Raw genomic sequence first — 408,916 nt, 5'->3', positions numbered from 1 at the left:
AGAACCCCTCCCGACCTCTCGCCTCCCGGGCCTTATCGACTTGGCCCTCTCTAACGGGATCCAGGCCAGGGACCCTGAGTCAAGACGACCCTCCCCGCCCCGCCCCACCCCGGAGACCCTGGCTGCTGAACCGCAGAGGGGAGCCGGACCTGGATGGGCACATGCTGGGCGGGACAGGGCTAGTCCCCCTCTCAAGCGCCCTGCAGCTCCAGGCAGACGCCCCCCGCACCCATAGACCCTCGGGCTGTTCTGCTCGGCGCGGGGTGCGCCTCAGACCCCGCTGCTGAGACCTGTGTCCCGGCTATGCGGCGGCCGCTTCGGGCGCAGGGCTTTCGCGCTCGGCCCCGGCATCCGCGAGAGGACAAAGCCGCGGTCGCCGCACTGGCGGGCCTGCGCCACTGGCTGGGCGGGGGGCGCGGCCGGGGGAGTGGGGGGTGGGGGAGGCTTCGGGCGCGGCGCGGAGAGCTTCTGCGGAAACGTGCCAGAAACCAGGCGGGAGACAAAGCGCGCTCGCTCCTCGCGGGCCCGCGCGAGCCGGGATGGAAAATCCCAAGGGAGGAGGCGGCTGCGCCGGGCAGGGCACTATGCCCCACACCCTTCTTCCCTGCACACCACCACCCTCGCCGGTCCAGCACCCAAGACGCCGTGTGTGCGATGGTAGCCAGGGTCCTTTCTGTGCAGCGTTCAAGTCCTGTGACCACGAGAACGTGGACAAGCAAGGGGCTCCGCCTCTCGAGGAGGGGCCCAGGGTTCAGGAGGCATGAGTGGGCCAGGGGCCGTAGGGGATCCTGACTGGACCCCCCCCCCAACCCCGCTCCATCAGCCGTGTTAGGTCAAATTTGGTTCCAGGATTCGAGTGTGCTTGTATGTGTCACAGTGTGATTACATGGGTGAGGGTGCGGGTCAGAGTGTGAGTGTGAATGTGTATGGCTGGGTGAGGTGCCAGTGTGTGCTCCAGTGTTCATGTGTGTGTCCCTTGTGCATCTGGCCGGATGTGTGTGAAAAGAATCAATTACTGCTGGCCTTGGATGGGGGCGGGGGCAGGGTAGTCACCCCTTCAACCCTCAAGCTGCAGTAATGACCTAGGGTCCCAGTGGATGCCCTCAGGGTGGAGGTAGCTTCAGATCATGTGCATGCGGTGTGGCGCAGAAAGTGGGATCTCACAAGTATGTGGAGCTCTCTTCAGCCCTTCTGGTGATTTGGGTCTGACCCTAATATCCTCACCAGGGCTCTGCCCTTCCCATGCCTCAGAAACCTTATCCTGCTATAACGGGCTGCCCTAAGGACCAGAATTCTGCCCCCCACCATCATGGGCTGACAAGTGAGGCTTGGGGAGCTCAACAGCAGAGTCCTTTATGAGGTGGGTGCAAGATTGTGTGGCAAGACAACTTTTGTCACTTTGGCCTCTATCTGGAAGGACCATGGGGCTGGAGCTGCTGGTCAGTGACAGGTGGCCTCTCAGTAATACCAGGTACACTCACGGAGAGGGCACGAACGTGACACAGATATATCACTATGGGTAGATATCCCTGGAGGATGAGGACAGCCCTCCCAGACCTGCCCACTCCCACCAAGTGACCTCAGTTTCATAGCACTTTGACGGCAAAGGTGCTGTCACCAGAGACTCCTTTCCTGTATGAGGGGCTAGACAGTGGCCAATGGAACCACAGGAAGAACAGTTACCAGAGCCACCATCCAGCCCAGCCCTGCCCGGTCCAGTCTCCACAAGTATCCACAGTGACCTCTGCTGGGAAGAAGTGAAACCAAGTTGAAATTTGGCAACTAACACTCCCCCACAGTGTGAAAGCTCAAGGTGGGTGTGGGCATTGTTAGGTAAAAACCATTTGGGGGCTACTTGTCTGCTTTTGGAGTCCTGAGTTGATGTTCTTGTCTGCAGTTCCTTCAGGTAATGGAACTGCCACTGTCCTCGCCTATATGGAAATATTTAAAGAGGGCCTGAAGACATTTGTTCAAGTTTTCATCCAGTTGGGGGTGGGCATCAAATTTGTTTAAGAGAAAAATGCATGAAAAACATTCATCAAGCTCGGGAGATTTAAGCATATTTCCTGTCTTTTCCTCTGCTTCTTCAATTCCTTTCTCCTTTTTCTTCCTATTCTACTTTTATCCTCTCCTCTTCCTCATTATTAGTCAAAAACATATTTTTCAAACATATGCTTTCTTTTTCTCATCAACAATACGGCCCAGAAAATGCAGATATCAGGAGTCTATTTCTAAACGCAAAAAACTGGGAAACACTGGCTCCTCCAGGCCTAATGATGGGAGCAGGGGAGATGGATGAGATGTGCTCAGTCTTAAATGCCCACCTGGTGACATGTGTCTCCTCTCCTGGTGTTGCTCTAAAGTGATTTCTTGCAGCCACAAACTCTTTAGAGCTCCTTAAAGGAAAAGAGATATTTAAATACCTGGTATTGTTCTTACTTTGGCATCCATGTGATTTTCATTGAACTACATGACTCAGTATCATACAGTAAAAATAGGACTTAATCTCCTCCTTGCCTGTTTGGAAGGTGACTGCATATGCGTGTTGTGTTCTGCATTGGAGAGCGAAAAGCTAAATTATCTCATAAATTGAACTACCTGCTTATCCTGATTAGAGAATGTCGCTTAACATCACATACAGGCAATAACATTGTTTTTTTAAATTCATACCTGAATCTCTGTCTTCTAAAGCCTTTCTTCATACTCATACATTATTACTTTCACTTGAGGTTAATCAAGAATGTTTAATCCTTGTACTGAAGCCAAACAGATTAAATATCAGCAGATACAGGAAGTTGTGGGTAGTATTTCTGTTCTTCTTGGGCTCAAAAAAGAAAAAATCCTTGGAGTTCATAGGAGAGAAGGAGGAAAGGCCCTGAAGATTCGGTAACTCCTATGGATGGAGTTTCTGAGGAGAGGTTCCTCAGAATTTTCCAGGAGGGCTGGCTGTGTTGAAGAATCTCAGCATGCATTCAAGTGGTACACATGCTGGGAATGAGACTGCGGCTTTTGGGATTCCTAAATCCCCACAGTAATGCAGCCCTTCTGGGAAAATCCCCCAAGTGCTTCCTGCTCCCTCAGGCCGCCCAGCAGTCCCTAGGGTGTGGAGCTGTCCAAGGTTCTGGAGCACTGGCCCCAGCCCCACCTAGTGGAAAGGGAGAATTTTAGGGCATGGAGTAGAAGCAAGCTCTGAGGACCACGGCCTCTGTGAGGATTTCCCCAAAGCTCGTCACAGAATGGAACAGGAGAAAACATAGCTGTAGACGATCTACTGCATCACTTTGAATGAACCCATCAGCAATCCCTATTTAAAGAATTACAAGCTAATAATAAGAGGAAACATTTCTGAGTCAGGCTCTTCACATGTAAGAATGTATTTAATCCTCACAGTCCTATGATGTGGGTGGTGGTGTTACTCCCACTTTCAAGATGAGGAAATGAAGCTTTGAGAGGAAAGGGTTTTGCCCATGGTTATACAGATCAGAAGGAGCAACGTTTACGTTCCAACCTGGATATCTTAGACTCCAGAGACTCCTCCTGACCACTATTTTTTTTTCCTACTGCTATTGTAGAAGGAAAATTGAAGTATTGTACTGTCTTCTGTGAGATTCTAACCAAACTTTAGAGTAATGGGATTGGGGACCAACTAAGATTCAGACATAAATCACAAGGAGTCCTTTCAAACTGAGCAAGGGTATTGCCACATACTTTACATCTTATCCTGACAAAGGGCTTGTTACCGGAACTTGATTACCAAAGAAGGGGAAAGGAGAGTATATGGCCCTCATGGCTAGTGGTCCAGGGTTTTTCTAGAGTGGAACAGTTTCACAGGAAGCCAAGCTTGCAAGAATAGAGAGAGAGGAAAAAAAAATGAGGATGTTATTATTCAACAGAGTACACATATAGAGCTAAAGAAACGGGCTTATCTTTATCTGCTAGCATCCTGTTCCAATGCTGAGGACACTTGGATATTGTTAAGAGGCTCCTTCCACCTGTTCCCTCTCTCAGATTTTTCACAGCAAAGCTTCTAACACCAAAATAAAAGTTTTCACTGTTGTGAGCCTCAACTAATCTCAGGGAAACATCACATTTCCACCCTCATGCCGTCACAACCAATGTTCCACCTTCATATGTGGCTATGGGAGTCCTGAAGGTGGGCAGGTTTGGGGCTTGATGGGCTTTAAGCCACATATTCTCCAGTCCTCCCAGGGTGGCAGTGTCAACTGCCCCAATCTTGCCACACACACACAGGGGGCCTGTGCCTGAGAACTCCCCATGCAGTTGCCGTAGGTTTGGGTGTCTAAAGAGAGTAGAGAGAAATAGACTCGTGCTTTTTCTCCTCTCCCTAGACCTCAGTGTGCATAACACCCAGGCAGGGGGCCTGGCCTTTTAAGAAACTGCTTCACATCATGCTGGGTCTCCAATCCATTTTGAGCAATTCCTTTCCCTTCTAGGTTGGGATTTTGCAAGGCTCTTGACGTATGGAGCAAAGGCTGCTATTGCTTTTCCCGAGGGCATTTGGAGGCCAAGGACCAGCTCCCCATCTGGTCCGCTCTGACTCATATGACTGCAGACAGATTTGATTGTTTTCTTATTTAGAGTCATTAATTAACTCTCCTCAGCATAAGAACAGCATGTAACAAGAGGGAGGCCCTTTGCGGGGGTCTCTAGGCAGTCATGCCTATAGCTGAGCACCATCTCCTTTGCTAACAGGATCAGGAAATGGTTTCTAATCCTGGCTATTACCCTTCAGAAAGCTTAGATTGTCAGCACTTTAGGCTAATATGAGAAAGGAAATGAAAATGTAATTAATTGCTAAGGCTGCTATAGTTATTCTGCAAAAGCTGAGGAGGGCCCTCAAAGAACTGGATTTTCGTTCATTCAACAAACATTTCTTGTTCCTGCAGTGTGCCAGGCACAGAACTGGGCACAGGGAACACTACTCCAACTTGGGATAAGCACTGTCATACAAAAATTTTGACTGGAAAGAGGAAACAGCTGCAGAAACCCTGAAAACGGTGTGTGCTGTAAGAGAAACTTAATAATCATAAGCCATCATCTCTTTTTTAACATGAGGAAAGAGGCTGAGGGAAGTTGAGGGTTGCCCGGTTAGCTGAGGATTAGAACCCAGGTTTTATAACTCCTAAGGTATGTTCTTTCCACTGTCCTAAACTGCTGCTATGTTTATTAAATTATCCAAAGGGCACATTTCCATTAACACAGCCTTTTATGATCCAATCCTAATGCAAAACCTAAAGTTGAAATAGAAACAGATGAAATAGGAAAAGAAGAATGCCTATTTATATCTGTGTTTCCAATATAATACCCATATGTGGCTATTGAGCACTTGAGATATGACTAGTCCGAATTGAGATGTGCTGTAAGTATAAAATATACACCAGATTTTGAAAAATTAGTATAAAAAATATAAAATAGCTCATTAATAATGTTTTGGATAAAATAAAATAACATTTTGGATACATTCAGTTAAATAAACAATATTATTAAAATTAATTTCACTTGTTTATCTTTACTTAGCTGCTGTTGTTATCAGAGGGGGCTCATAGAATCTTACAAGACAGGGGCAAGAGGAAGAAGAACAATTTTCAGATAAATCAAACAAAAGATTTACTACTAGTTAAAACATGATTGAAAACACTTGTAAGTATAAGCTCATGAATTACCTTGATGTGGGCCAAATTTTCTTGCAAATAAGAATACTGAGGAAAGATTTCAAGCCATTTATATAAGCATACGATGAATAAACAAATTAGCTAACCGAATTATGCACAGGTCTTGACCTCTGCTAATGAGTTGAGGAAGAGGATGATTAGAGGGTACTTACAACAGATGACCCAAGAGCTCTAAGTCTCTTGGACTCCACGATTCCTCGGGGAAATGAGAGCCTTGTGCTTTAGGAGAAAGATGCTGGATAGGAGTTGGACATACGCGAGGTCAAAGCCACTCTGCCACCCATTGGCCTTGGTCAAGTTATGGAGTCTTGAGCACTCAAAAAATGGTAGCTATGACTAAATGGAATTTCAGGTGTTCTTTAATAGAAAAGTTTCTGTTCAGAATCTCCATGGTCTTCTCTACAATTCTACTGCTTCACCCCCCATCTTTGCTTGTTTCCTGAGGAGGCTTAAAGGACAGTTTCAATTGATTGTGTCTACACCAAAACATAGGGTGTCAGTAACTTTGGGCATACCTCAGCATCTTTCATGTTCTCCTATGTCCCATCAACACACGTGAGGTTCTTTCTCTGGGACGATGAGGCAAGCAGCAAAACAGGCATCGTTCTGTCATGTTTATCCTGAAGTTCTGCATTCTGATCTTGGTGTTTAGAGCACTTTACATGCAGTTTTACTTTAAAAATAAAGGGACATAAATAAAGAAACCATAGCCCCAGGAGAACGTGGCCGTGGTCCCTTTACTGCACAGCTCTGAGGGAGCACATCATTGCTATTCTTGACCATCTCTTTTCCAAAAGTTTGCCTTCTAGATCAAAGAAATACATGTTAAGCTCAGTGAAGACTTAATGTTAACAGAGCATGTTGGAACCAAACTCCTTTCTATAGACTAGTCCCACAGGAAGTGCAGAAATCCCTGGAAGTGCTTTAGAAGGAGAGAAACATGGTCAGATATCCTGGGTCAGTGTGGTGGGTGGGTTGAAGTGGGGAAGGGCCTGGAGGTGGGATGGCCCCTGGTTCTGCTGAGAGGCCCCTGACTTCCAGGGACTTAAGTACCAGGGCTAGGTTATTTGGGGATAGATTCTGGTCTTGAAATGAATTTTTCCCATCCATTCGCTCTTCTTTTTTAAAAAATAAGTTTATTTACTTATGGCTGCATTGGGTCTTCGTTGCTGCGGGCGGGCTTTCTCTAATTGTGTTGAGTGGGGGCTACTCTTCATTGCGGTGAGCGGGCTTCTTATTGCGGTGGCTTCTCTTGTTGCGGAGAGCGGGCTCTAGGCACGCAGGCTTCAGTAGTTGTGGCGCACGGGCTTAGTTGCTCCGCGGCATGTGGGATATTCCTGGATCAGGGCTCGAACCCATGTCCCCTGCATTGGCAGGCGGATTCTTAACCACTGAGCCACTAGGGAAGTCCCCCATCCATTCACTCTTTTGTTCACTCAACAGATACTGAATGGTACATAGCTAGGGTGGCGGTGTTTTGAGAAACCTTGCTCCAGAGGACCCCAGGGTCTGGCTGGGGAGAGGAGCAATGCCCACGTGAAGGGTAAACCAAGGAAGACGGGCTGACGTAACAACAGGAGGCCTATTAAGGTGGGTTGGCTATGGTGGTGGGAAAGCTGTGGCTCCCAACCAGATAGACCTGACTCTGAATCTCAGCTTCATCACCAAATGTGTGGCCTTGGGCAAGTGCTTTAACCTTTCTGAGTTTCATTTTCCTCATCTGGGACAACAAAATCTACTTTTCCTGGGTTGCTATGGCCTTACATGGCAACATACAAAGCAAATTCTTAGGATAATACTAGCTCTCCTTTACTGAGTGCTTACAGTGCATCAGGCATTGTGCTCAGCCCTTGATATGCATAAAAGAGCTACTGTTATTATCCCTATTTTATAGCTGAGGAAAGCAATGCCCAGGAGCTTCAAGTAACTTGCCCAAGGTCACACAAGCAGTAAGAGGTGGGCAAGCTGACTGCAGAGCCTGCTCTCAACCACTGTGATTACTGCCTCATGGTTCAAGATCAGCAGGAACCCAGTAACTTCTTTTGAAGGAGGGCGAGGTGATTTGTGGGTCAGCTTGTAGAGAGGTCTTCTGCTTGGTCTTCAAGGGTGGGTACAGGGCTTCCCTGGTGGTGCAGTGGTTAAGAATCCGCCTGCCAACGCAGGGGACACGGGTTCGATCCCTGGTCCAGGAAGATCCCACATGCCGCGGAGCAACAAAGCCTGTGCGCCACAACTACTGAGGCTGAGCTCTAGAGCCCGCGCTCCGCAACAAGAGAAGCCATGACAATGAGAAGCCTGCGCACCGCAATGTAGAGTAGCCCCTGCTCGCTGCAACTAGAGAAAGCCCGCGCACAGCAACGAAGACCCAACACAGCCAAAAATAAAAACAAATTTATAAAGAAAAAAAAAAGGTGGGTACAATGTGAAGAGGCTCTGAAGGGTCAGTAGGGTGGGGAGGGAAGGCAGGGAAAAGTTGTGACCAAATGAACAAGGCTGGGTATGCCAGTGGTGTATTCTGGGGACCCTGAAATGGAGAAGAGAGTTTCAGTAGAAAATAGATGTTTGGTAAGAAGGGTTTAGAAAACCTGTGGCTAACAATTGTTGGCCAAAAAAAACTTCATAGGCAAAGAAAGGGACGTAAAATCTGAAACTACCAATTTGAGGTATCTCACTGAATTGGGGCGTTTTGTTGCCGTGTGGAACGCGCTCATCAAGCGTACCCAAAGCCAGAGCTTGTGGAGGGCATGGCCAGACAGCACAGCCATCCAGCATTCCTACCAGTGCTCTTTGCTCTTTAGAGAACATGCGTGGGCTTTTCTCTCATTTGGTCTTCACAAAAGCTCTAGGCAGGAGAAGGCTGGGAGGTCTGCTACGAGGATGGCTGCCTGTGTCAAGCGGCAGGCAGCACGAGCTGCCAAGAGGCACAGATGCCAAGCACAGCCGCAGTGCCCAAATCCAGGCAAAAAGCTTAGGAGGGCTTTTTCTGTGAGGGAGGAGGCAGAGGCTTGTCCCTGGACTGAGACCTTTTCTCTGTGCTCCAGGAGGCAGGCAGTGTTATCCTTTGGTCTGTGATTCTCCAGCAATGCCCCTGAGTGGCTGCCTCCCAGACTGGCTGCTGTGAGGGCCTGAGTCAGGGTCACTGCAAATTCCACAGCCCATTCCGGTTGCAGCACCTATCAGTCAGTGACCCCCACCCCCCGTGCAGAGAGCTTGTTTCACAAAAGGGGATTTTTCTGGACTTGCCGTCTTGAGTTTGTTCTGCTTATTTCTCTGCAGACTGCAGGGACTAGAAACCAAACCCCATTCTCCTTAGTCTGACTAGAAGGAAAATATATCTTTTCTCAGGGCTGCAGTCGCCACTGACCACCAGATTTCTCTCCATGGCTACACTTCTAATAACAATGGAAAGTAAAGGCAGGAAGGGAAAGGGACACAGATGCGGCACTTCTTCCAAGAGGCACCTGCAGTTCTGTGAAGGATGTGAGGCAGTGGGGAGGTAATATTCACAGCTCTGCAACAGTCCCTTGATGAGTGAAGGGGGAGTTTTGATGTGCAAGATGATAGAAGATGAAAGAGACCATGGTGGTGCACTGCGTTTTCTTTGGAAAGTCATGCGAGGGTTCCAGATGCCCTTCACAGTTCTGGAAGGATAAACCTGCCACGTGTTGGCAAGGCCACGCAGATTTTGACAAGTTGTCCGGGGATAAGTCCCTAGTGATTATAAACATAACACTAATGAGAAATGACAAACACTTGTCTTGGTAATGGAATGTTAAGGGCTCATCTGGTCATTGACCCCAGTAATGACTAATGTGTGTCCACACACACTGAATGCGACAGAGTGGAATGGTGTCTTCTGAAGAATAAAATCAAATTGAGAAATCAGAATAATAATAAAGGCATGGATGTTTGGAATGGTTGGGCACCAGCAAGTAGAGCTGTGGTTACTTCAGAGCAGCTTGCCAGCCAGGTCTCTTTTACCTGATCATTCTGACCCCAAGGCTCTGACACGCCAATTCTTAGACAGTCCCAGCACAGCACATGGCACCTACTCTGTGTGAAGCCCTGCGCCAACCATTGGAGAGACAGAAGTGAATGAGACACAATCCCTGTCCTTAGGGGGTTAGCCAAGTCTAAAACAGAACATGTAGCACAGAGTAGGAAATGTGAAAATGAACATGGCCACTTCATGTTGTTTCCTTATAGGTGCTGCCTCACCTATCGCCCCAGCAGGTGAGCCAAATTGAGATCTTAGAAATATTGCCAACCTTATCTCATGTCAAATCTGAGCAGCTGTGATTCCAGCTACTGATGCTGGGGTAGCAGAGTAAGGGCAATGGAAGCAGAGGCTGGTGTATTTCAGAAACTTGTTGCATACATTTGGTGAAAATGTTTTTCCTTTACATGTTTTGTTTGAAAGACCCACTCCTGAGACCCTTTGCCTGCAATTAGAGCACGCTGCTACAAGGGGCACCATGAAGCAGTGTGGCCCAAGAAGCTATGCTCCTCACAGGCATAGTATGCTAAGCAAAGTATAGTTTTTCAGTTATTAACTTTCAGAAGAACATAATTTTTAATTAATCAATCATAGAAGGATTGCACATTTAATAGTGCCAAACCATGGTAACCTATGTATAGTGAGTGGACAGTTGTGAATACATCAACATTCATCTAACAAAATTCATGTGTGCCTACTGTATACAAAGAACAGTACAAAGTCCCTGCCCTTAGGTACTCACTCCTGTCAGGAGGACACACACAGACAGATAATTCCAGTGCAGCAAGATAAATCGTATGATGGAGGGATGAATAGAGAGCACTGGAAACACAGAAGAGGAACGACTAACTCTAACAGGGGGAATCACACACATACACACACACACACACTTGCATGTGTTAGGTCTGGACATTAACATCTGAGTCAGAGGGTTTACACCAACTCATATAGAAGAAGAAAAGCATATGGGTCAAAATATTTTGAAACACTGTAAGTAATTGGAATCAGCCTGTTGAGTGACCTTGGATATATCATCTACATCTCTGGACCTCAGTTTCCTCATCTGGTGCTCCAAGGGCTTGACAGTAGCCATCATGACCATGTGGGCCTGGAACAGGAGGGAGATTAGAGTGATGACCTTGACTCCAGTGGCCAGGCGTGGCTTTGTCCCAGCCCCAAGGCCTCCTTGACACCTGCTTCTCTGGACCCTGATGATGCTACCTCTTGATTCTGGCTTAAGTGTTCCAAGGCTTCCCAGAGGATCAGCTGAGGTGCTGGTCCCAAAGGAACTTGGTGTTTGTGAGGTGTCAGCCTTTGGTGGTCAGTCTGGTGGATACGGTCTGGCTCTCCTGAGTAGCTGTTTGGCCCACCACCCTCCCCAGAAGCCAGGCTGGCCCTGTCAAAGCTCTGACCATTGCATGCACTGCCCCTTCTCACCAGCTTCTCACTGCTCCTTCTGACCTGTGGCCACTCTTAGGAAAGCCTTGGCCCTGTCAGGCAGAGGATCACTGGCGGCAGCATAGCCCCACCTCTGCCTCTCAGGCCCTACAAAAGATGAAGGCTTGTGATAATCATTTCGCAATATAAACATGTATCAAATCATCACACTGTTCACCTTAAACCTACACATGTTCTATGTGATTATTACCTCTATAAAGCTGGAAAAAGCAAAAAAAGACAACAATGAAGCTCCACCTGGCCTGTCTCCCTCTGGAGACCTTCCTAGGCCTTGGCAGGCTGTCCTCCCCAAGCAGCCCCACCCTGCCTTCCCAGGCTCCAGCCCTCCCCCCTCTGTGGCTGTGGCATTGCCCTCCCCAAAACTGGCACCTCTGTGTTAGGGGATACAGAGGAGCAACTATCTTGCATAACTGAAAAAAATGCCAGAGATGCTTAAATTTAAATAAGTCATTTAAAGCTGTTAATTGCCCCACAGAGAGAGTTTTAATATAAAATACATGGGAGCAATACCTGGTTAAGACAGTAGACAAACGGAGTCCCTGAGAAAACCCTCACTGAAATTCCATTTACAAGTCTTAAAAAGCATACACAGGGACTTCCCTGGTGGCGCAGGGGTTAAGAATGCGCCTGCCAAGGTAGCAGACATGGGTTCAAGCCCTGGCCCAGGAAGATCCCACATGCCGCAGAGCAACTAAGTCTGTGCGCCACAACTACTAAGCCTGCACTCTAGAGCCCACGAGCCACAACTACTGAGCCCACATGCCACAACTACTAAGCCCGCGCGCCTAGAGCCTGTGCTCCACAACAAGAGAAGCCACCGCAATGAGAAGCCTGTGCACCGCAACAAAGAGTAGCCCCCGCTCGCCGCAACTAGAGAAAGCCCGCACGCAGCAACGAAGACCCAACACAGCCATAAATAAATAAATAAATAAATAAATAAGCATATACGCACACACGCACACGCACACACACATATTTTTTTGCCCATGCTACTCGGCATGTGGGATCTTAGTTCCCCAACCAGGGATTGAACCTGTGCCCCCTGCAGTGGAAGTGCAGAGTCCTAACCACTGGGCCGCCAGGGAATTCCAAAGAAAGCATATTTAAAAATAATTTATGTGCCCACCATATTGCAAATCAACTATACTTCAATTAAAAAAAAAAAGAATATACAAAAAATTTATGTGCCCAGGAATTTTCACGCCTGAGACTGACAGGCCCTGAACCACCTGTCTAGGCCAGAACCAGGACCCTGCCAGCTCAGGCCCACCATCCCCCACCCACTGTTACTCTGGTCCCTCAGCCCTGGGACGCTCTCTCTGCAGAGAGCTCATCCCTGCCAGCTGGGCCGGGTCTGCTCAGGCCAGTTTCCTCAATCAAAGGCCAACAGGCACTTCCTGGGGCTTCCATGGGCAGTGGTAATGACAGTTCCTGCCTTCCTCCATCACCATCGCCATACACACACCCCTCTGGCTAGAGCCTAGATGGTCCCTCCATCGCGCAGGAAGCATGGGGCACCTCCTCTGGATAGAAGCTCTCAGCATTCCTGCTGCAGCTATGCAGGACTCCTTTCCCTGAGTGAGCAAACAAAGAAATCAACAGAGGGCCTTTAAAGCCATTCTGCAGAGGATGTCACCTCCTGGAGATGAGAAGGGCCAGGCTGAGATAAGCAGAGCTGCTTACAAACCGAACACAGAGACAAATTAAGACCTTTATTGGAGGCAATAAAATGCAGACCAGTGGAGTGAGAAACAAGATGTCTCCCTTCCTAATCACTGCAGAAGGTAAAAGAAATCACCAGCTATGGCTCAGAAGTCAGAAAAGAAAGGAAATGCAGAAAACACAAAACAAGATGACAAGAGGCCACCCGAAATGATTAGGACAATAAACGTAAGCATTTACCATCCCCTTGTTAGAAGACAAAGGTTCCCAGATTAAATTAATACAAGAGACTCACCTAAAATAAAATGATTCCAGGGTAGGCAAAGCTATACTAGGTAAATGCAAACAAAAGAAAAAGCGTGAGTGGCTCTGTCAGACAAAGCACAATTTAAGGCAATAAGCAGCGTCAAGCAGGATAAAAAGGGTAATTTTATATTCATAGGAGCAATTGTGAAAGCATAAGTGTTCTGAACATTTGTACACTCAGTATTTTAGCATCAAAATACTTGAGGCAAAACCTGTTACTATTAAAAATACAAGATGAAGACAGTTGTGGGCATAAATTTACATACTACTCTCAGTACCTGACGTTAAGTAGCCAAAATATATATAACAGAAAGGAGTAATATAATGAAGACGATTGAATTAAAAGGTGGGTGCTGAACTTTGTACCAGTCTGAATGATGTTTGCCATGTTTTAAAAGACCAATCCTAGGTCGATGCTTGTAGTATAAATGTTAAATTGTGTGCAAATTTATAAATACAGTATAATTGCAATTTTTAAAACTCTAAACCACTGAAAACCCACTGAAAGCCACTGAAAGAAAATATACCAAAATGTCAACATTTGGCATGTTTAGAAAGGGTGGAAATTAAGTATTTAAAATTTTGCTTTCTACCTTTTCTTCCAAATGTTCTTTAATGATCATATAATAATCTATGACCATGTGAAAACAACTGGAAAAAAAAAAAAAAGGAGTAAGACTCATCCCACAGCATAGGATTTATAATTTCCAAGATTTGGGTAAAATTTAACAAACAAAAGCAGCAAAGAGGAATCCCAGCAGGCTCCACACAGCCTGGGCCTCTTGGCTTCAACAGGCCCTCCTGGTCACTCCCTCCTTGAAACCCTCTGCTTCTTTGCCCTGGGGCACTGTGTTTCCGCAACTCAGCTCCCATCTCTTCTACTGTGCCTTTCAACCCTTCCACCCTCTACTGGCAGCTCAAGCGTGGTTGCCCCAAGACAGATCCCAGTCTTTCCCCAGGTGCCCGCACCCCTGCTGACCTCACCTACTCTTGTAGAGGGATGTAGCTCTCCTCTATATGCCAGAGCCCAGGCATATTTAAATTTAAAAAACCAGGCCCAGGCTTCCCTGGCCCTTGGAGCGCTCACCCCGGGTCCCTCAAATTCTCTTCTGCCCACCACACACATCTAGCCACCAGTTCAATGCACAGATCCTGGTCTAGCACTGAGATTTGCTGGTCAGTGGTTTCTGGGCTGGACTCCTGACTTTTCCAGGAAGAGTAGAAAGTCTGTAAATACCCTAGTCTTTAATCTACCAGCAAAAGGAGTGAGGATGAGATCAGGTTGTTAGCCCACTGATGTGGTATGTTAATTTAACGGTACAGTTTCTTTTGAAAATGACCAAAATAACTTAAGTACTAATTCTAAACATACATGCTTATCAATTTCAGCTCTAAGTATATACTCTCACTGGAAAGTAAATTACCTTAAGAGAGACTTTCTAAAATTATTCCATATAATTTTCTCTTGCATTCCTAGGCCTGGATTGCTATCCAGTTACCATTTTATTTTGAAAGGCAAAGATGCACGAGATCCCTTTTTAGAAAAAGGGTTACATGAAATACTACGCAGCTACCTGGTTTTGGAGAAGAGATACTGAGAAGTCACCTCTAGTGAATCATTTAACTTTTCTAATTCACAAACTCTTCTTAATCATGAAAAGAATCATCTCTACTGTAAAACACTGTTATAAAGGGACTCACGTTTCCTTACGTAAAGTGCCTAGTACAGTGTCTGTCTTGAAGCAGGAGCTCAGTAAACAGCAGTTATTCTTCTTCTCATATCAGTGGTTTTTAGCCTGCCCGCCCCGGCCCATGAACATGATGGATGGGAGTCCCAGTTTTCCCACAGTTCCCACAAGTGCAACTCTACCTCCACATCCTTTCTCTTCCTACTCTAGAAACATCAGAAGGCACGTGACTGAAATGGAAGTGATGATAGGAAAAGCCCCCAGCATCTCTGCTTGTTTGTTTTTTTGGTAAATTAGTTCCGAACTTTATTAGTTTATCATCAGTAACAAATAATTGGGGATGCACCAAGGTCTCAAAGATAAGTCCCTATTACTTGAGAACCTAGTTTCTCAGAACCAGGCATATCATAACTTTCCTGGGGATCAGAAGCCCTAACATCCCCCCTCATCATGTGAGACCTGGAGGTCTGTCTCCTTGCCCCAGCCAGACTCTCAAGCCACTGGTTATCTAGGGCCACATTTTCTTACTCCCCTAAACCTTGTCCTCTCCCTTATGCCATGGTTCCTTGCCTTTAACTGACAGTTAATACATGTTTCATGAATAAATGCATCTGAAATCTGGCCCCACTTTTGCACATCCCTGCACTGGGACTGCCAAATGTGTGTTATAAGCCAAAATCAGGTCAGGTGACCTGGCTTTCAGCAATAGTGTGCACAGAAGACAAGTGATTAAATAATGCATGTCTATCCACTTGACACGACATGCTGCAGCCACTGGAAATGATGCTCTCGAAGACTCAAAGGCCACAGAGACGCATCTAACATTAATTGAATAAACAGACCATAAAGAGAATGTCCAGGTCCAGCCATCACACACATGGGCCCAGATCGAAGGAGAAAACCTAACAGAATTTGTTGTTATGAGAGGGGCACGATTCCACATGAAGTATTTCCAAATTCTCTTCTATGGTGTTTGGTTTTCACAATGAACAGTGGCGGGGGTGAGGGGAAAAGGCCTCCAAGATTGGAAATTAGCCCAGGGCTTCCGTAGGCATGTGGCCAAACTCAGTGTGTGAACTCAAAATGAAAGCTGAGGAGCTGGACCGGGGAAAGGATGGGTAAGCCAGAGTCCATTCAGGAATGAACTGTAGACTTGACCCAAAATAGCTGTCACGCTCAGCCTCAGAGTCTGAATTAACCCTCAGCTTATTGACATCTATGAAATTGAATCTTGCCACAGAATCACAGCCCGTGGCCCTGGCACTGCAGTCAGTAAATGGCGGGACTGGGGAGGCAGTAGACAGCATCTGCTCCAAATATTCGCCAAGGGGCACCGTAATGGGCTTTGCTGAGGCTTACATGTTCTCTCTGGAAAATGTTCCTGTGCATTCCCGGGAGGAAAAAGAAAGGGAGAGAGGCGAAAGGGACAGGCGGGAGGCGGGTGTTATGTTGGTGGGGGAGCTGGCAGGGAGGGTGGGAGGGCAGCTTCTGCTGCTGTCGAGTCAAAGCTGACCTTGTGTGTTGCCTCCTCTTACACTCACACTGGAAGCCTGGCCCCACTTTTAAGTGCCTTTCCTCGCTGCAGACCCAGAATTTACTCCCTTAAGATGGGACCCACTGCATGCTCCAGGAAGAGTTTCCTCCCTTGGTCCTCAAGTTCTTTATTTGGAAAAGAACAGGGAGGGCACAGCCCAAGGGGCTGGTAGAGACTCATTGCTCACAAGTATAACTAGGACAGGCCTGTGTCAGCCTTGGGCTACACAGCCCCACTCATCCCCAACTGAGCTGCAATTGATCATGCTACACTGCAGGCCAGGAAGGAAGGGTCCATCACGTGTGCACCAAGCTCCTTTCTCCTAACCCAAGCTCTTGCTGAGAGCAGAAGCAACCATTCTCCTGGAATCTATGTTGTAGCCTTGAAGCCCAGTATCCCCCAACCCACTCAGAGCCTTCCCAGGAAATCCAGCCCAGCACCAAGGTTGCCAGGGCAGAGTTCCCTGGCCCCTGAAAACAGAGGCTTGCTGAGTTTTTCAGAACCACCGTGCTGCAGCACAGAGCACTAACCTGCCCACATGCAGCTCTGATTGGTACCTGGCTCTGGCAGCCCCTATTACACTGACCCTCACAGCAAAAGCACAGGGTCTGGCAGGCAGATTGATTGGACTGAGCCTCAATATCCAGCAGGAAAGCAGACAGGCCTTTGCTTTATCACATTGGAACCCAGATCACCAGCAAAGCAGCCCTCGGCTTCCTTACAACCTACCCTCAGGGTAGCTGGTGGGCCAGGACCAACTCCAGATCCATAACCCTGCAGTACCTAGATCCTCATCCATGTCTGCCTTGTCTGTGGCATCTAATGTGCAGCCATCAGAGAGGGATCACCTCCCATGGGGCAGCCAGTTTGGTCACATCACTGAGACTCCCCAGGCTGGGGCCTCTGGCCACAGTCATCACTGACCACTGGGATTTTTGCCATAACTGTAGTTCCCAGAATCAAGAACCTGACTGATCATGGCCTCCTCTGGGCTATCTGTACACAGCACTGTGGCCACCTGTATCCTTGCCTGACCCTCTCCAGCCCCTACTCCAGGCTCAGGTGCAAACGGAGGGCTCTAGGATGTGGGTACCTCAGAGAGGTCTTGCAGACTACCCAAGTGCACCCTTTCTTCTTCCATAATCAGAACAGAAAAGGAGTTAGAGGTCCCAAGTCTCAGCATCACTTGCTGGGAAGGCCCTTTTCTCCCTGTGACTAGTTCTGCTATCAACCTCCTGCCCTTTTTAGTCCAGACTCAAGGCAGTAGGAGGACAAAGGGTAAATCCATCCCAGCCCTTGAAAGCCCAAGGCAAGGATGCCTCTCTGGAGCAAGTTGCCCAGGCCCATCTGTTGTTGCACCTGCTCCCCCCAGATCTGCAGGGTGCGGTGAGAGTGGGCTGAGGGGCACATTCAGTTTGCAAACCAGAGGCAGAGTGGCTGAGGCAGCCCATGTGGCTGTCCTGTTCAGAGTGTTGCCTCTGATGCCCCTGTCAGGGGTCTGTCCTGAGCCTTTCTGATCACAGGCAGTTTATTGCCCTCGGCTTCCTAATATCTTTTTCCAGGGCCAAATCTTCTCGGGCGATGCTCACAGAAGCAAAGGGCCTTTGAGCTAGAAAATCACAGGCCGTTAGCCGCTGTAAGTGGAGCCAAGTGAGTTTGTCTCCACAGTGATGTTTATTTTCCAGCTCCCAGGATGAGACACAGGCTGCTTGGATGCTCCAAAGCAAACAAAGGAAAAGGATGTGGACATAAGCTCACGGGAAGTCTAGGGCACCCGGCAGAGGCACTTCAGGAAGGTGCTTCCCTTTGGGGCAGAGCCATTAGCTGGCATTGAGAAGTCTTCTTTCCTTCACATTTATGGGGCTTTAGCTCAGAGAACAAGGGACTGGGTGCTCAGATGAACCCATCTTGTACCTGCCTCTGCTTTCCAAGCCTCTCCTCTCCCTTCTGCCTGCCCACTCCCTCCCTCCCTCCTTCCTTTCTCTGATTTAATGTCTCAGCTCCCACATCTAGAGGTGCCTGCAGAGGCCTCACCCACTGAAGCCCGAGCTCACAGTGCATCAGCTTGGGCCCCAGTCATTTTCAATTCCCTGTCCTGTTCCTATGACCCAAATGCAACAGCTGCACAGATTCTGACCCAGCATCATCCTGTTGGTTTCTGCCCACAGCCCTAGGTACACCTTTAGTCCAGCACAGTAGCCACTAGCCACATGTGGCTATTTAAATTAACTTAAGGGCTTCCCTGGTGGCGTAGTGGTTAAGAATCCGCCTGCCAGTGCAGGGGACACAGGTTCAAGCCCTGGTCCGGGAAGATCCCACATGCCGCAGAGCAACTAAGCCCATGCGCCACAACTACTGAGCCCGTGTGCTATAACTACTGAAGCCTGCACGCCTAGAGCCTGTGCTCCGCAACAAGAGAAGCCACGGCAATGAGAAGCCCACGCACCACAACGAAGAGTAGACCCCGCTTGCCGCAACTAGAGAAAGCCCACGCACAGCAACAAAGACCCAATGCAGCCAGAAATAAATTTAAAAATAAATTAATTAATTAATTAACTTAAACATTCAGTTTCTCAGCCACACTAGCTACTTTTCAAGTTCCCTATAGCCACGTGTGGCTAGTGGCTGCCGTAGTGGATAGCCCAGATACAGAACACTCCTGTCATCACAGAAGGTTCTACTGGACAGTGCTGCCCAGGGCCTCAAGATATTTTAGGGGCCTGAATCTTTCACTGAATGCTTTCACAACTTTTCCCAGCTCTTCCCTGCCATCTGCAAGTTTGATGACCACAGAGAAGTAGGAAGACCATCTGTATTGGAATCAGACAGACCTAAGTTTAAACCTCTGAAACTTGGGAGCTGAATTACCCTCAGTATCTATGAAATGGGGATAATCATATCAACCTAAGCGGATTGATGGGAGGATTAAATGAGCACATTTAAAGCACCTGGCAGAGAGAAGCAGTCCATAAATGTAGTTACTGTTGTTATTAATAAAGTGTCGAACAGCACAGGGCTGAGGCCTGAGTCTGTCTGGTGGATTTAAACGCACGCACACAGCCAGGACTGGGAAGTGAGCGGGGTGACAGGAACAGTCACGAGGAGTGGAGATCTGTCTCTTGGGGATATTTCTATTTTAGGTGCTATTTGTTCACCGTATTGATTGTAAATCAATTGTTAAGAGCTTTTCATTGTTTCACAGTTTTCTGAAACCTGTCTCTCCCTCGGGTATTCAGTAGCTATCACTGGAAACTCCCATCAGTCTTACTTCTGTAAGAGCCAAACAAACAGTCATGGTGAGCTGCTGGGGGTCAGCTCAAGGTGGCCGTGGGGGACCTGGAGGAACTTCTTGGTCTCGTCATAAACTGCTTATCAGTGTGACCTTGGCCAGCCAGCCCACCACTCTTTCCTCTTCTTCCAGTGCCCCGTCCCCATGGTAAATGGGGTTGTCAGAGACCAAATGAGGTTATTGAATCAACATTCATTTCCTTGTGGGTGTACCTGTATCCAGGTACACCTGGAAGCTGGTTCTGCATGAAACCTTAGTAGACGCTCAGCAAACATGTTGACTGGATGGCTGATCATAGGAAGATCCTGTTTGGAACCATGCTATGCACTTTGCAAAAATGGGGCAGGATTATTAATAGTGTAATAGATAAGATAGTCTAAAATAGTCTCCATTTTATTTTTACCTTTGTTCTACTCTCTGAAGTTTATTTTCCTTGAGAAAAATCCGGTCCGTGGTCAGATGGACCGGTCCCCGCTCCTTTTTTGGTCAAACCACTCCCTCAGTGCTCCCCTGGGCACCCCCCAATGCCAGGCTCTGTGCTGAGGGTATGTCATCAACCTCACGGAAACACATGTGATTGGCTTCTTTGCAGCATAAGACAAGAGAGGAGGGCTGGCAGACCCAGGTGCTGTTCCTTCTGGGTTGTACACACTGGCTTCTCTCAGCAGGGCTGCTTGTTCTCCAAATCCCCACCACTCAGCACTAGCTGCGGTTGGGCCTAGCCTAGAGGTTCACCCAACCCCATCTTCTCACAACTCCAACAATACAAAGAGCTATTTGCTGCTTCCCAGAGGGCTTCCATCTTCCTGCCTCTGTCCTCCTAGCCTCCTGGTTTTTGTTATTCCTTCTTCCCAGCCTAGATCTGCTCCAGTGGCCAGCAGAGCCCTAAGGCCTCTGGCTCCCTAAGGGCCGCTCCTTGTCCTCATGGCATCCAGCTGAGTTTGCCTCCTGCTTCTGCCACCTGCCTCAGGATCCAAAGACTCTCTTGGAGAGATGAGGAAGCTGGGTCCCTTCCCTCCCCACTGGGGGAAGCCCAGCCACTGACACTTCTCCTGGAGTCTTATGAACCTTCTGGCTGGAGGAGACCCTCTTGCCATGCAGGGCTCCTGCCCACGCTACCTGCCCAAGCAACCTACTTCTTTCCAGTAGGGGACGTTCTCCCTCATCAGTTCCAGCCTTGACTGCGTGGGGCACCTCTAGGGACATCCATGAGGTTAACTTTATATTCCATGTGCTAAGAATTGACAACCAAGGGTCTGAAGCCAGAGGTTCTGATTCTGGCCCTTCTAAGCCCATTGTTGGATGATTGAGGGGGGCATGCCATAATGGACACCATTCCATTGGTTGAGGCCCAGGCCTCTCTTCCACACCATCTTGTGAGATTTCTGCACCTTTTATTAGGGACTATTTCTTTAAGGATTTCTTCTGGTTTATAGTAGCGTCACCAGGGCCACAGCTTTGCAGGAGAACCACACAGCATCTATTGAGCATTCTGGTGCCTGGCACCATGCTAAAACATTCTGTAAGGATTTTCTCATTTCTTCCTCTCAACCATCTTATAGATGAGAGAACTGGGGTTCAGAAGTGAAGTTACTTTACCCGTCATGGTGGACTCAGGTCCAACCTAACTTCCATGATGTCACATACCACCAATGCTCTACACAAAATGCCCAGGAGTCACAAGGGTCTCCAGAGATGCTTACTCCCCTGCAGCCCCCATGACACCATGTGGAGGGGTGAGTGAAGCAGGCAGTAGAACAGGGTTGATGCCCTGGGGGAAGGCTCAGCATTCAAAGGCCCGAGATAGCATCTGTAGGACAATTATATTCTGTCATGTACACACAGGGTCTCTCTAGTGGTGTAAGGACATGGCAGTACTCCTGGCCAAAGAGAGGAATCAGAAGAGACAGTCATCCCAATGGCCAGTATAGGGATGGCTGTGATCACCCCCTGGCTCTGGGCACCAACCTGCCATACTTCTGTACGTGCTGGCCCAGCATCCCCCCACCCCCTCAAACCCACACCTGAAACACTGAAGGGCGCAGCTGGGGCTCTGCAGGTGTTTCCTATGATGAAGCAAAGGGAAGGGCTAGTGAGGAAGGCAACACCTGAAGAAGATGGAACCAGATCCTCTGGCTTTGTGCAGGAAGGGCCTGCCTGAGGAGGAGACCTCCCCAGCCCGAGCCCCTGGTCACCTCGACCTCTTACCCTCATGCTTTTGGCCACGTCTACCCCAGTGTGGGCTGCCCAGCCCCTACCGAGGCCTCCAGATGGTCCCTCCTCCCAATGCCACTCTGCTGAATGGCAGCCCCCACTCAAGCACTGCTGGGCTCCACAGCCACCCACATCAGCCTCCATGACTTGCTTCATCTGTGTCAGCCTGTTCCTCCATGCTCAGAGCTCCCCACAGAGCCTGGAATAGCACCAACCTTAGGAAATACTTGTTAGTAGGTCAACAATGGGGTGGGCCAAGGCCCCTTGTCCAGGCCTGAAGCAGAGGTCAGCATGCAGGGATAAGACCCCTAGGTACAAAGGCCCAACCCAGTTTGCTGTTAGCTCCCTGTGGTATGTCAGGAAAAGTCTCGAGCCTCGCTGAGCACGGTCACAGAACAGGGGTGAACACGATGATATTTGAGCTCCCTTCTGTGTCATAAAGGAGGCCAGAAAAGCTCAGTCAAAATCCTGCCTCTGACAACAAACTTGAACTAACCATGTCACCTCTCTGAGCCTCAGTTTGCTCAACTGCAAAATGGGACGATACCAGTTCCGGCCTCAGAGGTTGGGAGGATCAATGAGCTCATAACCTTGAAAATGACCACAAAGCCCCCCAGGACTGTATGAATGTGAGCGATCATAACTAAAGTCGTGTAAGCCAGGGCGGGTCTGTGTATATGTACAATGGTTAAAGAAACTATTCCTTGTCAAGGAAAATCTGACACTTTAAGCTAAAAAGGGGGTACTTCCCTGGCAGACCAATGGTTAAGACTCTGCACTTCAAATGCAGAGGACACGGGTTTGATCCCTGGTCAGGGAACTAAGATCCCAGATGCCGTGCAGTGCGGCCAAAGAAAAAAAGGAAGAATAAGCTGAAAAGGAGCCTCAGTGAGGCTCAGCCCAGGTGCTCCCAGCTCCGCCTCCCTCTCTATGGCAGATTCGCCCACAGGATGCAGAGATTCACCCTCTGTTCCCTGGAGGTTAAACTGAGGAGAAGCAATCTGCATTCATCTCAGATCTGTGCCTCAGGAGGACGTTCCCTCCCCTTTCTTCCCAGATCATCAGCGTCATCCAACTACAACAGAAACCCTCAGCAGGAGGCAGAATTCCTCCCCACCCCTTCTCCCCTCACCGGGTCCCTCAGGCCGCTGGGGCTCCTACTTTTGTGACAACAGCGAAATTCTTGTTTTCCTCCTCAAGCACTTTCCTATCCTCTGCCTCCCACACTCTTCCAGCCCCTTTCCAGGGAGCTCATCCCTCTGTCTTGCTCAGGTCACAGCTTAAACAAGGGCTGCACCCGGCATCTGTGGCTTCCCCAGTTCTGGACGAGGAAAGAGGTTGGTTCTGATTTTGTGAGGGCCTGGGCAGAATCAAGACAAACCTCTTCTCTCGCCCAGAATAAATTATACCTCCTACTGAGAATTTCTGATGTAGTTGGACGATGCTGAGGAATTTATTATCTTACGGTTTTGGAAGTCAGAAGCCCGAAATCAGTTTCACTGGGCTCAAATCAGTGTCAGCAGCCTGGCGTTCCTTCTGGAAGCTCTAGGGGAGAATCCATTTCCTTGTTTTGTCTAACTTCTAGAGGCTGCCTGTATTCCTTGGCTTTTGGAGCCTTCCTCCCTCTTTAAAGCACATTGCTTCTGCTTCTATGGGCAAATCCCCTTCTACCTTTGGCGTTCTTGCCTCCTCTTATAAGGACCGTTGTAATTATTACACTGGGCCCACCTGGATAGTGCAGGATAATCTCCCCAGCTGAAAATCCTTAACTTAATCACATCTGCAGAGTTCTTTTTGCCACATAAAGTAACATATTCACAGGTTTCAGGGATTAGGGCATGGACACCTTTCAGGGGCCACCATTCAGCCAGGTCACTTAACCCCTGAGCCTTGGTTTCATCAGCCAAGTGGGGAACAAATGCCCACCCCCAGACTCCCGTGGGTCAACTCAGTGGTGGCCTGGCATATCTGTGGCCCAGGAATGGAGGCTGAGTTCTCAGTGTCAGGCCTTATTCCCTGGCCAAGCCAGAAAGGATGGTTCCTGGGAGATGGAAGGGGAGAGTGAGGGGTTTGGGTTTGGTTGTTCCCTCTGACAGAGCTTCTCCGGGGAAGCTGGGAGAGCCCGTCTGCACTAACATTGCCAAGTCGTTCACAAGTTTACTGGCCCAGTGCTGGACCCAGAGGGCATAACTGCCCAGCAGAGTGGATCCAATAGCCGGGAGGGTCGTCTAGGGCTCCTCCTTCTCTCCCATGCCGCCTCCGGGTAGTCACCAAGTCCTGTCAATCTCCTCTAAACGTCGCTCAAGCTCCTTCTCTTCACCCCACTGCCACAGCCAGCAGGAGCCCCATCTGCGCTCCCCTGGCTCATTGCCTCCTCCTGGCCCCACCGCCTCAGGCCTCCCCATCCCGCACCCCACATACACATCTCCCTGAAGCAGCATCCCAAAGCACAAATCTGACCATGCCCCTCCCTTTTGTGGTCCCCCCACATCCTTGGGTGGAAACCCAAGCTCTTTACCCTGAGTTACGCGGTCTCTTCCCACCTCCCCGCAAGCTCTGGGACGTCAGAGCCGCAGCAAGCCAAGTGGCAGATGTGTGAGGGCAGACCTGGGAATGGAGGCGAAGCAGATGAGGGATGGAGGATGGCGGATACTGTGCAGATGGTGTTGCAGGGACCAGCCTGACCCCAAAGGCCCCACATACGGGTACAGTAGGCTTTGCTACACTGGCAGGTTCAGGCCGTGAGCTACATCAGCTGCTGTTTAACCTAGGTGGGCCAGTGGGTGGGCAGCAGGTAAGGCCCAGCCATGGAGCTGTAGGCCTGGACCTAAGTCAAATGCGAGATGGCTTCTGAGTGCTGCTTATTATTCTGAAGTCTGGAAGAGCAAGTAGGAAGTCTTTCCTCTGCGAATGATTTTGGCCAAACTCCAGGGATGAGGAATGCCCATTGGGGCCTGGCTGGGCTGAAGGCCATGGCTTACTGGGGGAGTGATTTGGTCTCTTTCTGCATCAGCTAAAGGCATGTAAACTGAATCCAGGGCCCCCACGTACCTGAGCCACAACCATGAAGCTTAATTAATGCTTGCAAAGTACTCTGAGGCCCTAGCTGAGAGGCCTCCCGTGAACGCAGAATATCCTTATTAATCACTGCTGCGGCGCCAAGTGGGCTGGCCTGTGGGGCAGTTGCCTCCACGCACAGAACAATGGACGCAGCGGAGCAGTTAAATTGTGATTTTGAAGAGCGGTCCTGATCAGCTGGCCCAAAAGCGGCTCAGCTGGGGCAGGCAGGCCTGTGTGGGAGCCACTTAACTCACCTAGCCGTTATCTCCGTGCGTTAAGTAGAGGTGGTAGAACCTCCCACCTGGCTGGGCAGGGATAAAAGGGATAAGGGTGAAGCGCCGCTTATCATCCCGGGTAACCAGGCTGTACAGCTCTGCAAGGGTTAGACAGGCTCCATATCAGGCTGGGTATCTTTGGGCAAGTCCATCAACCTCTCTGAGCCTGTTTCCTCATCTGTAAAGAGTGATAATAATAATATCTTATCCGTTATAGGATTGTGAGATTCAAATGACACAGTACATGAAAAAGCCTTGGCTACAGCAATGATATCAATAAAATAAGAATAATAGCAATAGCTGGTAAGAACGCTACCACGTGCCAGGCACCCATCTGAACACATCCCATAATTAGCTTCTCTGAGTCCCAATTTACAGATAAGGCAGCCTGGCACAAAGAAGTCAAGTGACCTCCAGTTTCCCATAGTCAGTGAGAGGTGGAGCCGGGATTTGGGCCCAGGCAGTCTGGCTCCAAAATCTGTTCTCTCCCCGACTCTCTGATGCTGCCTTTATCATTATTGTCATTATACTTATTTTAGGAATAAGGCTGTGTACTTCATCATCGTCATCATCATCATCATCCCACGGGGTAAATGCACCAGCCAGTGCTTGGAAACTGGACCCTGAGGCATCTGCTATGTGGAGCATGAGGGAAGGGTCCCTGGTCGTCTCTGACCCTCTATCTTCCATAGGAAGGGAAGAAACTTACTGTTTTTGAGATGGAGGTGAAGTACGTGGATTTTCTCAACTCATCAAAATTCTGGAGGTGCAAGGAAATGTGTAGATAACAGTTTTTAAGGAGAAAAGTCAATAGATGCTGAAAGAGACTGAAAATGCAACCCTGCCCCGCCTCCTTCCTCAGGCTATGCACTGAGGGGGACACTGTCCCCACAGGGGATAGACAAGGGGCTGCCTGTGGGTGATAGAGTAGGAGGTCCCTGGTCCCCCAGGCATCAACTGTCCCTCTTGCATTGGTTGATCCCAGAAATGAAGGCTTCTGAGGCCTGACTTGAAGTCCTGAGGCCGGTTCATGTGCTCAGCCCATGTCCCAGAACTTCAGCTGGCCCAGCAGGGGGACCCTGGCTCAGGGCTGTCAACCCCGAGCCTCTCCCTCTCTCACTGGTGGCCATAGCAGCTCTGTGAAGCTTCCTCCCAGACTCACTTGGTCCCTCCCAAGCCAGCCTCAGGGGTGTGGCCTAGTACCCCTTGCCCCTCCAGGAGTAAATGCCCAGCCAGGCCAGCCTGTTCTAGATCTGCCTACAGATGGTTCCTGCTCCAGACCCCTCATCTCCAAGAAAAACCAGCAACTCCAGTTTCACACCCATTTTTGGATGAGCTCCAGGCCAAGGTTCAGGCCCATGTGGCATTTACGAGGGGACAGAGCCAGGGACCTGTTGACTTTAGGAACAAATAAAAGATAGATTTTCCTAAGCCACCACCCTCTTGAAATGGGCTTTTCTGTTCTAATACGGGTTCCAAACTGGTTTGCAAGGTGACTTGTGACATATGGGATGCTAGGACAGACTATAAAATGCGTAGGATCCTCCTAAGCTGGCTGGAGGGGGATATGATGCCGACATGGATTTATTCTTTGCCTTTTCCACTTGCCTTTTGGGGAACATGTCCCTGCAGGAAAGTGAGTCTCTCACCCGAGGAAAGATCTCAGCTTTAAAAAATTTAGTGCACTTCTTTTTATATCAGATGGTTATATTTAAAGTATTCAAAGGCCTAGATTTACATCATCTTGGTTAAATTACTCATCATATATCTCTCATCTACAACCTTTTTTTCATTTTCTGAAGGCTCAGTTTACATTAAGAGTTTTACTTTCAGTTTTTCTCCAGCCAAGTATGTGCTCATTTATATCATGATTGTTTTGTGTGTCCACCTGCCTGGATTAACAACCCGTGAACACCTCCACTGCCCCTGCTGCTGGTCCACACAGCCTGCTGGGAGCCGTGGATGCCTGGGTGGCCATCCTTCTCCCACGAGAAAGTGAAACCCAAGGGCCCAGAAATGCCTCTTGGCTAATAAGCAGCATGTGACAGGGAGGAAGGAGGGAGATCAGACCACCTGACAGGGCAGGTTCATGAGAGCAACACAATTTCATTTAAAAAGTGCTATTAATAACGTCTTCCATTTATTGAGCACTTGATGTGTATCAGCCATGTGTTTATTGTATGTATCTTCAAAATAATCCTGTGATGCAGGCATCAGGCCCACTCCCTGGCTGAAGAAACTATGGTTCAGAGAAGTTGTGACTTGGCAAATGTCCCAGCTGGTAACCAGCAGCCAGGTCTGTCTGACAACACAGCCCTAACACTGTATGTATATGTTTTCTCATTAATACCTCATCTCGTTCCAAACAGACTTTGAGGCAGCTCAGAGGGAGCTGTGTGATACAGCAAAGCAACACAAATAACAGTAGTGAGGAAGGTGTGTTAAGGGAACTCAGAAGGCACCAGGGTGTCTTGCAACACGGACTGAGCTCCAAGCTTCCTTGCAGCCAAAGCAGAAAGCCTGATCTCTTCCCCAATTGTTGGTGTAGGTAGCATAAACACAAATCAAACACAGACCAAGGTCCCGAAGAAGCACAATTTTTCCTAAGTTCTAGTCCAAAAACAAATATCTCCCAAGTAACCCGTAGGAAGGCTTGAGTGTAACAGTAGAACAATTGAGACATCTCAGCAACCCCGGCACAGCATAGCCAGGCAGGATAGCTCTGGATTGGGAGTTTGAGGGGGTTGGGGGGTGCTGGGTCAGCCCTGCCTCTCTCTGAGCTCAGCCACGGCAGCTGTCTTAGATTGGTTTCCCCGAGTTGTGTGCAGACTTGACAGTGAGTGCAAGGAAGTGACGAAGGCAGGATTGGGGAGAGGGAGAAATTGAGCCAGACTGTGGTTGCACCTGAGGCCTTAGCAGTTCTACAGGGAATTCAGGAGCTGAGATGGCCCCTCAGAGTTGTCCCAAACGGAGGCCAAGGGGCCTGGCCTCGGTGCTTCCTCCCCAGGCCAACCTCTGGGAAAGGGCTTAACCTTGAGTGAGGCAGTTCACCTCTGCTGAGGGCAATTCCAGGAAGGGACGCAGCTGCGAGATAGTCCCAGCATCTAGAGGATGGATGTGCCAGCCCTGAAGACAAGGTCTAGGCAGACACCACAGCAGCCACTACAAAGAGCCCTTGGGTATGGCATTTGTTTGTCTGGTTTTTTTTTCTTCTTTTTGGCTGTGCCGTGCAGCATGTGGGATCTTACCCCGACCAGGGATCGAACCCCATGCCCCCTGCAGTGGGAACGTGGAGTCTTAATCACTGGACCGCCAGGGAAGTCCGGGTACAGCATTTGTGACTGAGTGCCCCAGAAATCCGTAGGGAGCTCTCCAGCCATGGAGCTCTTACGGGGACTGACACATCCTCCAAGGACACAGGCCTCCCGCCTGGACTTGGACAAAGCAGGCCCTCGGACCAGCCAAGATGCCCCTGGAATACAGCATTGCCTGTGCTCTGGCACACCAAGTGCTGAAGCCCTAAGGGCTGTTCTGGTTAGCGTGGGGAGTAATAACTTCAGCCTGGAAACTGCTAAACACCCACCGAAGGCACACCTACCTACACACACACAACTTCAGAAATAAAAGATCCACCAAGCGCCGGGCTTTAGCAGTATTATTGCTTCCTGGTGAACTTGCCAAGGTAAACTGTTTGCTAGGCATACAAGGAGGAGGCAGAGTGAGGGGACGAGTTGGGTGATGCCTATAAGAGGAAACTGCCAGGGTTAGGGGAAGACGACAATGGCCTTAGACTTGCAGTTTGTTGGTGACGTGCTGCAGGAGGGATTGGGAGCAAGCCCTGCTGGGGCGGCTGCAATGACTTGGGGAGGGAACAGTGGGGTGGGAGTGTAGGCCTGGGACAGCTCAGGGTCTGAGGCCCCAGGAAGGGGGAGATGGGAAGGGGCTGGCAGGGGACAAGGGAGAGATGGGGGAGGGGAGGAGTGAGACACAGCAAGAGGAAAGGGTCCAGCTCTGAGCCACGTCCCGTGACAGTTTTCATTCACAGCGAGGAGTCCTCCCTGACCGGGGCCCAGCAGGCAGCATCTGGCACCTGCCTGATCACCAGCAACCTGTAACTTTTCTTATTGGAGGTCTGCTCTCAGAGCCTCACGGAAGGCGGAATCCACAGCTCCATTCAGATTCCAATTTGGTTCTGCCTGGCCTCACCTAGCTGCCCTTCAGCGCAGATGTTGTTGGTTTGTAGCTGATTCAATGAACTCTTTAAATAGCCACCCTAATGGATAACCAATCATTTCAGAACTTTATACTAAATCAGGCTGTTGGACACATCTGGGGGCAAAGCTGCTGTATCCGAGCCAAAAACAGCCCTTTCTCTTTTACTTTGCAAAGCAGAGCATGTCACATTAAATACCTAATGGTCTAAGACAGGTCTCTTGTGACCTGAAAAAAAAGCTGAAGAGGTAGACTCTCTCCAAGAGCCCACAAATTATGTATGTAATTTGTAGATCTTTTAAAATTAGGCACTCCATTTGAAGAGCATAAAGGATAGTAAAATAGAACCTCATGTTAACGTTTAAAATAAGTGTTTGCTGTAAGTATTTTGAAAGTCAAGATTAAAATAACATAAACACAGTAGCCCTGGTTACACTTTTATATAAATTAGAAAGATCCTGTCAGGGAGAAAATTTAAGATGTGGGATAAAGTTTCCACAGACAGATCTCCTGGAAACTCCCAAGGAGCCCACTTTGAACCTTCTATCCAGGAAAACAGACCATCTGCAGAGCTGGCTGAAACCATAGCATGAACCTCGGCATTGCTGGTCGGGCTAAATGCCTTTCAGTCACCCACAGGTTAACCCAGCCAGGAGTCCAGTCTCTCAGGCAACGCTCCCCATGGCCCTGACCCCTGTAGACTCTTGTCTCCGGGTCCCCCTGACTCCACATTCTCCCAGTCACCCCTCTGTCCACTCCTTAGGCTTCTCCATGGAATCTGTTTCCTTAAGCTCGAATGCCCGTCATTCCTGGAGCTTGTCCTGGCCCTCTTTGGGCCTCACCCTACACTCTCCCTGTGGGATCTCATCCACCCTTTGGCTTCAGTTACCGGCCACCCGTGTGCTGGCCTCATCCACTTTTCTACCTCTGGCTTGACTTTCTCTCTAACTGCACACTTTTATGTCCTACAGCACCTCAGTCCACCTGGATGTCCCTCGGGCACCTCAGTTTCTACCTGCCCAACTCTGACTCACCGCCGACACCCACATGCATACCATCCCTCCCCCAGCTCATCTCATACCGAGCCCTCACATCCACCCAAGTGCCCAGGGCTCCTCCCAGGCCCACCTGTCCCTTGCCCTCCATGGCACACCAGCCCACCAGCTCTCCAGATTCATCATCTGTGCTTCCCTGCCACCATGTCCCTGGGTGACCAAGGCAACCGGGCCCTGCTGCCTCTGAGCCCTTCCCCTCCCGCAGCCCGTGTGACCTTTGTAGGACACAAATGAGACACGTCACTCTCTCCACCCGATGTCTGCGGGATCTGGCTGTTGCCAGCCTCATCTCCTGCCACGCCCCTGTTGGCTGGAGCCGAGAGCCGGCACTCTCCCCTACAGATTTTTACCCATGCCATTTCTTCTGTTCCTACTTGGATACAAATCAAGAAACAAAAGCCAGCTCCCGTTTGTGGGAGCCTCCCACGTCTTAGAGGGACTGCCACCAGGAAACCTGACTGCATCTCCCGGACCCCATGAGTCGGGCTGCTGGTGTGGGAGACCGGGCTGAGCCTACGCCACAGGCAGAGCTGCACAAAACTGAGCAGAGAGGGAGCCTTGATTTGATAAAGGGGGGACACAGCTGTTCCTTATCTTCCCAAAGACGCCCTTAAAGATTTTCTCCAAGTTTTTAACAAAGAGGAAAGCCAGGATTTTCCTGTCCAGGCCGTGTTTTCAAAACACTCTCTCATTCCCCCATCACTTGCTCAGCTTCACAAAAGCAGTTAAATTACCAAGTGCCCTTTAAAATGTCCTCATGACGGGAATCTCGCAGATACTTGTTTATCTTCCAGAGGCAAGGCCTTCACAGGTCACGCAAGTCCATGCGGCAGAGCCCTATCAGAGTCTGGGAATGTCCTGGGGCCAGAGGCGGGGAAGGAGGCTGGAGCAGGGGATCTGTCTCCGGGATGGGCCGTAGTCCGGCAGCGCCCTCCGCCCTCTGCCCTCCGTATGGCCAGCAGACGAAGCCAGGCCACACCTGTCCGCCTCTCAGGTGGAAGGCATGGATGGGCTGTTGGGAAGGTTCTCAAAGGCCCACAGGCCTACACCTTGCCAGGCAGCACCCCAGGCCAGTAGGAGAGCACCGAGATCAGAGATCTTCCCCATTTTACAGGCGAGGGAACTGAGGTTCAGGGGGTGAGGGTACTTGCTCCAGGCTTCACACTTGGTGTGGAGCAGCTGGTCAGGGATTCTGAGCCAGGACCCCAGTCTGCACAGCCCATGCTCCACCCACTCAAAGTCACTTGCTTCGTGTCCTTGAACTTAAAAACAGAAATTTAACACGCATAGGGGAGAGTAGAGAGGGGATTATTATGAGCTGTTTCCAAAGGAGGATTAAATCTTTTTTGGATTTTAATACACTGCCACGTTTTCATGACTAGCCTGGATTTCTCTGAGTCCACTTATCTTTTTACAGTTCGACCTTTAAACAGGAAAAACCTCAATGATTTTCCCCTGTTTTGAATAAACTGAAATGGATGTATTTTTCTGAATGATTAGGGAATGAAAAACAGAGCCTGTCAGCATTAAAGTCCTTCAGGAGTGATTTTCCCTGGAGGACGGGGTTCACAAAACTACCCCTCATGATGGGGCTCTCGTAGCTACTTGTTTGCCTTCCAGCTGCAAGGACTTTACTGCTCATGGTCTACCCAGGAGGAGAGGGGAGCTTCGTCCTGGATTCAGAGGCAGGAGCGGGGCTGGTTCCCCCGCTGCCACACCTCAGAGTGGCCAAAGCTGTGGAGGGTGAGGCAGGAACATAGGGCTCCAGAGTGAGCTGATGGGGCAGTGCCAGCATCAGCCCTACCCTCAAGGGCATCACCGGGCTCCGGGCCAGTAGGTCCACCTGTTGTCAGAGAGCAGGCTTTCCACACAGGACACTGCCAGGACACTGCAGGGAAGCAGAGGGTGACGTGGAAAAAGCATTCGCAGTGTGGCTGGCACAAATCACTTCAGCTTTCTAAGTCTGTTTTCTTTTCTATAAAATGGTAAAGATAATAGTTACTTGCAGGACTGTTAGGAGGTAAACGTATTTAAGTTGGTGAATACATAGTAAGTGCTCAGTAAATCGGGTTCCATTCCCTGCTCGAGAGCCTAAACTTTTAAAAACACTACTTCCTAACATGTACCATACACTGCCCTACCTTCTTAAGCAATGGAGATGGACTATTATTCCACAATGTCTTCATAACTCAGGGATCCTCTTTACAAAAATGTGGGAATCATAGACTATCAGTCTTCAGTGGGAACTGAGAGCCTGTCCAGGCCAAGCCCTCCCTGCAGTGATCTCACACATTTGAGATTTGCACAGCCATTTACCTTGTGCTTTTTTTCTCGATTTTGATTTTTTTAAAAATTGAAACCAGGTTACAATGTTGATCAGAACTGTGTGTTAAATAAAAGCAAGTCGGCTCTGAGTGAGGGCTTCAGGGTCTCTCCTTACAAAGCATAGCCCAATAGTATTGGAGGGGTGGTGGCAGCCATTTCTACTGCTTTCTGTTTACTTCTGGATTCACAGCTATGTTTTGGGAGGTAGACGTGGCTGGAAATCTGTTGAATATCCTGATCTTGACCTTTTATATATGTTTGGTGTTAGGCGGTTTGGTCACTTGTGGGACTTGGGGGCTGTCATCCTGGCCAGGGGCTTCCTCCCTGCCCACTCCCAAGGGCTGTGTCTGGCAGCCAGGAATGGCAGTGTATCTTGGCACTGGGCATTGGGCCAGTGGGGACTCATGGTTCCGAACAGGTTGCTGGTGGGGGGGACCTTGACAGTCAGTAAAATTTTCTTCCATGTCCTCACCATCCACTCATTCCTCGTAATCTGCACTTCATGCCCTCCCTTCCCTATTCCTTTTCTGGAAGGTGCCTCAGTCTCATCCGACACTGCCTCTGCCGCCCTAGCCTCCACGCAGTGTACTTTCCCAGTGTCCTCCCGCCTCCTCTCCTCCATCCTGTCACCTTGCTGCTTCTAGATGCCCACTCTCCCCACAGCACTATCTTTGGCTTGTTTCTCTGCTCAGCAAATGCCCCTTGGCTGCTCATAAACTTCCTGATGCAACTGACCCTCACCAGCCTCCCGCCTCTGGCTTCCCTGGTCCAGGCCCACCTTTGCAGCTGCTAGCCGCCTTCTCAAACTCAACACATTACAAAACACACATCCCCCATGCCCTCATTTCTGCTCAAGGCACACTGGCCTCCTAGCCACCCTGTCTCCGAACATGATGATCAGACTCCTGAATTCCTCTTGTCTATCATTTCCACTTCTACCCCCCAACTCCCACCCTCAGCACTTCTTGATGGCCATCCCACTGCCCTGGGGTCTCCAGGGTATCACAGCCACTTCCCCTGGGTGCCACCAGGACAAAGCAGGGAGGGAGCTCCGTTTTACAGAGTCAAAAACCGAGATAAAGTTTGGGGCTTGCTTTAGTGACCCAACTGGTTTCATAAGGATGCTCTGCATGTCGGCTGCACCTTCCTCCACTGCTGTGCTCAGGCCTCATCTTCTTTGTTCTTTATCCATCATCACTTCCACCTGCCCCGCCTTGATTCTTGTGGGCGGCCCAGCTGGCCATCAGCTCAGCCTCAGTCCATCCCCCGTCCCTTCCCCTCTAACCCCTCACTCCCCACCCTTCCATCCATGACTGCAGGGGAGGCGGGAGCGACTAAGCAGGGAGTCAAGACAGGGGCTCCTCTGGGCCCCACAAGCCCAGGCCGCCATCTTGAACTGTAGTGGTCACTTTGGCAGAGGATGGTGGAAGGTGTCAGGGAACTGCCCTTGCCCTCAGACCCCAGCTCTCGGCCCCCATCTGGCCAGGCAGCGTGACCCCCGTAACTGAAGCTCCTCGCTCCAACCCCACAGCAGTGCCCCAGTACCAAGTACCCAAGGAGTTTGCCGGTTCTGATCACTGCATTGAGGTGGTCCTGGCAGGAGGACAGGCCTGGGGGAGCAGGGGGACTGGGTTGACCCAGGGGCAGCACACAGGCCGGCGCCGTCTGGACGCTGCCCCCCCCAACCATGCCCATGGGGGCACTCAGACCTTAAACCAGTTCAGCCACATGGTCTCCTCCTGCTGGCTTCTCGTTCTGGTCTCTCTCTTCACACCTTAATGCTGACAGCAGCCCTCACCCTCCCGCAGTGGCAGCCAACGATGGCCAGCGGGCTCCCTACTTGGGCAGAACTCACCAGCATCTGCTGCAGAGTCTGAGCGATTCCTGACCTGATATTTCAGATGCCGTGGTCCTGCCATTAAGAGTCTGCTCTGCCTAAATTCTCTCCATCCATTATAGGCTCAGGGCCCACCAAAGCTGCTGGTATCCCTATTACTGTTTATTTTACCTAAAGTACTTTTTGGGCCCTTCCTCTGACTTATAAGTCCTTTTCCATGTCTGGGAAACTTTGGAATTAACAAACAAAAAAACTAGGATCTATTCCAGTGTTTCCATCCATGGTGATGGAGAAACAGATAAAATGATTCTCAGTCAAACCTTGCAGCAAAGTAAGGATTCATAGTTGGGAATGCTCGTGCATGCACAGCTGTTTTGAGTCTCGAGTGTCCAGTGTCAGGCTGATTTAAATCCTCTAGCCCACCCACTGTTTATTCTTAACCCCTTCGCTTAGGGATGCCAGATTTAGCATATAAAAATATAAGACAGTCCTGCCCCTGAGGCTGGGGTGGCAGTGGTGAGACCCGCTGGGGAGTGGAATTCATGCGTCATCTGTGCCTGAACCTCAGAGCGGCAGCTGGGGTGACAACACCAACAATGTTCAGGTTGGTGGGGCCATCCGAGTGTGTGGACAGCAAGGACCGCCCTGCAGCCCTCCCCTTCTCCTTCCCCCAGGGGCATCTGCCCCCCCCCACCGCCCCCACCCCGGAGCCCCGTGCTTCCTAACACCCATGGAGCAACCACAGTGGCTAATACTAACACCGGCCCTCGTGGGGCATTTGTGTGTCCGGCTCTGGGCTGCGGACCTTCCGGGGACAGCACTTGATTCGCAGCCCTCGGGGGACAGGCGGAACGATCAGAGCTCCCCACTTCTCACACGGGGTCAGGCAGGCCGTGAGGCTCACCCGAGTGGGCGATAAGCTCAGCGTCCTCTCCTGAGAGTGTAAAACTTGCTTCGAGGGAGTGAGGGCTTGGGGGACGGAGCTCCTTCAGCCTCCAGGGCAGGATAATCAGCCCAGGAATCACAGCCACAGGAGCACGTGCTCCGAGCCAGGCACTGCGACGGGACTTCGAGTTGCCTTTTACCTCAGGACACCCTGATCTGGTGTTACTGAGCTACTATTCCAACCCTCACTTCAGAGATGTGGAAAACTGAGGCCCAGAGAGGAAACCTGATTAACGCAGAGTCCCCCTGCCGTCGTGCCCGGACCAGCGCTCCTGCTGCTTCCCAGCTCCTCACTTCAGACACAACTGCCCCCAACACAGGCCCAGTGTGGGAGGACGTGAGGGACCCACACAGCCTGCCTCCGCCACACGTGATGTCTTGTGTGCAATGCATCCCCCCTCCTGGGGACTTGACGTCCAGGCCACGGCGCTCTGCCCTCACTGCACTGCCCCCCCCGGCCCCCCAGCCCCCCATCCTCCCTGACCTCAGGAGCCTCCACGAGACCCTGCCCCCCTGAGCCCAGGGCTCCATCTCTCAAGAAAGGCATTCTCTGCAGGGCTGAAATGAGCCCTCTAGGGACATTTCAAAGAAAAGCGTGAAATACAAAGGCTCTGTAGAGAAGCACAGGAATCTGCACTAAGTGAGGATAAAAGGCAGCTGCAGACCAGCTGGTAAAATGCAGTGCCTGCTCGAATCCCACCCTAAAGCCTGCTGGGAGGACAGCTAGAGACAGGTCAGCATTGTCACTGAGGGTCCCTCCCCCACCTACCCACTAGCAGGGCCCTATGAGACCCGACACAGCCCGCAGAGCCCCACGGTGAGCGCGCCATCAGAAGGGCCACGACAGAGCCTTCTAAAAAGAAGTCCAGGACTTCCCCGGTTGGCGCGGTGGTTAAGAATCCACCCGCCAGTGCAGGGGACAGGGGTTCGAGCCCTGGTCCGGGAAGATACCACATGATGCGGAGCAACTAAGCCCATGCGCCACAACTACTGAGCCTGCGCTCTAGAGCCCATGCTCCGCAACAAGAGAAGCCACCGCAATAAGCCCGCGCACCGCAACAAAGAGTAGCCCCCGCTCGCCGCAACTAGAGAAAGCCTGTGCCCAGCAATGAAGACCCAATGCAGCCATAAATAAATAAATAAATAAATAAATTTAAAATAAATAAATAAAGTAAAAGAAGTCCAACATCACAACTGTACCCACTCATCCAACACATCATAACTGCCCACCTGCCCCTGGGCAGGTCCATCCAGGAGTTCTCCACAATGAAAACCGGCAGATTTGATCATTGCCGGTTGAGTTATGAAAATGCTCCCACTAAGTTGCTTCCACTAATAGTGCTTGGCATTTTATGGTGCTTCTCCCATCTTTAGTTTGTGAGCTATTAGCATACAACTCCAACTGAATGGCTACTAGGAGCTGGCAGACACCCCGGGGTGCTGGGACTGTGTCCTTGCCCTCCTGGGGTTCTCAACCCAGGGGAGACAGAGCCATGGTTGAGTTCTTTATGTGCAAAATGTACCAGGCACTGGTAAAGAGAAATAGAACACAGCCTTTTCCCAAGGACGGGCCAGACACGCCAAATGTCTGGGTCCTGGTCATGGCCTTGGCTGGCTCACCAAATCACAAATTGTGATTTATTCAGCAATAAACTGATCGCAACAAAGCCACCCCAGTTTCACCCACCCAGATCTCAGTGAACGTGTCTGCCACTGTTGCCTAAGCTTTGCCTCTCACAAAAAAATTTCGATATCCATCTTTTCTTTTCTAAATATTTAAAAAATCTCTCCTCCATTTTCCTAGGAGTTTCCTCTGCCTCTCTTGCTTTTATAAATTCACAAGTAATTAAATACTCATGAATTGACATGCTTTGTCCTAAATGTAACTGAACCTACATAACTGATTGTTTTCCCTTTTCACCTTGGATTCCAGGAAGCTTGAGGCTAAATTTAGACCTTGATCACAGAAGAAAGGTTAGTCGTTGTAGTTAGAAATTTTGTATTCTCTTTTCTGACTGGGTTTTAATTTCCCATTTCTATTTTAATAACCTCACTGTCATACCTTTTGCTATAAGCCTCCAAAATCCTTTTTTGACAAGAGGAGGAGAATAAATGAAGTCAATTTTTAAAAAGGCATACTCTCCGGGTATTCTTTCAAGAGGTTATTGATCATTGAAATTATCCTTTTCTGAGGAAGATGGCTTTAATTTATGCCTATAAGCAGGGTTCTCTGCCCTTCCAGGATGCTGTCTCAGATGTGAATTTTACAAATTGATGGAGACAGTTCTCATTGCCTACATTGTTTTCCCTAAATGCCTTTAGCAACCTGTGTGTGAATCAACGCATCCCCCCAAGCTACATTTATGATTAAGCAATAATTATAATGTGCCTGGACCTGCGCCTCAAATGTTCACCTCAAGTCAAGATGTGTGTCCCCTTTAATCTTTTCCTGATCAAGCTCCTGCCTCATGTCTGGCCCCCACACCCCATTCTCCCTGGGAAGCAATCAGAAGACCACATTAATGAACAAACAGGCTGGAACACCCATCTGATTTTAGAAGATTCCCTCAGGCAAACATTAAATCCTGTCTCCACCTCCCTGCCCCCCATGCCCTGTTGTGCTGCTGTGAGCGACTTTCATTCCTAACAGCTGATTCTGTTCAGCAAATGTTTGTAAATGTCGGTGGTGTGTCTCCTCCACGCTACAGTGAGCTTCCGCCCCCTGCAACTGTGTTTTCTGAGGCTTTTGTGTCTCCTAATGGTGCCTGGAACATTTTGAACATGATAAGGAACTCAAATAAAATGAACAATAAGCGTCCCCAACCAGCTAGAGCTTTCAACAAGGCCCTTAATGAAAACACTGAACCGCATCGACATCTGATAAAGGCAAACATCTGGAGATGCCAGTGGCAGATGCCCGATTCTGCTGAGGCTGATGAATGGGCACCGAGTTATCTGGGGCTCAGTAGCGTCACTCAGCTGGGCCTGCTGCTACTTCGACGACAGGCTGCCCCCTTCCCAGGACACAATCCCGCCTGGAGAGAGTTGGGAATGCTTGCTTGTCCATTCACCAGCCTAAGCCATGCCAGCTGACCACCACCATGGGTCTGTTGCCCTGTCCGCACGGACGAGAAGGACCAGGTTAAATTTATTTTCTCTTTCACTTTTCCATTTCACAGAAATATCATATTTTCTAGACGAAGGTGTTAATTATACCATAGGCACCATCAAATGGCACTAAGTGATAACTAAATGTTCAGGAGGTTGACGTGTATATTGTTTCAAGTAGCTCTGTGATTCATTATCTAATTTAGATAAACGGCAAATAGTGGTATCATAATAGCCCCCTTTTATTCTGGTTTACTCCTCACTGTCTCTGGGTGTAGAATAAGAAATGAGTCATCAGACAGGCCCCGTGGGAAAAATGGCAGGCTGGCTAAGAGCATAGGCTCCAGCATTAGACCCACGGGGCTTGAAAACCCAGCCCTGCTGCTGACCAAGGGCAAAAGCTGTGACCACTGAGGGCTTCTCGGATGGGATCAGGGTTGAGTACAGAGTGGGGTAAACCCCTTGGCACTGTGTCCAGCATAAAGAATGGGCTCCACCTGTGTTAGCTGTTGTTAAATCCTGGGTTGAGGGCAGAGGGATGTCTCTGGATTTCCACTCTCAGGGGTGAGGGGCATGTGCCCACATGAGCCTCCAAACTGTACCCAGCGAGAAGGGGGTGTGAACCGAGGGTTGTACTGTGAAAGGGCAGCCCCTGAGGTGTGCCATCCTGCAGCGGAGCTGGCATCTCTCCAGGGCCCAGGCCATGTTTACTCACATTTCTGAAAGAGGAAGAGGGCTTTCAGCCTATATGTTTTACTCCAAGTCACCATTTTCTTCTGAGTGTAGCTTGGCTCTTCACGATGGGAGAGGAACATCAGGCCTCCCAGAGAGAATGATTCTGTGAATCTCCTTTCATGAAGGCCGGCCAGGAAGCCAGCAGAGTCTTGGGAACAATGCAGTCCTGGCCAGTAGGACAGAAGCTATAGGGCAGCCATGAGTCCCAAGGATGTGACCCCAAACCTTTATCAAAACACCTGCCTTGGGGGAAGAAACCCAGCTGTCCCCACTCATAGCGCCTCAGAAATAGGTCTCCACCAAAAGCTACAGATTCCATAAATAAGTTAAAAATCAAATTATCAGAAGAGGAAAATCCCATTTTCCAAGAGTTACCAAATGTCTGGGTAAAAGCCAGGGTCTACCCCAGCCTGGCCCACAGGGCCTGGCAAGTCCGGACACATGTGACTAGGGTTACAGAGGCTGCCCCACTTCTGGTGTCGCCAAGAACAAGGTCTCCCACAGAGTGTGCCAAGTCACTGGAGTGGTCCCGCCAAGTACCAGTGCCTTTTCGTTTCCAATTTGGGCAGAAAGCTTTCTTTTCTATGTTCTATTCTTAGAAACAGTGTGTCAGGCTGTCGTGATAGCCCCTGATTCTGCCCTGGGCTGGGCCACAGTCTCTGGGGGCTGGAGCCTCAGTGACAGGTGGGCCAGGGACACAGGTGACTCCCCTCCTGCTCCCTGAGGGACCCTGACTCATCCTGCAGTCCTGCTACTAAAGGTTTCCCACCAGACCCTCCTTGTCTACCAGCACTGCACACCCACCCTTGCGTTTGCTAAGCTGTGGTCACGGGGATTCCGGGAGAAAACACAGAAACCAGGCCAGGGGCGTGACGCTGCCCCTCATCCCAGCCACACCGCAGCCTCACCGGGAGGACTGGTGCTCCCGGCAGAATAAAGCGCACAGGCTTTCTGACAGCTCCTCGAGGGCCTTGGCCCCTTTAGTCACAGGCATTCTGTAAAAAGGGGAATCTCCTCTCCTCCGTTGTAGGAGGATCCAGTGGTGTATCCTTCAGGGTGCTGGCCAAGCCTCGGGGTTGAAGTGAGCCAGGGTAAATTATCCTGCAGGCGATCAAACATCAGCAAATCCATCCTAATTCACTTCATTTAAAACTTTTGTTTTCCATAAAGGATTAAGCCAGGAAAGAATTTAATCACATCAAATCCACTTCCAAAATGGTTACAGATCCCCCAATCAAGAGTAATGATTAGGGGTTTCCCTGGTGGTGCAGTGGTTAAGAATCCGCCTGCCAATGCAGGGGACACGGGTTCGATCCCTGGTCTGGGAAGATTCCACATGCTGCGGAGCAGCTAAGCCCGTGCGCCACAACTACTGAGCCTGTGCTCTAGAGCCTGCGAGCCACAACTACTGAAGCCTGCGCGCCTAGAGCCCGTGCTCTGCAACAAGAGAAGCCACCGCAATGAGAAGCCTGCGCACCGCAACGAAGAGTAGCCCCCACTCAACGCAACTAGAGAAAGCCCGCGTGCAGCAACGAAGACCCAACGCAGCCAAAAATAAATAAATTAATTAATTATTTTTTTTTAAAAAAGACTGAAAAAAAAAATACCCAGATGTTGAGAACTCGTGTTTGGTACCTAATTGATGAAAGTAGCCTTCCTGACACCAAGAAGTAGCCTTCCTTCAGGTTAGGGGCAGGAAGACAGAGGAAGAGGTGAGGTCAGGACCCTTTTCTTTACACCGAGCTCAGTTCTGACCTGCAGCAAATTTGCACTGGTGTCTGCTGTGAGCCGGGTGCTGTTCTGGGGGAGCAGCAGGGAACAAGACAGACACAGTCACTGCCTTTGTGGGCTTTACTTCCTAGTGGAGGAGGAAAGACAACACAGAAATGCATACTGTGTGAAGTGCTGATATTCAGGAAAGAAAAATGGAGCCGGGTAAGGGGACAGAGGGTGATGGAAAGGGCATTATTTTATACGGGGTGGTACAGGCTATGCCAAGGTGGGGGGGTGTGCCCTGAATAAAGCGGACGAGGGAGCCATGTGGATAGCAGAGTGTTCTGTAGGCGCAAAGACCCTGCTGGAGGCAGTACCCTGATGCGGCCACTACAAATCCCTCTCCAGCCTCAAAGAGGCAAGCCTGGGGCTTCCCTGGTGGCGCATTGGTTAAGAATCCGCCTGCCAATGCAGGGGACACAGGTTCGAGCCCTGGTCCGGGAAAATCTCACATGCCGCGGAGCAACTAAGCCTGTGTGCCACAGCTACTGAGCCTGTGCTCTAGAGACCTTGAGCCACAACTACTGCGCCACAACTACTGAAGCCCCCATGCCTAGAGCCCGTGCTGCACAACAAGAGGGGCACCGCAATGAGAGGCCTGCGCACCGCAATGAAGAGTAGCCCCCACTCGCTGCAACTAGAGAAAGCCCACACGCAGCAACAAAGACCCAACGCAACCAAAAAATTTACAAATAATAATAAGAGCAAAACTAAGTAAATGTCTTTAAAAAAAAAAAAAAAGAGGCAAGACTAGCTCCTTATCAATCCAGGAACAAAGCCTCCTCACCAGCAAGTCAACAGAGTGGGCCTCAGTCCCAACGAGCCATTCTTGCCCTTCTCAGCAACTTCCTGGAAGCCTCCTAACTCAGCACACACTGGCTTCCCAGGGGAATGACATGCCAACTTGGGGGTGCGTTCTGGACTGAGATACCAGCAGGAAAGGCTCTGACCAGCCATTGCTTTAAACTCTCAGTCACGGTACCCACCAGGCTGTACAACCAATCAGACCATTAGAAGAACACCCCACGCCTTCCAACACCAGCATAAACGTGTCTGCTGACCTCATGTGGACCCTGCTCTGTGGGGCTCCCACCGCTGGTGCCAAGACGAAAAGCCCGACTGAGTCATGATTCTGGCCTAAAGCTTATCCTCAGATGATGACAAATGTACCTGCCAGGATCAATCCCAGGCTCACAGCCCTTAGCACATGGATGCAGTCCCCTTCCCGGGGCTGGTATATCTCACATCACCCCCATTTTATGGGGGAGACAAACTGAGGGTGCTGTATCGCTCAGGGCTCAGTCAGGGAGGCAGAACCATGCAAGCGTGATGGCATAAGGAAATTATTATAGGAGTCAGACCTTACCAATTGTGAGAGGAGCTGGAGAAGCAATGGTCCAAAAGAGGGACTTGATGGACCAGAGGAAGGTCACTAGCTGGCCCTGGTGTGGGTGAGGGCGTGTCGGAGCTTGCAGAGAGGTCTGGAAGGCAGGCCCGTGCAGTGAAGGGAGGCTGTGGTAGGAGTCTACGAAACATTGTTGGCTCTTAGTGGCCACCACCTCCATGAGTTTGCAGAGAAGGGTCTGGGATCTCTGTTGGTCAGCTGGGCTGGCAATCGAGAAGGAAGAGGGGACAAAAATTTCAATCCAATCTGAAAGTAACAGATCCAATCACAATCCCCAATAATCTGATTATTATTTGGCCTATATGACTCCCAAATCACCAGTTAGAAGAGAAATTCTCTCCCACTCAGAGCTGGTCAGAAGTTTTCCATGTCCATGAGCTCAGTGGCTGAGAGTTTTATGATCCTCAGGCACAGAAGGGGAAGGAAGGGCCAGCCGCACTTACTGGTTGATCTCCCAGCTTCGGTTTTGAACAGGGCAGTGTTCCAGGTGTCTAGGAACTTCTGTCAGGACTTGAAAGATGTGACCATGGCAGGATGAGGCTGGCGGTGTGCACGTGGCCAGTCTGAAAGTTGCCCCCATCTATGTCTGGAACACATGACTGTGTGTACCTATAATGTATGGTACTGAAAAAGTTTGTCTCTTCCACTTAATTTTGTCTTAATGCTGTCAGAAAGTACTGGTTGGTCCTTCTTGTCTGAGTCTAATCCGACCATCACTGTTGTCTAACTCACTGGACCAGCTTCTATATCTTGATAAATGTTGACAGAGCCACTACATTGAATTAGCAGCTGATTATATCTGATTTACCCTGTAACAGGGTTAGGTCCATTTCCTGGGATGTAGCAGAAGGGCCCGATGGTCACCAAGATGATCCATAATTGCCTCTTAAAATTGCAGCCCAAATGGGTCCTGCCAACAGGTCCCTCAGCTAAGGGGGACACCCAAGCAGAGCTGGGCAAGACTGGACAAGAAGCACCGTGGCTGCCAGTACCTCCATAAAGCCCTTGACCCAGGACACATCACCCCTGATGCTTCTGTTTGTGGGTGGCCCCTTCCAGAGGCCACTTGCCAAAGGCAAGAAATGAGACCAGGAGGCTCTGTGACAGGATAGATTGAGAAGAGCTCTGGTTTCAGAATCACATGGACCTGAGTTCAAATCCCAGCTCCTCCACTGTGATCTTGGGCAGCACGCTTTACTTCGCTGGGCCTCAGTTTCCTCATCTGTAAAATGGTAACGACAATAGTAGCCACCCTGCTATGGTGTAGAATGGGGAGGTGTGATGATGTCAGGAACTCAGTGTAAGCCCCATGGAGCCGAGGGCTTTGGGGTATCATGGGTGTCACTGATGTGACTGTGTTTGTCACCAGGCACTCCTCTCTGGACGTGGGCACTACAGAAGCGATGCCGATACCTGGCAGCTGGCCAAGTCCTCTAATCAGTGAAGACAGGGAACCTGGCGGTCTGGGCAAGAAGCAGCTGACCGGGCTCTGAGTCACCCAGGAGGAACGGGGACCACCACCCTCCCCCCATATTGCAGTCAGCTACGTCTGGGGGAGCCTGGGCCTGGAGGGTCCTAGTACGTGGGTGTCCCCAAGATGGAATGGATGGCACTTAGCTCTTCTGGACCCCACGGGACTAGAAGAGGTCCCCTCCACTCCCACTCCCCTCCATCCCACATAGCAGCCGTGCTGGGGGGAAGGAAGGCGGAGGCCACCACTGTTGTCCTGTTTGCATCCAAAGCCTGTGAAGACCAGGGACCAGTCCTCATAAATGAAGCGAGGTGGGAACAGACGTGCAGTGGAGCCTCAGGCCACGGGGAAGTGGCAGCTGGATGGTAGCCCCTCCCACCTCACCCGCCGCCCCTGCCCGCCGCACCTCCGCCCTGAACCCAGAGCAGGAGCCCACCTAGTAGGAGAGGCCAGAAGCCCCCACCTAGGCAAAGCCGGGCCTCACCCTTCAGCCCAGCCAGGCCTGATTTTGAATCCTGAAGTGACCTCCCCCCCACCCACACACAGAGGGACAGTTTTCTTCCTTCAGTGTTTGAATGAGAGGCCAAGAGCCCGAGGAAGCTCAGGGAGAAGCTCCTCGGCCCAAGGAGGCCTGGGGGATCTGTTCTCTTTTTTCTGAGCCAACAGCTACAGGCTCGGTGTTTAAAAACGTTTGAATCAACAGAGGAACTGTTTATCAATATTAAAAAAAGAAATGTAATTAGAGGTTGGCAAACCCCCAGGGCTCCAGGCCATAGATGTCAAAGGCTTCCTTGACCTGGAGCCAGGCGGAGGGGTTGGAGGGAGACAGGGTGGAAAGCGACCGCAGACACGGGCTGCTCCGCCATAAACCCCACTGGGCAGGGCTCCCTGCTGAGGCTCGTGAAAGCCTCCGTGGCCAATGGAATGGCATTTCACATGCGTCCACGTTTTCCTTTCCTAGGTGGTTTTTCTTTCTAAACTTGGGAATACAGACATTCTATTTTAAGAACATTAATTACTGTCCAATTTTAATGTAACTAATGCGAACAAAAAAACCAACTTTGAACCAAGGAAAGAAAACAATTTATGGGGTGATTTTATGTTTACATCCCTCAAGATTGCCTGAGAACATTTGTCTAATGCATTTATTTCTGGTCAAGAGAAGTGAATACCTGACTTTTTGGTGGTTTCTGGAGAACGAGGTGAGGGCTGGCCACATCTGCCTCAGAGATGCCGGCTCGGTCCACCTCAGGCCAGGATGCCTCCTCGGGGCTCAAAGAGGTAGTGTCAGGAACGTAAAAATAGAGAGGGATTCGGCAGCCGCCTTGACACACAGTGTTCTCATCCCAGGGACTGCCACGTAGGGCCCTCCTGTTCCAGCTATTCTAAGTGAAACAGAAAAAAAGTAAGACTATCTGAGACCTAAATAAAAACAGTGCTATATCTTAGCTACTTTTTTTTTCTGCATTCTTCTGCCTTTTCCCAAATGCTCTTTTTGGCTCCTCTTTCCTCACCAAGCCAAAAATGGGATACGTCTCAAGGTTCTGTCCTTGACCCCTTTTTTCCCTCCGCCTGCCTTCCTTGAGAATGGACGTCCACAGCTGTGGCTTCAGCTTGGGGTCCACGTGGCCACAGCCCTGCACGTCCCAGGCACTGCCCGCCTCTTGGACAGCCCCCCTCCCAGTATGAGGCCCCAACATCCTGGAACCAGATGTGACATCTCCCTCTGGAGGGTCACATTTGGGGTATGTTGTCCCTCCTGGTCGTCAGTCCCCATGGCTCTGTCTGTATGCAGGTGGCCAGGTCCCAGCCCCTAGCCCCCCCAGAGCTCACCTCTGAGGCAGGGCTGGGAGCACCGGGTGCTGCCTGCAGGAGGCCCTCATACTGACCGCCGGGGAGATCGGGAAGGCTTCCCTGAGGACGACTTCTCAGCTGAGACCTGAAGCTGAGGAGCAGCCAGCCAGGCAAGGGAGGGGGATTCCAGCACGAGGGGACAGCGTGAGGAAAGACCCTGCCTGAGAGAGACCAGGACCATGGAGGAAGCAGAAGGGCTCTGGAGGTACAAGCAGAGGAGGAGAAGACTGGCAAAGAGTGAGACGTGAGAGGATGGTGGGCTCAGGGCATGGATTTTATTCCGGGGGCAATGAAAGAGTTTTAAGCTTGGAAGGCACTCAGGTTTGCACGCAGAAAGATCACTTTGGCTTCTGTGCGAGAACAGATGGTAGGGGCCAGGCTGAAGGACCAGGTGAGAGACAATGAGCTTGGCCAGCATGTCCTCACAGCACCTGCCCAGCCCCACGGCAACAGCTCTACCCGGTTCCTGCGGGTTCATACCTTCCAAGCCTCACCAGCATTCTGTCCAGAGCAACAGCCCTTGGACCAATCCACACTCTGGTGCTAAGGACAAATAGTGGCAGCATCCACCTCAAGTCCCTCTGGGACAGGAGGGCGGCAGCAGAGAGGGAGGAGGGTGGTGGCTACAAGCCTTCCCAGACCCCTGGGGTGTTCCTCCCTGGTCTGTGGGTGCCTCCTGAGCATTAGGGAGCCCTGGAGGGTCAAAACCCTAGCCAGGCGGGGGCCATCGATAAGCCTTCCCCACAGAGTCTGGGCTCTGCCACTCTCTAGCCGTGTGACTCAGACAAGTCACTTACCCTCCCCGAGCCTCAGTTTCCCTCTCCGAGTATGGGAACAATAACACCCAAACCTTCCCAGGCTGTTCAGAGAATTAAACAAGAGGTTCTGCATGCAACATCCTTAGCTTAGCGCAGTTTCTGGCACGCAGCGGGTGCCCCCGAAAAGGTTGGTGATGATGATGATGGTAGTGATCTCAGCCAGCTGCAAGCACTACCACAAACACACGTGAGTTCACACAGGTCTTTTAACATTTAAGGCTACATGTTTGCCTATCTCCCTTTATATAAGGCAGCCTAATGGATGCACTAGTTCAAACAATTAGGAGCAGTTTTCTCACAGCTCCTGCTGTGCCAACTGGTATGTAAAGAGGGAACTGAACCTTTTGGTGACTAACTTTCTGGTCTGGCTAGAAACCATTTTATTAATTCAACCAAGGTTCCTTGAGGGCCTCTCAGGGACTGGGCTCCATGCTCTGCACTCGGGGGGCTCTGGGCTGCCAGCACAAAACCCGGTGGGTGTGCAATTGAAGGGAGGGGCTTGACAGCTGCCGAGCTGAGCCTTAGAGGCTGGGTGCCAGGTAGATGGACTGGGGAGGGTGTTCCAGACACAGGGGACAGCATGTGCAAAGGCACGGAGGCGTGAAAGAGCATGGCATGTTCCAGGAAAGAGGAAAGCTAGAGGTTGAGGCCATCAGAATGAATCACTGGGAGGAAGAAAAAGGCAGACGTGAGGCTGAGGAGGGGGTGCCCATCACCAAGGGTCCCCACGCCAGGCAAGGTAGGGGGATTTGTTCTGTGCACAGAGAGAGATCTGAGATGCTGGACAAGGGCAGGATGAACTCAGACTGCTTGTGGTGGGGATCACGGGCTTGGACACGGAGCATGATGGAAGGGGCCACACCCAGGCTTACTGGCTGTGCCACCACGCGGGCAAGAAATGAGGAGGCCTGAGGGGAAATGACAGCCAGAGAAGGGGGGCAGCAGGGACTGGAAATGGACCGCAGAGCTGGGAGGGACTGGCTCTGGACAGGACACGTTGAGGGTGAGGAAGAGGCCAAGGACAGAGCCTGCCCACCCGACTGAAGGGGCAGGGCCTGCCGGGGCTGGGAGCAGGGAGCTGCAGCAGAGAGGGCAGGGTGGTCCCTGGAGACAGGACTCTGACTCCTGCCTTCCCTCCACTGCTTTCAATCTCCTCTCTGTCTTTCTCTCTTCTTTAAGTGCCACCAATAGGAAACCAAATCCTTTTTTTTTTTTTTTAATTTTTAAATTTTATTTATTTTTTTATACAGCAGGTTCTTATTAGTTACCTATTTTATATGTATTAGTGTATATACGTCAATCCCAATCTCCCAATTCATCCCACCCGGAAACCAAATACTTTTTAATTGTTTAATATATTTCCTTGTTTTTACTCTAAAAAAAAAAATGAGTAAGTGGAATGTTTTCTATTTCCTCCTCAAACAGAAAAGCAAAATTACCTATACATGAGCATTCATGTGCATGAATCTCTCAATTTTTATTCTCCCTGGATGTATTAAAAAAAAAAAAAAGGCATTTCAGGCACCAGGATGAGGTCTGGCAACATCATTTGGTGCCCAGCTGGCCCTGGGTGCCCTCCACCCCACCACAAGAGAGGCTCAGGCTGGCGGCCACGACTGAGCTCATCACTCAAGGGCTTGAGTGAGACCCTGACATGACAGCTCTTTACCTGTAGGATCTGCAAATCTTCCCTCAAAGCCAGAGGGCACGTTCTTAAACCCCCGGACGATGACATTTTGATAAAGTTTTTTTTTTAAAAAAATGATTTCACTTTGCAAGACAAACAGCTAATAAAATAGAATCTTTTTTGGTAACCACCCATACACCAGTCAATCTGTCACTCGGAAAACTTTCCTGAGAGGTGTGAAATGAGGCCACTCTGGTGTTCTATGGGAACAGAGAGCCCCCCAAGAAGCCTTCTTCTCACCCAGATGACACCTGCCACCCCAAAACAGGGAAACAATCTGATTCAGAGCACAGGAAATACACAGCTAATTAGTTGCTCAATCAATATTGACTTTTGGAAGACGAGCAGGGGGCAACTGTTCCAGTGTTTACAGGCAGCCGCCCACACATCCACATCATGAGTGTATCTCACCTCTTGTTTCTTTTCAATTCCATCCCTATTAGGAACAAAACACAAAAGCGTTTCCCACCCTGGGGGCCTGCAGAGTGAGCTGCACCATGTGGCCCGTTCTGTGCTGCAGCCCTTCAAGTAAGAACTCAAAGGGTCAACACCAGCAAAAATCAAAAGGACAGGTTTCAGTCATAAAGCACATCTCCTTTGTGCCCATTTGAGGCTACCGTCAGAATCAAGACCCTCCCCTCACTCACTCCATCTTCCCATCTCTGCTTGGCTACCTCGTGTTTTTTCCACCTTTATTTTCCCTTAGCCCTAATTCTCTCACTGCTTAAAAAAAGAAGTATTATATTGTACATACAACACAGTTTAAATCATCTTGAATTGTTTTTAGAACAAGATGGAATAAATCTTAATCAGAATCCCCCTCAAAGCAGCTCTAACTGCAGAATTCTCCTGAGTTAACCTTGGAAGGGAAGCAGGCACCACAGTGTTAGATACTAAGCAGCAGTGTCTGAACACAGTAGGCCCTCAAGGAATGTCAATTAATTTGTTTTTAGATGATGGAATCTGCAAAGCCTCAGGAGCAAGTAAGGTGAACTGAGTAATAACTACGTTGAAAGAAATAAATGACCAAAATACTACTAACAGGAACAGATCAGAACAACAACAACAAAAAAAATGGCTGTAATTCCATGACTGTAAAAGAATGGAGAAACATCTGGATGTAGTAGTTTGCCTAATTGAAACAACAGAACAAAGAAATCAGTGATGTTGAGGATAAAATAAAACATCCAACCAGAAATGGAGACACAGAAAACAAACAAAGGTGCAAATAACTGATCTGGAAAATGGGAAATGGGGTCACAGCCCAAAAATAGGAGACAGAGAGATGGATGGGATGAGGCATATGATGAGGAAAACATATAGAAAGAAACAATACAAGAAAAGTTTACAGAGATGAAAAAACAGCTCAGCCTAGAACTAAAGTATACACACTGTGCCTTTCAAGTTTGACTCTCAGGGAAAGAAATAAACATTTGCTAGTTCAGTTTTTGAATGGTAAATTATCTGGCAAGCCAAAATGAAGGGAGATAGGTTCTTTTGAAATTAGAATGACAAGAGAGCTGACATCATGAGAGTAAAGATAAACCTCAGAAAAACATGTGCAATTCTAACCACACGTGTATTCTAACCACACATCAGTTATGCTCCTAAACAAGACCTGCTCTGTACAAGTAGAAAGAAACAAACTCCTCTCACCAGCCATTCCTAGTAGTTATTCTAGGATACTTCTGCATCCCCCACTAAGGTCCCAACCAAATGCACAGACTAGCCAGCTCAGCTTGCCTGTCCAGCCATGCCTCTTCCCTTACCTTGGTGCTGGGGTTCTAGGGGTAACTCCTTCACCAGAGTTCAGTCAAGACCTTTCCCCAAGGCCAGCAGTTGCTCCCCACCCTCACCTCAAGGGGCTTCTGCCAACCCAACTTAGTCTCAGGTCTGCATGAAGTCTGACCCTGACACTCAGCCGAAGGGCTGTGCGACTTTGTGTATGTTACCAAACCTCTCTGGGCTTGAACCTTGTCGAAGGTAACCTGATTCCAGCATCATCATGTGGATAAACAAACCAACCTTCTAGGTGCTAGGCCCTTTGCAAACATTATTTCTGGACCTATAAAGTCAGTGTTATTATCCTCATTTCAAGAAAGTAGAAACTGAGGCTTGGTTTGATGCCCTGCTTGAGGCCACTACTTACTGGTCTAGGGAGCAGGTCCGTCCAACTCCACAGCTGGTTCTGCTCTCCAGGCTGTGTCTCAGGACAGGTAGAGGCATCCAGGAACCTGGACAAAGCTCCGTGCGTCTGGGCATGTGGTCTCACTTGGAGCTGCACGTCCATCAGGGGTCATCCCAGGTGACGGTCTGTGGTCTGGGGGCCTGTGGGCTTGAGGCTCATGGTGGATAAGCAGGCAGGTGCGTGTTTAGGACCACTGCTGGCTCGGTGGACACTGCCTTGCTGTGCTGGGTAAACGGCCCACTTTCCATGCCCACCCCCCAGGCCCGCCCTCACCCCCTCCCACTGCCTATTTAAGCAACAGGGCCCAGCTCCACTGGCCCCAGACACCGCCAGCTTCCAGAGCTAGGAGAGCAGTGCTGCAGGCCTCGCTCACTCGGGATGAAAGGTCCTTCTGTTTCACCATTTCCTACTGGTGCGTTTTGAATGATGATGCTGAGCTGGGTTATAGTGGGAGCTGATTCTGCTCGCCTGGGAGCGTACTGAGATATATAACTGGCAGAGGGAGGCTCTGATTGAATTTTTCCCATTTCTAATCCCTGACTTGATGTGGTCTTATTTTCAAAGAGGGAGAAAGGCTGTAGTTTGTTGAAGGACAGAGGAGAGCGTATTTCAAAACAAGGTCTGGCTCAGAATATCAATGATCTTACATGTTTTTCTTTTCTTTTGAGAAGAGGAAAAGTCCTGTAATCTCAAGGTTGCAGAGATTCCATTTCCTATCAGGAACCCCTCCCTAAATAGTTAGTTCCTGTCATTTAATTTTATTTTGGAAAAACACACAGGGGATTTTTCAGAAGAGTCTGGGAGGGGAGAGAGACTATGCAGCCTACGGGGGATAGTTTGGGGAATATCTGAGGACAAAGACACCCTCCTTGGCAAATCTCTCATTGAGAGATGAGGTGTGAGCTCCTCACTGCTCTGGGAGAGGGCGGTGGGAGCTGAGAGCCGCAAAGGTCGGGATGGCTCCTTTATGTCCACTTTCAGATGTTTGCCAGCCTGTGGTCTAGGGGCAGGGTGAAGGTGGCTTACTGAGGGTGAGGAGGCAGGCGTCCCAGGCACAGGGGACAGGACACCCTCTAACGTCTTGGCAGGTTGGACTCCCCAGGCCATGGGTGGGGAGGGATGCCTGCCAAGTGCTTAACTCAGAGGAAGTAAGCCAGGGTGTCCATAAAAACAAAGGCCCCCTCCTGTAGAGCATGTAGAGCGAGGACCTAGGGGCTCAGGCTTCCTTCTTCCCTCTCTGATCTGGTAACATCCAGTACCTGTGCTCACTTGGTCCTGGCCGTAGCCATCCAAGATCCTGCAGGGAACCCCAGTGTTACGGGGGAGGGGGCATCTGAGGCTCAGAAGTTAAATGACTTGCCCAAGACCTTTCAGCTGACTAGAACCCTTGTCTCACTGGAGGTTTTCTAATGGATTTCTAATCAGGAGGGCGCCAACTGTTTCCCAAGTGAGAAGACACTCCTTACAGCTCCTCTGCAACATCTTTGGCTTGAGGGCAGAGGGCTTGGGACTCAAATTTCAGATTCTTCTGAAACAGTTTGGGTGATTTGCAAAATAAGTGTATATACAGGACAGCGGCTGGTCGAGGGGCCCTGGGGAGTAACAGTTGCCTTGCCTGCGATGTGAGGGTGGTAAGAGGGCTCTGGGCCGGGCAGCAGAACTGGCTTGAAAAGGTGTAAAGCCAACGAGCTCCGCGCAGGATTGCGCGGGTGCGGGCTGAACTTCCTGGGCCGAAATCCAAGAGGCCGAGCCAAAAGCCAGGGATTCGGCTGCAAATCCGGGGGCGTGACTTGGGACTGGAAGGAGGGACTAAAGAGCAAGGACTTTGCCTGAGGCCAGGGGGCGCGGCCAGAGAGCTGCCTGGGGCCAGGTTTCAGGAGGCGGGGCCGAGAGAGTCGAGGCCAGGTAGTGCCTGAGGCCCAGGGGCCTAGCGACCAGAAATCGGGGCGGATCCAACACCTGAGGCCGGGGCGGGGCTAGAAGGGTGGGGCGGGGCCAGAGTGTGAGCCGGGCCTAAGAACCTCTACTAGGGAGTGTCTGGGCCCGCCGATCCTCCGAATGGGTCAACAAGGAATGCGAGGAGCAGGTGGCTTCGTGTCCAAAGGTCTCCGCTCACACGAGCGCCCTCCCAAACGCCCCGCTCCGAAGACCCCATTGGGTTCACGAAGCGTCCCCGCTGAGCCTTTCCTCTGCCGGTCTGTCTACTCCTTATCTGCGGCCAAGCGGCTTCCTCCCCGTGCCCCACCCCCGTCCCAGTAGCCACTGTCCCTCTTTCCGGGTCTGGGTTCAGCTCTCCCCCACCCTCAGGTGTCTTTGTGAGGCTGAGATTACACAAAGCTCCTGCGGAGAACTCCGATTGTTCTAGCTTCGCCTATCAGATCAAACCCCTACCCCGCGGCCAGGGCTCCGAATTCGCCTCTCCCCGCCACTCACCTGCACATCGCCGGCTTGGCCAGGGTCCAGCCGTCCACGTGGAAGCCTCATGCCTCCCACCCACGGAGTCCTCCGCACCTGTCAACCCTCCTATCCCCCGGGCCTGTCTAGGTCTGTCCCACAAACCTCAGCTTCCACCCCCTCTGGCTGAACTTCGTGGGGACAGCGGGGCCCACACCCTCTCCTTGGCGACGTGGAGGGTGTGGCGGTGCCTCCGGCGCGGGTGCGGCCCCTCGGTCTTTGTACCTGGCTCACTTGTACTGCGCTGTTCGGTGACTGTGGAGGTCCGGACACCTCTGTGAACCGCTCATCTACTTTCAGGTCCTTGAGTTCACGCAGGGAGTGCTCCCTCTTCAGCCAGAAGGACAAGAAGGTCCCCGCGGCCCCTCCTCAGGTGAGAGGAGCTTCTGGAAGGGGGAGGGGGACGGGAGGGGGCGCTCCAGGCCTCCCCTCATAGGCTACTTATTAATGTTTTATATAAAGAGGTGCTGTGTGAGATTGTTTGAGAAAAGGTTCTGCTGCTTGGATAAAAAGTTTGAAAACACAGCTCTGGGGTAAGCAATCTGGAGCAAGCAGTTCGGTCCCATTCTGAACCCACCCTCATGTGGTTCAATGCCTGCAGAGGGGGTATGTCTGACACACCCAAATCTATGGAGAAAATTCGAACTCCTTCAATAAGTAGGAAAAGGATTGAGGCAGCACTTTACAATAATGAAGGAATACAGTTTAAATATCCTGGAAACTGTAATCAGATATCATTACCCATTAAACTATTTTTAAAAAAATTTTTAAATGCTAAAACCCAGTGCATTTCACAGTAAGGATGCTGTGAAACAGGCACTCTCAAACAACCTTGGCGAAAAGCAGTTTGGCAATATGTATCAGAAGCTTTAAAGTTTACCTCGTAATTCTAGTCTCGAATCCATCCCAGAGAAATAATTCAAACTACTACAATAAAAGTGGAAACCAGAAACACATTTTCAGACCCCCCTGACAGTTGGGAACTTCAGTCCAGGAGCCAGGACAGCAAGACCATTATAAGAACCTGCTTCCTCCCAAATATTGGCAAATTAGATGTTTTCGCGGTTTCTGGGGAGGTCACCAAGCTGGGAGTAGGGAGAATTGGGGGTCCAAGGTGAAGGTGACTGGATGGAAAAACAAAAGAGCTGGATGAGGCCGGCAGTCCACAGGGAGGGAGGAAAATTATTAGGGTCTTCACTAAGGGCTCAGTGGGGGTGGGTGACAAATGTAAGCTTCAGAGACTGGAAAGACAGGGTGAGGATCTTGTTTGGTGGGAACTGAGGGGGAAGAGCAAGCAAGACAAGGGGGATAGTGTGGGGAACTTGTCCTGGAGGTAGCGGGGCTTGGTGCTGGACAGCGCTCATTTGCATATTTTGCATATCATGTGTATTAAACTTCGGTGAGAAATGCAGAGAGGAAAGGGAAATTGGGGTCTGGTGACCAGGCTACACTTCTCGGGGACTGTCATTTACTTTTCTGAGTCTCAGTTTTCTCATCTGTAAATGGAGCCAACAATATCTGCTTGGGGTGGTTGTACAGTGTAGCTGCACCATCAGTGTCAAGAGCACATTCTATGAGATGTGTTCTGTGCAACAACTGCTCAGATGTCCCAAGAAGTGGACCTGTTAGTTCTGCTTTTCTGAGGCTCATTTCTAGTCTCCCTCATGTCTCTGCCATGGACTGGCTCGTAGTCCCACCTCACAGGGAGAGAGTGTGGAAGGGAGGGAGGGAATGAGTTTGAAGTCCTGAGCGGGCCACAGGTGGCCCCAGATGAGCTGGATTGCTGAAGCCGCCCTGGCTGGACTCCAGGTCTGCAGGGGGCAGGGCTGTTGCTTGTCAATCAGTCATCAGGGGTTCCTATTATCTGCCTACTCTGTGCCCAACATACAGGTGATGGGATAAAATACTGAGTGCCTGCAAGGGGAAAAAAGAACTTGAGTTCCCCAGGAGTGGAGGTCCAAGTGGGTGGATGAGCTCCAAAGCTGCTGGTGTCACCATGTGGGCAGGATCCCTGGTCCTGCAGACATCCTATAGGGCCACACACATAAGGCCCTCCCTCCCTTTGTTTTGAGGTATGGAATTTGCCAACATTGCTCAAGCCTTCTCTCTCTCAATTCTGTGTCTAGTGTGGTAGATCTGAAAGTATGGGAGGCTGGTTACCTTTCTGGTGTGCAGACTGCAAACATGCAATAAATGCATGGAAACTACCAATGTCAAGAGAGAAATGGCTCAGTTGAGGCGGGCCAAAGGTCTCTAGTTATCCCTGGGGCCACAGAGGAGGGGACTGGCTGGGGTTTGGTGAAGAGGCCATCACTGTGACTTGCAAACCCTGAGCGCCTCTGCCGAGGCCTCATCCCTTCGCACAGATGATGGCTGCAAGGAAACCGCCTCAGCAAAGGCATGGAGGGCTAGAAGGGCTTCGGGGGAAATTGCGCAGGTCAGGGTCCCCAGGACTTCAGAAGTAGGTGGGGACGCAGAGCTATCAGGCTGCTGGGCCTCGCCCCCCCTTTCCTGTCCTTCCCTGCCAGGTGCATCTTCCTGGGGTCAGCAAGGGCCACTGAAGAGTTTAGCAGGGGAGCAATGTGGTCCAATGTGTAGTTTAGAAAGATGCCACCAGCTGCCATGTGGATCAGAGGAGGGAGGCCAGCTGCAGGGGGACCAGGTGATGGCTGTCACAGCGTCTAGGTGGGAGAGGGTGAGGCCTGAACTGGGCGTAGCCGTGGGAATGGATGCAAGGGGTTAGGGAGGCAGAACCGTGGGCTGGTGAGAGGAGGCGGGTATGGAGGAGGTCCAGGGGCCTAGGACCACTCAGGAGACAGAGCTGGTGTTGGGTAAGTAGGGGAAGACAAATGATAAACATTTAGGGGAAGATAGAGAACTGTCAATTAAATTCATGGGGTCAGAGGTCAGGAGAGACACCTGGGCTGGCTATCACCTGGGAACACGTGACCCATGAGAGATCAACCAAGAGAAGAGAGAGGAGGCAGGGGAAGGTCCAGCTCCTAAGGGGTGGGCCAGGGAGGAGGGGACAACAAAGGGCTCGGAGAAAGAGCAGTCCCAGGGGCAGGAAAGGGAACAAGAAGGATGGTGGCCCAGGACCAGGGGGAAGAGGGCTGAGGGAGAGATGAGGATCAAGCCGCTTAGGCCTCCTGTTGGACCTGTTTCTTAAAGCAAATCTGGTTGAAACTGCATAGACTGTTTTCACATTGGTGCTGACCTCTGTTCTGAAAATGTTCTTTCCAAATCTCTACCAGAAAGCCCGGTGAGATACCCTGTGCACCTTCTGTCTAGCAGTGGGGGGTGGTGCAGGTAGCATCAAGCTGTGTGGCTGCCCAGACCCGCAGCCAGCCAGAGGGTCACAGCCAGGGGGTCACTCAGTCCTTCCAGAGTGCAGCCAGCACACGCCAGGCTCTCACTGCTCTGAGGTCTGCGTGGTATGGGTGGGATGCTAACTGGACGTTCTAAGCACTTAAGTTAAACAGAACCAACTAGGGGTGAACTGTAAGTGCATGCATCGGAGCCTCTTCTCAAGCCCATTTTCCACAGCTGCTCCTCCCCCGGTGTCTCCTCCTGGCCTGTAATCTGGGATCTGGCGCTCACTGTGGCCATCAAGGGCACAGGCTGGTAGGCAGGACTCCTGAGTGACACTGCCTTCCTCGTGCCTACTCTCAGCTCTCTCTGCCACCCCATCTTACCTCCCTCCCTTGCTCACTGCTTGCTTCACCCACCACCCACCACTTTCCTGTCTCCATACCCTCTAGGAGTACCCCCCCCCACTCTAATATACACCCCTAGAAAGCAAGGCCCTGCCCCCAGAAATTCTTGGGCCCTTGCTGTGAAATACCCCAAGCAGCATCTGACTCACAGGGAATGGATGCCAAGCACCCCCAGCCTCCCAGCTTGACAGCTGCTGCCCTGCCCCTGCCTCTGCCTCTGCCCCTCACCAGCCCTGGCAGGCACCAGTCAGCCAGCACGACCTGGCAGCGTCTGACCGCGCCTGGCCTCTGGGCTCTGACACCCCAAGCTGTTGGCTTCATCTCGAAGCTCCCTCCTCCCATCCCCTGCAGGCCCTGCTTGGCCCCTGGGACCAACCGCATATACCTGCTGTGAAGTACTCTGGCCCAGCAGTGACACACATCACTTTCACTCACAGCTTGTGGGTCAGAGCTAGTCACACGATACCACCTAACTGCAAGGGGACCAGGAGGTGCAATCTTGCCTCATGCCTAGAAAGTAGGCCCGCACTGCTCTAGGGGCCAGAGGAAGTGAGGGAAGAGACCTGTCCTAGGCTTGCAGGCAGATGTGGGCAAAAAGGGAAGAAAAGTCTAACCCGGATCTTCACAAAGGCAAAGCATGCTTATCTTTTTAAGTTAGTCACTCCTGAATGGAGACGCGTCACAGTCTACACTAGCATGTCTACACCAGCAATCTGGGGACATGTGGTCTCCATCCAAGAGTTCTTGTCTCCCTTTTCAGAAGTGTAGGATTCAACAGCTAAGAGTAGGTATAGACAAGGCACCACTACCAGAGAGGCAGGGGTTAACTGGAACCCAGAGCCTCAGAAGACCCTTGGAAGCAGGTTTGGTGGCAGCAATTAGAGGGAACTTGGGGGGCTATAGATCCCCATGATGTCTTCCCCACTGGTCTTTGCTGTGGACAAATGACTAATTCACATTCTTATGCAAATGTAGCTCTAAGTCCCACTCCCCAGGGTAGCAGACGGCAGCCCCCAATCCCCTCCCAGTTATACCTTCTGGAGCAGGCCCAGGACAGCCCTGCAGGCAGGTCGGAGGCCTCCCCAAGCAAGCAGTCCATGGTTCGGCCTGAGCTGGGCCATCCTCTCTCAGGAGGTCTTCTGGCTGGTTCTCTCAGAGCCAAGGGCTCCTGTGGTACTGTGTGCAGAGGCAGGACCTGAGGATAGCAGTGGTCTGGTGTCCAAGATCTCTGAAAGGGCCCAGGACGAGGACCTCAGCCCTCAGTGGTGAGTGAGATCCAGTCTCGGTTCAGAAATGCAGCCCTCGGGCCCAGCTGCCCAGAGCTACAGGGAAGGTTGGTGAGATGCTGATGCCTGATTTTATTTACTCATTCACACTGATTTGCTTTTTAATCTTTGCATAAATTCTCTTCTAGGACTCAGTTTGTTAAATGTTCTTTGCATAGAAAACTTGAGGCTGAATGTGAAATGATTCCTTTCAGAAGAATTTTAGCAAGTGTATTCCGTTTTAGGGAGGTTTGTTGTCTTCATCTGTGTTCTCTGGTGCCTTGAAATGCCTACACACTGCTCTGCCAGCCAATCCATTCCAGGAGGAAAGGCTGTACTTGAAACGCAGCTGAACACTGAGTCTGCATAAATCCTGCCATTTGTGCGGACTTGTATTTAAAGTTCTACTCCCACAGAAAGTATGTTGTCATTTCTTCTTAAGTGAAGTAGGTTCCAAGCCTTGTTCGGCTCAAGGACCATTAACATCAGCTCTCATGTCAGGGAAGCAGGGACTTGGCTGGGACAAAAGCCTCAACAGCGGAGCCTGAGAGAAGCGAGATTCTTCCTAGTGTCCGTCCCTGAGGAAGGACTCTCCTGAGTGGCGCTGGCCAGCAGGGAACTTGTTGGGGGCTGGCACTCAGCTGGTCACACAGCACACAACACAGGGCTCACCTGAGGCAGGTGACGTGACCTGCTAGGGAGTTCCAGGATGCCCGGCTTCTGGCCACTTGCAAGGCGAGGCTCAGGCACAAACCTCAGCACTTGGGCAGGCCCAGAGCTCTTGAAGTAGGAGGCCCAGGCCCATCTAGATGCTCAGCTGTTGGCACGTGACCTCTCCAGTAGTCAACAACTGCCTGCTCCAGTCCTGCCCTGGAGCTGCCCTGTCAATGCCAAGTGGAGCAGACCCTGTGAACAGGGCGATCTCAGACCTGATATTCATCATGCAGGAAGCCCTCACCCCCCAGCACCTCCCCACCGTGGGTTCAGCCGCCGTGAAGGCAAAGGACTGGCAGGCGCCCTATGGGCTTCAGCCCTCAGCAGACTCTAGGCAGACAGATCTGGCTGCAGGCAGGTTCCTGAAACTAATACAAGGGTACATAGGAATGAGAGAAGATGCCGCTCAGGATGGCTCAGGTGTGGATTTAGGTATCAGCCACCATCCAGCCTTCTCCTTAACAGTCCCCATTTCAGTCACCAACAGATGATTCTGGAATGGCAGACCATAGAGGGGAGGGTAGGGTGGCCAGATCTTCGAACTCAGCCCCACCCCATTATGGAGCCCACACTCCCAGGCAACTGGCCCACATCCCTGCTACACAAGGTCCTGAACCCAAAGGTCCTGCAACTCTAAACACTAGGTTGGTTGGGGCACCCCAGCACATATAACTTCAACCTGGCTTAAGATTTGCCTTCCGGTCACGCAGGAATTGGCTTTATCTGGGCTTTCTGAGTTCTGACATGGAAATGCCGAGGCTGACTGATTGAAGGAGTGCCACAGAGCTGCTTGCAGCCTGTTCCTATTCTCAGAAACCACATGACACATTAATAGCTCCCATGGAAAATTTCGTTTTGAAAATTTTATGGCCCCACTGCCTGCATCTGGCTTCTGCAGAGGCCTGTGACTTGGGCTTGCACAAGCAGCCCACAATAGACAGTCCTGTCCGAAGATGGAGGCCCGGCATCCCCTGCACCATCCTTGCCCCTCATTTGGGATAGCAGGGCACGCTTTTTGTCAAGCAACCAAGCACACGAGGAGGAAACTTCAAAGGCTCCAGCTGTATCTTGAGGGCCTTTGCAACAAAGAAATTAACAGTAGTAGTAGTAGTAATAAAATAATATTACAGTTGTCCTTCAGTATCCACAGGGGATTGGTTCCAGGACCTCCCACAGATACCAAAATCCAAGAGATGCTCAAATCCCTCAGAGTCAGCCCTCCGTATCTGCGGGATCTGCATCCATGGATACGGAGGAGTGAGGAACCGCGGATTCTGAGGGCTGACTGTATGAGAGATGTGTCAGGCACCATGCTAAGTGCTGCCCATCCATCATCTCTAACTACCCTGAGATACTGTTACTATGTGTGCTTAACAGATGAGGAAACTATAGCTCAGAGAGTCAGTTAAGCACCTTGTCCAATATCAGAAGCAGGACCTGAACCTGCACTTCTGACACCAGAGTTTGTGCTTATCATGTCTGCACTGCTGTCTCCTAAGGGATGCTCATGGGGCACAAACCACAGGCACCAGGTCTCACCAGGCCTTCGAGCACTCAGGAGGGAGACCCCCTTTGCCCAGTAGGCAAGCCAGGGGGTACCAAAGGAGGTTTGCACAGGAAGGGAACTGATAAGAATTAAGTCTTGGAAAAATCAAGTAGCAGGTATATATTAGTCAGGATCCTTTTGGGGGCAAATGACAGAAACCCAGCTCAAAGTGTCTAGAGCAAAGACAAAGGTATTTTGCCAACTCGTTAGTTAGAAACTCTGGGGCTTGCGTTGGCCTCAGGCACAGGGAACTTGGAGCTCAAAGATGTCACCAGGACTTGGCCTCTCTCCTTCCAGCCCTAAGGTCTGTTTTCCTCTGAATTGGATTCACTCTCCAGGAAGGCTCCAGAAGCTTTAGGCTCTTAGTACTTCCATCTCAGAGAAAATGCAGGCCTCTTTCCTGAGGGGTCCAGGAAGAGCTAGGGTCGTGTGACCATTCAGTGGGGTCAAGAGGCTGCTGGGGTGCCGACTGGCCTGGTGTGGCTCACGGCCCTCCCCTTGCATTGGTGTGGGGCAGCAAAGTAGGTCTGCCACATCCATAGCGCTGGAGCAGGCTAGGATTCGGGCCTGTGTTGGTGCTTGAGACTCCACTGGGAGCTCCCAGGCTGGTGGGGGGCCTGATGTGCAAACCAGCAGGTACCCGATTAGAGGGACAGCTGGGGATATGCAAGGGAGGGAGAGGTGGGAGGGGTAGGGAGGCTGGGGAGGGCTTCAAGGAAGGGGAGGCAGGTGCTTTGGACATGGAAGGGTGAATAGACATTTACCTGGTACAGCTGTGTTGGTGGGAGTCGTTGCTACAGCACGTGTTCACACCAGACCCTGGACCCCGGTTCGGCTTCTGGGATGTGGCTTTCAGGGATTAGCCTGGATTTGTCTGACCTGCGTCGCACGGGAAAGCATCCTCTTCCGTCGTTCTTTCTGTCCTCCCAGCTACGAGTTGACTCCAAGTTTCAGCAGCTCAGAGCTCATGTTGCCATGCCAACCCCTCCCCAGCAGGCATCCAGGCAGAAATGGGCCGGCCCTGATCTCAGTGCTGCCAGCGATGTGAGCACATTCTGGTCATTGGATTGGAACAATCCTCTCCGCCTTTCCTGCGGAAACCTGGGGCTTGGCCCAGCTCCTGCTAGACGTGAGCCTTTGGAAACAAAGACGATGAGAGGAAGTCCCTCTGCTCCAGAACTCCCAGCCCTGCTGCCGGGATGAGAGTGCTCAGCAGGCATGAGGACCAGATGGAAGTGGTGTGAGGGAGGGCCAGGGCCCATCCTAGCCCAACATGGGGCAACACCTGACCCAGATTCCCAGAAGTTCCCAAAGTAAGGCTTAGAGATCCCAAAAGATGGTGTGGGCTTCCTCAGAGGAGCCAGGGCTTGCCTTCGCCAGTAGAACTGGTCTGGCTTACTCACTTTCATGCTGCAGGAGAAATTTAAATTCAAAGTCAGCACCCCTAGGACCCTTTGGGCCTCTGTGCAGCTCACCTTGGGGACCAGCACACATGCCAGGTCCACCTCCCAGGGAGATGGAAGTGGGATGGCGTCTCAGCGCCAGTGTTATTTGGCATCCAGTAAGTAGAGATCCTGTCCACTGCAGCTCGCCCACGAGGCTGTTGGGGACCCATCTCTCTACCCCGCCATCTTCACTCAAACAGGACCAGGCCTGGCCAGGCCCTATTCCTGAGGATGCCCCCCCCCCCCCCCCACGCAGGGGACGGCAGATTAGCCAGCCCTGGAGCTCTGAGGACAGTGACTTTGATCTGTCCGAGTCCCCACTTCTCATGCTGTGGTGGCTGCAGGTCACAGGTTAGCAACCGGGGGTCTCCGTGTTGACGGGTCACCACAGATCATCAGTAACCTGCAGAAGCAAGTGCGGTGTGAGCTGCTTGCTCTCAATGGCCCAGGCATTGCCCGTCTGGGAGTGGCTGGGCCTGTGACCTCCCAGGTGCTGTCCAGGACCTGACCAGCCGCCTCTTCCTCTCCCATCTGCAAACTGTGGAGCTCTCTGCTCCTCTGTCCATCCTGGCTCCACAGCCCGGTCTCCTTGTCGCAATCAGACCCAGTCCAGTCCTCGCCGCAGGGGGAGGAACAAGTTAGTGAAGGCCAGTGGCTCCGACCTAAAGAGTGTGGAGGCATCTCTGAGGATCTGAGGGCTCTGCAGGTCAGTCCGGGGCCTAGAAATACAGTGGGCAGGCTCGAGCTGCCCCCAGAACAGCACACAGAACCAGCTGGTCCTGTCTGCAAACTCCACTGAGTTTACAGGTCGGGGAGAACAAACAGGGGCCAGCCTCAGGGAAGGGGTGGTCAGGGAGGTCCTGCAAGGAGCAGGGGAGGTAGGGAAGGAAACAGGGCCAGCCATGTTAGCGGCCTGGCCCCTTTAATCCTCGTGATAGTCCTGGGAGGAAGGTACTGTTACTCCCGTGATGAGACAGAGGCTCAGTGAGCCTGACTCCAGTGCCAGGATTTCATTCAGGTCAGCCTGACCTTTGAGCCCACGCTGAGCATTGAGCAATGCAGCTGGGGGTGAGGGAGTGAGTCTGTGGTCTCTGCTTCTAGAACAGAGCGTTTGAGTCCTAGGAGCCCTCTCTTGGGCACTGTGTAGACCCCCACTCCTGAGCCCAGGACCTGAGGGTGTCTGGGACTCCAGGCCAGTTCTGAAAACCATGGTATTGGGGCAGAGGTCATCCCAAGCAACCCTAGAAGCCACACACCAGGATTCACAATAGGGATAAGCCCGAGGGTGATGGTCTGCTTTAAAATAGGAACCTGAAAGAGCAATCCTGCCTGCAGGGTTGACTGGTAACAGCTCAGCACACAGGGCCTTTGAGGGACCTGTCAGCCCCACCAGAAATGCCCATGGTGGACTTTGCTTGGCAAAGGTGCCAGCCCCAGGACACGGAAGCAGAGAACTGCGGCGGGGAGGAGAGGCAGGTGTTCCTCCCTGGGAAACAGAACCCGGGCTGGGCCAGGCGAGAGAAAGGGCCGCGACTTGGGGCGCAGGCTGGGCGCCTGTGCACCACATCCTGCCCTGCCAGCCCTCCGAGGACTCTCGGGTTCTCTGAGAAGCTGCCAGCCTCCAATGTTTAACTTTGCTCTCCTCTTTCGTGGAGAAAGTGTAGATCAGACTAATTAATGTGTTTTTGTTTGTTTACCCTCCTTTCATTTCACTGAGACAAAATAATTAACCACAGAGCTTTAGAAACCAGCTCCATTGGTGGCAATCCCTTTTGTGTCAATTGCATCAGCAGCTTCTGTGCGTGGATGCAGGGACTGCACATGGCAGCAGGGCAGGTGGGCAGCACCTGAGGCTCCTTATGTCCAGGGCACCGTGGAAGGAGAGGCAGGTGGAGGGGTTCTGAACAGGGGACCTTGGAGAGTCGTGAAGGGCCAGGATGGCAGGCAGGAAGGACCGAGGTGCTCCGATCTACCACATCTTGGAGAACCGCTGTGGTGGCCACCGCTGCCCATTGGCCCTCTGGGCTGCCAGCCCCCTCAAATCCATCGATGCCTGAATGGGGACAAAAAACATTCCTATGACCAGCCCAGGGGAGGCAGAAAAGTCACACCTACCACTGCAGGCAGGGCTGGGGAGGGAACTTGCCGAAAAGGGTTTCTGGGGCCACAGCAGGAGTGAGGAGGACCCAGGGGAGCTGAAGAAGGACACTCACCACCACCCAATAGCCCTGTCCCAGCAGATCCCAACCCTGATCAGCCAGCGGGGGATGAGCCACACAGAACCGAAGGTTTAAGAATTTATCTCAGGAAGCCTTTTATGAAGCGAGGCTGCATTTACCTCTGACCCATGACGGAGCTATGGCCACCCCACGGAACACAGGCCAGTTCTGCTTGGAGGGCAGCAAGGCGTGAATAGAACAGACCCTCTCCTCTCCTCCCAAATCCTTCCTCCAGAGCTGTCATCACAGCCAGGGCCCGGCCACGCCTGACTCCTAACACAGTGTGACAGTGCTCCTTGTGGGGCAGACAGCCCCACCCGCTCCACCTTCCCAGCCTCTCAGCCTGGACACAGCAGGGCCCATCCCTTCCTCAGGCACGCCCTGAGCTCAGCCAGATAGTCCTGACGGAGTTCCATTTGTGGGATCCAGATGTTAAACCACTCCAGTTCCTGCCAGGATGACAGCACAGCGTGGAGAGGGTTTGGGGGTCACAGGTAGCCCTGGGTGGGTCAAAGAAGACCCCTCCTGCCCCCCATCCCACCCCGCAGGAGGCGGCATATCAGCTGGGCCCTGAAGAGTAAGGAGGAGCTGATAAGAGACAAGGCAGGAAAGGAGTCTCAGGCAGAGAGCCCGGCAGGGGCAGGGGCCTGGAGGTTAGACAGCAGTGGGCATCAGAGGTGGTGGAGGAGCCCAGGTGGAGGCTGGGCGGGGAAAGAGGCCAGTGAGGGCAGGAGCACAGAGGACCCTAGACAGAGATTGGGAGACTGGACTTTGTCCCCCGAGACGATGAGACTACCAAAGGGAGAAAGAGTCTAATCAGATTGTTTCGGAAGCTCCTCCGGACCGCGGTGCAGACTGTGGGTCTGGGGCCTGTGGCCTGCTACTGAGCACAGGGGAACGGTGCCGGGTGGGGCAGGTGCTCGGGGGAAGATGGTGTTGGCTGGGCTGGGCTGATGACCTCAGGCTACAGAGAAGAGGAAAGAGGGGAGGGAGACGTGGGAGGGGGTCTGTTCTGTGACACTGGGGCGACATCCAGGGCTCCCCAGGTGTCTGGCCTGGACCCCAACCCCGAGCACCTTGGTACCAACCACGGGTGCTCCTGGCAGCTGGGGAAGCTCCAGACACCCCACCCTGCAGGGACAGGACTGCAGGCTCTTCCTGGGGGCCCAGATGGTTCAGGCGGCTGTGTGCTCCCTTGCAGCTCTCGCTGCAGCCAGCCTGAAGCCAGCGGGCTCCTGTAGGTGTACGCTCGGTGTGCCGTGGGAGAGGGGAAGGCAAACCCATCAGGCTACGTGGGAGTGCGAGGGGGCTGTCACCCCAACTCCAGGTTAAACTCAAATGAAACTGCTGGGATTTAAAGAAAGAACAAGTGAGTATGTCAGATGGCAGGTGTGGCCTCCTTGGGTAGCCACCAGCCCCTCCAAGCCTGAGCTGCGAACCCTGAGCCACAGAGGTGACACAGCTCTGCTGTGGGGTTAGAGGAGATCATGGCACAGAGGGTCAGCACACTTGCAGCAAGTCCTCCAATTTCAGCCACTGTCATTATGAAATTGGTCTTGGGGCCCCAGCCCACCAGCCCGGCCTGAGTTCACAGGGCCCTTGAAAGAGCCCAATCACAGGACCAAGGCCATCAGGGTTAGGACATACCCAACCCGGGGTCTGGCCCTCAGAGGCCAGGATTCGGGCTGGGTGTGGGGGAGGTGGTGAAGGCCACTGGCTGAGTCTGAGGCTCCAGGACAGCATGTGGCGGGGAGGATACTGGGGCCGGCTCTCCGGCCTCACCACCAGTGAGCCTCGTTGCTCACACCTGAGTGAGGGGCTCCTGGTCAGGTGGCTGTGGTCTGAGTAGACACACCTGCTTCGAAACGTAACCTTCCAGTGTTTGCTTCAAAGTGATTTCCTCTGAAGAAAGTAAAATCTTTGTGAAACACATTCTCCAGAACCAGACACAGCCACCGGCTTAAGTTCATCTTCCGACATTAAGCTCTGTTCCAGGTTGAGCACCACACCCCGACATCAGATGGTGGCCGCAGGAGTGCAACTGGGTGACTGAAACTCCCCCTCCTTACACCGTGAGGCAGATCGACCAACGTTTACTCACCCATTTCCTGAGATCCCGCTGCTGGTGCAGCCCGGGGAACCCCAGCGCCCTCAGTGCAGCTCCTCCTTCCAAGAAGCCCCCAGTTCTGCAGGGAGGTAGCCTCACCCCATGAGCGTTTATGATCTGGAATTGCAGATATCAGGCCATGCCCAAGGGGGACGGGAGCCCCCAGAGAAGGTACCTAAGCCACCTGGCAAGGGGGACAAAAGGGCCTGTCTGAGGAGGTGATTTCTAAGCCGAGTCTTAGAAGAAGAAGGGTGAGCTGGGCGAGGGGCAGAGAAAATAGCAAGGCGTGGACAGGAAACCACATCCAGAGACTGGGAGGTGAACACAAAGCGGGCTGGGGCTGCAGACATGGGTGGGCCTGGCTGGGGAGATGCAACGCCCAATAAGTGCTGAGCAAGGCCTCAGTGGGGCTGAGGCGTCTGTGATGTGATCAGATTAGACAGAGTCTCTCCAGCCATCGTGTGGAGGACGGCCTGATGGGGAAGAGGCCGGGAAAGTGGGTGACATGTGATGCAGTCCTGGACCAGCACAGGGGCTCCATGGGGGCTTGGGTGGGCAGGAGGGACTGATGGGATGTGGGGACTGAGGGAAGGCAGAGTCCAGATGACACCCAGGTCCTGGCTGAGGTGACCAGGAAGGCAGGAGGAAGAGAGGGTGTGGGGCCAGGACAGATGGCCCTGTGGACGCAGACCCCCAAGGGGCCATGGCAGAAGCAGGGCTGGGCCCGTGAGACATCAACTCGTAAAAACTCTGCGTTATGTTTATACCAGCTGCACCACAGAATGATCACCCCTTGGTCCCTGGAGGCTGGGTAAATAGTCCAGACCCTTGTCTTTACTGATTCTACGTTCAGTACAATGAATGCACCTGCGACCCTCTCCTGGGCGGGGCCCTGGGCCTGCTCTGAGACCCCCAGCAGCTCCCGCACGGGCTGGGGTGGGGACCCGGGGTGGACTCATTCTGGCAGCTGTGAGCCTCAGCTGGGCCCTGGGGCTGTGTGGCGGGGGGCTTAGGGGAGAAGCTTGGGCCAGACCCTCAAAGCTCCAGGGAGCTTCTTCAAAGGTCACAGGGACCATCAGGGTCCCCTGTAACTGGGTAACTCTGATCATTCTAGAACTTGGGAAGGCCCACACAGTGCCTGGGTCCTCGTCAGGCGGATATTTCTGCTGGGGCTCAGCAGGAGCGGGATGGCAGAGACGGTCTGATGCTGCAGGCTGGGGCACAGTGAGAGCCTGGTTGTGGAGGGACTCTCCCCTCCAGGGCCCCGCCAGCCACACTGCCCTCTGCCCCAGGACCCTCTGGCCCCTTTTCGGCACTCAGTGACAGGCGGCTGTGTCTGCGGCTCCTCTGACTCAGGCTCATCCCTCGCCTGTTCTGAACACACCGCTGGCTCCTGACGGGCTTCAGGCTGCTCCAGGCCAGTGTCAGGCCCAGGCATCCTCTAGGACACCCCATGTCCTGCATGCCCACTAACTGTGCTCCTCAAATCCTGGGCCAGTTTCCAAGCAATTAGCTTACAAGGTCAAAATGGTCAGCTAGGGAATTCTCTGGCGGTCCAGTGGTTAGGACTCTGAGCTTCCAATGCCAGGGGCCCAGGCTCGATCCCTGGTCGGGGAACTAAGATCCCGCAAGCCACACAGCGCAGCCAAAAAAAAAAAAGGTCAGCGAGAGGCAGTCAGGTCACCAGGCAGTTTCCTCGAAGAGAGCCTAACACACAGTCAAATGCAGCGTGCCAGGCCCGCTCCTGGTCCCAAACGCCCCATGTGAGCCTGCCGGCTCCGGCCTGGTCCTCAGAACAGTCCTGCTCATGTCAGAGGAGGCAGGAACGGGGTGAGCAGGGCAATGGCCCCAGCATCCGACCTGCCCCCCTAAAGATGAATAAAAGCCCCCTCACTTTCTGTCTTGCAGGTTCTCCAGCAGCCTTTGGTGGCCCAGCATGGCCCACTGAGGGGAACCATGACTGGCTGGCCGACATGCGCCGCTGACCACCCACAGTCGTGTCTCACCAGCAGGTGACCCTCCTCTGGCCGCCCCCAACTCGCCTGCCCTGCCCAGGAAAGTGCCTGCACCGCCAGGGACATCATGTAGTAGGGCCGGCCGCGGCGCCCAGTGAGCTGCAATGGTTTTGTACACGACCCCCTTTCCCAACAGCTGTCTGTCTGCCCTGCACGCCGTGTCCTGGGCCCTCATCTTCCCATGCTACTGGCTGGCGGACCGGCTCCTGGCCTCCTTCATACCCACCACCTACGAGAAGCGCCAGCGGGCGGATGACCCGTGCTACCTCCAGCTGCTCTGCACCGTGCTCTTCACGCCCGTCTACCTGGCCCTCCTGGTCGCCTCGCTGCCCTTTGCGCTCCTTGGGTTCCTCCTCTGGTCCACCCTGCAGTCGGCCCGCCGGCCCTACGTCTACTCCCGGCTGGAGGACAAGGGCCCAGCCGGCGGGGCGGCCCTGCTCAGTGAATGGAAGGGTACGGGTCCTGGCAAAAGCTTCTGCTTCGCCACTGCCAACCTCTGCCTCCTCCCAGACTCGCTGGCCAGGCTCAACAACGTTTTCAACACCCAAGCCCGGGCCAAAGAAATCGGCCAGAGAATCCGCAACGGGGCCAGTAGGCCCCAGATCAAAATCTACATCGACTCACCCACCAACACCTCCATCAGCGCGGCCAGCTTCAGCAGCCTGGTGTCACCGCAGGGCAGTGATGGCGTGGCCCGGGCCGTCCCTGGGAGCATTAAGAGGACGGCCTCTGTGGAGTACAAGGGTGACGGTGGGCATCACCCTAGCGACGAGACCGCCAACGGCCTGGCCTCCGGGGACCCAGCCGACGGCGGCAGCCTTGAGGACGCCTGCATCGTGCGCATCGGTGGCGACGAGGGGGGCCGGCCCCCCGAAGCCGTCGACCCCCCCGCTGGGGGCCAGGCTGGGAACGGGGCTGGTGGGGGCCCACGGGGCCAGACGCCCAACCAGAGTCAGCGGGATGGGGACTCGGGGAGCCTGGGCAGCCCCTCGGCCTCCAGGGAGTCCCTGGTGAAGGCGCGGGCCGGGGCCGACGGCGGCGGTGGGGAGCCAGGCGCCAACAGCAAGCTCCCGTACAAGGCCTCGGTGGCAAAGAAGGCAGCCGTGCGCAGGAGGCGCCACCCGGACGAGGCTTTTGACCACGAGGTCTCAGCCTTCTTTCCCGCCAACCTGGACTTCCTGTGCCTGCAGGAGGTGTTTGACAAGCGGGCGGCCGCCAAGTTGAAAGACCAGCTGCACGGCTACTTCGAGTACATCCTCTATGACGTCGGGGTCTATGGCTGCCACGGCTGCTGCAGCTTCAAGTGTCTCAACAGCGGCCTCTTCTTTGCCAGCCGCTACCCCATCATGGACGTGGCCTATCACTGTTACCCCAATGGGCGGTCCTCCGACAGCCTGGCCTCGAAGGGAGCTCTGTATCTCAAGGTAGGAGGCCTCAGCCAGCAGGTCCCAGAGCCACGGGGGGAGGCAGGCTGCAGCCGGGATCTTCGCTCTCTTGGAGGGCAGGGGGCAGACAAGGCCTTTCATGGAGCGGAACCGGGGGGCCTCCAGCTCAGGGACAAGGGAAATAAGAATGCAGAGACAGGAGCCGAGGCTTCAGGCTGGGTGATCTCAGGCAAGTTCCTCAGATCTCTGAGCCACCATTTCCCCATCTGTAAAGCGGGGGCAACGTAGAGCCTACTCACAAGGTGGGGAGCGGCACAGGAGCGGCGAGACCTGGGAGATTCTCATGGTGCCGGTGGTGAAGGTGGTAGGCGGTGGAGGCAGGGAGCCCCTTCTCTGAATCATTGCAGACAAATGGCTGTAGGCTTGCAGGCAGGCCTCTCAGGCCCTGGCCGTTACCACACCTGCTCCCTCAGGCCACCAGCCTCACTGGCCAGGACGCCCTCTCCCTCCTGGCTGTCACGCAGCTGCCACACCAGGCCCTCTGCCCACCAGCCCGAGGCTTCACTTCCACAGTCACTAATTAAAGTGAATCATAATTATTTCTGCTAATTTGGGTGCAATTGGGGAGTTTTTAGACCATGGTAATTTGGTCATTACGCATTTATCTTCTTCTGAGTCTGACACGCTCAGCATGTTGACTTTCTGCTCCCCATCCAAAAGCTGCTCTTGGTGCTTCCAGAGTTTTCCGAAGCACCATTTGGCCAGCTGCTACAGAACAGGGCTTTCCGCCCCCAGAGGCAGCAGCTGCTTCGGGTGCGGATCTTCTCTGTATTCCCCTCAAGACTTCTCAGTTCTCCTAGAAGGAGTTCCGTGAACGGAGGGGGCTGGTGCGGCTACCGTGGAGGCCCAGTGTGGTGAGGCGCTCATGCCCAGGCCTCAGCTCTGACCGTGCTTGGCCTGTCCAGGGAAGTGCCACCTGTCAGTCAAGCTCCTGCCAGGAGCGAGGGCCCAGGTGGATGGTCCACACGGAGCCTGCGGGAGCCAGGGCCACACCCCAACGCCCACAACTCCCCTCCCATCGCTCAGGCCTCTTGTGTGGCTCAGCTGGTGCAGATCTGTGGTCCCTGGCTCTCCTGAGACGCTGAAATTGAAGGCACTCCTCTTACAGGAGACCAACCTCCCCATTTTGGCATATGGTTTGTCAGTGTTCTGTCTCAGCAGCCAGAGTGACCTTCTGGGGAAGGAGGGGACGTGTCAGTTTGTGGGTGGGAGGGAACGCACCCTCTCCCTCCCGCCTGCCCTACTACAGACGGCTCAAAGGCCAGGGCCCCTTCAAGCCTTCCCCCAGGCCACACGCCCCCTCCTCCTCTCTTTCCTCAGCCTGGCACCCCAACTATCATGCCCACCAGGGTCACAAGTCTCCTTGGGACAGCCCCTCCGACGTGGGCTTCCCTCCCACCCCCTACCTCTCTGGCCGTTCCTTCCAGGATCCTTGTCGCCTGCCCATCCTTTAAATGCTGAAGAGCCCTCTACCTCCTGGATCTAAAACTAGTCTTCAGATATGTTTAATTTGGTCCACACCATTAAAAAATTTCTTGTGTTGGCCAACATTTAAGAATCAAGCAATTTCACATGAAACTCAGTTTGCAACTTCTCTCCCCACCTCGGCAGATCTGGCAGCACCAGGCCTGCTGCATTCTGTCCAGCTCTCAGCCTGAGCTGGGGGTTGGCAGCCCCCAGAGCAGGTGACCCCACTTGGCCAGCCCTCTTCATTTCCAAGCTGTTACCATGGCCAGCCGGCCCCAGGCACCTGCCCGGGGAAGTGGCTCCACGGCCTCCATTTCCGCACGTGCTGAGTACTCTCTTGCCCTGAGCCCAGTCAATCCACCCAGGCTCCCACTTTCACTTTCCAGATACCTCTGGGTCCGCCCGCATCTCCAGCTGCAAGATCACTGCCCAGGCCACCATTCCTCTGCATCCACCCAGATGTTTTGGGCTGTCCTCCCACTTCTAACCCGTCCTCCTCATGTCCCAAGTCTGACTCCTTTTACCATCTTCCTGCTGCCTCAGGGAGAAGTCAGCCTTCACCTGGGCCCCTCCAAGCTCCCTGGGCTCTGCTCCAGCAGCACCCTGAGGGGCCTCCATGTGCCGATCCCCCTTGTCTTGGCTGCCCCACCTCAGTGGAGCTCTCCTCAGCGGCGTCCAGCACAAGCCAGCTTTCCCTCGGGGGTTCCTCAGCCCTGGCCCCAGGTGTCTTGCTGCCCGCCTCTCCCGTCAGACAGAACTCGAGAGCAGAGCCGTTGTGCCCAGCACAGCGGACCCAGCTCGTCTCTGTTGGTGAGAGTGTGCCTCTTTCTCTACCTGGAAGAGTGAAATAAGCGAGGTTTCAGGAGCCAGGCCAGCCCCGGAAGGGCCCAGGGGCTGGAAATGTGCTAGCCTGGCTGCTCCCTTCCCCCGGGGCTCCCCGTCCAGCCCTGCCTACCCATTTACTCTGCAGAGCCTCTCATCCTCGAGGAAAGTGTGCTTTCCTGCTACCGAGACGCCCGGAGAAAGGAGGGAGGGAATGGACTGGCTTCTGCCTCAGGAGGGAGAGCGCCTGATTCTGGGCCCTGCTCTATTGACAGTCTGTCCACCAGGACTAAAGGCACAACCTCTCAGAGTGACTGTTTGTTTTTTGCAAGAGAAACTCGAGCCTCTGAGGCTCCCGAGGACTCAAGCCGGGAGTCAGTAAGTCCCAGCACATGATAAAGTGGATCTTGGTGAGCTCACAGGACTGATGGAAGGAAGAGGGCGGGGTGCTGACATACCTCGTGCTGCGTGTCTTCCCTCCGGGCGGGTTCTCCTCAGCAGCAGCGCCGAGGGGTGCCTCCCTGCACTTGTCTCTGTCCCCACCCAGGATTCAGCACAGGCAGGTGACATGAAGTGCTGAGCAAGTGAGGGGCTTATGCACTAAAAGCCGCAAATGGGCAGCTGCTGAAAAGCGTGGCTCAGTCACCAGGAGCTCAGAAAGCAGTGTAGAGCAGGGGGAGGAACTGGGCATGAGCCAAGAACGTCAGATTTGAGCATCAGATTTGAACCGGCCTCCGCCACCAGAGCCTCATGACCCCGGCCACTGATGGCGTAATTTTAGTATAATCCTCATAGTTGTTGTGAGGCTCTAGTAAGGCCGCATCTGTGAAGCGCTAGGCATGGTGCTCACAGTGTGAATATTATAGAGGAGGGAACAGACTCTTGGCCTGAGGATGCAGACAGCACCATCGTGTGGCCTCTGGGGGCACTGTGGTTTTAAAGCTGTGTTGTGGTTTTGCAACAGGGGGAACCAATGGTGTGTAATTTCCAAGGGATTCCAGGGTTGGGGGTACCATTGGGCCAAGGTCTGGGCCTGGAATATGGGCAAAAAGTGAATGGTGAACATATGAGCTTATAAACAGCCCCAAATCCAGGCCCATTATCAAGTAACCAGACATTCATCTGCCTGGGCACTGGAAAAGGAAAGATGTGCATCTATCCAGGCTGGGAAAGGGGATGAAGAGCTGTAGAAAGCTAAGGGTGTTTGATGACGAGAAAGACCTCATGGAGGAGAATAATACCAACCTGACTTCAGCAGCAGAAAGAAGGATGGAAGCCTCCCGAGGCTCTCAGAGCAGAGGGCCCGTGATGAGTCCAGGCCACTGTTAGCTGGAGGACGGGCAGAGCTACCCTCAGCAGAGACCAGGGGCACCCGTGCTGCTGCTGCATGCACCTCAGCCAAGAACTGGCCTCTACAGTCACCCTCCCTGGAGACTTCCCGAGGTCCAGGGTCTCATCATCATACGAAACCCAGTCTGAAATAGATTAGTGAAATATGGGGAAGACAGCTGAGGCTCAGATGGGAGGAAAGCCCAGAGAGGAAGAGGATGTGGATCCAACCAGAGGCCTCTGGGAAGGGCACCCAAGGACGGTCTGGGGAGCACGCCAGGAGGGACTCTCCTGTCACAGCCTCCAGCAGTGGGCCTGAGAACCCGCAGGCTGGGTGGCCAACCCTCCCCTCCCTGACCACAGCCCGACAAGGGCTCAGGCTTGCACCAGGCTCACCACTGGGGGCCGAGTTGTCTGTGCTGTACAACTGAGATGCTCGTTTTCATTACGCCAACCCGTGGAAACAGTCTGCCAGGGTCACCTGCAATTGGGCAGGGAGTCAGGGAGGAGCCCTCGGCCCCACTCCACCTGCCAGGGACGCTGTCTCCAGTGAAGGAGGTGAGCAGGAGGCAAGGACCGAGGTTGGGGAGGGTACAGCGTGAAGAAGCCCCTGTGGAGGAAGGAGGACTGGGCTCAGGATGGAGGCCATGGGGTGCCTGGGGTCAGCTATGACATAGGTGCCATGGTGACACCGGCCACAGCTGTCATCCCAGATCTGGGGACTAACAGGGGACCACAATCAAAAAGCAGCTAAAATGACTGCTCATGAAGCCAGAGAGGCAGAGACTGGGAAGACAGAGCCGAAGGCAAGGTCCAAGGCCTCTCACAGTGGAGGAGGGTGGTGGGCTTTGTGGCTGCACCACATCCCAGAGGGGAGCCTGATTCAGACTTCACAGGGATGGGCTCCAAGCCATGATCAGGTCCAGGGTGTGACCAAGGGGAGGAGGAAAGAGCCACCAGGCAGGAGTGGACAAAGAACCAAGGGGCTGGCACTTGAGGGTCATCCATGTGGACCTTCTGGTCACCAGGAGACAGCAGGGGTGTGGGGAGCAATTTCTGCATCTCTCCTCCTATAAAACCGTGCCTGAATTGTCGGTGGCACTCACCATGCCACAGGCTGGTACTTCTTCATGCATCTGCCTCCCACACTGAAGCAGAAGCTCCTAGAAGCAGGACATGTGCTGTTCTTCCCGGGGCCCCGGTCTAGCCAGGAGTCGAAAGAGCTGGGCTTCTGAGGGTTTGACCTGGCTGGGGGCAGGAGTCGCCAGTGTCCCCTTGTGCTCAGAGCAGTAACTCATAACTCACAGGCCTCATCACCAACACCTCGCTTCCTCCCCTACAGGTGCAGGTAGGAAATACACCTCACGACCAAAGAATTGTCGGGTACATCTCCTGCACACACCTGCACGCCCTGCCAGGTAGGGTCCAGGGGCCCGAGCTTCAGCGGGTGGGGAATGTCCCCTCAGAGGGTTGGGACTGGCCCGGCTGGGGCCTGGGAGCAGCTTCATCATCTCTCTGTGGTTCTGCCGCACAGAGGACAGTGACATCCGGTGTGAGCAGCTGAACATGCTTCAGGACTGGCTGGCTGATTTCCGAAAATCTACCTCCTCGTCCAGCGCAGCCAACCCCGAGGAGCTGGTGGCGTTTGATGTCGTCTGCGGAGATTTTAACTTTGACAACTGCTCCTCTGGTGAGGCGTGCTCCTCACCATTAGGGTCGGCCACTCGGGGAGGCGTGGGCTCCAGTCACAGCTGGAAAGACCGGGGTTAGGCAGCTCAAATAACTTCCTGCTCCTCCAGAGCGTGGGGGTGGGACATTTAGCAAGACTGTGATTTCTCTGCCCCCGAGAAATCCTAGAATAAGAGCGCTTGCTCTCCCTAAATAGCTCAGAGGCCACCTTGCTGGAGACAAAGAGATGCCCCACAGATGAACCTCTGGCAGGGAAGGCTGGGAGCCTCTGAAACCCAGACTAATGGGGTTAGCTAATGATACTCACCAAGTTTGTATTCAGCTCTTACTTTGCACCAGGCACAATTTTTTTTTTTTTTAAAACATTTATTTATTTGGCTGTGCCAGGTCTTAGTTGCGGCACGCGGGATCTTGTTGCTGCGTGCAGGATCTTTTTTTTAGTTGTGGCATGCAGGCGCTTTTAGTTGTGGCATGCAGTATCTAGTTCCCTGATCCGGGATTGAACCTGGGCCCCCTGCATTGGGAGCGTGGAGTCTTAACCACTGGACCACCAGGAAAGTCCCACCAGGCACAATTCTGATGGCTGTTAGAGGGGGCATTCTCAAGGACACAGAAACCCAGTGACAGATGAACCACAGATCCATCTGTCTGGGGACACAGACCCCACCCAGAGGCAGTTACCTGAGGGACAGGGACCTGGTGACTCTGGTCAGACCGGAGCCAGGGGCAGGTGGCCCTCCAGGACAGGCCAGACACCCGGAGCCCCTCAGCACTCCCTCCCTCCCTGCACAGATGACAAGCTGGAGCAGCAGCACCCCCTGTTTACACGTTACAAGGACCCCTGCCGCCTGGGGCCTGGGGAGGAGAAGCCGTGGGCAATCGGTGAGCCGGGGCTGGGCACGGACTCTGGGGCGGGAGGGGAGGGGGGACGGGGGCAGGGAAGGGGCACTGCCGAGGCCTGATACCCCACGGGCTTCCCGGAGAGACCTGCCCCCAAGACCCCACTGCTGGGGGGAGGGGGAGGCACTCAGCTGCCCAGCCCACAGAAGCCCTGGCCTACCCCTCCTGCCCCAGGGAGGCAGCCCTCCTTGAGGCTGGCTGGGCCCTTCCCGCAGTGACCACTCTCACCCCCTTGTCCCCAGGTACCCTATTGGACAAGGACGGTCTCTACGACGAGGAAGTGTGCACCCCTGACAATCTGCAAAAGTAAGCACCCAGCACCCATGCTGCCATGGTCAGGCAGGGTAGGCAGATCCAGGCAGCTTCCAGGTCTGGGATGAGCACCAACCCAGAAACAGGTGTGGAGAGATGGGCTCTGCGGGCAGACAAGAGCGCACAGCCCCATGGGATGACGCCTGTGAGAGCCTCAGGGATGCAAGCTGGGGGTGGGCGGACGCTGTGGTGGACCTCACGCCCCAGGGGTATCCTTACCAAGAAGAAGCCTCCGAGTAGGCCTGGGGCCTCAAGGTGGTGTTTCCTACACCAGCACCCAGAGTCCGGGTCCACTCTACCAGAGCTTGGCCTGCCCTGAGCCCCAGCCTGCCATGGGCACAGGAAAAAGGACCAGAATCTCCCAGGGCGAGGCCGAGCGCTGCAGAGACCCCTGCCGAAGAGCCTTGGGGCTGGCGTCTGCTGCAGGAGCCCGGCAGCTGGTAGCTACCCATTAGGCAAATAAAAACACGAACAGAGATAAGACAAGCCAGTCCTTTTCAAAGTAGAGACAGTTCCATCCCAGCCAAACTGCATTCTTGAACCTGAGACTTCCAAAAAGGACACAGTTGAGAGGCCAGCAGCAGAGCCAATTTATAATTCACAGCCCGAGACTGCACAGAGCCACGGCAATGGCTCCTTGCAGCTAATTTGAGCCAATTAATTAGATTATAGACTAAATTTGAAACATCATCCCATGCCTAGAAAATTATCTTTTTATGAGATGATGATTTAAAAATGACTATCAGTAACTCTTACATCATTGATGCTGGAATTAATTATCAAAGGCAAAGGACAGTAATGGATTACATTTCTGAGATATAATGATGTTCTGCATGTCATTAGTGTTATTTATCTCAAGGCTGATAAAGACCCTGCAGAAATCCGTGTTTGCTGGCTGTGCCTGTCCAGGTGCCCTGTCCATTTGTCCAGGCGTTAGCCGGGCAGGCAGGCCTGTGTAGTGTCTCTCGGTGGCTGCACCTCTCACTCCCAACATTGGCCTGCATCTGCCCACTGAGATGGGGTGTTCCTTGAAGGCTCCTTCCCACTGATATTCAGGCTCTGGAGGAAACCTGGCAGGAAGCAGATGGCAGTCAAGGAGTCAGAAGACCCAGACTCAGGGTGTAACATTCCACCTGAGCGCCCTGCCCTCCCTGTAGATCCTTGACCAACACATACGCATTCCTATCAGTTTCCTTCCACTGAGAAATGGGGCGACAGCCGCATCCTACCTTGTTCCTTTCTTGACACACCTTGTCCCCAAAGTGTTCTGGGGCCACAGTCATCATTCTTGTGTTAGAGGGGACAATGGAGGCTCAGAGGTTTGATGGCACAGCCACTCAGGGACAGACCGACACAGCAGTCCAGTCCTGGGATGGGGTCTGGTTGCTCTCCTGGCTCCCCTGGCCCCCTGCTGACCTGAAACAAGAGTCATGGGAGGCCTGGGGACTTCCAGAAGAGGAGGGTCCCTGAGGCTCACTGCAAAGATCAAGTTCCCCACAACAGGACACTCTTAGCTCAGAGCAGAACCCATCCTGGAGAGGGGCTGGGCAGTTCTGTCCCCAACTTGGTCACTGGGGCTCTGGGTGGTGCCAACGTTCTGGTTCAGAAAGGGAAAGCGAGTGCTGCCAGCCCACGGTGGACACGGGACACTCCCAGGCAGATTCTGGAGTGGCCCAGGTCGGTCAGGAACTCACAGGCTCGGGCGTGGTCTCTGTCCATCCCAGTCCCTTTTGGGGCTCACAGGGAAGACAGATCTTAAATGCAGGGGTTTGGTCTGACTTGTGGGCAGAACGTGGCTCCACATTCAGGACCTGGACCGCAGCGGGGGCGGGGCTCACCTTGCCTTCCTGTGCCTTCTGTGTGAGCAGGGTCCTGGAGAGCGAGGAAGGTCGTCGCGAGTACCTCGCTTTCCCCACCAGCAAGAGCCCCGGGGGAGGCCAGAAGGGACGCAAAGAGCTGCTGAAGGGCAACGGCAGGCGCATTGACTACATGCTGCACGGGGAGGAGGGGCTGTGCCCAGACTGGAAGGCCGTGAGTCTGGGCTGGGCTGGGCTGGGCTGGGCTGGGCAGGGCAGGGCAGCCAGGCCGTGTCTGTAGATAGGGGACCCTAGCCCTGCACCCCTTGGCAGCACTGAGCTCTCCTCTGGACATGGGACGTGCCCATCCAGGAGGCCTTTGGGGCCCATGGATCCTCCCACCCCTCTGCCTTCAGGAAGGTCCGGGCCAGGCCTCTCCTTTACAGGATGCCCTTTGGGTCTAACTGGGATGTTTCTCCTCCCCCCGCCCAGGAGGTGGAAGAATTCAGTTTCATCACCCAGCTGTCGGGCCTGACAGACCACCTCCCGGTGGCCATGCGGCTGATGGTGTCTGCGGGGGAGGAGGAGGCATAAACGAGCCAAGTCATCACGAGCAGCAGGGCCTCCGCCAGCCCTCTGAGCCGCAGTCCCTCCCTGGCCATGTCCCCTCCAGCAAGCACCACCCGTGCTGGGGGAGGGGGGCAGGGGCCTGGGAGAGCTGCAGCCAGTCCTGGGTGAGCTGGAACCAGCGCTGCCCAGCACCTCTGGGCACTCGCCATGGACAGGAGTCAGGCTGGCCTTGGGAGTCCTGGCTGCCCAACCAGTGCCATTCTTTCAAATCGTTATTTTCTACAAATCTACAGCACAACCTAGTTTGTAACCCGTGGGTTAGTACGAGAACCGGGTTTCTGTACTCTTTATATCTCTTCTCAAGCTTCGTCCAGGGTTCATTATTTTTGTCTGCTGCCATGTTGTCTCGCATGCCTGCACCCTCGCATGCACGCTGCCCGCATGCCACATGCCACGCTGTAGCCACAGACCCCTCACTCAGGCCTCACCCAAGGCCAAACTCCAAACACAATCAGAACCAGCCAAAGAAGCATTCCTGGACACACGGCCGCCGGCTCGCCACCTCCAGCCTGGACAGCTCACGAGCAGGGACCGTGAGGGCTGTGTCCAGTTACCAGCGAGCCCGGGCTCTTCCCCAGGGTCTTGCATTCAAGGGCGATTACATTTTAAAAAGAAAATCAAAAAAGTTAAGAACAAAAACAACCCTTCACTTTAAAGGGTCTGCAAGCCACGAGGGAGAACGCTGCTCTTCCTGAGACAGGCACAGCAGAGCCTGGAGCCTCCCTTGGAGACTCCAATCTGGGCAATGAAGCCATAGACAGGAATCCAAGGAAAGAGCATCACTTTTTTACAGGAAAAAGGGCAACTCATGGCATTAGGGGGGAGGGGGACTTCTGGTTTTGAAAATGATAGATTTGTAGCTTCTCTTCTGTCAAAACCAACACATCCTCTTTCTGCCTGATCCTGTCTCCCCTCCGGACACCCTTCTGGTTTGGGACCAATCTTCCTGGGGACTGTCCCCATCCACGTGCTGGCTGAGCTCAGGAACCGTCCACCTGCCTCTGGGTGGGGCTGAGGCTCTGTCCTCCCAGGCCCATCCTCAACAGCAACCCGATCCGGGGGCCCTGGACAAAGGGGCTGGAAGCCAAGGCACAGAGCAGCCTGTCCCCTCACCAGCGTGCAGGCTGGGGGTGGCAAGGCCAATGGCCACTGCTCGCCCCAGGCAGGGAGTGGTACTGGCTGGCATCCACTCTGCCACCATGTGACCAGGGCCAGCCCCGGGCACATGCGCACAGCATGGCAGAGTCTGCAAGTGAAGCCCACAGCTCCTCTTCCCACGGCAGCACTGCCTCTGCCCACCTGCCTTTTTAAACTCACCTGGGGACGCCCCCCAGAGTCACGCAGGGAGGGTTTTGTCTGCTTCCAGGTGCGAGGCCCCTTCGACTCTGGGAGCCGTTACTGACAACTCCCAATGGTCTCCCCTCCTCACAGCGCCCCAACCAATGTGCACGCCTGGCTCGAGGCCAGTTCTGCCCAACGAGGCTGGGGACACACCGCGACCATGCTGCCAGGAGCCTCCTGGTGCCTATAAGCTGACGCTGTGCCTTGTCACCCACTGAGCTGCAAGAGGGACCAAGAGGGGGCCAAGGCCAGAGGCCAGGCCTGCGCTGGAGTAAGACACTCCTGAGAGCCACACTCACAGTGGCACTGGTTGGTCTGCATGCCCCTGGCTGGGGCAGCAGCTGAGCTGAGGGCCTCACTGCCTGGAGCACTTCGCTGGCCACGCCCCCAGTCCCACCCATCAAGTCAAGACAGGAGGGGCTGCTCACCATCTAGGGTGTAGTCCTCCTTGGGCTCTCTGCTGCACCCCTCCTCCAAGGCTGTGGCTCTCGGGGCCCTGGCTAGGCTTCACTGGGTCAGGGGCCTCCAATCCCAGGAGCAGCCAGGAATCTGCTCACAGGTGGAGCTCAACGGGGCAGATGTGATGCCTAGATGTCTGGGCCTGAGCCGAGGCCCCTAGGCTGCGGGTCAGCTGTGTGCCCAGGACAACAGCGGAAGCAGGGCCAGGGCTCCTGAAGCAGAGCGACTCCAGCACAGCTTCCATCCTTCAGAAGGGCCGCCTGCCTCCCAGGGCAGCTGGTGGGGAGCCAAGGCACAGGGGGCCATGCTTCTCTCCCTACTCACAGGGCAGCCTTAGGCAAGTCATACCTCCCTGTGCCTCAGTCATTTCCTGTCCTAACAAGGTCACCTCTGCCCAGCCTGCCTAGTGTCCAGAGCAGAACTGGCCTGGCTCCCCGCTCCCCTCGCACCGCCCTCTGGCAGGGCCTCAGCGCTGAGGCCGCCATCGCCCAGCCACGAGTTTCATCAAGCCTGTGCACCCCCGGGGCTATGTACAAGCCAGACTTTTCCATTTCGATTTTTAAAAAAGAAAGAAAAGAAACATCTCAGATGTTTCTGTGGCATCTAGGCCTGGGAAGGACAGACCAGGGGTCACCCAAATCCCCAAGGCCCCGCACCTGCCCCGGGCCCAGCCTCCTCCAGAGGAGGCAGGAGGCAGGGGTCAACTTCGGAAGAAAACGGTCATTTCATTTGTCCAGACCACCTTGAGTTTTAAGTATGGATATTAATCTTGATGCTTTTTAACTATTGTATTAACTTGCTGAGATTTAGAAATACTGTTTTAAAAAAGAAAAAAAAGACTTTTTTAATTTCTGTATTTTTTTCTGTATTGTATCCTCATGGGACATTAGGGGTTTTATATGGTAAGCACACCTGAGGTTTTGGTAAGAACATTATCAAATATATATCCAGACGATTCTTCCCTAGAAGAAAAACAATCTTTACACCTGATAAAATATTTTGAAAAGAGAGGTGTTTTTTTTTTTTCCTTTACTGGTGCTGAAAGGATGGATAATGAGGAAAAAATAAAACTGTGAGGCTCAAGGCTGGTGTTCTCCACTCATTTAAGTGAAAAGCTGTGCTGGGCCCTGCTCTGACTCCAAGGGGCTAGGCGGCCAGGCGGGGCTGTGGGGAGACCACTGTGGGGGGCCTGCCTTTCCTGCCTCTCCCCACAGGATGGGCACAGCCTGAGTCTGCCCTGAACCACCAGGAAACCAGGCCCCTTGGGTTCTCTTACTCCCTCTGGAACTGGGAGTAAACAGCAGAAGGGCACCTCGAGTGTGGGAAGAAACAAGGCTGGGGCCTCCTTGGGACTCTCTGACCTTCCCTGGCAAGGCAATGTCGGGGTGACTGCACTCATACCCATCCGCCCCAGACTTCTAGGGAACGAGGTCCTTCTGCTAGAAGCGGGGCACACGGGAAAGGGCCGTACCTCCTGGCTCCCTTCTGATGGCTGGTGTCCTGGGTCTGCCTCTGAGGAACTGCTTTGGGGCAGCCTCCTCCCTATCCTCTGAAAAGCAGCCTGGTGTCCAGGTGCTGGTCTTGGTCACCTGCTGGTGCTGCACATGGAGGCCAGACCCTTACAAATGCGGATTGGTGCCACTACTTAGCAAGTGAAAGGGTCTGAACTCGGTCCTCAGCCTGGCCCTGCCAGGGTCTTCAAGGCCTGGGGCCCAGCCATAAGTCAGCGACTCTGCCCCCAGAAGCCCCTCCTAGCTGAAGCAGGCAGGTGGGACTCAAAGGTTCCCAGTGCAGGCCAGGCTAGGCCAGCTCCCACGAGAGCAGCATGCCCGCCCCAGCACTGCATAGCCAAGAGCAGCCCAACCTGCCCAGCCCAGTCAACTCTGGCTCCACTCCCTGGTTGGGCAGGAGGGACGCTGTAGCCTTGGAGCTTTCTGAGCACTTCATAACCACTGCAGGGTGGGCTCCTTGGCCCCTCCTCAACTCCAGAGCCATCCCCGCTTCCCACCACATCTGGAGCAAGGAGCCGCAGTGCAAAAACACAAAAAGGGAAGAGGTCTCCTCCAAGCCCAGAGGCCAAGCCAGGCCCTGAAAGGAGAGGCATCTTCACCTTCCTTCACAGAAAGCCACACCATTCAGAGCCTGGCGCCCTCCGCCACTTTATTTCTCAACAAGTGAGGGTCAGCACCCACGGTCCAGGGCATCTGAGAGCGTGAAATCCACGGTGACATCTCCAGTGTGGGGGTGGAACTCCACGGTGTAGGTGACGGTCTGGGGGCCACCTGGTGGCACTCTGGGGTCTAGTGTGGTGTTGAAGAAGTACACGGCCTGCTTGCAGTGGGGGTTCCAGCAACAGTACCCCTGCAGGGGCAGCAGCAAGAAGGCGGTGAGGGCTTCTGACACCCCAACGCCCTCCTGGCCAGCCTCCAGCCCAGGCAGCTCACGGTGGGAAGCTGCTGTTCAGGGCCAGGTGACCTGGGGCCACTGAGGAGTTATCATCTGGCTGAACGTGCCAGGAACACCCGGAGCGCAGGCGGGTGGCACGGCAGCACCTGCTCTCAGGGCCGGCCCACTCTGGGACCCGCGCACACAGCACTACCTTGTCCTCCGCAGGCTTCAGGAGGCCGGTGCTGACCCTGCTGTCTGGGGTCAGGTGGTATTCCATCCACAGGACGGCCCCGTGGCTCCTCCCGGGCCTGGGGGTGAGGGTGGGATGGGGGGTGGGAATGTTGGGCCAAAAACAAACAGCCGCATGAGAGACTGGCTAAGCATGGTCATGGCTCCCCTCTGCTTTTCAGAAACCTCTCGTCTCTTCCACTTCCATCCTGCCCAGTTAGGAGGCTCCTAACACTCCACCTAACTAAAGGCAACTCAGTAAAATGCTGAGCAAGAAGAGCCACAACCCAAAGCTCCCACTCACTCCCCACAGCCTGGCCAAATACTTAGAGTAACCCTGGGGCAGGGCCAGCTTGCTGCCGTACCAGCCTCCTCGGCCTGAGGTCACAGGAAGGTTTGGCTCAGAAGGCTCAGAGAGGAGTCCAGGCATCAAAGTCTAGAAGATCTCTCCCAGATACTCTGGATGGCAGGCACAGATGGGCAACTGCCCTGCCTCCCCCTTGTCACAGGAGCCCAAAGGGGCTCTGGGCTCACGGCCTCCACCCAGTTAGAAGAAAGCTTTTCCCTCCAGGAAGAAGCAGCCCCTCCCCATGAAGGGAGCTAGAGCTGGAGCTGGATGGGCCTGACCACGCATAACAATGACAGCCCCTGCCAATTCCTAACCTGCTTTAACTCCCAGGAGAGTTCAGGAATATGAGCCAATGGGTAACCATAGCAACCAAATTCACATTTCTCTGCAGCTGTGTGTAACATGCTGCTTAGCTCAAAGGGAGCCTCAGATGTGGGAGGATCTGAGAGAGCCCACTCTGGCTCGCTCTCCCCCCCAGAAGCTGTGGGGACCCACTATACACTCAGGGCTACTTCAGGAAGGGCAAGGCTGAGACAAGGACAGCCATCCCACCCACATGAAGGTGGCCAAAGTAAGTGCTCAGCCACTCGGGCAATAACTATGAGAAAGCAACCCTGCCACTTCCCCCACTCCCCCCACCTTGGAGCCCACACTCACCTCCTCAGCTCGATGGCACCCTCAGCACAGATGGGCTGCAGGGGGACTGGCTGCCGAAAATCAAAGGTCAGGATCTGCTGGGGCACGGAGCGGCTGCAGCATGGGTACTCCCACAGCGGGTGGGGCTCAGCCTCCTTGCTCTCCCTGAAGTCGAGGGCGTGCTGAGAAGGGAAGAGGAGGCAGGGGTGTGCAGAGACAGAGCCGGGCGGCCAGGGAACAAGGGGCTCATGTCCTCATCTCCAGAGTTTATCTATGCCAGTGGCCCCTAACCTCCATGGCCCTGGTCCCTCAGGGTAATTGCCACGGTCACGTGGGGGCAGTGGGTCCTCACAAAAGACCACAGGTGCCTAGCTTGACCAGCTGGCTTCTGTTCCTGTCACCACTCACAAACCGTTTCCTCGGTAAGTCACTCTAAGCTTCATTATCCCCCTTTTAAACCTGGATGAGTAGGAATTCCCTGGTGGCGCAGTGGTTGAGAATCTGCCTGCCAATGCAGGGGACACGGGTTCGAGCCCTGGTCTGGGAAGATCCCACATGCCGCGGAGCAACTAGGCCCGTGAGCCACAACTACTGAGCCTGCGCGTCTGGAGTCTGTGCTCCGCAACAAGAGAGGCCGCGATAGTGAGAGGCCCGCGCACCGCAATGAAGAGTGGCCCCCGCTTTCCGCAACTAGAGAAAGCCCTCGCACAGAAACGAAGACCCAACACAGCAATAAATAAGTAAGTAAATAAATAAGTACATAAACAAATAAGTAAGTAAATAAGTAAGTAAATAAATAAATAAGTAAATAAATAAGTAAGTAAGTTCCTTTAAAAAAAAAGACGTATTAAAAAAAAAAAAAACAAAAAACTCTGCCTGCCAATGCAGGGTTCGATTCCTGGTCCGGGAAGATCCCACATGCCGCGGAGTAACTAAGGCCGTGCGCCACAACTACTGAGCCTGTGCTCCAGAGCCGCCAAGCCACAACTACTGAGACCGCGAGCCACAACTACTGAAGCCCGTGCACCGCAACGAAGAGTAGCCCTCCGCTCGCCGCAACTACAGAAAGCCCACGCGCAGCAACGAAGACCCAACCCAGCCAAAAATAAATAAAATAAAATAAAGTAAAATAAAATAAAACATAAAACTGGATGACACTGCCCATCTCACGAGCTACCTTGAAGACCAACTGTCTATACTGATGAAAACACCTGTCATTTGGACACTTGCCCATTCAGTGACCCTTTCTGAGCACTACAGCTGCCAGATCACCCCCATACAAGGCTCCCAGTCTAGAGGGAGACAACTGGAAGACAAGCGAACACAGTGCCTGGGGGACACTGACCGGCTGAGAACAGGGCTGGGCAGGAGAGCTGCCCGGAGGGGTGATCTCGAGGCTGCCTCTTGAACGTTACACAGAAGTTAGCAGCAAAGAGGAGAGTGGACAAAGCCCAGCAGGGAAAGGGCGAAGAGCAGCGCAGAGCGGGCCGAGCAGTGGTGGGGTGACTGCAGGGGTGGGAGTAGGGGCTCAGGGAGCCTTACAGGGTTTTCCCGCAGGGGACAGACAGGGCCGGACTTTGGATCTACAAATTCACCTGGGCTCCCTGCGGAGGAAGGCCGACTGGGAGAGGCAGGAGGGTGCATGGTCAGACAACGAGAGATCAAAGTGCCCCAGACCAGACCAGACCAGCAGCAGCAGGGGAAGAAAACTGGCTCACAAAGGACCTGATGGTTATGGAACCCAACAACCAACTGCAAGGGAAGGCGAAGACTTGTCTGGGAGGTTGCTGGGGCCCTGAGCCCAGCAGGCAGGTATGAAGTGGCAGCAGGTCTAGGACAGGAGCACTGGAAGGGGCCAGGCTCAGGGAGGGGAAAGAGAAGATGGATTCTGGAAGCATCAGGTCAGAGTGCCTGAAGTCATCTCGGTGGAGAATCCACAGCTCTTAGCTATTTGGTCTGAGCTCAGGAGAGATGCAGACACTGGCCAGCAAAGAGAGAAGATGGGGACAGCTATGTGGGTCTGGGCAGGGGCCTGGGGGAGACCTAGAACACAGGACACATTAGGGGATGAGAAGAGGGGAGGAATCCAGGAAGGAGCCTGAGAAGTGGCCAGGGGGAGCCCGGGTGTGCAGTGATTTCTAGAAGCATCGAACAGTCAGTGGTCTGCTGTGGAGAGGCAGGTAAGATGGAAACTGAAAATGTCCACTGGATTTATTTACTTAAAATATGTTTACACAAGTAATCCACAATCACTGTAGAAAATTATAAACAGAAAGATAAGCAAAATGAGGAAAATATTAACCACTTCCTAATCACACAACTAACATTTCGGTGTCCACTGCTCCACCCCTTTTTCTCTGTATGTGTAAATTTTTTTCTAATTAAAAAAAAACTGGGGGGACTACCCTGGTGGCACACTGGTTAAGAATCAGCCTGCCAACGCAGGGGACATGGGTTCGAGCCCTGGTCCGGGAAGATCCCACAGGCCGTGGAGCAACTAAGCCCGTGCACCACAACTACTGAGCCTGCACTCTAGAGCCCGCAAGCCACAACTACTGAGCCCACGTGCCACAACTACTGAAGCCCACGCGCCTAGAGCCTGTGCTCCGCAATAAAAGCCCGTGCACCGCAACGAAGAGTAGCCCCTGCTCACCGCAACTAGAGAAAGCCCGTGTGCAGCAACGAAGACCCAACACAGCCAAAAATAAATAAATAAATAAGTTTATATTATTATTTTAAAAAAAATTAATATTGTACACAATTTTTAAAGGTTACTTTCCATTTACAGTTATCACATGTGTGAATTTTCTTAATACATAAAAATGGGATGGTGCTCCCTGCCCTGCCCTTCTAACGGGGCTCATGACTCTTCACATCCATCCTGGCCGAGCCAAATATCACTGGCACTTTCAAGACTGCTCTGGGTTCTGGGAGATGCAGACCCTGGTGGCTGACTCGATCCCCTACTGATGTACAAATAACCCTGCAGGACCCTCCTTCCACAACCCACCCCCCTCCATGCTCAAGCACCTTCCCCCGGAATGGAGTCCCCAAAATGAAAATGGCTGGCTCAGAAGGTTGCCAAAATTGCCTTCTAGAGAGACCGTCCGAAAAGAGAACAAGCTGCTGACATTGGCAGGAATGGTTCCAGTGGCCTGGTGGTGGACGGGCCCCAACCCAAAATTCTGATTCAGGGGTTACAGCCCAGGGCCTAGAATGGCCTAATACCAGCCAGACTTGGAGACCCAATGGCTTCTCATGCTCATGGTGAACCAAGTAGAACAGATACACCTGCCCTTGTTGCCCCCAACAGAGGAGCTCCCTGCACGCTGCCCGCACTGCCCAACCCAGGTCCCTCCATGGAAGCCAAACGTCCCCATCAGAAGCCTGTGGCCATGTGGAGTGGGTGGGTGGGACACTGCGGGTGGGAGCTGTGGCCCTGCCTACCTTAATCATATCATCCATGATGTGCACATCGAAGCCTTCACAGTCACCACAGGGGCTCCGGATCCTCCACAGGTCCTGTAAGGAAGGCACAGCCTTCACTGACACCCACCCGGCCAGGGCACACCAACATCTGCACTCACCCAATGGGGGCGGGTGGGCAGGCACGCCAAGGGTTCTGTGGGACAGCACAGAGATGTCCACGCCCACCCAGGCACACGGAAGTGTGGTGACAAGAGCAGGAAGGGTAAGTGAGGTCAGGCTGCGGGGCTGCCCCAGGTCCAAACCTGAGGCACATCTTGCTGCTCCCGCAGGCCTGGAAGAAATGCCCACAGTTGAAGGGACCCAGAGACACCAACGACCCAGGATGGTTCCTCAAACCTGTAAAGCCTCCCATGATCCCAAGCCCTCTCCTATGAGGGACAATCGGCCAGAGCTACCAGGATAGTGTCTCTAACTCCCTCCCTGTCCATCCTGAACACCGGTTCATTGGGAAGAGCTCTATCAACCAGTTCTCGAGGCTCTACACCTATAAAGAGAGCGTGAGGACAGGATCCCAGGAGGGGACCAGAGGTGCACTCAGGCCAGTCAACGTTGCATCCTCTGTCTCTTGGACATATGCCTAGGAACAGTGTCATTCTCCACATTCCCTCTTTGGCCATGAAAACCAGAATTTTCATGGAATCTGATCAAGTGAATAAATAACACAAAAGAAATGCCCAGAAAATTAAGTGATGGAACCACTAAGCTACCAACGGATAAAGCTGTTCTTATCAAAGAAATATCAAATGACGTTCACGCTACATTTCAGGTTAAAAGCATTTCAAAATCCTTTTAATAAAAGATGCCTTTCCCAAAATGACTTTGTGACTGTGGTTCTGCTTTGATGAGAAAATTAAAATGAAGCTTTTCAATTTTTCTCGCATAAAGAAGCTGACTCGCCCATCTCAAAATGCTTTTAACAACTGGAGCCTCAGCTCTCTTTTTTTTTTTTTTGCCAGAACAGTCACTTTACTAACAGGAAGCGGGGGCCAGGCCCCTCGGCCCAGCGTGGCGCAGGCTGCGTGTGAGGTATGGTAACAGAACTGGAGCCTCAGCTCTTAATGAGAGCAGAGCAAGCTGCACAGCTTATCTTCTGAAACTCTTAATTTATATCTTAAAATTATTCTGATAAGCCATAATTGTAAAATGACAACACACAGCCATTTCCATTTCATGTGCTTCATTTTTACAAAGGCAAGCCTCTTCTATTCAGCCCTGCAGTGTGATGACAAAGAAAAACAGAGGCCCAAACTATTAAGACCCTAGTTGCTCCATCTGCATCCAAAGTCTTTACAAGAAAACAAGGTCCCCCCCATCCCCCGCCCGAAAACTTCTGGGTGGCCTACCCTGAACTCCACGACCATCATGTGCAGCGAGGCAGCCTGGGGCATCACCACAGCGCCAGGCGCCAGGTGCCTGTCCACAGCAGTCCGTACATACCAGAAGTACAGGTTGTGCCACGGAAGCAGGCTGGTGGTGAAGAACGGCTCACCCAGGAGGAGAGAAACCTGGCGATCAGAGCAAGAAGCAGGACCAGGGCGTCAGAAGGATTCGGCTGGGGAGCAAAGGACAGGTTACAAGTTTCACAGGCACATTCATTCATTCATTCACTCACCCACGCAGTCAGTCAGTCAGTCAACAAGCATGTCAAGGTCTGCACCTGCCCTTGAGGATACAAAGATGAGAAACAGACATGAGCCCTGCCCTCAGGAGTGCAGAGTGGAAGGGGTAGCAGACAAGGCTGGGGGCCGGCCTCAGAGAGTGCAGTAAGCTCTGACAGAAGCAAGGAAGGGGCTCGTGGAGAGACTCTAGAGGTAAGAGCACAGGGAAGGGCTTCCAGGATGGCATCCTGTAAACCCTACTCAAAGCCTTATCATGACAATTTATTATCAGCGCTGGTCTGTCTCCTTCACCAGGCTCGGAGACCACAGAATTAGGGACAGAGAAGTGGCAGCACAGTATTCCCAGCACAGTACCTGGCCCAGAGCAGATGGTCAGTGAAGGTTTGCTGATTAGATGAATAAATGCATGAACAGGAGACAGAAAAGCAAAGGAGTAGGGATTACAGGCAGAGGGATGGGCAGAAGCAAAAGCAGGGGTGTGAAAGAGAGCAAGGCCCTTTTGGGAGCTTGTCAGACGAGCCGGTGGGGTAGGACGGTAAAGAGCGAGGCCACAGAGGTGGAGAGAAGCCAGCTCACCAAAGGCAGCTGATGACAGGTAAAGGGGACTGGACTCTGCCCTGGAGGCAAGAGGGGATCACGAAAAGCTTTAATCAGGGTTTAATATGAGAAGAAATGTGCTTTAGAAAGATCCCTCAGGAGTTCCCTGGTGGCCTAGTGGTTATTAGGATTCTGGGCTTTCACTGCTGTGGCCCGCGTTCAATCCCTGACTGGGGAACTGAGAGATCCCACAAGCCGCGCGGTGTGGCGAATAAAAGAAAAAAGAAATATCCCCGAAGTATGCAGGAAGTAGGGAGGCGACCTGCAGGTGGAGCTGGGGACAGGACATGACTTGCGCGAGCACTGCTACAGTCCAGGCAAGGAGGGGGGGAGTCTGTGTCAAAGGCAGGAGAACCAGACAGCAGATGCTGAGGAGCCAGACCACCCAGGGCTGGGCCCAGGCAGACAGGCATCAAGGACAGGGCCAGTCCAAGATGACGCATGGGTTCCTGGATGAGATGACAGAGATGCAGAAGGAAACAATGAACACAGAAAGGGGTTGGCCCTGTGTATTCCCTGCTCCCCCAACATCGAGGCAAGAATGCCCACTCTCACCACTTCTACTCAACAGTGACCTGGAGTCTAGCCAGTGCACCATATCAATGACTTTCAGAATTTAAATTTTCCTTCTTTCTCTTTTTTTTTTTCAGCCGTGCTGTGCGGCTTGTGGGATCTTAGTTCCCCAACCAGGGACTGAACTCATGCCCCCTGCAGTGGAAGCGTGGAGTCCTAACCATTGGACCGCCAGGGAATTCCCTAAATATCTTTTTAATCCTCATCTTTAAGGGAAAGAAAGAGCAACTTGTACACGAATGATCAGAGCAGCATCCTTCACGGTAGCCAAAAAGGAGAAACCACCCAAATGTCCATCAACTGTCCATCAATATGGATAAATAAACGTCCATCAGTATGGACAAATAAAATGTGGTATAGCCATACAGTGGAGTATTATTCAGCAGCAAAAAGAAATGAAGTATTGATTTATGCTGTTACATGAGTGAACTTTGAAAGAAGCCACCTACGAAGGACTATACGTCGCATGATTCCATTTATATGAAATGTCCAGAACTGGCACATCCATACAGAAGGAAAACAGGCTAGTGGCTGCCTAGGGCTGGGAGGCTGGGGATAAATAGGGAGTGACTGCTAATGGGCAAGGAGTTTCTTTCTGGGTGATGAAAATGTTCTAAAATTGACTGTGGTGATGGTTGCATAATCTTATGAATATACTAAATCACTGAACTGTACACTTTAAGTTTCTTTGCTGTATGAACCGTATCTCAGAAAGAAAGCTGTTCTTAAAAAAAAGGCATGGGAAGAAAACAGGCAAAAGGCTTATATAGATATTTCACTAAACAAGACATAGAATAGCTAATAAGCACATGAAAAGATGTTCAACATTACTAGTCATTAGGCAAACACAAATCAAAACTACGAGACATCACCACACACCCACTAAAATGGCTATACTAAAAAAAAAAAAGAGACAATACGAAGTGTTGGTAAAGATATGGAGAAACTGGAACTCTCATACATTACTGGTTGGGATGTAAAATGGTATACCCGCTTTGGATAACAGTTTAGTAGTTTATTTAAAAGTTAAACAGTGAATTCCCTGGCGGTCCACTGGTTAGGACTCGGCACTTTCACTGCTGAGGGCCCAGGTTCAATCCCTGGTCAGGGAACTAATATCTCACAAGCCATGTGGCGCAGCCAAAAAAAAAAAAAAAAAGTTAAACAAAAATATCACACAATCCAGCAATTCCAAGCCTAGGTATCTAAGGGAACCAAAAAACACAAACCCTCACAAAGACTTAACATACCCATGCTCACAGTAGCATTATTCATAATAGTCAAAAACTGGAAACAATTCAAATGTCCACCAACAAGTGAATGGGTAAACCAAATATCACACAGTCATACCCTGGAATACTACTCAGCATTGAAAAGGAACAAAGTACTGACACATTCTACAACACAGATGAACCTTTCAGCCATGAACAGTGAAATAAGCCAGACACAAAAGACCACATATTGTATTATTCCACTCACATGAAATGCCAAGAAAAGGCAAATTTACAGAGACAGAAACCACATCAGTGGCTGCCTGGGCCTAGGGGCTGGGTGATGAAAGTTCTAGAACTAGACAGTGTGACAGTTATATAATTCTGTATATTTACTAAAAAATCTTCAAATTGTACACTTGAAATGGGTTAATTTTATGGTATGTCAATTATATCTCAATAAAAGGGTTAAAAAAAAGTTGGCAAGAAAGATGACAGGTTCCAGCTTGAAGGGCCTGTGGGATATGTGAGATTTGAAGACCCGGCTTGGACATCCACGATTCCCACATGGGAAGGGATGTGATGGTCCTGAGAGGAGATGCAACGGAAGAGGAGAGGACAGACAAGGAGACAGCACCAAGGACGCCTGCAGGGAAGGATCAAGTGAAGGAAGAGAGACCGATGAAAGACTGTGAAGGAGCAGCCAGAAAGAGAAGAGGAAACCCTGGAAAGGCAGCCTCTTAAGGGCCTAAAGAGAAGTATGTTGAGGAGGGAGAGGCCCCTGTTGTGAGGGTGCAGGAGGCCAGGGAGATGAAGCGGCAGGGAGACCGTGTCTAGTAGCTAAGGTTACTGAGGGCCGGGAGCAGTTTCGGAGGCACACGGGGGACTGAGGAACAGATGGGAGGCGGAAGCGTGCACAGCAGTGCTGTGAAGGGAAAAGGGAGGGGACACGATGTGCCGAAGTCGCTCCCAGCAGAGCCCGTCTGCCGTTGCTGAAGGAGCAGCCATTAGCCACTTGAGAGCTGTGCAAGTATTTGCTCAGCAGGCATCTCTGCAAACCTCACCACACCCTCAACAGCGGCAAGTTCTTAGCTGGTGAGTGACTGGGGGACACACAGTGAGGTCCGGAGAAGGGGGCAGTCGGGCTGTCTCAGAGCCGTGCTGCCCAGAGCAAATGTAGAGCACTCACTACTTACCTTTTTACCCTCCAAGTCTGCAGGTGTTAATAATTCAGGCCGTTTCTCTATTATATTAATTTTATCTTCCAAGTGGTTAGCCTTAAAGATCTTAGAGAGAAAACAAAACTATTGTTTTTGTCCAGAAAAAGAACATCTCAGTTGCTTTATCTGTGTGCAGTTCTCTGGCCAAATAGTTCTGGAGCACCACTTTCAGCTGCTTTGCAGAACTTCTCCCATCCAAAGGCCTCCTACAGACCTCAGATGAGATCAGGAGCAAAATGTCATAAGAGCAAAAGAAATTTCTCTTGCAGGCACACTGGCAAGACTTAGCTGTAGGCTTGGAGTTCTGGTGGAGGTAGGTTGTCCTTCAGAGAGGGAATCACTGGCCAGGAGGAGAAACACTGTCACAGAACCAACCAGTCAGGTCAGTTTGTGAGCAGTGACTCCGTGGGTGCTGGTGCCCCAGAAACAAATCTCAAATTCAGTTCTATCACCACAAAGATTTTAGTTTTTTTAGTTTTATGTGAAGTGAGGAGAGAAGCCTACACTTCGTCAGCCACAAAAAACAAAGTAGAATTTAAACGCTCACTGCTATTCAATGACAGCCCTAGAAGACTTCCAGGCCAGTTCTCGACTCAGGAGTCACAAGAACTTCACTGGCAGCTGCTACTTCTCCCAGTTCCCTTGGTACCAGCACTGCTTCAAAGCGATCAATCCCAGACTCAGGAAGGCAGGCCCCACAGGTCCCCTCATTATTTCAGTAACAACAATTATCACTTACTTTTTTCATCAGTCTATGAGAAGCTGCTGAATTCTCTATCGTAAATACCTGAAGAGGATACCATGCTATTAGTTGTAGGAGATGCACTTAACAGAGAAAGAAAACAAAGATTAAAATGCAACTGCAAGGCAGAGGACAACATCTAACTAACTCTACCTGTGCTCATTATCCCCCTGGGACAGTACAACATTCTGCGCTGAGCCTAGCGAGGTGGCAGACTCAGACCCGGAAGCTGTGGCGATGGGGCAACAGCTATAGCCTGACTCCTGCCCGCACACGAGGCAACAACCCCTCAGCCACCAACGCAAGCACGCCCGCCACATATGTGGCAGCTGCACTTGAAAGAGCTTTAGTCACAAAACCGTGTACCCAGACCACATGACACCCGAACTCAAGAGCGGCCGTCAGGAACTTGGTAGAAGGCACATGTCCAGTACCTGCTCTGCCCCAAGGTGATGGGCCAGCATGGAGAGCAGACTGCCATCACTGACGCACAGGCAGACACCGTCCGGCTTAAGCACCTGCAGAAAAGAACAACCTCAGCACAGATTTTCTTACAACGTCAAGAAATTCCTGTTGACAAACTGACAGGAACATTTCCCATCTGACCCCCTAACTCACTCTGTGATTATTCAATCTTGATCTCCTCCTCACTCCATCCCCTACACGGCCCGGCTGGATCTTCCTATGCCCTAACACCAGTCATACCTGCCTCCCAGGCCCAGGTGGTAACCAGCCCCCCCTCCAACACACCCACCTCCCTCCCCTCTCCCCACCATCAGGAAAGACTGTCCTCAAGCCGTCCTAGAAGGCCCAGCTGAAGGGCTGCCCTGTTTATCAGAGGCAACCTCCCAATCCATGACCACAGGCCTCTTCCCTACCTGGTCACAGCACAGAAAGCCGTGGGCATGTCAAATGACTCCCCAAAGCAGGAATGCCTTTATGGGTCAACAGACCCCTCTGAGAGAAACTTAGGATGGTTGGGACCCTCCCTCCCCCAAAAAATGCATGCATGTGCACACATGCACACATATTTTTCTGCATATGACTCCAAGGGGTCCAGAGACTGCCGTCCAAACCTTGTGTGTGGTCCCCAGGCTGAGAGACACCTTCCACAGGCAGCAGGGAGCAAAGTCTTTCAGGAGAGTTACATGACAATATTTACATTCTAGAAAATTTTAGAAAGGAAGCAGCAGATGAGAGGAATAGTGGGATGGCTGAATCCACAAGGATCACCCAAAGGAATTGCTGGTGACCATAAAGGCAAAGTGTCCAGAGGGACAAAGGCAGGGGCCAGGGAGAGGCTCCCATAGAAGAGCAGAGAACAAGCCCTCAGGTAGTCCAGAAACAAGCTCCCTGGCCTCTGACTGAATGCCCGCCCAGAAGGAGCCGGCTGAAGCCACTCATGGACAGAGAAGGGAGCACAGAAAACAAAACCAGCTAATCATAAGTGAGCAATGAGCTCGGTCGGGTCCATGGGACAAACCCCTCCTGGCCTACAACCACCTAAGGGGCTGGACACTTACCGTCTTCAGGGCCTGGACGTACTGATCAGTTCTGTTCTGATCATTGATCTCTCCAAACCGAGGCCGGTTCCAGAGCAGGTGAGCCTGGCAGTCACACACAGGGCGTGCTGGGTGGGCTCTCCCATCCTTTTCGGGGCTGGGCCAGGAAATGAACAGACACAGGGTGATGACCTGCTAGGCACCAGCGAGCATGAAGGCACAGCACAGGGACCTGCCCCAGGGAAATCGAGATGGAGAGGGGACACACCCATGGTCCTCTAGGGGGCATGAGTCTAGGCACTGGCTGTGGAGTGGGCGTCAGACGTCAGAGAGCCCTCCAATTCAAGGCTTTTCATATATATCTACTCCAAATGCGGGTCCTGCCACTAAGGGAGCCTCTTCTGAGTACACACAAACAGGCACTGAAATACCCAGTCACAAACTTCCGCTCTTATTCTGTTCAGATACGAATGTGCCCACTCAAACCTCTACAGGGTCCGTACAGGGAATTTATATAAAGGCACAGTGTCACAAGCCCAGTGCCCCACCCAGTGAGGCTCGGGGCACACCTGGTCCTCTGGAGGCTGTACCACACACAGTAGTCGTCGTGGTGGGCTACCAGGCAGAGGGCTGAGCCCTGGACAACTGGCTCCTCTTCTGGCAGGAAGTACACACACTGCATCCAGTGGTCGCGCCACTGAAACAGGAAGAAAATCAGCTATCACCAAGCTGCAACAAGAGCAATGCATCTAATCCGGGGGCCAAAACCCAAGTCAAAAATCAATTTGCAGGGAAACCACTGTGTGGACTATAGATAGCTACTATGGCCAAAGAGATAAAGAAGAAAATCCTCAAGTCAGAGAGGCTAAAGGTTCAAAATCTTGCTGGAACACTGCTGGCTTCAGAAAGATAGAACGTGGCCTAGGACAGTGGTCTTCAAGGTGGGCTCAGGGGAGGGGACTCCAGCCTCTGCCGTGTGCCGTGTGTCGTGTGTGTGTGTGTGTGTGTGTGTGTGTGTGTGTCTTCTCATATCTAGAAAAACACTAAATTCATTAACAGAGACGTTCGTGACTAGCAGTAACCTTCTCGTGACTAGCAGGAACCTTCTGCCAAAATGTATACTTGATTGCAAGTATCTCCCCTCCACTAAAATCATATCTATACTGACCTCCTGCCCCCACCCACACCTCTTCAGAGTAGCTCCTCAGAGCTGAGAGGCTGTCTCCCAGGCTACAGTCCTCATCTGGCTTCAAATAAAGTTAAGTCACAACTCTCACACTGTGGTTTTTTTTTTTTTTTCAGTCAACACATTCTATCCTAACTGATCTTGAACTTAACTTAAAGACAGGTGAATGACATTCCCATCTATCTAAGATGTCTATTTGAATGTAAAAGCTAGAAAATTAAAATCTAACCAGATACATTCTGGAAAAACTAAACATTAACAAGGAGGAAAAAAAAGATTCTCTAAAACCTGTTATTCATTCTTTACTATGCCTCCCTGACCCCTCCTGGGCTCCCACAGTGCCTCCCTGTCACCATGTCCCTCCCACACACCAGCCTCCCAGGTCTTAATGCTAAAGAGCTGAGATAGCCAGAACCCACTGTCTGAGGCTGATCAAAAGCAGTTTAGTGAAGTCATGAGGGAGATTCATTAGCAGCTCTTCAAATTCGAAACAGTCCAAAAGTCACCACTGGTAGAGGAAGGACACAAGCCCCACAGTCAGGACACCTGGGGACAAGCGCCCACCAAGGCTGCCTACACCTGAGGCCCTGCTCCCCTCATTGGGGCCGGCTTTGTGTGGTTACCCAGCATGTCTTATATGAGTATTCAAGGAGAAAATACACATAGAAGCACTTTGAAGATATACAAATGAGAAGTATTAACATTTTAATGAAATTCTTATGCTAATTTTGCAATCACCACACTCCTAGAGTGGAGCCGGGGCAGCTCAAGGGCCCAGGAGGACTGACCGAAATCCCACAGCAGTCATGACCCTTTGGCCTAAGCAGTAACTCAGGGAGCAGGATGAGATGCTAAGGCCTTCCCTGAAGTCACCATGTGTACACCCAGAACCAGCAGCTGAGCAGTCAAAACAAAGCCAGTGCCCAGCAAGTGGTAACAGGAAGTCAGAACACACAGAGGACAGTGCCCAAGGCCTCCCAGGTGGAGGCAACGTTTGATTCCTTGGTCCTGAAGCTCCTTTCCCACTTTTCTTGTGTTTGTGTACAGAGGGGTAGATAATACATGCACATGAGAGAAAACTCAAAAGATATAAAAGGGTCATGGAGTGAAAAATAAGTTTCCTTTCCACCCCTAACCTCCAGCTCCCTTCCCAGAAGCAACCATTTTCACCAATTTCTGTGAATTCTTCCCATGATACCCTTACATACATGCACCACGCATAAAAGCTCATAAACACATATATTCTTATTTTTAATAACACCAACGTTGGCATAGCACACACTGTTCTGCGCCTCTTGTTGCTTCACTTGATCTATCCTTGAGATTGTTCCACATCAGTGCAGAGAGAGCCACCTCACCCTCTGAGTGGATGCAGGAAAATGGACTTAGCCAGTCCCTGCTGGTGGCCTCTAGGTTGTTCCAGTCTTTTCTATTTAATCAGGGCTGCAGTGAGTATCCTGGCACACACGTCATTCTACACGTATGCAGCTCCGTCCAGAGCCTAAATGCCTAGAAGGGGCATCACTTCCCATCCTGACAGACCGTGGGCCTTGCTGCACTCCACAACGCTCTGGTGAGCACACTCCTGAGCCGCCCCACGGCTCCACCAACACTGTGCAGACTCTGAACTTTATCCACTAATATGTGAGAAACAGTATTTCACTGCAGTTTAAAGCTGCATGGTTCTTGGACTTCCCTGGTGGCGCAGTGGTTAAGAATCCACCTGCCAATGCAGGGGACACGGGTTCGAGCCCTGGTCTGGGAAGATCCCACGTGCCGTGGAGCAACTAAGCCCGTGTGCCACAGGTACTGAGCCCGCGCTCTAGAGCCTGCGAGCCACAACTACTGAAGCCCGCGCGCCAAGAGCCTGTGCTCTGCAACAAGAGAAGCCACGGCAGTGAGAAGCCAGCGCACTGCAATAAAGAGTAGCCCCTGCTCGCCTCAACTAGAGAAAGCCCATGCGCAGCAACAAAGACCCAACACAGCCGAAAAATAAATAAATAAAATTAATTTTAAAAAATATTTTTAAAGAAAAAGGCATATAATATGTATTTCCTTTTCTGTAGTTCACATCCTCCCCACTTTCCATGGAGCTGAAGAAGGTAGATTTTTTTTTTTTTTTTTAAGAAGGTAGATTTTGAGGCCACAGAAAATGCGGCTGTAGACAGGCTGTAGCTCTCTATCACAAGCTAATCTGAGGACCCCTGGATTACTCGGTGGGCAGGTCTAAGAGTGGCTGTACCAGGACGAGGGGAGAGCCAGCACACCAAAGCTGCCCTATGGCTCACTGTGAACGCTGGTGCTGACCATGAACTTGGCCTGAGAAGTCTATCTTATATCTTACTACAGCTAGCCTTGCTTTTTTTTCTTTTAAACTCTTCTTTGACATTGATTCTGACATAGTCCCTTCTAACTCTAAATTCTATTTTTTTTTTTTTAATAAATGTATTTATTTTATTTTATTTATTTTTGGCTGCGTTGGGTCTTCGTTGCTGCGTGCAGGTTTTTCTCTAGTTGAGGAAAGCTGGGGCTACTCTTCATTGTGGTGCGCAGGCTTCTCATTGCGGTGGCTTCTCTTGTTGCAGAGCACAGGCTCTAGGCGCTTGGGCTTCAGTAGTTGTGGCTCGCGGGCTCTGGAGCGCAGGCTCAGTAGTTGTGGTGCACGGGCTTAGTTGCCTCATGGCATGTGGGATCTTCCCGGACCAGGTCTCGAACCCATGTCCCCTGAACTGGCAGGCGGACTCCCAACCACTGCGCCACCAGGGAAGCCCTAAATTCTTAGGAATCTAAGATTCAACATGCTCCTTTCCCAGGACCAAAAGTGGACAAGTTTCCTGATTTCCACGAAAACGTGCTCAGCTCCTGCCTCTTACCTGGAGCTCCTCTGGATCCGAGTGTGCCCAGAAGGGGGCCATGGTGCACTTGATCTTCCCCTCAGGGTCCATTTCAATATCCCACCAGGAGAGAACCACCTGAGCTTGGCCAGATGCCAGAGGTTCAAACTGCCTGCTATGGGAGGCTGCTGAGCTACTGACTTGCTTGCTGAAGTCCACACTGTGGAAGAATATTCAGGAACTGAAGCATATTTTAAGCTCACACACTCCATCTTTAAGCATTTATGGTGACCTCACCAGCAATGAGACTTGTTTGCAATGGACTCCTGATGTCAAAATGAACTCAAAAAGAACTGCCAAAGACCGCAATTCACCAAGTGTCTCCAAACACCATGACCCTGGGTGGCTCCTTGGTACCTGAACATAGGCAGCACGTCGCTGAGGACAGTGAAGTCAGTGAGAGACACCTGGTTCAGCTGAATGTCGTAGACAGAGGGCGCGCCAGGACACCTCTCCAGTTCCAAGGGGGGGACGATGACTTGCTCTCCAAGGCTGGTCTGAACACGGATGGGAAACAGCTTGTTCCATGACCACATCCTCCTGGACTCCACCAGCTGCGCGTAGACGGTTGCTCTGTGAGGCACTGCCTCACAATTTTCCTAAGTTTATATTAAAAAAATAAAATAAAAGAACAAAAAAATAACCAGTTACGTTGACCCACAGTAATTCCCATTGAGCAAAAGAGATTTATTCCCTAATATTAGGCAGGTTTAGTAACATCTAATGCCTTATCACTATTAGGACAGTGAACTGTTTTCAGCCAATGCCCTTGGGAACAGAAGAAACCAGATTTCAGAAAGAATACACATTATGCTTAGGATGACTTATGTCAGGTAAGTTCCTAGCTACCTGACACTCTCGAATATTTCAAAAATAAACCTTAACTGTCATCATGCTGATTAACTCCCACACCAACTGTGAAGAAAGAGTCTAAGTCTTCCTGCTAAGCAGTAATCCTGGCACTGAGCTCCAAGCTTCCCTTCAGTGTAGCTCTCACCCAGACACCAGAACCTTCTTACTGCACAGCCCAATGGATAAGTGTCCATCCTCAACCGACCTGACCTCCTGGCCTCACCTGGCACTGCCGACCACTCTCCTCACTTGGCTTTGGCTGCAGTCCCTCATCCAATTTCCCTTCTGCCTCATTCATCCAACACGCTCTACACGCCAGGCACTAGGGGCCCAGCCATGAAGAGGACACTCACAGCTGCTACCACACAGAAAGCACAAGCACAGGGTTTCTCTACCTCAGCACTAGTGACCTTTTGGATCAGGTGATCCTTTACTGTGGGGGCTGCTCTGTGCATTGTGGGATGTTTGGTAACATCCCTGGCCTCTACCCACGAGATGACAGTAGCACCACCTCTCAGTTGTGACATCAAAACAGTCTCCAGACACAGCTCTGGATGAGAAGCACTGCTCTCCCACTCTGTCTCCTTCACAAAGCTGTGCTTCCCCTGCCCATCCCTCACAGAGAGGATTCCCCAGAGACCTGGTCTGGACCATCTTTTTCTCCCACCGTGTACTCTCCCGTTTGACCTCAAGCACTCCATCTTCATTTACCAAATACATGTACCAAATGCCTCCTAGTCCTCTCTACTTGGCTGACCCTCAGCTCAAAGTCTGTCTAAACCAAACAAGTCACCTTCACCTCTCCCCCACCTTCCCAGGCCTGATCCTCCTCCCAGTCAACAGGGAGCACCACCATCCAAGCCAGTCACCTACACCTCAAACCCTGGCATCATCCTCAATGCCTCCACATCTAAGTAACAGGAGTCCTTGACCACCTTCCTCCTCCCCGAGTCTACCTCTCTGGGTTCCATTTCTATGGCCCTGACTAAGGCCTACCTCAGCCCAGCACCTGGACAACTCCAGCCACCTTCTAACTAGTCTTCCTGCCTCTAGTGCTGCACCCCAGCTGCTCTCCACATGCCTGCCTGCGTAAATCTGACACTGATCCTCTGCTTAAAACCCTTCTGAGTGGGGCTTCCCTGGTGGCGCAGTGGTTGAGAATCTGCCTGCCAATGCAGAGGACACGGGTTCGAGCCCTGGTCTGGGAAGATCCCACATGCCGCGGAGCAACTGGGCCCGTGAGCCACAACTACTGAGTCTGAGCGTCTGGAGCCTGTGCTCCACAACAAGAGAGGCCGCGATAGTGAGAGGCCTGCGCACCACGATGAAGAGTGGCCCCCACTTGCCGCAACTGGAGAAAGCCCTTGCACAGAAACGAAGACCCAACGCAGCCAAAAATAAAAATAATAAATAAATAAAAAATAAAAAATGTTTAAAAAAACCAAAAACGTAAAAAATCTGGGAAAAAAAAAAAAGTTGTACACCTATTAAAAAAAAAAAAAAACAACACCCTTCTGAGCTACCACATTGCCTTCTGGAGCACAGGGGCCCTTCTTGGTCAGGCCCTGCCCAGCCCTTCAGCCTTCTCTCTTACCCTGCCTCCCATACACCCATAATCTGACTCATCTTCACATCTTTGTGCAGGCTGACCTCCTCTGCCGCGACTCCCCCCAGCTGCCAGGCCAAACCCTGCTCACTCTCGAGACTGACTCAGCTCATGCTTCATCTTCCCCGACCTCCCCGACTTCTCCCACCAGAGTGGGCAGGACCTCACCCCACCGACCACCATCAGCGTGGACCTCAAACTGTACTGTGACCACCTGCCCACCTACCTGCCTCCCCAGGAGCTCACCCTCGTATTCTTGGTACTCAGAAAAGGGCCCTGCAAAATGAAGGCAACAATAAATGTGTCTTCTGAGATCAATTCCTGGGTCACTGCAATACCACATGGACTGTCAGACACTCCAGCACCCCAGTTCCATGACCTCCAATGTGGCAGGAAAAGGGACACGGTAATGGAGACTGTGTGCCGCCATAGCTCCTTCAAGCTGAGACTCAGGCTGGGCAGACGGGGACAGGGATCAGAGTGGACAGTGCACACCCGGCTGCTACGGGCCAGCTGGGAGAGGAAGCTGAGGACGGCTGCCAGTGCGCCTTTAATTACTAGATGAACTAGAGAAAGACAAATTGGACAACATTAATTCTAAATATCCTTGTTCTCTATTTCAGGGATTCATCTAATTGATGGTTTTAATGTGGAGAAATAGAAATAATTTCTACCAAAGTTACTAGGAAGAATTTTGCATTTTGGAGACGACGAGACATCTCACGCAGGATGGGGAGCTGGAGGACGATCACCATCACATGCTGACCACATGAGTAATGTGGACGCTGGCCCCAAATGCCTTGGAAGGAGCCCCCTTCCTCACTCCAGGGGTACTAAGTACCCCTCAAAGAATCCCGGGCTAAGACAGTTACGGGCTCATGTGAACAGTGCCCACATGGCAGGTGCCAGCAGAAGCAGCAAACACTCACACCTCCCCAGCCGGCCTTTGCCTCTGAGTCTCCACCTCCCAGTTTATGTTCATAAAAAAGCAAGACCAACATCTCTGAGCTAACATTTTCAGCATATCTCTCCTTTCTCAAAATAACTGTCGGGGCTTCCCTGGTGGCACAGTGGTTAAGAATCTGCCTGCCAATGCAAGGGACACGGGTTCAAGCCCTGGCCTGGGAAGATTCCACATGCTGCTGAGCAGCTAAGCCCGTGCGCCACAACTACTGAGCCTGCGCTCAAGAGCCTGCAAGCCCCAACTACTGAGCCTGTGTGCCACAACTACTGAAGCCTGCGTGCCTAGAGCCCATGCTCCACAGCAAGAGAAGCCACCGCAATGAGAAGCCTGTGCACCGCAACGAAGAGTAGCCCCCACTCACCGCAACTAGAGAAAAGCCTGCACACTGCAACGAAGACCCAACAGAGCCAAAAATAAAAATAAACAAACAAATTTACTAAAGAAAAAAAAAAAACTGCCAAAGATTATCACCACCCAAACTCCTTCATCTGCAACAGCCTGGCATTCACGGTCTTCTATCCTCTACCCCATTCTCCACATAAGCTTACAAGCACCTTAGGCTGGTATTCCCACTGACCTACCAAACAGGTCCTCCACCTGGGACATCTCTCCTTTTCCTCAGTGCCTTTCCAAATTCCACCCTCTCCACACATGTCCTCATCTCCTTCCTGACCCTTGACCTTTTCCACCAGCCCTAAACCAAATGTCAGTGGTGCTTCTGCCTACCTCTCCATTTGGCCCATCAAGTCGTTACCACTGCTGACTAGTGTGGATGTAGAAGCAAGAAGAATGGCTTATACTTCTCCCTGGATGCTAGAACACCTTACACACACGTGACATTCAAAGAATGTTTGCTGAATTGAATTTGAAGACAGTTTCTAGTCTTCTGACTCTAACCTACTAAGACTTGGCATTCAAGAGGCACAGAAGTCATAATTGAGGACAATCAGAATCTCGTAGGAATCAAAGGGTGCCCTAAGGTGTACAGAGAGGTACTGAGGGCTCGGGCTACGTAGAGCGTACTGTGTCAATGAGAGCTGTGTGAGTCAACTGAGATCACAGCAATTTGCCCGAAGGAGGCCCTCAGTCCCCTACCTGCACGAGATGCCTGTGTGCGTGTTCATAGGAGGGCAGTGCTCCCTCCCCAATCAGTTCCGTGTCAAACAGCTCCGTGATCAGGATGTTGGCACGGCATGGCATGTCACCATCTGAGAAACAAAAGGAAACAGTCAGAAGCAAGCAACAGATTGGAACAAATACTTACAGCAAATATGTAAAAGATAAAAGGTTAATAGGTCACTAAAACTGAAAGCACATACATATGCTGAAGTATTTAGAAGTGTCATCATGTCTGCAACTGACTTTTCAACGGTTCAGCCAAAAAAAATAAAATAAAATCCACATTGACATAACATGTACACATCGAAATGCTCACGAGTGACTAAGTCTTGGTTAAGAGAACATGGGTGTTCAGCATACTACTCTATCAATTTTCCTGTGTGTTTAATATTGCAAGGGACTTGTAAAACTGATCAGAAAACTACAAACACCCAGGAAGAAAACCAGGCAAAAATACAAATAGACAGTTCAAAACAGAAAGCAAATCAATCAAATATATGAAGAAATTTTCATTCTTATTAGCAATTAGAGAGATACAAACAATTAAACTATTAACTATTAAATTAGTAAAAATTATTTGAAAAGCAAAAACTGAATGCTGGTACTTCACATATTTCTAGGCTGCAGAGAGGGGGAGAAAACTAAAGCAAGAGAGAGGCTGATTCCACTGATACCCAATGATACAACTGAGATCCAGGATTCAGAAACCCCAGTTCCTTACACTAAATCCCCCTTAATCAAGTTAGTTTCTTGCTACCAAACAATCCCCCAAATAACGGTTTTTTAAGGACAGTAGGATTATGGAAGGTCCTTCTGTTAACTCTATTTTTAAACCTCTATAATATAATGTAAAGTAATGTTACTTCTACAATTACAATTTTTAATGAGGCGAGATAACACTGACTTTGGAAGGGGTATTCATCATGGAGAATTAACTGTAAACACTCCTAATGGCTCATGAATTACAATCTGACAAAGCCCACTCATCTTCCCTACACAGAAGACAAGTATCACAGATGAAGCAAGAAAAGAGCAGCATTAAGAGGTTCAAAGAAGGATGCAGTAGAGAGAGCTTGAACCTTGAGTCATAGAGAGCTGGGCCTGGATCCCACTTTCTAGCCTTAAACCCTCAGTCCTGACCATAAGTCACCTCATCTGTAAAAGAGTGGTAGGTTACAAGATCTGCTTCACCTGGTGGTGTTTCAAATAACAAAGGTAAAACCTATCCAGTTCCTATGAAGTACACGTGTTCTCAATGGCAGCACAACGTGAAAGGAGGCTGAGAAGAAACTTCTGCCTCCTGGCACAGAGACCACCCTCCCGGGTCACTGCCCATCCTCTCTGATATCATGCCAAACTGCAAATGAAATACACTGTCCCATACTAAGCCAACCACCCCACTTGCACACACCTGCTTCTCTGTCCAACATTTCTTCTCAATGAACGGCACCACCAGTCACACAGTCCTGAAACCTGGGCATCACTGACCAGCTCCAGGAGAACCAGAACCCTGACTGGCCTGTTCACCGTTGCACCCCAGTGCCTCGAACAGCGCCGAGCACCCAGTAACAGTCAGCAAATGTTAGCTAAGTTCTTGATTCCTCCCTTTTGTCACCCTACATCTAATCAGTCACCAAGCCCTACCAATTCTACCTTCTGAATAACTTTTAAGCCAATTATGTAACTTAAAATGATTTATTGCCCAAATCTGCTTCAAAAATAAAGCTTTATGATCTAATGAATTTCAACAAATACTTTTTGAGAGCCTGTGAGTACTAATGTAGAAGGGTACAGAGGGTGCAGGGGGAGCCAGAGGAGGGGCAGTTACCCCAGGTGCCTCAGAAGTCTTCACCAAATGACTGGATGAATGAATAAATGCCACCCCAAGTCGGCTGCTACACGTCTCAGCGTGTAATCCATCTCTGGAGACTAGGCAACGAACTCAGACGCCATTTTTTAAAAGGGCTCAGAACAGAAGCTTGGAAATATGCATTTGGGAGCAAAAAGGAAGCTGCAAAGGAGAACCAAGACTGGGAGATGTCACTGAGGCCTGGGAAGGGAAAGTTTTCAGAAGGACTGAATGGCAGAAGTACCAAAGCTGCAGTGTTTGTAAAGCAGGGAAAAGACCATCAGCCCGGGCAGTGAGGAAGCCACTTGTCAAAATGAAGAAGTAGAAACAAAGTCCCATTTACAAGGGGTTAAGGACCAAGCAAAGCTAACAATCTACTCACTAAACAAATATGACTGAATTCTTTCATGTGCCAGGCCCTGTGCCAAGTTATGGAATGGAATAATTAATAAGACTACACAGTCCATGAGCTCAGGATGCTTCAGCTGTGTGGGGATACAGACATTAAATACATAATTACATAATTACTTCATTATTGCAGTCATAAGCACTACATAGAAAAATATTAAGAAACATGAGGGGCCTGGCGTGAACAACACACAGCCTGGAGGAGGCACAGGGCAGAGCACAGATGAGCGACACGGCAAAGGCTGCTCGGCAGGTGAGTCTCCGTGCTCTCAAGATCTCGGGCCAAAATGGAGTAACTGGGATCAGACTTATCCACCACCATAATCAACTAGAAAACCTGGCAAAATATATGAAACAAGTGGTTTTAGACGTTGAACAATGGGAAGCAAAGTGACCTCTACTACTGCCCTGGCTTCCAGCCAGCAGGCACTTTCCAGACCATGGTACTCGGTACACAGAGTGAGAGGCCAAGCAAAGTGTCTTGCTGAATAAGGAGACAGCAAAGCGTTCAAGGGAGTGGAGGAGGCTACACTTCAGGGAGAGAGCCGGACAGGAAGTTACACAGAAAAAGGGCTTCAGAAATCTGCAGAGGGTTCCCCTCATGTCTCTTGCTGACTATAGTCACACACACACAGGCTAAGCCTCTAGAAGGCCAGGCACAGGATGACCATGTAGCTATAAGGTGAACAACTGCCAGAGCTCAGAGGACTAAGAAACATTCTAGTTCTGATTAGCCACGCCCAGGCACTCAGCAGAGACCCCAGAAAGGTCACGCTGTACTAGTATGGCTACAGCAGGCTTAGAACAAGGGTTCTCAACAGGGGGAGCTTTGCCCCCACCCCCTACACACACCTGGCACATTTGGCAATGTCTGGAGACATTTTTTGTTGACACAAATGGTGTGGGGGAGGGAGGTGCTATGGACTTCTACCGGTTAGAGGCCAGTGGTAAACATCCCACAATGCACAGGACAACTCTCCCAGCAAAGAATTATCAGGCCCAAAATGTCAACAGTGCTGCAGTTGAGAAACCCTGTCTTAAAGCTATTCTAACCCTGCTCCAACAAAGCTTCAAAACAAGCCTTGAAAGGATCAAACTGATCTGCAAGAAACCCAACTGCATGCCAGACAAAGCTTTTAAGGGAAGAAAACAAAACTCAGCACTTAGCAATGCCAATCTCCCAATATACACAACATTCAAATAAAAATTACTAGACACACAAAGAAGGAAAACAGGACCCAAAACCAGGATAAATATTAGTCAATAGAACAAACCCAGAGAAGACAGAGAGAAGCAGTGGAAAAGAAGGATGTTAAAACAGCTAATATAAATATGTTAACTATTTAAAGGAACACATGAACATATAGAACAATGGGAGTTGTAAAAAAGAATCAAAGGGAACTTTCAGAGATGAAAAATACAGTATCAGAAATGAAAAGTTCACTAGATATGCTTGACAGCAGATCAAACACCACAAAAGAAAAGATCAGTGAACCCAAAGACCTATCCAAGAAACTACTCATGTCCATCAATAGGTGAAGGGATGAACGGATTATGGGATGTACACACATGGAGCGCTGCTCAGTAACAGAAGGAAATGAATGCTTTTTACATAAAACACTGTGGACAAAACTCAAAAGCACTGTGCTACAGAAAAGAAAGCAGGCACAAAAGAGTACACACTGTACAATTTCACTTATTCAAAATTCTAGAAAAGGCCAATCTAATCTATATTGAAGAAAGCAGATCAGTGGGTGCCTAGGGCCAGGGATATGGGGGGGAATGACTGCGAAGAGTCATGAGGAATCTCTGAGCGTGACGGAGTCATTCTCGTATCTTGATGGTGGAAGTGGTTACAAGTGTGTTTACATTTGTTAAAACTCAAACTATACACTTCAAATGGGTGTATCTACTTTACATGAATTATACCTCAATAATGTTGATTAAAAATGGGATGATCTGTGCACTCTTCTATATGTATGTTATGCTTTAAAAATAAATACAGGGGGGCTTCCCTGGTGGCGCAGTGGTTGAGAATCCACCTGCCAATGCAGGGGACGCGGGTTCGAGCCCTGGTTTGGGAAGATCCCACATGCCGCAGAGCAACTGGGCCCGTGAGCCACAACTACTGAGCCTGTGCTCCACAACAAGAGAGGCCGCGACAGTGAGAGGCCCGCGCACCGCGATGAAGAGTGGCCCCCACTCACCGCAATTAGAGAAAGCCCTCGCACAGAAACGAAGACCCAACACAGCCAAAAATAAATAAATAAATATATTAAAAAAAAAAAAAAAAAAGATACGTTTTTCAAATGGGAGAAAAATGTTGACTTTAGGTAGATGCTTCTTTTCTTTTTTCTTTTAAATAAATAAATTTATTTATTTATTTATTTATTTTTGGCTGCATTGGGTCTTCGTTGCTGCACACAGGCTTTCTCTAGTTGTGGCAAGCGGGGGCTACTCTTCGTTGTGGTGCACGAGCTTCTCATTGCAGTGGCTTCTCTTGTTGCAGAGCACGGGCTCTAGGTGCACAGGCTTCAGTAGTTGTGGCACACAGGCTCGGTAATTGTGGCTCACGGGCTCAGTAGTTGTGGTTCGTGGGGTCTAGAGCACAGGCTCAGTAGTTATGGCGCACGGGTTTAGTTGCTCCGTGGCATGTGGGATCTTCCTGGACCAGGGTTTGAACCTGTGTCCGCTGCATTGGCAGGCAGATTCTTAACCACTGTGCCACCAGGGAAGTCTCCCTAGAAGCTTCTTGTAAATCTTTCCACTGTGCTCTTCCGGTATCAGTGGCATGTGAAATGTTAGAAGCCTGATACAAATTCCTAAACTATAAAAAATATTCTGAAAACCTGGAGAGACCGAGCTACACAGGCAAATCTCTCACACTGGATACTGAGACAGGATATCAGAACTAAGCAAACCTCTTTCTACTATCAACTTAGTTTTACCTCTGTCTGATAAAACTCAAAACTCAGATAAATTGAACCACATAAGAATTCCAACTTGCTTAAGCAGAAGGTTTCATTTGTTTGCATCACCACTCTTATACTTGATTAGCTCTGGTTTACTCATTCCTGATTTGTTTCAACTAGTAGAGAAATAAACTAACAGAAAAGCAAAGTGCTGATCTTCAGATCAGCACATGGAGAGGCCCCAGTCTCTGTGATTACCTGGGTACATCTATTCCACAAACTGGAATAAACCTTTTCCTCTCTCCTACAAGAGCAAGTAAAGCTTTTGACACAGGATGTGTTGATCTTACCTGGCCCTATGGTCACCTCAGTGGAATGCTTGTTGATAATCTTAATCTTATCACTGAAGCCATTTTTCTCCACAATCTTCACAGCAGCATCAGCCATAGGTTTGAAAACCTAAAAATTAGAGACAAAACCCAAGTAAAAATGAGCAATAAATTAAATAACATCCTAAAACCCAAGATATGCCTTGATTCTGGTCCTATGACTTGAAGTAAAAGAGGCCTCCACTACAGAATTTCTTCCTGAATACACAAAATGTACCTTTGTTACCATTTGATACAGGCAAAATACTTCACTGGGCTGATTTGGGTTCATCTGATAAATAAACAAGACTTCATCTATGTAACTTAAATACTTCTCCAAACGTGTGTCTTGGAAATGAATACAAAAGGATGAGATTCTGCTGGGTTTAACTTGCAGCTGGGCCTTCCCATTACATGCCAGGCACAGGAAGGACGCAGGGGGCTCCCAAGGAGGCTGCACTACTTAGTAAGGATGGCAGGTGTCAGTGCTATGCTAGAGGGAACCAGGAAGGGGACTTGCCTCACGAAACCATGATCTGTGACCTGGGACAGGAAGTGTATGTGCTCCCTAGAGGAAAGTGAGACTGTAACTGTAGTAGATGTTAAGTGCGAGCAGGTTACCCTCCTGCTTAAAACTGTCTCAAATCCCTACTGCTAGCAGAACACAGCCTGTATTTTCTTACGGTATTTGAGGCCCTCCAAAATGTGGACCACCTTACTTTACCCAGCCTTACTCCCCTCCCACACCCTCCACCCGATACACACACACACACACACTCACACACACACAACCAATGCTACAGCCACGCGGATGTCCTCATTGTGCAGGAGGCAAGCCTGAGCCTTCCCTGCCCTACCCCCACCTGCCAAAGCAAACCCAACTTTCCAGGGCAGCACAAATCCCCCCCTACAGAAGTCTTCCCTGAACCCTTCACATGTCCCTAAACATAAGTTTCTCCAACTCTTACTTTCCAGCCTGCCCAATTTAGATTGCACAGCTCCAACCACGTCACTGCATAAAACATACAGATGCACACGCGGCCACACACAGAGAGGAAATTTTTGAAAATGATAAAGTGTCTGGTCACGATGACAAGATTTCCATTTTTTTCTAAGACCTTTTCTGCATCACCCATATTTTCTGCCATGATCACGTATTTCTTTTATTATAATCAAAAGGGAAATGCTATATTCTTCTATAAAGAATGCATATGTGCTCAGCTAGGAAAAAAAATCTTCACAATCTGTTTCAAATTATTTCTAGGCTCTGGCTTGATGGTTTTGATGTGTTCATAGTTTGAGGGCCTCAAACCCTCAGTTCTCACCAATCAGTTTACCTCCAACCCAAAAGTATCACAAGCTCACACCATCCTCTCAGCCCTCCTGCCTCATGACTTATCATTCATCTCCTCCACTGACCCTTCAGGCTCTGTCATTCACAGCCTCCTCCTCAGCCACCAAGAACTCAAGAACTCACCCCAACATTATCTGGAATGAACCCTGAAGCTGACTTCCCAACATCATTCTGTGTCCTCCCCCGGCCCTCAAATCAGTTTGGGGAACTGACCTTCTTTCAAGTGGTGCACCTGTCTGGTCTAAGGTCAATGAGGTAAGTTAAATGGCATTTAACCTTATTCTGGCCAATGATACCTAAAGAGAGGTCTGCTAGAGATTCCTGGGAAAGTTCTTTTTGCCCTTAAAAAGGAGAAAGAGAGGAAGCCAGGACCATGCTTTGTTTTCAAGGCATTTGCCACAGAAATCACTGTAACCAATGCACCTTGCCCAAATATTCCTTCCTTTTCAAATGTACTAAAAGAGAAGCCTACAGTCAATGTCTGTGATTTCTTATATTCCATCCATTCCTCAACCTTATTCTCCTGAAAATATCACCTAAAGGCGGGTCACCAATAACCTCCTAGTTGCCAACCCACAGCTTTCTCAGTCCTCATCCTGCTCAATTTCTACACCTGCGCTAATACAGTAGCCATATGTAGCTATTTAAATGTAAATTAAAACTGAATAAAATTCAAAAATTCAGTTCCTCGGGCCTACTAGTCACATTTCAAGTGCTCAGCTGCCACATGTGGCTAGGGACCAGCATACTGGCCAGTAGAGCCATAGAAGATTTTCAACATCAGAAAGTTCTATTGGCCAGTGCTACTCTATTAACATCCACACCTACTGACCACTCCCTCTTTCTCACGATTTCTATGCAGTCTGCCCCCTACCCTCTAGGGTCTCTTCGTGTCTGTCTGGACTTGACTTTATGGCCACTCTTCTTCCCTCAGCCCCCTGAACATAGGCGTGTTCCAAGGTTTGCTCTTTTCAGTGTACTTTCTCTCCGTGGACAACCTCCTACACTGCCAGCTTCACCTGTCACATCTTTAGCAAGTGAGTCCCAAATCCACTATATATGCAACTCTCTCAAGGTTCAGACTTCCGTCTATAGGGACCAGCAGGTTCTCTCTCACTCTTTCTTCTGGACCTGTCTTTCCTGTTGCCATGCAGCTCAGGGAGAGCTGAAACCACAGGGCAATCCACAGACAGGAAGACCAGAGGATCAAACAGGTAGTCACTAAACAAAACCTGGGAGGCCACCATAAGATGTCAAGAGTCAAACGGAAGAGGTCTGAGAGTCACAGGCGAGAGCAGCAAGAGAATTTGAAATCCAGGTAAGTGATGTAAAAATATGGAAAAACCTAAGAGTACACTCCTACTAATTCTATCGAAAAATATGTTCTCACCCTATATTTTTAATTAGCAGTCCACATATATACTGGCTCCTGCCACAAGACCTGTCTCTCTCATTCTCAACATGTCCAAAATGAAATGCATTTTCTTTCCTGCACAGTAAGTTATCTTCCTCTGAGTTCCTCTTACCAGTCAATGGCAACCCTGCCTCCACCCTAGACACCCACACTAGAAAACTAACTCTCACACACACTCACACCCTCCCATCAAAGCTACCAATGTGGAGTGAGCACCATATTAGGAACTAAAAAGACCAAGCTCCAGGTCTAGCTCTCCTACTTATTAACTGTGGGACTTATATCTTTAACCTCTATGGGTCTTAGTTTCTTCATTTACAAAGATAATAAAATCTAGTTGAGTTTTTTGTTTTTGCCGTGCTGTGGAGCAGAGCTTGTTCCTCTCCCGCTCAGCCGTGCAGGCTGAATCGATCAAAGCAATGGTTATGGAGAAGCCTAGTCCCCTGCTGGTTGGGCGGGAATTTGTGAGACAGTATTACACACTGCTGAACCAGGCCCCAGACATGCTACACAGATTTTATGGAAAGAACTCTTCTTATGTCCATGCGGGATTGGATTCAAATGGAAAGCCAGCAGATGCAGTCTATGGACAGAAAGAAATCCATAGGAAAGTGATGTCACAAAACTTCACCAATTGCCACACTAAGATCCATCATGTCGATGCTCGTGCCACTCTGAACGACCGTGTGGTGGTCCAGGTGATGGGCTTGCTCTCTAATAACAACCAGGCTTTGAGGAGATTCATGCAGACGTCTGTCCTTGCTCCTGAGAGCTCTGTTGCAAATAAGTTCTATGTTCACAATGATATCTTCAGATACCAAGATGAGGTCTTTGGTGGCTTCGTCACTGAGCCTCAGGAAGAATCTGAAGAAGAAGTAGAGGAACCTGAAGAAAGACAGCAGACACCTGAGGTGGTACCTGATGATTCTGGAACTTCCTATGATCAAACTGTCAGCAATGACTTAGAAGAACATTTAGAAGAACCTGCCGCTGAACCAGAACCGGAGCAAGAACCTGTGTCTGAAGTCCAAGAGGAAAAGTCTGAGCCAGTATTGGAAGAAACTGCTCCTGAGGATGCTCAGAAGAGTTCTTCTCCAGCGCCTGCAGACATAGCCCAGACAGTGCAGAAGGACTTGAGAACCTTTTCTTGGGCATCTGTGACCAGCAAGAACCTTCCACCCAGTGGAGCTGTTCCAGTTACTGGGATACCACCTCATGCTGTTAAAGTACCAGCTTCACAGCCTCGTCCGGAGTCTAAGCCTGAATCTCAAATTCCACCACAGAGGCCTCAGAGGGATCAAAGGGTTCGAGAACAGCGAATAAATGTTCCTCTCCAGAGGGGACCTAGACCAGTCTGTGAGGCTGGTGAGCAAGGTGATGTTGAACCCCAAAGAATCATGAGACACCCTGACAGTCACCAGCTCTTTATCAGCAACCTGCCTCATGAGGTGGACAAATCAGAGCTTAAAGATTTTTTTCAAAATTATGGGAATGTGGTGGAGCTGCGTATTAACAGCGGTGGGAAATTACCCAATTTTGGGTTCATTGTGTTTGATGATTCTGAGCCTGTTCAGAAGAAGGTGCTTAGCAACAGGCCCATCACGTTCAGAGGTGAGGTCTGCCTGAATGTGGACGAAAAGAAGACTCAAGCCGCCCAGGAAGGGGATCGCCGAGATAACCGCCTGCGGGGACCTGGAGGCCCTCGAGGTGGGCTGGGTGGTGCGATGACAGGCACCACCCGAGGAGGCATGGTGCAGAAACCAGGATTTGGAGTGGGAAAGGGCATTGCTCCAAGGCAGTGAATTGCTCGTCACCGATCTTCAGGCAGCAGTACAAACCCTAGCTCCCACAGAATGGTGAATTTCTTCAGCCAACTTTTGGTATCTTGGAATCTGATTCTAGTCTACGATACACTGCTTACGTTTGTACAATTTTACTTTTTGTATTAATGGTGTGTGCTCCTTCTCCCTCTCTCCCCGACCCCGCCACCTTTTAGTCCTTCACTTCATATCATTTTGTGGAATGATATTTTAGGAAAAACGGATTTTTAAAGAAGAAAAAAAATAAGACTGCATTTCCTTGTTTTATTTGCATATACAGACTGGTTTTCTTTTTAACAGTTTCCCCAAAGGAATGTGTCTTGCTTATTACTGACATTTGGTATGTATCATTCACTGGAATATTTCTTACTTATTTTCTACATGTTTCAAAAGCCTGTGAGAATTACAGGATTTGATAAACACTTTTAAGGCAGGAAGAACCCAAATTGTCTCTTCTTTGAGAGTCATGACTACCTTCTGGTGTGGAAAAATTGCTGTTGGAAAAATTGACAATTTAGATTCTCTCTGGTATGGTTAAAAACTGAATAAAAGGTGTTAGTGGAGTTTCTCTTTGGATACGTGGTCACAAAACAGTTCCAAAACCTACTGTTTTTACCACTGAAATTTAAATTGTTCAGTAGGTTTTAAATGTCTAGAATGCAACTGATAAGCTTTTCTTGAACTGTTAGGTTTTTTTTGAAGTAGTTTTTTCATGTTTAATTTGTATTTGTAAAAAAAAAAAAAATTTCTTTTAAAAAAATCTGAATAACACAATACCAGAGCAAAACTGTTGTGCCTTCTATTTATCTTTGATTCCAGTCTTGGCAATTGTTTAAAGAAAAATAATAATTTTAAAAAAACCTAGATTTGTTCTATCAGGTTCAGAGTATGTTGGGAATTACAGAATCCCTCCTTTCACGCTGTATGTCTTGTGTTCATTTGTTATGCCTTATTCTGAAATTGAGTCTCAAACTGGAATGCCTTTGAGGTCAGATGCTTCTGTAGAGGTTCTTTGACCTGAATAGTTCAGCATTTGTATTAAGTTTTATTTCAGTGTCTCTTCAGAATCCTAATCATAGCCCATAAGAAAGAATGTGACTTTAATATTTGACTTTGCTGGTGTGCGTGAGTGTGCACTAGTTTTTTTTCTTTAAATCATAGCCATATGGTAAATTTTCTATTTGTTATGGTTCCCTTTTATTGGTGGGCATGCAGTGGGCATTTCTTGGAAATGGCTAATTTTTATTAAAATGTTTCTGGAAGAAAATTAAAAAAAAAAAAAATCTAGTTGAGCCTACACTGATTTCTTTTTATCAGCTCAAAGACTCCCACAAAGGCAAAGAAATGGCTCTTAATCAATTTAATGAAATCCTGAGGCAAGTGTACAGAACCGCACGCACCCATGCACACACCCCTCTCAGAACTTTTATGGAGACCTGAAGCCCATTATTCTTACCTCAGGTTAAGAACACCTAACTCAAGATATCAGAGTTAAAAGTCTTTATTGAGACAGTCAGGTCTTCCAGAGTCTAGCCATAATCCACCTTTCTAGGTTTTGCTACCATGACAACCCTCTGCCACAACTCTGGATGACACTTCCCCAAACACACCACGTTATTCCCTCAGCCTAAAATGCCTACCTTTCTAGACCATAAACATGAGGGCTACCCTGTAAGCAAGGGGTGGCGGGGGAGCTGGAAGGAGTCTGGGTATAACACCCAGAAGGCTGACCTCTACACTTCATGTGAGAAAGCAAAAAACTTCTTCTATCTGTTTAAGCCACTGTTATTTTGGGACTTTGTTATCTGCAACTTAATCACCATATGAACCAAATTTTGTAGGGCAAAGTGCTTAAATACATGCCCCCTTTCCCAAAAGCTTGTAAGAAAATACACCAAAATTTTAACAATAGTTAACTTTGATAATAGTTAACACACTATTTTTATTTTATATTTACCAAATCTCATATAAGGATATGTACTATTTACATTATCAGAAAAATAATATATGTTTAATGTTTCATTAAAGGAAAGAAATGGCAGACTGCGGAACTATTGGTAAATGTAGTAGGATGGCTGGCTCTGTGGGGATCTTTAAGGTAGTAATCTCAACCTTGGTGCAATTCAAAAATCCCAATGCCCCGGCCACATCCCAGAATAATAATTAAAATGGGTAGGTGGGGGGAGGACATGACAACGACTGACTAGACATTAGCTTTTTTAAAGCTCCTCAGTGATTCTGACATGCAGCCAAGGCTGAGAACCGCTGTTTGCAGGGAAGAAAATGAGCTCCTGGAGGAAGGAACTGTGTCTGATTCATCTCTGTGTTCTCTGAACCTGGCCCTGTGCTTGGCATGGAGTGAACACTCCATGAATGTCTGTCTGTGAACAAACAGATGGGCAGAGTGCAAGGGACACAAAGGACTTCCCACATAGGACACAGGACAAACATGTGAAGAGTGTGGCTCACCTCAATGGCATAGCAGAAGTCAGCACCAGCCGTGACAGCCATCATTGACAAGAGTCCTGTGCCAGTGCCAATGTCAAGAACCAAGGCGTTCTGTCCTTTGTCCTTCACCCTGCTCACAGCAGCCCGGATACCTTGGTAATATTTCATATTCTAAGAAAAAGGGAGAAAAAGCTGTTATTTCATACCAGTTATTATAAATAAGTGCTTTGTGAAGTTCTGAAGTCATGGTTGGCAGCAGCAGTGTTAAGTCATGACCCTGTAACCTCTGTGACTTACACTGGCTGAGTTGGGCAGGCCTCCTGAGGCTCCGGGGGCACTGGATCAACCTCTTAAATTAAGCGATTGGCACTCCCCTTCACATCCACTCTTCTATACTCTGCTTAGACATGCTGGGGCTAGGGTTCTGCAAACTACATTCTTCTCTTTCCAGCTGTTAGGACTGGACAACAGGGGAGCTAGAGGGTGACTGGAAGGTAGGAGAAAGCTTGTTCCTTCCCACATAAGGGCTCTCCTTGGGCCCTTCAGAGCTAGCAGCAGCACTCAAGCAGAGATTCCTCTCAGAGATCTGAGCACTAGCCTCACAGGACCTCTCCTCCACACATCTAGGTTCTGGAAACCCCAGTCTTCTCCCTTTGTGTCCCCAGCCCTAGGAAAGGGGACTGCTTCCTGCAATTACTATCACTAGGCTACCCTGGTGCCTCCCAGCCCTCCCACACCTGTGTAACCAATTCCTTCTATTAAATTCCCTCTGTTGAAATATGTAACGTTGCTTTTGGTCTCCTCACTGCACTCTAATTCATACAGCTTCCTGGGCTAAAAAATATTTTCCTCTCACAAAATCATTTCTTCGTTTTTAGTTCAGGTCCTTAGTAGCTTAAGCAGACACATTTTTATCTCTATAACAGTTTGGTTGATTAAGTACCCTGACCCTTCTGTTGAAACTAACTAAAAATGATGGGGTAAATATATGTAAATCTGTTTAAATGCACTGATGACCTTGCCAAGTCAGTAAGTAATATTAAGAGGCCAAACATGGACTTCCCTGGTGGTTCAGTGGTTAAGAGTCCGCCTTCCAATGCAGGGGACACGGGTTCAATCCCTGGTCAGGGAACTAAGATCCCACATGCTGAGGGGCAACTAAGCCCATGCGCTGCAACTACTGAGCACACGGGCCACAACTAGAGAGAAGCCCACATGCCACAACGAAGATCCCGCGTGCCGCAACTAAGAGCTGACGCAGCCAAACATACATACATACATACACACATATTAAAAAAAAAGAGGCCAAACACCTAGAAGGGGATTCACCTGAGTTGAGCCTTAAGATGACTCCCCTACCAGCTGACACCTTGATCACAGCCTATAAGAGACCCAGAGGCAGGGAACTCAAGCTAAGCTGAGTCCAGATTTCTGACCCACAAAAACTGTGAGACATGGACTTCCCTGGTGGCACAGTGGTTAAGAATCTGCCTGCCAATGCAGGGGACACAGGTTCGAGCCCTGGTCCGGGAAGATCCCACATGCCATGGAGCAACTAAGTCCGTGTGCCACAACTACTGAGCCTGCGCTCTAGAGCCCAAGAGCCACAACTACTGAGCCCTCATGCCACAACTACTGAAGCCTGCAAGCCTAGAGCCCATGCTCAACAAGACAAGCCACCACAATAAGAAGCCCGTGCACCACAGTGAAGAGTAGCCCCCTCTCGCCGCAACTAGAGAAAGCCCATGCGCAGCAACAAAGACCCAAAGCAGCCAAAAATAAAATTAATTAATTAATTTTTTAAAAAGTGAGATAACTCTTTAAGCCATTAAATTTGGGGATAATTTGTTATGCAGTAGAAAATAACTAATACAGGACTATATTTTGATACAGGACTGGTATCAAAAGGGCAATATTCTCTGACCACAGTACAATCAAGTTAGAAATTTCAATAACAAAAATGTAACTAAAGAAAAAAAGACTTTTGAACATTAAGAATTTTAAACTCACAGGTAAAAGACTAAAGCAAAAGGAAATTAGAAAATATCTAGGGAGTTCCCTGGTGTCCTAGTGGTAAAGATTCTGGGCTTTCACTGCCGTGGCCCAGGTTCAATCCCTGGTCAGGGAACTGAGATTCCACAAACTGCATGGCAAGGCCAAAAAACAAAAACAAACAAACAAAAAAATGCAGATTTCTGCTGGGCCTGAGGTCTGGGCTTGGTCTGCATTAAAAAAGAAATCTAGAATTGAGTAATATTTTTTAAACTATATATCAAAACTCTTGGGATGGCTAGAGCAATATTTGGAGAGAAATGCATTAAAAAAAGACAGAAGATGACAGGCATCCACCTAAAAAATTAGAAAGAGGGCTGCAAAATAAACTCCAAATGAGTAGATGAATAAAAATAATAAAGAACAATAATTAATAAATTAGGAAACAAATATAAAACAGAAATCAATGAAGATAAAATTTAGTTATTTCAAAAGACTAAAAACTTGATGAACCTCTGGTAAGACCAGTCCAAAAAAGAAAAGGAAAAAAAATGGTAAAGGAAGAAAAAGAAGTACAAGTAACCAAAAACTGGGAATGAAGGGCGGGTGATGAGGTGGTGATATCAGTATATATGCTGCAGAGATTAAACAGTCCACCAGCAGGGTACTTCCCTGGTGGCGCAGTGGTTAAGAATCTGCCTGCCAATGCAGGGACACAGGTTTGATCCCTGGTTCGGGAAGATCCCACATGCCGTGGAGCAACTAAGCCCATGTGCCACAACTACTGAAGCCCTAGTGCCCTAGAGCCTGAGTGCCACAACTACTGAAGCCCGCGCACCTAGAGCCCGTGCTCCGCAACAAGAGAAGCCACCGCAATGAGAAGCCCACGCACCGCAATGAAGAGCAGCCCCGACTCGCAGCAACTGGAGAAAGCCCACATGCAGCAACAAAGACCCAATGCAACCGAATAAATAAATAAATAAACGAAAGAGATTAAAGGATATTAAAAACAATCTTTAGCAAATAAATTCCCCAAAAATCAGATGAAGTGAACATTATATTGGAGATTCTATCCAACACATTAGAGCAAGAAAAAATGAAATAAGATCTAGATAGAAAGAAAGAAAATTATTATTAATCACATATGAGATGAGTGTGAAGAAAACCCAAAACACCTACAAATAATTATTAGAATTAAGAGAACTGAGAAAGATTACAGGATTCCAAATCAGTAAATAAAAAACAATTGAAATTCAGTATTATCAGCAATAGCTTCTAAACCCTTGGCAAAAGGAAGGATTTCTTAAATATGAGACAAAAAGCACCAGTCAATAAGGAAAATATAAGATAAATTTGACATTAAATTTAAGAACCTGTATTGTGAAAAAAACCCCCACAAACTAAGAAACCAGCAATACATATAACTGACAAATGGTTAGTATCCAGAACATATAAAGAATTCCTACAAATTACTAGGTCATAAAAGAGGAAACATGAATAGCCAACGAAAAATGAAAAAAGCTCACATTCAGCAGTGATCAGGGGAATGCAAATTAAAACTATAGTGAGAGACTAGTTCAATCCTACCAGATTGTCAAAGATGTAAAAACTGGTTAATAGGACGTGAGAATGTAAACTGGCACGATTAGTTTGGAAAAGAATCTGACATTACCCAGTAGAGCTAAACACACCTGATGGCTGATGGCCAACAATTCCATTCCCAGGTATACACACCCTAGAGAAAAGTATGCATATGCACCAGAGTACAGTTACTGGAATGTTCCAGGTAGCACTACTTACAATAGAAAGAAGCTGGAAACAACCCCAAAGCCTATCAGCAGAAGAATGGGTAAGTAGTGATGTATTTACACAATGGAATCTGTACAGCAGTGAAAATGAATGAACTTACAGCTACATGCAAAATGGATGAATCTCAAAAACAATGCTGAGCAAAAAGACAAGTCACAAAGAGTAAACACGTTATGACTCCATTGTGTAAAGTTCAAAAACAGGCAAAACTAAGAATTTATATTTTAAGGACATGTAGTAGGTGGTAAAACTATAAAGAAAAGCAAGAGAGTAACTGATACAAAATTCAAGACAGTGGAAACTTCTGGAAGGAGGAAAACAAATGCAATCAAGGAACACATAAGGAATTCTGAGTAATGGTAATGTTCCATTTCCTAAGCTGAGTAGTGAGTCTATGAGCATTTGTTTTATTATTCATCTTTAAACTATACATATACATTTTATACTGTTTTGTGTGTCTGTTATAACAAAAAGGTTCTTTTAAAGAACACGAATAGTACTAGACTTTAAAATATCAAAGCCTTTAAAATAGTACTAGACTTAAAAAGAAAATGGAGTGATAATGTCAAAATTCTGAAGTGATTTCCAAACTAGAATCCAGCCTTAAGTGTGAGGATAGAATACAGAAGTTTTTGGATAAGCCAAGTCTCAAAAACCTTACTTCCCACGAACCCTCTCACAGGAAAGTGAGGAAGGATGAGCTTCACCAAAGAGGGAGGGAACCAAAGAGGAATACATGGGATCCAGGAAACAGAGGACCCAATAAAAAAAGAGGAATGAAGGAAGTCTACAGACAATAAACAAGAATCCCAGGACAACAGCTACACAGCAGGTCTAGAAGGCACCCAGTCTAGACTGGAGCAGGGCAAAATGATCCCAGAGACAATCTCCAAGAAGATGAAACTGAAAGAATAGCTGATTGTTTTGACCTTTCCTTCAGAAAGGAAATTTATACTACTGGGAGAAAGTTTGGGCATAAAAGGATGAGTACATAGAAAACTAAGCAAGGGAATTCCCTGGCAGTCCAGTGGTTAGGACTCCACGCTTTTACTGCTGAGGGCGTGGGTTCAATCCCTAGTTGGGGAACTTAAGATCCTGCAAGCAGCAAGGCGTGGCCAAAAAAGAAAGAAAAAAAAAGAAAGAAAACAAAGCAAAAATAAGATAATTACTAATAAAGAGTTATTCAAGAAAGAAAAAGCAATCAAAGTATATCACATAGCTCAACTGTGAACAGTGTTTACACATGTCTAATAAAGTCAACATATGATTTTAACTAACACGCACATTTATGTGTTTACCTCATCACAACCCTTCAAAAGGAGGTATTATCGTTATCCCTATTTTACAGATGAGAAAACAGAGGCACAAAGAATTTGAGTGACTTGCCTACTGAAACACTGAATATTAATTTAGCAAAAATTATAACTACATTGGGACAAAAGGAGAACGAGTGGGAAGGAGGAGCTGAAAGAATACCAAACTCTCAGCTCTCACAGTGGGAAGTCAATATATAATAGTTATTCAGATCTGGAAGTAAACATAAAACAGCTCAAAGAAAAGAAATGAGGTTGCCTCTGAGGGTAACCATTAAAAGGTACTGTCTGGGGGACGATACACCAGGGGACTGCTTTTTTTTTTTTTTAAATAAATTTACTTATTTATTTATTTATCTTTGGCTGCATTGGGTCTTCGTTGCTGAGCGCGGGCTTTCTCCAGTTGCAGTGAGTGGGGGGCTACTCTTCGTTGCAGTGCCCGGGCTTATCACTGCAGTGGCTTCTCTTGTTGTGGAGCACGGGCTCTAGACGCACGGGCTTCAGTAGTTGTGGCTCGTGGGCTCTAGAGTGCAGGCTCAGTAGTTGTGGCTCATGGGTTTAGCTGCTCCGTGGTATGTGAGATCTTCCCGGACCAGGGCTTGAACCTGTGTCCCCTGCATTGGCAGGCGGGTTCTTAACCACTGCGCAACCAGGGAAGTCCCTTCTTTTTTTTTTTTAAATGGCGTGTTTTTGTGTGTGTGTGTGTGTATTCTGCCTACCCAATTTTATTATTTATTTATTTATTATAAATTGTTTTTTATTTATTTATTTTTTGGCTGTGTTGGGTCTTTGTTGCTGCACACAGGCTTTCTCTAATTGCAGCAAGCGCGGGCTACTCTTTGTTGCAGAGCGCGGGCTTCTCATTGTGGCGGCTTCTCTTGCTGCGGAGCACAGGCTCTAGGCGCACAGGCTCCAGTAGTTGTGGCTCATGGGCTCAGCAGTTGTGGCTTGCGGGCTCTAGAGCACAGGCTCAGTAGTTGTGGTGCATAGGCTTAGTTGCTCCACGGCACGTGGGATCTTCCCCGGACCAGGGCACAAACCTGTGTCCCCTGCATTGGCAGGCGGATTCTTAACCACTGCATCACCAGGGAAGCCCTGGGACTGCTATTTTTCACAATAAGCCTCACAGAAATATTTGACTCCTAAAGTAACTGCATTTATGCTTTGGATAAAATCAGTATGTCATTTTATGTTATGTGCTTTTTACCACGATGAAAGAAAAAAAAAAAGTTAAAAAAAACAGGATGGCAATTGTTAGAATTGTTGAACTAGGAAAATGAACATCAAATACACTATATCCCCAAAAAGCAGGAGGGCACAGTTTTCTTTGTGTAGCTGTGCCTGTGGGGTAACAAGAAAGAGAGTGGGACTGGGAGCCGGCCTGGGAGTTTCAGTGAGCTGATCACCTGAGAAGCCTAATTAGCAGCATCCTCAACAGTAAACCAGGGCCCACATACGTTCCAAGTTAATAGCTCCCATCAAATTAGCCATCGCTTGTTAATTATCCAACTTTGAATCTAGAAAAATGGTGCAGATGAACCGTTTTGCAGGGCAGAAACAGAGACACAGATGTAGAGAACAAACGTATGGACACCAAGAGGGGCAAGTGGCAGGGGGTGGGGATGAATTGGGAGACTGGGATTGACATGTATACACTAATATGTATAAAATAGATAACTAATAAGAACCTGCTGTATACAAAATAAATCAATAAAATTAATTATACAACTTTAAAGCTACTATTGGAGCCCTCTTAAAAGGCAATTGGTAGTATCTATCAAGAGTCCTACCTAATGTTCAAAACCCTAGACTACACCAAAAAAGATATTCGGATAGCAAATAAGCACATGAAACGATGTTTGACATCATTTGCCATTAGAAAAAATGGAAATTACAACTACAAAGTTAGGGGCTTCCCTGGTGGCACAGTGGTTAAGAGTCTGTCTGCCAATGCAGGGGACACGGGTTCGAGCCCTGGTCCGGGAAGATTCCACATGCCGCGGAGCAGCTAAGCCCGTGCACCACAACTACTGAGCCTGCGCTCTAGAGCCCACGTGCCACAACTACTGAAGCCCGTGCGCCTAGAGCCCGTGCACCGCAACGAAGAGTAGCCCCCGCTCACCGCAACTAGAGAAAGCCCACGGGCAGCAATGAAGACCCAAGGCAGCCAAAAATAAATAAATTAATTAATTTTTAAAAAAATGTGTAAGGGTAGAATTGCTGGGTCTATATGTTAAGTGTACATTATTTAACTTTGTAGCTTTATTTTTTTTTTTAATTAATTAATTTATTTTTGGCTGCCTTGGGTCTTCGTTGCTGCACACGGGCTTTCTCTAGTTGTGGCGAGCGGGGGCTACTCTTCGTTGCGGTGCATGGGCTTCTCACTGTGGTGGTTTCTCTTGTTGCAGAGCACGGGCTCTAGGCGTACGGGCTTCAGTAGTTGTGGCACTTGGGCTCAGTAGTTGTGGCACGTGGGCTCTAGAGCGCAGGCTCAGTAGTTGTGGCGCACGGGCTTAGCTGCTCCGCGACATGTGGGATCTTCCCAGACCAGGGCTCGAACCTGTGTCCCCTGCATTGGCAGGCAGACTCTTAACCACTGCGCCACCAGGGAAGTCCCTCTTATACATTTTCTGAAAGAAATGAAAACATGTCCACACAAAGACTTATATGTGAACGTTCACAACAAAACTATTCAAAATAGCCAAAAACTGGAAACAATCCAAATGTCTGTTAATTGGTAAATGGATAAAACATGGTATATCCATATAATGGAATATTACTCAGCAATAAAAAGGAATGGATATTGGGACTTCCCTGGAGGTCCAGTGGTTAATACTCCGTGCTCCCAATGCAGGGGGCGTGGGTTCAATCCTTGGTCGGGGAACTAAGATCCCGCACGCTATATAGCATGGCCAAAAAAAAGGAATAGATATTGACACATTCAACATGAATGACCCTCAAATGATGAATGAAGGGAGAAAGACACATAAGACTATATATCGTATGATTTCATTTAGATGAAATTTCTAGAAAAGGCAAAACTATAGAGACAGAAAACCTATCAGTGGTTGCCTGGCGGGTGGGGGCAACCAGGGAGTTGGGTACCAGGATTGATTACAAACAAACAGGAAATAATTTTATGGGATAATGGAAGTGGGTTTTTTTTGTTTTTTTTTTAAATTTATTTATTTATTTATGGCTGTGTTGGGTCTTCATTTCTGTGCGAGGGCTTTCTCTAGTTGTGGCAAGCGGGGGCCACTCTTCATCGCGGTGCACGGGCCTCTCACTATCACGGCCTCTCTTGTTGCGGAGCACAGGCTCCAGACGCGCAGGCTCAGTAATCGTGGCTCACGGGCCTAGTTGCTCCGCGGCATGTGGGATCTTCCCAGACCAGGGCTCGAACCCGTGTCCCCTGCATTGGCAGGCAGATTCTCAACCACTGCACCACCAGAGAAGCCCTGGAAGTGTTTTAAAACAACAATAAGACTTCCCTGGTGGCGCAGTGGTTACGAATCTGCCTGTTAATGCAGGGGACACGGGTTCTAGCCCTGGTCCTGGAAGATCCCACATGCCACGGAGCAACTAACCCATGCGCCACAACTACTGAGCCTGTGCTATAGAGCCTGTGAGCCACAACTACCGAGCCTGCACGTCACAACTACTGAGCCCGCACGCCTAGAGTCCATGCTCCACAACAAGAGAAGCCACCGCAATAAGAAGCCTGCGCACCACAATAAACAGTAGCCCCCGCTCACTGCAACCAGAGAAAGCTTGTGCGCAGTAACGAAGACCCAACGCAGCCAAAAAAATAAATAAATAATAAATAAATAAAACCTTACTAAAAAAAATAAAATAATATAAAACAACAAAATGTGAGGCACCATGCAAAAGCATAAAGAAATATGTTTTTCTTGACTCTGCCACTAACCAGCAACTTATGACTCCATTTCCTCATGTGCAGAACTGGGGAGGGGAGAACAGAAGTTAGAGGTAAATAATGAAGAGTCAGGAATGTTCCACCAAGGCAGTTGAATTTTACCTCAAAAGCAGGGAGAGGCCACTGAAGGGTTTCAACCAGAGGAGTAACATGGTCAGATGGGCATTTCAGAAAGACCCCTTGGGCTGTTGTATAGAGGAAGGAGAAGAGGGACCAACGCCAGTAAATGACGGCTGAGCAGGCAATGGGGTTGAAAGAACCATAGAATTTGATGACCAACTAACTACAGGCTCAGATAAGGAAAAGGGCGCCATCTGGCTTGGCTGACCAGATGGATGACAATGCCATTTGTCCAAATCCCCTGGAAGCTGGGTCAAGAAGGACCCTCAATGGCGATGACACTAAAATCAGAGAGGCTCATAGGCCCACGAGTCCAAGAAGAAGACCATGAAACTAGAAAGGATTAGTCAAAAGCCGGGAACAATATTTGTTCCACATTCTGTAATTCCTCAACAGCTCAGCAAAGGCACTCAGATATTTGACGAAAATTAGAGAGGCACCTGGCCCCTCCCGTGGAGCCTACACACCAATGGTGCTGAAGGAGGTCCTTCTGTCATAGTGTTGCCAAGAAGTAGGCAAGCTGAGCAGTTAACCAGGGCTGGGTGAAGGAGACACCACCACCAACACAGCCTCATGACCAGCCCTGCCATGTTCCCTGATCTTTCCGCAGTGCACTGCTCAGTTTTTAAGTGTAGCCCTGCATCATTCTCCTTCAAGCCTCCCAATTTCTGAACCATCTGGATGAGGCTGACTAGTCAAGCACTATGGTAGACCAGGAAATCCTGGGTTGCTAGCCATCATAAGACCAGAACTGTAACATTTACTCAAACAGACAAAGAAAACTCAGATGAAACAAAGGACAAAAGCTGAAATGTAATTCTGCAGTGAAAGCCAAATATGCTTTACAAAATACAGTCTGCAGTGACCTCTAGAGATTTTATTTTAAAATTACAAACTGACTATACAAGGTGAAACTGTGTAATTAAAGTATTTTTATCTAGAGATCATGGAAATCAGCTAGTATGGCCCACTCATTGTAAATTCTAATAAATGAGGTCTGCAGAGGTCCCATGTTTTCTCCAAGGTCACGCTCAAGTCAATAACAGAGCAGGAAGTAGGACCCAGCTTCCTGATTTCCCAACCACTACACCGTACTGCCTCTCTGCATCATTCTAACATCATGCCTCTGGGGGAAGTTTTTAACCTTCTTATAATGGAAAGTTTCAAACACCACATCAAGATAACAGTTTCCTTCTATACTTACCCTGTCTTTGTCATGCAGCATATCAGCATAGGATGACCTAAAAAAATAAAAAGACAGGTCAGAAACTTCTGCTAATAATGATAAACATCAACATATGAGAATATTCACATATATAAACATATTCTTTTATCAGATGGAACAAATATCCAGGCCCGTTTTAAACTATTTTAACAGAGCTATAAACTGTCATTCTCCTGTACTGCAGGAAAAAATCTCAGAGAAAGATGTTTATTTTCAGTAAAGAATCTCGGACTAAAAATGCTGATAGTTAGCCCTGTCACAGTAATTCCATAGTCCTAGCATACTGATCATGTTGTACATCATATGATTTTTTCCTCAGGAACATCTCAGATGTGTCCAATACTTTACATAATCTTGCATACATTTGTACATTGGGATGATCACACATGTAACACTGGGGAGAGGAACCGGGGAAAGGGAAAGTATATGCCTGCTGTATATGTGAAGGGTATCATGCCTGGCACTTTCCCTTAGTTGTCATCAGGGACAACTAAGAAGCGTTCACCAAACTACAGGGAGGAGAGCTGCTTATCCATGTTTTCTATCGTAGTAATTCAAAAACTTGAAAAATCTCTGGCAGGGTCAGGATAAGCCCCCAGAACTCAACAGGCTCAGCCCAAAGATGCTTTCTGAGAATTCCAGGTGAGAGTCAAGGCACTCTCATTAAACAGAGGACCTCCAGCTTCGGGTTGACATCAGAATTAATGAAGAGCTTATTTTACATGCAGATTCCCACAATACACACAGAGAGCTTCTGATCTAGAAGATGCAGCTGGAGTCTGGAAATCTGCACTTGAACTGGTGCTCCAGGCAACTGTGACACAGGTATTTCATACTCTACATTTTGAGGAACACTGCACCAAAAGCAAAGGCTTCTTTTTTTTTTTAATGGCATACCAAGGTTTTTAACATTTGAACCCACCTGTGAGTGTTTAGTTGAAATCTGGTCCTTTCTACTTTTCTCCACCTTTTAAGGGGCATTTTCACTCCCCCATCTTCCCTGCCTCACCACCCACTCACTCCCCTGACTCCACTGACATCACTCTCCCTAAGCACCACCAGCTCACTCACATCACTAACATCCAGGATTTCTCCGACCCTGCTGGACACTCCCTCTTCCTGAAACGTTCTCTTCCTTTCTACTCTCTGGCCATGCCCTCCTGGTTGTCTTGCCTCATCAGCTATTCCAGGATTCCTTCTCCAGCCCTCTACCTTTCACATTCTACACAATCTCTGAAAGCCTGCAATCTCTTCCAGTTTCAACTCTAACAACTGCAAACTGTCTCCAGACCCATATTTATCTGCCCAGTGGCATTTCCATCTGGATGTCCAAAGCCAGATACCTAATCTTCATCACCCCAACAACACCCATTCCTCCTGTGTTCTTCTCAAGGGACAACAGTTCCATCCACGTAGTCACTCTAACCAGAAATCTTGGTGCTTACTGAATTTTCTCTCTCTCCTTCGATCACTGCATCCAATGAGTTACCAAACTCAAGCTCTCGCAAAGCTTTTTCCTCCTCTCTCCACCTCCCCTCTCTCAGCCTTGGGGTTGCAATATCCACCCAGATGCCCATATGGTTTTCACACCCTCCAACCCACTTTCCACACTGCTCTCAGCTTAATGTTCCAAAATGCAACCTAATCTTTTTTCTTTCCCATTTAACACCTCAATCACTCAGAAAATAACGTCCAAAATATTTAGAAAGAAAGTAATGTGTTTGAGCCCTTACTCTGTACCAGACATTGTACTTCATTCACTCATCAAATAACCCTAAGAAAAGGGTATTATATGATGAGATATACATATTGTTATACTGAGGTATATACTGTTATACTGTATATGAGGCATATATTACTACATTGATCCTCAGAGAAGTTTAGTAGCTTGGCCAACGTCAAGCTACTTGATGTTAAGAAGTCAAGTAGCTTAAGAAGTGGCTAAACTAGAACTTATACAATCAGGTTCCTCTTCCTGCATTTTGTTACCACCAATTACAACATGACCCCTGCCTACCTTTTCAGCATCCTCTCTCACCATAGCCCTAATTTTGCACCACACTCCAGCCACACTGACCTGGCTAGCCATTCCTCAAACTAGCTCATCTGGAAGTTTGCACATAATCCCTGCTGCTCAGAAAGCAATCTCCCTCCCTTTAGATTCAGGAAATCATTCAAATATCGCCCTCCCAGACCAGTTGGTTCTTGCTGCTTCCATGTACTTTTGTGCCCATTTCCACTGACTTTTATCTCATGGTGTCATAATTTTTTATATGTCTGTCTATTCCACAAAACTGCATGTTCTTTGAGGATGAGAACCTTATCTTTGTCATTTTGGTATTCACAGCCTTAGCACGGTGTCATATGCACTTAATGATTGCTAAACAACAGTAACGCACTTACATACTTTTAAACATCCCTCCAAAGGAAAAAAAAACCTCATTTTTTCCCACTTTTTCCATTAAAGAGAATTTAACTATATGATAAATGTGCCACCATTTCAGTGACACAAGTAAATAATTAAATTTCATAAACTCTTCTACTACTACTACTACTATTGAACCTTGGGTCCTCTTTGGTCCACAAGACAGATCCTCAGGGACTCTGGTACAGCTGCCACAAAATGTCTGACTCTCCACACAGGCATAACTTTGCCTAACTCCCACACAAACCTGCCCAACTGAGCAGACCTGCTGGTGACCAACACCTGCCCTGATCAGAAGCACTGGGTGACAGCCTATTCCCCACTCAGACTGGATTCCAAGGCATCTGCTTTGAGATCAAGGGCCCCACCCAGCTGCAGCCAACTGTGGAAAAACCCTTGTTACCTTGCGATCTCCTGGTGGTAATCATAATGCTCATCCTCCTCCAGCCACTCCACAGACCCCGTGGTTGGGTTGGCCCGCCCGCAGAAGACTTTCATGGTGCCAATTAGCTCCTCAGTTTTAGCGTAGAAAAGGAGCCTTGCCAGCTGCCTGTAGACAGGTCTGATCGTCAGAAGTCTCTTCAAATTGTAATGCCCAAAAATGTAGAGGAAAAAAAAAAAAAAGAAATCAAGAAATAGACAAAAATGTCACAGTAACTGAAAATATTTGTTAATCAGCATTTTAATCCTTCCAGCAGAGTTACTTGGTTTTATATTCAGCATATAACATCAAATACTATTAAGACAAAAACTCAGAAAGCTATCTGGAAACTTCAGCAGTCCTCAATGATTCCAATAGGGTCAAATGAGCCTTACAGGTGCACCTGAGTACAGCCTCAGGTGAAGGCAGGTAAGAAGAGAAATAAAGCAAAGGAAAGGGCTAGAAGGAAAGGAGAACACAAAGAGATTGGGGTGGTGGTAAAGGAGTGTCACCAATACTGCCTCAGAAAGGTAAACACTTAGTTTAAGGAAAAATACAAAGAAAAAGCAATTCAAACCAACAAAGAAACCTCACCTGAACAAATAAATCAGAGCTATATGCAAACATGGCTAATCCCAGGAATATAACGTTGAGCCAAAAAAGAAGCAAATCACAGAATACAAATGATTCCATTCATATGAAATTTATAACTATTCAACATAGAACAATATATTCTTCAGGGATCACACTAAAAAGCATGGCAGGGAATGAGGATAGCGGTTACCTCTAAGAGGGAAGGGAAAAGGAGGGAATCAACAAGGGCCACACAAGGGACTTCAAAAGTAACAGTATTGTTATTTTTCTAAAACTGGGTGGTGGGGGCTTCCCTGGTGGCGCAGTGGTTAAGAATCCGCCTGCCAATGCAGGGGACAAGGGTTCGAGCCCTGGTCCACGAAGATCTCACATGCCACGGAGCAACTAAGCCTGTGCGCCACAACTACTGAAGCCCGCAAGCTACAACTACCGAGCCCGCGAGCTGCAACTACCGAAGCCCACGCGCCTACAGCCAGTGCTCTGCAGCAAGAGAAGCCACCGCAATGAGAAGCCCACTCACCTCAACGAAGAGTAGCCCCCGCTCGCCGCAACTAGAGAAAGCCCGCACGCAGCAACGAAGATCCAACACAGCCAAGGTAAATAAATTTTTTTAAAAAAATTTTTAAAAATTAAAAATTAAAAAAACCGGGTGGTGGGAATACAGGTGTCCATGATATTGTCATTCTTTATGCCTCACTATTTTTTATGATTACTTATCCACTCCATATTCAATTTTTTTTTTAAATTTTTATTTACTTATTTATTTTTGGCTGTGTTAGGTCTTCGTTTCTGTGCGAGGGCTTGCTCTAGTTGCGGCGAGCGGGGGCCCCTCTTCATCGCGGTGCATGGGCCTCTCACTGTCGTGGCCTCTCTCGTTGCGGAGCACAGGCTCCAGACACGCAGGCTCAGTAATTGTGGCTCATGGGCCCAGTTGCTCCGACGCATTTGGGATCTTCCCAGACCAGGGCTTGAACCCGCGTCCCCTGCATTGGCAGGCAGATTCTCAACCACTGCACCACCAGGGAAGCCCCATATTCAATTTTAAAAACAATTTTTAAAAACCTTTCTCCGTCTGAAAAAAAACCAAAGCCTTCAAATAAATGTCACCAGATGCATATCTTATACGGCCTGTTTCTCCAAAGAGATCTATTTCTGAGAGAGAAACACCAAAGCTCAAAGTCTGAAAGTACTTCTCAGCAGATATGGCCTCTCACAGTGCCCTCCCACTTACCATTCAGAAAACAGCAAGTGTTCCACACTCCCATTCATTTCTTGATAAACACTGATCCATCATCAGGAAACCTTAGAAAGAATGCCTACTCCACAGGACCCTAAACATTCCTAAGGCATTTTACTGGCAAGAGTTACTTTCTTTTGAAGTTATCTAAACTAAATAAACACTGAATTCTTATACTAGAGGATGGAGAACAATCTTTTCTGAAAAGACTCAGGCAGTCACTGGACTGGTTCAAAGTAGTCAATTTGTCCTTCAGTAAAACTCTACCTCTAACTCTACTTCAGCATATCTATTCTCTAATTTAGTGGCTCTCAAGCTTTCCGACAACCCCAGTAAGAAATATGCTTTACCTTGAGAGACAACATACACACGCACATGTAAAGTTTCACAAAACAATACTTAGTCTTCCTGTAGGCAAGACTCTCTGATATAGTCCACTGTATTTAATTTTTATTTTTTGTGTTGGTCACGATCCACTAAATTGATTTAATAACTCACCAAAGGGTTGCAACCTACAGTTTGAAAAGCGCTGCTACAATCAGCTCTGCACATCTCTGCTAATACTTATTATTAAAAGACAGAGTATCTAGAACTACCATAATTTGTAATATGCTTTAGATAACTGTGTCCAACAAATGCTGTAGTAGACAAAAGTTTAAAAGATGGGTAGGATTTAGGTGGGTGAGGAGAGGGAGAGAGCACTTCACCAGATTAGAAAGGCTTAGACCATCATGCACAGTGAACTAATCCGTTTAGCTGAAGTTTCACTGAACAAGGAGTCAAACATGTTGGTGGGGTCCACGCTGTGAAGAGTCCTGAAACCCTTATCCTGTGGTCCATGTGGAATCAACCATAAAGTCACTTAAAGGTTAAGAGTATAGTAAAGAACTGTAATTTATGGAATTCCCTTTTCATCTGTGATGTTGCAGAGGCTGTAACTAGGACCACAATGTCTTTTCAGATCTGTAGAGAAGTCACTGGTTTCATATAAGTCTAAATAAATGCTTGAGGACAGGAACCATGTCCTGTAACCTCTCTGGGTGAACACTAAACATCTTCTATGGATGAATCTCCTCGTATTATTAGGACTTGTCCTCTCCAAGAAGGAGCCCATACTCCAGATTCAGGATACTCTAACCTCCTCCTCATTCTGCAAGAGCTGTGAACTCACACGGTTAATGGAAATCACCATTGCAAGCCCTAATTGCTTTACTAGTCAGATTTCAGAGCAGACGTCTGGTTCATTTATTCAAAATTTACTAGGCACCCTCTGTATGCCAGGCACTGTATTAGGACTAGAGGACTATCGTAAACAATACAGAGGAGGTCCTTGTCCTCCAAGAATTTACAGACCCTAATGGGAGAAAGAGAATAAATATAAATATACAATTAAAGACTACCTGAGGGCAAGAAAGGAAATATACAGGGCGCTATGAAAGAGAATAACAAAGTTATGGCAAGACTCTCTGAGGAAAAGAGCATCTAAGTTGAGGCCTACAGAATAACCCAGGTTAAAAGCTGTGAAAGTGCAATGCTCATATTTCAGGAATCCTTACCCCAACTTTTCCAAGTAAAGGTCCTAAGATGTAAAGAACAAGGTGCAGAGTGACAAAAGCCTGAGTGACTGAAGCACTTTGAGCAGAAGAAATGATGGGCGACTAGGGGTGGGCTTCTGCAACGTCGGCTGCGGAAAGGTGTTTGGATTTTGTTCTAAATGCACTGGGAGCCACTCAACGGTTTTAAGCAAAAGAATATCTACGTTGGATGTACGCTTTTACAGGGCCGCTCTGGCCAGTGTGTGGTAGATAGACTGGTTTCCAACTACTGAGATTTTCAACTACTGAGAATACTGTGACTGGGAAAGACCAGTGAGCCAGGGAACCGTGGCCCAGTCGAGGCGCGATGGCTGGAGCTCCGTTAATTTTGCGGCGCGGGTCTCTATCGCTGAAGGGAGGCACCAAGTACTATGATCCAGGTCCCGGCAGAGGTGCTCAGTCACAGGCCCAGCTAGAAGCAATGACCCGACTGGATGGCAGAGCCAGGGACCGCCTAGAACCCCGCACTACCGCCGGCCCGGGAGCTCTGAGCCGCCCCATACGGACTCTAGAAAGTTCCTCCAGAGTCCCGAAGAGATGCGTACCCCAGTGTCCGAGTAGGACCATGCCACATTCCTCCGCCGACGCCTTGGGCTGAGCACAGGATGCTGGCTGCACCCGACCCTTCAACCGCGACCCCACCTTCCCAACCAGCCCAGCGCCTCACCGGCCAGGAGAACCGCTCCATTTACTTCCGCCGCCACCGCCATCTTACCGCGGCAGGCGTGCAAAGGCGGGACTTCCCTGGGCCTGCTGAGCGTGCCGGGGGCGGGGCCCGGAAGCAGAACTGGAAAGCTCTTCCGTCGCAGCCCGCGCACTCCCATAGTGCTCCACGACAGCTGCTATGGAGGTGGGCATGACGGCGGTCCTCCGCGTGAAGCGGAAACGCAGTGCGGAACCCGCTGAGGCACTTGTCCTCGCTTGTAAACGCCTGTGCCCCAGCGCAGTTGAGTCGGGAGCCCAAAAGACGCCTCCGGAGGATCTGGAGAGAGCAGCAGAAAATAATGTCTTCCAGTTGGTGGCCACCGTGCGCTCCCAGGTATAGGGCCGGGAGGGAGCCAGTGTGAAAGGGATCTTAGGGCGCAGCTGGGGTGCATCATTTTTCCTCACCCTTTCACGAACCCCTGATTATGCCGCCCCACAACCCCGCTTCTTCCCCCCTCCCCACTCCCCGCAGGAGGAGCCAGTACAGCCGCTCGTGCGAGCCGCCCTGCGCCCGTCCCAGGGCAGCCAGCAGCGAATCCGCCGTCATCTCCGTGCGTCGGCTCGGGAGATCCGGCAGAACGGCCGCTACAGGGTAGTCTCTAGCCACCGATCCTCGGGAATTCCTTCGGGCGGCTTGGGGTCCGAGGACGCGCCTGGAAGCCCAGAAGCCGCCGAGGACGCAGGCTTCCAGCTGTTGGACCTGGTCCACGAGGAAGGAGACCCAGAGGCCGCCGCGATCTCCTGCAAAGTGAGTACACGCCGGGAGTCGAGCTCTGGGCTTCTCGGGACAGAGAGTACGCAAAGTTAGCACACAGTTAAAGAGGGTACACATGGCTTCACTTTAGAGATGGATGATCCATCCAGCTTGATGGACATGTTTTACAGGTTAGATTATCCATTCAACAAGTATTTACTCAGCGCCCACTATGTGCCAGGCATGGTTCTTAGGTTCTGTGGATACAGCAGTGAGGACCTAACATTCAGGTAGAGGAGAGAAACGTCAAACAAATTCAATGTCAGATGGTGAAATGGGCTATTGGGGCGCTTCATTCATCATTCCATTTCAATGTCATTTTCACTGAGAAAATGACTTTTGAGTAAAGACTTGAATGGCAAGGCACTGCGGATATCTTGGGCAGAGGGGTTTCACACTGAGGAGCTCTAAGTGCAAAGACCCTGAAGCCAAATTTGTCTGGTGTTTGCAAGGTCATTGTGCATGGAGCCCAGGGGGATGGGGGAAGATAGTAAGGAATTTGGGGAGAGGATACCTACTAAACCCTTTCAACTAGGTAGTTGCAAGGATACATTGCCTTTCACCCAGAGATGGGGAATCACTGGAGGAGTCTGACCAAGGTAAAGATAAAGCAGAGGGGAAAACTCATTAAAGGGAGGTTAAAGGACCAGGCCTGGGTAGCATACCAAGTTTGAGGCAGATTTTGGATTAGAATGCAAGTCTTCTCACATTTAATTCAGTGTTACTTTTTTTTTTTCTTTTTAAGTTTATCTTTGGCTCTGTTGGGTCTTCGTTGCTGTGCGTGGGCTTTCTCTAGTTGAGGCGAGTCTACTCTTCGTTGCAGTGTGCGGGCTTCTCATTGTGGTGGCTTCTCTTGTTGCAGAGCATGGGCTCTAGGCGCGCAGGCTTCAGTAGTTGTGGCTCACGGGCTCTAGAGTGCAGGCTCAGTAGTTGTGGCACACGGGCTTAGTTGTGTCACGGCATATGGGATCTTCCCGGACCAGGGATTGAACCCCTCTCCCCTGCATTGGCAGGCGGATTCTCAACCACTGTGCCACCAGGGAAGCCCCCAGTGTTACTTTCTACTAATTACATTTTCTAAGTTAGTTTTGTACCTCACTTCCAAAAAGCAAAGTCAACTACATGCAATAAGACCAAAGAAATAGAAAATTCTCAATCTAAGGTATGCCCCCTCTTGATACACATTTTTCAAATCTCCTTTTAAGTTTTTGAAGTTTAAAAAAATGAAATTTTGGGCTTCCCTGGTGGCGCAGTGGTTAAGAATCCGCCTGCCAATGCTCAATGCTGGGGACACGGGTTCAAACCCTGGTCCAGGAAGATCCCAAATGCCGCGGAGCAACTAAGCCTGTGCGCCACAACTACTGAGCCCGCGCACCTAGAGCCTGTGCTCTGCAACAAGGGAAGCCACCGCAATGAGAAGCCCGCGCACCGCAGCAAAGAGTAGCCCCCACTCTCCGCAACTAGAGAAAGCCTGCACGCAGCAACGAAGACCCAACACAGCCAAAAATAAATAAATAAAAAATAACTTTACTTTTAAAAAATGAAATTTTTATTCAAAATATATCAAGCAAAAGATTTAATCACATTCTTAGTATACCTGGATAACAATTTGGGCATGATGTCCATAGCCACCTCTTTTACCAAAACTAATTCCACACTGCATCATGAGTTACACATTTTTAAAAGTAAACCAATGTTCAGTGGAATGAAGTCAATTAAATAGCTCATTAAATCATATAAGAAAAACTAGTAGATAAGTTAGGAAGGATATGAACACAGATTTTCCCAACAATGCAATACAAACTGTAAACACATCAAAAATGTTTGCGCAGAATAATTATTAAAGAACATAAATTTAAACTGAAAGCAAACTTGAGGTTTTATGCCTACTAGACTATCAGGAAAAGGGTTGCCGGTAGCTCTGCTGGCAAGGCTGTGATTAAAATTGTACGACTGTTGTGCTTAAAATTGATGCAAGCCTTTGGGAAAACAGCAGGGCTTTACAGTAATATCAGGCATCCTAAAAATAGATTGGAGCCTAGTATTTTAAAACTATTTTTATTGTTTGGATTCTAAAGCCGTCCAAAAATGTAAAGAGATTTTTTGTTGTTGTTGGCTGCGTTGGGTCTTCGTTGCTGCACGCGGGCTTTCTCTAGTTGCGGCGAGCAGGGGCTACTCTTCCTTGTGGTGCACGGCCTTCTCATTGCGGTGGCTTCTCTTATTGTGGAGCACGGGCTCTAGGCACACGGGCTTCAGTAGTTGTGGCTCGCGGGCTCTAGAGCGCAGGTTCAGTAGTTGTGGCGCACGGGCTTAGTTGCTCCGCAGCATGTGGGATCTTCCCAGCCCAGGGCTCGGACCCATGTCCCCTGCATTGGCAGGCGGATTCTTAACCATTGTACCACCAGGGAAGTCTCTAAAGAGATTTTAAAATTAGTGAGAGCATTTCTCTGCCACATTACAGTGGGTTTCTTCTTAAATTGAAATGATCTCAGTTTTGGGTTGTTTTTTTTTTTAAGTTTTTATTTATTTATCTATTTATTTATTTGGTTGCGTGGGGTCTTAGTTGCCGCAGGCAGGCTCCTTACTTGCGGCACACATGTGGGATCTAGTTCCCCGACCAGGGATCGAACCCAGGCCCCCTGCATTGGGAGCGTGGAGTCTTAACCACTGAGCCACCAGGGAAGTCCCGACATGATCTAAGTTTTAAACAAAGTATATTTGACAACAAATCTGAAAAATTAAAAGGGAAAAGTTCAGTTCATTTTATTTAGTAATTGCACCCCCAGGATTTATCCTAGGGAAATAATTCAGCAGAAGCAAATAGCTATGGTATTAACAAAAGCAACTATTGGTATACTAAGTAATTACGTGTCAAGTACTGTGTTAGGTACGTTTCCCCCCCACTTTAATTCATTTTATCCTCACAAAAACCATATGAGGTAGGTACTTTTATCCCCATTTTTCAAATGCAAGAATTGACACATTCATTGCAATGTTGTGTATGGAGGCTAAAAATTATGTCTAAGAAATTGACATGTGCAACTGCTTGGACCATTAAATTGATAACCATAAAGACTGGAAAGATGGGAAAATACTTATTTATGTTTAATAATAGAAAATGCTGTTTGTAGCATAATTGAAGATATAGGTAAACATACACAGACTAGACTTTAAAACAATTTTTCTTTTATGAAAATAATGTATGTTCATTACAGGAAATTTGAAAAAATAGTAGCAAAATTAAAAGTAAAAGGGCAGGGGCGAATCACCCATTTTACCCCCATCCCAAAGATAACTGGAGTAAAATTGGTTTATTTCCTTTTGAGTGTAAAATTGGTTTATTTCCTTTTGAGTGTAAAATTCTATGTCTGGCGTTTTTCTGTATTGCTAGTTTGTTTTTTTAATTTTTATTTATTTTTGGCTGCATTGGGTCTTTGTTGCTGCACGCGGGCTTTCTCTAGTTGTGGTGAGCGGGGGCTACTCTTCGTTGTGGTGCACAGACTTCTCATTGCAGTGTCTTCTCTTGTTGCAGAGCACAGGCTCTAGGCATGCGGGTTTCAGTAGTTGTGGCACGCAGGCTCTGCAGCACAGGCTCAGTAGTTGTGGCGCATGGGCTTAGTTGCACCGCAGCATGTGGGATCTTCCCGGACCAGGGCTCGAACCCGTGTCCCCTGCATTGGCAGGTGACTTCTTCACCACTGCGCTACCAGGGAAGCCTCTGTTGTTTTGTTTTTTTAATATATTTATTTATTTTTGGTTGTGTTGGGTCTTCGTTGCTGTGCGCGGGCTTTCTCTAGTTGTGCTGCGCAGGCTTCCCATTGCAGTGGCTTCTCTTGTTGCAAAGCACGGGCTCTAGGTGCACAGGCTTCAGTAGTTGTGGATCGCGGGCTTTAGAGTTCAGGCTCAGTAGTTGTGGCGCACGGGCTTAGTTGCTCCGCAGCATGTGGGATCTTCCTGGACCAGGGCTCGAACCCATGTCCCCTGCGTTGGCAGGCAGATTCTTAACCACTGCACCACCAGGGAAGTCCCTGTATTGATAGTTTTTGTAAATATTTTAATGGCTGCATAATTTGTTGAACTGAAGCCTGGGGGCTTGTGAGTTGGAACCAGAAGTTTTCTTGTAAGCAGCTTTGAGGTTGGTCAAGAGTCTGCACAAAAACTGACATCTCTAGTTCCCTTTGACTTTGGAGCAAGAAAAAATTAATTCCCTGTAGCCTGTAAATGATGAGAACATTGGTCTCCCTTTATCTGCCCTGGCCATGGGACACCCCCCTCTTCCTCCTGTATGGTGTCTGGTTTGAGCTGCAGAGCTTCCGGTGATGAACCTGTCGAGAGTGACTGGCAGCATGTCCCTCTGGTTTCCAAAGTGACCTGTGCTACCCTAGACAACACAGCCTCTTGCCACTGGAGCACATCTTACCTGGGCAAGTTCTATTCTGGGGCAATCCATCTCAAACTATCAGAAAAAGGATTATAGGGGAGGCCACCCTCGTTTGTGATTAAAAGCAGGATGTCAGGGTGAGCAAGCCAAGTGGTGGGTGATGGCTGGTGGTAGTCACCAGGGTCCAGGAATCGCCCATAGGCCCCTATAGGAGGCCACACAAAATGCAGACCCATTTGGGGGTCAACCATAGGGGTGCTGCTGTCAGCCTGTGGATCTCCAAGGGGAGAACATCATACCAAAGGAGCTCAGAGAAGACCTGTAGAAGCAGAGCCTGGGGGCAAGACTAGCCAGCTCTGCTGGCTCTCCCCTTCCTCAGGCCAGTCTTCCCGTGTGCTCTCTTATGTCAGCCAAGCACAAAAGAGCAGGAAGCTATCTTGTAAGTTTCTATCTTAAAAAAAGTACTACACATTCATTTTATAGAGACTTGATTTTTTTAAAATTTCATAGATAACTGAGAAGAGACTAGTAGGCCATGGGGATAAGAATCTTGAATTCAACATAGAGAACTGCAGGGAGGCTTCCTTCACCGAGGTCTTAGGCTCCTCCTCTTGGGACATCCATGTTTTAAGTTATGCATGTATCATCTGCTGTTCTCTTTACAGACATCTGACCCAGATGTGATCCTCTGCAATTCTGTAGAGTTGATCCGTGAGCGGTTGACTGTATCTGAAGATGGACCAAGAGTTGGGTACCAGGAGGAACAGAAGGACAACTATGTGTATGACATTTACTATTTGGACATGGCCACTCCAGGATGGATTGAGAACATCCTCTCTGTGCAGCCCTATAGCCAAGAGTGGGAGTTGGTAAGGGGGCCCGTGAGGCAGGGGGCATGAGGCAGCCTCAGTTCATTTTCTAGTCACGTGCTTTGCCTCCCTAGGTTCTACTCCTGATCGCCGTTGTTCTTAGTTCTTCTTATCCTTGCTTAAAAGGAAAAATTTATCCTAAATGCCTTTTAGAAACCTGGGTTTAGTGCAGGAATTTTGGGAAAGACAGTCTACATTGATACTTTTTGCTCTTAATGAGTCTCTTACAAGGTTTGCAACATAGTCTTGTTTATGCAGTTGGTGCTATGTAATCTGCAGGTTCCGTGGGCTCTGCATCCCCGAATTCAACCAACCACAGATCAAAAATATTCCGGTGGGGGAAATTCCAGAAAGTTACAAAAGGCAAAATTTGAATTTGCTGCACACTGGCAACTATTTACATAGTATTTGCGTTGTATTAGGTATTACAAGTAATCTAGAGATGATTTAAAGTATATGAGAGGAGTAAAGCAACTATACTCCAATAAAAATTAATTTAAAAAATAAATAAGTAAAAATTTAAAAGAATAAAGTATATGAGAGAATGTGCATAGGCTATATGGAAATACTTAGCCATTTTGTGTAGGGGACCTATGGAAACAAAAGTTTTGTTTTTTTTTTTTAATTGTATCTTAAAGGGTGAAAAACCTTGGATTAAGAAAGCTAACATCCTGACGTTATTAAATTCTAAAATTATTAATGAGAAAAGTTAAGGTCTACCTCTCATCCTCTTATTATGAGAGAAACACCCTGTCCCACACCTGCACTATAAGTGGCCTCACAGTCAGGTACCCACCTTGGACGACTGCACAGCCCCCCTCCTTTCTGCATTTCACACTTGGGTTTTGGCTCTAACCTTTGGCATCACCTGTAATCCATATAATCCCTCTCCTACCTGGCTGGCCTTCAGCAGTTTGAAGATCACTGCCATCACCTGCTCAGAGCTGTCTCTCCTCCGCACCCTGCTGCGTTCCCTTCTGGTAGAGTTCAGATCATCCAACCAGGAAATGTGGTTCCTGGAGCTGGACTCTGAGTAGAGTAGGGCTACTGTCTCCCTCTCACAGCCTAAGGTTACTGCAGCCTCTACCAAACTAACACCTATGTTTTCTCTTTTTCACACATCACCCTTAAATGACATCTCTCCCAGTTGGTCTGCTTATAGCTTCCCCCAGAGCATAACTTTAGAGGTTTTGACTTATACTCATGTTTATGTTGAGATGTGCAGGTGAATGATGACCAACAACCAGAGGACATTTATGAAGATGAAGATGATGAGAACAGTGAGAATAATTGGCGCAATGAGTACCCAGAGGAGGAGAACAGTGACGGAGATGAAGATTCCAGAGGTAGGTGGTAGCAGCCCTGGTTGGGGAGGGACTGGTGGGATCTGGGACTGAGGTGTGAGCAAGGTTGACAGGTATATCTTAGCTGGTTTTCCTTTTCTGCCCTTTGAGCTCCACCAGCTTGACCACAAGCTGGTGGAGCTGTAGGACATGCAAGGACCAGTGTTCCCAGGGGGGCTGCTGGATATATAATGTCAGTTAGGCCTGGGTTCAAATCCTTAGTTCTTTCATTGCCTAGCAATGGTCCCTTTCCCTCCTACTTTGAATAGAGTGCTGGAGAGGTTTGCCAGTAGGAGTGGGCCCAGGGTTTTCACAAGCCAAGGAATTGTTGCATTTACCTGTGCAACAACACAGACATGGTACGTGGGGGAAGAGGAAGGAAGGATGCTCTGGCACCACAGTTCTTCGACTTTCTTGGTGTTTGATGATAGAGGAACAGTTAATCGAGCTATGGGATATTCTATTGGGGAAGTGGCAAGGAACAAAATTATATTTGCAATATGACTACAACTATTATAACAACAACAAAAAAATACTGAGAGGAAAATGACAAAGCACTCCAATGTTAAAGGACTTGGTTTACATGGTAAGAATTTTATTGCTTTTAAAAAAATTGTTCTATATTCTAAATTTTCTTTATTGAGCAAGTATTTTATAATAGGAAACAAAACAAACGTTTTTGAGAAGGGAAGGGGCTTTTGTGGTCATTTAGAAAACCATACAATTAGAGCCCATTCCTGTTATCTCATTCTAGTCTCTGATGATTACAACAGCCTCAGTGAAGAAGAAGGAGACAACAGAGGACCACAGATGTGGAGCAAATACCCTTTGGATGTGCAGAAGGAGTTTGGCTATGACAGCCCCCATGACCTGGATTCAGACTGATGATCCTGTGACATCCCTGAGGTTCTACCACAAGCCCCTGAGGGTTCTGTGACTGCAGTGTCAGCCACACTAGTTAACATCCTCTCGGGCTTCTAGCTTAACACGTGGAAGGAAAAAGCATATCCAACAGCACCATTCCACCATGGTGAAAACTTGCACTAAGGGAGTGCGTCTTTTCTACTATCTGTAGGGCCCCCCTTTGTCTCAGTCAAAACTGACCGTAGAGTCTGGGGGCGGGGGAGATGCTGTGAAAGTGAAGCTTCCTGGCCCAGACATCTTACCTGCATTCCCATTCTCCTCCTACGCCAAAGCCAATTAAGGGGAAGAGCGTCTCCCGTTTTGTCAGCACTAAGACTGGGCTTTCCCAGGCCACCTGCCTCCAGTAAAAGGCTGTTTCTTTTGATAGAGGGACTCTAGAAGGGCTGCAGTGGGTCCCTTGTAGCGGCACAGACTGGATAGTAATGGCCATTAGGAAAGAAAGTAGAATCTGCCTGAGCCATGAGAGGTTTTAGTTAACAGCTATCTCTACCTCCCTGCTTCCTGACTTTGATAATGGTTGTAAAGATTGCTAGTTTCCTCTGGCAGTGGTGCCAAGGAACAGGGTATGTATGAATCTCTTTAATAAAAACTAACTTTGAACAGGGGAGCAAGTAATTCCTTTAAAACCTTTTTAAATCTGACTATCTAATGTGCTTTCCCACCATACTCCCTGCTCCCTTTACCACCCCGCCAAAAAGGGGGAGGGGTTGGTGAGAAGTTTCAGACACTTAAGAACTTAAGGCAAGTGAGGAAATGCAAAGTACATCCTAAACTTGGCTTTCCATTGAGAAATGTTTAACTAGACACAGCACTCACCAAAAACAAACTACAGTCGACAGGACCAATTTTTTTTACCAAAACTTGTATCTCTTGATTCCTTTCCAAACCACAAATGCCTTAACTCTGACTGAGTTGGCATTTATTCTGCAGTGACGAATAGGTTCTATATCTGCACTGTGCAGTAGTAGCCATTAGCCACATATGGCTGTTGAGCACTTGAAATGTGATTAGTGCAACTGAGGAATTGAATTTTAAAATTTTATTTAACTTAACTAGCTACATGTAGCTAGTAGCTACCATACTGGACTGCACAAGTCTAGGGAAACAATATACAGAAACTTTGATTCAAGGTGTGCCCTCTTGCCCTGTGGCACAGACTTATCACATGGGAAGATAAATTACACAAGGAAATGTCTTCTTCCTGCCAATTCTAAGATTCCATAAGCATCTCTACTTTTCTTTCCTACCTGCACCCATTTCACTTTATATTTTTTGTACATCTTTATCTTCTTATCTACAAGTTGTTAAACCTCCCAAAGTGATTAATTTCCATGTGTATGTATATTCGGGCCCTACTATTGCAGTTATAAAACCAACAAACAGACTTGGTTTCCCAACCTAACTATCCACTAAGGTGCAATTCAGTGCTGCAAAAACAGGCAGCAACGTACAGATCTAATACTAGTCATCTCAGTCTCCTGTAAGCATAGAAACAAAGGATTGAAAACCACTCTGCCATTATAATGTGCTCACTGCTGTTTCTGTACTCATTTACAGTTTGCCAACATTAAAGGGCTGACAGCTTCACAAACTGTACCCACTGCAAAAGGGATTAGCACACCAGGAGAAGGATTGAAGGAGATAAACAACAAAGGCCTCGCAGAAATTAATTCCACTAGGAAGCCTGAGTGCTGTAAGGAGTCTCTGGCATCCCTCCCTCAGAAGGCTTCCTGGGAGAAGTCTGTATCCAGCACAGAGGGGAAGAATGTGGTCACCATCCAGTAATGAGAGGGGGGTGACATGGCTCACTAAGCAAGTACTAGGGCACCTGGAGTGTGAGGGCCTTGCTTCCCCCTGGAGCCACTGGGAGGCAACAAGTTCCTGAGATCAGCTGGTCATTTACTTCAGTAGAGAAAACTAAAGCCTGGGTCAGGGATCCTTCAAAGACAAGTGCAGTCTGCTTGAAGGATTAGCTCCAGAGGATCCCTGGGATAGGTGCCAGATTGGGTCAGACAGGAGTCATGTTTACACAGTCTGGGCAAGTCAGCCTTTGCACAAGACTCCCTGTTGTCAGGCAAATCCCCAACCCATGACAGTAGGAATGTACTCCCATGTTCTCACAGATGCATGCATGCCCTGAACAAAAGGCAGCTGTGAGCATGCTCCCCTAAATTGCCTTTATTGAGCAAGTGTGACCAAGGTTAGTCCCTTGTCTGCAACTGGGGCCGGTTTGGTGGAGAAGAATGGTCAGAAAGGTAGATTGCCTCATAGTTCCCATCTTTATCGTTGACCAATTTCAAAACCTAAGGACAAGAAGCCCATGGGGCATACCAAGCCAGCAGGTTCTTCTGGGTCCAGGATGACAGTGTCTGGAATCATCACAGGACAGTTGTCCAATCCAGTGCAGCCATGTGGCCCATGAAGGAACATCCATTAGGGCAAACCTACCCCTTTGGCCAGACCTGGGTGCTAAAGCACAGCCTGAGCGCCAGAATTAGTTGCTTCCGATCATGAATCTGCTGATGGAGGTTGAAGCAGCTTTACTTCCAGAGTCTTCACTGATCTCCACAGAGAGAAAACAGAAGTCTCCAAAGTACCAAGCTCTTCCTGAGACTGCAGCCCCACCAGACCTCAGGCAAGGGGAGGCAGGCAGGAGATGAGTGCATTATCCCGGTGATCCACACCAAGGTGGCTCAGTGTAAAACAAGCCTGGCGCCTGGTGTCAGGGACAGAAGAGGAGGAGGATGCAGCCTGGCGTGAGGTTTTCAGAAAAATGACCACTTCTAGCACCAAGATGGGCTTGCGTGGGTCTCACAGCAGCCCCTCATACCGGCCCTTACAGAGAGGAACAAGCTACTTGTCAGTTTGGGTCCAGGAGATGTTCTCTAAACCATTGACAGCTGAAAGAATTCAAGTGATTCACCTGAACCCTAGGACAGTTTCTGCCCTCTTAGAGTTCATACCAGAAACCCAGGGATTTGCTTTTTGTCAACTAGAACAGAGACCTAAGGTCTCAAGTAAAATAAAGGATTATCTTTCAAAGTAGCAGTATTACCAGACCTCTGACTCATGAATTTGTTCATCTGTCCTTGTGGAACTTGAGCCAGGTGCTTGTAACATGTGACCTATCTGTATACTAAAGTGTAACTGGTACATGAGTAAAAAATCTTTAAAGTTCACCTCTGCAGGTAAGACTCAACAGAAGACTGTGCTAAAACCGAGCAAAACAATCTGTGGTCAGAGTCTGACCCACCACCACATAGACACCTCTAAGGTCAGAGGGACTTGCTTTGGGATACTTTGAATTTTTAAACACAATCAGCCTACTGCATCCTGTAGATTAATGAACACCAATGCTTTGCTAGAACTGGTGTCCTGGATTAAATAATATCAATAAATAATAGAATACAACTCTTTCACCAGGGAAGGATTTTGAGCCAGAGGAAGAAATGGTAGCATTTCAGGCCTCTAATGTCAGATGCTTGGACCTGGTCAGAGGAAAACTTCCCATAGAGCAGCCCCTTTGTAGAAACTCCCGGTTCAAACCTCAAATTCAGAAACCACCAGCCACAGCTATTAACCTAGCACTCCCTCTTCCCCCAATGCAGCTCACCAAGTAAGTGTTTGCAAGGGCTGCACCTACTCACCAGGAACAAAACTAAGCAACCATTCCCCTATTCCCCGAGCCCTCCGCCACCACCACCCTCTGAAGTCCCCACCTTCAGGCTGGCCCCAGATCCTGAGACCCATAGCTTACCGATGAGAGTGACCACCTGAGCAGGCCATCAGCCCTGAGCCCCCTTACATAATGTGGGCCAACAGCCCTCCTTGAGTATAAGAGAGTTTGGTCCACACAGTCTTGTCATCTGGACTTCGGTGGCTGTGGCCACAGGTAGCGGCCTTCCAGGCCTCAGGGGATATCACCTCTGGCCTCTACTCAGTTTTCCTCTCAACCTGTCTCTCTTCAGCTACATCTAGCTCAGTCAGGACGCAAAAGCAAAGCTTCTGGGTGACTTCGGTGATAGCAGCTAAATGAAAATAGAGAATAGAATTTAGCAAACTGACATTTAGCCACAGCCCCAGTCTGAACACCACAAGGCTGATTAAAAGCATGTGGTTCCCTCCCCACCTGTCCCCTGGGTACCCTGTACCAGGCTCACTCCCAGCAACCCTCACTGTCCTCCATCCCATGCCCCACCAGAGGGTCTGATGCATGACTCCTTGTCTTGCTATATGGACTGAACTTTCAGGAGGGAGTGTTTTAACCCCAAACTACGAGTCTAAAGTTGGAATTAAAGTGATCATGTCAAGACCAAAAGGGGTGGCCAGGCTTCCAGCGTATCACTAGTATGCGGAAGCTGTTAGCCACACCCACCTGTGCATGTGTCTTTGTATATACACACACACAAGGCCAGTGTGTGATAGGCAAAGAGAAGCTCACCAAGGACATTCCGAATAAAGAGTGGTCTCCGGGACTCTGGCAGATAAACACCCAGGAAGTAGATGGGGACCCCAGAGAGGGCAATCCCGATGCCAATGAGGGAATTGATGGTGTCACTGAAGAGGGGCACAACCACCAGAAACAAGGAGCATATGCAGAACACGATGGGAAAAAACAGGCTCAGCTGAAATGAAGGGAGGTGAGATATTAGATAAAATAGGATGGGGGAACAGGAGAATGGGGTATGGGGAAGAAGTCACCTTGGGGAGATGGCCCACCCCTCCTAGCCTAGAGCCACTGACCTTGAGAGGCCGGGGCCGCTCGGGCTCCTTCCAGCGAAGGTAGAGCTGTCCAGCGACAGACAGGCCCACAAAGAACCAGTAGCTGAAGCTGAAGTAGTTGATGAGCAGGAAGACATCCTCCACAGTGAGGTAGATGAGTGTCATGGTGCACTGGAGGGGCAGAGGTTGGGGAGAAGTGGGCACTGTCACCACCAAGCCACCCAGGAGACTCCACCGTCCAGCAGTCAGCACCACATCTGCTGACTGCTGAGTTAGCTTCACCAGATTACCTCCAGGTCTTTTCAGTGATCCCTTGGCATCAGATAGGTCCATTCTTCACAATGGCCTTCTCTCCTTCTTCTTTTGGGGGCCCTTCCTGCACTCAATGCCTCCCTTCTTTTTGCAAGCACTTCAGTAACAAGCCAGACTCGGTTCCCCTTCTGATGGCAGACAGTGAGGCCCTCCTCACTGCAATGCACCAACCTCAACATGAATCACACTGTGCCCTCTGGAGACTGTTATACGTGGGTCCCAACTACCTGGCATACAAGTGGAGGAAATGTCTCCAGAACTATCTCACTGTCCTGGAACCTTAGAAATGCAGATTAGCAAAATGGAACCATCCCCCTGGGAAGAAGTATGAAAGGATTTGTCCTCTGGAACAAAAGAGTTCTAGAAGACAGGAGTCAGGGACTAGAGTCCTGGGACAAGGTTAGATTTGCTTTAACAGCCAAAGCAGTCTTGAGGGAAAAAAACGGAGCTGGAGGAATCAGACTCCCTGACTTCAGACTATACTACAAAGCTACAGTAATCAAGACAATATGGTACTGGCACAAAAACAGAAATATAGATCAATGGAACAGGATAGAAAGCCCAGAGATAAACCCAAGCACCTATGGTCAACTAATCTATGACAAAGGAGGCAAGGATATACAATGGAGAAAAGACAGTCTCTTCAATAAGTGGTGCTGGGGAAACTGGACAGCTACATGTAAAATAATGAAATTAGAACACTCCCTAACACCATACACAAAAATAAACTCAAAATGGATTAGAGACCTAAATGTAAGACCAGACACTATAAAACTCTTAGAGGAAAACACAGGAAAAACACTCTTTGACATAAATCACAGCAAGATCTTTTTTGATCCACTTCCTAGAGTAATGGAAATAAAAACAAAAATAAACAAATGGGACCTAATGAAACTTAAAAGCTTTTGCAAAGCAAAGGAAACTACAAACAAGACAAAAAGACAACCCTCAGAATGGGAGGAAATATCTGCAAATGAAGCAACTGATGAGGGATTAATCTCCAAAATATACAAACAGCTCATGCAGCTCAATATCACAAAAACAAACAACCCAATCAAAAAATGGGCAGAAGACCTAAATAGACATTTCTCCAAAGAAGACATACAGATGGCCAAGAAGCACGTGAAAAGCTGCTCAACATCAGTAATTATTAGAGAAGTGCAAATCAAAACTACAATGAGGTATCACCTCACACCAGTTAGAATGGGCATCATCAGAAAATCTACAAACAACAAAGGTTGAAGAGGGTGTGGAGAAAAGGGAACCCTCTCGCACTGTTGGTGGGAATGTCAATTGATACAGCCACTATGGAGAAGAGTATGGAGGTTCCTTAAAAAACTAAAAATAGAATTACCATATGACCCAGCAATCCCACTACTGGGCATATACCCAGAGAAAACCATAATTCAAAAAGACACATGCACCCCAATGTTCACTGCAGCACTATTGATGGAAGCAACCTAAATGTCCATCGACAGACGAATGGATAAAGAAGATGTGGTACATATATACAATGGAATATTACTCAGCCATAAAAAGGAATGAGATTGGGTCATTTGTAGAGACGTGGATGGATCTAGAGACTGCCATACAGAATGAAGTAAGTCAGAAAGAGAAAAACAAATATCCTATATTAACGCATATATGTGGAACCTAGAAAAATGGTACAGATGAACTGGTTTGCAGGGCAGAAACAGAGACACAGATGTAGAGAACAAACGTGTGGACACCAAGGGGGGAAAGTGGCAGGGGGTGGGGGGTGGTGGTGGGGATGAATTGGGAGATTGGGATTGACATGTATACACTGATGTGGATAAAATTGATGACTAATAAGAATCTGCTGTATAAAAAAATAAATAACATAAAATTTAAAAATAAATAAATAAATAATAGATTTGCTTTAACTTCAAGAATATGGAGTTCCCCCTACCTGTCTTTTCACCCAAATTATCAACAAAGGATTTAAAACAAGAAGAGCCCATTCTAGAGAGAGAAAGGAGACCCTATATTAAGAGGAGAAAAGTGGGGTGGAAGGTGATTAATTTACAAGACATGATGTCAGATTGCCCTAAATTTATAAATTCAGTGCTATCCCAATCAATATATTGAGAGGATATTTTGTTATTTTGATAAAATGATACAAAAGTTCATCAAGACAAATAAACAGGTAAGAATTGCAATGAAAATTCCAGTGGGGAGAGGGGAACTGAAGAAGTACCCTCAGCCCCACCTTAGTTCTCAAATATTCCGTATAAAGCTAAATAAGGAAGCTTGGTGCTGATGCAAGGATGAGGAAGAATGAGTTGAGATGACTGTACATTTAAGGGGCAAATCATGGTACTTGGCACATAAGAAGCACTCTAAAAATTAGCTACTTTTATATGATAAAAATTTGAAAAATATGGAAAAGTGGATTATTCAATAAATGATATTTGTACAGTTGGCTAGCCATTTGAGAAAAAAATTAAGTGAATGCCTACCTCACTCCATTCACCAAAATATAAATTCCAGATGAATCCAAAACTTTAAGTAATGAAACCATAAAGGAAAGAACTAAATGACAAGAAAATGAACTATTTTTCAAATCTTGGAGTAAGGCCTTCCTCAGGGTCCCTGTTAGCCTTTACGCCTAATAATACCTTAGTGCAAATTAGAAAATGAAAGTCCTTCTTCAGGACTCCTTCCATCTGTCAGAATACTTAATAATTTACTGATTTTGTTGAAATAAAACACTTTAATGCCATCTACTATATATAAATCTATGATGCCTATGATATGAACAGAGGCCCCTAGGGTAGCTAGTGTACAACGGGCCTGGCTTTTCTAAATATGATTTAACAAAAAAAAAAAAAAAAAGAGGAGCTAGAAGGAGGAGGAAAAAAGGAAGCCACTGACAGAAAAGATAGATAAATCTTACTAATTCACTTTTATATTCTTTTGTAGTATTTGCCTTCCCTAATATAACTATGTTTTACTTTTATATTTTTAAAAAATTGTAAGAAAAAGGAAGAAACACTGAGAGGCTCAGGAAGTATCCCAAGAAGCTAGTACACCTCCCCGCAAACAGTCTTCTCATAAAGTTGGCAGGAGCACCACACAGATACGTCCAATCCCCACACTCCCCAGCACAGCTTACATTGAACAATAAAGCAGGGATGGGTGTAAAACGCTCAACGTGGATCATGGAGAGAAGGTCCGGGAGGTGGCCCTCACGGGAGCCCACGAAAAACAACCTGGAAGGACAAAAAAGTGTGTCAGGAGCATCTTTGTACTCAGCCGTGCAGCCACACTCCTCACTCAGACAAACCAGGCTCAGCTCCAGAAGAAAGCAGGGGGCAGTCTCTCAGGAACCTCCCATGTTCTCTATGCATGACCAACCCAACCTACCCCCATTTTACCCACAGGTGTCTCCACCATTACCCATGAATGTCCTACCCCACTGTTACCCACTGACACTCCCAGCCCCTCAGCTATGCAACCCACCATCACCCAATGGATACCTCACCCTGCCATCACCCATTGGCACCCCAATCCACTCCACCGGGGTACCCCACTCTGCCACCCCACACATTTCCTACATAACATAATGGCTTTTTAAAGAAGGGCAGCCAGACTTCTGATGGTCTGCCCTCCATATACCTTCCCTGAGCTCCTGGTATATGAAAAGTCAGGGAGAGCCTGGGGCTCAAAGAGACAACCCAAGCTTTCTCTCTGCACCTAATGAGCCCTACTGACTGGGAAACAGAGCAGCAGAGAAAGGAAACGCCATCCAGGTAGTCAGCAGCATCATGGAGCACTCAGCACCAGGCTTGGGGGTGGGCTGGGGAACAAAAAGCTTCACAAGAGATGATCACATCTGGACTGGGAAGAAGAGTTGGGGTTTTCCAGAAGGTGAGTGTTGGGTGGAGACACAGTATGGGCAAGGGCAAAAGAGGCTTAGAAGCATAAAAGAGTATAGCCTCTTTGAAGGTAGGCGCTAGAATGCCTATAGTCCCAGGATAAGGTGTGTGAGGAGAGTGCTGGGAAAAACCTGCTTATGAGGCCATGCTGTGGGGTCTGAACAAACACCAAGAACCAGCTGTGGCTCTGAAGTAACAGCCTGACCGGATTTGACACAGAGACTCTGGTAACATCACTGAGGCCAACTAAAGCAGGGAGAGGCTAAGGTATGGGGGGGACAGCCAGACATCTGTGACAAGGTCCCATAATAGAAGAGGTCTGAATGAGGGTGGACACCCTGGCAGAGGACAAATCTGCTGGTCTTCTGTGTGTGCCCACACATTTGAGCTGGAAGATGAGGGTGGACTCCAAGGGAAAAAATCAAGAGGCCAAGAGGCTGGGAATTCCCTGGCAGTCCAGTGGTCAGGACTCTGCACTTTCACTGCTGAGGGCCCAGGTTCGATCCCTGGTTGGGGAACTAAGATCCCACGAGCTGTGTGGTGCACCAACCCCCACAAAAACAAAAAGAGGCCAAGAGGCCAAGTAAGGAGGACTGACAGACCACAACCTCACAGCTGGAGACAAAGCACACATGGGGCACAAGTGAAGTTTGAGATACTTATGGGCCATCCCAGTGGAGCCACAGGAGTTGATGGTATCATTTGGAAGGATGTCATAGGGCACGATGTTGAAGTTGGCTCACAAGGCTAATATCTGTACTAAAGTAGAGGAGAAATATGCAGAGGGAATGCTGGAGAGGATGTGAAGGTGAGGCAAAGGTGTCTAGTACAAAGCCAAAGACAGCTGCATGGGTAATAAAGAGAAAGTGAAGAAGGTAACACAGGCAGAAACGGTTGTGCATTATCTTGACATTACTGCAGTTCACTTCATGTGCAGGTCCAGATTCTTACTCTGAGTCCCCTATCCTCACCCTCACCCTCATCCTCATCCTGTCAATGCCACAAGATAGCTGAGTGAGGTTAGAATATACCTACTACCTAAATATTTTGGGACAATTGGCAGAGTCAGTTGGGATGTCCTGGGCCTCAATAAGGGTGAGGCTATGGGAAACATCATCTTTGAGTGGGGCAACTTGTGAACAGCCACATGGGGTGCAACCTTGGCCACACCAGGCTGAGGTGAGGGAAGATGACACCATATTCTTTTTTGGTTTTTTTTTGGCTGCACCACACAGCTTGCGGGATCTCAGTTCCCCAATCAGGGATTTAACCTGGGCCACGGCAGTGAAAGCCCAGAATCCTAACCACTAGGCCACCAGGGACACCATATTCTTTTACAAGGCCTTGATCTCTTTATTACTCTGGTTGCCCTACAGAGGCCCCAAGTACATGGACTGGGGTGTCAAAATTAGTAAGAAGAATGAATAGGACAAAACTATCTCTTTCATTAATTCGTTCTCCTATCTGTTCATGTGGCAAATATTTACTGAATGCCTATTATACTCCTGGCCCTGGAGACAGCAACATTTATACAGTGAGTGGAAGAGAAATCAAGAAAGAAGACTTCCTCTTAGATATCAGAGGGTCACAGAAGCCATGGGAATAGTTTCAGAGGAAGAAGGGTGGTAAATATCACATGCTTCAGGGGTCCAGTAGGGTAAGAACTAAAAGCAGGCTAAGAAGGAAGTCACTGGCACCCTTGACAAGAACATTTTTAAGGTAGTAGAAGCCTACCTATGGGTAGAAAGATGAATGACAGTCAAAATGCAAACGATTTCCTTTAGAAGTATGTCCGATAAGGAAGAGGGGAGATGAGAAACTGTTTCGTGATTTCTCCAAGTGAAGATGAGAGAAGCTTGTGCACAGCTGCCTCCAAATGAACATCCACCAAAGAGAAGGGCCAAGTGATGAAGCGAAGTGCTGAAGAAGAGGGGACGTGCCGGAACCCTGAGACCAGGTAGCAGAATCAGCCTGAAAAGGCAGAACTGGTCCTCTCTATGAAACAACTGGAAGGACAGTGCTCTTACAGGTAAGTCTCTGTACAGAGAAAAGAGCTGGAGCCTACCTGTCGGCCGCAGTGTTTTCTGTGATGTGAAGGGCAGAGTCATCCTGTACCAGTACCCAGTATACAGCAAGTGCTCAATAATCATTTATTACAAGAATGAATCCTGGGCCTGCAGCATAATCTGCAGGAGCCTAGAGTCTGGTCCCCAACAGGATCCCTCCTCCAAGCTACTGCCTTCTTCCCCTCTACCTCTTACCAATCTGTCCTCATCTCACATGGAAACGTAAGCGACCAGCACACAAATGTTGTACAAAGGCAAGGACACGCATGCACACACGCATACACAACACAGAGTACTAACCACTATACGATCATGGCCACACATGCATACACACACATACACACCCTGCATGTCCGAGAGAGGGATAAGGGAAAGAAGGGCTCCGACGGATTCACCTAGAGCCTCAGAGAATTAAATACTGGTCTGTTATCGGTGAAGCAGAAACACAGTACCTTGATGAAGCAAAGATAGATGCGTTGAGGCCCCCAAAGCAGGACAGGGCAACAGCAATGGGAATGGTCCAGCTAAACATGCCAAATGTCTGGTCAGCAAAAGTCTGGGGACAGAGCACAGAAGAGGCACTCAGCACAGGACAGGGTTTCCACAGCCTCCTGCGTCTCTCAGGACAAATGCCGTCACTGCTGAGCAGCCCGCCCTCTGGCCCAGACCCACCACCTGGCCCTGCAGAGCTGGAGTAGCAGCAGAAACAAAGATCCAGCCATTAAGTAATATGAGATGACGAGCAAATGGGGATCCCAACAGACTCACCACAGCCACGGCATCACTGCCAAGGACATCTGAAATGCTCAGCACTGTGTAATAGGCCACGTTGGTCAGGATGTAGATGAGTGTCACAATCGGCATAGAAATCCCAATGGCCAGGGGCAAATTTCTGTCAGGACAACAGAAATAGGACTACCTGGAACCAACCTCTCCTTGGGGGTCAAAGTTACCCAGGAATTCCCTGGCCTCTGGATCTTTGAGGCTGACTCCTCTTCCCCACGTAGCCTAAGGGAGGTATGCGCCCCACGCCCCAGGCTCTTTCTACTGAGAGAGAGAGAGAGAGACCCTTCCCTGTGAAGATGGCTCATGATCAATATTTGATCCTCGCCCCAGTGGGACCACTGGGTCCCACTGAAGGAGGAGCACTGTCCTCTAGGGACTGGAGGCCAGGCTGGGAACCTGGCTGCCCAGAATAAGCTTCTGGCTCCCCAGGCTTCAGTGTCAGCACCAGAGTGCAAGGTCTTAAAATCTCAGCCCCAGCTGGGTTAGCTGCTGCCCACCGAAGGACCTCTCCTCCAGGAAGGACCCTGGGGATCCTCCAGTGTGAATATGAGGCCGAGGAGCCAGGGGTTTCCCACCTTCACTCACTCCCGTCCTCGCCCCTAATCCCTCACAGCTGGAGAAGGGGGAAAAGGAAGAAGAAGGGATGAGAGACAGAGGGGGGAGGGGAGGGAAGAGGGCAAGCGTGCCCACTATCAGCAGGAGTTCCAGCCAAGTTGGGGAGAGTGAGGTCCCACCTTTACCTTTCTGGGTTTTTGATTTCTTCTGTTACAAAATTAAGGGTGTCCCAACCTGAGTAAGAGAAGAGGGCAGAGTAGAGGGCGAGAGAGAGGTCTCCCAAGTCCCAGGAGGAACCCTTAAAGGCATCCTGAAAGTGCTCAGAGTGTCCTGTGGGGGCAAAGGCGGGGAGGGGTGCAGAGAGGAGAAAGAGGAAGGAGAAGGACAGGAGAGATGGCAGGTGTAAGGAGAAGAGGAAGGAGGGGGAGGGGCAGCAAGAAAGAGGAAGGGAAGAGGCAAGAAAAGGAGAGAGGAGGAGGGTCAAGAAAAGAAGGGAAAAGCAAGAGGGCAGGGAGAAGAAAACAAAAAACAAAAACAGTTTAATACCAAAAGAACCACCACCACCAGCTCCCCACACCCCACCCACTCCCTCTGAATAGTTCATTTTCCTTTAGTAGAACTAGACAATCTCAGAAAAACAAAGACATTCCTGGCTGCCTTCTGATGTGATAACACCTTTTCCAAAGCCCTAGTGAATTTCCATTTCCTGCAGGAGACCACAGGGTCGGCCACAGTTCTTCTTCCTATTTTTAGAAAGAACCCTGTTTCACATAAAGGAGTCATTTTTCATTAACAATTAGATCTTCCTGTGGAACTGCCTCTCATAGCCCAGACGGTTCCACAACTTGGTCACATGGGTTTCTCAGTCTCATGGAGAGAACTCTGTTGCTCTACTCGCAGTGGCTATGGTTGTGTGCGGCAGGAAATCACAGGCTTCGAAGCAACTGGGCTCTTATTTCTCACTGGGCCTGGGGTGGGCCTGGGCCACCTCCACCTGTGGAGAGGCAGCCTAGACATCTGTCAGCCTCCTTGGAGGCCTCCAGAGACTGCAGACTTGCAAGCCAAGGGAACAGCACCCAGCTGTCCAGGAGACAGACCTTCTAGACACATTGGAGGTTTTTAATAAGACCCAGACTTCTAAGGAAGCCTGCTGTCACCCACTGCAGAAAGCCTAGACCCATCCCCCAATGTGGCAAAAAGGGCTGGGTGTGCAACAAAGAGGAGGGAAAGTAGAGACTCCCGAACCCCAGGGGCGCCACTCATCATACACAGTAGTTGTTCCCTAGGGCACAGATCCTGGAGGGAGAATTACTCAACTGCCCAATTTGACCCCAAGATGTTTCAGAGACTCTAGGAACATCCAGATGGCTGGCTGTACTAACTTGGCACACAGGCACAAAGGTACTGGACCAGCTGCCTAAGACTCACCCAGGGCACTTCTTAAAAACACACCTTTTTCTTTTTTTGTTTTGTTTTGGTTTTTGGCCACGCCACACGGCTTGTGGGATCTTAGTTCCCTGACCAGGGATTGAACCTGGGCCCTCGGCAGTGAAAGCCAGAATCCTAACCACTAGGCCACCAGGGAATTCCCCAAAACACATCTTTTTTGAACTCCAAGCCAACCAGAGTTTGATCCAATAGGTCTGAGATTGGAGTCTCAGCTCCTCAGGGGATTGTAAACACAGTCAAGTTTAGAGACAGATGACCCAGAGAACTGTGTTGTCTAATGATTGAGACATCCTTGGCCAAGGGCACCTCAGGACTTCTCTAAGGGGTCAGGGAATATTGGGAGGCCTGTTACCCTCCCTATCAGCCTGCTCTGATCTGGGAATGAAAAGCTCTCTAAAGCCAACAGGCAGGAAAGTCAGTGCCAACTTCACAATATTTTAATATTTTGCTGAGAGCTGACTTTAGGAGGAAATGCTAAATAAGAGCAAGTCCAGATGAAAAGTAAAGGCTGCAAGATAACCACTCATTTCCAGACCCCATCTCCCTGCCACCCACACACTTCCCACCCCTCTCAAGGAGGGCCAAGCCCTCCTCGCCACTGACTGGCGGTCACAGACCAAAAGCAGGAGCCAGAGCAGGGCTCACTCTATCTCCACTGATTACTTTTACGACCCAATTACAACCCAAGTTTCCAAAGCTCCTAGGCCTTCGGCTGGCTTCTTGCAATGCTCCCCACCATCACAGAGGGAAAGCAGCCCTGAGGGAGGGGCTAATTCATGTCCACTAGGCCAAACCAGCCTCGCCTAAGAAGCCCGAGAACAGATTTCCTGTTGTCACTGACACAGTCTAGCACGTATACAGAAAGAGCTGAACGGTAACGCTAACGGAGTCCCCACATCCTCCTCAGGGAATCCAGGGGAACTCCCGGAGTCACCCACCCTCCTTCCGACCTGGGGCCCTTCTTACCCTGGCACAGTTTAACAAGGCCCATGACAATGATGGCAATGAGTGCCAGGACCTTGGCGTAAGTGAATGTGTCCTGCACACGTGTGCCCCACTTGACGTAGGCACAGTTCACAAACGTCAGCAGACCTAGGAAGAAAACCATAAAGTCAGTGGCAGGCTTGAGCTGAGGGCACCGACGCCCAACCTCTCTTTACAAAGCGCATCATTTCTATCCTGTCTGCCTAAGGCAAAGTGGCCGATGGACGGTCAGAACCAGGAGAACAGGCAAATGGGGGACATCCCCCATCTGCCCCAGCTGAGAGGAAAACATCCCATCACTGTTGACAAGTAATGATACAAAGGCATGCACTACCACATATCATGCATTCTGACAGCCCGAACCATTTTTGGAAATTCCCCCCAGGCCCAGGAATGGTGAACTTCACCCATTCTTCCCCACTCAGATTCCCAAAGTTTCAAACCACCTGGGGCACAAGACCTCTCCATGGCCACATTAGAGAATGGGGACAAGAGAGGCCCAACAACAAATAAGGTCAATTTAAATGCAGGTGGCAGGTCACCTAGCAGTTAGGGAGACAATGTTTAGCATGTAATTATTTTTTAAAAAGCCTGTCATGTGCCTGACAATTTCACATATATCCTCTCAATTAATTCTCACAACCACGAAATAGACATTCCTATTCCCATTTTACAGATGAGGAAACTGAGGTTAACAGAGGCTAACTACCATTCCCAAGCTTACATAGACCTCCCTGATCTCCCCCACCCCCATTCCTATCCAAACCTCCCAGTTCTCGGATAGGCCCATGGAGAAGTGGGCTCGCGTCAGCACTGCTGGCTTTACATCCCAGCTCCTCACGTACCTCAGTGATACCTGGGTCCTGTGTTAGAGGTCCCACCACCTTACCCCTGCTAAATAGGGACTGCTCTGATCCATGGAGAGGACTTGAGAACAGTACCCAAGGGGCTCCACAGTGACACCTCTAAGTACTGCCCCTAGCCTCCAAAAATAGAACTTTTACGAGAACCTCAAATGTTATTACAAAATTTGGGGGCTCATCCTCCAGGCCACGTCTACCTACTTCTACCCATGTTGCACTCTCTCCTTCAGCCGGACTCTCTCCTTACTGATGCCGGATATACACATAAGAGAAATGTCCTCCCCTCCTCCTCCTGCCATAGGCAATAGCAACTCCCACTTTCAAGGTCTAGCTCAGTCCCCGCTTCCTCTGTAAAACCTTGCTAAAATATATCAGCCAGCTCCTCCCTGAGCTCTCTCTCCCTGAACCCTACAACATTCTCACTTCACACACAGCTTAGTACCTTGTGCTGTGGTCATATGGACATATGTCTCAAGAAGGTTCCTCTCTCTCCCTCAGGCATCTGGGTGGTACTTCCCCAAGGAGATCACAAATTCTTAGGGGGAAACAAAAGCATACTGTTTTCTTAAGCTTACTGCGAAGCAAAGATGGGAACTGATCAACCCTGGTTGGAATCAAGATGGTGATGACTTTCGCTTAACTGCCAATCCCCTGGAGCAAGGCAATTTTCAGAAAGTTGGACATTCCTCCACTCAAATGGAGAGGAGAGCCTAGGGCCAGCCTGTGGATATAAACATGAGTGGCTGAACAGCCTCCATGGCACTTTAAGAGCTTTCATTCAGTACTTTGGCAAATGACACAGGTGCTTACTAGTCAGTCATATAGGGTGCGTGGGGGCAGGGGGGGTGGGGGAGAAACGAGGCGGTGGGGAGTAAATAATGGCCAAGGGGGAAGGGAGAAGACCAAAGGAATGCACACTGCTGGCAGATCTTCCCGGGGACCTGCCCTGCTAATCAGAGTTCACTGCATGAAGCTAAGCCTAGATCAGCTAACATGAGGATTACCTAATAAATAGCCACCAGTAATCCACAGGCCTCTGTGCAATACAGTAAGCATATTTTGGAGTACCTGCCAGGCCCCTTCTTGGGAATTGCTCCCCCTTCCCTATCACGGCTGATACAGTCCAACAACGGACCCAAGCTGAGCCTATTTGATTCTCTCTCCCAAGAATATGGAGTCAGGATACCAAGAGACTGAACCTATCTAACAGCAGCGAAGTCAGGAGCCACAGCAAGTCAAAATCACATATGAGCCCCTGTAACAGAGGAAGAAAAGCCACAAGAAAGCAGAGGAAGGAAGCAGGACTACAAAAACGAGCAGAAGTGAGAGCAGCTTGTAAGAAGCTGTGCAGCTTGTGAGAAAAAGATTGATGAAGGAGAAAAACAAATACTGTATGCTAACACATATATATGGAACCTAAAAAAAAAAAAGGTTCTGAAGAACCTAGGGGCAGGACAGAAATGAAGATGTAGAGAATGGACTTGAGGACACGGGGAGGGGGAAGAGTAAGCTGGGACGAAGTGAGAGAGTGGCATTGACATATATACACTACCAAATGTAAAATAGATAGCTAGTGGGAAGCAGCATAGCACAGGGAGATCAGCTCGGTGCTCTGTGACCACCTAGAGGGGTGGGATAGGGAGGGTGAGAGGGAGACGCGAGAGGGAGGAGATATGGGGATATATGTATATGTATAGCTGATTCACTTCGTTATACAGCAGAAACTAACACACCATTGTACAGCAATTATACTCCAATAAAGATGTTAAAAAAAAAAAAGGTTGATGAGGAAAGACACAGAAATATACAGAAGCCAGAGGCAGAGGCAAAACAGACAAGAGACAAAGACAAGGAGGCAGAGACAAAGAGATGGAGACAAGAAGAGCGATAGAAACAGAAAGATGGACATAACACATGGAGAAGGAGGCTGTCTCACAATGTCCTGGCTGTGCTTGCTGTGCTTCTGGTTTGTAGCACTGAAATGTGGCTGCAAGATGGGGAGAGAAGCTGACACACTCCTCAGCCCACTGACAGGCACTCCCTCCTCTGGGTTCTGCTCCTTTTCCTTCCCTCCATCCTGCTACAAACTGCCCCCATGGCTTGGGCCTCTGCACACAGTGGGAATTCAATGAGTGAAGGCAGCACCTCAGTGGAAGCCCCTGCAGAGCCTCTCCCCAAAGACCGGATGGAAGGATACACAAAAGCCTAGTCACAGCAGCTGCCTCAGGGAGGAAGACTAAAGCTCTGAGAGGGAGGAGACTTTTCCACGGTACACCATTTTAGATACTTTGACTTACTTACCATGCACATACACTTCTTTCTCAATAAAAGTACTTAATTTAAAACATTATGTAGGACTTCCCTGGTGGTGCAGTGGTTAAGAATCTGCCTGCCAACGCAGGGGACACGGGTTCGAGCCCTGGTCCCGGAAGATCCCACATGCCGCAAGCAACTAAGCCCGTGTGCCACAACTACTGAGCCTGCGCTCTAGAGCCCATGAGCCACAACTACCAAAGCCCACGTGCCTAGAGCCCATGCTCCGCAACAGACAAGCCACCACAATGAGACGCCCACGCACCACAACGAAGAGTAGCCCCCACTCGCCGCAACTAGAGAAAAGCCCGCGCGTAGCAACGAAGACCCAACACAGCCAAAAGTAAATTAAAAAAAAAAAACAACAAACCACTATGTAGGACTTCCCTGGTGGTGCAGTGGTTAGGAATCCGCCTGCCAGTGCAGGGGACATGGGTTCGAGCCCTGGTCTGGGAAGATCCCACATGCCGCTGAGCAACTAAGCCCGTGGACCACAACTACTGAGCCTGCGCTCTAGAGCCCACGAGCCACAACTACTGAAGCCCATGTGCCTAGAGCCCGTGCTCTGCAGCAAGAGAAGCCACCGCAATGAGAAGCCCGCGCACCACAACGAAGAGTAGCCCATGCTGGCCGCAACTAGAGAAAAGCCCGCGCGTAGCAACAAAGACCCAACGCAGCCAAAAATAAATAAATAAATAAAATAAATTTATAAAACAACAACACTATGTAGCCAGGGAGCAGGACCAGGAGTAGAGTAAGGTGAGTAAGGAGCCCAGAGCACAAAATTTAAGTAGGCACTCACTGTCAGGGGACAACCTGGCAAACCTGAGAGTGAGTGCATCCTTAAATGCTGGCCCCAGGAGCCCTGCTTGCTTCACTGGACTCTCAGCCCTGCCAGAGAACAGAGAGCTCCGAGAACAGTCTACCAGGCAGAAGCCAACTCCCTCGAATGTTTTCCTGATTCTAATTAAGAAACAAAATTTCACCATCTGATCCCCCACCCCCCCACCCCACCCCCCGCCCGCCTCCCAGAGCTCCCATCTAGCAGCAAGGACTATACCAGAGCTCAAATACAAGAGAGCCAGGCTGAGCCTGGAGGCCAGGCGCTCAGACTCAACTACCACAGTTAAAACATCCACGCCTTCCCTCTTCCTCCGATCTCATTTCCTTGCTGCAAGCCTGCACCAATGAGTGTGGGACCCATGTGAGGGTCTTCCAGGCTCTCTAGGGGCTTGTTGCTGAGAAATACTCAAATAGCAGATCCAGATCCAATCCCTAAGCAGAAACAAATCCCCAAAGTCTCTCTGTGGCAAAGATGGCTACATATCTTCTAATATCTGTTCTTCCATCTTTCCTTAGTAATAGAAATTTTAGCTGGAGTCCGGCTGCCCAAAATAATGATGACATTTCCCAGCCTCTTTTGCAGGCAGGTATGGCCAAGTAACTAAGTTCTTAACCCAGGGATATAAGCGAAGTGTCACATAAGTAAGACCTTATAGGAGTATCTTTGAAGGGTGAGAGGTGCCTTTCTTTGTCCTTCCTGTCAGCTACAACGCAGACATGACTAGAGCTTGAGTAGCCATCCTGGACCACCAGCCAGGAGTCACATGCTGAGGATGGCAGAGCAGTAAAACAGAAGGAAGGAACCTGAAGAATTATGAAGTCATCCTACTAGCCCCATGCTGCCTATTTTTAACATGTGAGAGAAATAAATTTCAACATGCTTGAGCCATGCTCCTTTTGGTTTTCAGTTGTTTGAAACCCAGACTAATCCTGAATAATACATGTGCCCACAGACAAAAACTGCACCTCTCATACTCTCCTTCTGATGAGGAGATGGCCTGGCATCTGAAGCGGCAGTTCCAGTTATGCTGTCGCAGCTCCCTTCTCCTACAAGCACTGGGAGGAAAGGGAACCTTCCAATTCCTCCCACAAACAGGCATTCAAGGACAGAGGAGTGCAATCCTTAACAACAACGGCAAAGTGGGAAAAGAAAAAGAAGGGGGAAAAAAACATCTACAAGTCTCTTAGGAGAGAAATGTTCTACAGCAGTCTAGGAGAGGTAAACCCTTCCAGATGGAGATCCTGGAATCAGAAGCTACCTCTTGGCATGTGTATGAATACATAATGTACATGTCTTTTTTAAAAGCCTCCTTGTTTTTAATTACACAAGTATACATATTTAGTCTTACTATCAAAACATTCAAACTATATATAGGGTTAGAATCCAGGGTTTTTGAGCAACTGTGGTCAAGACCAGTCCTCCTCAGGCCTGTCACTGTCAGAACATAAAAGCTGTCTATCCATAGCAACAACTGACCAAAATAGGGGAGAGTATCCTTGCTACTCAGAACCCTGCCCAGGCATGAGTCCAAGACAGCAAGAGGCAATAGGAAGCCATTCAGGCATCACACAGTGTTTCCTCACTGCAGTCTCACCCTTGACAGTCTCCCTTTCCTTCTTCCTTCCCCTCCTCCTCCCTTCCCTGTCAGCCTTTCCAAACAAACCCTCAGGGACAATGGAGTCTCAGCTGTGAGCAGACCTCTGCTGATGCCACTGTGTCAGTGCTGAACTGACTTCCATGTCAGTTCATGGCAAATACTCTCCAACGATGTATTTGAGGTTACATAACAGACAGGATCCCACAGTGATAAATGCACCAAGACCTAAGCCAGAAACACACACTTCTGCAGACAAATCAAGTACTCCTACAATGCTGGGCACCTGGGCTACTGAGAATACTGCTGGTCACCTGGTCAGAGAAAGGACCTATGGACCTCAATAAGTGCCATTTTCCCCTACAGTCCCATAAGTGAATAAGAGCCCCTAAGCATACTGAGCTCAGCGGGCAGCCTGAGGCCCCACCCACCACAGAAGAGTCCAAGATCCCAGAATACATAACAGCAGAATGACAGTTTCTCAATCTCAGCACAACTGACATTTTCGGCCAGATAAGTCTGTCATGTGGGGCTGTCCTGTGCATTATAGGATGTTCAGCAGCACTCCTGACCTGTACCCACTAGGTGCCAGCAACACCCCTTCCCAGCAGATGCGACAACGAAAAATGTCTCCAATCCTTGCCAAATGTCTCCTGGGGGGGAAACTCATCTCCAGTTGAGAACCACTGTTCTGACATAATGAGTACCACCTAAGACAATCTGAAATCCAAAAAAAAAAAAAAAAAAAAGCTGCTTGGATGTATCTCCCTGCCATGTGTAACCTGGGACTGGGGTGGAGGGCTGCTGGAAGCCAGGATCTGAAATAGCAATGCCTTCAGGGCCCGAGAAGGTAATATAAATGAGCAAAGGCAAGAATGTCTGGATATAAAACAAGAGGGAGTGGGGGACTGCAGTGAATGGGAGAATATATGCTCCATTTAAAGGAGTAACCACTACTCAAATGCAGCTGATTGTGTGAGGCTGGAATATGGGTCCAAGTTTGCCAGAACTTTTGATTTTTCAAGAGAAAGGGCAAATCCTGATTTTTAAATGTTGGCAAGTAATTCAAAATTATTTAGAACACTGTGCAGGCCCAATATATCTGTGGGCCAAGGGTGGCCCGTGGGCCACCAGCTTGCAGCTCTGCCCTAGAGTTAGTTATATGGAGACTGCCTAGGCCCTTTCTTCTAGGATGGAATTTTAATTGTCTAGCCTAGCATGGATATAACTTCTTTAAGCAGTCTCCCAACTAACCTGGACCCCTCTCATGTCTCAGTTTCAAGACTAACGTAATTCTTCTACCCAAGCCTCACCCAGCATTCAGTGCAGATCTTTGTTTTTTCCCCTAATTATGACATAGTTGGTTTCTTCCAATTTAGGTCTCTTGAGACCAGGCTGCTCTCAGTGCCACCCCTGTCCAAGGAGGCTCCCTCCAGCACACCCCAGCTTAGCTGGATGATACATCAGCCTGATTCTACACCCTAATTTCCAAGAAGAGCAGTAAACTGAGCCCTAAAACCTAGTCTGTTAGGATGGGACAAGGTCTTAATGACTTGGCACCACCTCTGACAAGTTTCCCGCCCTCAGGCCCGCTTTATGGAAATGCCTTGGTTTCTGGAATAGGGGTTTTTTGAATGAAAGAAGTTATATGATACCATAACTTTGCATTTCTAAGAGGTGAGGTCTCTCCTCCTGATCAAAAGATCAGTTCCTCTAGTGTGGGGATGGGCTTCCTAAGCAGAAGAAACAATGGGAAAAATCATAAAAAAGATTTAACAAACAAAAATCTTCTTTATGTGAGAAATAATGTACAGAGGTGCCCTTTGATTTGGTTATTCTTGGAATTCATCCTAAGGCCATCAAGGGACCAATGCACAGGCACTCACAGGTGCTCAGAAAAGAGTACAAATTCACGAAACCTTCTAGAAAGCAACTGGGTAAAACACGAAGAAACTTAAAACAGTTTAATTCTTTAGACACAGGGATTTCTCTTTTATAATTTTATCCTAATAAAATATGAAGGAACTCTGAAAATGATTTCTACACAGCAGCATTATTTTTAATAATGATATTATAGGGCACTTGCTGTATGCCAGGCAGAGAGAAGTACTGTACTTTATTTGTATTGATTCACTTATTCCTCACAACAAACTTTTCAGATAGGTACTATCAATGAAATGAAAAAAAAAATGTTGCCTGCCATATCAGTAAACAAAAAATGTTGCAGCCATCAAGCCATCACAAAACAGCTGCTCCACAGAGAGCCCTGAGGGACCTCAGGATAGAAACAGGATGCCTGCCATCTAGCAGTCAGCACCCACTAACTGCAGCCACCCCGGACAGTGCACCCTGAAGAGACTTAGGTTGAGAAACCATAGGATACTGGTCCCAGATAGCTGAGCTACATATCAAAGGAATGATTTCAATGAGCCCTGACTTTTGCATTTTTCCATACATAGAAAAGCGCTCAATTCCTTAACGAGATATCTGGTTTTCTTTAATTAACAGTAATCTTTTGGGACTTCCCTGGCGGTCCAGTGGGTAAGACTCCAAGCTTCCACTGCAGGGGGCATGGGTTCGATCCCATTTTTTCGGCAGCGAAAAAACAAAAACAAACAAAAAACAGTAATCTTTTGATGTTCCGACTACCTGGTCTTCGTTGCAAAAACTCCTATATATCCCGGCCCCTCCCTTACCTCTTTGCAGCAGTGTCTCAGAGCTATCTGAGATGCTGTGCCCCAGGCTTAAGTCCTCAGTTTTGTCTGCTGAATAAAACATAATTCTCAGCTTTTAGGTTGTGCATGTTTTTTTCAGTTCACAGTACAATCAATATTCCCATTTTACAAAATGAGAAAATTAAGGCACCAGTTAACTATCTCCTCCAAGGTCAGTAGCTACTCAATGGTAAAGCTGGAATCAAACCCGGTCTGGCATGGGAGCCTATGATCTTCCCCCTCCCCCCACCCACTGGCCATGCCGAGAGACCGGGATGAACCCACACCCCCTGCAGTGGAAGCTCGGAGTCTTACCCACTGGACCGCCAGGGAAGTCCTTTTTTTTTGGAATCCTAACCACTAGGCCGCCAGGGAACTCCCAAAGGAGGCTATGATCTTAACCACTACATTACACTGCCTGGAAACTACTTGTGTGTCCCAAACCACGTTTTCTAAGAATATTTGGTGAAAGAGATTAAATATTAAAATTTTTAAAATGCAGTATACAAACCACAAAGAGTATGATCTCAAGGGTACTTTTTTTAAATGATGGATAAGCAGAAAAAAAAATATCGGAAGGTATTTCATACAAATAGTAACAATAGTTCTCTGGGAGGTAAAATCATGGGTGATTTTAACTTTCTATTTTCTTTTTTGCATTTTTCTAATTCCCTGTAGGGTCTATGCATCACCTTTTAATAAAAAAGAAGATATATATATATATACATATATTACTTTAAAAAATGTTCCCTTTGGGACTTCCTGGTGGAGCAGTGGTTAAGAATCCGCCTGCCAATGCAGGGGACACGGGTTCGAGCCCTGGTTCAGGAAGATCCCACATGCCACAGAGCAACTAAGCCTGTGCGCCACAACTACTGAGCCTGCGCTCGAGAGCCCGCGAACCACAACTACTGAAGCCCGCGCACCTGAAGCCCGTGCTCCGCAACAAGAGAAATCACCACAATGAAAAGCCCGCGTGCCACAAGAAAGACCCAACGCAGCCAAAAATAAATAAATAAAATAAATAAATTTATTAAAAAAAAATGTTTCTTTTGAAGAACATTTCACAAAAAGGGGGGAAATCCATGATACACTAAGTTTAAAAAGAAGAATATCAAGTTATATGCAAAGTATGATTCCAATTCTATAACAGAAAGAAATGAAGACGTAACTGAACTATTAAAAGTACCCATATGCCGGGCTTCCCTGGTGGCGCAAGGGTTAAGAACCTGCCTGCCAATGCAGGGGACACGGGTTCGAGCCCTGGTCCGGGAAGATCCTACACGCCGCAAGCAACTAAGCCCGTGCGTCACAACTACTGAGCCTGCGCTCTACATCCTGCGAGCCACAACTATCGAAGCCCGTGTGCCTACAACCCGGGCTCGCAACAAAGAGAAGCCACCGCAATAAGAAGACTGCGCACCACAACGAAGAGTAGCCTCCCGTCTCCACAACTAGATAAAAGCCTAGAGAAAAGCCCACGCATAACAACAAAGACCCAACGCAGCCAAAAACAAATAAATAAATTTATTTATTTATTTTTTAAAAGATTTATTTATTTTTGGCTGCATTGGGTCTTTTTTGCTGTGTGTGGGCTTTCTCTAGTTGCGGCGAGCGGGGGCTACTCTTCATTGTGGTGCTCTGGCTTCTCATTGAGGTGGCCTCTCTTGTTGCGGAGCTCAGGCTCTAGGCACGCGGGCTTCAGTAGTTGTGGCACACGGGCTCAGTAGTTGTGGCTCACAGGCTCTAGAGCGCAGGCTCAGTAGCTGTGGCGCACGGGCTTAGTTGCTCCACAGCATGTGGGATCTTCCCGGACCAGGGCTTGAACCCGTGACCCCTGCGTTGGCAGGCAGATTCTTAACCACTGCGCCACCAGGGAAGCCCAACAAATTTATTTTTTTTAAAAAAGTACTCCTGTCTGGGGACTTCCCTGACAGTCCAGCGGTTAAGACTCTGGGCTCCCAATGCAGGGGGCGCGGGTTCAGTCGCTGCATGACGTGGCCGAAATAAATAAATAAATATTAAAAAAAATAAAAGTACTCATGTCTTGGTGGTAGATTATAGGTGATTTGAGGCTAATTTAATTTCCTCCTGAACAAACATGTTTTATTATCAGGAAATTATTCCCTTTTTTAGAGAGCTCAGTCAGGCTAGAGTCCCCCTGATGAAACCCTATCAGATGTACAGCTGAGTTCCCACTTTCTCTCCTTCTAGGGGTATCTGTGGAAGAGTTCCCTTTTAACATCTGTCTTTAATAAATTCCTTAAAGTCAGGAGTCACAGCATATTGTACAATCCTTTACGGCTAACTCCAAGGTACTGTCAGTCTATTTTTAACACTGTGGATAAACTACACATACTGCCAAAGCTTTTGCAAGCAAAGATATGGAAAGAACAGAGTATAATTAAGTGCCTCTGGCAGCACAGTGCTAAGGAACACAGGGAATTCTGGGCCACTTCTCAGCTAAAACACTAGCTTTACTAGACTAAGTTCACAATAATCTTCTCTCCCTTCCAGTGTTTTCACACAGAATTCCTCCTTACAACCTCATAAGAAAAAAAGGAAAATAAAGAGAGATCCACTGGGATCTCTCAGGTTCTGCCCTCAGAAACCCAAATACAGGGTAGAAGCCACCTTCCTCACTGGACGCAGGCAGAGCTTGTTTACAAAGTCAGCATAAAGAAATCTGAAACACCAATGGGAAACAGCCATTTTGGTGTGGTGCCTGCTGCTTAGATCGGCCTGTGAAGAGTGGCAGTGGCAGGAAGGAGTGGTCCTACTGTGAGCCTGCAGGTCATAAAGCCTTGGGACCCCCACAGTCTAGAGAACCCCATTTCCTCACTGATGGCTTTAAACTGGTTTAAGATTAAAAGCTGGGAAGCAAAAATAACTTTTTTTTTTTTTTTTTGGAGCAGCAGAATAAACGCCTCAGCACTGAGGGTTTTTCCTGGGTTAAGTTACAACTAGCAATGTTGACACCAATCAAAACAAGACAAATATAAGACATGCACCAACCTGTCACATAGACTGGGGAACAGAACTCACTCAGGGACACCCAAGAAGGAAAGTGAGGCACCAAAAGCCACAAACAGATTCAGACTCTCCCCATCCCCATCGTTTACCCTTACTTATCTCAGGAACAAATGACTTTGGTGAAATTGCTTCTTCAAAAAGGTAAGATGTCTCTCTTCCCCACAGAAAAAGAAAAGCAAATTATGCTGTTCAAATATAAATTACCATTAGCATTATAAAAATAACCCACAGCCCCACGCATACTCCCCCGCTAAGCCCTCAGACTTACACATGCAGGCTGCAGCGAGGAGACGGCAGGCCAGGTACGGGGGCTCGCAGGTGGGAAAGGAGGGCTGGATGATGTAGTTGGCAAAGGTGATAGCGATAATGGCCTGACTGGTGGGCTCAACAATTAGCAGGGAGGCCCAGAGGCGGATAAAGGCAATGAAGCCCCCAAAGGCCTCTAGAATATAAGCGTAGCTGGCCCCAGACTTGGTGATGGTGGTCCCCAGTTCTGCATAGCAAAGGGCACCCACAACGGAGAAAAGCCCACCAATGGCCCATATGATCAGCGACAACCCATAGGAGGCAGTGTAGACCAGCACGCCCTTGGGTGAGACAAAGATTCCTGAGCCGATCATGTTGCCCACCACCAGGCTGACCCCATTCAGCAGAGAGATCTCCTTCTTCAGCTGCATAGTTTCTGTGGACTGCTGAGGTAGCATGCTGACATCTTCTTCCTCCCTGGGCCGGCTGGCCTCAGGAATGAGATGGTATGTGGGTGTGTGGTGGCTCTCCAGCTCCCTGGCTTCCATGGCAAATAGTTCCTTCACACCTGTGTTTACTATGGCCTGGCAAAGAATATAAGTATGTCAGTCTAGGGTAGGGGCTGATAAGGCTCTAGTTCAGACCTGCAAGGAAGGCAGATTTCCCTGCCCACCTCTTGTGTAGGCACAGCATGACTCATGCACAGACCTAAATACAATGAGCCTGTCTCAGTTCCCACCACAGGATACAGAGAAATGGAGGCAGGCTGACCTCCACTGCTCCCAAGAAAGACACCAACAGGGCTCAGACACGACGTGAGGGTGACTTCTAACGAGAGGCTTGATGCCCAGGGTAGGCTGGCATTAGGTTTATCTATAGCATGGATTCTCCCTGAGGTGTAGGTTTTGCTCTGTTCTTACCGACTTAAAACCTACAAACTTGCCAGAGTCCCAGCACTAGCCAGCCTGATGGGCCTCTCAGTTTCCATACTCACTCACCTCCACCCAAACATAAACAGGGACTTCTGCAGTGTCCAGCCACATGTGGAGAGGTCTGTAGCTACTCTCAGGCCAGCAAAGAACATGAACAGGTGGTGGGAAGGGCTAGGAAGATGCTAAGACAAGGGCATATCGCTACTGCAGAGACTAGACCAAGGAGAGAACATCCATGAAAATACACACCCTTGTGTCGCTATGTCCATTAACACCCACCTCACTTCCCACGTTGCTGCTTGCTCATTCAACTCCTTTCTTCTTCCAAAGTGCCTAAAAGAGAGAGATAACGTAATAAGACCAGATGAAGAAAGAACATTCAGAGGGCACCCTAATGTGGGACTCATCTGCTATTGGCTTATTTGTTTTCCTCCTCAGCCTGCCTCTCACTACCACCTGGGGCTGAAAAGAGATTCCCCCAAAACAGGACCCAGTAATCTTGACACCAAAACAAAGCTATAAGTCTCCTCTTATCCACAGATCTGGCATTGGAAGGCATCCTGTAGGGAGACAGTGTGCACAAGTACACACATGCACACACATGCACACTACTTCTTTTGGATCATCATTGGGCCAGTCCAGAAACCTCAAGGAAGATGGATCCCACACCAACCTACCTACGAAGGACCCAGAATCTGTCAGAGGAAGACAAGCACCTTCCTGACCCTGAACTCAGCAGGACCTTCTCTCTTCCTCAATTTCTGTGCCCTAGGAATTGGGAATTCAGATCCCCAACTCCTAGTTCATCTTCTGGAGAAAGGAATCTGATAAGCCACTTAATTCCCTCCCAGGAGTCAGTCCTTCAAGGTCACAGAGATAACTTCCAGGAATAAGAATGGGATCAGTACGTCATCTTCCCAGAACCTTCTCATCTAGTCAACAACAACGGATGTGCTGGAATCTTGCCTCATGGAGCTCAGAGCAAGTGAACTACAGCCACTCAAGACTGAGTAGTTCTCAGGGAAAACTCCAGTCTCCACAAGCCCCACTCAAAACTCCTGCCTTACCTGTCCCAGTACCCCTCCAGAGTCTAGACCTGAGCCCAAGTGAAAAAGCTCCTCTGGGGCCATTAATAAGCCTTCTCCCACTCCCAGAGGAGTTGAGCCAGCCTACTTTGCTTATTATGAGGCCTGGCTTTAAGGCAGCACCACTTTTCCTTTCACTCCTGGCACCAAGCCATGAAGGTGACTCTATGCTGGCACGTGGGAAAATATCTGTTTTCATGTGTCTGTCAGGTGAGCTCAGATATGCATGAAAACAAAACTAGGAAACACCTGAGGAGCCTGTCTCACATAAAAGTCAGGTGCAGGGGCTTCCCTGGTGGCACAGTGGTTAAGAATCCACCTGCCAATGCAGGGGACACGGGTTCGAGCCCTGGTCTGGGAAGATCCCACATGCCGTGGAGCAACTAAGCCCGTGCGCCACAGCTACTGAGCCTGCGTTCTAGAGCCCACAAGTCACAGCTACTGAGCCCATGTACCACAACTACTGAAGCCCGCGCGCCTAGAGCCCGTGCTCCGCAAAAAGAGAAGCCACCGCAATGAGAAGCCCACGCAACGCAACAAAGAGTAGCCCCCGCTCGCTGCAACTAGAGAAAGCCCGCGCTCAGCAACAAAGACCCAACGCAGCCAAAAATAAATTAAAAAAAAAAAAAAAAAAAGAGTCAGGTGCAGGCTCTTCATCAGTGAGTGCTTCCATGTGTATGCTCTATGCACATTAATAAACTTGATTGTTTTTCTCTTGTTAATCTGTCTTTTGCCAGTCTAATTTACAACGCCCCAGCCAAGGAACCTAAAATGGGTAGAGGGAAAGGGTCCCCCCCCCCACCCTGCACCTTACATTCCTTTAAAAAACAAAAAAGTCAGTGCACAGAGACTTAGGTTGCCCTTTTCCACTCAACTCAACATGGAGGCAAGCAGAGAAACCTGGCCCCAGTGGTCACTCCAGCCTCCCCCTATTCATCAGACCCTAGCTGGTGGGGAGGGGGAGGAGGTTACCAGGTATTCTATTTGGACTTCTGATACCAGACTGCATTTTCTATCAAACAATTCTGCAACACCCAGCAGATCTGGTGTCTGCTACAGTTTAAGCAATTCTAACACCACCTACCTGGAAATAGCAACAGATTCCTCAGGTTAAGGGCTCAATCTTACAAAACAGCCCTCCCCACCCAACTTAAGATGCCAAATCGCAAGTCCAGGTTGTTCCTGTGCTTCTGACCAACTGGCTATGAATCGGAGGTTCCCACTATCCCCTCCTCGGGTTCAATTAATTTGCTAGAGCTGCCCACAGAACTCAGGAAAACAGTTTACTTACTAGATTACCAGTTCATTATAAAGGATATAACTCAGGAACAGCCAGATGGAAGAGATGCAGAGGGCAAGGTATGGAGAAGAGGCACGGGAAGCTCTCCAAAACCTGTCCTTTTGGGTTCTTTATGGAGGCTTCATTACAAAGGCATAACCGATCAAATCACTGACCATTGGTGATTGATTCAATCTCCAGACCCTCTCCCCTCCCAGGAGGTCAGACCTGGACTAAAACTTCCAAACCTTCTAATTACAGGGTTGGTTCCCTTGACAAGCAACCCTTATCCTTAGAGGATCTAGATGCTTTCGAACAATCACCTCATTAACATAAACTCAGGTGTGTTGAAAGGGGCTGGTTATATAAATAAGAAAAGACATCCGTTTAACCTTTACTGATCTGGAGCTATTTCAGGAACTGGGAACAAAACAAATGTTATAACAAAAGATGCCTCTATGGCTCTTATTAGGAAATTACAAGAGCTGTGGGACAGGAACAGTGGACAAAGACCAAATAAATAATCACAATATCACAGGGAGGGAAAAAGAGAGGTAAACTCACTTCACTGGAAAATTTAAAAATAGTATGAAATGTAACTGCCTTGACTTCTAACTTTCACTTAAGATGTAGAAAGCTGGGAAAAGCATCACTCCCACTCCAATGACAAGAAAAAGGCAGATAATCTACAGAATTGTAACTTTTCTTGAAATCATTAGAGAGCTGAGGTTACAGGCCAACCAACCAGACTGAGATTTAAGGAACAACAGATACCTCCCAGAGAGATGCAAGTTCTGGCTTACCTGTGGCGGAGGGAGAACAATGGAACCACCATACAGGCAGGAAAGAAGAATTCGGGAACAATTTTTAATGAATTACTAAAGGTCAAGTTTGGGTTAGCAAGAGCCATAGACAGTTCGAGGGTTTTCTCCAGTGAGACCTCAGTGGGTGTTCACAAGAAATACTAGGCCAGAGAAAGCCTCTCAGAAGTGCCGGCCTGGAGGAGGAAAGCAGTCATTGCTCTGGGAAAAATACGAAGGTCCACCTGCTCCCTTCTCTACAAATCTTAAACCCCTGGGGAATGGGGAAACTCTGTCATTCCCAAGGCAGCTGGGACAGGGTGAAAGAAAAAGAAAACAATCCTCTCTGCCTGCGGGAGGAGCAGGAAATTCTGGTCCAGACCATTAGACATGGCAGGCTCACCCAGAAAGATCCAATCCCCCAGACCCAGGGAAATAGGGCCTGCTTAAGGCTCAGGCTGAACCAAGACAACAGAGAACCCCTCTACTCCCCACCACCAGGTTAGCAAGCACCCAGCAACAAGGCTGTGGTACACTGTGTTGAGGCACAGGTGCACAAAGAAGCCTAATGCTGAAGGTGGAGCATAAGCACAGAAAAATCCACCCTCAGGGCAAGGAAACACCAGAGGAATTTGGAGCCACTGGTGCACGTACGGTAACCATAGCAACAACAAAACCCAAACCCAACTCACCTCCTAAATGACTCAAACTCCCACATTAACAGGCTAGCAAAAGAAGACGTTGTACCCATTTCCCAGAATAAAGACTATGTACCTCAATCTCTACTTTTCCACATATTACATCTGACAATCAATAACAAATCACAAGCAACATACAAAAAGCAACAAAAACAACCCACTATCAAGAGGCAAATTAATCAATAGGACAAGACTTAGAGATGATCCAGATATTGGAACTATCAGACAGGGAATTTAAAATAACTATGACTGGGACTTCCCTGGTGGCACAGTGGTTAAGAATCCACCTTCCAATGCAGGGGACAAGGGTTCGAGCCCTGGTCCTGGAAGATCCCACATGCCGCGGAGCAACTAAGCCTTTGAGCCACAACTACTGAACTTACGCTCTATAGCCCACGAGCCACAACTACTGAGCCCGTGTGCCACAACTACTGAAGCCTGTGCGCCTAGAGCCCGTGCTCTGCAACAAGAGAAGCCACTGCAATAAGAAGCCCATGCACCACAATGAAGAGTAGCCCCCGCTCGCCACAGCTAGAGAAAGCCCACACGCAGCAACAAAGACCCAACGCAGCCAAATATAAATAAATTTATAAAAAAAAAAAGAATATACATATATACATTTATATGTGAATCACTTTGCTATACAGCAGAAATTAATACAACATTGTAAACCAACTGTACTTCAATAAAATAAATTAAAAAATAAATAAATAAATAAAATAACTATGATTAATACATTAAAGGCTCTAATGGAAAATTTGGTCAGCATGCAGGAACATATGTGGAATTTCAGCAGAGAAATGAAAACCATACGAGTCAAAATGTGGAAAAAAAACAGAACAGAGCATCTAAGAGTTGTAGGACACTATCAAATGGTCTGAGGTAAATATTAAAAAATATACTTTTTTGATTCTATTAATTGCCTTAGAATATAACTAACTGCCTAAAGCAAAAATAGTAGCAATGCAGTGTTAATTTATTGCATAGGTAAAAGTAAAGTGTATGACAACAATAGCACAAAGATAAGAAAGAAGAACTGGGAGTTATACTACTGTAAGGTTCTTATATAATATTATATACGAAAATTGATGTAATATTATTTAAAGGTAGACTGTGATTAATTAAAGATGTACATTGTGAAACTAGGGCAAACACTAGAAAGTTAAAAACGGTATAAATAATAAGCCAACAGTGGAGATAAAACAGATCATAAAAAATACTCAATCCAAAAGTAGGTAGAAAAAAGAAGAAAAAAGAAGCAAAGAACATATGAAATAAGTAGAAAACAGAAAACTAGCAAGGTGGCAGATTTTAATCCAACCATATCAATAATAACATGAAATGTAAATGATCTAAACACACCAATTATAAGACAGACATTGTTGGGTTAGATAAAAATGCAGAGCCCAATATGCAGTCTACAGGAAACCCACTTGAACTATAAAGACATAAGTTACAGGTAAAAAGATGGTGAAAAAAACATGTAAACACTAATCAAAACCAAGGGGGAGTAACTATATTAACATCCGACGAGACTTCAGAATAAGAAGTATTGCTAGGGATAAAAGAGAACATTATATAATGATAAAGAGGTCAATTCAGCAAGAAGAAAATTCTAAACGTGTATTTCCTCCAACAGCATAGCTTCAAAACACATGAAGCAAAAAGTGATAGATCTGAAAGGAAAAATAGACAAATCCACGATTATAGTTGGAGACTTCAATACACCTCTCTCAGTCATCAATAGAACAAGTAAACATAAAATCAGCAAGGATCTAGAACACCTGAAAATGGAATGTCCCAACATAGTTCTTGTCTAAAATTATGTGAATTCTGAGGGGAAAAACAGAAAAAAAGGCACCTGCAATAGTGCTTACCTCCATGCAGGAAATGGGGGCAGATCCAGGGGTGGGAGACAGCCTTCCAACAGGGAAAAACTGCTTTGGCTCCTCAAGTTTCACAACAGAATACCAACCTTACTATCTACTGAGTTGGTTGCTATCAGAGCACAGTTAGAAACCCTTCCTCAGGTGCTGCCCGAGGTCTTTAGGATCAATTCCAACCTTCTTATCAGGGCCTTATCACTAGACCCCCTGCTGCATATGGTCCCTCCCATGGTCCAGCCACACTGAATTACTCACAATTTCCAGAACCTGGAGTAGTCCAGGGTTTCCAGAGCCCATCAGAAAAACACATCTTTGCTCATACTGAGTCCTTTGCCTCTAACACCCTTCTTCTCCCACCATTTTCCTCAACATCCTGGCTGACTTCTTTCTCCACACATATCCTTGTGTCACTGCATGTGTGTGTCTCAGTCTCCCTTTCTCGAAAACACAGTCTCTTGGGAATTCCCTGGCAGTCCAGTGGTTAGGATCTGTGCTTCCACTGCAGGGGGCCCAGGTTCGATCCGTGGTTGGGGAACTAAGATCCCGCAAGCCCCTCGGCACGGCAAAACAAAACAAAACAAAACAGTCTCTAAACTCATTGTTTAAGACAGTGTTCATTAAACAATTCCACACACCCTATAAGTAAGTTCCTGCCTTGAGAAACTAGTGTTAAACCCCACTTGTAAGGACATAACACAGCTTTCTAACAGGTTTTCATCATATTTTCCAAGCTCCTGTGCAGCAGATAATAAAGGAATTCACCAGACCACTAAAAGTTCCTCATGAAAATTTAACCATGAAACTATCATATGCAATTTTCAGGGAGAAAAATTGTCTCTTTCAAAGTTCAGTTACAAAGAATATTTTATAAGCTGTATTCTAAAACTTTTATAATTGATGACTATGAAAAAAAAAAAAAAACGCTGTTGAGAAAGACACCAAAATCTTAAATGTGGTGAAAACACAGAAGACTTTTTTCTTTTTTATACTTTGAGTTTTACAAAATTTCTACAGTGAAAATGCATTACTTTTTTTATGCTTAAACTTAAATTATGTGACTCTTTACATTTGTCTTTTCACCTAGGACACCAGGAAACTCAATATCAAATTCAGCTCCCAATCACAGTGAATAGATACCCTCACTTTTCAACAGTACTTGATATCTAGTCTTTTCCATGGCTTTGGTTTCCTATTTTTACTTCCTCATTGCAAGTATCTTTAAATATAAACCACCACAATTACTCTTTAGAAAGAGATATAATAAATATATAATTTATTTTTATAATAATTATAGTGTTACATAACTGTTAATTATGTGTGAGCCATTCTCTTTACTAGTATTGTACTCAAATAACTAACTAAAACGCTTTACAACTCGCAGACCCAAGAAAATTAACGAAGAACAGAGCAATAATATTCACCTGTGAGGAAATAAGCAAACATCACACTTTCATAAGCCACCTCATCATAAATGGTCAGGTACGAAGAAGAAAATGAAGTCTCCACAGCCAGGCCTAATTCCACGTGTCTCCAATTAATCTCTGCAACAAAGAGTGAGAGGCAACTTATCAAAAAATGAAACTAGTAAGCAGCAGGACGATATTTCCTTTTGTAAAATCTAATTTTTACATGCCCAGCAGGGGTAGCACTCAATTACTTAGAAGTTCCAACACACCCACAGTGGGGTGTAACTGAACATGTGTCTGAGAACCAGCCTGGTCCTTTCGAATCATGCATGTCTAGACAACTGCTGTTCCCTCTGTCCCAGGTCCCTTGAGCACCACTTGCATCACTTTTGTAGTAAAGTATCCACACATCCTGGAAACTACAGCAGGAAGGACAAAGGACAGAAGTCAGGAAATTTCCTGTACCAAGAAATGCCAGAGAGATCAGTCACATAACTGGTATTTATTTTTGGTTTGTAATAAAAATATGTCCACAGTCAGACAGGGAAGGAGGCAGACAGGAGAATATCAGGCTTGTGGTTTCCCACAAATTTGTCAGGAAAGGAAAATCAAATATAAGAACTTTTAATGACAATCTGAGACCAAAGTTGGGAAGCAAAAGCCATTAGCACCCAGTGGGACCTCAGCAATGTAGGCAGCCTGGGCCGTTTCCTCAAGGGCCGCCGAACAAGAACAGAGAGTTGAAAATGATCTCAGGAAGCGCTCACAGGCTTTCAAAAGTCTGCTCCTCCCAGATCTTCAAAATCAGGGAGCAGCTCTCAGAGATAAGCACCAGATGGCTGAGCATTCTGCTAGCCCAGTGCTAAATTCACCGGTAGTGCTTTTTCTTCCCCATCAAGGGCAGAGACTGAATTCTTTTTACCAAGCACACAGTCCAGTGCACACAAGAGGTATTCAAAAACAAATGTTAAATTAAATATTGATTCCTGCTTATCACTGGCTATAACACAAGTGGTGCCCAGACTGTTTGCTCAGTGCTTTGTGAAGAATTCTCTTAATGTTTCACAAATATCGCCTTCCATTTACGACATGAGATGATCAAACAAGATGACAGGATGTGAAGATACTAAGAAGAGCCATAGTAGCAGGAGCACACACCGTCCTCCCTCCAACAGGCCAGTCTCCCCGCGGCCCCGGGAAGCTCTGCTCAGGTGCTCACATCCTCAGGCTCGTCCCCCGGGCCTTTACTCATTTTCAGAGTCTCTCCCACGCAGCACAGGTTCTTTCTCAGCACCAGACTCACACTGGAGTATCTCACACGGTCTCTTTCACGTTCACAGGGTCGCACTCAGGGTCACTCTGACCGCGGTCTCTCTCACACTCAGTCTCTCACAATCTCCCTCTGAGTCCCTCTCACACTCATGGAGTCACCTCCACACTAGGGTCTCTTTCACACACACACCGAGTCTCCGTCACACTAACAGCGTCACCCTCACACTCTGCGTCTTGCACACTCAGGGTCACCCTCAGACTGACTCACACACACAGACACACAAACACACAGCGTCCTCCTCACACGCTCAGTGTTACACTCCTGGAGTCCCCCTCACGCTCAAGGGCCCGCTCACACGCACGGCGTCCCCCTCGGGCACGCGCTCACTCGCAGCGTCTCTCACGTGCCCGCGGCCCGCCTGCCCGGTGCTGGGCTCCGGGAGCCGCATCCCGCATGCAGCGGCGGCGCAGAGTTCGGCCCCAGCAGAACGCGGCCCCGGCTCGGCCCCCGCGGCCCTGCTCCCTCGGCCCGGCTCCCCCGGCCCCGCTCCCACGGCCCGGCTCCCTCGGCGCGCTCGCCCGCGGCCCGTTACCTCGTGGTGGCCCGGAGCCCCCGGGATGCTCGGTCGCGCTGCCACCGCCACCGCCGCGACCGCTCAGGCCCCGCCCCCGCCACGTCATCCGCCGCCGGATCGCGACAGCGCGCGCCGCGTCGGGACAGGGCGCCTGGCTCCGCGCGGGGCTCGCGGGCGGCGGCGCTTCCGGGCCCCAGGGGGCCGCCGCGGCCTCTGGGATTCCGCAGGCCGCGCTCAGGCGTCCGCAGGTGAGGTCCCAGCCCCCGGCGGGCCGCGACCCGGGCCCAGCCCCCTAGCCGACTGATTGGCTGCTCCGACCCTGGAGTCTCTCGGGGCCTCCGAGGGACTCAATACGGGGACGCTCCCGCGGGGACCTCTAAGTGCCCCCACACCCGGTTCCTCTGTGGCCCTTGGCCTGGGCCGCACTCCCGGGGGACCCCATACAGCTCACATGAGGAGCTCTAAACAGCCTCCATACCCCGTTCACAGCCAACCCCCCGCCTGGAGACCCTAAGGAGACAGACCCAGGATTCGTCCTCCGAGTCACAGCTCCGACCACCGTGCATCCTTTAAGGTCCCTACAGACACATGGACACCGCTGAACTTCCAGAGCCAACCCCAGGCCTCTGGGGCCCAGGCTTGAGGACAGTTTCCAGTCCTCATCCTGCCTGACCCCTCTTGGAGCTGCACCCTCCTGTCCTCTTCCTCTCCCTGTGGTTGCGCCTCCTCCATCTCCTTCTAGGGCTCCTTTTCCTCTGGTAGCCCTGGGGCTCTGTTTAGGGCCTCCTGATCTCATGGAAAGCTGAGCCCTACCCCTTAGCTTCCTGTCCACACCTCAAGCCATGATTCTCTCCTGGGCCACGGAGTCATTTCCCCCCCGACACGTGTTCATAACTACACATCCTCTGGTTCCAGACTGCCTACACACAAACCCCTGCTCCCCACCACGTAGTGACCCAGCAGGAAATGGGCAGCACCCTGAACCCTTCCTCCTCCTGCCCCCCCAGGCCCTATCTCATGGTTTTCTTCTCCCCAGCCGTAACAGCCTCCCAATCCCTAGCCTGCTCTCTCTAACCCATCCCCACAGGGTAAGAGGTGCTCCTAAAATACAGATTGGAATGACTTCGTATCTCCTCTGCCTAAAAACCCTTCCATACTCCTACCTATAGACCTGAGGTGATGATCCTTGAAGAGCGTTCACTGGTGCTGCCCTCCTTGTGCTCTCTGCTTGGAATACTTTCCCTAAGTGTGAATGAGAGTACAGGCATAACACGTCTTATTGCTCTGCACCGTATTGTGATTCGCAGATGTTGCATCTTTTATAAATAGAAGGTTTGTGGCAATGCTGTTTTGTCAGATGATGGTTAGCATTTTTTTGCACTAAAGTTTTTTTTTTTTATTTTTTATTTTTGGCTGTGTTGGGTCTTCATTGCTGTGCACGGGGTTTCTCTAGTTGCGGCAAGCGGGGGCTGCTTTTCGTTGTGCTGTGCGGGCTTATTGCAGTGGCTTCTTTTGTTGCAGAGCATGGGCTCTAGGCACGCAGGCTTCAGCAGTTGTGGCTCGTGGGCTCTAGAGCACAGGCTCAGTAGTTGTGGCGCACGGGCTTAGTTGCTCCACGGCATGTGGGATCTTAACCACCGTGCCACCAGGGAAGTCCACTAAAGTATTTTTTTTTAAATTTTTTTTTTTAAATTTTTATTTATTTATTTATTTATGGCTGCGTTGGGTCTTCGTTTCTGTGCGAGGGCTTTCTCCAGTTGCGGCGAGCGGGGGCCACTCTTCATCGCGGTGCGCGGGCCTCTCACTGTCGCGGCCTCTCTTGTTGCAGAGCACAGGCTCCAGACGCGCAGGCTCAGTAATTGTGGCTCACGGGCCTAGTCGCTCCGCGGCATGTGGGATCTTCCCAGACCAGGGCTCGAACCCGCGTCCCCCGCATCGGCAGGCAGATTCTCAACCACTGCGCCACCAGGGAAGCCCCACTAAAGTATTTTTTAATGAAGGTATGTACATTGTTTTTTTAGACAATGCTATTGCACACTTAATAGGCTAGACTATAGTGTAAACAACTTTTAGATGCACCAGAAAACAACAAAAAAATTCATGTGACTCAGTTTACTGCGACCTTCACTTTATTGTGGTGGTCTGGAACCGAACTCACAGTATCTCTGAGGTATGTCTGCATGCATATATTTGGAGTCATTAGAATCTGACCCTTTGCCCCCTGGATCAGTTCCTCCTGCCTTCCTGGCCTGGCAGAGGAAGGGCTCTGGACACTTGTGTCACTCAGTAACAGCCAGTCCACTTGTCCTTGTATCAGCAGCATACATGACCTACAAGCTCTCAGAACCTCTTCACTGTCTCACACCCAGTTACAGCATCCTGCCAGCTGAAAGCCGCCATGAACCAAGCACTGAATCAAATGTTCTCCAAAACCATCAGTGTTCCTCAGGACCACCCTACAGTGTACATTTATTCATCCCCATTTTTCTTTTTTTTTTTTTTTTGGCCGCGTTGGGGCTCTGTTGCTTTGCGCGGGCTTTCTCTAGTTGCAGCAAGCGGGGGCTATGCTTCGTTGCGGTGTGCGGGCTTCTCATTGCAGTGGCTTCTCTTGTTGCAGAGCATGGGCTCTAGGCATGCAGGCTTCAGTAGTTGTGGCACACAGGCTCAGTAGTTGTGGCTCGTGGGCTCTAGAGCGCAGGCTCAAAAATTGTGGCACACGGGCTTAGTTGCTCCGCGGCGTGTGGGATCTTCCCAGACCAGGGATCGAACCCGTGTCCCCTGCATTGGCAGGTGGATTCTCAACCACTGCACTTCCAGGGAAGTCCCCATCCCCATTTTTAAGATGAGCAAACCGAAGCTTAGGGAGGTCAGGAGACTCCCCAAGCTACTTGGCTAGAGGTGGTAGAGCTCAGATTTGAACCCCAGTCTGCTGGTCCTGAAGCCTGCTCTGACTCCATACCCTGTCTCTACAGCTGTGAAACTGAGGGTAGAAGTGGGGTTGAAACAGATCAGGGGTGAGAGGGTGGCAGCAAGGCCATGAGTGGGTATGTGTCAGGGCACTAAGAGTCAGGCTGGGCAGGACCTGGGGGTAAGGGTTTACTCCCTTTCATGTTGTCATCCTTTTTACCAAGGCCAGCGATGCAGCTGGACCTATGTATTCCTAGGCATCCTAACCCTCTGGGCCACCCATTTTTCCAGGTCTGGCCAGTAACTGGTGTAGTGAGAAGATTCAGAGCACCCTCTAGCGGCCCAGGGTGTATTGACACCTAAAACCCAGGCTGGCCAGGTTCCTGTGGAGAAGGCAGGAACTGGGGCTCCCACCACCCCCACTGGCCCCCAGCTCTGGGCTCTGCACCACAGACTTCTGGCCTAGTCTCCATCCTTACACACGTTTTCCTGTCTCAGACTCTGTGTTCCTCTGTCCTTATCCATCTCCATTTGGTCCCCAGTCTCTCAGTCCCTATATCTCTGCCCATCTTGGTCTCTCTCCCTCCCTCCTCAGTCTCACTCTGTTCCCAAAGAGGGACAGATGGCGGGCAGATGAACTGATGAAACAAAGTAGAAGGGTAGCATCCTAAAAAAATTCAAAGGATGCTGAGACCTGCAAGCTGAGGGAGGACAGAAGGCTGGGAAGGAGAGTCCAGACAGGGTTACCGTCAAGATTGTCCTTGGCTCCCAGCTGTGGGGTGGCATTTGGGGCCTGTTGACCAAATAGGAGTGGCGGGGTGGGGTGGTGGGCAGGAGCTTCATTCCAACAGGAATGTTTCAGGTCCTGCTTCTCAGTCCTAGGAGGGGAACTAGATCCCAGGAGAGGGGGAAGGAGGATGAAACCCAAAGAGGTGCACAGGAGCCATGCTTTGGTGCTGAGAGAACCCATCAAGGCCCCAGAAAGGTCATGGTCTAGCCTCTGATTACCTGCCTTGCTAGCCCCCTCACCCTTCCACTGCCTCCTTCCTCTCATGCTCAGAGCAGAGGCTAGGCCAGGGCACTTTACAGCATCCAGAATACTTTTATTGCCAGAATCGAGGTACAGCCTGCTCAGAGCCCCACGTGGGGCCCACCACTCAGGAACAAAGGGAGAGACAGATGCTGGGTATGAATGCAACAGAGAAAATTCCGCTTCACAGAAACCTTGTAGGAGCGAAGCACAGTCCAGCCTGACTGTGGCTTTGGGGCTCCACCCCAGAGGCTAGACCCAAGTCTTGGCCTTTAGGCATTGCCCACTTGGAGACCACCAAGGCAGATCCACATCCTCCATCCCTGCTATCACAGGTAGAGCCATGCAGCACCTCTGGAGCAGGAAGAAAACCCCTAGGGGGCCCCTAAGGCCCCTGGCTCTCTCAGGGGCCCACTCAAGTTTCTGGGCGAGTCCCTGCTGACTAAACACCACTGAGCTGCCTGGTGGGGATGGGTGCTGGGCAGAGTGGGCAAGAGTCCTACCTCCTCTCAGTCCTGTGCCAGCCCATGTGAATGCTAAAGAGATCCTGGGCAGTGGCAATGTGGTGCAGGGTCAGCAAGAGGGCAGCTCAGTGTGGCTCTGATTGGCCTTGGCTGCTTCCTTGAGTTCTCTTTCTTCGTGAGTACCTAAAGGGCACGGCACCAGGCTCTGCTCTCATTCTTGAACCACAGCCCCAGGGCAAAGGGACGCAGCATCAATACTGTGGGCAACAGCCCAACCAGGGAGATCAGGGCTCCTGGGACACAGCCCCGAGAACTGGGGGACCATCTGCTGCCCAGCCCTGAGCTAGGCTGTTCTTAGAAGTAAGGGAGGTAGGAGTGAATGCCCCAGGGCCTGGGAACCAAGGATAACATAACAACCCACCCCTGCCTGCAGGGGGAACCGGGCTGCCCCCAGAAAGCCACAGTCACGCTGTGTGAGCAGCTAGGCCACAGCGAAGACAGCAGCTCCAGCCACCCATGGCCAGTAGCAGGCCAACTTGTGGCCAATGTGTGAGAAGGTACACCCTAGGGACCAGGAGCCCAACCTAGGGATCACAGTTCAGTAACATCCCTCACAAGAAAGCTGAGGAGCCAGGCCCTGGTGGGCGAGTGTGAAAAGGCCACAGGGGTAGGAGGAACACAAGGCCCCAGCACTGGGGATTGGGGCCAGGTGCCAGCCAATCCACCTGCGGAGCCAGTTCTGAGGTCACAATTCCACCATCAGCAGCATTCTTTCCAAGGGTCCCTCAAGTAAGTTCAGACTATGTCTTCCTTCCTCATTCCAGAGAGGAAGGATAAAAAACCCAGCATTTCCCCACTTCACAACCCAAGATCCAGGGCCTTAGATGATCAGTCACAAACTGCTCAACTCATGTGCCATGGTTGCCCCAGAGGCCAGGAGAAGCAGTGGTGGCCAGGCCATCCCAGAGCCCTGCCCAGCATAGGAATCAGGGCCCGAGGAGCACGCGTTTCAGATAGGCCAGGGTAGTGGCGTTGGCCAGCATCGCGATGTGCTCGGTGCCCGGCAGTGCCTGCAATGACACTTTTTGCTCCTGGCGGCCGCGCCAAGCCTGGCACTGCAGGGCGCTCTGCAAGTTCACAGTGCCGTCACCATCACCAAAGCAGATTTTCGGGTCGCGGTCCGGGAAGCTTTCATAGTAGAAGGAGTCTGGCGTAGGGACACCAGTGCCGTAGAGGCAGTGCAGTCGCACGCCAGGTGGCACCATGGCCTCAACCAGCCCCTCCGTGTCCTGCCGCATGAGCCAGCCGTCTTCGAAGCCGATGTCCTGGAAGAAGCGGCGATAGTCCTGCAGCGTGTAGTTGGCTGTGGGTGTGTGCACGAAGACCTTGTTGGGTGACCAGGTGTAGTTGTAGGGCAGCAGCCAGCTGGTGGAGACGGCAGACCGCTGCTGCTCCCGGATCTTCAGGGGCCCAATGACCGGGATCCGGTTGTTGTCTCCTGCGGATAGAGGGCTCCAGTCAGTCTGTGCTCGGGAATGCAAGCCAGCTGGGCAGCATGCTCACCACCAGGGCCCCTGCCAGCCCCCAGCCGGGGCCTGGCCACCACTCTGGCATCTCTATGCTGTTAAGGCGGTGACAACTCCCCTATTTCCCTGTATTTTTGCTCTATCTAGGAAGCACATGACCAAGATTTGTTTCTTTCCTTTTGCATTTTGTCACCAGGGATTTAGGCAGCACACGCCCACAGGGTGATTTTATGGTAAAAACAATACCTTCCCCAGAGCACTTATCACGAGGCCTGTGGGTACTGACCTTGTCACAGGTGAATCAGCAGGTGGGCAGCCCAAAGACACAGTCCTCTTAATCTTTTATTACATTGAGCTATGTAAACATTTTTTCCCTTCCTAGGCTCAGACCTACATCCAGCCAGCCCTGGTCTCATCCCACCCACCTGCCTGGCACTGACCTGGGCAGCCAGGCCTGCAGGAGACAGGGCAGGAGGGGAGGCTGCAGACAAAGTGAGAGTCTTTCTCACATAGGAATGCCAGCAGCACAAACGCACCCACCAGCCAGTGAGATCGCCAGAGGATGAGCTGGAACTTGGGAACAGGGGCCTCTGCCCAGGACCCACAGCCACCCATCACCCCACCACTGACTGCAGGCCTTCACCTCTGCCTGCTGGGGCCTGGCTCTAGGAGCCCTCAGAAAAGGGAACCCCTAGCTAAGGTCCACGACTACCACCCGTCCTGTCCCACCCCCACTCCCAGACTGCCAGAGCCTGACAGCAGTCTCCCAGAATCCGAGGCAAAGCTCTAAGGCAGGGGTCCCCAACCCCCGGGCCGCGGACCAATACCAGTCCGCGGCCCGTTAGGAACGGGGCTGCACAGCAGGAGGTGAGCAATGGGTTAGAGTGACGATTTACCTACCGCTCCCCATCACTCGCATTACCGCCTGAACCATCACCCCTCCCAAGCCCCCCGCCCCCTCCGTGGAAAAACTGTCTTCCACAAAACCATTCCCTGGTGCCAAAAAGGTTGGGGACCAGCGCTCTAAGGGGACTCATGGGGAAGCTCTGAAAGGGCCAGTACCTGAACTCCATCATGGTAACTTGTCTCAAACTCAGAAGGGCCCACATCTCTCCTTTCGGGTCCAGGCTGGACAGAGTAGGTAGCTGTGATGAGTCCTCACTATAACTGGATTCACTGTCCAGCTAATCCAGGGTCACTACTGGGAGAGGACTGATCACAATGATCACGTGACCAGTAAGCAGGTCAGGCAGTGGCAGTCACTTGAGGAAGAAAGCTCATCAAATGCTTGGTACAGCCCCGGCTCACAGCTCCTAAAGTGAGCGGTCATGGGGCTCACATCCAGTCCTAGCAGAGGGAAGAGAGCCCTGGGGCTACAGCTGGTATGTTCTAACAGTCGTGAAAAGGCAGGTGGATTGGGGAGGAACAGGGAAGGAGGTGGTTTTCCCAACTGCCAAGCAAGCAGGCCCAGACAAATCTGCACCTGCTTCCTCTCTGTGTGGCCCACAGAGGCTCCCCGCTGCCACAGAGGGAGGTGTAACTCATAAACAGGAAACTGTAGCCCAACCTTCCTTCTCTGGGGCGAAGGTGGGGATGAAGAAGTGAGGATGGGGGTAAGAGAGAGGGAGAAGGCTCCTCTAGAGAACTTTGGCTCAAACCAAGTTAGGCCAGCCAGGCCCAAGCTGTGTGAGTGTGTGTGTGTGTGTACACATGTGCCCTATGACCAACGGTTATGCCACTCCGTGTACATGTTGTAAGAAACCTACACAGATAACAAGAGTCATCAGCTGGAGAGGTGAATTTAGAAGTAGTGTTATATTCTCTTTTAGAAAGAGATGTTTGGAAAAGAATACAACTCTGGAGAAGGAAGGGTCCTGACCCAAGAGAAGAGACGTGAGGGTGGCCCAGGAGGCCACTGTAGAGGGAAAGAGAGTGTGCCATCTCTGATACCAGCACCCCCCATGCTGGGCCAGGCAGGGTCTTACCTGAGGCCAGGACGCGCAGGGTCTTGGCCACGCCCCCCCAGGGCGGACCCAGTGCCACAAAGGCATGGATATACTTGTCCTTCCAGGCCTGTGGCTGCTGCTGCAGAAAGTAGAGCGTGTACATGTTGCCCATACTGTGGGCAGCCAGCACCACGGGGCCCCCATACAGCTGGTGCATCTCCTCGATCATCTCGCGGAGGGCCAGGAAGTAGGGCCCGTTTTCATCTGCAGGCCAGAGCCAGGCGGGGGTCAGGCAGGAATGGTCCTTGGGCCTGAACCACTGACTGTGTCTCAGGCCAGACCCAGGACTAGGTGGGTGGGGAGCGTGTGAAAATCCAAGTGGGGAGGGTCTGGTTTCCCCTCAATTTCCATGAAGAGAGAAGAAGCTCCTTTTCCCGTCCTCAGCCTCATTATCTCTCCCCAGGGCTCAGAGGCCCAGAAATCCTGGGCTGAGGGTGGGGGAAGGACAGGACAGATTGACCAGGGGTGGGAGCTGTGATGGCTGGGCTGGATGCCAGAGACCCGGGAGTAGGGAAAGGCCCAGGGCCTTTGGTGGCTGTGATCTCCTCCTCCCCAACCCCCTCCCCCATGACCTCAGGGAGGAAATGAGAGCAACCACTTACTTGGAGCTCGGCGCCAGTCATACGGGGCGCCCCGCACGTCCTCACCTCGTGTGTAGCCCCAGCCCACAAGGTTCTCCACCATGGTGTGGAAATAGGAACCTATAGACATAAATCCATAGGATTAGAGAGAGTACAGTCATTGTCAGCTGCCCACACCACGCCTGCCAAGGAGACTGTGACACCTACAGCCGGGAGATCCCCGAAGGAGTGCTATAGGGCTCTGTGCCCACACTGATCAGAGACGGTTCACAGGCTACCCCCACTCAAACCAACAGGGCTCCTCCCACTCTCGGAGTCCATCAGAACCTCCCTCCCCATTCCCTGGGGGCCATGAGGAAGGGCTACACACCCACACTGCTTTTGCTGGGGTCCAGGAACTCCAGTGAGAAGGTCTTCCCAAAGCCAGGGACACGCACATCCACACCATCAGGAAACTGGGTGGTGCGGGACGTTCGGTTGTAGACCAGCCTGCCAGGAGGGGATATTGAGCCAGTGACCCAGAGGTGACACCTAAGTTGGTGTGTCCCAATACTGTCTTGTGTCCTGAGCCATATTCCCTTCCCATCCTCAGGTTTGGTCAGATGTATAGGGCAGACCAAAAAGTAACAAAGCAAATGTGTAAAGCACAGATCAGAGTAACCACATCCAAATGAGGACCCCACCGAGGCTCACTCCAAAGACTGACTCCAGGACCCCTGTCAGGCAATAGTCTCTTCTCCTCAATGTCACCCATACTGTCTAATGCAGGTCTTAGATATGGTTGGGAGAGGGATCTGGCTGTCAGGCCTGGCTCTGCCACGAACATCACACTTGACCCCAAAAGGCAGGCAGCCTAACTTCGCAGGCTCCCATTGCTCCATCTCCATGGATCCAGCTCCTGCCACCCACCATAACACAACACAGGGCAAAGGAGATGATGAATGCAACACACAACAGAACCAGACAGAGAAACCCTGAGTACCTGTGGCTGCTGTGTGAGTGGGTGGGCAAGGTCTGGAGACATGATGGGGACAGGGTGGTGGAAGACAGGAGGAAAGCCTTGTGCCAGGCCAGGAACCCTGCTCTGGCCTCCCTTGATACTAAGGAGGCAAATGTGCCTGAGAAAACACAGGCTAGACCTGCAGTCCCCAGTGGTCCTGAGTCCCACCCACCCTTAAAGATCAGCCACAGAAAGCTGACAAGATACCCAACACTGGCCCAAATAAAAGTCCTGGGGACCCACTCTCTCCAGGGCAATCTGTAGATCATCCCAATGGCCACTCAGCAAAGTTCTAGAAAGCCAAAGCACTCTGTGCTGGATGCAAGTCTAAACAGGTCAGAGGCCCAACAAAGGTAGATAAGCCCCTCTCAGTATCAGCCTGTACCTCCAACTGGCAGTACCTGAGACCATGCTTCTGCAACAAAAATAGAAATGCGGATCAACATCCCAGAAATAACCCTGATCGCACAAGGAGGAAGAAAGAGTCAACAAAGCAGGCGTCATAAACAACAGGGAAAGGCAGGGTGCCCAGAGAACCAGCTAGAACCAGCTAGTGTGTCTCCAGGGGAAAAAACAATCTTCATTTGAAAGACTCCATTCAGCTCAAATATTTATTGAAAACCAATTGTGTTTCTGGTCCTACAGCTTTAAAGATAAAAGAGACACAGTCCCTGCCTTCAGGGAGCTCAGGGTGGGCGGGAACCGTAGTTCAGAGGCACACAACTCTGGGTTCAAATTCTAGTTTGTCACTTATTAGCTGAGTGACCCTAAGCAATTTTGTAACCTCTTTGAGCTTCCAAATTTCCTCATCTGTAAAACAGGTCTAAAAACAGCACTTGTTTCACCGGATTGCTGTAAGACTCAATGAAAGAAAGTATGTTAAATGTATAGTGTTTGCATTCAATAAGCAGTAATTCTGATTACATGATTATCTTATTATGGAAGAAATATCCTAGGAAACAATGTTTGGCAGGCAGGGAATGCAGGTTAGAGGAGCAGGCATGTGGCCGGGGAAAGGGGAGGTTAAGAGCTCTGGAGATGGACTTCCCTGGTGGAGAAGTGGTTAAGAATCCGCCTGCCATGGGCTTCCCTGGTGGCGCAGTGGTTGAGAGTCTGCCTGCCAATGCAGGGCACACGGGTTCGAGCCCTGCTCTGGGAGGATCCCACATGCCACAGAGCAACTGGGCCCGTGAGCCACAACTAAAAAAAAAAAAAAAAAGAATCCGCCTGCCAATGCAGGAGACACGGATTCAAGCCCTGGGCCAGGAAGACCCCACATGCCGTGGAGCAACTACAGAAGCCCGCGTGCCTAGAGCCTGTGCTCCACAACAAGAGAAGCCACTGCAATGAGAAGCCCACGCACCGCAACGAAGAGTAGCCCTGGCTCACCACACTAGAGAAAGCCGCGCGCAGCAACAAAGACCCAACGCAGCCAAAAATTAAATAAATAAATAAATTTATAAAAAACAAACAAACAAAAAGAGCTCTGGGGAGTGGCAGGGAGACTTCACAAAGGAAGCAGGCTTGGGTTTTAAAGAGTGAATGGGAGGGAGTTTATCAGGCAAAGGGTGTAAAGGGTGATTCCAGGCTGAAAGAACAGCAAGTGGAAAGGAATCCCCAAGCAGCTGGAGGGGGCAGGTGTGGCCAAGTCAGAGGCAAGCGAAAGGGTGGGGGCCAAGGCGAGGCTGTGAATAAGGGCTGGAGCATAGAAACCACAAATAGGGCCTGAGGCACTGGAGAGGGTAGAGACAGGAGCAGCAGGAAAGGGAAGAAAGTTCTGTCTGGGAGAGTGCCAAGGTGGCGTGGACCAGACAGAGGAAATGGGAAGGGAGAGAGGTCAGTGACCCTGAGCCTGAGATAGATGTATCTCTTGAGGCGCAGATGAGATAGAAATGGGCTCTGGAGGCGGCTCTAGACCGGGTCAGCGAGCAGCGCCCCACCTGTGCCCCAGCCCCCACCTGATATTGTCAATCCAGCAGTCAATGATGACAGGCAGCAGCAGTTCCAGGTTCAGCCAGAGTGTGAAGTAGCTGTCTGTCCTCTTGGAGCAGAGGTAGTGCACGACTGTCGGCTTGTCCAGCTTTGCCTCCAGCTGGTTGCCCAAATCACCGGGCACTGAAGGGGGACATAGAGCATGAATGAGACCCTGCACCTGGCAGGCTGGAAACCCAAAGGCCTTCTACCCACGGCTGTTCCAGGCTGCAGAGTAGGTGATACCTGTGGGGCTCCTAGGCACAAAAGCCTTTCTGTGTTCCCCATTTCTTTGATTACAGGAAACAGGCTTCATTCAGCCTCCATGACCTTCCCTGAGTTCCAACTGGCAGATTCATGCAGTTGCTAATTAGGGAAGGGAGGGGATGCAAGACAAAGGAGAAACAGTCAAAGAGAAACCATAGTGCAGCCTTGGGGCAAGGTCCTGGTTCCCCATCAAGGGATACACACAACAATATCTTTGAGCTGTTTTGCAGATACTGAAAACCCCACCAGATGGGAGAAGTCAGTGGTTAACGGGTTAACGATGGTATGCTGCCCACAAGCAAGCAGACCCCAGGAACGCTGGAACCAGAAGGTTGATGATGTTGACTCCCACTCACCTCACCACCAACCAATCAGAAGAATGTCCATGAGCTGATCACACCCTCTTGAACCATTACTATCAAACTTCTCACTACCCTCTCCAAGTTGGGACACAGAGTTTTGAGGGCATTAGCCCGCTGTGGCCCCCTTTGCCTGGCAAAGCAATAAAGCTATTCCTCTCTACTTCACCCAAAACTCTGTCTCCGAGATTTAATTCAGTGTTGGGGTACAGACGGTGGTTTTGGCTTCATAGGCAGGGTCTTGTATACTCTGAAAGATGGATTGGGAAACAGGACAGAGCACTGGGCCACTTAACCAGCCAAAAATAAATGCAAAGAAGGCACTCCAGGATAGGCTCTGGAGGGGGGCAATGAACAGAAACAATTGAGAGAAGCAGGCACCTGCCAGCCTACTGAGGTCCTCAGGGCTTGCTAAAGGCCAGAGCCCAGAAGCTAAACCCTGCTAAAGGTTCCAGAGTGCACCCCACCTGGAGGGCCCTAGCATCTTGGCACACCTGTGTTGGAAATGGCTCTCTTGAAGCAACATACCATTCCAGCCACAGCCCAATGAGGGTGGGTGTGACCAGGCTCCAAGGATGACTTCACTCTACTTATTCAGTCTATACAGAGCCCTGGGGCCCTTGTGACACTCAAACCCATCCCCCCTCCCCCCTTGCTTCACTGCCTAACATTCAAGGCCCTTCACAGTCCATTTACTCCCAGTGACTTTTCAGGCCTCACCTGCTCCCGCATGCCATTCTCTTGACACCTTCCAAACCCCATTTAGGATCCAGTGTTTGGCTCTCGAGGGCATTCACTGGCCTCCAGCTGTGAACACAGCCCTGCAGAGGGCACGCCCTCCTTGTGCACCATCCCACTGTGTCCTCAGGGCAGCCATGGGAGGGAGGTGTGGCACCTGCATTCACCTCCCTTCATGATGTGGTGCAGAAGTGGGGAGTCCCCAGCATGACAGCCTCTAGATGAGATGCTTGTGGACTAGACAGGGCAGTGAAGAAACCTTGGTCACTGTTTCCACCAGAGAGGAAATAGCTGAAAGAGGAAGTCTCCGGATCTGCTTTGCCTGGCCAGGCTGTGTGGCCTCTAAAAATACCAATGGTCACTTCCTCGGTCCCTCTGTGCCTAGAACTAGATAAGAGCCATCCACATGCCTTTCACCTCAAGTAACACTGGGAAGAATATCCTTATTATGCCTACTTTACAGATAAGGAGACTGAGGCTGGGAGAGGTGGAAATAGCTTGCTATAGTCCCTTCCCCCACCCAGGGCCTTCAGTATCCCTTCTCTGGCCTCTGCTTCCTCTACCACCAATTTGAGTCCCACCCACGGAGACTGGTCACCCTTGGATGCTGATCCTCTGATGGCCAAGGTTAGGTCCCTGCTCTGTGCCCAGGAACAGCTTGTCTGCTGCCCACCATGGGGTTTCCCAGGATTAATGCCAATAGCCTCACTCTCTGAGAAGCTGGGCAGGTTACGATTCCAGTTGCTCAGTGCCTCTAGGTACAACCTGAGGCTCCTCTGCTGTGACCTAGGACAACTAAGAACTAAATGAATTAATGAGTGCATTTAGCACCAATACAGGTGAAAAGGTCTAGGACCAGTCCGGTCAGAGACCACACACTTCCCAATGCCACACCCTTTATACTCAGTACTCCTTAGGTCCACACAAGGCTCCCTGCAGGCCCCCAAGACAAAGTCCAGATGACCCAACCAGTCACGAGCCCTGCACCATCTAGTCCTTCCCCCACTCCATTCCAGAGAGCCTGGACTGCTTAGCTCCCTCCCTCTGATACGTAGTTCCCTCTGCCTGGAACTCTCTCCTGGACTCAGCTCCAGCTGCGTACTACAGGAAACCTTCCCTGACTCGGTCAGTGGATTCTCTGTGCCTGCCCAACACAGACCTCACCTCTGGGAATCATCCTGCAAGCTTAGGGAAGGCAAGGCCAAATCTGCCCAAACTCCATGGTGAACCTGGGCCCAGCATTCCCCGGGAGCATTTCCTGGCCCAGAGCTCCTGGTGGAGGACCCCTGGGATCACACTGCCTGCCAACCCTGCCCTTCTGTGATCTGCATCATCCCCATTAAAATACTCCCAGCAGAAAGAGCATGGGGGTCATGCTGCAGCAGACTCAGTATGTAATGTATACCTCGGCATGCCTCTGCTTTTAGGAGCCCTGGATGGCCACCAACACACTAGCTCTTCGTGGGAGTGATGGCCTGAATGAGGCACCCAAAGACCCCAAGACAGAGGTCTCATCCCTGCCACACCCACCACAAGGAAATACTACTGGCTCCCGTACAGTTGCCTGGGCCAGCAGCAAGGAGGAGGTAGACAGGGGAGGTTGCCTAGCCCCAACATAGCGTAGTCCAAGTAGGTCTGGCAGGAGTAAGGGTACAGTATGACATCTGTTCATAGCCATTGTCTCAACCCCTCCCTCTGTTTATAGCCATCCTCAGATTCCCTTAGGCCTCCTCCCTCAGGCCCAATGCCACATATTTGATAAGTTAGGGGAAAGCCCTGGTGGCAGGTTAGGAGAGCAATCCTTCCCCAAAGAGCTCCCTTTCAGTAATGCCCTCTGAAACGTGTTGGGCTGGAAGGGTGGAGGGAGACAGCGTCCAAGCCAAGCCCAAGTCAACGCTGAGGCCCCTAGGGGTCAACTCCGAAGCCACCCTACCTCCTACCGGCCCTCAGGAGTGGGGCCAAAGAGCCTCGGTCTTTCCAGCTAAAAAATGGGGATGAGGCGAGGCTTGGGAATGAGATGAACAGGCGTACCGATGCGCAAACGCGTGGTAACCCGCTCACTTACCCCCATATTCTATAGGGTAAGGTGACAAGAGTTTGACCGCAACCGCGCCCAGCATAGCAGGAAGTGGACGGGCCGACCCAGGTGACAAGACAATCACACGCTCCCTCACCCCGTGCTTAGAGCAGATGCAGACAGCCCCGCCCGCACCCCATCCAGACGGACGCACGAGCGAACGGACCCACGACTGGACGCGCGCCTCACCCAGCACCACCGGTGGCGGACGTCCAGCCGGGAGCGCCGCATCTGTGAGCATCAGGAGTAACAGGAGGCCACTCGGGAGCAGGGCGGCGCGGTAAGGGCAGAGGCGGAGGCCCATGGCAGTGACCGCAGCTCCAAGTCCGAGGTGCGGATTCCGCTCTGCGGTCTCGTGCCTAGGCCCGGGCGGCGGCGACGCGCTTAACCCCGCCGCTTGCAGCCTTCACAGCGGCCGGGCCAATCAGGATCCGCCTCCTGAAAACGGCCTGCCAATAGGAACTCTCCTTCCCCGTCGGAGCTCGCCGCCCAGCCCCTACTCATCCCTGGCCAACTCCCTTAACCGCGCTGCACGCCGAGCGCATCGATCTATCAAGGCTCAGCCTGGCTTTCGCGCACGCTCTCAGCTGATCAGACCCAGCTCGCGTCTGCTGGGTACCCAGCCCAGCCCTCGGTACCCTGAGTCCACGCAGCGCAGCCCTCATCCCCGATTCCTGGCGCCTCCTTGACGAGGGATCTAGAATGCGCCGGGCCGAATGGGAATTCAGGGTCCAGTGCTCGCCGCTACTGAACTACCCGGGTCAAAGCAAGAGGAAGAAGGGGAGAAGTGAGTCCCAAGCTGTTCTTGAGCCTAAGGAGACTGACCAGGACCTTTGGGCAACTCCCAAGTCGGTTCTTTGCACCCTGCCCCGAGGGCATCTGGGTTCAAGCTACACTGGCCCAGGGGCCACCTGCTGTCTGCCCGGGAAAGGGTCAGGTCAGCGTGTTTCGCTTCCCGGTGAGAGTTCAGTCCGCCTGTTTCAGGGTTTGGAGTGTAGAATCACCCCCCGCCCCCCGCCCCCACCCGACTAAACTGTTTGCTCGCCGGGTTAAGAGAGGGCTTGAGCCTCAATCCTGCGCCAGCCCATCGGTTAGTTCCCCTGAAGACCGGAAGGGGTGTTGGGACCTCATGTCCCCCTACCACTCCCACCCCACGCAAACCGGGGATACAGAGAGGACACAGACTTTCTGTGCATGGAATCGGGGGCGAATAGAGTGGGCAAAGATTTGACAACCATTAATATTCTGGTACCATGTGTCACTCTGGAATGGGGTGACCAGCGTGTTTGGAGACTGGAGGTCTTGATCCTTCACACACCCCCTCCTGAGAGCCAGTCAATACCCTGGTCATCCCTGGCTGGTCCCAAGACCTCTGTCCTGCCCCTTCCTCCCTCCCTCCCTCCCTCCCTTCCTTTTTTCCTCTTGGTCAATGGCTGACCCTTTCCAGCCTCTCTGCAGTGACCCTCAATGATTCTACTCACCATCTTGGCCTGCCCCTCCTATATTCTTTTAGTGAAACACATTCGTGGTTGGCATACCCTCCTCTCTTAAGGTCCAACTATCTCCCACCTCAGACCCTGGCCCAGTGACCCCCTTTCAAAACCCCTGCCTCCCTCACCTCCATCCCAGGCCCCAGCAGAGAGGCTGCTGAGGACCAGTCTGGTGCAGGCCCAGTATGGGAGACCACAGAGACCCTTCTGCCAGGGCTAGGAACAGGCAGGGGTCCAGAGCCAAGGGTTAAGTGGGGGTAGGGTATGGATCAGGACAGCCTGGGCTGCCTTGGACTCTGGCCACAGTCTGAATGTCTTGTCAGCCCTGCAGCCTCAGATGCCCATGGGCTCCTCAAAGTGTGGCCCTGTTTTTGGGAGCAGTTCCCTGTTGCCCCACTCCCATAGGCCCTGAAGATGATAGGACCATGGCCATTGGGGCAGGGGGTGCCAAGGTCTGGTCAGTAATAACCAGTGCTGGCACTATGGAGAGGGGTCAGAGGGTGAGGTTCCCTCATTTTCACCATGACCCCATCATTCACATGATCCCCTGGGCTGCAGACCCCGGGTCATCCTGGACTCAAGATACCTCCTTGAGTCTCAGACCCACAACTAGGTGGTCACCAAGTTCTGCCAGCTCTACCCTCCCAAAGCCACATTACCCTCATCTCCATACCAGCCTCCTTACTGATGTCCTAATTTATGCCCTTATTCCTGTGGCATTAAACATGAAATCAGGCCCCATCACTGTCCACCTAACCCCATTTATGACCCTCTCATTGCATGCATCATATGCATCTCACTCACAGTGAGTGAGGACCCTGGCGAGTATTCTGGTTTCCCTCAACTTCTACTCTCCCTCTTCCCCAACTCTCTCATCTCCAGCCTCAATGGCTTCCTTGCTGCCTAGAACAGGACATCCTTATTCTCCCTCAGGACTTCTGCACTTGTTGCACTGGGACCACTTTGCAGACCCCACTTTTGGGGACCCAACTGATTTAGGTCTCAGCCCAGACATGATCACTGGCTTTGAAGCAGCTCCTGCCTAGCTCCCATTAGAATATAATTGCTGGAAGAGCAAGCCCCTCATTTGTCCTCCTCGGTTACCACCTGTATAATCCCTGGCACACAGCAGGTGCTTAATATATGTTGAATCAATGAGTGATAAACCCCGTTCTCTATAACCCTCCCCCTTTCCAAGATAGGGTCCTGGTGCCTGTCAGATCTAGAGAAGAAGATAAGGGACTAAGAGGTCCACAGGTTGGATGTGAATTCTGGGAAAGAGGGAGAGTGTTCCTGTGGAGCAGAACATTCTGAGCAAAGGCTAGAGGTGGGACTGAGGAGCCAGGCCAGTTGTGGTATCTTCCTCAGGTGAGAATCCAGCCAACAGCCTCTGCTCTCCTCTGTAACTGGGCCCTCTGCAACCACCCCTCCCTCGCCCAAGCTCCAAGCTTCCCTACCTGAACCAGGTGGGTGGCTGGGCTTGGGGCAACCCAATCAACACCAGGGCTTCTAAGCTGGTGTGGTAGCCAGAGCTAAGTCTATTTGGAGGCAAATGATTCTCCCTAAAGCTCAGAGCTCAGCAGCCTCCTATTCCTCTGCTGCCAGAGCCTCCCTAGAGTCATGAGAGGCCAACACTGACCCAATCATGACAGAACCCTGGGGCAAGGGGCCCAGAACAGGGCCTCTAACCTGGTCTAGGCATCAAGGAAGGCTGCCTGGAAGAATTATTAGAGATGGGTCTTGATGGATAAGTAGGAGTGTGCCAGGAAAACAAAGGGATGATTAGGTAGGTGGGTTCTCCAGGCAGGGAGCTTAGCATGTGCAGCAGTCTGTAGACCAGAAGAATCACAGCAGTGTAGAGCACAGTGGTGGGTGAAAGTGGAACAGAGCAGTTTGAGGGCCCTGAACACCAAGCTTAAAATCCTGGCCTATGTCCAGAGAGCCAGGAGCCTCGAAGACTCTCAAGCGGGAGATAAGTGGCCTGGGGGGCGGTGTCAAGGGCTTCCCCTTTCACCTGGGGCGTCCTCCGGTCGAGCCTTCCAGTGCCAGCTCCTCCCTGCCCCGCAACACCTGGTTCCGTCTACAGAGTCAGGGCGCCCTCTGGTGGGTACTCAGAGGCTATTCGGCGGCAAAGGCGCGGAGATGCGAACCCCAGGGGAACCTAGTGCGCTTGCTACTCTGGAGGCCTGGGAGGTAAGGAAGGGTCGCAGCTGGCCCAGCTGGGGGCCGTTGGCCGCTGAGCGTGGGGATGGGTCCGGGCCCGCGAGTGTGGATCGCCAAGCAAGCACCCAGTGTCGAATCCTCTTCGACAGCGGAATACTTCCCAGGAGGGAGCGAGGAGGTTGTTTTACACCATTCCTACACGCCCTGGAGGTCCACGAGAAGAGCCACACTCCCCTGGTGAGGAACCCCTCCCTGTATGTGCCCAGACTTTCACGTACCTGCGGCTGGAGCGCCGGCTGCCTTAGTGGCAGGCTTCCAAGGGCTGAAGTGAGGATGGGAGTCCGCTAGCTTGCGGGCAGGCTCGCTGGACCAAGTTCCTTTTTCCCAGGTACCCGGAGTACGGTTTGGGAAAGGACTCTGGGTGTGCCGTTGGAGCCTCGCTGATTCCTCTCGCGTACCATATCTCCGATTCATTCATTCGTGATTCGTGAACACTAGCTAGTAGCGGTGTGGGGCTGGGGGACATTCATCAGTGAAATACAGAAATCTCAAACTACAGTGGGGACCCCTGCTAAGGAGGGACGTGCCTTGAGAGGGGAAAATTTGGAGGGAGGGCAGAGGTTAACTAGGGCAAGGGTGTGTTGGGAGGGGAGGAAAGGGCACAGATGAGACTCTAGTGCAAAGGCCCTGTGGCCCCAGGGAAGGTTACTTTTCATGGATACGGGAAGAGAGCTTAGTCAACCATTCATTCATTCTTGAGCTACTACTATGTGCCTGGCCGGCCCAGTGATAGGCTCTGGGATTGAGCCTTTCCTCCAGGATCTGATATTCTCGCGGGTGGGTGGATGGTGGGGTAGGGAGACAATAAACGATTTATCTTGTTAGTAGCTGGTTTAGTGCTGGCAGAAAGGAGACATGAGAGCCGGCTGGGGGACAGGAGTGCGGGTTGGTTAGTATTAATGGTGTGATCTGGGAGGACCCATCTGAAGATGAGTAAGGGAGCTCAGCAAAGCAGGAGGCCTAACTTTGTTTTAACGAATTTAGTTTTTCAAGAGTCCAAACATCGGGAATTGTCATGTAGGTGGAGGCGGTCGGACAGGTGCACGGGAGTTTTGGGGGAGCCGCCCCACGCTTGGGGTTACTACCCCGCAGGGACCTGTACACGGATGAATGCCTCTCCAATGGGAGTGCGCTCAGGACGGCACCTCGAGGGGGAGGCTTCCCCGGGAACCCGGCTTTGAGACCCGCGCTGAAGGAAGAATATGGAAGGGCCCAGCGCGAAGGTCTAAAGGTTGAATGGATGGGGGCGCCAGGAAGGGTGAGATTTAGATCAGGTAGAGCCGGGATGGCCCGGGGCTCTGTCGTCTAGGAGCACAGCCCAGTCTGGAGCCTGACAAGGGGCAATGCACGCCAGGGAAGTTTTAGGAGAGGCTGGGGTGCTGTTGGGGTGAAGTGCAATTAGCTGCAAGGGCGTGGCCGGGAGGAAGGCCCGACTTAGCCTGGCGCACGCGAGCTCCTGGCTGGGTGGGGGAGGGGCCTTACCTCGCAGTTGCGCCCCGCCCACCGAACAAATATTTGACATTCCAGGCTTATCTAGAGGAGGGTGGTACCCGAAGAGCGTATTTCCTCCTCCCCCCAGGCCTGATTAGCTTAGCGCCTCCGGGGGTGGGGTCAAGCGGGTTGGCAGTAGGGTGGCTGTCTTACCAAGGGCAGCGGAGCGTGGACATTCGCTTACACCGCAAGGGGAAGCGCTGGTCGCCCGAAACCGCTGGAAAACCAGTCTACTTCCCTCTCCCTTCCAGCCGCCGTGTCCCGGGCGCCCTCAGTCTGTTTATCCGCCAAATGGGGACGCGGTGCAGTTTGAATTAGTGGGCAAGGCCTCGAAGGCGCCTCCTCTACGCCGGGCTCTTTCGCTCTCAGTTGTCTGAAGGTCCGAACGTGGCGCCCAGCTTGTCCGAAAGCGTGAGATGCGGCTCCCGCCCCAGTTCCGGCTCGGGCTTGGCAACCCTCTGTGTCTGCTCTTGCCGGGCTGGAGCCCCTTCTTCCCGCCGGATTCCTCTTCAGTTTCTCAGTCACATAAACGGGAGAATTCGGCAAAGTCCGGGGCGGCCTGAAAACTCGCCGTAAAGGAGCCTCACCAAGCCCGACAGGGCGAAAGTGTGCTGGGAGCCCTCCACGAAGGGCTGTCCGAAGAAGAGAAGAGATGGAGGATTTGCGGCTCCCTTACGCACGTTGCACTTTTGCCTCTAGCCCCCACCGGCCAGCACGCTCACATCTCCAGGCAACAGGCCTGTTGTCAAGGGGAAAGGGCGAAAACAGGCGGCAGGCCGCACGTGGGGTAGGGGTGAGGCTCCTTGCCGGGACCATCCGGCTCAGCGCCGGGGAGCCGCTCTCGGGAGCTGGGGCCGGGGGTGGGGGAGACGCGCTTCTTCCTTTCCCCAGCACCGAGGCCTGCGCACCTCCGACCGCTCTTTGGCACCGCGGGCACTTCCTGGAGCCAGGCTGATGCCCAGCCTTCGCACTTGTGTGCACAAACCCTGCCCACTGACCTCTGGTGAATACCCAAATGGCTCTAATGATCTCTTGTGCTTCCTGCCACCCTCCCCCAACCCCAGTCGACCTCTGGCGACCCCCCTACAAGCCTTTGGGTGATACCTGGTAACTCTTACCGCCCCCTTTGACCTTGGGTGACTTCTTTTACCCCTCCAGACCGGCCGTCGTGACCCCCACAGCCTCCAGGCTGCCTCCTGGTGATTTTCACAAGTCCAAAGGACCCTTACGGACTAAAAAAGGCCCCTGGTTTTGCACTTTCCGTGGCGGAGGCCCGGTGGGGGAGCGGAGAGGGAAGGGGGTCGCCCCAGAAGTCAGGCAGGGCCCAATGGGGGAGCGCGAGCCCAGGCCAGCCTTGTGAGTGTGCGCGTGCAGGGCTAGAGTCTAGCGGCCCTCCCCCATGGTTCCTGGGGGCCGCCCTCGGTCACGTGGCCGGCGGGGCCGACAGGTAACTCGCCCAGAGAGGGCGGGGGCCGGTAGCCGCCCCGCCCCGCGGGGCGCCGCGGGCGGGTCTCAGCAGCGCCCACTGCGGCAGCCGGGCCGCAGGTGCCGCCCATAACACACGGTGTCCCGCCCAAGCCGATCCGCGTCTGCCGTCGGTCGGTGAGTGCGTGCGCTTCGTCGGTCCGCGTGTGTCTGTCTGGCCGAGCACCCCCTCCCTGTGCGGCCATGACTCCGCCGCCACCCCAGCCACCGCCCTCAGGCACGAACCCCGCCGCAGACTCCGCTGCCGACCCCCGTCCCGGGCCTGGACCCCTGGTCGTACTGTTCGGGGCCACGGCGGGTGCGCTGGGGCCGGACCTGGGCTCCGACGAGACCGACTTAATCCTCCTAGTCTGGCAAGTGGTGGAGCCGCGGAGCCGCCAGGTAGGGTGGAAAGAGGGCGGTGGGATCTCCAGGGAGCTTCAGGATCCGAGGGGCGCAGCGGCTGATTGGTTTTCCCCGCCGCTCGCAGGTGGGGACATTGCATAAGTCACTGGTGCGCGCCGAGGCGGCCGCACTGAGCCCGCAGTGCCGCGAGGCGAGCGGCCTGAGCGCCGACAGCCTGGCGCGGGCCGAGCCGCTGGACAAGGTGCTGCAGCAGGTGAGCGCTGGGGCCGGGGTGAATGGAGGCCCGGCCGGGCTGCAGGGACATTTCTCGGCGGGAGAGGCGGCAGGAGGCGAGGCCTGGCGCACCACAACCAACTGGCCGGGGCGGTAGGACAGGTTCCTGTTGTTTGAAACTTTCAGCGACTCCCGCGTGTGCGTGTGTCCGCGTGTGCCGGCCATTCCTAGGGGGGCGTCTTTTCAGACTTGCCAGTGGTCCACTCCTACTGAGGGGGTGGAGATGGAGGCTGCGAGACCCCTCCCAGAGTCCCCGGCCTGCGGGAGAGCTAGGCTGAGACGCCTCTGGGGACCTACCCGGCCAGGTCTCCCAGAACAGCAGCCGGAAGCTGAAAGGGCCGAGGGGCCCAGACTTGGCCATAGGTCACGGTCCCTGCTGCCTGCATCCTCGGCCCACCCACCCGCCAGGGAGACGCTGGAGCAGGGGCGTAGGGCGGTTTCTGCCCAGGAGGCAGGCGCCGCCAGGTGTAAGCTGCCCGTCCTGGCCTGTCTCGGCCGGCTGGCCAGGCGTGGGTGCTGTCCGGACCCCGCCTGGAGGCTACCTGCCTCCTGAGTGCAAAGGCCTGGGGTGCCTCCCGGCCCTGGCTGAAGTGGGAGTCGGTTCCCTTTGCTGTTTTTCTTATCTTCATTACTGGGCTCACCCTGTGCCTGACTCTTGAGTGGAATGAGTGAAAGTGCTTTACTAGCACAAGTTCTTTCATCTTCCAACAACTCTGGTGGTTCCTGATGAGGAAACGGGCACAAAGATGTCGAACCTGAGTCTGTTCCAGAAGGACTCCCAAGGTAGCCCCCACTTGAGGAGTGTGCTGGGTTGCCTTGCTCTGTCAGCCTCAGATTGTAAAGCTGGGGTTAGGAGAGGTTCTTGGGCCTGTGGTTTGTGATTGTACCAGTTCTCCAGCAGGGATAGAGGATGGGGGAGGGGCAGGGCAGCTTTCCGCCCCCTCTATGAGCAAACAACTCAGTGCCAGCCGGTCGATAAGATCTGGGTCAAAGCTCATGCTGCCCCTGGCGTCCAGGTGTGGAGCTCTGTCAGTTCTGTCCTTGGAGTTTCTCTGCCCCTCAGTTGGTCAGACCTAGGGGCGGGGCTGCCATTGACCATGAGCAGGCCGGGCCTCAGGCAGGACTGGGCCTCCCCCACCTGAGGGTGGTGCCTGGTCAGGGACAGGTTTAACCTGCTTTGCCCCGCCCTTTCCCACCTGGCGTGTCCTACTCCACCAGGTGTTTGCTCTGGCCCCATTCCAGACTCCTGGAGTGTGTGTGATGGGGGCTTGGGTGATATGTGACCGCTCCCATTTGGCCTGGAGAAGGTGACAGTGGACTGGGGGAGAAGGAGGACACAGAGCCAGGCCCAACAGGCATGGCCACCTCCTCCCCAGGCAGGGTAGGGCTGAACATCTGGCTGAACCAGCTTTGCAAGCCTGCGCCCTCCCTCCCCCTGCCTGCCTAGCTGTGAGTCCCTCTGTCTCTCTCCACTCCCTATTCCTAGTTCTCACAGCTGGTGAGCGGGGATGTGGCTTTGCTGGGCGGGGGCCCCTACATGCTCTGCACTGATGGGCAGCAGCTGCTGCGACAGGTCCTGCACCCTGAGGCCTCCAGGAAGGTATGCCACCACTGAGGGCACAACAGGGGATAGGGTTCCTAGGACCCCTCTTGTCACGGGGGTGGGCAGGGCAGCTCAGTTCCCCCCATTCATCCCCATTCCCATATGCCCCCAGAACCTGGTGCTCCCCGACACCTTCTTCTCCTTCTACGACCTCCGCAGAGAGTTCCACGTGCAGCACCCGAGCAGCCGCCCTGCCAGGGACCTCACTGTGGCCACCATGGCACAGGGTATCTGTGACCTAGCAGGATTAGGGTGGAGGGGCGGCTGTAGGCTGAATGTCTCTGAGTATGTGCATGCTGGTGGGTTGAATGAACACATGCAAGTTTACATTACCTGCTGAGTCCCTGACTGCATGTCTCTGTGCCTGTGCTGGGGCACATTTGGAATGTGGGCATATGTCTACATATGTCTGGGCTGGGGACCTTTACGGGAATCCATGAGCTGGGCCAAAACAAATGTGTTTGCCAGGATTCTGCATGTGTCTATGTAGGGGACTTGAGCCTCGGTGGGACATGCTGGTTGCCCTCTCATGCTGGGATTTCCTCATTGTTAGTTCTCTGCTCATAGACTTGGGGCTGGAGACAGATGCCACAGAGGACGATTTTGGGGTGTGGGAAGTGAAGACAATGGTAGCTGTCATCCTCCACCTGCTTGATGGACCCAGCGGTAAGGTTCCTGTCACCACCTTTCACCTGTTCTCAGGGCTGGGTGACTGCCTGCCTATTACTTCCTCCAAGTTCCCCTCCCCATTTATCACCTCTGAGAGACCACAGGGTGAAAGCCCCTTTGTTACCTCCTCATCCCCCTCAACTGTCCTCTTTTTGCAGTGCTTGGTGGGGAGACCCCCCTCCACCAGACCCTGCTGACCCCCATGCCATCTCCTCTCAGGTCAACTGTTTTCGAAGCCCGAAGTGGTAAAGCAGAAATATGAGACAGGGCCTTGGTGAGTGAGGGGGCAGGGTTGGGGGTGACACCAGCTGGACAGCTCTGACTGAGCCCCGCCCCACAGCAGCAAGGCCGACGTGGTGGACAGCGAGACTGTGGTTCGGGCTCGCGGGCTGCCCTGGCAGTCATCAGACCAGGACGTGGCTAGATTCTTTAAAGGGCTCAATATTGCCAGGTGGGTACAGCAGCATGGGTGGACTCAGGAGGGCAGGCCTACCCAGGAGGCACTAACGCAGCACTGGCTCCACAGGGGTGGTGTAGCGCTGTGCCTCAATGCCCAGGGCCGCAGAAATGGTGAGGCCCTCATCCGTTTTGTGGACAGCGAGCAGCGGGACCTAGCACTGCAGAGACACAAGCACCACATGGGTGTCCGCTATATCGAGGTGGGGCTCTGGCTTGGGAGCGGAGCGGGGCAGAGCTGAGGCCGGGCAAGCATGAAACTCATGGGCTGTTCCCACAGGTATATAAAGCAACAGGAGAGGAGTTTGTAAAGATCGCAGGGGGTGAGTGTGCTCCCAACAGCATCTAGATCCCCCTGATTCTTGATCCATGTCCTGCTTCCCCGACGCCCCTTGCCTTTCTGCTCCCCTGTGTGCTAGGTGTGGGTGGGTATTTGGAAGGGCACAACTGAAGTCAGTAGGTGACTCCCACGCCCCCCACCAAGGCACTTCACTAGAGGTGGCTCGTTTCCTGTCACGGGAAGACCAAGTGATCCTGCGGCTGCGGGGACTGCCCTTCTCGGCTGGGCCAGCAGACGTGCTAGGCTTCCTGGGGCCAGAGTGCCCAGTGACTGGGGGTGCCGAAGGGCTGCTCTTTGTGCGCCACCCTGACGGCCGGCCCACTGGTGATGCCTTTGCCCTCTTCGCCTGTGAGGAGCTGGCACAAGCTGCATTACGCAGGCATAAGGGCACGCTGGGTAAGCGATACATTGAACTCTTCCGGAGCACTGCAGCCGAGGTGCAGCAGGTGAGCCACCCAGGGCTCCCCCTACCCCCGTGTGCTTCTCCAGGGTGCCCCTTCCATGCCCTCCTTGGCCCTGCCCTACTTGGCATAACCAGCCTGCTGCTTCCTTCCTTACTAGGTCCTGAACCGCTATGCCTCCAGCCCACTCCTTCCCACACTGACTGCTCCACTGCTGCCCATCCCCTTCCCACTGGCAGCTGGGACCGGGAGAGACTGTGTACGCCTTCGAGGCCTGCCCTACACGGCCACCATCGAAGACATCCTAAGCTTTCTGGGGGAGGCAGCGGCTGACATTCGGCCCCACGGTGTGCACATGGTACTCAACCAGCAGGTAAAGCTGTGTCCAGTGGGGGAGCACAGTTACAGAGGGGTGTGTGACTGGGAGGAAGGCATTTTTGCACACGACAGACTGCTTACAAGATGGTGTGCACAGGGTCGGCCATCGGGTGATGCCTTCATCCAGATGACATCAGCAGAGCGGGCCCTAGCTGCTGCTCAGCGTTGCCATAAGAAAGCAATGAAGGAACGCTATGTGGAGGTGGTCCCCTGCTCCACAGAGGAGATGAGCCATGTCCTGATGGGGGGCACCTTGGGTCGCAGTGGCATGTCCCCTCCACCCTGCAAGCTGCCCTGTGAGTGTCCCAGGGGGCTGGGGAAGAAGGAGGCATGTGGGGGCCAGGCTGTTATAACCCTCACTTTCTACGGTGGGGACTCCCTTCTGGCTGCCCCACCCAGGGCAGTGCTGGGCTCCCTGCAGATACGCTCTCTACTTCTGCCTCTAGGCCTCTCACCGCCCACCTACGCCACCTTCCAGGCCACCCCAACACTCATTCCCACTGAGACAGCAGCTCTGTATCCCTCTTCAGCACTGCTCCCAGCTGCCAGGGTGCCCGCTGCCCCCACCCCGGTTGCCTACTACCCAGGGCCAGCCACTCAACTCTACATGAACTACACAGCTTACTACCCCAGGTACCCTGCTGCTAAGATTACTTCACAGTCTTGCCCCCTTGTCCTGGTTTGGGGGAGGATCATGATCCCCTTCCTGGGCCAAGTAACTCAAGGTCTGCTGGAACTTCAACTTTACTCTGAGACGACAAGGGAGTGACAGATGTGGGCTGACTGATGCCATCTACAAACTAGAACAGAGATGACTCTGTAGAGACAGGGGTATTAGGGAGGAGGAAATGAACCAAACACAAGGCAGAGGCAAGGGAAGAGGCAGGTAGGTCTTGGTCTAGGCCACAGGTGTCACTGCACTACTAAATCCCTGCCTTTCCCACCCTAGCCCCCCAGTCTCCCCCACCACTGTGGGCTACCTCACCACGCCCCCTGCTGCCCTGGCCTCTGCTCCCACCTCAGTGTTGTCCCAGCCAGGAGCCCTGGTCCGTATGCAGGGTGTCCCATACACAGCTGGTATGAAGGATCTGCTCAGCGTCTTCCAGGCCTACCAGGTGAGGTGTGGCTGGAGGGCTTGGGAACCTGGCTGAGCCTGGAGCTCCCCGCCTAAATATCTGTCACTTCTGCAGCTAGCCCCCGATGACTACACCAGTCTGATGCCTGTTGGTGACCCACCTCGCACTGTGCTACAGGCCCCCAAAGAATGGGTGTGTTTGTAGGTGAGGGAGCCAGGAGGTAAGAGCTGGCTGATGTCCTCAGCTAACGGGACTCTCCTGCATCCAGAGAACCAGGGCCCTCAACCTGGTAGCTTCTTTCTGGCTTCTCAGAATTCTCAGAAGGCCCCCAGAGGAGCTCAAGCCCCAGCTCCATCCCCCCTACTTACTACTCTGCCTGTTCACCCCAAAGATGATGGCTGGACCCTGAATGCAGGGCTGGGGGTGGAATGGCACTACCCTGCTCCCAGTGGTCTGATCTGGGCCTTTTAAGTAGCAGAGAGCCTTTGTTCTGTTCAGGCTATGGTCCATGCCTACAGATTCCATAGGGCTGATGTCCATAGCAGGCTTGCTTGCTTTTTAAAAAATGTAAACCCTGGTGCCTTTAGCGTATGACTCCAGGGAGCTTCTGAGTAAAGATCCCAATGTTCTACCTTCCCCTGTCCCTTCTGGTGGGGGGCAGGGTGGCAGAGAGCGCTGGCCCCAGTCCCCAGGATACTGACCTCCGTGGTCACATTGCGCCAGTGGTGGTCCCACCTAAGGATGCTAGCCCCCCTCTAGCGTGACACAAAGAATAACAGATGGCAAAAATCACAGGCTGTTTTGATGGACTGTACTGCAATATCCCCAGAGGACAATAGGGGGCAGGAGGCCCTCACACAAAAACTCAGGCTTGACTTTTAAAGGGACTTCTGCCTACTTTTCATGCACACCTTGGGCAGGTCAGTTGTCCTGAACTCAGCAGACACCTTGGAATGTCCTTTGCACCCATTAGAGGGTGCTGAACTGAAACTTCGGAAGGAATTTGGAACTCTACCCTCTCCTCCGTAAAATAAACAAAGGTTCCCAACCAAGTGGACTTTTTAAAAGCCAAAGTGCCCTTCACTTTGGCACAGAGTGAGGGGCTCCACACCAGCCCCATGCAGAGGAACACTCAGGCAGATTTCAAGGAGACTGTTGACCTGTCACCGTTTATTATTTCAGCACTGTAACTGAGGAGCCTGAATTGCTGGCTCTTCTTCCCTTTGTATTTGTGTAAGGAGCACTGTACTCCTATAAAAGGTTTTAAAATACAAAATGTACAAGAAAACACAATCTCAAGTGCTGTAAACATAACTGAGAATCAGTTCCTTAACTGAACATCATCCATTTTATAAAATACAAGGTTTCAACTTGAACCCAATCTGAGCCTTACAGATGACCATCTGTTCTGAGTATCAAAAACAGGGCATTACAGCCAGACTCGACTCAGCAGAGCTCTGGTGATAGTGGCTAACCCTGGGCAGGGGTGGGTTGCACCCCGGGCAGCAGCACCACACCTGAACCCAAAGACATCTGTTCCTAGCTGTTTTCAGCCATGTTTCTCTGTGCATCTCCAGTAAGCAGAAGGCTGCTCATCCCATTCCTCAACCCAAGATATTGCATGGGTTGGAGGGGGAAGAGGTGGGTCCTAGCACATGCCCAGTTGCTCAGTGTTGTTACTAGAAATCAATTTGCATAGTCCAATGGATGTGTGCTGTAACACCACTATGTTGCACAAAAATTAAGGTATTTATCTACAAAACCAAAAAATACTGTCTTTTACACCAAAGCTTTTACAAAGCTGATACAAAACTGCTTACATAGTATACAAAGCTCTATTTTAAAATTTAATTTTTATTTTAAATAGGAAAGAGCATTTCTAGTGCTACAGGCATCAAGGTATTTAAAAGGCATCAAAATTTGGTGCATAGCAACTCTGTATCATAGAGGCTTTTATTCTTGAGGGCAGCAGAGCACCCCCAAAGGGTCTTGCAAGGGAAGCTCTTGCAAGAACCCCATGTGAGGCAGCTACACCAGGGGCAAGAGAGTGGAGGCAAGTCTGGCCAACTCTCTGGAACTTCATCTCAAGGCGGCCAGCCGCCGCAGCCCCTCCAAAGGAAACTCTGGGCTTCCAACCACAGGCCCTGAAGCAAATCTCACTATCCACACTGTGACACAAAACTCACTTTCAAAGAAAATGTGACAACACCAGGCTCCAAGAAGGACTAGAGTGATTTGCTGAAGTACAGGCATTTTTTTCTAACTAATTTTAGGGAGAAATCTAAAACATCATGGCTTAAAAGAAAAAAAAAAAAGACCATACTTCCTCATTCTGGGTCAATAGCTCCTAACTGGTTGACTAGAGGTGGTAGGCAATGAGCTGGCTCCCTCCACCCAGGCCTCACTTGGCCTCAGTAGACAGTCCTGGCATCTAGGACCCACAATCCCCTGGAATAATAGCATCAAGCCTTTGACCAGCCCAGCACACTGTCTTACATGTAGGCACTCAGAAAATTTGCTTCCTGAATAAAAGTACATTTCATTTGAAAACATACTGCAAACTTCAGGGGTGTTGAAGTAGGCCCAGGCCTTGGAACGGGAAACTAATCCCATTAAGGGGAGGAGTAAGGGCAGGGTTTGAAAAAAGCACCCAAGTCGGGCACCTCCTTTGGTAGACAGCAGGCTGGAGTTTCTTGCTGGCCCCACCTTGGGCACCAGCCTTACCAGCAGCAGCACCAGGGCATCTTTGGTGTGGAGGGTCAGGTTTAGAATGCTATCTCATTTTTGGAATTGCCTCAAAGCCTTTTAGAAAAAGGCTATTTTTTAGGCCATGCAGATGGGAGGGTAGGCCAGAATCATTTTAGGCTGTAAACAGAACGAGGGAAAAGCCTTCCATGCCAGTGTAAATCTTAAAAGCGTCCCATCTGGAATCCTGAATGTTCTCTGCTCCTGTCTTGAAGCATAGCTCATTTGTACTTAGCTTCTGACACAGCCTGGCCTCTAGAGATAAGCTAGAAGCAGCAAAGTTGCCTAAACAAATCATCACAAGATTGTGGCAGCCAAATGCAGATGCTTCCACTTGGAAAAGGTCTGGGACCAGAGGACACAAAAGGGAAGAGTACTCCACAGTCTACCTGTTTGTAGGATGGCAGGAAATTAAAGCTACCAAGCTAAGAAACCCCACCTTTCAAAGTTCCCTTACATGTAGTTATCTTACCCAAGGCCCTGAGGGAAAAAAGCAATTTCAACATGGAGACAGCATGGAGAGATTGCAGGAAGATTACCTAGAAAGTTACGAAAATGCTATGCTCTGGAATGTCATTTTATATTCCAACACTTCAATGATTGGAATGGTGTCATTTTATCTAACAGTTTACTTTTATAAAGAGGTATGAGCTACATTTGGCTTTACTTCCTATGAATCTATGAAAGGCTTCAGGACACATGCTGAGTTTCCGAGGCATAGGTGTGGGCTTGGGGGAATAATTTTTTTTTAATGTTTGCCTCTGGAAGGTTTTATCAAAAGTTTCTACTTTAAAAATATCATCAAAGCTAAAGAGTCCTTCAAATGACAATAAAGCAGTACAAATCACCAATCCTAGCTAAGCAACCAGATCACCTGCAAAAGCAGCACCTCTGAAATGGAGAGCCTGCTGCATTCACACTCAAAGCACCCATCATATAAAAGTATCCTATTTAAATATAAAAAGCAAAGCTCATTTCCCCAAAGATCAGACAGCCTGTGCTGCTCCTGTTCTTTTAAAAAATCTACCCAAGGCCTGAGTTGGAGGAATGCTGCTTTCCCCACATATGGTGATCCCAACTCCTGGCTCCATCCTGAAGGTTGCAGAGTTGGAAGCCCAAGGTCCAAAGAGAGAAACATGCTGAGAAGTACATGATGGTGGACACAAGGCTGCAGTGAGCGCTGTTAGAGCCCGTCGGATCTTCCTAAATCCAGGGAATCAGGACCTGGGAGGGGAGCCTGCCTGCTCGCCCCTGTTCCTTGGGAAACAGAAATCTGGGACATGTCTCTCCCAATTACCTCGTTCACTGAAAAACAAGAAAGGGAAGAGTGATTAGTGACCTCTGTGTGACTGACCATATGATGCTCAATGCCAAGCACTATTTCAAAGACATTTTTTCCCTTTCCATCGCTTTCTATAAAGATAAAGGCAGTGCTTGAAGTCTGCTCTTGAACTGGATGGCAACATCACTCCAAAAGTTGTTCCAGACCCGCCCCCTTCTCTACCTTTCAGTTCAATTTTCTTTGGGAAGGGGAATGGCTGAGGAAAAAGGTAAACGTTCTTACCCTCACTCTAAAGGCTCTTGCTCTAGCAGAAGATAGGATACTTTTGAAATGTGTTCACCTTAATCTAACTTTTCCTTAATTTCATCCCTTAGGAGAGTTTTCCCTTTCTGATTCCTGCACTGCACCTGTATATAAAGTAAATGAAAATAAATGCTTTGATGAGAGTAAACCATTGAGATTTGGGGGTTATTTTGTTACCCTATGCTAATGCAAACATCCTTTATCATGTGGGGGCATTTGTATTATTTCTGATCCTTTCAGAAAAGGCTCTTGATTTTGTTGGTTTCTATGATGTGCCAAGCACCTCAGGAAGCACAGTCTTCTGTGAGGTCCAGTGCAAAGAGTTTTAATCTTAAGGAACCAACATAGACGGGAACACCCCAAATAAGAAACTTTAGTTCTCTCACCATGAGAACTCTTCGCTTTGAAATGAAAATTCTTTGCTTTATCAACTAAAGATTCTATACTAATTCCACTCTTAGGCATATACTCAAGAGAACTGAAAACATACATCCACATAAAAACTTGTACTCAAATGTTCATACCAGCATTATTCATAATAGCTCCAAAGTGGAAATAACCCAAACGTCTACCATTAATGAATGAATAAACAAAATGTGGTCTATTCCACAAAATGAAATATTATTCAGTCTTAAAAAAAGAATGAAGTTCTAATACATGCTACAACATGGATGAACCTTGAAAACATTATGCTAAGTGAAAGAAGCCAAACACAAAAGGTCATATATTGTTTGATTCCATTTATATAAAATGGCCAAAACTGACAGAAAATAAATAGGTGGTTGCCAGGAGTAATGGGAAGGAAGGAATGGGGAGTGACTGCTCAGGGGTATGGGGTTTCTTTCTGGAGTAATGAAAATGTTTAAAAATTAGATACTGATGATGGTTGCACAACTCTATGAATATACTAAAAAACCAATGAATTGTGTATTTTCAAGGATGAATTTTATAGTAATGAATTATATCTCAATACAGCTGTTATAAACAAAAATAGACCAAGACAAAAAAAAATCTCTATAATTAGCATTTGAAGTGATCATAGAGCAAAGGAGACACTAATGATTGTTTAAGAAATCTTCAAGGACTTCCCTGGTGGTGCAGTGGTTAAGAATCCGCCTGCCAATGCAGGGGACACAGGTTCAATCCCTGGTCCGGGAAGATCCCACATGCCGTGAAGCAACTAAGCCTGTGCGCCACAACTACTGAGCCTGCACTCTAGAGCCCACGTGCCACAACTACTGAAGCCCGTGTGCCTAGAGCCCATGCTCCGCAACAAAAGAAGCCACCACAATGAGAAGCCCATGCACTGCAACAAAGAGTAGCCCCCACTTGCCGTAACTAGAGAGAAAGCCCACGTGCAGCAACAGAGACCCAATGCAGCCAAAAAAAAGAAAAGATTAAAAAAAGGAAAAGAGGACTTCCCTGGTGGCGCAGTGGTTAAGAATCTGCCTGCCAATGCAGGGGACACAGGTTCGTGCCCTGGTCCGGGAAGATGCCACATGCCGCGGAGCAACTAAGCCCGTGCGCCACAACTACTGAGCCTGCACTCTAGAGCCCACGTGCCACAACTACTGAGCCTGTGTGCCACAACTACTGAAGCCCACGTGCCTAGAGCCCATGCTCCGCAACAACAGAAGCCACTGCAGTGAGAAGCCTGCCCACCGCAACGAAGAGTAGCCCCCACTCGCCACAACTAGAGAAAGCCGGTGCAGCAACGAAGACCCAGCACAGCCAAAAATAAATTAATTAATTAAAAAAAAAGAAATGGCTTCAAACCCCTTTAAAAAAATCTTCAAATATTAACATCTAATCTTTTTATTGTTTAGGTAGTTAAGAAAAAAATTCTTCAAACTCATATACTCATCATGGCTATAAGGAGAATGGAACTAACATTCGCTCCACAAGTATTTATTGAGTATCCATGGGTTAACTTTAGAGTTGAAATTTATATCTTATTTCAGTTAATCTTCACAGCATTTTAAGATCACTATTACCCCACTTTACAGATCAGTTAACAGAGGCTTTGCCAGTTCACACAATTTTCTTAGTAAATGGTAGAATCAGTTTCAAAACACCTGTTCAACTTCTTGAAGGCCAAAAGAGTAGAAGAGCATGGAAATCATTTAGACAAAGATAATGCAAAGGACCTGGACATGTGTGGTGCTCACAGTGAGTGTGGTGATGGTAAGAAGAGGGAAAGAGGAAAGGACTGATTCGCCACTACCACCAACGTTTTAAGTCTAGGAAGAATAGCGCTGTCACTACTGGAAATACGCTGAGGAGGAATTTAGAGGAGGAAGGTGGTAGGTTAGGTCTGGAATTGGATTTGGAAATTAGAACATCCAAATGGAAAAATCTTATGGGTAAGGGACTACACTCAATGGTCAGAGCAAGAAGAGATGTATGTACCTTCTTACTAGAGACCTGGAAGTATGGGAGCAGGTTCATAGTTCCACTGAGGAGCAAAAGGCTGAAGAAAAAAAAGAGTGGGAGTAGCCTTGTGATCTGATGAGAAAATAGGACCTGGGAAAGCAAATATATAAGCAAAGGAATGGCCTGGAAATTAGGTTTGGCTTGAATACAGGCTCTGCCACTAATTCCATGTGTGTCCTTGGACAAATTACTTCATATATCTAAGACTCCCATTTCCTTAGCTATACAATGATGGTGTTAAACTAATAAGGTCTCTTTAACTGTAGAAGTCTGTGATTTGTCATCAGACAAATTTTCAAGTGGCAGTACTCAGAAGGGCAAAGAAGTGAAGGATAAAAATTTGGCTTGACTGTGGTTAGTATTTAATGTAGAATAGTAAAGAAGTGGGACTAGTAAAGCAATTATACTCCAATAAAGATGTTAAAAAAAATTTTTTTTTTAAAGTGAGGCAAAGAAGTAGGACTAGAAGCTAAAGGAATCTAACTACAAAAGGATGAAGATTAAGCAGTGTTGGCTAGCTCTAATAATCACTAACTGAGATCAATTTTTGAAGGTCACTGGTACAGACTTATGAAGGTCTTTGTCAGATAGAGGATGCTTTTCAAGTAAATTTTCCAGGCTAGGATTTATTGACCATTCATGATGGTTTGCAAAGAAGGATGGAATTAATCTAAACTGACTCCTGACTGCTAGAAATAACTCACTGAAATAGTTTCTATGTAAATGAAAAGTTATGGGGATGCTCTGCATGACAATACATTTTCTCTTCAGTTTCCTCATAAGTATAATGGAGATTTTTGAAAAACCTCTTATATAGTAAATAAAGGGACATAAATAGACAAGGCAGCCTTTGGCACCTCTGTCGTAACAAGGGAGCAGTGTTTTCAGTGTAGATTCTATGTGTGGGTCTATGGGGTAGTCTCGTGCTAAGAAAGAGCACAAGGATGGCCCGTGATCTCTCTGCATGGCCTCTAACACTACTCATCGCATTAGATTATCAGTAGGCATCAGTATTATCTGTCTCTTGAATAGCCTGTGAACTCCTGAAGGACAAGGACTTTACTACCAAGGAAACATCAATTTCTGATGACTGAATAAATGGATCATAATTCAGTACAATTACTTGGAAGCTATTTGGAATAGTACCCTGAAAGTTCATTAGGTGGTGGGGCTGGAAAGGGACCAGAGAATGTTATTAAGGCTAACACAAGGCATCTGATTTTGATTTTGGCAGTATCTATTTTAAACAGGTCTCACAGCAGCAGTGGCAAAAAGCCAAATATAGAATCAAGTACCCAGCTCACATTCAAGTCATCTTTCCTGTCGCTTATTCCTTCCAAAGACGGTAACTTCAGAGATGTTCCAGGCTGCCATTAAACACACCTTTTTCAAATCTTGTCTCATTGTTCAAGTTTTAAAACAAGATGATTAAAAATGGTGCTTTATCATCATCGAAAACCATGTGATATATTGTTTTCCTGTGTCTTTATGAGGAAGTCAGTGCTTACATTTTCTTAAGGATGAGGGTCTATAACAAGCACTATCCACCCACTTACCAAGTACACTTTGATGATAAGGATAAACACATCATTTTCTGAAGAAGTCAGGTGGTGACCTTTATAGCAAAAGCCTGATCGGAAGGTGTGTTATTTCTGTTCCCCCTTACCAAAGTTCTGCTGTTCTTTTGCCTAGTGTGTAACCTCATTTAGTTAAACCAACCTGCAAGGTTCCTGACAGTTCAGGATTTTAAGACTAGGATAAAGCTAAGAAGATTTTCCACAAAGAAGCACTCAAGCCGACTATACTCAAATATACTTTAATATATAATAATCACAGTCAGTAGATTTAAGTTCCAAAAGGGCAAGGAACTTGTCTATCTTGTTCTCCATTGACTCCTTAGTGCCTGGTAAATATTGAGTGCTGATTAAAGTTATGTATCAATTGAATCTTTAATGTAATATGGGACTTGGCAAAACAACAACAAAAATTATGCTCAAATAATAGCTACTGAATATGAATTTTAGGCCAGGGAGTCAGAACTGTAACAAAGCAGTCCCTTCACCATCCTTTAGCAATAACTTGAGCACAGTGTGGTATCCAAGCCCACTGCTCTCCTTTGCCCCCTCACTTCACACTTAGGCTGGGGGCTCTGGGCTCTGGCTCCCACCTCTGGGTTCCTGAGATAGCCTTCTAATGTGACTGGCCAAAATTTGTCAACTTGAGCAAATTAAAATTATTACTGGTAAACAAATCTATAATGTAATTTATATGTAAATCATTAGCAATCTTGATAAATACAGTACTAATTTCTTTAAAAAATTAGTGCTTGCAATTTTCACTTCCTTTTGAATGTATATATGCATGAATTTATTGATTTATTTAAGTCATACTCCGCAAAGCATGTGAGTTGGCTTTATTTTTTTTTCACCAATTTAAGGTAAAAACATAAGGAGTTGTTTATGCCCCTACTGTACAATTTTATCACTTCCCCCCTATAAAGAGTAAAGTGAATTAAAAGCCTAGAACAAGGGTCAACAGCCCTCAACACCCGTGGTAACAGGTTATGTAGGTCACAGCATTTGGCCTACTTGTGGCAGCTACCGTCCTTGACTCCCATTACCCCAACACCTGGCTTGCCTATGCTACCACAACAGAAGTAGTCAGAGCCATCAGCAATATTCGCTGTAAGAAAAAACAACTTTTTTTTTTTTAATCCAAGAAATGTTCAAATTAGCAGTCCACTGTAATGCTATCTCTACACACAAGAATGAGGTGTTTGAGTAACAACCGGCCTCTTATTTAGAGCTACTTCCAATGCTTACGGATTCAGAGTTAGAGCTGGCAAGCATGGTAGGGTATGAAATCTCACCACCAGGTGGAGGGGCAGGGTAACCCAGGGCACTGCCTTTGGAGTAGGCGGATGCACATTGTCAAACAAACACAAGTTCAAAGGGCCTTCATAACTAGCATCTGAGCACCTTGATCACTTTTGTAAAGTATTTTTTGGTATAATCAGTCTCCATTTATGTATACTATTTCATTTTAAAGCTGCAATGAACATTCATCAAAGTTTAACAAATTCATCTTTTCTTCCTTTCCTTACACCCCAAGATTTAAAGGTGTAATTCATTCTCTGGGTGAACAATTTTATGGAGATATTACATTTTATAAAATGAAGGCCATATATAAGTACAATCATTTTCTTAATTTCACTTGAAATGAAGAAATAAGAGAAATTTGGAAGTAAAGGAATAGAAATTATTTTAAATGGATGAAAAACTAGTATTACTTTATGGTTTATTACTCTATAAGCATAGTTTTCCTAAGATTTACTTTTAGGTTATTAGATAAGTTATAAGTATACCATCTAAATGAAATATATAAAATACTGAATTCAACTATTTATGGAATGAGCTGAAGAATTAATTTGCATTTATCAAAATCTGATTAATTTGCCTTTTCGAGCTGAAGACAGAAAAAGTTCCTGAAAACTTAGAAGGTACCTATGGTAGACTGCTAAATGTCCTAATTCATTCTTCTCTAGTAATTGAGTTTAATTAGTCACAGGGCCACTCAGCTACAGACTACATTTCCTGGCTTCCCTTTTGTAGCAAGGTATGACCATGTAACTTGCTTTCTCTAATTAAGTGTGAGTAAAAGTGATGTGTGCATCTTCCTCATCACTTGCTCAGTAACCTCTTCCCCTCCTTTTCACACCCCTTGCTTTGGGCTAAGACTCAGTCAACGTGGCGACTCTGCTTTGACAATACCTAAAGAGGTAGAGGAACAACTAAATGAAACAGGAATCCTGATCTCTGAATTACCGTAAGGTGTGAGAGGAAATTCCAGTGTAGTTAAGACACTGTATTTTGGGATCTATGTTATAATAACCTAGCTTACATTACTAACAAAAATAAAACTCACCACCATAAAGGTAAGACAGAAAGAATATTTAAGCATTTTAAGCAAGAACCAAGATAACCAGCTTGAGCTCTATCATACCAAGTTTTTAACTAAGTTATTTTATTCCATTCCATTCTATTCTATTCTATTTTTTGGCTGCATTGTGTGGTTTGCAGGATCTTAGTTCCCTGACCAGGGATTGAACCCGGGCCCCGGCAGTGAAAGCACCAAGTCCTAACCACTGGACCGCCAGGGAATTCCCTAAGTTATTTTAAGTTTTACACTGAACTCTAGATAGCTTCCAACCATAGGACAGATTGAAAATTACATGCACAATGATCAGAAGATACCCTTCACTTTTAACATTAGATTTAATACTACTAAAGGGAAATTATGACACTTTTTTCCACAACTGACTGAGGGGGAGATCAGTCCTATTATTAAGGGTCCTTTCTTTCTAAGAAACCTCTTATATATGTGATACTATACTAAGTGTCATACAGATCTTTCCTCTAGAAAAAGTTGTAACTCAAAACATTCTACAAACATTAAGTCTCCAGCTGAGTACACAGTACACAGTTACTTGAAAGTACATTCAAGTATCAGCACGTATGTTTTTGTATCAGTAAAAACTGAAATGTGGGGGGAAAAAAACCCCAAAAGAAAAAACTTCTTTTCAACTTAGGTTAAGATGTGAGATTCTGGGGACTTCCCTGGAGGCGCAGTGGTTAAGAATCCGCCTGCCAATGCAGGGGACATGGGTTCGAGCCCTGGTCCTGGAAGATCCCACATGCCACGGAGCAACTAAGCCCGTGAGCCACAACTACTGAGCCAGCGCTCTAGAGCCCACGAGCCACAACTACTGAAGTCCGCGCGCCTAGAGCCCGGCTCCACAACAGAAGAAGGCACCGCAATGAGAAGCCCGCACACTGCAATGAAGAGTAGCCCCTGCTCACCACAACTAGAGACAGCCTGTGCGCAGCAACAAAGACCCAACACAGCCAAAAATAAATAAATTAAAAAAAAAAAAAAGATGTGGGATTCTGAATTTTAGGCCTATCAGAAGACTGTCCTTTTCCTTATTTTTTTTCATTTTGTACATTTTCTCTGAGTAATCTTGTCCATTTCTATATACTGTACTGTTGACTCCCACATCTGTTGTCTCCAGGGCCCAAACCTGAGCTCCAGAGCTGTAAACCCACATGACTCATTACACACCTATGCTATGAATCCCACATGCTTGCCTCTTCAAGACCTTGCCCCATCAATTTCCTGCACTCTTCCATCTCTTTAATCAATCTACCCACCCACCCTCTCCTCCTGGATTCTTTTCATCATTGCTTAAATATGGGTAAGTCTCTATCTCAAACAAGCAAGCAAGCAAACAAATAAAAACCCTAGACCCCACATTGCCCTCTACATCTAATTTTTTTCTTTCATTGTTTAACATCTTAAAGGAGTTATCCACACTGCCTGCTGTTTCTCTGTTCTTACCTCCTGTTCATTCCTTAGTCATCCATTGATCCCTTCACTCCACAGAAACATTTCTTACCAAGATCACTAGTGACCAACTTGTTGCTTCATACACAGGAAGGGCAGTGGGGTATAAACACTGGAAGAAATAAGCTTTAATTTTGGTTCAGCCGTGATGTGACTAGGGCAACTTAATCTTTTTTCAACTGATTTTCTCAACTATGATACAAGGAAATTCATTTAAATCCTTCTATAACTCTCCTGAGAGTTTTATAGATATGTAGAAATTTAGTTGCCAATGATGTGAGACCAGGGTAGGCTGGCCCAGCTTCTGGGAGAAGCCAGGGTTTTGGTGCCTTGTCTGATCAGGAAGCTTTAGTATCCTAAATATAAAGATTTGGGTAGTGGACATGATTTCTAAGTCCCCTTCCAAATCCAAATTCATTAAAATGAAATTCAAATGGCATTTTGAGAACTACAATCTGTATGTTTATAATTTCTACCACAGACTTTCTCACGTGGCTTTGAGAGTCTTTGAAGAAGAAGCTGTGTGAGGGAGAGGGAGTGGTATGGCTGCTTGCTGAGGTAGAGAGGCCTGAGGCCCAGCCCCCTCCTCACAAGCACTGACTCCTTCCAAATGGAGCCCCAGATGAACTACCAGCGTGCAAACATGGGCCTAAAGGACAGGCTCAAGGGTAAACGATCCAGGCTGCCTCTGGCAAATGGCTAACATTTCCTGCTTTATTTCCATTCCATACTGCCTCACATCAAAACTGAGAGCACTTGACCAGAAATGAGTAGGCTTACACACCTGATCAGCAACCTAATTTACTCCACACCCAAGCCACAGAATTCATATAGACAGGACTCCCTCTGCTTTGGTTCAATAAATCCAATCAACACTTGACTTTTATTCAACCCCAGACTAAAATTATAAGTGTGAGAGCCTGAGTGTAGTTAAATTTAAAAAGCACTCTTACAAAGTTTAGCTCCAGAGATAATGAGTGGGCCCCTACCAAGAAGATGCCCATGTATACCCCCTCCTCTGCAGCACATGCAAATCTGGCCACTGCATGCAAATACCAGACTTGGGCACAAAAACAGTGACACATTTCAATCAACACTCACCCTCTAGATTCTCCAGAAAGGAGGTGGACATGAGAGCTCACTGTGGTTAGGCCATTTCTCTGCTGAACCTGATGGCTGGTGTTCCAAGTCAGACATAAACTGGTCTGTGTCAAAGAAGACAACATCACTACTGAATGGAACAAACCAGAGGGTAACAATCTACTACATGCCCAGCTTGTTTTTTCCTATAATTAAGAGGAATTTAGCTGTCCTTTATCTGTCAATCACTGCATAAAATGGCTCCCCGCATTTTATTAGATAATATAAATACTGGAGTCCAGACAGTTTAGGTAACGCTGATTTATTTTCTAAATTTAAAAGGGCAGTCATTTAAAAAAGTTACAATGATGGTTTTCAGTGATTTTAAAGGACAGATTTAGTTTTAAATAAACTAGTTTTTATTAGATTAGATCTATCAGTGGTTCCCAAATACATGTGTGTGGTTACATCAGAGTTATCTGGGCACTTAATAAAAAAATAAACTCCTGGGCTCTACTTCAGAGCACAGAATCAAAATGTCTAAGGGTATGAGCCCAGAACACTATATGCATAGGTAAATTTGTGGGTCGTGAAGGAATATTTTTTAAACTGAAGTTCACATCCATTAGCAGGCTATGAAATCAATTCAGCAAGCTGAAATCAGTATTTAAAAAAATACATAGAACAAAATAGAAGATAAGCTACATTTTTTTAAATAAAGGTTAAGGATTGGCTTGTGAGCCTTTCAAGTTAGTAGTGTATGTTTTTTGTGTTTGTTTGTTATGTAATGGATCATGCTATAAAACTTACTTCTTATTGTTAGAAGCTGTCAAAAATGTTGAAAGTCACTGTACTCAAGAAGAGTCACTATTACCAGTTTTGTGATAATCGCTGACACACACAGATGCCCAGTTAAAGAGTCCAAAATACAATGAGGCAAAACCTCCTCCTTTGACCTATAAGGAATTATTTTTGGCCTTTGCTGTAGGAATTCAAATAAAAGAACCTAACCTTTTATTAGATTCTAGAAGAATGCTTATTTTATCTTGGAAGAGAAGAAACTGTAGTCTCTGTGAACTAATTAATACTCTCCTCTTAGGCAGATAAAAGAGGGAAAACAAAGGAGGAGCCAATCTGTTCAAAATGCAGCCTCACTAAAGGGGTCAAAACAAAACACAAAAACCAGAAATCCTTTGTGCGTAGGCAAAATTTTTCTGCCTTAAGCTTCTTTATTACTAAATTTGAGATCACTCACCTAGCTTTCAGGGGTGACTTAAGGATTACAGTGTGTATGAAGTATTTTAAAGACTCCAGATATATTGTCAAAAGTCTCCCTTCTGAGGTTGCCCAATCTTCACAACTGAGTCCTTCAAAACAGATTCTAAAGTGTAGAACATGTGAGTCCACGTAAATCAGCACATAAATTAGAAGAAAGAAGCCCAGGCCAACAGACGCTGGGGGCGTTTGTGAGTTGGCTGATACAGTGGTAGTTTCAGATTGTGCTTGTGGAGACTTGCAGTCCTCGAGACATTTTTCTAGTTCCTTGAAACACTGTTGACAGCTCCAAAAAATACCTGATTTATCTCTTCCTATCACAAAAACTTTCACCAGACATTTAAAGAATTAACACTAACCCTTAAACTCTTCCAAAAGATAACAGAGAAGGGAACACTTCCCCTCTCATTCTAGGGCCAGCATTACCCTGATATCAAGGCCAGACAAAGACACTACAAGAAAAGAAAACTACAGAATATCCCCTGTGAATATAGATGTAAAAATCCTTAACAAAAGTACTAGCAAACTGAGTTCAGCAGCATACTAAAACGGTTACACATCATGACCAAGTGAGATTTATTCCCAGAATGCAAGAATAGTCCAACATACAAAAAAATCAATGAATGTAATATAGTATACATTACTAGAATGAAGGGAAAAAAACCCATATGATCATCTCAATTAATTCAGAAGTATTTGACAAATTTCAATACTCTTTCAAGATAAAAACACCCAATAAACTAGGAATAGAAAGAAATTTCCTTAACATGTTAAAGACCATATATGAAAAACCCACAGATAACATCATACTCAATGGTTAAAGACTGAAAGCTTTCCCTCTAAGAGCAAGAACATGACAAGGATGTTCACTTTTGCCACTTTTATTCAACACAGTACTGGAAGTTCTAGCCAGAGAGATTAGGCTACAGAAATAAAAGGAAGAGGTAAAATGACCTCTGTTCACAAATGACGTGATCCAATACATAGAAAGCTCTGAAGAATCAACATACAAAAAAAATGTTAGCACTAATAAATTACAGGATATAAAATCAACACACAAAATTTAGTTGTATTCTATACACTTTTAATGAACAATCTAAAAAGGAAATTTATAAATCAAGTCCATTTACAATACCATTAAAAAGAACAAAATACTTAAAAATTAACCAAGGAGGGATTCCCTGGTGGCGCAGTGGTTGAGAGTCTGCCTGCCAATGCAGGGGACACGGGTTCGAGCCCTGGTCTGGGAGGATCCCACACGCCGCGGAGCGACTGGGCCCATAAGCCACAATTGCTGAGCCTGTGCGTGTGGAGCCTGTGCTCCACAACGGGAGAGCCCGCGATAGTGAGAGGCCCGCGCACCACGATGAAGAGTGGCCCCTGCTCGCCGCAACTAGAGAAAGCCCTCGCACAGAAACGAAGACCCTACACAGCCATAAATAAATAAATAAATAAATAAATAAATAAATAAAAAATTAAAAAAAAAAATTAACCAAGGAAGTATAAGATTCGTACACTGAAAGCTACATATTGCTGAAGGAAACAGAAGATCTAAATAAATGGGAAAACATCCCATGTTCAAGATTTCATATTGTTAAGATGATAATACTACCCAAAGCAATGTACAGATTCAATGATTGAATTCAATTCAATCCCTATCAAAATCCCAACAGTGTTTTTGCAGAAACAGAAAAACCCATCCTGAAATTCATATGCAATCTCCAAGGACCCTGAAAAGCCAAAACAGTCTTGAAAAAGAACAAAGATGGAAGACACACTTCCTGATTTCAAAACTTACTACAAAGCTACAGTAATCAAAACAGTGTGATACAGGCATAAGGACAGACATACAGACCAAAGGAATAAAATAGCCCAGAAAGTGCTCGCTTCAGCAGCACATATACTAAAACTGGAATGGTACAGAGAAGATTAGCATGGCCCCTGTGCAAGTATGACATGCAAATTCATGAAGCATTCCGTATTTTTAAAGAATCTAAAAAGAGTGGATATACGTGTATAACTGATTCACTCTTCTGTACAGCAGAAACTAACACAACATTGTGAATCAACTATACTCCAATAAAAATTTAAAAGAAAAATAGCCCAGAAACAAACCATGACAATATACAGTCAATTCATTTTCACTTTCAAGCAAGGGTTCTACTGGACATGCAAAAAAAGAATGGAAGCTGGACTCATCCTTCATACCATATACAAAGTTAACTCAAAATGGATCAAAGACCTAAACATAAGAGCTAAAATTATAAAACTCTTAGAAGAAGAAAACAGGGCAAATCTTCATGACCTTAAATTGGGCAACGATTTCTTAAGTATGACACTAAAAGCACAGGCAACAAAAGAAAAAATCGATAAACTGGACTTCATCAAAATTAAAAACATCAAAGGATCCTATCAAGAGAGTGAAAAGACAATCCATAGAATGGGAGAAAATATACGCAAATAACTTATTTGATAAGGATTTAATATTCAAAATATATAAATAACTCCTACATCTCAACCAAAAAACCAAACTCAACCAAAAACATGGGCAAAATATTTGACTAGACATTTCTCCAGAAAAAATAAACAAATGACCAATAAGCTCATGAAAAGATATCCAACATCATTAGTCATTAGGGAAATGCAAAATAAAACCACAATGATACCACTTTACACCCATTTAGGATGGCTGGGTTTTTTTTTTTTAAATAAAAAATAAGTGTTGGCAAGGATGTGGAGACACTGGAACCCTCATGCACTGTAAATGTAAAATGGTGCAGCCACTGTGGGAAAAATATTAGTTTGGCAGTTCCTCAAAAAGTTGAAAAAAGAATTCCATTTGATCCAGCAATTCCACTCCCAGAATACCCAATAGAACTGAAAATAGAGACTCAGATACCTATACTCCAATATTCAAAGCATCATTATTCACAACAGCCAAAAGGTGGAAACAAACCAAATGTCTTTCAACAGTTGAATGGACAAACAAAATATGGCATATACATACAATGGAATATTATTCAGCCATAAAAAGCAATGAAATTCTGATCTATGCTTACAACATGGCTGAACCTTGGAAACATTACACTAAGTGAAATAAGCCAGACACAAAAGGACAAATGTTGTATTCCACTTATATGAGGTATCTTGAGTAGGGAAAGTTATGGAAATGGAAAGCAGAATAAAGGTTACCACAGGCTGGGTTGTGGGGAGAGAATGGGGAGTTATTGTTTAATGTGTACAGAGTTGTTGTTTAGGGTGATGAAAAAGTTCTTGAAATGCACAGTGGCGATGCTACACACTACTTGAGTGTACTTAATGTCACTGAACCATACACTTAAAATGGTTAAAATGGTAAATTTTATGTTATGTATATTCTACCGAATTTTAAAAATTTCAAAAACAAACTGCGTGGGACTTCCCTGGTGGTCCAGTGGGTAAGGCTCCACGCTCCCAATGCAGTGGGCCCAGGATCAATCCCTGGTTGGGGAACTAGATCGCGCATGCATGCCGCAACTAAGAGCCCGCATGCCGCAACTAAGAGTCCACATGCCACAACTAAAGAAGCCCACATGCTGCAACTAAGCATCCACATGCCGCAACTAAAGAAGTCCACATGCCACAACTAAAAGATCTCGTGTGCCACAACTAACACCCGGCACAGCTTAAATAAATAAATAAAATAAATATTAAGAAAAAAAACTGTGGGTTTTCTCATAGCAGAACATTGTATGAAATGACTGAATGAGGTTTTCACAGATCTAACCATTAACTCAAAGCAACACCTGGAGGACTTCTGTAAATCCCTCTTAAAATTTATAAATCTGGGATATGGAATCTGTTCCTTTTAAAAAAATTTTTGTTTATTATTTATTTATTTAGGCTGCGCTGGGCCTTAGTTGTGTCATGCAGACACTTAGTAGCAGCATGCATGCAGGATCTAGTTCCCCGATCAGGGATTGAACCCAAGCCCCCTGCATTGGGAGCGTGGATTTTTACCCACTGGACCACCAGGGAAGTCCCAGAATCTGTTCCTTTTATAAGAAAGTTTTGAAAAATTAAATATTTATAAATTATGAAATATGTCTGTGGGAAGATGAGCAAAATTTCCCCACTCATCCAAGCTGCCTCCCCATTTGACCAAGTTGCTTACTTTAGCCACCTTATCGATATATATAGGCTTTTCTGGTTTATACAAACAAGACAATGATCTGGTGGGTACAAGAAAAGAAAGGCTTTGGAACTGTAGTGTCATCACTTACTAGATTGGTGACCTAAGGGAAGTTGTTTAACCCTTGTAAATCTGTTTATTTACTTGTGAATTTGTTTACTTATTTATTCAAAGTCTCCTGAAATGTAAGTGTAGGCACTCTGCAACATTTTATAGAAATACAATTATTATTACCTAAATTGATAAAGGCAGGACAATTAAATTATCACTTAATGACCTCATCTAGTCTTGTGGCTTTAACTACCTCCTGCATGCCAACAACTCTCAAATTTATATCTTCAGTCTATAACTCACTTCCAAACTCTAGACTCATTCAGCCAAATGACTACTTTATATCTCTACTTGAATGTTCAACAGATACCATAAACATAACACATCCAAAATTGAACACCAGATCTTTCTCCAAAACCTGCTCCATCCAGAGCCTTCCCCATCTTACCTGACAGCAACTCCATCTTTTCAGTTGCTCAGGCAAAACCCCATTGGTGTCATCTTTAACTTCTTTCTCTCACACCTCACATGGAATCTGTCAGGAAATGCTACTGGCTCTAACTTTAAAATACATCAAAAATCAGTCCATCTCTTAGTCCAAACCATCATTTCTGGCCTGGATTACTATAATAGCATCTTAACTGGTCTCCCTGTTTCTGCCCTTGCCTCTCTACCCAGCAGCCAGAGTGACCCTGTTAAAACCTATATCAGGAGCTTCCCTGGTGGTGCAGTGGTTAAGAATCAGCCTGCCTCGCAGTGGTTAAGAATCCGCCTGCCAATGCAGGGGACATGGGTTCGAACCCTGGTCTGGGAAGATCCCACATGCTGTGGAGCAATTGAGCCCATGCGCCACAACTACTGAGCTTGCACTCTAGAGCCCTCGTTGCACAACTACTGAGCCCACGTGCCACAACTACTGAAGCCCATGCGCCTAGAGCCCATGCTCCGCAACAAGAGAAGCCACCATGAGAAGCCCGCGCACAGCAACAAAGAGTAGCCCCTGCTCAATGCAACTAAAGAAAGCCTGCGTGCAGCAACGAAAACTTAATGCAGCCCAAAAAAACCAAAAAACAAAAAACCAACAGTAATTTAAAAAAAAAAGAATCCGCCTGCCAGTGCAGGGGACATGGGTTCGAGCCCTGGTCCCAGAAGATCCCACATGCCGTGGAGCAACTAAGCCCGTGCGCCACAACTACTGAGCCTGCGCTCTAGAGCCCGTGAGCCACAACTACTGAGCCCACGTGCCACAACTACTGAAGCCTGCGTGCCTAGATCCCGTGCTCCACAACAAGAGAAGCCACCGCAATGAGAAGCCTGCGCACCTCAACGAAGAGTAGCCCCCGCTTACTGCAAGTTGAGAAAGCCCGCGTGCAGCCAAAAAATAAATAATTAAATAAACAAATTTATTTAAAAAAAAAGAAGTTCTCAGTTTTAACTTCTAATACAAATAAAAACTGATACATACAAACCACCTAAATAAAAGTTCTTGGGGATCCTCAAAAATTTTTAAGATTATAAAGGAGTCCTGAGAAAAAGACAGTCTCTTCAGCAAGTGGTGCTGGGAAAGTTGGACAGCTGCATGTAAATCAATGAAGTTGATTTACACACCCTCACACCATGCACAAAAATAAACTCAAAATGGCTTAAAGACTTAAACATGAGACATGACACTACAAAACTCCTAGAAGAGAGCATAGGAAAAACATTCTCTGACATAATACCAATGTTTTCTTAGGTCAGTCTCCCAAGGCAATAGAAATAAAAACAAAAATAAACAAATGGGACTTAATCAAACTTACAAGCTTTTGCACAGCTGAGGAAACCATTAAAAAGAAAAACAACAACAAAAAGACAACCTACGGAATGGGAGAAAACATTTGCAAATGATATGACAGACAAGGGCTTAATCTCCAAAATATACAAACAGCTCATACAACTCAACAACAAAAAAACAAACAATCCAATCAAAAAATGGGCAGAAAACACATGGGCATGCTAACAGATGCTCAACATCACTAATTATTGGAGAGATGCAAATCAAAACTACAATGAGGTACCACCTCACACAGGCCAGAATGGCCATCATTAAAAAGTCTACAAATAAATGCTGGAGAGGGTATGGAGAAAAGGGAACTACACTGTTGGTGGGAATGTAAGTTGGTACAGCCACTATGGAAAACAGTATGAAGATTCCTCAGAAAACTAAAAATAGAATTACCATATGATCCAGCAATCCCACTCCTGGGAATATACCCAGACAAAACTATAATTCAAAGAGATACGTGCACCCCTATGTTCATAGCAGCACTGTTCACAATAGCCAAAACATGGAAATAACCTAAATGTCCATCGACAGATGAATGGATAAAGAAGATGTGGTACATATATACAAGGGAATACTACTCAGACATAAAAAAGAATGAAATAATGTCATTTGCAGCAACATGGATGCAACTAGAGATTATCATACTAAGTGAAGTAAGCCAGGGGCTTCCCTGGTGGCGCAGTGGTTGAGAATCTGCCTGCCAATGCAGGGGACATGGGTTCGAGCCCTGGTCTGGGAAGATCCCACATGCCGCGGAGCAACTAGGCCCGTGAGCCACAATTACTGAGCCTGTGCGTCTGGAGCCCGTGCTCCGCAACAAGAGAAGCCGCAAAAGTGAGAGGCCCGCGCACCGCGATGGAGAGTGGACCCCACTTGCCACAACTAGAGAAAGCCCTCGCACAGAAACGAAGACCCAACACAGCCATAAATAAATAAATAAATAAATAAATAAATAAATAAATAAATAAACCCAAAGTTTAAAAAAAAATTAAGTGAAGTAAGCCAGACAGAGAAAGAGAAATATCATATGATATCACTTACATGTGGAATATAAAATATGGCACAAATGAACTTATCCACAAAACAGAAACTGACTCATAGACATAGAAAACAGACCTGTGGTTGCCAAGGGGGGTGGGGGGGGAAGGAGAGGGAGGGACTGGGAGTTTGGGTTTGGTAGATGCAAACTATTACGTTTAGAATGGATAAACAACAAGGTCCTAATATATAGCACAAGGAACTATATTCAATATCCTGTGATAAACCATAATGGAAAAGCATATAAAAAAAGAATGTATATGTGTGTATAACTGAGTCACTTTGCTGTACAGCAGAGATTCGCACAACACTGTAAATCAACTAGACTTCAATTAAAAAGAAAAAAAAAAGGAGTCCTGAGACCAAAAAGTTTGAGAACTGTTGCCCTACACGTTTGGCTCCCCATTACCTCCTTGACCACATCTCCTACTACTTTCCCCCTAGATCCCTCATATTCCAGCCACACTGGCCTCATTGCCATTCCTCAATAAGCCAGACATGCTCTTACCTTAGGGTCTTTCCTCTGCTTGTCCCTTTCGCCTAGAATACTCTTCCCCCAGGTATCTACATTGGTAATTTCCTCATCTTCAAGGTTTTTTCGTCTCATCTTCAAGTTTTTGATCAAATGTTACCTCATCAATGAGGTTTATTTACTGTATTTAAAATTGCATGGACTTCCTTGGTGGCACAGCAGTTAAGAATCTGCCTGCCAATGCAGGGGACACAGGTTCAATCCCTGCTCCAGGAAGATCCCACACACTGCAGAGCAACTAAGCCCGTGTGCCACACTACTGAAGCTCACAAGCCTAGAGCCCATGCTCTGCAACGAGAAGCCACCGCAATGAGAAGTCCACGCACCGCAATGAAGAGTATCCCCTTCTCGCCACAACTAGAGAAAGCCCTCACGCAGCAACGAAAACCCAACACAGCCAAAAAAATAAATAAATAAAAAATAAGTAAATAACATATTTTTGTCCCTGTGAATGATTCATTTCCAAAGGAACTCAGAAACAGGATATGAATTTTAAAATAGAATACATCTTTAGACACTGGCTTTGTATCTTACACTTGACAGACATCAGAAAGTTACTATGTTTACTGTGTTTATAGAAGTGAGATTATATAAAGTAATCAACTATAGTTATTTCAGAAGCCACTAAACACATGCAAGACGATCTAAATTTCAGACAGACCTGGATTCAAATGCCAGTCCCAGTGTCTGTGGTCATATAACACTGGTAAAGTGCTTAAGCTCTCTGAGCCACATCTCTGAAAATAAGGTTAATAATTCACTTTTTACAGATTGTTGGGAAGAACTAATGAGCTACTAGCAAAGTGCCTACCACAGTGTTCAAAAAAAAAAGTTTTATTATCAAGAAACAGTAACCATAATTCATTATTATTATTTTTAGATTGTAAAACATTTATTTATCACAGATACATCCAGGTTTCAGAGATGTTAACATGTTTGAAATAAAAAGTGCCCAATAGAATCAATGAAATACATACTGTAAGTAGTGTTGGGGCAATCAGCGAAGTATTTAAAAACTAAATTTAGATCCCACCCTCAATATCTTACAACTCAGTGTCTTATACTCCAATAAAGTCTAGGTTAAATAAAAAATTTAAATATTAACAGTAAGATCATTCAAGTCCTAGAGGAAAATATAAGTGGGAACTTTGTATAACACTGGGGTAAGATAAGTCTTTCTAAACAAGATTCCCAAAGCACAAATCAAAAAGAAATGCTGCGGAGCAACTAAGCCCGTGCGCCACAACTACTGCACCTGCGCTCTAGAGCTCGTGAGCCACAACTACTGAGCCCATGTGCCACAACTACTGAAGCCCGTTTGCCTACAGCCCGTGCTCCACAACGAGAAGCCACCACAATGAGAAACCTGTGCACCACAACGAAGAGTAGCCCCCGCTCACCGCAACTAGAGAAAAGCCCTCGCACAGCAATGAAGACCCAATGCAGCCAAAAATAAAAACAAACAAACAAACAAACAGAAATCAAAAAGAAAAGATATATTAGGTTGGACCACCTAAATATTTTACATTTCTATAGATCAAAACACTATTTTAAAAACTGGTAAACAAACGAACTGGCAAAATATATATGCAATACATGTGAGACAGAAAATTAATTCATTAATTATTTTTAAATACACTTTTTGAAGTGAATTTATTTTGAAGACTTCTGATATGCTGTGATATGCTGGCTATTTACTGGTAACCTCTCTTGGATTTTTCCCAGTTTATGTATAAATTTTAGTGTCAAGTTGATTCAAGGAAAAAATTTTGTTCATATGCAATATAACTAATTTGGGCCATGTGAGATAATACAGACACACCTGATATGAGAAATAAAAGGTCTTCTCAAATGCTTGCCCTTGCTTCACTGGGTCTAAAAATTAAATTTTCTTATTATATGTCCAAGAGTGGTTGTGTTTAAGGTCCTGAATCCCCATCATGATCTGTTCTGCATAAGCCATGATCCAAAGCCTACATGGGTATTATTTGTGGGACTTTTTGCCTCTGGAATTATCCATCATAAGTATGTTTGAGGCTGGATGGTACATGTATGCCTCCCAGAAGAGTATTCATGAGTTACCCAGAGTCCTAGTTAAAAGAGAAAGTTCAGTATTATCTACCTCCCTCCACTACTGAGCCCCTAAGTGATTCAACACCTCATTTGGGACCCATTCTCATCATTGGCTATGCATGGCTTTCTTTTGTTTTATTTATTTAAATACAATAAACACCAGTAAACGAGTATCCAACAGGTGGGCTAGCACACTGACAATAATATTTACCATTCTGCTCCTCCATACCAGTCTCCTGATTTCCCCATCCAAGTTAATCACCTGAATCTTGTATTTATCATTTCCTTGCAACTGGAAAGCAGGTTCATCTGCTTGTCACCTATATAGAACTGCAGCAGCAGAGGTCATGTCTAGAGTCCATGTTTACAGTCAAATTAGCAATTGCCCTACATTCAGGATCAGCATGTTACTGCACAGAGCCTGCAAGTGGCAGTGTCAGTTTTCACCACAGCAGCAGGTCAGGCTATATTTAACATGTACCCTCTTCTCTGCTGAAGAGCTGTAGCTATGGCTCTGTTAGTTTGTGAACAAAGAAGGACAAGAGGGAATTGAGGGACTCTAATGGAAAGTTCTTACTGGATTCAGCTCAATCACAAATTAAATGGGCCTGTATTTAAAAGTCTAAGACAGTCTAGTTTAACAATACTATAATCTTAATTAAAATGCTTAAAACACAGCTGTGACAATTTCTATATTTTTGTACTGTTTTAATGTATATCACTTGGTCCAAATCTGGGACATACACACTATAATGCACAGAAGTGTTTAGGAAAAATTACAGCTCCAGGCACACAAACTTTACCATCTGAGTAAAAACTCACTGATAATTTTACAGAGTAGCACATGCTTTCCAAGCAGGGGCAATGGTACACTTAGGTAGCAAAGAAAAATGAAAGTAGCAAAAGAATTTTGAACAATACTCTAATTGGTTGAGTAAGTATATATTACAGCCTTCCAAGGGGACTGCTTGAAAGAGAACATCAATTGGTAAAGGTCAGTATTCTGCTGCTGCTACTACCCCAAGGAGTAATCCCCCTGAGGAGGGAGCCACATTACTCTGAAAACGAGAAACGCTTCTGGGACTCTCCTGAGTTTGGAAGATTGACATGAGGGGTCAAAATCACCTCAATGAACCTGAACAAGGATAACTGCAAAGTTTAGTCGTGGGTTCCAAAAACATATGTAAAAATCCATGGTGGAGGGGTGGGGGGTGGGGATACAGAATGGATGTGATTTAGTTATGACTAATGACTAGTACTTATGACTCACTAAATTAACAGCAAGATGAAGCTAAGAAAATCCCCTGACCTAACACCAAACTGATAAATAAAGTCTTCTGAACAAGGAAGGTGACGGTCCCAATCCACTTTGAGCTGGCTAGAGTGTTCCCTTCTGGATATGCACTACGAAAAGGAACCAAACACCAGGGTTCAAGCAGAAGGGAACTAGCATGTTAGTGAGGCTGAGGGAAGGATGAAATTGCTGGAGTGTTCTTAAGACTTGGGAAAGAGATCAAGATTTCACACATGTGAAGGATTATTACAGAACAATGATTAGATTTGTTCTGCATGATTCCAGAGGCACCAGAGCCCACATAAAACAAAGGCAGCTGGAACTTAAAAGGCCCTGAGATGTTCCAAAGAATCTGGAGATGAAGAGACCAACAGGAATATAATATCACTAGGGATACCAGAGTATGAATTCCAGTGTGAAAGATGAGGATGGAGTAGAGAGCCTTTAAAACTTCATCTATACTGAGAGTCTAGAATGGCCCCTCTCACAAACCAAGGCTCTGCTGAGGAAACAGCATTTTCTTTCATCTATTCTGCTTGCTCTACATCCACAGTCTCAAACCACAGACTGATGAAAAACATGATTGCAGATACTGAAAAAACTCTTAGAGTACTGAATTAGGAACCAGGAGACTTGGGTTTTAGTCTTTACTCTGCTATTAAATCAGTGTTACCCTGGATGAATACCTTAAGCTCTCTAAAACTCAGATTCTTTATCTATAAAATGGGGGAGCTGTATTAGAGTATTTTTAGTTCTACAAGTCTTGAATTTCTGAGCTGAGGTGCACTAATATCTTCTCTATTAAATGTCACTGAATTTATAATAAAAAATTAAGGTGTTAATGTCCATTTATTTATTTATTTATTTATTTATTTTATTTATTTATGGCTGGCTGGCTGGCTGGCTGGCTGGCTGTGTTGGGTCTTTGTTTCTCTGCGAGGGCTTTCTCTAGTTGCAGCAAGTGGGGGCCACTCTTCATCGCGGTGCGCGGGCCTCTCACTATCGCGGCCTCTCTTGTTGCGGAGCACAGGCTCCAGACGCGCAGGCTCAGCAATTGTGGCTTATGGGCCTAGTCGCTCCGCGGCATGTGGGATCTTCCCAGACCAGGGCTCGAACCCGTGTCCCCTGCATTGGCAGGCAGATTCTCAACCACTGCGCCACCAGGGAAGCCCAATGTCTGTATTTCTAAAAGTAACAGTCAAGTAATACCTGAATGATTCTTGACAGACTCCATCTTAATTAAAAATTTCAAAAATAAAAAGGATATTTTATTTGTTTTAATCTTTAATTTGATAAAAAAGAAAGGGGTAAATAAATATAAAACAAATAGGATTAATGAAAGTTATTAGGATTAGATGGTAAGTATATTTAACTAGTATAACACAAATTTAAAGAAATTACTTGTGTCCTCTAGTTGTGGAGTGGAAATTACTTTGTACTTAATACTTAGCACAATATAGAAAAGTTAAAATAAAACTTGAGCTCAAGCTAACTGCAAAGTTCGCTTTAAGTACTTCTAATCCTTTTTGGCATGTTTTATGGCTTACTTTTAAAGCTTACCAGAAAGGGGCCATTCAAGTACTACAGAGTTCCAAGTACTAGGGAGTTCAAGGCCTATGAAATATGTTATTATTGTTCTTTTAATGAATTTATATTAAAACTCTGCAGAACTGTAGGATTTTCTAAGCCTCTAGTTTACCTTCAAAGGCAAATCCAAAAAAAAAAGGCAAATCCAAATAACATAATCAATGAGTCAGTTGGCAAACATCAAAAATTCATTTGATATTTGATAGCATCAAAATGTAAATTGCAAAAATTATACATCAAATAATCGGAGGTGCCCAGGAGTGTATTTTAGTTCTCCCACCCCCTCTTTAATTACTGCTAGCACCACTGAGCTTCTTTTTTTTTTTTTAAGCATTTTTGTGGCTGCACCGCACAGCATGCAGGATCCTAGTTCCCCAACCAGGGATTGAATCCACGCCCCCTGCATTGGAAGCACAGAGTCTTAACCACTGGACCACCAGGGAAGTCCCACCACTCAGCTTCTATCAAGTCTCCTGATAGGTAGCAATAAGGGAATTCATTAGCCAGTCCTTGTCCTCTGTGGGGAACTTTGCTTAATTGTGAATGGAACAAAAATGAAATTGCTTTTATACTTGCCCTCATAGACCTCATTTTTCCAGATTCTCTGTTTCTGCAACACATCTTCACATATTCAAAAGAATCTTCACATATTCAAAAGATGAAATAAATAAAAATTCCATAAAGCCTTTCTAAAAGTTCCAATTTGCTGTCCCCCCAAAAATCACTCAATCTGTGGTAAATTAGAAAGAGCAGGTTCCAGCTTTGGTCTCTTTTTAGAAAAACAGTCTTCATTTGGAAAGACAACGAGCTGGAATACCCAGCAGCTATGAGACCTGCTTAATAAATCTTGTGTTTTCAGTGGCATCACTGAAGTGGTAGGTTATCACACTCCAGGTCTCACCCTTTGTTTCAGGGATTAAAATTCTAAACACAAACCTTGAAAGCAATACAAGTGTGACAGATCAGATGCTGTTGTGAACATATATTCATGCAGTGAAATTCTGCACATGCATTCCTAGAGAATGTTCCACTATTCTCTAGGAATTAAAAAAAGCTTGGGGGATCCCCTTTAGTGCTGCGTTCTAACCACCACGGCCTGCTGTTGCTGGGGGGCAGCTGTAGTACTGCAAGAAAAAGACTAGACTGAAAAGACCTGCCTCCAGTCTCAGCTCTGCTACTTACCAGTTATGTGACCTTCAGAAAGTCTGATTCTCTAAATATAGCTATCTAGAGGATTAGTAAGAGTTAAATTAGATAACAATGCTATGCAAATTGTAGGTTTTGCTTGTTTACAGCTATACCTTCTGTTTATACACAAATGACCTGGCATATCCCCTTGCGGCTTTCAGCCATCCTCTACCATGCCATCTGCCCTCCAGCCACAGAAAATCATGCTTTCCCAGACATAGCTCTATGTTTCTGCTTCTGTTGTCTGGTTTTCCCTTTGATTCTCATTTACTGATACTATACTTGTTCTTAGCCAAAAGGATAAGAAGTGATTGATCCTTATTTACTGAAAAATATACTCATCCTCCAAGACTGGCTTAAAAGTCATCTCCTCAAGGAAGCCTCTCTGAATCCTTCTTATAGAATCTTTCACATCTCTTTGCTGATCTCCCAATGTGCTTCTTTTATATCTTGGTTGTAAGTGACTAAGACCTACTGCATCATTGTATCCTCATATACTGATCTGACAGTAAAGCCCTGGTGCCAGGTCAGGGGTAAAGTGGGGGCTCCCACATTTTATCATTTTATTTACCTTCCTTTTCCCTTATGTTTGGAATTTGGAATTTAAAACCAGCTTTGCAACTAAGTAGTAAATAGCCTCTCCAGATGTATAAAGGAAATGGCTGACCTAGAGTTACTTTTCTACAGATTAATACAGAATCAGAGAGAGAATTAAAATTCTATATCCATGTTTCAAATTTTTCATATTGTACAACACTTACAGGTAGCTTTCACTGAATTCCTATTTAGACAAACTTTCACTACCATATAAATGACAAAGCCAAGAATAAACTAAAATTATTACCTGAAAATCCTACCTTGGGGGAATTTTCAATTATTAAAATAATTAATTTCCAGAGTTTGCTGTCCAATTTATGATTTCATAAAAATAGAGGTTTACATACCAACTTGCTACATTTACATAAATAGCTTCTTTTTATCATGGTGCCAACAGCTGTACCAGCAGCAGCAAACCAGTCTGGTCTTGTACTATCACCACTATCTGACTCAGCAAGCTGGCAGGGCCACAGAGAAGCAGGTTCTTTACTTGTATGAGTCTCCTCAAGGACAAGAACTCTATCCTCATACCTTCCTAGTATTCCTAGCATTTAACTCTGTTCCTTGCAAAGAGATGGCATTCTGCAATGTTTAGTGAATTAACACTTCTGAATTCCATTCTCTAGACACTGTGACCTCACTGTACGTTCTGAAAGGAAAAATGCTCAATAAAAGCTCACATCTTCATTTCCATCACAAATGGGTGGTAGGTTATTACTCAAGGTCTCACCCTTCGCAACAGATATAAGTGGTAAAATAGACTTTAAAGCATATATGTTCATGTCTATCTTCAGAGTCATAGATCAACATATTTCTAGTAAAAACAACTTATTAAAAAGCCCAACCATATGCCAATAAACAATCCATGGTAACTTTCTCATGACTCTTAAGGGAAGGAAGTTCCTGGATCTTCACTGCTTCAAAGCATAAAGATGAACTTACCATCATCTAAAGTGATGTCCTGAAGACCAATTGTAGAAAAGTTAGGTTCCTGCTCTTCAGGTTCAGGTTTAATGTTCACAGTTGCCTCATCAGGTGGAAATGAAGCTGGATCGCACAAACTGTGACATAATAAGGATGAAGGTGCAGAAAGACCTCCCTGGCCTGTACTTTGTGCTTGAGTTGAGTGCTGTCCAGAATGCATTCTGGTGGCTAGAGACTGTGATGAGGCAGTTCCTGAGCTAGGAGACTGGTAAGGCATAGGCTGTAGCTGAGGAGATGGTGGCCCAGAAAGTGGTGAACTGGCCAAGGGATGAGAGGCTGCTTGGGAAGCTGTTGTAGCAGTCCCTGAATGTGAAGGACCATACGTAATGGGTTGTAACTGAGGGGAAGGCTGACCTGTGACCTGATCAGCCACTGGAGAAGAAAGAGATCTTTGTCCTGTGTTTGAACAACAGTATCCCATTGACGGCAGATGAGGCAAGGTCTGCACAGAATGAGGTGTGTGGGCTAAGAGATGTCCTGTTGAGCCTGAATTTGAAGAATGAAAAGGTATGGATGATGGTGGCTGACAGCCAAGATTTATTAAATTAGGAAGAGCTGCATCCTGCTGAAACAAAACTGGATCAAATTCTTGACTAGAGGCAGCATTAACAGGAAGACAAGTTGGTCCATTGAATACGACATTAGTTTGCATAGGCTGATAGGAAGACCCTACAGGAGGTGTTGGTGTGACTTGAAAAGGCTGGTGCACAACTGAAGAAGGTATCACATGCTGTTCTTTACCAGCACTCTCATCCCTACACTGCAACTGTGGCAGATGGGCTGAGGTTACCATGGATGCGTATGTTAGCTGGATGGGACAAACCAAGCTTCTCTGTGCAGACAGTACACTGTCATGTAGGTGTCCTGTATCTGAAGAAGGCCTCTGGGTCTGGACAGGATGAGGCAATGATGGAACTGAAGACAAATCAATCTCTTCTCTGTGTTCTTGCTTCATCAAAACTGAAAAGAAAGTGATTAATGCAAATGTTATTACATAATACATAAAATAATTATGAAAGGACTTCATTCTAGGCTACACAACTGTAGTGCACACACAAGCCAGGGGTTGAAAACTCAAATGCCTTCAGGGAAGGCAGATAATATAAAATATGTGAAACCAGTAAATAGAAGACAACACGGAGCGGTTCTTGCTTCAAAAGTATTCAAGTTAAAAAAAAGAAAAAAACCAATACTGCATAGACCTCTATGAAATGATGTTGGAAAGATCTCTAAGACACGTTGTTAAGTAAAAAAAAAGTCAATTGCAGAACATGTGTACATGTCACAGTTCACGTAAAATATTGTGTGTGTATATATACATACGCATATACACATGTACACATGTTTTTGCTTATATATGTGTGGATATCTCTGGAAAGATGCACAGGAAACTGATAACTGTTGGGTTTATTGCTGGGAAGGGAAACTAGGTGAATAGGGGATAGGAGCATGAGGAAGATTTACTTTTTACTGTCTAAGTTTTGGGGCCTTTTGAATGTTTTCCACCATGTATATATATTACTTATTTAAAAATAAATAATTTTTAAAAAACCCCAAGATCATTATGAGGTAGGGATTATTATTATCCCTGCCTTATAGATGAGTATACTGAAGAGGAGATTAAAGACACTACGACCTCACAGCAGCTAAGTCGTATCATAAGGACTTGAACACAGGTTTTTCTACCTCCAAAGTCCATGCTTTTATTCACTGCAGTATACTGTATTACCAACGGAAATTCTACTTCACCATTCCACCAAGCAAGCAGAGGTTACAAATACCAATCATCATCCTTTATGACATTAGAAAAGTAGCAGATCCATGATTTAGGATGAGTCTACTTGATGAAAGGACTGCTTAAAGTAGGAATCAATGCATTTTGCTTATTTTATTTAATATGCATATCAAAACAGAAAAGAACCGTCAGTTAATTTATTGTGTGTCAAAACAACTGATGTCATTGTTTCTCTTGGCAAGCACTTCAGTCCATTTTTCTAAAAATTATCTACTTTAGCCTCCTATTGAAGTGTTATAATACATTTAAAAATAATTTTCCTAAATTCACATCTCATTGTTCCTTCCAAGTTTGTACTAAGAATTAACATAATTAAAATTTTCATGATCTTCACAAAATATAAGAAACTCCATTTTATGTCAAAGGAAAATAACGAGACCCAAAGCAAGGTCAAATCTCATCTGTCCATTTATCAAACCTTTGTCAAGTACAAGTCTCTTCACATAAGCATGGTCTCAATCTGAGGAAATAAAGGTTAAGAATTAAGATAGCCCTGATAGTATATTTTACTGTAGAAGAGGTAATTAATGGAGCACTTGTTTGGGGTGCATTTGAGTTCTGCACTTTGCTCTGGCTTCCTAGAAGAACAGGATGGGTTCATTATTCACCTGCTTTAGCCTCTAAATCTGCAACTGGTGAGCCCACCTCTAACAATGAGACAACAACCCTAAGGACCGAGAGAAAGGTATATCATCAATCTTGTTGCTTCTGCCACAATGCTCATGTTCTTGACCCAGACCTCCATCCAGTTTCTGATTCTTGCTCAGGTATTTCAAGTATGGTTCACCGTGTCTATTGGCTCCTGACCTCTCTAATGTCTTTTTCTTTTTCTTCTCTTTTTTTTTCCCCCTAATGTCTTGATGCACTTACTTTTCTTCTGACTTTGGCAGAACTAGAACTTTGTCCTTGGACTACTAGATTTTTTTGTCTTCTGTTTCAGCTCCTACTCTGGTCTCAGGAAAGCTACAGTGAATCCTATATCCAGAGTCATATTTCTACGTAAGGAAGGAGAATATCCAAAGAAAGCCTACTCTCATCCCTTAATCCTGAATGGAACAGGTGGGGCCCTTGGTTACATAAGTGGTTGGTTATCGTGCACTAAAAAGGAGACAGAGGGACTGAAAACTACAGCATAACATCCATCTTTTTTGCATGATCCAATCCTTATTTCTATGTTCCTGACTGACATCTGGGTACCCAGATTGAGAATTCTGCTCTACTAAATCAAGTGCATTTCCACTCTGCCAAATCAAGTATCACTCTTTTTGTCTAAAAGAGATTCAGACTCCAACCTGACCAAACCATAAGAAGTCCTCACTGCTGGTCTATGGTAATTTATTCTTGTTTGGAGGGAAATACAGTTAAACAGATCTTATAATATCTACAATGAGATGAGTTTTAGAAACAGAATATCTCTACCTTTTGTATTATACATGCTAATTCTCAAACTTAGAATGTTGATGAACAGAGGCATCCAGAAAAAGAAAAATCAACTGGACTAATGGTTTTCAAACCATGAGAAGCCTCGCACTCTTCTTCAAGTGGTGGATGTAGAAGAACAGGATGTAAAGAGAAAGAGCTCTGGATTTCCTTTTCCAGTGCAAAGAGAGCAGCCAAGCTAGCTTTCATCCTTTTTCATACACTGGCTTTTTGCGTAAGATTTTATTTGAAGAATAAACAACCTAAGCAATTTGAAAACCACCGCTTTAGTATTATATCCTCATTTTATAGAGGTTAATCAGTAGGTACAGTCTGTGGCAGAGCTGAGATCTGATCTCCTGACTGTAAGGCAGGCTTTTTCTCCCAATCTAAACAACCACAATACAAAAGTCAGTCTGTCCATTCAACTATTTGGAACACAGAATATACCCTTCCACAGGCAAAATATTATACATGAGAGTTTGGCTCTAATGCTGCTCTGAAAAATCCCCATGATTCCAAAAACCAGAGCTCAGATGGTACCCCCAAGTACAAATAACTTCTGCTGGGCTTCAGAGGGAGACACATTTCCTCTAGGGTGGGGGTAGAGTCTCCCACATTGGAAGTTCTGAAGCCAGAAGCTGGGCAGAAGTTCAGGCAGCACCACTAAGGAAGGACTGTGTGCTCTATTACCATCTGCGGTAAGGGTAGTTTGTGAATCATACACATATGCTGCTAACTGTCTTCATTCTACAAAGTAAATGGATTGTGGGACAAATAATACTAAACACAATCCCTAACTTAAAAAAATTTTTTTTTAAATCAGCCACTTGCAGCTAATGATTATTCCTCCATTGGATATTGATAATGGTCAGATCCCTATTGCTAGGGGGTTGCCAAAAAGGAAACAAATTAACAAATTCTTTAATAAAAAACATGCAACTTATGAATACCTAAAATTTTTATAAAATTAAAAAGGAATTATTGCCCCAACATAAACAAATGGCTAAAATCTCTAATATAAAGAATTCATAAAATTTAAAAGACAAACACAATAATTCTAAAATAACAAAGGGTCATACAGTAGAATACTAAAAAGCTATCAAAATTCTGTTAAACTCTATCTGCTGATAAGGAAAAATAAAAATGTTCAGGTTACAAAATTAGTATATATAATATAGCATGGTCCCATTTCTATTTTTAAAAGGATGTATCTATATATGGATCAAAAGGATCTAAAAGGAGAGAATGACAGAGTGGAAGAGAATATGGGTGTTTTAAAAATTTTTTTTCAACTTGTCTTTAAAAAAAATTCACAGTTATGTATTTGCCTTTGTAAAAACTTTATTCAAAATTTCATTTTAGAAAAAAAGTGAAAAAAGCCAAATGTTACAGACAAAAGGCAGTAATCAACCACAATAAGGACTGTCCAAACACTCCTGTGTGTCCACTCTTCCTTCGTTAGTGTGTGCCACCTGATTTGTATTCTGTCAACCATAAAGCCAGTTATGACAGCTCCAGGCCAATACAATATCTCCCTGCACTCTGGAGCCCCACTGATTTCCATTCTTACATGTAATGCCCTCTAGGACTCTGCCTTTATATTGTCCTCTCAATTCAAGAGCTGATAATGTAAATGCTCCTTTCTGTTTGCCTATTACCACCACTATGATGGTAGTAATCAACACCTCTAACATGACATGCTGACCCTATTGTCTTTTTACCCCAATTCTAGAAGCTCTCTCCCTTCTTATTCAGGTTAGATTCTATAGTTCCTCATCTCAAAAGAATTTGCTAACATTCTTGGACCCTGTTGTCTTTAGTAACTCTCACCCTGGAAGAGCTCTACTATCCATATTTTACCACCTGCCCTGAAGAACCTGAGTGCTGCTTAAGAAAGTTACACAGCAGAGCTAATTAGTATCCATAAATTAACCAATATCAACATCAAAGGTGCCCTTTGATCATGCCTAGAATCCTATTACATTTCTGTGGTAACTTTTCCCTCTTTACAACAACTTTTTCAAACTTCTCCACACTGTTAAACTGCCAAATCACTGACATTCCCCTCTCTCTGCTCACAATAGGAGACTTCATGTCATTCTTTACAGAAACAAAATTGAAGCTATCATATGGAAACTCCCTAAACTCTCCATTACTAAATCTGTAAACCTTCCTAATGTATATCCATCTTGTTCATCTCCTTTACCTTCCCTCCTGTTCCTTCTCCCATTTAAGGTCCATTCCAACTTGCATATTTTAAATCCTATCCTCTCCCATCCTTCCCAGAAACTTGATATTCTTTATCATCACTGATGCTCTCTCCTCTGTATACTCAAAATACTCTAGCTGTCTGAATCACCTTTTTAACCTTCTTGGGCCTCTCCCATATAAATCTCACCCTCCACAGTTAGTAAGTTGAGAAAAGACTAAAACTGGTCAATGACATCTTATAAAGTGACAGAAGAAACATGGGAAAAATTATTTTTGAATTACAAATCTGATCACGTCACCTCCCTATTAAAACTCACTTCTTACAACTCTTTTAATACTCTATGATCCAACCAACCATAAGGCCTTTGCATATGCTACTGCCTTTATGTGGAATGTTCTCCCACACTTTATCTAACAGTAATTAATAGTATAGACTGTACAGTCATACTGCCTGGATTAAAATCTCACCTCTGCCTTTATTAGCTGTGTGATCTCAGTTCACTCACTTGCCAAATGGGAAGGGCAACACTACCTACCTTATAGGGTTATGGGAGGATAAATGAGTTATTATGTATAAACTGCTGAGAATAGCACCCAGCACACACTAAATGCTCTATATGTTTACTAAATAAATGAACAAACAGATGTAGTCTAGGATACGTTATGAGCCCAGACTCTGGAACCAGACTGCCTATGTATGATGTTTGGCTCTAGGACTTATGCTGTGAGACCTTGGGCATATTACTTAGCCACTCAGTCTCCTCATTTGTAAAATAAGACAATAACCTATCCCATAGGTTTATTAAGAGGATTAAATGAATACAGAAAGGTCTTAGAACAGTACTAAAACATAGTAAATGTTACATAATAATAAACTATTACTATTATTTTCCAGTTCTCAACTCCTCATAGAAGTCTTTTCACAACCAATTAGCCTAGACAAGGGTCCCTCTGTTATTTTCACCCACAGCACTGTTTCCCTTTCCTTAACATTCCTTATCTCTGTTTCTAATTACAAATTTGTAAGTAATTTATTTATTTAGAGGTTTATTAGCTTCTATTTGTTCCACTAGATTATAAGCTCCATGAGAGAAGCTAAGAGAGGTTTTACCCAACTAGTGTGCACCCTTAAATACTTATTGAATTAATGAGTAAATGAAATGGCTAATCAAAATCTTTTGTTTTCAAAGGTTTGTATTCTATTTGAAAATTATCTGAAATATTTTATTACCAAGTAATGTATTAACATGATCAAGTAATAATAATTTTCAGATTCTGGAATATAAGTGGCCTTCAGAGGCTCTAAATGAAATACAGCCAGGCTTTAAAGAATATGATGACAAATGAATGACTAATAACCAATACCCTCTCAAATTCATGTGTTTGTTCTTTTCATTTACTATAAACCATTTAAAAGTTTTTACAACAAGTTTTGAAGAATAAGGTTCACTATGATTTTTTTATCATTATATGTTCTGGTGACAAATGCAGTACCTAACACAGAGAAGACCTCTATAAATGTCTGTTCTCTAAGTATGTAAACATCAGCATGAATTACTGCATATAATATTCATGTGTCACAATCCAGATCTGGAAAATTACAGCACTTGAACTACTGCAGGAAGAGGTGTGAAAGCATCCTTTGTTATGGTGTCTCTATAAAATCAGGAATTCTGCCATCAATGTCATATTCCCCCAAAGCCAATATATGCTACAGTTGCTGCTTGCCAAATGAAAATTTAATGAGAGATTTTCCATTTTGATTTGGAATGGTTGAGATGAAGACACTATGAAACAGGCACACTGCCTTTCTGCAGTGCTAAGGGCACAAGGAAAGTTCACACATATTCACAAACACCTACTATTCCAACAGTGCTGGTGATTTTTGGTAACTCCTGAAAAACAGACTTCAAATCTATTGATACAATCTTTTAATTTCCTTATAATAAGTGACTACAAAATAACAATTGCTATCAGATCTAATATTTAAAGTCAATACAAACTTTACTGATTAAGCATGAATTGGGATTTTTATTGATTATAAGGACCCTACCTTTAAACACTCTAATACAGGATTCATTGAATAACTTTTTATTCATTATGAAAGAAAGCTCTATAGTAAACCATCACAACAACTCCTCGTACCTGGTGTGTAAGTAAAACGTTGAGACTGGCTTTTTTTCCTCTTGCCATTGCAAAGATAAAAGTGCACCTGCACTGCAGCTGTAACTGCTGGGTTATGATATGGAGGAACTTCAAGGACAATGTGAGCCTAAGGAGCATGGAAAGCAAGATTGTGTTACACTCAGAACTAAAAATGAAATGCACCTGCTAAACTTAACACGTCTCATGAGTCTTAACTATTCAGGCTCATTATGCGAGTAAACTGGTATATAAGTCATCTGGAGATTTACTCTATGGATACCTCAGTCTTAACAGAGAAAAGCTCTTTCAAGTAAACCATTAAAGGAGAAACTGCTTTTCACTCACCCACTTGGGTTTCTAGTTGTAGCAGAAATCAAAAGTCTTACATACTATATAGCCAGATATTTTGCTCTAATAAATATTAGATATTACTATACACCTTAAGTGGAAGTCTGTTCTAATTTTTAATCAAGTTTAATAGCTCCCAAGTTGTGTTACAGTTTAGATTTCTTATCTTAAATTTTTTTTTTTTTTTTTTTGGGCCTCACTGCGCAGCTTGCAGGATATCTCAGTTCCCCGACCAGGGATTGAGCCTGGTCCACGGCAGGGAAAGCACCGAATCCTAACCACTAGACCACCAGGGAACTCCCTTATCTTAAATTTTATATTCAAAATGTTCCAAACTGGCAATACACAAAATCTGCATCTATATTAAGAATAATTTTACATATGCAGGGTGAAAACTTTTAGCCCCAAATCAAGTGCAATCCTTTTTTTTTATTTTTAATCTTTCGGCTGCACCGCACAGCGTGTGGGGATCTCAGTTCCCCGACCAGGGACTGAACCCGCTCCCCCTGCATTGGCAGCGTAGAGTCTTAACCATTGGACACCAGGGAAGTCCTCAACTGCAATCCTTAATCTAACTTCTCTAGGTCTTTGGAGAGCACTGTAGGAAGTGGTACTGTCTATCCCAGAAAAAATTCTGTCTCCATTCCAACCAGGATGAAGGGACCACAACTTTCAGTGCTGATTCCTGGAAGGCTTAATGTGAAGGAGTTGGAAATAGTGTATTAAATACACAAACCCCTGAGGGCTTGTCCTCCTCCTATTTTTTGCCCACTGTGTAAGTTCTTCACTGAATTTGTTTGATCTCTTCACTGAATTCAGAGAAATAAATCAATAACTTCAGTAAGAACCTTCTAATAATCTTTCATTTCTAATTTCTCCTTTCCTATACACAAAAAAGGGGAAGAAAGACACCAACTGTTTATCTTTCTTAAACTTTAATTTTAGTACCAGGAAAGTATCTATCTCACATCCAAACTTCTAAAAATTCTAATTTACTTTTCCATTACTCAACAGACAAGACTCCTCATCTATACCATAAAGCAGCATTATCCAATTTTCTCATTAAGTTTCTTACATATTTCTAAAGAAGTAAACTTCTTACCCCTTGACATTTTTCTTTGATTATTTTCCCTTCTACTTCCCACTGAGGTCGTCCATCTATTGACGGAAACAATTTAGAGTTAAAAGGAATTCAAGTCAAAAAGCATACAAAATCTAATGTATTTAGTATCACAAATTTATTGGCAAAAGGAACCTTTATCTCGCTGACTTCCATTATGAAATAAAATGTGTACCCACGGGGAAAAAATGCGGAGAAAGATCTTGGGCTGCCCAAGTTTGCAGGGCCCAGAGAGTTTATTCTACTAAGTGATGTTTGAAAATCTTCTGAAAACACCTCTACCAAGTGGTGGTCAACTTCTGCTTGTATGCCTTAAGTAATGGGAAACTCAATCCCTATCCAAGTAACCCATTTCATCTTTGGATAGTAACTGTTGCTAGAAAATTGCATCTATCTTCATGATAGACGACACCTGTCTCCTTCTAGTATCCAACCTCTGGTCTAAGCACTATTCCTTGTAGCCACCACCCAAAAATCTTGAGCATCTCTGTGAGACAATACTTCAGATGTTTAAAAGAAGCTCTATTTGCCTGTGTCTCTTTTTCTGCTGGCTAGCACCCCCAGTTCTGCATTTATCCCTTAAACAATATTTTAGCCTTCCTGGTCACTCTTCTTTGAATTCTCCTCCAGTGTGACCATCTCCCTCCAAATGCACCAGGCTCAGGACTGAGTAGACCAGGTGAGAAATGATCCAGAATGATAGAGTGTGACTGAGGCTCTTGCCAAATTATGTGGAGATGCTGTGCCTCTGTTAATAAGTTTTCTGGGGCAGCTACACCATGCTGACTCATACACTTACTGTGTGGCCAGCAGTGTCCCTCTGTCTGCCACATTTCCTACTGCCAAGCTCAAGCTCCCACACTGTGTACTTATGCAGCTGGCTTTTTTTTTTAACCCCCAACCCTTGTTATGTTAATTTCCCCCTACTAGACTTCATTTTCTAAGATTGCTTGGCTTGTCAAGATCTTCTTAGATACTGATGGTCTTATGAACTATTTCCTAGGCTTTCCAGATTTGTGTCACCTAAAGATCTGGCCAGCACATTTTCTGTCTCTTCATCCCAAGTGAATTATTTACCTGGGGAAAGCCCCACCTGCTACTAGAGCTCTCACTCCAGCATTCTTTTTATGTCATGGGCATTTACCCAGTGACTAACCCATGCAAGTATCTTCACAGTTAGCATGACTTCATCTGGTCTGTGAAAATATCAGAAGACTCAATGAAATGCCGTCTAGATTGTGACTATCACTTTCCAGTCCAATATAGCTAAGAGCTACCCTTGTGCACAAGAAATACTACAGACAAATGCTATGCCTACTCAGAACTACAGCTCAGTTCAGCAATCATCTGCTGGGTCCCAACATGCTAAGCACTTTGGGTTGCTGAGATAATGGAGATAGGATACCCTGCCTTCAGTTTGTGGATGAAAGGCAAATATAAACAGTTCATTATAATGAAATGTGGTGGTTACAATAACTAATAAAAGAGTATTCTGGATGTCCTAAGAGCACAGAGGTCAGGGTCCTTAACCTAGTCTTGGCACTGTAAATACTGCTGCAATGAACACAGGGGTGTATATGTTTTTTCAAGTTAAGTGTTTCTGTTTTTTTCAGATAAATACCCAGAAGTGTACCACTAGATCATATGGTAGTTCTACTTTTAATTTTTTGAGGACCCTCCAAAATATTTTTTGTAGTGATTGCACCAGTTTACATTCCCACAAATAGTATGCAATGACTCCCTTTTCTCCACATCCTTGACGACACTTGTTTTTTTCTAGTCTATTTAATAATAGCCATTCTAAGAGGTGGGAGGTGGTATCTCTCTATGGTTTTGACTTGCATTTCACTGATGATTAACAATGTAGAGCTTCTTTTCATATCTGTTGGCCATCTGTGATCTTCTTTGGAAAAAAATGTCTATTGGGATCTTCTGCCCATTTCTTAATTGGGATTGTTTGATTTTTTGCTATTGAGCTATATGAGCTCTTTATATGCTTTGGATAGTAGCCCCTTATCAGATATATGATTTGTAAATATTTTCTCTCATTCAGTAGGTTGCCTTTTCATTTTGTTGATGGTTTCCTTTGTTGTGCAGATGCTTTTTAGTTTGATGTAGTCCCTCTTGTTTATTTTTGCTTTTGATGCTTTTGCTTTTGGTGTCAGACTCAAAAAATCATTGTCAAGACCTATGCCATGGCTTACCACCTACGTATTTTTCTAGTTTTACGGTTTCAGGTTTTACATTCAAGCCTTCAATCCATTTTGAGTTAATTTTTGTGTAGGGTTTAAGAGAGTGGCCCACTTTCATTCTTTTGCATGTGGCTAATTTTCCCAATACCACTTATTGAAGAAACTTGTTCTTTCCCCATCGTGTATTCTTGGCTCCTTTGTTTTATATGATTTGACCATATACGTGTAGGTTTATTTCTGGGCTCTCTATTCTGTTCCATTGATCTATATGTCTGTTCTGATGCCAATACCATACTAATTTAATTACGATAGCTTTGTAATATAGTTTGAAATCAGGGAGTGTGATGTCTCCAGCTTTGCTCTTCTTTCTCCAGATTACTCTGGCTATTTGGGGTCTTTAACAGTTCCATAGAAATTTTAGGATTGTTCTATTTCTGTGAAAAATGCCATTGGAACTTCGATAGGGATTGCACTGAATCTGTAGATTGCTTTGGGTAATATGGACATTTTCACAATATTAATTCTTCCAATCCATGAGCACAGAATATCTTTCCATTTATTTGTGTCTTCTTCAATTTCTTTCATTAACATCTTGTAGTTTCTGATACATAGGTCTTTCACCTTCTTGGTTAAATTTATTCCTAGGTATTTTATTCTTTTTGATGCAATTGTAAATGATATTTTCTTAATTTCTCTTCCTGATAGTACATTATTATATAGAAATACAACATATTTTTGTATATTTGTTTTATATTTATTGTATATTTGTTTTATATCCTGCAACTTAACTGAATTTATTAGTCTTAACAGTTTTTTTGATAGAGCTTTATGGCTTCCTATATATAATACCACATCATCTGCAAATAGTGACAGTTTTACTTCTTCCTTTCCAATTGGAATACCTTTTATTTCTTTTTCTTGCCTAACTTTTCTGGCTAGAACTTCCTATACTATGTTGAATAAAAGTGGCAAGAGTGGGCATCCTTGTCTTCCTGATCTTAAGAGGAAAAGCTTTCAGCTTTTCACCATTAAGATATTAGTTATGGGCTGGTCACATATGGCCTCTATTATGTTAAGGTACATTCCTTCTACACCCTCTTTGTTGACAGTTTTTTTAAGTTTTTTTTTTTTAATAAATTTATTTATTTATTTATTTTTGGCTGTGTTGGGTCTTCGCTGCTGCACGTGGGCTTTCTCTAGTTGAGGCGAGCAGGGGCTACTCTTCGTTGCGGTGCACAGGCTTCTCACTGTGGTGGCTTCTCTCGTTGCGGAGCATGGGCTCTAGGTGCGTGGGCTTCAGTAGTTGCAGCATGCAGGCTTAGTTGCTCCGTGGCATGTGGGATCTTCCCAGACCAGGGATTGAACCCGTTTCCCCTGCATTGGCAGGCAGATTCTCAACCACTGCGCCACCAAGGAAGCCCAACAGTTTTTTATCATAAATGGATGCTGAATTTTGTCAAATGCTTTTTTTAATCACGATAATGTGGTGTATAACGTTGACTGATTTGTGAATGTTAAACCATCCGTCTATCTCTGGAATAAACCCCACTTGATAATGGTATATGATCCTGTTAAAGTACTGTTGAATTTGGTTTGCTAATATTTTGTTGAAGATTTTTGCATCTATGTTCATCAGGGATATTGGCCTGTAATGGTTTTGATATCAAGGTAATGCTGGCCTCAGAAAATGAGTTTGGATAGTTCCCTCCTTTCCTGTTTTTTGGAAAAATTTAGAAGGCTTGGTATTAGTTCTTCCTTGAATGTTTAGTAGAATTCATCAGTGAAGCTGTCTGATCCTGGACTTTTGTTTGTTGGGAGGTTTTGATTACTGATTCAATCACCCTACTAGTATTTGGTCTGCTCAGATATTCTATTTCATCATGATTCAGTCTTTGGTAGGTTGTATATTTTTAGGAATTTATCCATTTTTTTCTAGGCTGTCCAATTTTTTGGCATATGATTGTTCACAGTGGTCTCTTATGACCCTTTGTATTTCTGTGGTATCAGCTGTAATATTTCCTCTTTCATTTCTGATTTTACATGAGTCCTCTCTTTTTTTTCTTGGTGAGTCTAGCTAAAAGTTTGTCAACTTCGTTTCTCTTTTCAAAGAACCAGCTCCCAGTTTCACTTATATTTTCTATTGTCTTTTTAGTCTCTATTTCACTTATTTCTGCTGTAATTTTTGTTATTTCCTTCCTTCTACTAACTTTGGGCTTCATTTGTACTTTTTCTAGTTCCTTGAGGTGTAAAGTTAGGTTGTTTGAGATTTTTCTTGTTTTTATTTTTTTAATTAATTTTAATAAGTTAAAAAATATATTTATTTATTTGGCTGCGCCAGGTCTTAGTTGCAGCACATGGGATCTCTGTTGCAGCGTGCCTCAACGTGGGATCTTCAGTTGAGGCATGCAGGATCTTTTAGTTGTGGCATGCGGGCTCTTAGTTGCAGCATGCAGGATCCAGTTCCCTGACCAGGGATCGAACCTGGGCCCCCTGTATTGGAAGTGTGGAGTCTTAACCACTGGACCACCAGGTAAGTCCCTAGCAAAATGTTTTTAAGGGTCATCCATGTTGTAGCATTAATCAGTACTTTATTCTTTTTTATGGCTAATTAATATCCCATTGTATGAATATATCACATTTTGATTATCCATTTATCAGTTGATAAGTATTTGAGTTGTTTACATTTTTTGGCTATTATGATTAATGCTGCTAAAAGCATTTGTGTCCAAATTTCTGTGTGACTTGTATTTTCAATTCTCTTGAAGAAATATTGGGGGATTCTTTTACTTTTGAGACATCCTTAATGAGAACTTAATATTCACATGAAAATTTAATAAATGTTTGGTTTACAGTAAAATCTGTGTAAATGATGCCTATAGCTTTAAGAAAACTATTTTGTGATTAATGTCAGTGAAACATCTGAATAATTCACTTTAACCTTTTGCCCCTTAGTCTGAGGTCAATCAACTCAAATCTTATTTATCTATCTATCCATTTATTTATTTATTGAAGTATAGTTGATTTACAATGTTATGTTAGCTTCTGGTGTACAGCAAAGTGATTCAGTTGTGTGTGTGTGTGTATATATATATATATATATTTATTTATTCTTTTTTGGATTCTTTTCCATTATAGTTTATTACAAGATACTGAATATAGTTCCCTGTGCTCTACATTAGGACCTTGTTGTTTATATAGTATATATAGTAGCTTGTATCTGCTTATCCCAAACTCCTAATTTATCCCTCCCCCGCTCCTATCCCGTTTGGTAACCATAAGTTTGTTTTCTATGTCTGAGTCAACTCAGATCTTATATTATTTACCTTGTCCTTTTTCAAGAAAGATGATTTTGGATTCTGGAAGAAAATTAGATCCAGTAACAATCATTTCATGACCTCCATTTACAGAACAACTGTTGATACTGTACTTCTCAATATGAGGAAGTTCTTGAGCAGACCGCTGGGCTGTTTTTTTGTTTTTTTAAGAGTTGAGAAGAAACAAAATATTAGTTTACACTCTTTCATATGTAAATGACAAAGTCTAGCTATAAAAGAAGCAACTCTGGGTTTTTAAAATGCAAGGCAATGGTAACAATATCCACTAAAATAGCTATGCTATTTAGAAAACAAAATAGATTTATTAGAGTCATGTGATTTTAAATAATTTTCTTAGACTACAACTATAGAGAAACTAATAAAGAGAAATTAATTAATGCCTACAACTTATATTGACTCCAACACATTCACCTCATCCACTTTTCTCTTTTTAGCTTGTCTTTAATACATTTCTTCCCCACAACTTGTCTGTTAAAATTGATAAATTTAATATAATTACAAAAAGCAAATTAGGGGCTTCCCTGGTGGCGCAGTGGTTGAGAATCTGCCTGCCAATGCAGGGGACACGGGTTCGAGCCCTGGTCTGGGAAGATCCCACATGCCGCGGAGCAACTGGGCCCGTGAGCCACAACTACTGAGCCTGAGCGTCTGGAGCCTCTGCTCCGCAACAAGAGAGGCCGCGATAGTGAGAGGCCCGCGCACCGCGATGAAGAGTGGCCCCCACTCGCCGCAACTGGAGAAAGCCCTCACACAGAAACGAAGACCCAACACAGCCAAAAATAAACATAATAAATAAATAATAAATAAAAATTTAAAAAAAAAAAAAAAAAAGCAAATTAAATCCGAAGATGCATAATTATATTGCATACAATTAAAAGAAGACAAGTTTCTAAAGGACAAACACCAAGTAGCCCTTTCATTAAGAAAATAACTAGATCATCAGTGAGGCATCAGGATTACATTTTGGACATCTTCTAAATAACTGAAGTATACATGAAGTACACATTTCAATACAGAATTTTTAAAAATGAACATAAATATTTCTTAGTGCACTATACTCTTCCTTCCCAGGGTATGTGAACATAATTTTCCTTAAAGCCTACAAGTCATTATATAAACTATTAACTTTTCCTTGTTGCCGCCTTTTTCTAATATCTACTGATTTCAAGTTGCTGTATTTTCTGGAGATCCTACTTCTGGCTTTTCTTTCCTTTTTAAAAAATGCTTGAGTTTCAAGCTAGACATTATACTTCTTTTGACTGTTTAGCTTCTCTAAGGGTTTATTCCTGCCAAATGCCTCAATAACTAGGTTTCTCTCTGGATTAAAACAAACAAAAAGGGTGGATTATACTTTCTTCTTCACATTTTGGAAACAGGTCTACTTTTAGTCCTACTACTTGGGTGGAAAATTGGTGGCTTTGAGGGTCAGCTGTGTTTTGTTTGGCCAGAACAACATTTTAAAGAAATTTAAACAACTTGACTGCCTTTATGAAGCATGCAGTCCCAGTTCACTATGTCTCTTCCAACTATTTAGTTTTTTGAAGATTTATTTATTTTATTTACTTTTAGCTGTGTTGGGTCTTAGTTGTGGCATGCAGGATCTTTCGTTGCCGTGCGCGGGCTTCTCTCTAGTTGTGGTGTGTGGGTTTTCTCTTCTCTAGTTGTGGAGCGTGGGCTCCAGGGTGCGTGGGCTCTGTAGTTTGTGGCACGCGGGCTCTAGTTGAGGTGTGCAGGCTCAGTAGTTGTGTCACGCGGGTTTAGTTGCCCCGCGGCATGTGGAATCTTAGTTCCCTGACCAGGGATTGAACCCCCGCCCCCTGCATTGCAAGGAGGATTCTTTACCACTGGACCACCAGGGAATTCCCTCTCTTCCAACTATTTAATACCAAGACACAAAAGGTATATGAATTAGGATCCCAGCCCCATTCAAAGAGAATGTTTCATAGAGGATGGGTCTGGGATTTAGGATGAACTACAACTTAGAAAGTACCAAGCACAAATCTAGATCTCAGAAAACACTTATGTCCTTACTTATGCTCTAAATGGCTCACAAAGAAGGGGCGTAAAAACAAGCACTGACTAGCCTAGGGAGTAAGACTAATTCAAGTTTTAGATATTTATAGTGGAAACTAGCTATCACAAGTACATTCAAAGTAACAGCAAAAATGTGTTCACCAAGTGGCACAGCCATAATAAAATATTATGCATGTGCTCAAATCATTTTTGAAGAATATTTAACTATATGAGAAAACGCCCACTATAAGTGAAACTACCAAATATTGTGTGTGCGTGCACATGCACGCACACATGTAGACCAAAAAAAAAAAGGAAAAAAATCCAAAAAAAGGTTAATAGTGACTATCTCAGAGAAGTGATATTACAAAAAAGATTTTTTTTTTTTACAAAAAAGATTTTAATGCTACTCTTTGTACCATTTTGCATTTTCTTTACTCTCAACAATAATCACACACTAATTTAATAAACTAAAAGAGAAAACAGAATAATTTTAGAGTAAATTCATCTCAAAAACTCAAACTACTCTATGAACTTAAATTATTTAAATTATGTTGCTAAAAATTAGAGAAATATATGCTTAAATGGGCATTTGTCTGGCAGGGTATCAAAGATTGTGGCAATGATAGCTGTTTCTAAGAAAGGGAACTAGCTGACTTGAAAATTTACTTTTCACTCTATACTCTTTTACTCTTTTTGAATTTTGTACCATGTACCTGTATTATCTATTTAAAATTAATACAAAAATTACTTCTACAGTGATTCTATTACCATGGATTTGCTCAGTGATTCCCACAGTCGACTGGAAAATGATAAAGTATTACCCCAGTGAACGGCAAAAGGAGGCATAGAAAAGTAATACAGTAGGTATGATCCCAAATTAAGAATGCATGTGGTTAATAGAAATAAAATGATATAACATAATCAAAAGAGTACTAAGAAAACCTGTGTTCTAGCCACAGCTCTGTCACACCAACAAGCAAATAACCTGGGAGGAGCACTTGAGATACTTGTGCCTCAGTTTCCTCCTACACAAAATTAAGACATGGAATTAGAACACTTCTAAGTCTGTGTCCTAAAAGTCTAAATTGCAATCTCAATATTTCAGTCCTATCAGCTAACCTGCCAGAGGTCCACAGTTCTCAAGGGCTTGAGTAGATATCAGGTTCTAGGCCTTTTCTCATTTCTTGGCTCTAAAAAACCAGGGAAAAAGCATTCACTTTCTCAACCTGGTGTTGTACATAAATTTTTGGTAAAAAAAACAAAAACCAAAATCCTGTAAGTCCCTATTCAGCTGAAGCGTCAGCTTGCAGAGACAGGCATCTTCCGACATTTTAATGAAACAAAGATGACCAAGTATCAATGACACTTAATGTCAGAATCATAGCTTCATAATTTGGTCCTCAGGTGTCATCAAGCCCACCTTCCTCATTTACAAGTAAGAAAACTATGGTCAAGAGAATGTCTATAGCCACACAGGCTACCTAGGGTCAAATTATAATGAGAAGCCATTTTCTAACTGCAAGATCAGTACTCCTCTACCTAAACATGTAGCTTATTTCCATATAAGAAAATCACACCAGCTATCCAGACCCTGGGCTTCAGTTTACTTTTTTTTTAAATTTATTTATTTATTTTCATTTTTGGCTGCGTTGTATCTTTGTTGCTGCATACAGGCTTTCTCTAGTTGCAGCGAGCAGGGGCTACTCTTGGTTGCAGTGCACGGGCTTCTCACTGCGGTGGCTTCTCTTGTTGCGGAGCATGGGCTCTAGATGTGCGGCTTCAGTAGTTGTGGCGCACGGGCTTAGTTGCTCTGCGGCATGTGGGATCTTCCCAGACCAGGGCTCGAACCTGTGTCCCTTGCATTGGCAGGCGGATTCTTAACCACTGCGCCACCAGGGAAGCCCTCAGTTTACTTTTTTTTTTGGAAACATTTTTTTTTAATATTTATTTTATTTATTATCATTTAGTTTTGGCTGCGTTGGGTCTTTGTTGCTGCGTGCGGGCCTTCTCTAGTTGTGGTGAGCGGGGGCTACTCTTCGTTGGGGTGCGCAGGCTTCTCATTGCGGTGACTTCTCGTTGCAGAGCACAGGCTCTAGGCGCACGGGCTCAGTAGCTGTGGCTCGCGGGCTCTAGAGTGCAGGCTCAGTAGTAGTGGCACGCGGGCTTAGTTGCTCCACAGCATGTGGGACCAGGGCTCGAACCCGTGTCCCCTGCATTGGCAGGCGGATTCTTAACCACTGTGCCACCAGGGAAGCCCCCTCAGTTTACTTTTGATCCAAACATTACATTATAAACAAAACAGAAAATAACCTATTATAAACAAAATTTTAAAATATCACAGGCTCACTTACAGCATTCAACAGGTATAGAAGCTGTCTGCAGAGAAAGGACTTTTCCATTGGGCTGTGGGATGTGTACACGAAACACAAGTCGTACTCTAGTATTCTTTCTGCCAATATCAGTTTCTCCTTTTCGAAGTTCTATATCTGAATTGCGGAGTTTCAAAATACCTGCACAGTCAATACTAGGAAAAAAAATATACAAATTTTATTTGCTTACTAGAAATTAGTGGTTCTAAACAACTCAGCGAAACAGTTATTGTTAATTTGCCAGGAAGAACTATGACTATCTAAAATCAGGTCAAAAAAGAAAGATATGATTGCTATTTTCTGCTATTTAAATTTGAGGATTAAAAATGTTTTTGTACGACAAAAGTGTAATACTAAGTGTGGCATATTGTCTGTAAAGAGGGCTGACAATAATTCCTCCCATTCCTGTATTCACATGTCACTTCTCCAATTAAGAGGTAGAGTAACTATGTCCCCCCTCCTTGAGAGTGAGCCTTATGACTTGCCTTGACAAACAGAATGTGGCCAAGTGATGCTGTGTAAGTTACAAGCCTAGCACTTAAGAAGCTCCGTAACTTCCACTTTTGTTCTCTTGGAGCCCTGAGCCACCATGAAAATGTCCAACTAGCATGCTGGAGAGAAAAGCCCATATAATCCTCTGCTTGAGCTACCCCAGCTGAGCTCCCAGCCGAATTCAGGGGCATGAGTGATCCCAACCAACACCACATGAGTGGATCAGCTGAGTCCAACCGACCAAAATAATCATGAAAAACAATAAAGAGTTACTACTTTAAGCCACTAAATTTGGGGGGCAGTTTGCGTTACAGAACTAGATGAGTGAAATATAAAGTAAAAGACTCTAATTCTATAAATATAACTAGGCCAGAAAAGATTAACTTACAGGACTACAAATAAGTCATTAATAACATATTTAAACTTCTGTATGATACATTTATTAATAAAAACAATCTATCAGGCTTTCATTTCTTTCTTTCTTTTTTTTTGGGGGGGGGGCACACTTCGAGGCTTGCAGGATCTTAGTTCCCCGACCAGGGATTGGACCTGCATCCTCGGCAGTGAAAGCGCAGAGTCCTAACCACTGGAACACCAGGGAACTCCCAGGTTTACATTTCTAAGAAATGCACATATAAGATTAAAGTTTTGGCATTTAAGGTCTAAAATTTCATTATCTTCAAAATTTATTACTAAATATAGCTGCTTAACACAATCATGGTAGGAAACACCAGTACCTATAACATATCTTTGTTATTCACATATTAGAAGAATAAAGCAAGAGGTAACTAACAATCAAACATTCTAGTTAAAGTTTACTCTCTCTTATGGCATTCCTTATTATCCATCCTCTTACTTTATCCACCAACTCTAATGCTCTAATGTTCCAACTCTAATGCTCACTGCCCAGAGGCTAGAGAAGTAACTTTGAAGGATAATATATGTTACAAAGCTAGGTTATCAAGATAAGAACCAGTAAAGCTCAAGGAAGAATCTGAAAAATATAAATATTTTCATCTTAGGAAAGACAAAGGAAAAGAAATTTCTAAAAAAGTAAATATTTTTGGAAATAAACATTTTTCATTTATGGATAACAAATTATATTTAACTAGTATTGAAAAACTGTACTTTAGCTCAAAGCAGTATTGATCAAATTGTATCAAAGTAGTGATTATTCATGTTAATATGCCAACATGAGTATTTAGTGGGAAATACCAGAGATTATCCATGCTACTGAGTTTTTTTGTTTGTTTGTTTTTTTGGCTGCGTCTGTATGTGGGATCTTCATCGCGGCGTGAAGGATCTTTAGTTGCAGCATGCGGGATCTTTAGTTGCAGCATGCGGGATCTTTAGTTGCGGCACGTGGGATCTAGTTCCCTAACCAGGGATTGAACCCAGGCCCCCTGCATTGGAAGCACAGAGTCTTAACCACTGGATCACCAGGGAAGTCCCCATTTTACTGAGTTTTGTTTTTTTTAATACATTTATTTATTTTATTTATTTTATGTTTGGCTGCTTTGGGTCTTCGCTGCTGCACGCAGGCTTTCTCTAGTTGTGGTAAGCTGGGGCTACTTTGTTGCGGTACACGGGCTTCTCATTGCGGTGGCTTCTCTTGTTGCGGAGCACGGGCTCTAGGCGCGTGGGCTTCAGTAGTTGTGCCATGCGGGCTGAGTAGTTGTGGCTCGCGGCCTCTAGAGCACAGGCTCAGTGGTAGTGGCACACGGGCTTCGCTGCTCCACGGCATGCAGGATCTTCCTGGATCAGGGATCGAACACGTGTCCCGTACATGGCAGGCGGATTCTTAACCACTGTGCCACCAGAGAAGTCTGCATTTTACTGAGTTTTAAGGGAAGGTATTTTAGCAGAGAGTTAAGTTTCTAGCAGAAGATTTGGAATAAGAGTATCAGAAATGACAATCTTAAAACTCTGGCTAAGAAATGCAAAAAAAAAACGAAAAGAAAAGCTACCAAACCACCAATAAAACTACATTTATAGGAATGAAAATAACTATTAAATTCTGTTTAAAACACAATTATATTTTAGATCAGAGTGCAACACTGCCACATCCATATTCATCGAGTTTTAAAAACAGGGAGGAGTTATGAGTACAGTAAGGCAATGCACTAGCATGCTATATTTAAAGCATCTTGTAGAGTGTCTCTATGGTTTATGGGTTGGTATACTGGTCTTAAATAAAGGGTCTTACACATCCAAGATAGATTAGGTTTGAAATGACCAAGCCTGTGTGATAGCAGGCAAAACCAGGGGACTATCTACCAATCTTTCCCCACCTTAAACAACAGAGCCTTTTTCTTTTTTTTTGGCCATGCCACGTGGCATGCAGGATCCTAGTTCCCCGACCGGGGATCGAACCCGTGCCCCTTGCAGTGGAAGCGTGGAGTCATACACTTCTAGCATGAACCACCAGGGAAGTCCCCACTAGAGCCTTTTAATACATACCTACAACTCACTTGTGCATAAATTATTTTGAACAACAGTCTTATCATTCGCAATTTTTTAATCTACCACTACCTGAAACTATATTACATTCAGTCACTGCAGTTTATCCTAGTAATTAGTTCCTGGATAAAACAGGCTCATTCAGCATTAGCTGCCCTGTTATCTAAGGTACTTAGAAATGGTTTCTTAGATTTGGGTAACTTCCTAGTTGCTCCTTACTCAACCCTTTCTTGGACACACACAATGTTGTTGTCACAAACCTTGGTTCCTGTAGAATTCCTGTTCCCCAATCTAACAGTTCAGAGTGGACAGATAGCCAGAGAAGCTTCAGGTGTGTGTATGGCAGAGCAGGGTGGGGTAAGGGGGCTAAGCTGCTTGCTACTAGTAATAATGGTATTTCTACAGCTTTGTTCTTTCTGGTCTGATCCAGGCAGGCAGTATATGCCAGCTCTGGTTGGAGAAGGGAACATGAATCTTGACTACCACCTCTGTTCCATGTGAAAAGGAGGAGGAAGGTACATTCAGATCCTACTGCTCTGATTTGTTCATGCTATTCTGTAGGTAAGGCTTTCCCAAGTTCTTGAGAGAATGTCTTAGAAACTCATGTACTCTGTTTTCTTTAATTTATTGATTTATACATTATTTTTAAAAAGGATATGAGGCATTTTATAACATAAATACAAATAAGGTCAAGAAGACAGAAATAGAAAATATTTTTGAATAGAAGAAACAGAAGATAAATATATCCCAAATCTAGGGTTATATGAATTACTATAATTACTATAATTGAGCTTGATCATGAACTTTTGGGAAGCTGAGGCAAAAAGTAAAGATGATAGGGACTTCCCTCGTGGTCCAGTGGCTAAGACTCCACACTCCCAATGCAGGGGGCCCAGGTTTGATCCCTGGTCAGGGAACTAGATCCCACATGCCACAACCAAGAGTCCCACTGCCTCAACGAAGAGTTTGCATGCCGCACATACCACAATGAAGATCCCGCATGCCACAACTAAGACCCTGCTCAGCCAAATAAATAAATAAATATTTTTTTAAAAAAGTAAAGATGATAAAGCTTTTGTAGGTCTCTCCTTGTCTGGTAAAGCAAAATCTACTGTGTCATCAAATACCAACTTTTTTCCTTTAACCTGAAAAGAGTGTGTGTGTGTGTGTGTGTGTGTGTGTGTGTGTGTGTGTGTAATAATGACCAACTTAAGAGATAAAATCTTTTTAACAGTCCATTAAGTTATAAGCTTCTGGTGATTTCTATTTAACTTGATTCAAGTCTACTGCTTGAACTATCCAGAGGAATCAATGGAAACATGGTCTGCAAACTGTCACCTAAGAATCAATTTTATGAGTTCTTAGAAAAAGATAGTTCAAAGTTGAGTTTCAAATTCCCCTCTGCAGCTGAATAATAGTATATTCATATTGCTTTTGATGCTAGATGAAAAAGTAAGATCCTAGGGAATTCCCTGGTGGTCCAATGGCTAGGACTCAGTGCTTTCACTGCCGAGGGCCCAGGTTTGATCCCTGGTCGGGGAACTAAGATCCCACAAGCCACATGGCGCGGCCAAAAAAAAAAAAAAAAAAGTAAGATCCTCGATTAAAAGAGAGGAAGCCTTCTTGCATCCTCATTTAGAGGCTGGCTACCTCACCTTATTTGAAGATTGGTCAAATAGGATGCCTGGAGTCAATGTTTTTCTTTCTTTCTTTTTTTTTTATAAATGAGGAAACTTTTTTTTTTTTTAAGGAGGAAGGCGGGCTTATTTATTTATTTTATTTATGGCTGTGTTGGGTCTTCGTTTCTCTGCGAGGGCTTTCTCTAGTTGTGGCAAGCGGGGGACCACTCTTCATCACGGTGCACGGGCCTCTCACTATCGCGGCCTCTCTTGTTGCGGAGCACAGGCTCCAGACGCGCAGGCTCAGTAATTGTGGCTCACGGGCCCAGTTGCTCCGCGGCACGTGGGATCCTCCCAGACCAGGGCTCGAACCCGTGTCCTCTGCATTGGCAGGCAGATTCTCAACCACTGCGCCACCAGTGAAGCCCCTCTTTTTTTTTTTTTCAATGTTTTTCTTAAGTGTTTTGCTCAAGTACCTGAATAAAGGATTGGCTAAGAATCCAAAGTTCTTTTTTTAATTATTACAGAACACAGAAATTTAAGAGTAGAGATTATCAGCTAGCTGTCTACCTCTGCCATGAAAAAACTCTATCGTAGCCCGTGTAATGACTTAGTGGAGTTGAGTTCTCGAGTACTGTTCCTTTGAACAAAGCAGGCAAAGATAAGGTTTTATTTAAATCAATATTAACTTGTCTTTTCTGGTGATAAGTAGATAAGAGGCAATTCTTATTTTATAATAGTACAATTATGTCATAAGTTACTATGTCCTCAGGGGTATATTCAGTTTACCTAAAAAGTCATTTAAATATAAATTTAAAAGAGAAGAACTCGAGACTGAAATCTGATTTTAATAGGACTATTCTTGCAATAACCTGGGACAGATATCATTGCCATCTTAAGAAAGACCTATATTATAGTTTGAACCAATTTCTCTAACAAACTTCACTGTAAGTTTCACATACCTGGTTGTGGCAGAATAATAGTTGCCTACTAAATATTCTTTTTTTCTGTTTTTCTTAGTAACAGACCCCCATCTTGTTAGCGGTGGCAATGCACTCAGGTAAAAAAAACATACCCAGGTCTTCCTTATATACAAGGATGATCAATGAGATGTAGTAAAGGTGTTGGATAAGTTTCTGGGAAAAGCTCTTGAAAGAGGCCTGACTCAGATGGAAGTTCTCTCTTACCCTTCCTCTTACCCGTTCTTCCTATTCCTTCCAGGATTACAGTTATGATGGCTAGAGCTCCAGTAGCTATTGTGGATCATGAGGCAATCTTGAGGATGGAAACCACATGCTAATAATAGCAGAGAAGAATAAACAGAAGGAGCTTGGGGCCCCAATGACTTATGGAACCACTGTGCTAGCCCTAAGATGCCTATGTGTATATTTCTTTCATGGAATGAAAAATTAAGCCTCTAGCTGTTTAAGCCACTGCATTTCAGGTTTCTGTTACAGGTACTATATATATTCCTAACTAATCCACCTGAACAAAACTCTACTGCATTCTCATTCAGAAGTTGGCCACCTCATTTTATTTGGAAATGGGTGAAATGGGACACCTGGAAGTAGAGTTGAAGTTTTCCTCAAGGAAACTTAACAATCATAATTTTACTGCAATTGTTTACTTACTGTCTACTCTATTAGACTGTGAGCTACTTGAAAAAAAGTCCATATACTTTTGTCTCTATCACCTAGCATGATGCTTGGCTGGTACTACATGGTCATAAACTTTTGCTGAATTGAATTTTCTTTATGGAAATGTGGTACCAACCTTACCAAATATACTATAATTATTTACATAATGTTATTCAGTTAATTTAGGTCAATGACTTATTTTTGTACTATAAAAATAAATATACTTTTCTTCTGAAAGTTATTTTAGGAAAAGAAAGAACAGTCCCTTTTGGGATATGTTTCAAGATACCTGACTGACATATTGTTTTCAGGAAGAAGTGGAATTTCCAGAACCTTTGTGCTGGCAATTATTATCTCTTGGCTTGCAGTAGCAACTGTCTTCCCAGTGATCCGATGCACCTGGTAAAATGCATGAGGCCGTAAATATCGATCATCTGCTGTTCCAATAAACATCTGTAGATTTATCGGCTTTTCACTATAGCCCAGGAGCTAATTTGGAAGAGCAAACACAGAAAAATACAATTCATTATCCATGCATTTTACAATAAGCTTACAACAGTAAGTCTATTATATTTGTATCATATACTATTGATACATAAAATGTTATTTCAAAAAAGATAATAATAAAAACAAGTAATAAGTGAACAGCCCTCTAAATTGCAGAAATATTTTAAGAGTTATAAAATGCTGCAATATATTACAAAGGGATGAGGGAGTTTTTTTGGATTAAAATCTAGATCAACCTAAATTTTGAAAAGCCTTGGTAGAGTGCTGTGGAGAATACAAAAGAAATGTTGATTCTGTGCTCCAGGCAACATTAACCATCCAGACCAGACCTAAAGATCAGGGTATGTGGGAAGGTCGCCTAACAGGCTGTTAAAATCAGAGACACTTTTAGTAGAAAGGATCTGAAAAATCCTATTCCATGTTTCCAAGTTAAAATTTCAACTGACTTAACAAGCTAGGCTACTTGACTTTCTTTGGTACCCTTCACTACTGCTGAGGTTAAGATGGCTACACAGGATTAATAAGGGTGATGACCAGGAGGTGCTGGAGGTAAAAACAGCGACCACAAGAAAGGAGGCAGTTAAAAGAAACAGAGCCTAAAGCACTTAGGGAGACTCCTATGTCCAGTCTGATGGCTGAGTAGCACCCACTGGACTCACCTTGAAAGGATGGAGAGAACACCAAAGTAAGCAGATACTGGAAACAAACTGACACATGTAAGAAGAGAATAACAAAAGGTGTGTTTCCTGTTTTTAAGGCTTTTAACCTGAGGGAAAGCCACAGTCCATGCCTTACAGTGTGACTAAAACTACCAAAGAAATCTACAGTCTGAAGGGCTTGAAGAACCAAGGACAGACAGAGTCTGTCACAACCTCTGGAAAGAAAGAGGCAAATCCCAGAAAAGAGACAGCCAGAGAGGAGGAACTCCAAATTTTATATATATATAGACTCTGCCCAATCCTTTGGCTGACCTGTAAACCATTCAAGAACAGGATAGATCCAAGCAGCCTAAGGCTAAAATAACTGAAATGAGATTATGAGCTACCACCAACCACAGGGAGACAGGTTTTACAGGCTGACTCCAACCAAGTTAAGTGCCTGCTTAAACAAAAAAATTCAACATTCTTTGGGAGTACATATGGGTGTGCATTTATATTTGTTTTGATGCTGAGTTGTACAAGTTCTTTATATATTCTGAATATTAATCCTTTGCAATTATGTGATTTGCAAATATTATCTCCCATTCTGCAGGCTGTCTTCTCACTTTCTTGGTTGCGTCCTTTGATGCACAAAAGTTTTTAAATTTTGATGGAGTCTAATTTATTTTGTTTCTTTTGTTGCCTGTTCTTTAGGTGTCATACTTAAGAAACCATTACCAAATCCAATGTTGAGAAGATTTTCCTCATGTTTTCTTCTAAGAATTTTATAGTTTTAGGTCTTTGATCCATTTTTAGTTAATTTTTGTATATAATGTAAGGTAAGGATCCAACTACATTATTTTGCATGGGGATACCTAATTTTCCCAACACCATTTGTTGAAAAGACTGTCATTTCTCCTACTGAATGGTTTTGGAACCCTATCAAAAATGAATTGACCATATATGTTAGGGCTTATTTCTGGGCTTTCTATTCTATTTCACTGGTCTGTCTTTATGCCAGTATCATACTGTTTAAAATGCTGTAGCTTTGTAGTATGTTACAAGTCAGGGAAAGGGAGTCCTCCAACTTTACTCTTCTTTTTCAGGATTGTTTCAGCTATTTGAGGCCCCTTGCAATTCCATATGAATTTTTTTAAAAATAAATTTATTTATTTATTTATTTATGGCTGCGTTGGGTCTTCGTTGCTGTGTGCGGGCTTTCTCTAGTTGCGGTGAGCGGCGGCTACCCTTTGTTGCGATGAGCAGGCTTCTCATTGCAGTGGCTTCTCTTGTTGCAGAGCATGGGCTCTAGGCGTGCAGGCTTCAGTAGTTGTGGCACACGGGCTCAGTAGTTGTGACGCATGGGATTAGTTGCTCTGCAGCATGTGGGATCTTCCTGGACCAGGGCTCAAACCCTGCTCCCTGCATTGGTAGTCAGATTCTTAACCACTGTGCCACCAGGGAAGTCCCCATTATGAATTTGAGGATATGCTTTTCCATTTTGCAAAAAGGGTTGTTGGAATTTGGGTAAGTATTGCATTAAATTTGTGGATTGCTTCGGGCAGTACTGATATCTTAACAATGTTAATTAAGTCTCCTCTCCATGAACACAGAATGTCTTTCTATTTATTTTTGTTTCATGTATATTTGGATTTTATTTTTACTTTATATATTTCCATTTATTTTTATTTCTTTCAGCAATATTTTACAGTTTTCAGCATACAAGTCCTTATACTTCCTTGGTTAAATGAATTCCTAAGTATTTAATACTTTTAGATGCTATTGTAAATGAAAACTGTTTTCTTAATGTCCTCTTAGGGTTGTTGATCAGTGATACACAGAAACACAACCGGTAAGTATGTGTTGATCTCCTTCCCTGAAACTTCGTAAACTCATTTATTAGCTCTAGCAGCTTTCTTGGGGATTATTTGGGATTTTTAAAGTATGTGAGCATGTCATCTGTTAATAGAGATAACTTTACCTCTTCCTTTCCAATTTGGATGTCTTTTATTTCTTTTTATTGCCTAACAGCTCTGGCTAGAACTTCCAGCACACATGTTGAATAGCAGTGGCAAAAGCAAGAATCCTTGTCTTGCTCCTGATCTTAGGGGAAAAGCTTTCAGTCTTTTACCATTAAGTATGATGTTATTAGCTGTGGGCTTTTCATAAATGACCTTAATCATGTTAAGGACTTTCCCCCTTTTCTTAGTTTGCTGTTTTTTTTTTTTAAATGATACGCTGATAAATTTTGTCAAATGCCTTTTCTGTGTCAATTGAGATGATCATGTGGCTTTTATGCCTTCATTCTATTAGTATGGCATATTACAACAACTGATCTTCATATGTTGAATCATCTGCATTTCTGAGGTAAATTCCACTTGGTCATGCTGTATAATCCTTTTAATGCGCTGTTGGATTTGGTTTGCTAGTTTTATGTTGAGGATTTTTGTGCTTATATTCTTTTTTTTTTTTTAATTTTATTTATTTATTTATTTATTTTTGGCTGTGTTGGGTTTTCGTTTCTGTGCGAGGGCTTTCTCCAGTTGCGGCGAGCGGGGCCACTCTTCATCGCAGTGCGCAGGCCTCTCACTATCGCGGCCTCTCTTGTTGCGGAGCACAGGCTCCAGACGCGCAGGCTCAGTAGTTGTGGCTCACGGGCCTAGTTGCTCCGCGGCATGTGGGATCTTCCCAGACCAGGGCTCGAACCCGTGTCCCCTGCATTGGCAGCCAGATTCTCAACCACTGCGCCACCAGGGAAGCCCTGTGCTTATATTCTTTACGGATATTAGTCTGTAGTTTTCTCTTCTTGTATCTTTGTCCTTATCATTATCCTTTTGATTAAAAAAATTTTTTTCATCTCTTCACATATTTAGCCTACCTTTTCTACTAGATAATTTAGCATTTTCATCATTGTTATGTTAAAGTCTCTTTCTGATAACTCCAACCCAGACACAGAGTTAGATTTAGGTCATCTCTGGGCTAGCTTCTATTGATTGTTTTCTCTTAGCTGTGGTTCACACTTTCTTGTGTGTGTATGTATAGTTTAACATATACTAGACATTTTGTATAAAAGAACTCTAGGAACTGAAGTAGCAAGTATTTACTTTCAGAAAGAGAGATGCTATTTTTTTTTTTTTTTGGTCAGGCCTCAGTTCTTAAGCTGTATCGGCTTTACTGCAGTTTTAGTCAGATTCCTCTGCTTTGAGATGGTGGCTTACGTGCACTTGGTGGAGATTTTACAAATCTCAGAGAGATCTCGCTCAGCAATCCCCACTCCTACTTTTGGCCCCAAATGCCTCTGGGAGGAAGATTTGCTCTATGGCTGTTTTATTCCACTGAACCAGCAAGGGTGCAATATGATAACATAGACTGCCTAAAGTCAATTTTTTGGTAAGCACAGCGGAGTACCCAGCTCTTCAAGACAGTAGTGGTGGAGTTTCTGATGCCCAGTCCTAAGCACTGTCCCTACAAGTTGGGGTTGTGAGTCACAGTGTCAGTGATGTTTTCACTAGAACAAAACTGGCTAGGGTGGCTGCACACTGTTCTAGGCCACATAGCTTCCAAACCTGAGATTTTATGAGCTACCTAATAACCTTAAAAGAAATTCTCTTCTGTTTCTGCACTACGGTTTTGTAAAGTATCCTGACACATGATAGCAAATACAGAGTGCCTAGTTCAGTGTCTGGCATGTACCTAACAAATGTTAGCTATTAGTGTGCATCCAGATTTGAAGTATGGAATCTAGTCAGAGTTTCAAATATGTAGAAAGAGTTTTGTTTGATTATGTTGTCCTTCAGGTGACTGCTTTACTCCCTCCTGCTTGCCCATCCCTGGCTTTACGGTGGAGTTTGTAACCAAGCAACATCATAATTTATTGATTATCCTCCTCTACCCAGGAAAGGACATGAAGTCTTTTGCCTATTATCAGATAAAATAATTTACCCAGCATGATTTTCAGCCCTGTGCCTTTATAGAGAAGCAAATAAAGCCTGGACCATTGCAATAGCCTTATAACTGCTCTCCCTGTTCTTACTCTTGCTCCCTGATAGCCTATTCTCTGTCCAGGAGTCAGAACAAACTTGTAACATTAACCAGATAACTTTACACCCCTGCTCAGAACTCTCTAATGGCTTCCTTCCATACTCAGAACTAAATTCAAATGCCCTATGATGATTTACAAGTCCTGTGTGATCTGGGCCCTGGATAACTTGTTGCCTTACCTTCTCCTACTCTCTCCCTTCCACAGTCTGCTCTGGCCATCTTGGCCTTATTGCATGAACCACTCAAGCTCATTCCTAACCTCAGGACCTTCACACTTAATATTTTGTCCCTCTGGAATATTCTTCCTGCTGATCTTCATATTACCTCACTCCTTCAGTTCTACACTCAAAGGTCAACTTCTCAGAGAAAACCACCCTATCTAAAACATCACATTTCTATCCCTTTATCCTGTTTTATTATTTTTCATAGTATTTATCACTATCAAAAGTATTTTAGGGACTTCCCTGGTGGCACAGTGGTTAAGAATCTGCCTGCCAATGCAGGGGACACGGGTTTGAGCCCTGGTCCAGGAAGATCCCACATGCCACAGAGCAACTAAGCCCGTGCACCACAACTACTGAGCCTGCGTTCTAGAGCCCGTGATCCACAACTACTGAGCCTGCGTGCCACAACTACTGAAGCCTGCATGCCTGGAGCCTGTGCTCCACAACAAGAGAAGCCACCGCAATGAGAAGCCCGTGCACTGCAACGAACGGTAGGCCCCCGCTCTCCACAACTAGAGAAAGCCTGTGGGCAGCAGCGAAGACCCAATGCAGCCAAAAATAAATAAATAAACTAATTAATTAATTTTAAAAAAGTATTTTATACATTTGTTTATATCTGTTTTCCTTTTTACCACATAAGTTCCCAAAAGGCAGAAACTTTGTCTTGTTCACCACTCCACCCCTTCCTCTTTTTACTGAGGATCCATTATGGAAATATCTGTATCAAATGTCACTGCTTCAGCCAGTATTATATAGGTGACACTAAAAAAAAGAACAAAGTGGCATGTATTAAATTTTAAGGAATTAGTGAAGACCTTAAAAGGCAGAAATTTATTAATAATAATAATATAGGATAGGGGCTTCCCTGGTGGTGCAGTGGTTAAGAGTCTGCCTGCCAGTGCAGGGGACACGGGTTCGAGCCCTGGTCTGGGAAGATCCCACATGCCGCAGAGCAACTAAGCCCGTGAGCCACAACTACTGAGCCTGTGCGTCTGGAGCGTGTGCTCCGCAACGGGAGAGGCCGCGACAGTGAGAGGCCCGCGCACCGCGATGAAGAGTGGCCCCTGCTCACCACAGCTGGAGAAAGCCCTCCCACAGAAACGAAGACCTAACACAGCCAAAAATAAATAAATTTATTAAAAAAATAATAATAATATAGGATATAGGGAAGCACATGATAAAAAGCAATTAAGACTCTGTGAAGCAGAGAAAAGACGAAATCATGGAAACCAGCTAAGAGGCTGAAGCACTAAAATCATGTGTACTGAAAATTTAAACAAGGGTAGAAGTGAGAACATAAATAGAAAATAGAAATGAAGGACGATTAATGCAATAAGTCTTTCTTATGAGATCCTAAAGAGATTTTTTGTAACTGGCTACGAATAGAATAATAAAGAGAAGGGAACAAAGAAATTCGAAGTTCTGAGCTTCAGTACCCAAGAGAATGATGGTATCACTAGCAAATAAAGAAATGAAGAAGTCACTGATTTAGAACATGTTTGGAGGAAGATAAGGTAATGTTTTCAATGTTAGTCATGTGGTATTCAAGGTAACAGTGAGACATCTAGATGGAAATGTGAGGCCATATAATACATACATTCTTTTAGCCCAGCCATAGCGTTATTGCACAATAACAAAATAGAGTCTACTGTGCTTTAAAAGGATGACTGAAATCCTCTTTCCGTTACTTGTTTTGACATGATGAGTAGAATGATGACATCATGATGACATGATGAGTATGCACTGTAAAAGTTTCAGTACTCATAGCACTTTAAACACTACTGAGTTTTAACTGCATCACTGTGATTTGTAGCTCCCTGAGCAGCAGCGTAAAATGATGAGAGTGCCAGTATACTCTATCTTAACTACTCTGCCATTGTTGCCCCAAAACAGGCTCAGTCAATTTATAAATGAATGAGTATGGCAACATGATGAGTGAGGTGCATATAGGTACTTAATGGAAAGGGGCCAGAAATTCAAACTCCTATCAATGCACGAGATAATCATTGTTCTTCAAAGAGAGGAACTAGCCTACGTTGCACAGAACTTCAGAATGTCCCATCATATATATTCGTGTATACAGAAACGTTTACGAACTTGGAACCCAACTCCTTAGTATATATAAATACCACCCAAATCGCAGTTTTAACACATATGAATTTTTCATGAATGCAACTGCCATGTAAACTGAGGTAAACTTTATTTATTTATTTTGGCTGCGCTGCGCGGCATGTGGAATCTTAGCTCCCCGACCAGGGATTGAACCCGTACCTCCTGCATTGGAAGCACAGAGTCTTAACCACTGGACCACCAGGGAATTCCTGAGGTAAACTTTAGCAAAAGTTGTTCATTTCAGAAAATCATGTCATTGCTAGTAATGCCACTCACTTGTGGAATTTAGGTTGCTGATCAACACACTTGCCTATGTGCAAGTGTGATGTAGTGATGCTGTAGGTACAAGTATCTAATTATTTCATTGTTTTCTCTACAGTCATTACCAAGCCTTTTCATTTTGAAACATAACTTTTTGTTATAATTTGTTTATAACCGTTTTCTAAATTTATTTCCTCTTAATAATAAAAGCATTATATTGGTATTTCTAAAATTATATGTGTAGGCTGATTATATTGTCCTTGAATTTCCATTTCAGGTAAATAAAGTATTATAAAATATTTGTTTAAAATTTTAAGAGTGGGGTTGGATCTGATAGGGTTGAGAACCACTAGCCTTAGAAGATTTGCAAGTCAGGAGGCACACTGGTATTTTATCTTGGACCAGTTTTCCTAAAAGCAAATCCTCCAGTCTCCTGTCTAGCGAACATAAACCTACTGCAAGCATTTTGGGAGTTAAGAGGAGTCAAAGCTCTCCCTATTCAGTACACAGACTTTCATTATGCCTCCCCTTTCATCCCTACCCCATTTTCTGTACAGATCCTCAAGCCCTGCCTTCAATTATTCTAGAACCTAGAACTTCTATTTCACTCCCTCTAGACAATAAATCTCCAGAATTCTCCCAAGGTAAGCCAGTGGTTATCACTTCGTTATACCACATAAGGGAGAAAAATCTGGGAAGTTTAACTGCTTCTTTTGTAGACCTTCAACAATATTTCTGTTTTCGGCCTCACCTCACATCCCACTTTCAGAGACACCAGTGCCTCAACCCCCTGAGCCTTTCCAAGGTTCTTTAGTGTAAAATGATTTGTGCTTCTTAATTACTGGTTCTTTCTCTCCAACCAACAAGCTTAAGTTGTAACTGTTTAATGTCTAATGAAGGTAAACACATGTGTTTAATCTAGTATATTTAACTGGAAATTGCAGTTTTCTGTAAATATTTAAATATTTGTGTATTTAAGAAATCTATCAATATTTCAGTTGTGATTTCTTTTTACATATTTTGGTATAAACAAGTTAATAAATGTTAAAGCTTGAATTGAATGGAAAATATTCCATAAAAAATAAAATGCCGGGCTTCCCTGGTGGCGCAGTGGTTGAGAATCTGCCTGCCAATGCAGGGGACACGGGTTCGAGCCCTGGTCTGGGAAGATCCCACATGCCCCGGAGCAACTAGGCCCGTGAGCCACACTACTGAGCCTGCGCGTCTGGAGCCTGTGTTCCGCAACAAGAGAGGCCGCGACCGTGAGAAGCCCGCGCACCGCGATGAAGAGTGGTCCCCGCTTGCCACAACTAGAGAAAGCCCTTGCACAGAAACGAAGACCCAACACAGCCAAAAATAAATAAATTAATTAATTAAAAAAAAAATAAAATAAAATAAAATGCCAACATGATTACAGTAAAAAAAAAAATAAATAAAGCCTAAATAAATCAATAACTAAAGAAGAAATAGTAACAGTGTGGGCGTATGTATGCATATGCACACAAATATGGTTCAGTCACTTTTCCCTTTTGGTTTGTATGGAGGCAGATGTGGTAAGTGATAATGTAGAATGAGAGTCATCCAAATTTGGACACAGAGGTGAAAAAGTAAAGGTAGAGAGTGGTGATATACTTTAACTAAATTAGTTTATGTAATTCTAAAACTCCTGTGGAGTACATGCCATTTTTTCCAGTTTATAGATGAAGAATCTTAAGCAAAGAAAGATTAAGGAACTACTCCAAACTCATGGCTAATCATCCTTTCTGCTATACTTATTGTTGCTCTTTCATGTTTAATCCTACATTGAACAAATTATTCTATGGAACCAACTGTTCTTGTAGTGGAGGAAGAAGCACCAACAACTTTACCACTTGCCTCAAAGTACTGTGAAGGGGACAGTGTCATTCTTGTTATCTCCAGAGCCTAGTATAGTACCTATCACGTTATGGGCATTTAATCATTGCTGAATGAATGAATTCTGGAATGGAAGAGTACAATTTGGTGGAACAAAATAACACGAGGTTAGTCAACACAATTATTTAAATAAGAATTATAACCACTAAAGTAGCTGTTTAAAATGAAGTAGTAAAATCTAAAATAGAAAATACAAACTAAAAATTTTCTTGCTATCTATTAAGTTACCCAAATATCACGTAACATACCAGTAAGTACTATATTCCAAAGTATCCCAGTCATATTAGATGACTCATATTAATACCAGCTTGGCAAAGACATAAGCCACCTGTCCTTTATACTTTGATAGTAAAATGAGCCAGTGATGGGGGAAGGTAATCAGGCATATAAGATTTCAAAGGGAATATATTTCATAACACATATTTCAGCCAACATCTGCTCCAAGCATATATACTACAGCATAAGAAAAATAGGGCTTCTCCTTTGCAACTCAAGGACTTTAAAAGAACATCAAATAAATTAATTAGACTATCATTCCATCCCATCCCATTTGCTGCCAATGTTATAGGCAACAAATTATTGCTACTGTTAACACTATTCTCTAAAATCTTTCATCTAATATCAGGATACTTCTCTTCAGGTCACCTTCTGCTTTGTAGAAGAAACTAAGCTAAGTTGTTTGTTATGTTTCTGTACGTTTCCATAGCAAAGGTCTGTGCCTGCTTAATTTAACTAAAGCTGGAGGGTTAAAGCCTGAAGGTATAGGACAGACTAAAGCAGCTTCAATAAGAGGAGTTCTATTATCGGTTCTGCTACATTACTTGCAGGGAACAGATCTGAATATATTAGAAACATGACAACACAATATAGAGATAATAAAAATACAAAATTAAATTTCCATAATATAAATTGCTTCAAACTGAAAATGTACATATAACAACATCATACAAAAAATCATCACCTGGAAATGAATCTTGGCATATGATGAAATACAAAGTCTAGTTATGGAAAAAAATACTACAATCTCCATTTTAAATTTCAGTAACTTTTGGGATAAGACTCAAAATATTTATTCCTTCATAAAATTTACCACTGTATAATAAAGTATGTGTGTAATTTTATGAAGTTTTATCCCATATGTAGATTCAAGTAACCACCGTAACAGTCATGATCCAGAACTCTTCCATTACCACAAAGGAACTCTCTTGTGCTACCCGTTTACGTTCACAGTCTTCAACCAGTTCCTGTTCCCTGGCAACCGCTAATCTAGTGTCATCTCTGTAGCTCTGCCATTTTGAGAATGTTATATATATAAATGGAATCACAGTATGTAACCATTTGAGATTGCCTTTTTTTCCACTCAGCATAGTTCCATGGAGAACCTTCCAACTTGTGTGTATCAACAGTTTGTTCCTTTTTATTGCTGAATGGTAGCTAGTGCATTGTATGGATATATACCAGTTTGTTTAACTGTTCTTCCGTTTGGCTTGTTTCTAATTTTTGACTATGAAAAATGACACCACTATGAACCTTACAGGTTACTGTGTGAACAAGTTTTTATTTTTCTGTGATAAATGCCAAATGTGATTCCTGGGTCATGTGGTAAATGCAAGTTTAGTTTTTTAAGAACCTGACAAACTATCTTGCGGAGTGGTTGTACCATTTTACATTCCTAACAGCAGTTTAGGTGGGATAAAGTTTCTTGGCATCCTTGCCAGCATTTAGTATTATCACTATTTTTTTATTTAACTGTTCTATAAGGCATATAGTGATATCTCATTGTGGTTTTAATTTGCATTTTTCTAATGGCTAATAATGTGGAAAATCTTTTCACATGCTTATTTGCCATCTTATCTCCTCCTTGGCAAAATGTCTGTTCATGTCTTGTGCCCATTTCTAACTGAATTGCTTTTTTACTGTTGAGTTTTCAAAGTTCTTTACATATTCTAGATACAAGATCTTTGTCAGGTATGTGGTTTGCAAATGTTTTCTCCCTGTCTATAGCCTGTCTTTGCCATCCTTTTTTTTTTTTTGCCATGCTGTGCAGCACGTGGAATCTTAGTTCCTCGACCAGGGATTGAATCAGTACCCCCTGCATTGGGAGTGCAGAGTCCCAACCACTGGCCCACCAGGGAAGTCCTCCATCCTCTTAATAGGATCTTTCACAGAGCTAAAGTTTTTAATTTTGATGAAGTCCAATTTATCAATTTTTTCTTCTAGTATCATGCTTTTGGTATCATGTCCGAGAACTTTTCTCATAGCTTGAGGTCCTGAAGATTTTCTCCTGTGCTTTCTTCTAAAAGTTTTATGGTTTTACAATTCACACTTAATTTCACAATCCATTTTGAATTAATTTTTGTATAAGATGTGAGGTTTAGGTTAAAGCGGTTTTATTTGCTTAAAGATGTCCAACTGCTACAGCACCATTCGTTAAAAAGACAATGTAGTAGGGCTTCCCTGGTGGCGCAGTGGTTGAGAATCTGCCTGCCAATGCAGGGGACATGGGTTCGAGCCCTGGTCTGGGAAGATCCCACATGCCGCGGAGCGGCTGGGCCCGTGAGCCACAATTACTGAGCCTGCGCGTCTGCAGCCTGTGCTCCGCAACAGGAGAGCCTGCGATAGTGAGAGGCCCGCGCACCGCGATGAAGAGTGGCCCCCACTTGCCACAACTAGAGAAAGCCCTCGCACAGAAACGAAGACCCAACACAGCCATAAATAAATAAATAAATAAATAAAAATTAAAAAAAAAAAAAGACAATGTAAAAGCTCTTAAAGAATATTCATCTTGGTCTATAAACAGTATATTTTTTATTTAAATACAGTTGCCATTACCTATGCTAAATTAAAAATTGATGTAATTTCAAATGATTTTCACATTTTGAAAAATGAGAATAAAATGTTTCTGATAATTCCTAAAATACTAATACTTTTTGGACAAATGAAATCAAATTCTACTGTTGTATATTTCTTGTAATTCATTAACATGCCGTATTTCCTTTGGTCTCACAGCCTTCTAAATCAGCACTGCTCAACAGAACTTCCTGCAATGATGAAAATATTCTATATCTGCATTGTAAAAAAAAAAACCCATGATCCATGTCATATCAATTGTTGTGTAAGGTGTGAAGTTTAGGTTAAGGTTTATTTTCTTGTCTACGGATGTCCAATTGCTACAGCATCATTTGTTCAAAAGGCAATGTAACCATTACCCACATTGGCTACCAAGCCTTGAAGTGTTGTTAATGCAAGTGAAGAACTGAATTTTTAATTTTAGTTAATTTAAATTTAAATGTGGCTAGTGGCTGCTGGATTGGACAGTGTAGCTCTAAACCCTTTCCTCTGCTTAATACTTTCACTTTCTTAATATTTAGCTTTTCCCTGGCTAATGTTTATTAATTAGCTAGGAACTTCCCTCAAATAAGCAGTGCCTGATTCAACTCCTTCATCTGGGTTTTAGGTCCCTATTTGCTCTCATAGAGATCTGAATTTCCTCCATTAAAGCTTTATCATACTTTTGTTATTATCTTGTTTGCAAACTTCACTGAACTAGAAATTTCATGAGAGTAGGAAACATGTCTGATTCCACTCCCCCTCTTGAATCCCCAGCTACAGTAACAAACTACCCTGAGTGTATTACATATTTGCAGACCATATTAATGAATAAGATTATTTACTTTGAATAAAAGAAAAAGTTAGTTTATTAGTTGGCTAGAAAGTAGGTGGTATTTTTCAACAGCTTCATAGTTTGAGTTTTTAAAATTTCAAGAAATATATACTTCAGAAACTTCTTGGCTCTCAACATATAATTATACTGAGAACATCTGAAATCCACCTTTGGGGAGTATCAGAAAGATTTCTAGAACTTGTGCTTAAGTGCTCTTTCTCTTTTCATTTTGATACAACACTGGCCAATGGAATGCAAACACAGCTCTTTAAAATGACAGCAATCAACTCAGCTGAATTCTAAGATGCCAATGTAGATATCTTATTCTGCTGCATTTTCTCCATCAGGGTTCACAGAACATTGATCAAGCTGCTAAAAGAAGCCTAAGTAATAATATCAAATAATATTTACTGAACATTTACTATGTTCTTTACATGCAATGTTTCATTTGATCCCCACATCAGCTCTTAGGTAGGTGATATTATTCTCATTCTACAAAAAAGGAATTGGAGGTAACGTTCCCTCCATAATTAACCTCTATCACATCATATTCTAATTTCCAATATAGCCCTTAATACATTCTAATAGTATTTTGTTTATTTGCTCATTGTCTCTTCTCAGTATAATGCAAGAAAGACCCATAAGGGCAGGGACCTTTTCTGTCTTTTTCATCTCTGGATCCCCAGCATCTACAATATTGCCTATAATGTAGTGAGCAATCAAAAAATATTTATGAAAAAAAAATTTATGGAATGAGTGAAAGGATAGGTGAATGAATAAACTAAGCAATGAATGATTCAATAAAAGGTCTAGAAAAGTTAAACTGCTTGGCCAAAGATACAGTACAGCTCAGGATTCAAACCCAAGCAGTATGACTGCAGAGCCCATACCAGTCATTTAGCTACTAGTATTAACTCCTGAATGTACTTAAAGACCAACACTGTATAGGGAATGTGGACGAGAAGACAAGCTGACCACCAAAGATTTATGTATAGAACTGTATAGTATACCTTTCCTAGTCCTCTTGCAAATGAGTAGGGCCACTCATTTGCAAGTGATTACTCCTGGACAGTGACTAGTAATAATTGGTAGTAATTTCCAGGTTCATGTATCTTATGTGCCTTTCCTATACTTTCTTCCCTTTTCCCAGGGACCATGGAGGCTGTGTGCTGAACATGACTGTATCAGAAGATAGACAGACCTTGTATTCAAGAGTGACAATACAAAAGAAAATAAACTTTTCTGTCCCAAACCAACAAGAACCAGAGATTATTAGTCATAGTAGTTAGCCTACTACAATTAATCTAAAAGAGCTTAAACTAAAATAATGGTAAACAAGGTCCAAGATTTTTTTATCAGGGGCTCCAAACGTTGTAGAAACAGCACTTGTCTTTAAATCAAACACCAGGATTTCTAAAAAGGCTTACCTAGAGAATTAAAGGAGATAACGTGAAAGTATTTCATAAAGTGAAAAGCAAATGAAATTATAAGATAACTATAAGAGGCAACATGGTACAATGGAAAGTGGAACAGCAGAGTCAAAAGACCTGGGTTTAAGATCTCTACCAATTACATTAAGTGTAATCTTAAATCATCTGTACAATGTACTTGCCTTGCCCTTTTCAAAAAACTTTAGCAAATATTAAATATAAACTCTGAGAAAACATTTTGTAAACTACAAAGAACTACAAAAAAAAAAATCAATTTTTGCAATTAGCAACAGAACAAATATGCAAAATGTCACTAAATTAGGCAATTTAAGAGCATGTTGGCATCTAGCATTTTTTGGATAAATGTCAACATTAAACCAAATTCTGGGCTTCCCTGGTGGCGCAGTGGTTGAGAATCCACCTGCCAATGCAGGGGACATGGGTTCGAGCCCTGGTCTGGGAAGATCCCACATGCCACAGAGCAACTGGGCCCGTGAGCCACAACTACTGAGCCTGCACGTCTGGAGCCTGTGCTCTGCAACAAGAAAGGCCGCGACAGTGAGAGGCCGCGACAGTGAGAGGCCCACACACCGCGATGAAGAGTGGCCCCCGCTCGCCGCAACTAGAGAAAGCCCTCGCACAGAAACGAAGACCCAACACAGCCAAAAATAAATAAATTAATTAATTAATTTAAAAAAAAACAACAAATTTTTAAAAAATTATTTGTTCTAAAACCTAAACATTATTCTAAAAGATATGGAGACTCTATACTATGTTAAACCATCTAAAACAAAATTCAGAAAGTTAAGACCTGCAAGAGTCTCTCTGAATCCTAGGACTGAAAATGTGTATTTTCATTAGAGAACTCCAATAAAAGCTATTGACTTTAATTAAACAGACAATTCTCCTAATTTGGATAAGAAAAATAATCTGATTAAGTACTCATTATAGACTATGTTAACTTTATTAAAGATTAATTTCCTGACAACAAGTAAACAAGTTAGTTTCATTTTAAATTAAACCGCATCGCTCTATTTACAATAGCCAGGACATGGAAGCAACCTAAGTGTCCATCGACAGATGAATGGATAAAGAAGATGTGGCATATATATACAATGGAATATTACTCAGCCAAAAAAAGAAACGAAACTGAGTTATTTGTAGTGAGGTGGATGGACCTAGAGTCTGTCATACAGAGTGAAGTAAGTCAGAAAGAGAAAAACAAATACTGTATGCTAACACATATATATGGAATCTAAAAAAAAAAAAAAAAGGTTCTGAAGAACCTAGGGGCAGGAAAGGTATAAAGACACAGACATAGAGAATGGACTTGAGGACACGGGGAGGGGGAAGGGTAAGCTGGGACAAAGTGAGAGAGTGGCATGGATATATATACACTACCAAATGTAAAACAGATAGCTAGTGGGAAGCAGCCACATAGCTCAGGGAGATCAGCTCGGTGTTTTCCGACTACCTAGATGGGTAGGATAGGGAGTGTGGGAGGGAGATGCAAGAGGGAGGGGATATGGGGATATATGTATATGTAAAGCTGATTCACTTTGTTATACAGCAGAAAGTAACACACCATTGTAAAGCAATTATACTCCAATAAAGATGTTAAAAAAAATAAAAAATAAAAATAATTTAAACTGCATCTATTTCTCTACTGTGCTTGTATATTCTGAAGGCACTACAGATCTTTTTTACCCCCACCACACAAAAACATTGTGGAGTGTGTAAAACCCAAAAAACCCACTGGGAAGTTGGAAGAAGTTTCTTAACAGTGCTCTATAATTCTACAGTCCCTAACCATGAACTATAAAATGAAATGAGATTATATATATTTTTTATCTATCAGCCCAATTTGATAATAAAAGGACATTCAGTTTCTACTTTGTACTCTCCATCTATAAATTCATCAGATTACAGAAAATACAAGGAAGAAGTAGACACTGGCTGTATGGTTCTTTTTTTTTTTTTATTTATTTTTGTTTATTTATTTTTGGCTGCATTGGGTCCTCGTTGCTGCACACGGGCTTTCTCTAGTTATGGTGAGCAGGGGCTACTCTTCGTTATGGTGCGCGGGCTTCTCATTGCAGTGGCTTCTCTTGTTGTGGAGCGTGGGCTCTAGGTGCATGGGCTTCAGGAGTTGTGGCACATGGGCTCAGTAGTTGTGGCACATGGGCTTAGTTGCTCCGCAGCATGTGGGATCACCCTGGACCAGGTATCGAACCCATGTCCCCTGCACTGGCAGGCGGATTCTTAACCACTGCTCCACAAGGCAAGTCCCCCAGGGGATTTAAAGTAGTGACACACGCACCTCATTTTTCTTTTTCCCCTTCTAAAAGCCACACATTAAAGACTAGGATATTTTAAAAACAACTGAATCTCTGGGGAAAATTAGAAAATAATCACCCATGCCCAGGGAAAGGCTCAAAAAAGACCAGAGAAGACCTTAAGTTTATACCTCAGGCTGATCCTTGGCAAAAAACAAAAAACAAAAACAAAAACAAAAAAAACAGCTTACGACAATCAAAAAGACAAAAACAAAAAAGAGCAAGCCCTGTGGAAGGGGCAGAATCTGATTTCTAGTTGTGAACACAACTTTACAACTTAAGGAACTAGAAAAAGAACAAACTAAACCTAAAGCCAGAAAAAGAAAGTAATAAAGATTAGAGCAGAGGTAAATGAAACAGGAAACAGAAAAATAGAGAAAAATCAATGAAACCAAAAGTTGGTTCTTTAAAAAGATCAAAATTGCCAAACTTTTAGCTCAACAGACTAAGAAAAAAGGAGAAAATACCTGAATTACTAAAATTAGAAACGACACTACCAATTCTACAGAAATAAAAAGGATTAAGGCTTCCCTGGTGGCGCAGTGGTTAAGAATCCGCCTGCCAATGCAGGGGACACGGGTTCGAGCCCTGGTCCGGGAGGATCCCACATGCCGCGGAGCAATTAAGCCCGTGCGCCACAACTACTGAGCCTGCGCTCTAGAGCCCGCAAGCCCAACTACTGAAGCCCGCGTGCCTAGAGCCCGCGCTCTGAAACAAGGGAAGCCACCGCAATGAGAAGCCCATGCACCACAACGAAGAGTAGCCCCCGCTCGCTACAACTAGAGAAAGCCCGCGCACAACAAAGACCCAACGCAGCCAAAAAAATTTAATTAATTAATTAATTAATTTTATAAAAAAAGGATTATAAGAGAGTACTATGAACAACTGTATACCAGCAAACTGGATAACCTACATGAAGTGGACAAATTCCTAGAAACACAAACCCTTAAAACTAAACCACAGAGAAACAGACAATCTGAATATTCCTTTAACTAGTAAGAAGATTGAACCGGTAATTAGAAATCTCCTCACAGGGGCTTCCATGGTGGCACAGTGGTTAAGAATAGGCCTGCCAATACAGGGGACATGGGTTTGAGCCCTGGTCCAGGAGGATCCCACATGCCGCGGAGCAACTAAGCCCGTGTGCCACAACTACTGAGCCCACGTGCCTAGAGCCCGTGCTCTGCAACAAGGGAAGCCACCACAATGAGAAGCCCACGCACCACAACAAAGAGTAGCCCCCACTCGCTGCAACTAAAGAAAGCCTGCACGCAGAAACGAAGACCCAATACAGCCAAAAAAACACACAAAATCTCCTGACAAAGCAAAGCCCTGGACCCAGTGAATTCAACCAAACATTTAAAGAAGAACTAATACCAATCTTCTTCAAACCTTCAAATAAATTGAAGAGGAGGGAACACTTCCTAACTCATTCCATGGAGTCAGCATTACCTTGATACCAAAGCCAGACAAAGACAATACAAGAAAACTACAGACCAATATCCCTTATGAGCACTGATGAAAAATCCTCAACAAAATACTGGCAAACCAAATTCTGCAGCATATTAGAAGAATTATACACCATGACCGAGTGGGATTTATTCCCAGAATGCCCAGAATGCAAGAATGGTTCAACACATGAATATCAATCAATGTAATAAACCACATTAACAGAATGAAGGGAAAAAAAATCACATGATTACCTCAACTGGCTCAGAAAAAGCATTCAGCAAAATTCAATACCCTTTCATGATAAAAACACTCAATAAAGTAGGAATAGAAGGAAAATATCTCAACATAATAAAAGCCATATATGAAAAACCCAGTTGGGACTTCCCTGGTGGTCCAGTGGGTAAGACTCCATGCTCCCAGTGCAGGGGGCTCAGGTTCGATCTCTGGTCGAGGAACTAAATCCCACATGCATGCCGCAACTAAGAGTTCGCATGCAGCAACTAAGAAGTCCACATGCCACAACTAAAAACATGCGGCAATGAAGATCCCGCGTGCCACAACTAAGACCCGGTGAGGGAGGGAGGGAGGGAGGAAAGGAGGAAGGAAGGAAGGGAGGAAGGAAGCCCCACAGCAAACATCATACTCAAAGGTGAAAGACTGAAAGTTTTTCCTCTAAGATCAGGAACAAGTAATGATGCTTGCTTTCACCACTTCTTTTCAACATAGTACTGGAAGTTCTAGCCAGAGCAATTAGGCAAGAAAAAGAAATAAAAGGTATCCAAATTGGAAAGGAAGAAGCAAAATTATCCCTGTTCTTAGATGATATAATCTTATATATAGAAAACCCTGGGCTTCCCTGGTGGCACAGTGGTTAAGAATCTGCCTACCAATGTAAGGGACACAGGTTCAAGCCCTGGCCCGGGAAGATCCCACATGCCACGGAGCAACTAAGCCCGTGCACCACAACTACTGAGCCTGAGCTCTAGAGCCCACAAGCCACAACTACTGAGCCCACGTGCCACAACTACTGAAGTCTGTGCACCAGAGCCCGTGCTCCACAATAAGAGAAAGCCACGACAATGAGAAGCCCATGCACCACAACGAAGAGTAGCCCCCGCTCACCACAACTAGAGAAAGCCCATGCACAGCAACGAAGACCCAACACAGCTAAAAATTAATTAATTAATTAATTTAAAAAAGAAAAGAAAGAAAACCCTAATGATTCTACCAAAACAAAAACAAAAACAAAAACTGCTAGAGATAATAAATGAATTCAACAAAGTAGCAGGACACAAAGTCAACACATGAAAATCAGTTGCATTTCTATACACAAACAGTGAACAACCTGAAAAGGAAATTATGAAAACAATTCCATTTACAATAGCATCAAGAAGAATAAAATGCCTAGGAATTAACTCAATCAAAGAGGTGAAAGCTTTACACAATGAAAACTATACAACATTGCTGAAAAAAATTAAAGAAGACATGAATAAATGGAAAAACATTCCATGTTCATGGATTGGAAGATTTATTATTGTTAACATGTCAATACTACCTAAAGCAATCTACAGATTCAATGCAGTCTGCATACAAATCTCAGAGATTTTTTGCAGAATAGAAAAATCCATCCTAAAAGTCATGTGGAATCTCAAGGGACCCTGAATAGCCAAGACAATCTTCAAAAACAAAGAACAAAACTGAAGACTCACACTTTCAGATTTCAAAGCTTACTACAAAGCTACCATAATCAAAACACTGTGGAACTAGCACAAAGACAGACACAGAGACCAATGGGACAAAATAGAGAGCCTAGAAATAAACCCTTGCACATATGGTCAAAAGTTTTCGTTCTGTTTTGTTTTGTTTTTGACTGTACCACACAGGGATCTTAGTTCCCTGATCAGGGATTGAACCTGGGCCCTGGCAGTGAAAGTGCCGAGTCCTAACCACTGGACCGCCAGGGATGATTTTTAACAACAATGTTAAGACTATTCAATGAGGAAAGGAGAGTCTTTTCAACAAATGCTGCTGAGAAAACTGGATAACTACATGCAAAAGAATAAAGTTAGACCCTTACCTAACACCATATACAAAAATTAACTCAAATGGAGAAAAGACCTAAATGTATGATTTAAACTATAAAACTCTTAGGTAATCTTTTTTTTTTTTTTGGGCCACCGCCGTGAGGCTCATGGGATCTTAGTTCCTTGACCAGGGATTGAACCTGTGCCCTCTGCAGTGAAAGCACTAAGTCCTAACCATTGGGTAATCTTAATCAAAATCCCAGCAGGTTTTTTTTTTTTTTAAATTTTGGGGGTGTGGTGGGTAGAGATTGACAAGCTGACTCTAAAATTCATACAGAAATGCAAAGGACCTAGAATAACCAGTACAATCCTAAAAGAAGACCCACACTATCAAATATCAAGATTTACTATAAAGAAATTATAATTAATGCAATGTAGTAATGGTACTAAGATAGAACAAATAGTCCAATGGCACAGAATGAAGAGTTAGGAAAGAGAGCCACAGATAGATGGCTGGTCTGATTTATGACAAAGGCACCAATGTCATAGAGTAGAAAAATGATGGGCTTTTCAATAATGGTACTGGATCAACTTCTATCCATAAGAAAAAAAAATGTATCTTAATCTTTACCTTTAATTCATATACAAAAATTAATTTGAGATAGATCACAGACCTATACGTAAAAGGTAAAGCAATAAAGCTTCCAGAATAAAACACAGGAAACTATCTTCATAACCTTGGAGTTAGCAAAGATTCTTGAAAAGGCATGAAAGCACTTTCCATGGAAAAGAAGACTGATAATTTGCACCTCATTAAAATTAAAAACTTCCATTTATCAAAAGACACAATTAAGAAAGTGAAAAAGCAAGCAACAGACTAGGAAAAGAAATGTCATTTGCCATACATATATCTGACAAAGGACTTATATCCAAATACTAAAAACTCCTACAAATCAATAAGAGAAAGAGACAATTTAAAAATTGGTCAAGAGATGTGAACAGAAACTTCACAAAAAAGGACAGCCAAATGTCTGATAAACATATGAAAAGATGTTCAACATCACTGGTTATCAAGAAACAACAATTTAAAACCAGTGTGATACCTCCACATCCCTGTCAGAATGGTTAAAATTAAAAGACAACAACCAAGTGATGGTATTATTGGTGAGGATGTAGAGTAACTGGAACTTTCATATATGGCTGGTCAGGAGTAAAAACTCGTACAGCTCCTTTGAAAAACCAGCAATTCCACTCTGAGACATATAAACATATACCAAAAAAATGTGAATGCTTCGTCCATCAAAAGACATGTGTGAAAAAAAGCATACAGCAGCTTTATTCATAATATTTCAAAACTGGACACAAACCAAGTGTCAATGAACAGAACGACAGATAAAGAAATTGTAGCAAATTCATACGATGGAATATTATACAGCAATTTTTTTAAAACTACAAAAAAAACCAAACTGGATGAATTTCACACTCATGTGTTGAATAAATGAAGCTAGACAGAGAACAGAACATTTTGTATAAGTCCATTTATTAGCAATTCATGAATAAAAAAACTAATCAATGATAATAAATGGTCAGAAGCACAATTACCTTTGGTTAGAAGATATAAACTGGGAAGGGCACAAGGGAGTCTTCTGGGGTGCTTAAAACATTCTATATCTTAACCTGTTTGTAGTTTTACGTGTGTGTGTGTGTGTGTGTGTGTGTGTGTGTCTGTGTGTGTATGAAAAATTCATTGAGCTATACATGTTAAGATTTGTGTACTTTAATGATGCATTCCCATACAGCAATAAAACATTTTTTAAAAGTCTGCACATACAGAACAAAATCAAGGCATTTTTCCCAGGCTTGAGAACCAAGCACACCACTCTTATGTGTAATGGTCAGACTAGTCTGGATGGCAATTGGTGCCTTCCTCTTTCTCTTTCTGAGTATTAAAAAATTCTCAGAATATCCAGTCCCTACCATCAGGAAACTTGCACAAGCCTCTTAGATAGCCTCATCCACCAGAGGGCAGACAGCACAAGCAAGAAGAACTACAATCCTGCAGCCTGTGGAACAAAAACCACATTCACAGAAAGATAGACAAGATGAAAAGGCAGAGGGCTATGTACCAGATGAAGGAACAAGATAAAACCCCAGAAAAACAACTAAATGAAGTGGAGATAGGCAACCTTCCAGAAAAAGAATTCAGAATAATGATAGTGAAGAAGATCCAGGACCTCGGAAAAAGAATGGAGGCAAAGATCGAGAAGATGCAAGAAATGTTTAACAAAGACCTAGAAGAATTAAAGAACAAACAAACAGAGATGAACAATACAATAACTGAAATGAAAACTACACTAGAAGGAATCAATAGCAGAATAACTGAGGCAGAAGAACGGATAAGTGACCTGGAAGACGGAATGGTGTAATTCACTGCTGCGGAACAGAATAAAGAAAAAAGAATGAAAAGAAATGAAGACAGGGCTTCCCTGGTGGCGCAGTGGTTGAGAATCTGCCTGCCAATGCAGGGGACACGGGTTCGAGCCCTCGTCTGGGAAGATCCCACATGCCGCGGAGCAACTGGGCCCGTGAGCCACAACTACTGAGCCTGAGCGTCTGGAGCCTCTGCTCCGCAACAAGAGAGGCCGCGATAGTGAGAGGCCCGCGCACCGCGATGAAGAGTGGCCCCCGCTCGCCGCAACTGGAGAAAGCCCTCACACAGAAACGAAGACCCAACACAGCCAAAAATAAACATAATAAATAAATAATAAATAAAAAAATTAAAAAAAAAAAAAAAAACAGTGTTAACTACATTCACCATGTTGTACATTACATCCCCACTACTTATCTTATAACTGGAAGTTTGTACCTTTTGACTACCCTCATCCAGTCCCCCCCACCAACCCCCTGCCTCTGGTAACCACAAATCTGATCTCTTTTTCTAGAACTGACATTTCTTGCTACAAGTCATTTTAAAACCCACCTAAAATGTAAAGATTTGTTTGTCAAGAACTACAAAACATGTTTAGATAATGACAATAAATCACAAAGCATGGCTGGTATACGAAATGATAGCCCATAAACTGTATTAGTTCAAATTTACTTCAGATATAATTAATTTCTCCACTACAATACACAATGCCATAAGACAAGTACTGAGAGAAAAAACTGAGTATCAAGATTATTATACATAGCCATTCTGATGTTTGAGTATATAAAGGCAACAAATAAACATTCTCAAACATGAAAGAATGCAAGGAATATAGAATCCAAAGCCCTCCTTAAACAAACAAAAACACTTGAAAAAGAAAAAATAAAAAAGAATTAGTAGTAATCACTGAATCCAACTATCAATACATATAGGACTAAGCTAAATAACAGGAGTGGTGGGACATGAGGCAGGGAGATGTCTATAGATCTGAAAGGAAGAATAATATAAGCAACAAAATTCAGGAGGTAGAGGGTAGTGCAGGGGGAAGAAGTTTAAGAGAGACAATTACCTCATTTTTCAGAAAAGGGAGCAATTTATACCATCTAAATCTAAAACAAAAATTCAATCTCTCAATAATTTATTTAATCTCTTTGACCTTAGAAAGACCTTTTAGGACCTCTTAGAGTGAAGAACAATATCTAAGATTCAGTAGTTCACATAGTTTTATTTCTGTTTCATTTTTTAAATGTTTCATTCAAGTAAAATTAAAGTTAATATTCAATTCTTATGAGTCAAAACTTACATATTATATTTTATTCACTCGAATATTATATAATTATAATAATTTCACTTTAGTTTTATTTTCTTCTAATAAATTCAAATAAAAATTAATTTAATTACAAAGATGTCCAACATAATCCTATCCTTAAAAAAAATCCATGCATTTTTCTAGTCATCCATCTAGTCTTCCACTAAACATACACATAGAGAATTATCTGGAATGTTAATCAAATGTTAACAACTGCTTATTTCTGAGGGGTTTAGATTTTAGGTATTTTATCGCTTTATTCTTTTTATTTTTCTGTATTATTTGGACTTTAAACAAGCATGTATTGTACTTATAAACGTAACACAATTTTTTCTTTTTTAAATCAGAAAAACAACTATTTGACCATTATAATCTTTCCCCAGAGTTTCACCAGCTGGAGAGTCAGTCCAGGAAGAATATCTTTTAGCCTAGCAAAAAAAAAAAACCTCAATGCGGAAGTGCTGCTATATCAACAACGACACAAAACCTCAATGTAAGCTTTCTAGGTTTGAAAATTTTCTCTCTTCGGGCTCAGCAGTACCTGACTGAATAGACCGTATCATTAACAGATGTATGGTATCTGCAGAAACACCCCCAAAATCTCATACCTTCACAACAGGATGTCCCCCAGTAGATGCTTTTACTGCTCCTCGGCTACCTTCAGTTTCGTAATGGGCTCGATGATGAGTTTTAGGTTGCACTTCTATTTTCAGTTCATATTGTCCAAAATGAGTTGGTAAAGGCCAGTCTAGTGGAGGTAATGAAGACGTGCTATAAACAAAACACACAAAGATGCATTTCACCACACTAGTATTGTCAAATAATGATTCAAATTACTTGCACCAACATTTCTTCCCATGATCATTGAAGCAAAGTATTCAAAAAATAAAATAAAAAAAAAAAACTTCACTTAATAAGTTATAACACTGGATATGGTGGGTGTTTAAGAAATAATTCTTTAACCTGAAGAATAAAATCAATTTTATCTACTTTTTAGTTTCGTATATATATTTTTTAAAAGGACAAATTCTAACATTTCATAAAACTGTAACTTTCTCAAATATGTGTATATAATTACAAAAACAATCAAAATAATTTAAACAGCTTAAAGGGGAGAGGTTCATTTAGATATATTAGCATTGAAAATATGGCATTAGAAAGAAACAACTTCTATGTCCACAGGTCAAATATGAATGGACCCAAACCTAGAATGATTTGTATTAGAAAGTAATATCTTCTTAATGATTGGTGAAATGGGACTTTAAAGGTCTCTTCTACCTTTGAAATGCTATCATGCCTACAGTAAATTCCTAAATCATTTCATTACTTCCTTGAATGTCCTCAGCCTAGCTTTACCAGCTACTCTGAAGCTCAAAGGTATTAATTTTTATTAGTCTGAAGCAACAACTCAACTTCATCAACTCTCAGCGAGTTTCTGCACTTGTTCAAGCAAACCCTTAAAAAGATTAAGATAATTTTCAGATGCAAAGTGATGGGCTCAAAGGAATCTTCAATACCATAATTCCACATTATATTTTTCTAAAGATCTAGATCCAGAAATAAACATTCATACCAACGAAAAACCATTTTTAAAAAAAGTAAACAGACCAACTCAGTGTGGGGATTTAATACATGGTAAGTTGTCTTTTCTAATCAATTATAGACTAGATTGATTCTATAAATGGCATTGTGATAACTGATAAGCCATTTAGAAAATAAAGTCATTACAATAGTCTTCACTCCAGTCCTTAGCCGGACTCAAGATTCAAAAAAAAAAAAATATATATATATATAAAATTTATAAATACAAATACTACATATGTTACGTACACATATTATAAAAATTATACATAAAAATTTTGTTAGAAACTTGTGAAAGTTAGTTTTTTTGTTTATTTGTAGTTACTTTAGAGTGGGGTAGGCTTTCAAATATAACATAAAATCCAAAAGCCGCGAAGGAAAAGACAAACTTGAATATATAAAATTTAAAAATTCCTCTACAACAACAAAAAAAGCACAAACTTATAAAGTCAAAAGACAAAAAAAAAAAATTATGGAAAAAAACACTTGCCACAAATATAAAAAGCAAATTTCACTTGTATATTGAGTTCTTAAAAATATAAAAAGCCTATTCCCAAGTGGTTTTATTAGTAATTTAATTCATACTATAATCAATATACAAGAAGCTTTTGTGGACAAGAAAATTGCTTCTAGGGATTCTTAAATGTAATTAATTTGCTATTATCTACAATTCATTATACACTTTTAAAATGATAACTTTAGCCTATCTAAAGACACTTTTAAAACTAAAAGGAAAATAAATGTGGACTTTGTCTGGAAGAAACTGAAGAAAAAAAAAAGGAGGAGGAAGAGAAACGGTCAAATAATTCTATATAGATAATGTAGTTACATGCCACCAATAACACATAAACATGAAAAATGACCATCATCTATTTCCATCAACTCACCGAAATATAGGGGTGTGACCAGGCTTTGGTTTGCTCCAGGTAAAGGGTGAAGGAACTGAAAGAAATTGGTCACCAGATGAATCTTTCTTTAAAGGATACTGAGATCCAAGGCCATCATCTATTGAAGTTTCCCGGGACGGTGAAAGATTCCCTTGGTCATCTGAACAGAGCTCTAATTTTCCTGGTAGTACGGTAGCTTGATCTTCACAAGTCTTCCTTGTTTTCAGAGGAATATCAGTCTCTACACAGTACTGAAATGGAAAAAGTGCAGGGCCAAGGCCTGATCCACCCTGGACAGAAGCATTGAGCCAGGTATCTTCTGTTACACTTCCCCTGGGGGAGTGACCAGGAGAAGGAACAGGTGAGTGATGAGGCGAAAGGGACCCAGCATAACAAACCTCAGCACTAGAGTGCCGCCGTTTCCCACAAGGGGAAGTAGGCCTTGATGAGGGTCCTGAGGCTGGCCTGGGGCTCAGCCAATTCTCATCAGTGACACTAGATCTAGGAGAGTGGCAAGGAGATTGCCTAGGGGACAAGGAGTGTCCAAGTCCATACTGTTGATTCCAGGACTCTTCTCCAGGGCAGCCTCCTGGGGAGCCACCAGGAGAAGTCAGAGGGGATCCGAGAGTAAATCGGGCAGCAGCTTCATTCAACTCCGAATCCACATCATCATAAATATGTGAAAGAGATTCACAAGAAGACGCATCTGAGAACCAGCTCCTAGAAGAGATGCTGCTGGCAGGACTAGGACTAAGGGAAGACTCCCGGTAGGATGGCTCAAGAGGAAGATAGAGATGATCTCTAGAAGGCCTTTCCAAATATTCCCTTTCTGGGTCATTTATGTGTAGGTCATCTTCATGAGCATCAATTTCTTGATGACAGTTAGGAGAGATGGATGTAATTTGAATACTTGGGCACTCAAAGGGTTTGGGACCACCTAATGGGCTGTATTTAGATTCAGGAATTTCACAAGTTCCTTCATAGTTTTTGTGACCTTGGAGCTGAAACGATGGTGACAAAACAGAAGAGTGAGACGGTAGTCCATGATGTGGTAAGCAAAGTGGTGAGTTTAAAGTAGATGGAGGTGGATCTACATTAAAGATGTAAATGGATGCACAATCATCTGGCTCAAGATCTATGGGGGTTGGGGGGAACAAAAAAGAAAAAAATTAACAAAACAAGAAATTAGAAATCTTAGATGTATAAATTACTAGATGAGAATGTAAATAATAATCTTGAGAGGAAGAAAGTGGGACACAAAATGTACATTAGCTCCACTGAAGAGTGGTGTGTGTGTGTGTGTGTGTTTTAATGTATCTGATTATTTCTGCAGATATACATAATTATCACATATTTAATTTTTTCTTTTTCTGTATTTCCGTATTTTCTAAAATAAGAATCTGAAAACAATAAATATTTTTATAAAAGAAATAATCATATCCACAATTCTAAAAAATATTCACAGAATTATGTAATGATATGATCATAGAAATTCAGCCTCATCTGGGGTCTGCAGGTTAAAATGGAGTAAAGGATAAAGCAGAGTCTTTGAAAGGTTTTTAATTATAAGTATACACACTAGTTTATTAACGCAAAGTATTACAGACTGAAATTCAGGAGACCTAGACACTAGCCTACCTCTGCCATTAGTTGTGAGCTTAGTCACATATTTTAACCTCTCCAAGGCCTCAGTTTCCTTGCAATAAAATTCAGGAAATGTTTATGATGAACAGAAAGAGTTCTTCCCTTCAGTCACAACATCAAGAATTCATATCTTTGGTCATGGCAAACCAGGTTACAAAAGCCACATTACCCCACTGGATCCTTTACCTCAACTAGAAAATAACAGGGCTTTTAACTATTGATTAACTGTTAAAGTAATCTCATAAAGGCAGAACTTTTAAAATGTACCCCTTGCTAGAGTAATACTAAATAAGTCCTGCCAAATTACCTACTGAGAGCACCTGCAGCAATAAGGGTATTTTTGCAACTTCACTTTTAGGAAGGAGGGATTATTTTCCATTTTCACAGAGGCAGAAGTAGTACTAACCCCTCATACAAGGTGCTGGTTGAACACCTTCACTTTTTCCAAAGAGATCGCCACTGGGAAACCAAAGACAAAATTGTTCATAGATACAACAAAGAGAAGCACAAATCTGTAGCCTCTTCTCAAAAGTACTCAAGTAGATCACATTATTTAATTACATAAGTACCAGTGGAAAATAACAAACATATGTCTTTAGACTCGGTGTCATTAGCCAGCATCCTATAATTTAACTACCTCCATAAGTCCTAGATTTTGGAGTTTTTAAGATGTTCTGTGGTTAGTGAACATACTCAGTAAAGAGTTCTTACATATATTAAAACAACAAAACAAAACCCCCTAGGTTTAAACCCTGGCTCTGCCTTTCCACCACTGTGTGAACATGGACAAGTTATTTAACCTGCTTGAACCTCAGTTTTCTGAGGCACTTTTTTCTATAAAACTGGAAGGCTGTGAGTAGAGTATTACCTGAAATGCACAGGACCATTTTAAGGCAAGCAACCTAACACAATGACTAACATAGCAAGAACCCAATACATACCTTATTTTTTTTAATTCTGAAATATTTCCTAATAAATTGAAACACCTTTCTAAGTATACCACTCACTCCACTCTCTCACCCCACTTACTGAATCAAGAGGAAAAGGAAATCGGAACTCCAAAGAAGAAAACCCATCTGTGACTTAGATAAAAAGCTGAAGGGGGCTTCCCTGGTGGCGCAGTGGAATCCGCCTGCCAATGCAGGGGACACGGGTTCAAGCCCTGGTCCGGGAAGATCCCACATGCCGCGGAGCAGCTAAGCCTGTGCGCCACAACTACTGAGTCTGCGCTCTAGAGAGCCCACGAGCCACAACTACTGACTCCACATGCCACAACTACTGAAGCCCGCGTGCCTGGAGCCCATGCTCCACAAGAGAAACCACCACAATGAGAAGCCCGCGTACTGCAACGAAGAGTAGCTCCCACTCACTGCAACTAGAGAAAGCCCACGCACAGCAATGAAGACCCCAAGACAGCCAAAAATAAAAACAAATAAATAAATTTATTGAAAAAAAGGAAAAAAAAAGCTGAAGGGAAAAGCTATTAAAAATAAACAACAAGGACTTCACTGGTGGCACAGTGGTTAAGAATCTGCCTGCCAATGCAGGGGACACAGGTTCGAGCCCTGGTCTGGGAAGATCCCACACGCCGCGGAGCAACCAAGCCCGTGAGCCACAACTACCAACCCTGCGTGCTGCAACTACTGAAGCCCGCACGCCTAGAGCCCGTGCTCCGCAACAAGAGAAGCCATCGCAATGAGAAGCCCATGCACCACAGTAAAGAGTAGAAAGCCCGTGGGCAGCAAAGAAGACCCAACGCAGCCAAAAATAAATAAATTTATTAAAAAAATAATAATAAACAACAAAATGAAAAGGTTTGGGGGAAAATGGGGAGTGACTGCTAATGGGTATTGGGTTTCTTTCTGGGGTGATGAAAATGTTGTAACAGTGACTGTGGTAATGGTTGCACTATTCTGTGAATAAACTAAAAACCACTAAATTGTAAACTCTAAATGGGTGAATTGTACGGTATGTAAATTATATCTCAATAAAGCTGTAATAAATATATAGTGAACATAATATGTATATTTTTCACAATTAAAAGTATTTTTTTAAATAAATTTATTTATTTATTTATTTATGGATGTGTTGGGTCTTAGTTTCTGTGCAAGGGCTTTCTCCAGTTGCGGCGAGCGGGGGCCACTCTTCATCGCGGTGCGCGGGCCTCTCACTCTCGCGGCCTCTCCCGTTGCGGAGCACAGGCTCCAGACGCGCAGGCTCAGCAGTTGTGGCTCACGGGCCCAGCCGCTCCGCGGCATGTGGGATCTTCCCGGACCGGGGCACGAACCCGTGTCCCCTGCATTGGCAGGCGGATTCCTAACCACTGCGCCACCAGGGAAGCCCCAAAAGTATTTTTTAAAAGTTAAAAAATTTGTTTCTTACCTGACTCTAAGAAAATCATCAAAGAAATTGTAAACAAGTGCTATCACCTCACATTTAACATTTTCATGTATGTCCTGGTCTACATGGGTATATATTTTATACAGTTGGACCATAACAGTTTTGGGTTTTTTTAAAACCTTTTATTAAAGGATAAGGTACATACACAAAAGTACACATAAGTATACAGTTTGGGTAAACTGTCACAAACATACACACCCTGTAATAGCTCCCTTTAAAAAAAAGAACACAGGAGGAGGGATAAATTAGGAGTTTGGGATTCACAGATACAAACTACTATATAAAAAGTAGATAAACAACAAGGTCCTACTGTATGGCACAGGAAGTTATATTCAATATCCTGTAATAAACTATAATGGAAAATAATCTGAAAAAGAATATATATATATATATATATATATATACACACACACATACATATCTGAATCCCTTTGCTGTACACCAGAAACCAATACAACACTGTAAATCAAATATACTTCAAAAAGAAAAAAAAAAAGAACATCTCAGAAGTCCCCCTTTGGCTCCCTTCCAAGTTATTACCTCTCCCACAAAAGTAACCACTATACTGACTTCTAACAGCCTAGATGTTGTTTTGCCTATTTAACATACAACTTGGTCTTTCAATTTTTTCATATTATATTGGGCTTTATAAAGTTTCTAAACCATTTTCAAGGCCATATAAAATCTCAAAAGTCAATGATCATAGTTATTTCCTACTTTTTACTCTTATAAGTAATGTAGCATTGAACATCTCTATACCTATAGCTTTTTATCTTCTTTTGAAGTAGTCTTCAAGGATAAATTAAGGGCAGAGTTACTAGATGACAGGGCACACACATTTTTAGCACTCCTACTACATAGAGACATTTGTTTCATAAGACTTGTTTTAATTTGCAACACTGGAGGGACATAAGACAGTTTCTTCAACCAAGATGTTATTTTAAAATTTAGTATAATTTAGGACTAAAATGGTTCTGTATGAAATATGATGTTTGTAGGCTGCAAAGAACAGAAAACTGAACTCAAAGTAGCTGAGGGGGAGGGGCAGTATTTTTCATCCAACAATAACACCAGGTCCAAAGGTAGAACATCTCCAGTGTAGGTGTTATTTCTTCAGTTCAACAAAGTCATTAACCAGTTTCTTTCTGTATTCCCATTTTGCCATTTTGCAGGTGCTAACTTTGTCCTATTCACTTTTCAACCATATATGTGTATTTTGCCCTAAAATCAGAAGCAATGTGATCATTCATTTAATAAATATTTTTTGAGTAGCTACTATATAGCAGGCATGTTGTAGACACTGAAAACATGAGTAAGCTTTACATATGAGTAAAGTCACCATCCTCTTAGAACTTATATTCTAGTAAAATGTCAGGTGGTGATATTTGCTATAAGGAAAAATAAAATAGAGTAAGGAGAATGGAGTAGGGAAGAGGGGAAGTTAATTTAGATAGGTCAGAAAAGGGCTCTTTCTCCAATGTTTGAGGAGATACCAAAAGGATATGAGGAATGAGCTATACAGAAATCTAGGGGAAGAATATTGTGGGTATAGGAAATAGTGAGTGCAAAAGGCCTGAGAATGGAGTATTTTTGGAGTGTATGAGAAAAAGCAAGAAGGCCAGTGGGAATAGAGTGAGGAGATAAAATGATAAGGGCTTGGTGGGGGGTGGGGCCACTGGCTACTCAAGTAAGGCCTCACAAACCAGTAGAATGACTGGTTTTTAATACGAGATGAGAAACCACAGGAGGGGTGTAAGCAAAGGAGTGTCATGATCTGATATACATAATCTGATATACATTTAAGAGACTACTGTTATAAGCCAGGTGCAAAATAATGGAGCATAAGGACCCAGGAGGTGGTGGGTTGTAGAAGTAGAGGAAACATTAAGAAGTGAGTTTTTTTTAAATTATGGTAGAGCTGTCAGAACTCACTGATGAATTAAATGGGAGAAAGAGGGGACTCAAAGATGACACCAAGGTTTTGGGCCTGAACTATTACAAGAACAGTACTTCTAATTACTGAAATGAAGGAGAAAATGAGACACAGTTGAGAGATACAAAATAAAAAAACTTTACTTTGGACATATTAAATGTGAGATTCCAATAAACTTTCCAAGTAGAGATATCAAGTAGATAGTTACATTAAAAAGTCTCAGCCTGGGGACTTCCTTGGCAGTCCAGTGGTTAAGACTCCACATTCCCAATGCAGGAGGCACGGGTTCGATCCCTGGCTGGGAGCTAAGATCCTGCATGCCGCACGGCGCGGCCTAAAAAAAAAAAAAAAGTCTCAGCCTGGCCATATAAATTTGGGAGTCTTATGAATGTATAGATAATATTTGAAGCCATAAGACCAGAAGAGATGACTAGGGAGTGAGTTTAGATAGAGATAGATATAGAAGAAAGCAGGCCACAGGGAGATCAGCTTGGTGCTTTGCAATGACCTAGAGGGATGGGATAGGGAGGATGGGAGGGAGGCTCAAGAGGGAGGGGATATATGTATGCATATGGCTGATTCACTTTGGTGTACAACAGGAACTAATACAGTATTGTGAAGCAATTATACTCCAATAAAGATCTATTAAAAAAAAGAAGAAGAAAGCAGGCAACTGAGGCATAGAGGATTCCAAACTTTAGCGACAGGGAGACAAAAAAGAATGGATAAGAAGAAGAAGAGACAGTCAGTGAAATGGAAGAACCAAAAGAGTGTGGATTACCAGAATCCAAGTGAAAAAAGTGTTCATTCATTCAACAACTATTTATAATGTGATTAGTATTTTCTAGGAATTGTTCTAGATGCTAGGTATAAATAAGACATGCATGGTCCCTGCCCTCATGAAGTGTACAGTCTCAGAGGAGATCGACAAAAACAAAAATTAAAAACTGTAAGTATTACTAAGTAGTGGGAAAGAGACTAAAGAAGGAACCTATTTTAAAGAGAGTACAGGGATGGCCTTTCTGAGAAGGTAGCATAGGAACCAGCAAGCAAAGAAAAGGGAGGTGGGGGTGGAGAGGCATGGGTATAAGAGCTCCAACACCGGGGGACAGTATAAGCAACCTCTGAGTCAGATAAGACCTTGGCTTCTTTGAGGAAGCAAAAGGCCAACTATGGCAACAGCTAACAACTGAAGGGGGAAAACTGAAAGAAGCAAAAACCTAGAAGGATCATGGTAAGGAGTTTAAATTTTATTCTAAGGATAATATAAACCATCAAAGTTTTAAAAAGGTAATGCATGATCTCTATTATATTTGAGGATAATTTCATTCATAAATATATAGTAAATCTGGGGTTGACCAGAACAGGAGGGTTTCATTTTTTGGATCAAGAGTTTAAAATGGGGACTTCCCTGGTGATGCAGTGGTTAAGAATCCACCTGCCAATGCAGGGGACATGGGTTCGAGCCCTGGTCCAGGAAGATCCCACATGCCACGGAGCAACTAAGCCCGTGCGCCACAACTACTGAGCCTGTGCTCTAGAGCCTGTGAACCACAATTACTGAGGCCCGTGCACGTAGAGCCCGTGCCCTGCAACAAGAGAAGCCACCGCAATGGGAAGCCCGTGCACTGCAATGAAGAGTAACCCCTGCTCGCCACAACTAGAGAAAGCCCACGCACAGCAATGAAGACCCAACACAGCCAAAAATAAATAAATAAAAATTAAAATAAAATAAATTTATATATATATTAAAAAAAGTTTAAAATGGCAGATTAAAAAACTCACCCCTGCAGGTGCACAAAAATGGGACTATACTTAATTCCACTAAACTATACACTTAAAAATGGTTAAGATGGTAGATTTTATGCTATGTATAGTTTACTAAAATTTTAAAAACTGCTGGCACCTTGGTTCAAAGCAAGACAGCAGCACCCAACTATACAAACTGTCACTGAATTCTTCACCACCATACTTTCGTAGTTAAAAAAAAAAATCCAATTTTACTTAGAAATGTACTTGATAGGGACTTCCCTGGTGGTGCAGTGGTTAAGACTCTGCCTGCCAACGCAGGGGACATGGGTTTGAGCCCTGGTCCGGGAAGATCCCACATGTCGCGGAGCAACTAAGCCAGTGCACCACAAATACTGAGCCTGAGCTCTAGAGCCTGCAAACCACAACTACTGAGCCCACAACTACTGAAGCCCGTGCGCCTAGAGCCCGTGCTCCACAACAGGAGAAGCCACCGCAATGAGAAGCCCATGCACTACAACGAAGGATAGCCCCCACTCGCTGCAACTAGAGAAAAGCCCGCACGCAGCAACGAAGACCCAACACAGCCCAAAATTAATTAATTCATTTTTTAAAAAAAGAAATGTACTTGATAAAGTAGCAAAAATTATCAATTTATTAAACTTCAACCCTTTGGGGTGGGGGAAGGGTGGGGGAGAAGGGAAGAAAGTCACCCTTGGAAGATGTAGTTTCATTAAAATGTAATTATTGTACCAATGCCATTTTGTGTTGAATAATGCTGAAATCCACACCCTTCCCCCAAGTAAACTGTAGATGAAGAAACATTCTATATCAGAATGATGTCTTAAAGCACTGCAGAGATTTGCATACAAAATTTGGGGGAGTGCTGTTTTATCTTTTTCCTAAATGTCACCAAAGTCCAAGCTCTGGAAATGATATGAGCGGCTACTACAATCTCAATATTATAAACAGTCCTACATCTAGATTTCCAACTCTAGAATTCTCAAATTCATGGTGCTTCAGTAATTTGACCATCTCGAGACGTATTTGCCCCCTTGAGCCACCAGGGGGCCCCAGGCAAGCATGCAGTAATCTGGGCAACACAGGTTGCCTACAAATGTATTTGCTTAAACTGTAAAGCCGGGGTTGGTAAAATATAGCCCACAGGCCAAACCTGGTCTACCACCTGTTTCTGCACAGGCTACAAACTAAGAATGGTTTTTAAATGGTTGGAAAAAATCAAAATAGTGCTGTTTAATGACACAAAATAATGTGAAATTCAAATTCTGGTGTCCACAAATAAAGTTTTATTGGAATATAACCATGCTCATTCATTTATATACAACCTATGGTTACTTTCATGGAACAAAAGTAGAGCTGAGTAGCTGTAAGAGATAATGCTTCCCACTGTTACCTGGTGCACTAACAAACTGCAGTGACACAGTTCTATGTGCATTCTGAGCGCAAAGCATATTGATGCATTGCAACATTTTTTAAAACTTATTGGTACATACCTATCACTAAAAAACAGGAAAGAGAAAAGTGGACTTCAAATTGAATGCCATGCTTTTAAGGCACAGTAGCGTGTGAGTTATCTTCTTATCAAATTAGATGGCAAAGAATTATGTTTATTGTGCAATAACATTATGGCTGTGCTATAAGAATACCTTATACATCAGCATTACCAGTAAGCATTCATCACAATACTCCCAACTCACAGGAAAACAAGAGAAAAAATGAGAAAAAACAGAATACCTTATCACAGCAGGATTTCTTCAGAAGAAGAAAAAATTAAAATGAGGCTGCAACCAAAGAAAGTTTCTGAATGGCTCATCTGTTAGGCAAGCAAAGAAAGCCACTTACTAATGGTGATTTACTTAAATTGTGTTTGACTGCAGCAAATGAAGAAACTTCAGAGAAAATAAACTAGTAAAGACTATCAGCAAGGATGGTTGGTTGAAAAATTGAGGACACTGGTAGCAACATCAAGAGGCAATTACAAAACAAGGCAAAAGGTTTCAAGGTTTTCCTTGGCTCCTGCTGTGTAACCAAATGTTACTGATTTTACTTAATTATTATTTACTTGAAGACTCAATGCAGAGTTTAAACTGAAAAATCAGCCTTCTATGAATAGTTTGCATGGAACAACTTCAGGCAAGAATATTTTCAAAGTTGAGAAAATAGTTTAGTACAACCTAAGTGTACTCTGTTACGATGTGTTGTAACTGGTACTGGTAGAAATATGTACGAGAATACTATGAACAACTGCATACCACCAACTTAGACAATCTACAAGAAATGGGCAAATTCTTACAAACACACAAATTACCAATAATGACTCAGAAGAAACAGAAAATCTCAAGAGACCTATATCAAGTAAAGAGATTAAATGAGTAGCCAAAAAATCTCCCCAACAAAACAAGTCCAGGACAACATGGCTTCTACCAAACATTTAGATAAGAATTAACAGCAATCCTTCTCAAACTCTTCCAAAAAAACAAAAGAGTAGAGAACACTTCCTAACATTCTACAAGCCCAGTTTTACCCTGATACCAAAACAAGACAAAAATACCACAAGAAAACTACAGGCCAATATCTCTTATAAATATAGATGCAAAAATTCTCAACAAAATACTAACCAAATCTAACACCACATTAAAAGGACTAAATGGAATTTATCCCAGGAATGTAAGGGTGGTTCAACATACAAAAAGCAATTACCACATTACCAGAATGAAAGAAAAAACCACACAATCATCTGAATTAACACAGAAAAGGTATTTGACAGAATTCAATACCCTATCATGATGAAAAAAAAAAAACTCAGCAAACTGGGAATAGAAGGGAAGTCCTTAAAATGATCAAGGGTGTTTATGAAAAACCCGCAGCTAACATCATACTTAATGATGAAAAACAGAAGGCTTTTCCCCCCCCAAATCAGGAACAAGACAAAGACGCCTGCTTTCACCACTGCTATTCAACATTGTACTGGAAAGTCCTAGCCAGCAATTAGGCAATAAAAAGAAATAGAAAGCATCCAATTCGGAAAGGAAGAGGTAAAACTATCTCTATTTGCTGACGACATGATTCTATATATGGAAAATCTCACAGAATCCACAAAACACAACTAGAGCTAATAAACAAATTCAGGAAAGTTGCAGGGTAGAAGATCAACACATAAAATTCAGTTGTGCTTCTATATGCTGTAACGAACAATCCAAAAAGGAAACTAAGAAAATTCTATTTATAATAGCCTCCAAAAGAATATAATACTTAGGAATAAATTTAACCAAAAATACTTGCACACTAAAAACTACAAAATTTTGCTGAAAGAAATGAAAGAAAACCTAAATAAACGGTAAGAGACTTCCCTTGTTCATGAATTGGAAGACTTTAATATTGTTAACATTGCAATACTCCACAAAGCAATCTACAGAGTCAATACAATCTCTACCAAAATTTCAATAGCTTTTTCTGCATAAATGGAAAGACCAATCCTCAAATTTATATGTAACTGAAAGGGGTCTAGAACAGCCAAAATAATATTGAAAATGAAAAACAAAGCAGGAGGACTCACACTTCACAATTCAAAACTTACTACGAAATGACAGTAATCAGGACAGTGTGGTACTGGCACAAGGAAAGACATATAAACTAATGGAACAAACAGAACTAAGAGTCCAGAAATAAACCCAAAACATCTATGGACAATTGATTTTTTTAATACAATTTTTAAAGGTTACACTCCATTTACAGTTATTACAAAATATTGGCTATATTCCTCATATTGTATAATACATTCTTGTAACTTATCTTACACCCAATACTTTGTACCTCCCACTCCTCCAACCTTATACTGCCCACCCCCCCCGCCCACTGGTAACCACTAGCTTGTTCTCTATATCTGTGAGTTTGCTTCTTTTTTGTTATATCCACTAGTTTGTTGTATTGGGTTGCCCAAAAAATTCGTTCGGGTTGTTCCATAACATCTTACGGAAAACCCAAACAAACTTTTTGGCCAACCCAATATTTTTTAGATTCCACATATAAGTGACATCATATAGCATTTGTCTTTCTCTGTCTGACGTATTTCACTTAGCATAATGTATGGCCAATTGATTTTCTTTCCTTTTTTTAAAACTGAAGTATAGTTGATTTAAAATGTTGTGTTAGTTTCAGGTGTACAGCAAAGTGATTCAGTTATACTTATATATATCTATTCTTTTTCAGATTTTTTCCCATTATAGGTTATTACAAGATATTGAATATAGTTCCCTGTGCTATATAGTAGGTTCTTGTTGTTTATCTATTTTTTTACATAGTAGTGTCTATCTGTTAATCCCAAACTCCTAATTTATCCCTCCCCACCCTTTTCCCCTTTGGTAACCATATATTTGTTTTCTATGTCTGTGAGTCTATTTCTGTTTTGTAAATAAGTTGATTTGTATCACTTTTTTAGATTCCACATATAAGTGATATCATATACTTGTCTTTCTGTCTTACTTACTACTTCACTTAATATGATAATCTCTAGGTCCATCCATGTTGCTGCAAATGGCATTATTTCATTCTTTTTTATAGCTGAGTAACATTCCATTGTATATGTGTGTGTGTATACATATATATATATATATATATATATATATATATATGTATACACACCACATCTTCTTTATCCACTCATCTGTCGATGGACATTTAGGTTGCTTCCATGTCTTGGCTACTGTAAACAGAGTTACTATGAACACTGTGGTGCATGTATCTTTTTGAATGAGTTTTCGTCTTTTCTGGATATATGCCCAGGAGTGAGATTGCTAGATCATATGGTAACTCTATTTTTAATTTTTTAAGGAACCTCCATACTGTTCTCCATAGTGGCTGCACCAATTTACACTCCCACCAACAGTGTAGGAGGGTTCCCTTTTTTCCACACCCTCTCCAGCATTGATTATTTGTAGACTTTTTGATGATGGCCATTCTAACCAGTGTGAGGTGATACCTCACTGTAGTTTTGATTTGCATTTCTCTAATAATTAGTGTGTTGAGCATCTGGCCAACTGATTTTTGACAAGGGTGCTAAGACAACTCAATGAAGAAAGAACAGTCCCTTCAACAAATAGTGCTGGGACAACTGAATAACCACATACAAAAGAATGAAGTTGAACCCCACCTCACATCATACACAAAAATTAACTCAAAATGGATCAATGACCTAAATATAAGAGCTAGACCCATAAAACTTTTAGAAGAAAATATAGGTGTATACTTTCATGACCTCAGATTTGGCATGAAAGATCTGGTATTCTTGGATTTGACACTAAAAGTATGAAGAACAAAAGAAAAACTAGATGAAATGGACTTCATAAAAATTTAAAACTTTTGTGCTTCAAAAGATACTATCCGAGGAGGAGCCAAGATGGCGGAGTAGAAGGACATGCTCTCACTCCCTCTTGAGAGAACACCAGAATCACAACTAGCTGCTGGACAATCATCGACAGGAAGACAGTGGAACACACCAAAAAAGATACCCCACATCCAAAGACAAAGGAGAAGCCACAGTGAGACGGTAGAAGGGGCGCAATCACATTAAAATCAAATCCCATAACTGATGGGTGGGTGACTCACAGACTGGAGAACACTTATACCACAGAAGTCCACCCACTGGAGTGAAGGTTCTGAGCCCCACGTCAGGTTTCCCAACCTGGGGGTCCGGCAATGGGAGAAGGAATTCCTAGAGAATCAGACTTTGAAGCCTAGTGGGATTTGATCGCAGGACTTCAACAGGACTGGGGGAAACAGAGACTCCACTCTTGGAGGGCACACACAAAGTAGTGTGCGCATCGGGACTCAGGGGAAGGAGCAGTGACCCCAGGGGAGACTGAACCAGACCTACCTGCTAGTGTTGGAGGGTCTCCTGCAGAGGCAGGGGGTGGCTGTGGCTCACCGTGGGGACAAGGGCACTGGCAGCAGAAGTTCTGGGAAGTACTCCTTGGTGTGAGCCCTCCCAGAGTCTGTCATTAGCCCCACCAAAGAGCCCAGGTAGGCTCCAGTGTTGGGTTGCCTCAGGCTAAACAACCAACAGGGAGGGAACCCAGCCCCACCCATCAGCAGTCAAGCAGATTAAAGTTTTGCTGAGCTCTGCCCACCAGAGCAACAGTCAGCTCTACCCACCACCAGTCCCTCCCATCAGGAAACTTACACAAGCCTCTTAGATAGCCTCATCCACCAGAGGGCAGACAGCACAAGCAAGAAGAACTACAATCCTGCAGCCTGTGGAACAAAAACCACATTCACAGAAAGATAGACAAGATGAAAAGGCAGAGGGCTATGTACCAGATGAAGGAAAAAGATAAGACCCAAGAAAAACAACTAAATGAAGTGGAGATAGGCAACCTTCCAGAAAAAGAATTCAGAATAATGACAATGAAGATGATCCAGGACCTCGGAAAAAGAATGGAGGCAAAGATCAAGAAGATGTAAGAAATGTTTAACAAAGACCTAGAAGAATTAAAGAACAAACAAACAGAAATGAACAATACAATAACTGAAGGAATCAATAGCAGAATAACTGAGGCACAAGAACAGATAAGTGACCTGGAAGACAGAACAGTGGAATTCACTGCTGCGGAACAGACTAAAGAAAAAAGAATGAAAAGAAATGAAGACAGCCTAAAAGACCTCTGGGACAACACTAAACGCAACAACATTCGCATTATAGGGGTCCCAGAAGGAGAAGAGAGATAGAAAGGACCAGAGAAAATATTTGAAGAGATTATAGTGGAAAACTTCCCTAACATGGGAAAGGAAATAGCCACCCAAGTCCAGGAAGCACAGAGAGTCCCATACAGGATAAACCCAAGGAGAAACACACCAAGACACATAGTAATCAAACTGGCAAAAATTAAAGACAAAGAAAAATTATTGAAAGCAGCAAGGGAAAAACAACAAATAACATACAAGGGAACTCCCATAAGGTTAACAGCTGATTTCTCAGCAGAAACTCTACAAGCCAGAAGGGAGTGCCATGATATACTTACAGTGATGAAAGGGAAGAACCTACAACCAAGATTACTCTACCTGGCAAGGATCTCATTCAGATTCGATGGAGAAATCAAAAGCTTTACAGACAAGCAAAAGCTAAGAGAATTCAGAACCACGAAACCAGCTCTACAACAAATGCTGAAGGAACTTCTCTAAGTGGGAAACACAAGAGAAGAAAAGGAACTACAAAAACAAACCCAAAACAATTAAGAAATGGTCACAGGAACACACATATCGATAATTACCTTAAACATGAATGGATTAAATGCTCCAACCAAAAGACACAGGCTTGCTGAATGGATACAAAAACAAGACCCATCTATATACTGTCTACAAGAGACCCACTTCAGACCTAGGGACACATTCAGACTGAAAGTGAGGGGATGGAAAAAGATATTCCATGCAAATGGAAATCAAAAGAAAGCTGGAGTAGCTATACTCATATCAGATAAAATACACCTTAAAATAAAGAATGTTACAAGAGACAAGGAAGGACACTACATAATGATCAAAGGATCAATCCAAGAAGAAAATATAACAATTATAAATACATATGCAACCAACGTAGGAGCACCTCAATACATAAGGCAACTGCTAACAGCTATAAAAGTGGACATCTACAGTAACACAAAAATAGTGGGGGACTTTAACACCTCACTTACACCAACGGACAGATCATCCAAAATGGAAATAAATAAGGAAACAGAAGCTTTAAATGACACAATAGACCAGATAGATTTCATTAATATTTACAGGACATTCCATCCAGAAACAGCAGATTACACTTTCTTCTCAAGTGCACATGGAACATGCTCCAGGATATATCACATCTTGGGTCACAAATCAAGCCTCAGTAAATTTAAGAAAATTGAAATCATATCAAGCATCTTTTCTGACCACAATGCTATGAGATTAGAAATGAATTACAGGGAAAAAAACGTAAAAAACACAAACACATGGAGGCTAAACAATACGTTACTAAATAACCAAGAGATCACTGAAGAAATCAAAGAGGAAATCAAAAAATACCTTGAGATAAATGACAATGAAAATATGACGATCCAAAACCCATGGGATGCAGCAAAAGCAGTTCTAAGAGGGAAGTTTATAGCTATACAAGCCTACCTCAAGAAACAAGAAAAAGCTCAAATAAACAATCTAACCTTACACCTAAAGGAACTAGAGAAAGAAGAACAAACAAAACCCAAAGTTAGCAGAAGGAAAGGAATCATAAAGATCAGAGCGGAAATAAATGAAATAGAAACAAAGAAAACGATAGCAAAGATCAATAAAACTAAAAGCTGGTTCTTTGAGAAGATAAACAAAATCGATAAACCATTAGCCAGACTCATCAAGAAAAAGAGGGAGAGGACTCAAATCAATAAAATTAGAAATGAAAAAGGAGAAGTTACAACAGACACCACAGAAATACAAAGCATCCTAAGGGACTACTACAAGCAACTCTATGCCAATAAAATGGACAATCTGGAAGAAATGGACAAATTCTTAGAAAGATATAACCTTCCAAGACTGAACCAGGAAGAAACAGAAAATATGAACAGACCAATCACAAGTAATGAAATTGAAACTGTGATGAAAAATCTTCCAACAAACAAAAGTCCAGGACCAGATGGCTTCACAGATGAATTCTATCAAACATTTAGAGAAGAGCTAACACCCATCCTTCTCAAACTCTTCGAAAGAATTGCAGAGGAAGGAACACTCCCAAACTCATTCTATGAGGCCACCATCAACCTGATACCAAAACCAGACAAAGATACTACAAAAAAAGAAAATTACAGACTAATATCACTGATGAATATAGATGCAAAACTCCTCAACAAAATATTAGCAAACAGAATCCAACAACACATTAAAAGGATCATACACCATGATCAAGTGGGATTTATCCCAGGGATGCAAGGATTCTTCAATGTATGTAAATCAATCAATGTGATACACCATATTAACAAATTGAAGAATAAAAACCATATGATCATCTCAATAGATGCAGAAAAAGCTTTTGACAAAATTCAACACCCATTTATGATAAAAAAACTCTCCAGAAAGTGGGCATAGAGGGAAATTACCTCAACATAATAAAGGCCATATACGACAAACCCACAGCAAACATCATTCTCAATGGTGAAAAACTGAAAGCATTTCCTCTAAGATCAGGAACAAGACAAGGATGGCCACTCTCACTACTATTATTCAGCATAGTTTTGGAAGTCCTAGCCACGGCAATCAGAGAAGAAAAAGAAAGAAAAGGAATACAAATTGGAAAAGAAGAAGTAAAACTGTCACTGTTTGCAGATGACATGATACTATACATAGAGAATCCTAAAAATGCCACCAGAAAACTACTAGAGCTAATCAATGAATTTGGTAAAGTTGCAGGATACAAAATTAATGCACAGAAATCTCTTGCATTCATATACACTAATGATGAAAAATTTGAAAGAGAAATTAAGGAAACACTCCCATTTACCATTGCAACAAAAAGAATAAAACACCTAGGAATAAACCTACCTAGGGAGACAAAAGACCTGTATGCAGAAAACTGTAAGACACTGATGAAAGAAATTAAAGATGGTACCAAAGGATGGAGAGATATACCATGTTCTTGGATTGAAAGAATCAATATTGTAAAAATGACTATACTACCCAAAGCAATCTACAGATTCAATGCAATCCCTATCAAATTACCAATGGCATTTTTTACGGAACTAGAACAAAAAATCTTAAAATTTGTATGGAGACACAAAAGACCCCGAATAGCCAAAGCAGTCTTGAGGGAAAAAAATGGGGCTGGAGGAATCACACTCCCTGACTTCAGACTATACTACAAAGCTACAGTAATCAAGACAATATGGTACTGGCACAAAAACAGAAACATAGATCAATGGAACAAGACAGAAAGCCCAGAGATAAACCCATGCACCTGTGGTCAACTAATCTATGACAAAGGAGGCAAGGATATACAATGGAGAAAAGACAGTCTCTTCAATAAGTGGTGCTGGAGAAACTGGACGGCTACATGTAAAAGAATGAAATTAGGGGCTTCCCTTGTGGCGCAGTGGTCGAGAGTCTGCCTGCCAATGCAGGGGACACGGGTTCGAGCCCTGGTCTGGGAAGATCCCACATGCCGCGGAGCAACTGGGCCCGTGAGCCACAATTACTGAGCCTGCGCGTCTGGAGCCTGTGCTCCGCAACGAGAGAGGCCGCGATAGTGAGAGGCCCACGCACCGCGATGAAGAGTGGCCCCCGCTTGCCACAGCTGGAGAAAGCCCTGGCACAGAAATGAAGACCCAACACAGCCATAAATAAAATAAGTAAATAAAATTAAAAAAAAAAAAAAAGAATGAAATTAGAACACTCCCTAACACCACACACAAAAATAAACTCAAAATGGATTCGAGACCTAAATGTAAGACCGGACACTATAAAACTCTTAGAGGAAAACATAGGAAGAACACTCTTTGACATAAATCACAGCAAGATCTTTTTTGATCCACCTCCTAGAGTAATGGAAACAAAAACAAAAATAAACAAATGGGACCTAATGAAACTTCAAAGCTTTTGCACAGTAAAGGAAACCATAAACAAGACAAAAAGACAACCTTCAGAATGGGAGAAAATATTTGCAAACCAATCAACGGACAAATGGATTAATCTCCAAAATATATAAACAGCTCATGCAGCTCAATATTAAAGAAACAAACAACCCAATCCAAAAATGGGCAGAAGACCTAAATAGACATTTCTCCAAAGAAGACATACAGATGGCCAAGAGGCACATGAAAAGCTGCTCAACATCACTAAGTATTAGACAAATGCAAATCAAAACTACAATGAGCTATCTCCTCACACCAGTTAGAATGGGCATCATCAGAAAATCTACAAACAACAAATGCTGGAGAGGGTGTGGAGAAAAGGGAACCCTCTTGCACTGTTGGTGGGAATGTAAATTGATACAGCCACTATGGAGAACAGTATGGAGGTTCCTTAAAAAACTAAAAATAGAATTACCATATGATCCAGCAATCCTACTACTGGGCATATACCCAGAGAAAACCATAATTCAAAAAGACGCATGCACCCCAATGTTCATTGCAGCACTATTTACAATAGCCAGGTTCATGGAAACGACGTAAATGCCCATCGACAAACGAATGGATAAAGAAGTTGTGGTACATATATACGATGGTATATTACTCAGCCATAAAAAGGAATGAAATTGGGTCATTTGTTGAGACGTGGATGGATCTAGAGACTGTCATACAGAGTGAGGTAAGTCACAATGAGAAAAACAAATGTCGTATATTAACGCATGTATGTGGAACCTAGAAAAATGGTACAGATGAACCAGTTTGCAGGGCAGAAGTTGAGACACAGATGTAGAGAACAAACATATGTACACCAAGGGGGGAAAGCCGCGGCGGGGTGCAGATGTTGGTGTGATGAATTGGGCGATTGGGATTGACATGTATACACTGATGTGTATAAAATTGATGACTAATAAGAACCTGCTGTATAAAAAAATAAATTAAATAAAATTTAAATATTAAAAAAAAAAGATACTATCAATATGGACTTCCCTGTTGGCGTAGTGGGTAAGAATCCGCCTGCCAACAGGTTCAATCCCTGGTCCAGGAAGATCCCACATACCACGGAGCAACTAAGCCCGTGTGCCACAACTACTGAGCCTGCTCTATAGAGCCCGAGAGCCACAACTACTGAGCCTGCATGCCACAACTACTGAAGCCCGCACGCCTAGAGCCCATGCTCCACAACAAGAGAAGGCACTGCAATGAGAAGCCCACGCACCAGAATGAACAGTAGCCCCTACTCGCCACAACTAGAGAAAGCCCACGCACAGCAACAAGGACCCAACACAGTCAAAAATAAAAACAAATAAATTAATTTTTTTTAAATGGGCAAAGGACTTGAATAGACATTTCTCCAAAGAAGATATATAAATTGCCAACAAGCACATGAAAATACGTTCAACATCATTGGTCATTAAGAAAATGCAAATCAAAACCACAATGATACCACTTCAGACCCACTAGAATGGCTTCAATTTTAAAACAAAAATAAACAAAAAGAAAAGGAAAGAAAAAACAAACAAAAAACCCCTAGAAAATAACAACTGTTGTGTTGGTGAGGATGTGGAAAAACAGGAAACCTTATAATGGTTGTGGCCAAGTAAAATGGTGCAGATGTTAAGGAAAACAGTTTGACATTGCCTTAAAAAGTTAAACATAAAACTACCACAGGACCCAGCAATTCTACCTCTAGGTGTATACCCAAGAGAATGCAAATATATGTCTTCAAAGAAGCTTTGACGCAAATATTTACAGCAACATTACTCATAATAGCCATAAGGTAGAAACAATAAAAATGACCATCAATGAATGAATAGGGCAGCAAATTATGGTACATACATACAGTGGAATACTATTCAGCCATAAAAAGAAGCAAAGTATTAACAGATGCTGCAACCTGGATGAACCTGGAAAACATTATGCTAAGGAAAAGAAGCCAGACAAAAAAGGTCACATATTGTATGATGTCTTTTATATGATATTTCTAGAATAGGCAAAAGCAGATTAGAGGTTACTGAGGATGGAGGGGGAGGAGGAAATGGGGAGTGATTACTTAATGGGTATCACTCATATCAGGTATTTTTTTTTTAATCAGGTATTTTAAAGAGGTGATGAAAAAGTTTTGAAACTAGAGAGAGCTGACAGTTGCACAATACTGTAAATACACTAAACACCACTTTAACTGTATTCTTTAAAATGGTTAATTGTGTTATGTAAATTTCACCTCAATAAAAAACAAAAACAAACTGAAAGAACTTCCACAAAGAGAACTGAAAACACACATTTACCCATTCCCTACTGAAACTCCACTAAAGGATAGTAAAAGAATTTTTTTTTTAAGAGTGTAAACTCACAAGAACAAAAAGAACAGCAGATGAAACCATGGCAACAGAACTTTTAGAAGCTGGAATGCAGGACACATGGTAACTGATTTAGCACCTGAAAAAGCTAAAACTTAAGCCAACAGTGAAAAGAAAACTTATTTCCAAAGAACTCCAAACACTCAGGAAATGCACTACCAGGTACTTTTGGAAGTAGAGGTGAAGGCAAAGCTGAAAACAAGACTGGCACAAAGTTTGTTTATTTAGTGAGTCACTAACCACCTCCCCAATTTCCCACACCTCCTAACTCCGCACTGCTGGATAACTGTCCCTCTAGGCAGAAGGCTAGAGATTTTCTGAATAGGTAAAACAGGTTACCTGAGAGCCAGGGTAACCATACTGAAATCAGACTGATGAACTAAATGTCTCTCTAAAACTTGTATATTGAAACCCCCAGCACTTTTCCCTCCCTTGTCACAGTTTAATAATGGACTTATACTCTGCAGACAATAGACTGACATCACAGTTAACCTAGTACAACTCCTACGATGAGGCCTGCAGTTAGCAAGTGCCACTTGTGATCACAGAACTGCCATTTTTTGTGCCCCATTTTAAAAAATAAACAGACAGCCAAAGATCATTAAAGACCCGAGAAAAGCTTCAACATTAAAGACAGAGGCAAAAAGAGAAGAAAAGAAAGGTGGAGGAAAAAGACTATGCAATAGGATGGAAACCTCAACAATAAAACCAAAACCTATCCTCAATAACCTCAGAGAAAAAAAGAAGATATTGCAACACAGAAACAAAAACATGTGCTGACTTAAAAAGATAAGAAAGAGCCCGTAGAAATTAAAAATAACAGTGTGCCACAACTACTGAAGCCCACGTGCCTAGAGCCCGTAATCAAGAGAAGCCACCACAATGAGAAGCCCACGCACTGCAATGAAGAGTAGCCTCCGCTCGCCGTGACTAGAGAAAGCTCGCATGCAGCAATGAAGACCCAACGTAGACAAAAATTTAAAAAATAAATAAATTTAAAAGAAAAGAAAGATCAAGTTGAAGAAACTCCTCCAAAGAGTTCAGCAAAGAGACAAAGGAAATGGGAGAGAATATGAGAATTTGTCCAGGAAGTCCCACAGTTGAAACTTTAGGTTCCAAAAGAAGAGAGAAGAAAATGAAGAGGAATAAAGGATCACTGAAAGTCCAGCACAATGGGTGAAAACAGATCCATACACATCATCATGACATTTCAGAATACAAAAGACAAAGAGAAAAACCTAAAAGACTGGGAAGAGAGAAACAGGTTACACATGAAGAATCGAGAATTAGAATGTCATCAGACTGCTCAAAAACAACTCTGGAAACTGAAGAAAATGGAGAGCAATACCTTCAAAAATTTGAGAAAAAATTATATCTAATCTAGATTTCTAAAACCAGCCATAATTAAGTGTGAGGAGAGAATAAAGACATTTAAAAATATGTACAGTCTCAAATATTTACCTCCCATTACTTTCCATAAGCTATTGAAATAAATATTCCACCAAAATGAGTGTGAAGTAACCAAGCAAAAGGAAGACATGTAACACGTATGCAAGACAGGGGAAGAAGGGGAAGAAGGAAGGTGAGGTAGAGGCAGGGTCAAGGAACTACTTTTTCCAGAATAAGCTTTACTGAACAATTTGATTCTTTAAACTAAGGCATGTATAACTTTGACAATACTTGTAATAACTAAAAAAAAAAAAAAATAGTACTTTGTAAGAAAAATGAGAGTTAACAGCTACTGGCTAAATTCACAATGATTCAGTAACTTGGAAAGAAAAATGAAAACATTACCAAAAAATGAGTAATAAAAAAGCAAAATTCTGTGTAAAATGAAATTATATTAGCACAGCTAGAGTAGAAAAAATAATGCAATAAAGAAGCAAGAGAGGGACTTCCCTGGTGGTCCAGCGGTTAAGACTCCACACTCCCAATGCAGGGGGCCCGGGTTCGATCTCTGGTCAGGGAACTAGATCCCACATGCTGCAACTAAGAGACGCATGCTGCAACTAAAAAGATCCCACATGCCGCAACGAAGATCCTGCATGCCGCAAATAAGATCCAGCACAGCCAAATAAGTAAATAAATTATTTTTTTTAAAAAGCAGCAGCAAGAGAAAGTGAACTAATTTATACCCCAAATTCATTAAGCAGAGGAAATCCACTTCATTCAAGAACGTATTAAGAAGCTAGTACACTGAATGCTAGAATGAATGTGGAATTTCAAACAGGTACTCAATTCCACTATATCCCACCAAAGCAGAAAGAAAATACTTCCTGAGAAGAGTTTTTAAAAGCAAGGGCCTCCACTGTCTTTAGGTTCTATCATTACTGAAAAATAATAATAAGGAACAGTTGACCAAAGGAATTCTCACAAGGGAAAGAAAAAACAGAAGAATCATTTACTTAGCATTACTATGCTTGATTACAGGGAAAAAGTCAATAGCATAGAAATGGGGCTGCAATCATAGCTTAACATCCACATGTTGGAAAAAAATAAGATCATCTTATTTATTTAAATTTAGTCATCTATAGAATACGTACTAGTCTGATTTTGTCTGGAAAAAAAAAAAAAAAAAAAAGCCAAGGGACTTCCCTGGTGGCGCAGTGGTTAAGAATCCGCCTGCCAATGCAGGGGACACGGGTTTGAGCCCTGGTCCGGGAAGATCCCACATGCCGTGGAACAACTAAGCCCATGTGCCACAACTACTGAGGCTGCGCTCTAGAGCCCATGAGCCACAACTACTGAAGCCCGTGCGCCTAGAGCCCAAGCTCTGCAACAATAGAAGCCACTGCAATGAGAAGCCTGTGAGCCGCAACGAAGAGTAGCCCCTGCTCGCTGAAACTAGAGAAAGCCGACACGCAGCAACGAAGACCCAACGCAGCCAAAAATAAATAAATATATTAAAATTTTAAAAAAGCCAGAACAATTTTCTCCTAAGATAGCCATTATAGTGTCCTACAAGGAGAAAACAATTAAGAGAAAATTAAATCTACCTAGATTATAATAATAAGGCTTTGAGCCCATCCCATGTGACATTCTCATGAATAGGGCAAGAAATCATGGTAGCAATTAGGTAGGTAAATTGTTTTGAAAACAGAGACATGGGTATCAGCATTTAGAACTTATCCTTTTCAAGTTACTTATGAATAAACAATATAAAGATATCAAATATATGTTTATGTTTCCCAATATTATACTATCTGTATTAATTATACATAATGGCAGGTACTACAGAAGACAAAATTCAAATGACCATGAGAAGCTGAGGAAAAATCCCTTAAGAGAGAAAACAACGAAGTGTTCTTATGATGATTCCAACACAAATACAGAACACAGTAAGACCACATTAGACGAAAATTGGGTTGTGTATCATATTTAGGAGGTAGCATGGACTAACTCAATAAGCAAAGGAGAAAAATACAATGGAGAACCCTGTCTTTGGAGTCAAATATACCACTTACTAGCTGCCTTACCTTCATTAAGTTAATTAATCTGAGTTTCAATTACCTCATCTGTAAATTGAGGACAATATCTACACTGAAAGGTTGCTGTGAGGATTCTAGATAATCTATATCAACACCTATTATCATATCTGGAATAGACATCAAATAAATGTTAGACTTATTATATATAACATTTAACAGAACAGAAACAAATCTGGGTCTCAATAATCTGCATATTACTATTGACTATAATTTTTAAGTCAATGATGGAGTTCCACTACTTAAAAAACTAACAGCAGGGAATTCTCTGATGGTCCAGTGGTTAGGACTCCATGCTTTCACTGCCAAGGGTCCAGGTTCGATCCCTGGTCAGGGAACTAAGATCCCACAAGCCACGTGACACAGTCAAAAAACAAACAAACAAACAAAAAGACTGACAGTGTATTATCAAATAATAATAAAAGCATAATATAAGAATTTTAAAAGTAGTCCTCTAATGAACCACACCAGTAAGTCCTTTACCACAGTGATATGAATACTAATCCTTATGCCTTCAATGAGTGTACAAGAACCACGGTGTCTAGAAAGAAATGTCATGTAATATAATCCCTCCATTTCTCCCAAACCCAGTATTCTCTTTTACATCTTGTTTCTTCTCTTAATCCCTTATTACTCTTCACTTTTCCCCTGGTCTTCAGGCTACAAACAAGGATGACACCTTCCCCCCCCACCCCCGACTCCTCTCTGCTCTCGATCTCTTAACAGAATACTCCCTCCCATCCCTATCTCTCAAATTTAAAGTTGGTTCCCTTAAGGACACTGCTTCTCTAGTAGTCATTGTAATGTATGGATGCCCACCCATCAACTCTCAAATTCATATTTTGGGCTCAAAAGATAGAGTCAACACTCTTTCAACTATTCCTACACGCCTCTCCCAGCTTTTGGAACATTTCTTACCAGTTTTTGGAAGGCCCACACCATCCAGCTAAATCACCTTCCACCTGTTATTACCAGTATCTAATGGCCTTTAGGTCACTGGCATCTGACACAGGCTTCCTCGACACTCCATGTCTACTTGATCCTAGGTGTCTTCAACATCCTTGCCCTTCACCCCTCACCTTACTTTAGTATCCAACTCCCAGGAACCTAACTTGGACTTTGACATTGCCAGAGCTCATTTAACATCTGTAATCTTTTTTTTAGAAATTCACGTTCGTTCGTTCATTCATTCATTCATTCATTCATTTATTTATTTATGACTGTGTTGGGTCTTCGTTTCTCTGCGAGGGCTTTCTCTAATTGTGGCAAGTGGGGACCACTCTTCATCGCGGTGCGCGGGCCTCTCACCATCGCGGCCTCTCTTGTTGCGGAGCACAGGCTCCAGACGCGCAGGCTCAGTAGTTGTGGCTCACGGGCCCAGTTGCTCCGTGGCATGTGGGATCTTCCCAGACCAGGGCTCGAACCCGTGTCCCCTGCATTGGCAGGCAGATTCTCAACCACTGCGCCACCAGGGAAGCCCTAACATCTGTAATCTTAAACTCAAATTCCCATCTCTGAACACTAGCCCTAACTATTCATCACTCTCTTCTCTTATTCCATTATACCCACTGTGTTACCTCATCTAGATGCAGTCTCTGAACCCCTCCCTTTTCTTTCAAACTATCTTTCATCTCCTGGCTTTACTTCCTTCCTTATCTAGTCTGTATCTCAAATTCCATCACTTCAACGGCCTTCTTCCTGGTAGCTCATTTCCATCCACTCTTTGACCTTCCTTCCATACAGCAAATTTCAGCCCAGAATCAATCCAATCATCTGTCTTCTGTTATTACACCTGAACAGTCAACTATTGCTGTGGGGGTAGGGAGAAGAGGATAACAACCATCCAGACTGGTAGAAACACAAATCTTCAAATTGCCTGCTGAGCTGAGCCCTGAAGGCCACTCAGTAATGTTTTTGCTTTTTTCTGCTCAGCTCCCTCTCTTATTTTCCATATCCCAAACCTCTAATCTCTTCAGTCATCGTCTCCATAGTGACACCCCATTTAGCAAGGGATCCTGACCCTACTTGACAAAGAGCCAATATCTCCTATGCCACCCTCAAAAATACATCTATACAAATTCTACATTTATCCTTTTCATTTCTTCCTTTCTCGTAAAAAAAGTGACTCATATCAGATATAAAGCTATTCTCTCCACCTATGATCTAATTCCAGCCCCGAATTCCATCAGCTATCTTCTCTTTCATAACTTCAACCTTCCCCTTCTCTCCTTCTCTCACTGGCTACTTCCTTCAATCTCTCACTTCCTTTAAAAAGCTTCCCTGAGATCTGAATTCTTCTTTAGGGTCTTCTCCCTCCTCCTTCCTCTAAAACACTGGTTTCTCAATAGGGGACAATTTTGCCCCACAGGGAACATTTGACAATGTCTAGAAGCATTTTCGATTGTCACAGCCAGAGGGATACAACTGACATATGGCGAGTAGGGGCCAGGGATGCTGATGCTGCATCATGATGTGGGCCCATGATGTGGCCTTTTTTTTGGTCACACTGCGTGGCTTGCGGGATCTTAGTTCCCCAACCAGGGATCGAACCCGTGCCCCCTGCAGTGGAAGGGCAAGTCCCAACCACTGGACAGCCAGGGATTCCCTCAGCTCCCTTTAAAACAAAGAACTATCTAGTCCAAAACGTCTATAATAGGACTTCCCTGGTGGCGCAGTGGTTAGGACTCTGTGCTCCCAATACAGGGGGCCAGGGTTCAATCCCTGGTCAGGGAACTAGATCCCACACGCATGCCGCAGCTAGGAGTGTGCATGCCGAAACTGGGGAGCCCACGTGCCACAAGTGAGGAGCCCACCTGCCACAACCAAATAAATAAATAAATAAATAATGTCAATAATGCCAAAGTTGAGAGAACTTGCTCTAAAAACTAAATTTTTAGAAACAGTAGTGTACTGTCACTGTCTCCACTTCTTCACTTTCCAGTGTTATCTGGCTTCAGATATACTGCACCAGTATCAATCGCCTTGAAAAAGCAGATATTAACCACTCCTCTTTCTTAAAATTCTCTGTTTGAAAGGCGATAATGAAAATGAAAGCAGAAAACAGAGAATAGAGAAAAATTAATGAAACCAAAACGATTCTATGAGAAGACCAAGTGAATTAAAAACTTACGTTCACACAAAAACCTGTATGTGACTCTTCACAGAAGATTTATTCATAATTGCCAAATATCAAGAGGAACCAAAATATCTTTCAACAGGTAAATGGATAAACTGTGATATATCCATACAGTGGAATACTTTATAGTGATAAAAAGGAACTAGATATTTATTCATACAATGACACAGATGAAGCTTAAATGCATTTTGCAAAGTGAAAGAAACCAGACATAAAGGTAAGAGGGAGTGGGTGAATTTTTAAAATAATGAAACTGTTCTATATGGTATTAGGGTAAGGAATAAATAACTCTGTGCATTTGCCAAAGCCCAAAGAACTATACATCACAAAGAATGAAACTTTAAACTATGCAACTTTAAAAAAAAACAACCAGGGGGACTTCCCTGGCGGTCCAGTGGTTAAGACTTCGCCTTCCAATGCAGGGGGTGAGGGTTCGATCCCTGGTCGGGATGCTAAGATCTCACATGCCTTGCGGCCAAAAAACCAAAACATAAAACAGAAGCAATATTGTAACAAAATTCAAAAAAGACTTTAAAAATGGTCCACATCAAAAAAAAATCTTTAAAAATAAATAAAAAATCAATGAGGGGTTTGGGGGATTCTAGGATGGAATGCACACCATGTGAAAAGAATGTACTGTTACAAGCATATGACACTCAAACAGTATCCAGAATACCAGAATATATAAAGAACTCTTAAAACTCAACAACAAAAAGACAAACAACCCAATTTAAAAAGGGAAATATTTTTAGGACTTGCATACACATTTCAGCAAAGAAGATGTAAAAATAGCCAGTAAGCACATGAAAAGATGTTCAACATTGTTAGTCGTTAGAGAAATGCAAATCAAAACCACAGTGAGAGACCACAATAGAAAAATAACAAGTATTAGCAAGGATGTGGAGAAACTGGAACTCTTGTACACTGCTGATAGGAATATAAAATGGTGCAGCTAGTTTGGAAAACAGTTTGGCATATTCTAAAATTTATATGCAAAGGCAAAAGGTTTAGAATAGCCAAAACAATCTGGAAAAGAACAAAGTTGGAAAAATGATCTGATTTCAAGAGTTACTATAAAGGTACAGAAATGACAGTGCAGTATCTGTAAAGAACAGACACACAACTCAACATAGAACACAGTCGAAAAAAAAACTCACACATATATGGTCAACTGATTTTTGAAAAAGGTGCAAAGGTAATGCAGTGGAAAAAGATAGCTCTTTCAACAAATGGGGCTGGAAGAATTGGATATCCATATGTAAAAACAGTGAACTTGGGTCCATACCTCACACCATACACACAAAAAATTAACTCAAAATAGAACACAGACCTAAATACAATACCCAAAACTATAAAACCTCCAAAAGAAAACCTTGGAGAAAATCTTTGTGAGCTCAGGTTAAGCAGATTTCTTTTTCTTTTTTTTTTCAATTTATTTTATTTTTTGAAAGGTATATACTTCATTTATAGTTATTATAAAATGTTAGCTATACTCCCCCTGTTGTACAATATATACTTGTAGCTGTTTTTCCATTTAGTAGTTTGTACCTCTTAATCCTCTACCTCTTTATTGCCCCTCTTCCTTTCCCTCTCCCCACTGGTAACCACTAGTTTGTTCTCTATGAGTCTGCTTCTTTTTTGTTATACAGGTTAGGCAAAGATTTCTCAGCTGTAACATCAAAAGCACAATCCATAAAAGAACAAATTGATAAATCAAACTTCATCAAAACTAAAAACCTCTGCAAAAGACACTGTTAATGAAAAGACAAGCCATAGATTAAGAGAAACTCTTTGCAAAGCATATATCCGATAAAGGACTTGTGTCTAAAAACAGTAAACATTGCTCAAAACTCAACAATAAAAAAAATTTTTAAAGATGCAAAGACTTCAATAGATGCTTGACCAAAAATGATATACAGATAATTAAAAAAAGATGCTTAATAGTGTTAGTCATTAGGGGAATATCAATTAAAACCATAATGAGATATCGTTACACACACACACATCAGAATGGCTAAAATAAGAAATGCTGATAATACCAGATGCTGCCTAAGATGCGGAGAAACTCGGTAACCTGTGCACTACAGGTGGGAATGTGAAAGTTTGGCAATTTCTTATAAAACTTAACTCACATATTGCAGGTTGGGGGGCAACTGCACTTTTAGTCATTTATACAAGAGAAATGAAAACTTATATCCACACAAAAATCTACCCACAAATGTTCACAGTAACTTTATTCACAACAGCCAATAACTGGAAATAACCAAATGTCCTTCAACGGGTAAAAGGTTAAACAAATTGTAATACATCCGTATCACGGAATACTACTCAGTAATTAAAAGGAGCAAATTTAATATATGTAACAACTTGGAAGGATCACCAAGGAATTATACTGAGTGCAAAAGCCAATCTCAAAAGGTTAAATAGTACAATATATGACTCAATTTATTTAACATTTTCTTAAAATAAAATTATAGAGATAGAGAACAGATTAGTGGTTACCAGGAATTAGAGACTGGGGTGGGGAGGTGGGAGGGAAGAAGGGTGGCTATAAAGGGATTAATGAGATGGAACTTTGTGGTAATGAATAGTTCTGCATCTTGATTGTGGCAGTGGATACACGAACCTACACATGTGATAAAATTGCACAGAACTTATATGGGAAAAGAATCTAAAAAGAGTGGATATATGTATATGTATAACTGATTCACTTTGCTGTACAGCAGAAACTAACACAACACTATGAATCAATTGTACTCCAATAAAAATTATTTTTAAAAAATTTTTTAAATTGTCCAGAACTACACATACACACAGAGAGTGCATGTAAAAATGGTGACAAGTGAATAAGTTTGGTGGATTGTAGCAATGTCATTTTCCTGGTCTTGATATTATACTATAGTTATGCAAGAGTTTATCATTGGGAGAAACTGAGTAAAGGATACCCAGAAACTCCCTCTCTGTATTTTTTGCAACATTCTGTAAATCTACAATTATTTCAATATGAAAAGCTTTTTTCAATAGGCAAAAGACTTAAACAGACGCTTCACCAAAAAAGACATACAGATGGCAAAAAAGCACATAAAAAGATGTTCAACAGCATTAGTCATTAGGGAAGTATAAAATAAAACCACAAGGAGATACTACTACACACCTATTAGAATGACTAAAATTAAAAAGACTGACCAAACCAAACACAGGTGAAAATGTGGAAATGTACATTTTCACTGCTAGTAAGGAATGTGAAACAATATATCCACTTTGGAAAACAGTTTATCAGTCTCTCAAAAAGTTAAACATACCTACCACATGATCCAATCATAGGTCCAAGGATAACGGAAATATGTGCCCACACAAAGACTTATACATGATGTTCAAGCAGCTTTATTTGTAAGCCAAAACAATCCAAAAGTCCATCAAGAGGTGAATGGATAAACAAATTGTGGGATATGCATACAATGGAAACTACTCTCCAATAAGAATGAATGATAAAATATCTAGGAATAAACCTACCTAAGGAGACAAAAGACCTGTATGCAGAAAATTATAAGACACTGATGAAAGAAATTAAAGATGATACAAATAGATGGAGAGATATACCATGTTCCTGGATTGGAAGAATCAACATTGTGAAAATGACTCTACTACCCAAAGCAATCTACAGATTCAATGCAATCCCTATCAAACTACCACTGGCATTTTTCACAGAACTAGAACAAACAATTTCACAATTTGTATGGAAACACAAAAGACCCCGAATAGCCAAAGCAATCTTGAGAACGAAAAATGGAGCTGGGGGAATCAGGCTCCCTGACTTCAGACTATATTACAAAGCTTCAGTAATCAAGACAGTTTGGTACTGGCACAAAAACAGAAATATAGATCAATGGAACAGGATAGAAAGCCCAGAGATAAACCCACACACATATGGGCACCTTATTTTTGATAAAGGAGGCAAGCATATACAGTGGAGAAAAGACAGCCTCTTCAATAAGTGGTGCTGGGAAAATTGGACAGGTACATGTAAAAGTATGAAAATAGAACACTCCCTGACACCATGCACAAAAATAAACTCAAAATGGATTAAAGACCTAAGTGTAAGGGCAGACACTATCAAACTCTTAGAGGAAAACATAGGCAGAACACTCTATGACATACATCACAGCAAGATTCTTTTTGACCCAGCTCCCGGAGAAATGGAAATAAGAACACAAATAAACAAATGGGACCTAATGAAACTTAAAAGCTTTTGCACAGCAAAGGAAACCATAAACAAGACCAAAAGACAACCATCAGAATGGGAGAAAATATTTGCAAATGAAGCAACTGACAAAGGATTAATCTCCAAGATTTACAAGCAGCTCATGCAGCTCAATAACAAAAAAACGAACAACCCAATCCAAAAATGGGCCGAAGACCTAAATAGACATTTCTCCAAAGAAGATATACAGATGGCCTACAGACACATGAAAGAATGCTCAACATCATTAATCATTAGAGAAATGCAAATCAAAACTACAATGAGATATCATCTCACACCGGTCAGAATGGCCATCATCAAAAAATCTAGAAACAATAAATGCTGGAGAGGGTGTGGAGGAAAGGGAACACTCTTGCACTGTTGGTGGGAATGTAAATTGATACAGCCACTATGGAGAACAGTATGGAGATTCCTTAAAAAACTACGAATAGAACTACCATACGACCCAGCAATCCCACTACTGGGCATATACCCTGAGAAAACCATAGGTCAAAAAGAGTCATGTACCAAAATGTTCATTGCAGCTCTATTTACAATAGCCAGGACATGGAAGCAATCTAAATGTCCATCGACAGATGAATGGATAAAGAAGATGTGGCACATATATACGATGGAATATTACTCAGCCGTAAAAAGAAATGAAATGGAGGTATTTGTAATGAGGTGGATGGAGTTAGAGTCTGTCATACAGAGTGAAGTAAGTCAGAAAGAGAAAAACAAATACAGTATGCTAACACATATATACGGAATCTAAGGGGAAAAAAAAAAAAAAAAAAAGGCCATGAAGAACCTAGTGGCAAGACGGGAATAAAGACACAGACCTACTAGAGAATGGACTTGAGGATATGGGGAGGGGGTGGGGTGAGATGTGACAGGGTAAGAGAGTGTCATGGACATATATACACTACCAAATGTAAAATAGATAACTAGTGGGAAGCAGCCGCATAGCACAGGGAGATCAGCTCGGTGCTTTGTGACCACCTAGAGGGATGGGATGGGGAGGGTGGGAGGGAGGGAGATGCAAGAGGGAAGAGAAATGGGAACATATTGTATATGTATAACTGATTCACTTTGTTATAAAGCAGAAGCTAACACACCATTGTAAGGCAATTATACTTCAATAAAGATGTTAAAAAAAAAAAAAAAAAAAAAATGTTTTAAACTGAATTTGCCAAAACAAAATAATGATTTCTAAGTGGGTTCTGAAGTTGGCAAAACATGTTCATTTTGGCTTAGTTTAGACTTGATACAATAGCTTTTTAACTAGAAACTGCTTAGATGAGCAGGAAAAGTACCAGATTTAGCTTTCAATGCACTGTTCTATAGATTTTGCTTTGAAGGTTGCTTGTTTTTCACAGTGTTATATGTACCCCCAAATGTGCTTGCTTTTAAATTTTACAGGCATTGAAGTGAGAATATGCTTAAGTGGAGTTCAAGTGGTGTTTATAAGTTGGCAGAAACTCAGAATATGACAAGAATCACAATTTTCAAATGTCTAAACATTGTAGCTTTCTATATACAAATGTCTGAAGGGTTTTTTTTTTGTTTTTTATTTTTTTTTTGCATTGACTGGCAAAGTCAACATTACTATCCAACTTGTATTGTTTTCACTGTATGGTAACTAATGAAGTACTTCCCTGCACCACAGAACTACAATGCTGTAAAAGCTGGAAGCAAAGTCACAATTATGTATAATCACAGGGTCAGAATGAAATAAGGCAACTCCATTATTTACTGCAAATAAACACCATTTAAAAAAAAAAAAAAAAAAAAAAAAAAAAGAATGAATGACCTGGGACCTCCCTGGTGATCCAGTGGCTAAGACTCCACGCTCCCAATGCAGGAGGCCCGGGGTTCGATCCCTGGTCAGGGAACTAGATCTCACATGCCTCAACTAAAGAGTCTGCATGCCGCAACCAAAAAAAAAAGATCCTGCATGCCACAACTAAAGATCCCGCATGCCACAACGAAGATCTCGTGTGCCCCAAGTAAGACCCAATGCAAACAAATAAATAAATAAATATTTTTTAAAAAATGAATGACCTATTGATAGGCTCATTAACATGGATGAATCTCAAAATAACAATGTCAAATGAAAGAAATCAGACCAAAAAAACTATATACTTCATGATTCCATTTATACGTTTTCTATAGTGATTTCAGCGGTTGTCTGGGAAAAGGGGAAAAGTGTGTGGGTAGGAATGATGACAAAGGACACATGGAAACTTTTGGGGTGATGGATATGTTTACTACCTTTAATGTGATTAAATTTCCATAGATATACATGTGTCAAAACTTGCCAAACTGTACACTTCAAATAAATAGTTTATTACTGAAGGGGATCAGGATATGCTACTCCAAAATAAGCAACTTTGGCATAAGGATTATTTGAGCTGAAGTCAATTGAAAAACAGCAGACAGGAAGAACTCTCTGCCCTCTCCCTTTCTGCCCAAAAGCTGGGCATAAATTTCCCTTTATAAAGGTGTTCCCCTCTCCCGTTCCAGGAAGAGAACTACTCCTATCTGCATAACAAATCTTACAAAACAACCCTCATTTATCATACATTTCCTAGTCACCTACCCACAACTTACACCCCACCAGAAGTCCAAACCCCCTTTTTACTTTGTCTAGTCTCTTTTCCACACTTTACCACTCTTTGGTAAAACAGTATATAAGCCTTCCAGACTTTTCATAGTACTCGGTATATTTTATTAAAATGAATCACCTTTCCCCCTTCCCACCTCCAAATCTGTTTCTCACAGTTGACCAAAATTAGAAAAACAGAAATAATCCTAGTCTCCTTCCTCTCCTTAGTCAATTGATACCAGTCCTTTTGATTTCTTTCCAAATCTATCTCAGCGTCATTCCCAACTTGCCATCTCCACTCCTCTGCCCATTATCATTTCTCAGAACAACACTGCTCTTGCCTCCATTCCTGCCTTACTCAATCCATTATGCACAGTGTAGCAGAGAGATCTAAGCCACAAATCTGACATTCCTGTCCAGCTTGGAATCCTTTGACAGCTCCCTGTCTTCAATCTAAAATCCAAACTCCTCAATACAGCATAACAGGCTCTCCTTCTCCAGCCACATCTGGATATTACAGGCTGATCTTCAACCTTCCAAAATGAAAGGACCATGCTAACTTGTGTTTTGGGGAGTGGTCATCAATGGGCCTGAAATGTATTTCCTACCCTATCTACCTAAAGCAAATCATCCTACTGGATTCAGCTCAATTGTAACCTCTTCTGTGACCTCTCAAAGTTAAACTCTGTCATTTACGCTCTCAGAGGGCCTTCTCTGTACCTGTATTACTGCTGTATTTAAAATACATCCACTCCAATAAACTGAATCATATTCATACATAATAATACTGACACAGTAAGTTTTTCTTTTAATTAATTAATTAATTTGTTTATCTTTGGTTGCATTGGGTCTTTGTTGCTGCGTGCGGGCTTTCTCTAGTTGCGGTGAGCGGGGGCTACCCTTCATTGCGGTGAGCAGGCTTCTCACTGCAGTGGCTACTCTTGTTGCAGAGCACGGGCTCTAGGCGCACAGGCTTTAGTAGTTGCAGCACGTGGGCTCAGTAGTTGTGGCTCGCAGGCTCAGTAGCTGTGGCGCACGGGCTTAGTTGCTCCGTGGCATGTGGGATCTTCCCGACCAGGGACAGAACTGTGTCCCCTGCACTGGCAGGCGGATTCTTAACCACTGCGCCACCAGACAAGTCCCACTGCTACCATTTAAAAATGTCTAGGGCAGGCGGGAGTAAGAAGCATCCCTCAAGCGGCCATTCTGAGCCAAAAGCAGAAAATCTAGTCACAGGAACACATGTGTAACTTGTAAACCCTGGCTCAGACATGTTTGAGTCCATGTGCTTCACCATGAGTCTTGGTTTTACCAAACGAAAAACTATTTCTGTACTTAAACTCTTCCTGGGAGGAGAGAGGCAAGAGGAATACTAGAAAGAGCCCAAGTCAGAAAACCTGGGTTCAAATCCCAACCCTTCTACTTTCTAGATGGTCAAATCTACCTTCATTTCTGCTTCCTCAGGTAAAATGGAAACAGTACCTTCCTCTTCAGGTTATCATGAGACTTAGAAATAATGTATATAAAAATAACTTGCACATAAATAGGTAGTCAATAATATTGGATTAAATATTTACCTAACAACACACAAAAAAAGGAACAGTTACAAAAATGATCAAAATTATAGGCTGTGCAAAAACAACTCTAGGATTTTCAAGCAGAAATTAAGCAATTTACTAGAGAAGAACAAAGACTAGGAGCCAGAGATCCTGGGTCTCTGTTTTGTAACTAACTAGTTAAATGACCCTGGGCAAACCATCCTGAGCCTCAATTTCCTCTCTTATAAAATAAAAGAATTAAATTAGCCTGAAATTATTCTGTGCTTTTTAAGCAGTGTCACTCAACTAGTAATAGATATGAATTTAGAACCCAGATCTAGTTCAGTACTACCTCAAAATAATGTTTCTAAATTGCCTCACAAAAGAAAAAGACTATGAAATAATATGCGGATGGCAGAGGCAGTTCAGACAAATGGGTAGAAGGAAAGATTTCATGTTAGGACTGAAAAGAGATAAATAAAACTAAAGATGATGAACTTGATACTAATGTACAGAGTAAGGGATATAAAAAAGGTAAAGCACAGGGGACTTCCCTGGTGGTGCAGTGGATAAGAATTCGCCTGCCAATACAGGGGACAAGGGTTCAATCCCTGGTCCAGGAAGACCCCACATGCCATGGAGCAACTAAGCCCGAGAGCCACAACTACTGAGCCTGCATGCTGCAACTACTGAAGCCCACACGCCTAGAGCCCGTGCTCCGCAACAAGAGAAGCCACCGCAATGAGAAGCCTGTGCACTGCAACAAAGAGTAGCCCCCGCTCGCCGCAACTAGAGAAAGCCTGCGTGCAGCAATGAAGACCCAACACAGCCCAAAAAAAAAAAAAAAGGTAAAGCACAATGAGGAAAACGAGTGAAGAGGCAGGTTACAGACACAAGGGAGCAGGAATCAAAGATAATCTTAGCTGTGACTTTCAAAATTTACTTGGGAGGTTATAAAGTATGAAGAAAAAACTACACAAATCCAAACAGGAGGTAACTAAGACTTGATTTTGGCCATAGAGCAGAGAAAGGGGAAGATATAACTCATTTTCAGGAAGTGGCATAATTTATCAACCAACTAATCCAATAAAAAGACAGCAATAGGGGCTTCCCTGGTGGCGCAGTGGTTAAGAATCCACCTGCCAATGCAGGGGACAAGGGTTGGAGCCCTGGTCCGGGAAGATCCCACATGCCACGGAGCAACTAAGCCCGTGCACCACAACTACTGAGCCTGTGCTCTAGAGCCTCCGAGCCACAACTACTGAAGCCCGCGCGCCTAGAGCCCGCGCTCTGCAACAAGAGAAGCCACCACAGTGAGAAGCCCGCGCACCGCAACGAAGAGTAGCCCCCGCGCTCTGCAACTAGAGAAAAGCCTGCACGCAGCAACGAAGACCCAACGCAGCCAAAAATAAATAAATAAATTTTTTTAAAAAATTACATAAATAAATAAATAAATAAATAAAATTCACAAACTGTCCATTAAAGTGTTCTGGCCAATGATGGAAAAAAATGTTTCTAGAAATATTTTTACATGTGATATAAATCAACATTATTGAAAAAAGTTATAATTTCAAAGCTCACATAATCCTAACTATTTTCTAATTAAACAGCAAAGCTGATGAAAATTTAATACAAAATTAAGAAATATAAAAATTTTAAGACACTGAAAACGTATTTTAAAATATTAAAAATCTCACCTGCTTGTGAAACATAAGACATATGGAAACTGTACATTTTGTAGGAAAATGAAGCCTTCAAGCTACTTCTCCAGTGTACCTGAGACTTTCAGGCTTTCATAAAGATGCATTTCCCTTACACACAGGAATACCAATATGTTAACTAGAACTGTCCCAACGATTAAATGTCAGCTATCAATTCACAGACAATTCATACAACATTCTGCTTAAATATTACAGGTCTAATTGTTCCTCTCTTCTCAAGTTTACCAAATTCAGGCAAACAGGTGAGAGTCATGCAATATAATTATATAAACATTACCAGAAATGCTGAAATATATGCAGACTCATGCTATGTTTGAGCTAAAATTATGGCTGTTAAAAAAGCTTGCTACTGCTTGTGACTCTCCTAAGCCTCCCCGAACAAACTCACTCCTCTTAAATTCCACTGTTACTTGAACCTCATATGGCATGCCTGGGCAAATTTGATGACTTGGATTTTGTTTTAGAAGCTAGGCTTACTGCCAAGTCTGCTGTGTCTACTCCCCTGACCCACCAGGACAGCTTTAGACAACACCTCCCTTATTTATGTTACTGCTGTGAGCAGTCAAACTACTGCTTACTATCAAATGAGGCTCAACCTACTCAGGTTTCCTAACTCTCAGGAGTAATGCAATTGACTTCAATGTATTCTGGCTTTCTCAACCTCACCTCTTACTTAAAATAAAACATCACCATATTGAATCACCAACTACTCAATACTAAGAAGGAAAGTAAAGGGCGTTAAACTTCACAATCAGTAACACAACTAATTATCTTCTCTTAAAATATTCCATTTTATATATTAGTATTTTATTTATTACTTTTTCTGAAGAACAACAAACTCCACAATTTCTTACCAAAAATGTCCTCATGATCATACTTCACTGAAAAAATAAATACAGAGCAAGACTCAAAAGCAGAATTTGGGATATACTTCAATAAAAATACAGTAATTTTAGGCGAAGTTTACTGGTTGCCACAGAAAGGCAAGTCATACTAAGAAGTTGATTCTACAATTTACCTTAAGTTAATATCTCAAATGCCCTTAAATACTTAAGATTCAGGCCTTACTAGACCCCCACAATTTCTTAGCAATGTACATAATGCCAAGCTTTAATTTTCGTATCATCTAATAAAACTACAGTATTACCTCTAATATTTTAGAATATATGCCAAAATAGCCCTTCTGTATTGGCAAATGGGAAAATCTAAGAAAGCACAGGTATAGCAATGCTCTTACAATGATAAAGTTTTAACAAAACAATATGACATTGAAATTTTTTCCTCAATTTTTCCCCATACTCACTAAAACACATTTATTCACTAATCTCCATCACAAAATTCTGCTAGTACCCTCAGGAGCATCCTCTACCCCTATCAGGAAAAGTGTCAAGGAAACAGAATATTATATTATTCTTCCAAGTGAAATGGTGAAATGTTTATCACTGACTCAATCACTTAATATATATTCTCACTGCATTCGAGTCTAAAGAAAAAGCTGACCTATGGTATGAAAGTAAGGTTCAGCAGTAATCAAATCTTCCTTTACAGTATCTAATGCGCCATGCAAACACACCATTAATTTCTACAGGAAACCATACAAGCAACTTCTCTTTTTTCATACTGATTTAAATATCCAATTATACTTAGTATGGTTAGCAAATTAACCATCCTTCAAACCATACTTAATTCAAGAAAGTAGAAAAACGTAATTAAAAGCAAGTGACCTTCAGTACTTATGTTTAGTAAGGTATGAGAAAGAAGGTAACATTGAAAAAATAATAGAATTAAGAGGAAAAAATTAGAATATCTAAGACAAATATTCCAACTCATCTAAGAAAGGTTTAAAAGACAGGATCTCTCATCTGCCCCTACTCTCTCTAAATGTTTTATTTTAGTATAGGAAAAAGGTCTAGGAAATAGGAGGAAATAAAAAATAACCTATCGTCAGTTTTTGTGTGTTTTTAAAAAAATGTTAACCACCATCACTTAATGAGTACCACTGGGCCAAGGACTGTGCTAAGAGCTTTAAATATATTATCTCATTTAAAACAAGATAAAACAAAACCACTGAGTATAAATTATCAATAAAAACCAAAAAATGAGAAAATGAAATTATCTAAAAGACAGTAAATTATAAAGAACAGAACCAGATGTCCAAGCACCAAACAAAGTAGAACACTACAGATTAAAGACTAGGACAATGATCTAGAAAAAGTTCCTCAACTTCATTTTTTTAATTTTTATTTTAAAATTTTTTCCAACTTTATGTGAAAAAGGTATATACTAAACTGGTATCTGATAAAACTACACTTATCATAAAGTAACTTTCTTACAAAAATACATATTGTATCTAAGATATTTCTCCCCTTTCAAAAGCAGCAGGAGGTAAGACATAACACACCTATAGCACACCCTCCTCCCAGTGACTCTCATTCAGTGCTAAAAAGTCAATGTTTAGTAATGAACAAACCCTGAGAATGAAACTTTGAATTTGAAACATAAAGATTATTACAACATCAAACTAAATTAGAGATATACAATCAATACACTAAAATAGAGCACCAGAAACTGCCCTTTATAATGGCAAAATATAATGGCAAATAATATTAATGAAATACATTAAACACTTACCAATTTTAAATTCTCTATTTACTATTGAGGTAGCTCTTCATTTTGAAACTAGGTATTAAGTAAAACAAATGTAAACATAGTATTTTGATTCATTTTTAACTGGAAAAAAATCAAAGTGAACACTGTCCTATTTAAAAAAAACAAAAAGCTAAAGACTAGGATCTTATATTTTCTTTAATGGAAAAATCTCAAAACACCTTGGTAAGCAATAAACTTAAAAAGTCAGTTACTGGCGATATATGTTTATGTATAGCTGATTCACTTTGTTATACAGCAGAAACTAACACACCACTGTAAAGCAATTATACTCCAATAAAGATGTTAAAAAAAAAAAGTCACAACATATCGAACTTATCAAGTGTCAAATCATCAAATCATCTAATTTGTACTTTAACAAGCTTGCTTAGGATATTCACTAAATTCAGCCCCTTGGCTTGTTCTCAGTCTCCATGCACTATCCCCCCCCCACCTCCAAATATTTTTCAAAAATCTTCTGTATGGAAATTTAGATGTGATACAAGTACTCTTAAGCCTTTAGAGAGAAGGAAAACCTGCAGCTCAAAATTACCAAGATCTGCTGTCTTACAGAATTGACCAATAAAAGTCAAAGAACTGAAACAAGTCTCATAAACTTCCCCTACCACCAAAAAACAACAACAACAACAACAAAAAAAAACCTGTAAGGACTGACTCAAAACTTAAGTGGTACTTTTTCATTAACTGAACAAATACTGGTTGCCTACTATGTTAAACGCACTGTGCTAGGCATCTATGAACAAGATACAGACATTATCAATGCCCTCATGGAATGTTCTGCTTCAGTGAGGAAGAGAATTCAGAAACAAGTAAACTCACTGATATGACCCAATACTGATCTGAATCCTAGTAAGCAATTTTACTCTCATGGCCCACTTTACTTCATATTATCATCCTAAATGTAGGTCAGTTAATCCACTTAGTTCCTTCAAACTACACACTCATAATTATGCATAGTAAAATGAAATCAGGGACTTCCCTGGTGGCGCAGTGGTTGAGAATCCGCCTGCCAAAGCAGGGGACACGGGTTTGATCCCTGGTCCCAGAAGATCCCACATGCCGCGGAGCAACTAAGCCAGTGCGCCACAACTACTGAGCCTGCACTCTAGAGCCCACGAGCCACAACTACTGAGCCCGAGTGGCCACAACTACTGAAGCCCGTGAGCCTAGAGCCAGTGCTCCACAACAACAGAAGCTACCGCAATGAGAAGCCCAACAAATATAAAATAAATAAATAAAATTTTTAAAAAAGAAATGATTTAAAAAATGAAATTAATTTTGTGGACAAATAACTTTGAAACCTTAGTTTTGAATAACACATCCTTTTCAATAGAATTAAAAAATTAGCTCATAGGTGTTCATAGCAGCACTATTTACAATAGCCTAAAGGTAGAAACAGCTCATGTCCTGTCCATCTATGGATGAATAAACAAATTGGAGTATATATACAACAGAACGTGATTCAGTCATTAAAAAAGAATGACGTACTGCGATGTTCTACAGCATGGATGAACCACAAAAACACTATGCTAAGTGAAAGAAGCCAGACACAAAAGGTCACATATGTATGATTCCATTTATATGAAATATCCAGGATAGGTAAATCCATAGAGACAGATCCCAGATTAGAGATTCGGCTGCCAGGGACCTGAAGGGGAAAAGGGAGAATGAGGAGCAACTCCTTAGTGGGTTTGGGGTTTCCTTTTGGGGTGATGAAAATGTTTTGAAATTAGATGTGGTGGTTGCACAACACTGGGAATGCACTAAATGCCACTGAATCATTCAATTAAAAATGGTTTATGTCATGTGTATTTCAACCTAATTTTTTTTAATTTACAAAAAATAGCTACTAGAGGAGATATGAGGATATATGTATATGTATAGCTGATTCACTTTGTTATAACGCAGAAACTAACACACCACTGTAAAGCAATTATATTCCAATAAAGATGTTAAAAAAAAAATAGACTACTTTAAAGTGGACTTTTTGTCACAAATAAAACTGCTCAAGTTTAACTTTGGGAAAATCAGCTGTAAATAAAGTTTCAAACCTTAACTCCTCTAGACCCATTTAATATGAAAATGTTTTTTTAGGGGTTTTATGGCAAAAATCATTCCTTAAATAGCTGTTTTCATAGCATTTAAATGTTACTTAATGTTTTGGATGTACATACAACTCCTATTTGATGATAATCCTTTATTACTCATATGTTTGGTTAACATCTTTATTGATCATATATTTGGTATTTAATGTACTCTAATCAAGTTTGTGCCCAATAAAGGTTTGCTGACATCATCAACTTTATCTTCTTTATAATGAAAACACTCATTCAAACAAGATTTTATTTTGTTAAATCCCCATAATTTAAGTACAATTCAATGCAACCCTCTCCACCAATGCCACTTTCCCCCTGTTTCTACCTCTATTATAAGCTGCACCACCATTCAGTCAGCCTAGTAGCACAGTTATTTGGGTTATGTGCCCCCCATTCCATTTCCCAAGCTCCTTGAGGGGCCTCAGTTCTTTCTGCATCCATCGTAACACTACCTAACACTACCTTGAGCATAATAGGTGCTCAAATGATGTCAGTGGAATTGAAAAAAACGCAGCCAACAAATAACTACTGTAAATTATTTACTATGTTGAGAAAGACATCTAACATATAAAGACTAATAGGACTGATAATACAGTACAAATACTTCCCAGAGAATACTTATGCCATACGTTCAGATATGTTTTTCAGTGCTACCCTACAGAACAGTCTCTTGAACATCAATATGAACATAAGGTAATTCACCTAACACCGGAAAAAATAAAAGGGGATTAGTCTTATCCATCTCCCTTTTGAAGTTCGCCTGCATAAGTAATAAGGAAACTGAACTTAATGAACCACACTATTCCAAACCAGGTCACAGGAGAGTCCCCAACCATCCTGTTTCTATTTCCTGACTGGTCTGACCTCCAAGCATTATGGTGCCCAGCCTTTCACGCTCTCCTTTAAAACCCAACTCATGATCTCCTTTAAAACATCTTCCGAGGTGAGCTTTTTCTTAAAATAAAAACTGACTTCCAGAACTTTCTAGGAAAATTACAAACACGGCACCCCGCTTTTAAAAATCTTCCGAAACACTTAGCTCAAAAAAAAAGAAACCCAGTTTTCGGAAAAGTCCCGTTATAGTTACACTTCGAATTAAATGTGGGCCATTAACTTGCACAAGTGGAAGTTAACACTACAGCGTAACTCTCCTAGCAAAGTAGATTTAAACAGACATGCGCACGAATTTTAGGGAGCTCCTGCACTTCCAGAATGCGCATCTTTCAAATGCAGATTGTTTTTAAAACCTAGAATAGATGAAAAACCAAACCTGCTTACACTTCACAGGGACATTTCCTCCGCACCACGCTGGCAAAGCAGCGACAACCAGACGCCACCTGGGCAGCGGCCCCGACCCTCGGCCTCCAAACCCCGGGCGTCCACTGGCCACAGGCGTCCCGGAGTCCAGTTCCCCACTAGTTTGCTTCCAGCCTAGCCCGCGGCCACTTCCACGTCGCTGCGACCCACACGCCTCCTCAGCGGTTTAAATCCGCTCTTCACTCACCACACACACACACGATGTTACCAGACACTCACCACACACACACACACGCGCGCGATGTTACCAGCCACTCACCACACACACACACCACACACGATGTTACCACTCACCCCCCCCCACACACACAATGTTACATCACCACATACACACACACACACACACACACACGATGTTACCAGACACTCACCCCCCCCCCCCCCCCACACACACACGATGTTACCAGACCCGGGACAACCAAGGGACCAGGCAGGGAGGGGGCGAGCTCTTGCGAGCGAGAAGAGCTGACGCTCCTCGTTCCCGCCCCGCCCGGCACCCACCTGCAGGCCGCGAGACCGGGGGCGGCGGTGGCGGCGCCCCGTCCTCGCCAAAGACGAGTTTAAAGTCGAGCTCGTCGTGGGCGCCACAGTTTGCAGTAGTCATCGGCGTGGCCCAGGGTGCTGCGGCTCCTCCTCAGGCGGCGGCGGCGGCGGCGGCGGCGGCGGCTCCTCAGCGCCGCTTCATGCCGGGCCGCGCCGGCCAGGAGGTTGCAGCTCCGCAGCAAACTTTCCGGGCGGGGACCGCGACGTCGAGCGTTCCGTTCCGAACTCTAAAACTGGCCGCGCGCCGAACCGCACCAGGAGCCGCCACCACTGCCAGTCGTCGATGCCCAAGCTGCCACGGTCGCCTTAGACGATATTCCCCGCCCCCCTACAGCGGCCGCCACCGGCGCGCTCCCGCGCCGTGCCGCGAGCCCGGTCCCGCCCCCTACCGCGCGCCCATCTGACCCGGCCGCCCATAGGCCACTGGCGCCGCGGACGAGCCCGATGGCACCGCCCCCTCACCGGCCTACCGCGTGACTACCTCTCCAGGAGAAGGAAGTCACGTGATTATGGAGAGCCGGATAGCCCTACTACCTCTTGGGAGTCGTAGTTTGCATCAACTCCTTCTAAGCCAGGACCCGGTACCAGGGTGTGAGGTCGATAGCGCTCTAATTATATTGAGGGGCCCACCACCTGCCAGTCAGAGATCCCTTGCCTTATTAGGCAGACCCCACGTTGGGGAAGGAGCGCCAAGAGCCTTGGGGTTAAGGGTGCGGTGACACGCGGCTGCAGTGTTACTCCTGCCTGGCTGCGTTTGGGGAAGGTAACAGCGCCCCGGAGGGTTACGTGGACATCACTCACTCCCTCATCCCTTTACCCCAGCCTTAATGGCGGAGTCTTGAGAAGGCTGGGACTGGGTCGGGCTTCCAGCTAAGGTGGGGCGGAGCCGGAGGAAACCTGGGTTGCGCAACGAGGCCCAAGTCTGAGCTACCAGTCGCTGCAGACGCACCCTTGCGGGGCGGGGTCTGCGCTTTGCTGGCTGAGCCTTTGTCTGCTCGCCGTCAGCCGGCCTGGCAGCTGCTCCTTCGAGGACAGCCGGCGCATTCGAGGCCTTGGCAAAGCCCAGGGGCAGGGTCTGTCCCTGCTGTAAATCAGGCCGACTGAACGGGAAAACCCCGTCGTGAACTCGCACCATTCAACGGGCTCTGTGACCTCTGCATCCCGATGCACATCGGTTAAAGCAGGAGGGATTGTGTTACCCAAACTGAGTGGCTGTTAGGGGGGAGGAAATGACACTGCGTCAGAACAGTTTCACTCTCTGCCCCTCCCCAGTGGGCCTGTCTTGCCTGGAGACTACCCAAGATGCCTCCTCCTGGGCCCTGAGGTGGAGGCCGGGCCCAGGGACGCTGAGCCTGGCTTGTTTACTTAGGACTCCTCCAAGGCACAGGGTGGACAGAGAGCTGGAAGAGGTGGCGGTGACCAACTCCCCTAGCTCCAGGCTGCGAAGGGCACAGCATCCCTAGAAGTGTGTTGCCAGAGGAACCAAGTTGCTATGTCTCAGAAACTTGGGTGCAGGTGCAAGAGCCCAGGCACATCCCACGCTGTCCACAAAAGCCACTGGAGAAGAGGGCAAGGTGGAGCACCCTCCAGAGATGTCTCAGTATGTAGACTGACAACCTGAGCTACCAGGGAGCCCTAGGGAGAGCCCAACTAGGCCTAGGGTCAGGAGGACAGGGAACGTACAGAGCCGTTGAGACGTTTATCTTGGATTGGTTCACCCCTGAGGTCAGAAAACTTCCTGCCCTGTGCTCTGTACCCATGCCTGTGCTGGACCTGGGGAGGCAGAGATAAATTAATCTCCCTTCAGGCATCAGGGAGAGGAGGCAAGCAAATCTATAATCACTGTCCAAAGAGATTAGGGCTGTGCCAAGAGCTCAGAGAAGGCTCATAATCTCCCAGGCTGCAGGCGTCCACAAGGCTAAGTAAGAATTGGAGAGATGGGCAAGAAGTGAGAAAGATGGTTCCAGGCAGAGAACAGATTTCCAAAGACTTGGAGACCAGAGAGTTCACGCAGTGAACAGGAGCCAAAGGTAAAGCCAGATGAAGGGGCAGGGTACTGCAAGCCACTGCAAGGTATCTGGACTTTATCCTGCGTGCAGGAGGGAGCCACAAAAGGGTTTCCAGCAGAAGACTTCCATGTTCAGAATTCTGAATGAATCTCTGGATTGGAGTGGGGGAGGGGAAGGTTAGAGGCAGAAGGAGATAACAGTAGTCAAGGAGAGGGAGCAAATGGTATTAAGTGGGTGAAACAGCCTTTCAATAAGCAGTACTGCCTTCAAAGGATCTCCAACCTTGAGGGCCTAGGTGTGGAATTTAGAGCCCAAACTCCACACTAATTTTACAGCTTTCGGCCCCAGGCAGATCGTTGGTCTGCCAATTAGTACTACATGTAACATGACCCTTAGTATAGTAAAAGGCCCCAGAAGCTTAGCCAGCTCACCTCTCCTCGTCATAAAATGATGCAGTTTCAGGATGTGTGCCCCCTACCACCCCCCACCCCACAATACCTCCCAGGTTATCATCTGGATGGAGAAAATGGACCTTCATATAACCCCTCTGCCCTCCACACATGACTTTACCTGAACCAGGGGCTCAGCCAGCCAGGCCAGGGGGGAAGGCAAGAGGGAGATCATGGGCCCGTCAGCCCCACCACTGGGAAGGGACCAGAGAAGCTATAGGTGGCTTGAAAAATTCACCCATTCATCAAATGCTTAGCGACGCATCTGTGTTCCCAGCTACCATGCACCTGGAGAACACTTAAAAGGGCTCATGTCTTGGGGAAGGTTTCTGCTCTGGAGGAAACTGAGAACCCTAACCTGGAGTGATGAGGGCTGAGGCAGGGGGTGGGCACCAACTGCAGGAAGAGTGTTACCGCCTTTGTAAGAAAGGCAGCAATGGCTGGGAGCTCTGCAGGCTGTGACGAATCAATACACAGACATCAATATACAAACTCTCTCCACCCCTTTTCCTTAGCCAGGTCCAGGACCTCCCCCATAAGCTCCTCCTCAGGTCAGCTCCAAAGCTCTCTTAGGTGGCAGGAGGCCATCTGACCCGCCTCCAGCCTTCTGAGAGCCCTGTGAAACCAGGAGGCCCAGGGACCCAGTGCAACAGACAGAACCCCAGACTTGGCCGGGCTGGTGGACAAGGACTGTGTGGGTCCCCCTCCCTCCTGTGTGAATGCCAGCCAGGCTCGAGACTGAGGAAAACCATCCCTTCCATCAGCTGCCACAGGCCTGGCCCTGAATTCTCATCGCTGAAGGCTCTCCTGTGGCCTCTTGAGCCATGGAATGGTACAGCTTAGCTCAGTCCAGCCCCCCTTGTTCCACATTAGGGCAAATAGGAGCCTTGGAGGAAAGTCAGAGTTTAGAAAAGTTCCTCCTCTCCACGGCACACATCCCCCCAACACAAGCTCTTGTTTGATTTTTCCTCTGTGCCTGCTCCCTACCCCCATGCCCAGGCTGGCCAGAAGAGACACAAGGAGTGCCCTTGAGCAGCTCCCAATCTGGGCGGAGGCGATATGACCAGCCAACTACAATCGAAGAAAGTTAGTTGCTGAAGTCAGCACATGGTGCTGAGAAGACAGGGTCAGCACTTTGTCCTCAAGCGCTAGGCTGAGGAGTTTGGACTTGATCCAGGGGGCAATTGAGAGCCATGGAGGAGTTCTGAGCAGGAGTGACACCTGGAAGGACTGAGTATGCAGGACTGCAGGGGCAAGAGATTACCCACCCATCTTTGCACCAAGTCCAGTCCGCTTGCTGTGGCCTTCGGAAGACCTGCCACCCTCTCCAGCCTTGTCCCTCCCTCTTGTGCTCATATCAAAACCATGTGTCCCCAAAATATGATGAGCTAAGAGGAAGTCCTCAATCAGGGTGGCTGGAATGGATGGATAAGTATGGTGGTCACCAGACCAGAGAGGGGTTTGGGCATCTAAGTGGCCTGAGTTTAAGGTGGGCATGATGAGAACAGTGGGTGGTGCTTTCAGACCTGACTGGGCCCTCCCAGTTGGTCCCAGCTCTTAGGCAGGTCTCTCTGAGACCAGGGCAGGCATCACTGATGTGTGCTAAAGCGAAACCATTTGAGGGCCAACATATTCAACCAGGATTTTGCCAGACATCCTCAGTCAAGGAACACACACTAGCCCCTCCCCACCTGCTCCCCTGTGACTAACCCTTTCCCCACTACTTTTCCTGGGCCTTCAAAGTCCCCACACTCTAAATTCTATCTTAGCGACTGACCTCTACCCCTGCCTTTCCTTCCCCATAGCCCAGAAATGAACCTGACCCCTCCAGAGAAGGGGCTTCCCCAGGGAAACCACACTGGTGGGAGAAGAGGTCTGAGGACAGAGCCCAACCCCACCAGGGAAGTGGATCTTAAGACTTGGTACCTGGCCCACACAGGGTCCTCCCACAAGTTCTGACTAGCTCAGGATGCCTGAGGGGTCCACTGGGGCCTCTCTGTCTGTCCTGTTCCAGTTGGGGTATGAGGAACGGCAAAGGGGGCATTTTGACTGAAACAGTTTTTTGTAAGAAAAAGCAGAAATAAATTGTGCCTAAAGTTTGATGGCTGAGACTGAACCAAGCCTCAGTCTCTCTCCTGGGTGGGGCTCCTTCTCTGGAAGCACTGGTCTGGGAAGTTAGTTAGGGCAGCCTCGGTATGGAGTGACCCCATTAGCTGCACGGTGCCGCTATCATAGGGCGAGACTATCCTCCAGCCGGCCTCGAGCAGGAAGAGAACAGCTGATCCCACTCAGAGAAGGGCCCTTGGGCCCAGCAAGAACTAGAAGTGACTTGCCCAAGGTCAAAGAGTGATGGGCTCTGGGAGGCCACTGGTATTGGTATCCTTATCTGCAAACAGAAGAGCAAGTGTGGGTGCAGGGAGGGGCTGCTCTGGGACTGAGACAGGGGCCTTACCTGCCCAACCCCTGATTCAGGTCATCAGGGCTGGGGGTACTGACTGGCACAGGGGCCTGACCCTGAGTAGATGGGAGAAACAAGGCCTTGGCCCAGAGGGGAATCCCCCCTCCTCACAGAGCTTTGAAAAGGGGAGGAAGAGCAGCATGTTTACAGCTGAGGAAGCAGAGGCGGTGCTGGGCAGGGACCTTTGGTCAGAACGCCCCTCCCAGTAAGCGGGGTGGGGGAGGCCCCATAAGATGCAGTAGCTGTTTGTTTGCTTCTCACTGCCAGAAGGAAATTAAAGAGAATCTGCCACTTCCTTCCGGCCCGAACAGGATGGTGGGGGCGGAAGGGGGGGTGGGCAGTGGCATGGGCAGGCAATCACAAGGCCCCCAAATTGCTGCCATCAGCAGTCTCCAGTGTCCTCTGCTCAGAGCAGGCACCTCACAGGTCTGAGCTCTAGCTGGGGTCAGACCCAGCACCCCCCACCCCTCACCTGAGCTGGTCCCTTACTAGGGCACCAGATACCCTAATCATTCCCCCAGATTCCATATCACCTCTCATCAGGAAAGCCAACTGATGGCCAGTACCTCAGGTTTACCATCAGGAGAATGGGCTTCTTGGACTTTCCTGGCTCAACTCAAGTCCAGTGAGCATTAAAGGTGATAACCAACCCACCACCTCCATCTAGACTCGTAAGGATGGGTAGGAGAAATGTTTTAGAAAGCCCCAGCTCTGCACAGAGGGTGGAAGCAGAATAATTATGCCAGGACATCTGTCCATGTGTAAAGATGCCAGGCTGAAGCAACCAGCCGTGGGTAAGGGTGGAGGGTGTCTTTATTGCACTGTACCAATGTCAGGTTGGGGAGGTGCCACCTGAAAAGCTCCTGTTTTCAAAGAAAATACTGAGGTCACTGGGAACTTGGCTCTGCTACTCAGACCCACCAAAGGAGATGAGCACTCTGAGGATCTCCTGGCCTGTGCTCCAGGCTGCTGGCCCAGGCCAGAACCTCTTAATTCCTGCCAGCAGCGGCAGCAAGTTGTCCAGTGGCATCTGGCTGATGCTCTGCACCCATAGCCATCCTAGGGCCAGGCCCGGAGAGGGGCTGACCAGGGTAGGGACGGTAGTCACCAGCCTTCCAGTGGGCTCTCTTTACCACTTGCCAAGGCTAAAAAGGGCTTCTTGCACAGCTCCCCAGGCATGGCTGGCTCCTGAGCTCTGGGGTCCCCAGTGTCTTGGTCAGGGGCCTCCCGCTTGCGCTTGTGCAAGGAGGGGCCCTCCTCACCCAGCCGACCCTCAGGGAGGCCCTGGCTCCGCAGACAGACGATGGCTGCAGCCTGCTCCGCCAGTTTCTTGGACTTGTCCCTAGGCAGACGAGGCATGGGGCAATAAGGCAGGAAGACAGGCAGACTGGTTACAGGACTAGAGTCTGGGAGGCCTTACTCTACACGCCCTTGGCAGAGATTCTGACAAAACTAGGGAAGGGGTCATCGCCCAGGGATGCCACTGCCCAGGTACACCATCCCCCTAACCCTCCCAGGCCAATGCGAGGATCAGGCCCTGCTGACAAGCCTCATGCCCGCTGATAAGGAAACTCACCACAAGGTGGACTGGTACTTTTGTTCGGCAACAGTGACAACAGAACAGAAGAGGCGATCCAGGGGCCGTTGAACCTGGTACAGAGAGAGCAAAGGAAACAGGGATGGCTGCATGAGAGCAAGAGGGCCAAGCCCTGGAGGGAAGTCCTTCCCACCTAAATCAAATGAAGGCTACCTGTATCACATGCTCCTCCCCAGCAGAAGGGCCTAGTGCATCTTCCAGGGAAGAAAGGTAGATACACAAACAGTCAGTGACATCCCAGTGTGTCAGGAGTTCTGTCATGGACCTAAGCAAAGGTCCGTCAGAGCCCTTAGCTGCATGTGACTATGGAGCTTCCTCCTACTGACATCTGGGTGGGCCAGGTCCCCCAAAATGAGAAGGAGTTCAACAGATGGCAAAGCGGTGAGAGGGGACAAGGACTGGGGCAAAGAAGGTACACCTGGCAGAGCGACCAGGTGATGTGGCGGACAGAGAGCTGAGTGGATGTGACCTGAAGCAGAAAGACACATGGGGGTCTCGTGCTCTGTGCTGAGGTAGTAGGGCTTGATCCCAAAGGCACTGAGGAGCTGATGAGGACGCGAGCAAGGGGGACAGAATCAAATTCGTTTTGGAAAAGTCACTCTGGCAGAAGGGAACACAAGGCCCAGAAGATACAAGCTTGGAGGTCAGAAGGCCAGTCCAAAAGAGACAGAGCAACCTAAACAGGCCATGGGGACCAAAGAAAGTGAAGCAAGACTGTCCCAAAGTTTCCCCTGAGGGGCCCCAGACATGGGGCCCAATTCTGTGCCCCACTGGCTGAGGCCTGGTCCAAAAACATGTCAGTCTAACTTTTAGGTCTGAGCGTCCTTCCTAAGCCAATTGGCCCTCTCCAGAGAAGTCTCTCCTGCCTAAGCAATGCCACTGGAGGGGACTGGCGGAAGCAGCCTCTTACTCAGGCCTCTAGTTCAGTTTTATGAAAGTGGCCAGAACTAGACAACAGGTCCACTGTCAAAGGGAAGGAGCTAGAAGGCAAAGAAGGCAAAGCCAGGCTCCAGCCAAGCAGTCTGGAGTGCAGGTACGAGCTGTGGGTGGACTCGGGGTGGCGGCACTAGCCGTGGGAGTGCTGTGGGCTGGATGCAGGGCAGGCCACAGGCAGGAACTCACCGTTTCATACACAGGCTGTGCCAACTTCTCCCTCCGGCACCACTCCAGCAGGCACATCTTGGGGGTGATCTGGGGTGAGTATGCTCTCCTGGGGAAGGAGGGAAAGGTGTCAGGGCCCACCTACCATGAGCACTCCATTCCTCAGCAGCGGCCCTACTCAGTTCCTGGTAGGAGCTGCAGGAACTGGGACAGCAAACTGCTGCCTTAGGACTCCTGCACCTATTCCCTTGAGCTCCCATTTCTGTCCCACCAGTGGCTTGGGGCCTGAGTTCTACCTAAAGGGAAGATGGGCTTCAGTTGCTTGGGGAATTGGAATGGGAAGTGAACTCCAGCACTCTGAGCTCCAGCCTGGAAAAGAGCCTTCAACAGCCAAGAAGGAAGGTACAATTTGCCTCTCAAGACAATATCAGGAGGGAGTGGGTGGGAGTGGGGACACAGGTGGCCATACAGTGGTCTCAGGATCTAGCTCAGGGCCCACCCTGATTATGTCCACCAAGTGTCAGGATGATCCGCTGCTGCCTTGGGCACAGTGGACTCCAGTTTCAGAGTCAGGCGGTAACAGGGTGGGAAGCGCGATGTTCCAGCTTCCCACCAGGAGCTCTCCCTGGATATGACTGCCCAACAGCTGTGCCTACATCCCTCCTCCCAAGACTTTGCCAGACAAGACTGACTCCTGGTCTGGGCCTGGGGATCCCAGAAAGGTTCAGATTCCAGATCACAGAGACAAGGATGAGGGCCCCATTCAAAGCTGAGTCACAGTCTGAGGCAATAATTGGCCTGAGGCTATTTCTGCCTAGAGAGGGCACCACAGGGCTAGCGAGGGGCAGTGAGGGTAGGCTGTTTAGCCAGATGAGGGTTTAGGTCCTGCTGCTCTTCTGGAGCTCCCTGCAGGCAGCTAATTCCTGAGGGCCAAGGAGAAAACGCAGACTTTGAGGAACAGAGGGGACAAGTCTCCCCAGCCTGAGTTGTGGGAAGGGGTGGGTCAGGAGAAAGGTATAGTTTAGTCACCCTTGGGACAGCATACACAACCCTGACAGCACTGCCTGGGCTTTCAGCGACTGTCTTCTCCAAAGTGCCTTCTTTGGGTTGCTGAAAACTGAGAACAATCATCCAAACCAAGGAGATCTGTGGTCCCTAAGCTTGGCATTAACCATGGACGGCAGCCAGCTTGCTGGCCCAGTCAGACCTGAGGACACTGGCCCTGGCCCAAGCTGAGGCCAAGCTGGAGACCTACCGGTCAAACTTGACAGCCATCTTAATGATACCAGAGGCGTCTTCAGCTGGCTCCTCCACCTCCTCTGGGCTCCTGGCCAAGAGTTTGGCCCGCCGGGCGTCCAGCTCTCGTGTGGTCTCCTCAAAGAAGGCACCAAGGCCAAAGGCCTCACTATGAAGGGACAAGCAGAGTAGGGGAAGCCCCTTAGTGGAGCCAGCATTCAGGAAACTACTGCAGGAGCCCAGGGCCCCACCACTGAGAAATGCCCCCCACATATACCCAAACACCACCAGGGCCTAGCCATCAGAAGGTGCTTTCTACACACCCCTGTGATCAGCCTGAACTGACAGATGGAGAATGAATGCAGGTCCCTGAGCGTGAGCACTGGAGGGCAGGCTGGGCTGGGTGGAATAGATTCCAAAGGTCACCTGCAGGCTCTCTTCTGAGGAGGAACACACAGGCAGGTGTCCCTAGCCAGCAGTGAGTGAGTTGAGCTATGCTGACCAAGCGCTGGGGATATGCACAGCCTTGTCCTCATGCAGGCCCGTGGGAGGAAGACACGGAGGCCTGACCACTGACTGGTTCCCCACTTCCCGCCCCGACCACCCACAGGCCAAGCCTAAAGTGAGGTACCACGCAGAGCTACAGAGTGATACTCTTGAGAGTTGTCCTCTTGAGCTCACAAGAGACTTGGGTCCAGCTGGTTAAGCTACATGGGCTAGGGACAGAATGAATACCACAAGCCCAGGGAGAGGAGGAAGGTTCTGGCAAGGCTCTTCCCTCTAGGAAGCATCTTAAGGGCTGGAGGACATTCATGAAGATGGCTGCCTGAGGGCAAGCCTAGTCCAGAAAGGCTTCTCTGGAGGAAGGAGAGTATAGACAGCTCATGTGCGGGGGAGACAGCATTCAGGCAGGAGACCCCGTACAAGCACAGGCAGACAGGGAGCTGTGGGAAGAGGCACTAGACCAGGTTGTGAGGGGCCCCAAATGTCAACCACCTGAGCTGTAGCTCTACCAGATCTAGAGGATCAAGGAGTGGCCTCTCAGACTGCAAAGTGATGGGGTGTGGGTGCCGGCTCAGGCCAGGGGCTCCATTCTACAACCCCAACTCTCCTAACCATTGGATCTTGGTGGCCTGGCATGTGACAGATCTGTTACCAGGAAAGCCCCTTCCTCCCCAGGGATTCCCGAGCCCAGCCCTCACCTTCCTCCATCCTACTGGTCCCCTAGTTCCCAAAACTCTGCTGCTGAAATCAGTCCAGGGATGGAAAGTTCCAAAGATCTGAAAGCACCCCCTTCTGTGAGGCAAAGCTGTAACACCTCCTCACTCTGGCACATCCACCTCCAGAAGCTGTGTCCTGGGTCCCCTGGTAGAGTCAGCTTAGGGCTCAGGGTCAAGTCTGGGTAATGTCTGCAAGGACAGATGAACAGCCCATTGCCCCTCTCACCAAATTTCCTGGGAAGACTGGGCGGCATGGAGCAACCTCCCCTGGGGCGACTCCAGCTGTTCTCGTAGCATCTGGCACAAGCAGTACTTGGTGTTGGTGTAGTGGTTGTCATACTGCACAGCCTGAGAGAAGAACTGCCATGAGCCCCCTTGCTGCCCAGGCAGGCTCTCAGGCCTGAGCTCTGCTCTGATGGCAGGAAAAGGGGCTCCAAGGGGGCATCAGAGGGGCTTGCAGCCGAGGCAGTGTGACCCCATAAAAGAGCCCTCTTGATCTTGGCCATCTACTCCTCTAGTTAGTGGCACAATGCTTGAGGGTCACAGCTGAGGCCCACAGTCAGGAGCACACTCTACTGGACAGCCTGACTAAGGTCCAGATGTGCAGGGAGCTCCTCCTGCATCGGCTACCACAGAGGACCTGTTGCCGAGCATCTTCCAAGGCAGGGAGGGGGGAACAGCCAAGTTCTGGTGTGGCAGGACCAGCCCCAGGACAGGGGTGAGATTCTTCTACTCCTTATAACCATAGTGAGTGCCTGCCCCTCCCACATCTTAAACAGCCTGTCTCCAATTTCTCCCAGCATGGGAAAAGTCCAGCACCATTGACCAAGCATGTTCGCACGTGTTACTTGTCACTTCATTGAGGTAAACAAGTAGTTACCACTACTCAGACTGGGAAATGCAGGCTCAGGGAGGCCAGACAACTGCCCAGGGATACCCAGTGGAAGTCGGCCTGGCTGGGGCAGGCAGGAGAGCAGTGGGTAAAGGGTGCCCCAGCCCCCCAGAACCCTCTCCCCCTCTCGCCCCCTATCAAATCTTCTAATACCTCCAGCAAGGCCTATGTCTTCAGTGCCTTGGAGGTGCCACCACATGCTCAGGACAAAGCAGGGATACGTGGGTAAGCCACGGCCGGCAGCAAGGCCTTGATTCAGCTTGTTTGGGACAGAAGGCACCTGGCTGGACCAGGAGCAGCCCTGCGTATGCTTGAAAGCCACTCCCTTTCTCTGGCCCAACACACCCTCTTGAGGAGTTGCCAAAGGACAGGCTGAGAAGGAAGGATAACATCACCTTTCAGCCAGTGAGCAAGCTTGGCACTACTGAACGTGCCTTCCCTGCCACAGACCTGCCAGCCGGCCGACCTAGACTGAGCTAAGTCCCCCTTGCCTCTGGTTGACCCAGGCCATTGGAGAGCCAGCCTGCCCAACAGGACACCCAGAACCAAGGGGATGAAGGCTGCAGCGTCAAGCAGAAGAGGCTCTAGAACAGAGGCTGCCCAGCTCTGGGCACAGGCCTCAGGGCCTCCTACCACCCCCAGTTTGCACAGCCCTGGGGACACCCACATGTCATGGCAGCCACAACTGCCCATGGCAGCCTGAGGATCTGAGAAGCTCCTGACACCCCAGGTGGGTAGGAGCTCCAGGACTGAAGAGGAGGGTGGAAGTCTGCTCAGGGTGAGGGCTGCACTCTCTGCTTAGGCCCAACTCACTGAGGAATTTGAGGACCACTCACCGTCTTTGCCAACAGATATGCACAGCTGGTCAGAGTCTCACAGGGTGCCAGGGCAGTGCCAAGGAAATAGTGCAGGTGTCAAAAAACTCCTTTACAGGGAAATGCCCGGGCACTACCATCAAACCCCGGGTGAGAAGAAAAAGCTATTCCCTGAGGAGAGGGTCAAAGTTAGGCTATTTCCTAAGTCAGAGGCTAAAGCATTCTGGGAATTAGCAAGAGAAGACGTTTAGAAGTGACTATGACTGACGACCAGTTGACACGTCTTTACGGAGAGAATCTGTCCTCACAACAGCTACAATGGCTCCTCCTGGCTGTGGCTCCTCTGGTGCCAACCCACTGGCATGAGTGACACAGACACCACTGTCATTGTGCACGCGTGTGTATGTGTAGGGGGGCAGGGGGTGACAGAGACTAAGAGAAAGATATCATGTGTTTGGGGCCCCAACTGCATCCTGGATCCAGAAGCCCTTGCTATGATCCTCACGCCTTGAAAGCTTTAGAAGGGGGCGATGGTAGGGCCATGCCTCCCCAGCACCCTGCTCTTCACATTGCAGCCAGGGAGACCCAATGCTATGCTACACTAAAAAGAAAAGGAGAGGGACTTCCCTGGTGGCGCAGTGGTTAAGAATCCACCTGCCAATGCAGGGGACACGGGTTCGAGCCCTGGTCCGGGAAGATCCCACATGCCACGGAGCAACTAAGACCGTGCGCCACAACTACTGAGCCTGCGCTCTAGAGCCCGCGAGCCACAACTACTGAGCCCGTGTGCCACAACTACTGAAGCCCGTGCGCCTAGAGCCCATGCTCTGCAACAAGAGACGCCACCGCAATGAGGAGCCCACGCACCGCAACGAAGAGTAGCCCCTGCTTGCCGCAACTAGAGGAAGCCCGCGCACAGCAACGAAGACCCAATGCAGCCAAAAATAAATAAATGAATAAATAATAAATTTTTAAAAAGAGAAAAGAAAAGGAGAGCTGCTGGGGGCTGGGGTCTCACCCAAAGCACTTTCTGCAGGAATGTGGCAGACAGTGAGAAATGTTTGTTTTGAAAAAGTGCATAGACATACGTATCTGATGTACTTCTGCATGACCTCCTCCAAGGGTCGTGGACCCTCCTTGAGGAAGATGGATGGGTTCCACATGGCCGCTCGGGCCACCATCACTGAAGAGGCTGCCGTGGCTTGTCGAAAGTCCTGTATATCCAAATATCCTTGGATGTGGTCGTGAGATCCTCCACTGAAAAGCAACAGTGGGGTGAGGGGTATCCCCATCTTTGTATAAGCAATTTCAGAAAAAGTCAACTAACTCCTAAATCTGCCACTTATTCAGCGTGTGGCTTTGGCCAAGTCCTTCAGCTACGAGAGCTTCGGGACACTGGAGATTATAATACACACCCCACTGTGGGGTCAGGAGCACCAAGTGAGATAACAAAATAAAGCAGTCCAAACTGTGCCTGGCACTTAAGAGGTACTCCGGAGCGTTTACCTTCCTTCCCCCTCATTCCGAACAGTGGCTAAAGCCAGCCCACATCCGAAGGATGGGGTCTGTACGTGGATACAGGGATCACAGGAAAACCCCCAGGCTGGGGCACCTATATGCCCACTGACGGCTCGGTCAAAACCCTAGAGAGGGAACAGACGCAGTGGTGGTCATGAGAGGAAGGAAGGAGGCCCGGTTTGGTTGCAATTTCCCTTTCAGCCACCCTGCGGCCCCTTGGAAACTGCTCTTTGTCTGTTCCATTAGGAGCCAGGCAGCAGCCTCAGCCCAGAGACAGCACTGTGTGTGAGGATGGGGGTGGGGGAACCCCCCTCAGGTGGCAACAGCAGCAACAGGGTCCAGGGTCTCGAGTAGCCCTACCCTCTCTCCAAGCCACCCCTAACACTCCTTGGCCTGGGGACCACCCCACCCTTAGCTCCCCCGTCCCTCCCTCCAGTCAGGCATGCCTTTTGTCAGGGTTTTAGGGCTTCAGAACTTCTCTGTTCCCAACCTGCCATCAGGCAGGTACAGGGTTGAGCTGGACTCCCGACTGGCCCACACAAGCCAGCTCCCCAGTGGCAACAGGACACTGCTGTCTTACTGCTAAGCCTTTGGGCTGGTCATCAGTACCTCACACCTGCCAGTCTAGGTTCTGGTCCTGTCACTGTCCAGGATCTGGGCTCATCTGGGCTTTGGTCTGTGACCTGCCTCATGCTCCTGAGCCATGGCTCTCTGTGCTCTGGCTTGAGATGCCTCACCCTACACCCTACACACCTACCTCTGGGTGTGATGTCACCTTCCCCTGGGCCTGTTTCAGCAGCCACTCTCTTGCTCTCCCTGAACACTCCCACCTCAACCCGTGCATAGGAATGTCCTGGGCCCCTGTTTACTGCATACCTACATCGGCCACTCAACAGAGGCCAAGGGACACAATGGGCCCTTCTCAGCCTCATTGCCAAGTTCATTTTTGTCACACCCTTTTTTTCTTTTCTCTTACAGTCATTTTTTGATGCTATCGCATTCCATTTTCTGTTTGTCAGTTCAAATCACTTCTGAGTGAAGTGAGGCATAAAAAAATAAACGAGGAAGAAGGGAGGCTTACTTGGCTATGACAGGAATGGAGAGGGTTTCGGCGATGGCTTTGATGGCTTCACAGCTGACAGGGTGCTGAGGTCGCTCCTCCCGCTTCCTTGGAGATAAAGAGATGGGGCTGGGGGCTGAGTGCCAAAGGTCACGTCACACTTAGCACCGGGTTATGTCAGCCAAATCCTACTGTCCTCCTTGCTGAACCTCAGGAAGGCCATGCGGCCAGCAGGGACAGGGCTCTGGGCTACAGGGGACGGCTCTCCCGGACCTCTGTTGTGCCAGACAGGGGCAACACAGGTCCATGCTGAGAAGGCAAGTCCAGCTCTCAAAGGTCTGCAGGTGAGGCATGGCTGCAGGAAGCCGATGTGGGTGGTCACACCGCCACTCCCCAGCTTCCCCTCGCCTCTGCCAGAGATGAGGGACGGTGCCTTAAGAATGCTACCCTTACTGTCCCGGTCTTGCCCTCCCAGAGGGACTGGGAACAGCTGCTGCCACTCAGACTGGCCACTCCCACACAGCTGCGTGTGCTGAGGCCAAGTTGGGCAGCTGATCCTGGGGAGAGGCACCTGGCACAGGGTAGGCCCGGCAACCAGAGCAGGCCACAGACCATGGCTGTCACAAAGAGCCGCAGGGGAGGCAAGACCACAACCCAGGGCCCCTGCATCCAAGGTCAACTGCAAGAAGCTCTTGTGTATGAGTGAGTGAGTCTTAGGGATGCTAAGGTAAGCCCTAACTTGAGCTGTGCACAGGGACAAGCCAGAGAGGTGGTCGACCAGAAAGCCCTTGCCCAGGTCCTACCTGCATGTGTCCCTCTGCTATACTCTTCAACAAAAGTGTCAGGGGCCACAGGGCCTTAGAAAGCCCTATCAACCCAGCCTCCACCTCCACCTCCCTGCACCCCCAGCAGCCCAATTCTAGCCCATCCTTAACAGCTTTGATGGCCTGAAAGTCCCTCTTTAAACTCGCCCAAATCTGTCTTCCTAGTGTTTCCAACTACTGGGAAAAAGGAATAGCTTTATTTATTCAGAGAACACTCTATGCCAGGCACTATGCCAAGGCTGTATATTCATAATCTCATAAAAGCCTCGTGACAACCCTATCAAGCAGAAATTATCTTAATTTCCAAATGAGGACTGTGGTGCTCAGGCAGGTTAAATGACTTGTCCAAGGATACACAGCCAACAAGCAGCAGACCTGGGATTTGAACCCAGACCTGGGATTTGAAACCAGGCAGTCTGAGCCCAGAGCCTGCTGCCTCCAGGGGGGGCCTGTGTGTACGCGTGTGTGGCCTTTCACCACCCCCTGCTGGCTTCAACACGCACAGCTCTGCTTTTCTGGTTTTATGTGTTGGAGTTCTGGGTTCCCTTCTCTGAAAATGCTGTAACAGGTACGACCAGCAAAAAATGCACTGTTCCTACAAGACGCCTGAACTCAAAAGGAACACCACTCAAAAGAGAGGTCACCCTGGCCAAAGTCTGCTGACCTGGGATTCTGTACAAAAGTATATCCTGGACACGGGGAGCGAGTTCGACTGGGAAACCAAGGGTAGCCTTCAGCAATACCTCAGCTCTCAGTAGACAGCAGATTCAAGGACTGTTTAAAGTAGTCACTGTGACAGCTGGCAGTCCAACAGGGGCAGACAAAAGAGGCAGTGCCTTTAAAAGAAGAGCAATCTGCCTGGGGTCATTCAAGGGAGGAGCTATTGCTGAATGTAGTGTAAAGAAAATGAGATTCAGAGTCAGAGTTCTAATTCCACCACTTCCTGGCTACGTGATATAATTTTGAGCAAATCACTCATTCTCTACCATTTACATGTCTTGAGGGTAGGGGTGTTTCTCCTTGCCATTGGTCTCTCTGTATCTCTAAAGCTTGGTGTAGTGCCTACCACCAGTAGATGCTCAATGAATGAAACAAAGAAAAATGCAACCCCCATAAAGAGTTTGACTGCCCTCTGAACTTAGGGGATGTCAATGAGCTAAGCAGAGCTAGGCTGTGTATGTAGAAGAGAAGCTGGTAGTCACCTGGGGTCTGGTGAAGAATCATTAAGATGGCTAGGGACCTCCCTGCAAGTCAGTCACTAGAAAGGCAACCACTCACCTCCCATGAACCGCGATGGCTGCAATGCCGGTCCTCTCTATTCGCTTAACAAGGCTCAGGGTATCTTCCAGCTGAGGGACAGGACCACACAGGGTGTTTACTGAAGCCACAGAGGGAGCAGCTGCCAGCTCCTAAAGTGGGCTCAGCTCTACCCCCTCCTCCAAACCTAATTCAGCCCCTCAAGAATCATTCACACCCCCAAATCAGCATCCCCAGAGAAAATGGACCTTCAGATGTAAGATCTTTACCGATGGCAGGATGCGAATCTTGCAGGTCACAGGTCTCTGTGTCCCTTTAACAAGAGTGCTGAGGATCTGCAGCGGGGAGAATACAAGAGCATCTGCCTCTTCTGGAACAAACACCACAACTGCTTGTACTAATGAATTCTGCTCCAGACCTGTGCGGCCCAGTGGCATGGACATGTTTATGTCCATGTACATGTCCATGTGAATGCGCCTGTTGCACGCATATACATGGAAGCTCCATGAGGGAAGGAGTTCACCTTTTTCTCTGCTAGAGCCCCAGCACCAGCAGCCCCTTGCCTGGTACATAGCAGTACACATATATTTGGTAAATGAATGAATGAGTGAGTGAATGAATGCATGAATGGATCTGCATGCATGCTTGTACAGAACACAGTGATCCTTTGCCAGGGCAAACATCAGAATCACCTGGAGCGCCTAAGAAATACAGAATCTTAGATTCCACCTCATCTTTCCTGAATGAGTCTCTAGGGACAGGGCTTAGGAATATGTGATTTCAAAAGACTCTGCCCAACACATTCCCTCCTCAAAATGATTCTGAGGCCTAACCCTGGTTGAGAACACATGGCTCACAGCTCCATTCCTGATTGAAGGCATGTTTCCTGAGTGCTGTTCCAGGATCTGCCAAGTGAGTGAGCAGGAAAGTTTGAGCAGGTCCTGGGCCCTGTCCTCAGGTACCCCCTCTCTTTAGGGGAGTCAGATATACAGGAATGAAACTGGCAAAGGAAAAGACAACATAGTCAACATATTTAAAAGTGTTTATTTTGCATAGTAATTGCAAAGGACTCCAAATAAAGATCAAGAAAGTCACACAGGAAAGTGTCAGGGAAGTAGCAAGTCCAGACAAAGAGTCAGAGATCAAGAAAGGTGTAGATGACACTGCATGTCTGTGACCTTGCTATCTTTATCTTCTTCCCTCATCAAAAATTTTGGGAGAGGCAAGCTAGGGGGAAGGTGATGCCAAGAGCCCTCTTCCAGGAAACTGGATCCCTGTCCAGCAGAGCAGAGGGGACATCCAGGCAGCAGCTGCCAGTCTGGTTCTAGACAGGTGGGGGCAGCAGAGACAAGAACCAGTGAAGGAGGCCTTTCTCTCAGGGCCAGGCTAAGGCAGGCCCCTCCAGGAGACATTAGACCAAGAGCCTGGGCTGATAGGACAGATCATGGGCAAGACAGGGCCTACTGGCCCAGGCACAACTGCCAGAGACTGACAGGAAGGAACAGTCCCCAGGTGCTGCCCCAGGAGGCTGACTGGGCCTGAGGTCCTAGGGTGACTCTGGCAGGGCTTCAAGGGGCACCTACCCTTTAAGGGAGGAAGAGGGAATGCCAGATCCACCAAGATACACAATAAAAATTCTCACTCCAGTCCTGTCCTTCAAGCTGACAATACAATCTCTGGAGGGTTCCTTTGCAAGTGCTGACTCAGAATCCTCTGATGTCTGGTGATTTAAGCAACATCAGCTGGTTTGACCCAGTTCTCTGTTTTGCAGAACTTCCTCTTGGGGTATTTTATCCAAGCAACTCTAAGCACCTTCTTCAGTTCATCTTCTGTTCATTTCACGTGCATGTTCAGGACCAGGAAGGAAATTAGTAACGAAAAGTCCTAGCCCTTTGCAAGAGTCACACTGAGAGGAAAGGGCAAATAGAGTCTGTCTTTTGGTCAGACTCTAGCAGAACCTCTCCTGGACCCAACTCTCCCAGATCCAAGCCACACCCCATGTCTCTGTGGCGTGAAAAGTCTGTGGGGGAAAAGGACCTGAGACGGGCTGGTATCTGGGCACATCTACCCACGGGCAGGCACGTCTCCCCAGATCCACTGGCTGACTCAGGAAAAGCAGACTTTGGCTCCCCTGGTTGTTGGGGAGGGGGCAGGGAGGAGGATGGGAAAGCACAGGCCTGGGAATCAGTGAGAACTGAGCTCAAGTCCTGGCCCTGCTGATTGTTAGCCATGGCCCAAGTGCAGTGCACACAAGGGGATGCCCTGAGCAGCCGGGGGCCCAGGGAATCTGGGGCAGGGGTCAGAGAGAGGCTATTACTGATAAAGAGTCTTAAACTGAGGTTTTTAATCCAGGGAGGGTACACCAGAGTCACCTGGGAAGCTTTTTCAAAAGACTGATACCCCCTCCCTGCCTTTCAAAAGACTGATACCCCCTCCCTGCCTCTGTCTACCCCAAGAATATGCAGAATTCTCAATAGATAGCATCCTTTTTAAAAAATTATTATTGTGGTAAAACATATATACATACAATTGTCTGTCTTAACCATTTCTAAGTGTATAATTTAGTGGCATTAGCTCAAGATGTCGTACAACCATCACCACTATCTATTTCCAAAAATTTTCATCACCCCCAAACAAGCAGTGTTATTTTGAAAAAATCTCTAAGGTGGTCCTGAGATGCTCCCACAGATGGAACCATGGACCTAAAACACCAAGCCTGGAAGGACATACAAAGCTCTCATCCAGCTCACCCAGTTTGCCAGCACAATTTGAGCCTGAATCTAATCCATCGCACTCTTCCTGAGTCTCATTTGGCTTTACTGTAGAAGCCTGCAACCTCTCTTTCCCGAGGCAAAACCTGTCCACTAGCCCGACCTGGCTCAACCGACCACCCTGCCAACCAGAGAATTAACGAAATGAACTGAGCTTCTGAGGGGGGGTGTTAAGTCTGCTGCCTCATGTGTGAAATGTGCCCAAAGAAGGGCAGTGGCGAGGACAGAGCCAACAGCATGGGCGGGAGAAGCCAGGAGGCCAGAGGATAACAGAAATGCCTGTATGTACGTGCTGTGAAGCAAACCACCCGCTACTGAGGCCCCTTCCCTAAGTGTGGAATCCACAGTTGTCCACATCCACTCCAGCCTGCATAGAGGTGTCTGACTGGAGGTCATTATCTGTGCCTGTCCACACACGGGAAAAATGAGGAGGCACCTAGCCCATAAACACACAAATTTTCCTAGATCCCAGACACAGTGGGGCTGGAAGAGTAACAGGGTTGAGCTGCTGACACAGCAGTGGCAGCTTTTAATGGTGGTGCCTTATCCCAAGTTGCTCTAGCCTATGGGAGGCACTAGGAGGCTTAAAGCCCAGAGGTGGAAGTGGGGATGGAGAATGAAAAGGAAATCAAAGGAGCTAAGGGGAGCAGCAAGGAAAAAGCTGGTGAACTGCGAGAGGAAAGTAAAAGGTGCATGTGGTATGGCAGAAAATGTCACTCCCACATGTACTGGCAGCTCACAACACTGGTGGCAAACATCAACCTGACCCTAAGGCCTCATAAACCTGGCCACCAGAATCACCAAGGGAAGGAGATCAGAGGAGACTAACTTCAGCTTACCTTGTATGGCCTTGGTCTGGCCTGGCCTGCTCTCATACTGATGGTGGACTCCATCAGTGTGCAGGGCACCCACTGATGCTCTCATCAAGCCCCCGGGGAGAGGGCAATCCCCTACCTCCAGACACACACAGCCACTGAGCCTGCCCACCACCCACAGGTAGCCTGGCATATGCTCTCATGATGTTCTCAGAAGGGAGAGAGGCAATACAGAGGCGGCTCTAAATGAGTCCTCAGGACCCCCGGCTCTCTACTGACATGTCCCTAGCCCTGGGCTTTTAAGGAACTCCAAGGCTACTGCAGGCTGGCTCAGGGGTTTCTGAACCTGGCTATATGTCAAAATCACTGGAAAGCCTTTGAAAAACTTTCCAGACCCCAGGTGGAGTGACTGATCCTCTAAATCTGGGGGAAGGGTAGGGGAGGTGTTCCAGGCAACTCTAGTTCATAGGCATGTTTAAGGACCTCTGCTTTCACTCATGCAGGACTTACCTTCTCAATCTTGTCAGGATCTGATAGCAGGGCAGCTCCCATTCCTCCCTAAGGAAAAGCACACACCAGAGGGGCTCTTACAGCTGGAGGAGGGTGGCTCCTCCCTGTGGTATGGCAACCTGGCAGTACCCCAGCACTTGCCTCCAAGGAACCAAGGTCCACTGGCAATCGCCTGTGCCCAAAACATCAGGGATCAGTTTGATGACTTCTAAAAGCCAGCACTCTGATCCCCTTAGCAAGACCCACAGATCTATCTAGAAGTGGGTTCTAAAAAATCATTTTTCAGGACTGCCCATTTCCTACCCAGGGTCTCAGTGCCTTAATAAACTAAACCCCACCATCTGCCAAGCCCTTAAAAAAACAATGGGTCATTCTTCCTTTGAAATGAGATCATATGCAACTTCTTCCTATCCTACTGTCACTTGCTTGGATACCACCTCTGCCAGCAAAGCCACTCAGAGGCACACAACCTCCAAACCTTGTCCAGGCCCTGATCCCCTGCCAGCAACAATGGCCAGCCCAGTCCTGAGCACCCAGACCAATGTCAAACTCTAACAAAAGCCCTAGCTAATGGAATCAACAACCCCTGGAGTCACTTAAATCTCAGCATTAACACCAGGGGCTGTCTCTTGACGGTGTGATTACCGGTGATTTTATTGTTCTTTTTTGTACTTTTCTATATTATCCAAGTCCTGGGCAATGGTATGAATTACTTTAATAAGTGGAGGAGGGGAGAATGTTAAAAATCTGAACCCATTAAGAGTGAGGTGAAGGGGAGAAAAACAAATCCAATAAATATATGCTGTCAAGTATATAGACTACGTACTAATGAATGCTCAAGGAATGTGCTCAGAAGGTTTAAATTCAGTTATTACAGTTTAATTTCATGTTTAAGAACTACACATTAGAACCAGAGAGAACCAGCGCAGACTGAGCCTGCATTTCAGAGGAGAACTAAAAGAACAGAGCTACTAGCCCTGGACTACCTCCAGATACAAACCTTACAGGCCTTCAGGAAGCCCTGGCCACTCACCCTGACTCCGTCTGTCCTTCACATCACACACGATCCGGCCCTTCCTTGTTGAATCACAGGATCTAAAATCCACTCTCACTGCCCCTTCGACAACAATGGCTTTTCCAATTGGTATTTCCTTCCTTCCTCCCTTTCTATTTAACTTCTTAACTTGCTTTTTAGAATAGGCAACATATTAAAAATCTTAAAGGTTCAAAAGGATAAAGAGTAAGAATTCTCCCTCCTTAGAAGGAGGGAAAACTATTCAATTAATTTTTTTTAACATGACTTCAGTTTTTGAACCATGAGAAGAGAGCAGATGTTCAGCTGGCATGTACTGGTACAGCACACTGGGAGGTATCTGTTCTGACTGGTCAGTGCCAGTGCTGTGACTGCTGCTAATTGCTCTGAAGAGCACCCCTGCAAGGGGAATTTATTCCCTATGCAAAACCAAGTAAAAGCTTACTTTCCTTCCCCAGGGGAAACCAGTGTCACCAGTTTCTTGTGTGTCTTTCCAAATATATTGTATAAAAAGAAAAGTAAATATACATTTTCATTCCCCATCCCCCATATATAAATGGTGATACACCCTATACAGTTCTGCTCCTTGCTTTTTTCACTCCACAATCTCAGGGAGAGTATTCCAACAATTTCAACTCCAACTCCGCTCCGTACATAACTCAGGCACACAAAGGAGTAATTAGAAGGTAGCAAAACAGAGCCTGATGTTTTCAGCTCCTCATAGACAATTTCAAACCTCCATGATTCCTTGAAGCAGCTGTCCACAAGGCCCTCTGGATTTCAAGCATCCAAAGGGCCTTTCCCTCAGGCAGTCTTCAGCCTCCTGGCCTAAAGCAAAGGTCTCCAGGCCAAGTTAACTCCTGAGAGCAGAGTGGCTAACTCTGGGCAGTGGGCTATGGGGACATCTGTTATGTCTACACTGCAGACCCTCGCACCCTGTGATAAGGTTCCCAGGGGCGGCCCTGCAGGAATCCCTCTGGTGCCTCACACTCAGCCAACCCCAAGCTGTCCTTGTTATCCGCTCCAAACATCCTCTTCCTCCAGCAGTCCTGATGACGCTGAAGACCTACCGTCTTCCTGGCTGCCAGTCTTTCCTCCCTCTACCCCCACCACTCACCCTGCCTCCCACTCCCAGTCCAATCATTTGCCAGCCAAGTGCTATCAAATTCTGCTCCAATTTGGCTTCTCTTGTGTCCATCCCTGGTCTCTCCTGTGGACCCAAAACACTCATCTCCGATATCTGTATCCTGACCTCTGGCCTCTTTCCACTTGAATCCACTAGACACATGGCTTCCAGATTAGTATTTCTATTTATAGAATATATTTGGAAAGACACACAAGAAACTAGTAACACTGGTTTCCCCTGGGGGAAGAAACTAAGTTTCTGATCACAAGCCTTCTCTGTTCGAAAAAGATCAGAGGTATCTAAAATCAAAGTTCAGCTAATCTGGTCCCAACCAAGATTTTCAATCCTGTGTTCCTCTGCTTCCTCTTCACTACCCACTTCCCAACCCTCTGGTCAAATCAAGGTTCCCTGCCTCTACTTCACATTGGCCTCTGGGTCCCTGCTTGTGCCACTCCCTCTGCCTGCAGAGTCCCAAACCTCCTCATCAAGGACTACATTTCCCCACAGGATCCTGAGTTTAAGGGCTGCCCTTCTGCTGCTTTCTCTGAGCTTCCATAGCAGTCCTGTCTGGTCTATTCTGATATGACAGTGGGGACACATGTATCGCATCCTCTATTTTTATTCATGAAAAAACAAAGCCCTGTTCACTTTATTCTTTCTTTTAACATTTACATCATTTGTTTTATTACTTGGGCACGAGTGCTGTGTGTGTCTGTGTGTGTGTATTTATTTATGTATATATGTATATGTTTGTGTGCACATTTAAAATTTTTCCTGAACCATTTGAGGGTAATTACATATATCATAGCCCTTGACTCCTAAATATTTCAGTGTGTATTTTCTAAGAATACGGATATTCTTACATAACCACAGAAGTTATCAACTTCATATATTTTCACTGATACAGTATTTTTAGCTAATCTACCATGGTCTATATTCCAGTTTTGCCAGTTGATCTAATAATATCCTTTTGAGCATTTTGCCCATTAGTACAGGATCTAGTCCAGAGTCAGGTACTGTACTTAGTCATCACCTCTTGTCAGTCTCCTTTAATCTGCACCCTGTATTTGTGAAGAGTATAATGAAATCAGTTTACCTTGGTGGAATACTCTTTAGGACAGCCCATGTTGACGTCGATACCAGCCACATCATTTTCTCTGGAAAAACATGAAGGAGGAAAGGTAATAAATATTCAACTTGAGGGTAGGACATAAAGTCAAAGGTATGAGTCCGTGCTCATGGAATTCTTAATGTTCCCTGGCCCTCTAAAACACACCAACCCTCAGAGACAGAAGCTGAAAAATCCTGTCTCTAAAATGTGCAACCGCCTCTCCTCCTGGGCAGAGCTCTAGAGGAAAAACATAACGTGCTCACACATGTAGGAAGGGCTAGTTGTAGAGGATTTTGCTAGTTCTGAGCTGTATCAGATAACTCGAATATCAAATGACAGCCACACTGCACTCCATCCCAGAGTTCCAGTTCTAACTGGGTAGTGAAAGCCATAATGCACAAAAGTGACATGAGCACAAGAGCCCTTTCCCAGAGCACTGGTTCTGGAGGAAGTGGAGGACTGTCTTTGCGTGCTAGGCTGCACAGCTGGCTTCCTCTAAACAAGTCTCAGATGTAGAAAGGACCCTTTCCTCATCATCTGCTACATACACAGTTACCAGTCTGTGACCAGCAGCAACTACTGCCCGAGGTCCTTCTCACCCTTGTTGTAATTAATAACAATAGCTAACAACTTACTAAACACTCACTACGTGCCACATACTGCAAAGACATTTACATGCATCATTTCGTTTACCCTTCCCTATAACGCCAGAGGGAGGTGGTACTATTGGTATCATTTTATACATGAGGAAGCTAAGTTCTCAGTGAGGTTAAGTAACTTACCTAAGGTCACACAGTCAGCAGGTAGCAAAGCCAGAATTCCAACCCAGGTCTAAGTCTAAAGCCCCTCTCCTTAACCACATTACTCTCCTGCCTTCATTAATTTAGGAAACAGTAAGTCTTACCTACACTTCATGAGATTTAAAACCTCAGAGTTCACAGTCATGAGAGTATCTGCAAAGGAAACCTCACAAATAAACACTAAAAAATAGGCTCCCACCCAGAGGTTCTCTGGGGTCCAGACACAGTGCGTTCACATGAGTCCCAGGGCAGCCCTTGGACGCAACAAATAGAGAAGGGAACCTGAGCCTTTTAACCTGGAAACAGAAAGTAGTGGACTAGGAAGCAGGAGGGTGGTCACCTCCAAAGTCCCCAGGAACAGTAAGACCTCACAGCCCACAAGAGAGGCAAAGACAGTACCAAACGGGGAAGAACTTACACAAGCCTGGCCACAGCAAGAGCTCGCTCTGCATCTGAAGTCCCCTGGGAACACAAGAGGCTATATCAACCACTGCCCTGATACAGGTCCATATGCATAGACAAACACGCTCAGGCACGCCATGCACACACATAGACACACACACACATCAGCAAGTGAAGTCCAGCTAGCATTCTCTCAAACAGCTAGCCCACGGGACTAGCTCACTATTGGAGGCCAAAAGTGGACCTGGAAGGCTGAGAAAATGTCATCAATGCTGTGAATACTTTCAAACATACAAAAAAGTTGGAAAAATTTTATAGTGAACATTCATATACCCACCACTTAGATTCTACAATTAACATTTTGCTATATTTGCTTTATCATAAGGCTACTCATTGTTATCAATTTTTTACAAACCTAAACATCATTCAGGAAGTATTTCTGAAAAAATACCGAGAAATGCCCAAAGCGAGAGAAGAGAACTAGAGAATCACTACAATCCTAACACAAATCTTAACTACTCTTCAAGAAACTTAATTTCTTTTTATGGGAAATACATACAGATTACACAAAACAAAGACCATGATCTGAACAACCAATGCTAGGGAATAAAAATATATAAGTCATGCCAAATAGCCAATCCCTACAATGAAGGAAATTAAATTTGAGACTGGAGGCACGTAACAGACTGCTAATAGCTGGATCTCCATAAACCATCTCCAACAGTGTAATCGCTCATGAGCAGATCTCTGAAAACCGTTTAAAGCAGGGTCTTCAGGAAGACTGAAGACCACTGTGCAATGGAGCCCAGGCATGTAACACTGGCCCGGCACAAGGCACGAGACGGGAAATTCGCTCTGTCCCGGGATATGGTACCATCTGGAAGACGACCCTGCTCTGCTCTCTTTCGCAGGTGCGGAAGACTACTCGGTCGTCGGGAGCGACAAAGTCGACTGTGCTGAGCACCTCTGCAAGAAAAGAAAAACATACAGGGCCACTCAGTGAAGAAGCAGGTTCCACCTCGCCTAACCCCTGGAAGAAAACACAACAAAAGTATCACCTTGAAGGGAAAAATGGGATGCTAGAAGTACACTATACTTGAAAGAAATCAGGGTACACGTGGGAGACTTCTGAGGTGCTGATGATGGTCTATTCCCTGACCTAAGGATGGTGAGCTACATGGTCCCCCGCTTTACAGTTATTTACTAAACCGTGTGCTTGTGTTTTATGCACTTTCTCTGCATGGTGTTTACATTTTGCACTTTTTTTTTTTTGAGAAAAAGATTTTTTAATGAATTATTCATTGCTTTGGGTTCCTTCTTTCTGCAATGTTTACTTTATTATGGAACCCTCAAAATAACACAAGATACAATATATTGTGAATATCTTTCTCATATATAATTGGGTTTTTTCCCACGTTTCCTTCAGTCTATAAACCCAGAAATGACCTTTTTTAGAAGAAATTTTTCTGCTCAGCTAGAAGTGACCTCATGAATCTTTGGAATCATCTGTACTTTACATTTCTTTAAAAAACTTTTATTGGAGTATAGTTGGTTTACAGTGTTGTTGGTTTCTGCTGTACAGCAAAGTAAATCAGTTATACATATACATATATCCACTCTTTTTTTAGATTCTTTTCCCATATAGGTCACTACAGAGTACTGAGTAGAGTTTCCTGTGCTATACAGTAGGTCCTTATTAGTTATCTATTGTATATACAGTAGTGTGTCTACGTCAATTCCAATCTCCCAATTTATCCCTCCCCCACCCCTTTCCCCCCTGGTAACCATAAGTCTGTTTTCTACATCTGTGACTCTATTTCTGTTTGGTAAATAAGTTCATTTGTATCATTTTTTTAGATTCCACATATAAGTGGTATCATATGATATCATATAAGTGATAACATATGATATTTGTCTTTCTCTGTCTGACTTACTTCACTTAGTATGATAATCTCTTGGCCCACCCATGTTGCTGCAAATGACATTTTGCAATGTTTTTAACGTTGAAAAAAAAGATGTACAAAGATAAGAGGAACCTTATCTTTGCTTCAGATTTTGCCCAAATTTTCCCAGAAGATGTCACTCTGAAGTTCAGCAAAGTTGCTGTTCTTAATTACTTATCTATCATGTGCTAGGTACTGTGAGTGGAGATTTACCATATTACAGTCAATCCTCATTATTTGCAGTTGTGTATTTGCAAATTTGCCTGCTTGCTAAATTTATTTGTAACCTCCAAATCAACACTTGTGGTGTTTTCGTGGTCATTCGCAGACTGCAAAAAATTTCTGTCACCAATGCACACATTCCCAGCTGAGGTCAAACAAGGCAACATTCTGCCTTCTTGTTTCAGCTCTCATCCTGCAAACAAGTGTCTTTATGGTGGTATATTTAATGCCACTTTTTTTTTTTTTTGCATTTTTGTGCTTTTTGTTGGTGATCTCAATGTTTAAAATGGCCCCAATCATACTGCTGAAGTGCTATCTAGTGTTCCTAAGCATAAGAAAGCTGTGGTGTGCCTTATGGAGAAAATAAATGTGTTAGACAAGCTTTATTCAGGCATGAAATCATAGTGCTGTTGACTGTGAGTTCGATGTTAATGAATTAACAGTATATGTTAAATAATGTGTCTTTAAACAGAAAGACACATAAAACAAGGTTATATATTGATCTGAAATACATAATGAAAGAGCGTGACCAGAGGCTTACAGGAACCTAACTCTGTATTTCCCCTAGGAGCAATGGTTCCATATTCGCTAATTTGGTGGTCTTAGCAACTTTATAGAACATAACTATTGCAAACAACAAGAATCTCTCATGCTTTTCATAATGAAGTTCTACAATAGGTACTAACATTATTAGTTTTCAAAGATGACTACCACATGGAAGGGTCCAATGTGGCAGATGGGAGAATATGCCTATCTCAAAGGCTATTCTGAGAAATAAATGGGATCTTTAATGCACGTAAAGCACTTCCATAAAGGGAAGCTGTTATTATCATCCCAGCAACAAACAGATTAGATGGTTAAAAAGGTGGGGTAAAGGCAGTGACATGTTGGGAGAGGTAATCGAGGTGATCACCAACAGCAGAGACTTCTCATGACTGGCAGTAAGCAGTCTGAGAGAAGAACGACAAAAACTTAGTGTGTTTATACTATGCTTTTCTGTTTAACATCAAAATACTGAAACCCCTGTTAAAGCACTGGCGAAATCAATTCTGACACAGTCATCTATAGGTATTGACATGGGAAAATGTCCTAATAGGAAAGTAAGTGGCAGGGACTTCCAGGGCAGTCCACTGGTTGGGACTCTGCGCTTCCACTGCAGGGGGCATGGGTTCAATCCCTGGTCGGGGAACTAGGATCCCGTGTACCACGCAGTGTGGCCAAAAAAAAAGAAAAGAAAAGTAAGTGGCAAAACGTGTATCATGATCCCAAGTGTGTGTGTGTATAGGGGAGGGAGTATATATAAACATGTCATATTTTTATACACACACTTTACGAAATGTGTAAAAAGTACATGTTAATTCTCCTTGTGATTACTCTTCAAGTATGGGATTATGGGGATTTTCATTTTTTAGGTTATATACATCTATAACATTGAATTTTTCATAACACAAAGAAAATATAAATCTAAAACAATTAAAGACAAAATTGACAAAAGTTCTAGTGAACTTATATTAAGATTTCACAAGCATGTATACTTTTCAAAAACCTCAAACAATACTACAACTCTCATCAAAGCAGAATCAGCCTCACCAATAAAGTATAAGCAAAACCACAACTCAGCACAACCACTTCCATTTGCAAAGGTCTTACATGTCCCTTATCTTATTTGATCCTCACTCCAACCCTGTAATTTAAGTAAAGCAGGGATTATGATTTTCCTTTTACAGCTAAAGGAACTGAGGCAGAGAGGTCAAGTGACTTGCCCAAGGTCACAGTTAGTGAGTGGCAGAGCCAGGATCAGTGCCGAAGCCATCCTGACCCCAAAGGTCCCTCCTGTACTATGAAACCTGGTGATTTATATGCCAGCAAGCCTGTGGGTAGAAGGCATTCTCAGCCTGTTTCACATCTGGCTATTTGTCATGGTCTCTGGAGAGCAGTGACTATTCTCAAGAGAGCATGTGGGGACTTCCCTGGTGGCGCAGTGGTTAAGAATCCACCTGCCAATGCAGGGGACATGGGTTCGAGCCCTGGTCCGGGAAGATCCCACATGCCGCAGAGCAACTAAGCCCGTGCGCCACAACTACTGAGCCCACGTGCTGCAACTACTGAAGCTGGTGCGCCTAGAGCCTGTGCTCTGCAACAAGAGAAGCCACTGCAATGAGAAGCCTGCGTGCTGCAACAAAGAGTAGCCCCCACTTGCTGCAACTAGAGAAAGCCCACGCACAGCAATGAAGACCCAATGCAGCCAAAAATTAATTAATTAATTAATTTTTTAAAAATTGGCTTATAATCAATGTATCTTTAAAAAAAAGAGAGCATGTGATCCACAAAATTACACAGGCAAGGAGCACCCTGGAGGACACTGACACCCAGGCAAGGGCAGTGGTAGCACAGTTTGGGCATGACCGGGCATACGCACAATCCTGGGACCACAGCTGCACTCACCATTGACAACTCTCTTGCACTGAAGCATCTTGAGGTCAATCAGCTCCTGCAGAGGAATCAGAGGGCACATGTCAGTCCTGGACACATTGGTCCTGGACATAGTGGGGAAGACCTTCATCACACACCTGATGGGGGCTGCTTGGCCTGTCACCCTACTACCAACATCAAATCATGGCTTTGGGGACACATAGTGCTGTCCTCCCCAACCAAGCATGGCAAGCAGGGGCCTAAGTGAGCTCCCCTCCAGCAGCTGCTCCTCCCAGGGACCTTGCAGAGTCTCGGGCCTAGAAGGGTTGAGCCACTCAGGGAATCAGAGATCAGACAATAGCCTAGGATGTGGACACCTGGACTTTTCTCACCTACTAGTCTCAGCTCCAGTCCATCCCCTCAAAGAACCTCCCACCTCATCCATATGCAAACGGCAAGGTGAAGGGCTCCCAGGAAACGTCCAAGGACAAAAGTGGGGCCAGTGAACAGAAGCACAGGGAGGAAGATTTGAGATTGACACAGGAAAGAAAAGTCTAAAAGCCCTATTCAACCTGGGTCACACTCTGTGGAAATGAAAGGGGTGAGCTCCTCAGCTCTGGAGATATTCAAAGACTAAGGAAAGAAAGGAAAAAGGGAGTTCTTCAAAACCAGGATCATAAAAAACGAAAGGAAATTCAAGTCTCCTAAAGGGTTGACATTCTCTACCTCTTGGTGGGAGACAAGGCTGTTCTGCTTTGTTCAGTGATCATTTCAATAGATGTGGAAGACAGACCTGAAGAGCCAGGAACCTGTCACACTGCCCAGAAGCTCCTGCCCAGGGGTTCTGGGAGAGCAGAAGAAGATAGAAAGAAACTCTCAGCCCTGGAACTCATCCCCATACTGACTCCCTATAAGCCTCAGCAAGTCACAACCCCAGCCGGGTGAGCACAATGGCCTTTGCTCCCTCATGGGAGCATTTAGGGCTAAAGTGGCCAAAGGTGTCCTATGGCATCCATGGGGCTCCCCCCAGCATATCCACCATCCAGGTTAATACATGCTTTATGGGACTTCCCTGGTGGCGCAGTGGTTAAGACTCCAAGCTCCCAATGCAGGGGGCCCGGCAAGCCACAACTAAGGAGCCCGCCTGCCACAACTAAGACCTGGCGTGACCAAATAAATAAATAAATAATATATATTTTTAAAAAGAATTAAAAAAAAACATGCTCTAGGTGTTTCTGTGGCTATTCTCTCTATGCTGCATCCAGGTCATCAAGTATCTGATGCTCACCAGGCCCGACCACACTAATCACCACCACCAAGCAGTATGGATGCACGGTTGGCATCCAAGCCCCAAGAATCAGTGTGGTGTCCCAAGCGACGGACAGACCCCAACACAGAGCCCCTGTAGGCAGTGATCCTGGTTGCAGGGGCAGGCAAGAAGGCAGGTGGACAAGTGGGCAGCACTGAGTGGCCTGTGCTTATAAAAAGAAGGTTTGCAGCCAGGCTGAGCTTCGGCTAAGAACAAGCAGGGGAAAGTGAGGCAAAACCTTGCTGGGCCCCCACTCCTGCCAGCAGTAACTTGTCCTCCTCGGGATTCCTCAAACCCCCTGCCCAGTCTACCTTCACAGCCTGACCGCTTCCTCTTTGTATGCTAGTTACAGATGCACCTGTCGTACCTTTACCATTAGACAACAAACGCCCTGAGGAAGGTTCTCGGTTCACACAGAGGTGGGCTTTGAGGACGCTGACCAGGTCCTCCTCAGGGCCCCAAGAGGAGGAGTTGAGGCAAAATGGCCCTTGAATGGTCTTATTTTCTTTTCTGTCTCCCCACTACACCGAAAGAGCCTTTGGGACCTGGACACAATCTCATTCATCTTTGCATCACTGGCACCTAGCACGTTGCTAGTGCTCACTGAACATCTGCTGGAGCCACTTCAATGCCTTACATGCAAGCAGATGCTCACCTGGTTGTTAAGTGGAGAAATTAATTTAAATTGTCATCAATAAAACCACACGTGTGCCTGCTCACCCACACACCAACACTATTGTTTACCAATTTTATTCATTTTAGTTAGCTCTTTGGTTATAGAGTAGAACCTCATAGGTTTTCTTTCACTGCATTTCCTTAATTGGTGAAAACAAACATTGTTTTTCCACGTGGTAGAGTGTATCATCCGTGCACCTTCCTACCAAACTGCCTTTTACATCTATACAAGTTGTGCAGGAAAAAAACTATCCTTTGTCAAATTGGATGTTATTTTTCTGTCTCAATTATCACAAATATTTTTCCTTTATCAATATCACTTCCTCAATTTTTATCATACATATCATTTTATTTCTATAGAAGAGACAACTCCAATTTTGCCACAAACAATGCCTTCTAGTTCCCAAATCTATCTCCATCACAGTTAAGAATATAATTTTAGGGCTCCCCTGGTGGCACAGCGGTTACGAATCCACCTGCCAATGCAGGAGACGTGGGTTTGAGCACTGGTCCGGGAAGATCCCACATGCCGCGGAGCAACTAAGCCTGTGTGCCACAACTACTGAGCCTGCGCTCTAGAGCCCACGAGCCACAACTACTGAGCCATGTGCCACAACTACTGCAGCCCACGTGCCTAGAGCCCATGCTCCGCAACAAGAGAAGCCACAGCAATAACCCCATGCACCACAATGAAGAGTAGCCCCCGCTCGCCACAACTAGAGAAAAGCCCGTGTGCAGCAACGAAGACCCAATGCAGCCAAAAATAAATTAAATAAATAAATAAATAAATTTATTTAAGAAAAAGAATATAATTTTGATTGGTTTTTGTCTTCTTTTTAAAACTAATTTGCTTTTTAACTTATCTGAAAATTAAGGCCCTTTCTAAGTCACTTTTTATTCATATGGCTACCCAATGTTTGAACAGCATTTAATTTTAAAGTGCCTTATTATATATGGGCTTATTCTTCCTTGTCTGTCACATGTTATGTTCCTATTACATCCTGCTACCTTCATCTCCTCCATTCCACTTGGCTTGCTTTCTCTATCTGAGCTGATCTTGCTTATCACCAGTGTCTCTCCATGCTACCTTTCCATCCCCATCTCTGGCCTATCTTCATAGTCTTTTAACCTCCAGTTTGGTTAAAGAATCTTTGGTATATCTCTTGTTTTCAGAAACACAAATAAACTCAGATTGACAAACTGTGTGACTGCCCGCTCAAAAAAAAAAAAAAAAAAAAAAATCACTGCCAAAATGAATAATGGGAGTTCCAGAAGGAGAGAAGGGATAGAATAAATATTTGAAGAAATAATGGCAGAAAAATTCCCAAATTTGATGAAAAACATTAATCTACACATCCAAGAAGCTCAACAAACTCCAAGTAGAATAAACTTAAAAGAGATCCACACCTAGACACATCACAATCAAACAGCTGAAAATCAAAGACAAAGAGATAATCTTGAAAGCAGCAAGAGAGAAGTGACTTACCATATACAAGGGATTCTCAATAAGACTAACAACTGATTTTTCATGAGAAACAATGACAGCCAGAAACCAAGGAGGTGAAAGACTTGTACACTAAAAACTATAAAATATTGTTTAAAGAAATTAAAGGAGATTTAAATAAATGAAAAGATATATCTGGACTTCCCTGGTGGTCCAGTGGTTAAGACTCCACGCTCCCAATGCAGGGGGCCTGGGTTCGATCCCTAGTCAGGGAACTAGTTCCCACATGCTACAACTAAAGATCCCGCATGCTGCAACGAAGATCCCCTGTGCCGCAACTAAGAGCCGGCACAGCCAACTACATAAATAAATAAATATTTAAAAAAAAAAGACATATCATGTTCAACGACTGGAAGATTTAATATTGTTAAGATAGCAATATTCCCCAAACTGATCTGTAGATTCAACACAAACACCATCAGAATCCTAGCTGCCATTTTTGCAGAAATTGACAAGATGATCCTAAAATTCATATGGAACCTAGGATAGACAAAACAATCTTGAAATAGAAGAATAAAGTTGGAGGATTCACACTTCCTAATCTCAAAACCCACTAGCAAACTATAATAATCAAGATGTATGGTACTGGCATAAGGATAGACACACAGACCAATGGAATAGATTTGAGAGTCCAGATACAAACCAAAACATCTATGACCAACTGATTTTTGACAAGAGTATCAAGACAATTTATTGGGGAAAGAACTGTCTTTTTAACAGGTGCTGGGACAACTGGATATCCACACGCAAGAAAATGAATTTTGATCCCTACCTCATAACGTACACAAAAATTAACTCAAAATGCATCCAAGACCTAAGTGTAAGAGCCAAAACTATAAAATTCATAGAAGAAAACCTAAGTATAAATCTTTGTGGCCTTAGATTAAGCAATAATTTCTTAGAGATGATACCAAAAGCACAAACAACAAAGGAAAAAATTAGGTAAATTGTACTTCATTAAAATTAAAAAGTTTTGTGCATCAAAGGATACTATCAATAAATTGAATCAGGGACTTCCCTGGTGGCGCAGTGGTTGAGAATCCACCTGCCAACAAAGGGGACATGGGTTCAACCCCTGGTCCGGGAAGATCCCACATGCCACGGAACTGCTGAGCCCGCGGCGCCACAACTGCTGAAGCCCATGCACCTAGAGCCCATGCTCCACAACAAGAGAAGCTGCCGCAGTGGGAGGCCCACACACTGCAACGAACCACCAATGCAGCCAAAAAAAAAAAAAAAAACAACGAAGTGAATAAACTATACTTAAATACAATTTAAAAAAATAAAAATAGGGCTTCCCTGGTGGCACAGTGGTTGAGAATCTGCCTGCCAATGCAGGGGACACGGATTCGAGCCCTGGTCTGGGAAGATCCCACATGCCGCGGAGCAACTGGGCCCGTGAGCCACAACTACTGAGCCTGCGCGTCTGGAGCCTGGGCTCCGCAACAAGAGAGGCCGCGATAGTGAGAGGCCCGCGCACCGCAATGAAGAGTGGTCCCTGCTCGCCGCAACTAGAGAAAGCCCTCGCATAGAAACGAAGACCCAACACAGCCAAAAATAAATAAATAAATAAATTTATTTAAAAAAATAAAAATAAAAATAAAGTCTTTTAAAAAAATAATAAAGTGGAAAAGACAATCCACAGAATGGGAGAAAATATTTGCAAATCATTTATCTGATAAAGGTCTAGTATCCCGAATATATAAAGAACTCTTACAACTCTTAGAATAAAAAGACAAATAACTCAATTTAAAAATGGGCATAGCATAAAAAGAAACGAAGTTGAGTTATCTGTAGTGAGGTGTATGGACCTAGAGTCTGTCATACAGAGTGAAGTCAGAGAGAGAAAAACAAATACCGTGTGCTAACACATATATATGGAATCTAAAAAAAAAAAGGTCTGATGAACCTAGGGGCAGGACAGGAATAAAGACGCAGACATAGAGAATGGACTTGAGGACACAGGGAGGGGGAAGGGTAAGCTGGGAAGAAGTGAGAGAGTAGCATTGACATATATATACACTACCAAATGTAAAATAGATAGCTAGTGGGAAGCAGCTGCATAGCACAGGGAGATCAGCTCAGTGTTTTGTGACCACCTAGAGGGGTGGGATAGGGAGGGTGGGAGGGAGGTGTAAGAGGGAGGGGATATGGGGATATATGTATACATGTAGCTGATTCACTTTGTTATACGGCAGAAACTAACACACCATTGTAAAGCAATTATACTCCAATAAAGATGTTTAAAAATAAATAAATTAAAATGGGCATAGGATATGAACAGACATTTCTCCAAAGAAGATATATAAATGGACAATAAACATAAGAAAAGATGCTCAACATCATTATTCATTAGGAAATGCAAATCAAAACCACAATGAGGGGAATTCCCTGGCAGTCCAGTGGTTAGGACTCCACGTTCTCACTGCCAAGGGCCTGGGTTCAATCCCTGGTGCAGCCAAAAAATAAAAAAAAAAAATGAAACCTATCTTTAAAAAAAAACAAAACACAGTGAGATACCATTTCAGAGCTACTAGGATGGCTATAATCAAAAAGACAGTAAGGGACTTCCTTGGCGGTCCAGTGGTTAAGACTCTGAGCTTCCACTGCAGGGGGCACAGGTTCGATCCCTGGTTGGAGAACTAAAGCTCCCACATGTCGCACGGCACAGCCAAAAAAAAAAAAAAGGTTCTCTGTTTCTTTAAAAAAAAAAAAAGACAATAAGTGTTGGCAAGGATATGGAGAAATTGGAAATTTCATACACCACTAATGATAATGCAAAATGGTACAGCTGCTTTGGAAAACAGTCAGGCAGTCCCTCAAATGTTTAAACATAGAGTTACCATATGATCCAGCATTCCATTCTTAGGTATATACCCAAGAGAAATGAAAACATGTCCACACAAAAACATGTGCACACATGTTCATAGCAGCATGGTTCATAATAGCCAAAAGGTAGAAATAATCCAAATGTCTATCAATTGATGAACCAATAAACAAATTGTGGTATAAACATACAATTGACTATTAATCAGTCATTAAAAGGAATGAAGTGCTGATACATGCAATGATATGCAATGCAAAGAAACCAGACACAAAAGGCCATATATCACATGATTCCATTTATATGAAATGTCCCAAACTGGCAAAGCTATAGAGACAGAAGGTAGACTAGTGGTTTCCAGGGACTGGGGGAGGAAGAAATTGGGGAGTGATTGCTAATGGATATAAGGTTTCTTTTTGGTGTGATGAAAATGTTCAAAAATTGATTGCAGGGTGGATACACAATTTCATAAATACACCAAAAGCCAATGAATTGTACACCTTAAATTGTTGATTTATACGGTATGTGAACCATATCTCAAAAAAGATGTTAAAAAATGCTTAGAGGAACAATTTTGGGTCAATTGGCAAAACTAGAATATGGAGGATAGATCAGAAAAAAGTATCAGTATTAAATTTACTGAAGATGATGGCTGTATAACAATTGTATAGAAGAATGACTTTATTCTTAGAAAATATCAATGAAGTATTTGAGAAGTAAGATATCATAGTGTATGAAACTTACTCTCAAATAGTTAAGGAGAAAATACATATATTAAAGAGAGAGCTCAAATTATAAAACAAATCAAGCAAAATGTTGACAGTAGGTCAGTCTGGGTAAAGGGTATATGGATGTTCTTTGTCCATTCCTGCAACTTTTTCCATAAATAATTTTTTTTCTAAGTTTTAAAAAATTACCCATTCTGGGCAAAGACTTGAATAGAAACTTCTTCAAAGATGATATACTGTATGCTAACACATATATATGGAATCTAAAAAAAAAAAACATTGTTATGAAGAATCTAGGGGAAGGACAGGAATAAAGATGCAGACCTACTAGAAAATGGACTTGAGGACACGGGAGGGGGAAGTGTAAGCTGGGACGAAGTGAGAGAGTGGCATGGACTTATATACACCACCAAATGTAAAATAGATAGCTAGTGGGAAGCAGCATAGCACAGGGAGATCAGCTCGGTGCTTTGTGACCACCTAGAGGGGTGGGATAGGGAGGTTGGGAGGGAGACACAAGAGGGAGGAGATATGGGGATATATGTATACATATAGCTGATTCACTGTGTTATACAGCAGAAACTAACACACCATTGTAAAGCAATTATACTCCAATAAAGATGTTAAAAATATATATATATACTGATGGCCGAGAAGCATATAAAAACATGCTCAACATCACTAATCATCAGAGAAATGCAAATCAAAACCACAATGAGCTATCACCTCATACCCATTAGCATGCCTACTATCAAAAAAAAAAAAAAAGAGAAAATAGCAAGTGTTGGCAAAGATTTTAGAAACTGTGGACTGCTGGTGGGATTGTAAAATGGCACAAAAGACAGGGAAAACAGTATGGAAGTTCCTCAAAAAATGAAAACTAAAACTACCACATGATCCAGCAAATCCTACTTCTGGGTATATATATATGTCCCAAAGAATTGAAAGCTGGATCTCAAAGGAGTATCTGCACACCTACATTCACAACACTATTCAAAATAGCCAAGAGATAGAAGCAAACCACATGTCCATCGACAGATGAATGGATAAGCAAAAGATAGTATACATATTACATAATATAATATTATTCAGACTAAAAATGGAAAGAAATCCTGTTACATAGTACAACATGGATGAACCTTGAGGATATTATGCTAAGTGAAATAAGCCAGTCACAAAAAGACAAATATTGCATATTTCCACTTACATAAGGTAGCTGAAGTATTCAAATTCATAGAAACAGAAAGTAGAATGGTGGTTATCAGGGGCTGTGGGGAGGGGAGTTGTTGTTTAATGGGCATAGAGTTTCAGTTTTGCAAGATGAAAAGGTTCTGGAGATCTGTTTCACAACTACTGAACAGTACACTGAAAAACAGTTAAGATGGTAAAATTTATGTTATGTGTTTTTTACCACACAAAAAAATTTAAGTACCCATTTTGGTAATCAAAGTTTCTTAAGAATATTGCCTTCTCCCTTCATCCTGCCTATTAAAAGGTAGGTGTCCTCTCATGTCTGGGCCACTGGAGTCCTGTTGTTTTTGGTTTTTGGTTTTTATTTAATTTTTATTTGAGTGTAGTTGATTTACAATATTGTGTTAGTTTCTGCTGTACAGCAAAGTGAATCAGTTATACATATACATATATCCACTATTTTTTAGATTCTTTTCACATATAGGTCATTACAGAGTATTGAGTAGAGTTCCCTGTGCTATACAGTAGGTTCTTATTAGTTATCTATTTTATATATAGTAGTGTGTATATGTCAATCCCAATCTCCCAATTTATCCCCCTCTCTTTTCCCCAGGTAACCATAAATTTGTTTTCTACATCTGTGACTCTATTTCTGTTTTGTAAATAAGTTCATTTGTACCATTTTTTTAGATTCCACATATAAGTGATATCATATGATATTTGTCTTTCTCTGTCTGATTTACTTCACTCAGTATGACAATCCATGGTCCGTCCATCCATTGTTCTTATAAAAAGGAATAGGGGGGCTTCCCTGGTGGCGCAGTGGTTAAGAATCCACCTGCCAGTGCAGGGGACATGGGTTCAAGCCCTGGTCCAGGAAGATCCCACGTGCCACGGAGCAACTAAGCCCGTGCGCCACAACTACTAAGCCTGCGCTCCAGAACCCACAAGCCACAACTACTGAAGCCCGCACACCTAGAGCCCGTGCTCCGCAACACGAGAAGCCACCACAGTGAGAAGCCCGCGCACCGCAACTAAGAGTAGCCCCCGCTCACCACAACTAGAGAAAGCCCGCACGCAGCAACAAAGACCCAACGCAGCCAAAAATAAAACAAATAAAATAAATAAAATTTTTTAAAAAAGGAATAGTTAAGTGACATCTGATGAAACCCTAGAAAACTCCGTCAATAGGGCAGACCTTGGTGGGGAATCAGACTACTGCTCCCTTAACCTTTGCTGAGCTGGTTCATCCTTTCTTCACCTCCAACTGCTGAGGGTTCTGCAGGCCTTTTAAGGAGGTGCCTGTATGCCTGGTATGCCCTAGGTCCTACACTAGGTCCTGAGAGGTGGATGGTGTGGTTTGACGATCTAACCCACAGATGGGTCACCTCAGGTGAACACAGTAAGATCATCTACACAGCTGGCCTGAAGAGCAACTCTGGATCCACCAGGGGGCACCAGGCACCATGCTGTACCTTTCCCAGTACTCAGGGCCCAGTTCCCAGAGACCTACTCACCACAGGCAGGGGCCGGTTGGCCTGCCCGCCGGCCTCTGCTCCACAGCAGCTAGGTCTGGGTAAAGGGCCTAGGTCTCCTCTGGCAGAGGTCCCTTAATTTGTTCATAAGCCATATTGACTCTCTCAGAGCAAGCGCTCATCAAACATACAAAGGGTTTTAATCAGTATTTACTCTGCTCCAAACTCAAGCAGAGCCCTGGAAGAATGGATTAGTCACAATCATGAGGAAAACCAAGCTTTGACCAATTAGGAGAGTCTCATTCTGAAGTCACCACATAAATCCTGGGACCATGACTTCCCAAGTGCTTGAAAACAACCCTAAGAATTCTCAACAAAGCAGCTGATGAAGCATCCAGAATCTGCGGGTCAGCTCTCTTTCTCACTACCCAGCTTCCGTGACCTCATCACAGAATGATTCCCCCAGGGCTATAAACACATAGTGGCTGTCTAGAGCAGACACCGTGCTGTCATACACTCACTCACTTCCATCCTGGTGTTTCACTCCACATTATCTCCAAGTGAATACAACTCCACCCTCTGGGGTCCCAGAAAAATGCTGCTCGCACAGGAAAAGTGAAGGCCAAGGAGGCTGAATATGTCAATGTAGGCACTACTGCCTTTTCCTCAATTTTAGCAACCCTCAGAATCTTGCCCCAGAATAAGTTTGAGCCCAGGTGAGCTGGTGCTTTAAAGGCCTGAAGCCCTTACCACCACTTGGTCTAACAGAAGAAACCAGCAGGACGGCCACCGCAGAGACATAAATGAATCTGAAAATAAAGGGTTAGCACTCAATGGACCCACTCTTACTTTTCGTGACAGCACAAGATTAGGGAGAGTAGGGACATGAAGGGTCATCAGAGTAAGCAAACAATTGATGGAGACAGTATGCGAAGCACGGGTAGAGAGGAGAAGGACACTATATATCCCGGGCCTTGAAGCAACCATGGGGGGGCTACAGCTGGACAGAGATGGAGTTGGGGCAGCAGGGGGCTTCATCCTTGAGTCTGAGTCACCCCACAGGACCCTATTGGTAAACACAGACTAAGTGGATGAAGAGCTAGCATGCGCCCTCTGTCCTGGGGTGGAGGAGAATCACAAGTAATGAAAGGTAACAGCTGTTCTCTGGGATTTCATCTTTTTGGTTCCCCAGACCTCAGAATCTGAGTGCCTGATTCTTCATAGTTCCTCCTCCCAATCCCCCTCCAAATCCAAGAGGTTTTTTCTGGAGGCCAAGGAGAGTGCTGGCCAGGAAAGGCTATACCTAACCCATGGCTGACCACCCTGGGGCCAGAGTGTAGGCTCAAGGGTTGAGTGGCCAGATGAATATGCTCAGCGCACTACCACATTCCCCTGGGACTGGCCCCTGGGAACAGGCTCCTTCCTGCCGTAGGCACGTTCTGGCAGCCTGGAAGCTTTATGGATGTACACTAACAGCCCAGCTCACATGTTTGGGGCCTCCTCACCTCTACTTGGACAAACCACTTAAAAGTCAGGTCTTGGGTCTCTGTGACCCTGAACTCTAGAAGATCCCTTTCTGACTTCCACCTTTGGACAACACATACTCCCTCCTTCCCATTTCACCTTGTCAGCACCCTAGATGCCTCTGCCCCTGCCCTGCTATAGATACTGGCATGCCAATCCCTGCCATGGGCATCCCCCTGCCAGGCTTCTTAAGCTCTCCTTCCTACAAAGCTGCAAACCAGTATCACTGTGCACACCTGCCTGCCAGGCACATCTCCCAGTGCCCATTCCCCATGGGAATAGGACCAAAACACCTTCACTTCCTTTCCTCAGGTCCCTAGCCCACACTTGCCACCCTCATTTCCAACAGAAGACTGGCTTCCTGCATCTTGTAAAACAATTCTCTCAGGCAAAACCCCTCAGTTTCCCTCCCTTTCATCATCTTCGCCCTCTCCTCCTTGCTCTATCTCAGAAGAAGGCAGGTCCTACCACCTCGTCAAGAATCCTGTCCCCTCCAAGACCTGGCCCTACAAATCCCCCTAATGCCCCAAATCTTCAGGCCTCCCCTCATTAAGTCCTTCTTCCTACGCTACAAACAAGCAAGTTTCCAACAAACAACTCCATTCACTCATCTTCCTTCACCTCCAGCTATACACTTCCTCCCTTCACCTCTTGAATTTCTGGGGGGTAGTCAGCAGCCTTATTTCTACTTCCTCATTTTGCTGCTTACTCCTCAATCCATTAACCCCTCAAGTGTTCACATCTATGTGCCACAGCTGTCCCCTAATCAGGTAATTTTCTTTTTTAAATTTTATTTATTTATTTATTATCTTATTTATTTATTTTGGCTGTGCTGGGTCTTAGCTGCGGCACACAGGATCTTCGTCGCAGCATGCGGGCTTCTTAGTTGCGGCATGTAGACTCTTAGTTGCGGCATGCCTGCGGGATCTAGTTCCCTGACCAGGGATCAAACCCAGGCCCCCTGCATTGGGAGTGCAGAGTCTTATCCACTGGACCACCAGCGAAGTCCCTACACCAGTGTCTTTCTTTTCAATTAAACTTTTTTTCTTTTTTTTTTTTTAATATTTATTTATTTATTTTGGCTGCACCGGGTCTCATTTGCGGCATGCGGGATCTTCGTTTCGGTGTGTTTAGTTGCAGCATGCGGTATGTTTAGCTGCGGCATGCAGGCTCTTAGTTGTGGCATGCGGGCTTCTTAGTTCAGCATGCGAACTCTTAGTTGCGGCATGCATGTGGGATCTAGTTCCCCGACCAGGGATTGAACCCGGGCCCCCTGCATTGGGAGCGCAGAGTCTTAACCACTGGACTACCAGGGAAGACCCTACACCAGTGGCTTTCTTTTCAATTAAACTTTTTATTTTGAGATAATTGGAGCTTCACATGCAATTGTAAGAATGTGAGATTCTATGTACCCATTGCCCAATTTCTCCTCATGGTAACATCTTGCAAAACCGTAGTACAATATCGCAACCAGGATGTTGACACAGAATAGTTCCACCACCACAAGGATTCCTTGTGTTTCCCTTTTATAGCCACAGTCCTCACCCCACCGCAGGTGGCTCTTAAAGATGGAAATATCAGAAGCACTGGGGTGGTTTCTTTAACGTCTCACACCCACTAGAAGGACATATCAGGATTGGGGATTGCGGGGGAAGCTGCCCAGATAATTCTGACACATGCCCAACTGAGAACCACTGCTCACCGTCCCTATCCCGTATCAGCTACTCCTGTAACTCTATTTTTCCTAGAAGATGCTTTCTAAACCTGGGTCTGAAGTCTTAATATTCTCCACAGCAGCCGGCCAGTAGCTGGTCCACTAGCTACTGCCACCAGAAAATCCTATGGTTCCCAAAACCAACCCCATCCAGCTTTCCTGGCCTGAATCTGGTCCTTTTCCTCCTCTTCCTGATCTTGAGTTCACTCATTCATGTACTGAATGTGTATTAACTCCTATGGGGGCCACAGCAGTGACCTGACACGATGCTCATCTAGCCACCTGGCCCAGGTGTCCCACAATGCCTCCGTGCTGCCCAGGCTCCTGGTCCTCAGCAGGGCTCACAGGACTCTTGCGTGTTTGTCTTCTGCTGCCTTCAGTGGGCACCTGTGAAGGGAGAGCCCATCCTGCCTCCTCTAACTCCTGACCACTCCCACCCACAGATGGGGAGGCTGCACCTGTGGAAGAGCTGTCCGGGAAGATCACGAGCCCCTTACCTCACAGTACACAATGTCCGCTCCATAGTCCAGGGCCAGCAGCCGCATTGGGAGAGTCCCTACCCGAACCATAGGGGCTAAGATGAGTTTGTTGTGGTAACACAGAGAGAGGCTGTTCACAATCATTCCTGAAGAAAGAGAGTCAGAAATTCAAATGGAGAAAATCTCTTCTGTTATCCAGAGCAGGCTTTCCTTCTTCTTTCCAACACAGAGTATTTGGTTTTCCTTTTCTCTTATCATAAAACAATGCATGCTCATTTATGCATCCAACAAATATTTATTAAGTGTCTACTCTGTACCAGTCACTGTCCTAGTCTTTGGGACATTGGATACATTAGAGAAGAAAACAGACAAAGATTCCTGCTCTGGTAGAGCTTTCATTCCATTGGGGGAAAAGGCAAAAACAATAAGCATAGTAAATAAATTACATAGTATGTTGGAAAATTGATAGTGCTATAGAGTAAAAAAGAGCAGGGAGAAAGGAGATTGAAAACACTGCGGATGGGTTAAAAATTTTTTCCAGTTTCATTCAGATAAAATTGACATATGATACTGCATTAGTTTAAGGTGTACAACATAAAGATTTCACATATGTATATATCACCAAATGATTACCACAATAAGTTTAGAGAATATCTATCACCTCACATAATTTTTTTCTTATCATGAGAACCTTTAAGATCTACTCTCTTAGCAACTTTCAGGATAAAACACAGTATTACTGGGACTTCCGTGGTGGCGCAGTGGTTAAGAATCCACCTGCCAGTGCAGGTGACACGGGTTCAATCCCTAGTCTGGAAAGATCCCACATGCCGCGGAGCAACTAAGCCCGTGCGCCACAACTACTGAGCCTGTGATCTAGAGCCCGGGCTCTAGAGCCCGCGAGCCACAACTACTGAGCCCACGTGCCGCAACTACTGAAGCCCGTGCGCCTAGAGCTGGTGCTCCGCAACAAGAGAAGCCACCACAATGAGAAGCCTGCGCGCCGCAACGAAGAGGAGCCCCCGCTCACCGCAACTAGAGAAAGCCCACGTGCAGCAACGAAGACCCAACACAGCCAAAAATAAACAAATAAATACATAAATAAAATTTAAAAAGAAAAAAGATACAATACAGTATTGTTAACCATAGTTGCCTTGCTGTACATTACATCCCAGAATGTATTTGTCTTGTAACTGGAAGTTTGTATCCTCTGACCACCTTCACCCATTTCCCCCCCACCTCATCCCCATAGGTTAAAATTTTAAATAGAGAAGCCCAGATAAGCTTCAATGAGAAGATGACATCTGAGCAGAGATTTGAGTTAGCCAAGTTGGTATCTAGTGGAAGAGTGCACAGGAGAGGAAAGGGCCAGTGCAAAGACCCTGGGGCAGGAGCTTGTCTGGTGTGTTAGAAGAACAGTAAGGAGGCCACCGTGGTTGCGGCACAGAAAGGAGAAGAGAGTAATGGAAGTCAGATACACAATGGATGGAGAGCAGTAAGCAGATAGGACACAGTGGTCAGACCCCGAATGGCCCTGTAGGACGCTCTGCGGGCTTTGTTAGCTCTCCACGATAGGAGCCAGTGAAGGGTTTTAAGGAGAGGAGTGGCATGACTGATCACATTCCCCATGATCACGGTGACTGCTGTATGAAAAACAGACTGTGGGGGCCACGGTAGACACAGGCAGATCAGTTAGAACGCTCTTCAGTCACCGATGTCAGAGATGATGGTGGCTCAGGATGGAGAGATAGTAGGGGAGGTGGTGAGAAGTGGTCACTTTCTAAAAATATTTTGAAGGTAGAGCAACAGGAGTAAAATGAAGAAAATCAAAATCCCATGTCCCAGAGATAACTGTTAATTTATTTATTCTAAGCAAACATGGTCCCCTCTAAAAACTACAAAGCTTGCCAAGGATGCTCTTCTCAGAGGTACTAACTTTTTACTCCTCATCCTACTCCGGCCTGGCCTCCCCCTCTGCCACTCTCCCAAAACTGCTCTGATTAAAGTCACCAATTACCTCGAAGTTGCTCAATCTACGAGACACTGACCTGTCCTCAATCTTGTTTTGCTAGCAGCACATGGCATGGTTGAGCCTCCCCTCTTCCTTGGTCTCTCTCCTCCCTGGGTTCGTCGACCGCACACTCTCCCAGTTTTCCTCTCTACCCCTGCTTTTCAGTCTCTTTTGCTGGTTTCACCTCCTCCCCTCACATGTTGAGGTTGCTCCTTAGTCGTGGGCCCTCTTCCCTTCTAATTTCACACATCCTCCCTCACAAATTTATTCACTCCCATGGTTTAAAATATTGGCCATGATCATCTCCAAAGGCATCCCAACCTCACACCAACTGCTCAAAACACAGCCCCACTCGGATGTCTTAAGGGCATCTTCTACTCATGTAGAAAACAAAGCCTTGATCTTCCCTCCTAAGCCTTGTCCTCTGTCTCCAATTATTTATTCAACAGACGCTTACGGAGCCCCTAAGATATGCCAAGCACTGGTAGGCACTAGAGATAAAATGATGAGGCAGGAGGGAAAGGTTCAATAGAATGGAGGGTTATAGAAAGGGAACTTACAAATATGTGTGAAATTAAAACTGTGTATGGTGCTATGAAGGAGCAGTTACGTAAGGCTGTGGGAGTCTATGTCAGCAGGGAAGAGACTGATGGCGGTTGAGGAGGGCCTCCCTTAAGAAATAATCTCTGGGGACTTCCCTGGTGGCGCAGTGGTTCAGAATCCACCTGCCAGCACTGTTTACAATAGCCAGGACATGGACGCAACCTAAGTGTCCATCGACAGACGAATAGATAAAGAAGATGTGGCACATATATACAATGGAATATTACTCAGCCATAAAAAGAAACGAAACTGAGTTATTTGTAGTGAGGTGGATAGACCTAGAGTCTGTCATACAGAGTGAAGTAAGTCAGAAAGAGAAAAACAAATACCGCATGCTAACACATATATATGGAATCTAAAAAAATAAAATGGTTCTGATGAACCTAGGGGCAGGGCAGGAATAAAGACGCAGACGTGGAGAACGGACTTGAGGACATGGGGAGGGGGAAGCGTAAGCTGGGACGAAGTAAGAGAGTAGCACTGACACATATACAATACCAAATGTAAAATAGCTAGCTAGTGGGAAGCAGCTGCATAGCACAGGGAGATCAGCTCAGTGCCTTGCGACCACCTAGAGGGGTGGGATCAGGAGGGTGGGAGGGAGACGCAAGAGGGAGGGGATATGGGGATATACGTATGCATATAGCTGATTCACTTTGTTATACAGCAGAAACTAACACACCATTGTAAAGCAATTATACTCCAATAAAGATGTTAAAAACAAAAAACAAAAAAAGAATCCGCCTGCCAATGCAGGGGACACGGGTTTTCTCCCTGGTCCGGGAAGATCCCACATGCCGCGGAGCAACTAAGCCCGCGAGCCACCACTACTGAGCCCGTGCTCCGCGACAAGAGAAGCCACTGCAGTGAGAAGCCGGTGCACCGCAACGAAGAGTAGTCCCTGCTCGCCGCAACTACAGAAAGCCCACGCGCGGCAACGAAGACCCAACGCAACCAAAAATAAACAAATTAATTAATTGATCAATTAATTAAAACTTATATTAAAAAAAGAAAGAAAAGAAAGAAAAAACCTCTGCTGGGAATTCCCCGGTGGTCCAGTGGTTAGGACCCTGTGCCTCCAGTTCAGGGGGCCGGGGTTCAATCCCTGGTTGGGGAACAAAGATCCTGCAAGCTGGCATCGCAGCCCAAATAAAATAAAATATAATAAAATAAAAAAAGAAAGAATCTCTGATTCAAGGTCTAAAGGGTGAGAAGGTGTTTATCAGGCCAATATGTGGGGAGAAAATTTTTCCCATTTCAGTAAGTAGCACCTCCATTTACCCAATTACACATCCTTAACCCACAATCCCCACATCCAATTCATCACTAACTCCTATTCACCTCCAAGCCATCACTAACCTTCCAAATATGACTCTAACCTGCCTTCTTTACACCATCTCCAAGGCCACCACTGTGCACAAAGCCAGTCTCCTAATGAGTCTCCCCAAATCTACTCCTGCCCCCTCCTATCCGTTCTCTTACAATAGCCAGCATGGTGTCTGAAAAAGGCATCTCTGCTAACACCACTTCTCTGTTTATACCCTGCAATGGCTTCCCACCAAGTTTAGGACAAATCCCAAACAGATGATGGACTGGAGGTTGAAAGACAAGAAGGAGGTAGGGTGTTAGGTTAGAAAGAGGGATAAAGGGTCTAGGCAAACAGCGAAAAGCGCTGAAAAGAAAATGATCAGCACTTGTACAACAGTCCTGATGCAGGCAGGAAAATGCAGGAATAGTGAAGGAATACCAACAGCCACTTTTTACTTCTGCAATGCCTTTGCAATTCCCAAAGTGCTTCATTTATAACTGTGATTCTCAAATCTAGCTGTACATTAGAATCATCTGGAGAGATTTTAAAAACTACCAATGGCCAGGCCTCACCCCAAGCCAATTAAATCAGAATATACAGTTCACTAGGGCAGGAATTTTGTCTGTTTTGTCCACTGTCCATATGAAAAGTACCTGGCACATACATGGTACTCAGAAAATATTTACTGAATGAATAAATGAATGAAGGAATGTACCACTATCACCTGAGATCCAAGGAAGAATTCTTTTCAAAACTTAGGGAGTAACCAGGCAACGTCAGTTACCATGGCAGCCCTGGGAAAAACATTACCAAGTGACACTAACACTCCCAGGAGCCTACATTTGTTTCCACAATAAGTAAACCTTTCTCATTTCTAAAGTACTATACTGTGAAATATGCATCTCAGTAATAACTAGAGGTTACTCAATGTCTGCTGTGAGCAGGAGGAAAAGAGAAGGGCCTTACACAGTATCTAAAGCAATGACAAGAAGAAACTAGCGGCCATGGGCAGAGACAGACAGGCTCAGACAGGCTCCAATCCCTATGACATTCTGAGGTGATCACATTGTAAGGGCTCGAGCATGAGAAAGCAGCCACTAACCAGCTACCCTGTCTCAAATATTTGGAGAAAGTCAATGCAAATACATACCTATGTATTATTCTTTTCTGATAATTCTTTCAATGTATCCCTTCTGGCTTTGTGCAAAGCGATTCTTTGTTTTGTACCTGAAAAATGAGTGGTACATGTAAATGTATGAAACATGTCAGAGCAGACATCCAAGGAGCTCTTCAGCTAACGAACGAGGAGCTCCGAGTTCTGGGAAAGAATCGTAAAAGCAGTGTAGAATCACAATATCTTAGAGTAGCCTTTATATCAACTCCCCTCTATCATATCACCAATCAGTGGTCATCAGCCTATACATGAACTCTGCAGTGACAGAAAACCCAGCACTCTCTAGACAGATCTAGGCATTTCTAGTTGCTACAGCAGTCTATATCAAATTCAGAATCTGACTCCCTGTCACGCATCAGTCCCAGTCTGCCTTCTGGAATGGTACACCCCATGGCACACCTCATCTCTTTTCCATCTGGCACATTTCCCAAACACATGAAGACAATTTTGTTCTTCCTAAAGTTCTCTTCTCCCACATCACCCTCCTAAATCACTCCCTCGTGTGTTTATGACTTTCAGGAGCCCCCAAGGTTTTCTCATCCCAAGGACATGACAAGCAATGGCATCAGTGTGGCTGCTACAGATTCTGGGAAAGGGGCAGGGCCACACAAGAGTGGCAAATGTGACTGACTACCTGAAGTGAGAGTACATGTGACAACCTCAGCCTCTCTTCAGTCCTCAGCCTCTATCCAAGGTTTCTCCATAGCACACTATTGACATTATGGGCCAGATCATTCTTTTGGGGTGGTGGGGAGGGCTGTCCTGTGCCTTGTACGATATGTAGTAGCATCCTGGCCTCTACCCCCTAGATGCCTGCAGCACACACACCCCCGGATGTGACAAAGAAAAATGTCTCCAGCCATTGTCAAACGTCCTGGGGGAAGGGTGAGGGCAAAATCACCCTCACTCAAGAGCCACTGCTCTATCCAATGACTCTGTTCACCCGTGAGTACTCAAAACTCTCTCCTCTGCTGGCTTAACAGGTAACTCTCCAGAAAGTCTATCGTGTATCAAAATGCTATTTGAAATTTAATAGTATTTATCTCTATAACGGTATCTGATGAAAGTAAAACTCTTTCTCCAGATGTTAAGAACCTCCCAGGTGGTTAATCCACATTTACCTTACCTCCTACCCCAGGCACTGGAAATTACAGAAATGATCTGACACCCATTTTCGGGATCCGTTCAAGAAGTACCAGTAGTGTAAGGCTTTTTGGCAACCTGAACAACTGAATTCAAGTAAAATATCCTGCCTGACCATGGCTTTGTGAGACAAGCCACAAACCTGTAGCAGGACCCTCCTCGCTGCTATTTACGGAATTGAGGTATCTGACTGGAAAGCCGGTGGAGGTGAACTAGCCAAGAAAGCAGTGGGTTCAGGATGAGAAGTTGGAAAGGGTGACAAGGGAGGGGAGAATGAACCTCAGCTGAAAAGAAAGGGGAAAAGTACCAAGAGATGAGTTCTCCTGACTGAAGAGAAGATACGCTGAAGGCCATCAGCTTGCCCTCGGGGCCCTCAGCTCTCTGGGGAGCTCTAAGGGAAGGGTGAGCCTGGATCTACGACTCCGGACTCCTGGTCTCGGCCCCCAGGCCTGACCATTCACTCAGACTCTCAATAAATACTTGTATTAAAAGACCTTACACGGGGACCACAGCTGGGAAAACATAGCCGCACCCTCATAAGTTACAGGGGGAGACCCGAACTGGCCAAGCCATGACAGCAGCTGTGAGGGCGACAAAAGAGCATTGCAGGGATCGGACATCGGATCGCCAGAAGCCCTCCGCCCTCCTGTTTCGTAATGCCAGGGCCCCATCGCCGCCTATCGCCGGACCCCGGTCCTGCCTCCACCGCGCACCCTTCCCCAGGGTTGGCCGGGGCCTGGAGTCACCATCCCCTGTTCGGACCTACAGACCTCGCCGCTGCTGAGCTCTACAGATACCGCTCCTTCCACGCAGGTCGCCAATTCCGCGGGCCTTACTGAGCCGCGCCAGCCACCGTCCGCGAGGCCTTGGCGCGCCCGTGACGTCACTGTCGTGCGCCTCTCCCGCAGCAAGGGGAATATGGCTCTAGCACGGCGGCTGCAACTGTTGTCGCTCGCGGCTCGGTTGCTTCTGGCGCCTCGCCGGGACCTGATGGTCCGCGGTCCCAACGAGCCCCTGCCCGTGGTGCGCATCCCGCGGGCTCTACAGCGGCGGCAGGAAGAGCGGCAGAGCGGGCAGCGGAGCCCCCCGCGGCCGGTGCTGGTGCGACCTGGGCCGCTGCTGATCTCAGCGAGGCGACCGGAATTGAACCAGCCGGCACGCCTCACGCTGGGCCCTTGGGAGCCCGCGCCACTCGCTTCGCGCGGCTGGAGGAATCGGCGCGCCCACGGGGACCATTTCTCCATCGAGCGCGCGCAACATGAGGCTCCGGCGCTGCGGAACCTCTCGCCCAAGGGCAGCTTCACCGATCTGGGTCTGGAGCTCCGCGTTCTGAGCGCACTACGAGAGGCTGCTCCCGAAGTTGTTCGGCCCACAACCGTGCAGTCGAGTACCATTCCCCCACTCCTTCGCGGCCGCCACATCCTCTGCGCCGCAGAAACCGGCAGTGGCAAAACTCTCGGCTACGTGCTGCCTCTCCTTCAACGGCTCTTGGGCCAGCCAAGCCTGGACCCCTGTCGTATCCCTGCTCCTCGAGGCCTGGTTCTTGTGCCTTCTCGAGAATTAGCTGAACAGGTGCGGGCCGTGGCCCAGCCCTTGGGCAGCTCCTTGGGCCTCCAGGTGCGGGAGTTAGGGGGAGGCCATGGCATGAGTAGGATCAGGCTGCAACTGTCCAAACAACCTCCAGCAGATATACTAGTGGCCACTCCGGGGGCTCTGTGGAAGGCCCTGAAAACTCAACTGGTCAGCCTGGAGCAGCTGTCCTTCTTGGTGTTGGATGAGGCAGACACGCTGTTGGATGAAAGCTTCCTGGAACTGGTGGATTACATCTTGGAGGGGAGCCATATAGCAGAAGGCCCAGCTGACTTAAAAGACCCCTTCAATCCCAAAGCTCAGTTAGTGCTGGTGGGGGCCACATTTCCCAAAGGTGTAGGCCAGCTGCTGAGTAAAGTTGCCAGCTTAGACTCTCTAACTACCGTTACCAGTGACAAGCTCCACTGCATCATGCCTCATGTCAGACAGACATTCATGAGGCTGAAGGGAACAGAGAAGGTGACTGGGTTGGTGCAGATCCTCAAGCAGCATGACAGAGCATATAGGACAGGCCCCGCAGGAACTGTTCTGGTGTTCTGTAATTGCTCCAGCACTGTGAACTGGCTGGGGTATATTCTGGATGACCACAAAATCCAACACTTAAGACTGCAGGGACAGATGCCAGCCTCAATGAGAGCAGGCATCTTCCAGTCCTTCCAGAAGGGCTCCCGAGACATACTTCTCTGCACAGACATCGCCTCTCGGGGCCTGGACAGCACCCAGGTGGAGCTAGTCATCAATTATGATTTCCCTCTCACCCTGCAAGACTACATCCACAGAGCAGGGAGGGTGGGCCGGGTGGGGAGCGAGGTGCCAGGCACCGTCGTCAGCTTTGTGACCCATCCCTGGGACGTGAGCCTGGTTCAGAAGATTGAGCTGGCAGCTCGCCGGAGGAGAAGCCTTCCAGGACTAGGGTCCTCCTCAGTGACAGAGCCTTCGCACCAGCAAACCTTATTGCAGCGGGCTTATATATGATGCCACAACAGGGACCTTTCCCTCTGTGCTGGATGGGTGACCACACTTGTCAGTAGGGTGCTCTGGGCTGCCTAGTCACCTTCTGAAGGCCCGGGCTGCTGTCTGGCTTCAAAAGGTAAGCTGCCGGCCAACACTGGAGGGTGAACTACTGAGCATGGCTCTTTGTAGTCTTTCACATGAAGAATAAAGTCGATCTTGGCTCTGTATTATGTCATGGTTTCTAACAATAAGCGATGTTTCTATGGGTGTCCCTTAATAACAGTTTCCACTGGGGCAGAATTCACTAGACTGAGAAGATTCACACTCCAAACTACCACACTTAGGACGAAGGCTCTTTCAATTGATGTTTTAGTTTAAATTTTATTTCCTGCCCCCAAACATCCATTAAGCGCCCAGGAGAAGGAAAAGGGGATGTGACTAGCAATAGAGAGAAATTTTCTTCACAACAATGGCCATGGCAAGCTTAGGCACTTTTGGTGAAATCTCTCTGGGAAGTACTGGCAGAGGAATAAAAGGCAAACTGACACAGAAGTATTGCTTGGTGTGCATTTCCAGGCTCTGCCTTCTTTCTCATCTCTTGGTGGCAGGCGGAGGAAGAGGAGAAAAGGTTAAACTTTTTTATAAACCGGCAGAATAAGCTTATAACATCCTCTCACTATCTCTGCATAGGTTCTAGTCTCTGCAGCATTATATAAGCTTTGCCCAAAGTAATGAACAGTTGAAAGTCAAATGTAATACTTCACCAAACAACTTAAAAATGCTTGCACACCGGAAAGGATTAAGTTGCAGAGAACACAAATGGACCCAGAGCAACCTTTGCCAAAAGAGAATATTGTGCTAAATGTACAGCCATAGCGCTTTTCCATATGAAGAAACAGTCAGAAGGATAAAAGAACTTGGTCAAAATCACACAAGTAAGTAGGACAGAATCTGGTCTGTCTGTCCCAAGGGTTGTGTTCTTTAACCACCAGGCTAGCTTTTCTCAAATCTGATTCATGCATAGAATAACTATACACCTCTGTTTGCCTTGAATATTCCCTGTTTATACGTATGCCTGCTGCAGTTTCTAACATTGCCCACTTTGACTCCCAAAAGCAACGGAGAATACACAATACTTTGGTCACTCTATCCATGGACCACTGTGGTGGGATTGACCAGGAAGCTTATTAAAAGTGCAGCTTCCTGGGCTTCCCTGGTGGCGCAGTGGTTGAGAGTCTGCCTGCCAATGCAGGGGACACGTGTTCGAGCCCTGGTCTGGGAGGATCCCACATGCCATGGAGCGACTGGGCCCGTGAGCCACAACTACTGAGCCTGCGCATCTGGAGCCTGTGCTCCGCAACAACAGAGGCCGCGACAGTGAGAGGCCCGCGCACCGCGATGAAGAGTGGCCCCCGCTCGCCGCAATTAGAGAAAGCCCTCGCGCAGAAACGAAGACCCAACACAGCCAAAAATAAATTAATTAATTTAAAAAAAAAAAAAAAAAAGTGCAGCTTCCTGAGCCCTACTCCAGATCTCGATAAGTTTTCTGAGGGTTCGCTCAAGAATCCAGGTACAAGTCTTTTTAAGTGGTTTTGTGGAACCCCCCAGGTGAGTCGCTCTCTTAAGTTAATAAACCATTTATTCTGCCTTCCCCAGATGCGGAGCCAGGTCCTGTTAAGGTAGGAGTCCCCACACCACATCAGAGGGATGCTCCCAGCCAAGTAATCTCTGGAGACTTGGAGAATCTGAATGGTCTCATGCTGGCCCACCTCCCATGACAAACCTCCTCCAGAGCATTCCCCTTCACATTTTACCTTCTACCACTCCCAAAGGCAGTCTGCTCCAATGAGGCCTGACTTCGTCTGTCCTACCGTACACGGACTGATTCAAGCAGTTTAGGAATACAAGGTGCTGTGGTTCTCAACCAGGGTGGCCAAACCTCTAAACTACTAGTCCAAACAGTCTCTACCTCCTGGGCACATCCCCTCTGCAACAGCCCCAGTACACGAATGTCCCATCTTTGCTTTTTCAAGGTCGGCAACAGGGAGTCCCCTCCTAAAGAAGGTTCTCTCTCATTGCCACACTCTCAAAGGCTGCCCCCAATGTGGTTCCTTCCTGTGGGCCTGATCAGGCTAAGGGCAGAGTGGTCTCTTTCCTTCTCTGAGTCGGACCAAATCGTCTTAGTAACACCTCTTCACAGTGTTGACCATGTGTTTCACGGGGGCTGCTGCTGAGCCTTTATCTCATCCTTTCATGGTGGAGAGAGAGAGGATTATAATGATTTTTACTTCTAGGGGAGAGGGGAGTGTAACGATTACGTTGTCATTTTGTATTATGCCCTTTGGTCATGAACTTGTTTTGAATTTCGTACGAAAATGGGCCCACCATTCCCACTTTGTGAGGTCATTCAGCACCCTCATTTTGCACCTTTAACATCTCTCTCAGTGTCACTTGGAAATGTTTGAAATGGCATGAGCTCGTCCTCACATTCCTATCAGCTGTAAACCCGGAGCCCCAACATGAACCTAACCATTGAGCAGAGCACCTCTCCACTACCTGTGTAACACTGGGTAGGCCCCTTAACCTCTTGGTTTTCTTCAGTCCTCAGTTGTGAAAATGTGAGGGTTCTATGAATTTATATTTGGGGCAGGACAAGGTCGAGGAGAGTGTGTCTTTGCTTTTATTCTTCCAATCTGGAATGTCTTCCCTCTCTTCCCCATGGGTCCAAATCTCACTTGTCCTTCAGGCCCACTGCCAAGGAGCCTTCCCTGATTCCCCAGTCCACACAAATCTCTGCCTCTTAGGGTCAGTGCCATACAACCTAGCTGTCTGTGACGTTAATCTTGCCTCTCAAGCCAATCTCAGAATGTGGGTCTCTCTTGCCCTCCTGGGGCCCCTGGGGCTGTGCCAGCCCACCGGCACGCCCCACGTGGGGTGTCTACTAGACTAGGGCATGGGTGGGGAGGCCCAGGTGTGAGGGGCCAGGCAGAGTACCTCTGCCTCCCCCCTACTCTCCTCCACAAAACTGCCCCTCCTCCTGAAGCCTGCCCCTCAAGTCACAGGTTCCTTACATGACCTCACTGGGTAAGGGTAACTATGCCAACGTGCTGCCCTCAGAGAAACTTCCCTGCCAGTTCTCCACCAGATACCAATCTTTTGGTTGTCTGAGAGAGAATGTCTGACCAGATCTTCTATATTTACTCTAACCTGTCCTCTGTTCCCTGGGAGGGCAGTGCAGCAGGTACACTGAGACCGGGCATCTGTACAGGATGCATGGTGTACACACAACCTCCCCTGGCTGCCCCATGTTCCTGTGGGGCTTGCCCACCACATACACCTGAACACTTTCCCAGCTGTAAGTAATACCAGTGACCTGGGACACCTTCAGGGACCCACAGTGCTCACTGCTGAGGACAAGTGAAAGGTCATCCCTGGACAAGTGTGCAGGATGGTTCTGATCTTTATAAATGTAGCCTTCCCCTTTGGGCTACAGGATGCTTCCATTCAGACCCTTTCCTGACTGGCCTCTTAGCAAAAGACAAGTGCATTTTTGTTGGCAAATGGTAAATGGAGCAGTTTGAGGAAGAGGGCCACTCTTGAAACACACCTTCAAACCCAGGCACCTCTGTGCTGTCATGTAGACATCTATATCGGTGCCCTCAGACACATCCCATCCTGAGCTGCTGAGTACTAGGGGAGAGGGTGGTGCCATATTGATGGGAAGACCGGAAGAACCAAGGGGGGTGTTGAAGTGCTAATGAGCCTGGAGGGCTGAGGAGATGGTGTCCCAGGAGGCTGGGTTGACGTGAGCCTAGACTTGGTACCCAGAACCCGGTTCTGAGTCTCCTGATCACTCTGCCTCTGTATTTGGCCTTGTTCTAATCTAGATAAATGTATCAGAGCACTAGAGTTCAGTGTGGTTGAAACAGGCAGTATAAATGGGGCCCAAGAGGGGTTGCCAAGGTGGGAGGGGTTCTTAACCAACTTATATTAGATTATTTTTATCCAAAACTTGAAAGGCATTTCCATTAGAGCCTCAGAAGTGACAGACTGCAAGAAATGTTTTCTCTGTTGTGGAAGGGAGAGACGGAGAGGATCATGACTGCAATTACTTTCGGGTTCTACTGTTTTCCCTGGAAACGGTGAAGAGACTTCCTCATGTGCTGCAGCCGTAGGCTCTAGGAATTGCTTTGGCAGCAAGTGTCCCTTCTCTAGGGACTCATAGAGGTGATGGGCCAAGGCTGTGTTTTGGATGTCACGTAGATTAAAGGTCTTCAGCCAGAAACTGGGAGAGACATGAGAGAGCGAAATTCTGGCAGGAGACTGTGTACAGCAGAAGTGACTGATCAGTTCTGATTTTCTTTGCTGCAGCAGTGGCTCCCGTTTGTCTTCCTATACCTGGTCACTACCGTGTCCTCAACCGAGGGTGTGGGGAAACGCAGTTGGGCTGGCATGGGGAGACATACTGCCTGGTTGGTGGCTACCGGGCCTACGGGGATGTTCCTTTGGCCACGCCAGCAAAGGTGGAAGCGGAGAAGCCAGTCCCCAGACGTGCTCGCTAGGGAAAGTGCCCTCCGGAAGAGTCGGACGAAGACCTGGGTTGCCCCAGACCCAAACGCCGGCGATTGCAGCATTCAAGCAGTTTAGGACTAGAAGATGCTTTGATTCTCAAGCAGCGTGGCCCAACCTCTGGGCACATCCCCTCTGCAACAGCCCCAGTACACGAATGTCCCATTTTTGCTTTTTCAAGGTCGGCAACAGGGAGTCCCCTCCTAAAGAAGGTTCTCTCTCATTGCCACACTCTCAAAGGCTGCCCCCAATGTGGTTCCTTCCTGTGGGCCTGATCAGGCTAAGGGCAGAGTGGTCTCTTTCCTTCTCTGAGTCGGACCAAATCGTCTTAGTAACACCTCTTCACAGTGTTGACCATGTGTTTCACGGGGGCTGCTGCTGAGCCTTTATCTCATCCTTTCATGGTGGAGAGAGAGAGGATTATAATGATTTTTACTTCTAGGGGAGAGGGGAGTGTAACGATTACGTTGTCATTTTGTATTATGCCCTTTGGTCATGAACTTGTTTTGAATTTCGTACGAAAATGGGCCCACCATTCCCACTTTGTGAGGTCATTCAGCACCCTCATTTTGCACCTTTAACATCTCTCTCAGTGTCACTTGGAAATGTTTGAAATGGCATGAGCTCGTCCTCACATTCCTATCAGCTGTAAACCCGGAGCCCCAACATGAACCTAACCATTGAGCAGAGCACCTCTCCACTACCTGTGTAACACTGGGTAGGCCCCTTAACCTCTTGGTTTTCTTCAGTCCTCAGTTGTGAAAATGTGAGGGTTCTATGAATTTATATTTGGGGCAGGACAAGGTCGAGGAGAGTGTGTCTTTGCTTTTATTCTTCCAATCTGGAATGTCTTCCCTCTCTTCCCCATGGGTCCAAATCTCACTTGTCCTTCAGGCCCACTGCCAAGGAGCCTTCCCTGATTCCCCAGTCCACACAAATCTCTGCCTCTTAGGGTCAGTGCCATACAACCTAGCTGTCTGTGACGTTAATCTTGCCTCTCAAGCCAATCTCAGAATGTGGGTCTCTCTTGCCCTCCTGGGGCCCCTGGGGCTGTGCCAGCCCACCGGCACGCCCCACGTGGGGTGTCTACTAGACTAGGGCATGGGTGGGGAGGCCCAGGTGTGAGGGGCCAGGCAGAGTACCTCTGCCTCCCCCCTACTCTCCTCCACAAAACTGCCCCTCCTCCTGAAGCCTGCCCCTCAAGTCACAGGTTCCTTACATGACCTCACTGGGTAAGGGTAACTATGCCAACGTGCTGCCCTCAGAGAAACTTCCCTGCCAGTTCTCCACCAGATACCAATCTTTTGGTTGTCTGAGAGAGAATGTCTGACCAGATCTTCTATATTTACTCTAACCTGTCCTCTGTTCCCTGGGAGGGCAGTGCAGCAGGTACACTGAGACCGGGCATCTGTACAGGATGCATGGTGTACACACAACCTCCCCTGGCTGCCCCATGTTCCTGTGGGGCTTGCCCACCACATACACCTGAACACTTTCCCAGCTGTAAGTAATACCAGTGACCTGGGACACCTTCAGGGACCCACAGTGCTCACTGCTGAGGACAAGTGAAAGGTCATCCCTGGACAAGTGTGCAGGATGGTTCTGATCTTTATAAATGTAGCCTTCCCCTTTGGGCTACAGGATGCTTCCATTCAGACCCTTTCCTGACTGGCCTCTTAGCAAAAGACAAGTGCATTTTTGTTGGCAAATGGTAAATGGAGCAGTTTGAGGAAGAGGGCCACTCTTGAAACACACCTTCAAACCCAGGCACCTCTGTGCTGTCATGTAGACATCTATATCGGTGCCCTCAGACACATCCCATCCTGAGCTGCTGAGTACTAGGGGAGAGGGTGGTGCCATATTGATGGGAAGACCGGAAGAACCAAGGGGGGTGTTGAAGTGCTAATGAGCCTGGAGGGCTGAGGAGATGGTGTCCCAGGAGGCTGGGTTGACGTGAGCCTAGACTTGGTACCCAGAACCCGGTTCTGAGTCTCCTGATCACTCTGCCTCTGTATTTGGCCTTGTTCTAATCTAGATAAATGTATCAGAGCACTAGAGTTCAGTGTGGTTGAAACAGGCAGTATAAATGGGGCCCAAGAGGGGTTGCCAAGGTGGGAGGGGTTCTTAACCAACTTATATTAGATTATTTTTATCCAAAACTTGAAAGGCATTTCCATTAGAGCCTCAGAAGTGACAGACTGCAAGAAATGTTTTCTCTGTTGTGGAAGGGAGAGACGGAGAGGATCATGACTGCAATTACTTTCGGGTTCTACTGTTTTCCCTGGAAACGGTGAAGAGACTTCCTCATGTGCTGCAGCCGTAGGCTCTAGGAATTGCTTTGGCAGCAAGTGTCCCTTCTCTAGGGACTCATAGAGGTGATGGGCCAAGGCTGTGTTTTGGATGTCACGTAGATTAAAGGTCTTCAGCCAGAAACTGGGAGAGACATGAGAGAGCGAAATTCTGGCAGGAGACTGTGTACAGCAGAAGTGACTGATCAGTTCTGATTTTCTTTGCTGCAGCAGTGGCTCCCGTTTGTCTTCCTATACCTGGTCACTACCGTGTCCTCAACCGAGGGTGTGGGGAAACGCAGTTGGGCTGGCATGGGGAGACATACTGCCTGGTTGGTGGCTACCGGGCCTACGGGGATGTTCCTTTGGCCACGCCAGCAAAGGTGGAAGCGGAGAAGCCAGTCCCCAGACGTGCTCGCTAGGGAAAGTGCCCTCCGGAAGAGTCGGACGAAGACCTGGGTTGCCCCAGACCCAAACGCCGGCGATTGCAGCATTCAAGCAGTTTAGGACTAGAAGATGCTTTGATTCTCAAGCAGCGTGGCCCAACCTCTGGGCACATCCCCTCTGCAACAGCCCCAGTACACGAATGTCCCATCTTTGCTTTTTCAAGGTCGGCAACAGGGAGTCCCCTCCTAAAGAAGGTTCTCTCTCATTGCCACACTCTCAAAGGCTGCCCCCAATGTGGTTCCTTCCTGTGGGCCTGATCAGGCTAAGGGCAGAGTGGTCTCTTTCCTTCTCTGAGTCGGACCAAATCGTCTTAGTAACACCTCTTCACAGTGTTGACCATGTGTTTCACGGGGGCTGCTGCTGAGCCTTTATCTCATCCTTTCATGGTGGAGAGAGAGAGGATTATAATGATTTTTACTTCTAGGGGAGAGGGGAGTGTAACGATTACGTTGTCATTTTGTATTATGCCCTTTGGTCATGAACTTGTTTTGAATTTCGTACGAAAATGGGCCCACCATTCCCACTTTGTGAGGTCATTCAGCACCCTCATTTTGCACCTTTAACATCTCTCTCAGTGTCACTTGGAAATGTTTGAAATGGCATGAGCTCGTCCTCACATTCCTATCAGCTGTAAACCCGGAGCCCCAACATGAACCTAACCATTGAGCAGAGCACCTCTCCACTACCTGTGTAACACTGGGTAGGCCCCTTAACCTCTTGGTTTTCTTCAGTCCTCAGTTGTGAAAATGTGAGGGTTCTATGAATTTATATTTGGGGCAGGACAAGGTCGAGGAGAGTGTGTCTTTGCTTTTATTCTTCCAATCTGGAATGTCTTCCCTCTCTTCCCCATGGGTCCAAATCTCACTTGTCCTTCAGGCCCACTGCCAAGGAGCCTTCCCTGATTCCCCAGTCCACACAAATCTCTGCCTCTTAGGGTCAGTGCCATACAACCTAGCTGTCTGTGACGTTAATCTTGCCTCTCAAGCCAATCTCAGAATGTGGGTCTCTCTTGCCCTCCTGGGGCCCCTGGGGCTGTGCCAGCCCACCGGCACGCCCCACGTGGGGTGTCTACTAGACTAGGGCATGGGTGGGGAGGCCCAGGTGTGAGGGGCCAGGCAGAGTACCTCTGCCTCCCCCCTACTCTCCTCCACAAAACTGCCCCTCCTCCTGAAGCCTGCCCCTCAAGTCACAGGTTCCTTATATGACCTCACTGGGTAAGGGTAACTATGCCAACGTGCTGCCCTCAGAGAAACTTCCCTGCCAGTTCTCCACCAGATACCAATCTTTTGGTTGTCTGAGAGAGAATGTCTGACCAGATCTTCTATATTTACTCTAACCTGTCCTCTGTTCCCTGGGAGGGCAGTGCAGCAGGTACACTGAGACCGGGCATCTGTACAGGATGCATGGTGTACACACAACCTCCCCTGGCTGCCCCATGTTCCTGTGGGGCTTGCCCACCACATACACCTGAACACTTTCCCAGCTGTAAGTAATACCAGTGACCTGGGACACCTTCAGGGACCCACAGTGCTCACTGCTGAGGACAAGTGAAAGGTCATCCCTGGACAAGTGTGCAGGATGGTTCTGATCTTTATAAATGTAGCCTTCCCCTTTGGGCTACAGGATGCTTCCATTCAGACCCTTTCCTGACTGGCCTCTTAGCAAAAGACAAGTGCATTTTTGTTGGCAAATGGTAAATGGAGCAGTTTGAGGAAGAGGGCCACTCTTGAAACACACCTTCAAACCCAGGCACCTCTGTGCTGTCATGTAGACATCTATATCGGTGCCCTCAGACACATCCCATCCTGAGCTGCTGAGTACTAGGGGAGAGGGTGGTGCCATATTGATGGGAAGACCGGAAGAACCAAGGGGGGTGTTGAAGTGCTAATGAGCCTGGAGGGCTGAGGAGATGGTGTCCCAGGAGGCTGGGTTGACGTGAGCCTAGACTTGGTACCCAGAACCCGGTTCTGAGTCTCCTGATCACTCTGCCTCTGTATTTGGCCTTGTTCTAATCTAGATAAATGTATCAGAGCGCTAGAGTTCAGTGTGGTTGAAACAGGCAGTATAAATGGGGCCCAAGAGGGGTTGCCAAGGTGGGAGGGGTTCTTAACCAACTTATATTAGATTATTTTTATCCAAAACTTGAAAGGCATTTCCATTAGAGCCTCAGAAGTGACAGACTGCAAGAAATGTTTTCTCTGTTGTGGAAGGGAGAGACGGAGAGGATCATGACTGCAATTACTTTCGGGTTCTACTGTTTTCCCTGGAAACGGTGAAGAGACTTCCTCATGTGCTGCAGCCGTAGGCTCTAGGAATTGCTTTGGCAGCAAGTGTCCCTTCTCTAGGGACTCATAGAGGTGATGGGCCAAGGCTGTGTTTTGGATGTCACGTAGATTAAAGGTCTTCAGCCAGAAACTGGGAGAGACATGAGAGAGCGAAATTCTGGCAGGAGACTGTGTACAGCAGAAGTGACTGATCAGTTCTGATTTTCTTTGCTGCAGCAGTGGCTCCCGTTTGTCTTCCTATACCTGGTCACTACCGTGTCCTCAACCGAGGGTGTGGGGAAACGCAGTTGGGCTGGCATGGGGAGACATACTGCCTGGTTGGTGGCTACCGGGCCTACGGGGATGTTCCTTTGGCCACGCCAGCAAAGGTGGAAGCGGAGAAGCCAGTCCCCAGACGTGCTCGCTAGGGAAAGTGCCCTCCGGAAGAGTCGGACGAAGACCTGGGTTGCCCCAGACCCAAACGCCGGCGATTGCAGCATTCAAGCAGTTTAGGACTAGAAGATGCTTTGATTCTCAAGCAGCGTGGCCCAACCTCTGGGCACATCCCCTCTGCAACAGCCCCAGTACACGAATGTCCCATCTTTGCTTTTTCAAGGTCGGCAACAGGGAGTCCCCTCCTAAAGAAGGTTCTCTCTCATTGCCACACTCTCAAAGGCTGCCCCCAATGTGGTTCCTTCCTGTGGGCCTGATCAGGCTAAGGGCAGAGTGGTCTCTTTCCTTCTCTGAGTCGGACCAAATCGTCTTAGTAACACCTCTTCACAGTGTTGACCATGTGTTTCACGGGGGCTGCTGCTGAGCCTTTATCTCATCCTTTCATGGTGGAGAGAGAGAGGATTATAATGATTTTTACTTCTAGGGGAGAGGGGAGTGTAACGATTACGTTGTCATTTTGTATTATGCCCTTTGGTCATGAACTTGTTTTGAATTTCGTACGAAAATGGGCCCACCATTCCCACTTTGTGAGGTCATTCAGCACCCTCATTTTGCACCTTTAACATCTCTCTCAGTGTCACTTGGAAATGTTTGAAATGGCATGAGCTCGTCCTCACATTCCTATCAGCTGTAAACCCGGAGCCCCAACATGAACCTAACCATTGAGCAGAGCACCTCTCCACTACCTGTGTAACACTGGGTAGGCCCCTTAACCTCTTGGTTTTCTTCAGTCCTCAGTTGTGAAAATGTGAGGGTTCTATGAATTTATATTTGGGGCAGGACAAGGTCGAGGAGAGTGTGTCTTTGCTTTTATTCTTCCAATCTGGAATGTCTTCCCTCTCTTCCCCATGGGTCCAAATCTCACTTGTCCTTCAGGCCCACTGCCAAGGAGCCTTCCCTGATTCCCCAGTCCACACAAATCTCTGCCTCTTAGGGTCAGTGCCATACAACCTAGCTGTCTGTGACGTTAATCTTGCCTCTCAAGCCAATCTCAGAATGTGGGTCTCTCTTGCCCTCCTGGGGCCCCTGGGGCTGTGCCAGCCCACCGGCACGCCCCACGTGGGGTGTCTACTAGACTAGGGCATGGGTGGGGAGGCCCAGGTGTGAGGGGCCAGGCAGAGTACCTCTGCCTCCCCCCTACTCTCCTCCACAAAACTGCCCCTCCTCCTGAAGCCTGCCCCTCAAGTCACAGGTTCCTTATATGACCTCACTGGGTAAGGGTAACTATGCCAACGTGCTGCCCTCAGAGAAACTTCCCTGCCAGTTCTCCACCAGATACCAATCTTTTGGTTGTCTGAGAGAGAATGTCTGACCAGATCTTCTATATTTACTCTAACCTGTCCTCTGTTCCCTGGGAGGGCAGTGCAGCAGGTACACTGAGACCGGGCATCTGTACAGGATGCATGGTGTACACACAACCTCCCCTGGCTGCCCCATGTTCCTGTGGGGCTTGCCCACCACATACACCTGAACACTTTCCCAGCTGTAAGTAATACCAGTGACCTGGGACACCTTCAGGGACCCACAGTGCTCACTGCTGAGGACAAGTGAAAGGTCATCCCTGGACAAGTGTGCAGGATGGTTCTGATCTTTATAAATGTAGCCTTCCCCTTTGGGCTACAGGATGCTTCCATTCAGACCCTTTCCTGACTGGCCTCTTAGCAAAAGACAAGTGCATTTTTGTTGGCAAATGGTAAATGGAGCAGTTTGAGGAAGAGGGCCACTCTTGAAACACACCTTCAAACCCAGGCACCTCTGTGCTGTCATGTAGACATCTATATCGGTGCCCTCAGACACATCCCATCCTGAGCTGCTGAGTACTAGGGGAGAGGGTGGTGCCATATTGATGGGAAGACCGGAAGAACCAAGGGGGGTGTTGAAGTGCTAATGAGCCTGGAGGGCTGAGGAGATGGTGTCCCAGGAGGCTGGGTTGACGTGAGCCTAGACTTGGTACCCAGAACCCGGTTCTGAGTCTCCTGATCACTCTGCCTCTGTATTTGGCCTTGTTCTAATCTAGATAAATGTATCAGAGCGCTAGAGTTCAGTGTGGTTGAAACAGGCAGTATAAATGGGGCCCAAGAGGGGTTGCCAAGGTGGGAGGGGTTCTTAACCAACTTATATTAGATTATTTTTATCCAAAACTTGAAAGGCATTTCCATTAGAGCCTCAGAAGTGACAGACTGCAAGAAATGTTTTCTCTGTTGTGGAAGGGAGAGATGGAGAGGATCATGACTGCAATTACTTTCGGGTTCTACTGTTTTCCCTGGAAACGGTGAAGAGACTTCCTCATGTGCTGCAGCCGTAGGCTCTAGGAATTGCTTTGGCAGCAAGTGTCCCTTCTCTAGGGACTCATAGAGGTGATGGGCCAAGGCTGTGTTTTGGATGTCACGTAGATTAAAGGTCTTCAGCCAGAAACTGGGAGAGACATGAGAGAGCGAAATTCTGGCAGGAGACTGTGTACAGCAGAAGTGACTGATCAGTTCTGATTTTCTTTGCTGCAGCAGTGGCTCCCGTTTGTCTTCCTATACCTGGTCACTACCGTGTCCTCAACCGAGGGTGTGGGGAAACGCAGTTGGGCTGGCATGGGGAGACATACTGCCTGGTTGGTGGCTACCGGGCCTACGGGGATGTTCCTTTGGCCACGCCAGCAAAGGTGGAAGCGGAGAAGCCAGTCCCCAGACGTGCTCGCTAGGGAAAGTGCCCTCCGGAAGAGTCGGACGAAGACCTGGGTTGCCCCAGACCCAAACGCCGGCGATTGCAGCATTCAAGCAGTTTAGGACTAGAAGATGCTTTGATTCTCAAGCAGCGTGGCCCAACCTCTGGGCACATCCCCTCTGCAACAGCCCCAGTACACGAATGTCCCATCTTTGCTTTTTCAAGGTCGGCAACAGGGAGTCCCCTCCTAAAGAAGGTTCTCTCTCATTGCCACACTCTCAAAGGCTGCCCCCAATGTGGTTCCTTCCTGTGGGCCTGATCAGGCTAAGGGCAGAGTGGTCTCTTTCCTTCTCTGAGTCGGACCAAATCGTCTTAGTAACACCTCTTCACAGTGTTGACCATGTGTTTCACGGGGGCTGCTGCTGAGCCTTTATCTCATCCTTTCATGGTGGAGAGAGAGAGGATTATAATGATTTTTACTTCTAGGGGAGAGGGGAGTGTAACGATTACGTTGTCATTTTGTATTATGCCCTTTGGTCATGAACTTGTTTTGAATTTCGTACGAAAATGGGCCCACCATTCCCACTTTGTGAGGTCATTCAGCACCCTCATTTTGCACCTTTAACATCTCTCTCAGTGTCACTTGGAAATGTTTGAAATGGCATGAGCTCGTCCTCACATTCCTATCAGCTGTAAACCCGGAGCCCCAACATGAACCTAACCATTGAGCAGAGCACCTCTCCACTACCTGTGTAACACTGGGTAGGCCCCTTAACCTCTTGGTTTTCTTCAGTCCTCAGTTGTGAAAATGTGAGGGTTCTATGAATTTATATTTGGGGCAGGACAAGGTCGAGGAGAGTGTGTCTTTGCTTTTATTCTTCCAATCTGGAATGTCTTCCCTCTCTTCCCCATGGGTCCAAATCTCACTTGTCCTTCAGGCCCACTGCCAAGGAGCCTTCCCTGATTCCCCAGTCCACACAAATCTCTGCCTCTTAGGGTCAGTGCCATACAACCTAGCTGTCTGTGACGTTAATCTTGCCTCTCAAGCCAATCTCAGAATGTGGGTCTCTCTTGCCCTCCTGGGGCCCCTGGGGCTGTGCCAGCCCACCGGCACGCCCCACGTGGGGTGTCTACTAGACTAGGGCATGGGTGGGGAGGCCCAGGTGTGAGGGGCCAGGCAGAGTACCTCTGCCTCCCCCCTACTCTCCTCCACAAAACTGCCCCTCCTCCTGAAGCCTGCCCCTCAAGTCACAGGTTCCTTACATGACCTCACTGGGTAAGGGTAACTATGCCAACGTGCTGCCCTCAGAGAAACTTCCCTGCCAGTTCTCCACCAGATACCAATCTTTTGGTTGTCTGAGAGAGAATGTCTGACCAGATCTTCTATATTTACTCTAACCTGTCCTCTGTTCCCTGGGAGGGCAGTGCAGCAGGTACACTGAGACCGGGCATCTGTACAGGATGCATGGTGTACACACAACCTCCCCTGGCTGCCCCATGTTCCTGTGGGGCTTGCCCACCACATACACCTGAACACTTTCCCAGCTGTAAGTAATACCAGTGACCTGGGACACCTTCAGGGACCCACAGTGCTCACTGCTGAGGACAAGTGAAAGGTCATCCCTGGACAAGTGTGCAGGATGGTTCTGATCTTTATAAATGTAGCCTTCCCCTTTGGGCTACAGGATGCTTCCATTCAGACCCTTTCCTGACTGGCCTCTTAGCAAAAGACAAGTGCATTTTTGTTGGCAAATGGTAAATGGAGCAGTTTGAGGAAGAGGGCCACTCTTGAAACACACCTTCAAACCCAGGCACCTCTGTGCTGTCATGTAGACATCTATATCGGTGCCCTCAGACACATCCCATCCTGAGCTGCTGAGTACTAGGGGAGAGGGTGGTGCCATATTGATGGGAAGACCGGAAGAACCAAGGGGGGTGTTGAAGTGCTAATGAGCCTGGAGGGCTGAGGAGATGGTGTCCCAGGAGGCTGGGTTGACGTGAGCCTAGACTTGGTACCCAGAACCCGGTTCTGAGTCTCCTGATCACTCTGCCTCTGTATTTGGCCTTGTTCTAATCTAGATAAATGTATCAGAGCGCTAGAGTTCAGTGTGGTTGAAACAGGCAGTATAAATGGGGCCCAAGAGGGGTTGCCAAGGTGGGAGGGGTTCTTAACCAACTTATATTAGATTATTTTTATCCAAAACTTGAAAGGCATTTCCATTAGAGCCTCAGAAGTGACAGACTGCAAGAAATGTTTTCTCTGTTGTGGAAGGGAGAGACGGAGAGGATCATGACTGCAATTACTTTCGGGTTCTACTGTTTTCCCTGGAAACGGTGAAGAGACTTCCTCATGTGCTGCAGCCGTAGGCTCTAGGAATTGCTTTGGCAGCAAGTGTCCCTTCTCTAGGGACTCATAGAGGTGATGGGCCAAGGCTGTGTTTTGGATGTCACGTAGATTAAAGGTCTTCAGCCAGAAACTGGGAGAGACATGAGAGAGCGAAATTCTGGCAGGAGACTGTGTACAGCAGAAGTGACTGATCAGTTCTGATTTTCTTTGCTGCAGCAGTGGCTCCCGTTTGTCTTCCTATACCTGGTCACTACCGTGTCCTCAACCGAGGGTGTGGGGAAACGCAGTTGGGCTGGCATGGGGAGACATACTGCCTGGTTGGTGGCTACCGGGCCTACGGGGATGTTCCTTTGGCCACGCCAGCAAAGGTGGAAGCGGAGAAGCCAGTCCCCAGACGTGCTCGCTAGGGAAAGTGCCCTCCGGAAGAGTCGGACGAAGACCTGGGTTGCCCCAGACCCAAACGCCGGCGATTGCAGCATTCAAGCAGTTTAGGACTAGAAGATGCTTTGATTCTCAAGCAGCGTGGCCCAACCTCTGGGCACATCCCCTCTGCAACAGCCCCAGTACACGAATGTCCCATCTTTGCTTTTTCAAGGTCGGCAACAGGGAGTCCCCTCCTAAAGAAGGTTCTCTCTCATTGCCACACTCTCAAAGGCTGCCCCCAATGTGGTTCCTTCCTGTGGGCCTGATCAGGCTAAGGGCAGAGTGGTCTCTTTCCTTCTCTGAGTCGGACCAAATCGTCTTAGTAACACCTCTTCACAGTGTTGACCATGTGTTTCACGGGGGCTGCTGCTGAGCCTTTATCTCATCCTTTCATGGTGGAGAGAGAGAGGATTATAATGATTTTTACTTCTAGGGGAGAGGGGAGTGTAACGATTACGTTGTCATTTTGTATTATGCCCTTTGGTCATGAACTTGTTTTGAATTTCGTACGAAAATGGGCCCACCATTCCCACTTTGTGAGGTCATTCAGCACCCTCATTTTGCACCTTTAACATCTCTCTCAGTGTCACTTGGAAATGTTTGAAATGGCATGAGCTCGTCCTCACATTCCTATCAGCTGTAAACCCGGAGCCCCAACATGAACCTAACCATTGAGCAGAGCACCTCTCCACTACCTGTGTAACACTGGGTAGGCCCCTTAACCTCTTGGTTTTCTTCAGTCCTCAGTTGTGAAAATGTGAGGGTTCTATGAATTTATATTTGGGGCAGGACAAGGTCGAGGAGAGTGTGTCTTTGCTTTTATTCTTCCAATCTGGAATGTCTTCCCTCTCTTCCCCATGGGTCCAAATCTCACTTGTCCTTCAGGCCCACTGCCAAGGAGCCTTCCCTGATTCCCCAGTCCACACAAATCTCTGCCTCTTAGGGTCAGTGCCATACAACCTAGCTGTCTGTGACGTTAATCTTGCCTCTCAAGCCAATCTCAGAATGTGGGTCTCTCTTGCCCTCCTGGGGCCCCTGGGGCTGTGCCAGCCCACCGGCACGCCCCACGTGGGGTGTCTACTAGACTAGGGCATGGGTGGGGAGGCCCAGGTGTGAGGGGCCAGGCAGAGTACCTCTGCCTCCCCCCTACTCTCCTCCACAAAACTGCCCCTCCTCCTGAAGCCTGCCCCTCAAGTCACAGGTTCCTTACATGACCTCACTGGGTAAGGGTAACTATGCCAACGTGCTGCCCTCAGAGAAACTTCCCTGCCAGTTCTCCACCAGATACCAATCTTTTGGTTGTCTGAGAGAGAATGTCTGACCAGATCTTCTATATTTACTCTAACCTGTCCTCTGTTCCCTGGGAGGGCAGTGCAGCAGGTACACTGAGACCGGGCATCTGTACAGGATGCATGGTGTACACACAACCTCCCCTGGCTGCCCCATGTTCCTGTGGGGCTTGCCCACCACATACACCTGAACACTTTCCCAGCTGTAAGTAATACCAGTGACCTGGGACACCTTCAGGGACCCACAGTGCTCACTGCTGAGGACAAGTGAAAGGTCATCCCTGGACAAGTGTGCAGGATGGTTCTGATCTTTATAAATGTAGCCTTCCCCTTTGGGCTACAGGATGCTTCCATTCAGACCCTTTCCTGACTGGCCTCTTAGCAAAAGACAAGTGCATTTTTGTTGGCAAATGGTAAATGGAGCAGTTTGAGGAAGAGGGCCACTCTTGAAACACACCTTCAAACCCAGGCACCTCTGTGCTGTCATGTAGACATCTATATCGGTGCCCTCAGACACATCCCATCCTGAGCTGCTGAGTACTAGGGGAGAGGGTGGTGCCATATTGATGGGAAGACCGGAAGAACCAAGGGGGGTGTTGAAGTGCTAATGAGCCTGGAGGGCTGAGGAGATGGTGTCCCAGGAGGCTGGGTTGACGTGAGCCTAGACTTGGTACCCAGAACCCGGTTCTGAGTCTCCTGATCACTCTGCCTCTGTATTTGGCCTTGTTCTAATCTAGATAAATGTATCAGAGCGCTAGAGTTCAGTGTGGTTGAAACAGGCAGTATAAATGGGGCCCAAGAGGGGTTGCCAAGGTGGGAGGGGTTCTTAACCAACTTATATTAGATTATTTTTATCCAAAACTTGAAAGGCATTTCCATTAGAGCCTCAGAAGTGACAGACTGCAAGAAATGTTTTCTCTGTTGTGGAAGGGAGAGACGGAGAGGATCATGACTGCAATTACTTTCGGGTTCTACTGTTTTCCCTGGAAACGGTGAAGAGACTTCCTCATGTGCTGCAGCCGTAGGCTCTAGGAATTGCTTTGGCAGCAAGTGTCCCTTCTCTAGGGACTCATAGAGGTGATGGGCCAAGGCTGTGTTTTGGATGTCACGTAGATTAAAGGTCTTCAGCCAGAAACTGGGAGAGACATGAGAGAGCGAAATTCTGGCAGGAGACTGTGTACAGCAGAAGTGACTGATCAGTTCTGATTTTCTTTGCTGCAGCAGTGGCTCCCGTTTGTCTTCCTATACCTGGTCACTACCGTGTCCTCAACCGAGGGTGTGGGGAAACGCAGTTGGGCTGGCATGGGGAGACATACTGCCTGGTTGGTGGCTACCGGGCCTACGGGGATGTTCCTTTGGCCACGCCAGCAAAGGTGGAAGCGGAGAAGCCAGTCCCCAGACGTGCTCGCTAGGGAAAGTGCCCTCCGGAAGAGTCGGACGAAGACCTGGGTTGCCCCAGACCCAAACGCCGGCGATTGCAGCATTCAAGCAGTTTAGGACTAGAAGATGCTTTGATTCTCAAGCAGCGTGGCCCAACCTCTGGGCACATCCCCTCTGCAACAGCCCCAGTACACGAATGTCCCATCTTTGCTTTTTCAAGGTCGGCAACAGGGAGTCCCCTCCTAAAGAAGGTTCTCTCTCATTGCCACACTCTCAAAGGCTGCCCCCAATGTGGTTCCTTCCTGTGGGCCTGATCAGGCTAAGGGCAGAGTGGTCTCTTTCCTTCTCTGAGTCGGACCAAATCGTCTTAGTAACACCTCTTCACAGTGTTGACCATGTGTTTCACGGGGGCTGCTGCTGAGCCTTTATCTCATCCTTTCATGGTGGAGAGAGAGAGGATTATAATGATTTTTACTTCTAGGGGAGAGGGGAGTGTAACGATTACGTTGTCATTTTGTATTATGCCCTTTGGTCATGAACTTGTTTTGAATTTCGTACGAAAATGGGCCCACCATTCCCACTTTGTGAGGTCATTCAGCACCCTCATTTTGCACCTTTAACATCTCTCTCAGTGTCACTTGGAAATGTTTGAAATGGCATGAGCTCGTCCTCACATTCCTATCAGCTGTAAACCCGGAGCCCCAACATGAACCTAACCATTGAGCAGAGCACCTCTCCACTACCTGTGTAACACTGGGTAGGCCCCTTAACCTCTTGGTTTTCTTCAGTCCTCAGTTGTGAAAATGTGAGGGTTCTATGAATTTATATTTGGGGCAGGACAAGGTCGAGGAGAGTGTGTCTTTGCTTTTATTCTTCCAATCTGGAATGTCTTCCCTCTCTTCCCCATGGGTCCAAATCTCACTTGTCCTTCAGGCCCACTGCCAAGGAGCCTTCCCTGATTCCCCAGTCCACACAAATCTCTGCCTCTTAGGGTCAGTGCCATACAACCTAGCTGTCTGTGACGTTAATCTTGCCTCTCAAGCCAATCTCAGAATGTGGGTCTCTCTTGCCCTCCTGGGGCCCCTGGGGCTGTGCCAGCCCACCGGCACGCCCCACGTGGGGTGTCTACTAGACTAGGGCATGGGTGGGGAGGCCCAGGTGTGAGGGGCCAGGCAGAGTACCTCTGCCTCCCCCCTACTCTCCTCCACAAAACTGCCCCTCCTCCTGAAGCCTGCCCCTCAAGTCACAGGTTCCTTACATGACCTCACTGGGTAAGGGTAACTATGCCAACGTGCTGCCCTCAGAGAAACTTCCCTGCCAGTTCTCCACCAGATACCAATCTTTTGGTTGTCTGAGAGAGAATGTCTGACCAGATCTTCTATATTTACTCTAACCTGTCCTCTGTTCCCTGGGAGGGCAGTGCAGCAGGTACACTGAGACCGGGCATCTGTACAGGATGCATGGTGTACACACAACCTCCCCTGGCTGCCCCATGTTCCTGTGGGGCTTGCCCACCACATACACCTGAACACTTTCCCAGCTGTAAGTAATACCAGTGACCTGGGACACCTTCAGGGACCCACAGTGCTCACTGCTGAGGACAAGTGAAAGGTCATCCCTGGACAAGTGTGCAGGATGGTTCTGATCTTTATAAATGTAGCCTTCCCCTTTGGGCTACAGGATGCTTCCATTCAGACCCTTTCCTGACTGGCCTCTTAGCAAAAGACAAGTGCATTTTTGTTGGCAAATGGTAAATGGAGCAGTTTGAGGAAGAGGGCCACTCTTGAAACACACCTTCAAACCCAGGCACCTCTGTGCTGTCATGTAGACATCTATATCGGTGCCCTCAGACACATCCCATCCTGAGCTGCTGAGTACTAGGGGAGAGGGTGGTGCCATATTGATGGGAAGACCGGAAGAACCAAGGGGGGTGTTGAAGTGCTAATGAGCCTGGAGGGCTGAGGAGATGGTGTCCCAGGAGGCTGGGTTGACGTGAGCCTAGACTTGGTACCCAGAACCCGGTTCTGAGTCTCCTGATCACTCTGCCTCTGTATTTGGCCTTGTTCTAATCTAGATAAATGTATCAGAGCGCTAGAGTTCAGTGTGGTTGAAACAGGCAGTATAAATGGGGCCCAAGAGGGGTTGCCAAGGTGGGAGGGGTTCTTAACCAACTTATATTAGATTATTTTTATCCAAAACTTGAAAGGCATTTCCATTAGAGCCTCAGAAGTGACAGACTGCAAGAAATGTTTTCTCTGTTGTGGAAGGGAGAGACGGAGAGGATCATGACTGCAATTACTTTCGGGTTCTACTGTTTTCCCTGGAAACGGTGAAGAGACTTCCTCATGTGCTGCAGCCGTAGGCTCTAGGAATTGCTTTGGCAGCAAGTGTCCCTTCTCTAGGGACTCATAGAGGTGATGGGCCAAGGCTGTGTTTTGGATGTCACGTAGATTAAAGGTCTTCAGCCAGAAACTGGGAGAGACATGAGAGAGCGAAATTCTGGCAGGAGACTGTGTACAGCAGAAGTGACTGATCAGTTCTGATTTTCTTTGCTGCAGCAGTGGCTCCCGTTTGTCTTCCTATACCTGGTCACTACCGTGTCCTCAACCGAGGGTGTGGGGAAACGCAGTTGGGCTGGCATGGGGAGACATACTGCCTGGTTGGTGGCTACCGGGCCTACGGGGATGTTCCTTTGGCCACGCCAGCAAAGGTGGAAGCGGAGAAGCCAGTCCCCAGACGTGCTCGCTAGGGAAAGTGCCCTCCGGAAGAGTCGGACGAAGACCTGGGTTGCCCCAGACCCAAACGCCGGCGATTGCAGCATTCAAGCAGTTTAGGACTAGAAGATGCTTTGATTCTCAAGCAGCGTGGCCCAACCTCTGGGCACATCCCCTCTGCAACAGCCCCAGTACACGAATGTCCCATCTTTGCTTTTTCAAGGTCGGCAACAGGGAGTCCCCTCCTAAAGAAGGTTCTCTCTCATTGCCACACTCTCAAAGGCTGCCCCCAATGTGGTTCCTTCCTGTGGGCCTGATCAGGCTAAGGGCAGAGTGGTCTCTTTCCTTCTCTGAGTCGGACCAAATCGTCTTAGTAACACCTCTTCACAGTGTTGACCATGTGTTTCACGGGGGCTGCTGCTGAGCCTTTATCTCATCCTTTCATGGTGGAGAGAGAGAGGATTATAATGATTTTTACTTCTAGGGGAGAGGGGAGTGTAACGATTACGTTGTCATTTTGTATTATGCCCTTTGGTCATGAACTTGTTTTGAATTTCGTACGAAAATGGGCCCACCATTCCCACTTTGTGAGGTCATTCAGCACCCTCATTTTGCACCTTTAACATCTCTCTCAGTGTCACTTGGAAATGTTTGAAATGGCATGAGCTCGTCCTCACATTCCTATCAGCTGTAAACCCGGAGCCCCAACATGAACCTAACCATTGAGCAGAGCACCTCTCCACTACCTGTGTAACACTGGGTAGGCCCCTTAACCTCTTGGTTTTCTTCAGTCCTCAGTTGTGAAAATGTGAGGGTTCTATGAATTTATATTTGGGGCAGGACAAGGTCGAGGAGAGTGTGTCTTTGCTTTTATTCTTCCAATCTGGAATGTCTTCCCTCTCTTCCCCATGGGTCCAAATCTCACTTGTCCTTCAGGCCCACTGCCAAGGAGCCTTCCCTGATTCCCCAGTCCACACAAATCTCTGCCTCTTAGGGTCAGTGCCATACAACCTAGCTGTCTGTGACGTTAATCTTGCCTCTCAAGCCAATCTCAGAATGTGGGTCTCTCTTGCCCTCCTGGGGCCCCTGGGGCTGTGCCAGCCCACCGGCACGCCCCACGTGGGGTGTCTACTAGACTAGGGCATGGGTGGGGAGGCCCAGGTGTGAGGGGCCAGGCAGAGTACCTCTGCCTCCCCCCTACTCTCCTCCACAAAACTGCCCCTCCTCCTGAAGCCTGCCCCTCAAGTCACAGGTTCCTTACATGACCTCACTGGGTAAGGGTAACTATGCCAACGTGCTGCCCTCAGAGAAACTTCCCTGCCAGTTCTCCACCAGATACCAATCTTTTGGTTGTCTGAGAGAGAATGTCTGACCAGATCTTCTATATTTACTCTAACCTGTCCTCTGTTCCCTGGGAGGGCAGTGCAGCAGGTACACTGAGACCGGGCATCTGTACAGGATGCATGGTGTACACACAACCTCCCCTGGCTGCCCCATGTTCCTGTGGGGCTTGCCCACCACATACACCTGAACACTTTCCCAGCTGTAAGTAATACCAGTGACCTGGGACACCTTCAGGGACCCACAGTGCTCACTGCTGAGGACAAGTGAAAGGTCATCCCTGGACAAGTGTGCAGGATGGTTCTGATCTTTATAAATGTAGCCTTCCCCTTTGGGCTACAGGATGCTTCCATTCAGACCCTTTCCTGACTGGCCTCTTAGCAAAAGACAAGTGCATTTTTGTTGGCAAATGGTAAATGGAGCAGTTTGAGGAAGAGGGCCACTCTTGAAACACACCTTCAAACCCAGGCACCTCTGTGCTGTCATGTAGACATCTATATCGGTGCCCTCAGACACATCCCATCCTGAGCTGCTGAGTACTAGGGGAGAGGGTGGTGCCATATTGATGGGAAGACCGGAAGAACCAAGGGGGGTGTTGAAGTGCTAATGAGCCTGGAGGGCTGAGGAGATGGTGTCCCAGGAGGCTGGGTTGACGTGAGCCTAGACTTGGTACCCAGAACCCGGTTCTGAGTCTCCTGATCACTCTGCCTCTGTATTTGGCCTTGTTCTAATCTAGATAAATGTATCAGAGCGCTAGAGTTCAGTGTGGTTGAAACAGGCAGTATAAATGGGGCCCAAGAGGGGTTGCCAAGGTGGGAGGGGTTCTTAACCAACTTATATTAGATTATTTTTATCCAAAACTTGAAAGGCATTTCCATTAGAGCCTCAGAAGTGACAGACTGCAAGAAATGTTTTCTCTGTTGTGGAAGGGAGAGACGGAGAGGATCATGACTGCAATTACTTTCGGGTTCTACTGTTTTCCCTGGAAACGGTGAAGAGACTTCCTCATGTGCTGCAGCCGTAGGCTCTAGGAATTGCTTTGGCAGCAAGTGTCCCTTCTCTAGGGACTCATAGAGGTGATGGGCCAAGGCTGTGTTTTGGATGTCACGTAGATTAAAGGTCTTCAGCCAGAAACTGGGAGAGACATGAGAGAGCGAAATTCTGGCAGGAGACTGTGTACAGCAGAAGTGACTGATCAGTTCTGATTTTCTTTGCTGCAGCAGTGGCTCCCGTTTGTCTTCCTATACCTGGTCACTACCGTGTCCTCAACCGAGGGTGTGGGGAAACGCAGTTGGGCTGGCATGGGGAGACATACTGCCTGGTTGGTGGCTACCGGGCCTACGGGGATGTTCCTTTGGCCACGCCAGCAAAGGTGGAAGCGGAGAAGCCAGTCCCCAGACGTGCTCGCTAGGGAAAGTGCCCTCCGGAAGAGTCGGACGAAGACCTGGGTTGCCCCAGACCCAAACGCCGGCGATTGCAGCATTCAAGCAGTTTAGGACTAGAAGATGCTTTGATTCTCAAGCAGCGTGGCCCAACCTCTGGGCACATCCCCTCTGCAACAGCCCCAGTACACGAATGTCCCATCTTTGCTTTTTCAAGGTCGGCAACAGGGAGTCCCCTCCTAAAGAAGGTTCTCTCTCATTGCCACACTCTCAAAGGCTGCCCCCAATGTGGTTCCTTCCTGTGGGCCTGATCAGGCTAAGGGCAGAGTGGTCTCTTTCCTTCTCTGAGTCGGACCAAATCGTCTTAGTAACACCTCTTCACAGTGTTGACCATGTGTTTCACGGGGGCTGCTGCTGAGCCTTTATCTCATCCTTTCATGGTGGAGAGAGAGAGGATTATAATGATTTTTACTTCTAGGGGAGAGGGGAGTGTAACGATTACGTTGTCATTTTGTATTATGCCCTTTGGTCATGAACTTGTTTTGAATTTCGTACGAAAATGGGCCCACCATTCCCACTTTGTGAGGTCATTCAGCACCCTCATTTTGCACCTTTAACATCTCTCTCAGTGTCACTTGGAAATGTTTGAAATGGCATGAGCTCGTCCTCACATTCCTATCAGCTGTAAACCCGGAGCCCCAACATGAACCTAACCATTGAGCAGAGCACCTCTCCACTACCTGTGTAACACTGGGTAGGCCCCTTAACCTCTTGGTTTTCTTCAGTCCTCAGTTGTGAAAATGTGAGGGTTCTATGAATTTATATTTGGGGCAGGACAAGGTCGAGGAGAGTGTGTCTTTGCTTTTATTCTTCCAATCTGGAATGTCTTCCCTCTCTTCCCCATGGGTCCAAATCTCACTTGTCCTTCAGGCCCACTGCCAAGGAGCCTTCCCTGATTCCCCAGTCCACACAAATCTCTGCCTCTTAGGGTCAGTGCCATACAACCTAGCTGTCTGTGACGTTAATCTTGCCTCTCAAGCCAATCTCAGAATGTGGGTCTCTCTTGCCCTCCTGGGGCCCCTGGGGCTGTGCCAGCCCACCGGCACGCCCCACGTGGGGTGTCTACTAGACTAGGGCATGGGTGGGGAGGCCCAGGTGTGAGGGGCCAGGCAGAGTACCTCTGCCTCCCCCCTACTCTCCTCCACAAAACTGCCCCTCCTCCTGAAGCCTGCCCCTCAAGTCACAGGTTCCTTACATGACCTCACTGGGTAAGGGTAACTATGCCAACGTGCTGCCCTCAGAGAAACTTCCCTGCCAGTTCTCCACCAGATACCAATCTTTTGGTTGTCTGAGAGAGAATGTCTGACCAGATCTTCTATATTTACTCTAACCTGTCCTCTGTTCCCTGGGAGGGCAGTGCAGCAGGTACACTGAGACCGGGCATCTGTACAGGATGCATGGTGTACACACAACCTCCCCTGGCTGCCCCATGTTCCTGTGGGGCTTGCCCACCACATACACCTGAACACTTTCCCAGCTGTAAGTAATACCAGTGACCTGGGACACCTTCAGGGACCCACAGTGCTCACTGCTGAGGACAAGTGAAAGGTCATCCCTGGACAAGTGTGCAGGATGGTTCTGATCTTTATAAATGTAGCCTTCCCCTTTGGGCTACAGGATGCTTCCATTCAGACCCTTTCCTGACTGGCCTCTTAGCAAAAGACAAGTGCATTTTTGTTGGCAAATGGTAAATGGAGCAGTTTGAGGAAGAGGGCCACTCTTGAAACACACCTTCAAACCCAGGCACCTCTGTGCTGTCATGTAGACATCTATATCGGTGCCCTCAGACACATCCCATCCTGAGCTGCTGAGTACTAGGGGAGAGGGTGGTGCCATATTGATGGGAAGACCGGAAGAACCAAGGGGGGTGTTGAAGTGCTAATGAGCCTGGAGGGCTGAGGAGATGGTGTCCCAGGAGGCTGGGTTGACGTGAGCCTAGACTTGGTACCCAGAACCCGGTTCTGAGTCTCCTGATCACTCTGCCTCTGTATTTGGCCTTGTTCTAATCTAGATAAATGTATCAGAGCGCTAGAGTTCAGTGTGGTTGAAACAGGCAGTATAAATGGGGCCCAAGAGGGGTTGCCAAGGTGGGAGGGGTTCTTAACCAACTTATATTAGATTATTTTTATCCAAAACTTGAAAGGCATTTCCATTAGAGCCTCAGAAGTGACAGACTGCAAGAAATGTTTTCTCTGTTGTGGAAGGGAGAGACGGAGAGGATCATGACTGCAATTACTTTCGGGTTCTACTGTTTTCCTGGAAACGGTGAAGAGACTTCCTCATGTGCTGCAGCCGTAGGCTCTAGGAATTGCTTTGGCAGCAAGTGTCCCTTCTCTAGGGACTCATAGAGGTGATGGGCCAAGGCTGTGTTTTGGATGTCACGTAGATTAAAGGTCTTCAGCCAGAAACTGGGAGAGACATGAGAGAGCGAAATTCTGGCAGGAGACTGTGTACAGCAGAAGTGACTGATCAGTTC

At 46.4% G+C, this 408,916-nt stretch overlaps 9 protein-coding genes, 3 long non-coding RNA genes and 1 pseudogene across 57 annotated transcripts; 7 read left to right on the top strand and 6 right to left on the bottom strand.

The window, feature by feature from the left end:
- Window positions 1–10,239: 10,239 nt before the first annotated feature.
- Window positions 10,240–61,962, bottom strand: LOC309648051. 3 transcript variants are annotated; one of them, XR_014256443.1, is made up of 6 exons: window positions 61,049–61,134; window positions 50,551–59,814; window positions 45,215–45,422; window positions 42,533–42,774; window positions 11,128–12,722; window positions 10,240–10,798 (listed from the first exon to the last, which is right to left on the bottom strand). It is a non-coding gene; the product is annotated as an uncharacterized lncRNA (long non-coding RNA). The 3 variants fall into 3 exon arrangements; XR_014256441.1 differs by lacking the exon at window positions 11,128–12,722 and having other exon boundaries at window positions 61,049–61,962; XR_014256442.1 differs by lacking the exons at window positions 10,240–10,798; window positions 11,128–12,722 and adding an exon at window positions 41,147–41,251 and having other exon boundaries at window positions 61,049–61,962.
- On the top strand, window positions 52,459–82,253 carry SMPD3 (sphingomyelin phosphodiesterase 3). 5 transcript variants are annotated; one of them, XM_082436068.1, is made up of 9 exons: window positions 52,459–52,494; window positions 53,344–53,416; window positions 67,964–69,494; window positions 74,476–74,551; window positions 74,668–74,823; window positions 75,615–75,704; window positions 75,965–76,028; window positions 77,903–78,065; window positions 78,323–82,253. In XM_082436068.1, the coding sequence occupies exons 3-9, from the start codon at window positions 68,175–68,177 to the stop codon at window positions 78,422–78,424; spliced, it is 1,971 nt and encodes a 656-aa protein (XP_082292194.1). In that variant the 5' UTR covers window positions 52,459–52,494; window positions 53,344–53,416; window positions 67,964–68,174; the 3' UTR covers window positions 78,425–82,253. The 5 variants fall into 5 exon arrangements, with proteins under 5 accessions (XP_082292194.1, XP_082292193.1, XP_082292192.1 ...); XM_082436067.1 differs by lacking the exon at window positions 52,459–52,494 and adding an exon at window positions 53,052–53,133; XM_082436066.1 differs by lacking the exon at window positions 52,459–52,494 and having other exon boundaries at window positions 53,327–53,416.
- Window positions 82,254–82,394: 141 nt separating this feature from the next.
- PRMT7 (protein arginine methyltransferase 7) lies at window positions 82,395–133,455 on the bottom strand. 3 transcript variants are annotated; one of them, XM_082436050.1, is made up of 18 exons: window positions 133,344–133,455; window positions 129,233–129,408; window positions 126,384–126,420; window positions 116,030–116,179; window positions 108,955–109,063; window positions 103,412–103,524; window positions 99,252–99,493; window positions 98,874–99,054; window positions 95,384–95,511; window positions 94,836–94,971; window positions 93,747–93,830; window positions 93,310–93,357; window positions 92,547–92,636; window positions 88,694–88,855; window positions 87,309–87,383; window positions 83,883–84,043; window positions 82,860–82,956; window positions 82,395–82,621 (listed from the first exon to the last, which is right to left on the bottom strand). In XM_082436050.1, the coding sequence occupies exons 1-18, from the start codon at window positions 133,362–133,364 to the stop codon at window positions 82,442–82,444; spliced, it is 2,190 nt and encodes a 729-aa protein (XP_082292176.1). In that variant the 5' UTR covers window positions 133,365–133,455; the 3' UTR covers window positions 82,395–82,441. The 3 variants fall into 3 exon arrangements, with proteins under 3 accessions (XP_082292176.1, XP_082292178.1, XP_082292177.1); XM_082436052.1 differs by having other exon boundaries at window positions 133,222–133,345; XM_082436051.1 differs by lacking the exon at window positions 92,547–92,636.
- On the top strand, window positions 109,078–116,017 carry LOC309648034 (ras GTPase-activating protein-binding protein 1 pseudogene; annotated as a pseudogene). The gene has a single exon. The product of its transcript is annotated as a ras GTPase-activating protein-binding protein 1 pseudogene (transcript).
- A 22-nt stretch (window positions 133,456–133,477) lies between the features above and the next one.
- Window positions 133,478–142,252, top strand: SLC7A6OS (solute carrier family 7 member 6 opposite strand). 2 transcript variants are annotated; one of them, XM_082436119.1, is made up of 5 exons: window positions 133,478–133,715; window positions 133,854–134,129; window positions 139,182–139,385; window positions 140,611–140,731; window positions 141,502–142,252. In XM_082436119.1, the coding sequence occupies exons 1-5, from the start codon at window positions 133,521–133,523 to the stop codon at window positions 141,663–141,665; spliced, it is 960 nt and encodes a 319-aa protein (XP_082292245.1). In that variant the 5' UTR covers window positions 133,478–133,520; the 3' UTR covers window positions 141,666–142,252. The 2 variants fall into 2 exon arrangements, with proteins under 2 accessions (XP_082292245.1, XP_082292246.1); XM_082436120.1 differs by having other exon boundaries at window positions 133,480–133,715; window positions 141,483–142,252.
- Window positions 142,253–143,815: 1,563 nt separating this feature from the next.
- On the bottom strand, window positions 143,816–178,620 carry SLC7A6 (solute carrier family 7 member 6). Of its 10 annotated transcripts, none has more exons than XR_014256438.1 (13): window positions 177,984–178,064; window positions 176,134–176,253; window positions 169,214–169,297; window positions 168,055–168,616; window positions 156,408–156,533; window positions 154,178–154,322; window positions 153,420–153,543; window positions 153,104–153,207; window positions 149,823–149,919; window positions 146,396–146,545; window positions 146,094–146,277; window positions 145,410–145,680; window positions 143,816–144,368 (listed from the first exon to the last, which is right to left on the bottom strand). XR_014256438.1 is itself a non-coding variant. In XM_082436099.1 (13 exons), exons 5-13 carry the CDS (start codon window positions 168,578–168,580, stop codon window positions 145,586–145,588), a joined length of 1,551 nt encoding a protein of 516 aa, XP_082292225.1. In that variant the 5' UTR covers window positions 168,581–168,616; window positions 169,214–169,297; window positions 169,642–174,502; window positions 176,134–176,253; window positions 177,984–178,064; the 3' UTR covers window positions 143,816–145,585. The 10 variants fall into 10 exon arrangements, 9 of the variants coding, with proteins under 9 accessions (XP_082292225.1, XP_082292226.1, XP_082292222.1 ...); XM_082436099.1 differs by adding an exon at window positions 169,642–174,502 and having other exon boundaries at window positions 143,816–145,680; XM_082436100.1 differs by adding an exon at window positions 169,642–174,502 and having other exon boundaries at window positions 143,816–145,680; window positions 169,244–169,297.
- Window positions 178,067–181,802, top strand: LOC309648053. Its single transcript, XR_014256447.1, has 3 exons — window positions 178,067–178,213; window positions 178,455–179,618; window positions 179,940–181,802. It is a non-coding gene; the product is annotated as an uncharacterized lncRNA (long non-coding RNA).
- Window positions 181,803–181,954: 152 nt separating this feature from the next.
- PLA2G15 (phospholipase A2 group XV) lies at window positions 181,955–198,348 on the bottom strand. 8 transcript variants are annotated; one of them, XM_082436110.1, is made up of 7 exons: window positions 198,249–198,348; window positions 196,823–197,131; window positions 189,438–189,594; window positions 186,850–186,968; window positions 186,501–186,599; window positions 185,878–186,102; window positions 181,955–183,864 (listed from the first exon to the last, which is right to left on the bottom strand). In XM_082436110.1, exons 2-7 carry the CDS (start codon window positions 197,016–197,018, stop codon window positions 183,353–183,355), a joined length of 1,308 nt encoding a protein of 435 aa, XP_082292236.1. In that variant the 5' UTR covers window positions 197,019–197,131; window positions 198,249–198,348; the 3' UTR covers window positions 181,955–183,352. The 8 variants fall into 8 exon arrangements, with proteins under 8 accessions (XP_082292236.1, XP_082292235.1, XP_082292240.1 ...); XM_082436109.1 differs by having other exon boundaries at window positions 196,823–197,059; window positions 198,249–198,335; XM_082436114.1 differs by having other exon boundaries at window positions 185,878–185,977; window positions 186,854–186,968; window positions 196,823–197,059; window positions 198,249–198,335.
- Window positions 198,349–199,760: 1,412 nt separating this feature from the next.
- ESRP2 (epithelial splicing regulatory protein 2) lies at window positions 199,761–213,871 on the top strand (the record flags this gene model as incomplete). 14 transcript variants are annotated; one of them, XR_014256436.1, is made up of 16 exons in its annotated part: window positions 199,761–199,961; window positions 200,050–200,178; window positions 201,685–201,798; window positions 201,914–202,028; window positions 202,369–202,467; window positions 202,690–202,744; window positions 202,811–202,921; window positions 202,997–203,129; window positions 203,207–203,249; window positions 203,411–203,712; window positions 203,828–204,040; window positions 204,143–204,341; window positions 204,492–204,678; window positions 204,995–205,160; window positions 209,288–209,416; window positions 209,523–209,602. XR_014256436.1 is itself a non-coding variant. In XM_082436058.1 (16 exons), the coding sequence occupies 15 exons, from the start codon at window positions 199,764–199,766 to the stop codon at window positions 205,323–205,325; spliced, it is 2,151 nt and encodes a 716-aa protein (XP_082292184.1). In that variant the 3' UTR covers window positions 205,326–205,341; window positions 208,965–209,602. The 14 variants fall into 14 exon arrangements, 12 of the variants coding, with proteins under 12 accessions (XP_082292184.1, XP_082292179.1, XP_082292187.1 ...); XM_082436058.1 differs by adding an exon at window positions 205,236–205,341 and having other exon boundaries at window positions 202,814–202,921; window positions 208,965–209,602; XM_082436053.1 differs by adding an exon at window positions 205,236–205,341 and having other exon boundaries at window positions 208,965–209,602.
- NFATC3 (nuclear factor of activated T cells 3) lies at window positions 206,956–331,490 on the bottom strand. Its single transcript, XM_082436038.1, is given in 12 exon segments — window positions 206,956–209,171; window positions 218,389–218,425; window positions 218,428–218,492; window positions 234,941–235,942; window positions 242,556–242,682; window positions 244,006–244,061; window positions 249,539–249,679; window positions 253,918–254,090; window positions 260,433–260,632; window positions 285,092–285,254; window positions 286,952–288,086; window positions 330,999–331,490. Coding segments are annotated over 12 exon segments (3,324 nt in total). The 5' UTR covers window positions 331,102–331,490; the 3' UTR covers window positions 206,956–209,049.
- On the top strand, window positions 231,507–302,873 carry LOC309648059. The gene is made up of 3 exons (XR_014256453.1): window positions 231,507–231,801; window positions 281,495–283,544; window positions 302,850–302,873. It is a non-coding gene; the product is annotated as an uncharacterized lncRNA (long non-coding RNA).
- Window positions 331,491–336,751: 5,261 nt separating the features above from the next.
- Window positions 336,752–381,671, bottom strand: DUS2 (dihydrouridine synthase 2; the record flags this gene model as incomplete). 7 transcript variants are annotated; one of them, XM_082436088.1, is made up of 17 exons in its annotated part: window positions 336,752–337,298; window positions 337,533–337,606; window positions 338,676–338,763; window positions 339,910–340,059; window positions 341,337–341,458; window positions 343,906–344,074; window positions 345,417–345,503; window positions 347,498–347,568; window positions 347,725–347,811; window positions 351,573–351,620; window positions 354,828–354,888; window positions 356,061–356,104; window positions 356,919–357,010; window positions 360,655–360,700; window positions 374,063–374,190; window positions 379,118–379,194; window positions 381,055–381,113. In XM_082436088.1, the coding sequence occupies 15 exons, from the start codon at window positions 374,186–374,188 to the stop codon at window positions 337,061–337,063; spliced, it is 1,503 nt and encodes a 500-aa protein (XP_082292214.1). In that variant the 3' UTR covers window positions 336,752–337,060. The 7 variants fall into 7 exon arrangements, with proteins under 7 accessions (XP_082292214.1, XP_082292216.1, XP_082292215.1 ...); XM_082436090.1 differs by having other exon boundaries at window positions 347,746–347,811; XM_082436089.1 differs by lacking the exon at window positions 379,118–379,194 and having other exon boundaries at window positions 381,055–381,160.
- On the top strand, window positions 381,543–382,849 carry DDX28 (DEAD-box helicase 28; the record flags this gene model as incomplete). The annotated part of the gene is made up of 2 exons (XM_082437102.1): window positions 381,543–381,596; window positions 381,668–382,849. The coding sequence occupies 2 exons, from the start codon at window positions 381,543–381,545 to the stop codon at window positions 382,847–382,849; spliced, it is 1,236 nt and encodes a 411-aa protein (XP_082293228.1).
- Window positions 382,850–408,916: the final 26,067 nt, after the last annotated feature.

Source organism: Balaenoptera physalus (genome assembly GCF_965194825.1).
Source record: "Balaenoptera physalus genome assembly, chromosome: 19".
Taxonomy (NCBI): domain Eukaryota; kingdom Metazoa; phylum Chordata; class Mammalia; order Artiodactyla; family Balaenopteridae; genus Balaenoptera; species Balaenoptera physalus.
Note: the sequence above shows the minus strand (reverse complement) of the source record. Positions and strands in the feature narration are given on the sequence as shown.

Coding starts and splice junctions, on each gene's coding strand:
- SLC7A6OS (XM_082436119.1), top strand. CDS start 133,521: ATGGAGGTGGGCATGACGGCGGTCCTCCGCGTGAAGCGGAAACGCAGT. Junction 134,130..139,181: donor CCGCCGCGATCTCCTGCAAA/GTGAGTACACGC, acceptor TTCTCTTTACAG/ACATCTGACCCAGATGTGAT. Junction 139,386..140,610: donor ATAGCCAAGAGTGGGAGTTG/GTAAGGGGGCCC, acceptor TGAGATGTGCAG/GTGAATGATGACCAACAACC.
- PRMT7 (XM_082436050.1), bottom strand. CDS start 133,364: ATGGAGCGGTTCTCCTGGCCG. Junction 94,972..95,383: donor TACAGCCTCCAGAGGACCAG/GTGTGCCCCGAG, acceptor TTCCTGGCCCAG/CCCCGAAAAGGATGGGAGAG. Junction 82,957..83,882: donor GGTGCCATCGAGCTGAGGAG/GTGAGTGTGGGC, acceptor CCTCACCCCCAG/GCCCGGGAGGAGCCACGGGG.
- SMPD3 (XM_082436068.1), top strand. CDS start 68,175: ATGGTTTTGTACACGACCCCCTTTCCCAACAGCTGTCTGTCTGCCCTG. Junction 74,824..75,614: donor CTTTGACAACTGCTCCTCTG/GTGAGGCGTGCT, acceptor CTCCCTGCACAG/ATGACAAGCTGGAGCAGCAG. Junction 76,029..77,902: donor ACCCCTGACAATCTGCAAAA/GTAAGCACCCAG, acceptor CTGTGTGAGCAG/GGTCCTGGAGAGCGAGGAAG.
- PLA2G15 (XM_082436110.1), bottom strand. CDS start 197,018: ATGAATCGGAGATATGGTACGCGAGAGGAATCAGCGAGGCTCCAACGG. Junction 186,600..186,849: donor CCCCAGCAAAAGCAGTGTGG/GTGTGTAGCCCT, acceptor TTATGTCTATAG/GTTCCTATTTCCACACCATG. Junction 186,103..186,500: donor TGACTGGCGCCGAGCTCCAA/GTAAGTGGTTGC, acceptor TCTGGCCTGCAG/ATGAAAACGGGCCCTACTTC.
- SLC7A6 (XM_082436096.1), bottom strand. CDS start 168,580: ATGGAAGCCAGGGAGCTGGAGAGCCACCACACACCCACATACCATCTC. Junction 154,323..156,407: donor CCTTGTTAAACTGTGCCAGG/GTAAGAAGGGCC, acceptor TTGCCCCCACAG/GACACTCTGAGCACTTTCAG. Junction 145,681..146,093: donor CTTTATTCGGAATGTCCTTG/GTGAGCTTCTCT, acceptor ATTTTCATTTAG/CTGCTATCACCGAAGTCACC.